The sequence below is a fragment of the Seriola aureovittata genome, chromosome 1 (genome assembly GCF_021018895.1).
Source record: "Seriola aureovittata isolate HTS-2021-v1 ecotype China chromosome 1, ASM2101889v1, whole genome shotgun sequence".
Taxonomy (NCBI): domain Eukaryota; kingdom Metazoa; phylum Chordata; class Actinopteri; order Carangiformes; family Carangidae; genus Seriola; species Seriola aureovittata.
The window spans coordinates 27,676,344-28,253,059 of record NC_079364.1 but is presented as its reverse complement, the minus strand read 5'-3'; the positions used below and the strand labels follow the sequence as shown (position 1 = coordinate 28,253,059).

Below are 576,716 nucleotides of genomic sequence, written 5' to 3'. Positions count from 1 at the left end.
AAATACTCATTTGGTCCTGTAATTTCTTACTTTCTGTGTTCTAACGGCTGATATTGTTTCAAATGATGAAACAGGTTTGTGGTGTTTCCTGTCTCTGGCACAGTTTGCAGTGCACATTACTCTGTTTTTTGTTGGACTGTAAATAACCAAAATATTTCCAAACTACTGAAGTTGAGTGGCCTCTCTTGCCGACAATATCTTAGTCCCGTTTTCTGCGTTCTGTGCCTCTAATTTCGCTTTATTTGCTTACTCCGCTCCAACTTCAAGCCCGTCAACCACTGCGTGCGTCTGTAAATAATATCACATGCTGGCCTGCATTTATACCTCTCACCATGCATCCTAACTTGCGCAATTAAGACCTCTATTTTTGCGACATCATTGGCCTTTCATGATTTTTGGCCACGCTATAAGCATGGAAATTAATTGTATTGAAAAATTTTTTAAGTCTGTATCGAGAAAAATTATTTTGAGATAATTATTGCTATTGTTTTATCGCCGAGCCCTACATTAAATGAAGCTTCACTACACTGCAGTTACTTCCAGAGAAATAACGCAAGCTAAGATACACAAACTTGGTACAGTAGATTACTACACCAGAAGCCAAAAGCAGATTTTTTTTTTTTTTATTAAACTATCTTCATGCCAAGTCTGTGCTCTCTCAGTGATCCATGTAACTGTCAGTCAAACAGATACACAGGTAAAATGTTCAATTCTGTGGTTATTATTCTCAATGCTCCAAAACCAGTTTGGCATTAAACTGTGTGTGTGTGTGTGTGTGTGTGTGTGTGTGTGTGTGTGTGTGTGTGTGTGTGTGTGTGTGTGTCTCTCTCTCTCGCAGGTTTCCTCTGCCATCTTTCCATCAAGTAAACTCAAGCTTGTGTGTCCGTGGTCTCTACTCCCCTGTCGTAGGCATCGGCCTAAGGGCTGGACCTCAAAGTGCTTCTGTGGCTACACATATAGGTCTGTGTATCTGTGCATGGTGGTGACATCACATACTAATCCTTAGTTATATTTCAGACCACAGCAGAAAAATCCACCTTTGCTGGAGCTTCAGAAATGCTTGGGGAAATGTAGTTTGTGTGCACCACTATCAATGAAAACGGTGACTAGTAAACTAGTAACATCGTTACTTGTAGTGATGCTACTGCCCAACACTATTCTACACTTGTTGTTTGTTGATCATTTGAATTTTTTTGAAAGGAGGATGAAACCATTTTTGGATATCTTTGTGGTCCCTTATGTATACAATACATTCCACATTAACTTTCCCTTGGTGTAATATTCAGAGTAGAAAACGCGTATCTTGTCTCGACCAGCTACCATTCAGCTGCTGCAGCTGCCGGCTCTTCCAGGCTCTCCTATTTGATTTTTCCTAAGAGAGCGCCTTATCTCACTGGTTTGATGTATATCTGGACACTTGCCATCTCATTGTATATCAGCCTCATTCAGCAACAATATGGATCACATGCTTTCCGTGGAGAGCCACTGAAGATGTTCAAAGGCCAGGATTGTCGTTAAGAGGCCTAAATAATGGACTCATTTGACTAAAGGCTTTTAAAGCCCATTTATCCTAGAAAATGAGAAATAGACAGAGGATTACACTCACACTTAAAGAATTGCATGTTGAGGCTTTTTTTTTTTTTTTTTTTTTTTTTTTTTTAAATATGCCATCCTCTTTTTTTTTTTTTTTTTTTTGAGTGTAGCAAGGGATTTGAGGGATGTTGTCCTCATTTTCAACCAACGATGCAGCTGCAAACAAAGGATGAAGCTGAAATTATCAATGCAAAGTAACACGAGACAATGGTGCTTGCATATCACTCAAAACACAATTGAGGCACATGTGCACCCACATAAATGCTATGTCCATGTCTGTGCATGCAAACAGAAACACATGCATGCACTCAATGAGATACACACTCCACATACATACTCTCTTACCAAAGCCATTGTTTCTCATTCAGCCCAAGTTGTCCAATCAATAAGACCACGCACAACTCTTTGCAGCACATTATTAGGATTGAAAGACGCTACCATCAGCTTTTGTATGCGTCAACTGATACCTCTCTCACTTCAAAGTCCAAACAAAGAGACTCGATCGTGTCCAGGAGACGGGTTCGCTCCCTCTGGAGCAGAGAAACCAAGGCGGTACACTGCCATCTTGTGAGAGAAAGAAAGGCAGACTAACAAGTAGCAGTAACAGGCAAATAATGAAAGATTTGCCTGCCTAATGACCATTACAAATAGCTGCTGGTGAACAGTTGCAACATTTTTGTCTTTTAGTCTTTATATCACTGTCTCCATCACTGCTGTTTTACTGCTCATTTATTGGCACTGTCACACCACCACACACACATACATACACACACATGCAAAGTTGTATACACAGACACGCTCACAGGTGAGTCAGAAATGTATTATCTGTGCGCTTTTCACCAGAATAGAGGGCTTTAAGCCTGGATGAAAGGAGCACTCTGAACTCTTTTGATGAGCATTAGCATGCTAATAGCCTGCTCCCTTTGTTACCCCTCTCATCTGCGAGAATGTCAAGGCTAATCTGCGTGATTCCTAATGATGGCAATGGGGTGATAAACACTGCGCGCCGTGTGCTCTCTTTAGTCTGTGGAGATGGCAGTGGAGGCGGCAGTGCTTTGGCGGATGTGTGCTTCTCACATTTCTGACTGGACCAGGCACTGAAAACAGAGAGGAGCATTTTTCACTATGGCCTTTTATGGCTTTTTCTTATTCTCCATTTGTTTGTCATTATTTTGTTTTGTCTTTCTGTGTACTGTCCACATTCTGAACCTTTCAAATGCTTTATAGTATCTCTTTTTTATGATTTTCAATATGTCCACATTTTTATCTCTCTCTTCTTTGTTCCTCTGCTCTGGTGAGTATACCATGTCAAGTAATCTTCAAATCAAGGTTTCAGAAGGTGTTATTTGTCACACACCAGACAATATGTGTAGTGAAATGCAGTGTTGCATGCTCTGAAGGCCATGCTAAAACACTAGTGTGAAAAATGAGACTTGTAGTCAAAAAATCATGTACGGATCACAATCACATTTTACAGCTTTCTTCAATAAGCTGATTTCTTAACTGCCATGTAAACGAGAAAACTGGTTTCTGTAACAGGGAGTGCGGTATTAAGGAAACCTGCTTTCTCCAGATAGATTTCTCACGCAGATTTATGTGTCTTGTATACGTAACTGGGTTTCTAATCTTTTCTTTTTTCTTACAAGTACTCATGTTCATGACAAAGATTTCAGAGAAACAGATGGATGAAAGGAGAAATTACAAGGAGCGATGGATTTTTCGCTCTGTGAATAAGGTCTGAATTTTACTGTGCTCTGTCTGCAATTGCAATGCTGCCTGTAATCTCACTGCGCCGTCAGTCTTCACTGACCACACACACACACACACACACACACAATATAGTTAAAGCCCTGGTTCCAAACTAAGGTCTGTCCTGTTGCATGTATGCAGGTTTACAGAAGCCAGGCTACTACAGTGCTTGTTCTCGGATTACCCATGTAACCTGACTTCTGTGAGTAACCTGGTTACTCAAAGTTGGAATAGGCAACTTTTCTGCCATAGTTTTTCCAAGTGGAATTGAAGTTGGCACTGCCATCACAAAGACCAGATCGAATTTCACTGAGTTTAGTAAGTTTCATCACTGCTCCTTTTAGAAAGTCCACTGCCAGAAAACATGAATGAATCATAGATGTTTGTTTCTGGTTGGCTAGCATTAGCGAATGGCTACCACTATCAGCCTGGCTACTGATCAAAGTGAGAAATTACAGAGAAACCTCAATTTGAACTTGAACCTCCAATCTCAGTGCTTCAATAAAAGCAAAGTAAAACAGCCAGTTAGGCATGTTTAAGTACTTACTGATCAGCATTTTGTCAACTGAACTCATCACACATAGTCGGAAAGGAGATAATTAAACAATTTAAACTTGAATCTAACAACCAAATAAGTTAGAAATAAGTAATAACTAAATAACTAAATAAGTTAGTTAGAATTTTCCGTATTTGTAAATTGCAGATTAAGACTTTCAACTGAACTTAGGTGTGAAGGTGTTAGTAGTAATTAGTTATTAATCCCTGCATGAATTACACATTATTATGACATCATTAAATACTGTAACATGTAATATGACTTTCATTTAACAGCATTAAGCAAGGAAGTTTGTGACTTTATACATAAATACAGTCAGCACTCTAGTGTTGGAGTTGTAGGAGTAACTGTCTTCAGCTAATAACTGACTGCTCTGCCTTGTGCTTGCTTTTCGTTAACTGGAGCCAACAAACAATATCATTTTGATTTTGCATACATGTCAACTTTAATTGCCACTTACAGAACATATAGTCCAACCTGACAGAGGCTCCTTTAGAAATCTGATCTAGATCTGTGAGTAAATCAGTTCAATGTGTTCATTTCAAAAATGAATGACTGATATATGAATTGACGTGTGACTACTGTCAGCTGTCTCTGACTTCCTGTATCTCCCTGAGCCTGCCCTTGCCCGTGGTCTGTTGGTATATCAGGCTGCAGAAGCCATCAAGTTAATGCCCTCTATCAACACCTTATTATCAGACGCGGCCATGCTCCCTGCAGCAGATGAGAACTATTCCAGTTGTGCCTAACGCCTGCGAGTGGAGGCAATCTGCATGGCCAGACAGGCTTAACAGGGGACAGGTAGCATTTAACACCCAGCCCACACAAACATTACATCGCTGCTCTATGGCTACAGTATGCTGCCACATTATGAGCCAAAGAGCAGTGATTGGATCAAAAATTAAAACCCCTTCAACCCCAGCAGATGGAGCTGGGGGAAAAATGAGACAATGTGGGACAAACACAAGTAAGTATTGTAATTGTGTGTGTGTGTGTGTGTGTGTGTGTGTGTGTGTGTGTGTGTGTGTGTGTGTGTGTTGATAGGGGCATGAAGTGGAGGGGTGTTGTCCATTGCCCACCAGCCACCACCTTGATTTTAATGCCAACAAAAACACAGCAGGCTCAAGCTTGAGCACACAAAAAGCCAAGGTTAACACAGAGATGGAGGGGGCCGATACGGTCACTCACGCTCGGCTGAAAGGGAACCCTGATGACTTTTCATTTCCAATGTTCATCTTGTTATCTGTAATTGTTGAAGGATGGAGCGCTGCGAGTCGCAGGCTGGGCCTTTATAGTCTGAGTGTATAACCGCCACGCAAATTGATGCTCGCGGTTTGAGGTGGAATGGGATTGGAATGGGATGCGCGTATGTGTGGGAGGTGGGAAGGTGGCGTCTTTTGGCACGCTGGAGGGATGTATGGAGCGGGGGTAGTCATAAGGTGGGAGTGGGACATAATTATGAAAATGGTCATTACGTCATGCTCTCCTTCAGCGTGACGGATAGACATGCTGCTGATGAGGCACAGGGACAGAAATGAAGATAACAGCAAGATGTGACAGTGGTGGGCACGTTTTAGATACATGTGTTCATTGGCGCACACACACACACACACACACACACACACACACACACACACACACATAAACATCCTCCATAAATATCCTCTGAACACTGAGGTTAGGGGGTGTGAACATGAGATAGGTAATGAAAAGAATATTGATTTAAGAATTTACTCAGCTGAAATTCTTGCATCTCCCAGCCTGCACATTAACATCATTATTGCTGATGGGCTGCATGGCCTAATGCTGTTAGCATTAATCTGTGGTGATTTTACCTGCCCAATCATTATTCATTATTAACAGGTTGGATTGAGTCCGTACAAGTGAGCAATTTTGCAAAAATAGCTTTGCTCAGCACGGACTGTGATTCAGCCCTTGTTCTTATTCAGCTGTCTGGGGCCCATGTAAAACCCCTATTTTCTGAAGCAGATGAGCAACACATTGAACTCCAGCTTTAAATAATTTTCTACACAGTAAAGTGTCACATCCTGCAAGACATTGTTTTAAATAAAACTTCCTTAACTTTCTTTGTTGTAGACCCAAGACCCCAGTGAGAAGTTCAAGGGAGCTTTTTCAGGGCAGTTACTTTTGAAGCACCTACAGGGGAGGGAGCATCATCATCACTGAATCATCAGTGCAGTTTATTTAGCTGTGATGATGTCAAGTGGAATTCAACTTAGTCTTGTAGGGATTTCCTCCATTTCCCAGAATGTCTTGTGATAACTTTGTTGTCATATTGGACTGAAAAAAAAGTCCCAATCAGAAACCACCCAGTCAGCATTAAAAAAAAAAAAAAAAAGTAATTAGGGTTATCTCTCTAATAGTCAACCAAACGCTAGTCAATGAGAAGAGTCTTAGTCGACCAATTTTAAACTGGTTGGTTGCAGAGAAAGAAAAACTCCACAGGATGCAATGATACTCAGTCACACAAAGACATTAACATGGCTGGTTGCTGCAGTTATTAAATAGTAATGTAACTGAATGTATCGGGTTCACGTAACTGAGCATATTTTGTAATAAAATGATAAACGGCACTTAAAGACGTAGTACAATGAACGTGTCACACCCCAACACTCTACATCATGCTCCAGTGGCTTTACTCATCTTAGGCTGGAGTGATGGGGGGTTTGAGTTTGGTTTACTAAGGTAGCTACCACAAAGGTTCACCTGTTTTGAATATGTACCAGCCAAAAGCCGCCTTAAGTCCAGGAAAAGTTTCCTGAAAAGTGTCCCATCCCCTCGGAACATCGAGCATAAGCAGTGAAAGAGTCACTCGGTGGGAAGAAAGACTTGACAACCTTCCACCAGAAACAACAATGGAGCTCAAGGCGAGCGAAGCACTGCCCCCCGGAGCAGACACCAACTACGCAATGTGGAAATGCTTAAACAGACTAAGATCTGGTGTTGGATGTGCAAAAGCCACTCTCGCCAAATGGGGACATCTGAATGATGGGGACGCCGTGTGTGACTGTGGCACTGAACCACAGACCATGCAGCACCTTCTGATATGCCCCCTGCTGGAACAGCCCTGCACAGCATCGGACTTAGCAGAGTTTAATGAGAAGGGACAGAAATGTGTTCAGCTGTGGCTGAACCACATCTAGCCAAGCCTTGTAACTGACTGCCTTGTGGACACGATAAGAAGAAGAGACCTGTTTTGAATGAACTGATTAACGTCCTACTAATAATTATATAACCTGTCAATCTTAGCAGTACATTTATTTACTTCAATTATGCCATTTTTAAGAACTGAGCACAGTGAACTATTTGGAATCAAAAGGAATAATAGTTTACTGTCGTTTTTTGAAATATATAAATAATATTAACCCATTCAGTTGAAATGAAACACAATCCCTGATGAACACTAATTCTTCAAAATAAGAATTAATAACTTACAAAATAATATTAAACCAGATAACCTTTACTAAAAATCAGCCAATTAATTAATTACTTGAAAACTAATATCATATAAATATACCTTTATGAAAATTAAAGAATTACCTGTCAAAATATGAAAATAAAATTGGCTTATATACCAAGATATCACAACACCAAACTTAAGTGGCCGCAGATTTCTGCCCAAAACCCTCACCCCTTTTTTCCACTATTTCTCTGCAGCAGACTCAAGTCAAATACTTAACAGTGTACAGTGTGCCCAGACACACTTACTCTGGGAAACACACAAAATAAAACAAAGGTTGCTGGCCTGTGTGACTCTAGGGTGCAGTGCAGCAGACAAAATACTTATCACCAGTAGGACAAAACACAGAAAGTTCAACTCACAGTTTTGGCGGCAGTCCTTAGTAAACAGGTCTCAGTCCGATAAGAGAAGCTACACGTCAGGGTCCTTGTCAGGATGCACATAAACAGTCTTTTCCGGTCAGCAATGGCGTCTTCTGGATTTGCGACTGGCAGACGTTAGCATAGCATAGACACACTATAAGAGTCTTGTCCGATTAGCAGTGGAGTCCTCTGGTCTACGAGCTCGCCGACTTCAGATAAGCACTGACTTACTCGTACAACATGTTCACTCTAATCAGCTGTGACTAAGCGAACGTATGACTGTCCACTGTTACACCTTTTTCTACTGCTCACACAAACTTTCACCATACGTTTTTCCTCTAGCGTTTCTTCAGCATTTCTCCTGCTCCCAGCTCACCTCCTTCTCGTGTTTTTCCCTTGTTTTTTTCTCCTTCTCTTCCCCGCCCCCTGCCACACCTATGACCAATTAAGACAGGTGACAGGGACTGATACCTAAGATAACTAATCAAACAAAATAACTAAAACTAAAGGCACTTTGGTTCTTTTTTCTTCTTTAGTTTAACAAAGTTTGCTGTCAATATTGTTTAGAACTGTTATTTTAACAACTTATTTACATCCTATCTACCTATCATATCTAACTATTTTTTCCTTTATTAAACTAAATTATTTTCAGTTTAATTGCTTTTCAAAATTATTGTTGTCTTATTGTTAACATATTGGGAACTAATCTCATACTTTTTACACCTGGGCTACATGTGTCATAAATAGGAAAATAACTCCTGCCATGGCAACTGTACTGCAACTCGTAGGGAACACACAACCTCAAACACTACAGTAATTAGATACTGGTGTTTCTGGCAGGAATTCCAAAGTGTGGGATCATTTCAAGAGGTTACAGGACGACGACCCGAATTAAGGTGACATGCAAACTTTGCAGGGAAACATTTGCCCATATCATTTGTCAACCTCAAACAAAGCTTGTCATTTGAAACATTTAGATACATTACTAACATCAGCTACTTAGCATGGCCACTCACTCTAACGTTCTCCTTGTTGCTTGTTCGGACACATTCAGAATCATTACCACTTTTGCCGATGTTAATAGGCAACTCGCTTTGTACACAAGCATGCGGGCTAATTTATAAGGTTTTGTATTTCTCTGCAATGTAGCACAGTGTTAACAATGTAACTTTCTTTCATGATGCTCCCCAAAAATACAAATTTAACTACTTAAATTAATATTGTAAATGTGTGAAGTCTAGTCAACTATTGGCTTAAACTATCGACTCAGTCTTTTGTGTTATCAATTAGGCAAACTCAAAAACACAGTTACAATAATTAAAAAATGATAACAGAAGTCACAGAATAAAATAAGTCTTCTAAATAATGTCACAGGTAGATGACATACACAAAGCAAAATAATAGACCTATAACCCTACCTGTATAAATGTATACGTGTATAACACCATGGCTGACACTCAGATTCTGCTGTATTCAAAATCTGCATGCTTGCAGTAGTTATTTTCAGTATGATTTCATTGCTTTTGCTTTGCACACAGGCTGTTTGGTGGGAATGTGTCTAAGTGCTATCAGCAGCGGTGAGGAGGTGAATACCAATGTGTCCTACCTCTGGGCTCAGGTGTGACAGCTGTAGCCATGTGGATGGCAGGAGAAAGGTCATTCTAAAGTGACAAACAAACTGTAAAAGGTCTCAAAGTGTGATGAAAGTGCAGGTTAGAAAGAGACCAACATTACTTTGTGTGTCATTGCACAGTTTGTGTGTCTGTGTCTGTGTATGTGTGTGTGTGTGTGTGTGTGTGTGTGTGTGTGTGTTGTGTGTGTGTGTGTGCATTGGGGTCACAGAAAATTGTCTCATATCAAAAAATGAAAACCACAGAAATAATTCAGTACAGTAATTTAGTACCTAGAGAGTTTGCTTTACTTTGTGGATTAGCACAGTCCAACACACTCAAGTGTAGTTATTAGTCTGTGATACATCACAGAGAAAGTCTGATTTCATCTCTCCCACCCTTTGGAGATTGAGAAAAAACAGCAAAGAGGCCTTTTACTCTTAATTCAGAGGCTTGTAGAGATCTGGGATTTAGTTCAGCAAACATCATCTGTTGTAAGGAGGTTAGTATCTATTATTTATTTATGTGAAAATTACACTACTGTAAGTCAAAGAAAGATAAAGGATGTGTAAGATGCAAAAAAGTCAGGGCAGTAGGGTATTAAGTATCTCCACTGCCTGAAATGAAAAAACAATGTAAAGTAAAAAAAAAAAATGTAATAATGGAATTTTGGTGCAGCCTATATGAGAAAAATGTACAGAAAGAAGTATTTCTAAACGCAATAGATCATAAAAGTGTGTATGGAAATGAATAATCGCTTCAGCTACATCCTTTTCATATATGCCCTTGGTCTGCACTTATTCTGCTTTCTATCAACAGCATAAATATTCCAAGATAGGATTATATAGGGGGAGATTATTTTTGTGTTACTGTAACTGTGTTGGGTTCACTCAACTACATCGGTTTGAGGTTTGATATAAGTCATATCTTGCAAAACTACTTTTAAATTTTCTCTTCTGAATGAATGAAGCCCACTCTGGTGAGCCCCTCACTTTTCCTCTAGCGCCACCATGTGGTTGATAGTTTTGGTCCCCATGTATAATGAAATGTCAAATGTCAAAAACTATTGGATGCAACACATTGCAGTGACATTTGGTACAGACTGATAAATATATATATATTTTACTTTGGTTGATGACAAATGACATTTGTGGTCTGTGCTAATTAGCAAATCTCTAGCATGCTAACACACAAATCTAAGATGGCACATGTTGTAACATATGTCAGCATAGTGTGCATTCTAGCGTGCTAAATGCGTGTAAACATCCTCACAGAGTCGCCAGCATGGCTGCAGACTCTAGTCGCGTTATGGTCCAATATCTGCTTAAGGAACATGGAATTAAATAGCCAACCAATATGAATGTGTTAGATGATGAGGAAAACGACAGTGAGCACAGAGGCGATACATTTTGAAGACTGGAGTTGTTTGACTTGTCAATTTCTTGTATTTCTTTGGCGACAGACTTGTTCCCAGCTGAGGTTCATTGCAGTTATATGAGGGTTTTGAAAGCTGTGACAAGTTGTGCGATGGTGTTCCGTCCACCTTGTTCTCTATCTTGAAATCCGGTCAGCAAGCTGTTTTCCTCCCGGAGACGGAAAGTCTATGAGTGCAGCTCATGTTAGAGGACAACACAGCTCCAGGCCATGTGGAGTTGTACTCTACATTGTAGCAGCAGATGTTGGCCAACAAAGGAGACACTTTAGTTGTCATGGCCTGTCAAAAATGAAACAGCCAGCAGTGATGAATGATGAGAGCTCTGTGCTCATAATGTTATATACTGCAACATGGTTGTGGTTGTTTCAGTTAAAGCCAAATGTGATTTGTTGTCAATCATAAATATATTTCTTTTGGTAGTGACTTTAACTTACATTAATATGAAAAAATCTAGATATGAAGTTACTGAAATTGACGTTTGACATGTCAACATCTGAGATATTACATAAAAATGCACATTCAAAGTTATAGTAGCCGCAGCTCTTTTACATATACAGTATATTCATAAAATCAGTTTCAACACATGATGGCTGAGCTGTTATTAGATGAATGTGTTTATTCAGGACTTGATACTTACTGATAAACTTGTTTTACCCTTGTAATGTGGATATGTAAATTGCTGTATATTAAACCTAATAATAATTTGATCATTGGTGATCATTTGTTTCATGAGAAGAAAAAGCAGACAGAATTCATTTATGGATTAGTCATGCGTATTTGTCTTCCTGACACTGATTTAATACACAAATTGATACAAAGTCAATGTGTGCATGTGTCTGAGATAAATGACAACCAGACAGTGTTGGAATATTATTGGGTTCAGTCGTGTATTGATATGATACTATTTTTTACAATACAGTAAGACATGGCAATTCAGACCTGTAAACAGTGAGTTATTATCTATGTGAAAGAGAATGAAAAATAAATCTTAACATGGTCCAAGATTTGTATTTATCAAATGGGTAAAAGATCATTTTGGATAAAGGTTTTACCTAAGAATAAAAGCTATTCATTATCAAGTACAATATAAAATTGATCTAAAAATTTATGAAGGCTCCAGAGGTCTGTTAAGTAACACCTCAGGTGCTGTAAAACACAGTCTTCTGTTGTTTTTTGGCAGTTTGCAACCATACCACTTTAATACGAACATCTGTACACCCGTTTATTCATGCAATTATCCAATCAGCCAATCATGCAGCAGCAGTGCTATGCATGAAATCCTGGAGATGCATGTCAGGAGCTTCAGTTAATGTTCACATTAAAACATCAGAATAAGGAAAAAGTGTGATTTCTTTTACTGCAGCGTGATTGATGGTGCCAGATGTGCTGGTTTGAGTATTTCTGAAACTGCTGATCTCCTAGGAAATTACTCAGAATGATGTGAAAAACAAATGAACAAAAAGAACCCAGTGAGAGGAGAATGACCACAATGGTTGGAGCTGACAGAAAGACCACAGTAACTCAGATAACCACTCATTACTACTGTGGTGAGCAGAAAAGCTTCTCAGAATGAACAATACATCCATCGTTGAAGTGGATGGGCTACAACAGCAGATGACGTCAGGTTCCACTCAAAGAACAGAAACCTGAGGCTGCAGTGGACATAGGCTCACCAAAACTGGACAGTTGAAGAGTGGAAAAACATAGCCTGGTCTGATGAATCTGGATTTCTGCTGAGGCAGCAGATGGTCAGATTTTGGTGCCAAAAGCATGAATCCGTGGACACAACCTGCTTTGTGTCAACAGTCTAGGCTGGTGGTGGTGGTGTAATGGTATGGGGACTGTTTTCACTTTGGGCCCCTTAATACTAACCAATCATTGTTTGAATGCCACAGCCTGTCTGAGTATTGTTGCTGACCATATGCATCCCTTTATGGCCACAGTTTCCCATCTTCTAATGGCTGCTCTCAGATAAAGAAACATGTCCCAAAGCCAAAACCGCCACGGACTTATTTAATGAATCCAGTAGAACACCTTTGGGATGTGGTAGAACTGCATGAATGTGCAGCTGACAAATCTGTTTTCTGAGATTATGTAATGCAACATGTCAACATGGAGCAGGAGGATTTAGTTTACAACATCTTGTGGAGTCCATGACATGAACATCTGAGGCTGTTTTTGGAGCAAAGGGAGGAACTACCCAGTGTTAGTATGAGTATAGTATTCCTAATAAAGACTCAATGAGAGTAGATCTGAGATGACAGCAGTACAGAGACAGAGGTGAGCACAAACCTTCAGAGACATGTTGAGTGACTGTACAAAATATCATTGATCATGACAAACAATGTTAGAAGAAATGTGTAGCCTACCACTGTATTTGCATATGACTGGAGAAGTAAATATATTTTTTCCATATAACAGGTGTACACAACAAAAATAAAGCTGACATTGATTTGACATTGATTTGTTTGCAACCACCTTCCATTGTCCATCTTTATTGTCTGTACATGTAGGTGCGGTTAAATTTCTCTCCTGCTCCAGTTTGTTTCCATTTCAGCCAATTTCCTATTGTTTCATCCCTATTTGTTTTTCTGCTAGCGATGGATCATCATTATTGTCATATTTTTACATTAACATTCTTTAATACATGTTTTAATTCGTATGTGAAAGGCAACATGTGTATGAAATGTATGCTTTTTTATTTCACACATCTGTCAACTTATGCATAACTCTTAGGAGTGTGTATAACAATAATCAGTGGGCTGACAACACAGGCAGAAATGACCCACCTGTCATTTTTGTAACAAGCCTGCAAACAGCTGCAATCCTGTCCCAGCTCTAGCCAGATTCAGGCTGTTTGAATCGATGCAGCTGCATCGGAGAAGTTAAGCTCACAATATTGATTTAAATCAGTGAATCATTACACCACTAAAAGGTGCCAACTATGATAAAAAGCTACTTGACTGAAGGTTTAACCTGTGGTTTCTCCTCTAAGTGAATACAATTTGAGCTGTCAAACAAAGAGGTTATGAAACACTGTGATAATGATATTGAAAAGTGTTCATAATATCTTCTTCTCTAATGTAAAGTTTTAGTTTAAAGGTCCCATATTTTACACTTTTCCTGTGTTTTATTTTAAGCTTTGATATCCATAAGAAGGTATATCTGTGGTTTTAAGAACCAAAAACTATCTCAGTGTAGTTTTTCATCTCCTCTCTCAGGTTTCTCTCTGGAGCTCCAGAAACAACAGGTCAGTGAGCGAATCAGAAGAGAGGAGGCTCTGAGCCTCTCTTCTGATTGGCTTTTGTGAGTGATCCAATAAAATAATAGCAGATTTCAGATAATCACTCAGAGAAACCAAATTCTGCAAGGTTGGATGGTGGTTCCAGGTTGGCTGGACTTGGGGCATGGATGAAAGGGGTGACTGCTTTGTTTTGACATCACAAGAGTCCTGACGGCTCGTTTTAAGGCTCAGTGTCTGAATAAAGTCTGTGTGCATTTCTCTGTGGACTGAGCACTTTGATAATTCACAGTATTCATACAGAACCTAGACCTGCTTTATAATAATAATATAATAATAATAAAAAAAATCTCATTTTATAAAATATGGCACCTTTAATGTTGTGTAACACTGTTCCACTATTTACTATATTCCTAAAAATTAGAGTTGAGTAAACACCTGACACAGTTGGGGAAAAAAATGAACATTGCACTGTTGGTCTTGCTTGCAGGCTGTTTTTTATTTTATCTGTTAATGAATTTAACTTAACTGCTAACTGGAAAAAGTAACCACATACTGTTCAAAACTCAGACGTCATCCCATAAGCATGATGATGTTTGCTCCAAATGAGAAGATAAGGGTTCTCTTTCATCTCATTTCACATCCAGTTTGATGTGATACGACACCCATTAAATCCCATTTAGTGAAGAAAGACGACTTTATTTTTTACCACCTGCAAACATCAACCCTCCAACTTCAGCCGAGCTTTATTTGTATATTATGGCAATCTTTCCACTTCAAGCAGCCTGTCTGTAGAAGACTATTTTTCTCCATCTAAAAATCATTACACTTGACATTTGTTTACATACGAACCATGCAGCTCTCAATGCTGCGAGAAAAACGATCCTACACATCTAAAATAGTGACTTAAACTTTGTTGCCCTTCAGCATATAACATGTTTTATGAGCCGAGTCTTTTGAAATAAGCCTTCTTCTGAACCGCGCTGCATTTATCTGGCATTAAAACTGAGCAATTTACAAGCACAACAATGTTGTTAACACTTGACATTTGGTGGGTTGCTCTTCTGGATAAAAATGCTATGCTGTCAGAAACATTAAGATGTACACATACAACAAGCCCCTCCAACGGCAATCATGAATTACTTTTGGCAAGGATACAGAAAAGCAAGCAGAGTGGGAATGGCAGGGCTCACTGGTGTATTTTGATGCTTGTGTGTGTGTGTGTGTGTGTGTGTGTGTGTGAGAGAGAGAGAGAGACACACTATAATATCAGACCTCCAAATTAAGAATCCCTTTAAGTCAGTAAGCAGCTGTGCACTTTCTTTTCTGCCCTTCACATGGGGAGATTCTAGTTCAGTTCATGAATAGAAAACAGCTCATTTTTGAGGTGGCTCTTTCTTCTAAATGGGCCTCAAATCCTTGATCAACACTTTACTTTTCTCCCCAGTGAATAAGAAATCTATTTCTCTTCCTCTCTCTCTTTATCTTTCTTTCTGCGTCTTCATCCCCCTCTCCCACACTCTGATCTAACAGCTGAAATGGAGTGTGTGTGTGTGTGTGTTTGTGTGTGTGTGTGTGTGTGTTTGTGTGTGTGTGTGTGTGTGTGTGTGTTTTTACGCATGCGTGTGTTACAACCGCTGTCCTGCTGTGACAGAGTGGTGTGACAGGCCGTGTCACATGGTGGACAAGTGGTGGATGGGAGCTCGCCAACACACGATAGAACCTGTCAATCTCCGAGGTTTCCAACGTTTCTAGCCATCTGCCGCCTGATGTGTGGCCTGCTAACACACACAAACAAGGCAGCGGTCAGAGACACACACACACCAAAACCTGCCTTAACCACTTATCACCCCCACTTGTTTTTCATAGCCTGCAGGCCTCTCTTCATGCAAGACTTGGAGGTTTGAGAGAGTTGTCTCCCCAAACACACACAACTGACACTTTCTCTGGAACATGTCCTTTTCACCCTCTTTCTTTCACTTAAATGATCACTCTAACCCTGCAACAAGCTACAAACAAGCCCTCTGGATAGCAATGTCTACAGGCTGGGAGGCCCACTGTATGAGACTGGGAAACAGAATAAGGCAAAGCAGGAAACATCCAAAATATTCAGTGTTGGTGTTTACTAGTCAGTTGAGTTTGTTTGCGCGCTTGGAGGTTTGCTATGTGAAAACAAATCTGGCCATTTAAATTTTTTTTTTTTTATTCAATTTTATTAGAATAATAACCAGGGTGTTTAACAGTGGAATCAGATCTAACCGTCGATTTAAACCGTATTAAAGTGAAATATGTAACTATTCCACATTAAAATGTCTAAATATGACTATGTTATATATGTTTCTGAGTTGTGTATTTACATTATCCAAAATGTTTCCAGCAATTTTCAATCATGCTAACAGTACATTTCAATTTTTCGCCTGTAAATGGCATCATATCCCCTACGCAGATGCACTGGTGTTGTGGTTCCTGCAGGCAGCTCAAAATGTACTTTATCCAGTTTTGAGCCACATTTTTCAGATACACTTTTTACATCTTGGTCATTTTCAACTATGTATCTTAACTAGATATAGGATTTTAGTCATTGGACGGCAAGCCAGGCAAATTTTAGGCAGCTCAGCTCCCAGCCGCTGGAGACGTCCTGTCCTGCGTCAACCGAAGAGCGCCGGTGAATCAATGATTTTTAACATGAACCTGTTTTATTCTGTGTTTTTACCAGTTTTATTCCCCTGGTCCATTTATTATGGAGATGAGGACACCTCTGTGGATAATTTGGCTCCCGGTAAAAAGCCCCTGCACGACTGACACTGAAGGAATCCAAATTGTTTTGATTGAGAGACCCCTAGCTGCAGAAGTTGCATTCAAATCAGCTTGCAACCAGTAAGTGTCATACACCACGGTTACATGCACAAATTATTAGGTTTTTATATTTTCTCTATTCCAAAAAACACAATATTCCTGATAAACTGTTTACATGGAATATGAAAATTAATATTCCACTGATATTCCTGTTTACATGCACCCATGCATACTCATATACTCATGAAAATTGCTTGTGATATCTATCTGATATCTATTCAAAAACATACCAAAAAGTCTTAAATTAGGTGAGTTTCTTCTTCCATCCAGAAATGTGGGATTAATTTTGTGCAAGAATCTCAACCTCCGCCTGGCAAACTGATGTCTAGCTGGTTTGTGTATAATGCACACACCTGACCTCAAACAGGCGAGAGGCTGTGTCTCGCAAACTGCCATGAAAACCCCAACTGAGATGCATATTCTGAATGTGTCTCAGTTGTTTAGGTTCTAACCTAACCAAAGAAACAGCTTGAAGTTAACACACTGTAAACACTGAGGAGATAGTGTAGGTTTATTTATATGAGCCCAACTGCAGTCGCTTAATGAAAAACACAGTGTAACAGAGTGACAGTGGCCTATGAGCAGTCATTGCACACTGTGCAGCTACTTCAATAATTCACTGCTGCACAGACACAGCAAGTATTCTGGCTCTGTGGCAATGCATGACACAGCAAAACATAAACGTAATGGAAATAAAAATGGCTTCATTTTCCTTTCTCTCGACTTGCAGTATGACGGCCAGACCTGTAAGTTGTCTTCAGTAAGTGATGTTCTGACTCTATGTATGAAATGTCCTTTCCACTGGTCACTGTTTTCTTTCACATCTTTCATGTTTTTACTGCTGCTTGTGTACAGTTTCTTTCCCTAATGTTTTCCATCTGTCTGAAATGTTTGCCACCTCTGAATCCCTCCTGAATCATGTGCAGAAAACTTCAGCTAAGTTTGTTCCCTCTAAGCCACTAGTAGAATTGGCCAACTAAGTCCTTGCCATTATACCTAAATATGAGAAGTTTATTTCCTACATCATATATATTGAAGTACACAGAGTGCATTATAATGTAATTATCCATGAGAGTGAGTGCACCACACATGGCTGCCATGAAATGGTCAATGTTTTAGCAAGTTTAGCACATTTTCTTGAAAATAGGACACACTTAAAACCTTGTGCCTTCAAAGTGAGAGTTTAACTTTTGATAGTTATAAGCACATTCTTCAACTTACAATGGACAAACATCTTTCACAGTAGCACAAAAGCTAACAATGTAATTGCCCAGTCAGGGGGTTTTCGTGCTTAGCTTTATCTGGTTATGGTGGCTAATGCTAGCATAATATTTCTGGTTCAGTTTGCTGATTTTACAGCTTTTCTCCTACTATTTTACCATTGTACTGTAACAGTCACTGACCATTTAGCAAAAGTTACATGGGTCCACTTTAATGTTGTTTGATGTTGCTGAAAGTGAAGTTGAAAGTGAGGCCTGCGTGACCGTTCAGGCTCAGTTTGATAGCTTAAATATTTTGAATTTTAGTTGCAGGCCTGTGACCTGAGAGTGAGTTTGTTCGAATCTCCTGTCATGGTAAGCAATTTTGAATTTGGGGGAAGTGAACAAATGAATGCATTTCCTTCCCTCTACAACTACCACTGAAATGCCTTAAGGCAATGGGGCTGCTGGTAGAAGCGGACTCGGGGGCAGCTCTCAGGTCTAAATATGTGAGTGAGTGTGAAATCGAAGGTTGATGAAATCAAGTGGGTTCCCTCAATCCGCCTTCTCTGCATAAATATAGGTTAAAAACCATGAGCCATCTCTTTTCTCTTTTCCTCTCTTCGCCCTTTCTCTGCTCTTGCACTTTTATGCCTTCCTCCTTTCTGCGCTCAAAGGCAGCAGTACGCCCATTAACATTTAACTATACATGGTTAATGATGCTGTCCTTCTGTAAGTTTAATCCTCTGCTTGTTTCATGGGCGTATCATCCAGCAACTGATCTGCAACGCAACAGACTGTAAGCAGGGAACACACACACACACAAAGCCACACAGTTTTGACAAGAGACTTATTAAACAGGCTTGTAAAATTATCTCTGAACCCTCCCTGTCCTGCTTTCAAACTGCCTCCATCAGGTACAAACTGCTTCCATTCAGTGAATCTTTACAACTGAGGAAATGAGGAGGGCGGTAAGTGAGAGCACACTTTATGTCTACACTTAGTCTTAATTCATTAAGTCTGTGAATTCACTGTGAATGTCGGTCAGTGCACTATAAGTGTCTATGTAATTGGGACAAATAAAGTCTTGAATAGTGAACCGCACACACACACACACACACACACACACACACACACACACACACACACCCGTGGATGCACAAACAGACATGAGTGTGGGCTCCCTGCTGACAGACACACAAGGCCATTTAGTATTCACAGAAGAAAACAGACAACAAGGACAATATGAGGTACAAGACAGACAGAAAGAAAGTGGGAGACAAAGACAAGAGGAGGCGGAAACAGAAACAAAAGCTCTGTAGGGAGCAGACGCATATAAGAGTGAGTTTTCGTGTCCTGGCCTCTCACTCTGACAGTTGACTTTAGAAGAATTTGCACAAGACTGAAAGTCTTTCTTGGCTGTGGGGGAACCTAGTGACACCAGGGAGTCTGCCATTATGCAGTAAGACCTTCACCAATTAAGACACCCTCCAACTTACCAATTTACACACACACACACACACACACACACACACACACACACACACACACACACACACACACACACACACACACACACATAAAGCTATCCTGTCCTTTCTCCCTTCCTCATCCCAGGCCCCACCCCCAACTCCCCACAGGCCTTTTCCAGCTCTCACAGAGGACACGTTCTCCCAAACTGTCATATTGCACCCATTGTCAAGTGGGAAATGCTGCATAAGTGGCTGAAAATTATTTAGCAGTTTCATCTGGTTCAAATTGGGGATAGGTAATTATGAAATGTGAATTGTATTTTTTTTTTTTATGTTTCTCAGACACAGAGTTTCTGTTATGCCTCATTTTCACTCTTCTTGTCAGTGAGAATATTTATCTTTGCAGTGGCAGAGGAAGATCTCTGATCTCTGTAACTGATAATACACCTAAAGCACAGTATTATCAGTGCAATATACCTACATTTACTTCAACTCTGTTAAAGGTGGACATCATTTTATGTACTTAACATTCTGCTAGATAGTTTCACCTATAATAATGTATCACATTATCTTAGTTAATCATATTTTTTGCACCTAAAATCTGAAATCTACAAAGTAACCAGAATTACACTGATTCACTGTGAAATTGTAGGGACTGAATGCCTCTGGCTGGAAGTGGAGAAGAAGTGTACATCTACATAAACTATAAGTAAAGTACTTCAAACTGCAGTTGAGCAAGTAAATGTACTTAGTAACTCTCCATGACAGGCATTAATTAGATTGCTGATTGTCTTGGATACCGTCATTCACCTTATTTATCCTCTGCCTCTCTCACTCCATCATCCAGTGTAAAGTAACTAAATTCATTTATTCATGAGAGACACTTTTACTTAACTTGAGTATTTTCATTTTATGCAACTTTATATTTCTACTCCACTACATTTGTAGATTCAAATTTCAGAAACGTATTAAATTAGTGAGAATACAGATTAAACTATTCAGCAGTACAGAAAACAGTTCAATTCTCTCTTCCTCAACAAACTTCAACATTAAAGTGCTGTTATTTTATTTATAAAGGGCTGATTCAAAACAGAAGCTATCACAAGTTATCATATAGAGCAGGTCTAGACAAGTCTTCATAATATTAAATACGGTATCTGTATTGCTACAGTATATAACAATATAATACTCTGAAAGTTGACAACATATATGAGTACCTCTACTTTTAATATCTAAGTACATTTTATTAGAGATACTAATGGCACTTTTACTTGAGGCTGTAATCTTTAAGTTTTCGGTCCTTTCAGTTCATTGTTTTTGTTGATTTGGTGGCACACATGGTTATTAATATATTGTAAATGAAATATGTATACACATTCTTGATGAATGATCGTGGTCAGTGCTGACCGTGGTAACAGACCGTTTCCTGTTGGATTAGTGGTTCGAGGGAGAAGGCTGGTATCAAGATAAAACCAATACATAATTCACTGTGAATCCCTCATGAATGAAAACTGATTTTCAGGTGTTCAATTGGCGAAACAGGGGGTGGCTCGTATTGTGAAGCACTGACAGGAAAGGCAATGTATTTACCTTGAACGTTCAGCTAAAATGCATCTTGGCCGCAGACAGGGACTATCTTACCTGATGGTAAAGTCAGCCCCGATCAGAATCTGAGACTTTTTGCATTCGACTCTGTTTTTCTATCTATTTATTTCCTGGTGTGAACCTTTGCCTGTTTAAATAAGCAGACGTCTTGTGAAACAACTTTCGAAACTTTCTCCTCACCTCCCATCCTGAGTAAATTAGGGGAGGGAGAAGCTATTTCTGTCTGCGCTCCAGGGTCTTTAATAGCAGCTGATATCTGCAGTCTTGTCAGCCTTTTGTCATACTATTGTTTTCTTTGTCGCTCCCAGTAATCCACATCAAAAAAGAAAGCCCTCCAAGCATCGTGTCATTACTCTGCTTGTCACGCACTGCTTCAGAATCCGTTTCATTCTGCAGTGTCGCTCATTTGTACCATCCGTCGCTTTGCAGAATTGGACACTTCAATCCATTAGGCTGTTTACAAGTATGAAGTTTTTTGTTTGCTTTAGTCAAAGTGGTGCCATAAATTGAATATATTTGCCTCCTTCAAACGGAGGAAGGTGTTAACAAAATTGTCAACAAAATCTTTGTGAGAAGAGACTTCATAAACTTACCAACCAATGCTCCTTATTGACTCTTCAAAGAGGAGGGGGCAGTGTTTGATGGGGCTGGAGACAGTGAGTTTTGGCAGCAAAGGAGATTTGATGGGATAACTATGACTTGGGTCATATTCATTTAGTCATAATAAGGCACTGTAGATATATCATTTGTATGGATAAATGTTCTGTAATGTGAGTGTGTGCATTTATTCATTTGATATTGCTATAGCCTGAATATGTGTGTGTGTGTGTGTGTGTTTGTGTTTCCGCTTGATTCTGAGCGTGCGTGCCTGCTGCCTCGTGTTTTGACAGCGTGTGCTCTTCACAGTCACAGTCAACAGCGTAGTTCAATCAAACAACAGCGTCCAATTCCCCCGCCTGCAGGTTCAGGATGGCTCTTACACCGTTTCTCCCCGTAATATTCGCCTCCTTTTTATTCTCTGTCTCTCCCCTCATCTCCTAATCTCCTCCACCCCGTGTTTCTCTCCAGAGGGCTTGTGACAGCTGTAAAACCTTGTATCAAGGCGCTGACCTACGGTATGCAGCCCCATCATCCCGCTTCTCCTCCACCTCATCCCTCCCACCCTGATTCTCCCCTTCGACACTTTGCTGAAGTGTAACCCCCCCACCTCCCCTCCCTCTCCTCAGCCCCATTGGCCCGCTCTGCCACTGCAACGTAGCTATCTGCAGCTGATGCTGTGGAGCTGATAACAGTCTCTTTTATCTGTCGCTTAGCAGCACAAAGGGACCTGGGCATTGATCAAATGCCAGCAGACTGATGGCTGCTCAACAGGCTGCTTTTTATGCCCGCGACACTGCCTAGGGGACGGAGCGAGGAAGGGAGGAGGAGGATTCAACTCCAGCTGAAAATACAAGGCCTAAACTGACAGCCCGGTTCTACAGTAATAGAGAGAAAATCTTGCTGGTTTTGTGAGCTCTCTGCAGTATAAGCAGAGCATGACATGAGATTGGCTGGCTTAGGCTGATGGTAACAACTGCTGCCAGTAGCTCCAGCGCCGGTAGCAAGGTGGAAGTTGTTGTTTCACCCTGGGAGTATGGCTTTAAGACAAGCTAAAAACACACGCTACACAGATGTTTTGTAACAACCACAGCGCAACATGTAACCCTGTTTTCATCCCTAACGTATTTTTTATATTCCCTTTTTAGCCCTGTGTGTGGTTCTAAATATGCCGATGTCCATCCATAATGATTCATGGTTCCCAGAGGATGAATCCTCCTGACTTCTGACATCCCCTAACTTTGCCTCCTTTTGCTTTTCAGTTAAATGAATTGACAACTTCTTGATGGATTGCCATGAAATTTGCTACAGATATCCACAGTGCCCAGAGGATAAATCCTGGTAACTTCATTTTTTATTTAGCACCACCAACACATCAGAATTGTATTTATTTTCAAAACTTTAGTTTATGACCAAATACCTGCAAAACTAATGACATCACGTCAGTGGCAAGCATAAAACCTGCTAAACCTTAGCATGTTAGCATACCACAACCCTAGCCTGGGTAAGAAAATAAATACTGTCAATTATGAAATTTTGTCGAAAAAAGTCTAAAGTTCATCTTACATTTTTAAAGAGAGGGAAGAAATTAATTGTAATCTTTACATCATAATATTTTTTTTTTCAAATACATAATGTTCCTAAAGTTAAAGGAAAAGTCCAATCAAGATTTTTCTGTCATCAAGTGAAGAAACAAACAAAACCTCTCATGGCACAACAGCTGAGTGCTGCACCATCTGCCCCCAACCAACCTTTGAAAGAAATTGTAATTGCATGACATTTAAAAAAATGTTTTCATTAGTGATTGACCTACAAAACCATTACTAATTATGCTAAGTGCCTACTTTGAGAAATACACACATCACTATGAAAACACATATAGGGTTTATATTCAATAGAAGTTTATTCACCCTTACACCCTGCAATAATTTTCCTTTCTTTCCCTTTGAATACATTTCGAAGTGTGTGATTTGAACTGACTCACAATGAATCAAAACGATAACCAACAAAGGTGCAGTTCCTGACTTGAAAGACACGTTGTTTTGTTCAAGCTGCCAATACTTGATTGTTTGCACTGCATGGGGCCAAACATTTTGTTCAATAACTGATTAATGCATGTATGGACCTAAAAACTCATGAGAAAAACATGAAAATTTCCATTTCGACGTGACATTTATAAAATCTTTCCATCTCCAGTCACCAGAACATCACAAGAGTTCAACAAAAATAATCACTTTTACATTATTAAACCCGACTCTGACATCTTGATACCTCAATGTTATCTTGTCTAGATAATTCTTTTCAGAGCTCTAGCTGTTATTAGAGGGAGTTGCCTGCGCGTTCGTGTGTATTATACACTGTGAACACAATATTCAAATCCTGCTGGAAGTGATGTCATGTTACAATGGCACACAAGTCCCTTTTGGGATTTACATGCAATTGTGAACTTTTATGAAACCACACGCCACTTCTCTGAACAAAGCCGGAGATGTGGGAGATCCCTGCAGCAGCCTCAGCTAAGAATAGAGATACATAATGACATTTTAATTTTGTGCTGCTAACAGACCCGCTGCTTCGCTTCCCCTCATTTTTGTGTGAACTGCCAAACCCTCAACATCGCTACTTTCACAGTTAAACAGAGGGTAACAAACAGGCAAAACTGAGAGTGGCATTACTCCCTCTTGACACCACAGTGACAACTGCCACCTTTGGTTTGTTTTGAGGCTGACACTCAAATATGACTCATGTCAGCATTTGATTATGGTTGAACAATAGTACTTCATTTGCCTGTGTATCTTTCTGTCAATGAGGCGGGCATCAGCCTCGATTATTTTCTAACGTTTTTCTGAAATTTTTGTCTTTAAAAGTTTACTTTACCCAGACCCCTATAGTGATGAAGATAGTTTTGGGCAATACAAGATGGATGAAATGGAATCAAATTAGTTTTTTTTTGCTTTAAGAAGCATAAAGAAAATCCCCTTCACAAGACGTCTCAGCGAATATCTGAAAACCTACTGTAGGTACATAACACCAAAGTTGACGTGTAAGTGTATTTTATTTGATTCAATGTTTAGTAATCTGGGTGACAAGGGTCTTTAAAGTTGCTATAATCAAAATTTTTATGATAATCATGGATAAAATGATGACATGTAATGTGAAAGGGGTCAGATCTTCAAAGACTATCTTTAGCTCAGTCTTTTGGTTTTACAACCTGCAGCTTTATGGTTTTGCTTAACTCACTATTCTCAGAGTGTCACTTTAAGCCACAGCAGACAGCTGCTTCAGCAAAATAAAAAAAGCTACAAAAGACCACTGTACACTACCAACAACACACAGACAAGTTAGTAAGTAGTTAGTGGTAAATGCGGCCTGAGGGTGTTTTTATGTTCCAAATTTATTTTCCTGTTCTTTATGCATGTAAACACAGTGATTGTGTGTTGGACTCTGAGAGTAAACTAAACGCGCCTTATGTAGACAAACATGGCGCACCGGAGCTACTGCTATAACACGCTGCTCATGCAACACTCTCTGTGTGGAACTGGTCTTGGATTCAACATGCACATGGAGATATGACTCAAAATAAGCAACAGTTTGCTAACAAATTCCTCAAATCTATTTATAGCATTATAAGATCATAAAATGTTGATTTTGTGTTCATAGCCTGTTGCGCTGCCTCCAAGTGGCCAAAAAATTAATTAATGCAGGTTAAAGAGTTTATTTGTTGCCAGTAACTCTGGGTTTAGATGAGCTCACTCATTCTGACTATCTCAGTTGAAGTTAGCCTTCTGTGAAGGTAGGCGCATCGCCAACACAGAAGGTCAAAAAGAAAAAAACAGGGTCAAAAAAGTGGGACCTTTCACCACGACACAATGTGACATCATCTTGGAAAACTTTTACTTTGTGATGTGAACACCCCTGAGTATTATAAACAGCTGTACACTCACTCCAACTGCACTTCCTGCATCACGCCCTCACCACCACCTGCATGGCTTTAACACAGAGCCGTTTTCAGTGTGGAGTGCGAGCTCAGTCTACACTGTCCATGCTGTTCATGTGTTGATGTTGTCACCTTCTGCTGCTGTGTTACTGTAGTGCTCTACCCTGATATCACTTGTCAGTCAAACCATGGCCTACGGCCTCTGCATGCCCTCAGACTCTCTACTGATGAAGTATGAGTTGCTGTTGAACGGTTCTCTGTTCAGCTACTGAGGGGAAAAAAACAAATAAAGTGTGTCCTTCATTTTATTTGGAGAGTCCAACCACAGGTTACAGAGTATTTGTAGCATTTTACTTATCTTTGTTGAACATTTCTATGTTCAATTAATGTTAAACGACATTCATACAAATATTCAACCAATTAGTGAACCATGTAATGGTTAGGGTTAGAGTGAGCACAACAGCAACAGTTGAATTGACTCTCATCTAACAAGCTCTTGAAATGTAAACTCTCTGTAGGTGAACTCTCCAAAGAGAAAGATTTTCACATAATAGAGAAACAAATTGTTGAATTCACTAAATTTAAAAGCTTCCATGAACTGGTCACTGGCTGTATAATTGGAAAAAATTACTTACATTTTAGCATCACTGGTTGAAAATATAAGAAAACCTAAAGAATTGTATTGTTTTGATTTTACGCATCACAGATCAGAGCAGCAAGATCTCTTATTTTCTTGAACTATTTGTTCTGGTAGGTCTGGGCAAAGGCTGGTGTCATCATCTCCTCACATCTCCATTTAATATTCTCATCCTCATTAAATGCCATATTTTATTTCCCATTCAAATTCCCCTTGAATTATTCCCTGACTGTGAATATGCTGCACACATACACACAATTAGTCATTGCCTTTATTTCTACCTTTGATGTATTGCTGTGCTTACAGTCACACAACAGCTGTTGTTTTTCTTGTTTTTCCTCTCCATCGCTCATCTGTGATTGTGATGATTATTCACACATGTTATGCAGACATACATGCACTGTCACACACTTTACATGTATACGCACAACAAACCGACATTATTTTTCTCTGACATGAATCAAAATGCCAGTATACGTTTAAGCAGGGGTCAGCAGTTTGAACGAAGCTTAAAAAAAAAAAAAAGAAAGCTCCAATTGATCTAGTATTGTTTAAACACCTCCCCCTCCTCCTCCTTTTCAACATATATCCATCTATCTATTTCCCCTTTTTTTCTTCAAAAGTGACAATGGTACTCATTTGTCATGCCGCTGACACCACTGTAAATCTAAGCCCTCAGAAGATTGGGAAAAACTTGTCTCGGCTGATTTATGAAACCTTCCTAACTATTGATACAAGTGCAAAATCCAATGTGAAGGGTGGCCTGGTGACATTTGTCAGAGCCAAGCAGTGGATACAGTCTGCATGTGGTTTCCCAGGGAAAGAGAAATAGGCCATCTTTGTTGCTTGTGAGCCTCTCCTTTGAAATAGTTAAGTTAATTCACCAAAGGCTATTCTATTCAAGAGGGATATGTGCTCAGAATACAGATCTCTAATGCTGAAGGTTGCCATGTGCTCCATGAAGACAACACAAACGAAGTTAGTCGATATCTAGTCTTAATGTCTTGCTCAACTTTTCAGACTGGGTGTAAGGTAACAGTAGCCTACCAGCAAAATTCAAATGATCCATTTCCTGGATGCCTCCCACTCACTCTTCTCCCTCTGACTTTTCAAAATGAAATGTAAAAATAACATAAGGATATGTGTACCCACTTGCCTCCCTGAGTATTCAGCTATCATTTCTAATTCCAGAATATTGCAGCCACTTCAGCCCGCTGCTGCTCCCCACTCACAAGTGGCTCTTACGAGGCTTTTTCATAGAAATTCAAGGAGGGTTTTCTGGGGTTTTTGGTATCACACAGGTGCAGAGACAAAGAGCAATTATTCCAACCTTTTCACAAAAAGCCACACTGAGACGTGGGTTGTGGAAACAGGCTGTGTAATTTTGTGCCCTCCCAAATAAAGAATGCATATCAAACCGTCACAAGCTCGAGGCCCCCGAGGACACAAGTGTAGGTTCAGTAGATGTCTTATGTCTGGATACAACGCTCTCGAGTGTCCATTTGTGGCAGCACAGTCAATGAAATATACAAAATAACAGTATTATTGGAATGAATGAAATTTTGGTTTTAATATTGATTTCCCATTGCAGATATAAGATGAAAAGCATAAAGGTAAATTTAAGCACATTGTGGAAGTATGAACTTCTCCTGCTTTTCTTTTTCTTTTTGGTTTGATACAGTGTAGGTGTTCTAGATAGATAGATTAAATCCTCCCACCACAAAAACATTGTTTGTCTCTTTTACTGTATGTGCCTGTTCTGTTCATCATAAGCAATAGAATAGATAAATTATACCAATTTCGACTCCAGGTAGGCCTGTTTTACATCAAGTCAATAACTGTTTGATAAATACTTCTAAATTAGTAAATTATATATTGCTGTATAAATAAATCATATTGTAGTATTAATGTAAAACAACACAATTTTCTGAATATGTTGCTCATTGAGGCAAAGAGCAAAAGTTAAGTGAAATTTTACATATTTCTAATATGTTCCAATCTACCTGATTGCAACTGTCTCTGTTGGAGTCGCAACATCTGAATTCTTCCATTAAAATAAATATTGTGAATGATATGTCAAATGTAATCATGTGTAAATAGTATGGGTAATTAAAATGTTAATGTTAATTAAATGTATAAAAATATAATATATGAATGTTTGGTCTGCTCCAAATAGTGTCTGAGCAACTGAGAAATGCTTGCGATAGTGTCGCGAAAGTGTTGCAACCATCCTCAGTCTCCCCTACTGTATACACATACAGTATATACACAAATACCGTAGATACTTATACATACCCACATACGAAAAAAGTCTTGCCTTCAAACAGCCCTTTATGACTCAAACAGCAGTATAATACACTGCGTGGTTTAAGTGCGCTTATGCGTAGGAATATGGAGGTGTGACAGTTGGTTAGGTGGCTGTTTGACAGCACGATAAAGCAGTGAAAGGTTGAAGCGAAACAATGGAGGAAAATAATCTGAGAGGTAGAGGAGGAAGAGTGTGTCTAAGAGGAGGGGAATGAGGAAGAGCAAGACCAAAGAGTACAACGCTATGTGGCGACGATAATAAAGGAGGGAAAAAGTTCATCACCATTTTTATTGCATGCATACACACGAGGGTGGAAGGCCTCCTATGTTGTCACAGCAGCAGGAGCCTCTCACAGTTGACATGGACTGTCAAAACAATGCCATTACACTGTGTGAAATACAGTGTGATGTTGGTGAAGGGAATGTGAAATTTGACATCAATCAACAGTATCAGCCTCCAGCACAACATGAAGCAAGTCTACAGAGAACCCTGTGGCAACTCAGACGGGGTCAAAGATCAACGATTTCATTATGTGCAAGTAAGTGCACGTTTAGATACATTCAGTACTGATTGTTTACAGTACAATTCTATAGTACATGCTTCTGTCAAGCTGCATTACAGCAACACAAAGCACAATACAGCACAGTGGCGTGCCGTCAGGACAAGCAAAGAAAGCAGTGCTTGCAAACTTAGCCAAGAACTAAAAATAGATATAAAATGATACCGAAGTGGAAGCGATCCCGAGAGCAGCATTCTGTACCATAAAGGATCTGATGCCTGTTTGCATCCATCATGTAATTTACTGCCCACTTGTGGTGGCAGCTGGCGTATTGTCTCTTGAAAGCTAGCTTGACTTCCAGCCGTTGCTGTTGTTCAGCTCTGCTTGCTATTGCAACAGTAGTTTATAACCATTTCTACAAATAAAGAATATATTTTTGTGAACGAAAAGCTGGGTTCAATCTGAAGGAGAAGGAAGGAGAGGCCAAAACATAATTGCCCAACAGGTCATTGTTGAAGTCCCTGGCTAGTGTGGTGGCAGTGTAAGACTTTGTGCAACTATAAGCAATCCTGTGATTCACTGCTACACATGAGCAGCAGGACCCTGAGCAGGCAGAGCATCCTCTCAGTGTAGTAATTTGGGATCATGTCCTCTCTCACCGCACTGTCCTGGTGCACAAATGGTTCAACATCAAACAAAGATTCATGGATGTTTGCCTTCCACCATACTCCACTTTCCTCACCTTCCTCATGGCGGTGGAAGCTGTACAACCGCCAACCCTACGCCAGGGAAAACCTCTTACTGGCCATGGAGTTGGCCTGTGGTGACATAAGTGTGGAGTCATGCCAAAGCTGGATCTTGCACAGCAGAGGAGTTTTCCCCCCGTTGCCTGGCTGGGGAGAATACAGCCTGTGATGTAGATGAAGTCCTCTGGCCTGACCCAGTACAAAGGCGTGATGCTGAGGCTGAATGAGTCACTTCTGGAGTTTGATCTTGCAGTTACGTGTTACATTTAAAGACTGCTGGACCCAAACGCAGACAAACACAAAAGGGGGTAGGTGAAAAAAAAAAAGGTTATTTAATGATGAAAAAGTTAGAAAACAGGCAAAACCCCAACAAGGAAGTAATCCAAAACCCAGGTAAATACACAGGGGCAAAAAGCAGAAGCACCATGAGACACAAGAGAAACAACAGGAGCTAGACAGACAAACTGAAGGAAAGACACAGACTTAAATACACAGGGGAGGCAGGGATGATGGGACACAGGTGAAACACATCAGGGCGCATCAGACAATCACAGCGGAGAGAAACTGGACGAGGACAGGAAGTAAAACACTCATGAGACACACAAGGGAAGTAATTTCAAAGTAAAAGAGGAAATCAACAAAAGTCCAAAAATAAAGAGTCAAACCAGATAGTCCTTACAGGGGCAGACCATAACCTCACATTTACAGCGGTAATCTGCTCTTCATTTGTCTTTATCCTTTTTGCCTTTTGCTGTACTGAAGTTTGACTGTATGCTGTTCTGAGTCCAGACATTCAATACTGAATTGCCTGCAGTATTTAAAGTAGGCAATACTGTAATATAAACAATGAACATTTCTGGAGCTACATGCCCTGAAAACTGTTTTCCATGATTTCATGCAGTGTGTAATGAATGCTCAGTAGTGTTTTTATTGTGACTGGCTTTCTGTATGAGCTGAAAACAGTGTTTTATTTCGAGCATAGATGAAACTGTTTTGAGGTGATTGTTTGATTTTGCAGAAAGAGTCAGAGGTTCGGTGAATGTAGTTTGACAACTGGCTTTTGTGTTTGCAGTTTTGAGAAAAAGCATGGAAGGTTTCAAGAAATTAATTTCAATTGTTACAAAAACCACAGAAGATTAGTCCAAGTGAAGATGGAAGGACAGTTCAGCCTTGTAAAAGTGTCAAAAAAAATTACAAATAAATAGCTGTGCTGTTGACTGTTTCCGCATTAAAAAAAACCCAGAAAGACTCTGCTCTCCCTGGACTTGTTGTAGGCAGCAGGAAAAGAAAATGTAAAAAATTACAGTGACACTTGTAGCTCTGCACCATTGTATCAGCTGAATAACTAATCTGCATCTGCCAACTGATTTGAAAAACACTGTATTACAGACACCCCCAAACAGGGCGGGGGGGGGGGGTGCTGGGTTGGGGGATGTCTTGCTTTGCAATCAGTCCCCAGCAGCACATGGAGAGCTACTGTAATTAAGGAGCAGCGTCCCCCATGAATCCTATCCGTGAAGCAGGACTTTAATTCCCCACTAATTGAGGCCAACACAGGGAGGGTGTAGGGAGGGACGAGGTATTTGAGGCTCCTGGCGGGTGGACCGACCACTGAGTTAGATGATTAGCTGAGGTGTAGCAAAGGTAACTAGGAAACTGAACCTCGCCTGCACAGCCAGACACACCTGCCCACCTCTCCCTGCTTCCCTGCTCACACCCCACTGCTCTCCAAAAGAAACCCGACCTGAATGGAGGCAAACTTTCCCATTTTAGCTCCACTTTAAACAGCAGCTGTTTTCTCTGCTGGTGGGAAGTGGGTGGGAGATGGTTGGGGGGGGGCAGCTGGTTTGATTGATTTGCTTCATTTGGATTCGTAACTATTGCAGTTGCGAACGCCGTCGACAGAAGTTGATACAACTCCTGGGAGAAGAAAAGAGAGGTGGGGGTATGCTCAGAGAATCCTCCACCAGGCTGCTACGACTTCTCCGTCTAATAAAGGGAATCATTTGGAAGATGGGATTTATGTATTGTGCTGTTATCAGAGTTGCATGGACGTGTGTTTTTTTTGGGGGGGTGGGGGCGGGGGTTACGCTTGTCATATTTTCAGCGTTTAAGTTCAGTGTAAACAAACCACAGAGAGTGAGGTGAGGTAAGCCATCAAATCCGCTGACTCCAGCTTCAGGTGACAGTTGTTTTGTATCTGTAATGGTGCCGTTTGCCGATTTGGCTGCATGTGATGCCTCCTTCACTTTCATGTGTGTACTTCACCAGAGGCACTGGGTAAAAAAGCACTGAGGAAGTGGCTGTGAGGCACATTGTCACTGAAATCTGTCAGACTCCTCTCTCTCTCTCTCTCTCTCACTCCGTCTCTCCCTCTCTCCCTCTCTCTGTCGGTATATATACACAAATCTCTCCGTTCGAGAGCAGTTCCTGACAGCCACAGACGATTCAGTGGGCCGACATCTACTTGCAATTGTCACTATTGTCTTAGGAAAAGTTGTGATTTATTCCTGTGCAACTTTGCCGTGTGCACACACATGAGCTCATGCATGTCTGCACATGGGCACACACAGCAATAAAAACACAGCCCATTCACACACACAGTGCAGTAAATAGCTTCTGCTCGTGCTGTTAGAGACGTCACAAAGCACATCCATCACTGCTTTTCTTGCTGATTTAAAGATGCGGGCTTTATTGTTCACCAGACAGTACGCAGACAGATGTTTTTGGTGCCTTTTTATACCAATTTTCTGAAGCTTTTCTGTAAATATTGTATGTTTTGTTGATTTGAAAGGCGCACCAGCCCCCATGCAGCGCCGGGTTATTTAAGCAATGTGAGTCTGAGGTAGGATGAAACACAGCAGTAATTTAACTTTGTCTAAACTTGTCTCTGCTTGTGGTATACCATTTTAGCTCGGCATAAAAATTTTATCAAGGGATTCTGATCCATTAAACTGATCTGATCTGCCAAAAATCAACTTAACGCAGCAGTGATGGAGAATTTGTCCTTTCAGAACGATTCAGTACATCCAGAAATTCTTCTCCGTGTAGTTGAAATAGCAGCAGCTAAAGTGAAATCTCCCTCAGAAATAACTGCAGAGACGTTTTTGTTCGGGCGTTAGGGGCCTTTTGCTTTTCAAAATGCAATCTCTTCAATCTCATAAAAGGCCTCAATGAGATGGAAGTTCTTGTTCAAAGCGAGCCTCATGTGGAGGCTCTTCATCTGCCGTGTGTGTGTGTGTGTGTGTGTGTGTGTGTGTCGCTCAGTGTAACCGAACATACAGTGGGAGGTCCAGTAACGGGTGAGCGCTGCTAGCCAGTTGTAGGATGTACAGTCATTATGTACGGCGGACGGCGGCGACTAAAGTGTGTGTCTGAAAATAATGTATCTGCTGTAATGTGACCACTGCTGTGTCCTTGTTTGAAACACTAGCATGGCTTTGATTTATTGAGGTGTGTAACCTTGGCCAATTACCTGCAAACACACTCCCTAGCTGTTTTCCACAATGAAGGAGAACACCTCACCCCCCCCCCACCCTCCCTCCCTCCCCTCAACCTCCCCTCTTACACTTTTGTTGCTTGCGTTGCACAAAAAAAAAGTAATAGTTAATTGGTAATAGTTCTGACCTTGTTTCTTTCTGCCTTATGATGTTTCCCCCTGATTATTTGTAATTCAGCTTTGCCCTCAACATGCTGGAGAACACTTCATTTACTTAGGAAATCACTGGTGGTCTAAAAAATCAAGCCTGGCTTGTTTTTGCCTATTCATCTTTTTATCCACAAGGGGCAAAAAATGAAGGATTGCCTCAGAGATTCAGCTGGCATTGCGGACCAAAGAGTCTGAAAAATTGATAGGTTTTTTGGAATTTACATATCTGTTGTGCAATTGTATTCCCCTGTTGGCCGCATGAGAACGCAAGTTCATCAATAAAATATGACTGTCTGAGCTACAAATATTGAACTGACGCCTGTCAAAATCAAGTTTGCGAATGTGCAGACAGTGGTGGTTGTGATAATGTTTAACTAGGCAGCAGAGGTCAGAGAAGTCAATGCTTTTGTTTGGAGTACAAGGAAATCAAGTGAAGTCTATTTGCATGCATCTAACATCTTAGGTGTGAGAGAGTATGATTTATGCTTTTTTCCTTTCTTTTTTTTCTTTGCTGTTGTTCTTTGTTTATGTTGTTGTTTGTAATTTGCATTTAAAATGTGGAAGAAGACACGGAAACCGTGGAATTATTGGGTAAGCATTGCTCTCTGGTGGTGAGACGAGGAACTGATCAGTGCTACATACATTTCAGCAGCAGCTCCCTCAGTGTGTGTGGCAGCTCAGAGCTTAATGCTCCACTGTCAAACACAGCTGAATATCCTTTCAAAGGCAGCCTGGGTGCACATGTGTATATATGTGTTTACATGTACAGTACACGATATGGCTCTATATGAATACATACAAATGATGTCAAGCCAAGAAATGGATCACATGGGAGGAGGAGGAGGTGCAGATGCAGTGAAATGCATGAGCTCTCTGCTTTACACTAATTCACATTCTTACAGACACTGAACACACACAGCATTAAGAGGAAAAGAAAAGACACACACACGAAAAAAAGCAAAAAAAAAACAACAGGACCCCTTTGCAGCTACTTGGACGCTTTTTCCTCAAGGTCGGTAGGGTTACCAGGCAGGTGGGCACGGCTACAGCTGGTGCCTACAGGGCCCCCGAGGACCCTAATCAATTTGTACATTTCAGAGGGAAAATGATGAGAAACCGGCCGCTCAAAGGAGGATAGATGAGAGAGAGTTGCAGCAAACACGCCGATCAATAATATTCATAGCCTCAAGGAGAAAATACGTTAAGTAAAAGCTTTTACCTGATGGATCTGAGCAGAGATGCTCAGAAAAGCTGCTGTTGTATCTACCTTTACGCTCCAGAGAGAGGGAATGAGCCTGTATGAGGAAAAAAAAAAGAAAGAAAGAAATGGTCCACATTGTGAAGGTTCTGAACAATAAGCATGTGCTGTGGGAGGATGAGAGAAAAAAAAAAAGCTCTGTAACGCTGGTTAGTATATTTCTGCATTTGTGTCCTCAACAAAGACTGAAAAAATGAATAGGTTCGACTATATTCTGTAAAGCAGTGCACAAAAACAACCACAGGGTGTAGAGCTGCTTCTGCTGCAGTATGACAAGCTCAGATGGTACAACGTTAGAGAGCAAAGTGTTCAAGTAATCAATAAAAACAGATTCTTCATCAAGCAGGATCAGAATTTTTTCTTTTTGTGGCTTCACAAAGAGAAATGCTCCTAAAAGAGAGAGGCTCTTCCTTTAAAAACAGAATTAGAAGACTCACATAGAGAACAGCTGTGACTTATTCCCAGATGACACCCAGTGCAGGCAAAACACACAGCAGGTGGGGTTATAAAGTGATTTGGGTCCTTGAAAAGCCAAACATTACGAACTTTACGGAGTTAACAAAAGCATAAACAAGGGTAATGAGATGAGAGGAGTGATGGGGAGGTGATGAAGGTGATGAGAGTTAGAGAAATAAAGGTGGAGGAGGAGGATGACGTGGTGCTCGGAGAAAAGGAGGGGGAGGAGAGGAAGCGCAGAGGTGGAGACGATGTAAAAAAAACCAAAAAAAAAACAGGCAGAGATGGATAGAGGAGGTGGCTAATGAGAGGCAGACTGGGAGTGTGTGATGGGTAAGGATCAGGCCGAGGGTTCAGGAGAGCCAGGGAGGTTTAGTTGGGCGCGAGTGAGATATCCACGAGTCTTTACCCAACTCTTAAATCATCCAGCGTGACAGAGACACAAAGGCTTGGCTTGACGCAGAGCTGTCAGTCGTCTTTTGAGCTGTTAATCACAGAGATCTGCAAGGGGCAGATCTCTTAACGTTAGAGGAGACGCCTGGCAGCAACAAATGAGCCCCACACTGCGACTCCCACACAACTGCACAGCTCTAAAGCCCTGCCAATGCTGTGATCCACCTGCAATCACCCTGCAGCAAATACCAGGTGCTCCCCTGTGCAGGCAGCCACATCATCTGTGTGTGTGTGTGTGGGTGTGTGTGTGTGTGTGCGTGTGTGTGTGTGTGTGTGTGTGTGTGTGTGTTTGCGTGTTTTACTATATTCCTGGGGTCCGGAAGCCAGGAGCCCACTATACATGTGGGGTAACATCTTTGTACAAAGTATAAATATCTGTGTGACGGTTTAGACTTAGTTATTGGGTTAGAATTAGGTTGAGGTTATCGTTATGGTAAAGGTTAGGCATTCAGATGTGACGGTTAAGGTTAGAGTAAGGGGCTAAGGAATGCATTAGCTCAATGATGGGTTGCCACAAAGTAAGTAGGGGACACAGAAGGACAAGAATGTGTGCATGTGAAAGAGAGAGAGAGAGAGAGAGGGGTGAGAGAAAGCCAGGGGAAAAAAGAAAGAAAGGGGCAAGAGTGTGTGTCTGTTATCTGTTTGTATGTGTGTGCATGTGCTCAGTGAACTCTGCCTGATACCGAGGTACTGATGGGAGAGGTGGCGTTGAAATATGACAGCTCTCACTTGTTCTGAAGCCTGCCCTCGGCGTAAGCCCTGCAAGAAATAGAGAGATCACTCTCACTTTCTCTTAGTCTACACACACACACACACACACACACACACACACACTAAGATGGAACTCTGTTAAGATGTGATTAGGCCGACTGTCAGTTGTGAGGGGCCTATCAAGGTTCACTGCGCGCCAAGCGCACACAAACGACCGTCTTAGCCGGGCTGCCTGACAGTTGGCTAGTGGAGGAATGTCGAAGCTGGAAATAACAGCCGGCCCTGACTTACAGCTGGACCGACAACGGTGCTTTGCCAACTGGAAAAAAAAGATGAACCTCGAGAGCATGCTGAAAACAGGGAGGAAATACCGGCATCGATCAGCCTGGCTAGAGAAGGCATTAAGAAAGACAGGCCTATTTTGGAGTTGACAAACCAGGGCATCTACTTTGGCTCAGTGTGCACATTGTGTACCCTCTTTGGAAAAAGAGTGAACTGGTGCACTTATTTTGTTTCAGACAAGGTTTCTTGTCCAAAGAAAAAGGTTGTTACATCGCTCACGAAAGCAGATGTGATGAATCAGGAATTTAAACAGGACAAAAAAATCTACAGCCATGCCAGCAGCTCTGTGAGGCCAAGGTGCACAGCAGAGCTAACGGCCAGATGCTAACATCAGCATGCTAACGTGCTCACAGGGAGTGTATTCTGGTGGTTAGCAGGTATATTTCATGGCAATCCATCTGATCATTATCAAGACATTTCACTCAAAAATGTCAACTTCATGGTTGGTGATCCATCCAACAGTTGACACACACACACACACACTGCATTGCTAATGTTACCATAAAAAGCCGTCGAGCCATGCAAAGTATCACCACAGGTGGCGCTACGTTAAGCCATACATCCCACTTTCATCAGTGAGTGCATCAGCAGCTATAAAAAAAAATAAAATTAATAATGACGATAATAGTAATAATAATAAAATCTAAAATTAACAAAATGATTTTAGAGGAGGGATCATCTTTTCAAAGAATAAGTAAACAAAAATCTGATGCCAAGCGTTTGATGCACTTTTCAGAACTCAAAGCTACAGACACAATTCTGTTGGTCATAAAAATGTGTTGAGATTCATGACCCACGTGGGTACACATCCAAAATTCAAGTGAGGATACCAAATAAAAATATCCCTGATTTTCTGTCTCTTTATTCGAGTCTTGGTCTCTTTATGTCTCTGCTGCAGTAATGCTTAGGGTTGATGTGGCTCCCCATGCTAAAATAATCAAGATATGTTATTATGAACCAATATTGACTGGGGAAATTGAGTCCCATCTGGAACTGAAAGCAGGATGCTGGAGAAATAGAAATTCTCACATCAGCTCAGCAGTCAAATTGCTGTCCCACTGAGAGTTAGACATCATAAGCCGGGTTGTTGGGACATACATATGTAGTGTACAAACACTCTCCCTCTCTCCCTTTAAGACAGACATACACACACACACACACACACACACACACACACAACCAGCGTACTGCATGAAAGCGTGCAAAACATGCATGCACGCACAATTTGCACAAGCATGCGCTCACCCACACAAATTCAAGCACAGTAAATACACACTTTCACACCTAGCCCTGTGCTCCATGGACACATTATACAGTAGGTGTGTATGTTAGCTGAGTCGATATATTTATGTGAGTGTGTGTGTGTGTGTGTGAGTGGGCCCCAGCTTGTGGTGTCTGGCTCACAGCATGCTGGTAAACAGCATGCAGCCGAGATGATGTGGGGACTCCAGGCTTCATGATTCATGCAGACGGGTTGATTAAAGAGCAATCGCAGCCCCCGCAGTGCGAGAAAGGGTGGCATAATCACCGCAAGAAAAACACTGTTTAGTAACATAAGTCTCAGCATGGTTCAAGTTCTGAAAGTTTTGAGGGGGCAAAAAGTTCTAAAATGTCTAAAGTTGGCAAAGAGGCCAATGATAGTGCAGGAAGATTCCCAATGAGTGGCCAGACAGATAGTGGCCACTGAGTATCTAACTGGGCAGAATAATCAGTGTTCATGCGGAGGGTGCAACAGTTTAGCAAACAATAAAACATTAATGCTGCTCTATCAGTATTTCTAAGATAAAAATGGATTAAATGAATGTATATTTTTTTGTGGGATACACCCACAGAGCTCTATCAGCAAAACCCACTTGGTCTCAGCTCTTCAGTGTTTTAGCGTCTTTAAGCTTTTTGTTTTTATGGTTTTAATGGCAACTTTAATATTTTGATAGACACCCTCTGCTCTGATCAGCGTTCTCGGCTACAGCAAGAAAAAAAGCCTCTACAAAAACAACCTCGCCTACACTGTGCTATATGGCAGACTAGTTAACTAGTAGAGCAATAGCAAATTAAAGATCTATTTGTCAGGAGCTGGTGGAGACCAACATAGAGCTAAAAGGAGACAGAGTACAGACAGACAGTCTACAGTGGGTTTATGAGAGCTTAACTTGTCAATACACTGAAATGCTAGTAAAAGTGCTCAAACAGGGGAGAAACTTTAGATAAAAAAGATGTTAAAGATGGTATATCATATTACTTAATAATTGGTTCGCAAATGTTTTTTGTATTTTTACATTACCTGGCACATTTTTTGAATTTATGAAATTAAAAAAAGACAGATCTGGTGTAGTTTTGACGATAATTTGCGAAATAGTAACAGAAGCCTCCAAACAAATGGTATGCAGTGCAGATAGAGTATGTTTCTCTCAAGAGCTGATTTGTATCTGTGCTGTGACTGTACAGATCGTTGGTAATAAAGGTGCAAAATAATAGGTGGCTCCAGTTGCCAGATGATGTGAAAGAATTATTTTGTATATGACAGACAAAAAGTGAATTTCACTTCAGTCCCAGAGACATTTGTCTTGTCATTTCATACAGAACACATTTATACATTTTATTTGTGTAAGCTTTGTGTTACTTATTTCAGGTTCTGTGAAACAAATATAACCCTTTTTACTCTGATGTGACATTTCATTTGGAATCTTTCAGGGAATCACAGCTCAACTCAACCAAACTACACTTCTTTTTATAGCACTTTTCATCCTGTATATATAAAGGTTGAATGAACTGATAGAGCCCAGAAAGCACTGTCTTCATGTGTTTCACAAAAAAATCTATATGTCAAGATTAGAACTGGATTAGGTGTGAATGAGAATTTTGTAGACATATATCTTAAAAACTGTTGTTTCTAAGTTTCAACATAGTCATCTAAATGATTTCAATTATGTTATTTTGACCTGCAAAAGACATCTAGACTGCCATGGTTCAAAGAGAGCTCATGCTTATGGATGCAGACCAAGTAGCAGAATAAATCCGCCCCATACTTGGGCCACATGCTTGTTTTCTTCTGACCCAGTATATACCCGGTTCTGCAGTCCGAATCGGGCCCATATACAGCATGATTGTCAGGGTTAGGGTTAAGATTCCACATCTGGACCAATTCTGACATACATACAGAAATTCTTCCAGCTGTCAGTCAATACGGCAGGATAACAGCTATCTGCCCAGATGTGAAGGTGTATGGGCCAGACTTGGGCCAAAGACCGAGGCATATGTTGGGCCAGCACATATACCCTATCTGGGGAGGATTTGTTTTTTATGATCAGTGTGCAAACGATAGTGCCTGAGTCAAGTGAAGCTTTTGAGCCATTTTTTGTTTTGTGAGTCGGGTATTAGAAAGAATGGAGAGAAGAAAAGAAAGGCAAACAGATCATCAAGTTGTATTACCGATACGATACAGGAGAGATAAAAATGACCACTTAACAGCGTGACTGAATAAAATGTTTTAGGTACACAGAGGCATGTGATCATAGTGTTTACATGAATGGAATGCACAGGAAGAACGTGTCGTTGACTGAGCAGCAGCAAACAAGACAAGCGGAGGAGAAGAAGAAGAAACTCTGACCACAGATTACTAATGCCTCATAAAATCTCATAACGTGGATTCAAGGGTGACTGGTGCAGTCCTATGGTATATCCAAACACAGAAATAACATGTCACAGATCCACTGTACACCTGACAAAATGTAAATCATATATTACGAACCATAATAATTTAAACAAAGGCGTGTGAAACCAGACGCCTTTAAATATACAACATACAGTATAAGCAAGCTGAAAATGCTATTGTCCTTTCCTGTTCTCTTGATGGCTTGTAGTTTCAGAGGTTTCAAAAAGAAAACGCTCCACAAAATGACAACGTATATATTACATCAACGAGTCTTCAGATGCTCTGTCTTTCCACTTTCAATGATGTCAGTGTCTCGATGACACCGCTTTGGCAGATGAGCGTTAGCAGCCACATTTGCCTTCTTTAAGAAAAAAAAAAAAAAGAGTCCACGGTTTCTCGTTTTTACTTCTCTTCAAAATTCATTAGTCAAGTACTCCAGGAAGAAAACACAAATTGTTGAGCACAGTTCTGTGTCTTGTGAGTAATCACCCCCCCGTCTCCTTGTCTCCTTCAGAGGCCTGAAGCCACAGAGTCTGATGTGTCAGAGCTCTACGGCCTCTTGCTGGAGCAGGACTTGCAGCACTGCTGTCCATAGAACTTGTGGTTACAGACGCCGTGCTGGGGGACCAAGTGGCACCAGCTGAAATGATCCACACAGTGTTCATCTGCAGAGAGAGAGAACAGGAACATTCACTTAGAAGTTATTTTTTTGTTTTTGTTTAGTGGACCTTTTATTTATTCATTTTTTGATCGGTCATTTGATTGTTTAGCCAAAACAAGTGTCAGAAAGTAGTGAGAAGTGGTCATCGCAATTTCCCACAACCCACACTGACATCTACATATTGATTGTACATTCTGACAAATGAGTTTAGCCGCCCAGAGAGCTTCATTTTATAGCGAAGACACTGTCTATGATAACAAGGTTATCATCGTTAACTAAAAGTAATGAAATAACAAAAACTAGAAAAAACATTTTTGTTAACTGAAATAAAAATAAAAACGAGGCTTTATAAAAAGAAACTATTACTAACTAAAACTGTATCGTGTGTTTACGAAGCTAACTAAAATAAACTAAAATTTTAGAGAAAATGTTGTTAGTTTTTGTCTTGGTCAATAATCTAATACAAAAGCAGAGTGTTTTGGGTGGATATGAATCTATCCACCAATTTTCTTGTTGTGCCAGATGGAAAATTATCTGGCTCTCAGACCAGTACATGTGCACTTTAAGTGTCCAAAAGATTCACTGTATTATTGATCTCAAGTAACGTCCTGTTAAATTTTTCTGGTTAATGACACAAACACACTGACTAACACACATCTTGTATAGTCGTCTTTTTTTGGTAAATGGTCATCTGTCTTAAGTGAACATATTTTTAAGATGGTGTGATGTTTTGTTGAGTTTTTATTACACAATACTTTTTGTGACCTTTGTGAATCCCCCCCGACAAACCCCCCTCATTACAAAAAAACTAACACTGAAACCAATAAAAACTAAAGTAAAAGTAAGCATTTTCAAAAAATAAAAATTAAACTAAACAAGCAAACCCGCCTTAAAAACTGATTAAAACTAAACTGAAATTGAAAACAAAAAGTCAAAACAAAAATAAAAACTAATGAAAAATCATGATATATGATATAATCATGATCATAAAGATAAATCACACAAATTCATTCATTTTCTGTCATTTACTTGGACATGTCAATGGACAACCAATGGGCTTGAGTTGTCTTTGGAAAAACACCTCCTAAAGAGAGGGAATGCCAACTCCACCAAGCGCTGTACTTTCAAGTAAATTTGACTTCATGAATTTGTCTTTGTCTGTCTGAGGAATTTACCTTTTGGTGTCGGTCCAGCAGCTGTGACGCGGCCAGGGCGTTGTGCTGGAGCCGGGGGAGCGGCGGGGCAGAAGTGTGTGTTGCACGCCCTAGACGTGACAGGCCTCTGATGGGGCAGGCAGCCAGCTGCGGGACGACCTTGCCGCAGACACTGGATGGACCGAGTTTGAACCCCTCCGCCACAGGATACAGAGCACTGAGACAGAGTCGGGAGAGGAACAGCAGAGAGACAAAAACAAAAGGAACGGCAGAATGAGACGAGGAGAAGTGAGAAGGAGCGCAGGGATATAAATAGGAGAAGGAGATCAAACACTGCAGCGCATGGAGAGAAAAGAGTTGTCATAAAAAGAGCAGAGGAGGCAAGGGAACGGATGGAGGAAAAGTCCATACAGAGACCAAGAACAGATGAAGAAAACAAACATCCCATCCAGCATGTACTCGCCCTCCAGCGAGCTGTCAGTATATATCTTCTCTGGTGGAAACATACTGGGATCACAAGCTCTAGATCAAGCAGAATAAGACTCTGCGCTGTATGAGGTTGCCCTTAAGACTTTTTGCATAATAGATGATATAACACATAAACTACACAACCTGCCCCGAAAGGCTCTGTAACAGAATGGAGCTTTTGGATAACATCTGAGGCCCCTTCCACATTGCCAGCCACTGATGGTAAGAACTAGGCGAAGTCTGTGAACTAGCACCACCTACACTCTACAGTCTGCATTTGAGGTTTATAGGGAAACAGAGGAGCTACTCGTGGTCATATGTCCTGTATCGATCAGAGTTCTGGCCCAGACATTGGGCTGCCTTCTTTATTCCAGGGCCTCCCAGAGAAGAAGGCCTGGTAAACAAAAATCAATGAAGTGAGAGATGGAGGGCTGGGAAATAAATGCTGCGAACCTGAGGAGCCCTTTTTCGGAAGATTTGTTGGTTTAGAAGCAGCTGTTAACAAAGTGGGATGACTAGCAGCTAGTAGCTAATTTTGAAGAACTTTGCACAACTATAAAGGTTCCATATAGTATAAAGGTAGATTTCCATGTGTTGTTTGATTATAAAGCAGCTCTAGGTTCTATATTAATACTGTGAAAGTATCAAAGCCTCAGTCCACAGAGAAAAGCACATAGCCTGTATTCAGAAACTGAGCCTTAAAACAGGCCGTCAGGACTTCTGTTACTTTGTGATGTCACAACAAAGCAGTCACAGCTCTAAGTCATGTCCCAAGCTGACAGCTGTCAGTCAGCCTGAAAAAAGAAAACTTTTTGAAAGGCTTAAAAAAAACCATTCGATCTCAAACTCTTTGAATGCTGAATATTGTTCTTCCTACAGCCCCATGCACAGTGCTACAGCATGTAGAGAAATCCAAAGCTTGACCTGTCTGGCAGGCCTAGTTATTAAGCTACGATGGACAGTTGCTGTTAGGGGACCGAGTTTAGCAAAGTTAAATTTGAATTAAATTTTTTTTTTGTCAGAGAAAGAAATCAAATATAAAAAGGTAGATGTAATGTTGATGTATGTGTATATTTTCTACATGAACTAAGAAAGAAAATATACACATACATCACCATTACATCTACCTTTCTTTGTTTTGAAAGACTTTTGCCATCAAGAATAAAATCAGCTTTTATACTTCCTGTCTCTTGTCCAGGTAACTTAAGTGTCATCATGGCTACAATCACAAACTCTCTCAGCATCCATTCATCACAAGGCCAAGGGATCCAATGTTCTATCAAATATCCAAGTAAAAAGAAAGACTCTTTGCAGCTTTTGGCTGTGTAATTTGAACACATCACACATGTCACCATAGTGTGTCACACGTGGGAGAAAAGCTCCAAACTGGAAGACTTTCAGCTGGACAACACATGTCAGTCTGTCATGTAGACAGTTTTTGGATCATAGCGTGAGCAAATGTACCTGCTGCCAGGGAGAGGAGTACCAGCCTAAGACCACAGCGTTGGAGGTTGTTCTGCCAGCGACGACCCGAGGGAGCTCTGGGCACGGACCTCGGTTGCAGCCCTGCTGGAGATCCACCAAAGGTTTGGCCATATTCCTGCACCTCCGTGTGGGGAACTCCACATACCTGAGCGGGAGAGGACAGGTTGTCTGCTCAAAATCATTTTTCCTACAGGGCTTCCAATTTTGAAAACAGATCTGAAATTCTGATTCAGAGGACATAGTACACAGATGACACAGTGGGGTTTTAAGTATCTGTGCAGATATTTTAAAGTGTGAGGGACGTCTTGGTGTGCAGTTGAAGAAACGTACCCTCCCTGCGAGTCTCTCTCCCCGCAGCGAAGCTCTCTCTTTTGGATGCCTGTGCCACAAGACCTGGAGCACTGAAAAAGAGTGCAGGCAGGAGGGACAATTTTGGAAAATGAACTCTGTGAGTGAGTGAGTAAGTGTATATGTGTGTGTGTGTGTGTGTGTGTGTGTGTGTGTGTGTCTGTGTCTGTGTGTGTGTGTTTTAATGTGTGTGCAGGGGGATCCCATAACAGCAGACACCACAAAGTTGTAGAAATAGAGCTAAAATACTAAGAGCTCTACTGAGTATTTTTCAGTCATTATATGTGATGAGCATGCAGTGTATATATACGTGTGTGAGTGTGTCGATGTGTCTGGCTCCGTTTCAAAATCCAAATCCCAGTGTATTCTGGGAGCTAACCTCACTGTGTTTTATCTTTCTAGTCTTTCTTGGCCGCAGTCCTGATCCTTAAACTGACTTTTTTCATTTCATATTCAACAACATGAACTATTTAGGGTGTAACCCTGGCCCCTGCCCCTACGGGTCTCTACTACTGTAGTTTACATGTATGAGAACGAAGAGGAAAACTTAACCGATTCACCATTATTTGGAACAGATGCTAAAATAATACTCTTTGTGAGTAGATGATTAACGGCATGATCAGGGTGCGAGATACAGTTGCATTCATGACCAGCCAGATACAATCCCCCCTTCTGTTTGTGAGTCTGGAATAATGGGCCAGAAAAGTGTTTTCATCATAAATGCAGAACATTATGATGACACAGTGAAGCTGACCTTTGACCTTTTGGATATAAAATGTCATCACGTCATCATTTTATCCTAATAGACATTTGTGTTACATTTTGTCATAATTAGCGTTTGAGCTCTTGAGTTGTGGCCAAAAACATGTTTTGTGAGGTCAAAGTGACCTTTGACCTTTGATCATCAAAATCTAAACAGTAACTCTTTGAGTCCAAGAGAACATTTGTGCAAAATTTGAAAAAATATATTGCCTCCAGCCAAAGCTGTCACTGACATGGAGGCAGAAATGTAACTTTCCAGGTTTAAAAATGATTACAAAATGTTTTTAGGATGTTGATTAACTTTGGAGTAAGTCAGCATATCTTGTCCTTGATGGAGTAAATAATCTGACAGCATCATTTCTTGCCAGACATTTAGTTTCTTTTTGTTCTGTCTACTATATTAAGTATTGTGCTTTGATGGCTGCATACTAACAATTATTTTAATTACTGATGAAGCTGTTCATTCTTTTTCAATGGGTTATTTAGTCATTTAGTCTATAAAATGTCAGCTAATCAGTAATCAGAGAAAGAATAAGAATAAAAAGATTTTCTCAGTTTCTGATAAAATATATTTAACTGCCTATCTACTTTAACAAAAGCAAAAAATGTAAGAGAGGAAAATCCAATTAATTTATTTCAATTAATTAAAAGATTAATCAGTTATTAAAATTGTTGTCAATTGATTTGACTGATTGTGTGTGAACATTAGCTGCTTTAATGTGTGTGAATCTTCCAGTACAGTGTAAAGTACAGTTTCTATTATCTTTATAACACAAGTTATTTAGTGTAATATGTACTGCGCTTTATTGAATTCTTAATTTTCAGTTATTCCTTTTTCCTCGGCTTCCAGGCCAGTTTATATGTCATGTCTTCTACAGTGCACACAGATCACCAAGCAACATGGACACACAAATACAAGGTGCATCACCAAAAGCTATTTCTTTTGACACATTTCAAGAGCTTAAGGGTGGATTTTTCCTCAAAATTGTTAAACTGAAAGCAACACGTTTCACTTCTGATGCTGCTGCTCCTTGAGCTTCCTGTCTCTCTGTTCCTACCTCTCCCCAGGGAGTGGGGATCCACTGCAGCCTCTCGTTTTTGGGGCAACGCCGCAGGACGCAGGTCTCTTGGGCTTTGGGTCTGTGGTGCTGTCTGCACATGCTGTCGGGCACCACCACCGCTTTGGCCCCAGGATCAGTGCTACTGCAAAACACACTCCGCTTCCTCAGTCCACGGCCACAGGTCTTAGAGCACTGTGGGCGGACAAAGAGGAAGTAGAAGGAGTCAGTGTGGCAGAGACACAGATGACTGCATCATCAGTAATCAAAGGTTTAATGACTGTACACATACACTAACTTAGTCTGATACTTTCTTATGATTGTTTTAACCTTCAGCTTTCATCGTGTTTCAGCACTGGGCCATATGAACAGAGAGTAAATCCTTGGCACTGTGAATGCATTTGTAATTCACCACATACTGGACAAGCAAGCAGAAGGTCACTGGTTTGATGACAGCACATTATGGCATAACATTAAATACAGTAAACCAATAACTCGGACATGAATGTGACCCCAGCCCATCATCGTCTCCACCGACAGCAGACGGTGCTGCTGTAAACTCCACATGAACTGCAGAGAGATGGACAACAGAGTCAAACTGCTCCGCTGGGAATGACGACCGCAGCCGTCAGGGCAGTTTAATGCAACAACATCACATTAATTTATTAGACATAGAACACATACACATCTGTGCATATCCATTTACATACACAACCACGCACGCACACACGTCCCAGTTGTCCTTTTGTCACTGAAAGGTCCGATTGATCTTTTTCAGGGAGACTGGCCTTGTCTCTGCATGACCGCAGACTGAACCTGGACCAGTGCTTCAAAACAGTCCAAGAGCACAACAACAGTGTCCTAAAGACTGATGGCTGAATGACAGCCGAATGTCCCGACTGTGCAGGTCACAGCAGCCAATCATTCCAGGAAGTTCGACAAACTATCTGATCTGCTGCCAAGCTGTTAGTGCTGGACACAGCAACATGAGCAAACCAAAGCCCTGGAAAGGTCAGAACTTTCAAGTCGTACTTGGTTAACAGCCACAGCATTAAGTGGCCTAATCAAATGTTACTATCCATGCAGGGAATAGATTCAGTCCTGCCAATGAACATTTTACAAGCACTGATCACCCAAGAGGAGTTCATTGCAAACCAGACAATGATGACTTAGGATCACTTTTGTGTGTCTGTTTTGTGATTCATTTGGTTACTAAATGCAGGTAGAATTCAATCTGAATAACTGATGAAACTGTATAAATTAAATCTCCACAATTTTAAACAAGGACAAGGGAACAGAGAAAATCATTTGTTTTTGATTGCAATCAAAATAGAAGACTAACTGGCAGATGTCACAGGTGTCATTATTAAATTCATGTCGTTTTTTTCCTAGTGCTTTCCACATGTCCAACAGAGGGCAGCAGAGCGTTTGTTTTAGCTTGAGTGAAACATCTGACAGCTTGCATAGGAAACTCACTGCATCCATGGAGAATCAAACTCCAGACTTTTGATAGTGTGTTTATAACTTAATATATGCATACTCATGACTACAATTCAGAGTCTACACATGTACATATTACACTTCCTGTGGATTTACAGTGTTTCCACAAACTCTGCAACCAGATTAGTCTTTGGTATTAGGAAAATCATAACAAGACTAAGAGCCTACAGCCACACTACATACAGTGATCTTTGAGCTAAATGCTAATGTAATGCACAATAACTGATGTTTACCAGATTCACAGTTTCAGTTTATGTTGTTAGCATGCTAACATCTACTGATTGGCACAAAACAAAATACAGCTGAAGATGTTGTGATATTTTTGCAGGTATTTGGTAAGTAATGAACAATTTGAAATGAGGTCTCGGGGGTCATTAAGATTCATTCCTCTAGGAGCCATGACAGTCTGTACTAAATCCTGTGCCAATCCAACAGAACATTTGACCTGCTGTTGGCACTAGATGAAAAGTCAGGTGATCACGAATGTCATTAGGGTTCATCCTCTGGGGACCATGAAAATAAGTAGCAAACCATTGAAGAGTTGTTGAGATATTTCAATCTGGACCAAAGAGATGGACCAAGAGCCATGCTGCTAGTGTGGCTAGCAGGTGTTCTATAAACCCACCTGTGACCAAGATCCGGTGCTCCACTCTGGTGGGCAGGCCTGGGTGTGGCAGGGCTGGACTTGGGCTGGAGAAATGACAGGGCAGAGGGAGTGTGCCACCACCTCTTCCCTCTGGTAGGTAACCTTCCTCAGGCAGCGCAGTGTCCTCGTCTGCTGGCCTCCTCCGCACGAGCGACTGCAAGGCCCCCAGTCGCCTGTTGCCCAGCTGGGGAGAGAGAGAGAGAGAGAGAGAGAGAGAGAGAGAGAGAGAGAGAGATGGAAGGTTTACGTCAGTTATCAGTGAACAATAGCATTAGTACATGTAAGTGATGCAGGGTTTTGCGCATGATATATGGAACTGCTATAGAGTAACTTCTGTCATCAGGATACCAGCCACATGACGGAGCTCCTAATCAGGACAGCCAACCACAGGTCCCAGCTCTAATCTGCTGCACTTATTTTGGGCCCAAACACACGAACAGAAAAAAACAATTTCACCCTAAATTACCAGTGAGTGCTATCACACCAAAGACGTCAGAAGACCGTATATTATTAAGTGGTTAAAAGCTCCAAATAGTGACCTAGTTGGGCTTTTCTTACTTTTCTTTTATTGATTAAAACATGGACTTGCTGCTTCTAAAATACTCACAATATTTTGATCTTTGTCATTGTCCAAATTGGAAGTTAATACAAAAAAAATAAACAGGCCGAGATATAAATCCATATCCATCCATCTCTCTGTTTACCATTCGTATCTGAAACTAAATATGGAAACCATATTGTATATACAACTCTCCATAAGAGCTTTCCCAGGTCTCCAGAGCCAACCGCAATATACAACATACAGTGAGGCCACAGGCAGATGTTGGTCCACAATCCCTCAATTCTCTCTTTTTGTCCTCTCCTCTGTCTTTTTCATTCTTCTTTCTATGTGTCCACTCTTCTTTTATCCTGTCCTCTCTCATTTTATTTCTAATGTCCTTCCTCTTAGTCCAGTCTGCTTTTGCCTCTCCATGTCCTCTCCTAAGTGTCTTTGAAATTTGCTTCACCACTGATGAAAGCCTACTGCTGTTTCAAAAATAGCTTCTGTCTTGGCATCGGCGCTAAAGGGGGAGATTACAGCAAATGAGTGGTCTGACAACCGCAGGCTTAGAAGAGGGACACGGAGAGATGGGCAGATGGCTCAGTCCAGTTCTGAGACGACATGCCACCGCAAAGACCATTCCTCCACGACGCCGACCTGCTCCGGGGGAAGAAAAATGCTTTCATTCTCTTTCAAATGCCGCAGACAAATGAAGCAGCAGGACTAAACTGCAATTTGGAAATGGGAAAGATGTGAACCATTGGGACCTGAAAGCGCTGGTTTTGGATTTTTGGCTTGGGGACTGTTTGCTTTTTTTCCCTCTGTTTTCCCTGGCTTATAAATAACAATATATCATTGGGGAAAAGTGGCTGAAGTGCCACTCTGCTTCGCTGCAAACCACCACTGACCTAGCTGTAATTTGTATCTGAAATGTTTCAATAACTGACATATTTTGAGGTAGCAGAGTGCATTACTGCAGTGGAGGTTCTGAAAAGCTCACCCATGCATTTTTAGTACGTGTATGGCTGCAGACCAGCTACTGCCAATGAATGAACAGGTTTTCTTACCCTGATATTGAGCTTGATTGAAAGCCAATGGTTTTCCTAAGTTCATCATGTTGTGACCAAAATGACTACGTCTGCTTAACAGGTTGCTAAACCCATATTAACCAGGACTCTATGAGACTATGAATTTGTAAAACTCAGATTTTTATACTTGTGTGGTTTGGTGTAGGCTACTTCCCGTCTGTACTCATCTTTCTTGTAAAAACACCCCTTCTGTCTCTCTCCGTGTATTTTTTTCCTTTCTCAGCCCTTCAATCTAATTTTGTCATTCAATGGTCCTTACAGCCTCTGATGTCTGTATTCCTTTCAGTTACTTCTTTACAATGTTGGTATTACATGATCTTGGTACTGTTGTTGCATTCGTTCAAAAGCTGTGTCCCAATCCAGGGGCCGCATCGTTCGGAGGCTGCATGTGAAGACCGACTGCGTCACAGTGGCGTGACTAGGCTGTCCCATTTCCAAGGCTCCTTCAAATGCTGCTGACAAATCTGCAGGTGGGGTTGAGACTTGAGCCATTGCGAATGTTATTAGTGACACCTGTGCTTTTGCTACGGTGACAACTCAACATGTCTGTTGTGAAAAAGGCCTGGTAATTTTACAAAATCTAAATGTGGACCAGTGTTTATCAAATGGATAAAAGGGAAATGTTGGACTTCAGTGAAGGATAAAAACCCTTCACATTTAGTCTTACTACCAAACTAAGAATAAAAAAACTACTACTATTTTGACTTTAAAATATAACAGAGCCTGAGTGGTCTCTTAAGGTTAAGAGTCAAGGCTGAGAACACAATGTCTACGACATGATACCCAGGAATATATCATCCAAAGTAACATATGTAACATGCTTTTGGCTCCAAAAACATATTGGCTAAAATGTTGCATGTTTTTTTTTTTAATCATTTTTTTGACTTTGTGCAAACAACAAGAATAAAGCAAACTTTGTTTTGATTTCCAACCAATTTGTGTGCATTTTCATTGCCTGCTGTTGTCAATGTGGTTCTTAATCCTGTCTCTAACCTCATCCACCAGCAGCACAATTACTTTCCTCCTCCAGTTTGGTTATCTATTTGTTTCCCATTTAGAAAACATCCCATTATTCTATCCCTATTTATATATTAATATATTCCAAAGATGTTAACTGTTGCTTTGTTTACCACATATTTTTTGTCTCTGACTGGCTCTTCCTGCTCTGAGCACACATGTGATTACTCATTTCAGAGCAGCTCTTAAATGTTACTCTTGCACTGTTCTGTAAGTATGTATCTTATTCTCTCTCTCTCTCTTTTTTTACTTGAATGTTGGCTCTGTAGAGCATTCTTCAGTCTAATTCTTACAGGTTTGATAAATCCAGGCTCTCAGCATCTTGTGCGTACATCTTTTGTCTCTTTTTTTTCTGCACATATTCTCTGGCACAGGTACAACGCGCCTCACTTTGATTTGTCTACATATGCTGCTGCTGCGTGATACACACGGAGAAATCCCCAACCTGTGGTAAGTGAGTCTGCAGATGGCCTCTGCCAAGAGAAAGAGCAAAATAACTTCAAACAGCAGAGATGGAACTACAGAGGAAGAGAAGATGGAGAGGTAGTACGAGCTGGGGATGGGGGGCTGGGACAAAGCAAGGCAGGACACAAATGTCTATGAGATATGAGTGCATCTCTTCCTGACTGCAAGCTGGGCTGGAAGATTGAACTAATGTCTTCATGCATCCCCCCTTTTATGTTCAGAAATTGCTACAACACCACAGTCTAGAATACTTGTTTTCCTCGACACCCATACGGGGAGTGAAGGTTTAAAATGGGTCTAAAGCAAAAGGGGGTAGATGGGAGTGAAGGGGCGAGGGTGTGGAGAGGGGGAGTTTTGCATGGCTAGACTGGCTCTGCCCCGTGGGAATCCAGCCGTCTCTGCACAATAAAACATGGATAGGCCTGTCAGCACCCGAGATACACACCGCAGAGATAAGCAGGCACTTTTACATTCCTTTTCCTGTCAGGCACACTTACACTCAAACACAGAGCACACATGCATTCCACCTCATTGTCAATTTTTTTTTCTCTGCTGGGCCCTTGAATGTGTGCCCATACATCATGGAGGTCTTGATGTAGTCATTAAAGCTTTCATGCTGCTCACTCAACTCAACTGTCTTTCTGTGCAGCGCCCATAAATTGGCTCGTACACACAACCAGCTGAGAAATGGTGTCAACTACTGTATAATAAGATCCATGGGTGTCAAACACTGCTTTATTTTCCACGGATGGACAACATGCACTGATGCTATTTATCTGGACTATACCACTTTTCTTCACTCAAACAAAGGGGGGAGGTCAGGACACGCAACACGGCTGTTTAATACCTTTCGCCAAGATAAGAGAAATGGTATGCCTGAGATTAGGGGCAGGAAATGCCCTCTCGGGTGGTGGGAAACTTGGTGAGAAACAGAGGCTGTATGTTGGAGGTGCAACCGATAGTTGTCTGGCTTGTTCAAACCCCTGACACAGGAGAAAGTTCAGTCTGGACTAGTTGCACTGCTGATGATGGACAAAATGATCATCAACATTAACATCAAACACAAGCAGCTTGTATTTCTATTTTTACCTCATGGTTTGGATCCATAATACATTATTTCAGCATCATACATTTGGAAAATGTGTATGCATATGAACTGTAATCGTGCATGCTGCCCTGTGTGTGTGTGCATTTGTGTGTATGTGTGTACACTCTCACTGAACCCAAGACACGGTTCCCTGCCCGTTCTTTGGAGCAGCGCAGTAAATCAAGCTAGCTCCAGTTCCCTCAGCCAAAGGCCTACATAGGAGAGAAGCCATTTATTCAGTGCTGTTGCAACGTGTTACTCCACTGCACTTAAGCGTGGTTTCCTCCTTTGCTTGCTGCACTGGCCCCCGAATGCTCAGATTCCTTTAAAAATGCATGCCATTAAGTACAATGTCTATGCAGCTGAGATAGAACATGGGCAGAAACTTTGGGCTGAGAATATATGAGAAATATATGCTATGCACAGAAAGGAACAACGCCTTTGATGTCTCCCTTGTTCCCTTCAGCTATGTCTTTGTTTTTTTCTTTCTCTCATTCTCAAGTGTTCGCTAAAGTAAAAATTCCACTGCAGACTTGGAAATATCATCCTGTATTTACTTCATGACAAAAACAGTCAACCAGTTGGTAGAACTTTCTGTCTGGGGATAAGACTGAAATAAGATGTTTCTGACAGGGCTGTAGCCAGGGATTTTAGAAATACTGAGGTCAAAACTACAAATTCCAAAACAGAACCCCACCCACCTGAGAAATGTTTGACCAGCCACAAACCGAACTCTGGAAACTTGTCGAGGTATTTAGCTAAGAGTCTACAGCCATGCTAGCAGCTCTGTGAAGCTGTACTTAGCCACTGCAGCGTTTTGAACTAAATACTAACGTTAGCATGCTGACGCGCTAACAGTGAAGTTTGCTGTGTCCACATCATAGTTGTACACGTTAGCATGCTAACATTTGCTAATTAGCAATAAGCACAAAGTGCATCAGCAGCTGATGATTCCCATTTAGAGGCACAAATTTCACATTTTTTTTATTTACTTAAGGAGACTATTTGTAAGTTTTCTCTTCCGCTGAACATGGTTTCTTGTCAGGTGTAGGTGGTGGTGTAACTTGACAAGAGCTTCAGCCATTATCGTCTTTATAATATGAGTAGCGCTTTGTCTTCAGGGCAGATTGGAGGCTACAGTAAGTCGCTATGAGTGACAAAATGGAATAGAAGAAAAGTCGTGATCGAGACAAGAGTTAACATTGGTGTTGCTTTCCACGGCGTACAAATAGCTCCTTTAACTGTTCACTTTTGTTTTCTGTAAATTTTTGCTTTATACATCCGCCTTAAAATCCCAACACTCTGTGATTACACATCCAACATGTGTATAATCACAGAGTGTAAACTTTTCATGTCATTTAACCACTCAGATTCCCAGAAATACAACAGAGGACATGACACTGTGACTTCACTGGTGGCTACAACCCTGTTTTTTGACATCATCTAAATCCAGAACTGTGAGCTTAAAATAAGTGTCCTTGACTGTAGTGAGAAATAATAAAATATTATAATGTTTTAAACCATTAGGTCTGCGTTCATCTACTAGTTAAAACTGGTTAAGGCTTGTTAAGACTTGCCAACCTGAGAGAGTTCAGATTAAACTAAAAGGTCTGCTTGCCATCCACCAGGAGCCTCTTCTCACCAGGCAGTAGAACAAAGATGGACATCACAAACATGAAGGCAAGAAATCAAACGCTGCACGATTCTGTCACGACTGTGTGATTAAAATCCCTTCGACACTCACTCTACAGATGGACATGCAGAGAAAACACTGCAATGCAATAAGTACAGACTGACTCAACAGCACAGTGGACAGAGAGTGCTTTCTTGTGTTTTCTCAAAAAGGAAAATGGAAAGAAAAAAAGAAAAATTAGAGAGTGAACAGAGAAGAGAGGAGCACGGAGAACAGAGTGGTGGCTGGCCACAGTAAATGGACCACAGGCAACCTCCACACTGCTCAACCACAGCGTCTGTGTGTGTGTGTGTGTGTGTGTTCGCGTGTGTGTGTGTGTGTGTGTGTGTGTGTGTGCCTGTAATAAAGACAGCACCAAAGGTTCCTGAAAATTTGGCAACAGAAACACACATGCCACCTGAGCCACACACACACGCAGCAGCACTTACTATGCAGGGCAGGGCTGTGTGTTGCAGAGATGGGAGCCCAGCGTCGGTCTGGTGAGGGGATTACACATGGTGGAGTTGACCTGAACCTTCTGGTCCTGCAAACAGATAGCCTTGGTCGAGATACGACCTGATGGAAAAATGAAAAATAAAAAGAGTTTTGATGTAGTTCCTGCGGGTGATTTCACTACATCAGTTACATTTTTTTAACTGTCGTAGATCAAGATGTCTGGGTTAAGTCAGTATGTCTGTCTGCATGCCTGATGACTGTTGCCGCCTTTGGAGACGAGCTAGAACAAAACACACACACACACACACACGCACACACGCACGCACACACACACAACACACTCACACACACACACACACACACACACACACACACACAAACACACAGACATATCCATTCACTGACAAGTGAGCAGGGGGTTACTGAGAGTCTTTTGGGACCAACAGAATCTGAACTTCTCAAGTGACAAAGGTGCTTTTCATTAGCCTTAACACACTTCCTGGACCACACAGTAGCAGAGGGGAATTGTACAGAATATAAAAACATATAAACACACACACACACACACACACACACACACACAGACACACACACACACACATATATAGAGACATATACAAAAACAGACACAAATATACAAATAAAATCACACCCTTGGGGACATTTGACCATTTGTTAAGCCCCATCCTCCTTAGTTACCGCTGCTGTGCCTGTCAAACTTTCTGTTCTCACACAGCACATATGCAGTTAACAAATACTGTGGCATATCAGCCACTCTAAATTCTTAATAGTTTTCTGAAACAACGGGCTTCAGATGGAGATAAACAAAAGCACTGTCAACCTTCAATTTTACCTTTTAGAGAAGTTCACTGGCAGATTTGATCAGCTGTAACAAGCTAGCTAGTACCTAAGCAATTATGTGCCATGACTTGAAAAGGCTTTCTCTGTCTGACTTTTTAATGTTTCTAACTGACTTGTTTCAAAACAAGAATCTTGTAAAAGGGGATGTTAAATATGCATGATACATGATATCATGCTGAAAGACTGAGGTTAAGAGCCGGTTAATGTTCCATCAGAATTAGACATGCTGTCTAACCACGTCGGCTGTTAAGTGTTTATACCTGGTTCAAATGGCCACACTTGAAGACAGACTGAAACGCACGCCGCCACACAAAATGTTGTTTAAAAATGTGGATAGCAGTGCACATTTTGCACAAGCTAATATTCTAATAAAATATAAAATGTGTTTCGCAATTGTAACTCTATCTGAAGTAACACTGGCTGAGGTTGTTTGAGTGTAGATGTCTCAGAGAGAAAGAGCAGGACAGAGCTGCTAACATTATTAGTGTAGTTAGTAAGTTAGCTAGCTGGACTTGCTAACGAATGCAGCTTATGTTGGAGGAGATAAACGCACTGTTTCTATTCCATTCAAACGCTAGGAAAAAGGACAACCCTCAGAACTCTTTGAAAGCAAAGGATTGCTCTTACTACAGCCTCATGCACACAGTTTCAACATGTGGAGAAACCCAAAGCTTTACAGGCCTGCTGTGCCTAGTTACTTTTGCTAACCTATAAGTGGGGCATAACTGCTCAAAGGAGGGGTTAAGCAAAAGTTCAATTAATGTACACAACACATGAACATACACAGAGCACATGTACTGGCCCACATTCAAACACAAACACACACAGCCTCACCTCCAGCACAGGGAGCGGAGCAGTCCGAGCGCACCACACCCCAGCTGTAGTCAGGTTTCCTCTCAGTGCGAGGCAGAGTGTACTCCCACACCACACCCGGGTTTTTTCCCTGCAGGAGGATCTGTCAGGCAAGAACACAGTCAGTCAGAAAGGTATCACATGTGTGGATGTAGTTTGTCTTTTAACCTTTATTTAGCCACGGAAAGCATCACATTGGTTTTCAGATGTTCACATTACATTGGGAGTCATCCACTGCAACCACTTTTTTCCTGGCTGCTCTATGGAGTTAAACCAGCAATCTTCCTCCCCCAAAAATCTCCAGGCCACTAGTATATACTGTAAAGCACCCGCATAGCCACAGGTGTGCCCAGATGAGTCTCTGCCATATAAATCTAAAGCTGGCACACCCACCATAATCATATTAAAAAACATGAATTAGCTGCGAATAAAAAACATACGAACAGAGAGACTTCCCACCACATGTAATGAAAGGTCAAAGTTCAAATGAGCACTGGGTGGCATTGGCACAGCTAACATTAGGTCAGGAGATTTGATTAAAAAAAATGTAAAGATGTCAAAACAAAGCTCTCAGTACAAGTTTTTTAAGAGGCCAGGCATCGAGAAAGAGGAGGAACAGACAAGGTTAGTCAGAAAAGAGACGTCTCAAGAAAACTCGACGCCAAGGCCGGGGGATGCAGCTCCATCGTCCAGCTTCTCTAACCAAAAATCAACCGCTCCAGCCATGGTCCCAGGACTTTCAGGACCTTCTAACCCCACGTTTACCACTCCAGATGCCCCTTGAACTGTCACCAACTTCCATGTCAGCCTAAATTACTCTCATTGAACAGGTGAGAGTAGATGTTCTTCAACTAAATGCTACGAAAAGTATGCTTGACTGGAATATAGCATCAAACACAACGCTGTATTTTTGTCAGCCATGTCAGTTTGTTTGTTTTTGCCATGTAGCGGCATTGTGCAAAATAGCTTGTAGACTTAGCCCAAAAAAACTGTGTGGTTATTGCTATTAGAAAATCTGATGTGATGTAGCTGCATGTTCAGTGCTGCAGACATTCACGGAGAAAACCATTAAAATCCAGGTCTGACATTGCTTTTATGCTACAGTTGTGCTATAATGTTATCGGGGACATTAGTAATGACATTACAACATTAAATGAATATATTATGTTGCAGCTGTCGATACAATGTATAAAACTGACCGTAAGTAAATTCTCCGAATAATGTTTTCATGATATATTAAAATATGAGTAAAAATGGTTGATTTACAGATCCTGTTTCCTTCCTTCCTTTCTTGCACACATTATATCCCACAGTCAATCTATTGTTTTATTTTATTTATGAAACAATGAAAAATGACTGACACTAAACTAACACTAAACTAAAAGATATTTAAAATTATATTAAACTTAGAAAAACAGCACATTTTCACATTTGAGCAAATATTTGGCATTAAATAAGTGACCATTTCAGCTCTATAACCACATATTCCCTAAATTCTGGATAATAAAAACTCTTCCCCCACATACAGTATAATGTATACCCTCTAGCTGAGCCCATCTATAATTGGCAGCGCTCCATGAATCTATACAGTATGTCTACACCATATAAACAAAAATGAAGATGTGCAATGAAAGAAGAGCAGAAACTAAATGTGTGTTATGGACTAAAGGTAAGACCACTGACAACGTGGCAGCCTAATTCAGCTGTTCAGCTCCCAGTGAGCCGTCAGATCTACTACCCACTAACCAGAAGGCTGAAGAAACATTAAGGAGTGCTTTGTTCCCTCTCTAGTCCAAACTGGCTGACCACACTATTATAAGGTCATTTTATTTGGACAGTACAATGAACAAACGAGGGACAATTTCCATTTTCTTTTGAGAGTTTGCTTCTTTTCACCACATCCTTTATACTGGCTGGAGATTCTGAGTTACCTTTTCTGTTCAGCAGGTTTATTTGGACTAACGGATGAATGACAGCAGACATACCCATTACAGGAGAAGCATCAGGCTATCATTAAAACAACCCCGCGAGGATTCACTGCAATGGTGAAGAATTTTGGTTGAGGTGCATTTACATAGTGTGTCATTTTAAACCATTTCAAAACACTGCGCTGGATTATCTTCAGTATAGCTATGTCTCATTCACAGCCCACCTCACTTTAGTTCAGGTTGGGTGGTTATAAATCCTCAATCCATTTGGCAAATCTTATTAAGTCCAACTGTCAACATCCATTCCAATGTCTGACAAACATACCAGTCTATCAGTATCTGCAATAATGAGCTTTGACAAGTGTATTTTCTTTGGGGTATATCCTGAAGTACAAAGGAATCTACCATCAACCATCCAACTTAGAAAGCCAAGCACCTCCTGGGTTCGGTCCACATTCAATAGTCCTGGGGTGCTTCCACTGACTGGACCAATCCCCTCTTGCTGCTTGTTAACTGTTCCATGTGCGCGGTCGGCCCCGTGCCAGACATGAGGCAAAAAGAGAGATGTTTATCCGGAGAGGAGCGAGGAGCTGTCTAATGTCAGAAACACATCTGCATATGGAGGTACAGCGTGCGCAGACTTATGCACAGCTGGAAGGACAAATCAATGGGACACGGTGTAGACATATGAAGATACTGTGACAAGCACAGGCACGGCTGTTTACATGTCATATTCCGCTAAAGCAGAGGGTTCGAACTGTGAGGTATGACTCCCCAGAGGGAGATATATGAGGTGAAAGGGACAGGTGCATGCCAGTGCTCTAAAAACAACAGGAAGTTAGTTATTGTAGTTTGGCCCGCTCACCAACAATAGTTGAGTGAAGTCATACACCAAATGTGGCTTTCCCATATCAAAATCTCTTAGAAATCATAGAGACAAGATTCTCCTTGTAACTCCATAACTTGCCTGGGAAATGTCATCTTTTTAATTCTTCCTCAGTATGACAGTAGTTCAGTGATAGTGGTAAACAAGAGCTGCTAAAAGCTAATTTGGCATAATTGAAACAAAAATATAATGGAAACAAAAACAGGTTTCAGGGCCCACAGTGTCAGACTTTTAAGATCCCTGCACTAAAAGAAGTTTGTCTGCTTGTGTGCAAGACATGTGTGCTTATGTGTTACCTGTAGGGGTGCCATTCAAAACTCAGCACAAGCTTGAATGTAACTGAATCAGGCTTGCACGCTCAAACTTGCTGTAAACTGATGAGAGAATTTTTATGTAAATCTGAAAGTAAAGGAGTCCAACTGCAGAAACAGGTTTTCCTTTGATTTTGTTCACACTATCAATCACTTGCACGGGCTGATAATGCACTGTCCTTTAATTTATATAGAAAAAGCATGTTCAAGGTCTAAAACATAGTGGAACACATTTTCTTATTCTTAAAGTATTTGTGAAACTGATTTTTAAATATTCTATAATTAAATATTTGCTAACTTCCAGTCTTCTTCTTCAGTGCTTTTGTTGGCATGTTGCTACAATTCTTGCTGCGTTTACCGCCACCAATTGTCCATCAGTTGAACATTATGTTTGTGCATGTGCATGATGCTAACAAAACAGGGACCCACCCATAAAGTTAGTCCATAGTATTACTAGAAGTGAAAATCTCCACAGTGCACCTCAAAACTACAAGTGTATGTCTAAAATGCTTCAACACCAAATGCAGACATTCATAGAGTCAATAAAAGGCTGCATTTCTTCACCTCAGCCATGTTACTAACACGTTCATGGCCATAGGCCATAAGTCAAACCATGGTTAAATGTTTGCAAACATAGTGTTTCAGACAATGTCTCCTTTAAACTTGGGGGTGTCTGGTCTAAAATGATGAAATTGTGGCGTGTACCAAACTGCAACATCCAGCCACACTTTAACACCCATACTTCCTTCGCTGATGCCACCCACCCCAACCAAACCCCAACCCACGGCCATGACACAACTGTCACTGCTAACCACACCAGGACTTTATGCTTATCCAAGCAAACCAATTCTTACCAACATTCCTGCTCCTTTACCAAACAACCTCCCATGATGTGAACTAACAGTTATAAAAACAACACTCAGCACTCCCTTTAATAGAGGACCTACACATCATTGAATCTTTCTAAATGTATGATCTCTCTTTCCTAAGCTATCCGCAATGTTGAATAAACCCAACCAACCACAGTATTAACATTGTCTGCCAGGACTGACACTAACTTCCAAACAATAATTTTAGACATGTCCAACCCTGTCTCCTCTCCACTTCCTCAGTCTGGGACAATTGTAGCCAAAGCTCATCCCCCAGCTGACTACTGAACACCAAAACCAATAAGAACAAAGAAAAACATCCTACCTATCCATACTGCAAACCAAGAGCCCACAGCGTCCTGCAATAACTCACAACATTAACAGTGACTTCATGCTTGCTCCCACTTTGCAGAGAGAGCTCACATTGGCCTTGTGACGCCTTGGTAGTAAAAGCAGACTAACAGCAGCATCGAAATACTGTCTTGATATTAGTCACAACACATAAAACTCTACTGAAACTCTAAAGACGGCAAATAAATGAGCCTTAACTCTGTCAGTAGGAAGTGTTGGAAGACAGTATGTTTACATGCAGTTTAATAATTTGAATAAACTTCACCTCTGGTTGTTACCTGATTTCATAAATGTCCATGCAAACACAAAACCTGGGTTCCATTTTTGCAAGTTAAAACACATTAAAAGTTTATTTTTCCACATGTTCTAACATGGTAGTGAAATAGATGTAAACTATGCTAAATATTCTTTTTTCATTGGCTCTAAGGCTACGTTTACACCACAACATTTTCATTTTGAACTATGTTTTAAACTGTGTTTTAAAATGAAAACCATCTCCGTCCAGTCAGCTGTTTTAGCTCCGTGGCACAAATAATCTTTGTCCATACTATCACACCTGACAACGCATATCACATGACCACCGTCTCCATTTCTGTCCATCCACACTACAACCCTGGAGCTTTCAAACTAAAACGGGGTCAGCGGCTTTTCCAAACATCTCTGGAGTAGTGTGAATGTCAGGAGCAAAAGAACTAAACATAGTAGTGTAGCATTAGTTGGAGAAATGTTCAATGATGGCGAATGTTTGCATCTCCTGAATTACTTTTATTTTGTAGTACGGTTACAAGTATCGACTCTTGTTCTTTAGACTCAAAGAGAAATCCCATTTATTGAAAGAAACAAATATTTCCTGAAGAGAAGTTGAGCATGAGAAGCCTTTCAAGTTTAAGTTGTGCGAGTCTTCCCACACTCCAAGTTCTGACCGCAGAGTGTCTCGGTTTTCACACCCCAGCCACCACAGCACTCATCAAGTCAGATGAGATGATGATGAATTACAATGTAGCAGACACAGATGTCAATCTCACTTGTGGATCCACGATGCTTTGCCCTGAACTGGCGTTACCTCGCTGTACCACAAGAACATCAATGCAGGCGGAATAATCCTCGTTGGTATCCACTGAGACCTCCAGAGGCAGCCATATGTTATATCTGTTCCCTCCTGCTCTTGTTAACTACTCCCATTCCCCATCCTTCCTCCTCCCTAACAGCAGAGCAGCTGTGCAGATGTGAACACCTTGTCACAGTTTACGCTCACACTCCTCAACATTTGTTTTTCTTTGAGTGTTTCAAGCTGAGTAAGGGTCTGGGAGCGATCGGTGCGTACACCCTCCCCCATTGCACTCTCTCAGTTTTTCTGTGACAGAGCCAGTTAAGTAGAATGTGTGAAACAGATGAAGATCAGCAGTGAAAAAAAAAAAACGACTCGCTTTCCTTCATTTGGCTCTTTTCATTTGCAGTCAAAGTCCCAGTGCCCTGACCTTAACTTCTCACATCCAAAGAGTTCAATTGCAGAATTCTTAATCTTTTAATCTCACCCCCCCCCCTCCCCTCTTTCTATCCTTCTCTTTCTATCAACCTCTTTCTCCTTTTTGTAATTACAGGACATACTTATAGAGATTATGGTCGTGTCATCTGCAGATCAGCAGCGTGCTACAGCTGAGTTCTCTGCTGGACAGATGTATGACTGAGACACACAGACAACTGTGAGATTTAGTCCATTCTTTGAAGGATAATTTATCCCTATTATAACTTGGGATTTATGTGTGTAGTCTGGGCCATTGTTTCTATCATCATGATAACACTGTACTCGAGGGGAGAACGACAAAGGTTGTCTACAAGCCAGCAATTAAGATTATCAATAGATCATCCAAACCACTTTGTTTAGTGTTGATAATATTCCCCCCCATTGCACACGAATTCCACAGTAAGCACTGCATGTGTTTTTTCCCCCAGACTTCTTTTTAGCGACACTGCCATGTTCCTCATTCATTACCAAAAGCTCTGTGAGGCAGAACCAAGGCACAGAGAGGCTTTGAGCTAAATACTCACTACTATGCTAACACAAGCAAGTATAATGTTCACCATCTTAAAAGGGGCTTTTTGTAAGTTTCCTATGTAGCAATAGCAAAACTTACAAATAGCTCTTTAATTTAGTGTTTTAGCATTCAAAGATTTGATCCCAAAAAACAAAGTACAGCTGAGGCTGATGGGAATCTCACTAGTATTGCAGATATTTGGTCATAGACAAAAATATTGCGGCTTCGTCTGGGAGCCGAGAATATGCTGAGGTATTTTTTTAGATAAGTGACCTGCTGGTGGCACTGCAGGGAAAGTCTGGGGATCATCATGTTCACCCCCTGGGCACCATGAATGTCTGTCTGAAATTTATTGGTGGACAGACAGACATTCCCATCCATACATGTCATGCCATGTCACCAGCATGGCTAAATAAAACGGAGGTTGTAAATATAACTGTTAACTGCTATTATCGCTATATAATACCAATTTTCAGTGAAAGGAAGATTGGTGCATCGCAGGATGCAGAAATTATTCCAAAAGTGTCTGAGAAAAAAAATGAAATCTATCCATCTTGCACAAGAAAACAAGAATGGTCCGTTCAAATGCCAACTACAACAGCGGATCCACAAAACTGCCCACAAACAGAGGCTTCTTTTCTAAAATAGCTACAAAAAACACTCAGACATTTCCTGATGGTCAAACGAGTGACCAGACAAGCACTTCGGAAATATCACACTGGTATTCCTGCTGGATTTACAGGCCAATCATTCCTGCTTCAACTGCAGTATTTCAGGGGGACTAGGGACTGAGGAGAGACTAGCTTTCACATGACTATCACTTCAAGCATGATGGAGGAGGAAAAAAAAAACAAATGTCTACTCTTCACCTGGTTTTCACTTCTGTTTCCACAGCTAGGGTTCAGAGTTCAGGAGAAAATAAATGCTTTCGCTGACAAAGTTATGTGGGAAGAACATCCCGCACAACCCCCTCCACCCGTTCACTTAAACCTACAGAGTCATGAGGAGAAACTACTCGGCCACTTGTCAAATATTAGTTTTGCTGTGAGGAGGATACGCCTGTCCAGCATCACATTCTGCTGCTGCCTTCAGGACGGGTAAAGACTCGCCCTACCCTCGAAGCTTTGGTTTCTGACACACCACTGATTATAAACGTCGGGCAAAAAAATGTACCATCAGCTCATAAATCACCTCCTGTACTATGCAGTACATCTCACTCTAGGCAACCATCTGATTTTATACTTTTCATCCCTGCCTCTAAAGGGCAGTTGACTTAGGGATTTTATTCACTCTATTAGCTTCAAATCACATGGCTGGAACAAAGCACTTTTGAGGTCAGTGGCCGGGAGGGGTGGGGGGCACATCCATGGCTTTGAATATGTGTACATGGACAAACACGTGATTGTGTTTACACTGGAGCCGGCAGTACCAAGAAACTGTAGCGCTTATAAACAAGGGGCAAGCCTCTGCCATGTGAGACTGATCTGAAAAATGAAAGTGGCCCAAAGGCTGATTTAGACCAATTGTGTCACCTCTCTCTCTCTCTCTCTCTCTCTCTCTCTCTCTCTCTCTCTCTCATATGATTATTCTGTCTGTCATTCCAGTGATGCTTAACGGGTCGGTTAAAGCAAATGAAAAGAAAACACATTTTCTCACTTACCCTTACTGGTATCTGCTCATGCTGATTTATTTGCCCAGGTTTTGAGATAAAGACGGGTGAAAAACTAAAGGAAAACCTTGAATAAATGAGAAATATAACGATTGCAGATGCTTCCACACAGGTGCGCTATTAAGCATTTAACATTCAGTCATGCTCCGTGGCATGTATAAAAATGCTGAGCAGGCACGGCTGATTCTGATTTTGTATCAATCGGCTCGTGTTTCAATAGAAACAGTGACTGCCGACAGCCAACATTTGATGATTGTGATGCTTGTGCAGTATGTAGACAGTAGACCTACTTTCTGCTAAAAAAAACTACTGACATTGTGTTCTGGGTGAGCCAATAATTTAAACTGTTAAACTGTTTTCCCTTATATTCTCTTTCTTTCCCTCCATCGCTCACAAAGAGGAGAGCCCTGCACAGAACTCAGACAAACTGTGGTGCTGGTCACCACAGTGAAACTCCAAAAGCCCTAGTTTCTTTCTAATGCCTTCCACACCACCCACTCATCTGCACATCATGCCTGACGTAACCAATCACCCAACACAATTAATTCCCCATAGAAGCACTGCAGACAGCTACAACCACCCCTGTTCTCCCTGCAACCCAAACTTCTTTTTTCATCTAAGCCTTGTCGTGTTCAGACATTTAAAAAAAAAAGGGGGGGGGAGGGGCCCTGTCACTGTCAATTGCCACAAACGGACGTCACCCAGCAGCGGCGGCTTACTTCAAACACTAGCGTCTCATTAGTAGGTCCAGCGGCATACAGGCTCTCCGGTTTGTTGAAAGAGCGCTGGTAGTCGAACACTGTTCCACCAAAGTGGAACTTTCCCGGCCAGTCCACTGTCCAGTCCCCGGTCAGGTAGTACTTCCTCTTCAGGGAGCGGACGGCCAGGTAGCTGGTGGAGACTTCCACTTCCTGAACACGAATGCTTCGTGCCCCTGCTGGGACCGTTACCATAGAGTAATACTCTGGGGGAAAAAAAGAAGTAAGTGAGTTTCATCACACACTCCTGTTACCCATGCACACACACACAGCATCACCCCTGCTTTACATCAACTTTATCTCTGGTATATGTGTGTTACTGCACATCAGACCATTATGAAGTGCCTACATGGTTTTACTTCTTGTCCTTGTTTGACCACTTAACATCTCCCTGTGTCTTGAAAGAAAAACAAGTGCATGCTACTTGAGACATACAGACACGCTACAAACAAAGACAAAGACAAGATTACCATTGGCCCTGTGTTGAAGGCTGTATTGGCCCTTGAAGAACTTGCAAGTGGAGTTGTTTCCCTTACAGACTCCGCAGGCGTCCAGAGAGACTTTGGAACCCAGGATCTTGTCGCAGCCCACTGCCTACGCTCACACAAAAAACACACATGCCAACAGTGCTGCAATGTACAGGATGTAAATACGAATAAACTGTATGATCAGTTATTATCTAAAAATATATATTATGACAATAAGGAGGTAACTTAAACTACATCTGTGTTTACATCTGATGTTTCACCTTATTACTCCAACAAGGACCTGGATTACAAGGACAATATAAGCGTGGTGGGTAGGTGCAGTGTTACATTTGCAATAAAATGGAGTAACCTGTAAAGTAAAGAAGACTCTCATTCTGTCATTACAATTTTAACACCTGCTTGCACATGTTTCACTGTAGCACACTGCAGTAAATTCACACATAAAACTTACTTTTCCTTACTTATGCAGTTATGCCTCCTACAAGCTCTTAGCTGACATATTGGCAAGAATAACTTAAAGGACAGCGAGCATCGCCATGAACATGACAACTGCACAGGTTCTAAACTAATTCCCAGTTTAACCCTATTAACTACTTCTCTTTTTTTGGAAGTGATACGGAAGGTTTACACAAACAAAATGTCGACCGCTGTAAAAAAAAATACAGTATACAACAACAAGGAATTGGTTCTTGCACTTAAACGTTTGCCCTTGTTTTCCATTTCAAATAAGCTTTAGATTAAAGAGATCTTGTGTCTTTCTTTCTCTTCGCTTTTTGCACTCTTTATTGCATTGTTTATGTTTTTTTGCTCCATCTAAACTCAATGACCCATAAAGACAAGGGGAAACATCCAAGACTCAGCTGGACACAGCTGTATTTTCAGAACTTTATGCAAATTTATTAAGATCCAAAAACTCATCTCTCGTTTACGTAAGAATGTATGGATGTTTTTTTTTGTTTTTTTTTAAAAATCAGACCAGAGAACCGGTTTCCCCATGTTGTCTGAGTCCTTTAAATACCGTTTGGCAAAGTCCAAGCAGACTGCCATTTGCCTTTTACTCAAAGCGGGTTGTCCGTCTAGCTGCTCTACCATAAAGGCCTGATTGATGGGGTGCTGCTGAGGTGGTCGATCCAGCAGGTTCTCCCTTCTCTACAGAGGACTTCTGAAGCTCTGTTAGAGTGACTGGTGGGTTCTTGGTCACCACCATAGGCCCTCCTTGCCTGGTTACTCAATTTGGTCGGACGTCCAAGTCTAGGAAGAGTCCTGGTGGATCCAAACTTCCATCTCACACTCAAAGCTTTAGAAATGGTTTAATGCCCTTGCCCTGATCTGTGCCTCAGCACAAAATTTTATGATTGTCCCTTGGACTTCTAGGCTTGTTGTTTGACCTGACATGCAGTGTGAAATGTGGGCTCTTATATACATACACAGGTGTGTGTCTTTCTAAACTATGTCCATCACTTCCATGCATAATCTAAGCAAAGAGGATCCACCGGACCACAAAGTTGAGTGCCACAGCAAAGAGTCTGAATACTTTTGTAAATGTTGTACTCAGTGTTTTAGATTTTTAATAAATTTGCCAAAATATCTAACATGTTTTCACTTTGTTAATATGTGTTAATTGCTGTAGATTGATGGACATAAATGACTAAATTAAATCTACAGCACATAATTTGTGCAGAATGTAAAGAGGCCTGAATACTTTTGAAAGCTTCTGAAACTTTCCGTATCTCACACTGAGGGAAAACAAAAAAGTCTGGATGCAAATTTTCTTTACGCAATGAGATATGTTTCAGTGCACACACACACACACACACACACACACACACACACACACACACACACACAACATCCTATGTACCTCACAAACTCCATCAATGCAGACATCTCCCCTGTGATCAGAGCAGGAGGTGCCGTCTTTGACCTTGCTGGACATGGCGAAGAAGAAGTCAAAGTCCTCTGCAATGCAGTACAGCTTACAGATGTCTTCATCTGCACAGAGAATAAACAGATGTGTACAGTAGCAACGGGGAAGTTAGAATCAACAGAATTTACGAATTTTAGGAATAAAATCTCACTGATTCAGTAAAGTACGTGCGAAGTTTCACTAGCTACTGCTCTGCAACCTGTTACATTTACAGTATGCACATCTCCTGCTGAGACCGAATTGGAAAAGACAGGAACTGAACTATAAATGTACCCAGGGGTATTCATGTGGGGCAACAGGTTTATTCTGTAGTTCAGATCAGTTATCACAGACAAGTCTCTGCAGCCATCTTTGATTAAAATAAATGACGGTGAAGGTGACTTGGCCCAAGGTCCCAGAAGGCAGTTCAGAATCTGTTCCTCTCTACATCACCTCCCATTCATCAACAGCTTAAACAGGCCTGGGACGACAGCCAAACGCACGGCTCTCCTTCATTTCACTCTCTCTCCCTCTCCCTCGCTCATTGTAACAAAGCTGGCCCGCAGGCTTCCTTTTTAAATCTATCCCCACTGTGTCAGAGGGTGCAGGTGGCTACATGTCTCCCATGTACATTACACAGAATGATAGTTTCCTCCAGCTTTTTGGCCCTAATCACAGCAGCAGTAAATAGTGGTTGGCATTACAGAAACACTTTATAAAAGAGATTTGGACTAGCCGAGTACAGCAGGGTGCAGAATATAAAAGCTCTACAGAATTAAGACAAGAAAAAGCTTGCCCTGAACAATCTGCAATTCTGTGTTTATATAGTCTTGCTGTGTTCTTTGAACAATGAGATTTCTTTTCTTGTGCATTATCTGCCAATAATACAGCAAATCATGGGATGTCTTCATAATCCTCGAGAAATACTATAATTTAAAGGGGCTATTTATACATTTTCTCTGCCACCAAACGTGGTTTCTTGCTGGGAGCGGGTGGTAGGGATTGTCGCTTGACAAGAGCTTCAGACATTGTTGTGTTTAGAAGACAAGAGGTTATTATACGTCCTCTGAGCAGCGCTACGTCTTCAGAGCAGACTGGAGGCTACAGTGAGTCACTATCAGAAAGTAACAAGATGGGCTGAGGCTAGCTGGTTAGCGTGCTAACTTCAGTAGAAGAAAAGACGTGAGCTAGCATTGCCATTGCTGCAGTCAGCTCTTGGTTAGTAAAGGAATTAAGTTTGATGCTGAACTCATTACATTTCTTCTAAACTGATAAGAAAACAGCTGTTAATGCTAATGTTAGCTATGTAGCAATAGCAAATCTTACAAGTAACTACAAATAATCTTTAAATATGCAGCTCGCAAAGTAGGATACAAGAAAAATACACACAACACACACAACATCCTCAAACCAATTCATACATTAAATATAAATGCACCACATGACTGAACAGACTCTGTTCAGTGGGTCTGATCAACTGACCAACTCACCATCCACTTGCGTGTAGGGCTTCCACTTGTAGTACCAGCCCCTGAAGGGCTTGCTGTTGTACTCAGCGCACTGTTGGGCCCTGAAGTCCACGGCGTTGAGAGGGCACGGCCGAGTGTTACACAGCTGGTTGAGCCGACTGGAGCCCGAGCAAAATTTACCATTGTTCTGTGGCCTGAGCGGAAGACAAGACAAGAAGAGTTAAGTTTACAGATCTGAAATATCCTGTTTGTTTGATTACCACAGTTCTGAAATCAATGCAACAATAAGCCAATTGATGATTGATGTTTACTCCACAGAACAGATCAATTCCGCTGATGAGGGAACAACAACCAAAACATGTAATGAAATACGCTTGAGACACAGTTTTGATATCCAGATAATTATACAACAGATTACATCAAATATGCTTATTTGCTTGCCGAGAGTTAGGTATTAACATCACTCATGTCTGTCCATTAAGTATGGAGTTACTGCCAGCAGCTGGTTAACTTAGCTTAGCATTAAGACGAAGTTAAGTTAGCTATTGCTACATAGCTGTCTCCCTCATTTGGTCTGCTTGCTTGTTTTGTCGTGCTATTTTGTTGTCTGTTTACGTTTTCATTCATTGATTGACTGTGTTTTTCTTGATGTTGTACAGCACTTAGGTCAGCTGTTTGCTGTTTTTAAATATGCTCTATATATACATTGGATTTATATTTTGTGATTTTGAAGACTGGAAACAAGAAGGGGCTTGCCTGGCTCTGACCAAAGGAAGGTCTGGCAACCTCACAAGCCACCAGCATGTCACTGTAGTCCTGCACATCACTCCCTGTGAAGTTTTTGTACAGAACTAGCAAACAAACACAAGCTATTATGTGTTAGATACTTTGTTACCTTTGGACAGAGCCAGGTTAGCCGTTTCACCCTGGCCTGCTGGCTGCAGCTTCATATTCAACGGATACACATAAGAATGATTTTTATTCTCTCATCTTACTCTCAGCAAGAAAACAAAATAAGCATATATCCCGAAATGTGAAACTTTTCCTTTCGGCTTCACCATCGGTGTAATCAATAACCCAAATTGCATCGTGTTGGAGGACAGTGGGATTCAAGACATCACCATTGAAGTGAACAAAATGTTTACATCAAAAGTGCTGCTGTCATACATGGAAATTGCGTCTGTTAGTATATGGTTATCCTTGATCAAAGTGTAAATTACAGATTGTGTAGGTGCTGTCAAAGAAAAGCCTGGATGCCATGTCAGGTGTTGCTATACGCCGTGCTACACTTCTTCGACCACAGGAAAAGGTACAGCACATAAACAGATAATACAGCTTTAACATCCCATCAAAATGATGAAAGCCTCTTGACATTTAGTGAACATTAGGATGCCATGATAGATTTCCCAGGCTTTCATAACTCATACCAGGCATTCCAACACAACCACCAACTGAGAAAATTGAGTTTAGCCATTTACCAAAGTGGCCAACACAGACACATAGACACACACAGAGACTGTGGAACCATGCTGATCAAACATGTCTAATAAAAACAATTCACTAAGTTTTACAGTGTAATGAAACGCTTTGGAAAAGGAACTGAAAAAGAGTCTAATAAGAACAGTAAACATAAAGAGGAGAAAGCAACCAGAGGCATATTTCTTCTGAATTTCCTGTAACAGTGTCTGCATGAAATGAATGTTCAGCAACAATCAGAATCAGAGATGCATGTTGCTTCACTGCATTTTTCTTTAACTCCAACTGTTCATCCCCTCCATTCAGACCTGGACTCAATCACAGAGTGACCTAGCTGCCAAGAATGATGGAGCTTCATTGAAGGTGTGTGTGTGTGTGTGTGTGTATGTGTGTAAATCTGCTCTGTGCTGATCTTGCTTCCCTTGGTGAGGGGGGGGGGGGGGGGGGGGGGGGGGTTTGGCCCAGGTTTTCATAGTCCTGATCCTATTAAGACTTAGCGGCAGACAAACGCAACCCATATGGTAATGTGCTTATGTCAGGCCATTGGGGGAACTACACCGTATACTTCGTCAGTCAAGGCCTTCTGATCAGAGGAGGACAGGAGATGGACAGTTTACTTGAGAAGGGAGTTGAATGCAATTCATGGAGCATGGACATCTGGCCCTGAGTTTCACAATACTCCTCATTTCTCTTCTACACCCTTTAGTCTCCTCTCCCTAGATCATCTCATTGCAACTGTAAATCTACTTACAAGAACAAGACAGAAACCAGATATGACAAGTGTTTTGGTTTGTGTTTCAGTCATTCCTCTTCTGTCTCAACACCCAGCCCCGACGCAGCCCTCAAGACCCTTAAGGATGCTTAAATGTCCCGGGAGCTCAGTAAATCTGCCCGGCAGCAGAAGCTGAGACCGAACTCCTGTGGGTCAGAGGTCACCATGTCTAGTCTTGTCTTGTTCTTGAGTCACCTGCTCTCTCCCTGCCCCTCTCGTGATTTCCCACATAGATCCTCATTCTGCTGCCATGCTTCGGGCTTAACCCCCGTGAAACACCTTCACAAGTCAACCGGGAGACTCCACCGAACAGGGGCCTATCTAAGCACCATCACCCCCCCCACTCCCTTTAAATCAAGTGTGTGACAAAATGTGCTCCCTACAAAACCAGGTCAAGATCGCGAGCCTAATCTCCCAGGCTTGTTGGTGAGGATTAGGTTGACTGTGTTTGATCTGGCAGGTGGTCTACGGCGAACGGAGGAGCTGGGAGGGAGATGGAGGGAGAGAGGGAGGAGGAGAAGATTCATTTTCCGTCTTGGAGAAACTCCTTGAAGGGAAAAGTTTAATTGGCAGATCCCAAAGAAACTCCTTTACAAGACTTGAGCAAAAGATACATGCTTGCCTTGTAAAATGGATGAGTTTGTGCCGAATCAAATGAACCATCTTCAAGGCTGCTCCTGCTGGGAGAAGATTTTGTAGTAGAGGAGAGGTAAAGCTGTCATTTCTACTAGCTAAACTTAAAAATCAGGATTTTATAGGGCTAAACCTACATGTAATTTATGCTGTAGACTGCAAGTTTGGCAGGAATCTAATTGTTTAAAATGTGTCAAGCGTCATTGATCTTTCCAGAGATTTAACAGTGACACCCCAGACTGTCCAGACAGTTCAGTTTGGGGGTGAAGATGACATTAGAGACAAGCTGTCAGATTCAGGCTAATCCTCCTTGTTCTGCTCAGATTAAGAGCAGAGGGGCTCTGCCAAAATAATCGCAGAGATTACTGGGGACAAACGCACTCTGAATGTCATGAGTCAGGGACTAAAACGTGACTCAGGGGTACATGGTGCAGCTGGGAAAAAGTGTGTTGATGAAGTGTGTGAATTCTTGTGGTGGAGGTGTGTGTTGGGGTGGTGGGGTTGACAATATGGCAATGGAAGTGAAGAGATGTCATATTAAGACATATCCCAGTCTAATTGTATTGTTTTCACATTGGATCTGACAACTGTTTGGCCCATTGTATGTATTATGATAATGATATCATGACTTGGCGTTAGTGGATTTAATATTTCAACCTCACCATCTTCACATCCTCTGTCTGGCTCGCTGACCCCATAACTCACCGTTTAGCAGCATCAACCCATTCTTCAGCAGCAGCTGCTACAAAGCGCTCTTTAGTGCCACAGGAATGATAAATGAACTTGACAGCTAACTTGGTTTAAAGGGCTCTGTGGCCCTTTTTGGTCTGCCAGTCATGGTGTATAATGTGTATCATATGAGGGCCGGTCTGCCTCTGAAAACGTCTTTGATCCCTCACAGGGATTAGGAGACAAGTCGGCTGTGACGGACAGAGCGGCCACATCAGTATCTGCCTGGCTGTTAAGTACGCGCTGATGAAGCCAGTGGAGTAAAGAGGACAGTGTAGTAGAAGTCTGTGGAAATCTGAATAGACTCATTAATGGTTTAAGAAGAAAATGTCAAACTAGAAAAGGCTGAATTTTCTGGAGAAAATTTAAACGTGGTGGCAGCAGAAATGCGGCACACCCACTTCCTCTGGCAGTCAAAACACAATAACTGGAAGAAGTGGAATTGTCAGAGTAAATGTAAGCAATGATCCAAATTGAAGTATGAATTTAAATGTAAGCCCTGAGAAAAGTTGGAGGCATAATCAGTTGGAGTGAAAGGGCTGGAACAAGGTGAAAGGAGCTGAAATCATCAGAGTGCAGGTGATACACTGACCTTGGAGTGAAACAAATTAGTGCACGTTCAAGTGAATAAACTGAAAGACAAAGGCCATCGAGTGTCAGCTGAAGGGTCAACACTGAAAGCAGTTCAAGTATATTGCGTACAAACAGTAGAAATTGGAAGTTAGAGGAACTGAGGAATTTTGAGAACCTAACACTTGAAAGAGTCTGAGGTATCCGTTGAAGCATATTGAAAGGAGATGAGATGTAGAGTAGATGAAGTGTAATCACTGAAAGCAGAGGAACTCGGGTGGAGAATAAAGAGGTGAAAGCAGTGAAACTATCAGTTTATGTATAGGCACTGAAAGTAGTTGAATTGTATGAGATGAAAGCTGTTGAAATGTCAGCTGAAGCACGATAAGCAGTTGAGATATCAGTTAGTTCATTAGCACTTATTGTTTCGATTCAACTCTAACTTCTTGAGGCTGTCTATTAAATTGCATTATATTGTTCTCTGTGTAAACTCCTATGTATGTGACCCAACCATGGAGGCTGAGGGAACGACGATGTGGCATGGCAGATGATGGTATGAAGTCATATTGTTCATTCTCTTGGCTGAAAGACACGGGGGCAGCAGTAATGAAGAGAGCAACTGTGTCCCTAGTATCATCTCACCTGCACTTAAACACAGGGAGACACATGAGTCTGTGTGTACATATAGGATTGGATGTGACGTGCCACTATGATCTAACCTGCTATGACTAATTCCTAAATGATGGCAATCATTAACAGTGCAAACCAATCAGCAGTTTGAGAGCTGTCCACCAATCAGTGTGGTGCAGCGGCCTTGGATGTTAGCCATTAGCCATGATCCTACTGGAAACTTACCGTGGTATGAGAGTCTAGTTGTACAGTATGTTTGGGTGTGTGTGTGCTCACGCATGAATAGAAGTTCTATGTGGCAATGCTGTTTCCTTTAATTGTTGTAGATCCACATGTCAATTCCTCCTATGTTTTTTTTTTAACTAAACATCAAGAGAAATTAAAATCCACTTGACAGTTGGATAGAAACACAACAAGGAAAAACATCAGAGTTGCTGTCGAGGAATTTCTGTTAAGTTTCTTGTTGGTTGCTCCCTCGAGCGAAAATATAAAAACAGTTAATTGGTTCCACCATCCCCATCATGAGCGTCCCTGTGTTACAGTATGGAGGAAATTGCTTGTATAAACACTCTTCAAGGAGACGATTTTAAACCCTTCACTTGTTCTCGTTCAAACACTGCGTTTAATTGCAACATAACGTCAGTGTTTGTCAAGGTCTCTGTAAGTGTAGCTTTGGTTGATGGATTACACATACTGTACTGCACAGTAAAGGCAGAGAAATGGCATGAATGATCAGGAAATTAATCCTTTCTCTAAATATCCCATTGCGGACATCCCACTTGTCCTGTATGAAATTTAAAGAGCAGTGTTGTGGGGGGTAGCTAACTAACTGCAGACTCAGACTATCAATTATTTGATCAATCCCCGTAGTGACAGACCAAAAGCAATAAATCTATTATATATTGTATGAAAGTAAAATAAAGTCTTAAAAACATCAAATAAATCTCTTATGTGTTGTGGGGAACATCAACAAGGGATTGTACTGTATGTCTGTTATGAAACACAACATTAAAACTGAAAAAAAAAAAAATCTTTCACGTGAGTGTAATGACATGCACAGAGCCCTTTTACTAACAAAGAGATATGCACTGTGGGATCTGGGTCTGCAGAATTATGTAGAATTATGTTTGTGTGAGTGAGCAGCAATAGGGGACGTTTGCCGACCGTCTTGGCAGCTTTCAGAGAAAAGAGCATGCTATTAGGAGGTTTTCCTCGTCTGGAGCACAGGGAGAGATAGTCTGTCTGTCTGGACTGTCAGCCTGACTGATGAGAGCCGTTATCAGGCGCATGTGTGTGTGTGTGTGCATGGACAGTATGTGTGTGCATGTCTTTGCTGACAGCTACCTGGCAGACAGCGCATTCAGGTGTTCAGAAAGGAAGAATTTTTGGGACGCGAGACCTTCAAGAATTACTTTCTGGCCCAAACCGCGGCTCAGATTTTCACTGTATTAGAAGCCACATGACAACATGAATCACTTTGTCATCTGCGTGGCTACTTAAACTATCTATAAACATTAAAAAGGAGGTGATGAATCAGATTAGAGGACTATGCAAGACTGCAAGGGTGTATACCTTGGGCTGGAGCAGGAGCGCTCCCTGTACATGACCCCTCCTCCACAGGTCCTGGAGCAGTCGGACCACTGGGACCAGGCTGACCACTGGCCATGGACCGCCCTGGGACCATGCTCCCCATATTTAACACACTGGCCTCGCCGACACCACTGCAGACAAGAGAAAGAAGTAAATAAAAGAGGAGAAGAGAATAAGACACACAGAAATGGCTTTTTTATCAGAACTCAAGTGTTGGCCCAGGCGTCTTGCCTGAGTTTCCTGGTTTGGACAAATGCCCAGCACCACACCTGGACACTAAGACTCTCTAGCTGCAGCCAAAAGACACACGTACAGATACACTGTGCACCACACCCGAGCCGATCCAAGCCAAACCCTGCGCTCACACACATCATCGCCTCTCTCTCTTTCTAAATATCAGCTTTCGATATATGAAGGGGCTCAGCCGCTGTGTCCAGCTGAGAGAAATGACGATACAAAAATACTTCTGCAGGTACAAACAAGTATGAGCAGCGGGGATGGATACTTATCCGTCCGAGTATTTATTGATATTAGTAATTTTCTTTTAATCGAATGAGTGACCAAATAAATAGACATAAATAAATATATAAATATTTATAAGTACATATATATGTAAAGTACTATTGCAGTTTATTACAAATTATTTCTTATACTGATAGCCATTATTTTTATTTGTTATCAAAACATTAACTCAGTGAATGTAATCTAGAAACACGATGACATCACCATAACAAAGGCAGCTGTGGCAAGAAATGAGTCAGATGTTCAGACAGGCTGTAAACATGCCAACAGTTTGGACAGATTACCTAAACCATCCCTCATTACACACTTTACAGTAGATCAAAGCTGAACCAGGAAGTGGGTCTGTAAATTGCGATGGATGTTTACAATGGACTGATGGGTAATAATTTTGAGGTTTGCCCTAACTAAACTACGCTGACTAATTTGTGGGGATTTGCTGAAAGGACGATTATTGGCTCTCTTACAGTGAGTTAGACCAATAAAACTGTCATGTTTGTGCAGTAAATATGAAGCTGCCACCAGCAACCAGTTATCTTAGCTTAACACAAAAACTGGAAACATAGGGAAAATGCAATGCACTAATTTGTTTGTTTAATATGTACAAAAACCAAAGTATATAAATGTGAAATTGTGGTTTTACGAGGGGTCATTTGCTAGACTATGTATTGACTTGAATTGTGTTGTCACCATGAGGATGCCAGGTAACCAGCAAAGATTCCAGCAAAGTAACTACACTAAGCTAGGCTTAGCTGGCAAGAATGTGAAGTGTATTTTCCCTAAATGTCAAACTAGTCTTTTAAAATCACCTCACTGCTGATGTTCCTTCTGTTCGGACCAAATCTCATCAATGAATTTTTTAAGTATGCGTTTTTATTAGCAATAGGAATGTTGGCCTAAGACCAAGAGTTGTAATCAATCATAATTATAGTCAAAGTATCATTTTTCACCCATCTTTCACTCTTTTCACCCAAATATCAGAATCTGTTTCTTATCCTCTGGATTGTGTTGTCCATGCTTGTTCATACACAAAAGGAGACACTGTTTGGTTGATACTTGTCCATTTATCACTACTTCTCTCTGCCAAGGATGTTAGGTTGTCACCTGTGTCTGTTTGTTTGTGTGTTTGTTTGTCAGCAGTGTAATGGAAAAGATGAAGAACCGATTTGGACTGAATTTGGTGGAGGAATGGAGGATGAGCCAGGGAAGCCATTAAATTTTGGGGCAGATCCAGATCATTTACTATGAATTGGAATTTTGTTTCTCGGAAGTCTGGTGTAAGTTGTTTGAGACTGGCCTTGGCGGAGGACTGCACCTTGTGAGTGCCCTTCTAGTTATCTCATGATTTTGGTTTTATTTTGCACTTTGTAACTCTATAAATAAAGATTATTCTTATTATTGTCATTATTATTAGAAATGTTTGCTTGGTGTCTAATTGCATCAGTAAGTAAAACTGTCAGTCTTCAGAATGAGTAATTGGCTATTGTGATTCACATTTCCTCACCATGTCTGGACCGCAGCTGGTTCCTTCTGCAGCGGGCATGAACTTGGTCTCACATCGGTGTCCTGTGCGATGACACCACAGCGACTTACAGATGTCCTGTCAAAGGAGACACACACAGATATACAGGAAGTTTTCAGTTTTGGCACCTTTGCATCATGTCCCTCCCCTCTTTCCTCTTCCCTGACCTGACAGCACCTGCTTCTTGCCAGGACCACCATCATGCTGGTGGATAAGCCCCCACCGCCGCGATAACTGGGAATAAGCTTCTCCACAAAGCGTCTGTGTCAAATCTAATCACTGTACTTCTTTAATGAAACGGGCTATAATTGTATGTGTCATCTGACCCAACAATACAGAGACAGAGCGAGCGAGTGAGCACAGAGGGAGAGCCAAGGTCGAGAGACAGGCGGCAGAGTCTGGCAACCCGCCCAACTGCAACTGGCAACGGGAGAGAAACTAGAAAGGAGGGAGGGTAAGAGCAGGAGAGACAGCTCTGGTGTGTGTTGAGTCTTTGTCCTCACTTCTATGACACGGAGCAGGTGGCTGACAGCCACACCGCCATACTGAAAATCATTCTACATGAGCCCATCAGCCGAAAAAAAAAAAAAAAACAGGGAGAAAAAGTGTGAAAGGTAGCCCCAAATCCTCAGTCAATCAGTGTGTAGATTAATTTACCACCCACTGACTAGCACACAGGTCTAAGAAATGCAGATGTAGTATTTGGTCTTCTTTTAGGGGAACATAGCAGGGATTTGGAGTCGTGAATAAGTCGTGAATAGCCAAGGCCATGTCATGTGTGCTAATGTGTCATATACACGATTTCCCAGCAATTACAGCCCTGCAAGAGGAAAGCCTGGAGTATTTTAAACAGCATTTACATGTGAATCAACATCACTGAATGCACCGAACATAAAGGCTTATACCAAGACCACAGGGATTCAGGGGGGTACATGGGGGGAGGTTGGGGGGTGATTCCCATTCAAAAGATAGAATGCATTTTAATGGAGGGTCACATGCGGGGGGTTTAAAGTTGTTGTGCAAATATCATGCTAATTAATAAAGTGCCAATTTACTGGCACTGTAAAGCAAACAAGTGCAGCCCCTATATGATCTGAGTGCCACATCTCATTAGTGGAGACTCATCTAGTGCATCTTGGTTTAGGCAGAGACGCATGAATGAACTGATTTACAATTGTTGAGGTCCATGTAAAACCAGGACTATTCAACTTTGGTTCTGTGTAACTGCACAAGACACGGTTAGTTTGAGGATCTATTGTAGGAATGACTTCAATGAGAGAGGAATGAGACAGCTCTTGGCAAGTAAAGGAATGACGGTTGGTGCCGAACTGACAACCTTCCCTCTTGTCTGCTAAGTAAACAGCTATTAATGCTAACCCTGGCTATGTAGCATTAGCAAAACTTACAAATTGAAGTTTTAAATGGTTTCAAAGTAAATAAAATGACAACAAATGAAAATCATGTTTAAAATTCATACGTATCTCACCTTGACAAAATCAAGGCTGCATAGTTTTGCCTTTGAGCCAAACTGCCACTTGCACTGCGTGTCAGCGTCGTACAACTGGCCCGGGAGCTGTTCAGGGTACTTGTACTGACCGATCTGCCTGGGCTCGTCCACCAGACAGGATGCCTGGGCTGTTCTGGTGAACACAGCACACCACCCGTGTCAGTCAGAAAGAAAGCAACAAAAACTGACACGCAAATTTGACACCGTATGTGTGTGTGTCAGGCCTAACCCAAGGAAGCGGCTGAGGTACTGTCGGCTGCAGGTGGACCAGGAGAAGACCCCGTTGTTTCCAGCCAGAGTGGGAGACATAATGTTGCCTTCGGTCTTGCGACAAGGGTTGCCCTCCCCATCGTGGATCATCCCAAAACTGGAGAAAAATGAAGAGAAATAGGTGACATTAGGTTCACACCTCGTCATAGTATCATAGGGAAACAAGTCATTCAAAGATAAGAACTTCAAATGAGAAGCAGCAACAGGTGAATTTCAGCTATTTGATTTTTATTGATCTTGACAGTTTCCCCTGTGATGATAAAAGTGATGTCATCGTTTGCCCACTTTTTTTAAGTTATACTATGTCATACAATGAAAATATATTTGGTTGAACTGAGTCATTACTACAATGTGTCATATGTTTAACAATTACTTCTTTGCTAATTTATCAGTTTTAGGTCTAGACCCATGTTCTATTCAGCTGACCAAATTCATTAGGACACTTCAGCTTATAGATATTCTGACATGTTATCACCTGAGTGTATTAATAAAAAACAATTTGTTCCCAGACAAACAGAAATCTGCAAATATCAAAATAAACTTCTATCTCAATAAAAAACGTATAAACACAAACACGGAGTTGTGCTGCCTCAGGCAGTTTCCATTATTCTCTCATAAAGTGTCATGGAATGGATGAAGTAGTGCTCTAACGTAATGCTTTTATTCCACAGCGTATTTGTTTCTTTAAATCAGACCATGTTCATTTCATTTAATATAGATTCATTACATCCACGTGCAGCACAGAGCCAGTACAAAGACTGGTACAGTGCACTGCTCTAAACATCTGACACTGTTTTAAGTCACTTGCACAATTTCTGTCAGTGTTGTTGTCAACTTAGAGAAAGCAGCTTTACAACTATGACACTCAGAAAGTTTGTGCTCACAAGTGAATTTATGTGACGCCCTCAATGCAGTTTTTGCTAAACATACTTGTGTCCAGACTCGTGAGCGATGGTGAAAGCCAAGCCCAGTCCTGTGTCTTCATTGATGGTACAACTCCTGTACTTACTGCACATGCCACTGATGGGGGCAAAACCTGCACAGACGAAGACAGATAAGGTGTCAGGAGGAGTAGGAGATATTTGGTTATTAACTGTAACATACTGACTGCATACAAAGCCAAAGGTTAACAAAATCCAACCTCACATCTCTAACATAGAATCCTCTTGTTTCTGAGCACATTCTTTCTGCTGAAACCTCGAACAGATTTGGCAGCCAACAAATATCTGTAACAAATGCATTCACGTACTTGCACGTCTGGAGGGGAATTTCACACCAGCTGCAAAGTGCTACCTCACAAGCCTGGCTCACCGATCAGACTTTGATAACTGATCAGTTTATAGGACTACTGCTCATAATGGACCTGACAATATTTAGGGGAAGATAAGTGATCCTAACCTTGGGATTTACTGTGACAAGCTGACAAAATATTCAGTTGTGATCATTGTTTTTTCCTATTTTCTGGTAATGGACCCAAGAATAACAGCATGCACAGTAGGAACATCAATATGTGGTTGCTGAATGTACCTGTGACTTCAAGAAACAATGTCAAGCTTTAACAACGCTGGCAGAGAGTCACTTTTGAGTCACTTTTCATCTTTTATACCCCAGTAATTAATGAGATAACAAGATAAACTGCTGCCCTGACATTACGAGCATTTATTCGTGTGAATTCAATATGATGATATTAGCCAGGATGAGTTGGCTGCATTGTTGTTGATCCAGCTGCATCTTGTTCCTACAAGCTGTAAGATTAATTACCCTTGTCACCCTAAAGCACACTGGTCACTTCTGACATGGTGGACCTTGGTTCTTGCTCAAAATTTGTCACTTTGTTGCAGATTTTTCATCTTGCCTATCGAGACCCAGGTCTTTTTCAAATGCATTTGACAGACAACCATGGCAGGATACTTTTTAATGAGCTCTTTTCCTCCAGAGTGTCAGCTGATCAAGATGATGTTTGCATTTCTGCCCGGGGAATTCCATTGCAGGTCATAACCTCCTCTCTCTCCATGTTTCCTTCCTGCATCTACACCATTACCATGCAAGAAAGGCAAAATGCCAAAAAAAGAATTGCGAAAACATTTGGGTTACTCCCAAGTATGTGTGATTGGGATACTCATCTCTCCTGTTTGCACCTGTCAAATTTTCATCACTACTCACTGTAACGTCTACACCAACAGTATCACCTCAACACCTGTCTACATGCCTAAAAATTACAACATCTAAAGTGCAGTCAAAAAATCTGAAACCACATTCCCAATACAAGGGTTTCTTAGTTGTTGCCAATGCACACAGCTCCCTCAACACAGAGCATTGTCACTGAGCACGGTCTTACCCAGGGTGTCACAGGGCTCGTTCTTCCAGGAACAGATGTCCAGTCCGGTGAGGAGAACAGCATGATCATGACGTTTGCCGCCTTTCCCCACCAAGCCTGACTGCCACTGACAGAAGCTGTTGAGGGACTGGTCAGCATGGTGATTTATGGTCAAGCCCAGCTAGAAGTGAAGCGAGAGAAACAGTGATACAGAGAATGAGTGTCAGTCACCAGTGTTTCAGTGCAAAACAACATATTTTTGCAGAATCATTATGTGAATCTACTCACCGGGTCTTGTTCTAGTAGTAACAAGCTAACCACCACAATGTTGATGTCGGTCCCAATGGTGCCATCTTTGAAAAGACTGGAAACCTGCAACAGAGTAGGAAATAGAATTTGTTAATATCCCATTTGTTCCAAATCCAACATTCATGATTTTCTGATCTGCTTATGCTCTCCTTTTCTCTTGCAGAGAAACACTAAGTAATGTCCACATCCTGGATTGTGAAAATTTCTTGCACCCAAATTTAAGGTGGGTGCAGGTCCAAATCTTGGTGCCTTTAAAACCTTGACCACAGAATCAGGAATCAGCGACCTGCAAGGCAAGGGTCACATGAGCAACGGAAACAGCATCAGCTGGCTACCTTTTGGTGGCCTTTCCAGCTTGTCTATTACTAAAGTTGAAGAAGGTAAACAGTGCAGAAAGAAATAGCATACATGTAAGCATTTTAACATGTCAAAGCGATAATTATCATCTTTCATTTATACAGTAACTTCTAGTTGATCAGACTCTGAAAACCACATTTAAAGCTAGCTACTAGCTAGCTACTTTAGCGAGAAACAAGTATAAACAATTATGGAATAATGTCACACAAGAGAGACAAAGGAAGCAAATTGACTCAGTAATGTCTGTTCGGCAACAATATCTATCTAAAGTTTGCTTATATTAGCCAACGTTAGCCACCACAAGCTACAGGTCATACTAGACCAAGTAACGCCGTAGCAGCAAAAGTGTACATTTCAATGCTAATGAATTTTCCTTTACATTTTTAAAAACAAAATGAATGTGGTGTTTCTTCTTTCACAAGTTACATAAGGATTCAAACACATGACCCTCGCCATGCAGTTTGTCAAGAGTCTCCCACATTAGATGCCAGGAGAAGAATTCAAACAACAGCTGGGTTAAACAGATTTACAGTGCATCTCTTATTCTTTACTGTCAAGTATTTTACATGCCACCTCCTCCTTTCCTTCTCCTCCCTCTTCTCACCATGTTCATGACGGTGAGGACGTAGGTCGTGACGTTGTCCCTGCCGTGTTTTTCCAGCAACTTCCTGTCTGCCACCACCAGGGTCTCCACATTCAGACCACCCACCCTGTTGGAGTTGATGGGCGATCTTTTTGCCCTTCCTGGTCCTTCCACCCCGGGCATCGCAAACTCATCGGGCATGATGAAACGGTCCTCAGCGGGAGGCTTGGGAGCGTCTACGAGGGTGAAAAGGGAAGAACGGAAGGGAGGAGAGACAGAGGGAGTTATGAAGTACAAAGACACAGAGAGAGAGAGAGAGAGAGAACTTGGCAGTGAGGGTCAAATGAATGAACTGTCTTTTTCCTGGCTCGTGCCAGGTGATAAGAGCAGAGCAGGGTGTTGAAAGGACAGGAAATTCACTCCCCATGCTGCTTCCTACCTCTCACCACTAGAAAGATATAACTGCAACCTAGGCAGAGGGTTGAGTAGCTGGTGTATCCCTCTCACAATGGCCTCAAATACATTTGTCATAATTATGCACTCAAATAAAATGGCAACTAAAAGACAGTAAAAGACATGACTGTTCTGTAAAATATTAAACACCATTGTGTTGTGAAGTGGTGATGACACTACAATAATAGCACCACAATATTTTTTTGTTACTTACTTTTTCAAGTCTTTGTTTACCCTGACAGAATAGCATCTGTATAGAACAATCCTTTTTGGTATGGAGATGATAATGTGAGCTTTAATTATAGATGATAATACTGAGACAAAAAAATCAATTACTACAGTCTAAAATTGCATTTTTGGTTTCCTCATCCAAGAAATTTGCATCCAATAATCCTGTATAGTGTATGTCAAATAGAAGCTGAAAGCCAATTACACTGGCATAATGACATAAAGACTAAACCAAATAAACCAAAACAACAAACAGAATGATAAAATGTGAATTATACAGAATTATTTTAGAAGCAAAGATCTTCATGAGCCCAGTTTAGATGTTGTATTTCACCACTTAGTGTTGAAAATTGACATTTTGTCAGTCTGGGGAAGGAAAAGTGAATTTATTCATTTACTTAGTATGATAAAAACAGAAATTGATTTTTTAAACATGGAGACTGCACACAGACTAAGTTGCCTGTTCACATACAAATACACAGTTAGACAGTTACTTGAAGAAAGGCTGGGAGATGAGATAAACTTAAATTTGGTACATGGATATGTACATGTAATATTGTAACTAATGATTTTCTTTTAGTTTTGTATGTGTTACCAGAAGATGTGTTGATGAGCTTTGATGTATGATATATAGCGATGTCTTGTAAAGCATCTATTCTATATTCCCCCATGATTACTATCTTTATATCTCATTTTCCTTTTGATATGTTACATCACAAATTCAAAGTGGCCATGGGATATGGAGAAATACTCAGCACCTCAGGAATATCTGTTGAAAAGCAACAGTGACAAGAAAATAAAATTAATACTTCTATTCAGATTTTAATACACCTATTTTGCGCTTTGGTTTTTTTCTGTTAAATTGAAAAGATGCCATGCATCAAACAATGCATTCACCAATCCATTCACTCTGAAATGCAGTTTTTAAATAAAACAAAGACTATAATAATGTATATATATTTTTAAACTTAATAGTGACAAAATAATGAATTACATTTAGCATGTTAACCTGAATGTATGCATATGCAAGCCAGTGATGCATGTTGATTCATGGTGGTCAGGGGAGAGATGTGTATTTTTCAAATTAGCTAGAATAAATAAAGAGTGTGTTCTCTTGACGTACATGATTAAATAGCTAATGAATGTAAAGGCTCTAAATGCCCGATTTTTCAGATTTACATCACACACCATAGTCAAATCAGTGACATATGACGTGTTGCATGAAGGGTGAATGTAATAAACTGACAATTCATTATAACAGTAACTTCACTTCCTCAACATTAATACACAATTATTAGATAGTGACGGAGGAATAAAAGGTTAATATAAGGAATATAAGGTTCCCTTACATACATTGCTTGCGGTGTCCGCAGAAGTGTTGCCGCTGTAGCTTTCCATGCTGGTAGTCATGGTGATGATGATGCTGATGATGATGATGAAGGTACGGATCGTCAGGTCTGGAAGAACTGGTGCTAGATGGGCTGGTAGATCTTCTGTGGACAACGTGTTCTGCTGAGCGTTTGTAGACAACATGTGGGTGGTGACCACTGGGGACGCTGTAGTTGTGCTGTTTAGCCAGATGTTGGGGTAGCGGGGCAATCAAATACTCCTCCTGAGACACACGGATCAAACCTGACTGGAAAACACACACACAAACACCATGGACAATAAGTGAAAACCACAGATTACTCACAAAACCCCACAAAAATCCCTCCAGATACATTTTTCAATGGTAGTTACTGCAAAATATTTAGTATTTGACAGCATACTCTCCACTTCCTGGCATTGACAGTGCTATACAGTGTAGCTGTACACACACACATTTCACCTCCAAATCTGCCCAGATCAGCCCCACCTAAACTGAGAACCTCCACTCTATCCTAATATTAGGCAGATGTGCACAGTGCATCCAGCTGCTTTAGAGGAAGAGATGTCAAATTTAGCTGGAAGACAGTAAAGCATAAAATTACTATTTTCATGGAGAGCTGACTTTTGTTTTTAATTGATTATAACAAAATTTAAATTGTGTGCACAACTAGTTCGGTCCAGTTTAGGGCTTTTCTTCAAAACATCATTTACTCCAAGCGGAAAATACTGCAGTGCCTGTTATTGACATATTCATATAATGACAACATTGTGTTCCTGGTTTTGTTTCCAAAATAAAATCTGTCCAGTGTACACTGCACTTTTAAAAATGTTAAAATTTAATTCACTACTTGATTCTATTCCCTGACCCTGACTAATCTTATTCACAGGTTTGAAACAGTCAACTTCATCTAATGTGTCATCTTTATTGGAAAACAGCATAAAGATGTGGGCATGCACATATGGCTGCACTATACTCAGCATATTAATAACATCTATTTTGATTTCCCCTTCTGCAGAAGAGGCTATACTGGAGGAGATTCAGCTTATATTTGTAGTTTTTGTTGCAAGACACATCACGAAGCAAATCAACTTGTCTAGCTCACCACTTCAATGTCAGAGTAACTTCAGTGCTTTGGCTTCCTGTTTTCATTAAGTGGCCGTAACTGCTCTTTGAACTGAGTGACTGAGCTACTGAACCTTAAACACGACCACAGGATTCTATCTAAGTCACTCCACAACCCACATCATGTATACAAAATAGCTGTGCAATCACACACACACACACACACACACACACACACACACACACACACACACACACACATAAAAACATACCTCACTGAAAACACACACATACACCCACTGACCCAGTGACCTCTGACCTTTGTGTGTGTGTGTGTGTGTGTGTGTGTGTGTGTGTGTGTGTGTGTGTGTGTTTGTGTGTGTGTGTGTTTGTGTGTGTGTGTGTGTGTGTGTGTGTGAGACAGGACCCTGCTCCTGTTGAACTGACCCCATTCCCCCCAGACTAGCAGGTGGCAAAATAAACAGAGACAGGACAAAGGGGAGGCCATGGCAAAGCTCTTGTTGTCAAAACAGTGCCTGGATACATGGCAGGCTGCCATCATCAGCCCCATCCATCCCTCTAACCATCCATCCATCCCTTCATCCATCCAACTCTTTAACTCTCCGGCTTCCAAGCACATCTTCCATCTGTCCATAAATCATCTCCTGCTTCCATCAATCCTCCATGGTGCAATGGGAAGTTCTCAAGGAAGTTCTTTATTTTGACTACATGAAAGCTCCACGTGGTCCAGTGGTTTGGAGTTTTCATTCTGCGGTGTCAGTGGCTTTAACCCCAGCACATCGTTACCTGCCAAAACAACCTTGAGCAAGCTTCACAGTTACCTGCTCCAGCAGCATCGCTCTGAAAGGCTCAACCTGTGAGCACAAGGTGGAAAGAAAATTTTCCCCCAGGCTATGAATAAAATATATCAAATCAAAGACTTGAATTAAGAGAGAGAGGGAGAGAAGGTCCTTGGCAAAATAGAGTGCAGTTTCCCAAAATAGACTGGAATTCAAAACAGAGCTAGAGGAGGTCAAAGGAGGTGTCACCCATCAGCACACACTGCTGTCGTCTCTCGTTTGCCCATCTTTTCATCTGTCTTTCAGTCTGGCATTTACAACATACGTGGTCTGCGATAACATACACCTCATCAAATATTCCCCTTTTAAAATGAAACAGTGTCCTTTTTCTTGACAGCTCCTTCTGTCAAGCGATATCAGTGTAATCACCTCACAACGCCAGGAGATTATTTCATAAGTTTTCCTCCCTTCAACCAACACCCTTGGAACATCACACTGACTTTATTACGACAACATGAAAATCTGATTTTTAAACATGAGATTATACTGATTCTGTTTGAGATTTTGCAGAACATATCATATGATTTGCCATCAGACAAAGATGTAATTAATGACTATTAATGACCCAACCTGGCAACCACCACAACCCAACAATAAATCTAAAGGCCCAACTGTCTGAAGTTACATCATTAACTTACAATTCATGCTTTATATCTCTCTCTATCTCTCTCGCTCTCTCTCTCTGTCTCTCTCTCTCTCTGCGTCACCACATCTGCCAGCTCTCCACTTTCTTTTCCAGGAGTTAGCAGATGATAATGACAGGAAATTAATTCCATCTGCAGGGATGGTAATAATGGTGGTGTGTGTGTGTGTGTGTGTGTGTGCGTGTGTAGAGATTAAACTTTCTTCTGTCAGTACGTACTGCATGTTTTAATGAATACCACAGACAGAGCAACTAAGAAAACGTACGAGTTACCTGCCTTCCAAAATAAAACATCACCTGCTTTAAGTAGAACAGCGTCAATGGATCAACACCACATTTCAACCCTGTATCGTCCTACATGAAGGGATTATGGCGCAGCTACGAAACCTATACACATATGTAGCCGCCGTAGCTGCACTGTAGAACATGCTGTTGCTGCTGTTGCCTGCTCAGAAATGTAACAACACACGCAGCCAGTGAATGGTCAGCAGGTTTCTGATGCATATAGAAGACAACACAAGAAGTTAAAGTAAATCTAGTATAACCATCTCAATTGCAGACTATCGGCCTGTCGCAATCGTCACACTTTATCACAGTGAATAAAAGAGCATAAATCAAGAGATAAAGAAGAGCTGCAAGTATATGAGAACAATAATTACAACAGGACATGGCCCAATCAGGTACAATAATAATAAATGCTGCAGTGGTGCTACGAACAGATGGTGAACTATGAATCCAAACCTACACTGTAGGTATTTCTGGTGGTACACCCATTGACTCCTTGTGTTAAGTATAAGTCCAGCTTAATTCTTTAAATTTTCTCACATCATTCACTTCCTAGCCATCTGTCAGCACCGTCATGTGACTGGTTGTGTGTTTTGCGTGTCATTTGGATCTCATGTTTCCTTCTGCCATCTTCCCCCAAAAACACATCTTCCAGTGACAGCAGCCTTTTCTAGCAATGCTGTACCTCAACTTTCGTTGTCACAGTTCATTCTCATTTATAAATAAGACCTGGTCTCTGCTTGTACTTCAAGTATTTGTCTGACTAGGGGGCATCATAATCCTTTATTTATGCTGGATGTTATGGTAATGCATAATTTATAGGGTTGCTCCAACTATTTTACACATCAAGGTCAATTTATTCATCATGGGACGTACTACTCAGCCTCTTGAAACAGCTGTATGACTGTTGTAGTTCTGTAGGGAGTTTTCCAAGGAACGAAAAAAAATAACCTTGATGATGTCATCAGGTTTGTCTCATTGTTAACAGAAAGTCTGTGCTGTGAAATGATGTGTGCATTTAACCCAGCAATGTGTGTCTAACCAATCACACGACAGAACTGCATTATGAGGAATTCAGTGATTTTACTAGTAGGGACTTGAATTCAGGATAAATTGGCATCAGCTTCTTTGACCACCTTTGTGGAGGTGCTATACTAATTTGTTGGAGGGCACCTTTAATGCGCATCTAAGTCTATGATCAAATACCTGCTCAGTGGTGATAAATTAATACTTGTTTCTACTTGCCGTTCATCACTAGAGACAGGTACAGTAAAAGATGTGAGATTACTGAATCCACTGCTGATCTCCGGCAGGTGCAGTGAACACATAACTGCAATTAAAGTTTTGCCTTAAACGTTTAGATTTTTTGCATTTTCTTTAAAAACATTGAGTATCTTGCAGATTATAGATATACAACATTATTCCCTGTTTCTAACTCTCCTTTTAACTTCTTTTTTTCTCATCTGGTGAAAACACAATGCTCAGGTGCGTGGCCTATACATTTAATGATGTGTAAAGAAAAAGTAGATGTGTAGAGTTTCACAGGACTCTACGGGCGACAGGGCGTCTGTAGACACCAGAGAGGCCAGTGAGCAATGATACAGCAGACCTCTAGTTATCTCTGCACATTAACACTTGTAAGACTTTGCTAGATTAAAGGGACGAGCTAAACATCACTTTACTTTCCACAAATGTTTACATGCAGACTCGCACCTTTCTCTTGACACACTCAGATCAGACACACACAGATTACAGGCTGAACCAGGTCATATCCAGTCAGCAATGGTACTATTTTCAACATGAGGAAAACTTGGGTTAAAAAAAAAAAAAAAACTACCTCAGGACTTCTTCCTTTCCTTGGATAAAGTCAATACAAGCCACTCCAACAAGCAGCTCTGTCTCTTTGGCAAACATAACGGTTTATGTCAGGGGAGACAGCATCTTTAGCTTGTCTCTGTATAAACTACAGTCTCTTTTAAGGTTTCCCACCATGATATTATAAGGCAAATGAGTAAGTGCTTACATGCTGTTAAAGACTAGGGCCGAGCGGCGAGAAGCCCCAAGCTGGTGATTACTGAGCTCTAAAGAACATCTGCACTCCAGCTCAGCAGAGAATCATGTGAACACAGTGTGTGGTGAGGGGGGAAAAAATCATTCAGGAGCAGAGGAGGCCCCTCAGGCTTCTAACTTATTCAATGGAATCATAATCTGAGTAATTACAGTTTGCTCAAGAGAAATTATGTGTCTTTAAAATGGGGTAAGAAATTGGTAGGGTAGAGATGGTAATTTTTGGATCTTGGATTAGAAGAAGACAAGAGCTGAACAGCCATGACAGGAAACTGGTTGGGTTTTTCCTCCTTTAGCTTCAAATGACTGTGTTTCATAGCCGTTCAAGCCATTTACAGCCGCTCCATTGCTCATAGCATGTCTAGATGACCCTCTTCATGTATGACTGATTAGGATCACAATGTGTCAATAGCCCAGGGTTTTTTCAGCCCTTGTTTGGCCTCACTAATGGTCTTTGAACAACCTACTGACACCCTCTGAGCATGTCTGGGGAAGACAGCAGAAACTGATGGTGTTGGATGAGTCTATTGTCATTTGCAGCCTTTGGGCAGGGTCCTACTCGTTATCCCATGTAGACACAGCAGGAAACAGTAGGGCCACTCCCACACCAGTTCATACAAATGGAAATGCCCTCCTTCAAAGTGATGTTAATTGCTCTCTAACTGGGTTACAGCACAGCTCTAACACTTTTACTGACTTAAAAATACAGTGCTGCTGTGATGCAAATGACATGCGAGTTTAATGTTAAATGGACTTAAAACTTCCTAATTCTACAAAATAGTGCACATAAATGTGCTGGAGATATGTGCGATTAACTTTTTAATTTTCCAGCAAAGGTCAACCAGCCCTCAGTGATAGCACCTGGGGCTGGAAAGGTGGAGGAGACATGGATGGGAAGTTACACCCCTAACACCCAGAGGAGCTGAATCAACTGTATGTTGTAAAGGAAGCAAGATTCACTTTTGGAAAAATGAAAATGAAAAGTGTAGGTCGTCACAGCCAGTGACTATGAATACTCATTTTACTTTGCACAACTTTCCCAAAATCCCGGGTCTCAAAAATTTAATAATAAACAGAACAATAACGAAAAAGAAACTATCAGCTACAAGAAAAAAATGTTTCTACCTGCATCTGACCAAAGCAGAAATCCATGTTCGCTGTTGGTGTGAATGGGTTAACATGTGTTATCCCACCTGGCTCCCACCTGGCTCCCAGTAAATCTCACAGTAAGTCTGACAGTGCTCAGGTATAAACAGCTGATAACTACGAATCTCAGCACCCCTGCATTTGTCACTGGAACTTCCTGTGATGAAGACAGCAGAGAGTTAGTGGAAATTTTAGTATTTTACAACCTGCGTTATATTACAAGGGGCTAACTGGTGTGTTTCAGCTGGACTCAGAGAAACGCCATTGAAAAGTCATGTTGAAAAATACCAGAATTTCCCTTCAAGTTGGTTGCCTTCTTCTTCAAAAGAGGTGAAAAGCCAAATGTAGACAGAGGGGGTCTCATCACCCAGTTTTTCTGTAACCAAAAACCTGACAATCACACCTGCTTCCTCAAACAATTAACCAGGTGTGTCCAGGTGTAAAAACAGGCACGGCTCCAATTCCACCATATATACTTTTATTTCTCCACTTCCACCTGGTTCCTAATTTGGCAACTGTTTGTAGTCACTGCTGAACTGCACTGTTCACCTCGGTGTTGGCACTGACGGAGGCAGTGAAAGATAACCGGGAACAAGATCTCTTTCTGCTTCAGAGCAGCAGTGGATAGATAGACTACTCCTTCCTTATAAATCAAACTCTCACAGTAAGTATTCATCATACACCAGGAGATAATTTAATGTTCTCCAGCCTACTGATGATTTATCATCACCCAGTTTACTTTGATGATGCTCTCACACCTCCAAAGACAGCTGCTCTAAAGGTAGCAAACACAGCAGACAGTAGTAGTAGTAGTAAGACATTTTGCAGCTTTGTTCTGAAACACGGTATACCCAGTTTTACTTTGAACAATCTTCACAATCTGAGCTATACCCTTTTTACTTTCATTGACAGCATCATCGGCCGCATTGCAACAATCATTAGAGATACCATGAGCAGGTAATACATGTGGTGACCTGTTGCAATCACAGCACAACTCGACTCAAGGCAGAACATCCAGGCCCAAACCAAATCCTAATCAAATTTTTACATACATCACCTTGACACACTTTTGTAAAAAAAAAAAAAAAAAATCCAAATTTAAATAAGACCATTTTTACCATTAATCCCAGAGTTTGCTCTCTGAGAAACTGGAATGAAGACCATGTGTCCTTTACTGTGAGGTGACACTTTGGGCTGAAAGGTTGCTTTATGCCAACTGACAAACAAGCCTTAAACATGAAACAGCACTACACTGTATTTAACACATAAACTCTGTCATTAATGTCTGTCCTTATCAGCAAAGACTGAAAAATGACAGCTATAACACTTTAAGGAGTCACCACTCTTTATCACCACTCCCTACTCCTTATCAACCAGGCCTGGACCAAGTTTACTGTGAGCCTGGACTGTTTTACCACAGCAGCAGTCAGTGTAATGCAGTGGGGACAATAGTGGGCCAGATGTGATGTATGGGCTCTGTTTGTAGAAGTTGTAGCATCTACTTGAAGACTTCAACACCAGCCATTAGTCTTATGTGAGAAAGACCTTGCACAGACTAGAAAGGACGTACAAGCACACACACACACACACACACACACACACACACACACACACACAGACAGACTTTCTGTTCTTTTTCTCTTCATTTCACTCACACATACACACACACCATCCCACACCCATGCTGAGAGCCCGACGGCCACTCCCCCCATCCCTACCCCCACCCACTGGCATCTAACAGTGGGCACTACATCACTGTCAGCATCCAGACCACCAGGGAACGGCTTCAGGCCACTCTCCTCTTGTAGCGCCAAGCTCTGAGCTCCTCTGTGACCCAGCCTAGTCGCTGAATTATGGCCAAGCCAGAGAGGCACATTGTAGCGGGGAGACGTTCCAATTTGTTGGCCTTTACAGAAAACGGACAGGTACAAATGGCCCGAGTGCCGTCTGGAAATCGGTCATTCAAGTGTCATTTTAACTCTGCAAAAGCCTAAGGGATTTGAAAGCACACTGACAAACACACACACATCATATGTTGTCTCTGTTCCCAGCCCCGCGGATGAGTAATCTTATACTGTCTCAGCTGCAGGAGGAGTCTAATGGGATTTAAACATCTACATATGTTAAATATTCAAACAGTGCAAGAGAGTGTTTAAATGTATGCCTTTTGGCCAAATAGTTTTATTTCCCAGATGTAGTTCACAGGCAATTTTTTTGATTTTTGAATGTCATTGCAAAATCCCATTTAGCAGTCTTGAAGTAGGACTGACTTTTAAATCATCCATTATTCCTGAAATACATATTCAGCTTTATAAAACAACCAAAGAACTTAAAGTCTTTGCAAAAGAGGATGTCACATTTTCCAAACAAATAACGCCGCTCAGCCTCTCATACAGTATACTGACATCACATTGTGACGTGTTCTACAACCACAAAGCAACTCCAGAGGCTACAGTACATCCAGCATCAGTAAAAAGGTCCGGGAAAAGAGCAAAGGCCCTTTTCACACCACAGGGAGCCCTGTGCCGGGTGGAGACAGACGTAGGTCGTAGGTTGAGCTGCGGTCGTACAACAGTCACCAGTGGGTGCCACAACATGCGGCACCGTGTCAACGACGGCCATCAGACAGCCGGTTTGATCTGAGCTGCCTGAGAAGATGAAGGGAGCTGAAGGAGAGAATAAAGGAGGTGTGTAGTGACACTTTCTTTAGTGTTTTTACTTTCACACGTAGCTGTGCAAACACATTTAAGCTATAAATTGTGACACCTGGGGGTTGCTGGGTTTTTAGGGCCAACCCCCACCACACATCCAGGACGTCCCCTGGGCTTGTTAAGAACCAAACCATAGTAAAAAAAAATAAAAATACATACATACATTTAATTTATCTGCAACACTTAATCTGTTACGCTTTTACTTACAACTAGGCACTGACAAGTCATTGAATGACACTGTGCTTGGTTCAGCAACTTCAGGACTCAAAGTGCAACAGAAGAGGAAAACTGATCCTTTGAATTGCACCTATTGGTTACTCTGAGCCTCAGAGCTCAGTTTCCAGAGAGCCCAACCTGTCTCTGGCCTGGCCTCCAGGGGCTTGGGAAAGGTCACAATAATAAAGGTCATGGTCAGCTCTGCCACAACCTGACACAGCCAGGCTGACGCGGGGAGTATCCCACTCTCAAATGCTTCAGTGACGACTGCCAAGTCATGAGCAATGACTTCAAACAGCCACAATAGACAAAAATGTTGCAGCAAGTGCATTTCTTAAACACTTGTTGCACATGTATACAAATTATAAACATGACAAAAATAATGATAAAATTATACACCATCATAAAATAATTGCAGTAAGCACAACTCCAACACTGACATCATCTATGACTCTTAGATGCGGTTACATAGGTAACTGACAACAAAATAAAAATCACAAATTTATATGCTGACTTCTACAGGGAGAGGTATTTCAGAAAAAACATATAAGCAAGAAAATGTTGTGCTTTACAGATTTCCCACAAGGCTTTGCATCTCAAGCCACTCTCCATGAGTTTAAAGGGAGTAAAATGATGCAGTATAACTTAACAGAGTATATCCTGGGTTGGAACTATTAGCAATTTGATTTATTAGTTGATTGATAGTTAATTAATCCCTAAATGTTTTGATACACGCTTAAACACTTGCTGGTTTCAGATTCTTCCTTCTGACGATCTGCTTCTTCGTCTTCAGCTCTCAGAAACTGTGATGGGTTATTTTGTAGTCCAAAATAGTATTAATTGATAGTAAAAAATAATCACAAGTTGCAACCCAAAATATATCAATTTAAAAAGTAATTTTCCTCAGAATTGTATATTTTCACTATCATATATACTACCACTATATATCTGCATCTTCATTCACCAGCTGCAAAGTAAAGTGTAAAATTTCTGAGCACATTCTGAGGATATAGTGTGACTATTTTTCTCACAGGGACCAGCACAGTGGCAGTGAAGGACTCAGATCTGCCCTCATCACCCCAGAGAAGAATCCTATCCTGGGAAGGGGCTGGGAGGACAGAGGGGAGCAGTAAATCACCTCTCCACTTGGCATTCACACGAGTGCTGAGCAGTTCTGAACTTGCACTATATAGTAAGAACCTGTGACAGTCCAGGTTGAAACCACTCCACCCTTCACCCTTACGCCCGCCCGGCCCCCCACCCATCCCCATACGCCCCAGCAGAGAGGATTGGGGTCAACCAGCAAAGCAACCTCAGATGAGAAACCCTCAAAAGAAGAAAGAAGGGGACCCGCTCCCCTCCCCTTTCCACTCCTCTTACAAATCAGAGAGCATTACATCTGAAGCGACATCCTTTCATCTCTCATGCAAAAGCGAAACAGACAACTTCATTTCACTCAGAAGCGTGAGCGTGATGCATCGTGAGGACTCAGAGAGAGTAATTAAAAGACAGCAAATAACACCATGTTCAATTAATGGGGATTTACAGTAGAAAATCCCTCTCTGCCAGTCATCCATCCTGCCCTGCTCTTAATACCATCTCGCCCTGCTCTTCATTTAAACAGCCGAATCCCACTTCCATCTGTTTGGCCTGGGCCGGGGTGGATGTTTAAAAAAAGGGCTTGGTCTTGGTTTGGCCCAGTAGCTGGTGCTGACACCTCTGCTCTATTACAAGCCGGGTCAAGTCCAAAAACCCTTATTTCAGACACTTTCTTTTCCCTTTCTCCTATTTCCTCGTCTCTGGTGAAAGGAGACAATGAAATGAAGAACGAGAGAGCAATTTTTCTTTCTTGCTCTCACCCCATTTCTTCTCCAAAGCTCTTTGACATAAACTGAGTCCATCTCTCCAACTCTATAAAGAGACCATCCAGCCTCCCTGGGAGCTTCCACCCTAGACAATGAACTCACATTATTCTTGCACAGCACTCTCTCGCTAGCGCTGCGCTCCCAGCCCAGCTCACTTCTCATTCATTATTTCATTCATTCATTCATCCTCTTTGCTTTTCTCTCTCTCGTTTTCCCAGATTTCCTTGTCCTCTTCTCTTTTTTTTACTGACTTCTTCCTCTTCTGGCGTTGTTTTTAATCCCACCTTAATCTCTTTCTTGAGCTTGTCACTACATCAAGGCTTGAATAGATCATTCCTCATTTGTACTTAATCCAAATATTCTGGGCAGAAGGCTGAATGAAAAGCAAGGGTTAACTGCTTTTGTTGTTCTAAGCCTTGCAGCAGTCTAACAAGACACACACACACTCACACACTCACACACACGGACTGATGCAATAAAAGAAAGAGACAGAGAGAGGAGGGAAAGGGCCAGAATTCACTTTTGATGCACTTGCTATTTTGTCTTACTTTATTCATTCACCTTTCATTTTTATCTGCCAGAGATAGAAAGACATGAGTCCATTTAACTGGCTGAGTGAACATCCAACCAGCGATGGCCCACTTGGGAGAGGAAGAGGGAGGAAAAAAAACTAAGCAAAAGCTCAGGGGGAGTAAAAAATAGATCAAAGCGTTCATCGAGGCCAATTCAAATGCAATCATGACCCAATCACATTGTGTCCCTGCAGCACTTTTAAGAGAACGGGTCAGTGGTGTTTTATTGTGGGTGGGAGCTAGCCTAATGAAAGGGACAATGTGAAGATTAGCAGTGCCAGCCAGGGAACTCAAACTTCACCCTGGCTTTAATTGCTGAGAACAAGAGGAGATGTATAAGCAAGGCAAACAGAGGACAAAAGAGCAGGGCAAGCAGGGAAGGAGGAAGTAAGAGGAGGTATGAAGACTGGATGATAAATGGATGGTATTGCTTTTATGGAGTGCAGTGTGTCCGTTTGGTCAAGGCTGTTGTGGGATGTGTGAAGGAATGTGTGTCCTGATTGACAGGGTCCAGGCACCTCATAAACCACAAATGAAGGCAGATAATGTTGTAATTACAGAGTGCAAATCAATCTGAGCCCACAGAAACACAGCATCACTTGTGCGAGCAGGGCTTATGTGAACGTCACAAATTCTGTGATTTGGCTTTGCTCTGAGATAAAGTCAAGTGAGCGCTACGAAGCAAACCAAGCTAACCAAGCTAACCGAGTAGCTGAGCATGAAAACTGAAGGCTATGTGAAATAGCTAGCTAACCTCGCTCTGCACAAACTGATATAATTAAGACGAGTAACATGTTGGTGCTGCTCTTCATAAACACCAGTTTATGCGTCTGCTCAATACATCCAGCTTTGGTTAGTATGGTTAGCTAGTTACACCACGAACCTCCCCCTAAGACAAAATTTTATATTTTTGTTATCATATTACAAGATACAGCATGTAAATCAGTTAGAGGTTCTGGTAAGCTTTTTTGTTGTTGGTGTTATTGTTGTTTGTTTGTTTTTGGTTTGTTAGTTTGTTTGTTTTCTGACTTTGGAAGGCTAGCTGTTTAAGCTAGGTTAGCCGTTTTTCTGACCTCAGCAATCAGTACGATAACATTTCCAATATACACACCTTAGGGGAGAAGTCTAGATATTTTTTGTTACCTGTTATACAGCTGCAGGTACCCTCTTGACCCCACAATTGTCCTCTGAAAGATAAAATGTTTTCTTGAGGCAAATATTTGCAGACTGCACCGGTCATGGTCATAGCCTGCGAAGCAGCCTCAATGCATATTCCACAGAAGAAGAAGAACAGAGTGAAGCAGCGCAGTCCTTGGGAATATTGGTTTCTAGCTTCTAGATATTGTTTTGTTTTTTTTTTTTTGTAGGGATCGTTATGTGAGGTAATCATGCAGTAACCAGGCTAAAGCTAGGCTAAAGTCAGGCTAAAGCCATGGTAACTCCTGCTCTGTGCTGAACACACATACATGAGGTTGAGATTAATCCTCTCTACTCACTCTCTCACAAAAAGCAACAGGCATATTTCCCAAATGTTGAGCTACTACTTCTAATATTCATTCGCACCAGTGGGTGTGGTGACTGGGGAAAAATGGAAATAGCAGTGACCAAAACTTAGCATAGATGTGTAAACAAAGGCATTGACATGGAAAATGTGATGAAGACACATTTCCACAAGGCAACACAACCAGTCCTGCACTTGTAGACAGTTGTTTCACTGGTGCTGGTGAGAACAGCTGGACTTGTGGGGCAGCTACACTGTTCAACATTATGCTTCCAAAACCAATGTGAAACTTTATTTCTTTGTTGCCCACAACAATTAACTGCGATTGCTCTTTCTGATCAGTAAGTTGAGTGTGTTTGTCAGTGAGCAGTTACACTCAATTATGACCTTTCTTCTTGCACTGTCATGTCAGCAGTGTAACATATCTCTCCTCTCCTGCTCTCTTCCTTTTATCCTTTCATTCTCTCTCCACTCCTCCCAATGTTCGAATAAGGGCAGGACAAAGCTTTAGAAACCAGAACTTACACTCATGGGTAATGATGTCATGTCACAGTTCACCCATATTATTACCAAGGTCTGAATTGTGCACACAATGATGCATCAAAACAATTGGGTCATTAGAGGAGAGAAGGATTTTCGGACATGGAGCGTGAGGTAGGGGTGGAGCACAAAATCTGTTGGGTGAAAGGATTTTATTTCTAATATATCCTCTAAACTTTTCAGAAACTGAAAACAAAGCATTCCTGTTAGGGTTTTTGAGGTTTCGTCAACCCAAGGGATGATACATTTTCTCAAACTATGATGAAACCATGTAATCAGTTTAAGTAAATTATAAAACGACTGCTGAGTTTTTCACATAACAAAAACTTGCAATTTCTCAAGAAGTTACAGGCAGACACTTACCAATCCAGAGCACGTTGATATGGCTGCAGAGGATGCTGACAGGTTACGGACAAATCCCTGATACAGGCAGTTGTGGAACCCCGCATCATCCATCACCGTGGCGATGCCATCTGAGTTGAGCGTCTGCACGGTGAACCCTGGGCCAACCACAGAGGACGAATGCAGGTCCAGGTGCATGTCCTGCCCAAAGGCAGAGAGCCGGTAGTGCAGAGAAGAGGACAGGGACCTCCTGCTGCGGTGGCTTCGCTGGGTCACATCATGGGTCAGGTATCCTCCCTCAGAGTTCACCTCCACCGGGGTTACAAACACGTAGTCTGACAAAAGAGAGGGATGGAAAGGAAGTCTCATCAAAAGATGCTAACATCAAATACTCAGATACTCCAGGAGTTATTTTGTGACTGATTTGTTTTGTTTGGCGTACACACCTTCTAACCATCCTCCTACTGGTTCAGTTAGTTATTTATTTTCCAGAAACTATTTGGCCAAGGAGGAGTGAGAACATTTGCATTTAGCTCTTGCTTATGTCAGTAGAGAAAGTGACAGTTACACTATAATAAAAGTATGAAAGTAAAGAAGTAAGTTGCAGCCTCTATACAAAACATAACCATATCTGGTGATTGCTTTACATTCTGGTTTTCTTACTGTGGAGCTAATGTTGGTGGAGACAGGTCCATTGTTTTACCCCTTTTAAAAGAAAGCTATGTCATGTCAATCTTAGATGCAATTAAATTAGCTCAACATGGTCCAGGTCCAGTCCAGTACATCACCAACATCTAAACAGGTTACTTTCAAAACCATCATTCGCAAACAAAACCTGTTACTGAAATGACAAGCTTGTGTTCAAGTGAGAGGTTCAGTGCGCAGCAAGTCATATGGATCACAGATGGATTTTAACAGAGGCCGTGACGCCAACATCATACTTCCATGCATGTCAGATATGGGTCAATACTTCAAAACCAGAGGTTGTAAATATAAAATGTTCTGATTTCATGCAGTAGTCATGGTGTTCCAGTCAGATAAAAATGCTAAAATGACTGTATTGCTTCAATACAGGAGAGCAGTGAGAAACACCAGAGTAAAAGCAGGAACTTTAACATTTGCATTAAGTTTTTTTCCCCTGTCTTTCAGCTTTGTTAATGTGACAAAGGACATGACTTTCTGTAGGTTCAGAAAATAACCTTTCAGTGGAGTACTAGGAGAATCAGGATGCTTTCTTCACAACCTGAGAAAAAAGTCCATCTCCCTTCTTCCCTCAGTAAATCAAAGTATGTAAATCACCTCAGCTTGTTTCCTTGGTTTCTGCAGGACAAAGCCATGAAGAGAGAATCCCTGTGTGTGCACTGCCCTCATTGGTCCTGTCTCAATAGCCACTGCAGCAGTGTCAGCTTATTATAAACCCTTATTATAACCCTAACCCTAACTTAAGGGTCCCAAACATTTTTTACCACGTGAACTGTGGACATGTCACCCCATTTCACACTGAAATTGTAATGTCACTAACTGTTTAATTCAAGACTATGGTCTACCTTGTTTTATTCACATTCTCATGGGATTCTGCCAGCTGGAAGAAACATCCACTGATGCCAAAAGACAAGCACTCACCATGATTTAATCCGTGGCTGTCACTGGAAGAATAGCTGGCCGAAACGCTGTGGGAGGTGTGTGAGCAGTAAATGTGCAGCGTCTGCAAAAAAAAAAAAAAAATCATAAATGGACAGGTAGCAACAGGTTGCAAGCAGTGGAAGAAGTGGAAGCCAAAAAAAGTGATAAATGGAGTTCCCCTGTGGAAACATGAGTTTAATTTAGGATGACAATCATTTGTCTTACTTTTCACCACAAGCAGTGGCTTGCTGTTGACATAAATCTTGCTGAAAAGAGACAAATACTTGCAAATGGTTGCATGTCTTGAGTTTAAGTGTGTGCATTTATACTTAGATGCCACATGCCTTGATAATATTCCAGGACAAGAAGGTGGAGAGTAGCTTGACTGAGGTGCAGCTGCCCAGCGGGATGGGTAAAGTCCATATTAGAAGAAAAAGGCAATCCATGATGATGGCATGCAAAGCTCACACCTCCTCCGTTACCTCCTAAAACAGCGCAAAAGTAGTAATAACCTGCGGTAGCGCATAATGCAGTGTGCACGCATTGTTTAGTGGTTCGGTTCCCCGCGATACTGGTTCAGGTGAAGTCGGCAGGTTGCAGCAGCCGGTGGTGCGCACAGACAGGAAGCGCACTCATGAGTGTGTGAGAGTGTGTGTGTATATATGTGTGTGTCTGTGAGTGTGTGTGAGCAGCAGGTAGCGGTGTCGTGGATCACCGGGAGTAGCGCTGACTGAGCACTGAGCCCGGCTCTGTGAGAGCCGGCCTGCAGGATGGAGCAAAGTCAGCGGGCAGCAGCCAATCAGCGCGCAGCATCATTTACCACGCGGAGATAAAAGAGAAGAAAAAGATTCTCCTTTTAGCAGCAGTGGGACTACTGCTGCCTTCAGGTGCCGCTCGTAAATTTCTACTTTAAAAGTTCAGTGAGTCTTGGGCTGCTATTTAAAAAACGAGTTTTTGCCTTTGCAGTGGCAGGATGATGAAGAGCAGAAAATATACACACCATACGCGACTTTTTCATTTCTTTCATTAAAAAAAAAAAAAAAGGGTGCAATGAGAAAGTCCTGAATATTATACAGAAAATAGCCTACAGACAATAATTATATAATAATAATAATTATTATTATTATTAATTGTTTCACTTTCTTCTGTCACTTCTGCTACTGCGCTATGTGGTATAAACTAACTGTGGTGTAAAGTACCCCAGCACATGAATTATACTTAAAAGTACAATTTTCTTTCTTTTACTTATATTTCCATTTTAAGTTTCTTCATACTTCTTGCTATGGCAAACAGTAGCCTATATTTTTTAAGTGAGGGAAATTGGAAATCTATTTATTCAGGCTAAAAATGTATCTGATCAAACTGAACATCAGTGGTGAAGGAATTATTAAGATTATTTTCTGAAGTAACACTACTCACATTAAAATGTACATAACTACATTTACATGGGAAATTTTCACTCCAGTCTGACAGCTTGGCTAGTTATTAAGGAAGGCGAGAAGAAGATTTTAAATTTAAATCAGCTATTTGTAAGTTTTGCTATTGCTACATAGCCATCTACTGAATTTAGCATCTCACTTTCTGGTCGTGATTCACTGTAGAACTAGTCTAGAAGAACTGTTGCAAGTTCATCATCAAGCTTCATCTCTTTACTCAACAAAAGTAGAGGTGGAAATCAGTGCAACTGTTAACTCTTGTCTCTATCATGTCTTTTTATCTACCTTTTTATTTACTGAAGTTAGCATGTTAGCCAGCTAGCCCGTCTCATTACTTTGCCCCGCCCTGAAGATGTAGGCGTATTATAACCTTTTGTCTTGTGAACGCAATGATGGCCGAAGCTTTTGTCAAGCATCAATTACCACCATACGCTCCCAAAAAGAAACCATGTTCGGTGGCAGAGAAAACTTACAAATAGCCCCACCATGTGTTAAGCTTATAAATAAAATACACTGTTGAAGATGAACTGATTTCCATCCTTTTTGGCTTGTAACCCTTTAAAAAGTCAGTTCAGTCAGTTCAGTCACATTCACCACCTTTATTTGTAGTGGAATATTTTTTACATTTTAATGTGATTACTGTTACTTTGGGAAAATAATCTTAATAATTCCTTCACCACTGATGTTCAGTTTGATCAGATACATTTTTAGCCTGAATAAATAGATTTCCAATTTCCCCCACTTTTCAGTCAGCTAAAAAATATAGGCTACTGTTTGCCCTAGCAAGAAAGGTGTGTTTTTCTGAGTGGCCCAGAAGTCCAGAATATGAGCTCTTGAATCGAATATTGCAATGATTACATTCTTTAACTCAACACAAACACAATGCACAGAATGATTTCAGCGCACACGGTTTTCTCACCTTCAAATTCTGGATGAAGTCACCATATGGTGTTTTATTTGCAATTTAACAAACCCTGAGAAGAAGATATTGAGACACTGCAAAGCCATAAATAAGTACAAATGCCTTTTACTGAATCTTGGCTTGAAACCAACATGTTTGCTCTACAAAACAAGTTGTCATCAGAGTGTCACGCGCACACATTCGGTCAGTCTATGTGCAATGACAACTTTTTATACACAGGATGTTTCATTTCCTACATCTTTGTGTTGTAGAAGTTTTACTCATTGTGGTTGGGCCGCATTAAAACAACTGGCAGCTAAGATGCACAAACAAGAGAGGATGCAGATTTCCTGAATGCTGCTCAAAGCTCAATATTTAACTGTTCTGCTAGGAGATGATCACTTGCAGGAGTCACTGACGTGTGTCAGATCCTTTTAGGCTGTGTTTCATCTGCAGCTGTGGAACTGTCAGTGAAACATTTTATCACAGGGGTACAAATACTGTTATGCACTCATCAAATTGTACCGACATACCAACAAAAACAATACAACAATGCATGTAAATAAACCAAGAACACATGAGCACAAATTCACAGAATATAAAATATTACAGACTTTAGCTTTGTAGAAACAAGCTTTAAGATATTTGCATGTAGGGCTTGTAGCAAATGTGTCTGCATGTGTTTTCTAAAATGTTTACTGTAATATAATATTTTCTATGCATGAATGTAACCCCTCTCCTGGGTCACTCACCTTAAAAAGCTAACATTACTGGCAGCAGCTTTACCCAATTCTTCCCACTGGCAGCAGCGGAAATTACCAGTCAGTTGAACTAGCCAAAATGGCACACCGTGTGTTTAAGAGTCATATAATTAAATCTGTTGTGTTAAAGTGACAAGTTGTGCACACTTCACTGGCTCGTATTGTTAAAGCATGTGTGTAATCCTAATTGTTGTGAACAGGTGGTCCTGCAGTAGCCGTTTCCATCCCGGTGGCTGGCAAAACACCTGGATAGGTTTCTGGAATGCACTGACAGACACACAGCTGAAGTGTACAGCCAGCTCACTACACAGATATTCACACTCCGCCGAGCATAATAAGGCTTCTCACAGCTCATGCCAGCTTTTCTGGCAGAGCACAAAGCACGGCCTGAATAAAACATCACCTTAATAACCCTGCAATATTCTCATGGGGCTTATGAATGTCTGTGCTACTTAATCGCGCATTTAGAGTATACTGACCAAATCACCCGTCATGGCACTTTTTTATCATCTATCTAATAACATGAAGAGATGGAGCTACAGGGACACTGTTGTGACAGATTTGCTAATAGTATCACATATAGGGAAAAGTCTGCATTATCCAGATTGTGATTTTTATAATGCAAGTCCCATTAAGCATAGATTAGAATTAGATGATCACTCAACATAGGGCTCTGTGAGGTGTGAAATGCAGACCTGTGCATCTACCCAATCTACCTGTAATGTTGAACTTGACTGATTCCATTAAACACTTCAGTGTCCTTGCATAATTATCTTACATACTCTAACATAGTGGTTGCCAACCTTTTCCATCTCATGGCCCACTTGAAAATCTCAAAAATGTTGGTTGCCTGCTTATCCGACCCTATAACAATAAAGAGGCCAGATACTATGTTTTCAGAGCACTTTTTTTTTTTTTTATGATGACAATTGAATATTCATGACTGAACTGAAAGCCGAGAAAGCTACATTTTAAATTTTTGGTTGAGAGGTGAGACATCACTTTTCGTTTGACTGTCTGTTTCTTGACTCTCGTTCCTTTTAATTCTTCCTGTTGCTAACCAGCTATCCATTTTGATACTCCAGTTTTTGCCATGTAATCATCTACAGCACAATCAGACTGAGATAGCAAATAAGTATGCAATTCGGTCCAATGGCATTAACATAAAATGTCCTATCATTGGCTTAACACAGTGCTAGGCCTTAATATAAGAATAAAGAAATAACAATGACTGGAAGTTTTAAACATTTTCGATGCTTTCAAGTATAATTTCGTTTTAAAACATTTAAAAAAAACATTATTTATGTTTTTATTTTATTTAGTTTTTATTTAGTTTTGCAAATGATTTCTTGGCCCACTTGCAATACCTTTACGGCTCAGGTTGGGAACCACTAATTATATCCTGTTATATTTTTTGATATCAATGCTAATGTCCTCACTTTCTTCTTACTTTGATATTTTATTTGCATTAATTTCATTCATTGCCTCCTGTATCTGCTTTCCTTACCTCTTGGTAAGCGGTTAATAGTCTTATTTTGTCTTATCTTACAAAACAGATGTACTAAACTCCCACCCAATACTTGATATCCACTCCCTAGCTACATAAAGAGCACACTACTTTCTGCATTGGCACTGACATTTTCCATAAATCACGAGGTGTAGATTTTGTCCAATATGGCCAGAATTCCAAGGAATACTGGGCTCATACGAACACAGCTGGGGACACTGACACCCCCACAAAGCGCAGCCTCCAATCTTCCCAGCACACTGGAAAGCCAGCTGTGCCAGGAAGAAGACTGATCAAACCAGACAACCGACCCAGGAAACCAGTCGCACCCATATCAGCGGGAAGTATCCAGAAATGTATTGAAGGTAGAATCAAATGGAAAAACCAAGATGAGGACCAAAGACAACAACCTTTAAAGCAAACAGGCTGTTAAGGCAGTCAGACATCAGCTGGAGCACATGCCTACAGCACTTAGAGAAGCCAGCTCTGCCAACTCGTAAGCATATGAAATGCCTTAACGAATGAGCCACTGTCTGTTATGAAGGTATTTGCTGAGCATCCAGTCACAGTAAAAGACAAACAGTTGCTGTAAGCATCCCAAACAGGTTGTGCATTCCTCATAACATACCAAAGCACGCAGGAGACGTGATCATAGCATCCTGAACGTTTTGGCAGCAGTGTCCGGGAAGCTGCAAAACAATTCGTCATCACTTATTACCTTCTTATAAATGAGATACGCTGCTTTACTTAACAATGGGTGTGACCTGATTTTGATGCAAATTCCAGGTCCACTAACCATTACTTTTTGTTGCTCAGACCTGCTCCATCAAAGCTCCAAAGTCTCCACATTCACATGTTGCATCTTTTGTATTTATCCTGATCCAGAGGCAAAACTTTGGCATTGTGTTCTTGAAAAGGTAACAACAGTGCACCGTACTCCCAGGTGGATGTTGAACATGCTGTAATTGCCTCAATGAACCTACAACCTGCACCGCATAGGGATGGTGTTTGCATCTGTCCTGAAAAACTAGTGAAAATGGCACTTTCTCTTCAGTTCACAAGCATGTACAATAGAAGAAAAGCATGCTGGGAGGATGGACATGCAACATGTACTTGAGTCTGCTGCTTTGAAGGCATGGTGAGAAAGGACTTATTATCATTTACAATAAGTTTTTTAATACTGTGCTTTCAATAACAATGTCACATTATGGAACAAAAGTCTTCAGGGGAATAGACACCCTTATGATGATATTATTCCTCATTGGCTCATTACAGCGTCTGCTCGTCATTAAGATGTAAGAGGCAATTTTGGTGGCCCTGTACTTGGCCTAAGCATTAGTGTAAGTGTCAGTGATTCGAGGTTGCTGGGAAACTTCCTGTGCTGTACTTTGGAGGGTAATTGCACTGTCATCTGCACAGTTTGATGTACAGTTACTGAAGAAACACAACCACAGTGTTTCCGCAGATCGCAGTGAAGGTCCCTGAGTTGTTGTATAAGCGTGCTCATGTTTGACACTGCGGCCGACTACCTGATTACTCCGCTTCGGACCACCTTTTTGTTTTCAAGTCCAGAGCCACAGCCAAACATACAACATTAAGATTGGAAAGTGGAAAGATCTACGGGCTGAGATGCATTTTTCTACTGTGGGAGATGTGGTTATCGTCCTTTGTTCCTATTTTCTTCTCCTGCCCTGTTGATCAGGTTCTCGCAGCATGTCTCGCTCTCTCTTCCTCTAAAAATGCAGTTTGTGTTTGTCGGTGGCGGCTACAGATGTTTTTAAATATGAGCAGCGTTACACCCCAGCACACCACAGCTCAGTGCACGGTGCCACTGTGTTGACAGACGATGTGCTTATTTATGGCATGCTAAATCAACTGTCTAGTGCCTTTAGCAGTCTTTCCCTCTCTCCCTTTCCTTTTCTCACAATGCCCTCCCCCCCAGTTGGGCTGCTGAGTTACCATGGGCTGTCAGGCCGGTCTGTTGTTTGTTTCCCAAAAGTAATACAACATATCTAGTTGCAGCTGGAAATATAAGCAGTTGGGTTTTCTGGCCAGGGATGGAAATAGATTGTAAGATTTAGAGACGACACTGAGATGGGATGTATCCCTCCGCCTTCTGTCCTGGGAACACCACGTGAGGGGAACCAGAGGAAAGAGACCCTGTGATGAGCTGATGGTGTCTCAGAGCTAGTAGACTGCATTAATACACCTACTCAGACAGAGTAACATAACATATACAAGTCTTGATGCAAGGTGGTTCTCAAAGCTCTTTATCATGATGGTAAATATGCATTCCTCCCAGCTATATCACTATATTACTGTAAAAAAAAAAATGTAATTATATAAAACATATTCAGTAATGTCAGCCTCCGTCTTTTTAAGTACAATTTGATGATACAGTATTTTGATTTTTTTGTTTTTTTTCTGACTGTTGAAATTTGGTGCAGACGTCCTTGGTGCCCAGAGGACGACTCCCAATGACTTTGATGTTCCCCTCATTAGCATTTTGTCACATGCCACCTTCATGTTTTCACTTAGCCTGTGAAAAATCTCAACATCCACCACATGGATTGTAACAAATTCTATACAGATGTTCATGGTCCCCAGATGATTAATCCTAATGACCCTTACTTTTCTTCTGGAGCCAAAATGAGCTTTAAATATCAATATCATCTTTCTTAGTGTCATGTTTGAATGTCAACAAAGTGATGTTCAAAGCAAAGTGATTTTTTCCCCCTTTGACATTCTTCTCTCATCTAGTTTTATGCAGGAGCACAATTTACTTCATGCCAAAAATAAGTCCACCACTGGATCCCAACCTGGTAGAGCACAAGGCACAGGTAGACCCAGAACATGCTGGGGAGACTATGGCTACGTCCACACTAATAAGTTATTGTTTTAAAACAGCATTTTAAAATGAAAACAATCTCCGTCCAGACTAATGTTTTGGCTCTGTATCAAAAATAATCTCTGTCCATACCATAGACTGTAAATAAAGAAGCTCTGAAGCTAAGAGTGAACTGCTCCACCATTGCAATCTTGGCAGTGCCTGACTCCACCTAACTCTAATCACTAATCCAAAAATGGGAGGTGGGGCTCCTGGAGCCAGCCTCAAGTGGCCATTCGAAGAACTGCAGTTTTTAGCTCTTCACTGTTGGCTTCATTTTTCAGCCCCAAAGGTTGCTGCTTAATCTATACTGCCACTTCTGAAAATACATACCACCATGACCATTCACGTACACTGGGCATGCACCTGTAAACAGGAAGCAGATTGTCTACTTTGCAATTGGTTAGTTGCAGAAAATACTATGAACGAGAAACAGCAAAATGCGGAATTTAACTGCACAACAACTGCTAGCAAAGACAACAAGTGACGCCTGTAATTTATTATCCATGTTGCCTTCACCACTGGTAGTCGAGACTGATAAGTCCCAATCAAGGAGCGACTGTGGGTGTCTGCATCAACGTGTCCAAAGGTCTCAGTTTCTGCCCATCCAGACTACAACACAACCCGAGGTTTTCAAACTAAAACAGGTCGAGCAGTGTTGCCGAAAGTCTCAAAAACTCTGGACTAGTGTGGATGCTTGGTGTAAAAGCAGCAAAAGTGATGCGTTTTAAAAATAAAATGTATTAGTGTGGATGTAGCCTATATATATAAATCTCTCCTGGCATGGGAACTCCTCGGGGTCCCCCAGGAGGAGCTGGAAAACGTTGCTGGGGAGAAGGACGTCTGGACTACCTAGCTCAACCTGCTGACTGTCTCAAGTGCTCCAGGGTTTCCCCCAGACTCCACCTTTTGAGTGAGTTCTTGGTTTGGGCCCCACTGGCATCACTCATCACCACTTATATGTTTCTCAAAACATGGTGCCACAAAGTTACCCATGGGAGACCCCTCTACTTCAAGGTTGGGACATAGCGCTGGCTGAGAAAGTGGCTGCATTCTGTTCCTAATCACATGCAAGGCCTATTTATCGAACAGTCAAACACTTCAGTGAAGCTTTAAGAGGAGCAAGCTGTTACCTCAGGAATATGTCAGCCTTTCCCCTGATTTCTCCCCCTTTAACTTTGCCTTTGTTTGTTTGTTTTGCCTGTCATGTGGCACTGCTTTTTCCAGCGTGAGCTCCAGCATGTACAGCTCCAGAGCCAGACGCTGCTCTTCTTCTCTTTCTCCTGTCCCGTCCTCTCTGCCTGTATCTGGTCCTCATTTCGGACTGTATAATTTCCCGGCTGCTTGTATCTGTGGGACTTTTTGGGGCGAATTTCTGTCTCTTCTTTCAGGATTATTTTTGGCTGTGTCAGCGGTTGCCACAGTGGCAAGCATCTGTTTGCCTGTCACTCATGTCTCGTCCTTTGCCTGTGTGATTATTTCTTCCATGCGGACAGATATAGACTAAGTGCGGGTCAACCGCATACAGGACATGTGTGTTTGTATGAACGTGATAACCTTGAAATTACGATACACAATCACATCAAAATAGACCAAAGGACTGTTTTGAAAATGTGTACACAAAAAGGATTAGAAAGAAAGTTTATTTTACTTTTTAAGTTTATCGTTGTAGATAATCAGTGTTGTAAAAGCAACATGTTGGCAGATGGAGACTTATCTACAAATTCATGTTGACTGTGTATTCATGCAGTAACTGGTATGTCTCTGTGATTGTGTGTTTCCAGTATTAGTCAGTGTCATTCCTGGCCTCATCTTTTTCTGAGCAGCTCCTCTGCAGTCAGGCCTGCTGGCGTCTCTCTCCACCCCCCACCAGCATCAAAGACGTGAAATACTATAGTTTAGCTCACAGATGGTCCATCTAGAATTCTGAAGCAGCATCTGCAATATCAGTCAGCTACCGAGTTGGAGTGAACAGTACAGTTTAGATTACATGGCTCAACAGTGACTATCGGACCTTAGATTACATGCTTATGAAAAGCATCTTGGAAGAGGAAGATGACAATTCCTCTTACACCGTGTCTTTCATGAGTAACCTGTGACTCATGCTAAGTGTTGGTTTGGTTATGTCTGGCCATGTCTGTAACTTTCAGAAATCAGTGACCTGACATACGTACATAACCAAATCACGCTGTGATTGGCCAGCAGCGTGGAGGTCAGAGAGGAGCAGAAGACTGCTCTGCTCTTTCTAGCTCTTTTTTTTTTTTCAATTTGTTATAAACAATATCATACCTCCCCTCCCTGTAGGTGCGTTTTCATTAACCTGCTTAATGCGCAGTTTGAGTAGTGAAAACACATGAATTCTGAAAAAACTCTCAAATGTCGCAAAAAAAATGTATACGCTCAAATGATTTGGTTTTTCGACAAAGCAATATTTCACAAAATGGAAATGGAAACACTGCAATGGAAACCCAGCTTGTTACAGCAGGTTTTTCACGCTGGCACTTTGGAACAGGTTTTAACACTTGATTTCTGACACGGTTGGACAACAGGCTGTACAAACCACTTAATTTCTAGTATTACCCCAGCCTCTATCAGTCTTTGTGTTTCAGAATGAGTCAGCGAGGGCACGTTTTCAACAAACGCATGGTTAACTTAATTAACTAGGTTAACAGCTACAGCTGATATTACCACAGCTGATGTTGTCATTTCAGATGGGAAAATTGGTGTTTGCAGGCAAGAAATGTTTCCTACTGTTTACTTCTGTCTGAAATCAAGGAGCCATTGTGTCAGAAATTACTGAGAAAGTGAGTAAAGGTAAATCTTCCAGCATCATCAGTAAACTGCACATGTGCAAGAATGGAAAGGAGTAGCAACAATGTTTAAAGGGGATGGAGCTTAGTCTAGAACCTGCTCATTTCTGTCAACAATGCACAATGTATTCAGTCAGAGTTGTGTTATATCAGTGTGTTCATTCATTCGTCTGTACTCTACTGTGTTGTTAAAAATCTAAGGTTTCAAATAATGCGAATATAATGACATAAAACACGGATTTCCTGAAACCCTGTATTTGAGATTTGAACATCTAAAGAATATTTACAAAAAGGAAATTACAGCTATAATCATCTCACACCTTGCCAATGTATGTGTGTGTGTGTGTGTGTGTGTGTGTGTGTGTGTGTGTGTGTGGGATTCCCCTACTTTCACTTTGAAGTCAAGGGGGATCATTACATGAAAAGGGAGATGTCATCAGTTGTCAGCCTGGTGCCAAGAGTCAGAGGAGAGCCAGAGAGACCATTTCCTATCCCATCAGCACCTGGGATTTCTGTCTTTGATGACGTCAAGTGAGCCTGTACAAGTGTAGGTGCTAACTGCCCGGCATGTGTATTTCATGTGTCTCAGTCTTTGTCGCCAGGCAGAATAAAAGCCTGCTGCTCCCATGGCAGCAGGCCAGACTATTTTCAGAATCACTTCTGTGCTTTAAAGTCACTGTGAAATGTGTGTGAAGTATCTGTCATACACACTCCAACTCAGACACACACAGATCCACACATCCACTTTTCCTTGTCCAGTCTGAATCTGAAATTACTTTTTGTGAAGCAGTAGACTTGAATGAAAATGACTGCAGGTGCAGTATTAATTCATAATACTTTTACATGAATGACTCTCCTGTTAGCAGATATGACTTGATTTATAATTTAAACTACATCCAGTTGCTCTTTCGCATCTTGGAGGTCTTTCCTGGGAGACAAGAGCTTGCACACAGGAAGAGATGCATTTTATGTTTGTGGTTTGTTTGGAATAAACATTAGAGGAACAGAGTAGTATGAGTGAGCCACCAACACTGTGAGAAAAGAAAGTAATGAAGCAGAAAAAAAGAAAAACAAACTCATGCTCCCAGAAACTCAAAGTTCATCCACAGAAAATCCAGGGAATAGTCTGTTTGATTGACAGCTGGTCTCTGAGAGTGTGAAAACACTCCTTAGTTCTCAAGATCATGGGAAAAAAGAAGGATCCCAGGACATTAAAATGTAAAAAGTTTTTTTGTTTTTTTAATGGCTCTATCCAGTATTGATCCAGCAGTTTTCAAAAATCTTCTTGGTGGAGCACATATTTTATTTCTGACATTCCCACCTGGCTGTGTTTGTCTCATAAAACACTTTGTAACACTGTTTTGACAAGTGCTCAATAAGTAAAGGTTGATGTCATAAAAGTAAGAAGAGTAAATCAATAGCAAGGGGTTTGCTGTCCAACTTTACTGTTAACTGTTAACTCAGTTCAGAATGAACAGATTTTATTGGCAGGAGTTATTCTTAATTAAACATGAAAAAACACAGGACAAGGGCCACGATTTGTTCATTTTGTTTGAATGAAACAAGTATGTTCACTTTAGATATTAAAGACATGTTTAAAGCTGCACTGCTCTATGGGTCAAATGGTTGTGTGTAATGTGAACGGAGCTGCTTGTAATCCAAACCCAGAATCGTCATAGGAATCCAGAGTTTCCCTCAGATCTGTGGAGTATTTTAGCATCTTTTAGCCGATTGTTTTGTTTTAAAGGCCTGCAGATGTACTGTTTTGGTTCTCTCTCACCACTTTCAGCTAAATGCTAACATCTGTTTGCAAATATTCTCACAAATACAATACTAGCGTGTAAATGTTTAGGAGGTATAATGTTTCCCATGCTCACCAGTTCAGTGTATTAGCATGCAAAGATTTGCTAATTATAAACTAATAATAACAACTTGTACAGCATTTTTCAGAACACAGTTACTTAGTGCATTAGATAAAATAATACAATTATGAAAAAATGTATGTAGTAAAAAAGTAAAACCAGATAAACAACATGAAAAAAATATAATCATATAATATTGTGCAGATCATTTAAAATAAGTAAAAGCCTGTTTTTGGGCAATGTTAGCTAATTAGCACCAAAATAGTGCTACGATGCTTCATAATTTCTAAGCACAAAATACAGCTGAGGCAGATGATAATGTTTTCCAGGTATTTGGTCATAAACCAAAGCATTGAACAAACAGGCCTCTGGGAACATTGAATATTTGTACCAAATTTCATTGCAATCCCTCCAATAGTTATCGACATATTTCAATAACAACCAAAAATATCAAGCTGCAGGTGGCACTAAAGAAAAAGGCAAAATCATTATGATCCATCATCTTGACACCATTGATGTCTGCTTCCAATTTTGCGCCGATCCATCAAGGACACGTTTCAGTAATTGAAAACTTTGATCTTCTGACGGCACAAGATGAAACATCAGGGAATTAAGTGACTTCTATTTCTAAATATCTGTAGCAAATGTCAACACAACTCATCCAACACTGTATAGAATCAGTGCACAGTGAAACACTTTTAAATGCTATTTTTTGTATTTTCCATTTTTGTCTGAATTCACTGCTTGCTGATTACACAGGCTCATCTCGAACACTATGCTGTAGCTGAATGTCACATTCACTGAGCCTTGAAAGGCAGTGCAGGGAGACAGAGAGTTTATTCAGTCAAAAGGATTTTCATTACTCTCCTGTACTTAAACTTAGTGAATGATCCACATTAACTGCACTACAGCTGAGTTCATTCTGACACCTTTGACTGCAGACTACAAGAATGAACACTGCCAGACTCGAAAGATAGTCAAAATGAACAACTTTTTTTTTTTGTATTGAACTTTTTCTTCTTCTAAGTATTTCTCCACACCACCAGTGTTCTTGTATCACTGAATTTGCTCAGCATGAACTGCTTGAAGTTTACATTCCTCCATCCATGGATGAGATCTACAGCTTGAGTTTGTCCAGTTGCCAAGTATAGGAAGTTTCCAACTGTTGTAACGGGGCCGGGCAGAGAGATGATTGGGCGACGTTTTAATACGCTGTTTAATTCCCATTAGATACGGTCTACTGCTGCCCTGGGGTCTCACTGTATGTGGCAGGCTTCCCACACACACACACACACACACACACACACTACAATGTCCATTACCTCCTTTTAAAGAGCTGATGCTATGTTATTGTGAAAATTCTCCCTGATCTGTATCAAAGATGTTCCTTCTTGCAGAGTTGTTGTGATGAGGCAGTAATCCAATAAACCAGCCTGCAGCAAACACACCACAACAAAGATGAGAGAGTGGTTTCATTTAAAGACTAAGCTCTAATGCCATCACACTACCCTAAAGTTGACTATGCTGACTGAGGAGTTTGTGAATGCGAAATTGTGTGTTGATTGATGCTATTGTCCCACACTGCAACTGAGAGGTTACTCACAGTTGGAAAAAATAAAGGCACACTTTGAACAGTGCTGAAAGGAACATGTTAAAAACATGTTTTTAAAAAGCATTGAATCATGTTCAGTTAATCATCAAAAATGTCTTGTATGATTACATGTTAACAGCCACCTGTTAAGTCAATTCATTTCCTGAGCAATTATTATGAAAATTAGTAGATAATGCTTAATGTATGGTATTAAAATCTAATATGGAATTGGGACACACCATGATATTCTAGTCTTAAGGGGTCAGGATGCTTGTCAGATTGTTGAGCAGTACCTAAAATCCCCTCCCCCTACACCTGTCCTATGTTGTAACTTTCTTCAACCAACAATGCAACAAGTATGGCTACTCTACACATGCAGCAAACGGCCAGGTGTGGAGGTATGAATACTGAGCAAGATTTCAGCTTCTCTCGCAAACTCTTTTTTTTTCTTCCATTCTTCACACAGCTACTCTGTGTGTAATGACACAAATCCATTTCGAAAAGAGACTGTCAAAAAGTTTGTGCCATTATCCCCATTCATGGCCTTGAAACCTGGCCATTCGGAACATGTACAAGCACTCTTGCCTCCAAATGTGGTCGGATGACGTGCAATGTGAAGTCATTTGTTTCAAGGCTACATTCACACTGATACGTTTTAGTTTTAAAGCCCCTGATGTTCACACTACCCCTGAGACCTTTGGAAACGATGACTTAGACACCCACAGTCGCTCTCTGGTTCGGTCTCATCAGCCTCAACTACCAGCGGGGAAATGCAACATGGATAACACATCACAAGTGTGACTGACCTTGCTGTCTTTGCTAGCTGCTCTTGTGCATCTTAATTCTGCATTTTAACACTACAACTACCTTGGTTGTTACTCGTTCATAGTATTTTCTGCAAATCCAAGTGCAGAATAGACAAAATGCTTCCTGTTTACACTGCCGTGTGCATGCCCAGTGTACGCCAATGGATCATGTGATGTGCGTTTTCAGGTGTGATGGCACGGACGTTGAATATTTCTGATATAGAGCTAAAATGGTTCTCTGGACGGAGATCGTATTAGTGTGGATGTATCCTGAGCCCCGAAAAGATTACTGTTTTTCTCATTGTCAAAAATGCTTTAATGTCAATTTAACAGAGTGACACAACAGTGCAGAAGAATGGAAGTGGCATCATTGCAGCCCTGAAGTAATGTTGGCTTCTTTTAAAATGAGACTTTGAAAAGCAGCTTGAGTTTTCATGCTAAACACTTTCAGGCCCACCCACACTGGATTAAAACTGCTGTTGTAGAAATATCATGTTTTTAATCCATTCTCCAGTTACACCCTGATGTTATTAATATATCATGCAGCACATCAACTATAGATCACATTTAAAAGGTTTGTGAGATTCTGCTCAGCCACAAAACCGCTGACTGACTCATTGTTTTCCTTCAGACAGAAAAGCGTCTCAGAAAACGTGTATAAAATAATCTGACGTGGATTGTATTTGATATTTCACGTTTGGCTGTACTTGATCTACAGCACCAACTCAGACACAGTTTACTGTTTTTAGTTGACAGAAAGAGGAAACTTGAAAAAAAGAATCTGCATTTGTAAACAGAGTATTCTCAAAAGTCCTGCAATAAATCCATGCGCTGCTTTTCAGATACCAACTCATGTTTACTTTCGCCTCCACTAGATCACACAGAGGCACAAACACACACACACACACACACAAATACACACACACACACAAACACAGATACTGTATCTGCACAAACAGCAATTTGGCAGAGGCAGAAACTCTGACAAGAAATGACTCAGTGGTGTATTTGGCCAAGTATTGTGTCAGTGATGAAAAGGATGATGGTCAGGCTGAAAGGTATAAACTACGCCAATGAAAGAAAATCCAAGCAGCTGTCAACCCCTCCCCTCATTCGCTCTTCGGTGAAAATAGGAAGCCTTTAATAAACCCTTATTGGACCAAAATATTTACAAAGCTGACTATAGAGGTAATCCTTTGATACCTTAATGCTTCTCAAGAGGAGGGCAAGCCTGAGCTGGAAATAAGAGGTGGAAGAACCAGCAGCTGCAGACTCACTGAGGAGCATTTGTTCCAGAGAGGAAAAGTTGATTTGTTTATCTATCAGACAATCCATGTACGTGTATGTATAAAGAGAAACTTCCAAACTTGCATGTCTGTGTCTACACATATGAAAGAGAAACTGAGCATTTATCTGTGTGCGCACATATCATGTAAGCAGAGCAGCATTACCTCATTTCATTTCCTGCAGGAAATGCAGGTAGAGAATAACAGAGGGCGTTTTGTTTCGTGTCACACGGCGCCCTGGCGTCCTCAGATACCTGCATAATGGCTGTGCATGGACAATAGTTGCAGGCTTCAGGTGACAGGTGATAAAAAGCTAATCTTTGGCAAAATGTCCTCATCAGCACTATTCCATTCAGGACCTCTGGAGTGGACTGCTTTCCTCCTGTTAATGGGTGAGGCACAGACGACAGCTGACAGTGGAAGCCTTCAGGTTACAGCTCAACAAAGTTGGTGTGAGCATCACTTACTCCAGCATCTGCTTATGGGAGGTAAACATTGCACACATAGAAACTGACATCCACCAAAGAGGAAATGAAAAAAAGCTTATTGAGCTGAGTTAGTTCAGTGTGTTATTATTCTATCAGTCGTGAAAACCTTTGCTCCAACACTCACCGTGATGAGGTGTCCTTTGAAAAGCCTAGCTTCATCTAACACTGATATGACCTCTTGTAACATAGATGAACAGCTGAGAGGAGGAGTATAGTATGCAGCAGGAGTGCTTTAAATAATTTCTATAGACTTCAAGCTGCACAAAGTTGCTGTCCTCAGTAAACGCGGAAACAACAAGATTCTAACAGCCACTTTTCAAGCCTACAGGAATTCTAAAAAAACAAATTATCACCAGGGCACTTGAGTGTAGAATGAGAAGCACTAAAATGGTTGCTTCACTAGGCATCAACTGCATCACAGACATTATTTATGACAGATCATAAAGAGTTAGTGAAATAGTAACAAGTCCTGTAGCGAAGCTGCTTAAACAACATGACAACATGTTCACTTCCTGTTGGGCAGGGGCCCAGAAGGTCCCACCAGGCCACCGTCAAGCCATGAGCCAAGTGCAAAATGCTCGAGGGCGAAGCAAGCGATTGGCTGGTGCAGAGAATGTAACACCCACCAGGCTGAAGAGACTCAAGATATTCTTTTCATGAGTTGGGCAAATCCAAGGTTACAATGTCAGCAAATATTGGACTGACATTGGACAGTTGTGTAGAGAGCTCCAAAAGGATGGCCATGTTGCTCTCTTTCTATTAGGTAATTGTATATCAAGTCTCTCTGCTCCTTATGTGTTAAAAAAGGCACCAACTCTCAGGGTTAGAGGCAGTATATAAAACAGGTCACTAATATGTAGAAGTTCTTGTCTAGTAACAACCGCCGCTCCCCGCTCCCAGCAAAAATAAAAGTTTAAAAAACAATATGTTCAGTGGCCCAGAAAACTCCCAAATAGCTGCTTGCTTGAGTCAAAATACTTCTCCCAGTTTCACATTTTTTCCTGAAGAGCCATATGGTCATTAGACTGTTTACTGGATACAATTAAAACAGATTCTACCATTTATTTAAAGGTGTAATGTGGACATTATCACCACTAGTGGTGCTGTACAGCAATGTTTTAATGAAGAGATTCATGTATTCTGTGTTTGTTCGACGATACACGTTACAAAACTTAGGCATAACAAGAATTTTTGCAGGCTGAAGTGGGTCCTACCTCTAAAACCATGGCTACCTGCAAGACATGACTAATTTCCATTGTTTGGTATTGAAGTGTTCAGCTGACTTTGTACTGCACAGGTGTAATGGCTGTGGCCATATCCCAGCAGCTTCCCCAGTGTTTCCTTGTGTTTTCCCCCTCCCTGTGTTCCTAGTGCTCGCCCGTCTGTTTGGATCTGTGTCAGTGTGTTGGCATGGTTTCTCTTCCTCACTCTTCTGGCTCCTGGCTCCCTAATCACTTGCACACCTGCATCCCATTAGCTCATCTACCTGCAGAATATCAACCCAACCAACCAAACTTTTCATCCACCTCGACCTCAGCGGCAGTAGACGTTTCCAGACTGATTAGTTGTTAGTTGTGCATTGTGTATGCTAACCTGTCTCTCTCGTCTCTCAGGATCATCTCCGACCTGCCTGCCAGCTGCCTCCTAGCTTCCAAGCTAACCCCTGCCAGCCGTACTTCTCCATTACCCTTTCTCACCCCAGTTGCCGCCAGATCGCATTCCCTGTCATCAGACCCCAAGACCAGTAAACTCTTCTACAATAAACCTTTTCTCTTACCAACACCACTCTGTCCTGCATTTGGATTTCCTCCTGAGTTCTCAACAACAGGAGTTTGGAGTGGCAGAGCAGCTCAAGGATGTGGTGGTGGAAGAAAGTGAGGCCACAAATGTATAAATATTGATGAGGCTCGTCCCCAGAGAACTAAAGCTAAAGAGAGACTTTGTCCCAGCAGTCTGTACAGGACTTGTCAGTCAAACTTATTTTCTTGAAGCAGACGGACTCATAGCAAGCTATTTAAATATACTTATAAAATATTGTAATTAGTTACAATGTACCGTAAATTGATAAATAAAAACAGGGCCATAGGTAAACACATACTGTTGACAAAGCATGTTTCAAAAAATCCCAGAACAAGCGAATGTTTTATTAGGTGGAAAATGTAAATAACATCAGACATCAAATATGGGCCTACACAAGTATATGGGTATTTACACCAACACAACATTATGTTATCTTATGTAAACCTATTAAAAGACCTCTGAGCAAATTATTTTATATCTGGTTTACTAAAAGGTGCTTCTTGACTGTTACAACCTGCTCCAATACCAAATATGTGGTATAGTACAAGAGGTGGAAAGTTTACTTCCTGTAGTTTTGTTTTTCCAAATTACATGTCAACACACTTTGTTACCTTAGCAAACAATTAGTCCTAATTCTTTGGGACTCTTTGGTCATATCTGTTGTTATTGTCAGTGTGTTAGTTTTTGGTTTCTCAAAATCTTTGTTTCTTCACGTTTCACATCTTTATGAAACTCAACGAAGTTTGTTTCATAAGCTGAAGCTGAAAATTTGCTTAAATGGATAAAGATGAGTTGAAGATTAGCTAACTGACCAACGGCTAACTTTAGGGTGTTAAGCTAACTTGTTTTCTTTTTGTCAGTTGTTTGTTTGTCAGTTTACAGAATGAGTGTTTCCTTTCATCTTTTCAAGAAACACTGATGTTACCCTCTTGACGATAGCAGACAAAAATACTAATCAGTAATCGGATGGATGTGGGAGATTGAGAGTAAGCTAAACCAGATAGCATTTTATTAACCTTTGCCACAGCAGACAGTACTAAAAAGGTGAGGATTATTAAAATGAATGTCATTTAGCTATATCTGTCAAGAAAGACAACAGATCTATAAAAAGATCTAATTATTAAGGTCCAAATTGTAGGTGCACCAATAAAGCTTGAAATTAATTAATTAATTATTTATTTGGATATGACTCATACTGTACACAGTAAAGTGGTTCAAAAAGCTTATATAACATACAACCTAGAATGACTGTTTAAGTGTTTTTAACACTGATTTGTTTTACAGTTTTTCAATGTTTTATTTGAATAATACTTTTAAGTGGTATTTTGTCTACCTGAACATGTAGGGGATTAAACTGAAAAAGTAGAATAATAAGTACACAGAGTCTGAAAATACAATGAAAGAAAGAGTCGGATGAAGATACAGCAGCTAAAACAGAAAGTCTGCCTTGGTGAGTCACTTCTGAGCCCGATGGGATAATGAGGTCCGGCCAGGAGCCTCAGACTTGTGGTTCTCTGTTTTCCACCGTGGTACAAACACAACGTGACAACTGGCAGCACTCAACTCTCTCCATCTGGGATGCCCCGCCTGCCAATGTCCCTCCTGTCTGCCCTCCCACTCCCCAACACATCCACCCCAAGCCCATCTCAGGCAACACATGGCCCACTGTCTATTTGCTTGCCATCAATGCAGGACCATTGGCTTGGTCCTGCATACTGGGATTTCCCATAGTTAGCCCTGGTGTCCCCCTTACCCCCATTCCCCCCCCCTCACTTTAGCCTCCTCCTTCAGGCCAAGTCAGGCCCACTCACTTCCTGGGGGGACGTGACAGAGTGCAGGTCTGTAGCTGTGCTGTCATGGCATGGTAAAATGGGCTAATTGCTGGTCACCATGCAGTGTTTTTTTACACCATACACACTAATTGATATGATTTCTGCAGAGACCTTGGCCCAGAAAAGACCTGATTTGAACTCTGGGGTTTGATAAGTACTGACAAGATATTTCATGATCCATTAAATGATGGGGCTGTGAGCTCTGGTGCTAACTCTTTGCACATAGTTTTTACATAACAAACAAAGACAACATCTGTCACTGGCTCTCCCTACAGTATCTGGAGAACATTCTGAGATCTCTTTGTGTAAATGTGCACTGTAATCTCTTGCAGTGTCTCTAATTAATAGCTGACTTGGTTCAACAATGTGATGTGAAAGTTCTGTGAAGTTAAATGTTTCTAATCATTCTGAATGCTGACAAGTCTTTGGACTGCATGCAGACACGGGGAAACATGTCAACTTCATGTCAACTCCAATCCGAATGCCAACCAATGGGACACTCTCAGTGTATGTTAGCCCTATGATAGATACTATCCAGGGTGTTTTCTACCTCCTGCCCAGTCCATACTCTGATATTCTCCAGCCCCTCACAAAAGGATAAGTGGTTTAGAAAATGAATTGATGGATGAACTGATGGTTTACTACCAATTAACTCAAATTGTTGTTCTCTTTTGAGAAATCTGGGTCACTTTTCAGCTCATTCTGAATGAGAACAATTCAGTATGTTTTTTTTTTCCTTTCTTTTTTTAAATCAGAAAACAAATAGCCTATTTCCATGCACAACAACAAAATGGTGGCACCACAAAGCTCGCTGGCTCAAAAAAGGAAAGTGGGAATCAAAATGGACTGATTGGGGACATAGACTGAAAAATAGAAGCATCTTTTGTGAAAGCTGTTCAGGTTTACAGCAGTGGGAAATAAACAAATTGACTTATGGTTAGTTTGAGTCTCTGTGCACTTCTGTCAGTGCTGCAAATATATTTCAAAATTAATTACATTGCCCCAAAAAGGATCAATACATCCTGAAATTAAGTATAAAAATGTGTTGATTTCTGTTATATGTCTCAATAGAGCATATTGTGCAGGACTTTTTAAAAGTTGTGTGAAGGCAGTGATACAGGGACACTGCAGATGACTCATGTTCCACGTGTCATAGGGCAGTACACAGCTGTATGTTATTGGACTGAAAATTATATTTTCAGAGTTGCAGCCTTCACAAATTCATCAGGAACATCCAACACTTCTTCTCTATTCAATAGCCAGTGATCAGAAGCTGTGTCCCAACCACACCAGAGGTGAATGCATGTTGCACCAGTGTTACTGTATCAAACCAGAGGAGAAGCTGTGTGGGCAGCTCAGCCTTGGTCTGTGCTAGTGGTCAGCAGCCACAACCTCTTTCCTCCCCCAGAGAGCAACAGACAGACACAGAGACGGATGGATGACCCAAAATTACAGCCCAACCAGTGTTTTGAGGGTAAACATCTCTTGTAAAAATACACCAAGTGTCCAGGAGCAGAAAAACCCAGCAGGTTCACCAGGGCGCAACGGGGGGAAGGCATGTCGGCCTGCCGTATTTAGAACCTGTCTTTCCAGGGATAATCTCATCCACTGACTTCTGCACATGGATCTCAATTTGTGGTTTCTCTGACGGACTGAGGGTGGAAGGGCCATGCTTTGATGTATTTATAAGTATGTATTGCTTGTTTGTAAAATGCACCACAAAGTAGAAGGGAAGCAGAGAGCATAAGAGAACTTTGAACCACAGGGAGGTCATTTATTTTATGTTAAATAGTGTCTTGTTGGCAATACGATCATAGCTTGAGAATTGAAACCTAAAGTTCTTTATTGGGAAAAAAAAAACCTTTGTAAAAAAGTTTTTGGGAAGAAGTGGTTCAACTAGAAGATATCGTGGCGTAGCGATCTCTGATCCTGACATGTTTGACAGAACTGTTTTTAATCGCTCAAGCCTCTGTGCTTCACCTGGGACAACTTCAGATTGAAATTCATTAAAAGTTTTCTGACAGCCAAAACCAAAAGTCAGACAAGTTGAGGTGTGAAGTCCAATGACCTCTCTGACCCCTTCTATCTGAACTAAGGCCCTTGTTATACTTTGTCAGTCCTGGCCCCCTCCAAGAGGCCCATTGTCTGGGGGCAGAAGCTGGAAACCCTCCCCTGTCTCTGGCCTCCACGGCTGGACAATGGGCAAAGACAAACCCCTGACACCCCGTCCTCCAAGGGGACAGCACTGGATTATTGCTGGCGATGTTGACTTTTCTATCTCCTCTCTTCTCACTAGTGTGTGTGTGTGTGTGTGTGTGTGTGTGTGTGTGTGTTGGTGTACGTGTGTGTGGGTAAGCCAATTTGCTTTTTCAATGAAAAGAAAAACACAGAAGGAAATACAGCGAGAGAGAAGAGAGGACAAAAGATGGAGGGCCTCAATAATGAAGTGACCTGAAGAGAGGTGAGATCATTTCAAATGGGATTACAGTCTCACACACACACACACACACACACACACACACACACACATCAGCTTCATTGTCTCCGACCGTACTCAACCTACACAATACAGGGCAGGATATTGCTGCACCATGCAGTCTTTTCACTATGTGGTCTCAAGCCTGCTGAGTTAACAAAAGCTAAAGCTCAAGGATTTTTAGGGTTGGCAAGTGCAGAACGTCCTGAAGTCAGTTATCAAGCAAAGTGAACCAATAGCAGAAAATACAGACTATTTTCTTTACATTTCTCATACGAATTGCATATGAGATTGTTGGTATTGTTATGTGCAGACAAATTTCTTGAAAGACAAAAAAGGAATTTACACAGCTTTCTTCATCCTCTGTATGTAGCCCCCCAGGCTGGCATAATGAATCAAGCAACAGATCGAAATAGACAGAGCAGCGCCAGGCAACAAGTGTTCCCCATCTTCACCTCCCTGGTGCATAGAAACCCCCTCCTCCTCCTCCACCCCCCTCTTGCTTTTATTTTTTGGGCAGAGTCGATCCTGCAGGCATTAAATCTGAGGAGATGCTGTGTTGATGTATATGAATGAAACAATATCAAAACATCAAACATGAGACTGCCACATCCTGTTGTTTTTCAGCCCAGGGAAGCTTGTCACGAGATTTCTTTCAAATGACATACTTTCCAACTGTGGGTCATGCATTTTCTAAGCAAACACATTATTAATACAGATGCATAATTTACCGTGTGTAGCATCTTGTGACATTAATGGGCAGATGCAGTGACACTTGAAGCCTCTGTGGTAGGACAGTATGCTGATCAAGCTTGGCAGTGGCAGTGAGACAGACTTCAAAACACCAACCGTACAGTGCTGACTTGTGCAGGATGGAAGTGCTGTTCACAAATTACCAGCCTCAATCGGAGGCTTGTGTGGCAAGAAAACAAAGCGGCAACTGTTAGCCTGCTAACAGAATGGTAAACAATGTAGACGGGTATATTTTCCATTTGGCACTGCATGGCTGAATCCAAATGGAAAGATCACTGTGCTGGCTGGAGGTTGTGAAGACATGAATTAATTTTTTTCCCCCTCAATGTTAGTTGCATATAAAGTTGAGTACACCTTACTTCAGTCCATCCTCTTTGATCATCAGCTGATAGAGATTCAACATACAGCATGTTCCCCTGATACACAACATGCAGCCAGCAAGACCAAGCTGAGTGCAGCCAGAGAAACTCCTACCACCATAATACTGTCAGAACAAGCCTGTGCAAAGTTGCCAAAGATAAAGTCTTTGTTTGGGATGGCAGTGAATTATGAGGGGGCATAATCTCCTGAGGATGTTAATGATGACAGAATTTTAAAAATGGTTCAAAATAAATAGCAGGCTGCATTAGCCAAAAGTACAATATTCAAGAGACAACAAAGGAAGTTAATTCTAAGGTGAGTGTGTTGGACTCCAGTTCCACATGGATGGTTAGGTTTATTTTAATTTTTGCTTAGTGCCAATGGAGTGGCAAGCAGGACTAAATGCACTTGTTTGGGATGGGTCCTGACATCCACTCCTTTGTACATCCATTCAAATCCCAGTGACAGTGAAATAAGCATGAAGTCCCACACTGGAAACCTGCTCAATGCATGAACCATGTGTGAGTTGTGTACTATCTGAAAGGAGGGATTATTTAAACACTGAACTAGTATACCGCCTGCAAAAGGTCTTGGAGATGGACAAGTGTTGACATTTAGGCTCAGTCTCCAACAACCCAGGTTCATATCTAATGCACTAATGTGAACAAATCTAAAAACATGTTTTGACCTTCTACCTCAACTAAGGCCATGTTCAAACTGTGCCCAAACTGTGACTTGTGACCTTCATTCCTTTCCACAAATATGGCAAGCCACAAGGGCCAGCAGGCGTGCATTTAACATGTAGTTGCATTAAAGTGCATTCAAACACATATGCACTTAAGACACGAGAGCAAATGAAATAACTGCTAGTTGTATTTACTTGTCCACATTTTTTTTTTTTTAAGTTATTTTTTTGCCTTCATTATTCTGATAGGACAGTGAGAGATTGACAGGAAAGTGAGAAGGAATGACATCATCAAAGGGCTGTGAGTCATATTTTAACCCATGGCCGCTGCAGCTCTAGCACTGAGCCTACGTGCACGTACACGCTCTACCAGGTGAGCCACGAGGCGCCCGACATGTCTCCAATTTTATTTTTTATTTTTTTTATTATTTTATCCTTATATCTAACTCAGCCACACTAAATGGATGGTATCAAATATGTCGGAAATCATATGATACATAAGTACCTGTCCGTAACTATGGAAGCACATCCACACTACCAGGTAAGAATGTTACAATCATCAGACCCCCATTAAAACATAGTAGACATGGTGACTGTATACATAGGACAATACTCCAAAAGGGATTTCCAGATTTACTGTATGTGTTTATGGCCCCAGTGGCTTTCCATTCAGAAGGACAGAGGCCTCCACTAAAACAATAAAACAAACAAATAACGCAGGGTTGGTATTGCCACACACAACGCAAAGTCAAGGATTTGGTGAACAAATGCATATAAGCGAACACTCCTGGTAGGACATTTTATAACATCAAGATCACCTTACTAATGTGCTCTTTAATAAATGACTTGTCACCCTGATAACTTTCCATAGTTATGGTGCACCCTTCTGGCCTAGGGGTTTAAGATGCTGACCATGCAATCACAGACATTTCCAAATCCAAATCCATGGTCTAGCATTGAGGCTTCTGATAAACCATCAAACCAATGGATCTGTTACTTGAACCACAACTTCTGGGGTTGATTTTCATTATCTAACCCACAACCCAGAGGAGTTTTCAGTCTCAATAAGGCTGCATTCATGGTGACATTACCAATCCTGTTTCATTTCAGCAAGGCCACTCCCCCACACAGGGGTCTGGCACAAAAAAAAAAGAAAAACACAGACTTGTGCAATAAAACAATTGAGTCTGGCAAAAATTTTGCCACAAAATAACAGCATTAAGCAATGCACTGTGTTGGCCAATTAAATGCACTTACCCACAGTGATAGAGTTTCTGAATCTTACTCATCCTATTCATATAAACTGTTGAGAACAAGCAGAGAACCCAGGCCACGTCTGTCAAAAAGAAGCAAAGTTTTGGGCCTGCTCCTTACTAGATGTTGGTTGTTTGCAATCAAAAGAGGAAGACCATAAGATGTAGTATAGACATCTACCTGCTAAAAGTCCGAAACATCTATTGTGGACATTCATGTATTCATTACACAGAATTAAGATATTCTGTCCTGTTTGTGTCTCTGCATGTTTTAGGACAAGAGAAAAGTGTCTTTCTCACCTGTAAATCACTGTAATGCTTTGAGCCAGGACAGCTGTAAAAAGACTTCACAGATGAGTTCTCAATTAAGATTCCACTGCCAATTCATTCAGTTTAACACCAGCACGGAGGCACCAAGACACTCATGAACATTGAAATACTGTGTTGAAAAAAAAATCATGTTGACCATTTTTCATCTAGTCATTACTTCAGTCAGTTTAAAGTATGTGAACATAAAATCTGACCGATTCTAAGATGTAAGGGGAATACAGAGGATGTTCAGTGAGTTATTGTTTAGGAGAAACATTGAGGATTTAAGGGTTTAATACATCGTGGGAGGTTTCATCTCTGCAGTGGTCTGGGCTGAAAGTGATTTAATATCAGTATGAGGCTCATTCATACACACTACAGCCAAGTTAGCTGAAGAAAGCAGAAGTCTTCTCTTAACAATCTTTCATAGGGCTGTTAATGAAGGTCATTTAGCCATTAATGTGACAATGCCACATTATTCCTGTTGCTATAATAGTCCTGTGACCAGAGACAGAGAAAGGAAGTTATACTCTAGGCGTGAGCAGCTTTAAAAAGTTACATATTTTACACTTTTCCGGTGTTTCAGGTGTTGATCCATAAGACGATATATTTGTGGTTTTAAGAACCAAAAACTCTCATCTCAATATAGTTTTACGTCTTCTCTCAAGAAAGGGGCTGCTGGATGTTCTGTTGCTAAATGTGTTGCAACTGCAGCAACAAAAAGAAGGTTGGATGGTTGGTCTGAGTGGTCCGTACTGGGAGCATCAATGAGAGCCGTGACTCTATAGTTGTGACATCACAAAGTCATGGAGTCACCTTTAAAAAAAGATTACTACAATTTTATATTCTTTGTGATCATACGAAGAGTGTAAATCCAATTACAATGTAGCCAGAAGCTCAAACCTCCCAGAAGTTATAGTCTCCCATTGTTTAAAAAAAAATACTACACACAAACACATTATTTTAAATATTGCTTATAGATATATCATATTTTTTGTCCTGACCTAACATGAATAATTCCACAATCGCTGCAGGTGCAACTCTATCAAAAGCAGTTCCTTCTGCTATTGTAAGGAGATATAATGATTGAATTTTTGGCCGCCTGGGGGCAATGCAACATATTGTGATTATAACATTTACATTATCACCTTCTGAAGTTGTACATGGTTTACATTATTGCGAAAGGTATAAGTCACCTTTCGCTATCATGTTCGCCGTGTACAAATTGAGAAAGAAAGTAAGTAGTTTATTTGCTGTAATGGAGGTAAGGGTCAGTGAGTTGGAAGTGCTACTCTGCTTCCCTGCAGTTCCTGAGCAGCCGGGAAACCAGGGCGGCTGGGTAAATGCCCATAACAAGAGGTGTAGCCCTAAGCCCATGGTTGGCACCCATACACAGTCCAGCCATATATCAGGTTTATACTCAGTCTTGTTTGAAAAGTCTCTAAATCAAGCGACAAGTTTACCAACTGCAGGCTGTAACTGCCCCCCCCCAATAGAAATTGTTTGCACCAAATCATTTTGAAAGAGCAACAACCAATGGGGAAACTCCATCTCAGTCACATGGCATTCGGCTGATCAATGGTGGAAATACAGTATAATCAGTCAGTCAGTCAGTCAGTCAGGGACATGCACCATTATTGGGCTGTTGCAATCCAGCCAAAAATACTGATGATAGCACTTCAAGTTATTCTTTACCAGTGGTTATGTGAATAATCTGGATTAGATATAAACTGTATATCTGTTCAGTTCATGTACAGTAAAGTAAGTTTTTCATTTTATGGCACCCAAAGACAGACGGACCTGCACTAGCAGCAGTATGTTTGACATGACGATATTAGTCAAGGCAGCAGTATGAAGCTGTAAACAATAGGAGCCTCTGACTTCTAAAGGATGCGCAGAACTTGACAGTAATAGTCTCTGACTGTGACACACACAGCAGTGGCTTTATAGACTTTTCGTGGTTTCTGATCTATTCTCCTGTCCACAAAGAAGGCTGCATGACCGCAGCAACCAAACACCAGCAACAGTAAATAACGACAACAAAAGCAACAGCCAGGCACATGAGCTCATCCTTTGACAAGCCCCACCCATCCCACCGCGGAGTGGCAGGGAGCTTCAGAGTGGTGACACGGCTCTTCTAGTCATCTGTTACAATAGAGGCCTAACTCGTTTCGTCTGATCTCACCGACCACTTTCAACTGTTGCCAGGGCCACAGGAAGCCAGTCATCATCAGTGTGCAAGTGTGCTTGTGTGGGAGGGGGTGTTGTGTGTGTGTGTGTATGTGTGTGTTGGGGTGGAAGTCCAGCAGGGAAGGGGTCTCTTGTCTCTCGATTTTCCGCCCTGATTGGACTGAATGAGTGGTCATTCTGTTGCTCAGCTGAATCTCTGCATCTCTCTTCTTCTTTGAGTTCACAGTGTGGAAGTAAAATAACACAATCTTACAGCTTGAGACATGACATCATCTAAGGCCTGATGCTTGTTTACATGGCAATGATGCACACGACTGCAAACTATTAGCCTTTGAAAAAGTTTGATATTTTTGTATATTCAAATATATAATGCTGTGTAGTAGTAAAAAAAATAGTGAGCAAACACTATTGTCTGTTTTTCTGCTTGATCAGTTTTAATGGATTTTTGATACCAGCAGGCCTTTTCCAGTCAATATGTTGGCGTGAAAAAGGTGAAAACAGAAGAGACGGACATGGAGAGTTTGACGACTTGGTGCAGGGATTAAAGCTCTACCATGGCTTCTGCTAAATCTACGTCTGTGGGACACTTTAATGTGATGTTGGCAGTTTCATTGGCAGCACAAATGAACAAACTAGAACAGATGTGCAGATGCTGATATACTGATAAGCATCAGTTCAGTTTTTATGTGCATTTTCAATTAGCACATAAAAAAATGTGACTAAGTGCATGGAAACAGACTTAACTAATTCTTTATAACATCCGAGAAGCTTGTGACTTAAACGTCCACTGAAGTTTTCGTGCCATCATAGACACAGACACAGATCCGTGTGATAAAACGAACATCAAAACCGTATCTCTATTGCATTTTCCACATTGTTTTTGCTCATTTGAGGTTTGACTTGGATTGATTTTAATTTCAATATCTCATTGCACACTCATCTTCTGCGATGGTTTAATGGCACCCAACTGTTTATCTGTATGTGCTCATTTCCTAATATCCACCCAACAGGAGTGGATTGAAACACACATTAATTCAAATTGTGTTTTGCTTATTTTATGGAAATCCATTTAAAATTTGCATTTAAATTAAATTTGGATGGAAAGCTGGCTTAATACCCTCTTCAATATACATTTTAAACTAATAAATAGCATTATAGCATTAGCAGTAAGGGAGTATCCAGCGTCACTGTTGTCTGCAAACAACTGAGCTGGATATAAACCCATTATTATCATAATGAAGCTCTTAGTCTGTCCTCCTCCACACACTTGCTTATATATATATTCACTGTATTGATAGTTTTTGTTAGTTTGATCAGAAAGTGCAACAATGTGCAAAAAGAATCAGACGTTCCACTATAGAGTCAGAAACATTACGGGCACAGGGGAAAACTGGAAAACAGAGTTCAATTTTCAAAAATGAACTTAGCTTTTCTTTATATTATATATATCACCTCAGGTGTGTGAAGACATTTATGCTCGACACATGAAGGTTTTTCAGCCACAGAAACATGGAAGGAAGTGAAGAAGCTGAGCTCAGCCTGAGACTCCCTCATAAAGTGGCCTGCGTTTGTGTAATTTATAAGTTCAAGTTTCAAGTTGAACATGTATCTCACAAACGCTCATTAATACATTACATCTAACACAACAAGATATTTTCCTCCAAATCAGCGCTCTTCCTTTCAACTAAGCTGCCGCCTGCGGCAACCCTTATTAAATTACTGTATACATGAAGGCATGCTGGGTCTTGATGGTGAACACTTTGTAGTGTGTGTGTGTGTGTGTGTGTGTGTGTGTGTGTGTTCACAGCAGAGAGTTTACAGATTTTTACAGATTTGTTTTCACTGTAACCAGGGATTGAGTTTAAATATGCCAGACTTCCACCTAATATCTCTTCAAATCCCTGTGAAAATTATGACTCAATCATCGCTCGGGGTAATGACTGTTTACACTCTGTTTTACAGCAGGTTTTTTTTTTTTAATGATCAATCTGTTCGGTGGGAGTGTTAACGCCCAGACTCGTATCCCTCGCTCCGGGTCTTCTACTAATTTTCTTTAGCAAAGAACGGATACAATAATGAGCCTTTGCAAAGTCCCTGGCCTTTGGAAACGTGGAATAGATATTCTATGTAAAAGTTCTGCTGAAGGTGGAGAGTCAGCAGTGAGAGGTTACATGGATTGAGGGTGCTCTGGCAAGCATGACCGCTCACATCCTCCCACACACCGAGCATCAAACCATGCAATTTTCATCATCTAGCTCTCTCTCTCTGTCTCACACACACACACACACACACTGTCCATCATTCACCCCACCACGCAGGTTGTTATGTGCTGCACATTTTTAGCACGTATATACAAGCAAACATTTCCAGTGCACAGACATAACTACAGCATACATTTTTATAGACATCAGAGTAAAAACAGTAGCAGCATTTATTCACTTAGACATAAAGAGACATATGGAATAGGTTGACATTGCTCATTTTTAATTACGTTGTGTTTGAAATTATACGTTAATACGTTTTTTCTCTCATCTGATGGGCGCTGTGTTTTCAGTTTCTTTCTCAGGCAGCATGTATAAAATAAAATATCTTCCATGGTACAATCTTAAGGTTTTCCTGTGTCATGAATGAGAAACATGATCTGAGAAACCATCAAATTTGAGTGTGAAGTTCTGTGGCTGTCCACATCCCCTTTGGATATGAGAAATCCCCTCGTCTGCCCCAAGTGTCTGGATAAACAGGTTTCCCACACACGTGTACACGCACGAGCATACCACAAGCCTACACACAGGCAGTGTTGTGCAAGTTCACAATTCAGGAGAGTTAGCACAAAGTTCAGTTCACACAGATTGAAATGAACTTGTTCACGTTCATTTCTTCTGTTTAGTTTATCATTTTTCAGTAAAACTTCCGCCCTGCACATCCATCCTCAGCCCCCAGTCATTGCCACTTCACAAGCTAATGAATTGCTGTAGACTACTATAGAAGCACAGACAGAGATTACTTATGAAAGCCAAGAAAAACCAGTGTGAGTATATGTTTCATGTGTAAATACTGCGAGTCTGACTCAGGTGGAGAAACTTTGCAGCTGTTGGCTCATGGTCTCAACCTTTCTTAATGATTTCTTGTGATCATCGTTCACTTGCAGACACTTCAAAAGACTGGTCGGATGCTTCATCTTCATGTGTCATTTCAAACTTGTTTACTGATGTGGCTGATGTTTGAACTAGTTTTTTTCCGACCTGGCGGGAACAATTTGCATAAAAATGTGAGATTCCTTATTTTGGTATCTGAACAAGTCCTACAATCGTTCGTACAAACTGGCTTCAGCAGTAACAGTAGCTGTGCTGTTTGAATTGCCAGCACTAGGCACCAGACACATGCCGAGCGCCATGAAGCCTCGGGTGCCACCGTAAAAAAAAAAAAAAAAAAACAGTTCTTCAGTTGACAAACAGCTTATTGGTGCATTATCGTCACTTCCTGCTGCCTGAGCGCCATGTTCACGTTCACAGTAATGTTCAGTACACACGTTCACGGACAACATAGCACACAGGAACCATTAGCTGTTGTTAAACTTGTGAACCGTCAGTCATCTTGGATTACAAATGAGAGATAGTGCCAGAACTTCAGCATAACAAGACACGAGGTGACTGACAAGGAAACACGAAAAACAAGAGTGGAAAGAGGGAAATTAATGTCAGTGTTGCACATCTCTGATGATGTTCCACATCGTTCCAACTATAGTCTAATGCTCTGAGTTGGTCTTCAGCCATATTTATAAGTATAGACTGGAGCTCATTTGAGGATGTGATTAGATTCCTGTCCAGTAGATTATGTGATTCTCATGTTGCTCTCCTCATGTTGGCCAACATTAGCCTTTGAAAATATGTGTCACTATTTTCCAACTCCCCCAGGAAGAGTGCTGGATTGTGTGGGGATGATGACACAGTGCCTACAGGCAATACTGCAGGTCATGTTTGGTACTCTGGCCCAGAAAGGGGAATATTTACACATTTGTATTCACACACAAATTATTCTTCAAATAATCTACACCGTTAGGTCAGTGTTTACAGTCTCAAACACAGTGTGTTACTCCCATCTCTGGCTGAAATTTTAACATCTGTCATCTGCACTTCTGTCAAGGCTCAGCATCACTGTTCATGTGTGCAGCAGTCAGCTGTCTCGGCCTGCAAAAGAAACTCATGTCTGTCTGTTACAACAATTACAACTGCCATTATTACCCTACTACAACATTTCATCAATGTATGTATGATCCTGTAGAAACACACAAACATTAGTCTCCCACTCTGATCATGTTCAGCACTGCTGCAGCTCTTTTTTGTGGGTTGTAATCTCGCAGCGAAACTGCAGTTCACAGTGAAGAGAAAACAATATCCTCATTTAAAAATATCAAGCTTTTTTAAAAAAGGAACAGTTCATTATATCAAATTAGTTCTAATTAGCAGAACTGGAAGGTAAAAAAAAAAAAAGGAGAATTTCACTGGCCCAGTATTGTAATGTTTTTTGCATTAGTTTCATTAAAAAGCTGCACAGTATTGGCAGTGTACAAGCAGCTGTACAACCCAAGTGTAAACATGGCCCTTTAATCAGTTATTCATAGCAATCCCGCTGCCTCAAGGCCACCCTTGTTGGCAAACAGTGCTTTGTAAGCCAACAAAAGTGCACTGCAAAGAACCAGTGTATAATGAAGCCGTTATTAGAGCACACATACAGCAGCTACGCTTTTGATACACACTAAAGAACCAATTAGCAGCAGACAATTCTCAGGGTGCACAGGACCAGGAAATTAAAGTACCTAAAATGTTCAGGCAGCAAGGGATGCAAATGTGGCTTGTTTTCTCAGCCCCTGGTATTCACTGCAGATGGAAGCAAATATTAGTCTTTTCTCATTCATTTCACCAAAGAAAAAAAAAATCAGTCCAGGTCCATCTCAGGCACCTATCTCAACTCAGCACATACTACATCTACATCAGCTGCCAGGGAATACAATAATATGTAATACAAATTACGTAATTAAGTTAACAAAATTATAGCGGAAGTCTACCAAGTAACTATTGAAGTAAGTAGTAAGTATTGAATTTGACCATGTGTTGCAAAATGTTTGACTGTACTGAAAGCTTAAAATATTTTATATAATAATATTTAAATATTCATAATATTTTGACAGTTACAAATTAAACTTAGCCACTGTTTAACTTTGCCTTTTATATTTAAGCACACATATGAAAACTTGCTGTACACAAGCTACATGCATGCAAGCACATATGCACATTACAATGATAGCAAACAGGTTTACCTCTAGAAATTATCAGTATATTTGTGAACATTGTTTTCATGTAGATATAGACAAAAGCAGGTGTATCATTGTCAATTGTGATAAGCAATGTTGATAAAAGATAAGATATTGTGCTAAAAGACTTTACAATATGGAGGTAGACAGTCCTAGTATACCAAGTTCACACTCACAGTTTAATGCATTCCTAAATATTACACTTTTGCTCCTGTGTTTTGATTCTTTAAAGGCTAAAAAAAATGTTAAAGAAAGAAAAAACCCTTCTCTAAAGTTTAGTATCGCTAAAGTGACTTAGGGGGCAATTAAAAACAAAGCAAGGGGTGAATATTTTTATATAGTAAATACATCTTGCTATGCATATCTACATTTTTTTAGTACATACTATAGTGACATTTTGACTAGATGTGAATGATGGTCTAGCTTGGGGGATGTGGCTCCATTCTTTCTTTGCTTACTGCTGAGGAAGCATCATCTGCAGCTGGTAGAGCTAGCAGATTAAGTCAAGGGCTAAGAGATATCATTGCTGCTGTTGGGGCTGCTGGTCTCAGCTGGGGTATCTACAATGTTTTGTTTTTTCTTATAAAACCAAATTCTGATACCCATCCTTATTCTTAAACTGTTTTAACTAAGCAAACAAGTTATATAACTCAATGATGAAAGCTGAACTAACTATTTAGCAAGCAAACTAGCTTGAGTGTTTGTTTTTTTTTTTTAAATCACATCATGTGCAGTGTGCCATGAGGCTGAAATTTAATAAATAAATCTTTTGACAATGCACAACAAACAGCACTTCCCATGGTTCAATATCAGCACTATGTTTCAGTTTATTTGTGCAGTGGGAAAAGAGACTGATCAGATAACACCTCAAATATCTTATAGGGGAAACCGTCAAAGAGGGTGTTTCATGACTGTGTTGTGTAGTTTCTGCTGTTTTCTAACTTGAACTGGGGGGGTAGAAGACCCCTCTTGCCCCCTCATGGCGCTGGGTGTGCTGACCCAGTATCATCTGCATGAGAAAAATAAATACTTCCATATTTATGCATGACAGGCTTTAGTTGGAGCATTTACAAATTAAATAGTAGAGGACCCATGTCTCAGCCCTGGGGTACACTGCTGATTTTCCAAGAGGTCCTTCAGTGAGAAAAATTAATCTTGAACAATCATCCATCCATTCTTCCATTTACTGCCACTCATCTGGAGTTGGATTGTGGTGGCAGTAGTAGGTTAAACAAGGTAGTTGAGATGTCCCTCCCCCCAGCAATGTTTTGCTCCTTCTGGGGGATCCTGGGATTCCAAGGCCAGATGAGAAATATAGTGTCTCCAGAGTACTCTGGGTCGACCCCGGGGTCTCCTGCCAGTTGGATGTGCCTGGAAAACCTCCAATGGAAGTCACACAGGAGGCTTCCTGATCAGATGCCCAAACCATCTCAACAGGCGCAAAGGAGCAGCAGCTCTACTCCAAGCTCCCTCCAGATGTGTGAGCTCCTTATCCTACCTATCTCTAAAGCTGAGCCCTGCCACCTCACTGAGGAAACTCATTTCAGCCACTCATGTTCGTGATCTCATTCTTCCACTCACTACCCAAAGCTAATGACTGTAGGTGAGGGATGGAACATAGATTTGCCCTACGGTTCAGCTCCCCCTTCAGCTCAACGGTCCAGTACAATGCCCACATTACTGCTGATGCTGCACCGATCTGCCTGTTGATCTAACACTCCATTTTGCCATCATCCAAGACACTTCACTTGAAGCAGTAAGTCACTCCCAGCCCAAAGGGAGCAATCCAACTTTTTTCAGCAGAGAACTTTGGCCTTAAGCTGGTGTAAAGTTTTCATGTCCACAAGTACATGAGGGTTTGCTATGGTCTGCATGATGTAAATCAAGTAAAGAGGGTGTACAAGGATGTCCATGTACCCTCCAAATTGTTGCATCCACAGACTTGTTCGGGCTAGTCCGTACAGCCCCTTCTACTACAAGGGCACCAATAGCATGTGTGCCCCTCCAAGTGGACTAGAAAGAAGTATAACAACAACTATGCATCTACTACGTACTGTGCATCTGCTTGGGAGAATGATTGAGGCCTCAGACTTGGATGTGTTTACCGTCATCCCAGCCACTTCACATTCAGCTGCAAACTGTCTCTGTGCATGCTCTAGGTTCCAGTATGATAAAACCAGAAGAACCACATCATCTGCAAAAAGCAGTGGCAATTCTAATGTCCCCAAACTGGACACTGTCCTCCCCACCTTCTGCCTCGTAACACCAGGCGGATCTTGTGTCAGAGAGATCATCTGTTTTTTTCTTTAGTATACAGTATATTCCAAGATATACAAACAATATCAAGAGAAAAATCTAACCGGGATCTGGGGGATAGAGGGCAAAAATTAAGGACATGCCTTTACAAATGGGTTCATAAAAAAAATAATTTATCAGTCATCATTTATTGATGTGATTGTGTTCAGATATGCTCTGCTGGCTTTCAATCAGGTCATGTTTGCACTTGGAGTGTGCCTGTCCTAATGTTAGCTGTCATTTCTGCAATAATATGCTAAAACCATTTGGTATACCAACACTTGAACTTAGTCATTAGCTGATCCTCAAAATCAAAACTGAGAAATATCCTGCTGGGAAGTTTTTATAGAGTACCTGACATTTTTGATTTGTGTTTAAAAAAAAAAAATAGAAGTGATCCTCAAGCTGTCTCAACAATAGGTTCATTATTTGTTGGTTTGATTTTCTTGATTTTGAGATGGGTTCACAGCTTTTGTAGAAAACTGGATCGACAAGAGTTGTTGATTTTGAGAGGAGCTGTTGAGTTGAGAACAGACAGAGGGCAAGCTGAGAAATATAATCTTTCCTGTCAGAAATGTTGCAAAAGCGAGATAAGCAGTGATATTTTGTGTGTTGTACAACAATAAACAGTCTTAGTTTTACAGCACACAAGTACACAAATACACAAGCGAGGGCTTGCGGATGGATGTGATGTTCAGTTTGTATTCACAGGTGAGGTCATTACTGAGTACAACTTTGATTGTTATCTTACATGTTTATACACTGGCATCGAACAGGAATACAGCCATATTTACATGTATAAACGCAGCTTTGTTCACATCACTGATCATATTTCACAGAACATCATGATTTTTTAAATCTATATATTTTCTGTCTTTATCTACTTTTTGTCTATAAATGTAATTTGATGTTATTAAACTTGTCGACATTTGTCTTATTACATGATTGTGTGAGACAGCATGTAATACTCCACACCATGAAACCGTTATGGGCAATTTGCCTTTGTCAATTTGTTGCTGTCTATCCCCATCTTGTGGTCTGTTTCGGTACTGCTATGAGGTAAGGCATGCATACCTACATAAGCAGGGCATATTTATACAATGCTTTAATCATCTCTTACATGTTTGTTGGCCCCCATGGGCAGTGTCAAAGAGGGCAGGTCAGCTTCAGAATAGACATAACATGAGAGATTTCCTAGACCTTAGGCCTCATTTGGATGGCTCTCTCATCCAGGGGGATTTATAGTGAGCACACCAGGAGAAAAAAGATCCGAGCCTTACCAATGCCATGTGACCAATGAATGTGATGGATACCTACATAACCTTACATGCATAAAAAAAATTCATATTCAAAACATAAAAATAATATTTATGGGTGGTATTGTATTGGATGGCATTTTATTGCATTTGACTGATGTATTCTATTTTTGCTCTTTCTAGCCCTCTTTTCTCCCCGCCCCACTGTTACTTTTGTCACCACTTGATTCAGTTCACCCACAGAGATCAATAAATGTTATCATATGTCATCTCAAACAGAGACACATACGACAGATACAATAGCCAGACAGTGAAGCAGAGAGAGAGACGGACAGCCAGTCAAATCCAGACAAATGGATGTACTGACAGGCGGAGATAAAGGTGATGTGAAGAAGAGGGGAAGTGAAGGTAAAAGAGTTATAATCAGTTGTGTTGGTCAAGCATCAACATGACACCAGCAGATGTGATGCTGTTTGAAGCAGCTTGTCACCCTCCTGGTGGGCATTGTGGAAGACAGATAGCTCAGCAGACAGCCCATCCTGCCCCCAGGGCGAGACTGATTTATAGGGCAGAGGGTGAAGGGGGGGGGTTCCTCGTTTCAGAACCACTCCCACTGTGAGCACATTGAAGTGGACTCTGCCTGCAGGGTGCTCCAGACTCTGTTGCAAAAAATACCAGTTTTACAACTCATTTAATCTTGTACAGAAATTTAATTATTAGCTTCTTTGTTGTTTAGTTGCTATGGCTACTTTTAAGATTTAACATAGTGAGTGTGTCCTTATTTAAAGTGATTGACATCATTTTTCTAGCAAGGATTCTCAAAACTAGTCCGCAGTATAAACAAGTGGAATTATTTCCATTTCTTTTTTTTCCCCCTCATTTCTCATTTCTGTGGTTTATAAATAAAAAACATAACGCTGAATAAAAGATTTGCTCTTGCTTTTGCGGTGTACAAATCTTGGACTTTGACCTGATGTTGCCACACTTTTTTTTTTTTTTCGCCTTCTCTTCCTCTAAAGGCATACTGTATTTGTAATGCTGTGTTTTACCTCTGGAAAAAGATGACAGTTCAGCTGCCCTTTTTTCAATGTTTGCCACAGTTAAGCAGCTGTTCTGTGTGCTTTGCAGCAGTTATTTAACGTAGCATAGCCTGCATGCACATAGGAGGTGAAGGTTAAAGAGGAAATAAGAGGAGAACGGGAAAGGTCTCCTCTGTATACAACTCATATATTGCATTATGTCCACTTTAGAACACGGAGCATATGTTAGAGACATGCAGCCAGATTAACATTCATTTGAAGATGTGTTTGAGGCCCCCTGGCAGATGTTTATTCCAGCATTCACTTTCTTTTAGCTCCATTTCTGTCTCTACTAATTCCTATTGCAAATATCTGGTTCTTTAGCTGCTAAATGCTCCACTGCTTTAACCTGCACAAGTTTTATCAAAGTTTCAAACACCTATCTTTACCCAAAATCATGACACTGAAACTGACAGCATGGTCAGACCCAGCAAAGAGAAATGTAAGAAATGATCAGATAATTAAAAAAAAAAAAAAAAACAGAACGTAATACACCTGCAGGATTCTTTTAGATATATTCAATTCTATTGAAATTCATCTATTTAGTGAATGAAAACTCCTGTACAGTAGCACTTTGGTACGGAGGCATAGACTTATGAGCTGATATTTACTGTTGTGAGTTTAACTAGTCTTGCTTTAACGGTGCCAACTATCACTGCCAAAAAACTCCTCCTGGGGCACAGGTCTTTCATAAGACCTGAACTGAGCACATAACTGGCTTGGTGTCTGTTTAGAAGAATATAGAGAAAGTTGGTAAATGAAGTAACCCTCAGCACAAAGCACCGCACAGAACAGGGCAGTAGCTTTTATTGCAGCATGTTACAACTGTAATTCAGCATTGAAGAAAGACGCTATAGAATTAGATTCCTCCTCCATATCTCAGGGCGCCTTGTTCTCCTCTTTATCGTAAAATTTACTGTAGTGTTCCCTTGTGTTAACCACATCCTCCCTGACTCAGAGAGGAGCAGGCCGGGTTTCTTTCCAAGCTTCTGTCTGGCTTGAATTCACTCTTGTTCTACACTCCCTTTTCCTCTCTGTCAATCTCCTGCTGCGAGGGGTTTCCATCTGACAGGGTCAGGGGCTGTGGTACTTCCCCCAGTCTCCTTGCAGATTTCCCATTGCCTTCAGTCTGGACCTACTGCTGCTCCTGAGATACAGACACCGTAGGACGTTGGACATAAATGTCCTTAACATCCTCCTCCTCTTTCTTTTCTCATTTCCTTCTCCTACTCTTTCAAAAGTTCTGTCACCCTGCATCATCCTTCTGTCATACTTGGTGTCTGCCACCTCTTACATTTCCTCCTTCTACAGCTCTTCTTCCATGTCCTCCTTCTCGATCTCTCTCCACCTTCCTTCCTCACCTCCTCCTATCCTCCTCGGTCAATGTGCAGAAAGCATTAACTCGCGTGGGTCAAATTTCCCCAGGAAGGGTAACACTTGTCTGGGAAGTGTCCAGACTGAGAGGTGGTGCTGGTATGTTCATATTAATCTCACCTACAGTTGCCTCCTTGAAGACACAGACAGACAAGGGAGGCAGGGAGTGCGTGAATGGAAGGATCTGTTCACCCTGTCATTAATCTCACACTCACTTCCTTTTACATTCAGCAGCCATTAATGTGAACACACACTTCAAACAAGATTAAATCTGACATATAAAGTTTGTTTAAGGTCGCTTTTGGTCAAACCGTATGTCTAAAAGTGAAACATGGTTCCAAATCCCAAGTCGTAAAGTCCTGAATCGTCAACAATCCAAACTAAATGTTTACTTTTTCATGTACATATCGTCGGATATTGTATTTATTAGTGTATATTGGTATAATTTTTGTTGTATATTTCCATAGATGTTTTATTCTATAGATGTTTATTTTCTGCTGTGGTAAATTAATTTCCCAGTTGTGGGATAAATAAAGTTAATCTAATCTAAAAGTAAGTTCTCTTTCACAACAAACACAAAGCAGAGGTGCACTGTGGTGAAGGCCCACTGATAAAATTGGCGACCAGTTTAAAACTCATGCAAACTCATGCAAACCTCAATGCAAACATTTGTAAATATTGACATGCTTCACATCATTAGCTCAGACAGATTCTCCACAATTCAGCTGTTCAGATCATTGTACAAAAACCATGAGTACAAAAGTATAATTAATTCACATTCATCAGCATCATCATAAACCAGCAAGACAGCAAAGCAGTGGTGACTCTCTACCTTAGAAGTGTTGGTGAAATCCAACCAACTGTCTATTCCTCAATTTTTTTTTTTTTTTTAATATTCCTTAAGTCCGTAAGGGTCCACAGATCGAAAGCATTAAAAGGGTTTTTCATAAATTCTTCATCTCCTCCTCCTCCTTCGACTGTCCCCGTAAAACAGGGACAATCTGGTCACCCCAATATTTCTTCCAGTACTCAAACAAACTGCTGCAAAGATTTGCAAACGTGTTTACATAGTTACCAGCACAGTTTGACTTGTACTTACACATTAAAAGAGCTATTTCTAAGATTTGCTATTGCTACATAGTCAGTGTTAGCAGCAGGTTAAGATCAGTCTTTACTTAGAAAATAGGCTGTAACTTACACGAATGGAAAAGGATGCAACGCTTACACAACCGAACAAAATGAACTGGCACAGAGTGAAAGGAACACTGACTCTAAATACACTGTGGAAGGGGAGACAATGAGACACAGGTGCAACACATTAGGGCAGGGTCAGGTAATCACACAGGAGGACAGGAAGTGAAGGGACCTGGAAGGAGACAAGATGTGAGTATCAAAATAAAACAGGAAACACAAATAGAAACACGAGAGAAGAAGACTAAAAGGGACCTAACTGATGAGACTTGACAGTTAACACACTAAACTAAGATGGTGAACATGGTAAGTATTATACCATGTTAGCATTTAGCTCAAAATTGCACAAAATCCCTAGCATGTGTTGTTTCCACATACTTTACTGCACATTATAACTATATGTTTATGTTTGCTCACCTACATTCAGCTCTGTTGTCCCTGTTTTAGCTGTATGTCTTCCCACATTCCCACGTTTGCAGCTCATTTATCTGTCTCCATCGTACCTCTTATTTCACTGGATAGCTGACTGAGCAGACTTTGTTTTCAGGGAGGTAACTCATGTCATCTTCACTTTACTTACACTTCTCTACATGTGTGTAACCCCTGGTGCATTCAGTATGAGCACAATGAGAATATCCAGCGGGGTCCAAAAGTCTGAGACCACTTTCCCATTCACTTGAATATGTGTAACCACCTTTTACATAGTGTGTGTTCTCAGACTCGTTGCTCATTCTTCTGTCAACAATGTTTATATATCAATCAATGGACTTTTCAGTATTAAGCTGTGCAAGAGGTGAGTGTTCATCATCATTATAATCACAACCATGCTTGTGTTACTGTGCACAAAATATCTATAATAGACAGGTGTTTTTAAATGAGCTGCTTAGAGCGGCAGTCATGGCTTCAAATAACTGTGGAGAGAATCAACGGGAGCTGATTGTGCTTCTTTATGGGAGAAAATAAAATGCATTAGGCTGAGCTGTTATCTGTGTGATGTCGCTGTAGCTCAACCTGCATGTCTGGAATTATTAAGAATTGTGAAAGAGCAATAGATATATTTCCCTTTGATACTTTATTTTGGTCAGCCTTCTCACAGAAAATGGGCGAGAAACTTGAAAGTGGCACTGAGCTTGTTTTCCTTTTAATTAAGCAATGGATTTGTTGCTAAATATGCAGCTAAGCATGTTTGTTATGGAGTCCCAAAACACAAGAGTGCTTGTATTGAATTTGGTGCCTCCACAGAGCAAATTTGCTCACATTCGGTCAAATGTTACACTCTCACAAGGCAACAACATGTGTAAATTCAAGCATAGCCAAACTGTAACTGCCCCACTTACAGTACTTTATGTAAGGTTGGTTACATTTCTATTCTATTGAGGACAAAAAGTTTGATTCCAACACCTGGGAGAAAGCACAGATACCTGGGTAGGGTTAGGTTAAGGTTGGTGTCAGGTTAAGATAAGAGGAAACATATCAACAAGGGAACAGGCTTCAGTTCTGTCACAATCTATTCCTGAGCACTGGGATCACACAGACATCATTATTCTACTCTAGTTTTCATCACATCACACGCCTTGCTATTTATCCTATCATGTTCCCACAACATCTTTTCTCTTAATGCCTTTGTAATGATTAAAATTACAGGGCTCAGTACAATCATCAGCTCCGCACTGTCATAAATGTTTTGAGATAATTTCATGGGCTGATGTTGAAATCAGTATTCTTCACTACGTGTTGCTGCTTTTATTGTCTCATGTTGTACATTAGTTTAACTATGATTAAAGAGAGAAAATGTGGCTTACCAGTCAAGGTCTGTGTGTGTGTGTGTGTGTGTGTGTGTGTGTGTGTGTGTGTGTGTGTGTCTGGGCTCGATGCCATTTTTAATATGAGATGTTGATAGATGTGTGTCACCTTGGCTCTCTTCATGACAGACACTGAGTTATGGGGCCACAGCAGCACCAGTGTGTCAGAACACACCACAATGCACTGCTGTCCCTCCGCACTTCAGAAGACAATCTGCTCTCTGAATTACACACATTAATACAATGTCATCTTTAGCTGCCGTGGTGACTGTCTTTGTATCAACAATCAAGAATCATTTTGTATTACTTCAACAACAGTGTTTCATATTACTAACAACTAATATTAAGGAGGTCAAAGGTCAAAACAAGATGAAAGAGGTCAGTATACTTCATTAGAATTGCTTGTTGGATGATTGCATATCTTCAGAAACCTCCTCCCCCCCAGACTTTTCTGAGGGTCAGAGTTGGTCCACGTCTGCGTCCAGCAATTTTTGTAACTTTCACAGCAACGTTATTCGGCCTCTGGCCACGGTTCTGGAGGAGAGACAGTATATAGGGTCTGAATATCACTCCCAAGTTCAATTGTATCATTCTTTACACAGCTATTTATGTCACTTTCTGTGTTTACAGTGCATTCAGGGTAGACTGTATGAAAATGTGCACCACTATTCCCATATAAAAAATGCCCTCCCGTTCTCTATCACAGCTGGTTTTTCCTGGGCTTCCTGTGTGGTCGTTGGGAACATTTATAAACACTTTAGCTTCCAACATGGTCAGAAAACATGTCGTAAGAACAGGGAAAACCTGGCCCTGGCAGTCCACAACAATGTTAGCAGCTGTGAGACCGTCCTCAGGCACGGTGATGCTTTAGGTTAAATGCAAAAGTCAACATGTGAACATGTCAGCAAGACTAACATGTCAGTGCTAAGGATGTCAAGAAGGTATAATTGTTGCCATCTTCACTGTCTTAGGTGCATCATATAGCACGTTGTAATGAAAATAATATGACTCACGATTTCAGTAGGAATGATTATTTCTGCATTTCTTCTTCACTGAAAAAAATACTAAAGTGATGATGTGATGTTAGTTGGTCTGGAGAATATGATTTGTCGGCAAGGGAGCATCTCTGCAGCACCGCAGTGTTTCATTTATGTTCTATTGTGACACATTTTACCTTCATCAGAAAAAAGGCAGCTCCTGTGATTTGGATATTGCACTTGGCCATTTTGCAATTTCGATAATAATTCGATTAAGTATTCAGCCCTTGCTGAAGCTAATGGGAATGTGATTAGTTTTGCTAAATTATTGGATAAATTGGAATTTTGACCTGATGCTGGCGCTAGATGAAACGTTAACGGGTCACCAGAGATATTACAATCCTGAATGAGACATGACTGTGAGACATTTCACTCAAAACCAAAAATGTCAGCGTCAAGGAGGCGCTAGAGTCGGGGCATCACAGAAGTCATGACGATTCATCTTCTGGGACTGTGAATGCCTGTGGAAAGTTGCATGGCAGTCCAGCCCACAGTTATTGACACCACCGAAGGTATATATTTTTTATGTTGATGATATATATATAGATGAAGGCCTTGGCTGTGTAAATTCCCCAGTGGCTGGCTGCCTGCAGACTAAACACATTGTTATGTTATGTTATCTACAGTCACTCACATCTTAAACCCAGGTAACACCAAGGAGCCGGTGTCCTGCTGTATCATGAGCGCTGCCAGAGAGATATATGGTTGCAGTTGCACTGCTGTGGCTTGTGTGTATATATATGACAACGTGTGTGTCAGAAAAAAAAAAAAAGAAGAAAAAAACATAAGAAGAGGAGAGATGAGCACATATGAGAACTGCTTTCCCACATTTGTGGTTAATTTATCAATAGCAATTATACCTCAGTCCTACCTCTTATTCCACTGGTTAGCTGTCGTCAGCCTGTCTTCTCTAATCTAATCAAACAGTTTTGTGACTCTATTTAGATTTTATTTTCCACAGTCCTGTCATAAAATATTGTAAGGCCACCAAGGTCTGTGATCTTTGTGCTGGTTGCTAATGTCCCTCTTTGTTCCTCTCCATTCAGCCAAACAGCAACCCTCAGATGTTTGTTTGACCTTGTGCCCTTTGGTCAGAGAATAACAAAGCAATGAGAAGCTGAGGTGAAAGATGACGTCTGTTCTGAGGTGCTGTGTGTGGACTGTGAGCAGCACAGAGAAATTATGGTTGTTTTTATCCATAGATCAGTATCTGTCTGAGATAACTCCTGTTTTTCTCTGCACCATGCTCGCCATCTTTTTTTTTATCCATTTACAAACCACATATCTGATATAACGGATTTTAGAGGTGTAATAGCAAATTGTGAGGAGATAAGGAAAAAAAAAACAATACACTATTCTGCACAATGGAGCCTCAGTATTCTGATTATATAGTAACAGATCATGGATTTGAATCAATATCCTTTGTGATTTATCTTCACAAATTATAGTGATTTATTTATTGAAAATGAAATATCTCAGAAGCCTGAGACCAGATCAGTTCCATTTGTTGAACTCTGCTGCATCCTAGTGGACTGATAAAGTATAAATTCTTAAAAAGTCAGGGTGCATGTCTTCACTGGAAAAATATTACATCAAGGAGAGTATCATTTATAAATATTTGCTGCATCTGAATGCTTTTTACAATATAATGAAGTAATCAGGGTTTTAGTGTAAAGAGGGAGGTAATGCTGAGCAATGTGAAATGTCAGATTCTTGCACATTTTCTAAAAATTCTCTCACTCACACCTCATTGAGTCCCATCACAGGCCAAGACATCCAGACTTTGCTGCTTCAGTCTGGCTGTGGATTCAGGGCCTCAAGGGCCAACGGGAAAATATACAAGAAGTCTTTTATTCCCTACGCCATACAGGCATTGAACACAACATGACTGCATCAGGGAACACCTGTTATTTTACAAGTTTTGCTGTCTTGTATTTATATAACCTTTCTGCTGCTCCCTGCTCAGTTGCACTATTGCTGAATGTTTTTGATGGTGTGTTGTGTTATGTGGAGTGTATGTACTTCTTACTGTACTTTGGGAGAAGCCAAAGACAAATTTCCAATGAGGTGGACAATAAAGTCAATCAATCAATCAATCAATCAATCTATGGCTCACGTTCCAAAAACACTGGAAGTTTTTTTCATCGAACATCAGTGAGGGTTATTTACCCAGAGTTCCCTCTTTCAGAGCAACAGCAGACATTATACTGTTTTCACAGTATAAACAGTACTGCCCATGACTAGTAACTGACTTCTATGTGTAAAATTAGTGGAATTTCCCTTTAAGGATCTTTACTGTTTGAGAGGAAATCTCTAAAATGACAAGAAAACATGATACAAAAGTAAAAGAAAACATAGATATAAAAACAACTTAAAGCATTTTTCAGATCCCCTGCTTAATGTTGAGAGAAAGAAAATTTCTTTAGGATTCGTCTCGGTAAAGAAGAGATTTATTCAACAAGACAGGCAAGAGCTCCTTTCACCAGCGTGCAGGTTGATTTGAATATATTGAGTGCGAGGCAGAGCTCATTTATCATCTCCTCTGGCTCTCGCCCACCTCTCTCTGCCAGTCAGTTAGTCAGCGTTGCAGACAGCACACGTGGCCTCGGTGGTGAGATGCATATTGATAAAGGGTTCAGACAACATAAGTGGGTGTAACTGGTAGGATCCAATACAAATGGCAAACACACCCCACAGGGCTGTGGCAGTCATGCTCCATTTCTGCTGCAGTTTTAGGCGACGAACATGATGTGAAGTAATTATATGTCTATATTTAATAGTCACATAACTGTGGAATAAAAGGTGGAGGGGAAGGTGTTCCTGAAGTAGCTGCATAATGGAAACTGCGCTTATTTACATACACATTCACAAATACAGTTTCTGAAGCTGATAGTAAAGTAAAGTGACACATTTCTGTAGTTTCCATGATAACTTTATTCTTTGAACCTACAGTTCTGAGTTTAAAATACTCCTTGTCACACACACACACACACACACAGCGGCAAGGTGGGGAAGATTGATCACAGTGACGATATTCAGAGAGGCACGCTTTAAAATAAGTCAGAGTCAATCTTTCATCATCTCTATCTAAGAATACAGCAGTCTTTTCTGTTGCCCACATTCAACAAAACAGGGTCCTCGCTCCCAAGCAGCAGGCGCTGTCATGCAGAGCCCCTATTGCACAAAACAGACCTCTCGTAAACCTAAAACATTCAGAGAAACCTTCAAGATGGTTATGGCAAAACAGTACCTATTGTCATGCAGCAGACTGTGCATGCAAAGAGGACACAGCGTTTCTATCAGAGAAACTCAACACAGTACAACAAACACCTTCCTCTGACACGTATGTACTTTGAGCAGAATAATAACTCTAAATAATAAAATAAAAATGCAGTGGTTCTCAAACCCTCTAATGCCTGCAGATACTTTGACTGAGGTTTACAAGGCCAAACTGTGTTTTGATGAAGATCCATACAGGTATTTTTAGAAATCATATGAAATAATGCAAGAATCAACCACTGTCTGTTTCAGGTAATAAGCTGCACATGCTTCAGGCCCCTCTGGGAGCCAAGTGCACCAACATCTCTCATAATACAATATGACCTGGTTCTGACTGATTCACTCTCGCACATTAAATTGCTATGTAGGTTATTGCTAGTGAGGTATGAGCAGTTACGTCTGAGCCTGGTTCATAGCGGCATTATTTCTAAATACCTGACAGCCAGAACACAGAACATTTCAAATGGATTTAGAAGCAACACCAACATCTAAAAATGAAAGAAAGAGTTTGACATTTTGGGGAGCATGCTGATTCACTTTCTTACAGAAAATCTGATCAGAAGATTGATACCACTCTCATCTGTATGCTTTTGCAGTTCGTTTAACTTAACATCCCTTTTTATCTTTGCAGAGCCAGACTAGCCGTTTCCCGATTTCAGTTTTTATGCTAACCTAAAACTATTATCTCCTATGTGGTTTCTCCTTCAATTCGTTTTTATTGCGATGGTTTTTAGGAAAAAAAAAGATCATTGGAGAAAGACAAGATAACAGTGATTAACTAGCTAACTGGCAAATGGTTATTAATAACATTATTAAAACCTCAATTTGAACACACAACACAGTCAGGAGACTGAACTCAACAACAAAAAGGTGTGTAGAGGTATAATGAGTTTCTGCAACTGAGATATTACTACAGTATATTAACCCTAGGAACACAGTGCACACATGCTAATCTATGGCATCCAAATAAAGGGTAGGAGAACAGTGTATCAATATTATTGTTATGTCAAAGTTATTCAAAATAATGCTATTAAAATCTTTACTTAAATAAGAAATACTGCTGGGATTCATAAGATGTGTATAAATAAAACAAATTAGACTCTGGTTATACGATGAGTTTTTTCCCCAATGATTAACATTTTGTTTTTAAGCATGACTGGTGGATGAATTTTAATGCCTGGAGCAAACCACAGAAGTACTAATGTACGACAGCTGAAGCCTCTGCTGCTGTTGAGGCAAAAGTGGTGGAGTGGGTAAAGTGCCAAGGGAGGATTGGAGAGGTTAGAGTTTATCTTCTGAATACATTTGATGGATACTCAGTGGTCCTTGCCATTTGATGACTACACTGCAGAGGGCTGGGATTAGGGGTCACAGCATTGTAAATCTAACTAACAGAGCACGGGTCGTCCTTGCAGGGCTTGACATCCCCTTGCAGCAACTGGATCATGACAGCCTTGGTCAGATAGCTGGAGGTGCCTCTCTTTCCCACTGCTGGTGTGTTGTAGAAAGCCTCCATATTATCCTGGGACAAACAAAACAGAGGCACCCATGAGGAAACATCATCTTAGATAAATTGTATGTCTTTAAGAATTTTAAAAAGTGCTGTTTAGTAGTAAATGATTGATGATGAGTCTGCAGGTATGAATCCGCTCTTTGACAATTTGATGCTATACATCCTGGAAGGATTAAATCTCACAAATCTAATAAGGCTCTACTGAATTGGAAAATAGCAGTGCTAGCCTTTTAAACACCATTTAATTAAACTAACCTTTAGCTAAATTATCGGTGTATAGCCGGAACGGAAGCTCGGTTCAGTTTGGTAGCACATCAATTTAGAAAGGTGATGAGATAATTTTGTGGAAGACAGGTCGCGTTCAAAGGAGAAAATGTTATAATATCAGTTAACCTGATAGCTTCGAGGAAAAACCTCCTACCTGTTTCTCTTTGCCTTCAAAGCAGATGCGATCCCTCTGGAAATCATGGAAGGCTTCCTTCACCAGACTGTCCAGATCCACTTTGTCGCCAAACTCCAGCTCTGGGTTTCTCTCCAGCACAATGGACACTACCATCAGCAACTGCTCAAACAGTAGAGACATAGCACAGCTGTCAGAAACTACAAACAAAACAACAACAATATCAGCAATAGAATTTTTAAAGGTCTAAACCAGTTTTTTTTTAATTACAAGGAATCTTAAATTTAACTTTAAACCAAACAGACAACCTGTACAGATCTGCTACTGACTGACTCTGTATGAATGACTCTAGGCAAACTGCAGTGCTTAAACAGACATATGTGACTTTGCTAGAATCCATACAAAAATCCATACACTTCTACAGTATTCTGATTTAAGCTATCTTCCTGTTGATTCTGTTCCTTCTGTGCACTCTGGTGCCATTGGGTCTGTTTACCTCGACTATGATTTGTCTGTACTCAGGCAGGACAATGTTCTTCAGCGTCTCCTCCACCAGCAGAGAGAAGTTCATCTCATACATGGTCATGTCAGACAGTGTGGGTTGCTACGGAGAGACAATAAAAGAAAAGCCATGTCAGCTGCTGGTTGTTGTAATTGATGGTCACTGTGGACATCCTCTGTGACTCAGTGACTTTAACTGTGGGATGATAGTTGGTTTTAGACGGGTGGTTTGAGTGTGTCTGAAACTGTCGATCTCCAAGGAGTCTGTTTTTACTCAGAATGGTGTGAAAAACAAAAAACATCCAGTGAGCAGCAGTTCTGCAGACCGAAACACAGTGCTGATGAGAGAGGTCAGGGGAGAATGACCAGACTGGTTGGAGCTGACAGAAAGAATACAATAACCCAGATAAGCACTCTTTACAACTGTGGTGAACAGGAAAAACATCTCAGAATGAATTACACGTTGAACCTTGAGGTGGATGGACTAGCAGAAGAAAACGTCAGGTTCCTCTCTTGTCAGCCAAGAACAGAAATCTGAGGCTGCAGCGGGCACAGGCTCTTCAAAACGGAGCAGTTGAAGTCTGGAAAAACGTAGGATATGGATTTCTGCCGAGGCAGCAGATGGTCAGGTCAGAATTTGGCATCAATCGCATGAATCTATGGACCTGCCTTGTGTCACCGACCCAGGCTCGTGGCGGTGTAATGGTGTGGGAAGTATTTTGTTGATACGCTTTGCACCCCTTAATGCCAATCAATCATCATTTGAACGTCAGAGCTTGCTACTTTCAGCAGGATAATGCTCCATGTCACAAAGCAAAAGTCGTCTCAAACTGGTTTCATAAACATGACAGTGAGTTCTGTGAACTCCAGTGGCCTCCCTGTCACTTTTGTGATGCAGTAGAACAGCGGATTGGCAGCATCAATGTGCAGCTGACAAATCTGCAGAAATGATGTGATGCAGTCATGTCAACATGGAGCAGGATCTCAAAGGTTTCCAACATTTTCTGGAATCTATGCTGCAAAGAACCGAGGTCTTACCCAGTATTACTGTGGTCCTATTAAAGTGCTCAGTGAGTGTAATCTGAACTGGTTTTCTGGGAAGTAGCTAATTAAATCATAATATGTACATGAACCAAATCTAAACTGTCTTTAACAAATTCTGCTCACATCATCTACCTTTCTTCACCTTAATGTTTCTGAGGATGTAGGATCAGTTAAGTTCTACACTATTCTATTAATAAATATCATTCCATCTAAACCTATGGACAAAAGGATGTAGCAATGAACAACCAGCCAATTGTAGTAAAAGCACACGTGTTACTAATAACATTAACAAAGTGGGATTTATACGTGTCTGGAACTGAGTGTCTGTTAAATAGTGAGTAGTGAATGAGTGATCCAAGACACAGATCCAGTAAGCCATGACAGTGTGACCATCAGCCAACATGCACATTACGAGAACCTTCAAAGTGCAACTCAATGGAATTCAGCCATCATTCATTTTAGTATTTACACCTGGGATTTTTCCAATGATATGTAAAATGTCTCCGGTGAACAAGACTGATATCATCAGAAAGAAAGAACATGAATGACATCACTGAGCATTGAATCCGATCATAAATAATTATGATGATAAAAAAATAATCAAATGAAAAACTTTGCCAATTTAAACCCCCCCACAATCAAAGAACCAACGTATCCTACTCCAAGACAAGCATACATTTTCATGTTCACTGGAGACACATTTAAATTGATGAGGTAAAATCAAAATTCATCAGCGCATCAAGTTCATTCTGCAACTGTGACCAGATTTTTGTGCATTCGTTCCACATTTGCTGGAAAAAGTATTTGGGAATACACTGTCACAAGTACTTGAAACCAACTCATAAATGGGAGCAACACTCAGTCTTAGTCATTAAAAGACACAAAAAAACCTGGAGATCCGTGTCTGCAAGACCCATGTCACTGTCACACAGGTTTATATAGCTGTAACTGTTTGTAGAGTACCACACGGTATCACCTTTAACAAGTGTTGGTCAAAGAATTTATCCTGCTGCAGTGTCAGGGGAGGCAGGTACCTGTGGGAGGTGCGTCCCAGCCACCATGATACCGTTGGGCGTCCTCTCCAGGATCTGCCACACACGATCATAAAATCCAAGAGAGGTCCTGTTCAGAGAGCCATCGATCTGACGCCGGTTCAGCCAAGACCTGAGGCGAAACCAGGGTGAAACTGTTGAACCAGTTCTTAGAAACAGGGGAAATACAATGTTGATAGCCAGCGTGCTAGAGGAAATTGTCTATGAGTCAATGTGTGTTAGATTAGATGAGATAAGATATAACTTTAATAATTCCCATGGGGAAATTGGGTTGCGGCAGCTGCAGATAATAAGATATGGATGTAGACAACACAGCGCCGAAGATAAAACAATTAAAACAAAAAAGATTATACATCAAGTAAAAGCATTAAGATAAAGACATATTGTCTTCAAAGACAGGTTTGTGAGATGAAAGGGATGAGAGAGCACGGATTGGTAGAGTGAATGTGTGTTTGAAGAGTACCTGCCGGTGTGCTGCGGCTGCAGGACGTCCAGCAGGAGCTGCTTGATGTCGCTGGGGGAGAGCTGGTAGATATCCTGGGGGGGCATGTCTCCTGCCCGGATCTTCAGCTCATGTTTCATGGCCTGGACGATCCATCTGGAGATCCACAGTGACACACTCGCTCATTTAACTGTGACTTTAAGGTGGTCACAAGGATTAATATGTTCAAAATGCTTCCATGTGTCCCTTGTTTCCAGCACTGCTTCACAGTGTTAGGATTATTTAGCTGAAAAACGGTACAGATATTTGTCCGACGTGGCTGATGGAACTGAATTTTTTTGTTTAGAAATGAATAGTTCATAGTTTAAATGCAACAATGTACATAACCTCACAATAACACTTCTTCCAGCCTTGTGTTTTGATTTTCCTAACAATGTTCTCAGACCCATGTCTGAAGAGATCCAATCAAATTGTAAAAAGTGTCAGTCTGCAGCTGCAATGCTGTTCATTTAGAGTAAAAAACAACTTCAGGGGTCATTGGTATGGACACTACACTATTTGACAGCTACAAGTTCCTGATGTTTTGATTGTGTGACAGAATAAAATAGACTGAGAGAAAACTGCAGTCTGGGTTGATGCTCATATATGTTGGTTGCTTCATGTTTTGTTGAGTGGTATGAACACTAGGGAATAGAACATCCACCTTGCTTGACTAAACGTGCCACTGCGGCCTGACTGTCCTACCCGATTCTGATCTTGATCATGCCGCTGAACAGCTCTGGGTTGTTGGAGATAATCCATCCGATGTGGATGACCAGCTCCTGCTGAAGGACAGCCTCCCGCTCCCCACCCTGAGGGGAGCACTTGTTGTAGATGATTCCCTGGATCACCCCTGGCGACAGCGGGTTGGAGATCACCTCCTCCTCATGCCCGAAAAGGCCGAGGGTCACCTGGTAGTTACAGGCACACGGACATGCACACACAGGGGAAAAAGAGCACACACCAAACCCAGATACAGTTAGAAAGTCAAAAGCAGCACATTGCACGATTGTTCTGTTTGTGCAGTGCAGGTGCACAGACACGTGTACATGTGCAGACTTGCATGTGCACACTTCCTCCAAGGTACAATCTCTACAAGTATCTTTGTTCCAGAACTCTGAAATTGGCCTCCTCTCCCGGAGTCACATAAAAGTGAGTAGGAAAAAATGACTGATCCCAAGATTACTCTTTTGTATTTTGTTCTTTCTGAAAGCCATCTCATGAAAATTACACCTCAGCAATCTTCCTGATGAGAGGACACACTTTTATCCTTGCCTTCAGCTGATGAAATCCAGCATCAAACTTGAATCAGAATTGACTGAAATGGGGTGGTGCCTCTTATTTCTTCCAACTGAGCTGTTATTGTAAGCAGAGGGAGACAGTCGTCTCAAATTTTAAATCAGCTTTTCCAATCATGTCGAGGGGAGCATTCCCTCCGGTAGGCAATCTATATGCAGATTCACACCTTGAGCTACTTCGGCATAATGAAATGCCTAAAACTGTTCAGAAGGGTAAAAATGAGGCGAGATAACTGACACTCTTGAGAGGAGGCTAATCTCTGAATAACACTTGACAGGAAATGATGCACTGAAACTCATCCAGTGATAAGTTGGATGAGGGAGTGGCATCAGACAAAGTCTCGGGTCACGGTATATCAATCGGCTCATGGAGTGTGTCTAGACACATGGACACGGTGCATATTGGGATTCTAGTGGTCATGCAGGTCATGCTCGCAGCCTCACTATAACTACAGCTCAGGGAAACACACACACACACACACACACACACACACACACACACATACACACACAATGGGGGTGAGCTGTGATGGGGAACATAAGCATGCAGCTCGCCATAGGATGACAGCATGAGGAGCAAATAATCATATATAATTTCATTTTAATAATCAGTGAACATTAAAATCATGGTCTGGACATGCCGTTTTCCTAAATATGACCCATAATTATTTTACAGAAGGGATAGTTACTATCCAGTCCCTGCTGACTCTGTGTCCACTTACCTGCTTGCCATGTACTAAAACACTAGTAATACTGGGGGCAAGGCTGTCCACTAGCTTAGTTAAGAGACTGGCAGCAAGGCGGACAACAGACCTAGTGGGCGAAAAGACACAAGAACAGTCTTGACATTGTCACAGATAACAACCAGCAGCTACGACTTTAACATCTTTTTTGGTTCATTTGTAATAAAAGGCAGAGGAGCCAACTCCACTACTTTACTGCAGCTTCAATAGAGCATGTATTATATGAGGTACATGTGCTGTAAATGTCAACATTGGAATAAAATACTTTCAATTAAAGATCATTGCCATTCCTCAAATATTTGATTAAACAATATTAAAAAATATCTAAAAGGCTCATTAACATGATAAAAGAAGGGCAAAAAAGGGCTGCTAGTTGCGTCTCTTATCTCATTTTAGAAATTCAATTAACAAAGAATCCAAACATCAGAATGAAAATGAAAACAAAATCCATAAATGATTACTTTACAAAACCAAAGCCAATACATCAATTTTTAGATTAAATATGTATTTATTTTTATTATTCTTAATTAACTAATTTGTATCTGAAACCTGAAATAAAAAGATGTTGGCTTTCCACAAAATATTTTAATGTTCACTAATTTCAGAATTCATCATTCACAAGAGTCACTGCCGCCTTCAAACTACCTCCTCTTGTCTGCAGGAATCCTATGAGGAAAAAGCAGCGCACATTAACTATGGTTATCTTCACATAGTAGCTCACAGCCGGGGTTGCTATAGACACACACATGGAGTCACAGAAGCAGTGAAGGAATGAAGTAATTTCACTAACGGGGGTCATGAATATAATGAGCTGAAAAACAACCTCCTCGTATTATATGCTGAGGACTACTCAACAACACAATTTGTGTTTTGTGTGTGTGTGTGTGTGTGTGTGTGTGTGTGTGTGTGTGTGAGAGAGAGAGAGAGAGAAGGTATTCAGTGCTTAAACCTGTGGAAATACAAAGGCACATCTTGAGCACAATGAATAAAAAGACAACAAAGCTTTAATGTTTGGAAGGCATGATGTGGTGTCAATCCACCGATGCTTTGTTGGGAAACCTATTTCAAGCTTCACTTCCTGGCCCATGTTGGGTAAATGAGAAAGTAAATTGAACTGAGTATTGATGCTATTTCCCAGCAAGTTGAAAATTAGCCTCCAGGCTTTTTTTCCCCTCTAATACGGCATAATCAAATTTCTCTATGTAAAAATCCTTTAAATCAATAAAACAACATACAATAAAAGCTGTCATGTCAGTCAACTTGACACAAATTGAAATCATACCAATGGACACAAAACACTGACCACTACACAGGGGACAACCAATGACAGTGAGTCAGGCCGGCAATATACCACAAACAAAATGCAAATTTGGCAACTTTGCGATCAAAGATCAAAAAGAGAAAGATTTTTTGTTTGACTGGAGCGGCCAAACATTTCATTTAACATTATTCATAGATTCACATCTGTTCTTGCTATCAGAAAGCTGAATATTCAAGATGAGGAAATGCAAACAAAACTAGAGTCTAGGTCCCAACTTTTATAACAGCTTTAAGATCGAAAAGATGACAGTGTAGAAACCATAATCTAAATGTGTAAACTTACACTGTGTCAGTGTACTTCTATGCAGTTACACTTGTTCTGATACTACTTTCTACTTTTGTCATGATGGATTCATGAGCAGTGTCTACTCTCAAAGCAACTACCAAGCTCTGCCATCTAAGCACGGATGAGACAGACCTGGAGTGACAGTGAGTGTAAATGCGTTTACAGCATCATATCTAACAACCAAATACTATTTCATTTGAAGTATACAGCCAGCCTCAGAGCGGTGGGTGACGCTGCAGAAGAACGAAACAGCAGAAATGAAGCTCCAGCGTCTGCGATAGTTAATGGAGAGAGAAAGCAAACACTGATGACAAGCTCCTGTACACATCTGAGTCAAGGTGCCTACTAGCTTGGTCAAACTCATGACAGTGTGAGAGGTAGCCATCTTCTTATGCTAAACTTGGTGGTATAACCACAAATAGCATTAGCTTGGTTAAAATTTTAGCAAGATACTAGCCTTCTACTGCATTACACAACCTTTTACCAGGGTGTCTACTGGTCAGTTAAATATCACTGTGAGAAGTTAAATTACATTTTTTAACATCTATTTAAAAGCAAAATGTGGGACTAGCCTGAGATTCATTTAAAAATTAGCGTGTTAGCATATTAGTGTAAATTAGAGTACAGTCAGCATTGACTGATCTGGTATCTTTTTATTCAATAAATGTATTTTACACAGTTATTGATTCAAATTATTTTTATTCTTCGTCCTTCCAGGAAATGTAGGACACACACTTCATATAAGTATCAACTTTAATTTAGCTACTCCTTTACATGAGCTAATAGCAGACCAGAAATAATGACTTTTTGAAATATTTGAGTCACAAATCCAAACATTGAATTTGGAACAAAAAAAATTTCTGACTTTCTTTGTCGACACCCTGGTTATGAGGAAATTCAAAATGGGATCGGCTGAACCTCACACAGCTCTCAAGGTAGATATCTAGCTAGCTAGCCAGCTAACTGGGCGAAAACATGCAGTGTCTTCAGTCTATCTCCACCTGAACATTACCTGTTTCCCATGCACCAGAATTGTGGTGATGTGAGGAGCTATGGAGCTGGCGAACCTCTTGATAATGGTAGCAGATTGGCGCACTGCCAGCCTGCAGTTCCGCCACATTAAATAACAGTTATTTGAAAGAGAGAGGATTATGTGAGGATGACAAATGAGGGAAAGAACAGATATGGAAACAAAACATTTGGTTGAGGGGACCCCAAAAGAAAATATGAAGCAACATTTTAACATCTCATGCATTTTTCTAGGATGAGCTCCAAAGCTCCTTTTAATTCACACTAAGTCAATAACTAATGACTAATAATGAGATCACTGGTCAACATAACAAAATACAAGATGTGTGACTGTCCCTGAACACATCTCAAGAGTTTTTTAGATCTGGACACTTCTGATAATCCTCTTTATATCTGCACACAAACAGATCTTGAATAATCATAATGAAAGCGCAACAAATGAAGTAACTGTATGCACTGTATTTGTGTGTGTGTGTGTGTGTGTGTGTGTGTGTGTGTGTGTGAGAATATCAGACCAAAGCTTCCTGCTGCCTGCTTGTCTGTAGATTCTCTCCAGTTCCTCCATCAGGTTCTCTGGAATCACAAACATGTTTTTGTGTTTACCCATTTAGAAACATCATTGAGACATATACAAACAAATGGCATGATTGTATCCTAAAGACCTGTAACTGAAGGACTGGTGACTGCAACAAAACAAATTAAGTGGAGAGATAGTGAATAGTTAATAGTAGCAAAGCTACTAACGCTTCTGACATGATCACATTTCCTTTGTATTGTAATGAGGAAATCTCCTGGTCAGTTTCAACACACTCAGGTGCTCACTCACTCTGTGTGACTGTGTGCTTACCATCTTTGGCAAGAAAGTCTGGTCCTTCTCTCCGAAGAAGGATTCCTGCAAGCTGAGCCTGACTGGCCAAGCAGTTGGAGTCCTGGACAGTGACACACAGACACACACAAACATGAGCTTAGTCATGCATACAACACATCGTTATGCATAAAAGCAAACAGGTTTTTATAGTGTTGCCTCATTTCAATTTGACAGCTACCTCGATGTGTGTAAAATACGGAAAAGAAAAGAAAGCATTCTTAGTCATGTCAGGGCAAGGTTGGCATCAATTATTTGGTTAAGATAACTTTTAAACGTATTTGATTATTATGGTCGGCTTCTATATGGCCGCTAATGTGCTTAAATAAATTAGATCTACATGACAAAATCAAAACGGTGAAGAGAGTGAGACATAATGTACATAAAAAGCAACGTTCATTCATGAATGATGTAGATGTGGCTTTCAGACTTTTATGCAGACTCTTGAATTTCTCATAGAGAACAAATCACAGCTGCAGTTAATTTGTAGGCTGAGGTTTCAATTCTTTGAACGTAGATGAGCCCTTGAAAGTTTAAAATATTCAGATACAGAGCCAGGGTGAAGAGAGTTTGTTGGTTATTATGCACAGGCAAAACCTGGGCATGAGGAGAAATGTTTGAACAAATTAATAAGTTGCTATAATGGAACAGGAGACAGGTGGACAAGTGAGCCTTGATGAGAGTGTGTTATGTCAATGAATCAACAGGAGGGAACGGTGAGTTTTTCTCTCACACAAATAATGAAGCAAACCTTTCACAGATGGCAGGAGACAGGTGGAGTAGCTGGAAATGGATTTGTTCCTTGGTGTTGATTATTAAGAATCAATTTTGAGTATTATGGAGGTTATTGGATGGTTATGGTTATTTTAGCCACAGTTTACAATGGAGAAATCTTACCATTTGATTAATATAACCAGGCAGTAGTCCAAATAATACTATAGTTCAGCTTTTTATGTTCGCACTCTTTTATGTATTTACTTATAATTTCTTTTTGCTCCTCTAACTAGATCACGTTTTCGAATTAGATGGCAGTTTTTAATCTCAGTATGTATTTGTGGGCCCTTTACTCTCAACTCACGTGGAACTTCTGGATGATCTCTTGGGTGGGCTTGTGCAGCCACTCCTCCTCACTGATCTCTGGCTGCTGCTCCAGGTCTGAGGCGTTGGGCGTGCTTGTCTGTCTCTTCACCTTGGAGTGTTTGGGCATCTCCAGCTCCTCAAAGCTCTTAAACTCTGAGATCCTATGCACACACACACAAAGGCACGTTACACTGAGTGTGCTAGTTGTATGTAGAAAGTTGATGCAATATGCATTTTTTTTTTTTTTTACTGCTTGATATTCCCACTTGCAACATTTCACATTTGAAGCAACAAACAAAATAATGCCGGCATTGTTGCTTTGACATTTTGTTATGTTGTGCTAAACTGATTTATTGATCCGGAAAAAATGTCAAATCAAGTATCCATGTCAGTTGTACTGCAGTTTAGCAATTATGACAGGGACAAAAACACTGACCTCTGACAAATCAAGCCTAAAGACTAGAGAAAATTCTTACTCTGCCTCATTAACACGCAGGAAGTCCAACTGCTCCACCACTGCTCCAGATATCAGGGTCTAAAAGGTTGATGAGAAAAAGAAACATTTAATGATTTATTCTGTCAGTAAGGCTGCAATATACAAGAGATGCCACAGTGTAAAGAAACGTATGAGGAAATCATACTCTAAAGGCACAAAACCAGATGAGGTGAGGAGACAGTGTTGTATTTAAATTAACACACACAGTAGTAAAGTGTGAACTAAGTTCACCGTTTCGAATGATCCAAATGTGCATGGCTGCAGTAGCAAGTGAGTGTCTAACACAGTAATGTGATGATAAAAGTTTGCGTATTTTAAAAGCACAGCTGTGTGGGAATAAAGAGCACAGTTCAATATGACTTGCTCCTGTGGTCTAAATGTGATATTAACCATTCCAACTGAAGTCAACTCCAAAAACAAAACTAAGAGGCGTATAGGAGAGCAGCAATCCTGCTCCCCATAACAATGAGATGATGAAGAGGGGGAGTGTTTCAAAGCTGTAGGTGTTAGTTGTGAAGTGAATAGCAAACAGGCAAATGGAAAGAAGACGTTTAAAGCAAAAAAAAAAAAAAAAAAAATCATATGAGTAAGTCTCTGCTGAACACCACAAACACTCTGGGAGAGAAGCTGAGGCTGGAAAACCTGTCATAAGTTTGACAAAGCAGTTGGTTAAAGTTTTGAGAATAATTCTAGTTCTACCTCGGCTTGGCTTCATTTTCTTTGCCGTCATGAAGATCTATTGTGTTAACCCAATACAGTCTCTATTAAAACTCATAATTATTTGCGGTAAACTGTTTATGTTTAAATTCATGAACACAGCTGAGAGTGAAACTTTGCACTGAGGAAGCATCTTCACATATGAAGTGAACAAGGCAGACAGCATAGTAAAGAACAGAAATGCAATGCTACAATCAAAATGACCATTTTAATATAGATAACATGTTGAATATGAGGGACTTGCATTTGGGTTTTAAGGCTCTTTTTCCTGCTGCTGTTGGAAACAAGGTTGTTGAGAGTGGCGAGACTGAACCAGACATTAAAGTTGCTGCAAAACCAAACAATGAACTAAAAGATGCTAAGGGCTGAGGGCAACTGCAGAGCCAGGTGATAATTTTCTGTGGGTCTATCACTGTGAATGACCCCTTTACATTACAGGTGGTCATGTGATCAATTGTTAAAAATATATATAAAATATAAAATATATTAAAATGTATAAAAATATTGATTATAGAAGCTTTAACCCTCTGATGCACAAACTATGAAAAAATCAGGGATCGATATCTTGGTTTCGATTAACACAAATAATTGTTTTCATTCTTCCTTTTGTACTTCATGAGCAAAAATAGCTTACATCAAGTTTAAATGCGTGGTTTAAAAAGGTCCTATGTAGTGTGATTTTAAAAAAATGAAGACATAATAGTAATAATATAATAACATTTTGTTAACATTTTGTAAATTCATTGTTTTAGCAATGATTTGGACAAAATAAGACATTTAATATGTTTATTTGTCACACATACACATAACTGATAATACTGACATTGACCTGTAGGGTAACTCGTGGTGAACTGCAGTGAAACTGATGAAATAAAATCACGAGTGCAGCACAGATTGCCATATCAGTGCTTACATGCTTCACAAATGACAATTATATGTGTGTGCTCCTGGTGCACTGGGAACAGCAGCTGCTGACATTTCTGTCTTTGACAGCTTTTTTCAGTTCTCTGCATCTCTTCCTCCTCACTTGCCTGACTTAAAGAACTTTGGTGTCATGTTTTCATGGCCCGTCCACTGGCTTGGAGAGCAATCGTCCTGATGAAACTACAATGAATTAACAGCTGAACAGAATTATTACCAGTCACGAATGCAAAATCGAGCAAATGCAGCCCGTGACAATGTGATTTTTTTCCTTTTGTTTTATTGTGGTATTTTATTTTTAAATGTGATTTGAAGTTTCTTCCCTCTTTGCAAGCTTTTAGGAGGCATTGCAATGTGTACTGAGCCCTGTCTGACTGCTTCTCTGCAGGACTCTGGCTTTCATAGCATCTTTCCTAGCACACTTAATATACTTGCTTCATTTATGCCCTCATGGCACAAATATGGTATCACCCAATAATGTCAACTGAAACGTGTCCGATTCATATTTCTCATTAGGTCAAAAGATGCATTGGCGGTTTGGACTTCTAACCTATTCAGTTTCAGTACCATTTAATTCATTGTTCAAATCACTCCAATGTATTTGTTTACAAATCAGAAAAAGCTTCACCCCAATGGTTCCCATCTCTTTCTAAAAACAGTCCAGGCTCCAGCCAGCTCCGCCTTTCCAAGACAAACAAAAACAGACTGCCTTAAAAATTGAATCCGACAGACCAAGGTCGACGTACAGATAAACACTGGTGTTGCTATTGAAATGAGGACGGACTTCAGATTAAGAACTGGGGAAATTTTTGTTTGTTATCAAAGAAAGAGATGAAGCCCTGGAACACAATTTATTGAATCATTTGTAATATTAAGCCAATTTTTATATCAGAGACAGCGGTAATATCCAACAGAAGAGAGCAGGTGGCACATTCTCCTCCAACAGGCACCTTAAGAAAACCCTTCACAATATGCAAACAATCAAAACTGTGCAAACAATAATGGCAACACTGGTTCAGTGGTTCACTTATATAGATCAGAATGATCTAACACCATTGATCCTCTCAGTAAAATGTATCACTGTTCAATAAAAAAGCACAAAGACAGATACTGGTTCTTGATATGAAATATAGCTCAAAGATGATGAAAGCTGAATCCTCTGTCTGATGGACAAATATACAGTAATATTACAATACAAAATATTTGAAAATGTACATTAAGCAGGGATGTCACTGATTCTTCTATTAACACTAAACTGCTGTGTAAAACTGAATCAATTAAAATCCATTATATTGGAGGAAGTAAAAAGTTTATGGATATGCCTCTGCAGTATATGTGCGCTTTAGAGACATTTCTCCTATCTGAGCATTAGTTTTCAGCAGCTGGACGACTACAAAACTGAGCCAACAGTGCTTAACTCACCCTGACCACTGAGGGAAGGTGTGCTTATAATACATAAAATCAGGAAGACTGAAGTCTGTTGTCTCGCAAGACTGGTGTGAGATATTTCATGTTTACTTGCAAAGGGTTGTGTGTGGTTGAAGGCTGCAGGTGTTTTTGTAGATACAAGGAAAATGGGACAAATGGGTCGTGTGTCATTTGATATATTTAGTATTTTTGAATAGTGACAATACGACATCAGAACAAGCCATTGATTTGTTTTTGGAATTTAAATTATGTTATTTTATTGATGAAAATCGAATTCATTTAGATTTTTTCGCTGTTGTTATGGAAAACTCGCACTTGCGTCATTATCCAGCTACTGAATGGAAACACGAACAATCCATTAAGGACATTCCACTAAAATTTGCATCCCTGATATGCAAGGTGATTATCAATGGCTGAATGAAAGACTGCATTAATAAAGTAGCTCATATCATTCATTGGATCCACAAACCTGAAGTCTGTCGACATGAACTTTGACCCCTCCAATGCTGCCTTTCTTGAAAGATGCCAGCATGTCCAAGACTGGGTTGAAGCGGCTCCCCCTGGTGAGACAGAGGATACAATGTATTTTTTGTTCCTTTTCCTGCCATCGTTTCTCTAAACTATTATATTCCACACACTGTGTTACACCTAACAGTATCAGTATGAAATAATCGCAGCTGAAACTTCTGAATAAATCAGCACTCTTCAACCAAACCCTCACTGCTTTATTCAGTCTGCTGTCGCTATCTATACAGGTCATCATCCCGATCAATAGCAAACTAATGACTATTGAGTCGCCTCTGTGAGAACCCACTGACTCATTCCAGATGCTGCAGTGTGGCTGTTTAAGCGTTTGTAGCACATTTAACATATGGCTCCTTGGATAATGGTCAATACCGCCGTAATCAGCCCACCAGCCAAGCTATAGTGATACAAATGAGAAACATTATCGTCCAATCAGCAAGCACATACAGTAGCACCTCCCTGCTATAAAGATAAATAGTACACATAGAAGGGAAGAGAGGTGTGCAGATACGTAGAGAGAGAGAGAGAGAGAGAGAGAGAGAGAGAGAGAGAGAGAGAGAGAGAGAGAGAGAAATATTGGATTCAAAAAATGAACTAAATTGCAGTGTGACTGTAAAGACATTTTGTCGTGAGCTTCAGACAGAACAAAAGAGATAAAAGATGATGTATGGAGAGATAGGAGAGGGAAGAATGCTGTGAGGAAGCTATCATTGGACAGGAAGACAGAAAAAAGGATAAAAAAAAAGCTATTATGGAGTGTATATATTACCTGATGTTATCCTCGCGGATGAGAACCAGGAAGAGAGGACGTCCCTGCATCTTCCAGCACTGCTTGATGAACTGTAGGGCGTTCTGCAGACACACACACAGACACACACACACACACACACACACACACACACACACACACACACAAACATGCAGACACACAAGATTTCTACTGCTTCTGAGCAGAAACTGAATCAGCGCCATTATTACAATGTTCAATTTCCTCACCTGAACAATTTAAAGTTAAAATTTGAATCTGATGTTTTTGATCAAGACTCATTTGTCTTCAAAATATAAATTCAACTAAAATTGACAGTTGTTACACTTTGAATAGAATCAGCAGTTGTGATGAAAGATTGCTGGGAAAGGTTTTAAAATAACTGATTTATGGAAACATTCAAAATCCACCGTTTTACTAATATTTGAATGTGTTCATATTAAATGTTTAATTGTTTAATAATACTTCATTTATACTGTATGTGTGAAGATAGGTGTTCAGGTCCTGTACAGATATGACACTGGCTTATTTATCATAACTTATGAAGTGTACAACTCATAATAATAATACTGTAAAATAGATTTTGCAATATGTTACAATACATACAATATGTTTATAGTGACTTTCTTGCCCAGAAAGCAGTGCTGCAGCATCTCTAAATACAATGTCTCTGCCTTAATCTGACGGATGATGGAGAAGACAGACGGGAAATACGGAGAAAGACAGAGGAGCTGACGTGCAGCATGAACTGAACTGAACTGGGGACGTTGCAGTATGAAGGTGAATCTCTGGGCCCTGAGGATGGCCTGTAGCTGAAGATTAGTCTCAGGAAAGAGAAGCTTTTCATAACTGTTTAGAAAAGTTCAAACAGTCACCAACTGGCTGGAAGCTGATCCACTATTGTATGGTATCAGTGATATATGGTTTGACGTTTTGGGAAATAGACTTTTTTGCTTTCTTGCCTGTAGTTAGACGAGAGGATTAATACCGCTAATAACTGCGGATTTAACAAACAGCGTTAATTAGTGAGTTTTAGAGATCCTGGTCGGCAGATTTCAGCAGCTAAGCTAGCTGTTTCCTCCTGCCTGTAGTCTGTTTATGCTAAGATAAGCCAACTGTCTCCTGGCTCAAGCTTCATTTTTAGTGCACAGATAACATGTATGAGAGCGGAATCAATCTTTTCGTCTTTTCGCATTTTCCCCAAATGTCTAACTATTCCTATTATTTAGGCTGCAAAAAAAAAACTAAACGAGAGGGGACTAAGCTGTAGTTTCATTTTGTTTGTTTGCAAACTCAACTTGATCAGCCAATCAAAGAAAGTGTAGAAGATTGTTGCTTAGGAAAAGTATGCAATCAAACCAAAGCAGCCTTTTCACAAATGTCAGGCTGTGACTAGTTATTTAAGTTCTGCGAGCACATAAAGAGTGGTTCGCTGTGGAGCTGTGGCACTGCTGAATCCCAGAAGTGTGACCCTGACTTACCTTAATGTCATCAATCAGCAGCATAACATCCTGGGACAAGTAAAAGTCACTTAGATCAAACACTATTGGGTAGCACACCACTGTCTTGCCCAGGATGCGATAAATCTGGAGGGAGACACACACACAAGCACACACACACACACACACACACACACACACACACACACACACACAGACAGACACCCACACCATTGCATTAGAAGACGGATGGCTCACAAGTAGCCACGTATACATTATTCTGGGCAGCGTATAAAACAAGCCATCAATCCTAAGATAGAGGGGACACGGGAGCTACACAACCACTCCTCGTAACACACAGTACATACACACAACTGGTTCAAATCTCTCTTTCACACATACAGACTGTCACAGACACACTCAGACACACTCAGACACCCACACACCCCCACAACCATACAGACACACTGATGATGATAATGTCCTCTGGCAGTCTGCCATCTTCCCCATAAATGTTCCATTATAATATTGTCTTAGCAATGCGTTGGAAGCCATGATTCATTTGTTTGGCGATGCCTTTGTTTGAGAAAGCTGCTATCGCTCAACTTTGGTCGTGCTGTGACCTTCATTCGGTAGAAGCTACAAAAAAACATCAGCAAGAGATATTAGCACGCACACATTGACTACACAAACACACACACACACTCCCAAAACCACTTAAGATACACACATACGGACACACAGACAGACCGCCTGACAGCAGCTTAGCATATTAAAATGCTGCTAGTCCTCAGAATCAGCTAAATCTATTCTGCATTCACTGATGCGTATTGTATGTCTGAAGAAGAGAGAAATTCTTCTCCGAGTTGAGTTTCTGAGCGGGAGTTGACTCCTCAGAGCTCTGGGAAAAATTATGCAGATCAATATGTGGGAGATGTGATAGTGCTCATCCATGACCTGTGCAGAAGGGCAGCATGGACTGCACATACAGTATGTGCGTGCATGTAAGTATGCACATGCATGTAGGTGTGTGTGTGTTGGCATGTGTGTGCACAAATTCATATACCTTGCAGGTCCCGATGCAGCCCACTGGCCTCTCTGGACGCCCACTCAAGCCCAGCTTCTTATTGATGGCAAGGAAGCGGTATGCCTACAGGAAGACACACACACACACACACACACACAACACACACACACACACACACACACACACACACACACACATTCACATACAGATACATTGCACAAATTAATGCTAGCTTTTCTGAGTTAAGAGAAAACTAAAATGTTTATCCGTACATTTCCCTGCAATCGCATCAGCATCACCTCGAGATTAAAAATATCATATTTGATTCAAAATGTCACGCGGCTTTTCATAATGAGAGTGTGAGTCCCTCATCCGTCTGTCCCACTGAGATATTTCTGTTGTTCATAAGCTGAAATGACCTCCGTATGGCAGAATCACCTCGTGATATTAGCTCTATGTAATGTTATGAGATGTAGCGATAATGAAAGGTCCCTGCGCTGCCATCAGTGGTACGCTTAGTGGACCCAAGCACACCCATGGGCACTGGAGCTGATAACAGTTTTGTACTGAGATGCAGAGGACCATAAGAAGAGACACTGAGACCTGGCTGAGTCGTCATTATAATAAATAAACGACAGCATGCATTTCGATACTACCACCAGGATTGACATCTTTGCGTATAATACAATTTTAAACACAGCCATTTTAAAAAATTAATGAATTCATACCTATATTTGTATAATGGGCATTCAGTTTCACACGCACGTCAACAAAAGCAGGCTTCTCAGTGTTCATTTTGTCGGCTGAAATGCTGACTGTCCCTAGGAGGTTTAATCAGCTATAATTAGCCAGTAAATGAACATGAATTGCTTGAAAAATGTCTCCAGCTGACTTTATATCCAGCTGACACATTTTAAAAGGAGAGCCTGTGAAACGGTCTTAAATGTGCACATGCTTACTGTAGAAAATCCTGCCTGGAGAAGCAACAAAGACGTTAGATTTATGCTTTATATTTTCAAATATGTTTCATCTGGACAAGGGGGAAAGGCTTCCTGCGGATGAGAACCGATCCATGAGTTTTGCAACTTGAACAAAGTCTCAGGTACCGACAGAGATGCTATTGCTACTCTAAACTGTGTGGCACAAAATAATGCAGTTACTTAATGATATGCTCCTTGGCTTTGGAAGTATTGCTTGGTTACTACTGTAGGTAATAAGCTCTCATGCTAACCTTTGCAGCTTATGTTTGAACAGATAAACACACTGAATAAGTTGTTTCTTACAATTTTGCTCTTTGGTTTTGGGAAGAATAAAACAGGAAACCACCCACCTACGGCTGGGGAATCACTGTCTGGGGCAGGAGATTAGCAAACAGGGAAATCTTAGTATTTCTTGGCAATGGTAATTTTTAGTATATTAGTATATTATTATTATTATTATATTATTATATTATTATTGTATTTTATTTTCAATTTCTCTTTAAAGAGAAACTTAAATTTGACATATAAAAGTGCGTTTAAATGGGGAGATTTATAGTTATACAACATCTTCTGTGACTCTGATATTTGTCAAGTCTGACAAAATAACCCTGATGATGTCATTCGGGTTATCCTGGACAGGATATGGAGTTTGAAAGATGTGGGTGGGAGGTCTAAAGAAGAGGCACTGTTGGCTGCATTATGGGAAGTGTAGGATCCAGTGGAAGTCGACCCATCCAGTAACGTCTTTATAGCTCAGTCTCTGCTGCTTTGATTTTGACTACTCCTTTTATAATGTATTCCTTGCAAGTTAACCAACTCTATGGAAGTGCAATGTATATATATATATAATAAATAAATGACTGGAGCGCCCCTTTAACAAGTTAAAATATCTACCAGCAGAGATGTTTTCTTGCTTTGGATTAAACTACAGTAAATTATCTTGTTTTGGGATAAATTAAAACATAATTGGAAAATGGTGAACTTACTCATTTACTCATTCATAAAACTAAAACTTGAATTCAGATCGATATTTTTTGGGTACAGAAACACAATAAAATGTTCCAATTCTACTTTCACAACCGGGATTGATATAGATCAGAGTCCTTTATTTTGAGCTGTAGGTGGTAGCAGTAGTTGGTTTCTACATGGTCAACACATAATCTCTTTGCACAGTGTAATTCCATCCTCTCCGGCTCTACGGGAGAGGTTCTGTGGTTTAATCAAGTTAGAAGTCCTGTCTCTCCACACACAGCCAGATCCCACAGTCCGAAGGTGAAAACACAGAGTCAAGTCAGGTATAAAAGAAGTTTATGGACTAAAAATCGTTTACATCAGCAGTGTAGGATGTCCAGCACAAAGAGACTAGGAGAGAGCTTGACATTAATGCTCAACTCCAACAGGGTTTGGCTGAAGAAGCTGAGCTCAGGGCTGCTGAGGTCAAGTTTCACACTTAATTGGTAGAATGAAATCCTGCAGTGTCTGTTAGAAAAAGTTTGATCCACACACCACAGGTTCAATTTAGATTTCTAGAGCTGATTCAGCTCAAACCTTAACACAAGCTCCGGTCAACAACACTGTTGTACTTCAAGTCTTTTGCATTATTTGAGGCATTGGTAATGCTGCACAATTACGCATCTATATATTTAAAGAGCAAGACAAATAAATAGGAATCCTTGACCTTCTTCACAGGTTCTGCAGTAATTAGCCAAAGACAAACAGAGGAAAACAGAGGAAAAGGTCTTGGCCTTCTCCCCCAGCCGTCTCTGAAATGCATCTAGAGATGGCAGCATGGAGGATACAGAAGCTCAGTTTCTAGTGCATTACTTTGGTGCTTCAGATAAAAGCTTCTTACTGCTGTGTTGCCCGCTGTCAAAACACACTGATTCAAAGATAAAAAAGAAAAAGAAGATGGACATTGATTTCTCTGCTCTGCTTGCTTCAAGCCCAGTGGTGTGACACACTCGCCACAAGTTATTATTTATGTGTGTTTTGTGCATTACACTTGTGTTTTCTGATGTGTCTGGCTGAGTGTGAGTACTTCTTCCCTCCCAATCTGTCTTATCATGAAACAGCATCAGTACACCCACACACTCAAGTGGCACAGCAGGAGATCTGCCCGTCAAGCTCTCCGTGCCGCATTCTACCATCTCAAACCAACTGCAATACATGGTGTCAGCCAAAAGGTGGTGCTCTGCTACTCCTGTGCCATGTGCCTAGCAGAGCTACTCACTGCTAACTGCCCTGAAAAGCTTGTACTGACCACAACAGGAGAAGGCAAGGGTTGGACCAATTATAAGAAATTACACAAAAAGAGGGAGTACAATCTTTATGTAAAAAAAAAAAAAAAGAAAGAGAAATGTTAATTGAGGATGAAGCAGAATTAAAAATCACAGCCCTAAAAGACAAGGATGAGACCTGGAGGAGAAAAGCGAGGGAGGAACCTCTGCACCCAACACTTCCTGTGTGCAGAATACCAATGAAGAACGACAACACACAGGCAGCCTATCAAAGCATCCTTTCATTCCCTCACATTTCCACAGACCGCAGCACAAACAGCAAGCCTGGCAGGCGGGAGAGATAATAAAAAGCCATATTCAAAAGCTGTATTTTACACTTCTGCAGTGGCCACAAGGTGTGACAAACTCTGCAAAACTTTTAATTCATCATAGAGACATTCCTCAGGTGGATAGGAGCTCAGACAGGAGTATGTTCCTGCGCATTTTATCATTGCTGGGTTGGTGCCCCAAATAGTGTAAATGTAACTGTTGGGTGTAAAAAATGCACATAACAGATTTACTTTGACAGCTGATGCTGTCATCCAGAGGGACTTAAAGTAAGTGGCAGTTCAGCATCTTGCCAAACAGCTCAATATGACACTGTACATACCTTTGAATTTGGGATTAAAATTTCTGCTCCTGGGACTCCCCATCAAATGTGTTTAAGGGTATATTTTTTACACTTTTCCTGTGTTTTATTTGAAGTGTTGTGTTGAAGATATATTTGTGGTTTTAAGCACCAAAACCATCTCTGAATAGTCTTACATCTCCTCTCTCAGGCTTCTCTCTGGAGCTCTAGTAACAACAGGTTACTCTGAGCCTCTCTTCTGATTGGCTCACTGTTTTCTGAGTAATGAATAAAAATATAGCAGTTTTCAGGTAAACACTTAGACAAACCAAGCCCTGTCCAGGTGGGTGGGGCTTGAGGCATGGCTGAGAGTGGTCACTGCTTTGTTGTGACATCACAAAGTTACAGAAGGATTTTTTCCAAAGTCACATTCTTTTTTGTAAAAGATTCCCTTGGATAGCATTTCCTTGTTGAGCTATGGTGGAGGGATAGTAACACAGAGAAGGAATTTTGTACAGTAGCTACCAGCATTTCTATGCAACTTGATGATTTCTGTTACATTTAAAGCTGCAGTTGGCTTGTGCTGTCCCATTCAACATCCCATGTATTTTCATAATATCTCCAACAAAAGTCCTGGGCAAAATGTTTTCATGACCAACAGTTATAACTGACAAAAATATAACGACACAGGGGCAAAAATACTGGAATTTTCCTTTAAAGCCTTTGAGACCTCATTCGGATGACTCCAGGTGTTGCTTGCAACATGTGAAAAAAATGAGTGTCAACAAACAGAATGTCACCTACTATGACACCCACATCGGCTGTCTGATATGAAAAAGGGAAAGAAACAGCTAAAAGGGAGGCTATTTTTGGGCAAGGCAGTGATTTGCAAGGGGACAAGCTTTAGGGTGCGCGGGTGGGAATAACACATTGCGAAATGTAATTGCCACTCTCCCATCGTCAGGCAGCTGTTGTCAACACAATCAAATGGCTGCGAGGGACGAGGCGAGGTGAGCAAACGCAGCCTGCTGCACTGGAAATGATGGTGACTCCAAGATACACAGATTCTGTCGAGGAAGAAAGACTGGCTGGTCTTCAGATTTAATATTCAGCACAGTGCCCGCTCTGACTCACAATTGCATATCCATCTGAGAGGAAGAGCACCACGCGGCAGAAAGAGGCAGAGGGGTAAGGAGGAAGAAGTAACAGGTATGACAGTTCAAAGTCGGAAGATAGACCTGGAGGGGAGAGTTGTCTGGTGTAATGGACGTAATGGGGGCGGGGCAGGATGTAGGCCTAGAGGGTGGAATAGGGTTACAGAAGCGGATGTGGTGGGATGAAGCAGCAGAGGGACAGAAGGTAAAAAGGCCTTGAGGAGAGAAGAGAGCCAAGAGAGATGACATGATAGCAGAAATTGTTTGTTTGTAGAACATGGTAGAAAATAGATACACACATAACAGACATGACAGACAAGGAATAGAGGCTAGGGAGGAGATCGGATGTTTGAGTGACAGATATGACAGGAGAGGAAAATAGTAAACGGCACACATGCAGATGAGGGACAGTATTGAGAGAAGAGACTAGGGTTTGAGTGATGGATGTGATGGGAGTGAAACTGAAGTTGGAAGTGGGGTAGTGGTTGGTGTCATAGATATGGCAGTACCAATGGTGTAATCTGCTACAGATGAAAGAAGCAGAATGGACAGCTAGTGCTGAAACTGTTACTCACTAAGTTACAACAGACTGTTACCAACAGGATACATGTACTGACACAAATCCCAGATGTGATGACCAGTATTTTGTCATCTCAATGGAATATTTACACCCACAGAACGACTGTTGCTATTTTTAATCCAAGATTGGCAGTGCTTTCATCCAGGTAAAGTCATCTTGTTTTCCTCCCTCCCTCATTGTGTATTAACGAGGGTTGGGTTTCAACAGATGGCAACAGAATTTTGGATCCAGTTCCAGGTTAATAAAGTGCTAACTAAGAAATAAATTTATGAAATCCCCTCTTTACACTCAGTGAACACTTCATTATGAACACCACACTAATACTGGGTAAGGCCTCAGTTCTCTGTAGCATTGATTCCACAAGATGTTGGAAACATTCCTTTGAGATTCTGCTCCATGTTGACATGATAAAATGACATCACTTCATCATTCATCTGCTGTTCTACCACATCCCAAACGTCATACACTGGATTTTTGATTTATGACATGATTCTTCTTAGGATCTTATCATGCCATTAGAAGATGGTAAACTATGGTCATAAAGTGATACATATAGTCAACAACAATACTCAGGTTTGGTTTTGATATTGGTATTAAAAGTATCCAAGTGTGCCAAGAAAAACAATCCTCACACCATTACACCACCAGCAGCAGCCATATAACATAAAGCAGGTTGGGTCCATGGATTCATGATGGTGACGCTAATTAAAATTTCTGCTTCTGTGACTCCCCATAAAATGTGCTTAAAAGGTATATTTTACACTTTAGTAGTGAAGATATATTTGTGGTTTTAAGCACAAAGACCCTACTGTCTTTGTGCCTCAGCAGAAATCCAGATTCATCAGACCAGGCTGATGTTTTTTCAACTTCAACTGTGAGTCTGTGCCCAGTGCGGCCTCATATTTCTGTTAGCTGACAGGAGTGGAACCTGACGTGGTCTTCTGCTGTTGTAGTCCACCCACCTCATGGTTGGATGTGTTGTGAGATCTGAGATGTTTTTCTGTTCACCACAGTTGTAAAGAGTGCCTATCTGAGTCATTGTAGCCTTTCTGTCAGCTCTAACCAGTCTGGTCATTCTCCTCTGACCTCTCATCAACAAGGTGTTTCAGTCTGCAGAACTGTCGCTCACTGGATGTTTTTTTGTTTTAGTAGAGTAAAAACTCTAGAGACTGTTGTGTGTGAAAATCCCCGGAGATCAATAGTTTCAGAAACACTCAAACCAGGTATCTGACACCGTCACATTTTTCCCCATTCTGATGTTTGATGTGCAAAATAACTGAGGCTCCAGAACTGCAATAATTGAAATGTTGCCACATGATTGGCTGATTAGATAATGACATGAATGAGCAGGTGTTCCTAATTAAGTGCTCAATGAAGTTTCTTTTTTTTTATGAGTAGAGCATGTTTGTAAACCCAAATGTAGATATGCTGGTTTGGAAATGGGAAAACTTATAAGGGAGAATAAGGTTGGAATAACGACTTATTTAATTTCATTTTGTGCTTTCATCATTTAGGCAGTACCATAATGCCGGTGCCTGTTCAGCTTCTTCAAAAACCACCATGTATTTTCAAAGATCTAAAAAAAAAGAGCTTTTTCTTTGAATTCTTGAGAGCTTTTAAAGTTAAAGAGATTTCATTATATTCTCTTCTGAAGCTCCTCGGATCTGCAACTGATCTGAGAACTGATCTGCTCGTTTTGACCTTCAAATATTCAAATGCAGGATTGAACAGTTGTTAATGTAACGATGGAGGTGAGTCCAAATGAATCTTTCTGAATACCACAACTCAGCATTTGAGATATTTTCCAACAGTTCTTCATCTCTAACGTTCCCCTCTGAGAACAAAGTTAAAACCGCTCAGCTCCATGCATCTCCAATTTGCCAAAGTGAAACAGTGACGGCTCCACCATTATGCTGATCAATCAACATGAACAATCACTGTTTGACGAATCAATCACTTCGACCAATCTGCAGCCTCGTTGTGATTGATGGTACAATCAAGGGGAAAATCTTAAGAGCAGGAAATCTTGGACTGACAAGCAGATGGACTGACTGAGCCAAGTTCTGCTGGGATATTGATAGCTAACTGCTGAAATGTAATCTGGTTGACTGTAAGATTGATTTGTTTAGTTGTGGTGGAGGTGGGGTGCCATCAATAGTCTGTCACAGTTTCCTTCCCTCAAATTTCTATCCAATCATTCACAATGAACAGGAATGACCTGGAATCTCCTTTTACAGTTAAAGATATTGTGTAAGGCCAAGTAGCTGCAGCTAATTGTGCACTGCTAAATTTCTGTAATCAGTGAGGTTTCAATGAGTGTAGCTAAATATTCCAGATACAAAGAGTTTGGAGGGTTTTTTTTTTTTTAAACTTGAAAGTTCTTGAAGTCAAGAACACAAGGGGGAAAAGTGAGTGTTTATCTGCTTTAATGTAAGACATGATCATTAGCACACCTGGCTAGTTACCTACAGTCGTAGCAAAATTTAGCATTACTTCCAAGGCCATTAGTTAGCAAATCATTAGTTAACTACATTATTGCATGGGATTACAGGTTACTTCACAAAAAGCTCCATTCAAAGACAAATACATCTGTGGTTTGATGGAACACCAGTCACAGATGCTTTTAACTGCTATATCTGAGTTTAACATTAGCGTCTCTGTCCTGCTGTGTATTGGATTTGAGTTTACCTAAGGTGACTTTGCCACACTCATTATTCTACTTTTGAAACATACTGTTAGAAATATATAACATTACAGCATAAATTGAACGTTTGTGCTGTTTATCAAAGTCTTTCGTGTATTTGTAGAGCCTGGCATCTGTTGTATTTGTAGCCTCATATCGTTCTATAGTTTAGTATTGTACTGCATCATGTTCAGTAGAAATAGCAGTCTCATGCCACATTTTTCTTATGTTCATTCTCATATTGTACTTCAACACAAGGGAAAACTACCCCTACTCTGCAAAACAAGAATATTGTTGCTCTTTTATTTTCATGCTTTCCACATGGAAAACTAGTAACAACTAAGCCAGGGACAGATGCAACAATGCAGCAGGATTCTCATTTTGGTACAAGCCCGGAGCATTAAAAAGTCAGCTGCAGATGGAGTTATAACTAATTCACAAAGTTAATGTTGCAGCGAATAAAGTAAATAAAAGGCAAAAAATCCCTAACACATTACAAGTACAAGTGACGGACAGTGTTTGTGCAGGATTTTCGCTTCTTGTTCTCAAGTTATGAGTTTGTGATCCCATCTCTCACTATGAATTTTAGGTGTGCAAGAATGTTTTCCCAAAATCAATGGTTGCTGGCTAGAAATGAAAAGTCTGCTTGTGTCTACTAGTTTCTGAAGTCAAGCACCCATTTTTTTTCCAAAATGACCATAACACCATAACATTGTAAACTGTATACGTTCCATTCAAGAACAGAAAATTAAATGTAGCAACAGTAACAATGTGTGCTTGTGTTACCTTCACCAGTTCTTTCTGAGGCCAGATCTGGATTGGCTCCACCTGCTGGGGCGTCTGGGTCTGAATGCCATAGGTGTTCAGAAACACCTGTAATCTACAGATGCACAAACACAAAAACAAGACCAGGTCAAAAAACAGGATTAAGTCAAAACCTAGTATATAATTGGACTATGTATGGTCAATGTGCATAATTGAGGTCGCTAATTTATAAAATGTCGCTAGAGGGTTCTGGCAAGTCAGTAAAAATAGCGAAAATGGCGCTAAGATGGTAGCACTTTTTCTAAATGCCTCCCTGATGACATAATAGTAAAATGTTCACACCAATTCATTTTGTATCAGCAACAACCAGTGGTGTAACTTCATCACTCAGTTAGTCAGTCACGGACATTTGTGTTTCCAAAGATGGCCTTTTGTAGCCTAGCCAAAAAAAACAATATCAAATTGACAATCTTAGGCATTTTACATGTAGCTGTGGCTGAAAATTAACCTTACACCAGTCAAAAATCCCACAAAAAAAATTGAGTTAATTATTTGTTATATCTAGAAAAACGTTTCTCAAATTACTTTTCAATACTAATCATTCCCTTGCAAATATGCTGTGCTGTGAGCCTACACCATCTGCTGACCTTTAAATCTATTCTGATTTACCTTTTGTAAATCTGTAGCTTTATAAATGTCAATAGAACATTAAGGTCTATAGAACATTATTACATCTATTGGTGTTGTGTTCTTGCAAATATAAAACTCAGTGTTGTTGTTTGATTCAAGAATGAATACTGAACGAACTGAACTAAATCACTTTCTGAAACAATTCGTCAAGTCATTTTATTCACAGGAGAAACTGGGTGTGATCAAGTCTAGGTAAGGTACTTCATTGATCCCACAGGGAAATTACTTTGCCACAGCAGCAACACATGTACAGTACAACACAACGCAACATGTCACAAGTATTGTATAGAAACAAGTACAAAATATAAGTGAGTCATTACCGGTGGAGAAAAACATTTGAACGTAAACAAAATTATGAAGAGTATTTAAATATGTGAATTATAGTAATAAATATGAATGACAACTTCATACACACATCAGCAGAATATATGCATGGCAGTGATTATGTGGATGGCAGAATGTGGTATGAAGAGCAGAGCAAAAAATGGCACAAACTGAAAAAAGTGAGTGATTGTCAGCGGCTCCTGAGACTGTCTCAGATCCTTTCACTGCGAAGGAACAGTGCATGTTCAGTGATTCATTCACTGAATGTACTACACAGTGAATATGAGTCCTGAATGACAGTCAGCAGCTCGAATTGCTGGACTGTGGATCAGTTAATAAGACCTACAAGGTTACTAAAAACCAGTGTTCATCTCCAAAAATTCAGCAAGGAAACCTTTAAAATATCAAGAATTATGAACAGAGTTTGGTGTGTGAAAGTCAGGGATCATGAAGAATATAAACCGTTGGCTGTTTTTCAGCTCAGTGAGCAGGAGTATGAAGCTCCGGTCAAGCAATGAGCAATTCTAGTGATTCAGGACACTGAAAACTGCTTCGCACATTGCTAGCTGTAGCTGTAATTGAACCACAGCATATAGTGCAGCATTAGTGTACAGCAGTGAGAAAAGATGCATCAGGATTCCTGATGGGGACTTGCCAGCAGTTGTAAATGAAGCTACAGGTTAACAAGATTCACAAAGTCTTTTGACCCTGTTTAACATACCCCCACACACCCGCACTCTTACACGTGTATCCAAGCATCCATACACACACACTCACACAAACCCACACGCACAATGAGAAGAGTGACAGACGATGGCGGAGGTCAGGCTGAGCACCAGCTTTATGAGCTCACCACAATTACAGCACTGAAGGAGCTCAGAGAGGAGCGGAAAATAACCCTGCGTTAAGGCCTGTAATACATGAAGAGACACACACACATATATATATATATATATATATATATACACACACACACACATTACCTCTGGCTCTCTGCTATCAGGGATACGTGAATCACAACATCATTCTCTATGGGACCCTGTGAAAGAGACAGAGAACAAAAATCAACATGTGAACCACATCCCTGCTACATGTTTCAGATGTTGCATCAGGTGTTATGTTAGACTGGTTTGTGTGTTTCCTCCTCCTCTTGTTTGATTATTATTTTACACGTCCACTACTATGCAGTAGTTATTTTTCTAAATTGTTGCCTTTTTATTTCCTTACTTTGTCTATGCCGTTCATCTAACATTCATGCCAGTAAAGCAAACCAGGAGACTTAATTGGAATTTTAACTGAAATGAACTCATTTCTGTTTGTGTGTGTGGAAGAGAGATAGAGATAATTCAGCTGACTCCCATAGTAAACAACAATAGCCTGTATTATTGCTACATCAACTATAAAACTATTTACCCCTTTAAATGAAAGTAAAACTGAATATGGCAGGTGACTCTAAATTGCTCGTAGGTGTGAATTGTGAGGGTGAATGGTTGTCTCTCAGCCCTGTGATTGACTGTCAGCGCATCCAGGGTGTACCCCGCCTCTAGCCCAATGTCAGCTGGGATTGGCTGCAGCCCCATCCCCTGCGACCCTCAAGGAGCTAATGAATAGATGGATGGAAAACTCTGAATAACCAACAAAGGTTGATGAGAGATGCAGGGGCACTGAGCTGGGAGGGAAGGACATGTGAATTAGAGGGAGGATGAGGGAGATGTAAAAGGGAAGGAGGAGCAGAGATGAACAGAAACACTAATGTTTTCTCCACTTTGGTGCCCACAAAGTGAGATGAATTGAAATGACATTAAATGGCGAAGTAGGATATAGCCAAAAGAGCTAGAGATGCATCATCATTTCTACGTAACACAAAAAACAGAATATTTAAAAATCAGAAAAGAAATTAGCCGAAGAATATTTCATAATAATTCTAAGCCTTTTATTCAGTAGCAATCCCATCACGTTTTGCTGGTTGCAGCCTCTCTAATGTGAGGATTTTCTGCTTTTCTCATTTTCATATGATCCCAACACCTAATACCCTTGTGAAGAGACTATGAATAATGGTCAGACAAAATTTGAATAAACTACTGAGTTACAACAAAATGATATTAACCATGTAATTGGAGAAAAAACTCATGGTGAAAATAATAATTTGGTGTTTCAGCCACTCAGATTTAACACACTGTCCAGTAGCCACACATCATGTTAGTTAGTTGATCCCAACTATTGGCTGGAAGGTCTCATCATTATAACGGTACACCCCAAATATACAGTAGTTCCAGTCTGTTGTTACAGTTAATATCAGCTACTAACAGTTGAGGATGAATTTTGTTATATTCTGTACTTTATTCTGTACTTTAAACACCAAACCCGACAATGAACTGAAGCAAGTGTGGCCGAAGCTTGATGTGGCTTATTCATCTGTGTCATAGAGCTCCATTTGCTGTCCACAACTCAGTGAGCCACACTGCTGCAAAGGGTGACATGTTCCCTCATTACCACTGAACATGGCCACTGTCATTTATCTTGAGTTAGTCCCGTATTTGCTCCTATTGGAGTGAAGGTGTGCTCAAAGCCACAGCGTCCAGCGGTTTTAGGAAACTATTTAGACATGTTGACAAATTAAACTAGAAACAGTATTTGTGACATGTTGTTAAAGGTTTATATCTTCAGTATAGGAATAAAGGGGCTAGAGTATTATTTTTGGTCCTTCATGGATTTTGTTGACAATAAGAAAAATAATATCAGTGTGAAACTTACCAATAAACCAAATCGATGCACAATGAATCCAGCAGGTTTTGCATCGTAACATTATTCATCTCTACTACATTTACTATTTTCCTATATTAGAACACCCTCCCATGTACAGTGCTGCTTACTGAACATAACCACATGATTTGTAGCAATAAAACTATACAATGATAACAAATAAAAACAAGATAAAAACATTTATTCATGTACTACATAATTAATGCTTTCTAGCAATCCATGTTTCTTAAAAATGGGTTAACACCTGACAAAACTGAAGTAATAAAAACATGGGTTTATGTTGCTTCGATAGAAGAAGTAGTGCCCTGTCAAGGTAACACTAGCACTAAAACAACATGGAGACAGTAACAATTGGCCAGCATGGAGCAACAGATCAGTCATGTTGCCTGCAGCCTGAATACAGGGTGAGAGACAACATGAAAGACAGGGAGAGAGGAGAGGAAAAGAAAGGGAGAAGAGAGGGAGCCGTGATTTCTCTGCTGTACTCGCAGACCTTTTGGGCTTGTGGACAATCAGTGTAAACACAGACAAGAGACATCACAGTTGATTGTCTTGTTGTGGAGCACCTGAACCCAGAATACATCACATACACATGAAGCTACAATGTTGAAAGACATCATTTCAGAATTTTGAAACTTTCACCAACAAAAGCTGCGACTGCATCAATGTGTTTTTGGAGGTGAGAGTAAAATGTCCCTTTAATTGTTTGTTTCCCTGATACATGTATATGCCTGTAAACTTGAATTTAAAATTCATATTTATGTCTTTTTATCCATTTATCCACATTAACAAATGTGCGTTTCCTCTGTTCTCTCCTGCTTTTGTCTTATGCTGACGTAAATGTCTCTGTATATGTCCTTCCGTGCCTTGCATCCTCTCGTTCTTTATTTGTAGAAGCAAGCAGAGACGATCATCTCCACTGCTCTGAGTGATGGTCTATTCAGGGCTATTCAGGAAGCAGACAGCAATGTGTGACTCACAGGAGCAGAGGCCTTAAATCGCCTCCTGATATGTGCACATTCAATGGCACACAAACACACACACACATGCGTATACCGATGCATGTATACACACAGAACACGGCAACAGTCTCGCACATGAAGACACAGGAGTGTTGATAGCGGTAAGCACAGATGCTCAGATTCAGCAGATGACAGAACCGAGAGGCAGGGAACAACACACACAAGTAAGCATGCTCATGGATGCACGCACACGCACACGCGCACACACACATACACACACACACACACACACACACAGAAAGCTTTGAGCCATTTTAGCTGGTTGTAGCCAACAACCTCGTTATCATCAATCAGAGAGTAGAGAGTAGAGAGAGAGGGGAAGAGAGAGGAGTTGGCCGAGTAGAAAAAAAAAAAAAGAAACAAAACGGCTGAGCACAAATCTCTCCTGATGAATAGTGGAGCAATGGCTCCTAAAATGCCGCAATGCAACTCTCTCATTAGCGCTGGTCTCTGAGCAGACAAAGGACTCATTTGGCGAGGGAGAAGATATAGAAATGCATAATGGAGACACGGGAGAAATGCACTCCCTCCCACTCTCTCTCGCTCTCTCACTCCGTGAACCTCACCGACAGACAACTGCGCGGACCACAGGGAGGAAAATGAGATGAGTCCTCAAATGTTTCTTTAAACAAGCTTTTCGGAGGAACCCCAAAAACATCAATGTAGCGTGACCGAAACGGTGTCAAGTCTGTGAGGGGGGGGTGGTGGGGTGGAAGAGAAAAGATATGCCGTTTCTCCACGGGGACTGTGCAATAGACTGCTGAAAGTAGTTAACAAATCATACTGGACCCAGGACGTACCCAATGGTGCGGGGGCACTGGTCTGATGTCAGCACAGCTCAGGCCAAATCTAACAGTTTAAAGACTGATGTAGCACTCTCTGTAATTGGATTTCAGCGTAATTAATGAGAAGTGAAAAAGCTGGTAGAACAAATGTCTTGCAATTGAACACAGGTAATTAAAGTTCTGAAAGTTTAAACTAAGCATTATCACATAGCACAAAAGGAAATGGACTGAATAGAGAAATTATGTCAGGATGTGTTTAGTGAGGCTGAAAACACGCATGCTGTTTTGACCTGTCTTGCACTGCTCTTGCAGCGGACATGGATGTGCGTTTAATTTCTCTTGACTGTAAATCCATGCTCTCTCACTCTCACTAAGCTGTCTCCACCTACACGTTAAACCCACACGCTAACCTTCGAATGCTGCAGCTCCAGACTGCTACTGTTGGGGAATTCTACAGTGGAAGAAAACAAGGTGGGCTCAGGGAAGCTGAGTAAGCCACAAAAATGAATTGCATTAGTGCAACATGAAATAACTCCTGGAATGCACTCAACATCACAGACGGATGATATCTAACAGTGTACAGTATGTGTACAAGAGGGAGCTCCGCTGGAGGGCGAACAGTGAGGATTCAGCATATTATTGATCTAACTGAGGAGGTGAGTTTACTGTGACATGGCCAGCCAGAAGTTTTACACACACACACTGTACAAAAGATCATCACTACAGGGACCTTTCACACAGGAACAAAGGGAAAGTGCTCCAAGTTGGAGTTTTTGTATTTTTCTGCATAATAATTCATCTTCATTTACCCTCTGATTCAAAACTCAATTTAAGCTACACCATATCACAAATTTAATGAATAAAACTTAAAACAATATTTTTAAATCAAAGGAATAATTCAGTATTTTAGAAAGTAAGCTTATTTACTTTCTTGCCCAGAGTTAGAGGAGAAGACTGATACTACTCCCATATCTTTCTGTTCAATATAAGGCTACAGCCAGCAGTTAATTGGAGTAGCTTAGCACAAAGACTGAAAACAGGTGGAAATAGTCGTGACTGGCCAAGAGATACTCTGGCACATTAACCTTGTGCTGGTACAACTGCAGGTTGGGGTTTTTGTATCATGTTTGTTCACTTTAAGACACGACGTGTTAATGTGCCTCAGGGAAATCCAGCTCACCAGATCAGAACATTTAGTGCTGAAACACTGTCACAAACTCAAGATGACATGGGCAAGAGCAGAGGCCTCAGAGTTGCCAGTAAGCAGAACTGATGCTCTGCTGGCCCGAGGTGTAGAGGTGAAGTAGAAGAAGATCATATTATCATCCTGCTACCAACCAGTACCACAGCATCACTCCATTTAATCATTTCTATAGCACTGATTTTGACCTCCAATTTTTCCCCCCACTAAATTGATGTGGAAATAAGATTAATTTATTCATGAATTAAAGCAATGCAATGAAGTATTTAATATCAACTTGAGACCCCTTGTAGGAGGAGCGCTTGAAAAGACAGACACAGTTTGGGCTTTCAGTGAAGGATGTGGTTGTAGCAGGAATTAGCAGGTGGTGAGAGTAGCATGGCTGGATAATAATTACACACACTGAAGTCTGGCAAAGAGCTTTAAAAATGGAAATAAAAACAAAATAAAGTCGGCAAGACAAAAGGTTCACTAGTTGCTTCTGGTCTCACATGGAGCATCCTGCAGAGTTTGGTCTGAGTCATGCTTGTATCAAATGACTTTATGTATGAAGGGACTTAATCAACAGTCAGTCACAAAACAAATTGATACACTATGGCACTTAACTGAGAAACAGGAATTAAAGAAGTCTGTGCCAAAGGCATTTAAGGAAATCTTTCTGCAGCCAACAGAGAGGACTGCAGCAGCTGAAGGATTTGTCTATACCTCAAAACAGCAGCTCAGCAGCCCCTCAGTCACAGGCCTGTGCTGGGTAAGACTGCTCTGGGCTAACGCAAGAAATGTGCATTCTTAGATGATAAAGCTGCTGTTATTTTATCTGCCATCATTATATTAAAAAAATAATCAAAATAAACAATATATCTAACATACTTTGGAGAGTCAAGCCTCAGTCTTTAACATTGTTTCACACACATTTCTACCTGATTACCCTTGACTGTCCCCGCCACCACAGTATGCTCAGGTGAGGCCTGTTTGATAGTAGCAGTTAAGGGATGGGAGAGTCATTTTCCATGAAGAGGCTATGTTTCCTGGTTTTAGCTTCTTTTATTGTAAACTGAAGTATATTATAGAGTTGACCACTGTAATCTCATTTTACCATGGAAGAGTAACACTTCCCTGGAAAGGCTCCATCTTATTTCAAACACTAAGATAAAAAATACAACTTCCTCCACTTGCTCTGTAATTAAATTAATATTTTGACATTCTAGGAAATATACTTTTTCACTTTCTTTAAGTATCTCATATCTGTATGGTAATTCTGAAGCTACAGACAGAAGACTGTTAGCTTAGCTTAGCATAAAGACTGTAAGCAGAGGGGAAAAGCTAGCTTGGCTCTTTCCAATGGTTAAAACATCTTCTGGGCTGGGCACAGCAAACAAGATACAGCATTATAATTATAATTATTTAGAATCGCTGGTTGGTGGATTTTATCTAATCTTTGGGTAGAGAGCTGTTTCCCCTTGTTTCCAATGTTTATGCTACGTTAAGCTAACCATCTCCTGGCTGTAGTTTCATTCTTATCGTAGAGATATCAGAGTGGATTTAAAACATTTTATTGTCCACTTAAAAGAGAGATTCAACAGATAATAGTGTAGGAGAGTATTAGTGTTGCTCAGGTTTAGATTAGACCCAAGATTATTAGCTTTAGTGGCTTATCAGATGTGTTGCATTTGTAAGTTTTGAACAGGTAAGCGGTTAAGAGTCCACTTTGTTTAAGATGTTTCACCTTTTGGACATTGTTTTTCTCGCTGCACCTGAACTTCTCCATTACAATAAATGCTACAGTCCTGAAGTCTCCATATCTTGCATTGCTGGCACCCTTCCACTCCACCACCTCAAGGGAGTTGTCTCTCAAATACTAGGTTCCTAAATGTGAAGGGGTCAGTAGATGCTTGAAATAAGAAAGAATTATCAGTCAAACTTAAAACAGACTCTGATTGAAAAGGCAGATGCCATGTGTGTGTGAGTGGGCGGGACTGTGTGCATGTGTGTGTGTCTGTGACAAGAATAAACAGTACTGTTTATCTACAAACTAGTAAACACACAGAATGACTAATAAAACACCCAAATTAATAAATAGAGATGGCTCACATCTGTCTCAAAAACATAACAAATTAGATAAATAACTCTTCCATTCTTCCTCTCTGAACAATAACAGAGAGAGGAGACACACAGAGACAGAAAATAATACATGTGTAATTAAACCTACATCAGTTTCGGGACAGATGTTACCTCTGCTGTTCTAGTCAATCCCGGGAAAAGTGTTTTATATTGTTCAGAACAGGTAATGAGATTCCCTGAACTGACTACAGGCTCATTCACTACTCAGCCATTGATATTATAACAAGATCGAATAAATCAAAAAGATACAGATCAAAATACGGGAACTGCACAATGCGGCCTCTGACCTAGCAAAAAAAAAAAAAAAAAAAAAAAAAAAAAACAAAAAGCCAAGAAATCAATCCACTCAGACAAGAAGGAGGACAAATGCAAATGAAGGAAGAGTTGAGGTGGGACAAATTGAGACATGCTGTTAACAAGTGCTCCAGTAGATCTGCAGCTGCAGGACGGACTGGCACGAGTCTGCAGCGGCCCGGCTGCTGCGTCCTGTCGCTGAGAGATACCAACGCGCTAAATTTGACAAAGTGAAAAGCCATTTGCGGGAGAACTCTGCTGTGAGTCCCTGCAGAACAGAAATGAATTTCAGCTCCGCTTCATTTGACTTTTCCCCCCAAATTAAAAGCAGTGAGTTGTGACACAAGATGAGAAATGTGTCTGGGGTTTTTTTTTTTTTCTTTCATTCCTTCCTTTCTTTTATTTATTTTTTTGCTCTTACTTACTTCTTTTCTTCCTTTCTGCTTTCTAACATTCAATTCTGTTTTCTTTTTCATCTTTCCTTCCTTCTCCCTGTATCCCTTTCTTCTCCTTCCTTCTCTTCCTTTTCCCTTCGCTCTCTCTTTTCCTCTCTTGTCTTTGCTTCCTCATTTCTATTCTTGTCTTTCCCTCTTTTTTATTCCCATCCTAATGTCTGTTTATTTATTTTATTTTTAGTCTTTCTTTCTTTCCTATCTTCTATTTTTCTATCCTTTTGTTTTTTCCCCTCCTTCCATCTTTCCATCCTTCAGTCCTTCCTCTCTCCTTTCACCCTTCCCACTTTTTATTCTAACTGCTTTCTTTGTCCCTTTGTCCTTCCCTCTTTTCTTAGCTGCCTCCTTAATTTTTTCTCTTCTTTCATTCATTGTTATATCATTCTGTCCTTCCTCCCTTCTTTTCCTTCCTTCCCTCACTCTTAATGCTCTTCTATCCTCAGTTTTTTTATCTTTCCATCCGTATTTCCTTTCAGCTATCTGCCCTTCCATCCTTTCTTCATTTGCACCCCTTTCTATCCTTCCCCTCTTTCTCTTCTTTTTTCTCTTCCTTTCTTTGTGCCTTTCCATTCTGCCTTATCTTTCTCCTTTCCTTCCACTTGTCTGTCCTTTTGTCCTTCCTTCTTTTTCTTCTATGTTTGCTTCCTTCTTTCAGCCCTTTTTCTTTCTTTGTTTCTTCCCGTATTTCCTTCCTTCTTTTTCCTTCTCTCCCCTCTTTCTCTCTGCCTCTTTTACACCACCTCTCTGTCTTCTTTCACTCACTCTCCTGGTCCCACTGTCACATCTGTAACTCATCTACAAACAAACAGCGTTTCTCAGATGTTTCCGCCAGAACTCCTCTGCCAGTAATACCATCAAAACTCAAACACAGAGGGCAAATGACTTGAGCCACCAGCCTATTTGTGTACACAGCTGTAAGTCTGAACATCAGCATCATCACATCTGAACTAAAACTTGATTTTGAATGTTTTTTTGTGATTTTTTTTTTTTTTTTTTTTTGTCTACGGTTTCTTTTCTTACTTTTCAGAGAAAATATTTCAACATTCATGAATAAGTGCAACAATTTCTTACGGAAGAAAAGCACATTAAGTGCCCGCTGCGCATGTTTGAAAGTAGAATATACAATAAAAATTATTCATGTGTGAACATGAAAAGGTCTGAAAAGATAAGGAAATGCAGGTGGGAGTGGTGTGTGTTCATGTCTGGAGGCGGAAAAGAGCAGCTGGATATGAAGGTGTGTGAGTGTTTACAGAAGCACACTGTGAATGTCTACTTAGCAGAGATAAAACGCATAAGGTCTCTCACGCACGCACGCACGCACGCAAGCGCACACACAGCCAAATGTCTTCTTTTTTCCCTCCGATGTTTACAAATACACAGTGACTTTTAAAATGATTGATTGACTGATTGATTGGTTGACATTATTTTTATGACTATTTCGTCTTTCAGCTCAGTATTTAATCATTTAAATGGAAGTTAGTGAGTGACAAAAAAAAAAAAAAAACTTCAGTTGAACTGAATGAAACTCTATTTCAAGGTCAGATCCCTCACAGTGCAGCATGAGGGAATCGCCCTCAAGCGAGCATCACATCACAAAGGAATAAAACATTCAAAGACTTTCATGAAGTTAAAAAGCCAGCGCGGGAATTTATCCACCACCTCCCCACCACCAAAAAAAAAAAACTAAAAAACTAAAAAAAAAGAAAAACTATTAGAATGAAATATAATCCCTTCTTTTCATGCCCCTGCACAGACGAATGACTCCGGGCTGTGTATCGTCCTCGGGAAGTTGGTCTCTGTGCAGCGCAGAGATTCATATTTTGATGAGGGGTTTTCAAAGTGTCATGGGCTTAGTGAAAATACGTTGGGACGGGGGGGAAAAAAAACATGAAAGAAATGCTAAGTCATCTTCAAACCGTGATGTGTGAGAGGAAAATGTCTCTTACGTTTTTTTTTTAAGTTAGATCTTTTCAAAAGGTCACCCGTTGGTAATAAAGACAAGACCATGACGAGAATCTGAAGTTTTAAGTTGAGCTCAGTCAGAAGGAATGCGGAGGTGATGAGGCGGGAGTTTGATTTAGGAAAATCTGACAACGTGGAGGTAAAAGAAATAGCGATGGAGAGATGGGCGTAGAGAGAGAGAGAGGGAGACGGCGAGAACAAAGGAGAAGCAAGTGAAGAATTGTACTGGACGCCAATGGCTGGTGTAATTGTAAAGACGTCCTGACTGAGAAAGTGACACATTGTTCCTCCGGTATCAGCTCAGAAATATTATTCTCTTTATGAATGAAAAAAAAAATCTATTGATATTAAAGGTAAGCCACGGTGTGAGCTATAGGAGCCTGGCCTTATCAGAGCGACCATGTTTGATATCACACTTGCTGGGGAGAATGTGGCCTGATTACTACTGTCTGTCTGTGTGTGTCTGTGTGTGTGTGTGTGTGTGTGTGTGTGTGTGTGTGTGTGTGTGTGTACCCACATATAAATATTGAACGGCTAGTGGTGACAGGTCTCATAGACTTGTACAGGTAATGTTTGTGTGAGTGTGATTCTGGATAACGTCCTTTACAAGTCATTTCAAAGCCACAGACACAAGGCGGCAAATGGCAACACTTCCATTGACTCTCTAATCTGCCAGAGTGTGTGTGTGTGTGTGTGTGTGAGCTGTAATGCATACACGCGGCCTGACAATGACCCTGTAACAGAAATATATCCTTTAGTCGCTGTGCCAGGCTACACTCACATACACTCAGATGTTTGCACAGAAAGATGCACAACACACATAATTACAAACTTTTGGAACAGATGGGCATTATGGCCCTAATGTGCTCTCGCGCTCTCTCTCTCTTTCTCACCCTCCAATTCACACACACACACTCACAAACAAACAGATTGCACTGTAATACAAGTTGCCAGAGGAGCAGTTATAAACAAGTGCCGACACTTCCCTTTGAACGAACAGAAGAGAGCCAAGGTGAAATCAGATGTATTTGTAATAGTTAAAAACCTCAGAGAGTACACAGATGTTATCACACAGGGAACGTGTCCGCCGATTGTCAACAGCAAGGCTGAGGTGCCAAGGCCGCAACAGGAGCTGCAATTTGTGCTCGGTGTCACTCTCTGCGCTTCTACAGAATCTCGCTGGGACGGATGAAATAAAAATGTATCACTATACCTTCAGTCAGTCTCCACACAGTCTGTGATAATGGCACAACCTCTGAGGACCTTGATAAAGTAATGAAGCACTGACGACAACAGTGTCTTCCTAGAAGAGGCTTCAAACCCTTTTATAAGTTCACCCATATAAACCCACAGGTAAGGATGGAACGAAACACATTACTGATAGCGATTATCTATTCCTCCACCTTTACATTCCTGACTGCACAGTGGCTTGTGCTGCTCACATCATTATTAGGTATCAGAATAAATTCCTCCATTTGAATTTTAAGTACTGTATCATAATGTTGGACACATGGGAAGGTAGTGATGGTTAAGTTCAAGCTACTGATATATTTCTAATATAGTTCAGGGTCTTACCTACATTTTATGTGTTTTACAAGAAAAGAATCACAAGTGAGACACTCTGCTCTCTCTCACACACACACACACACACACACACACACACACACACACACACACACACACACACACACACACACACAGTGGACACTGGCACATCACCTACAATGGCCAACAGGTCCTCCAACCTGAACGATCACAAGGACGTTTGTTCCTAAACTATCTCCTGAAGTAGCATACTGTATGTTCGTCATCATGGTTACAATAATAAACACACGGTTACGGCTGTGGAACAGCCATGGATAAATTTGACTATTGGCTTTGAAATGGGAAATGAACAGCAATCTCCCTTGTCGACCAAACCATCCACCGCAACCTCCTCCAAGCGTGGACGATGTCGCTTTTTATTCTACACCATCTAACTTTCTCCTGTGTTTCCATTATATTTACTACGACAGCTAGCGCCGAACAATAAAATGTAACCATTGGTCATAATAAGCTGTTAGCACAGACGGGGGTGGACAGACTCAGAGTGGCAGTGGATCATCCACAGCAGCCGCAATGGAGCCATTACGTAATGGAGTAATGGCAACAAGGGAACTGAAGCAGCAAGGAAAGCTTTGAATGACAAATTAACATGACATGAAAAATTAGACACTGCTGGGCAGAGAAAGGTGAAAAAGTAAGTCAGGTATATTAATGCTCTGTACAAAGAGGCATGCACAAGTCAAAAATAATGACAGAAGCTGCAGTATAACTCATTCTGAGTTGCTCAGATACATTCATTCTGCTCTCATGTGCTGACCTTTTCACTCTCACATACATTAAAGTGAAGTGCCAAAGTTTTATTACAATCAAACCTTCAAACTCAAAATGGCAGAAGAAAATAAAATCTTTAATTTACATTTTTACATATAATCCTTTCCTTAAAGACCATCAGACCAGGCTGCAAAAAAAAAAGGCAGCCCCATTTTGGCCCCCATCTCAAATTTTTGTCTGTGGTAACGATCCTTTGGGTTACAGCAGAACTAGTGAGTGCAGGTGTGAGAACTGTGAAAAGTCCCCAATTGCGAAGCCTGGGCTTGTAGACTGTCAGCAGTACCCATCAACAGGCAGCTAATAGAGGCCAAGATGCCTCCTCTCAGCACACCTGGCTCCAAACACAAACCCCATATTCACCTAACACTCTGAGCGGCGCAGCAGGAGGCGTTGATGTACCTTAATGTATGAGGAATGTGACAGCCTTTTGTTGAAGTGAGGGTTTGAATGAATTGAACACAGCAGGTTCAAATATTTGATCTCTGCTCTGAGGTATTTTGTGTTTTTTTTGTGTTTTTTTGCCACACTCCCCGAGGCTGTGTATCCTGGCAGCTTGGTTTGCTTTTATTTCTGTGCAATACTTAAACCATAAACAGGAAGACACTGCACACCAGAGTTGGCCAATAACACTGACAGTGAGACAACAAAACAAGAATCTCAGACACTGCTAATGGTCCCCCTGGCACAGAGTACAGGTGTAACACAGAAGAAGAAGAAGAAGAAGCGGAGGTGTGTCTGAGAAGGACAGCAAAACACACACACAGACACACACACACACAAATTCTGAGAGTATAACTGCCATGTGCATGTGTTAGTATGAAAGCAATCAGAGGATGCGTTTGAGCACAGGTGGTGTGTCAAGTGTTAATGCATGCAAAGTGTGTTTGAGTGATGTCCATTTCCCTGCAGGTTAAGGTCAGTAGCCATCTCTCTCAGGCTTTTACTGTCACAGACCGCTGGGCTCGACATTTCCCGCCTGCCACCAGGCCATTTGGCAAACAGCAGGGTTTAGAACACCCTCAATTTGTGTGTGTCTGTGCATGTTTGTGTGAGTGAGAGAGAGGATACAGACGGAAAATGAGAAAATGTGTGTTTATAGGTGTGAATATGTGTTTTTGAGGCTCGTATGAAGAGGAGGACATGCGTGGTAGTTTGAAAATGTAGTGTTATTTTGTGCGCGTCTGTGTGTATGTGTGTGTGTGTGTGTGTGTGTGTCTCTGTGTGTGAATGTGTGTGTGTGTGTGTGTGTGTGTGTGTGTGTGTGCACGCTTGGGTCAGAAGGATCCTAGCATCCATCTGTTCCATGCTGCTCAAGGTGTCTCTTTGCTCAAAAAGGGACAGCCTGTAGATTATTTAATGATGTCCAACTACTGACCTTTAGTCTGTGTTCTGCTGTTTGTCCCGAGTCAAATCCATATTTCACTTATCTGAACAGGTGTCTGCACCATATGATCTGACCCCACAGCCACTGAAATGGCTTCTGACACATCTCTACAACGAGATAATGACAGTGCTATACTGTCTGTCCATGTACCGACACAGAAAGACTGCCAGTAGATATGACTCTTTAAACGCATTAAGGTCCTACAGTTAGATAACTGGAAAACATTGTAGCAGGAGGCTGCACTCACAGTCACATCACAGATTCAAATAGAAACCTTTGACATGTTGTTCAAGTAATCTATTGTAGCGGCTCTGTGGTTAATTAGCCTTGTCAGTTTATGAAAGCCTCTATACATGACCCCGGAGGCCAGTGAGTCTCTAAAAGACTGTTTTGAGTGCACAGATTGGAATGTCCTGTTGGAGTCACAGGAAAATGGTAAAAGCAAAGGACCCTGACCTTGACAGAATGGCTGAATGTACCACAGACTACACTAACTTCTGGACACTGTAATACCAGCAAGGACTGTACACTGCTTTCCAAACAAGAAACCCTGGATCACCAGTAACATCAAGACCCTCCTCAAGCAGAAAAAGGAAAAGGAGGCCTTCAGGGATGGAGACAGGGAGAAGCTCAGGTGTGTGTAACATGAGCTGAAGAGGAGATTAAAGCAGGTGAAGGAGGACTACAAAAGGAAAGTAGAGAGGAAGCTGCAGCACAACAACACCAGAGAGGTGTGGAACGGGATGAGGAACATCACTGGCTATAAGGACAAGAACAGCAAGGCAACATTAGGTGATTTGGACAAGGCAAATGAGTTCAACCTGTTCTACAGCAGGTTTGACACAGCCTCACCTGTTCTCTCTCCCACTGCTTCAGCTGCAGCTTCTCCTACAGCATCTCCTCCACAACCAGACTCTGCAGCTGCAACTCCCTCCACACTGAGGTCAAGTCTCCTGTCCTTTACTGTGGAGGAGGTAAGGGCGGAGCTCAAGAGGCTACGTCCTCGAAAGGCAACAGGCCTGGATGGTGTGTGCCTGAGGCTGTTAAAGGACTGTGCAGCCCAGCCGGCTGAGCCTCTCCAGAGGATCTTCAACTTAACCCTTCAAACAGGGAGGGTCCCGGTCCTGTGGAAAACATCATGTCTTGTTCTGGCCCCTAAAGTAGGACGACTGGCTGAGATAAATGACTACAGACCAGTAGCCATCACATCACACATCATGAAGACCCTGGAGCGGCTGCTTCTCCACCTTCTGAGGCCACAGGTTGAACATGCACTAGACCCCCTACAGTTCGCCTACAAAGAACATATTGGAGTTTATGATGCCATCCTTTACAAGCTCCACCGGCCAATTCTTACTTGGATGAGCCAGGTGGTCACATGAGGATTATGTTTTTTGTTTTCTCAACTGCATTTAACACCATCCAACCCCCCATCCTTAAAGACAAGCTGGAAGGGAGGGTGGGTGGATCCCTGCTTCACGTTCTGGATTGTGGATTACCTGACAAGACGACCACAGTACATCAGGCTGGGTAACTGTGTCTCAGGGACAGTGATGAGCAGCACTGGGGCTCCACAGGGAACTGTTCTGGCTCCGTTCCTGTTCACACTGTACACGGCCGACTTTAAATACAACTTTAAATACAACTTTAAATACAGTCGTGCCTCATCCAGAAATACTTGGATGACACAGCTATTGTGGCGTGTATCAGGAATGGGCAGGAAGAGGAGTAAAGGGATCTGACAATGACCTTCAGTGAATAGAGCGACAAGAACTGCCTCCTTACCCGAAGGGGGAGAGCCGGCTTTTTTTCCTCAGGAGGCTCAGGTCCTTTGACGTCTGCAGTGAAATTCTGCATGTTTAATCAGTCAGTGGTGGCCAGTGAACTTTTTTATATTGCAGTCTGCTGGGGCAGCAGCATGTCTGACACGAACACAAGGAGACTGGACAAGCTGGTAAAAAAGACTGGGTCAATACTTGGCAGGAGTCTGGACTCACTCAGGACTGTTGTGGAGAGACGCATACAATGTAAGATGGAGGCCATCTTGGACAATACCAACCATCCTCTCCACAACATTCTGGCAGGACAGAGAAGCAACTACAGCTGCAGCAAACGTCTCATCTCACTGCGCTGCAGAACAGAGAGGTTCAGGAGATCCTTTGTTCCCACTGCCATCAGGCTATACAACACCTCAGCCAAAGGATGTGGACTAATCTAATTATTATTGTTTATTTATTATTAACTGTTATTATTATTATCAACAATTAGCTAATGGGCACATGAATTTCCCCTAGGGGATAAATTAAGTATCTATTCTTTAAGTATCTATTCATCTATCTATTTATGTTGTTTGCACGGGGTGTGATAACAATCTCCCCTGGAGTAATCCTCTACTAAGAGCAGGCGAGCAGTACCAGAGAGCCACTTATGGAAACTTAAATTTCATTTTTTAAAATCATTTAGGCTGCATCTCAGCCAAGTTTGATATATAATTTCAATGTGGTCTTCATTATTCATTATTCTGTGCTTCAGAGAAGGTGCTACCAAACTGCACAAGAAATAGATTTTACAATATAAAATTCAATGACCAATATACTAAATAAAAATAAACAAAAATTAAAATGGATACTTAATATATAGATGTTATATTAGATTTTTATGATTAAACAACAGGTTTTATCAAGTTTTTAAAGCCCTAAAAAGTATTTCTCTATAACATTATGTATTCATAGCTAAATATACAAACAAGTGAGAAGAGCAGGAAAAAATATACATAAATACTGACTGACAAAATTACTCTTCACTACATTTAGTGGCCAATACATTATCTACAACATTTTTAATTTGTTTATATTTCACAGAGAGTTTGTGGGAGGGCTCCACTGAGGCTGAAAGCTGAATAGAGCTCCACTGAAGTGTTGATTCTCACTGAGATCAGGAGCACGAGTAACTCTTTCACATTAGAGAGAGTCAATAGATTTTGTGTTGAGATCAAAAATGTCTCTAAACAGAACTATGTATAGGTTTGTCGGCTGTCTTTAGAGGAGAAGAAAGCAGTGTTTCTGACCAGAGATGGAAACACTCGAGTTTGCAACTTGGACTTAAGTCGCACACACAGTCACTTGAGACTCGTCTTGAGACTTGTCCTCAAAAACTAGAGAGTTGACTCGGTCTCAAGATTTGGGACCCGCCAACAATTTGTATTTTATTGCAACCAAGGAGGTTATGTGTTCACTCATGTGTGTTTGTTTGTTTGTCAGCAGGATTACACTAAAAGTACTGAACCGATTTGCCCCCCACCTGGGTGAGGGAGGGGGCATGAGCCAGGGAAGAGCCTGTAAAATTTTGGGGCAGATGTGGATCATTTCCTACCACTTTGAATTTTTTTTTTCTATGAAGTCTGATGTATGGTCTGATGGTTGTTGGGCTGCGAGGGTGAGAGAGGGAGCGAGCGAGAAATCAATAGCGCTATGTTGTGGTGATCGGCCCAGTGGAGCAGGCCGCGTGACCCACTGTGGTTCTCTGTGGCCATCATCTCCCTCACGGCTGCCTCCAAAGCAAACTGCGCTCAGTCCCGCGTGGCAACAGACAGGAGAAGCAGAGTGAGTTCAGGACCACAGCTGGCGGTGAGCTTTACAGAATGATTGTTTGGCAGAAGACAACGGGAAGTTTATTTAGCAGAATAATGTTGTACAAATTCATTTTCTGCTTGTGATCCGCTCAGATCTATAGAATTTAATTACAGAAAGATCCAATGGAGAAAGAAAAACTAATAAAATTAAAATATGTCTGGTGAAGTATTTACTGTTGTACTCTCCAGTTTGAATTATCCTGCTACCAACATATACAGAGGAAAGTGAAAAAACAAAAAACAAATCATCATAGTTAATTTATCCTCTGTTTACTCCATGATTCTTATAAGGTGTAACACAGGGTGTAGCCTGTGTGATGGTGTCTCCAGATGGGTTTTGGTGCGACAGTCCAAGTCACAAGTCTCAGGCTTCTTGTTCCCACCCTAGTGTATGTTATTTGAAATTGGCCTTGGTGGAGCTCTTTTACGTTTTTTTTTTTTTTTTATGTTTTTGGAACATTAACATGAAGGAAATGTCTGACGAGCTGAATGTCTTTCTCTTGCTTATTATCATTCATAACTTTCTAAGGGAGTGATGATAATGCAGTACATGCTTTGAATTGTTTTGTTCTAAGCAGACTGGATGGTGTGCAGATGTCAAGACTTGAGACTTGACATGGGCTTGTAAAAAATGACTCGTGAGCATCTCTGTTTCTGACAAACATTCATATCAAATATACAGAATGATATGAGGTCGTCTCTCTCTTTCTTCCTTCCAGCCCCTGTATATTCCAGCCTCACTCCCTCTCTTCTCTCTCTAACCTTTCTAATCTCCCTCATTCCCCCTTTTTCTTCCTTTTTCCAGCTCGACTCCAAGGATGTATGTTTGTTCCCCAAGCTGTACTATCCAATCGGAGCCCTCTCTTGACCCACGCCTTATCTCTGATTGATGAGTGACGGCTCCCGCAGAGTGGACCTCATTGCAACTTTTCCATTAACCTTGTTTTCAAATTGTGCCCGATGTGTGTGTGTGTGTGTGTGTGTGTGTGTACATATACAGTACATACAAAACAGAAATCAGAAGCCAAAGGTTCCTAGAGAGTTTTACAATGCTACAGTTGAGTGGTATGTTGCTTTGGTTTTAATGCACACAAGTGCTATTCTTGCATGTGCTTCAGTGCTGTTTGTGGGCTGTTGTATTCACAAAAAACAGAACAAGATTAAAAGAGACAGATGAGAAAAAGATGAAGAGAGTGAGAAAGACAGACTAAGAGAATGCGACACTGTGGCCACGCCTGAATAGCTCAGTAGATTAAGGGTGTAAAATTAAAAGCAAGTATGTGACATAAGCAGCATAACGAACTAATTCACTTTTACAGCCATTCATGACTTCTCAGATGCCCCAGTCACCTCGCCTGCTGCGTAGTATTGCATGTTTTTCTCTGGGACGTCATGCCACGCTCCCTAGGGTGCGTTTGATCTGACTCACCCTCACAGCCCTGGGAGCACCTTTTTCTCTCATGCAGAATAACCCTACACAGTTGACAACAGCACTTTGGTAGCTGCTAAATATAAAGAAAGCTGCACTTATCCATAAAGTCAAGCTTAAAAAATAATCCATTTGCAACTATTATTAAGGCGCAGAGAAGCCAGCAGCACTGTAGTAATGCATTTTTGCTGATTTTGCACCATTTGTCATACATATTTAAGTTGTGTAGCTTTATGTTACAGCTTCGTATTCTATTTAACAGGCTTGAAGTTCATTATGGCAGTAAAAGAGTCCTGTACATCAAGCCCCGCTACGCATTAAAGTTGCATAAAAACCCCATTCACCAACTAAATCACAACTTCCCACCCCCCGAATGCTAATTCCCTTCCTGCTGAGATGAACACATGATGCAAATTTAATACACCGTGCCTTACCTATGTGCAATATGGGGATACGCGCAGTATAATCGGAATTGAATTTAGAATGGCCATGCAAAATTGATGCCGTGTTGTGCACATTATGAATACGTACTGCCCAGGCATGTGCAAAAATATGAAGTGTTGCCATGTCAGCTGCAACACATCGGAGTCACTTCTTCTGCAGGGCATTGCAGGGTTATGGAATAAAACTAAAATTATGGGACAATAAAACACTTAATAATTGTGAAAAAAACTATGAATAACACTGTAATCTTACACATTACTAAGTAAATAAAGGTGGTGATTTGTATTCAGGTGAAAAATATTAAGAATGTAGACACAAACATCTTTTTTTCTGCCACTGATACTCGATGCCAAATGGTGTGGTATAACATCCTACTGTCTAAAATAGTGCATAGACTGGATCTGTTGAAATGGGCTGTTCTAGATATTTTGGTGGAAATTACTCAAATGATGCATTAACCACTTAAACAGGTATTTGGAGGCTATACATGGGGCTGCAACTTTGCCAGCTCCTTTGCACCACATTTCTTTTTCAATCCTTTTACTGAATGTCAAATAACCCTGAGGTTACCTTATATAAGCTTATATGTGGAACCAAACGCTACAATATTGCAGGCTATTCACGGGTTTAATATTGTGCAGCATCTCATTCTCCCCAGCTGTGGAATGAATTGATGCAGAGACTTTAAGTGGTAGCATAACATTTGGAAGGAATGGAACTATGAATAATACACACACACAAATGCAAAAGGAACCTTGTATAGAGCTGTGCCCACAAGAACACACACACACACACTGATATAGTGATACGAAAGATAGACACATACACACTTATGACACACACTTTTTTTTTTTGATACACAAAATGGGAGGCAAATTATACACATGCACAGAGGAAGAAAGGGGAGCGTACAAGTCAAGCCTTAACTGCATGTGAAAGCTCAGCACGCCCATGTGCCTTTCCTGCCTGCAGACCAAACACTGGACGTCAATGATGCAGAGGCAACAAGACAGCTGCTACACACACACACACACACACACACACACACACACACACACACACACACACACACACACACACACACACACACACACACACACACACACACACACACACAATCTTGTTTTACTATATATGTGGGAACACATCATTGACATGCATTCCCTAGCCCCTTACCTTAACCTTAACCTCACGGCCGAATGCTTAACCCTAACCGTAACCTTATCATAACCTTATCGTAACCTTAACCCTAAAACAAAATCTTAGCCCTCAGTCAGCCATTTAAACTAGTGGGGTCAAGCGCTTTCGTCCCCACAAAGCTGTCGTAACCCACAAGTATAGTGGACTCCTGGGCTCCTAGGTTTTTGGACCCCACAGATATAATAAAACAAGCCCATACACACGCACGCGCGCACACACACACTCAAAATGTCGTACAAACAGTAAACTAAAAACAGTGCAAACGCCTTCACCTACTTCCTCCTTTTCTTTCCTCTCCTCTCCTCTCTCATTTTTTTCTCTGCCAATTTCAGACATCTTTGCCAACACAGCATTAATGCTACGTGTCCTTTACAGAGGTAAAAATAGAGATAAAGAACAGGAAGAAAAAACACAGGGAGTGTAGGAATAAACAGCCACATCTAATCTCAGCTGGCTGAGGGCAGTATACAGGTGAGCTCTGAAACTGAAAGTCTGTTGATTTGCTGAATTCATGTTTTCTAGGAGAATAAAATACTCTTCAGCTTTCAGGTGGTACTGCTTGGAAACTCAGAGGCAACGGAAGGAATTTTCTCAGATTTACTGGATTCTACATTGACATTGACAAAAACACCTGCATCACCTATGCTCAGAATGATAGAATCATTTTATATCAACAAAACAAATGACTTACATCACACCCCACATTCAGTGTAATTAGCAATGGAAGTATTAGTACAGAGAGAAGTTTATTGTGACATGTTTGCATCATTAGCAAAGCCACGTGCGAGTCAAGTTACTGCTATCTGTCTTTGTCAGGTGCATATCATGTCGGTTTGATCCAGAGATAGGGACTCCAATTGCACTTAAGTTGCGCATATTTGAGACTTGACTTGAGGATCGTCCTCAAAAAATTTGAGACTCGATTCAGATTCAAGGATGTGGGACTCGTAAAGAACCTTTATCTTTCCGCAGTAAATTAAGAAATTTCGGACATTTCTGAATGTAATTTCCTTGGATGGCAAGAGAGGACAGGAGCGAGAGCAATGTAGCTGTGTGAGGTCGTCATCCGCCTCACGTCTGCCTCCCCAGCAAACTATGCTGGGTTCCGTCCCGCGGCTCCGTCCACACGTGTCTGTGTCTTTATCATCGTTAAAATACTGAGGCAGCAATGGACTCTTGCTCACTCGTTTTACATAATTAACATTGTTAAAAAAATGTAAAAAAAATCTGTGGCCACGTGTCAGATTCAAAGGGTTAATGGGCACTCATGAGCACCAAGGTATCTTTTCCCCCTTCTCTGTGTGCCGCCTGTCCATTGGCACCTTAGATAATTGCTTATGTGACTCTAGCAAACCAGTTACGGTTTGAAACATTCACCTTGATGCTCCAGTGGGTGGGCTGGATTCATCATCTCTTCCCCACCTATCCACAGGCCACTGATGAAACTTAGCACATCCACTTGCCCTTCACATTTTGCATTAACTTCAGTAACAAGTTGTCAGCTCTTTAATAACCTCATTAACACATTGTGCAGAGCCAAAATTCAGTTTCAAATGACCATGAAACGATAGTGCCTCATCACTGTGACAGCAAACCACTGGGCCTTCAATTTTTTCAGAAATGAAGTCGAAGTAAAACCATTCAATCAAACATTTATTTATTTGGACCGCATGTGGCTGAAAACATCAAACTAGATGTGATAGGCTTTTACTGATGGGCTGCATGCAGAGCGGTGCCTGCTTCCATCAGAGGCCGGGCTCACAGCAAGCCGTCACGCTGCCTCAAAATCCAGTTTCAACAAAGTGTTATTCAGATAATCTTGACAAAATATGCAGCCTACCTGAGGGGAGTCAGGCTTTGCTCACACTGCATACTAGTTTAGAAGCTAAATTCATAAAAGCAGTGCTGGCAGCACAACCGAGCTGCGTGTATTCAACCTGTTTTCCTACAGAGAAATATCGTAGTACAAGTAAGCTGATGCTGATATGCTGATATTCTATTAACAATGACAAGATTTAAAATGCTCCCTGTTAGATCTCAATTAAAGACCTTAACAATTTGTAAAAAAAAAAAAAAAAAAAAAAAGGCACAGATCATACAAGTTTTGATAAATACTTAATCTGCTTTTTCGGCCCTTGAGCAAACCAGGGGTATTTGTACCCGGGGGGGGTCTCCTCAGTTGCTGAAGGGGTATGTGGAAAGATTGTAAAGTAGCCCAATTATTCTGATCAAATTAAGATTTAATTTAAGGATAGAGTTTTATGAATAAGTTTAGTCACCCCTGGGCAAACTGAATATTTTGTTGGTTTTTTAAGTGTAAAGAAGTAAATACAACCCCTACAACAAGCCCTTCTTTAAATGTTAAAACACTGTTACTTAGGAAATAGAAAAAAAATGAATCAGTAACTGTTTCATTTGCAAAAGCTTGGACACCCTGTTTCTTGTACACCATTCAGAAGCTCATTAATTCATTAGGCCTCAATTGACTCGTTAGGATGTGTTAAGAAGGTCAAGAACTGTCATTAGGAACTGTCAGACGATGACAATTTCAGAGCTTGATAAATTAACTGTGTGTCATGATAAGATCTGGAAGACCAAGAATACTGTCAGATAAAACTGTATATAAATCTGTCAGGGAAAAAGGCAAAGACAAACCCCAATATTACTGCAGAGCTTCAGCTGACGCAGGACTGGTGGTGCACCATGCCACTGTGCAGCTTCGATGCACAAACAGGGTTTACATGTAAGAGTCATCAGAAAGAAATATCACCCGCAACTTCACCACAAAAGTCAACGTCTGAAGTCTGCAAAGCAACATCTGGATAAGCCAGAGTCAATTTGGACAGACATGCTGTGGACAGCTGAAATCAATGGTTTTTGGCCACAATCACCAATGTTGTGTTTGTAGAAAAAAGCAGCAGCATTTGATGAAAAAAACACCTTGAAAACTGTTAAGCATGGGGATGGAAATATTCATCATATCATTTCACGGACAGAGGTAAGAGTGGATAAATATCTAAATATCAGCAAATTCAACATGTTTCTGTGGTCAGTCAAAAAACTGAAAACTGAAAAGAGACTTGCTTCTACAACAGGACAATGATCCAAATCAGGCCTTAAAATCCACCATGAACTACTTCAAGAAACTCAAGCTGAAGCTTTTGGGATGGCCCTCACAATCCCCTGATCTGAACATCACTGAAAATCCATGAGTAGATCTTAAACATGCTGTGTTTGCAAAAGATCCTAAAAAATCTCCAAAGTTGAAGAGATCTGCACAGAACAGTGTGTGAAAATTTCTGAATGAAGAATAGAAAGACTCTTAGCTGGCTACAAAAAGCATGAGCAAGCTGTGATATCGGTCAAAGACGAGGTTACTAATTACTGACTTAGTAGGGTTTCTGAGTTCATGAAATAAAAACTAACAAAGCATTAACATTTCAAGAAAAGCTAATTTTGAATATCAGTTTGCTGCAGGGGTTGTAGTTACTTGCTTTTATTTAAAATCAACAAAATATCTAATTTTTTCCAGGAGGGCTCAGACTGTTGTTGCAACTAAAAGTGTGTGAAAACTAGTTAGCAGAGAAGCTGTTACAGTTACCTTAAAGTAATGGATAAGTGGTTGAAACAGATAGCTAAAAGTAAAGGATATGGAGTTGAAATGATTAGCTAAATATAATGAATAAATGGTTAAAATAGATTGCCAAAAGTAACTGATAAACAATTGAATGTACCGGCTAACTTTAATGGATAAACATTTAGGTATAAGTAACGGTTAAAATACATAAGCTAGCTAAACGTAATGGATAAATGGTTGAAAATGTACGTCTGCCAGTCCAACTGGTAGTAGTGTGAATACAAACAACTAAACCTAAACATTGCCATTTCAATTGTATTAAAAAATAATAAAACATCCAATATTTGCATCTTATTTATCTTTTATATCATTTATATTTAAATAATACTCAGTTTTAAGTCAATTCAAATTAACATATTTGAAATATGACAGGTAGTGTCGATGAAGGGGGTGAATAATGACACTGTACCTCTCAGAGGCAAATGTTCCCCTGTCAGACTTATCAGCTAGTTTTTCTACTAGCTGACATGCCATCTCTGGCTTTTTGTTTGTTTCTCTCTGTCTTAGTTTTTTTTGTTGATCTTTCTCCCTGCAACCAATTTGATTCAGTCTGACATTCATCATAGCTCTGCTGACCTATCCTCTCTTGTGTGCCTTGTTCTAGCACTATCTTATCTGCCCAGCTACAAAAAAACAGATTTCAACATATAGTACAGGAGCAGAATGGGATGTATCAATCCACACTGTACAGCAAAGAGAATGAACCATCCGGCTGCGGTATACATATCTCCACCCTTCATCTGTGTGATGCTGAGAGCTGCCAGCTGTCTCAAATATGGATTAAACCTCAGAAATGATCAGCATTCATTCAGAGAGGCTTTTATTGAAGGAAATGAACTGGATTTAATCCTCATCTGCAAGACTGGCCTTTGGCAAGGTAGAAAAGGATAGCCTCTGCTGTTTAGGTGTTGATAGATGAATTGTAATTAAAACTTTAGCACACATGAATAACACAACAAAGTGAGCAGGACTGATTAGTGAGAAGTTTTTCAAATTAGATATGGGAATCGCCTGAGGTGGAGTTTGCGGGCAGAAAGGGTGGGATTCTGTTGTGTGTTATGGGCATTACTGCATAACTAAAATGCCTATGCACATAGCTGCTGGAGCAATTGTACATCAAGCTGCCGTTTGCCTATCCTCATATGTCACTACACATTAGGGATGCTGTTGCTAAAAGAGTACTATATAGTGACCTCAAGAGCTTTGATGTCAGTTTGGGTTTTCTCCTACAAGTTTCTGATGATTTCTGAGACTGTTGATAGTGAAGACAATAGTGAGGAAGTTGAAGTATGGCTCAGTATTCTTCTCCCTTTTCAGTGACACATACTAGGAGTATTTACACTCAGTAACGAGACAAAGGAAAACAGAAGTTACCTTGATGTAACTCAATTTCAAATACATGTGTTTCCCACTGTCGCTCCATTTCACAAAGTAAATGAAAGAATGTGAACACAGTCACAATGAGGAATAGTGTTAAGGCATGATAAAGCCTGATCACATACAATACATCCATCTGGTGATGCGGGGGTGCTATTAGCGGGTGACATCTAACACTGAACTGTAGAACTGAAAAAATCAAAACCACATGTAAGGTGGGACTCCTGTTAACCCTTGCATCAAGTGTAAATCCAGTTCAACTGAGCAGATATAATAACCGGAGTGATATGCTGTATTTCATAAATATATGGAAACACTGCTGAACATTTCTTAAAAAAAATGAATTACTTTTTACAGTAACATGCTTTTGTTTATACCATGGACACTCAGAAAGCTTGACTCTAGTTAGCTGCCAGATGTCCATTTATTTCTGGTAACAGAACAGTACAATCGGGTAACTCTGATGTAGGGGCTTGTTTGTTGTTCTTCATTTATGTACCAGAATAAACTCTAGTGAAGTTTAGTTAAAGAATACGGATGAAATGTGCCTAGTGAGAACAATCTCACTTTAAACCTGTTTGATTCTCGCGAGAAAGTGGATTTTCTAATGACCTAACTTGAATACAACTTTTGAAATGTCTACAGCACAGCTGGAAGAGAGAGAGAGTTAGGTGACACTTCTCAGCATTGGAAAGGCAGGATGCAGGACTGTTTTCCATTCTTGGAGAACAGGCTACATGTGTTGAGAATGTGAAAGCAATCAGTAAAATTTCTCTTAATGTGTATGATAAAAGCACATTTTAAACAGTCAACTCTTGACTTTTAAAATCCTGACACAATCAGGCCTATTATTATCCTCTACAGATGTAAAAAAAAAAAAACACATAAAAACATAAAAACACCAACAACTTGTCAGTTTGTATCCCTTATTTGCACTTCTAAGTACTAGTCTTTGGATGTACTATATAAATTACAAACACAGAACTTATATTTTGTTTTCCATCATGATCGGGCAATCCACTTACAGCCACTCTCTGCCTCTACAGCAGAGAGTAATTACTGCTACTTGACTTCTAAAATAAAACATTAGCCAGCAGATATTTTTACTGCATGTAAAGTATGTTATTACTTCAGGCCAAAACCACTTAAATGTTCTGTTCTGTAATATTTACAAGGGTGAGTACAAGTTTAAAAGGAGCACTTGAATGTGGTTGTTCACTGAGAATGAATGTCCGCAGTGCATATGAGTATTCAAGATAATAAGTTGTAAAAATAAGTTCAGAGTTCAGATAAGAGCCAAGTGACGACAGTCAATCACAGTCACATTAAAGCTAACCTGATTGGAGTATCGCATGCTGACGTTGCGTTGGTCCCGGTGGGGCACGTAGCGGTGGACGGGATCAATATCTTTAGGGCTGATCAGCTCATCCACTGGAATGTGAACAAACACACACAAAAATAGACATAAGAACCATCAACATACATAAAATGCACACACCCTCACAGAAAGATGGCAAGTGTAACTAGAAATCTGCAGGAAGTTGCAGAAAATATGGTCACATTCTCCTCTTCCTGAGTTACACTGTTGAATAATGACCAGAAGTGGTTTTGCAGAAAATTATGATGTCACAGTGAAATTGAGCTTCGACAGTTTGGATATAAAATATCATCACTTCATCATGTTATGCAATTAGAAATTTGTATCATAATTAGTGTATTAGTGAATTCTCTTATGTTTTGTGAGGTCAAAGTGACCCTCCCCCGAATTCTAATCAGTTCATCCTTGAGTCCAAGTGATTATTCACACAAAATTTGAAGAAATTCTCTCAAGGCATTCCTGAGATATCGTGTTCGTGAGAATGGGTCGGACGGACAACTCGAAAATGCAATAGCTGCAGCTTCGACTGTCACCGATGCGGAGGCATAAAAAGGAAGGACCAAAAAAATCAATGTCCTATCAAATGCGGACATTCACACACACACAATGGATGAGTACAACTGCATCCTTTTTATTCAACTGAGTGACGAATTAAGCAATACTTACAATCATTAAGTAATCATGAATAATGAAAAAAGTATTTTAGATTTAGATTTTTTGACAACTCAAACTATTTCCGATCATAACACATATAACATGGTACAATGAAGCTTATCTAATATCACCTTAAGGTCAAATTAGTTTTGCATAATGATCTTACAGGCTGATATTAAAAAACTAGAATGAACGTGTGGGTTTGGAGCATTATATCACGGCACTCACAAAAACACACACAGAGTCATACCCAGCAGCTTGGCGATGTTGTACAGGGCTTGACCCCACAAGAAGACCTTCCCATCACGTCCAGAGTTGCTAGGGAAACGCTTCTGGCTTCCATGCTTGCTCTGCTCCGCCTCCACAAAATCAGCCGGTACATAGTAGTATTTGGGAATCACAGCATGGCCTGGCATGAGAGACAAGGACTGTGAGCATTCTGTGTGTGTGTGTGTTCATGTAGACAGCATCTTGTCATATGTATGTTTAGGTTCGAAGAATATGCAGCTCCCTCCTGTAGTTACAGGAACATACTTTAATAAGACTGCAGCAGTGACAGTAAGTAGCAACAATTTCATGCAGCAGAACCATGTTTGTGTGTAATTTTTAAATCAATTTTCTACTTGAGAAGAACATTTTCATATTTCAACATATACACGCTTACATGATTCAACCATCATTACAGGCTGCCATAAAGCGGTAGAGGTGCTGAGAGGATGTTTTATAACCTCTTGTGTCGTAAACGCAATGATGGCTGAAGCGCATACAAGAACTTGTAAGTAAAAAGCTGTTAATGCTAACACTGGCTAAGTAGCAATAGCAAAACTTACACATAGCTCCTTTAAAAAAGCACCAATTCTCCTAGGTACACGGTTTTTCAAGGTACTTGGCAGGAAGGTTGTTCCAAGTATGTTTGAGAACTTGCCACAGTTCCTTTGTGGCTTCTGTCTGCCTGTATGTAATCCCAGACTCACTCCATTATGTTGAGATCAGGGCTCTGTGGAGGCCAGACCATGTAATGCAGCACTCCTCACTCTTATTGTCACTGAAGTTAGTTCTTTATGACTCTGGCTGTATGTTAAGAAACGTTAAGTTGACTGCTCCTAGCAACCGCTACCACAGCTTTTGTGTCAACTGGAAGTGACACAGGTGCGACACATACGTCACTTGCTACTGATTGGTTAGGCAAAGATACAAGTAAATAACCTTCTTTCCACAGACTGGTTAATGTGAACAGAATGTCACACTGAAGTGAAATTAAATGTCAACTCTGATTATTAAAGTGCATTCTGGTCACCTTGGAGCACATAATTGTACCTGGAGTATATATCCAACCTGATTCTAAGGGAAATAGCCAACTGACTCAAAGGATGACACAGCTGCACCTGGTTGCCCATTCCCCAGAGTACAGCAGTATGTCTCCCAGAGCAGCACCCTGCATCTGTCTATGTATCATCTAAACAATGGGAGCACACGACTCCTGGGAGGTCAGGCAAACCTGCAGCAGAACAGACAATAGAAGCCACTGACAGCAGCAAATGCATTTTTTTGGGGGGGTTTAGACTTTTCATGGGCATTAATGATTAAGAGAGAGAAAAAAAAAGTACACTTGTCTTATCCTTTAAAACCCAGGCAATTAACTTTAGGAGTTTTGTTAATTCATACATAACCAGTAAAAGGCTCTGTGAAGACATCAGGGGCGACTTCAGTCAGCTCTGTCTCACATCATGAGACATTATTCTTTCTGCACTCCAATTATTTCTGTTCTTTTATGAACAGACCAATAGAAACTCAAAGCTCTTGACATCCCTATCATTTGACTGCCTCCCCTCACAGCAATGGGGGCAGGTGAACAGGCTATCTGCTCATGAGGAAAGGCTGAATTCACTTGAATGTAACACCTCTGTGAGTCTTAGTCACAGCATGTGGTGTATGAATATGGATGACGTGATTTAATAGGAGAGAGTTTTTCATTACCAGAGGGAAAGAACAGAGGCGACTCAGAGGCTTCATAACCAATCATATTGATATGCCAAATGAGATAAAGTTTTATGTATGTGTGTAATTCTTCCGCATTAACCAGTCACTGCTTTTGTGTTTGTGTGCGTTACAGTGTATTTATGTGATTACTCACCCTCATAAGACTGAAAGATGATGGGTTCAAGAAGTTCCTGGTATTCTTTGACCTGAGCTTTATTTCCTCTGAACACACCTGAAACACACACACACACACACACACACACACACACACACACACACACACATTAATGATACAAATTAAACTGAAACTTTGATGAATCCCTTTTCTTCCTATTAACACACTTGGTTTGTCTAATGTTACCGCCCCCATTTCACATAGATATAGTAATTTCATCCATTGTTAATATAAAAATATTGATTATTGCAGCTTTAATGTTAGAGCACTTTTAAGTACTTAGCAAATGAAAGACACTATATCTGATTGAACAGCAATCTGAATTCTGACCCAAACAGGGCTCTGCTATTTTATGCTCAATTGTTTATTACAGGAAAATGTAAATACAATAGTCATGTTGATATGACCTACAGGAAGACAGGTTCCTCAGAGCCTAATATGTGCTGTAGGTTTACAGTATTCTAAATTTTGCACAGTAGCTACACAAGATAGTTGTAGAGCATTTCATTTTAGAGCCTTGTGTTGTAAGTTCTGTTTACTTTGTTTGTGTCTTAGTTTTTGAGCTGTCTGGGTGAGTTTAATAAACACATTGAAATTGGTCGTTAGTCCTAAAAATGTCGGTGGAGTATAATTGTCACGAGGGTGATTAAATTATGCTTGAATTCACATTACTTGGAGACACTACAATCCTTACTTTATTTCTTAGCATTCCCTAGGTTCACACACAAATTTTATACATCACATCTTTTTAAAATGTGTCTCTAAGTCCTCTAAAACCTGGCAAATATCAAAACGTAATGTCCTGTCAAATGCTACAAGTCTGTCTTCTATCTTGCCAATGACCCACTTGAGGCATCATAACAGCAGCTGTGGATAGAACAAGACTCACCGTCAATCATCATGTAGATGAAAAATATGGGAAACTCGCACTCGATTCCATCAAAAAGCTGGAGAGAGAGACAGAGGACAGAGGAGGAATTATTGCTTTTCCATTTCAGAAAGACGAGAAAGGCACACGGACTTTAAAGAAGCGGATGGCTGAACTTTAGTAGCACTGAATATGGAACAGCATGGCACAGGGACAAGATATATAAGACATGACATTGTGAGTGAAAACTGACAGAAAAAAAGAGGGATAATAGCATTTCCCCTTCTCAAGGTCATTTTTTTGGGGGGAAAAACTTTAAAGTTATGCTGTTTGTTTTGAGGCGGAAACTGAAGGACTGAGGTGTCAGAATGTTTATGATACAGTGATAAACACATGAGGCATACTGAGAGGAAAGTCTATCAGTGGACCAGCACAGCTTTGTAGGTCACTGAGCGTGGGTGTACACCGCCACCACTTTAACATAAGATCTGCTGATGTGTGGGACTTGAAAGTAGAACAGATGTAGACACATGTAGAAAAACTTCACCCACATGGAGTCCATGTGGTGGTGAATCAATGGGGCAAATCAATCAATTCTGGTGACTGACAGCAGGTTATGCACCCTTAGTAAGATGCTGGGCCACCAGCTTCAAAGCTCCTTGTCACAGACTCAACAAGTCTACAGAACTCTACGGGAAGGATGAACATCTTTCTTCTACAATGTAGCATATGATTGGACCCCAAACATCCTGGATGGAAATATGTGCTTTTGTCATGTTTCTCCACTAATTTATTCTGGTTTTATTTCTTATTTATTTTTCTGATTTATTTTAATTTTAATTAAACCTGTCCCTCATAATCACAAGCTATGACTGAATGACTGACTGACTGACTGACTGACTGACTGACTGACTGACTGACTGACTGACTGATGAGTGTTTGTGTGACTGACTGTGCGACTGACTCTGGTTGTTTTCAGTCAACTGAACACAGATAAATAAAAAGCCAACATGTGGCAGCTGGAGAGGATTTTGCAGAATAAACAATTGAATTGACGTGAACATCATGACTTGTTGGATTATTTTCTGAATTTTACTCAACCAGAAATCGTATTATAAATCGCACACCATGTGTGTATAATGTCACACACATGCACGCATGCACACACGCACGCACGCGCACATGCACACACACGCACACACACACAAACAAACCTTCTTAAATTGTTTGGTTGTAAGTCACATGTAGAGAGGACAGTCAAGTGAATCCGAGTCTTATTCATTTCAGTAATTCAATCTGATTTTGCTTCTGCTCGCCTTGAAAGGATCAAAACATGCAGCAGCAAGGTTAGCAGCTCTGTGCTTTTCTTAGTCCCCAAGTCCTGGTGATCTTTGTCCTTCCATTTTTTTCACTAATCTCCACACCAATGGAAGATAACAGAGATTACATCCTAGAGTAATAACAAAAGGCTGGTACAGCTACACACACACACACAGATACACACACAAATACACACATGTGAGAGTGTTGTCACTATCACCAGGCAGACGCTACTGTCATAGGCTTGGATGTGCTTCTTTAAATGTCTGCACCATGTGAATATGCAGGTATGCATGGTTTCAAACTGTGTGTTTCAGCAGAGATAAGGAGCAGTAGTAGTTATCAGATGGTGATAGAGGGATGAGAGAGAAGGAGAATGAAAGAAAGGAGAGTGTATACAGAAATACAGAAGCAGGGGGGGAGGCATATTTAGGGGGAAGGGAGAGAGAAGGGGAGAGCTGAGGCAGTCACCCAGTGCGGCCTGTGCTTTTTGGCCCGTTGAGGCTGTAAACAGGCAGGGATCCCTGGTGTTTTGTGCTTGAGCAGCTCGACTGATTGGTAAAACTGTCTATCACACAGGCTGCTGCTCTCTGTCAATGGTAAACAGACAGGGAGCACTGGCGTCCTCCGTGCTGTGAATCCTCTCTTAAACACCAACAACAACTTCACTCGATGTCTTCTGCGGGGGAGACCTGGGTTACCTGTGATTTCTCTCTCTCTCTCTGTCTCTCTCTCTCTCTCTCTCCATACAGAGCTCACACTGTGTCAGACACTCCCCTGGCATTTCGCTACTCTGCATGCTGGCTTATCACTCAAAGGAGGTCAAATATGACTTTTTACATTTTCGTTTGTTGTTATAATTCCTCTAAAATTGGCCCTTGCTTCCCTTCTAACATTACAAAAATCATCAGTTTTGTTTTGATATTCATTACTGAAAAACTGTAATCACGTGGTAATATCTACTGCATTGTGTAATAAATGAACCCCTGGCACAGTTTCCTCTTATGTAAATGGATTCTTTTCTCCTGCAGTATTTGCTGATGTAATAGCAAATATATTACTGTTGGTAGATGGAAGGCAAATGGCAGCAGTAGCAATCATTAGTTTACTTTCTGAAGCTTGATTGGCACCAGTGTCTTCCACAATAAATCTGTCTGCCTGCTGCTAGGACTGAAGGCTGGATGGAGCCTGAAGGAGCGGAGGCACTGAACACTGTTTGCTAATTCTTAGCCTCAGACTCTTTGTATCGAATTAGCTGCAGGATTAAAGAAAGCTAATTTCCCAAGTGATACAGAGTTGGTGCCCCCACAACTGCCCTTTTGTGACACAAGCAAGCACTTCCACCACAATGCACTTTTTTTGTGTGTTTTTGGTTTGTTTTCACCACCAACATTTCAGCTCCACCTTTCTCGTAGAGATAAAAGAAAAGCCAGAAGCAATCTAATTTTGTAAAAGGGATATTGTTTTGAACATTTTTCACAGCCGCATCGCAGCCGTGAGAGCCGTGAGCAGCAATCTGTCAGATCCTGCTAAAGTACATTAAAAAAGCAGGTCAGCCACCAACAATGCCTTCAAATCACAGAGGAACTATATTCTATGTGCACAGCTATTCTAACAACATATATATTTAAAGACATGTCTTTTGTAAATTAATTAGCAGTATTTTCTTTGTAAAGGAGAATCTCCTTGAAGAAAATGTCACCTAGTGCAATTATTTTTAGGATTATTATTATTATATTAAGATTTAAAGATGATCAAAATATAGATATTCTTACTATATATATTTATATATAATAATAATAATATATATATATATATATATATATATATATAAATAATATAATATATATAATAACACAAATATTATAGTGTAAGTTAAACCTGCATTGTTGATCTTTGGCCACATTACAAGCAGTAAACACAAAACATCACAAAGTTAACATGGTGAACATGTTAGCAAAAGGGGTTGCCTTTTTACATATAATGACCAGAATAAATTGTTTGTTTCTTGTTTCTGGCCACTTGGTAAATGTACCAAAGTCTCCAACAAATCCTGATCTGGCTGCTAGGATGCTGGCAAGGAGCCTCAGAGCCTCTGTATTATTTTGCATAGCTAAGTACAAGTGGAAAAAACTAAATCAAGCCTCCAATCAAAACACCGTCTTCTGTTTTATCAATATAAATACGCAAAACCCAAAACCATGGATAAAATGAGAAACTGTCTCTACCAAGCCTTTTCAATAATGTCACATTAAACAATCAAAGCTTTATATGAACAGATGTAAACCTTTCCATATTTTTTATCACAGAGCTTTTCCTGAATTATAATTTAAACGGGAAATAAAACTTAGTTCATATAATAATTGCTAGTGGTAAAAAAGTGAAATGAAATTTCATTGGCCATCAGTTATCAGATACAGGTGCTTCAGAAAGTATTCAGACCCTTTCACTTTTTGCAGACTTCATTGTGCTGTATTTAATTTAAAATGGGTAAAATTGCCACAAATCGACTCACTTTGTTATTACAGGTAATTGAGTGGAGACTGACAGGCACAAATGGCAGTTCTATCCATGTACAATTAAATCTACAACATGATAAAGTGTGCAAAAAGTGAAGGCGTCTGAAAACTTTCTGAAGGCACTTTGAGCCGAGTCCACGGAACCGAGTGCCCTGTCGGTCTCAATCATATTTCTTAGAAAGGAGAAGCGGGTGATTTGGTAGCTGTTTTGATGACTGAACTGCCCAAAATGTAGCCTGATAATGTTGAAAACCACCAAACCTGGAAAAACTGGTCACCTGTTTTGGTGCTGGTCAGGTAGTGTACAGAAAAAAGGAAAAAGCTGTCTGTTGCTGCTGGAAACAAGGTTCACATGACTAACATGAGAGTCAGGTGACCTCAAACGTCGAGGTGTGATGACCCAACATTGAGTTGGGCTGATGAGACTTCCTGTATTAGAGGTGAAACATCCTCTTGACCGAACAGAAGTTCCACTTGCCTCTGACTTGGTGCTTTTAGATCTCTGCTGATCCCTTCATCTGCTTCTCTGAGCTCATTAATTCTAGGAGGTTAGTTCTGCAGCTAATGCAATGATTTGTTTAGCATTAAGAGTCAAGCCTCTGATTCACTCATCGTTTGCTCACTGAGCTCATTCTAAAGTAAATGCGCTGTCATTTCGCCAGGATCACAGGGGATTCAGAAAAGGACAATGAATGCACGGCCGTTTGCATACATATATATATGCAAGCACACACACTGACAGGGACTCACACACACACACATGCACTAATATTCACGGTGAAATACCTGGAGGATTAAAACACTTGAAATGGGAGAGGCTAAGTCATAGGCAGATCTGTTAGCATTATCATAAAAGGATAATACCTTTTCAGGCTTATGCCTGGGCCAGGCTTATTCAGAAAAAAACTTTTCAAATGTCACACTCAAGCACTATCAAGTTGAACTCTTTTTAGGTTTTATGCATTTCCTTTCCTTGGCTTGTGGTTGCCTGAAATAAACTCCAGGTACACTTTTAAACTTTGTGTTGTTCTTTAAATCTAAACTTAACTTGGAATCTCAGTAAAACTGCAAACAATGAGACCATTGTGGAGACAAATCTGTTTTCCAAAATCGCTGCTGTTATGCTGTGCAGTGTTTTACTTGTTTTTAAGTGTCCATGACCTGAAACTGAAGCTTTTGTTACAGTGGACCATAATATTGTAATCACCTGTCTTCAAAGTTGGTTTTGCTCAAACCTCTCTAACAGGTTATTCTCTGTAATGGTAAGAGTGACTGCTTCCTTTAGTGGGATTCCCCAAGAGAACATTTACACATAAAAATTACAAGAGCGACAGAGAAAAAGATCAGCGGAATAAAACACAGATAAACAGAAAGAAATACATCCCTCAGGTGTCCCATCAGCACCTACCTTCATTTCAGCAGGTTTGTAGTAGCGGCGTTCCTTGTCTTCATTAGTGGTGCGGTAGCCGTCACGGAGGAAACGTTTGAAGCCGTATTTGCCCCGCAGCTTGCGAACTATCTTGTCCAGTGTCTGACTGTACAGAGCATCGTCGTCCACCGCAAAGGCAGGATAGCTGATGGTTGGAAGCAAGGCTGCATCTGTGTTCTGCAGAGACAATGTTTTTTACTGACATGAAACACTGTCCCACCATGATTTATCTTTATTTTTTACATCATATGACAAGAAAAGAAATTTAAATGACAATAAATAAACTTAAACATAACAATACTATTCACCAAAGACATGATATTTATCCATATAATTAAGGAATAAATTTAAATCCTAACCAAAGTCACTGATAGTCATGCATCATAAGCCTAAACTGTGTGGAGCTATGCTAATCTAGCAGATAGATCTTTATGTTCTACAGGATCATATACTAGACAAGTATAGATGTCGGCTTGTAGCTTAAGAGTGAAAGCTCTACAGCTGCCTTATTTAAAATCAAGGACTGTGATCAAATTTCAGTTGGAGCAATCGTTAGGAATGAATATTCTGATTAGGCCTGACACACCATTATGACCAGGCATCTAATACTCTCATTTTTGTTTGTTTTACTCTATTAAGCAATGGAAATGAAAGCTATTAAGCCCCAGCTTCACTGCAAACAGCTATTTATGGTTTATTAATAGACAGCAGAGCTTCCAATAATAAAAGAGTTGCTTTCCATAGTCTGTGTGGGCTCTGCTGTTTAGGTGCTGCTTTTTTGACATGGACAGTCATGAGGCAGCTAAAGGACCAGATTTCAGCGTAAATGTTTGATGCCACTGTCATGTGCTGTACTATGATCTTTTTTTTTTTTATTTGCACAGATCTCTAAAGTTAACAGAAGAGCCGACTGCTGCTGCCCATTCTGATCCTTATTCTTCCACTTCTTGTTACAACCCCAATCTACGTGTTAACACCCTCGGCAGCTGCGGCTGGGATGGGATATCAGCTTGCATTCGGTGCAGGTACTGAATTGGTCCAGAAATGAATGTTGTGTTCCAATCTTTTGGCAGAGCTTAAGAGCCACAGATATTGGACTGATAATTTGGTTATCTTCACATCATCCTGCAGTGTGTTGGTCTCTCACTCATTACTGCACTCATTCCTTCCAGCTTTTTAACGTCAATCTCTACGGCTATAATGCCACTCTGGTCATCTAATTGGACCCATTTCCCCACACGCTGATGGCGGCTATTCTGCCTGAAACATTCAGCACACAGAGAGTGAGAGGGAGCGAGATGTGATCATTTAAGTGTTTGCAAGCGGTGGAGTGAAGGGAATGATTTTTGCTCTCTTCATTCCACTACTTTTTCTCACCCCTGCCTTTTTCAGATTTACCTCCCTCTAGCTCTGCAGCCACCTCTCACTTTTCCCACTTCCTCTCAACGCTGAGCCAACAATAGCACAGGTATGGGCAGTGTAATGACTACGCCGTGAGGGAAATGCATTGTTGAAGTACAGATATTCACTCCCATATTGACGTTAAGTGCTGGGTTTGTTTGATGAGTGCAATTAACCTTTTAAGACTTTGGCATATTTGTGGCAGGCTTCTATTTCAGTCTTTGATTGGGAGAGATTATGGACACAGGTGCTCATCAGAGTTAAAAAGAAGGGGGAAAAAAAGGGAAAAAAAAGAAAGGGAGCAGGTTGCAACAACATGTGCAATGGAGGACATTTTTCTACAATCAACCGGAGATCAGCTTATCAGCTCTGAGCTTAAAATTAAGAAATATTTTTATGTAATTTTAAAAACTTTCTTCTACTCTGATATAATAAATGACTGACTGCATTTAATATTGATTTTTTTTTTTTACAAGTAGAAGTAAAATAAAATGGAAAAAGAAAGATTTTCACATTTTAAAACAAGACAAAGCATCTACAGCCATGCTAGTAGCTCTGTGAGGTTGTAAATATAAGCACAGCAACATTTTGACATGTGCACAATAACAATGCTGAATACCTGATGTTTAGCAGGTATAATATTTACCATGTCCATCATCTTAGAGAAATATGACAGCTTGCTAACATTTACAAATTAGCATTAAACACGAAGTACAGCTAATGGGAATATCATTAGTTTAGCAGGTATTAGATCTTTTTCAATCTGATGATGTCTTTAGAGGAATCAACGAAGTTGTTACGATTCATCCTCAGAGGAAAAGACTGTCTGTACATAATATCATGACAATCTATCCAACAGCTGTTGAGATTTCCCTTAAAACCACAAATGTTGGCAGTAGATAAAGAGTCAGAGGATCAACAGAGTCTGTAGGATTCATCCTCTGGGAACTATGAATGCCTGAAAAAAATTTATCTATTTAATAAAACATAAAAATCTCTGTTGGTGATGCTACAGGAAAAGTCAGAAGAGTGGTGACCATAAATGTTATGAAAAATGTTATGGCAATAGATGTCGAGATATTTTAGTCTTGACCAAAGTGATGGACCAATTGACACTGTCATCCCTAAGGCCACTGCAGTAGCACGGCTAAAAAAAGATGTAAGAATGCATTCGTTTTTACTCAGCTTGTGAATTCATCTCCTGTAGATCAACGGCTCTCAAACTTTTTCACATCAAGGACCCCTTCACTGACACAAATTAGACACCGGACCCCCACTTGATAAGATTTTGTCCCAACGTCCCCCATCTGATATGATTTTTGCATTTAGATCTTTATTACAGAAAGTGTTTGAAACCCATGACCAAAATAGTCATACATTCTGCCATTTAGTTACTTATGGGTGGAATTACAGTGATAAATTATTCTCCTTCTTGCAGGGACTCCCAAGAACCACCTCAAAGACCCTGAGGGGTCCCTGGACCCCATTTTAAAAATCACTGCTGTAGATTTTACATTAGTACAGATTTGTTCAACCAATCATTGCCACTAGTGTGGCTAGAAATATTTTTAGAGGGACTGTCATTCATAGGGTAATTTTAGTAAGCGCACAGATAGATGGATGGACTCACATGGGAGCGAGACTCTCGGGGCAGCAGGGAGCAGAGGGTTTGTCTGTTCCTGTTGTGGGCGTCCAGATCCACAAATATCACCGACCACGAACATCCCTGCAGAGCAAAACAGATACAGAGACATCATCCCAGACACAGCTGAACTCTTCACCGTTCACAGGTACAACAACAACATGTGCACACCCACAAAAATGCACAATGCTGCAATACAAGTCCTCCTACATTTATGAGAGAAAACAGACAGTAAAATGGCTTAAAGTCCACTTTAAAGCTCCCACCATCACACCTCCGCACATCAAAACACACTTTCACTGTAAAACCAGGCTGATATTTTTGGGTTGCATATGTTTTTGAAGCACAGAGTGGGAGGGCTTGAACAGGAGGGAGTTAAGAGTCATTCTATCATTTGAAAAGTCCCTATGTGCAAAAACAAAGCGCTGCTGCTACAATGCAGCCTGTCTGTCCAGTGCACTTAAACACCTCTGGGAGAGAAAGAGGGGCAGTTTATGCTTTTACTTAGTAAAGCCAGTGACCAAACCTTTTCTGGTTCTAAAAAGCAGGTCCAGTCCACTTCATCCGTCGGCAGTGCTTACATAAAACCAACTGAGTCACTCCTGCAACCTGCTAAGCAGTTTCTAATGTAAGTCAGATGCATTATGTATGAATATTGCCCGAGTCTATTTTTTCCTCCAAAAACCGGTCCAGCCAGGGCTTTTAGTCAAATCAGCAATCTTTCTGGTGGCAATTTGCATAGTGCAGTGGATTACTGGCCACCAATGTAGGCAGCTGTGTGACATGTCAGTGAAATGACCCTCTCAGGGAAACCTCTCCTGGTGTTAGAGCTGCAGAGTGGTGCTGCCTTGGATCTGTGCTCTTTAGACTGTGGTTTCATTAAGTGGGCTAAAAGTTTATTTTTAATGAAATTAATTTTTATAATTAGCAGTACACGCACATGAACCTCTGACAAATGGTTAAGATGTTCGTTTATGGTAAAAGTGCAATTTAATTTGCTCCCATTGATGTAAAATAATGAGGCATTTTAATGGAATGTGGCATGAAATTGATCACAATCAATTAATAACACAAATAAAAAATGGACATAAAAAAGTATCAAACACATATGCAGTATAATCTGTGGTAAAGTCTTTGTACGTCTAGATCTAGATTAATTCTCTTCTTGTGGTTTTCGTCAATTTTTTCACATGAGAAAACAGAGTTTCTGGTTCACTTCAATCTGGGAACAACCTCTCCCACCACAGTGGTGCTCACAGCTGTAGTTGTGCTTAAATGAGTCTGACTGATTGAGCATGTTTGTAAAACATTTTGTCTTATAGGCATTTATATTCTGTTCAGTGAGGCTTCTGAGACTAAAAAGCATAAAAAAAGATTCAGATTGCTTTTGAAAACTCCACAGGCCGCAGACCAAGAGTCGTGCCTGGAAGGAAGCCACCTGAAAAGAATCAGAAAACTGAAGTGCACTCTGGGGACAAATACTTCAACTTCATAGAAGAGATGCTAAGAAAGATGCAAGACGTCAAAACTCAAAATGTCTCAACCGATTGGTAGAGAAAAGCATGAAAGGATTAAATGTAATTGTCATAGGATTAGAATAATATGACCTGCAGTCTCTGATAACTAAAGCAAACAACTTCCAAAATAAAACAGAAGTCAGAAATATTTTAAAGTATGCATTCTACTTCTCCTTTTTGCCCCATTTACCCAATTTACCCCTTCCACCTACTCTAGGGACTTAGCCTTGGCCCTCTATTATGAAAATGTGACTCTATGAAATGAGTCAATTGCAGGCCACCCTAAACTATGCCAGAAAGCCATCAATGTCACTGCTATTATTCTGGCCTCCTAATAAAGGCTGAAAGAGTGTAAATCGTATAATACTCCTTTCAAAGACCCTATAATGATACATAGTACATCAACTTGACACCAGTTTCTATGTAATGATACGCATGAATGAAATTCAAAGAGTCATGAATTCAAAAGAAAAGTAATCACTATTCTGAAAAAGAAAAACATCTATATATATATATATATATATATATAATATATATATATATATATATATATATAAATAGCTGGATTGAGTTAGGGTTATGTCCGCTCTACTACATCCCTGATCTTGACTGGGTGTGAATTAGGTGACAATCCCCAGATAAAAAGTGGAACCGGTTAGGATTTGATTGTCCAGCCCTGTGTACACAGCTCTCTGAATTTAATGACTGGCTTTAAAGTTGAAGGATCCTCCTCTTGGCCAGATCAATTTTATCCACCCAGTTCAATTTGTCACACCACAAAGCTGCTATCTTTGCATCCGTTGTGTGACTTGGGGGGGATCATGGAAAAATCAAGACTTCACCAAACCGAAGGCTGCGTGTACCATTCATCTAGGACAAAGGCTAACTGTGACACACACCCACAAGAGTCTGCAGCCGGTGTAAAATGTGACTGCAGAGTTCAGAATGTAGTGAGTGTTCCAGTTAAAGGGGTTGGGTGGGTGGGGAGGGGGGTTACATTCGGTGTTGGAAGGATGAGAATCAGCTGGGAAATCAAGATTGATAGAGATCATTTACAAGCAACTGAATGGCTTGTAGCACTTCCATTCCCACAGAGGGACAGGAAACTGGATGAGACATACACACTCACACTTACAGCAGCCTCACACAGCATGGATCATAAAGCAGCCACCTATAGGCTTATACATTTATTCTTTCAACAAGCTGAGCTCGTAGACAAAATCTATCCCAGGCCCAGTTAAATCCCACATTTTGCAGCCGATCAGAGGAGAGACACAAACAGCAACTTTAACATACACTCGTCCTCACAGCCTCATACGATGATCAGAGTAACACTCCAAGTTCGGATGCATTAGATGGCTGGAGGAGCCATCACTGGCTAACACCCAAGTGGAGAAAAGAGGAGGAAAAAGATAATAAGAGAGGAAGCTTGGAAGGCTTCATTTTCCAATCCATTAGCAGGTGTAATGAATGTCCCTGTTTTTTCCTCTCATCCACAGAAGCAAGAAAAAAAGACACGCATCAACTAATGGATAAAAAGCAGACTGGGACATTCGGAGGGAAACCGGGAACAAACATCAACCGTGGCCATCGATCAAAGTCTGCAGAAACACAAACGATTTGCTGAGCCAAACACAAACAAGCTAAATGAATCTGCTGATGGTCAAATGTCCTCGTGGACAAACAGCCTTGCATCGATGACAGCAGCACTAACTTTGCTGATGATGTCTGCTTGTTAAAACAGACATGCAATCCCATAAATTTAGCTACCGAGGGCTCATGCGCCACACACGTGAAACATATCTCGTTGATGTATGGAGCTGTAATGGGCCTCTGCAGATTTGAATAAGAAATTAGACCGTTTACCTATAATATGATCTTGCGTCATGTGACACGATTAAACAAGAGACAAATACAAGTGTGTCATGGGACTCGTATGACTGAGGAAGGGGAAAATGTGAAAGGAGTGGGCGAATCATTCAAATACCTGGTTTCCAAACAGGTTGAATCCGTTGATGGCCTCCAAAGCAGCTTTAGCCAGGCCCACAGAGCTGCAGAGACAAGAAAAATTACATAACACACACTAAGCAGATTTCACTTACATTGATGCACAACGGGGCAGATGTAAAAAGAAAAAAAAAAAAAATCTTGTATCTCATAGGAGTGACAACAAATGTGGTGTCGTGATGGAGGCAGCGATTCAAACCGTAGCTGAGTGTCTTTCAATTGTCAGAAGCCAAAAAACTTAAAAAAGCACTCAGAATCACACATGAATCTTAAATGGCTATCTGTCAGAATTCAATCAAGCTGAAGGCTCCTGAGATTGTGGTCTACTGTAGATAATGGATCTCTTAAAAAAAAAAAAAAAAAACCTATACTGAATTTCACACTGGCTGGCTACTGTGATTGCAATGCAGACTAAATGTGAATCAATTTCGCTGTCATTTTGTTTCCCTTTCTGCCCTGCCAAGATTTCCCTAGAAAAAGAAAGGCAGGGAGGCAAAAAAAATATATAAAAATTGCAGGGAACTCGATGATGACTGGCAGTAAATCCGCTGACATATCAAAATGCGTTCAGTATCATTAGTGAAACCCAAATTGATGCTTAAAGTACAGAGGGTGGCTGACTAATTCAGCCGGGAAAAGAGCTCTGCTGAAACTAGCTCTGTATAAAGAAACACACACACACACACACACACACACACACACACACACGAACACACACACACACATGAAAATGGCCGGTAGCGGTCGGCAAGGCTGTCAGCACCTCACACAGAGATAGAAGGGAGATATGATGCTTGGTATGTGGGGGTGAAACGGAAGTCATAATAAGTGATACTAGAAAACAGGAACAAAACAGCATCGTGATGCAGCAGTTTGAGCTGACAGTTGGAGACAACGATTCACATGATGAAAATGTTGCTGCAGAGTGTTAGTCAATGAGCTCATACCTGTAGGCTGCTAAACAATATACTGGTAAATGTGTTTACATACAATACTGCAGTTCATATACCAGTTGAGGTCCTACTGGGTAAATAGCTGCTTCTTCATATTTCATACACCTGTGTTGGGCCCCTACTGGCGAACCCCACACAACGTCTTGTCCTTGGTGCATTGTGTATGAACTCTGACTCTGGACGTGAATAACATACCTAATTGTCATGTGAAACTGCAGCTCCCTTCGGCTGTACAAACTTCATCGATTGTCACCCACCTGCCGTCTGCTTTGCTCGCTTGATTTGAAAATGAACGTTTTACTTTCCTGTGTGTACACCCTATAACATATGATATGGAAATTTAGCCGCCATGTGTCGTCCTTCCTCGATCGCCGTTTTCCTTGTTTCCTTGATTGCAGCTCTCATTGCGCAAATTTCTGCTGTAGCAGGCAACTGCTGTCAGCAAAATAGCTCTGAAAACCCTAATGTACACAAGTTAGTGTGTGGAGCATTTAGCAAAGGGCCAGATATTTCCCACAGAAGTTAGTAAAATCTGAGCTAAGAAAGAGTGCACTGGCCCTGCATTCATTAAAATAAGACTCCGAATGAATGTGTAAATAAGCAAATGTTTACATACTCAGCATATCAACTAAAAAGGTGAATATATGTCAATTTTGTGTTCATAACTTGCTTCCACTGCTCAAAAGTAGCCCAAAAATTTTTTAAATGTGAGTTTGATATTAACTCTAATACTAATATGCTCTACTGTTTTCACCAACTGCTTACTAATTCTGTGTCAGTGGTTTGGTGCTGGGCAGGTGGTGAACAGTGGGTTTATCAGGTTGAGGAGAGTGGTATAGAATAAAGATGTGGGCTGTAAAATCAAAACAATGAGCTCAAATATGATAAAATGTTTTTTAAAGCTGAGGAGAACTGCAGTTGGGTGACAGCTTTTTGGGTTTGTCACTATGAAAGACTTATTTCACATTACACATAGGCCATGTTCAAACCTGACATGTATCACAAGTAGCCAGTCAGTAGTCAGCTCACACATGGCTTTAAAATGCATCTCCACATGGGTCTCAAGTGACCACTTGTGATTGGATCTCACTTTCCCACTATAGATGCAAATAAACACGTATGCGTTGTTGTTTTTAGCCAATCTGACAGACGGGTCCGTTGACAATGTGCTCGTATATGTGTGTGTGTGTGTGTGTGTGTGTGTGTGTGTGTGTGTCTGTGAGTGTGTGTGTGTTTGTGAGTGAGAGAGCGAGAGAGAGGATGGGAGAGAGGCATGGAGGGGTTGAGCGAATCCACGCGCTGCTCACAGCTCTACAATGAAATAAGGTTTTATCCATTTGAAAGAGGAAATATTTTTGGTTCATTATTAAACTGTGGTGGGACTAATCAGACTGTGGCAGAATATGTCAGTAGAGTAGGTGGTCCTTCAGTGTGGCCCAGGACACGTTTTAGCATTCACACTGCTAAAAGAATGTGGACACGGGACTCAGACCACCTCTGAATGTGGTCTGAGTGATTGGATCTCAAATATGTCCTCAGTGTCTTGGGTGCCTTCACACCTGAACTTAGAGCTGTACCCTAGTGATCGGATCACCCGAGACGGATGTTAATACCAGGTCTGAACAGGGCCATTGTTAACATAAATATTGTTTAGAGCAGCTTCAAGGTATTAAAACTAGATTCTGACAAGGCGTAATTCAAACTTTACTTTTGTCCAAATCTTGCAAATGAATAACTAAGTCATTATTGGGATTCATCAATTAGTAATCAAATTACCAAAACCCATCTGAACCAGTGTAATCTGGATATGATATGCAGTCAACATAGCAGGGATGGTAACATTATAATAATTATAATAACATCACATGTTACATCACATTCACACAAGTACCGTTGTGATATAAAAAAAAAAAAAAAAAACTTCTATAATGAAATATTCATGAACACTTGTGCACGCACAGTCCTGTTTTTAAATTTATAATCAAATAGCACGTATCTCATTACAACTTGAGATATTTCAGTATAGCCTGACGCTCATGAGATTAGATATGCTACTTTAAATAAAACAGCTCCAGTCTAGCCATTTGGCTGAGTGTGGTGATAAACATGAGGCAGAAGCAAATAAAATGAATCATTTGATTTGATATGGACAAATGACTGCTCTGCCAAAATGAACACATCCTTTCCTGTTCATTTCCACTGAGCCTTTTTCTGCCCATTGGCACTCTGGGAGTAGAAATGACTGCTCAATTTGATCATTTACACAGATCTTGTTTACATGGAACCACTCTGAATCTGTCCCTGCCACAGTTCACTATTTGCATACAGCATTTTAATTGGTATTACGCAACTACATGTATAAGCTAGCTCACTAATTGTGGAAATCCGGAGCATGACCACGGGGGGAGGAAATACAAGAAGCAGAAGACACAGTGCTTCTTCACAACACTGAATTTGTTATCTTTTCTTGAGGATATTTTGGCAAGGTGTTGCCAAAAGCCTTGGATTGTTGGAGAAAGGAAAAACATTCTTCCCACAGATAAGCAATGGTAGAATTTGAGGATCTTTATCAAGACTCTGAGGGAGGAGAGCGAGGCCGGGCCGACCTTGGATGATAAATCAGTCGAGAGCACATAAAAACTCACTGCACTCTGAGTTCACTGGCTACGGATAGTACTGATTCTAACATGTGGCCCAAAATCCGTCTTGTTATAGCAGTTAACAGTTCACACTCTTGATCCATTACATTTTAACTCAATACAAGCTATTTCCTCACTGACAGAGATTATAAGAAAAACACTTTATCAGATGAAGTTTGGTTTGAGATATTATTTTTCCTCACTGTTTTTAATTTCACCCTTCCAAGAAGGAGCAAGATGAAAGATAAGAGGCAACATTTACAGTTTTTTAAACTAACACTGATGAGATACAATGTTAGAAAGGTGCAAATATATTAAAGATGTTTCTTTGTAAGTCTTCGAAAACCAACAGCAGGACGTACATAACGAGAAAGAAGAGTTTAATTAATGTAGGAAACAAAACAAGTCAGACCAAAAAAAAAAAAAAACATATCCTGAACAAAGAAATACACAATAAATCAAATATGCTTGTCTATGGTCCCAAGGTCCCATATCTTATACATTTTATTTCTACAAGTTTTATTATCCATAAGAAGATATACTTGTGGTTTTAAGAATCAAAACCGTCTCAATATAGTTTTACATCTCCTCTCTCAGGCTTCTCTCTGGAGCTCTAGTAACAACAGGTTGGTCAGCCAATCAGAAGAGAGGAGGCTCTGAGCCTCACAACTGTGCAAGTCATGAAACTTTCCATGTGTATGGTTTACATCAAATTGAAAGCAGAGTTTGTTTGCCACACAGACCTTTTGCTATGACACTTAACTCGGGTGCCTTCATTTCTCTTGCTCATCTCTGAGATGTTTCTACACCTGACCACCTGTGGTAAATTCAACTGACTAGACATGATTTAGAAAGGCACACACCTGTCTATATAAGGTCTCACAGCTGACAATGCATATCAGCTAAAACCAAGCCATGAGGTGGAAGGACCTGCCTGCAGAGCTCAGATACAGGATTGTGTCGAGGCACAGATCATGGGAAGGATACAAAAACATTTCTGCTGCACTGAAGGTTCCTAAACACAGTGGCCTCTATAATTCTTAAATGGAAGAGGTATAGAATAAGCAGGAGTATTTCTAGAGCTGCCCAGCCAAACTGAGCGACTGAGGGAGAAGGGCCTTTGTAAACGAGGTGACGACCATGAACCTGATTGCTCACAAAAGGACAACCATAACTGCAGCCCTCCACTGATCTGGGCTTTAGAACAGGGTGGCCTCTCCTCACTGAAAGACATATGAAAGCTGCTTGGAGTTTAGCAACAAAAAAAAGCCCCTTAAGGACTCACAGACTGTGAGAAACAAGATCTGATGAAACCAAGATTGAACTTTTTGGCCTCATTTCTAAGCATCATGTCTTTAGGAAACAGTGAAACACGGTGGTGGCAGCATCATACTGTGGGGGTGTTTTTCAGTGCCAGGGACAGGGAGACTGGTCAGGGTTGAGGGAAAGTTGAAGGGAGCAAAGTACAGACATATTTCTAGTAAAAACTTGGTCCAGAGCGCTCAGGACCTCAGACTGGACCTAAGGTTTACCTTCCAACAGGACAATGACCCTAAGCACACAGCCCAGACATTGCAGGAGTGGCTTAGGGCCTGGCCTGGCCAGAGCCCTGACTTGAACCCAATCGAACATCACTGGAGAGACCTGAAATCAGCTGCCAACAGTTCCCATACAACCTGACAGAGCTTGAGAGGATCTGCAGAGAAGAACGCAGAAAATCCCCAAATCCAGGTGTTCAAAGCTTATTGCATCATACCCAAGAAGACTCGAGGCTGCAATCACTGCCAAAGGTGCTTCAACTAAGTACCGAGTAAAGGCTCTGAATACTTATGTCAATGTGATAGTTCAGTTTCTCCTTTTTAATAAATTTGCCAAAACTGAGCATGGATATATGACAGAAAAAAAAAAAAACGATTAAAATGATTTTAGCACAAGGCTGCGACATAGGAAAATGTAAAAAGTGAAAGGATCTGAACACTTTCCGAATGCACTGGAATAATGCTATCACTGCCTCCATCCCTGGGTCCTTCATACCTTCTGTAACCTCCTCTTTATTCATCTCTCTTCTATCCATCTCTCCCTGACGTCCATTTCTAGTTGAACTGACTATTATATTATTACATCACTACACATTCACATTGGCTGTGTAAGGTTAGAGACATTTGGCAATCGTCTCCTTTCTCGTTGCCTTTGCCCTGATTGTTTGTTTCAGTTCAGTTTTGAGAAAAAAGTTTAAACTCCCCTGTTATCACACACTCACACTCTACACTGGCATGAGCAACAGGATCCATGAAAGGCTAACACACACCAGCGAAATTTACAGCATAAGGGTAACTTGTGACAGTGTAATCTATAAAGCTCTGAGTAAATATCCTGCAAATCTTTTTTTTATTTATTTTTTAGAGCGTGTTTCCCAGCGGCACCTATGAGAAAATAAATCTCATTTCAGTCAAACTCTCCGTGTATGTATCTATAGGCATCGGTATAGATTGGTGAGCGGTAAACTACGCTGATAAAGCTGGCAACAGTGATTACAGAGAACATTGGTAAAGTGTTATGGATGTTATAGATACACCATCTCCATCTTTGTGACTAACAGGGGAAATAAGTGTTCCTTCAGGGAGACTGGATATCAACATTTGGCAGTAAATGTCAGACTCATTAGAATATATACATTTATTGTAGCACATTTTGTTGTATGTTGCTGAGCAGCTATCGACTGACCTGGAATGAAGCTCAGTGCTGCCGTTGTTGTATTTGCTGCCGCGCTCCCACATGCCGTAGTCAGGCACCCTGTAGGCTCTCTCCACACAGAACACCAGGTTCTGTATGAAGGAAACCTGCACACAGAAAACACACATCAAACACAAGAAGCCGTGGCCACTGGGAATGGGTGCAATACAAACGAAGTAGATACACACACACGCAGAAACGCAAAGGTACAAAGGTACTCATAGATCCAGGCAACAAACATGTTTCCGCACTGACACACACAATCACAGTCACACAGTACATAATTTAAGCTGCAGCTACAAATACACTCACAGTCTCTCACACACATACTGCACATGCGTGTACAGTAATGGATGACCTTTATTATTGATCTGGGTTCATGCGTGTAACTCTCGCTGTCATTACAAAGGTTAGTAAAGTGGACAAGAAAGCTGATCCCTCATCAGTCCTCAAGGTCAAACCCCTGCATGCACAGACATGGTGTAGTTAAGTAGTAAAGTGTGGCAGTATGTGAAGCTATAGTATCACAGCCATGTCACTTAGACTGAATGGAAGCATATCAAAACTTCCATTTATAGCAGCATTTTCATTTTCAGTATATCACCCCTTTCAATACAGACTCCAAGAACTCATCAGCAGGGTCCTTCATTTAATCATCCAAAAAAAACCAGTGACCTCATAATTTTTAAGTCGTGATTAGCAGAGTTAGGGAGTTTCTCATATCTATCATCTAACTCGCACCGTACTGTGCCGACAAACTCTGCAAGAGACATGTCAAAATCAATAGGCACATCAAGAAAAAACTAAAAGGGAGAGACATAAAATGTGTGATGACTTAAAGGCCTTGAATCATTAAAAAGACTTGAAAGTAGCAGTGCATGTGTGTGTGTTCTTGACTGATGGGAAATTTAATCTAAAATGACAAAGCAGGGGAGAGAGAAAGAGAGAGATGAGAGAGAGGGAAAAAGAGAGATGGAGAGAAGCAGATAGGAACCTGTGTAAGGACTTAAATAGGCCAGTCTGTGAAGGAGGGCAGGGAAAGAGAGAGAAAGGTGTTTGCTTTCTCTCTTATTTGGGGTTTTATGAGTGGAGTGATTAACGAGGGGAACTTTTTAGTATCTTAATGGTATCTTAATGAATGTTACTGCCCACCGGCCAAACGAGCCTCTCCGTCTCCCTGCTGCTAGACGACCGTCCCTGCCACAACTTGCTTTTTTTGGACGAGGTTTGCACACATGAGCACATTTGCAGAAGCATACAACATTTTTTTTGCTTTTACATTTGTGTGCCAGCAGCACTCTGACTGTGAAAAAATGCATACTCCTGTATAACGTGAAAAAAAAAAAAACACAGACTGAGATACACACAAGCTAATGAGATGCTCCATTTCATGCTGCATGAAACTGAAAATGGCATCTGGAAGGAGGTCGATAGTGCATCTTCTCAGAGGACATGCAGCAGCTTTGGAAAGAAAAAAAAAAAATACTGCAATGCAGCTTCCAGCTCAGTCAAGTAAACGCCAATGGACTTCACAAGCAGTGGCAGCGAACAACAAACTAATAAATGCTGCTGTAATAATGTGATTAGTCCAAATGAAAAGCATTTCAAACAGCGTTCAGCTGAGAACACAAATCACAAGTCCTTTTGCTCAGTGAATGTGATGTTTGTTAATAAAGGGATGGGTTGGGGGTGGGGGGTGGGGGTGTGGGGGGGGTGGCAGACCTCTTCCGTTTGAATTACACAACCTAATAAGCACTGTTTAAACATGCAAATTAAAGCTGCTGCACAAACAGGGCTGCCCTCATAAAAAAAGTATCATTGTCAGTGTCTTTGCAATCAGGAGTAAGAAATGGAGAAAAATTAGAGGTTATTTGGAGGGTGGCTCAGTAAGCAAAGTGAGTGCCATGTTGGCCATGTCCTTACTTTTTTCAAATAAGAGCAATCTAGTAAAAAAAAAAAAATTGGATTCCTTTACAGAACAAATTTCACCACTCTGTGGCTGTAAGTAAAGCTGTGAATGAGCGAGACTGTAAAAACTAACAGAATTAATGAGGTTCCAACTGCTCCTGAAGGCCACACAATAAACAGCACAGTGTGTAAACTTAACAGCCACGTCTCCTTGTTGTTTTATTAAGAGCCAAACATAAAGAAGACAACAATTGACAGCAGACAGATACATTAAAACTCCACTCAAAGAAGCTCCTCAGTAATAATCTGAATAAGTTGGCTTGCTGCCAAATAAGACGTTATCGGTTCGATTCCCAGGAGGACATTTAAGCTCCACAATGAAATCGTCTAAACGTGTCCCTGTTGAAAGTCAATGGAGCGTCTTAGCAAAAATATAAATGTGAGCTGGGCCATAAAAGTGAGATACTGTCCCCTGATCCTGCATTTGTGTCGGCTCTCAGATATCTGTGGGGGATTTAGGGCACATCTAACTGGCTTTAGAAACCCCTGGGTCTCACTTTATAGCACAGAGTTGGATCCTCAGAAGGCAGCATCATATAATTTCATATCTGTGTATTTCATTAGGTCTTCAATTTGTCTTAGAACAAAGAAAAAGAGTTTAACAGTGATACATGGTGACAAATTAAAATTTTGACCTGCTGGTGGCACTAAATGAAAAGTCATGGATCACCTAAGTCAGTATGATTCAAAAACTGACTCACGGGGCAGGAAGCAGAGCGGGTCGTCTACTAATCAGAGGTCAGTAGTTTGATACCCAGCTCCTCCAGTCCACGTGTCAAAGTGTCCTTGGGCAAGATACTGAAACCCAAACTGCCACTGACGGCTGTATGTATGTGTGAATGAATGTGTGAATGTGGAAAGAATTGTAAAGTGCTTTGGGAAGACTAGAAAAGCGGTGTGTGTAGTCCATTTACCATTTACAATACACCCCACTTAGACAATATTCCATACGATAGTTGAGATATCTCAGTCTAGTGGTTGACAGACAGACACTGCCATTCCTACAGCCATGCCACTAGCGTGACTGAAATTGAAAGTGACCTCAAAGTACTCAAAAATAATGTCAGGGGTTATTTTACAGGAGTTTATCTCATTCACATATACAGTAAAACATACGTATATAGCAATATTGACAGTGAGGGAAAACCAGCATTCTGAACAGGAAGCAATATTCTACATTAGGAAATGTATTTGTGCTAAGATGGAGGCTGATTGCTGCTTGTCAATTGGTCAGAAAATACCAGACCAATAAACAGGACAGGTTGTAAATCCCTAGTGCACAGAATTGATCACCTTGGCAGTCATTTTAGTGTGTTGTTTACCTCATCAGTGTTGTAAATGATCTGCAGACCAGAGCAGATCATCTCCACCAGGTACAGCAGAAACAGAGAAACAGCATCGATCTGCAGCAGCGACAGAGGGAAGAGGAGGGTGGACGAGATACAATTAAGAAAATGACTATCATTTGCACACTGTGTGATATTTGTCAATACAGCTGTCTTTGATTTCCTACAGGTTTTATATTAGCTGTTAGGTATTTGGCACTGAACTGCTGTCATCAATAATGCATTTTATTTCATGGTAAAGTTGATGGAGAAGAAATAACGGCCAAGAAATAAATGGATAAACAGTAAGTGCTTTGAGGATTTTTTAGTTTTTCACAGGCAAGTTACCTTGTGGTTTGATTTTGATTTTCTTTCTCCCTCCCTTGATGTATTGGCCACCCTTCACTATATATGGAGTCTCAATCCACACATTACACACCACATTGACGTCTATCCAGACCATTGACAGAATAATAGCTTGTTTAGTGTCAAATATAATGCACATCTACCCCTGAGGACAAGTCCATTTTTAACCTGTACATGCATGCCAAGAAGAGGGAAGAAGAAATGAGACGTGCATATTGTGTATATGCATGTATGTGAAAAGTGATTTTAATTTTAATATTTCATCATTCTTCATGTCTCTGCTCTCTGGCCGACCTGCAGGTGGTGGTAGTCGCCGTAGGTGTAAACCTCGTCACCGGTGTCTACATTGAACACGGAGTGCAGACACTTGGAAGGGCTGGGATCCTGTTTAAACTGCTCCACCTAGTACAGAGATACACATAGACGAAGAGGAAAGGATGAAAGAGAGCGGTCAGGTGTAGGTAGTGAGCAGAGAAAGAGAGGAAGAGGCAGAGGACATTTACCGTCAATTCATTCCCTCACCAAAGACACAGCATGCCACAGTAGAACACATTAAAAAAACATTGTCGGAAAAGGTTGTGTATTTAGTTAATGCATGGTAATGAAGCATCATAATCTCTGCTGTAAATCTGTCATGCTTCAATGGCTGTGCAGTGATACTGAGGCACCTCCTCCTCACGCACTCCACTCTACAACTCCTTTCATCACTTTACTTCAACTTCTTCCGGCGCTTAAATCTCATCCCCGACTCAAAATTTTTTTCTGTTTCTATTTGAAGAGAAACTTCAGCTACTTTCACTGTTTCAGCTTCAGCCAAACTTATATATAATATAACTGCAAAGCAAAACGTCAGCATTAGGTCCACTCATAGAGCAAGTGCTTCCCATGAAAGGAAAGATTTGCATATCTGTCAGTAACTTGTCTTGCCCTGTTCAGCATTGTTTTTATTTTTTACATAGTTATGTTAATGATAGTTAAATCAGATTCTGAATTGTGTTTTCATTCTGTGCTTGTTGCAGTTCTACAGTAAATTGTGGCTCTTCATTAAATATTGAAGAAAAGTTAAGCATGGTGTTCACTGGATGACTTTACACGGTTTACTTAACTGTTAACTAACTGTCTGTGTAGCTTTGAATAAAGACTACTCATTAGGAGGACAGTATAGACATTAAGGACCAGTTCATCTCCTTGAAATTCAGGGCTGCATGAGTCCATCCACGCCAGTGACACACACTGCACATTATATGTTGTTTCCCACATGGAATAAACAGCAACAGTCGACAACAGGTCAGTCCTCTGCGCAACAACCCAGGCAGATAAACAACGCAACACAGTCCGCTCCGAAGCAGATAAGGGTCAGATGTGGGGCAAAGAAACACATAAAAACAACAACATGTTAGTAGTTGTTTTGTGTTCAGCGGTTTGATGGTGGCTTTGTGTGCGTTTGCTGCATCAACTCGACTACACACCAAATCACGGCTAGGGCGCCAAACACTGTCGCACAGTTATAAATAATTGGCCCTTTGTCCCATTTTTACCTCGTTTGTTTCTCTTCTCCCCACCTGCTCTCACTGCTCTCTCCATCATCGAGCCCCCCCAACTGCTGTCTCCATTTTTCTCTCTTAACTCCCACCTTCCCCTCTTTCCTCACTTCTACCTCTCCTCTCCCAGTACTTTCTATTATTCACCCTCCTTTTTCTTTGTTGTCCCTCATGCTCCCTGTGTCTTGACTTCCCCCTTTTTCTTCTCCTTCTTTCCTCTGGCACACTTTCTCTACCCACCTTTTTGTCCCTCTCTCTCTCTGTTTCTCTCTCTCTCTCTCTCTTTCGCCTGCTCAGGTCATAGTGGAGACCCTCTGTCCCACTTTTACTGAAACTGCTCCATTTCCTGCCATCCCACAGAGGCTAATATGCACGTGTGAGTGTGTGTGAGTGAGTGACTGAGGGGGAGATAGAGAGGAGGAGAGCTACCTCTGTCAGCAGCTAACAATAGGTGCTGCTGTTTATGTTTCTATAAAACCTACTTTTATGTAGAGGTTCCTCTGATTCTGGCTCCAGCAGAGCCACAGTGTCAAGTGGCTCTACACTCAGGATATTCTGAGAGGCCCCACATCTTGCTTATTGTTTCAAGTGCTGCAATGCGCCAATTTGAGCTTTAAATTAGTAAAACGCCCCCTGCTCCATAAAGTAATAGGTTATTGTACGCCCTCATGCATTAATTTTCCCTCTATAGCCGACACAAAACTCCTGTATTTCATTGAACCAATTACCAGGATATTACTGGACGGAGCCCAGTTTAAAGCAGTAATCAGAAAGCAGGCAACAACCTCAAAAAGGAACATCCTTTTATTCTATAAGAGACATTCGTATTTGTCATTAGGACAAATAAATATATATTCACAACAACAGGCATTTTCTTTCTTTATGCATTGAGCTCTTTATTTTTCTTTGAAGGTGTTGAAAATATTTTTTTCAATCAGCTTTTGAGTAATGAGGCTGTAAAATATTTTCATTATTAGCATATTATTTGGAAATGTCACCTGGATCAGGTAAAATCAACATTGACTTGTCAGTAGGAGATAGGACACACTAAAACTTTGACAAAGTGTTTTAGTAGCTAAAGCTAACAACATGTGGGATGCGAGACTTAAAGTCTTTCTTTTCTCCTAGAAATAACTTTTCTATACAACTAAAGTTTGTAGGAAACATATTATATATTTTATGAATGAATGAAGAGCTCCATTTATTAACAGGACTCCGCTGCTGCTAGTTGGTCAGGTGGCTGGGGTGGATGGCAGGCATGTAAAGTGTCACCAGAGACCGGGGTTTGCATCTAGAATCCTGTCTGTTGTTAGTTTTGGGCAACAACAGCTCTTTGGTTAAGGATAGGAAAAGATTGTGGTTTTGGTTAAATGTATATAAACACTTTGTATCTGAGGTCATTGTGAACTTTTTCTGTATTAAACCAGACCTTTCCCTAACCTGTGCAGTCAGAGCCTAAACATCAGTTTAATAATGTTGCAGTCACACTAGTGGATAATCTACTGCCATATCAGATATTTTGGCAGTAAAAAAAAAACATTACATTCAAGCTGTAAAGATTTTACTCAGTATCAACACGACGTAAATTAACAACGTATCCTCATTATGCTAACAGAAAATGTAATCAGGTTGCATTTAAATTTCCTACAAAACATATTTATTGTTAGTTTAGTTTTATAGAAATTACATTTCTAGGAGACAGTGTTGGTGCCTGAAAAATGATTTTATACTTTTGCATACTGGAGCTTCTCTGTGTATATATATATACAATTTTTTTCTCAAACTAAAAGGCAAACATTTTCACTTATCAAAATTAAATAATTCTGAAGGATATTTCCTTGGTTCCTTATACTCTATATTATAGGTTGACAGTGGGGCCCAGCTGCTATATTTGCTCTGTGATATTTGCCCAGCAGTGGCCCCGTGTCACGTCTCCATTAAAAATGCCATGTTCTCCGTAAGTGTTGGAGACGGGGCCGTAATGAGCGCTGCTCTGTGTAATTAACTGTGTAAACGCAGCTTTGTAATTAAGACACCGAAAAGCTCTCCCCTAAATTAGGTCGTCAAGGTCGAAGCAAGATGAAACAGAATGGCTTTCAAAGGCACACACTCTACACATGCACGTACACAGTGGCACAGCTGGCTGCTGTATTAAAAGATGTTGTTCATGCGGAATAAAAAAAAAACAGTGTGCAACGGACATTTCTGGTTCCGCTTTGGGCACGTATAATGGTGTGTTTTGCCACTTTTCATTTGCAACCTACTCATGCACGTGCATCAGGTTTCCTCTAGACGTGCCGTGACATTTCCCCCTTAGGAGCAAAAAGTCTTTGGCAATTAACAGATTGCTGGTTATTAAGCACTTAGAACTAAAGCAACCGGTTCCCATTGTCATTTGTTATGATATGAAGAAGGGACCAGATGTGTCCAGTGCTCCAGCTCTGAGAGGCTTTGATGAATAGCAGCTCAGGAATGCACCTTTGATCTGTAATACGGTGTGTAATTGCATGGCGCTTTTATGCAAACATGCAGTGTAAAAGCTGAGGAGCTGACTGGAGGCCGGCTATAAACTCACCTTATCAGCCTGTCTCATGTAGCAGTAGAGGATCCCTCTCATGCACTTGATGGCAGAGTGCTCCAGTTCATGCGTTCGCCCCATGTCATCATCGATGCGTCTGGACAGCAGAGAAAAGAGGGCGAACACATCAGGGAAGGACACACAGTGTTGTTTTTTTAAAGATAGCAATTACCAGTTGTGTCTTATTTTTGTAGTTTTGGTCGTTTTTTCTAAAGGTTATTTGTTCTTAACAAAGTAAACAAGGCAATCGGCAGTCGAAGGGTCAGACATGCTGCAGGCAAGACAACAGTTTAACCACAGCTTCTAAACCAAGTGCACACAAAATGTTGGTAACACTGCTATGTGGGTTTTTCTCGGGTTTATAAGCAAATATAAGAAGTACAGCAGGTTAAAGCCGAACCAGAGTTGGTCTGTAAACTGTGACAGCCTATTTATTTAAGATGAACAGTAAATATGGTAATGATTCAACTATTTGCAGTAGATGTAACCGTACAAAATGCAGATGCGTATTGCAGTAGTATAAGGGTGCTCAAACACAGTCTGGTGGTGTTTGTCTGAGCTGGTGTGAAAGCTTTCAACTAAACTGTGATGTGGACCAAACAACTGGCCTTGAGACCACCTGAAAAGGAAGTTCTGACATATTATGTCCTGTTACAGTCTCAGATAATAATTAGTAATTTTCTTCATGGGCTGTTAGTGTCCATTAGAGAAGATAAATAAATGTGGAAGCCGTCAGTCTCATGGGTCGACTATATTCAGCTGACCTGCTCAATAAATGAACAACTTGTCATTTCACATGAATTCATGTTTATTCCTCTTTATTCGTTTGGAAGAAATTGGTGTGAACAGTAAACAGATGAGCACTAAGAAGCCACCTTGATCTGGACAAACTGAAGTCAGCTACAGATGTAAAAGTCAACTGGCAGTGTTTTTACCACAGAGTAGACTGCCTTAAAAAAATCACTGTGCAATTTCTAAACCCTTTAAAAAACCTTTCTGTTAAACTCACATGCCTGGGGCGACATGTGGCGTAGTGGTCTTAGCAGGCGCCCCATGTGTAGAGGCTACAGTCCTCGCTGCAGTTGGCCCTGGTTCGAGTCCTGCATAGGACGGCCTTTGCTGCATGTCATTCCCCCTCTCTCTGCCTCCCCATTTCCTGTCTCTCTCTACTATCCTATCCAATAAAGGCACAAAGGCACAAAAAAATATACTTAAAAAAAAAAAAAACTCACATGCCTATCATCCCAAAGAAGTAATAAAAGTAAAATCACTTGTGGACAAGCATTACTGTGTAGTTTTTAAGACAGTAATCTTGGTAACATACAGTATGACTCAGAAGTCAATCAATTATGATTGCAGTGGCATGGGAAAGTGTTAACCCAGCCCTTCATCATGTACGTTTGAGAACTGACAGCCCCACTAGGAATATGCTGATTGGCATGCGTTCACGAAATGCCGCCTTAAAAAAATACCACCTTGTTTTCAGTCACGTGCTTCCCCCCCGTCCACCGAACGTTAGTACGTTTTCTCTCAAAGCGAAGTTAGTGATAGGGATGACACGAGCACAAATACTGAACCTCAGGCTTCGTCTCCACTCACTCACTCACTCACTCACTCACTCACTCTCACTCACTCACTCACTCACTCACTCACTCACTCACTCACTCACTCACTTTTTGCTAGATTTACACCTGGCATCCACACTGCTGTTGAGTTTTCAAGCCCCTAAAGCGGAGACTTTTGGAAACACTGCTGGCCCCATTTAAGTTTGAAAACTCATTGTAGTCTGGACGGGCAGAAGCGGAGAGTTTTGGAGAAGATGACGCAGACCACCGCCTCGCCTCCTGATTGAGTCTTATCAGTCATGACTAGCAGATAGTGGTGAGCGCATCAAGGATAGCTACCTAAGGTAACACCACCATATTGGAGCACAATGACACTGCAGAATATGAAGTGTGTGGCTCAAAAAGACAGAGACTGATAAGCATCAAAGTAATCATTCATTAATCATAAGAGGTAAAAGTTTGAAATAATCGTAATATTGATTTACGACAGAGGTCATCCTAATAATGACTTTGAGAAAAGCCAGGCCACTCATGTGAAACTTGTTTAAAGTTCAGTGGTACACAGTCCATTAATCACACTGTCTTTTAGCTGCGACCCTCCACATCAGGACTGATTGGAGGCAGAGGGTGTAGCATCTTTTCATCTACCAACGTCCTACCATTCCACAAATGGACCAGGGGTTGCAGTAACATACCCAGCTCTTCTAATTTAATTACAGTTAATCAGAAAATACAACCCCCCCCCTTTAAATTATTAAATTACAACAAATAAATAGAATAAAGAATAAAATGTGACTGGACAAGGTGGTGGTTGAAACTTATCATGTCTATTAAGTAAAGAAGTTTGAGGCGATTTCAACTGCCAGTCTCGTCATTGACTCTCTATCTCTCTCACACACACACACACACACACACACACACACACACACACACACACACACACACAGGCGCGCGCACACACACAGCAGCTGGGCGTGAAGTAAGTAATGGCACTAGCCAAGCCTGTCAGATGAGAATAATCTTAATTAAATCCCAGTGACAATTCTAATAGGAGGCAGCCATGACTGATGACTGGGATCTGCCGCTGGTCACATCACTGCAGTAGACTCTATTTTTACCCCTCTCTTTCCCTGTCTTCCCCCTCCATCTCATTTCTTCTCTCTCTTATCTCTCCATTCGCTTGATCTCTCCTCTGCCCACCTTACCCTCCAACTCCCCCCTCCCATCTTCTCCTTCAGTCTCTCTCTCTCTCTCTCTCTGTCTCTCTCTCTCTCTCTGGATCCTCCTCCCGTTTCCACTCTGGCTCCATCCTTCCAATCTGTCTGTCTCTCTCTCTCTCCACATCTTTCTCTCCATCCATTCCCCTCTCGCTCTCTCTCTCTCTCTCTCTCTGTCCTATTAGAGGCTCATTTTGTGAAAGTGCTCTTTTTCCTAGAAACTAATCACTGAGGAATGCAGGCATCAAGAGCAGGCACAGTTGTTAAAGGAGTTTGGGGCCTTTTTCGTCTGTTCTCGGAGCAATCCTTAAGTGTTCTCCTTGAACCAATAATTGAGATGTGTTTTAAAAGCAAAGCCTTCAAATCAGAGACGCAGATTAAAGATCAGGGTCAGTAAGTATGAAACAGAAGATACTTTAACGATAACAAAAGTTGAAGAAAAAGTCATACAGGGCCAGAACACTGTTTCAAAAAACTGGGCATTCTTGGTCTGTTTGGCACATAATGCTCTATGAACTATGAGTGATCTGCTTGTCAATTTTTGTGTTTCTTTTACATTACTTTTACTGCACAGTAGTTTCTCCCACAACCGGTGGGTCAAACATACAAATCAAACAAAATTTGCTCCATTTGTGCACAGGTTTTTATGTCATTTATGGTTCACTTGCATAGTCACATGCAAAATGATGGAATTTATTGTGAAAGTAATACAAGATTAAATGGTTGATTTATCATTTTAATATCAAAATGTAGAGGTAAAATCATTAGTTGACTATTCATTCAGTCATGAGTTTCTTTTATGAAATTGATTGCGTTGTGTGAATGTGCTCTTGTCATACGTTGAAGAAGCCCACTGTTCTCCTCATCATGTTCATGCTTGAAGAGGTCGAAAGCTGCAGGTGATTTAGGTCTTTATGAAACTTAAGGTTTCTTGTGTCATAGGACATATACTCAAGTAGCAGACATGTGTATGTACATCTCGTGGGTGTTGGCTATTAGTTGTAATCATAAAGTGATATGTATCTTTATGAGTTTGTGTTCATTTCTTCGTCCCTTGTTCTTGTTCTATAAAAGGTTAGCCTGACTCTCTATTGTTGGGACAGTTTTGTGTGAGCCTTGTCCCCTTATTATTATTAATAATAATCTTTTATTAATCTTTGGGTCGATCAGTGTCTGTTCTTTTATTTCTGTTTATGTCCAATGTTTTAGCAGAAGATCACCAACACTATCCTTTCCTGCACATAGCAGCAAGCACTCTGCCGAAAAAAAAAGCTGCACTTACCGAAGTGACTCATTGTGTTCACCATAATAATAATTACCATATAGTTATGTTTTGCCATTCAAAAACCATTTATCTGTTTATCTGTTAGAACATAAGCTGCAGCTGTTTGCATGTCTGGCTAGCTAGCTTTATAGCTTCAGTAGTTATGGTCTTACTTCCGAGGCCAAGGAGCATGTCAGTGACTAATCACATTAGTTTGTGGGGTTACAAGTTATTTTAAAACAGACTCAGTAACAACCAGCACATCCACTGTGCTATATTTCCCTACTACGTGGAAGTTCGATCTGGATGCTATAAGAGTGTCAGCGGCTCTGCCCTGCTCCTTATTGAACTTGGGGAAGTTTACACTCCACCAGGCACAGCCAAATTAATTATAGTGTTGCATTCACCAAACACACTGGTTAGTCTCCATCCTAAATGATTTTTGTCTGGGGCATGAAGCTATGGGCTCTAACTTTTAGCACAATATTATGTATAATATTGTACAGTTCTTAGCACTGTTGTCTCACAGCTGGAAGGTTCTGGGCCCAGCTGTGACCTTTCTGTGTGGAGTTTGCATATTCTTCTCATGGCTGTGTGGGTTTCTTCCCACAGTCCAAACACATGCAGGTTTGGTTAAATGACGACTCTAAATTGGCGTAGGTGTGAATGTGAGCGTGAATGATCAGCCCTGTGATGGACTGGCCACCCGTCCAGGGTGTACCCCAACCCGATGTCCGCTGGGATTGGCTCCACATTTATGTAATAATTAACACAAATGGAGTGCCTCCCTAAGGCCACACACATTACAGGTACTGCATTCAGTTTTGCAAACATAAAACAAATGTTGCACGCTTTATCGTTTATTGTGCATGTGTGTGCATGTGGTGCACTAACCGGTAGGCCATAGCCAGGGCCCAGGCACCAGCAGCACAGTACAGGGAGTCCCGGACCTTGGCCTCCTTGCAGGTGGAACATGTTTTGACTGGGAACAGGCCTGTGTTGGGACTCTGGTAGTTCAGAATCGTTGTTTTGACTGGATGGAAAGAAACAGAGAGAGAGAGAGAGAGAGAGAGAGAGAGAGAGAGAGAGAGAGAGAGAGAGAGAGAGAGAGAGAGAGAGAGAGAGAGAGAGAGAGAGAGAGAGACAGCGGAAGTTGTGACTCAACAGTTCTTGCAAAAATGACAATGGCACCCACATTAGTTGAAACACCAGTGACGAAAGCATCAGTAACACACAGCACTGATCCATTAGCCTTTTACAGAACAACTGAAGTGGCTCTAAAATTACTCTTAGTAGCAAGCTAAGAGTGATGCGCAGTTGTGGCCCCCACTCTCTGGAACTGTCTCCCTTAATTATAAAAAATGCTGACTCAGTATCTCGCAATGTACTTTATCCTGAAATGTGTGATTGCCCTCTATGTAACTTTTATTGTTTTCATATTTTTATCTCCTTTAACTATGTATTTTCTTATTGTTTCCACCTTACAACACCTTGTTACCCAGGTTTCGAAAGGTGCTTTATAAATAAAGTTTACTTACTTAAATATAATCCCAAACAAGTCAAGAAGACGTTTACACCAGTATTCATTACTAGCCTTCTAGGATTCACTGTGCCCATGCACACATCTAATCACCTTAGTATGTCTGTTTTCAGTTGTACACAGAAGCAGCATCACTCTAATCACACCTAAGTCAATCCGAACCATATACATTGTTTGGATGCTGATGTGCCAGATCGACTGTGCACCTTTTTTTTTGTTTTGCTGTGTCAGCTGGGCATCAGAAGCAGTGCAGTGTCAGACAAGAGTCATGCAGCATTTGACTACCAGCGGGTACTCTTTCTGCTTCTGGTCTGTTCGTTCCAGGGTACATTTGTAAAGTGTGGAAATATAATATTTTTTCAGCTCCTCAAGCAGGGTTACAGCTCTCTTAGTCTGCTGGCACTGCCTGACCTGTGACCTCCCACGGGCTGTGCAGCTGCTGCCACTGCCTCATCCTCTCTTCTGCGTTCCACTTATGAATATTCAGGTTCAAATAAATTAAACTGAAGCACATTTGATTGTGTTCAGTTCAATTTAGAAAAAGGCTGGGCACAGGAATTTGGCAGACAATTATTTTTCTTTGATCAAAGTAAGCTCAAATTAATGTAATGAAGTCAATGGGAGCAGAGCTCTTTCAGTTGTTTTGAGTGTGACAACAGATGGATGCCTATTCAAACAGAGTAAAGTGTGAACTGTGATATGGAAAGTGTGGCTGCAATAGACGAATAGTAACAATTCCTAGAGGAATATCACTTGGAGCCACAATGCCATTGTTTAGCTTCAGAAGACTTTGACTGTGCTGCACAATCTGACACAGAGTTGGTCTATGTCCATGTCAGTGGTGTGCAGTAGCTGACTTTGACCTCTGATCTCCCTGTGAGGGACTTTGCCATTCTTAAATATATGTAAGCCACTTAGAAAACATAACATTGAATGACCTGCAGTGTTTCTCTACTTCTGCATTCTGCACCATTGGAACATCAGAGTAGAAATGAAGAAATCGCCCATGGAAGCTTCCTCATGTGGTTCATGTTTGCACCTCAAACATAAACTTTAACCCAACATCTTCTTCCTTAAAAGTTGCCTGAGAAAAAAAAAAACTACATATGCTAATAATAATACTATAACTATTACTCACCTAAAGCTTAAATATTGCAGGTAAATATAACCTGCATGTATATTTTGTACAGAAATTCATGGTCTCCAGTGGAAGAAACTTATTCAGTGGATTTACATGGACTTAAGTAACAGGGTTACTTAGAGAAACTAGGTTAGATGGGTAACTGGAGAACATTAGTGTACTATACATATGCACTGCAGTTACCTGGTTACTGTAAATCCACCTATACATTCAGCATATCAGTCAGTTTAATTCCTCCCTTACACCCAAGCGTCTTTTGGAAGGCTTATTGATTTTAACTGTAGTGAAAGAAGACAACTTTTTTTTGGCATGTGTCGGAGCAGACAGTGCAGTGAGAGGACAGACAGATAGAGAACAGCTTTTCCTCACAGCACAAATATGTTTGAATTTAACAGATAGTCACATGTTGGGGTTAGAGACTTACTTAGACTTTAAAAGGGTTTAATTTGACTCTGGTTGGTATAATTTTAAATGCTAGAACATATCACTCTGTGTGGTGATCTCTCTCATCCACCTCCCTGTCTCTTTGCCATGCACATAAGTACTTGTAAGTAGCCAATTAGAAACACAGTCATTCAGTATACGTGGCCAGGAAAAATCTAACTGGGTAAACATGATTTCTCCGAACAGAAAAAACAGGTTTCTTGTTTACGTGATAGTAACAGAATCAGCTTCCTGGAGAAAGTCAACTGTAACCCGATTACTTAAGTGCATGGAAATGACTCTTCCTCTAGTGCAACCAGTTGCCTTGACATCTTTTGACCTGTAAATCACCATATCAATGCTCACTGGGGTGAGGGTACAACAACAAAAATAAGTCTGAAACACTACAGTGCCAGCAGCAGCCAGTGTGAAGAGAAAGTACCAATGCGTATATATTATTTTGGTGTTACCAGAATGACTGGGAAGGTCTACAGTAGATAATGACAAAGGTCACTTCTGTGGAAATAAGGGAGACATTTTTCAGCTGAGGTTGTGACTACGACAATCTGACTGCACTAAAGAGGCGAGCGAAGATAAACTAAGATGGTTCAAGTTCACAAAAGTTCATGCTCAGCATCAGTTACTGAGGACAGAACAACGGATGAAAGCTCTTAATGCGAACAAATCGAGGCTCTCCAATAATATATGCTGAAATATTACCTACTCAAACAGAAGGCCTCCGGGAAAGTAATTTATCTATTTCGCACCCCCCATCCCCCCACCCCACACACACACACACACACACACACACACACACACACACACACACTCATATCCTCCTCTCCTGCAGAGGTCCCCTCACTGATGACTAATCTGTCTGGAGGGATCATTTCATTTTTCATCAGAACATTATGCCGGAGCAAATGAAGGGGACATCCATTCTGCACTGTTGTTTGTTACAGAGCAAAAGAGAGACGGAGAGAGCGAGAGTGGTAGAAAGAGAGATGGATGGACACAGGGATCAGGGAAGGAGAGATACAGAAGATGTGTGTGTGTGTGTGTGTGTGTGTGTGTGTGTGTGTGTGTGTGTGTGTGTGTGTGTGTGTGTGTGTGCGTGTGACAGAAAAAAGAGCATGTATGTGTGCATGGGTGAATAAAAAGAGTTAAAGTAAAGGGTACTGGGAGAGAAACAGGGGGTGGGAGTGTCAATCTGTTAGTGCGTGTGAGTATGTCTGATTGTGTGTGCATGTTTGTGTGTGTATTGGTCAATTGAAGGCGACAGTTACACTAGCAATGAGATAAAGAGGTCGATGGGGGGAATTGGGCAGAATATTAATAAACCTCTCAGGTAGCCCACCTCCAAGTGTCATGCTAATGAGGTGCGCACTCACATGCATGCACACACGTACACACTACTTTGTATCGCTAGTCTCAGAACATTAAAATGACTCATTCTGTATATAACCCTGGATTTTATAAAGTAACTCTATTTGAAAAGATGAACCGTGAATATAAAGTGGCCCACATGCAAAGACTAATATAGTCACTGATTTTTTTGTCCTTGTACGGACACTTGGTCTCAGCATAGAGTAAATTAAGTGTAAACACGCATGCTTAGAGACAGGGACACACACACACACACACACACACACACACACACACACACACACACACACACACACACACACACACACACACACAATCCCCTCACGATTCATCTGGATTGCTCTCATATGTTAACCAGTAATAGGACAGTGCCATTGGGTATAGGCTAATTTTGACTGTGGCAGAATGTGAAAGGCTAAAAGATGTACTGGTCATCATACACACCAGAAACACACACTGGTTCATCTCAATGTGCTGTCTGTCTTGTTAACAACAAGTGTTGAGGGAGCTGTGGCCAAAGATTCATTATCTGTTCTAGAAAGCCAAATCTGTCATGATAGTATGTAGGAGCTTCTTATTTTCAGATTATAGGTCCATTGAGGGCTGCACTTGTAGTTTCATATTTTCTGGAACATACCTCATGACAAATCAAAATACAGATCTTTAACTGTGCTGTCAATAATGATGAATATTGACTAAATTATTATCATCAGCATCAACAGAGGGAACCATGATAACATACAATCGGCCTTTAAGAGAAAATAAATACGTCCAAAATTCCATCCGCATAATATGTCAGGTCAAAAAGTTAAGTCAACTGTATTGAAAAAAACAGAATAAAAAGAGTTGAGGTGCTCCTATACCACTCTTTTAACTGTGAAGGACTCGATGTTTCATCTTCTGTGACACAGTGCTGTGGAAGTCATCATTAGACGCAGAGTATAAACGATGAGAATGCTGAACGTTGTTCATTTTCAGCCAAGTTTCTCCGGATGCAAATCAACTGTTGTTGGGAGTTTTCTTCCTACCAATCCATCAAGCTAATGTCCCACTAAATCAGCAGCTAATGTCTCAGACTCACACAATCTGCTCTTTTACAATGGGCCATTTCACTGCACTGACAGGGAGGAGAAAATGAGAGAAGATGATGAAAAAAAAAAATACAGCCAGATAGATTGAAAAGAGAAAATAGAAATAGAGAGCAAAGATACAGTCAGAAACAGTGAGATGATATTTGTACACCCCCAAAGCACATGCTAAAGGAAAAATATGGAAATACACCAACTGTGATGTTCATTGTTCATGCCAGTCTTAACATTAACTTGTCCGTCTACTTCTGCTGATGCTGATATAATATTTCCAGCAATAAAACATCTGTGACATGAGTTACTGTGTAATGAAGTATGAATGAACTGGCTACAAAACCCCACTTGTCTCAAAATGCTGACAGAGTAGAAACAGATAACTGAACTTCCATAGTGAAATATATACATTTTAATGGAATGATTCATCACTATAGGAAATATACTTCTTAGGTTTTGGCAATATCCAAAATGTAATATCTTGACACTGTCCAGCCCAGATGTTGCTATATGTGATATATGATGCCATGTTGCTTACTGTACAATGTACAACTGCTGTGGGAGCTTACTGTACAATGTACAGTAAGCAAAGCAGTGAAATGAGGGTTGAACTCAGCGACAGGACAGACTGTACAAACTGCAAAGGAAAAAAATTGATATAATGAAAAATATTGCATATGGCAGGAAATATCATGATATTCAATATTATTGAATATCGGCCCAAGTCCAATACTTATTTGCTTTATTTTCAAGAGTGAGATGAGAAGAGAAGATCAATATCAATCTCATGTCTAGAACAAGCTCAAGGCAGGAGGTGATGTTTAGTTTAGTTTAGCATGAAGACTGGAGGCATGGGTAAACAGCTTTCCTAGTTCAACATGGACGCTGTGTTGTCATAATAATAGATAAAATAATAAGATATATAAAACATACAAACAAATCAAAGTAAAATATAAATTAATTTAATTAGGCATTACATGATAAAAGTTTTTTTTATAAAAATGTGTCTTAAAAAGTGAGACAAAACAAGGTTGTTCCAAATTTTGAGGGTCCTGACAGTAAAGGCCCTGTCTCCTTTGATTTTCACCCGAGACCTTGGAATGGCCAGCAGTGCACCACCAGAGGATCTCAGACTGCGTCCTGGCTCATAGGGGGATAAAAGCTCAGAAATATAGAGAGGGGCCAGCCCAAGCCTGGCCTTAAAAGAAATTTAAATAATATTTAAGTCAATCCTAAAATAAATGGGCAGCTGGTGTAAAGATGCTGAGACCGGGGTGATGTGAACACATTGTTTGGACTGAGTTTGGAGCTGAGCTGCAGCATTTTGGACTAACTGTTGGAGGTGGATTGATTTCTGACTGAGACAGGTATATAGGGAGTTACAGTTGTCAAGGTGGGAGAAAATAAGAACATTAGCGAGTTTCTCCAGATCTGTGGCTGAAATAAAAGACTTAATGTTAGCTATATTTCTCAAATGAGAAAAACATGAATGCACAACTTTCTTTACCTGTTTTTTTTTTTTTTTGTTTATTTATTTGATAGGCATAATACAATTTTACATACTAAAACAAAGCAACAAAGCATGAAACTAATGTGTTGCACAAAGAGTTTATAGCTATTGCTGATTCTTGACTCCTGTCTCTAGTTGGGCTTTTATGTGTATAATGGAATTTTGGCTGAAGACTTAACATAATTTGCTAGTTCACTAGTTTCCATGATTTGAGGTCTTTTTGCTGAGGGACCAAGTACAATGACCTCAGATTTTTGTGTGATTTCATTGGTGGAAGTTGTCTGACATCCAGTATTTTATTTCAGTAATACACTCATGGAGGATTGCTTTGTTGGACTGGTCACCAGGTTGGACTGGAAGATAGAGCTGAGTGTCATTGGCATAACAGTGAAACTGGACATTATATTTGCAGATGATGTCACTGAAAGGGAGCATGTAAGTGGAAAATAAAATGGAACCCAGGATTGAACCCTGGGGGACACCATTATTGTTCATAAAAAAATATTTACACGATGTAACTCAAACCGCATATTGCCATTTTTTATCATGTTTTAATTTGTGTATGGATTAAACAAACAAGATATGACAGAGTTTTATAGGTGCTGGTGGCTTTTTTCAATGTGGACAGAGCCATCTTAGCTAGCTGTTTCTCCCTGCCTTGAGTCTTTATGCTCTGTACTGTACTGTATGCACAGACTGACAATGATATCAAACTTTTCAACTCACTGTCAAAGAGAAAGCATATCAGCTTATTTAAGTATATACGTTATATAAGTGTTGTGTGTTTTTGTTGCACACAGGTCCACAATATACAGGGATGTTTATTTGCAAGGAATCCTTTTTTTGGGCAGTTTAATGCCTTTATTGTCAGAGAGAAGATGACATGCAGCAAAAGGCTCCAGCTGGATTCAAATCGGGCCACTGAGGTAAGGACTGAGCCTAAGTAGTTTGCGCTCTACCAAGTGACTCTACTGGCCTGAACTGGCTGAACACAGCAAAAGATGAGGGAATCTGAGAAGCTGAAAAAGAAAAAAAGAGAAAAAAATAAAGGACAGAAAAAGAATCAAATATTTAAAACAATGTGAAGAAAAGACAACTCAGATAACCATATGTTTTTGCAATAAGCTCTTAATGACTATATAAAAAAAAAAATTGTTTTCTCCAGTCTTTAATCGGTGCGAGCCAGACGGCAGAGCCATAGTGCCTTCTGCCTCTAGTATTATCAGGAAGCAGCGTGAGTCAATGAAGTGTGGCCACATTGCCACATAAACAAGGAACCATAGGAAAGTGTGGGAGTGAAAGAAGAGGGGAGAAAAAAAAGAGAAAGAGGTGATGGAGAGATGAACTATGAGAGATGGAGGTAAACTTTCCCCTGTTATTCTTTCCTTGATAATGGAAAACAAGACCCCTATCACAACAGCAGTGTAAGCTTAATACTCCTGCCTTCGACTGAGCTGGGGGCGGCTGTGCAACAAAACAACAAGGAAAGAGAAAGGAGGAAATATGTAACTGGTTTGATTTGTCATTGTCACCCCAACCTCTCCTCTCTCCACCCCTTTTCCTCCCTGAAACTGAGAGAACGCAGGTATATTGGCAGGCAGGTCTGGGTGCCGGTGATAACAATGTTGGCTTTGTTCCCCGCTCGAATTGGACAAGCACTTCCAGCCGCCACCCAACACAACAATTAACAAGCCCAATGTTCAACGCTGCGTTTTCAACATACTGCAATCTGGCGGCAGCTTTCCTCTGTAAATCTATGAGGGTTTCAATGCAGCTGATGCTGGAGGCAACGCTGTGCTCGCTGATAGCAGCAAATCTGTTCCAACGGACAGCTACACCTGTTGCACACTGAGCTCTTTTTATTGTCTTCTGTTACTTTTCCAAACACATACACATGCAGCCTAATACAGCCACGCGGCATCTAACACACACACACACACACACACACAGACAGACAGACAGACAGACACACACACACACACACACAGACACACACACACACACACGCACAGACAGACACACACACACACACACACACACACACACACACACACACACACACACACACACACACACACACACACACACACACACACACACACACACACACACACACACACACACACACAAAAACATGCTGCCCTGTCTTCATCAGGGCAGACCAATGGGCTGTGTCATATCTGCCAGAAGTGTATTCATGTGGGAAAACGGTTGATCCAGACCAGGAGAGTTGCTTTCACACAGGACAGGATGCATTAACAACCCCTCAATCCACACCTGGCTTAGAGAAGTAACAGCTTACTTCTGGAAAAGCTGTAATTTACATTTAAGTCTTAAGTAAATCCACCGCCTGAGCCGAATCCTGACCCAAAGCTGTTATTTGTCTGTCTTGTTAGTTTTCTTTTCTACTGTGATAGATATGCCCCTATGAAATGTATATCAGTTTGACATTATTTAATTTTTTATTAAGGGTACTGTGACTTTTAAGTACCATAAACAGCAACGCATATGAACATTCTATATTTGGGAAAAACTATATTTACTGAGAAAGAAATGTTATATATTCTGTACTGAAGCAACTCTGCGGCACAGGTTGTGTATATGGTTCCTTCACACTAGGTGCTTCTAGCAAGCACCGTCTCGTTGCCAGCTTCCTCAATTCAACATGTGTGACTAAATTTGGATTCAGTTTACGACTTGTTTGGAGTTATCAGCTCTGCAACTCTTAAATATGCAGCAGTCAGTCGCCACCAACCCAGATGATGTAACTGTTTACACATGATCCAGGATTTGTAGATGAAGCTGGTGTAGGGTTGCAGGGGAGAGAACAAGTGTCTGTTGAACATTTCAAAACACGCATCATCATCACAGCCTGTGAAACAGTAGCATGCTGTGCTGTGGACTACACTGTGTTCTGCAATCACTTAAATGTCATAGGTACAGAGACACTGGCAAGCTCCAAGCAGGCATGACATGTGTTATGTGTCAGGTTTTTCACATCCCTACAACTACACACAGTACATAACTACAGGCAAATGTAGCTTATCAAATATGTAAGATCACAGATCATTTGTCTTAAAAGAAGCAAGAAAACCATTATAAAAACCCTAAAGAACTATAAATGTATGAATTTCCTCCTGGTCTACTGCTCTGTGTCTGTTCGTTACCTCAGAAAAAGCAACTGAGAAAAGAGCAGCTCGTGTCCACAGTGGCAAAACTAGCCCTGATCCTCGGGGACAGCATCCTGAGCTGTATTACCAGAATCTAACAGCCACACACAGCCAGAGGCAACACATGATCCCTACTTCTGCACACTAAACCCAACTCAATCTGATTAGAAGAAGTAGCATGTTTGGCCCATCCCCTCGTTTTGCTCCTTAGCTCCACTCGATATTGATTTTTACTGTGAAATAAAAAGGAGAATGGATCTAGTTTGTCACCATAAAGCAAAAGAAACACAAAAGAAACACTTTATATATATATATATATATATATATATATATATATATATATTTTGGTTTGTGACCCACAATTACTGCAGTTCCATATTTGGCTTTGATTAAAACAGTGTACCTAGGCTTGCGAGCTGCACTTTCACATACTTAAATTCATAGTACTTCCTAAACACAAACACCTGCAACTTTTAAATTATGTTATTGCTTGTTTCACTGTGTCTTTTGGTCCATGTCTTTCATGAACTACTACATCTTCTCCTCTCATCAAGGCTCGTAAAGTGTGTGGCGTAAACACAGACCATTCTCACAGCAGACATTTTGACTCATCAGACACAGGTGTAGCAAATAAGATTAATAATGGCTGCATTCACTTTAGGTGCTGCAGTGCCAGGGCCCTGCTATTATACATGCTGGCTCACTGGCATTGCTTACTGGCGGTAACTAGGTGGAATGAAACCATCATTAATGTTATTAGTTACACATATACTGTTTGGAAAATGACAAATAAAGACCTCGTCAGGGAAAGGTCTATCATTAGACAGACTGATCTCAATTTGTAGTGAGTGTACTGGCATTGCAGCAACAAATCTGACAGCAATTTGCTCACATTTCAGATCTGCTGTTTAACCTTCTTTAACCCTTGGCCCAGTCACACAAGCATTTTTAAACAGCAATATTTCACATCAAATTCTTTTTCTTTTCTTTTTTTTTTTTTTACTGGGCTCTTCACCTCTTTAGTAAAGCTGCTTTCACTTTGTTGATATCCAAAGGGATAATCTTAGTGATACTATATGTATAGCTGTGAGGCAGTGAGGTGTGGTTTCTTTGTGTGTACTGGGAGGTAGCACTCGCTGATTCAGTGCTGCACTCTCAGCTGCTGCTAATTTAGTAATCACTACTAATGTGTATTTATCTCTCCTGTAGTGAAGCTCCAGTTTCCTTTACTGCATCACCATATGTAAATCTGCCACTTGTTGAGTTTGTGTCCTTCCTGAGTTTTTCTTAGCTACCAACTTTAAACTAATGATTTGCAACAACCTTTTGCAAATGTAGGGATGACTTTATTTATTTATTATTATGTTTTGCTTACTTTATAAGCATGTGCAATGTTGACCATATTCCCTTGCCTGTTTTACACCTCAATTCAAATGTGTCGATCTATATTAGCAAATCTTGTCAGTTACTCAACAAGTTTAAATGGCAGTTCTAGCTTGTGGACATAGCTTTATTTGAGTGCTGTGTAAATCTCCATATAGTAATGCTAACATTGTACCTAGTAAACATAATAACAGTTGGTGCAACCAGCTCCTGGGTTCTTAAAGGTCCCATATTGTATAAAGGTAGATTTTCGTCTCATTTTTGATTATAATTCAGGTCTAGGTTGTATATTAATATTGTGAAAGTATCAAAGCCTCAGTCCACAGAGAAATGTACACAGCCTGTATTCAGAAACTGAGCCTTAAAAACAAGCCGTCAGGACTTCTGTAACTTTATGATGTCACAACAAAGCAGTCACTGCCAGGACTTGGTTTCTCTGAGTGTTTACCTGTAATCTGCTATATTTTTATTCGATCACGAAGAACAGTCAGTCGACCTGTTGTTACCAGAGCTCCAGTGCTTCTGTAACATCCAGTAACCCCCTAGCCCAGTTTTACCCGGCCAGCCGAGAACAGTTTGTCTCTAAACAATACTGTATGTCTGCAAGATGCAGTCACGATACCCAAGACTGCAATTTTGGAATATCGACAATGGCAAAACACAGTCGCATACATTAGCTCCATGTTGGCCATGTTGCAGCCGGGATGCATGTTTTCAGAGAGAAAAATGATCAGTTCCTGGAACACGGTGACAAGAGGAGTTTTTCTTTCTAACCTGTATGTAGTTTGCAATCATGCATACTGCATTTGGTAGAACTGTTGATTTGTTGGTTCACAGCAGTGCCTTTAGTTTCGGATGACGTTAATTTTAGGTAACCCCCGCTTCACACTATTGATAGGTTGACAATAGTGAATATGTGTACTTACCGGCACTGTAGTAGCGGTCCAGTTTCTCCCATAGGGGCTCATCCTCACGCTGAAGGTTGGACAGCTTAAGAGGTTCATAGATGGAACCTATAGAAGAAAACATCTGTTAGATGCAAAGGGGCATGCTCTCTAATCAGTAACCAGTGTTACTCCACTCCAAATATTGACTTACAACATTTTGTCCTAAATTGATGTATTGGTTTTATGTCTTAAGGACTAAAATGGAGTAAGGTGAAATCAATAATCCATGGGGTTTCAACTTAAAGTTTCATGGTGATTCTTAAGGTTTTTCTTGGGAGTCTTGTATTTTATATTCCAGTATATTTAAATGAAAATGGGTCTTCAGATAGCAATAGCTTGTGGATATCTTTCTGTAATCAAATCTTACTGATTCTAATGAATATAAGAGAAAATGAGCACCAGAGTAAATAAAAAGAAAAGGCAAAAGAAGAAAAAACTACTAAACACATGCCATCAGTAAATTTGTTTTTTCACTGCAACACACCGCATCTCAAAGTGCTCGACAGACAAAACAACATTCAGGCCACAAGCTAAAAATTCTAATTGTAATATGTGACTTTCCACCAGATATTTCCTCAGAGCTGAGAGAGTTTGAGGGAAACCCCCATCTGTTATACTTTCTCGATTCTTGGACACTTTACACTTTGCTGAGATTTGCATTTTAATAGGTTCGACCTTCGGTCAATACCACAGGTACTGAAAAATTCACATTCTAACTGAAATTAGCATAATTTCAATCAGCTTAAAAGTTGCAGGGGACAAAGCCAATTCATCTCTTTTAAAGATAACACTATAAAAGAGCATAGAGGAAGTCCAATATTCCAATTTTAATTTCTAACATGAGATCAGACAAATGTGCGCTGTTGGTGTTTGGCTGGTTTTAAACAATCCCATGACTAACTTCAGTGATGCAGACATTGAACACTCTTACAGACACAGTAAACTATAGGACTTCATTTATACTGTAAATGTATTTTGTGTAATTTTTTTGAAATAGCTAAACCCACATAAAACACACTGTACCAACAAGATCAATTCACAGTAAGGTAAATATACTGTATAGTATTACACTATTTTGCACATCCAGATTCCAAACAGTCCAAGAGGGCACAAGTGTGTAACATATTTTGTTTTTAAAGTGATAACAAAATAATTGTCATGATTTCAGTCAACTTCACAAAATATTTTTTAAAGACCATGAGACTATTATTTCCGTATGATCTTTACAGGTCCCCCTGGTCTTCTGTGCGTGGCTGACTGCATTGTTTTGCTCAGTTCTGCTGCCACTACTTACCAAGTCTATGAACTTTCCGATGAGGCCGGCCAATCGCAGCCACTGAACCAGCCATTCTCAAAAGGTGAAATTAAGGCCAATCGTCTCTCTCAGCTAAATCACAAATCTACAGCAATTCACAGGAAGGAGTTAGTAGCACAGAGTTAGATTTTAGACATGCATGAATCAATGATGAATTACAACCTGGGGTGATGATGATCATGAACAACATGCAAAAAAATTATACTGCATTGTATTTGCTTCAGAATTAAACTTATTCTAACCATTGAGAGATATAGAATAATGGTGAATTATTATATGATGGTAATGTAATTAAGAAAAGATCTTAACAGAATAACTATGTCTCTAAATAAAGACAGTACCTGACTAGTTATTGCCAATAATGCTCCATAACATCCTACAGAATGCTGTACTGCTGTGTTAATACAGCCGTCAAATGAAAACTGGGATAACAGGTGCAAATTGTTAGGTTAAATTTAATTTAAAATTCAGAATTTTTGCACTAAGATTAGGATATATTTTCCTTCTATTCTCTATGCAAACTGCCTTTTAGCAGATACTGAATTTTCAAGCGACAGCAGTTTTTATGACACTACTTGATTTATGGGGGAACAGTGTTATGAAATCTATATTTAGCACACTAAAATACTCTTACTACAGTTAAAAATTACAGGTGGGATAGCTAGTTACATTTACAATGACACAATTATATAGATTTATACCCAAAAGGTCTGGAAAGACTAATTTATGGTGTTTTTCTCAGTTGTATCATTATGTAGAAGTTATGGTGTTCCTACATGTGGTGATATATAACATTTGCTGTGATGTTTCTATCCCTACATTTTATAACATCCTTTAATTTGTTATAATGAGATCACCAGATACCGGTGCAAGAAAAGCACAGCTTTCACAGGGCCTCTGGATAAAACTTACACCTCATGCAGCGCACACAGTAGGCTACAGTTAACTATGGGTGAGATATAACAGCGAAAGGAGACCTGTTGAGAAGTTCTTAAAAATAGCTCCTGAGCGCTGCACATTTACACCTCTGACCTTTCATGCTTGTACCGTCACTGCAGTGGACAAATTAAATGGACACATTAAGTCACATTTAACCCGGTATTCGGTGGCTTTACAAGCAGACAGTTTCACACAAGCGCTGGCACAAAACACACGGAAGGACACAGTAGGATGTCATGCAAAGTAAAAAGTCAGACCTGATCTTTTTGATCGGGCTTTGAATTCCAGGAGTTTCCAACCGACATCTGCCAGGCTCGCCATGTTTACACAGCCTCAAATTTGCCAGAACGTTAAAGGATTTCCGGGATCATCCTTCAAAATAAAACAAGCAGCATGGCTCCCGATCAACCATTGTTATGAACAACATAAATGTAAAAAATTGAAGTAGCCTTTTGGTAAGTCACTCATTACTGTTTAAGCAAATTTTCACGTCATATAAGATAGTATTATGGTCTTATATTCGATATAATGTGTTTACCTTACCTACTGCCCAGCTTGATAAATGTTGCGCATTTATGCTGAAAGTAAATTTCCGTCTTTTCCGACTTAGCTTAAGCTAACTCTCTTTAGCTTGATACAACTGCCAACTGTCAAACTACCCCGGAGTACGACACTAACGTAAACGAGGAAATGCAAATATCGCATTGTTTATTCTCATGTCATTGCATTAGTCCCAAATATTACCAATGAAATGAAAATAGCAGAACATATATCTGAATTTAAAATTGATATTTAACATAATACGTGATTTTTTTTTTTTTAAAAGCTGCTGTTTCACCCTGTCGTAAAGCAGAGTGCCGTATTGCAGTTGGTGTTGTTGTGAGGAGCTGAACGAGCAGAAGGATGTGGATATCCAAATCAAATATTTTTGCATTTCTGTTACTTTTTGTGATACAAAACAGCACATTTGCTCTTCAGGATGTAACGGCTGACCTTTTCGGTACCGAAAATTCCGGGACGGTGGCAGCGTTTGGAGATTTTAACTCGGATAAACAGACAGACATCTTCATCATCAGAGAACGTATGTTAATGCTTCAGTACTTTCTGTAGTGTTAGCTAATTAGCAAAGTACGTATTGTGTCATAAAATTACGTATGGTGGAATTGTAATGTAGGCATATCCCGATAATAATGGATAGCATTGTGTATATATTGTGTATCATGTATTGTACATCACAACATCAGCTGTATAATTCCATGTATCTGTTAAGTGTGTTTAGCGTATGTTGCGGTGCTACAAGCTCTTTCCTGTATCGTTGTGAAAAAGACTGAGCGGCTGTGGTGAAGATGAACTGAGCTTTAATGAATATAAATGCCTGTGTTGACTTCTTACTGTTCCAGAGTCTGAACTGCTGATATTCTTGGCTGACTCGAAACCACCTTACTTCAAGCCTAAAGTCCAAATCTCTAAACAAGTTTTGCCAAGGTAAATATGTTACAGTCAGTGCGTTTTCCCTTTCAGTTATAATGTGTAAATCCATATACCTATGATATGTGACATGCCATTTCATTATTTCTTTTTGTTCCGTTGTACTGAGGAAGTAACTGACGCCTCAGAGTGGTCATGTTTACTCTGTGGGAGGGAATGTTTTACATAAGAGCAGAGAAAAATCAGGAACGCCATGTGATGACTCTCATTTTAATGGACAATCTTCCCCCAGTTCCAGGGACACTATCATCACCAGTGTGGTTCCTGGAGACTATGATGGAGACTCTCAGATGGATGTCCTTCTTACAGCTGAGATCAACTCCAAGCCAGAAACAATTGTTTTCATCTTTTGGGGGAACAACCAGACATTAGGTACAGCTCCACCTTTTTAAGCAGATATGATTTGATCAGTCCCAGCATCCTCATTGTTGTTGTTATTTTCTTTTTTTCAGTGCCATAAATTATCGTACATATACTGTACTACGTAACAAACTGGGACTATGGTCACCTGTTTCTGTGTAGTGGAAGTAAAGTTGAGTTGATCATTTTCACAGTACACATTTCGACTTGTCACACAGGTGTAATTCATAACATAACTAACTGCTGCATTGTATTTCAGAAACTGCGGGCGTGGAGCCATCTTTATATTTATTAGTCCCACCATTTACTGCAACAACAACTTGGTTGTAGAGTCTGTTGTGGAGAATGTATATGAATCTGATTCATGTGGAAATGATAAAGATAAAACTACTTGTGAAGTATAAGATAGACAAACTTTTTAAAGTGAAGGGAAAAAAAATCAGGTAATGCTGATGAAGTAATCAAATCTGGCAGTCAAATGAAAGAAACTCGTGTGGTTGCACTTTCAGTACAGCAAGCTCACCTTGTGTCTTTTGTGAATTAAACTCTTGCAAAGTAGACAAAGTGTTAATTTAGGCAGGTAGTTCAAAAGCATAAGTCTTTCTCAAATGCCCTCTTATTATCATTGGCCTTTTTCACAGGTAGGAAAAGCACTGGAATAAATACCATCAGTGATGGTGATGGCTGATTTCCATTTAGCTGTTTCAGTTCCGGGGGCTTGGTACTCTTACAATATCATGGCCTACTGGGACACTTGAATAGAATACAGCCTGTCTGACCTGTTATCATTCAGTATAGAGCAATAACCATAATCTAGGAAACAATAAAATTACTTTACAATATACTGGTACTATAATGTGGTGTAAAGTGATATATTTTTTTGGATATTTACTGTTTAGCCTGATTTGAGCAGTCCACAGATTTTCTTTGGTGTGTTTTTGTCAGACCAAGCATTACTGACTTCTATGCATCTTCTGTAGATATGGGTGGTTGGCTCATGCTGAACAAGACCTTTACAGATCAACCCCTTGTTATGGAGTAAGTATCCATCTGAATGGTTTTCACATAAACTCTAGATATTTTTCTTATACTGATGTTTATGGAAAAAATAATGATTCCTTATATTTAGTTTTGCTAGATTTGTATGTTTCCAATCAAACATTTTGAAATATTGTTTGATGTCAAAACACATGTATGATTTGTATATCTAACCTCAGATAAGATTAAGATATACAGTTATCAGTTTATTAGGCACACCAGTGTAATCAAATGAAAACTATATTTGAAACGCCTCAATATGATGCAGTCCAGTACAACAACATTACTGAGTATGGCCTTAAAAACGACTATAGAGTTGGGTCTACATCTGTCAACACAAAACTCAACACAGTAAAGGATTTACTGCAGGGCTATAGCATTAGTTTGTACAATATTTATCTAATAAACTGTTAACTCAAGTTTTAATGATATGTGTTGATTTAATTTCAATTTTAAAAAATTCCCACAGTTTCAATGGGGACATGATCCCAGATATTTTTGGAGTCACCGACGGGAAAACCACTGAAGTCTGCTATCTCACCAACAGGTAATGTAATTCTCAACCTCACTTGCAATTTGCTGTTTATTTCTTTCACTCTCAGCTTTTAAATCCTGCTGTTGCCTCGTGGTTTTTCTTTTCTTTAGAATTCCAGTTTGGCGGAATGCACTGAGTTCACCTGTCAACATGCGCATCCCTCATTCCAATGCTTTCATTGACCTCAACATGGACTTCACCGCTGGTAAGTCAGTGATGTTTTAGCAATGTTCATACATGAGAAAAATATGTAAATTCTTTGGAGGGTTTTCAGAGCAGACAGCATACTCTGCGGAGGAATTGTTATCAAATCTTTGCATTTTCCTGCAACATACAGTATGTATATTTTTACAATTGTAACTACACCTTATTTTAGATTTGACAAAAAACTCATACTTTTTTAAACACCAGATTTCATAGCCTAAGTGGTCATGTAACCTGGTGAACGTGTGGGTTTGTGTGCGAAGATAATTAGATAATTGGAGGCAGGCAAATTGGAGGCTAAATTTGAGGTGATGTGACACGAGGTGATCAAGAGTTTTTTTGTTTTCTTTTATTTTGTTCTCCTGTTTGTTACTCTTGAGTAAAGGGGCCCTTTTACATGAGTCTCTGTGACAAATTACACTCAAAAACTCTAGGAAATGAGTCAGACTTCCTGCTTAATATCTATCAAAGTGTTTTGAAATGTTTTTTTTATTTTTATTTATTTATTTTTTTAAAGTTATTTTTTCGGGCTTTTTGTGCCTTTATTGATAGTGCAATAGAGAGAGACAGGGAATGGGGAGGCAGAGAGAGGGGGAATGACATGCAGTTTTCTATATTAGGACCATGGTGAGCATACAGAAAGACCCTGTTTAAAACACTAACACAAAGCATCTTCCCTACTATTGCCTTGGCACATGAATTTCATTTAATGTTTTTGATATTTTGTGGGTATTTCCTAACACTGAACCTGTGAGTGATCACAGCCACAGAAAATACAAACATGCTTAACTCCGATCAGACCCCACTGTCGGCTGTGTACCTCACATTCTTGAGTGCACATTGAGTCATGTGCCATTGATTCACTACAACTGAGACATTAATCCATACCACATTCTTTTATTTTGTGGCTTATTCCTCCTCTATGGGCTTTCAGTGTTTCCCTACATGGATCAATAAGTATTAATGTGTTAGGAGAGAAACAAGTACAAAACACAATTGAGTCCTGCACTGAGTTACAAGAAGCTGAAATGGAACAAAGAGCAGCCATTGCTGAAATGACATGTCCTTTGGGGTACTAGCATCTTGGGAGGCGGTTTTTGAAAAAGCTTGTAATTCTGCACATTTAATTACATGCTATTCCCTATGGAATAGCATGCCTTTGGCAGATTTGGTATTTTTGATCATACATGTCTGTATCCTCTAAAAAGCTACATACCATGAAGTCTCAAGTGTAATCTGCAATGTCATAACAACGTACAACTTGAAGCTAAAACACTGTTCATGCACTGAACATGCTTTTTTTAAATTTCACTTCATACTGCTTTACAGTAGTTCCACTGGTTCTGAACTTGAAATGTCCACCCTCATAGGTGCAATCACATGTCTTAGTATTAATGCACTCGTTGGACAGCTGGCTGGAGGTACACGTATTGAAATAGGCTGGTCATACCTAATAACACATCACACTTTAAATAACTCCAGGAATGGATCAAACATCGCTGCATCAAAGTAGACTAACCCATAGTAGTTGCACGGCTCTTTTCCACGATAAGAACTTAATGAACTTTAACGTGAAGCTTCTCAGAACCTGAACTTTTAAGAACCTGTAAGGTTTTGGTTCTTTGGTTATTTATTTAAATAAAATATTTGGCTGTTTAACTTTGCTAATTTAGATTATTAAAAACTTGCAAATTAGTAAAAAGAATAAACACAAAAATCTGTGTGAAAAACACAAATTTCAGTCCAAAAACACTGTTAACAATTTATTTATTTGTTTGTTTGTTTTTGTCTATTTTAGTGGGACTGTGGTGTGTAGTTAGCAGTTCATTTGCAGTTTCTTCACGATTTCCTCTGAATTTTCTATTACCTGAAGCATTTTCTGAGCTGTCTGCAACAGCAACAAGAAGACCCTGCTTACTGTGGATTGTAGTGATGAGTGTCCTCTTCTAGCTGAAAGCAAAACTTCTCGGTGCTTTCTGCTTTTTCGTTGAAAAAAATCCACCAAATTTTCTGATTCTGCCTGTTCTTGTAACAGAAATCTGATAGGATGTAGAAGTGATGAAGGTGTAAATGTCACACAAAGGCACAAATTCACAGATATTGCTTCCTGAAGAACATTCCACAAAGGTTCCCCTGAGGAAACTCTAAATAAGAGACCAAATCATATATTTAATGCCAATGCCAAATTTAATGTCAATTTTCAGGTTGACTAAGAGAGAACGGAATTGCCATTTTCTTCACCAGTGAATGGAGAAATCACCCCATTCTTGTTTTACAGCATCTCACTCCTGTCCTGCCCAGTAAGTGTTGCGCTGTCACTTAGACTTATGGGAGGATTTTTTTCCCTTTGGAAACTAATCCTCGTGTTTAAGGTAATCAGAGAGGATTTAGTCATGTCATGCTCACTGCAGGTATCTTTTTGTGCCATGTGGTTTTATTCCCAGGGCTGTCACAGTTTAACCAGAGCAGATTTTAATTCATATTTAATCTGTTTAGGGATTATCACAATGTCAATAAACTTGCACTTTTTGTGGCAGATGTAAAAAAAAAAAAAAAATCCTGGTGACAATATTTTAGTGTTTTGTGGTTTGTTTTAAAAGTGATTGGATTGTGTTGAGGGTCATTGGTTTTTACTGCTTTATCAAGTGTACTACAACTCATCAGAGTGATGGCCTGCACATCAGCTTTCTTCTTTCACTTCCTCAATAGGCTCTGCACAGCCTGCCTCTGCTCTAGGAAATCACCTCTGACTTCTTTTCCCCTGCCCATGTATACACACACACACACACACACACAAACAAACTCACACAAACACATAAAAACAGTGATGAATAAATCATTGTGACTTCTTAAGTGCATTCATGTACATTCAGTTTGCTGTGTGTGAATGTGCTGCAGGAAACAACAGAGTGTGAGGAGGAGAACCGGCTGTACATCTGGTGGATGTCAGACCCTGGCTGCCACTGACTGTGTGGGCATGCAGATGGAGGCAGCAAGAGAGAGAGAGAGAAAGAGGAAAGTAGGCAGTCAGTGAAGAAGAAATAAAGCTGAGCGGGAGAGGATGAATGACTGGATGAATGGAAGAAAAGGATGGATGGAAAGATAAAGGACAGAGGAAGGGTGGGAGGGGTATGAGCAAGGCGTTGGGCGAGTCTTCAGCACAGCTCAGCTCACTGTCTGCTATGACCACCTGCTCCTCTAAGCGGTGCCGGATGGAGCATCACTGTGTGTCTTAAGCAGGGAAAGACAATCTGGGTCCTGCTAGTTAGCCAGTTTAAGATATAGAGTTGGAAGCTTGTGGTGATGGGACTCATCAGCAGTCACTCATGTTTTTAAGGATTTGTGTTTCACCATAGCAAAATTAATAAGGGCATTGGGTTTCCCAAATGCCTTTCAGTATAATACAGTACACCGCAACCTACTGTAGAGCTTCCAAATGACCTTATAGACCTCAGGCAGTGCCTCAGTCTTAACTAAAACTAAACATGATAAGCTTTCAAGGTTATACTAATCACATACATGTTGTATTGTAATGCACAGGGTGTAGCTATAGCAGGTGTGCTTAATAAACTGGCAACCTTGTATAGTCTAAAAACACTTAGAAAGAAAGCCCTGTATATAACAATGTAACTGTTTACAACAAACATCAGCAATGCTGTTTCACAGATACTTTCTTGATTGTGTGTAGTCTTCCAGTGTTTGTTTCGGCTGAAGTTACACTGCATATAAGGCGTCTCTAGTCACGTAATTCTGTCGCTTATAGCAATTAAATATGCCTTAAAGTTGTGTTATATTAATGAGTATGTGAGAGTATGAATGCACATTAATCTTAATTTATCTTTATTGAGACACGCAGAATTAAGTTAGTGTGGAAAATGCAAATTTCATAAACATGGAAAAATTTGAAAGTTTAAAAAGTTATATGAATTACACAGAGCCCTCAAAAGATATATCTGACAGAGGCATGTGGGACTAAATGTGTCTGTGTATTAATACAATTCAAGGTTTTTTTTCACTTTTTTGGCACTTTGGGTAATGGTGGAATAACAAATCCAAGTAGAGCAGTTCTTGATGAAAGGGCCTAACTAGATCCATTCATCAACAGTGAATCACAGGACAACGTAATGTAACTCATGAAAACACAAGGTAGGCACAAAACAAATTGAGAAAACACTAGTCATTAGTATTTGTAATGGAAATACCATAAATGGAGACAGCCCTTAAGTGGGATACCTTACCTTTCATGTTTTTAAGCAGCGTTTTTATGTTGAGAAGCCCTAAGTGTCCCCACTTCCACCTGCCAGTACAGTAATACCAGGAGGTATTTTGTTAGTGTGGTCCAAGGAGGATGAGGGCTGTTTCAGGGCTGTGTCACGACTCCAATCTCAGTCCCCAGTGTCATAGCTGTAAACAGTAGTGTATTGGCTGACCTCACTACATCAGCACTGCCAATGAAAGAAAGTCTGGAATTGTGTTCTGGCTGGTGTCAAGGCCTCATTTACCCCGCTTATTAGACTCTCCAGCCAACCCACCTGGTGGCGACATACAGCATATGGCTCATAATCTCTTTTGTTACTATCATCCTCCTCCAGCCAGTGTCTCGAACAGCAGCGCATTCATAACAGCTTTGTGTTGGTGCTGTTTTGTTTCCCAGCTATTTGGTGTTTGTCCTCTCACACAGAGGGATTTCAGGTCTCTTTAAGGAAGTTCCAACTCATTCTGTGACTTTTGTGCTTCAGGCAAAAATAAATTACACAGTGTCAGGAGTTGTGGAACGGATAAAATATCATTTACATTTAAGAAAAGTTTAGGAGTTTAGGCTTGCAGTCCTTCCCACCGATCCACTGGGATGTTTCTCTGTAAGAGTAAACCATGCCTTAAACCTCTTGGCTGGTTATGGTTAGCACCTAGAAACATGCGTGTTGCCATATATTGCTATCCTTTCTTTGCACCACAAAAGCAAAGACATCATTAAGCATTGAATTGGCTTTGTAGATGTAGTTGCTCTGTTCTGGTTACTTTTCACCACAGTGACAACTAATTAGCAGGACAGCTTTTGCAGGACAGCCAGGAGGTTCAGGTTTATACAATAGTCGACTGATGTGAGCAGGTGCCTCAATAATCCTCAAAGCTTCTGTAATCATCAAAGCCAAATGACCACTGGAGATGCCCTTATTATTTGAACGGTATACGCCGGGAATATTAGTATTAGATATGTCTCTGGTATAGGATAAGTAACCCGCAGGGACCCTATCACTTCATGCCAATTCAGTAAGAGCACCGCTGGGCTGGAAGCTATCAGGAAGCATGATAAGAACTTGTTTGAGGGAAAAGGTAGTAATTGCAAAGTAATTATAGATTCCATTTTGGGCAAAACATTCACAAAGACAGCAAAACTGGCATAAGAATCCATTGCTAGGCAACGGGTATGGTAATGCTCTGTGCAGCATCCAATTAAACTAGCTCTGTGTCGAAGTGGCTTGTTGATTGTCTGACTAATAATGCAGTGATGGTGGGGGGAAGAGAACAGATTTGCCACCAAGGGTGGCCAAGAAGAGGAATTGATTATACAGGGATTAAGTTTACATTTGGATGGCAGAATGAGGCATTTTTAATAGCCATTTTGGTAATCGGGGCATCACAGAGAGAGACATTCACCCAGTGAGGAAGGACATTGCAGGCATTTTAAATAATAGTAATAGCAATTCGCTTCTATAATAATAATGATTGTAATGATGTTTTATTACCTCGCCTGGAGCTCTTATATGTGAGGCTAGTTCAGAGTTAAATTGAATGATGTGCAACCATCAAAATCAGCACTTCAACAAACAGGCTCATAAATATCAGCCCCATTAGACAGACAGCCTGATTCACTGCCTCAAAGCATTCCTGTGCTGATAGAGTAAGAGTCATCTTCATATAACTCTACCACATACTTGTATAGAAGTATTATAAAAGAAACAGATATATCAATGATGGTTTTCACATTGTGATTAACTACACCCAAAATAAATTATGGTTAAGGAGATCTTGATTAACTGTCAGCCTGTCTGATTCTAATAGCCTGACAAACTTAAAAGTTAAGTTTCCCCATCCACACAAATGGGCAAGGATTTGAAAAGCTCAGTTTTCAGTGGAGGAAAAAACTGGCATAGTGTGGATAGAAGGCCAAAACAAAACAGAATTAATTTGGGCTTATTTTCAAGAATCTAAACAACTGTCTTTTCAGTCTACACATTCCAAAACAGAGAAAAACATCTCCCAGTGCTAAAGCCTCGGCACCCACAGCCACATGTAACCTATATCTTCATTAGCAATTGCACAGTTGCATTCACTGCTGCTCATCAGGTTTTAATTTCCCCATTTTATAGCGATTTGGAGTGAGCTCACAGGCGTGTAAGGAGGGCCTGGTGCGATGCGCTAGCCCTTTGAGGTGTGTTGTTTGTAACATCTCTGCCTCCAGGAAAGTTGGCGCAACGTCAAATGGGGAGAGACGCTGTGTTTATTTTGGTAAGCACAAGTGTTTTTGCAGATAAATGAGTAATAGGAATAAATGAAGCAGAGCATTTACTCTCTGATATCCATAGCAGTGTGACTATAGCCTGAGGTTGTACTGTCTCCCCATGTTCTGTCCAAAATAAATTCCCTTGTCTAGAAGAAAATACATGGACATGTACAAAGGGCAGTTGTAAATACTGAGTCACTTCTGTGACTGTGTGTGTCTACTAAAGTATTTTTGAAGAAATAGACATATAATATTTTGCCAGTGTCATCCTGCCCTCCCAATCCCAAACTTGTTCATATATAATAAAATATGTATTTTTACACATGCGGTGTGACTCTATGGATGATGGTCAGTTGGTCTGTGCACCATAAATTTTTGGTGCAGACACAAATGTGTCAACAACTGTTTTTTTTTTTGTTTTTTTTTAACAGACATTCATGTACCCCATAGGATGAACCCTACTGACTTTGACTCAAACCCCATCATGCTATGATTTTTGGATTTTTAAGGGAAATATTTTGGCATTTACAAAATCGATTTGACTTAAAATTTGGTCAAGATGTTCTCTAATACCCAGAGGATGATTGTCGCCACCAGTAGGTTAACATTTTCACTTATCCAGTAAAATGTCTCAACATCTAGCTGATGGATGATGGACTGGCTCCAAATTTGCTATCGATAATCATGATTCCCAGAGGATGACTCGTTTGCAAATGTTGGCATACCAATAAACTAAATTAAGATGGTGAACATGGTACCTGCCAGACATCAGCATGTTGCATTGTGAGCATGTTAGTATGCTGACGTTAGCATTAGCCTTTTTTGGAAATTCTAGCCTCACAGAGCCACTAGCATGGCTGTAGACTCTTAGTCTTGCTATGGCATTGTTTACCTTTACTCATAAAGTATAAAGAGCAGTATAGAGCAACAGAATGTATGCTGAATTAAACAGTGTGAGATGGGTACTTAAGGTTACTGGTTGGATTTCAGCCTTTGATGTTGTGGTTGCACCATTGACCTCCAGAACACCAACACATGCCATTTTTTCTTTGACATTTTTACCAAAGACACAAACACGGTCGTCTTGATAATCGCTGTTAACCCAGTCTGCTGTGTCAGGTTTTTTTTGTGTTTATTCTGGTGCAAAGCCAACTGTGTTGTTATAACAGTCTTAATATGTGATCTACATTTTGTAAATTTAATTACTTTACACAAATAGACACACACAGACATATCAGTATAGTCAGTGCTAATACAATGTACGTTATTCCTGATGTTGGCACACTCCACTGATCCACGTACTGTATTCACACATACTTTGTTCCAGGCAATGGAAATAAGCTTTCCTATGCTTGTTACAGTAGTGAAGAATTTTATATTTACACACACACACACACACACACACATACACACACACGCGCAGCATAAAGAAAGTGCAAAATAGGATGGAAAGTGTGTATATGTGTGGATGAGAGAGGGTTTGGCCATAATCCTCCCCACAGCTACTGCACCTACGTTGTTCCCTGTAATGGTTTTAGGAGATTATTTCTTCTGGGAATAGCATAGCTCCATTCTCTGCTTCTGTGTTTTGCCATGTTTGTGAATGAGCCATTTTGATAGATCAGGGTGGAAGTCACTCACTGTAGAGTAGGCCTACATATTGGCTTAGAGACGGATTTATTCTGCAGAGCCTTTCACTTTGTTGCTGGCCTGGATACTGCATTTTATCTGAGCAGGTGTGTGTGTGTGTGTGTGTGTGTGTGTGTGTGTGTGTGTGTGTGTGTGTGTGTGTGTGTGTGTGTGTGTGTGTGTGTGTGTGTGTGTGTGTGTGTGTGTGTGTGTGTGTGTGTGTGTGTGTGTGTGTGTGTGTGTGTGTGTGTGTGTGTGTCTGGTGGTTATGTGAAAAGGAGGGTGGTGGGTGTGCCCATCAGAACTAGCATCAGGGTGTAAATTACAGTTTATTGATGTTCCTGTAAGTGTTTGTGTGAGTATTGGTTGTGCATATGGGCATATCTGAGCTCCCATCAGTGTGTAAGCAGTATGTAATGGGGCGGGCTTGTGTGCATGGTTGTGGTATTGAGTGTGAATCTTCATATAAACCAATGCGGTTGCCATGACATTGATAGACGGCATTCATTCTTTATTGAAAGTGTTGTGACAAAGTTACCAAGCCAGCCATGTTGTAGCCTCTGGGAAGAAATCTCAGTAAGAGAAAAGAATCTCTTAAGAGAATCTTTCAAGCCTCTCAGCTTCTGTCAGACATTTTAACTGAGAGGGGGAAATTGACTGTCAGATTTCACTGCATTAACAAGTGAAGTGTGTGTGATGGCACAGCTTACCCTGGCTGTTCTCTCTCAGCCGACAAGGTAGCAGTACAAATGTATATTTTTAAAGGTTTTTTTCTGTTCCCTCTTTCGACACTGTAGTAAATCGTCTCTGTGGGCTTTGGGCAAGTTTGGAAAAGCTCGTTTCACAGTCCGCTGGTTCCTTGCTAGAATAGGAACAGGGCCACATATCAATGGAGGTAGCCAGTGAAGATTTGGCTCCAACCCCACACAGTCCCGTCTGTCCCACACCTCTGAAAGGGACACTCTGACATTGTGCATTTTGCCACAAATATTAAGAAACATACGGAAAAGTTGTGCTCTCATGTAAAGGAACATTACAAACATTTAATCAATACGAATTTTCAGCAACACACAGATTATAAATGTATTAATTTAATATTGCCATCAGTGCTGTAACACCTGTCTTAGCGAAATGACTCTTCAGAATGCTATAATAATTAAGATTATATTAGAAACACCACAATCAAACAATTTCAGTATCTTCATCGTCATTGGTTGGCTGTATTTTCTAACTCTTTTAATGGTTTTACTGATAACTTTGAAGCTTTGCATGGACTGATGTCCAGTTATTTTTCCTCTCTGTTTATTCCTTGCGAGCCCTTGTTCTTTTCAGCCTTTGTTCTTCAGGCAGACACCTCCTAGCTATTCCCGCATTGTTGTGAGAGGCTAATGGTGACCAAGCTTTTGCTGTCAGGGCTGCACAGCTTTGGCATGACCTTCCTGAGGATCCCAGCCTTACAAAATTAGTATCATATTTTAAGCATTAACACAAAGTTTTATGTAGAGGTCTGCACAGGGCAGTCTAACCCAAAGATACAAGAGACCTGCAGCAGGTGCTTGCAATATGGGTTCTTTATCCAAGGCTGTTGTGCTGTAATACAAGGTCATGGTGCAGGCTGGATAGCCTCCTGTTCGTGTGCTGTAGCTCACCACACTAACGAAATGTATATTCCATGTATCCTTGTTGCCTCTTATACTTATATTGTTTTTCTTGTTTACTTATGAGTAGGGCTGGGCGATATGGCCAAAACTGTTATCACGATAAAAATTTCCATATCAATCGATATCGATATTTATCACGATAAATGCCACATTGTTATTTCTTTGAGGTTTAAAGGCTGATTTTTGCTCCTTAGTAAAAGTTGAAGAAACCTGACGGTCAATTGAGGTTTTAAACTGTTCTATTTAATCAGAACATGATAAACGCTTGCCAAACAGCAGAACATTTAAAAACTCTGAGGTACAAACATTCAAAATAAAATAAATAAATAAATAAAAAAAGATATATACATGATTAAAATCAAAATCCTTTCAGTCATTTTTACTCAACAAAGAAAATAAAAAATTAAGTTTTGCAGTGTAATACAGCACACATGAAACATGGCTGAGACTAAAAAATAGACAAATAAGATTTGCACTGGGTACTGGCCTGGCTCTCATCAAGGGTTCACTAATACTCGTTTGGTCCTGTAATTTCTTACTTTCTGCTTTCTAACGGCTGATATTGTTTGAAATGATGAAACAGGTTTGTGGTGTTGCCTGTCTTTGATGGTACATGTCTCTGGCACAGTTTGCAATGCACATTAGTTCTGCTTCTGTGTCGCTCATTTCGCTTTATTTGCTTACTCCGCTCCAACTTCAAGCCCGTCAGCCACTGCGTGCGTCTGTAAATAATATCACATGCTGGCCTGCATTTATACCTCTCACTGTGCATCCTAGCTTGCGCCATGCAGACCTCTATTCCTGCGACATCATTGACCATTCTTGATTCAGTTTTGGACGTGCTATAAGCATGGAAATTAATTATATCAAACATTTACTGAACATTTTTAATGTTTCTATAGAGGAAAATAATTTCACGATAATTATTGCTATCGTTTTATCGCCCAGCCCTACTTATGACTTATATCTCTCAGTATTGTCACAGTCGTACTTTCACAGTTTTGTTAAGATTTTTTTCCAACATTGTACTCGGTTGCAATTATTCTCAAGTGTTGCACAAAGCACAAAGCTGAGAACTATGACTTTATTTACACCTGTTATTAAAATGCGTCTCGTAACCAGATTTCATAGGATTTTAACCTGTTCACATTTACACCTGGTATTGTCCAGTGTCCACAATGACATCTGATGGATGCCCGATCGCTATGTCCACCTCAGGTCACACCCTTCTCTCATTTGCCTGTTCTTGGTGTCAATGAGACAGCTCTTAACAGAGCCTATTATACAGACCATTGAATATTGAATTATTTTTTTGTATCAGCTGCTGTGATCACTGGAAATTTTAAAGATTTGGCTAATTATGTGACTGAATGTCCAGCTTGTATCGTTGTGTGTTCACACTACATGTAATTTCTGTTTTCGTAGCATTAAAGCAGCAGCAGATTTCAATAGATTGAACTTAAGGGTCTGCATATTTTCAGAATAACCTTATTGCCTCGCGCCTCTCTGCTCTATGCTTGCTGTGAGGGAGGCAACCCCCCAATGTCTGTTGGAGGCAAAGTATCTGTTTCACTGGTGACGGCTGTGACATTTGCTTCAGAATGCCAAAGGCCCTCCTTCTGTCCAAGTGAAGCATGGATCAGTCCAAGGGTTAGAGTTGTAGCGAGCAAATCGATGCAAACAGACGAACACAGAGGGCTTGACTGATAGGCTGCAGTATGGCTTATAGCAGGGCTATGGACAAATATACACAAGTCACTCACAAACACAGCAAATGCACGTGAACATACATTGTGCTTTCATCCTTCTCATTTTGCCTCATTACTGTGAGCCTCACTCAGACTCCATCACACACACAACAACATAAACACACTCAAAGTGGACATTTGTTCTTCAACCCTTAAAAACAGAGCAATGAGATCAGTCGGCATGGCGGCCTTCCCTGAGCCCATCTCTCCAGCAACCCCGAGGGGATAGAGCCTGCAACTGTATGTCTGCATGTGTGCGTATTTTAGCATTTGTATGTGTGTGTGTATGTGTGTGTCTTTGACAGCCGACGGGGGGTAGGAGTAACAGCTTGTTTGCTGAGTAACAGGCTAACAAATAACCTGCTCAGGGGCATTAGAGACATGAAGAAAAGAGAGGCCGAGAGTAAGCCCTGTCTGTCTCTCACTCTCTCTTTTTTTTTCTATCACTTTATTGCAGTGTTTCTCTACCGCTTTCTTTTTTTTCCCCTCATTTCTCCCGGTTCCTCTGTCCATCCTCTTATGTTTAACTTTTACATTTTTTATTTTTTCAGCAAAATTTCACTTAATGTTACCGTACCAACACACACACACACACACACACACAACCTTAATGGCTTGGAGAGTGGTGATGATGAGTGAGCTGACAGTACACATGCACAAACACACACAGCATAGCTTATCTGACATTAATGCTGCAGCCATGTTGCCGGCTGTCAGATCCACTCTGCACTGCAGCCTGGATAAACCGCTGCTACTGCTGCTCTAAGGTCTTTTACAGGTACAAGGATGGGGGTGTAATGCTGCTGCTGCTGCTGCTGTTACTGGCCTCAGATTGCCTTTCTAGACTAAAGAAAGAATGGACAGGGGCTGGATATTGTAGTGTAAGGGAGGAGTAGGCAGTAGAAGGTTTTAGGAAAAAGAAGGAGAGAGAAGAAGTTTAAATAGGAGGCAAGTTGTCTTTATATTTTTATATATATATTTTTTTTTTTTAATAAATCACTAAGTCTTTCTTTTCTGTTTTTTCATCCTTATTCCAAGAAATGAATGCCATCTTCTGGCATGCACAAAATGAATGGGCAGTGGAGGTGCATTGTTAGTATGTTCGTTTACTGTATATATTATGTCTGATATGTACAAAATTACAAAATCCTCACTCGCTGCTGTGCAGATTACACAGAGAAGCACAGAACTACAAAAACAGTTTCAAAAACGTTTAGAAAGGACTTAGAAGTCTGAGAGATCCTCTCTTAATATATCACCTCACCGCCCTTACCTCTGTATGGCACAGTGCAAGGAAGCAGCTGAGGGGATGGACAACAGAGAAGCCAGGAAGAGAGACGAGTTCAGTTAAGAAAGAGTCATTCAGTCATCCAATTCCATTATATAGTCTCAGCACCATCCACTGCAATGGGATCAACAATCGTGGCTTTCTCCACTAGCAGTTAGGTCCTCTCTCATCTTCACAACTATCTTCACTCTTATGTTGCCATGCAGCCACTGCAGAAAGTAGCATGCACAGTGTCTTCAGAAAGTATTCCCTCCACTGTTTAAACACTTTATTGTGTTTTAGAATTCATTTTGAATTGATAGGATTTCCATCAACCTACATTAAATATTCCACAATGACAAAGTGCTTTAGAAATTTTTTCAAATCAAGAACTGAATCTTTCATTATACAAATGAGTATAATAAGTATGCACGTCCTTAATGCAGCAATTACAGTCTTTACAAACTTTGCACACCTGGATTTGGCGAGTTTATCCCATTCTTCTTGGCAGCTCCTCTCAAGGTCCATCAAATTAGATGGGAAGCATCTGTGAACTGCCGTCTTCAGGCAGATGTTCTACAGGGTTAAAGTCAGAGCTTTGACTGGACCACTCAAAGGTACTTGTACCAAAGCCAATCCAACATTGTCTTGGCTATATGCTGAAAGGTGAACCAGCGCCCCAGTCTCAGGTTGTTTGCACTCTGGCGCAGGTTTTTCTTCAAGTGTTTGGCTTCATTCATCCTTCCTTCAATAATTACCAGTCTCCCTGTCCCTGATGCGGAGAAGCCCCCCCCCCCCCCAGAATGATGCTGCCAGCACCATGTTTCACTTCAGGGACATTATTAGCCAGGTGATGAGCAGTGCCTGGTGTTTGCCAGACATAGTGCTTGGAGGTCTGCCTAAAAAGTTGAATCTTTCAAGTTCATGTATATTGTATCTTGTATGAAGAGTGTGAATACTGTATATGTAGGTATTCAGTATATGGGATGACTCTGACCTGCTTGGTCTTGTGAGTCAGTGCTGTGGCCTAAACAAGGCCTGGCAGCTCCATGAATGCACACTAGCACTTTAAATAAACTGCTAATTGGGAGCTCACAAGCGCAGTCTGGCAGAGTAAAATGACTGCTCATTTTGATGAACATCGATGAGGCTTGCAGTTTCGACACTGCTGAGAGCAATGGTCACATGGAAAGGATGGTGTGTGTGTGGGATAGTATAGCATAGTGTGTACACTGTACACAGGTGTGTGTGTGTGTGTGTGTGTGTGTGTGTGTGTGTGTGTGTGTGTGTGTGTGTGTGTGTGTGTGTGTGTGTGTGTGTGTGTGTGTGTGTGTGTTGTGTGTGTGTGTGTGTGTGTGTGTGTGTGTGTGTGTGTGTGTGTGTGTGTGTGTGTGTGTGTGTGTGTGTGTGTGTGTGTGTGTGTGTGTGTGTAGTGGCAAGCATGAGAGTAACAGGGAACTAGTGGACAGAGTAGTTAGCTAAAACTCAACACCATCTCTCTCCCTTCTCTTTTCTTCCTGCGTCGCCCTCTGCTCTTTTACACAATTTGGGTTTGCAGTTTCATTGTTCTTTAACAATCTGTTTCCTTATGGAAGAACATCACAGGACACTGTGGAGAACAGGAATTTGCAGTTAGTAAATCACCACATCGACGTAAAAATCACACTAGTTGTAAGTTAACAGAAAAAATGAATGTCACATTTTAAAGGTCACATATTTTACACTTTTACTGTTTTTTATATTTAAGTGTTGATGCATAAGTAGATATTTACGGTATGTGGTTTTAAGAACCAAAGACCATCTCATTGTAGTTTTACATCTCCTCTCTCAAGCTTCTCTCTGGAGCTCTACTATTAACAGGTTAGTGAGCCAATCAGAAGCGAGGAGGCTCTGAATCTCTCCTCTGATTGGCTGACTTTTTTCTGAGTGATCAAATAAGAATATAGCAGATTTCAGCTAAACACTCGGAAGTGGGAAGTAGAGTGGGTCCAGGTGGGCTGGGCTTGGGTCATGGCTGAGAGCGGTGACTGCTTTGTTGTGACATCACAAAGTTGCAGCAGTCCTGATTGCTGATTTTAAGGCTCAGTTTCTGAATACAGGCTGTGTGCATTTCTCTGTGGACTGAGGCTTTGATACTTTCACAGTATTAATATAGAACCTAGACCTGCTTTAAAATCAAACTACACATGGACATCTACCTTTATACAATATGGGACCTTTAAGGATGTTGTCATGTTTGGTGACATTTTACTGAAAACTGAAACGATCAATGAGAGACTTAATTAGGCTCTTAAAAGGCAGAACCCATAAATGTTTTGACCATTTAGATTAGAGTTAAATTGAACTGTATATTGAAGAGTGTGAATCATAGGTGTTCTGAGTGTCTGTCACCAGAATACATTTGAAGATGTAGGCCTGGTTTTCTTACTGCAAATTTCTTATATTATGCCCTCATACACCAAAATTAGTGAATATAAGCAGATATTTTAAACGCAGGGAAATCCACTAAAAAGGTGATTGACTCACTTAACACTGCCAGACGTGTTTGCCTTTCTGTTTGGAAGGGACACACACACACACACACACAACTGCAAGGAGCAATGTCATCACATGCAGTTACAGAGCACACACACAGACGCAGATTCAAAGAGTGAGCTGCTAGCTGTCGTGCAGAATGGTAAAATTGATCCGTTGTGCGGGTTAGCGCTCCTGTAAATATCGGAGCTTCTGTGAGAGATGCTTCGATTGGTGATTGTGTGTTTTAAAAAGTTATTTTGGTTCTGCACTCACAGTTGCATCCCCGAGCGCAGCACACTGTCAGCGAAAGGTGTAGCCGTGATGTTTTTGGTTTAACAGCACCATGCTGGGCAGGTGGAAGGTCTGTTTACAGTGTTTGTGCTTTGAAAGATGTCATGGCATGGAAAAGGGTAGAAAATTAGTGTGTTCACCTTGGTGTTGTGTTAACATAACCCCACCTGATTGAAGCCGGCGCCAATAAATATTTTGGTGGTGTGGCTGCCCTTTCGTTGGGTCGCAAATTGTGCCTATAATGCGCTCATCCACTTATACCGTGGTACAGACCTGTGACTGTTCTCAGCTCTCTCTGCTTCTGGGTCACAACACTTCTTGATCCATAGCAATGATGCTACTGTCCTGGGCTACACAGTATGGCAGATAAGGGGGGTACACGTGTGCAGAGAGAAGAAGATAGAGGGAAGGTGATAGGGAGACAAAGCAAGGAGATAGTAAAGGCTCTCGCCTACTCTTGTCTATTCTCCTCAGTGTCAGAGTTCTCCTTCCCTGCTGTGGCTTAGCACCCGCCTAGCATCACCCTATCTGTTTATACAGAGGCTAATAGGAAGCCTGGTCTTTATCCCCACACTGCGGCTCAACATAATGGAATAGAGAGACATAATGCTGCTTGAGTCAAACAGTCAGTGGAGGCCTATAAATTGCTTCCAATCCCCTTAACAAATCTGATGGAGAGGCTATGAATAACTCAAGGAGTGCTCATCTCCCCACGCTCTTCTTCTTCCTCTTCTTCTTCTTCTCTTCTCTTCTCTTCTCTTCTCTTCTCAAAAGCAGTCTAAGCATGAGTATCAACTTGAATTAACTTGCTTTGCCTCACTGTTTTAATTAGGAAGTGCCAGCTTATATTTACAAGACTGATCTATTGCAAGTTCAGCTTGAAGATCCCAAAAAGACATCTTATGCTTGCAGCAAAACCAGGCACTGTGATGGAAAGTATGGACAAAATTAGTTTCCCTATGAATTCTGTTTTTGGATAAGGATAACATAGACTTTATTCAATCTCATGATATGAAGTGACTTGTTGAAATAACTTGACCCTGATGGAGAGCACCCTTCATTTAATTTCCCCTTTATTTCTTGAGGAAGTTGTCTGTCTGTCATTCTCTCCCATCTAAATCATGTCCCAACAGTTGATTGAAACTGGGTTATGAAAATGTTGAGCTCTGATATTTTTGCTTTACATTAGAAGCCCTTAGTACCAGGAGGAGAAAAGAAACTGACTAGATTTCTTCCACTGGGTGTTGGTAGAATGCAATGAGTGTTATGTGTGAAAATCTATTAGCCCGTTTCCACTGCATGGTACCAGGTCAACTCCATTCAACTGCACTCGCCTTTTTTTTTTGGTTTTCCATCAGGCAAAAGTTTTGGATAGTACCACTCACTGTAGCCTGTTACATTTCTGTTACATTTCCCGCAAAATCACACCGTGGTCAACTGAGGAGGTGAGGAGGCAGATGTATCACTGTTTGGTATCCCTTCGGTATACTCCATTGTTCATGTGTGTGTCTTGTTGAAGATGATGTCACAATGGCTTTGTGCATCTTCTCTATAGTAACAACATCGCGTTGAGGGGGTACTAGTGCAGTGGAAAAAGAAGCACCTGGTACCAAAAGCAAGTAGAGTCGAATAGATTTGAGTAGAGTTACTATGCGGTGGAAAAGCGCTAAATATGGGACGCTATATACATAGCTTAGTTTGAACATGAAAATGTTCCTTTCCAACTGAATGTTAGACAGATCAAAGACACTAACGTTTAAACTTAAATTTCTTTTGTTACTACAACAAGAGCACAATGTCTGCTGAAGACAACATCACTTAACATATATAATGACTACTGAAATGGTTGATGAATGATCTATGAATTGTTAACTAGTTGATATTATATGATCACACATCAAATACATCATGCTATCTTTTCAAAGATACAAAATAAAACCGAAAGCAGCTCTGTTTCAGGTCTCTTACGGCCACCTTGTGGGTTTCCCATCAATTTTTTCATCTTCCCAAGTCCATGAGCGTGCACATGGACAAATAGATAACACTTTATTAATCCCAATGGGAAATTACCCTGTGGGGACATCCATGTGTTGGCCGAAATTTGAAACTTTGTTTGTTCAACCAAATCCAATAAACAAAGGGAGCTCTTCTTTGTTGGGTCAGGGGTTCGTCATCCTGTTTTCTATTGCGCATGTGTGGATTTGGATTGCATACACATACCCCCGATTGTAGTACGTACAGAAGTGCGGGTGCTGTTTGCGTGGAAGTCCGCAGCTGTCCACGTCCGTCCAAGAGTATGATCAAGGCTTTGCTTTCAGTCAGTAGTGTCTATTTCTCCCATATTACCTGAATTCAGTGCTGTGACAGAGTTGTAGTGTAGCACACCCACCTTTCCCAGTTAATATCAAGCTCATCTGTGTCCTAATAGAAACAGCATAGAACCGATCAAACATGTGTGCAGCATGCTGATATTTGTCCTAATAGAAACAGCACAGAGACTCACAGTATTTCCCCAGTTGTGCAGCGTGCTGGTCTGTGCTTTGCAGTTCACCTTGTTGTGCTATTTGTGTTAATGTACTTGAACAGTGGCAGTTGTTGCTCTTAACATCCTATTATTAGCAATAGTCACACTTGCAATTATTGTGTTAGTGTGAAAGGACTGGCTGATTGTAGATGATTAGCTGGATCGCAACCCAATGACAAAGAAATTCACATGCAGATGCACACACAGAAATTTCAATAATGTGCTGAAATCAGCCATGCAGTGTGAGGGTGGGTGTTCATGGGTTTATGCAGGCTGCTCATCATGTACTTGTTCATGTGGGTGTGACTGTGTGATTTTTGAAGTGTCATTGTAGGAAAGAGACAGTTTAACAAAACTAAAAAAAAAAAAAAATCTGAAAGTGCAGAGCAGGGGAACATAGAAAAGTAATCAAGTGATTATAGATTGCCTCTCTTGCAATTAAAGGATTAGCATGGTTTTGCTTTGTAGTGATTTGTTTTTTTAACCCTGTTATATGTATTCAGACGCACCTTGAAAACTGGATGGCCTTAGCATCTGGTATCAGTCGCTTTCTTCCTCTCAGTCTCCCTCTGCCATGTGTTTTTCCAATGCCCAGCCTTCTCAGTTAGCATGTCTTTAATTATCCGGCAACATGACATACCACTTAGAGCTCTGAATCCCTGTTGCTGTTATGCAACCCCACCCACCCACACACAAACACATTTATATACCTCAATTATGTATGCATCTTCCCCGGAGTATGACAGCTCTATTAGCTTATGCTTTAAATGTGTGTATGCACTTATAATGCAGAGGGCCAGATCAGTGGTGTCGCTTGATCGTTTTAGGTTTGGATGTCTGTAGAATACTTGTTGTTAATGTAAAGATAATAAAAGAAACTCAGTGTATGACACAGCATCCAAAACAAATGTAATAGCCAGTTCTGTTTTTCCAGGCTCAGAGACATTGTTTTATGTGTTTTTAAATTTGTATCTGAAATTACCGGTAGCAGCATAATAAACATCCCCAAGTGAAAACAGTTTCCTCAAATATAGACACACGTCAAAACACAGTTACAAGACCAGATCAAAACCTAGTATATGGATGGACCATGTATGGTCAGTGTGCAAAAATGAGGACATAGTTCAAAGTGGTTGTGGAACCGCTGTAAACAACTACTTTCAATGGAAAGTTGCTAAACGTTGTTAGATGGCATAATATGCTTTGATATCATTGCGTCATATTTGCATTCTGTCAGTTTCAGCCCTTTTAAATGTTTGCTTCTTTCCTACTGTCTGTCCTGTTCTCATTTACATGTTTTTCGGTTTTTGTTGTCGGACAACGGCCTAAGCATGAAATAGTGACTGAAACACGGCCCACTACCAGTTAACATGTAGTCACATCCATGTCATTTCCAAGCTTCTAAAATCCTGATTGTATAACTGTGATACCGTCTGATAAAATCACCAAACACATGAAATAAAGACAGAGACTGTGCTGTGATTTCAGCTATATAGTAAAATGATCACTCAGAGGGAAAGGAAGAAACAACAGAAATGATTTCTTATTTTGTGCTTCTCACTTGTGGGGCATTAGTAGTGACCTTCTTCTATAGAAAGAAGCCAAAAAGCATTGAAAATACAAGGAATCTAAGCAGTAGGTACATTCTTAATAGTAAATGAGTGAACAAAGAAACTAAGAACAAGAATTTAGTACAGAATCAAGAGCAAATACACAGAACATTTAAAATAGGAACAAAAATAATTATTTTAAAGTGTCAAATGGACATGATGTTGATATGCTTTCCAGGGACACTATGCACTGATCAGAGCACAACCTACACATTCCACTCAGAGACATTGGTAGGAAGGATTCCAAATCACACCTTCAGAATAATCAGTACAATTCTAAATTCAAATCCTATTCACACTGGTGGCCAAAGAAATACAGCTGAGATGGGGCTTCTGTTGCTGCAATTTTGTTATTTTTGTCAAGAGGCTGGTAGCAGCTTTTTGGACTAATGGAAGTGTGGACCTAGCCCTAAAATTATGCAAATTAAATCGTATCAAAGGAATATTTTGGAAAAAACAATCAGGCCTATAAAGCCTATGTTTCAAGCCATGTTGGCAGTTCACAACATTACAGCTGTGTTCCTGCTTGTCTTTTTCTACTGAGCCATGAGGTTATAGGATTAGCTGGCTTTGATGGTTGTGTTGGTCAGCACCAATCATACAGGTCTAACAGGATTACTGGTGGCTCGTTATGATACAGGGACAGCCACAGTGCCTGCTTTAGGTTACTGTGTGACCTCACAATCACCTCTTGAAAAAAGGTCCGGTATTTCCTACCGTCACTTTCATCGCTGTGTAACAGTTTTGTTGCAGGATGGGAAATTGTAGGGAGATTTTGCCTACTGTTTCAGTAGGGGATTGAGTGTGGGGACTGGGTGACCTGGTTTGAACTATGTTGGACCATGTTGTTTTCTTGATACTGAAAAAGTACATGAATCTCCATTAGTGAGACCTTAGCACCCATCCAGATGTGTCCTAAGGTAATATAACTTGGCTTGGCTCAGTCTTGAAAGAATACTCCAGCTGTCAGACTCATAGTTGACACCAAAGATGAAGATAAAAATCGTTGCAACAGAAACTGAGATATTGTCTTTTTTTCCCAAGCATTCTCCTCCCTTTCAAAACCTGGCGTCTTTATTACTCACAATGCAACTCGACCACCGTTGGTTCCGTCAAAGATTCATGTGGAATGCTAGTAGCAGCTTAATTGACCCTCAATCAGAAATGAGGAGTGGGTTACAGAGGTCTGGTTACCTGGTATCTGTTTTCTAACTCCACATCCCCAGAGTTTGTTCACTTTCACACTTAGGCTTCAATGCCAGCTGACCCTGCATCACCTGAGGCAGGTTTTCAGACTTCACGCAGAGCCTTCTGGGGCTCCAATAGGCTTAATACCCTTTTTCAAATAATGCAGTAGCACTCTCCAATACCTGTAAACAGACTTTGATGTGTAAAATTGGTGGAGTACCCCTTTAACTGAGACGATGCCCCCTGTGGTGCTAGCAGGCTGCTCCCCCAATCCCTCGGTGGCAGTTCCCAAAGGCTACGTCCGCAAAACTACGTTTTAGTTTTACACCTCTTTTGCTACATTTGATACAGTCCATACTACTGCTGGGATTTTGAGTCCCTAAAACAGAGACTTTTGTGTTGTAGTCTGGGCGGGCAGAAATTAGAGACCTTTGGAAACGATGACCTAGACACCCACAGTCGCTCCCTGATTGGGTCTTACCAGCCTTGACTACCAGTGGTGAATGCAACATGTTTAACAAATTGCAAGCGTTGACCTTGTTGTCTATGCTTGCAGCTGTTGTGCAGTAAAATTCATTTTTAACCCTACAACTGTCTTTGCTGTTCCTCCTTCGTAGTATTTTGCAACTAACCAACTGCAGAGTGGACAATCCGCCTCCAGTTTTAGCCGGTATGCGCATGCCCAATGTACATGAACGGTCATATAAATGCATTATAAGGTGTGATAGTATGGATGGAGATCATTTCTGATACAAAGCTAAAATGGTCGTCTGGATGGAGATCGTTTTAAATTGAAAACGTAGTAATGTGGATGTAGCCAAAGACTATGCTTTGTAGAGACCTGACAAGGCACTCAGCAGTTTTTAAATCAGTCAGCTGGGTCAGTTTGGATGATTTGTGGTGTAGTGTTTTTAGTAAAAGACACATATTTCTGAACTTGCTAAAAATCTTATTTACATCTTTAACTGGCTTCTCCTCCTGAGCAACGGCAGCTCCGACTCTTGAGTGTCATAGCAGTAAGAGCAAGCCACTCTACCGAACTGACAGAAAAAAAACATTACTTTTTGGAAACAAAAATACAATCTAAAGTGTCAGTAAGTTTTCCAGAAAATTGAATTCAAACATTGAGCAAAAATAGTTGAATATTTTTATATGTTTATGAATGAGGATTTTTCGGATGACTGAAAAAGTGTCCAAGAATAACAAGGATATAAATATGACTGTAGTTGTGTGCTAATTTGAAACTGAAATGAAACCAGGGTAAAGCAGGGCAAAACAAAAACAGTACTTAATTACACAAAGGACTTTCACTTAGTATCCACTCTGTTTCTCTTCTGTTTGATTCCTATTGTTCCTCTTTACAATATCTCTTTTAACTTGATGAGTCCCTAAAAGGCCCTTGGCGACCCAGTAAAAGTCCCAGGAACAGTAAAACTGTGTTAAAGTGAGTGATTGTGGAAGCAGTTAGGTTTATATTGATAGCTAGCAGCGCTTTATGAGACTGTGTAGGATACTTTCTGGCAGGGACCCTGAAGAAGGGGGGGGGGGGGTAGAGGAAGACAATGCACTGAAGGAGGATACAGCCAGAAGAGTCTCATTAAAATTACGTTATTGTTTAGTTTACCAAAGGGAATTGGCTTTTCTGTGTGTACATATTCCCCTTGATGCACTCCTAAAATGCGCTGCTTCTCAAGTCACAGCAGCCAGTAAGGCCATGTGTGGTACAGTGTGCAAGGAGAAAGCAGGTTGAAGTTTAATGTGCTGCTTAAGGGCGCTTTCCACTTTGAAATCATCAGTTTACACCCTCAATGTACAGCCTAACAGTGGTGGGAATCAAGCCAGCAAAGAGAACAGCCAGGCAGTTTCAAGTTTGACCGGCATTTAGTAACAGACTAGAGGAAGAGAAGTTTAGCAGCAGTGAACTTGGGGAAAAAAAAATTGAGGCAAGTGGTGAGATGAGGAGCGATGAGAGGAAGGGCCCCCACAGCGAGAATGTCAAGTGTTTACAAGATGAAGATCTCTCTGTGCATGCCTCTGTCTACCCCATGCTTTCACTGACACACCGCCATCGCACCTAATCAGCCAATCACAGCTGAATTCTGTCTAAGAGGCCTGATTGGCTGATTACCCAAGCTCATCAACACACCACCCGGCGCGACTCCAGACACACACAGTAACACAGACAAGCACATACTAAGCAGTATGCAAATTACTTAGTGTATCCCGTGTGTGTGTGTGTGTGTGTGTGTGTTGTGTGTGTGTGTGTGTGTGTGTGTGTGTGCGTGCGTGCGTGCATATATGCATAATCTGTGCATGCATTTGTTATCTTCTTTGCATTTGTAAAATGTCTGCGTGGGCAACATGTCTGCAAGTCCATAAAGTTTTAAAAAGATGAAGTTGAACTGTTGAGCATCTTAAAAGTAGTTTTACTTTGTAATTGAGTCTTAAATATTATTTCAGATGGGGGTGTGTGTGTGTGTGTGTGTGTGTGTGCGTGCGTGCGTGCGTGCGTGCGTGCGTGCGTGCGTGCGTGCGTGCGTGCTGCATGCGTGTGTGTGTGTACGTCTGTGTGCATATGTGTGTTTGTATGTGTGTGTGGGGGCACAGTAGTATAGGAAAAAGGTGAAAATTACAACCTCCTTTTATACAAATTGCCCAGCAGCTATAATTTAGGTTTATTTGTATAACCACCATCTTTTCCGGTGAGTAAACACAAAGGCACACAGCCTCAAATTACATTTTTACAAATATAATAATTTATACAAAATATTATAATCATCCTAGTAGCCGTTAATTAAACTGCAAATGTATGTACAATGTAATGTACATCTGGTAAAAGTCTGTACCATATGAAATCCATCATAAGTTGTAACACTAAATTAATTGATGGAAAAGTGCTGGGTAGGAGAGTGGGTTTCAGTGACATGCCATAGTGAGAAGTACAAATGTACAAATGAGACTTTGGATAGGATGTGCGAAGCATGAAACGCATGTTCTTTAAAACCTAGATAAAAATAATTGTTAACTCGAGCTTTCTTACATGAGCTTGCACGATGTTCCTGGAGAGTAAAGGTCTTTTCTTAGGGTCTGGGGTTGACTGCAGTTGAACCCTATGATAGCATTTCAGAGCACATCTGTGAGAGTACAAGTGCTTTAAATTGGTGTGCTCAAATAGACACATTTCTCAGTCAATGCAGTGTTTGACACTTGTAATTAAGTGAAATGTTTTTATTATTTATTTATATAATTTTTTTCACTTTAGTGCTGCAGCATTTTAAACTTACTATATTGCATCTGTCATTACACACAACCTTCATTCTTCCTGTTGTTATTGCTCGACCCTTTCTTCCCTCCATTCATTCTCCCATCCATTATCATTTGTATTTACCCATGCAGAGCATGGCAACACGTGCAGTAAAGCAGGCCCCTAAGGCAGATCAATGCCAATATTTATTTCATGTCCAATTAGTGGGGCAGAACCACAGTCCAGTGAATGCAGTGATGAAAGTAAACGTCCTCTCACAGAGGCTCACAAAAACCACATTACAAGTGCAGCCTGCAGCCTAAGCTCCAGCAGCAAGGAATATGAGTACAAGCGCAGGTTATAGGATTCCAATAGAGCGAGCTACAGGCAGTACCAGGGGGTGAAGCCTCCAGAAAGCGGAGTGAAAAAAGTGAATCCTGTTGCTTTCAGTGGGAGATCCCCCACTATCCTTTTACCGTTTCTTCACCTGTTTTTCTTCTACTGCTTTAAGAAGCCAGTTCATCTTTATCTCACCTATTATCTATATCGAAGAATCACTGCTGCCAGAGTCAAAAAGAGAGGTTAGGAGATGTGAAAGTCTGTCCTACTATCACCAACCAAGCTTTAAAATATGTCACGTTTCCACCGTTATGTTTTGTTGTTTTATTATATTATTTAATTTAATTTTATTTATATATTTTTTTAACTTAAGCTAATCTATTTGAGTGTTAACATACTTTTTATAGTGCCAAAGCATTTGTCAAACATTGCAATGAAGAGGGCAAAATAAAGTAAATAACAATAAAGTTTGCTTCTGTATGAATAAGGTAACATTAGCAGTCTGAGCAGTAACTGATTTTTTTTAATTGATCTTGCACAGTGCATATTTTAATTTGCTGCAGTTCCCCCTAATCTACAGCATTTCTTCATCATAGCTCAATAGTCTCCGCTACATGTTTATTATAATTGCAAGACGAACCGATGCATCACCTAATGAATTGCACCCTTTGTTCTCTCTCTCTGTCCTCCCCAACCCAGATTTATTCCTGACAACTAAAGGCCCAGCATTTGAGACCTGGATCAGTAAGGTAAATATCTAAATATCGTTATTTTAAGAGTCCAGTCCAGTTCTGTCAGGGCAACCAGGAGTGAGTCACTTCACACCTCTGTACCTGTGCAGCAGGATGTATAATCACTGTGTGGTAAATAAGTCATAGTTTGTTGACTGTTAGTGCTCATATACTCTCTTTTATAACAACATTTTCCATTCCTCCTATATAAAGTTTATGACATTGGAGAAATATGGCTGCAACAATAATTTTCATATTGACTGATTTGTAGTCTATTAGAACAAATACAACAGAAAAGTTTAGCAGTAGTAACAACACTAGTGATGTTCAAAATAGCTAACTGTATCTGACCACTGTTCAAAATCCCTATAAGGTAATTCCTCATATTTGAGAGGCTGAAAAAATATTCAAACAGGTGTGTCAAACATTTTTTAGGGGTTTGGAGGTATGATTGCCAACTGATGGGTCAAGGTCTCGAAATTGGACCGTGATTCACGAGCATTTGGGTCTTACTTTGCAACTTCCTAGTGAGCAGCAGCACTACAACCGATACTGTACTACTTGTCTATTAATGCCGTTGTGAGTCAAGTGACTTTAGTGGTCTTTAGTCAGTCTCTATTGCTCGTAGCAGAAACGCAAGAGTCCGATGATTACTTTCTGGCAACAATTCTTTATTGTTAAGGTGTATGTTTAGATTTAAAGTCATCTGGGCTCAGCCACTGGTTGCCATTAACAAAAGAACTATGATTTGGCCACCGATCGGATGGACATGTGTACCTTTGTTAAATGCAACCAAAGGTATTCAACCTAGTGTTGAGACAGTGATGACCAACCCACCACCGCTTTATTTTCCTTAATGCAACAAACTGATCTGCAAAGCTTTGGTGATCTTGGGGGTGCAGGGCTGTTGGTACTGCTGCAAGTCTAGTTAATATTCTGGGAGAGCAGAGAGGGGAGACCATGGCTCTGAGTTTTTATCGAAGGGGCCTATTTGAAATTCAGCAGGTTGAGGCACAAACCGAACAGTAGTCTATCTTATCACAGAGAGGGGGTACAGGAGAAAGGGAGGGGATGAGGTAAGGAAGAAGAGAGAAACAGAGGGAGATTGAAGGATTTGTCAGAGACAGAATGTGTATAAGGGAAGAGAGAGACCAAGCAGGAGCAAAACAGAGCAAATAAACTGCCATGGCCAAAGACCAGTAGGATGTGTGACGGGTGGCAGGAATGTTGATCAGGTGGAGGATGAAGGAAGGGAATTTCCAAAGTAAAACAACAAGATTATTTTGAATTCCAAGCTCTTTTTTAACCTTTGTGTTTTTAGTCATGTTTGTTGACAGTCTGTCTGTCAGTTAGAAGTATTTTTCAAAACCTTGTTTGGTGGAAAGCCCATAGTCATATATTTGTAGCCATGCCAGCAGCATGGCTCTAGAGATGGCAATGTTGGTATGTCAGTAGGTTGGTATACTACTGACAACATTGCGTTGGACTGCCATGAAATTTGGAACAGATATTGATGGCACCAAGGTGACAAATCCATCTGACTTTGGTAATCCTCCTTTAGTGCCATCAAGACCCTGACTTTTGTAATTCAGAGTTAAATATCTATTGACTGAATTCCCATTCAATTTGGTACATTTGAGATCCTTTGAGGATAAATTTTATTGACTTTGGGGATCCTCTGGGTTTTCCTCTATCACTCAAACATTTTGGGCATTTTATTGAAATACCTCATGATCTCCAGATGATGATTTATGAAAGTCTTTATTCTGTGACCTTTCATCTCCTGCCATCAAAATTTCTGGTCATCAGTCATGACATTCTTGCACTTAGTCTAGTTTGATCACTTTGAGCATCCATGCTGGCATATGCATTTAGCTTACAGCGCCGCTGTGCTAAAGCTGCTAGCCTAGCTATAGACTGTTTTTGATAAGAGGACAGAGTGTTTTGCTATTTTGTCATAAATTACTGAACTTACTTTAATAAGAAAGAAAGGTAACACGTGTATCCGATGATTCTTTCAGATCTGTCAGATCTGTATCTAGATGCAAACTAAAAATGTCTTAACATTTTCTATTATTAAAAAAAATAATAAAAAAAATTTCCACCTTGGCACTCTTGGGGTGCTTTTTCTTTCAATCTTAAGCCTTTGTTTATCTCCCATTAAGCAATGTAGAAAATGTGGAATTAGCAGGTAAATGACAGAGTGGTACTTTGCTCAGTAAAAATAGTCATTCGACATCAAAGATTTGTTTCGTCTCTATAAGGAAACACAGGTAATCTTCTTAAGCTCATAACAAGCCTGGTTGCAAATATGTAATATTTTTAATAGTGGATCTGCACATTTGTCTCTCTGACTCTGTGTGAAGTGCTCTTTTGTTTTGCTTTGTTTCATTTATTTATTATAATTCATTTATCTCTCAATCTTTTATTAGTTCTTCCCTTCATAGGAAGGGTCAATATCTCAGTCAGTGTGTCTTGTGATTCTTAGCACTGTTCCAACTGCTAATTGCCTGATAAACTTTCATTGTTTGCTGAAGTGGAGCTTTGAGGAGGAGCGAGGGATTTGGGAGGAAGACAAAGTGAACACACCCAGTTAGACACATGATGAGTTTTAGCTTTTGTCAGTAAAAATCTGGTCCTCTGCAGCTTATCTGTAGCATTCCATCTCGTTTCTCTCCTTCAGTCCATGATAAAACGCCCAATGCTTTCCTTTCATCTTGCCACATTCTTGGCACCTTTCTCTCCTTCTTTCTTTAAATTGACAAGCAAGTGCTCACATCCACTTGAATACATTTGGAAATACTCTTCAACCAAAGGCATCTGGCATACCTGGCCATGTAAGGACACAGACATGCTCGCACATATATACACAAACACACAAGACCAAGCCATTACCCAGCATCCTCAGAGCATTAGACCCCTGTTAATCCCACTGCGGTCTTCGGTTCAATGCGGCTGCATCTATCGGTCACAGGCCAGCACACTCCTCTTTCTCCAGCACTCTGTTTTAATTACTTTTCTCTGTTTTCTCTCCCTCTAAGTCTCCTTCTATGCCTCCCCGTTCCTCTGTTTTCCTGCGATTACACAAGAGAGTGCAGTCACAGAAGGGAGGAAAAACAACAGGCCAGAGAGATGAGTGAATAGAGGTGTTTTCATTGGCTAGCTGGTGGAGCCAGGGGATTTTAAAGGTCAATTCTATAAAGGCTGATGTAATAATTTTGTTCATTAGTGAGCAATATTCTTTCAAGTCACTCCCTTACACATACCTCACATACACACATAAACATATAGACATACTGTCGGCTACAGAGGTCAGTTTACATGGGAGGAACAAAAACTATTTCATAGTGTACATTTGAAACACATGAGCATTTTCCTTCCTTGGGCACTCAACCGTAGGACTGGGATATACTTCACACTGGAAAACAGTGAAATGGCCACCTGCAAAATGGCTCATTTCATGCTAATTTGGCTTTGTCATAACTATTACAAATGTTCCCTCCGGGCTTAAAAGCATAATATACTTATAATAAAGTGGTTACATGAGCATAGGTTTTTACCTCATAGAGAGCAACAAAATACCAAGATTCTGCATAAAAGTATACAAAACTCTTGAAGATAATTTATTTATAGTTTCTAATGATTATAATGCATCTTTCATCAGGATAACATCATGTGATCAGTGCCACATACAGCCTCTACATCTGTATGAGGTGTGATACTTTATTGCAGGTTAGTATTTAGTGGAAATAAGTTGAGGCTTCTTCAACAGTAGAAGATATCTTTTGTTGTCACCTTGATCAGCTTTAGTGGGTCACAGCATCCTGTTTTGCTATCTTTTTTATTTGAAAAGCAGTTGATCCTGAGCAGGATAGCCATATGCTAAATATTAATACACTGCATGTCTACAGTCTCACACGCATGGCCACTTTGAGTAGCTCCAACCCTTAATCCCACTCTTCCCAGCACAAAAACAAACAAAAACATTTGCCGACCCAAAATGTCATGCATCGCTGCACAAAACTTGATATAAACACATTTTTCCCATCAGCGTTTTCATTTCTTCTGCACAATATTGGTTCACTGTGTTGTTTTTAGCCATGTTTAAAAACCAGTTGCCCCAGGACAGAGTCATTTTCCTGCACTTTCTTTGTGCTGTAAAATGTCTTACACCTCCACAAATATATGTCTTTCAGCTGCGCTGTTTGGCAAGGTGTGTGTGCATGTTTTTACATGTGTGTGCACGTGTGGTACATGTTTGTATTGGGTGTGATGTGAACAGAGGGCAAGAATAATAACAAGACCTATAATCCTTTCATCTTCACACATCAATCAGCTGTGCTCAAACGCGCGCGCACACACGAGCACCCGTATATACAGCGTTTTAATCTGACATCTTGCAATCAGGCAACCAGCACCAGTCAATCACACTGACTAAGATCTCATCCTCAACACACAGAGTTAAGACCGTATTGCTCTGTGTGTGTGTGTGTGTGTGTGTGTGTGTGTGTGTGTGTGTGTGTGTGTGTGTGTGTGTGTGTGTGTGTGTGTGTGAGTGAATGGAAGCTTTTGATCTAATGCATTAATTCTCTCTGCTTTTGACCTGATCAGCTTCACAGTGTGTCATTTCCTTTTCCATGGTTCCATGTCCATACGCGCATACATTAAAGAAAGCAGGAAGGGGTTACATACAGTATAAGTATGACCCTCTACATTTCATTAACTTTACATTTTTTTTAATTATACAAAATTTTAGGTTTTTATGAGAGGTCACTCAAAAGTATAATAAAAAAATAAAGAATAAATCATGATATTTGACTGAAAACATGGGTTCACACTGGGCTACCATGTACGTATTTGTGTGTGTCTGTGTGTGTGTTACACTAATTCCCTGGAAGGTTTGTTTGCACATTCAATACACAGCAGTTACAGAACCAATAATTCTTTACAAATTAAACAAATGTATCCACTACCAGTGATAGCCTGAATCTTTGGCTGATGAATTTCTTGTAAGTCACCAAAATCATTGCCTTTACATTTGAGCTTCATTGGCATTCAAAGTATCAAACATGCTGCAAATAATTAACCTCTGAAAGCACTTGATTTGGGTGCTTTGAATAATTGAAACAAAATGTAATATTGGACTAAATGTACTGACTAGCCTGCATCTGCAAAACGTCGCACACAGAATACCAACTCACCAGCAGCATTTCAGGAAACATCATATGACTAAGTCTTCAGTTTGAAGGCTGTGAAGCCCAGTGGTTTACTGTTGTTTTGCAGAGGCAGCACTTTTCAAAACGAATAAATGGACATTTAATACTATCAAATGTTATGTACGATTTGTCCACATATCTAGTGCTTAATCATTTTTCTGCCACCAATCTACTGCAGATAATTACTGCAGAAACTGCATTTGGGTTTTTATTGTTTCAGTCACAGTCAGCATATTTTAGATTTCTGTGATTAGCAGAGGCTGAAGTCAAAACAAATGAATCCTCATGACATTCAGAAATAATTTCTTCATTCATTTAAAGTATCTGTAAATGCAGCTCATTGCATGGTTTTTCTGTAACTGTGCAAAAACTTTTGAAAAACATTGATCTTTCCAAACTGAAGCGTTTTTTGCTCTGCACTTCTAAAGACTACTTATTAGACAGAGTGTATGCCAACATTTTCTTTATCAGTGCACTTACTACTCATCTCCTAGTTATTAAAGTGCTTTGCTTATCCCAGAAACATAAAACACTTTTCCTGCAAAAGATATTTTTTCCCCCCAGGATACCCACATTGCTCCAGGTAACAAGAACATTTACCAATATACAGGATGTGATGTCCGTGTTTCAGTAAGGGTATCACTGTACTATGCTCCATTCAACTTCCCCTTAACACTGACCAGTCTCCCTGTCCCTCCAGCTGAAAACCACCCCTACAGCATGATGCTGCCACCACCATGCTTCACTGTGGGCATGATATCGGGCAGGTGCTGGGTGGTGCCTGGTTTCCTCCAGACATGTGCTAGAATTGAGGCCAAACAGTTCAATCTTGGTTTCATCAGATCAGAGAATCTTGTTTCTCACAGGCTGAGAGTCCTTTAGGGGCTTTTTTTTGCAAACTCTCCCTGTCTCTCTCCTTCTCATAAATCACTAATGTTGGCATCAGCAGGCAACAGTTTCCCGCTGCACAGACTCGCATCTGTCCCTACATACACATGCACACACGAACACACACACACACACACACACACACACATATTACACACACCCTCTACCCCCCCCCCCCACTAATATCTTATTTCCTCTTCTTTTCTCCTCCTCCTTGTCCCTTCCCCTCTGTAAAGGGCACCCCACACCGGTGGCATTCAGTGTGTGTTGAAACACTCACAACCATTGTTTTCTATGTAAGCCCACACACCAGCAGCATCAAGAGGCACATAAACCTGTGATGACACGCCATGTCAAGATATGCCACAGCACTTTTTCCCCACTGGAAAAGCAGTGAAAATGCATGGATACAGTACACCAGATGTGTGGTGTGTGGCTACAACCATCAAACCACACAGCTGTATGTGATGCAGCCTCATTGTGTTACCATTAAAGGCAACAGACAACTAAAGATATAGCTATCATAATATAATCAATTCATTAATTAGTTGATCGACAGAAACTTAAGGAACAGAAAATCTGTAACAATTTTGAAATCCTCGTTGAGCCATTTTTTGAGTTAAAAAAATTAGTATTTTTGCTGCTTTTCGTCATCAGACAGTATATCAAATCAAAATCTTCAGGTTTGAACAAAGCAAACAAACACATTTGAAAACATGTACTTGGGATCTGGTTAATTGAAGTGGGCCCTTTTCACTGTTTTTCTGATGTTTTATTGACCAAAAAAAACTAACTGATTACTTAATGAAGAAAATAATCATCAGTTGCAACCCTAAGATCAGTTAGTGCTAACGTGATTAGTTGATTGCGAAATGTAATCAGCTGTGATTTAAATAATCATTCAACTGTCTGAGTAAACGTTTAAACAAAGGGCAAAACAATTGCTGGTTCCAATTTCTCACTTTTGAGAATTTATTATTTTTCTTTTTATGTCAGTTGTACATTTGAGCATTTTGTAGATGTTATAAACCCCACATTCCCTCATGAGCAAGTTAAAAGATATTTTTTAGTTTTAACTTTTAATGAAAAAGTAATTAGTAGATTAATCTACAACGTCATTAACATTTTACTTCAATATACTAAAAACTTCAGTAAATGTTGCAATGACCTGAGTTTAGCTGCATGTAAAAGAATGGAACACACTTTAAATTTTTAATGGGTAACCTGAATAAAATGCTCCCTCTAAGTGGAGAAAAAAAAGTAAAAAAATAAAAGATTCATATCCCTTTAATCTACACATTTTGAGATTTGATCTGAGCAGATAATATGATTCTTTCTCTTTTTGGCGACAGTATATATATACATACAGTATTTGAAGATACTATACAATCACTACATCACTTAGTATAAATCACTTGGCTGATGTAATTTTCCAGACGCTGCTGTGAATATTCAGACTATTCAGAACCTTGCAGCTGTGGTTGTCCAGCATCTGATATAATCACTGCATATATGCAGCTCCTGACAGCGAAGTTTCTGCACATGTATTCATTTCTCATGCATATACTGCACACAGAGACACAAAAGCCATTCTTTGTAACTCAGTTTCTATAGTCCATGATCCTTGATCCTGTAGAGTAAAAGCACAGAGCCTGAATGTTAATTTTTACACCTCTGTTCTCTGTCTTCCTCACATTTGATCCACTGGATCTGTGACATTATACGCCACAGTTACTGAATTGAAGTTTACTTATTCATGACTCTTGAAGAAAACAGCATTCCAGTAGTTATAATATGTATGAGCATATATGAAACTGAATAATCCCTCTCTCCCCCCTTCTTTTCTCTCTCTCTTTGTCTACATAATGGTTACTCTCTCAGAATGGGAACTTCACCAGAGCTGAAGTCATGCCAGTGGTGCCACCAGTCAACGTCATTGGACAGTCCTCCTTTGTTGATTTCGGTGAGAATGACAAACATTTGTTATTTGCTGTCATTTTTTCCCAGTGTCCATTTGGGTGGTTGTGACAGACTAACAGAGAGATCCATGTTAAACCTAGCACTGGCATGTACGCTGGAGATTTGGTTTGTAATCAGAGTCAGAATGCATAAAGTCAAAAACACATCAAGTCGGTGTTGAAGTGCACTCAAGATACTTGGAGTTCTACTGGGCCATATTATACTCTAAAGTGCTATGCCCGATATATCTGTATGTGTGCATGTGTGTGGCAGATTCATCCCTGTCCTTTAAGCTCACTCTGCATTTGAAGCTGTGGAGCTTCAAAAGCTTCCAAATACAACTGTCTGGTCTTTTTGGCTTTAGACTTTTTACTATAGCCCTCTCATCACAACTTTCTTTCCGCACACAAACAGCAGCCATGCTCACCCCCTTACCAGACAGTCTAATCTTACTCATGAACACACAGTTGCAGACACACACTGTGATACACACACTCAATCCCACATGCAGCCAGATTTTTGTGAACATCTTATCCCCTTAAACAATCTTGGCCCATGGTATTCATTGTTCAGCTCAGCTTTACATTTATCCTCAGCAAATCTCTGCTGGCTCTCTAATCTCCAGGCTGCAGCCTGTGCGCCACAAAGTGGCCCCTCGTCGCTCTTGTCAGAGCAAGCACCTTAGCCAGGGGACGGGGAAAGTTGTGGTGGCTACTTATGCTTGTTTTTTCAGGGTAAATTCTAGTGAGATAAACAATCTGATGATATACAACAGTCTGGCTTTAGTAGAGGCTGAAAGAGAGAATTGAATGAGCTATACTCCTCTCTCTCTCAGCTTATGCTTTCAAGATAGACAATGTGCTGTACCTCCAGGTGCTATAATGTAGCTGGTCAGGTGCCAAAAGAAGATTGACTGTACTGAGCCCCCTCCATTGTAAAAGTTAGTCACTCTGAAACTTCATTCAATGAAATGTTAATCTGTGACATGCTAAAACATAGTGTGACAGTAGCACAAGTAGAGAGGAGTCATGGAGTCAGCAAATTGACTCAGTAATGTCACAGTAATGTTTCAGAACTGGCACAGTAATATCCAAATTTAAGTTTGATAACTTTATCCATCTGTAACCAGCATAAGGAAATGGTGATACCAGATCCTGAGGCCTATTTACACCAGAAATTGGCACAAATTCATCGACACAAAATATGTGCTTAAAGAAGTGTCGTGTCTTTTCATTTGTAAGTGGGAAGATTGTTTCAGTGTTTATTTTCAAAGTTACATTAACTTATTAATCTGCAAGACTTTTATTTTTAGTTTAGTAGTTCATTTTGTCTAATGTCTGCTGTGATTTTACATGACACTTCTCAGAGATCACTTATGCACCCAACATCATATCATATTCTTTCTCATTGAGAGAGGAAAGTTAGGTTGTTTTAAAAATCTGCACATTTTAATGTAATTCAAGAGAAGCAACACAGGACTGCTTGATGTCTCAAGGGGAAAGACTGCAGTGTGTCCTCCTTCTGAACAACCAAACCCAGATGGCCAAAGCATCACTTCATATGAACTGGAATAGGATTCTTCCTACCAGAAATAGCAACATAAAACTACTGACCTTCATTTGTATGAAAATTATTGTGACTAATGTATGTATAATTATCATCATGATCATGATAAATAGTTCAGAAAAGAAATCAGAAAATTCAGATATATCATAACAGGTTTAAAGCATTTTCTGGTTTGCTACTCTTGCCTTTTTCTCTTTTCTTTTCTTTTTTTTTTTCATAACATTAAGACCCTTATCACTCAGTTTGAGCTATGTGCTGTCCTTAGATGTGCAATGTTGGATGCATTTTAATTAACTTTTGGTCTGGTTTGGCTCTCATGCACATGAGCACACACACACAGACACACACAAGCTTCGCACTGATAAACACATCCTTATTGGCAAGATTAATCTGTTAATCTCATTGCAGCTAGGGGTGTCCATCAAATATTTAGTGAACAAACTTCCCCTTCCCAAATTGGCAATAATGTATGAGCCAGAGGGGAAATGACCTATATGCTGTGGGTGTATGTGTGGCTGTGTGTGTGTCATGAGGGAATCTGTGTGACAGCGTGTGTGTGTGTATGTAATTTGCTTGCGAACGTGTATGTATTTAATTTATCATCTCTGGGGGCGGTGATCTTTTTTTGTTTAAATCTCAAGCTTATCTCGACAAAAACTTTTTCATTTCTTTAATCCTTTTTCTCTCTCTTTTTTTTTTTTTCTTTCCTCCTTCGGCTCGGAAATGTCATTTCAAGACGTTGCCCTCGTTAGCTGGGGATTGAAGCCTTTGAGGGTCATGCTTCTAATAATCTGCCAAATTCTGGCAGAGAGATGCCTTTGCCGGATGTAATGTTTTTTTGTTCTATTTTGTCTGCTTTGCTCGGTCCCTCCTCAGCTGTCGCTGTCTATCTTTATTACTCGTGATCTATTGTATATTTGCTATCTACAGCTTACTCGTTTTTTATGCTTGCTTTCATTCTCCTCCCTCGATTCTTCATCTGAACAGTTTTAGGTGTTACTCGATCTTTACATTTTATTACATTGTTGCTTGCTGTTTTTTAGACCTTTTTTCTTCTAGGATGTTGAGCATTCATCATAGTCTTCCGAGTCACTATTCACTCTACTTAAAAGATACATAATTTGTCATGATGAGTATTGAACCATATATAGAACAATAATATATAATACTATGTAAAAACGTTATCATATGGGTGTAATAAGCAATAATTGAATCGCTGTATGCAGTTGATTCTAGATTACATCAGACACACTGTATCAAATAATGTCAGACTTTAATTTGAAACACATTCATCACCCTAACTATGTCTCTTAGTCTTTGTCTGTATTTCTAATTCCCATATCGTTAGGCGGAGACGGAGAGAGATGCTCTGTGCCAACAAGATTGGAGTTAGGGTTTGTTATAAAATCAGTAGGGCTGAATGGGAGACTCTGTATGAGTCAGAAAAGACTGGCAAGAGATGCACATAAAATTGAAAAAAAAAAAAAAAAAACCCTGCACTCTTAGGTAGAAACTCTTTGAATATTTTAATGGCTCACGTCCAGAGGATGCATTTCAGCCTGAAGCAAGCAACGTTCTTTCCTGTATAATCTGTTTAAAGTAGAAACACAAACACACACATGCACAAAGCTCAAGTGAACACAGAAATGATACAATGGACACTTTTCCTCAGTGTATTCAAGTCCAAATCTGAATAACCATTATGTATGTTATGTATGCAGCAAGGAGAATAAAAAGGCATATATGAAGTTGATCGTCACAAAAGGTCGTTTCTTAGTTAAAATGGTCTGAGAAACTATAGAGATAGTCCTGCACATGTGTTGTACATACAGTTGTCCAGTTGACAATCAGTTTGTTAAAATACACCTTGTATTTAAGGGGGTTCTGAACTCATTTTATGTGTAAGTATATGAGCAATGAACAAAAACATTCAAAACTATACATAATGTAATCTATGCGAGGCGAACAAAACAAAATGACACATTTAAATAATTTTTTTTTTTTTAATTAGCAGCATTGCTCAACGAATGACATGGTTGGTTGCTTGGATGGTCTAGACTCTAGACTGAAGTAACTTTAAGATAAATTGCCATGAAATTTGAAAGGTTGACAGTTTTGGTTTTTAGTGAAATGTCTTAAGTATTAATGGCTTACTGTTGAGTTTGGTACAGATATTCATGATTCCCAGTTGATGAATCCTAATGAATTTAGAGATTCCCTGACTTTTCATCATTAGGTTGCCCTTTATGGTTTTGAGTGCAACAGCCCAACAGTTACTGGACAGATGGCTGTGAAACCTGGTACAGACATTCATGCCATCCTCAGGATAAAATTGGAATTCTCCGTTGATTATTAGGAGTAGAGCATGCAGACGCTTGCATTTTGCTCTACACATCGTTGTGTCTAAGTTCAGCTTCACAGAGCTGCTAGCATGGGCGTATCATTGATCCCTCTTGTAGCTAACAATAAGTTACCTTTTGTAAGCTGCTAATAAATGTCTTGCATATTTCTGACACAGTCAGTCTGACCGTTCAAGTACATACTTGAAGTGACATTAAAATGTTGTGTAGTCTTCATCTAATGTGATCAATTCAAGTTGAAGTTCTGAGTGGTTTCTTACACAGCCCTGAACAGAAGTTTTACAACACCCCCATTTTTCTAGTTTTATTGAAATTTTAAGCAAATCCAGTGAATAACCTTAAACAGTGCTAATCCTATATAGAGAATTATGAGGCAGCCGCCACCGTATGATTTCTATCAGTATTTTCTAACAATATATCACTCAGTGGATTTCTGTCATTTGTAATTGATCCTACAGTGTTATGCCAATGTGTTGGGGTTTCCTCTTTGGCCAAAACTGCTAAACAGGAAGAAAGGAGCTGCAGTTTTCCTCAAGGAATTCCCTTCCGTCTGTTTTTTTCTGTAAAGCAGAAATGCAGTGCCCTAATATATCGTATCTGTTCAAGCAGGTGAATACTTTCTTTTACAGCCTAGCACATCCAGCTTCTTATAAGGTTTCATAAATTCATATTAGATCCCAATCAGTGTTTACTTTAAGGTGAGTTCACATTTCTCAAAGAGGAGAAGAAACAGTGCAGACAGTGATTATTGTAGGTGATAGTGAAATGTCTGCTCCATTCCCTTTTGGCTAGGCCCTATTCCTCCACATTATCACTGTTTAGTGTGTGTTATCATCAGTACTTCAGTCAAATGTTTCCATTAATTTCTTAGGTTTTACATTGGTTGTGAGATGAGGTTTATCTTTGTTTACTAGGTTTGTTGTCTGTTGGAAGGGTCAGCCCGCCTTGTATAGTTTCAGTTCTTTCTGTGTTTGTCAGGGAAGAACAGAATAATAGAGTGTTTACAATTGTGTGGTGTTCTGTATGCTTATGCCCCCCACACACACACCTGAGTGGGTGGTATGTTCAAGTTAGCTGAGGAGGAAAAGGTAAAATGCCATTCAGTGTTCAATAGGGAGGAGAGTAGGTAGCAGCTTGCTGCGAGGCTGCAGTTTTTGTGGTTGTTATGGCTTGAGCACATACTCCAGCCTGCCGACCTGCTATTTGGCGACACCCCTCTAAAGGTTTCCAGTGCCCAAATACACTGCTGCCCTTTACATGGCGTGGCAGTTAAGTAATATTTTATGTTACTGACGAGATGCTGTAAATTTGGACAGGTGAGGGAAAGGATCAGACGCAGAGTTCAAGACAGGACGAGGAATCAAGGCGAGGGTATTCAGCTGCCTGTATTCTGTAAGTCTGTATTGTATTAACACAAAGCCAAAGTTTATGCGATTTGAACAGATTTAGAAAATTCTAGAGACACTAACAGTTAATTTGTAAATTTTGTAAAAAAAAAAGAAAGAAAGATAAAGATTTTTTTTTTTAATTTTTTCAATTAATCATTTAATATAGTTTTTAAAATGTCATGACTTTGTGAAAAATGCATGAGATGACATCTCCTAAATTGTTTATTATTGTCCTTTTGGGAATTCCTTGGGATTCACTAGAGCTCCTAAAATGCTTGCTTGTAAACACTATGAGCAAGTTGAAGGCACGGTACACATGCATGTGTATGCACATGATCAGGATGTTAGCACATCTGCCTCATTTAGAGCCAAAACCCTGTTTAAATTGTTGCAAAGGTAAACAGACCAAGGTAAGAAATCAATCAATAAATAATAACCATGTCAATTACATAGAAAACAGGCCTTTAATAGAGAGTAAAAAACTTGAAAGTTAAGGCAAACCATTCCTACAGCTGTCCCAACTTTTGTTGATGACTTACAAACCCCCATACTGTAAATAAAGATGGCCGTAGCCTCCATGACATCAAAGATAGGTTCTAAAGAGTGGTTTTGAAACTCAGAGTGGGCTGCTGAGCTGTTGCCATCTTAGCGGTACCTGACTCTACTTAACTCCTGGCTAATTCAAAAGGGGGTTCAGTATCTTACCCAAGCAAACTTCAATACGTGGCCTGGAGGATTCGGGAATCGAACCTCTAACCTTCTGATTAGTGGAGGACATGCTCTACTTCCTCCATAGCTATAGCATACACAGCATAACTAGCTAGCTAGTTAAAGAGCTATAAGAAAGAATACTAGAATTTCACTCACAATACTGTGCTACAGAAAGTAGTGCTGTACATTGCAATCAGAATTGGTGAAAAAGAGGCAAGTAACAAAGCAGGACAGACTGGTTACTCAGGGGTGTGTCCTACAGCAAGATAATGAGCCAAAACATTAGAAGAAAAGAACCAAACAGTGGCTTCACACGACGGAAGACCAGCACAGTCTCCAGACTTAAACCCCATGGAGCTGGTTTGGGATGAACTGGACAGAAGGTGAAATCAAAGAAACTAGCAAGTGCATCCCCTTTTTTGGGAATTTCTTCAACAGTATTGGGATGAACAATAATTAATTTCCATAAAGAAAGAAAGACTAAACGTAGGATTTAAAATTTCATGAGTCCTGATTCCTGAGAACATATGAAGGACACCTTACAGTAAAGAATGCAACCAAATACAAAAAACAACAACAACACAGGCTTTGAATTGTTTTTTAATTATTTATGAATCAAGCTTATCTGACGCAGTCACAACAAATAACAATCATAAAAATTGATAATAATAACTGTAATATTTATCACTGTTTGTTGGGCTGAATTAAATTGTACAGGTGTTGCTGTTTTTGCTGTTTTACTTACTATCTACAATTTAAAATTTTCCTCTTTTCCAACAATCTGTTGACATTATCATTCAGTGTTTGTCTCTCTGTGTGTTGCCATCACATGAGCTCTGACCGGCTTCTCCCTCGGCTAATTAAAGAACACATCTAGGCTTTCCCGAAAAGCCTTGAAGGAATGACCGCAGAGAGGCCGAATGAAGGAGAGGAGAGAAAGAGTGAGGGGGGATAAAACACTTCAAAGATGATGTGAACAGAGATAGAGAAGAGGATAAAAAATATAAATATATGCCGAAGTTAATGATCTGGAGAGGAAGGAGGACAAGATGGCAGGGACGATAATGAAGGAATTAAGGAAAGGAGGAGGAGAGGAGAGGATGAGATGGACCAGAGAGCAGCGCTGCATCCCTGTGTGATCTGTGGGAATTATTTCCATCACACATCTCACTGTCCATTTCGCTCCATCCTTCTGCCTCTACTTTTATCTAGCCGTCTCCCACTACATGTTCTTCGTCGTTTCTCCACCTCCTTCTTCATTTTCCCTGTATCTGTCTTGTTCTCTGTTTCTTTAAGTTCAAATGTATGTATTTTTATTTGAAATATATAATAATATACAGTAAAAACGGCAGCTATCGTAATTTTAACCATACAGTACAATAAAATTGATATTATATTGATTGATGGAAATTAATATTTAACAACACTGGCTGCTGAGTGTCATCCCAGTTTGATTAAGTCCATATTTTTGCAGGCTGGTAGGTAGATTCCAGCAAGTTCTGCAGCTCTGCCTCGTTTTTACCTGAAAAATGTAGTATTTAGCTTCATCAAGGAACATTTAGTAAGCTGCAGCAACTTTAGATTTACAAAAGCAGCTTAGTTTCAAGTTTGCACACCAGTTATAAATCTTGACAGCTATATTTAATAAGGCCTGCCTGTCTGTTTGGCAAACAGGATCATTACAGTAGTCACAGAATTTCACAGTCGACTATAATAAAATCAAAACTGTTTGAGTTTCGCATTTAGATCTTGTAGTGAAGTCTGACCTGGGGTCTTCAGCAGCTGGAAGGTTTCACTCCTGGGAGCAGCCGGGCTTCCTGCCTGAGCATCTCTCAGCATGTGATGTATTTGAAGTATTTATCTAGTATCTTAAGGATTGTTACTAATGGGTCATGTGCCACTTTACTATCATATCACATCTTTGAAGATTTCAAAGAAAATATTGATGTCAATTTGAATGTGATTTTTGACAATAATTAAAGACAATACATGCATTCTCACTGTCTCTGTACATTCACATGGCAAAAAGAGTTTCCGAGCCAAATGTGAGTGAAAAGCTTTGACGACTTTATTTCCCTTGATCAGTATTTTGGCATTTTTTAAGTTGTATCTTTTTTTGTGACCAATTCTGGCAGAACTCAGCTTTGACTCAAGCTCAATTCCTTTGCTTTTTGATTTTGTCCTATAATTTAAGGAAAAAAATATATTTGAAAATCCCTCCTTTAGCAGATATAAATTCACTGATTTCGTTAATGTAATCTTATAGCTGAACCTGGATGGTCTGTGTCACCAGCACTAGGTTCAGTGCTATACTCGTGGCAATTTTTCATCCAAGATATAGACATTTCACTATTCATCTGTCCCTCTGTTTTTGCCACTAATGTCCCAGATACAGGATTGACCTGACCTCAGAACACACATGGCCGACATTATAAATACTGTAAACACCAAAAACAGTTAGAATTCATTTGGATCTATAAGTGTCAAGTCTGTTTTACCGATCTGTTGAAAGTTATCTGCTTGAGTAGCCTCCACAGGCAGCACACATTGGCTGAACTTGAAGCGTGTGCGTTTGTGTGTGCGTTTGTGTGTGTGTTTGTGTGTGTGTGTGTTTGTGTTTGTGTGTGTGTGTGTGTGCGCGCGCGCGTGCGTGCGCGTGCGTGCGTGCATGTGTACATGTGTACGTACGTGCGTGTGTACATGTGTATGTACGTGCGTGTGTGCGTGTATGTTCATGGATGCATGACGGGAATACGCCTGTGTTTGTGTGTGAGCAGTTCTGTTTCCAGTTCTAGACTCTTAATAGATGCACAGCATATGCCAGACAAAACAGGCCCATCTGCCTTATCACTGAGGTAATTGCATTTTTCAAAGTGACAGCGGCCGATGCATAATTCATCATTAGGTAAAGCACAACAAAGTCCCACAACCAAGTGTGTCAGCTAGCTTCAATGCAGGTAGGATGGAGGGAGGCTGCTCTGCGACCAGCAGCTCACCAAGATAGGGAGATTTTTCAGACAGCGAGACGGGAGTGTGTTTGGAAGTGATATTTAAAATCGGCAAGGCTGTCATCATGCTGTGTGTGTGTGTATGTCTATGTGAGAGAGTTGATGTGTGTGTATGTGTGTGTATGTGTGTGTGTGTATGTGTGTGTGTGTGTGCGTGCAGGTAAGCCAGCATGTTAACAGGACAGTGTATTTCTCTCTGCTCTCCCCCCTAGGCGTTTTTTCTTCCACTCATCTTATTATATTGTTACATCCAACCTCTCCTCCTCTCCATCTTTTCCGTGTGCCTCATTCTCTCCTCAACCTCTGCACACCTTTCATTTACTATTTTTTTTTTTTTTACATTCATTTTCCTTTGTTTTCAGCTGTCTTGTCATGTTTTCAGCCAGTGCTTTTTCAGTTTTGGATTCTCCATCAGTTTCTCTCTGTCTCAGACTCCTGCAGAAATGGATTTACCTGTACCTGTTAAAGAAGAGGTAGTGGTGTGCCGCCTGGCTAGTTAAGATCACAGTAAGTTGTGTGAGCAGTATCACACAACAGCATACATCTGCAGTTATGTTAAAGACATCCCTTCAGACCATATTAATGAAGTAAAAATGCAGCAGTGGGAAAAAATAAAACCTCCTAATCAAGCACCATTTTGTGATATCTCTTGCATTTAGAAATATTCCAATCCAAATGCAAATGATCAACTCTCCTGGGTTTACAGTTTCCTGGTGCAGATATTAATTTGCACATTTTAATATGCAATTTGATGCAAATTGCAAAGTACATCTGACACAAAAGTGTCCTTCATTGAAAGTAAAAACCACATCTCCTTTCTTTCTTATTCCAATATCTGCTGCACAGTAATTATGCACAAGTAGTACTCTCAATTATAATGATCCACCCACAGTGCCCACACACTAATTAACTCTTTATTTTTGAATTAATTTAAAATTTTCATAGTGTTGCACACTACATGTGTTGTATATTCAAAAGGAAAAACACAACTTCTCTTTTGTGTTTGTATTAACCTTTACAATATACCAAAGGTTTTCAAACTGTAAGGCATCCTTCCCCCGGGGTTTAGGGGAGATTTAAGGAGGGGTGAGAGTGAGGTAGAGATGAGGTGAAAGGGACAGGTGCATACTGGAAGTTAGTTATTTTAGTTGGCCTGTTGATTAGCCATGCTGGCCAACACAATCAACAGTTGGAGCTACGCTCTGAATGAGACACTTAGCGCTTTATTGCTGCAAATTGCCTCAAATTTCGTACTCCTTCTGAGTCACACTCAGTGAAATCTGAACACACAGACATGATGCACATATTTTTAAATCTAGTGTGACTCTCACTTCCCAAGGATATCACCATATCTGTCAGACACTCTTAATGACTGCAAAATTTGCCTGAGAATTATTTCATTTTTACATTTTTGTCAGTATCAACGTAATCCAGTGATAGTTGTCATATACAAATAGCCCCCATTAAATATTCATACACAGCACTGTTAGCTCCTCTTGTATGTTTACTTAAGCTCTGTCCCAAATCCAATACATACTAATTCCAAGCAGGTTTTGAATATGTAACGTGTTTACACTGGTGAAGTGACAAAATGAAGTATTCTCTAACTATACAGTGTGCATACTAAATACCATTGATTTCTGAGTGCCTGTAACATCATCAGCCTAATTAATGCAGCTGAGCAATCAGATGACACACCTGATCTTTATTAGCTATTAGCTACTTTACTTGTCCCTGAGTAGATCTGGGTGTCTTTCTAACAGGAGCCGCTATTGGCTAATACAGCTTATGTTTATAGTGTCAGTTTGCCAAAATTCAAACAAATAAAGGCTTAATTGGGCCGCAAGTTGTAGCCCACATCTAACTAACTGACTCAATAGCAACACTCACTGAGAACTTTATTAGGAACACCTGTACACATACTTTTTCTTGCAGTTATCCAATCAATTAACCAATCATGTGACAGCAGTGCATTAAATCCTGCAGATTCAGGTCAGAGGCTTCAGTTAATGTTCACGTCAAACAAACTAAAATGTGATCTCAGCATCTTTGACCGTGGCATGGTTGTCGGCTGGCTAGTGTTTCTGAAGCTGTTGATCTCCTGAGATTTTCACAAAAAAACAGTCTGCAGTGTTTTCACTCAGAATGATGTGAAAAACAAAACACATCCAGTGAGGGGCAGTTCTGCAGACAGAAACGACTTGTTGATGAGAGGTCAGAAGAGTATGGCCAGACTTGTTGGAGCTGACAGAAAAGTTACAGCTCCTCAGATAAACACTCTTTAGGCTGCAGTGGGTGCAGGCTCACCAAAGCTCACCACAGGTGAAGACTGGAGAAAATGTAGCCAGGTGAATCTGGATTTCTGCTGAGGCACAAAGATGGTAGAGTCAGAATTTGGCATCGATCGCATAATATGCAGTATTGTCCAAAGGTTTTAGGCACTTTAGATGTTTAGAATCTTATTCATCATGTGATATATCATCAGGGAGGCCTGTGTGTCAGGTGACATGGAATTTAGGTCACCAACGGCCTCCTTCCTCTGCCGCCATGTTCTGAAATTTGTAAATACATTGATGGTGTAATGATAGTCCCTCCCCTTCCGCTACGTAGCCAAGATGGCAACTGTTGAGGGTGAAAAGCGTCCAAAGTTTTACACTCAACTTTTTGGTTGTTTTGAGTGCACCATCCGGGTACTTTAAGTGCACTGCATGTTGCCGTACACTCAAAATATCAAGTGTAAATACGGACGTTCGCGAATTGAAACACAGCATCTGTCTTCCCCAAGGACAAGACCTATGTCATACCACACACATTCCTCCCACTCTATTATCTTTAGCGCACACACAAAGCTCTGCTCTATCAGATCATAGGGTTCATAATGAGACACGGGCTCCTGGCAGCATTCCACCATGTGCGTTTGTGCATATACATATTGTGATTTGCATTGTTATTGGCGCTGTGCTGTCGTCTATGAATGCCAATGTGTCACAATATCAGCACAGTCTTTTTTTCATTCTCTCGTCTGTTGTTGTCTTTAGTTATTTTCTTTTCTATTTTCCCTCCTTCCACTGCCCCGGCCTTCCTCCACGCAGCCTTCTCCGTTTCAACCCTGCATGCAGTTTCCTCCCTCTGCGACGCTCTCAGCCAATCTCCATCACACCATGCATCTTCAGCGGGAGGGAGAGATGAAAAACGGGAAGGAGGGAGGGAGAGAGGGAGACAATAAGGGGGAATAAAGAGGAGGAGAAATGGACGAAACGGTGGTATTAAGACTGAGGAGGGAGAGAGATAGTGACTGACAGAGGAGTGAGCTAGAAGAGGAGGAAGAGAAACAGTGGAGTAGGGTGAGAGAGGAGACAGGTGAAGGAGAGCATAATGGGAATAAAAGAGAGACGGATGAATAGATAGATGAAAAAAGGTATTCATGGAGGAAAGGACAGGTGGGACAGAGTGAGGGAACGCTACTGTGTGTGGAACAGAGCTGACAATAAGCATCAGAGACAGAATGGCAAGTGATAACCTCTGTAGGACTGAATTAGCACTCATTCTGTCTCTCTCTATCTCTGCCTGCTTCTTTGTTCTTCTCCTTGCAGACACCTCACTATCAACACATCCTGTCTCTATCTGCACTGTTCACGGTGCACATGATGCTCATACACAGTGTGTAAGGCTGTTTCCATCACACCCACAGTAATGCAGCTAATTAGAACACATTGCCTACATCTAAACGCTTTGCCTTGAAAAATATAGCTTTTTTTTTTGGTTCCAACCAGTACAGTATGTTACAGTTTGTTACAATCTGTTACGGTATGTTCTGCAGTAGATATTTGCAGCAGCCCTGCAGCCTCCCATTTAGAATGTAGACAGGCTGGCAGAGGGCAAAATAGTGTTCACAAGTATTGCACTCCCATAAAGTCTGGGGACTTGCAACAAAACAAAAAAAAAAGAATGGTCAGAATGAAAGCAGACGAGCTCAGTCTGACTTTTCGTTAGACTCTCCCTTCCATGTAGATGCCTACTTTGCTCAAACTGCACACCTCCACTTTGTAACACAGGATCTCTGTTTAAAACCTGTAGCCAGGAAACCCCATGATTAGCAAACTGATCTTCAGATGAAAAATTGGTGGAGTGCCTATTTTATAGTTTGTCAGTAGAAATAAAATTTATCAATGACAATTTTGATCTTTGCTTTGTCGTCTATTTAATCAGGTACTAAACATTTAATGGGCACAGCTTTTCTTCAGTTCATACCCTGCAAATCTATTACTTGGGGTTTTAAGACATCACTTCAGGCTAACAAAAATAAGATATTCTTACTTGAAGGCCAAGTACAAGATCTGCTGCAAACCAGACATGTCGTTTCATTACTGCAGTAATGTGTCTCCTTTAAATTGTGTCAAACACTTCCCTGAAAATGGACACAATTAAAAATGAATGAATTGTCGTCTGCACTTTTAAGAGATTTCCTCATTCCACATTCCACCATTAACTGTTTCTCTCTGTCTCTCTTTTTCTGTCCGTACTGCAAATACATCTTTAGTCTTTACACTCATTTTCCTCCAGCCTTTTAAAGAAAACTGATGAGAAACAATTGCATTTTGAAAGCAGCATGAAGGAAAATCTGTCTGCTGTATTCTCTTTCCTTACAGCCACATTTAGTTTTGACCTGTGTTTTCATTTTACTTTTTGATTTCCTAATTTTGACATTACATTATGACAAAGTCAGGATATGAAGGGTTGTGTGAGCATATGTTTTGTACAAGGATATTTCTATCTAGGCATCTAAGTATCATTTTAAATGTGTTTCCGTCAGCCATTGACTTCGAGAATATCAGAAAAGAAACATTTGGAAACAAGTCCTGACAGACACTTCAATATTTTTATTTTATTTTTTAAAGATGATATATTTTTAAAATTGAATAGTACATCAATAGTATTAAGTACAAGTACAAGTACAAGGACTTGTTGACTTATCATCCTCTGCAGTGTATCTCATTATCTCCTTCACTTTTACTCCCCCTTTCTGCCTCTCACTTAGTTGCCCCTGACAGCCACATTCAGTTTCTTCTCCTCCCATTCTTTGTACTGTCATTCATCATCAGTGTCATTCAGGTTTCCCCCTCCACATGGCACAGCATCTGCTTGGGAGTGTTGCACTTGCCCAGTTGAAAATGATTCAGATACACATTCAGAGATGTGATGAGAAGCCTAGAAGCAGTTTCACCTCTGTATGTCTGGTGTCAATTTACACTCCAACACCTGAACACAGTGCATGTAGCGTTAACGCCATAATTTAGAATTTACTCCCGTTGAAATGGGGCACCAGTCCTCCTCGCCAAATTTATCAATCTCATATCGGAAGCCATGACTTCTCGATTCAATGGATCTCCAGTCTCTACGTCAAAAGAATACAACAGGACAACAACTGGGTGTAAATAAAAGAGTTTATTAACTAAACTACTATGTACAGAGTAAATGCAAGGTGTAATAATCATAAAGATGAAAATAATAATGAAATGAGCAGTGTGATGAGTTGGCAATGGTGGGAGAGAATATGTTATGGCTATACACTATGACTATACAGCTAATGATACTACATCTACGAGTTAGGTTTGATGATTAAATATTGCTATATTTCGACATCAACCCAGTCATGAGCAGAGTGTTAAGACCGGCCTACTGTGAGTTGCGCTGTAGCGGAAGACCCTCGGCTGGAACCCAGGTGGCTGTGGTTGCCGTGGTAACCCCGGAGACGTGGGATCTAGGTGGATTCTCCTGGAGGCCGTGTCCCGTTATCACGATGACGGATTCTGCCGGTGTCTCAGCGGTTCAGCTCTGGTGGAGTTTGCCAGGAGACTTTCTGTCTCGGACACTCTTGATTTCTGCTCGGCTTCTCTGCAGGCGGTCGTGCAGATGTGTCTCTGCTGGCGTCTCTTGCGGGTTGATGCGAAATAAACTCTAATGCTCTTAACTTTGGTTGGATAACTTTAGAGGAGGCTGGCGTTGACCAGATGACTCTAAAGTTGTCAAAATCTTCAAAAAGGAAAAACTTGATGATGATTGATGATTAAAAGTTACAAAATTACTGAGGCACTTCTGTTGCTTTGGTTCAGTTGGTCTTGACTTGGCTTATAAAATTAAAAGATCGCGCATGTAGACAAAAATCATGTTACTTGTAGCTTGTGGCAAAGAAAACTAAAAGACGCGAAAAGTGCAAAAATGACTAAGAGCCATGAGTTTGTGGCGAGCAGCTTAGAGCTAAGAGTTTCCATGGCTACAGAGCCGGGCTTTGAGCCGGGACTCTGAGCTTTGAGCAAAGTTCTCAGCTTCTAGTTTCTGCATCGTTTTCCTAGCTTCAGCTTTTCGGCCTCTAGCTTTTAGCTTCGTTTCTCGCATTTTCTTCCTTCTTAGCATCTCACCGAGTTTCTAACTTTTCCGCGTTTCTAACATTTCTAACTTCTAACCTTTTCGGCATCTGACTACTGACCATGTGTGAATTGATCACATCTGTTTTATCCCCTGGGGGCAGGTGCATGTTTCAGGGGCGTCAGCCGTCTTATCCTGTGTTTCCACTTGGAAAAGAGGGTAATTTTCCACTGAACTTTGGAATAATTTAATTTTGACTCTTATCTAGAGAGGGACAGATGAAGAGAGGTTGGTGTGTGTGTTCATGCATGGCACAGCCAGGCCAGGATTCACACCTTAGTGTTAATCAGTCCTTTTGTTGTTACTTGTCCTATACAAGAAACAATCAAATATCATTAGACGTAGTCTTATTGTTACAAACTGGAGATTTTGCCTATATTCTTCAGTTTTCTGTTGTCCATTGGTTGATCCTCTGGAGCTGACCCTTTGACCTTTGGTCTGGTTCTGTGTCGTTCGGACATGCTAAAAGCATGGTCTGTTTGTGGGAGAGGGGTCCTTTGATAGTTTGATGGTGGGAAGAGTCGCAAAGTGTCAATTGTGGGTCCGTTACTCTGCATGTCCTTACAATGAACTTCCTTAATGGCTTGTGACTGATGCCAGGCCAGGTATGTACGCTACATGCGTGTGCAGTAAACTAGCCACTGAGTGAGGTTAACAATGACATCACTCAGTTTAGGTGTCCCAGTAAGCCATGACAATGAGCATGCATGCTGCATACGAGGGTGCTGCATCCTTTTATAAACACTGAAACTAAAGTCCTTTAGAACACAAAAATGTCATCAGTCCTGATCATAACAACCAAATATTCATTAATTTAACCCTTTAAATGCCAGTTTGTTTACAATGCCACTGTTTTTTATGAATCATTTTCCATACACTAAATGCTAAGGGTAAGTTTTTTGTTTGGATTATCATGAGAACCACTTGCTCTCACCTCATGAATTTGCAATCACATACACAATGTATGGACACAAGTACACCCTACAAAAATGCACACACACCCAACACAGACACACACACACACCAACACTCCCACATTTTAGTTGCATACATTTATTCCAGTGGCCTACAGTGCTCCATAATACAGAAGCAATGTCCCTAGTGGGCACCAGGAAAATGTATTTGCGCCATCAGCCAAACATGACTTCATCTGGCGGAAAATAGTAAAAACTACAATGTTGGAGCCAAGACTTCTGGATGAAAGCCTATGTGTGATTTTTATTATTAGTTTATGCTGTAATGGCAGTGGGTGTGACTGTAATTTGTATACACAGTGTGTTACAGACATATTAATAAGAGGTGAGGTTAAAATTTTAAATAAAATTCCCCCCCTAAAAAAACAAAATGAAAAGGACAACAATGGTAAATGGTCCTAAAGATGGACAAGGGTTAAACTTTTAATTGCAATACAGAGCTTGTTAGTGTAATTAAATACACCTGTGATCTTCCTGCTTTGACAGGTCAAAGTGTCTGCAGCTGAAAAACGTCTGTAACTCACAACAAAAGCTGCAGATTAAAGGAACATACCATCGTCTTAGTAACCAATAACATCCAGCATTATAAATGAGTTTATGTAATTGATATTATCTGTTATAAACCTGAATTTAGTCATATTTAGTTGTAACACAATTTTCAGTAAATAAAATGTCTCTGTCCTATTCCTTCAAACTGAGAATAAAACATCATCGAGCTGGATGTTAAACAAAGTCGACATTTAAGTAAAAAAAATCAAACAGGTCTGACATGAACCAACACAAGAAAGAAAATTATGCAATGTATATTTTGCGTAAAAATCAGCACTACAACTGATTATGATCTTCATTATTGATCGATTTACAGATTATTTTCTCAATAACTTGAGGATGGTTTGGTCCAAAAAAATATTAGTTAATTGCAAAACATGCTGCTCACAATCCTTTAACAGTCAAAAACCCCAAAACATTCAATTTACTATCACAGAAGTTTAAAAAAACAAAAAATATTCACTTCTGAGAAATGAGACCAGCAAAGTTTTTCCTATTTTGCTTAAGACATTATTAAAATGATTAATTGATTATCAAAATAGTTGCCGATTAATTATCTGGCAGCTGATTGATCGACTAATCATTTCAGATCTAGTAATAATCATGGTTATCAAAGTAAATGTAACCATCGATAGGTCCTTCTGAATTTTGACAAAATCTCTGATTGTTTCCGACGCAATTTGAGCAATTGCACTCACCACACCCACCGTCTTTACTAACACAGGAAGAAGGATTTTATTCATGTTTATATATGCGCTGTCACTGACCTGACGCACCCGATGGTTTATTACTCAGAACCATACGGAAAAGCTTAGATGGAAATTGTTTGGAAAAGGGCACTTTCAAAAAAATTCTTGGCAGTTGATTGGGCAAACCATCTGTCTATCACTGTCTCTCACTGGTTCAATCAACCAATCAGATTCTGCAAATTCTTCACTTTTTTTCACGAGCCAGTAAATCAAACTCTTGCCAACACTAGTTCGTAGAAGAGCGAAAAAAATCCATCGAGAAAAGCCTTCAGTGCCGTATGTACTCTGCTCTTCTTTCAATGAAGAAATACTGTCCAGTTCTGATGGTACAGCAGCATCTACGCCAACCTCTTCAGGAGCCACAATTGTTGTCAACAAACAGTCGCTTCTCGCTGTTGTCACACCTAAGACACGCCCGGAGCTGCAAGTAGTTCCTCCCTCATACGACGCTGATTAGTTCAATCCACTCTGGTTCAGCCACAAGCCAACAGCTTGGAGCCTGTCAGAATGGATTGTCACTTACTTTTTTTCATTATACTGTAGTAGATATGTGCAGCTCAAATCAAAAATTTGAAGTAAAGCATTTTTGAAGCACTATGTTTTCTCTCAGCCATGTTTTCTGGCTTCACACAGTTGAAGGCCTGAAGACATAGGAAAACAACAAGTAGATCACATTCTCGTGGATGTAAATGTGAAAAGGAATTTATGATTCAGTCAACATCACATAATGAGGTATTGTTTTGTCATTTGAAGTGCGTGCGTGTGTGCGTGCGTGCGTGCGTGCGTGCGTGCGTGCGTGCGTGCGTGCGAGCGAGCGAGCGTGTGTGTGTGCGAGCGAGCTGAACCTGAACCTGGTGATCTGAAGTGTTTGTGCTTTGAAGAGCTGTTGTTTTGATTTGGGAGGCTCTGTCCCTGTTTGTACATTAGATGCAGCCTGCATGTATTATGATAATAATAATTAAGAGCGATGAAAATCAGTGGAGAAAATGATACTTCAAGTCAACTGACATTATTAAAAGGCATCAAAGAGACAAGTGCTGGTGGATGTGTGTTTGCTCATAGGAAACAAGCAGGTGTTCCTGTGATCCAACTCACACATGGAAAAAACAGGAACGATTGTCTTTGTGCCAGAAACTGAGCTGTGCTCAAAGTCGACTCTAGAACAAATCTGAAGTATTGTGATGAAGTGAAAATATTAAAATAGCACAGTTTTAGAAAACAAAGGATCACGCTTTCCACTGTTTCAATCCAACAATGTTGCTTTGCAAACTAATTCTCTTTCTGATTCTGGCAGATGGTGACGGCTACCAGGACCAGCTCCTCCCCGTGTGTCTGGACGACAAGTGTCTTCGCAGTGCCATCTACTTGGCCAAGTCAAAAGAGGGCTCAAAAGAGGTACATGATACACACACGACCACACTGACAGATGTGATACAAGTCTTTCTAATGAATTAGCCTTTCCTATTCAGTTACACCAGTTAATTTTTTTGGCTGGACCACAACAGCGGGGGCCAGACGGTAGGTGTGCGCTGTGTGAGAAACTAAATAAGCAGGACATTCTGTCGCTTTTAACTTTCTCTCAGACTGATCATTTAACAAGTAAATATAGTCGAAATCACAGCAGTCTTTGTCATTAATTTATGTGTGGTGATTTTGTCAGACGACGTCATGGTTATAAAATCAGGATTTTATTAGTACAGAGCAGCAAGTCTCAAAAATATACAATAGTACAATATACAGGTACTATTAGGAGCATGTTCATTCTTTGACATTTATTTTACACTGGAAAAAAACAACAGCACAGAGCTGGGGGGGGGATTATTGCAGAGAACAAAGTGTACAAAATAAAAATAGTTGTCATATCAATACAAAATGTCAAAAAAAGTGTCAGTTTTGTCAAAATTAAACCAACAACTGACAGTTTGCTGGTTTTTCTTTTCTTAACAATAAAGTAAATATATCTTTTGGTTGGACAAATAAGGCATTTGATGACATCACCTTGAGCTCTAGGGAAATGTAATGGTCATTTTAACTTTTTTTTTGTTATATACACCAACATTTAATTAATTGATGAAGAAAATGATCTCTAATTTGATCATGAAAACAATTGTTACAGGCCTACTGTACAGTCCACCTCTATACTGAAGTGAACAACATGAAAAAATTGTTGGACTCAATTCAAATCTTGTCAACAAATCCTCATACCCATGCAACAAACAGGTTGCTCTTCAGTGACTCTCACAACTCATACACTGTATAACCGTTTAAAGAACGACTCACTGATCTTCTGCCTCTGTGTTTACCGGCTGGTTAAGTTTTAAGTATTATGAATAAGATTAGCACAGAGTCATGGTTAAGGTTGAGGTTAAAAGTCACCGCCGTCATCGCTAAAAAAAAAAGTTCAGTGGTAGCGGGAGAAGCTACGTGAACTACAGTCTGACGTTACCTCTGCCGTTGCTACTTTGAGAGGATGGTAACTGCTCTCATGACTGAAAGAGGTCTTGTTGTTTTAAGGGTTTTTTGAAACAACTAATGCCTTCTTTTCTTGCCTCCACTCCATTTTCCTTTATGTTCTTTAAGACTTATGAAAGACCACCGCACCAGAGTTCCCATTGCAATACCACAGCTACTGTTTCTGTGCACAGTGGCTGTCTATTTCAGGAAGGCATTAAACACGCGGCTCACTGCGGGGGGCTCTTGCTTTAGAAAGATATCGGCGCTGATCCAGTGGATGTCATTGTGTTTGCAGAGCCGTGCGAGATAGAACTAACAGATACACGCACACGCATGCTGTCCCATCCAATTAATGTATACTGAGAAATTAATATATGTGTGTGGACATGTTCACTCTCAGTTGCTCTTACATGAACACACACACACACACACTCTCCACCCCCACCACCTACGTACCATCTTGCGTGATTCTTTTCAGTTGCATCCTACCAGTTGGCAGGAGACCCCACTCCCTTTTCTTCCTTCCTGCCACCAGAGAACTAGCTTCCACTTTCTTTCAATCCAAAATAGAAATATTACAGGCTTATCTGCATGTCCGCCCCCACATACACATGTACACACAAAAAGACACGCACACTGAGACGCAGAGACGCACACTCCCCATGGACATGCCTTCTTTTGTTTGCCTGTCAGAAACCAAAAAAAAAAAAAAAAGGTGATTGAAGGAAGAAGTGAAAGGAGGAATGTAGAAGGGACGGGGAGGGGAGGCAGAGAGAAGAAGACTTATAGGCACTGACGGATAAAGTGAACACATGTTGTCTTCTGTGTCGCTCTGTGTTTGAGAGACAGTCATCACTGTCAAAGACAGAGACGGGAGGAAAGGGAAGGGTGGGCGGAGAGAGAGGAGGAAACAGAGTCTTTCTAAGCTTCTGCGCTTTCATGGAAACGGTGGTAACAATATACAATCATAATGATAACCTCCGTCTGCAGAAGCCAACACACCATACATCACAGTATTGATCCCATCAGTTCATCATTATTTGTGGTGGAAACACTTTCTTAGCTGTAATTATGATCTTACGTCACATGCGTGTTGGTGTGGGTGTGTGGCTCCATTGCATCGGCTCCGCAGCCATGTTAACCCCAGTCCCTAGTCAGCAGATGTCTCCCCTAGAGATATCTGCCCACTGATAGTGATGGAGAAAATCGAGGGTGGGGTGGAGGAGGGAAGTGTAACAGATAGAGAAAATAGAAGGGGGGGGGGAGAGAAATGGAAAGAAAAGGGAGCTTGATGTCAGAAAGAAGAAGAAAGAAATATTGTGAGGGAGGGAGGAAGAGGAGGTGGAGGGAAGGGAAGGGAAGATTAGAGGGAGGGAGGAAGGAAGAGAGGGCAAAAGAAAAATCTTTCTGTTGTCCCTTCATTTCCACTTTGAGAGGAACATCCCATCAGACGGAATGAGGGCGGAGAAGCAGAAAAGAGGAGTGGAGAGTGAATAGGGCTAGTGATATGTATACAGGCAACGACATGGTGAGATGCCTTTGGGTGTGCATGGAAGTCCCGCTGAGCAGAAACTAGTGTGTGTCTGTAGCTCATCTCCAAACAGCAATTCATTCCGTCCTTCCCGCAGTCTCAGCCACAGCTCTGCCTCTGCCTCTGCAGCAGCTCCGGGGCCTTTAGTTCACCATATTGGAGGAAACCGCAGGTGGCTCCCAACACCTCTCGGCTTCATTCCCCGTTCTTACAGACACACACTGTTCACATTTATTGCACTCTGGACCGCCCTTTTTCTCTGCTCTTACATTCTGTAACACAATTGGATATTACTGCAGACAAAAGTGTGATTATGTGGCTGTGGGTGCTACATCTGTCAAGCAAATTGTAGCAAAGAAAACAAACAAAATATTAGCAGAAAGACCCTCTGAACATCAGAGAGCACTTTCACAAGAAAAGGCTTGGAATTCGTCCAGGCACTTTGCAAGTGAGTGTATATTTAAGGCCACGGCTCATTTCCAGTACAGGAATGTTTATGTGGTGGAGCTGAGCAATATTGCTAAATAACATCTCGGTATTTTAAGCCTTGATGAAATGGCTTTACAAATGGATTTTTCTAATCAGAACAATAATTTAGACCAACCACCCTCTATTAAATGCCTTTAGATTTACACAGACCATTACGAACTTCCTATTACTGAACAGTTTTTTAGACTTCAAATTATTTTCTACACAAAATAGAGCTGAAATATAACCTGTGGGTCCAAATAAAGCTAAGTAGTTGCTTTACACAGCAGAATTCTGCAACATACTGTTATGAACAACACTAATTAGTACAGGGAGCCCATCTACACAGTTGGAGTTGTTTCCCTCATTCCCTCAGTACACCTACTACTGCTGCCGTAGTTAATTTCTTAGGTCAACAGTTTGGTGCATAGTCAAATTGAGAGGATTTGGCAAGGGATGAACAATCAATAAAGTGAACCTTATCCGCTCTCTTTCGCATACGAACAGCAACATCACAGCAACGACATGGGATATTTTGTTTTGTTGGGAAAGTGAAGAGTTGAAGATTTATACTTCATAATTTTACCGTAGATTATGCAGAACTGCTCAAAAGGTTTGGACATGAAAAAGTAAAGTGAGGAAGCTTTCAAAAATAATGTCATGAATAGTATTTTTTTATCATAGAAAAGAGCAGTAAACAGAAGAAAACCTCAGTGACATCAATATTTAGCATAACCACCCTGTAAGTGTACCCCGAGGTTCTCTTATACAGTTTTTCAAGGTACTTGGCAGGTACGTTGTTCGAGCGACTTGGAGAACTTGCCACAGATCCTCTGAGGGTTCAGGCTGTCTCAGTGTCTTCTTGTAATCCCAGTCTGACTCCATGATGTTGAGATCAGGCTCTGTGGGGGCCAGACCATCTGTTGCAGCACTCCTCATTCTTCTTCTTGCTGAACATAGAAACACCAAATAAATAAGAACAACAATCTAATCAGTCTGCCTTTTGTAGTATTTCCTACAAAGAACATACTATAAATATTCTTTGTATTTTCTAGTAGTTCAGTCTGTGTGTGTGTTGTGAAAGAGCCAAAGCGGGACTCGGTGCTGAGAACAGTTCCGATGCAGCTTTCTCCAGCACCAGGGAGTGACTGACCCCACATGGTCACTGTTTGGACACAGGCCACATTCCCTAGTTCTCTGGCAAAAAGACACAGTCAATAACTGATTAGCTTTGAGCATGTTGTTACTGTTCTTTTGTGCTGGCTAATGTTGACTGGTGTCTGAAGACAAAAACCAAGAAGCTGTACACAAACAAATGCCCTTACTGTCACTGATAGGCCTTACACAATACATTGGAAGAATGGCGCACACACTTTTATTGTGCATTATTTTTGTTATTCGTTTAATAAATGTGGTCTGGTGTTTTTTTTATATCCTTCTGTGGAAACAAGCTTACTTCCATAGGAGAACAAGAATAAAAAAGAACAAGTGCAACACTGATAGTATTGAGTTGACCTGGTCTATAAATATTTCTGAATTGAGATTACATTTGTTTTTGTATGCACATTTCTGTGTATATTTGCTCTCTTGTGAAAATGCCTACCATGCACACATGCTTAACACACATACCGCCCCCATGAAGACTGAGCCAGCTGCCCACTGTTGCTGCCCAGACAGTGTAAGGGCAGCCAGTGTGAGCCAGACAGCTTCCTCCCAGTCATCCCAGTCAGCCGGTCAGTCAGTGGTCAAAGAGGTGACACTGACAGCAGGTAGCAGCGTCCCTACCCTGCCCAGCTGACACAAAGACATATGGTCTCACTCCATCTCTGGCTCTGGACTGCTTTTTTATCAGGATAAACTATGACCTTATTTCCACCTGATAATGAAATACAATCTGTATCTTGGTATTTTGGAGAAGGACATGTCAGTGTAATGCGTGTTGGTACACACATAGTTAGTCAATGCAGATGTCATCAGCACAGACAGAGGCTCCATCCCGATGGACAGAAACATTTTGAAGGTTAGAAACGTGGAAACAAGACCAGTACAGGAAGAAAAGTCATCACAGTGACCCGTAATATCATCACTCTGCAGTAACAACACTTAAACCTTTAGACAAACCATGTAGATAGCCAAGGACCACCTCTGCAGCTGCAATGCATACATAGTTAGAAAAGAGTAGAATAGATTATGTTCACTTAAAAGCACAAAATGTATGAGAAATACATTGTAATTACTTTAGTTCTGCTCTGTGAACCGTCCTGTGTTTTCTATATGCAAGCCATAATTAGGTTTAAGAGGTCCATGTAACTGACCATACAAGGGTAATCATACACACTGTTATGTTGCAAGCTTGCTCACACATAAGAGATCTGTGGAAGTGAACCTTAATGCCTTTCTTAACAATAGGTTTGACATGATGAGCAAACAGTAAATAGCTTGACTGGAGAAACAGATGCTTATACACAATGAGATGAGAGGATTGATACCGCTGTGGATGCTAAATATAAAGATAGAGTCGGCAAGGGATTAGTTTAGCTAAGCATGAAGGTGGAAGCCATGTAACGATTCCTTATTCTCACAAAAAGAGTTTAAAAAAGAGTTGAAATGATAAACATCCTTTATCAATTCCCCATATTTCCTATATTCTCCCACTTGGCTACTTTTACAAATCCTTTGTAGAATGTCAAATTAACACCTCAGTGTGATTTTGAAAGTCAGTCCTCATTTGCATTCATCTCCGCTTTCTCTGCAAAGTGTTTCCACTTTTTCTCTCTCTACCTATCTTTGGAAGTCGTATTTCCTGTTACTATTTGTATCACATTTCATTAAGTCCAGTGTGTTATGAAGAAGAAGTCTGGTACCACTGGGCCTTTTTATTAGGATAATACTGACAGAAAACTACTTCATCTTCTTATTCACTCTTATTGAAAATACTGACTGAATTAGTAACAAATTCTGTGCCTGCAAACTTTATTTTAGTGTTGAATATTTCAGACATTGCATCACGTACAACGCTAACATACATCTAGATCAAAGCCACGATCATTCTTTGCCCATGATTATATCAAGACCAGCCAGACTTCCACTTTGCTGTATTGAAGTCATCTTCTCTTCCCACCCACTCCTCCAGTGTTCAAACCCATGCTGTCTTTCAGTGCCAGTTCTAATGTGATGAGCATTACAGTCATTATATCACTGGGATCATAAAAAGCTATTGCTTCATTACACGCCTGATTTTTTTTCCCCCTTTACTTTATTGCCTTGGACAGGCTTGTTGTCTGTTGATGTTACAGCACCTCCCCTCATCACCCCATAAACCCCACCACCGCCTCCCACCTCAACCGCAGGCCGCCCACATTTTAATTTCTTGGCCTAATGAAGCGGGAGCTCTCTCCACCAAGTTGAATCAATGGGAGTCTCTGAGCATACCGTCGCTTTTTTCGCTTTAGTCGTCAGTGAAGCCAGGAGAGTGATTTTATGTTGAGGGGGTTTGTGTTTGTGCCCCTTCTGGTCTGTGTGTGTGTGTTTTTATATGCACGCTTCCATGTTTTGTGCATGCGTGTGCGTGCGTACGTGCATGTGTGTGTGGGTGTGTGTGCATGCGAGCATGTGCCACAATAAGCTGTCTGCACACATGGTCTGTGTTTTCCCGCTGTTCAGTAAAAAGCCATTTGCATGCGGGATCCTTCTCTTCAATGCCATTTAAGGTATCAGATTACCTCACGAGCACAAATCCCATCATTGTCTTCATTTCCATTAACTAGGTCATTTGGATCTCTGCGCTAACACACCTACACACACACACACACACACTCACACTCAATTTGTTTCTCAATATGTTAATATGTTGACATTTGAACAAGCGAACGTCAGGGTGGAATTATATTGACTTAGGAGCACTCTTTTTGACTAGCAGGACACTGGGCCACAGATTAATCCATATAGACATACACTTGATATTGTTCAAACACTCGGCTAAATTTAGTGATTAAATCTCAAAACTTCTGGAGTAAGGAAGGAGTAACTGCTTCATGATTTATTTAAGGAGTTCCTATGTCAAGGTTGGTTATTTATTGCAGCTTCTCAAATAAAAAAACTGATTTGATGAGATTAGAATTTAATATCTAATATATTTAATATCCTCTGTAACGCCCATATGATTTCCCACACAATACCGCTGAGCAATAAAAACAAAACGCAGGGTAAACACTGTCCGATCCAGCTGAGGGAAAATGCTGCATGACTGTTTTTCCCCCTCTGCTCGATTGGAAAAGACTGATCTTTTGACTTCCACCTTTGCCACTGCGCTTTGTGTTATGTGTCTGCTAGTTTACCGTCTTTCATCATGTGCTTTTGTTCTGCCATATGTTCACACAATATAATTATCACATATCATTGTCATTAGGTAATGTAGGAAACAGTATAATGTATCAATTATAGCGAGGCAGACGTGATAATGCATTACTTCAGTTTCAGGCTTAATCTCAGGCTCCTGCTTGATTAAGCTTCTCTCTTCTATATGTCTGAGTGAGTGCATGCATGTGCGCAGGTGTGCATGTACAGTTTTGATATCATCATTCCAGTCTGTGCTTCTTTATTTTACTTTCATCATCCTTTTCCCTGTACCTCTGCTCTGCTCCCATGCTGTGTTTAAGGGAAGAACATTAATTAGAGACTAAAGATGGCATCTCTAATTTTATCAGCAGCTATCTTGCCATCACGGAACCTACAAATGAACCTCTTAAACCCAATGCACGACTGTGTGTTTGCGTGTCTGCGTTCTTTCACAGTGTTGACGAGATGCTGTTGGTATTCTCCATGCTCTCCCTCTCTCTTCCTCTAATCAACGTTAGAAAAAAAGAGCAGCAGACAGTACACTGATTGCCTCAGGGTAAACACCAGCACAGTGGTCTGCTGATAAGGCTGGCGGCCAGCAAAGGCCTCACTCTGTCCTGAGAGAGAATGTCATGGCAGCGCTGAGCACAGACCAAAGGACTCCAGCGTGAAAGATAACTCACCAGTGGATTCATTTGCCTTGCAGACTAAAGAGCAAAAAAGATTGAAGATGTAGCTGGTATCTGAAAACATGACCACCTGCTCTGTGAGAGTAACTGCTGACATGGGAACTAATGTGTAGTTAATACAACACCTTTCCCCGTTCAAAGTAGCACACCTTGAATGTGTGTATTCTTATGTATTGCTTTTTATATTCAATAGATAGTGGATTTTGGATTGAAGCCAAAGGTCATTTGGATTATAACGCAGGGATTGAGCTGTCAGTCATACAAACTACTTCCATGTCTTTGTCATGTTTTGTCCCCGGCATTTTTTCAGCAAGTTGAAAATGGTTCCACCTCTGTCAGTTTGTACAAATGTGAAGGTTTCTGTGTGTCAACGTCTAGCATTGTGTTTACTGGCCACAAATGGGCTGGCAGCAGGGTCTCAGGTCTCCCTCTTGTCACTTCTCTCTGCCAGCCACAGCACAGTGGTCATTTCCAGCACTCCCATCCACTGTGGATAGAAGTAATCACAGCCATGTTTTACACCCATATGGCAGGCAGTCAGCCTTTCAAATCACATTGCAACATCACTCAACAGTCATTTAATGCGAGTTTGGCTGCGCAGCGCTGCATTAAAGCTCCAAGTTCATTCTTATCCTCTGAAAAATATTCAACCTGGGTCTTTATCACTCAACTGGTTTTATGACACCATCTGTATGTAGAGAAGCATAATAACTATCATTGCCCGCTGCTTACACTGAGTCTGTCCATCACACTCCCAGTCCAAACATTACCACCTAAACTTCACTATTTCTGTATAAGGTCATAAATGGAAAGGAAGGTTAGAGTTTGATTAAAACAGATTTTTATATTTTATTGTAATGTAATATCAAAAGATACCGCCTTTCAAAATCAAACAGAAAAGGGTTTTGTGAATGCTAAAGGCTAAATTGGATATAAACAAAAGTGCACCTGACAGACCAGGCAAATGTTTGGGACCCCAGAAGGGAAAAGGGCCCCCCTCCTATTGGCACATTGTGCAATGTTGACATAGTGTGCACAGCTGGTTTTGAGGTAACTTACATCAGTGACAATTTCACACTAATTGGTGATAGGCCTTGGTTGTCTTTCTCAGACATGCTGGTCATATTAAGAGCTATTAGTAGCATTTCTGGTGAGTGTCTCTCTGGTGACTCTCCCCTGCACCTGCTCGCTCTGTTTAACATTCATGAATAGTTCAAACCTCCAGCATCTGGCCATGCGCCTCTCTATGAGACACAAACACACACACACACACACACACACACACACACACACCAGGGATCTACACTGGTAGTTCAGTTTTGAGTCTCAAAATATATTTTTATATAATTGCAAATGCCTGTGACTGACTGAGTGATTGTTGTTGAGTGATCATATTTATACCATAGGTCAGGTCAAGTTTCCCTATTGGTTGTTGCTCTTTCAAAATGAATTGGCGGCAACAGTTTCTATTAAGGGGGCATTTACAACCTGCGCTGTTGCCAACTAGCTAGATTTAGAGACTAACAAGACTAGGAATAAACTCAGCCGAGGGCGACGTCTCCTGTTACAGGCAGTCACCTTGTTGTCCTGTTCTTATGGCTGTTCAGCAGCAACAGGTGGAGGTACTAGGTGCCACCTCCTATCTTGAGAAATAAGGGATTCTACATGTGCAGGACCCAAACTATAATTTGATTCCATTAGACTAATGAAGACTAAGTATTTGGTTCACATAGTGCACCAGCCAGATACTGTACTGAATGGTGATACATACTACTCAGGATTTGCCTCTCATGATGGCGTTAGTGTGAATAAGGGACATTCATAGTCTCTCCCTCCTTGCAACACCTCCCTCTCTTATATTATGTGTAATTCACAGGAGTCCTGGCTAACAATTCAGACAAATGACATTAATGAAAACAGAGAGACCAGTATGTCTGTCACTGGTTGAAACTCCATTAAAATGAATTTAGTGGGAATATATGGGCAGTTACAATAAATCTTTCCTCTGCAAAATGAAAAGTAATAGCTCTTATTTTCCAGCTACAGTCACCAGAGTTTGGAGGAATTGCAGGAAGACAGAGTGCAGGAGACTAAACTAAAATGGAGAGTCAAGGCTTTAACTAGTGCAAGTGTACTTGAGAAATGCTAAGTGAAAGAGTATTCATATTAAGTGAGGTGATAATGGTCTGAGTGAGGTTCTTTAAAGCACTGTCTCTACAGTGCAGTTTGTTTTTGTGTTGTTTACTGAGTGTACCTCTTTAGTTTGACTGTTTCCCACTGTAAACATCAGTTGGTAGTAACTTTAGAACAAGACCCCCTTGAGGGCCCTATTACCTCAACATTTGAATTGTCAAGATGAGGGAAAGAAGCCTTATTTGTGTTTGGTTAACAGAGTGGGAGAGCTTCTTCACTATCTGTATTTGATGTGTAAAGAGAGTAGCATCGTGTAGTTTATTAATAGGCATAGTGTCTATTTATAATGAAGCTGTAATTTGTTGCTGTTATACGTCAAATTTAGACTGCTTTCTTTGATTATCTTTTCTTTAGTTCTCATTAGTTAAGTCATATTTTGGTGATTTATTTCTCTTTCTGTTTGGCTTTCCTTTGTGGCGCTACTTCACACCAAGGAGAGGAGTTGCTAAATTGAGGATTTACAAGTAAATCCAAGCAATTAATGTGATTTGCATTTTACTTCTCAAGTAAATGCTTTTTTAAACGTAATTTTGAAAAGTGTTGTTGCTGGTAAGTTCAAAGACTACAAATAATTGCTTTTGGGTGGACAATTTAGGATTGATTTTGACTCCAGTGTTTCAGTTTCAAAGAGAATGATTAAAGTTACCAACATGAGATCATCAAGGAGCAGCATTAAATGCCCTGAAAGGGGTAAGTTTGTACATTTGGATTACATGAAAACATTTAAATATAGGCAAGCATTTGTTATGAGTTTGAAATGACTCTCTTTTAGTTTGTCATCTTGGTTAAAAAATGCCATTATGTTGGTTTACTGTACATACTGTACTTATGTGTAGGTATATGAGCACCATGCTGCACTGTTAGCAGTTTGATCCGTGTTTGTGTTGCAGTGCAAGTGGCAAGGTAAAAAGTTCTTCTTACCTTATTAACATGTAGGTTTGAGCTTCATTCTGACTGCATTATTGCCTCCTTCCAACACCCTGACCAGTTTTTATTCAACAAAGAGTTAGTAGTAGGTTTCTAACATTGGTGAATAAGTCAACACTTCAAATAGCACTTCAAAACTTAAATTGCTTGAATACAGAAATGATGAATATGGGATTATATGTTGTTATATGTTGTACATTGCATTTAGTATTTGTTTTTATTTCGTAGTGTTTGAATCTAACTACCCAGAAATTACTGTATTACTGTGCCAGTGTAAAAAAAAAAAAAAAGAGACATTGTGACAACAGTATGATCAAGTACAAACACCACATCTCAACAAGTTTATTGGTCCTCAAATTGACTTTGTTATCTGAGAATCTACAAAAAAAAAAGTAACTTCATTTATTACTTGACTTTTTCTTTGTACTAATGAAGTGATGAACCTTATTTTCACCTTGTTCCATTTCAGAACATTGATACTAATTTCTAAAGAAGTACGAACAACACGATTCTGAACATTCAGTAGAAGAAGGTTTAAGACTAGAATGAAACTAAATGATTTTTTGACACTGCATTCAGGTTATTCTCATCCACTGTCTCTTTTATCCTTCACTTTTTTCCTGTCCTCTATTTTCCCTGTTATTGTGTCAAGTGTTGTGCTGGTTAATTCTGATTGATGAGTAATTGTTTTGGGATGTTGTTGCAGTGGGTACCAGTGCTGTCAGATTTCCAGCGGAGGGAAACAGTTTGGAGCTTTGTGCCAGGGACACCCAGCCAACCCCTGGCCCTTCACCTCGGGGACTACAACCTGGACGGCTTCCCTGATGCCCTGGTTGTCCTCCGCAACAGCAGCGGCAGGTAGGGGGAAAAATACACACACTCTCAACTAAGCTCCACAGGAGTCTTCAAATGGGGTCATGTTTGTTGGTGTGGTGTCTTGAAGAAAAAGTACTTGTGTAAGGGCGACATTTGTAGATAATGTTTTTGTTATTATCGTAATCATTTTGGACTATATACACACACAAGTGTTGGTGTTCCTCTAAGACCCTTATTTAAGATAATGTCTTGTAAATAAATGAGATATTGCTGAATCTAAACTAATCCTTATTTGGCAAATGATCCCCTGGAATCCAGTCAAGTAGGTCTCTGAACCCCACTCCAACTAATCATTTCAGCACTATGCCTCACTTGATGAGCCATCGCTGCAGAGGCACACGGTGTCAGCATGTGCAGGTACAGGGCCTGCACATGTAGCACACAGTGACATACAAACAGGATTTGCATTGTTATTACTCTAGTTTCAGGAAACTAATAATCACAGATTTCATGCAAATCCATGTTCTCTCAATTCTCACAAACACTTGCTTCATTTTGTAACCTACATTTGAGTTTGTCATGTAACATTACCCATTTTGATGAGATTATACTAACTATAGTATTCCCGCAGAAACACAAAATTGAATTGATCGGAACCTAATAACTCAAGATGCATACTTAAATGGCTTATGCAAATCTGTTTAGCTTTCAACACTAGGAATTTGATGGCACATGGGGGATGGATTTACTCATTAAATTACTGTGAAATTACTGTACTTGCAATGACACGTTCTCATGCTGGGAAAAAAAAAATGGTCTCCATTACAAACAGTTGCCCCATTGATATGGTATGTTTCTCACTTTTTACAGCTGTAGTTTACAGTTGTCAAGCTCAACTCAAAGCAGTTGACTGACTGGGCAGTAATAAAACAAAGTAGCATAAAGAAATATAACGATTTAAAAGAATACATCCTATTTGGCCTACACATGTTAATGCTGATACACACAAAATAATTTGACTTGTATCGTGTGTTTAAAAATAATCCTTGAAGAACAACTCTCATCCTCGTACTGACAGAATAGCAATAGTTTTCAAAGGTGGATTAATTAAATCTTCTCATTAATAAATCATAAGATATTAGCTGAGGCATAAATTAGACATAAATTAATGTGATTGCTGACAGTTTGACATTAATGACACTGTCCTTAGCTGCAGAATATGTAGATTTAAAATGATTTGCACTGGGCAGTCAGAATCTGTGACATTGTAGTATAATAAAGAAGAGATTACCATCCAGTCTGCTAGAGCACTGACTGGGAGAGAAGACAGCTAAGGTGAGTGTGTTCTTCAGTTTACAGACATGACAACTGATAAGCCAGCCCTTTAAAAATCATTACAGCATGTGCCAGGACATAAGCACCATGGACACTTGGAAATGTGTGTGTGTGTGTGTGTGTGTGTGTGTGTGTGTGTGTGTGTGTGTGTGTGTGTGTGTGTGTGTTTGTGTGTGTGTGTTTTTGTGTGTGTTTTTGTGTGTGTTTTTGTGTGTGTCGGAGGACCTGTGTGGATTATCTGGCCCCAGAGATGAAGATAAGATATCTGAAAGGGTCAGGGCTGTGACTGTCTATGCATACTGATTGATCTGTGCGTGCGTGCGTGCGTGCGTGCACGCGTGCGTGCACGCGTGCGTCTTCTTTAGAGTGTCTGAGTGCTTGTTCTGTCAGAAATAGTAAGTGTTGATGAACAGCTTCAAAAGACTCACACACACACATACATACATTTGAACCATGCTTTCTTCTCCAGGCTCTATAATCACTAGTAAGTCGGTAAGGCTTAACTCTTTGTGGTTACCCTCATCTAGAAATGACTTCTGTCTCACCAGCTCTAATCATACAAGCTATAGCTTCTCTCTTTATTCCCTCCCTTTCCTCCATTTGTTTCTCATTTTAAGCCTGAGCATTGTAATCCTGTACTCGGCCATGGTTATTGCGGAACTCCTTCCGCATAAAAACTGACTCCAGTAGTAACATTTAAAATCACATCATCAGCATATGTAGGAAGGAGGAGGATGGAGGGAGAAGGAATGGAGAGATGAAAGGAGGTCAGGGTGATGGGAAAGAAGGATGGTTTAAAGGTCAGAGAAGTCTCTTTAGATGCTTTCTGTTTTGAATCCCTGAAGCAGTACATCTAGACCTCTTAACTACCACCGATGTGCACCAGAGCAACGCACGTACCCTCCAAATGGTATCAGCGGTTTGACTGGGAACTTCTTTGTTGTGCTCCTACAAGTCAATGTATAAGGTCATGGTCATACTGATGTGCATTGCTTCTTTTTAGTGAACGCACAAGGTTTCAGAGGTCATGTATGAGTGATGAGATGTGCTTGTTTTTGTTTTTGTTAAGACATTTCATGAAATGCCTCTTGTCGACTTTGGATTCAGCAGCGCTCCGCAGTGCGTCCTGCAGTGGGCTTCATTTTGTCTTTGATTTCCTTCTAACCACATGCTCTCTACTTACAAATATTTGTGCAGCCCATAGCTGGTTTACTTTAAGTCCCATTCCCTCTCCATTCCTTTCCTTCTTTCACTCTCTCCTCCATCTCCTCTCCTTCGTCCTTCCAACTGGTTATTTATAGCTCCCTTTCAGATAAAAGTCCTGCTAGACTGTGTCACTCCTCCTCCCAGCAAAACAAATGCCTTTTTAAGTATTCAAAATAGGAAGACGAAAGGAGAGAGGGTGTGAGATGAGAGTAATCGGGTGGAATCAGTGGAACAATGAACAGATGGAGGGAGCAGAAGGAATAAATAGAGAGTTGGGAGGTCATTTAGAGCTGGTATAGGGAGAGGTCTAGAAAGAAAAAGAAAAAAAAAAGACACCAGAATTTGAAAATACAGCCGCCCTCCCGCAGCTCTCACGGGCACATGCATGCGCTTCATACACGCACGCAACCAAACTCAGACACAGCAATGAGCCTTTGGCTACGATTAGCAGAAGGCTAAACTATTAGCAACATTGAACGCAGCTACTCGTTGCCTGCTTTCATGGTAAATCTATCTACACAACCATCCACTACAACACATTTGATATTACAGGAAAATGGAGTTAGCGTTAGAAGTACAAGTTTTCTCCATCTCTAAAACGCTGCACCGATATTGACGCATATCTATCTCAAGGGACATGGACATTGATGAGTGCCCACCCCAGCTTTAAGAACACGTGAAGTCATATTCTAATACAGCTCCATTTTCAAAGGCACAGCTTTGGCAAAACTAGTGATTTGGTTGTATTACCTCAGAAGGAAATATCTGTCTTTTGATTGCCCTACTTGTTTTCCTTCTTACTGTACAAGATCTTACAACTGCTTGAAGGTCATATATGCACTGCTCTGCTTTTTTTGAAGGTGTAACAATATACTACATACAGCGGCTTCAAGAGGTTTTCAGACACCTTGACCTTTTTGCACGTTATGTTATACATCTTATTTTAAATGGATATAATTGCCATTGATGCATCAGGGAAAGGGTATAAAACTGTTTCTAAAGCTTTGAGGGTTCAGGTGCACGATGACCTCAATAATTGTGAAACGGAAGAAGTTTGCAACCCCAGGACTCTTCCTAGATTTGGGCATCCGGCCTTACTGAGCAGCTGGGCAAGAAGGGCCTTGGTCAGGGAGCTTACCAAGAACCCACCAGTCACTCTAACAGAGCTTCAGAAGTCCTCTGTAGAGAAGGGAGAACCTGCTGGGTCGACCACCTCAGCATCACCCCATCAATCAGGCCTTTATCATAGAGCAGCTAGATGGACAGCCTGCTTGGACTTTGCAAAGCGCCATTTAAAGGACTCAGAGCTTGATGCAAAAGATTCTCTGGTGTAATGAGACAAGAATTCAACTTTCTAAGCTTAATAAACTGTCTGCAAACTCCAGACACTGCTCATCACCTGGCTAAAAGAAATCCCTGCAGTGAAGCATGTTTGTGGCAGCATCACGCTGTGGGGAGCTTCTCAGCTGCAGGGAGACTGGTCACAATTGAGTAACTGATAAATGCAGCCAAATACAGAGAGGCTCCAGAGTGCACTCGACCTGAGAGTGGGGCGATGGTTCACCTTTCAGCACGACAGTGACCTGAAGCACACAGCTAAGACAACATGGAGTGTCTCTGACAAGTCTCTGACTGCCCTTGAGTGGCCCAGCCAAAGCCCAGACTTAAGCCCCATAATTTCAGGTGCCAACATAAGTTAGAGATAAAGACAGTGTATCCAGTAGATGATGGAGGGACCCACCTGTCCTAAAGTAAAAGAGTCACATGTTCATGGCTCTTCAGTTGCCTGTCATTCTGCAGTGTTCTCCGTCTTTGAAAGTAGCTTGTGTCAGTTTTGTCGTATAGATTATCAGTTTTCTTTTGAGCGTGTGTCCTAAACTTGCAATTTCAGTTGACTGAAGTTGAAGTTTAAATTGCTGAAAGTGGTGCATAGGTTGTTACCGCCACTCATATTACCCAGTTTAATTGCCATTGTTGTGGTGTAACTGTACTGCAGGCATACTCACTGTAGGATGTTGTCAGTCAGCAACAGGCAGTAGCACTACAGATATACAATGAATCTGAAGTGACTTGAAACTATAAAGCTGTTACACTGTTCTTGAAAAAAAATTTACTTAATAGTCACATTAGGAGGCTATTTACGGCTGTTTGGAAACAGTCCTTAGGAACTGCAGGACAGATGTAGGGCGTGTGTGTGTGTGTGTCTTGTGTCCATGTGTATTTATGTGTTCATATTTGTGTAGTGTGTAATGTCCATCGACAGCTTCTAAAACTACACTCCTAAGGGTCCACATTATATCCAGGTCACAGGACAGACGGCGCCTCCAGACACTCTCTCTGTCTCTCTCTTGCTCGGTTTCTCACACACATGCTCACACAGGCGAACATTGTTAAATCACAACAAAGAATATAAGGCTGTTGCTCCCTGCTGGAACGAGACCCTATAGGTGTTTCCGTGTATGCAGATAAACAAGCATTTGGGATCTTGAGGAGACGGGCGGTGACACAGTGAAAGTGAAAGAGATACAGACTTGGAAAGAGAATGGTAGTGTGAAGCATCAGTGCGAGAAGCCTTCTGCAGGAAGCCTGATGATAAGATGTAGCTCTTTCAGGTGCCCTGCACGTCATATACTATGTATGCACCAGATTTTTAACTCTCTCCAGGCAAAACAGAGACTGCACAGATGTCTGGTTATTCATGTGCTTCTTTGAACATTTGACATCAACAAAGCTTCTGAATTGTCCTTCACTGAAAGGCTGCATTTATGCACCATTTGCAATCACAATTACACCATATAGTTAAATACTTCTTTTTCTTTGTTATTACTCACAGTTAGTTTCTACAAAACATTTATCAACAGTACAATTATGATTATATACAATTATCCCCAACTATTCAATTAACTGGAATTATGCAGCAGTGGCATCAGGCATTACAGTTGCTATTCAAGCCATTTGTATTCAGTAATTGAATAGCCAAGGAAATTTAAACATTTACATCACAATTACCATTATGGTTTGAATTAAATGATCAGTTGAGTTTATTAGTGTTACTGCTGTGCTGTGTTTAGAGAGAAATAGAACATGAATCACCTGTCTGATCTCCTCATCCTCCACGTCACCTCCACTGGATGATGAGTAACAGCTCACAAGGAAAAGATGGTCATTGAAAAAAACAAAAATATAATAATAATAATAATAATAATAATAATAATACTACACCAAGATGGAACTTCAACCCATATTAATGTTAGGGATATGTATAGACCGGTGTTTTAGGTTTAACAATGGATGTGCATGTGTACAGCTGTAATAACAGAATGTGGTTTGGATGAATTCCCCTGCCACAATCAGCAAGTTGCAGCAATACCTAATTAAGGAAGTAATCAACCTGGTACTTATTGTGACAATGCAGTCATATTATACAGAGTTGGTTTCATTTAGATATTTGCTAATATCACCCAGTGCCAGGAACAAGCTTGAGGCAAATGGTATCAATGTAGTCAATGAATATTTTTCAGGAAAATCAAAAAACAGTTTCCCAGTTTTTACCTTCTGTCAGATACATTTTGCACAAACTGCAAGAGACCTTTGTGGACACACAGACACATAGTGGCACAGTACATTCTACCTTAAACTGTAATAGCCACAAATAAATAGATAAATGTTGCTGCAGAGCACAGTGTCAAACCAAGTACATCAACATGTAAAGTGAAGCCAGATGCAATCAAAACCTATTACAACTTCTCTTTCTTTTCTCTGCTTCCCTCCGAAGGTATAATACTTTCTTTTCACTGTAACATCATCAGCATTCATGCTGACAGTAAGAGGCTTTGAGAAGTGTCAAAGCTGCAGATGACATATGACGTACGTTTGTAATAGGGAAGTATTTACCGCCTGCTGCTACAGAGACCTGTAGATACATACAGTATTTTCTAGGAATAACATGACGGGTCACACTGACATTGCTGGTATGTACTGTGTGTGTGTGTGTGTGTGTGTGTGTGTGTGTGTGTGTGTGTGTGTGTGTGTGTGTGTATGGTATAGGGTTGTATGTGTTAGCCATCATCCCTTATAGAATGGGATTATCCTCAGCAGTAATCATGTTTTTTCCCACTTCACTATATCGCATCCATACACTGATTAAAAGGCGCATAGGTCAGCTTTAATGTGTTATCTGCCTCCAGTGACTCGAATATAATTACGTTTGCGCATGTTTCTAATCACACATCAGCATGTGTTTCTCAAGCCATGAAAACAACAGTCAGATCACCTTCCAGGCAGCCTCGCTCTCAGCCAGATCAACACTCCTCCAGATCTGAGGCTTGTGGAAAGCCAAAGCTGTCATCATTCTCAGTGACCTTTAACCTCAACAGATGAACACAGGTCAGATGAGACCAACAAATTACAATGAGCCATAGCTACATCATTGCCCACCAGGCACTTGCACACAAAAACGATGGTTTAACACCCTTCAACTCACACACACTGTTCATTTCTGAGGAAACTGCAGCATATAAACACTCACATGCAGAAAGATGACTCATTGTCAGTGTGAGACAATGAGACTTATTCTTCATAATACATACAAAAAGTATTCCTTAATTTTATATTCAAATAGAATCATTTCCACTTCCTGCAAAAGGTGGATTTGTTGCTATTGCCTCAGGGTTTTGCCTTAGAAGCTGTTTGCCACCAGCATGTAGCAACCAGTTTCCAAGCAATTCTTCAACCTTACATGTCCTGTCACTCTCAACATATGAAACCCTATGAAACTGACAATTTTCAAAGTTCATGAGTCGGTGAGCACCAACATGGCATGGCAATGACAAGCTCCGTCAGAGGCATCACGGTTATGTACCAGCAGCAAGAACTGATTCATTTTGAATGATCCAGAAATTAGTGTGTGTTGTTTCCTTATGTGACTCCTTATCAAGCAGCTAAAATATTGTAATAATAAGACTTCTCTGTCTAAATCAATGCATTTTCCTGGTATATCTAATGCAGCTACCGGTGGCTGCAATAGATATTTGTCATCTACATGTTTCATTTTGGAAAGAATAATTCATTATTTTAATGCTTGTCTTACTTTTTCCAGGACTGCCTTCTTGTCTCTTAAGGGCTGAATAATTAAAAGTAATTAATAATGTATAACATACTCTAGTGGAGTTTTTTTTTTTCCTCAATATTTTGCAGCTTTAATATTGCCAGGGAATATGATTCTTTGGGTTTAGAGGAAGTGGGGTGTCAGTGATATTTTTGTTAGCTCCTTCATTGTATTATCTCTCTGTTTACTATAGACAGTCATGTGGTTACACCTGGATCACTGACCAAACATATCATTCATTAATGCAAATCACAATGTGTTTATATATTCCATTCCAGTGGTTTATCAGGGTGGAAACCAAATATTAAGTTAACAGATTATTAAATCTCCCAACTGGCTTCAGTGTGTTCAAGGTAAAATGTGTCAATAAAGTTAAAGTATACAACATTTTACGAAATATACTGGCTGGTTAAAAAAAAACTGATCCAGGTATCACTAAATTAATTTAACAAGTCTCGCTCATATAGACTTAGATGGAATTGTTTTCACTAGCCACTATTTTTTCCCCATAAAATGAAAGATCCTGGTCAAACAAATACAAACATGTTTCCGTTCAAACCATATTGATTAGTCTTTTCCCAAAAGTGACAGGCAGATATGTTGTGACGGAAGTATCTCGGTACATTTTTGTTAGACTGAGTCTCCTGATGTCTGTGTCTGGCTTTTTGAAGCTTCCTCACCTCTGTTCTAGTTTAACAACACTAGAAACCTGGGCCTGGAAAGAGTTTTGGACCCTTTGCCTGAAATATTTTAAACACCTGCTCAAATACCATTAGAGTACACCAAGCGTGATACAGTCTCTGTTTCTTTATAGATTAAAGTGATGAGTTTGTGTGCTGTGCTCTTTACAGAGATGCAACAGAGATGCACCTTCTATGAGGTATTTTGTACCTGACCACCCACACTGTGTGTGTGCGTGCGTGCGTGCCTGCGTGTGTGTGTGTAGGTGGTGAGGTCCACAGGTATCCTCATGATTTGTTTGCTTGTGTCAGTAGTTAAAGGGCATTCGTATGTGTGCAGGTGTGGGGATTTTTACTTCAGTCAACTCTCCGACTGTGCTGTTGCACTTGTAACTGTGCTACACTCTTCTCTGATAATAAAGTGTGTGAAGTGTTTTAGTTTGGTGTTTGTATTGAAGTGAAGAGTGTGGTATGAGCAGCAGTTAACTGCACTAACTGCCTCCTCCTGCTCTTTTAGCTCTGACCAGCTGATTTCAAAGGAAAAATTCTGATCTCAGACCCTTAAGTCCACCTCTAGGCTTTCAGACACATATGAACGACAGGTTGTGACTGTTGTTGGAGAAGACAACTGCAGTAAGAAAAAAAGTGAGTTTCTGGTTTGAACAAAAGTGATTTCTGAAAAGTCTATGAGGATACTGGTTGAGAGATTGGTATTTCTGTCCCTTGTGGATTTCTCCCTGCACCATCTGTGCAAAATCGTGACTCTAGAAGAAGCTTTTGCTGTTTAACACAACTTTTTTTATGGCAGATGTCTAGATAAATGATCATTTTCTGCTGGCGCATTGTATATCTGCTATGCTGAAAATGATTTCTCTCTCATATAGTCATGAGAATTTCCAAGTAACACAATGGATCCAATAGTGCAATATGCTTCAACAAAAGCTCTTTGTTTGGGGGTTCCTATGATGAATCACCATTATACTTAAAATGTGGCAAAAAAAATCTTGTAACCTAGAATTTGGAAAATCTTTGAGCATAAGTACTGACCATCTGCCTGCTCTCTCATTGTACGGATACAGAGAACAATCAGCTTGTGCACATTCCCTTGGTCTCGCTCATTCTCTCTCCCTCATTTTGTACATCAAAGCCGTAGTGTTTCCCTGAATACCGCCAGAGATGCTCTCTCCATGGAAACACACAACTGCCGTCGTTCAGCATAAAGATAATAGCCCCTTCTTTCCTCACCCATTTACTTTGAAAATTAATTAAATCTTCGTTGTTAAGGTTTTAGGGCTCTCTGAGGGTTTGAGCATGAGACGGACCGTGTATGTTCAGTATAAGCGTGCCAGAGAGAGAGAGAGAGAGAGAGATGGGGAGAAAATACGTTTGTGTTGCCAAGGTTATGTGAAATATTGTAATGTCTGGAAAATGCTGCCGGGAGACGGGGAGGAGAGCTCCCTAAATGCATGAAAACCTCACCTCTGAGGTTCCAGTCAGCTGTAATCTGACTGTAGTGTGCAGAGGAGCAAGTCATCATACAACATTGTAGGCTACTTATTCAATCTTATTCTACAGTCTGAAGATAAATAATGGAATTCAAAATCCCTTAAAAGTCAGAAAAATCCCCAGATAATAGTGTAATGGGTCTTTGTTGCTTTCTTTCTCTCATAATTGCTTTTCTTCCTTGCTCTTTCTTTTTTTTGAGAGTATGGTAAAACAATAGTGACTACGTGAAAATGTTCTAGGTTATTTGAATTTCCTAACACAATTAGATTTGTCAAGGCCAGGGCTTAACTGCACCACTTTTGCTCTTCCAAAATGATTTGTACTGCACTTTTCTTATTCCCCATCATTTAATCCTAGGTGTGGTGATCCTGAAAACAACCACTCAAGAATTAGATTAAAGCAGCCAAATACACAGTGGAGCAACAAGTAAATACTGAGATCTATATGATGTCATTTCACCACCTCTCATAAATAAGCCCCAACAACATCTTTTAAAACTGGACATTTTTATTAAAAACAAAGCATAATTCTGCAAATACACTGCCTATTGCACCACTCAGAGACGGATTTAGATGCCCAGTCACGGAGAAATGTGTCAGTATTGGGAGGACAGCTGCTATGGTTTTTGTTGGTTTTTTGTTTGTCAGCTGGAAGCAAATAAATCTTTTTGTAGGAGGTAGCATGACGCTGCTTTTGTGAGTCAGCCAATCACAGAGGAGATGAGCAGCCTGGTCTTCATTTATAACAGTGAAACAAATGTGATGATCTACATTTCTCTGGAGAAGCAGTGGTAGTTGTAGTTGTTTTGGCTCATTGTAAAGAGTCAGAGTGGAAGCACTTTAGCTGAATTATCGGGCGCTAAGTCTTTGAGGGCTGTAGCACTGATGAAGCGCCACATGCAGCCACCGCAACTAATCATTAGGTAAACAAAGCACACATTTGATTTCCATATCAGCACAAAATGTGATCTCGGCTCGGCAGCGCCTTTATCCCAAAAAACATTTTTTAAATAAGCCGCATAGTGTGAGTGCAGAACTTCATTTTTTTTCCCAACCTTATTAGATTTAGTGAGCAATGTAATGACGTCGATGGAAAACAAAGCTCCTGCAGCATCTTAGAGCCCTCCGCTGTGATGACAATGACAAAAGCAAGGTTTCCTTGAAGCAAACTCCGCTGTGCAGATGTCGTCAGACTACAAAACAATTTTTATATACTATGAATGTCTGACAGTGCAGCCAGAAGCCCAGCCACTCTCTTTTCTCAGGTAGGCTTCAAATTCACAGGAAGACACACACACAAACACACACTCTATTCATCCAGTGCCCTCAGGGAGACAGAGCGTCCTGCTGGCTGTGAGTGTTTGATGTTACAGTGGTCCACCCCAGCTTCATAAGAGCCCCCCATTGCAGGAGAAATGGTCTAAATGTCACACTTCACCCTCCACTGGGCTGCTCGCCATGCCTGTGTGTGTATGCAAGATTGTACATGCAACATGTAGCCATGCATGTAGCAGTATGTGGTGAGGGGGAGCTATTTCTGGAATATGAAATGAGGTCACAGATGGAGACAGCTGAACTTAAGTGATTTCTGTTGTATCTCATACCAATACATGACAGCAGATCACAATGTGCTGTACACTGCTCACTACTGATTACTGGTGATTGTAAGCACCACTGATTGGAACGATAAATGTCCATCAAGATGCACTTTCAGATGACACAAGTGTCTTTGGCAAGGAGCAGCGTGACTCAACAACAGGACAGGAAAATCCTTTGGGAGATGTGGCACTCCCACAAACATGGCACATGCACTCTCTTAAGTGTAGAACTCTTCAGGCTGTAGGTCAGCAAGTGTGTGACAGTAACAGCATAATGTAGTTAACCTCTTCTTGAGGTTGTTACCCAGCAAAATCACAACAAATGTCTCTATCCTCATCTCCTCTTTCTTTCTTACTCCATGCAATAAACATGCATTTTATAGCAGGAGAAAGCTTTATTTAGAAAAGTTCTTCTAAAGTCTCCGTCTTTCTGTCTCATCCTTACTGTTCTGCTTCTCTCTCTCCTCCAAGATTTTTATTTTTCCCCACTCATTGAAATACACAGAGCTGGATAGTAGGACCGGACCAGGTTTAGCTATGATGAGGCTTGGATTTACTCTTATGTTCAGATTTGGCTCGGACTGAAGAATTTGGGCAAAATATGTAAATGCAGTTTTGTAACCGATATTGTGGTTGTGACATAAATCTTGGCTATAAATTTATACATTTCTCTCCAGGCTTCTATTGATCTACAAACAAACATCTGCAAAACATCTCATAAACATATGGTTTCACATGAGAAGAGTTATAGTTGTAATGACATTGAAAAGTGCTGTTACTTTTACTGAACAGTTGTGTGTAAGGAAAGGGCGCTCCAGTCTTGAATCTCTGGATTCAGAGCTTTTAGCATGATAAGCTTAAAACTATGTAAACAACAACTAAACTTATTTCCTTTTATCGGCATAGTCACATATTCAGATCTACAAAACAGGCATAAATATCTTAGGGGGCAGTCCATGGGTTTGTTTGTTTGTTGTCCATGTCAAGAGACTGTGTTGTTTTTGCGTCGACCTACCAGTTGACTTTCTGGCCTGCTTGCTGTGTGCAGTGTGCAAGTGCAGTGGCAACTCAAGCACAAGCATGTGCACATGAGTGCTTGCAGGCAGATTGCACATAGCCACACATAAGAAACCACAGAAATTGTTGTAGACCACGCCATAAGTTATAAGTGACTAATGTCCATATCTTACTCAGAAAATCATTGTATGTAACGATGGCAAACACAAGTATTAGCATTCATTCATGATACAATCATGAATCTTTTTTACTCTAGCACTGGGTTAGCCTTCGCCTTTTATTATTATATGATTGTAAATAAAACTTATGTGACTTTTAGTTATTGGGATCGCCAACCTCTAATAGAAAACAAGTCATAAACAACCGGACACTTGTTCTTAGAATTAAATCAGTCTAATTTATGAGTGGTGGTATGCATCAAAAGAAGGTTCAAACGGATAATGAACCACATTATAATGCCTAATTAGCATCTTTGTGATGGACTACAAATATGGTAGTGGAATTTGGTAGCAGTTAACTTCATAATACTGTAATGTTGACCTCTGTAGTAAATTCAGATTTAATGTGATAAACTGAGAGTTAAAGCCAGGACTACAGCTCATTCTGTCCCCAATCATTGATGTTCTTGGTTATGTAAAGCTCGCTGCTCCTCACCTTGTTGATGCCTTGATGACTTCTATCACATTAAGTTTTTGTGTGTGTGTGTGTGTGTGTGTGTGTGTGTGTGTGTGTGTGTGTGTGTGTGTGTGTGTGTGTGTGTGTGTGTGTGTGTGTGTGTGTGTGTGTGTCTCCATCTATCAGTATGCATCCCATTCAAGCAGCTTCCAAGAGCTTAGAGGGCTGTTGCTAGGCAATGCTATTAAAAATCCATTCCTCTCTGTATGTTAGCTCTGTATGGTTGCTCTGTTTGTCTCCCGTTTTGTGTTGCTAATTCCACGGTGGAAACTGGAGTAGCGCAAGACATTTGCCTTGTTAGTCCTGCACAATGTTTTCTTTCGGAAGTGCCCCTTTCTCGTGGGAGGCCGCTTTGGCTTCAGATGACTTCTAAACAGAAAAAAAATTAAGTGTCTTTCTAGGGAGCTGCTCAGTATTAGCATAATGAAAGAGGGTGTTTGCCATTTGATGATTAGTTTTAAAGAATGTCATTATGCCACATTCTGGTGTGCAGCGCTGCGGTGCTCGTACAGCAAAATCTGCGGAGGTGTGTATTTGTGCTTCATTAAACAGAAAGCTCATCTGCTTCTTTGAAGTCATAATCTTCAGTGTGTTAATATAAATACATCTCTAGTTTGCTATCCTCTGTCATGTGTTGACATACATATGACTGTAGTAATTCCCCTATATCCAGGTTATGTAATGTTTTACATTAACTGCTCTGAGTATCCAGTGTCTGACAGGTATTACTTGGAATAAATCCTCTGCTGTACGTTGCATAGACCCGTTTAACTTTTCATATTTGTTTGAAATAGATTTAACCATATTAGTAGTCAAGTATGAACCATTAGCACTAAACTGCAGTGAAATGCTGCACATGTTTTATCAGTCAGTGGTGGCCAGTGTACTCTTTTATGCTGCAGGCTGCTGGGGCAGCAGCATGTCACACATGAACACAAGGAGACTAGACAGGCTGGTCAAAAACACTAGGTCTGTGCTTGGCAGAGTTGTGCAGAGACGCATGCAATGTAACATGGAGGCCATCTTGGACAATACCAACCATCCTCTCCACAACATTCTGGCAGGACAGAACGTCTCATCTCAGAGGTTCAGGAGATCCTTTGTTTCCACTGCCATCAGGCTATACAACACCTCAGCCAAAGGAAGTGGACTAATTTATTTATTATTGTTTATTTATTATTAACTTAACTTATTATTATTATTATTATTATTATTATTATTATTATCAACAATGAGCTAATGGACACATCTATCTATCTATCTATCTATCTAAACAAAGAACAGCTCAGGTTGATGGAAATGTCATTAGTTTTGCAGGTTTTTGCCATGATTAAAACCATTTCACAATTTAAAATTTTGACATTAGGGTTTCTGAGAGTTGAGGGATTACTAAAATGATTACAGTTCACCATGAATGTCTGTACAAAATTTCATGACAATCCGTCAAATAGATGTTGATATATTTCAGTCTGGACCAAAGTGGTTGACCGATCAACATCCCTGGAGGCTTGCATGGCTAAAAACAAAAAAGCTACGGGCACATGGTGTCATTAATGTGTCAAAGTCTTGTTTTACTGTGTATAAACAGCAGACAGCAGTGATCGAATGTGTATTCTTTGTTTGATTCCTGAAAAGCAGGTCCATCCAGCAAAAAGATGAATTATCCATCATAATCCCACAGAACTGAGACCATGTCTTTTTCTTCTTTCCTTTTTTTTTGTCTTTTTAATTCCCATGTTCAGTTGAGTGTTTACATGCTGTCTGTTACTGAATCAGAAACTCAATCAGTCATTTTGGAAGTTTATTCCAGTGAAAACATTAGCAAAGCCAGTGTTAAGGCCACAGGGGTTGCAGTATTGTGGTGGCAGATGGGGACTTCAAGCCCAGTACCCAAATCCACACTCAGGCTTTTCCACAGATCTATCTCAGACTCCCACCAACCATCTCAACTACTCAGCTATTCAGTGTTGTTAGAGTCATTATTGTTTCCCAGCTGTGTTTACTGGCAAGCTAACAACACTAATCTAAGATTCATATGTACTGCATTACACGTGGAATTGTAACTAGTAACAATATTTTATTCTTTATCAGGAAAGTGATGGAAGTAGAATTGATGTAGTGCTTCTTGCTTGCTTTTTATGATTTTATTTTCTAGTTAAAATCTTGTTTTACATGATTGTAAAACAAACTTCTTTGTAAGTTATTGTTGTGGGTCTTGTGAACAAACACACACACACACAAGGACAGACTCAAAAGAAAGCGTACTTTGTGACCCACCAGAGTCAGTGTGGGACGAAGAAGCAGCCAGGGACAGACAGGGAGAATGAAAGAGTGAGCGACGGCAGGCGGACCGTGAAGAGAAGTAACACTACCAAAGAATGTACTTTGACTTTGATTGTGTGTCACCGTGAGTCATTGCCTGTGTTCATCACCACAGCGGCTGGCAGAATGAGAAACCACAGCACCTCAGGGTCTTGACAACATATCGTTGTCTCCCTGTCACTTTGTTTTTGTATATACCTGCCCACTCCTTCCCTTCATTTACATTTTGTCCACGTCTCTTTCTCTCTCTGTAATGTTAATGTCAGCCTATCAATAGTTTGGTGACTAGTTACACTATCGGTCAAATGTTTTCCAACACCACCATTTTTCCAGTTTTCATTAAAATTGAAGGAGTTCAAATGTGAATCTAGTGAATAACCTTAGATGGCACAAAAGCAAACGGTAAACTGCAGTAAAAAAAAAAAAAAATAGTGTTTATCACCAAAAACTGAACATCAACTGTAAATTATATAGAAAACAGGGATTAAGGGCTTTTCAGGGATTTAGAAATTGCTTAACTTCCAACATTCCTGAAGCAACGGAAGTAAATGAAGTGTTGAAAGTTAATACAAACAATTCCTACAGCTACCCCAGCTTTTGTTGATTACTTACAAACTGTCATGGTCTGCCCCTGAACAGACTATTTATATAGACTTTATGTTTGGATTTTTAATTTGAAATTACTTACCTTGTGTGTCCAATGTCGTTTGGTTTTGCCAATCGCTGTAATTGTCTGTCCCGCTCTAATGTGTTTCACCTGTGTCTTGTGTGTATTTAAGTCTCTGTCTGTCGGTTCATCTGTTGTGTTCCAGCATGAATTACTTATTCAGTTTGACTCCTAGTGCTTCTCTTTGGTTTTTCTCATGGTTCCATGTGTTTCTGTTAGTTTTCCATTTTATGTTCCTGACTTTTTTTGCCTTAGTTTTTGGTTCTTGGGCACTCAGATCGGATTTTTGGAGCTTTGTGAGGACCAAAATGCTGGTGCACCCACATAAACACACTCTCAGACACACCATTTGCTTGCAAACTCCTATACCTAGAATTTATTTAAAACATTGTCTGTAAATAAAGGGACAAGTCACTTTTTCAGTGTAAGAAATTAAAAGCGACACAGCAGCAGGCATCTTCTGCTTTCAACAGATTTTCTCAAAACTGCCTTTCTGCACACGAATGGCAAGTTTACCAACTCACTGGGAATAAACAAAAACCTGAAAATTTTTTCTGCAAAAGATTCCACTACTGCAATCTTTTCAGTGACTGGTGTGGGCCTGCTTTGTGTTGCAAATCTTCTCAAATCGGGCATACAGCTGTGAGACTGCCACTCTTAGCCCATTTTCAGTGTCTACTTTTGATCTATATTTTTTTCTAAATTGAGGTAACTGCAGAAATCTCACACAGGTAGGATGTGTCAAAAGGACGGAATCTGGCCAGCGCTCTGCTGCCTAGCTGTGGGTAGTCCCTTTGTCTTGGTCTTAAACTGCAGCCTCATTGTTGAATCAGAGGTGACATCAATGAGCTGTTCCTCTTCTGCAGTGCTGAAGTCAGCAGCCGGTGTTGCACTGAAAGGGCCTTGGATCCAGTCATATGGTGCAGAATCCTGCTCTGGGAAATACCTCTGAAAATGTTTTTGTAAGGCAGAGATAAGAGTTTTCACACGTGGAATCACTGTGTTCTTGCAGCTTGACATTGATGAATGATTTCAGGCTCTCAATTAAGTCTATATTCCTCTCTTTCACTTGCTGCTCCCACGTCTGCTTTTGTCGTGAATGATGTGGTTTTATCTGCCAGCTGTGGAGAGTGTGTGTTGGTGCCCTGAATCTGCACATTTAGTTCACTGAAGTATACAAGATTCATGACAAAGTTGTTATCGCTAAACTTGTGGGCAAATTCATTACCCTCTTCCTCCAAGAAGATTGTGATCTCACCCCACAATTCAAAAGCCTCAAAACCTTCTCGTGTCATATCCATCGGGAATCACCGTCTGTGCAGATCACCACACAGTCCACAAATTTCAGATCAGCCTCTTTCAAGTAATTGCATCCCAAAATTTCAGACCGCGCTGACTGTCCACACTGCAAGAATGCTGACTGCATATGTGCCAGACAAGTGAGCTAGATGCTGTTTTAACGCCCCAAATGCATGTACTGTTAAATTTTTCATCCTTTTTTTATTTTGTTTTTGGTTTTGTTTTTTTGTTGGAGGATCAAACAGACAGCACAAACAGGACAGGTGCTGCATACCGCACTTCCACCACCAAGCTGAAACTCCCTAACCTAACAAATGCAAATCCATCATCACCTTCAGCAGACAACAGCCCAATACATACCAAGCAGCCCAGTCTGTTATCAGGACAGGCTCATTTACAAACCTGCAACCTGGAGATGAGTGTAGCTACATCTTCCACATTCACAAACACGCTCTCTCAGACTTTCTCCGAACTATAATATATGATACTGATAATAATAATAATATTCCAGCATTCCCTATCTCTACTGAGAATGAAGTAATAATGTACAGTTCTCTACTTTCACAAACTGCTTTGAAAGTAATAGGAAAAATATGTGAGTTAAAGAAAGTGTCTGACCAGGGAGTGGTATATGAAGTATTAATGGGTGTCAAAACCCCCCATGGGTTTGGTCAAATGCCTGTCCATATCCTAAATTACTCAACAACAAAAAAAGCCCCTCACCGGAATGCATCTGAGAATTTGCTTGTTGACCAGTTGAAGGTTCTCCATCTGTTCACTCGCTCCTTGTCCTCCACACTGTATCTCCACATCGGCCTGGCCATCCAAACTCCACAAACATGCAAGTAAACATCCTTTGCTCAGGGCACAGCTGGAGCCACAATCAAAATTGGCTTTAATCAAAATTTCCAGATTGCTACAACTTTTACGAGCTGCCCTGAGGTGACGGCCTGCTCTGCTCATTCAATCCATACCTTACAACATCAGCTTGGTTTTTCATTCATCATTTCATTGATGCCTGTTGTTGGAGTTGTTCGTGGTGGTGTTGTTTTGGGGTAATTGTTATAAAAAATACCGTATTTCTCTGTTTTTCTTTATCATATGCCCAGAGGTTCTTTTTCCTCCATTATTTTTTTAGGCTTTAATAGCTTTAATTAATCAAGTAGTGTAACAAGGTAGTAATTAGCTAAATTAAATAAAAAGTGCAGGGGCACACTAAAGATATTCTGATCAACAGACAGAGGGTTTGGGAAGTGGAGGAGGATAGTGGAGAGTTTTAGAAGAGGGATAGTAGGTAATTTTGTCAAGGAAAGATGAGAGGAGTTTGCTGCTGTGTTTCCATCATCGGAGCTGAAAAGAGAATTATCAAATGCTTCCACACCACGCTCTGTAAAAATAACACTTGAGTCTTGAGTTTTGATTGGCAGGCAAAACAATGAAAATCTACAACAAAGGCTTATCGATGGATGGATGGATGGAGGTGGGGGGGTAGATGAAAGGAAAAGAGAAAGAAAAGGAAAGGATGGACATCAAGAAGGAGGTGGCCAGGTTAGAATAGCCTCTCAGCCTGAGGGAGATGAATGGACAGATGCGAGATGGATAGATGGGGGGAACAGTGAAAGGTGGACAGGTAACGGTGGCCTCTCGAAGCGTTTTAGGTGGGGGGAGAGAAGGGTCATCGGTGTGATCAGCTGCTCAGGCTCCTGCCAGCCAACTGCCCCTCTGGAGGCCAATTAGAGGGGAGGTGGATAGAGCTTGAAACACTGGAGGACTTCCCACAGGCACGCACACACACACACACACACACACACACACACACAGAAATACACACATCAGTGCTGACACCGGGTTCATACAATAATCGAACCCCCCAGGCACACACACACACACATGCACACACACACAGACAGACATTAGTGCAGGCACAGGCTGACAGAGCACTAAAGGCATAGTTTTGGTTTTAGTTCATATTTCATCATTTTCTCTGAGTTTAAGTGATTTTAGTGAGATTATCAATTCTTCTTCATCATCATAATAATAATAATCCGGTATTGGATTATTAGTGCTGCTGCTCCACAGATCACAGATGGCAATGACAGTTGGTTGTTTAGTCTGTCTGTCTGACATTCATGGTGCCCAGAGAATGGATCGTAGTGACTTTGGTGCCATGTCCTCCGGTGCCACCATGTAGTTCACATTTGTGGTTTTGAGTGTGATGTCTCTATAACTGTTGGATGTTTTGACAAAAAGCGGTTTCGCTGTTTATACAGGCGCCTGGCTATTCCTGAAGACAGACTTAAGAAATTGTGAACCTATCCTTAACACCCCTAATAGTTGGCAAATAGTTGCGTTGTGTTATGTTTTGATTGTCCAAATAACATGTTGTTTATGGTAATAATGCTTCGATGTGTGTGTGTGTGTGTGTGTGTGTGTGTGTGTGTGTGTGGGTGTGTGTGTGTGTAGAACTTATCTGTAGGTTTACAGTCATATCTGCTGGAGTCAACAAAAAACCATCAGATGTGAGGAGTTGTCTCCGTATTCTCTAGAGGTGTGTGTGTCTGTGACTGCATGCGTGTGTGTGTGTGTGTGTGTGTGTGTGTGTGGTGTGTGTGTGTGTGTGTGTGTGCGCGTGCGTGTGCGTGTGTGTGAGATCCGCCTCATGACCGTGAGTTCATCTCCACCATCACCAACCCTGCAGTGCTTCTCATGATGTACAAAAATCTCAGAAAGGACACACACACACACCCACACACACATAATGCCTTCTAAAGTTCAGCCTGAAACTTTGAAATGGTTGCATTTCTTTCTGCACATGTGTACAAACACACGTGCGCACACACACAATGTCCCTGAGAAATTGTGACAAATTCCTGGAGATGGAGGCCTGATTATCTCCCGGTGAGCCAATCTGACCATTAGCAGTGTGTGTTGACCGTTAGGTGCTGCAGCGGCCACATTCTATGGGTTGCTGTGCTGTTACGTTTATGCCTAATGAGGAGGGGTGAAGGGTCTAGTGCAGACCCACTATTGATGGATTACAAAGAATGACCTTAAACCATCCTCCAACTAATACAACTAGCTTAAGTGAGTTAAACCAACACAAGCCCCAGCTCATCTCCTTCCATCCTGAAACACCAGCACGTCTACAGAGAAAATTGTGATCTCAACTGATACTGTTTTAATCTGTGTGCCTGAAGCATTATGTGTCCACTTTAGGAATTAATTAAATTCCTGCACTTTCCTGCTGTGTTTTAAATACAGATGTTGTCATTATTGGCAGCTGAATCGAGGCTTCGCCCACTGAATGAGCATTTGTACATTTTAGCTGCCTGTACAATAACCTGATTATTGCAGAGTGCACTTACTCCTCATATTGCAAAAACAGCTGTTGATTCCAGCTAAGTGTCAAGTAAAGTTGATTCTAGCTAAGTGTCAAGTAAAATTTAAGGGAACATTTGAAATGTTGCCACAAAATGCAAAAAAAGAATTTGTTTCCCTCAGTTGGGTGCAGCCAATGAATCAGTTTCTCCCAGGAAACAGAAAAAAACATTCAAGGTTTGATTATTAACTTGCTGTTGCCATTTATTGTGCTGCCTAAATGATAATACTGCAATACCCTGACTAATACCCAGGCTACTGTCACATTACCGGTCCAGTAATGTCACACTTCATGTTCACTATTTGAATTACCATCGCTGTTAATACTGTATTTATAAAAAAAAAAAAAACACCTCCTAGTTATGTGTAAAAGCATGTGTAATATTTTAGAAGTTTTTTTTTTTCTTTGCCCTGTTCATGCCACACTCCTACTGCCATGCATCATGTTATTGATAGAAACCCAGCGCTCATGCACACAGGCTGACGAACTGAAGGTCTTTTGTCCAAACCCTCCCGCACTGACAATATGCACTTAAACAGATGAACTGTGTCTGCTGTTGAATGTTGTTGGTTGTTCTATAAGCCATTAGATACTTCACAAAAAAATTACAGTGATAAAATATAATAACAACAAAGCTAATTAGCGCTCTGTTACTGTTTGTTCACTTAGTCATAATTTTTCCTAAAATCAAGGTGAGAGCGCTGGAGAGGCTTAAAAAGCACATTTCAAGTACCAATCTGACCACTTGGATTGCTTGGTTATGAAAAACAGCATTTATTACCCTGGTATCTGCCTTATACTGTGCTCACTGATGCCATGCTTTATACAGAGCATACTTTGTGTGCGTCTGTGTGTGAGTTTACACTGTATATTGATTTAAGATACTTGTCATTATTGGCATCTCCCAATTTGCTGCTTTCACATGGAATTTTCTTCTGTTTTTGTCTGTGTATAGTTTCTTGGAAGATGAAGTAATAAAATTAGCTCTGTTACAGTGTGGGGTTGGGACATGAAAAAAAAAATCTGGCTCGAAAAAAAAATGTATCTGGCTCTTTGTCTCTATGCTGCTGTGTACCATACCTCAGTTTGAATTCTTCACAATCAAAGTCGACACAGTTTCGAGATGGATGACAGCATCATATTAATGACGGTTATCAATCAATCCACATTTCATCAAACACTTTCTGCACATTTTTATATTTTTCTTTTTGTGCCTAAAGTCCCTCCTTTTCTGTCCCAGTGACAGCTCAGTATTTTGCCAAAAGTATGGCAGATTTTATGTTTTTCCAGCTCTGCCTCACACAGTCTTTCAAGTTTTTAAAGCAGACTAGCTGGCAGATGTCCCATCAGACTCATAGCTTGTGGTGTGCCTTCACCTCCACTCCCAAGGCACTTGCACTGGCATAGTGTGGGGGGAAAAAAGAGTAATTTAAAATCCTGAGACAGGGAGGACTTTCGCGATTATTTTATTTTTAGTCCAGCTCCTGTGTTTTTCTTTCTTTTTTTTTCAGGTCACCACCCCCACAGAGATCTAAGAACAGGTACAGAGAGCTATCTCCAAAGACAGAAAGACACATAGATAAAAAGGGGGATTCAATCTCCTCACAGATTCAAAGGGAGATGGTGACAAAGACTGAGCAAATACAACCGAGGCAGAGACGTAGAGGAAAAAAAGAGTCCAAGTGTGTTTTGGTTTTACATAGTCTCTAGTAAATATTTTGCCACTTGGCTACATCTGCAAAAAGAAGCCAAATACAGGGTGTGGTCACACAAAAATGAACTTAATATTATATGTAGAAAAATGAACATAAGAATCATTTAACTTGTTGGTAGACACAAGTAGATATTTAAGCGTCTCACTACAAATGTGTGCACACAAGATTGTGTGCTCTTGTGCTTTGCTGTGTGTGCAGCAAGGAATACTTTTCTTACATATGTGCAGCAGTGTAAGAGAGCAGTGCCTGTGGATGTTCCACTATCACAGATGCTTCCAGCGGTTCCAGCCCGAAGCAGCTCTCATTCTCTAAAACACTGATGCTCTTATTCTGAAAAGAAAAAAAAAACACCTGAAAACTTGATATGTAGGAGAATTTGAATTAGTGATGATAACGAAGTCTCTGTTAGAACTAGAAGCCAATCCCCAGAGAGTCACTATATACTGTGAACTCACTGATCGCTGTACGGTGAGGAAGACTGGTTCTGTGCTGCTTTTTGCACAAAACCCTGACTGACAAATGTAATCTACATGATTGACAGTTAGACAGTCAACCAACTGCTTATGGACAATCGCGATTGCTTCTAATTTCTAGAGGTAAAGGTCGCAGTCGAGCCTCTAATAATAGTAGTAGTAAAACCACCTCACATCTACTGTATCACTGAGAGGCGACCATTTTGTTGGAGCTTGGTTACATTACATGAGTACATTAGAGGTGAAGTAGGAGTTGTGTTGACACTGAGTATTACCAAGATGATTTTAAAGACAAAGGGCTCTGTCTTACACCCAGTGCAAAATGGCGCCAAGCACAACACAAGTGTCTTTGCTCCTCATTTTGCTGGCGTCCATTTTGTTTGAATAGCAAATTCACTTGCGCCCCTCTGAGTGCCCACTGGTGTGCTGGTCTTAGGGTGTGGTCGGGTGCATTGTTGGAGCACTGCTATCTTGATCAAATGCGCTGTTGACCAGCAAAACCTGGTCTGAAGTCAGTGGTACAGTATTTCATTGTTATTTTAAGGGCGCATTAACAAGAGAGTGTGTGCCTACATAGATGTGTGCACATGCTGAACTGCACACACACACACACACACACACACACACACACACACTGACCAACACAACTCTGACTGCACTGTTTGTTGAGTGTAGGTGCCCCACTGACACTGAAATGGAGCAGAGGAGATCATACAGACAGAATACATCGGTTTCTTAGGCTCCCTTCATGTCGTGGTTGTAAACAAAACTTTAGGCCCTAATTATATTTTTCCCAGGAAATGGGGGAAAACGGGAAAGTCAGAGAAAGAAAAGAGAGAGAGAGAGAGGGCTGCAAGCCATAAACAGCTGTTTCAGCTCTGCACACCTCCCTGCTCTGACACAGATTCATTTCCTCTGCAGAGAAGTGTTCTTGCTTACTACCTGGCAAATCCATAGTTACAATAACAATCTGCCAAGGTGTAAACACACCTGGCTTTTAAAGGGATTGGTGGATGGAACTCTGATTGGTTTATTTCATGTTACCCATCCAAAACACGCCCGTGATTAATGAAGAGACCAAGTACAACCCCTCTAAACCAACCATTTTTTCCACCATTAAACCTGTAAAAGTGGATTTTACACACCCTGAATGCACTTGCTCCATGTGCTTCAGACCATGCACTTAGATCATTAAAATAGAGCCCCGTGTCTCATTTTCTGGTTCAAAGCTGTTTGCTATGAAATATAAGAAATGTCATTTGGTTGTAAAAGTAAAGTAAATTCCACCATTTAAAGTTCAGAGACACTTTACTGTGCCCTGTTTATTATCAGAAATACATATACTTAGACTCATCATTGGGATCTAAAACCAAACCACTACATCAGACTGAACTGAGAAATGTCCTGCTCAACACACTGGCATGTTTATATCAGGTGACATGATTCAGCTGATAAACTGCCAGACTGATCAGCTGATCACATGAACATTTTTCTGCTCTTTACAAGCTAGCATCATGCTCTATTGTGACCAACTAAGATGCTAATAACATGTATTTTCTCTCTCTCTCTCGCTCTCTCTCTCTCTCTCTCTCAGTGGTCAGCAGGCCTTCCTGTTGGAGAACGTGCCCTGTAACAACGCCAGTTGCCACAGTGTAGGAAGGATGTTCCACATTCACTGGGACCAGTCAGATTTGGGAGCCATCCAAAATGCTGTTATGGCAACGTTCTTTGACATCTATGAGGATGTGAGTAATTTTTGCTCAGTTAATGTATGTAGGTGCTTGCTTTGGTCATACATACACCATCCTTTTCTCTTCTTTCTCTTTGTGCCTTTCATATCTGTTTCTCCTCTAAACACCCATCTCCCTCAGTGTCTCCTCTTACTTGTCCAATTAATGCACAGACATCAGCAGTTATACTGGTGTCAGACAGTTAATTATGCAGCTAAAATGACATCTCTTTATTTCTACAATATTATAACTTGATGCCAATTGGAGAATATAAATGTATAAATCTAACAGCACAAACAAGAATATTTGATTTCTCTAATGCAGAAAATTGGATTATGTGTTTTTTCTACACTGACGTAACCAAAAATAATTTAAGGTCATAATTTTTCTACTCATGCTCAGAAGCAATATTCCAGATTTGGACTGAGGACAATGTTGAGTTCAGTTTAGTGCTTGTTTGTAATCAGTAATGCAGTTAAAAGCACACTCATGTCTTTGCCAGCTTGTATTCACAAGAACAGGCACTTATTTATCTTCCGTCTATGCTCTGGTGCTATTGTGTTTTTCATACTCTATATGCATGCTGTTATTATATACTTACAGTCTTTCTTTATGTTTTTCATCTTGGATTTCTATCCAGATATCTATAGTGATAATGGAGGGTTAGGGTTAGAGGTACACACACACAAACACATACATATGTTGTGTTTCATAGGTTCTGCTCACAGATTCTAATGCATATAGTACAGTAGCTCTTTTGCAATCTACTGTATGTGCTTGTCTTATCAGAATTAATTATAACTGCTTTTGTGGCCTGTCTGTTGGATTCTACTCTCTCTCTCTCTCTCTCTTTCTCTTCATCCCTCGCTCTCTCACTCACCCTTGAGACAGAATTTTTAAATGGGAGCGAGAGATGTAGTGAGGACAAGAGAAAAGAGGAAGAATAGAGATGATAAGATAATGCTGGATCAGTCACCCAGTGTGTTACAGGGATAAAAATGTACATCAGAAGACACACACACCATGCTCTCATTGTCCCTTATCTGCATGCCTGTCTTCATTTGCAGGGTATATTAGACATGCTGGTTCTGAGCCAGGCAGCGGGCAAAAATGACTTGATCATCCATGCTTTAAAGAACAATTTTGAAGCTGATGCCTACTTCGTTAAAGTGATGGGTAAGTAACTGATTTGCCCTGTATGCTCTGCTCCTCCCTTCTCTCCACATACATAACCCAGTTTATTGAAGGGGCCACATGTAGGAAGAAAAGGTCTTCTTCTTCTTCCCCAGCTGTCCTCATCGTATTACACACACAACTGGAATTTGAATAATTTATGACTTAGTCTATGTTTTCTACTATAACAGCCCCTGCTACACCAATTAAAATCATCACTGAACATGAGCAGCTCTTTTCCCCAGACCGAGAAAACAGATGGTCATGACCATTATCTGTCATATTAGTGTGATTTTTTTAGTCCGGAGCTACTCAGTTGGGGGTGAAAAGGGGGATCTTCTGTGAGCTTTTTATTCTATTTCAGCTTAAATTAAAATGGCTACTGTCAGCACAAAACTGCTTTTGTAAATGCACCTTCTCCCAAAAGGTCATTTTAAATACTGCCTCAGACTTCTCTCCCAGCTTCTCTGGTAGAAACATGTATATTAATGTTAACAAAGATATTAATGCAGCAAAAATTAGCTATGACTCAAAAATGGTCGTGTTTAACTTGTTGTTCTTTCTCTTTACATGATATCAGATTTCCTTCTTTTTGTGTTAGCTATTTATTATTATTAATAATTATTTATTTATTTATTTTCAAATTATTATTTTTTAGAGCCAATGTCTGGCTGAAAATGTGCGGCTCTTGTTGTGAACTAGTACTGATTCTAAACTGAAATTAAAACCATGATTATTCATTAAGTTATGAACACAATGTAAAACTGTGATTAATAATGATTTACTGTTTTTTTACTAAGCACAAATGTCTAACCATGTCGCCACGATATCCTGGGTTCAAAGCCAGACTGATATATCTGTTGCATGTCTTCCTCCTCCTCCTTTCCCCATCTTATCTCTCACTTTCCATTTTTGATTATCTGATAAAGATGACAGAAACCTATTCCATTCCTTCCTTCCTAACCTTATTCTGTTTATGCAGCTAAGATGATTAAATGTTCACTAATTCTACAGAAACAGCACGTCGTCTGTGCCGTATGTTGTATTTGAGTCACAAATGATGACTGACTAGATGCAACTGTAGCTTCAATATCTGTTCTCAACGCTCAGAAATAGTTTCATATATTTTTGGCACACAGCGTTCTTTTTTTTCTTTTTTTGTTTCTTAGTTAATAGATTTTATTTCTTTTATTTTTATTGTAACTGTTTGAGTAAAAATCACGCCGTGTTCTTTTGAAGTCAAAATGTTGGTACAGCGTTAGTACCTAGTGACATATGAGGAAAGCAAAAATAGTTCCACTCTAGGGTGGGCCTTTGCACAGTTTAATCTGTCACTCTGCTCTGCTCATTAGTAGGAAAAGGATCGTGGTTCATTTCTGTCTCAGCACAGTTGGCGAACGGTTGTTGTTTTGTCTTTTGGGAAGGGAGGGGTAACACTTGCTCCTCTGCTTTCAGAATCACACATACACTAGAAAACACACACATAAATCATCACCATGCCGTTATAAGTACACAGCAGCACAAAATGTCTAATGCACTTACAATATGTATACTTACAATATTGACTGGCAAGTATTACGTATAAATTTGACCTGTTGAATAGACAATGCCTGGGATTGATGCTCTTTATTCATTAAAAATTCAGACATTTTATTGTTGAGAATAAAGACAGTCCAAGTTACATTCAAGCAAATAGTTTTTAGTAGTAGCAAATACTTACAATACCTCTGGTGGACTGAACAGATTCAGTTTCATGGAACAAAAACAAAATCTGACTGTGGTGAAGTCGTACTTGGTGTTTAGCAAAATTAAAAAATTCATTATTAATTAATTCACAATTAAAGGAGCTATACGTAAATTTGGTTTCTTGCCAGGAGAAGGTGGCAGTGATTGTCGCTTGACAAGAGCTTCAACCATCATTGCGTTTACAAGACAAGAGGTGGGGCTGCAGTGATTTGCTAGTGGAAATTTCAATTGAAGAAAAGACGTGATAAAGACAAGAGTTAATCTTGCTTTCAACCTCTGGAGACAGCTGTTGCTGAGTAAAGGAATTAAGTTTGATGCTGTACTAAAAACATTTCTCTAAGACTGGTAAGTTAATAGTGGTTAACGCTAACACAGGCTATGTAGCAAAAGCCAAACTTACAAATAGCTCCTCTAATGTCAAAAAGACAAAGAAGATTGGTGCAGTAAATAGCCTCATCAGTCAGGTAAAGTATATTTAATTGTGTTTGTGTGCATCTTTGTGTGTTACTGTGCACCATAATGGTATAGTGCAATATTTAGGACTAATACACCAGAAGAGTGATTCACAGGGAGGAATTCAAACAGCGAGATACTTTGTGTCTAATGCAGGTGTTTGATGTGATACAGCAGGCAGCTCACCACTCTCTTGGCCACTTGAATGACACACTGCAGCCTTGCATTGAAATAGGAGCTGTGATGGATGATGTTACAGTGCTTTTAATGATGGGACTGGGGTGTTAGATGAGGGTTAGTTGCATCATGGTTTGCGGTGTGCAGGGAGTAGGTCTAAATACACCCATTTCATAGCAGACATTTTGAGTCGTTGAAGCAGGAGGAGGAAAAGCACAGGTGGCTGCGTTCCATTTAGGTGAGCCAGTTCCAGGGCTCTGGTATTGTCCATGCTCAATAATGGAGCCATTGTTAATATTATTTACACCAGTGCTTTTCCTGCTTTGACAAGTCAAAATGTCTGCCATGAAAAGGGCCTCTGGTGTCCCTAATGTCCCAAGTCCTGGCATGCATCTCAGCATTTGTGGGAAATTTGTTTTGAATGCTAGGTTGAGATAAATGCAGGGTCCTGGTGTAGGACCCAGTGGTTTCCAGGTCCCCAGCTAAGATCTGTGTGGAACACATCATGTAATTGTTGTGATCCTATACGGATGTGCATATGTCCATATAGGACTGAAGTATTTAGAGATTTTGCAATTTGCAAAAGTCCCTAATTTTGACTAGGCTATAAAGCATATTGTTACTAATGTCTTTAAAAGCTGTAGGAAGAGAAAGAGTTGTCCTGCTTTTGCTGGTTGTCGTCTCAACTCTTGTGTAGTTAATTCATGCGAATTCCTGAAGTGGACCACACTAAAAATTATTCTGATTATTTTGACAAATACTTACATGATGTGACTGTAGTAATCAAGCGACTTGCCAATTATTTTTATTTTTTATCAAGGAAGTAACACCACTTTGTTTCGCAATGCTGTTTGAAAAGATAAGACTAGGTCAAAACCTAGTATATGGCTGGATCATGTATGCTTAATGTGTAAAATTGAGGACATAATTGAAAATTGTTTTGAAACCACTGCAAACAACTGGCATCATGTCATATTTGCATTCTGCCCACTGTCAGACGGTTTCAGTTCTTTATCTGTTTGCTTCTCTCCTACTCTGTGCTCACATATACAATATTTTAATACAGCTGAATTCCTAATTAAGCTCTTCTCATTTACATGTTTTTTTCTGTTTATGTTTTCCGACAATGGAACAAATTCAGTCACTATTTCATTAGTGATTGAAACACAGTCCATTAAGACTACATGTTAACCTCTGAGCCGGGTCCAAGCTGCTGCTCTGCTGCTGAAATCCTTTTTATAACCACGATGTTGTCTGACCAAATACACATAGGTTAAAGACAAACACTGTGCTGTGCTTTCGATTTACTTGACGGACACTAACAGAGTGATAAGCCTTTTTCTAGATGAATGATCCATCTTATCACTTCAGCTCACACTCAACCCCTAACGAGCTGGTATTTGCTCGTTAGTGTAAATGACTGAAACCTGGCGGTTAGTGACCAGTTTCAGAAAGTTCCAGTTTATATTTAAAACACATCAGATCATTGCTTTAACCTCATCACCTTTTAAGTCTCTGAAGTGGACAACGGTGTAGCTTTTAATAATAAATATTTTGCATGGACTGTAGGAATGAGATAATTTTGTGATTAAGCTCAATTGAAACTCATCTTGTTCAATAGACGACAAGTAGTCCAACAAGAATTGTGAAGGAAGATGTGAATCAAACAGTTTGTAAACACCCAGATTCTTGAGAAGAGGTGTAATCAACCAAAACAAATGAAATTTGCGTGCGTGCGTGCGTGCGTGCGTGCGTGCGTGCGTGCGTGCGTGCGTGCGTGCGTGGCACAGGTGTGCAGGGCTTTAAAGTGTAGACAACATTGGTAGGAAAAATCACAATTCAATATTTTCCTCTAATCAATGTGATCCATATTCCAAACACAGCCCAGCTTGTAGATTGTTTTAGGTGGACTCCAATACACGGGTTGCAACTGAATTTGGTTGGGGTGGGAGTCAGAGGAGCACACTGTAGTCTAGATTCTCTCCAGGCACAGTGGGTTCAATGTCTATGTTTGAGAGAAATTGTTGTAAAATGCCAAAAATATTACATATTATATATCAATAAACACACAATTGTGAAAGGAAGATTCAGTTATCCTGACAGTCGCTTTGTGCGCCGCATGTCTTTCTGTGACCTTGAGTCGTCCCCCTTCCCCCTGCTGTAACATGAATTCGTTTTGTGCCATCTCTCGAAACACCGCTGTTCTTTTTCGTTATCCATGTCTTGTCTCACTGCAGCATGTCAAACAAAATACACACAGGTACACCCACACCAAAACGCCTTGTTTTTTCCTCCCGTCGATGCAAACGCTGTCAGCTCCCCCCACTTCTCCTCTTCATTCGACTTCAGTTATTACATTTTTGGTTGTAAATATTTCATACATGTTCAGTGTAGCACTTTTCTACATCTTGCTGACTACTGACTAGCGAACAAACAGCAAGCAACCAAAATAAAAATGTATCTGTCAAGTGATACACTCTGTTGACATTTCATTTATCTCCCTCGTGAATGTGAGCTCAAATGCAGCTTAATAGCCTCGCACCTCCCGTGACAAACCCCTGAGGGTAAATAGTTTATTTAACATTCTTTTCAGGCATATTTGATGGCATAGCTGATAGCGTTAGACTGTAATAAGTGAGAATGAATGTGCGAATTTCATATTCAGACTTGACACATTATGTTGGCTAGTGATGTGTCTTTGTAGACAGCCTTATCCAGTCCTCTGTTCTCTAATGTGGAATCCCATTTTCTCAAGATGACATCCCTCAGCCCTCCCCTGAGCGTTATCGAACAACTCCCGCTTAAGGATTGACTTTGTGTCGGGCTTGGTGTACGCATGCGCGCGCTCGTGTGTGTGTGTGTGTGTGTGTGTATATGTGTGCAGTTTGTGAGTGAAAGGTAAGATCCCATGATGCACGTGGACTTCCCGGGATAAATCTATCACACACTGGCCTCAGACAGCAGCCTTACCTTTCTGCCTGCCAGAGGCTTGGACTCTTGCTGGGCTCTTCACACTGAGATGACCTGAACCTGTACCAGTCTGACATCTTATCCTCCTGTGAGCCCGACATGCAGCAGTTCGCTCGCTGGCACATTCCATCAAGACCCTTACCTCTGTTGCCATAGGAGCATATATTATTTAGGAGCAAGCTCAAGGTTTTTGAGTGGAGCTGCAGCCAAGTGGAAGACTTGGCAGCTATAATGCCATTCTGTAAAAATAAATATATATCCTTGAAAGCTGAGGGAAAAAAGACATATCAGGCCTGTATGTCATTTTGTTTTGACACTCCTTCAAGAAAAGCTCTTCTCAAAGTGGTTGGTTGAATGTTATTTAGTGTATAGTTGCAGTTCAGTTTCATCCCCTTTCTGTGTTTTCTTGGCAAAAACTATTTCTGCATGGACTGAGGTGTGCTAATCATTGACATTCACTTAATGGTCCCATGTTTTAACACTGTGTCAGTATGGACGGAGATTATTTCTGATACGGAGCTGAAATACTTGTCTGGACAGAGATCGTTTTCATTTTAACACAATATTTTAAAATGAAAACATATTAGTGTGGACGTAGCGCTGTATCTGTATCTGCATCATGTACAGTATATATGTCCATCAAAGTAATGGCCTCCTCAGTAATGGTGTCCAAAAAAAAAAAAAAGTATTGATTAGATTTTTCCCACTGCTTTTCTGGGGGCCCCTTTCTGTCTCAGCCACAAGGTCAGATTTTGCCAGCTCCGTGTCTGAGGTCAGCACACCTCTGTCCGCCCTGACACACCACGGCTCACTCACTCTGCTAGTGTACTGTTAGCTGTTAGCCTGCACGCTGCAGCTTGAACACCAGTGGTGTGAGTGGTAAATGACACCAAGCCTGGTGTCATTTGCATTTGGATTAATAAAGGTAAACGCGGTGGTGATGTTCGTGCGTAATGGCAATACAATCTGGTGTGGCACTTCTCAAATCAGAGACTGCAGATCAACCAACATATGTGTCCTGCTGCCTTCAGATGCTGCAGGAATTTAATGAAATGAAGGAGAAGCCTTTCGTACAGTATCAATGAGGTATGGAAAACAGACACAGTTTACCTGCTTTAACCACATTAAATGTATCATTTTTATTATTTAAAGGCCTCTATTGGGTGTTTTATTAAACTAGTTTTTTTACATTTTATTCCGTTGTTTCTATGCTTTTGCTGAAAAACATTTTTGGGAGCTCTTCTTGATAAAATAAGTGCCAGTAGAGTGATACTCTACTGTGTAGATGCCTACACTTGCCTCTTATAAGCACCGCCTGTGGTGGTGTGAGCAGTAGCCAGCGTCCAGTGGTGCATTGTCAACTGTACAATGAATGTTCACAGCTTGCCGTTTGTGTTTCCTTCCTCCTCATTACCGTCTGTCACTGACAGGCTCATATTAGAGAAGACCCACTGTCTTGCCATTTGGCAACCAGTCAATAGGTTTCCAATGGAAACCAAGACCCCACTGACAACCTGAGCCAGGCCAAGTACAAATTATATGTATTCATTCCGTATCACATTTGGTCTCTGTTGGTTCAATATGTCTGATCCCCATATGGGTTCTTACAGATTCGCTGTCAGCTGTGATCACGTGTAAAGGTAAAATGTGTTTTTTTTTTTTTTATGTGAGACATAGAGTGTGATCTTTGTGTTACTACACACTTTGAATGAGGCAGCTCATTAATCATATGGCCAGTGTTTGTGTTCACTATCCAGCAGGATCTATTCAGGTCGGATTGGATCCGGTCTAATTCAGGTCTGTTCGAACAGGGTTTGAGTTAGAATTGGTTCTCTTGTCTTGGAAACCAGGTTTGGAGAGGTTTTCCACTGGTCCGTTTTGTATTAAGTCCAAAATTTGACAGCCAGTCATTGATTTTGAATCTCAGAGGAACTATTTAAGGATCCACTCTAAGCTGTAAGATACATCGATGCAAAAAGTGGTTGCAGGGTGGCCAGATGGAGCGATGATTGCTGCTGAGGAGAGAAGAGATGGGAGAAATCATAAACTCCAAAATTAGAAAGAAGGATAAAATGATGGGAGATGGGGAGGGGAGGGGGTATCTCTTCATGAGCATCTCGAGTGTGTGTGAGTGTGTGTGCGTGTGTGCTTGCGTGTGTGTGTGTGTTTGTGTGTGTGTGCGTGCGTGCATGCGTGTTGAAAAGAGATGAAGAGAGAGACTGACAGGCAGAACTATATGAGTTGATTAGTTTCCTGCTGACTTATTAGGATGCAGATTAGCTGCATTGAGAAACATCTGGGAGCTTCTCCCAGGCCCACATACTCCCTTCTCCTCTCTCCACTCCTCACCTCTTCTTTCATCTCTTCTCCTCTAATACCAAATCCAGCTTTCTTCTTTTCTCTTTCCCCATCTCTCCTGTCTTGTTCTCCCATCTTTTCTCATTTAGCCTCTTTCATTTCCTCCCCTCTAACCCTCTCAGCCTCGGTTTTTATCTCACTCTCACCTCTTCTCCTGCCCTCACCCTGCCTCTCCTCTTGTTTCTCTTCGACAAACGTCTTGTTTCCTGTCCTCCTGCTTCCTCTCCGCCCCCCTCAGTCTGTCAGTCACGGCTGTCTTGTATTCCCTCTTTTCATTTCATTCAAATGACAACGAGGAGATTTACATGAAGTCTTTCAGTGTGGCTCTGTCGTCCGGAGGAGGATTTGACTGGAGGCTGCATATTCAGATTTGTGTGAATACTTCTTCTCTGCTGCAACACACAAAGAGGGCTGAGTGGGAGTGCCTGCTCCCATGTTTGTCAAAATAGCATCCTGCTCCAGCTTATGTTAACAGTTGAAGTTGTAATGGCTCTGCCTGCAAATGACCACAAGCAAGCCATACAATGCAATATACTGAATATTATAGACATTTTATTCACTATGTACAAGGAGCAGAAATTCATATTTCTTATTTTAGTATAAGAACTTATAATTTCTCCTCTAGAGCATTTGTGATGTGATTTTTTTTTTTTACCCTTTATCATTAAGCTAAAATTGGTCAGTGGTCTTAAGATGGCCTCTTTTCATACCACTATTCTATTCAGTGTAAATAAGGTGGAAACTTTTCCACTTATCTTTCCAGCACCAGCAGGGAGGCTACAGCGATATAGCCCCAGAGAAGCCAGCCTGAATCAATTTTAAGTTTTATCAGGTTAAATTTTATTAGTGTGGACCCCATCCACTGAGAATTGAGGTAGCTGGAAGGCAGACCAATTAGCAAATTATGGGTAGTGGTTTAGAAGATGAAAACAACAGGCAGTGCCTAATTTTGAATAAGACTCGGGCACGATATTTGATTTATGGCTCTGAAGGCTAATCCAATCGCCTGCAAATTAATTCTGCTCTGCGGCCACTGTCAACGCTTCTGACCTAAGCAGAGTTCCACTGTGCTCGGCCAGGCCACAGTAAGCAGAGGGGAAGTTTGTGGGCCGATTTTTAAAGCTAACATTTGCCTTTATGAACCGAGTCAATTATCTTTTACAGCAGTTGGAAATTTTACAATGTTGTCACACCTGCTGGCCTCAGAGGAGGACACGAGAGTACTCAGTATTTTATGTGTATAATAATTTTTTATCATTTAATGATAAAAAATGGGGCGTATTCAGTCTTTTCAGTCTTGGGTAATTCAGATACAGATTATGCTTTGGTTGTTTTTATATAAAATACATTATAATTGATGTTTAATTTTCCTGTGCGAGTTTTTGAAAAGCATGTTTGGATCTTTCGTAACATCCCAGTACAGACACTCGATGTCACACCTTGAATGCCTTCTTTCTTCCACTGCTTTTAGGGCAAAAAAGAGGCTTAGACTTCAGTAGATTGCTGCATCTGATTTCTTGCTGTAATCCTACTGTAATGTTTGGATGGAGCAAACATGTCTTCTCTAGACAGTTAGACTCTGTGAGGATGTTAAACGTTATTCTAATTGATATGGCCAATTAACGTGGTGGTCACATTGCATTTGTAGTGTTCATCTGAAAGTGAAACACAGTGGAATCAACTGCCAGCTGTTCAGGGACAGTGAGCATACAACAACGCTTTAATGATGTTTCCCAAAGTGAACACAGAGCAGGAGAAGCTCCCTCTGGGATCTGAACAGCAGTGTGGTGCCTCGTCTTACTTACACTTCGACCAGACAATAGCCATTAAAGCCATAATGTCTAATAGGGGCAAATAAGGATATGTATTTAGTTTTTAGTCAGGCACTGATGAGGCAGCAAGTTTTATGGGAGACATCTTGTTAAGTGACAGCTCTTTATTGCAGATCCTTTGTAATAAAATCTAAATTTTTTGTGCTACATAGGTCTTTATTTACCAGGCAGAAAAGCAGAAATTCAGCAGACGCTCATAAGAAAAACATACACACCAGTGATACTGTGTAGATTATCCATGTAACACGGATTATTTAGCCCTGAGCAGGTGGTCATTTCTGGAGTTGCTCTTGCTATTTAATAGCAGATGTCAGCTTGCTGTCAGGCACAGTGTGTGTGTCTGTGTGTGTCTGTGTGTGTCTGTGCAGGCATGTGTTGTGCCATTGCACGTCTGTAAGCAGCCCTGCGGTCAGCAAAAGCATCCTGAGGACAATGAGAAGTGATGAGCATCTCAGAGCAAATGCTGATCAGCTGTCATGTTGTTGTGTTTGTGTGTCAGTGTGTTTGCATGTACAGTGTGCGTCTGCTTGGCTGTCATTGACTTGTGCTCATAGCCACTAGCGCTGACACAGCATGTCAACACGGCATGTCTGCTCATTGCATTTTCCTCTGTTTGTGTGTGTGTGTGTGTGTGTGTGTGTGTGTGTGTGTGTGTGTGTGTGTGTGTGTGTGTGTGTGTGTGACGTCAGCTGACCTAACAGCTAAGGACTGTGTTGTGACGTGTGCATGTGGTTACCATGGCTCCCCATAGTTTCTTTTTATAGAGGGCCAATGAGGCTGAAATTACAGGTGAATCTCCAGTTATATAAAAGAGACTATTATATAAACAGAAACAATCATTTTTGAGTGAAAACAAATGCATGCAGAATTGTGTGTTTACAAGTGCAGTTACAGAAATTTATTTCCCATGAAATTACCCCTCTCTGCACTCCGAGGACTATATTACTGTGTTTTTTTCTAGTGGGAGAAAATGTACTCAAAGATCTCAATCTGTTGCAAATGTGCAAAAGTTTCATGGTGCACTTCAGTAAGTGTTTTGTTACAGTGTTTTACAGTATCTGTATATGACACCTTTGATTCTGCAAATTTCAAACTTGAGATTTCAGTATTTGTGCATCAAAAATGTTTGCACAGAAACTTACACAAGCATTAATATTACTTTGGTCTTTAACATGCAGCAGGAGGGGTTCCTACAGTTCCTATGTTGTTTTTAGCAAATAATATGTTCAATACATTGTCTGCAAAGCCAGGTGATGGAAGAACAAATCTAATTCAGGCTTTATTTTTGCTTAATATATATATTTTTTTTGTTTTTTTTTTTTTTACAACATTTCAATCTTTTGCCTCCCATTAGAAAGTCAGATGAAATTATTGCTTTTGCCTGTGAATGAATGGTTAAAATTACACTTAGCAACACATTAATATTTCATGTCGGCACCTCAAACCCAAACAAACAAATCTAATCATCTTCATTTAATACATCATCATCCATCTGAGGAGTCCAGGAAGCACATCCACAGATGAGTTTTAAGAAGTACATTTGAAGGAGACTCAGCCCCAGTTTTCTGCAACTTTTATACAATTCCCCTGACATTTAGGAGCAGTAATAATATAACACACACCACCTATAAGTTCACTCTGTAGTTGTAGACAACTTTGTAATACAGTTATTATATTGTTGTATTGTAATTTTTGTTCTCAACATGTCAAAGGGCTTCATGTTGAGAACCATCGCAAATGGTCTCTAGTTAAATCTGAATTATGACTAACTGACAGCTGCAGCTAAGCTGTCACTGAAACTAAACACAGCCCGACATGCAGTACATATTAATGAGCTAACTGTCTGTGTAAGTTCTCATTCGTCCAGGTCATAAGCAACCAACCTGATATATGCGGTCAAATGCAGTGAGGAGTGCAATGACCTATATATTGGGGAAACAAAACAACCGTTAAACAAACGTATGGCCCAACACAGAAGGGCAAACTCTTCAGGCCCTGTCTCAGCTGTCTACTCCCACCTAAAGGAAAAGGCACACTCCTTTGAAGACAGCAATGTCGAAATCTTGGACAGGGAGGACAGATGGTTTGAAAGGGGAGTCAAGGAAGCCATCTATATAAAAGTGGAGAGGCCATCGCTAAACAGGGGAGGGGGTCTGCGACACCATCTATCCCCCATCTACAATGTCGCCCTTTCATCGGTACCCAGGAGAGTCAACAACATAACCTCAGATGACTCTCAACGATCGTCATCCACCAGGGGCTCACCTGACCCTAACGACTGTCGTTCACACGGGATAACAACAGGGTCACCTGACCCTAACGACGGTCGTCCACATGAGACCACAACAATGGTCAGGTGAAACCAGTACTTTCACAGGTACCTTGGTGGACCCACCCACAAGAGGTTAAATACCTGGGTCCTACTCCACTTTCTTGGTCAGACTAGTGCGGACTAGAGAGACCAATACATAAGAACTGATGAAGCCGCTTGGATAAGAGGCGAAACGTCTTCCACAGACAAATACAAGTCCAGTTGCCTTCGATTTAATCTGAGAAAGAGATTAATGAGCTAAGCAAGTCTGATCATAGAGCCTGACTCCCGCTTGTCATTTAGATAAACATAAACACAGTGAGCTGTGCTTACTTGAAACAGATATTCCTTCCTCATCAGATTCTTGACAAAAACATCCACCGTATTATTCAAATCCAAAGTATTTTTCTTTTTCTTTTCTTTTTTTGAAAATGAGAATGGTCCCTCACAATTTGTGACTGGCCAGTGCATATTTTAAAATGGCTGCATTAGAAAAAAAAAAAAACTAATTGGGATGCGCTCGTTAAGCCTCACAAGGTCAGTTGATCTCTTCTTTGGGGATTTTAGTTTCTCAGCAGGAGAATGTATCCGTATGGTTATGCAGTGTTTCACTCGTATATTTGCATATATATAAGTATACAGCCGTTTCCAAGCAGCTGCTCTTCACTGCTAAAATCCTGATTTTATAACCTCGATTAACATCGATAAAGACAATCACTGTGCTGTGATTTCAGGTACATTTACTTGTAATATGAACATTCAGAGACAACCTGGCAGTACTGGCAACTGTCTTCTATGGAAAGTAGCTAGGGTTTGTCCAAAGAAGCTGCTAGAGTTGTTGCTAAGCATATTTGGGAAAAAAAAGTGACTAAATGGTTAATCTGGTGACGAAGTTGTCAGCACTGCTTGTTAACGCCAAATCCTTTTGAAATAATAATGACCTGCCAGCCAAACAATGGTGTAAAGTTATCACTCAGTCACACAGCACTCGGTTGGCCAATTGTGTAATTTGATAACTCAGTGAGTCAGTCAGTCAGCGACAGACCCGTTTATAGGGTTGGCCCTGCTGCTGCGGTCCAACCAAAAAGGAAAAAAGAAACAGTAGACACTTTTGCACTGTTGATGAAATGCTGCTCGCTGGCTGACTCATTGATGGAAACACAAATACACACACACACACACACACACACACACACACACAGAGACCCACACAGAGTACACAGACCAGTTCGTCCTCCACTTGATTAGGTTAGTCCTGCGAAAGAGCTGCCATCAGTCTTAATATTACACCAGAAAATAGGCTAGCTCAATCTACTAGAGGCTGTATTAGCTGTACAGTCTGGGTGTACATGTGTGCGTGTGTGTGTGTGTGAGTGAGACTCTTGTATTGGCAAGAGACAGAATCTGTCGTCCACAGAATGTGTGAGAGCTATTCCAGGGATCTTGTTTTAGCCATTGACGAGCTGTTACATACTTGTTACATACTTGTTACATGTCAACCAGAGATTGAAGTATGAAGAATAAAGCGGTCTAGAAGAAACACTAGATTTGAGTTTCCTCTCTCTTATAAATTAAAATTAACAGCCTTGCCTTGACACACACACACACACACACACACGCACACGCACGCACACAAATACCCACTCTGACACAAACTCATCTACTTCCTGGAGCGACGCCGTGCCCATTGAGTTGTGAAGGGCTTCTGCATTCATGTCCATCTTTTTCTCTCTCTTTCTTTTTATGCATCAATGAATTCATGTCATGAAATTCTTAATGGAGCATGTGTGTGTCCTGCTCTCACAATTAAATTTATAAATGTTTCCATTGCTTCACATACTGAACATTCAAAAGTATCTAGTGGATTTGTGAAGACATTTTACTAAGCGTGGCTCCGTTTTGGGTTTTAATTTGGAATTTATTAGGTGTTTCATATTTGACAGGAACTAAAAAGGAGACAGAAAGTTTGGCATGACAGAAGGGGACAGAAGGGTGCTCTTACAGTGTTACTTCCATGGGATGCCAAGTGTGATTTAGCTTTATGACATCTACACCGGAAATTTAAATGTCACAAAAATCTGGTGGGGGTTTTTTTGTGTCACCAAGACAGAGATTGTTGTGCAAATCAATTCCTCTCAAATTTGTTCATTTAAATTTGCAGGAAACTCCTTTCCTCTGTTTCCCAATGGAAGAGACAATCCTGACAATCACTTCCTGGCATACGGTTTATTTGTAATCAAGCTGCGTGACATTGTTTGTTCCCGTTGGTCCTTTCAAGCACTGACATCTTCCTCTTTCTCTGTGGTGTTTCATAAATTGAGGATACATTTCACATCAGGGATGTATAGTATTTTAACAAGTTCACAGTTTGTGCTAAAGCCCACAGAGAAGAAGCGACTCGTCTGGGAAGTGCATTTTTACACATCTCTGGTTTCTCAACTGACCTGGTAACCACAGAGACATAAAGAGAGAAAACTGCAGAAGTGAAGATAGTTGCTCTGTAATCTCCGAAAACATTTTCTATGCAGCAAAATGAAATGCAAAGAATAGTAAAGTAAACTTGTAGCAGAGGAGACGGGGGAGTGCAGTGAGATTGGTGGTGGCTCTGAGTCCTGCTGCAGCCTTTGTCCTATGTGCAATGTTCTCTTTCCAGATAATCCCAAATGAGACCGACTCCTAACAAATGGCAGTCTAATCCCTCTGTGTTATTGATTTACAGTGTCAGTGACAGTGGTGCCTGTAGCCTGACCTCAAACAGCATGAAATTCAAACAAGTGATGAATAATCTGATCCCTATGATTTATTGATCATCTGTGTCCTTCATGGAAGACTTTGGTCCAAAGCCTGTGATGTGATGATGCGGTATTTGCTGAGAGTTGATGAGTGGGATAATTACATGCAGGGCTGTTTCTGACCACTTTGGTGTAGCAGGTCAGACTTCCTCTGGGCTCCTAAAGGCTTTTATCTTTTCAGAGGCAAATACCTAATGATTTTTTTTGTGTCATTCAGCTTCATTCAACTTTACTCAGCTTCTTGGTCTCTACAATAGCCAGAAACAAATTTAGGAACTAGCTGCATCTTAAACGATCCAGATTTCTCTCTCACATGTTTCCATAGTAAGTGAATGTACAAAGACATAATTGAAGTTTTTATATTGTCATTAAATGATGAATGGTCTGTCGTCACTGCAGCCCTGTTTTGATATCCTTGACTTGAAAACATTTTGTGGTGCAAACAACCACTGATAGTACCCATGTGATTACTGAATAAACTTTCAAAAGCCATGTTAAATGGCAACAAAACAAGCAGCAACTGATATGCAGTGTGGTCAGTAAGGGTCAAGAAATACATGTTTGTCTTTGATGGGGGCTCCATCTGAATTCCACTTCAGGCATATACTTAATAGGCTTGTGAACTTCAAAGCAGCAATATGCTTTTGCCACACATACGCCATTTCTTTTTAAATCAAAGCTTCAAAAAAAAAATCCTCTTGTTTATACACACAAAGTGATGGCAGAAGAGCTACCACATGGAGTACAAGAAAATGGTGCAATGCAGTCATCAATCCTGGACCACTACTGCATTTTGTATACAGGATTTGGTGCAGTTGGTGTTTAGCAGGTATAATGTTTACCGCGTTCACCATCTTAGTTTAGGGTGTTAGCATGCTAACATTTTCCAATTAGCATTAGATGCAAAGTATAGCTCAGGTTAATGGGAAGGCCCCTCGAACCAAGGGTTGCATCAGGAAGGGCATAAAAACCTATGCCAGATGAACTGTGTGGATGGTGTTCTGCTGTGGTGACCCGTGACGGCAGCAGCCAAAAGGCAACAACAACCTCAGTTGTTGAAATTCAAGTGAATGTCTCGGTAGTTTGGTCAGTAGTTGTCCAGACATCTCAGTCAAAACTACAAACGTCAACCCCATGGTGGCATCAAAAAAAAAAAAAAAAATCAGGTGATTACCAATGTCTTTCATATGTAGACTATCCAATAGCTGTTGAAGTATTTAAGTCTCTCAAGTGGTAGACCAGCCAATGGACAAACTGTGCCATCCTATATCCTAAATTATTTCTTATAAAGGTATACAGGAATGAAAAATTGCATCATTTAAATCTATTTTCCATTTGATTCATGTATTTTTTTGTCATAGCTAATCTAAGCTTGAGTTGCCCGTAGTGAAGTTTGAGAGCTCATAGTGAAACTGGAGTTTTTGACTGATTGCTGTAGATCAGAAGAGCACAACGTGGAGAAAGTTGATGGTTTGTGTGATTTGAATGGCTCCCTTCACATCACAACGTGAGCAAGAGGAAAGAAAGAAAGAGAGTGAAAAACTGTAAAAAAAAAAAAAAAAAAAAAAAAAAACAGAATGGATTGAGTGCTGACACTAGCGTCTTAAAGATGTTGCATTTGCTCTGTAAGAGAACGCTCCAGAAGTGCTTCAGAAAACACTGCATCGCCCTATAGACCCACGGTATTTAAGCTTTCATGAGTAGTTGCGATTTGTGAATGGTGTGATTCACAGTTCTATAAATATCCTTAACTGTGTGGGAAAAAAAGAGTAAAGGAGCCATGGTGATGAGTAAATGGTTAAATGTGGACAGAAACTATTAGGGAGCTATGGAGAATATTAAATTGTGACTAGTAGAGCAGACATCATGTAAGAGAGAAGATTTCACCTGCCATTTTTCCACAAGTGTACTGTACAACAGGTCATTTTAAACAGCCTTTACATAATTGAAAAGTCTGCTCACTTTTGTTTAGATGGATGTTTATAATTAATGTGTGTAGAAAGTTAGAGATGAACAAGTCCTGAGGCTTTACCTTCCGTCCACTGTCTATACAATGTGATGTTGCTTTGAGTAGGTGCACTGAGTTTAGCTGCTGTTTACTACAGCAGTGGGTGCAGACCTTATTAACACAGTATTGGGCTTCAGCGTGACTCCATCAGGCAAATCAAAGCAACCTAGACCCAGAACCCTATTAGTATGCTAATAAAGTCACTTCCCTAATGACTGATTAGCAATTCAGCGGATTTTGTCCTCACTTCGCTTGTACAGACAAATAAGTGAAATACTTAGTGTGCACGTACACGCACACGTGCAGTGTTAATAGTTTGCACATTTATTTTTTATGTTTCTCACAGCTAGCAATTTATTTATAACCCTCCCTCCTTCCCTCCCTTCTTTGATTTTTTTTTTGGCTTGTCAACGTCCACTTAACAAACAGAAAAGATGATTAAATGCTATGAAATACAATGCAAACATTAGGTAACACTCAAGCACAGTTAATATGAATTGGGTTTTTTATGTTCGAGTTGTCAGAAACGGTGGAATTTGAGTCATTGTGTAAACGAAGTTTATTTCTCTGTGTGAGTTTGATTGCTTGAAGTTTGATACATGTTGATACAGTGGCCCTCAGGGCACAGAAACGGCACCACCACGGATTGTTCCACAGCAGCGTGTGTCATTGTGCTGGACATTTAACACATGCTGAGTGTCATGTCTGACTCTGGCATCTTTGTCTTTCTCAGTGCTCAGCGGCCTCTGCTCCAATGACTGTCCTGAAGAAGTGAAGGTAAGAAATCTGTCCTTTGGTTTGTCCACTTTTCTAATGACGGCACAAAATAAGTATTGTGTGGTAAAATAGTTTCTTATCTGTCCTGATGGCTGAACAGTCTGAGCAGGTGTGTGTCTGGGTGCACTTATCCTTACATGCATACATCTTTATCTTCCTCCAGACTCTGTACTCAGCACTTTTTTAGCAGAAAGAGAGATAGTCTAAAATACCACCATTGCCGGCCAAAACGTCGAGGGGTTTGATTTTATGCAGTACACCATCACCTGATTTTCACCTGCTCATTCTCCTCCCCTTGCCCCTCTTTGTTAATGGGGACAAGTAAGAGTCCTTCATTATATAAGTCAGTGGCCCATGCTACCATGCTGTACTTTATCCTCTTCCGAGTGGTTGGCATTTTCCAATACATTTTTCGATAAATGACATTTTCAACTGAAATATCAATATCTGAATCTTTGAATAAGATAATTAAATAAATAAATTCCTGATGTGCCTGATTTCTAACTCCTGTCCTTAGTAAATATAGTTTGAGATTTTGTTGCTCATGGCTTGTTTTTATTCAACTACGCCTTTACTGTATACTCTCTGCTGATAGAGAGGTAATACTAATAATTTTACAGGTATCTGTTCCTAGTTTACACTCTGCTCAGATTTAGGAAGTTTATGAGATTTCCACTGGCATGACAAACCCAGAAAGCACTTATTAGTTTGATATGTAAACCTCTGCAAGGTTGAGTTAGGCCTTTCACAGAGGTCCGAGCTGTGCCTCAAGTTTCTCATGTAGCTGTAGAATTTGTCTCAAGAAGAAAATCTTAATGAAGAAAACAGCAGAAGATGACATTACTCCTTTAGAAGAAATTGTCTAATATCGAATCAGCACATTGAAGACTATTGAAAACCAGATCAGATAAAGTGATGACACCACCTTACCTGCCTTACTCATTTTGCAGGTATAAGGGTATAGAGTTTAAATTAGCTAAGTACCCTATAATAAAATGTCTTCCTCTCCATGACTTTATCTTAGATTCATTACAGAATAATATCCCTTTCAGACAGCTTATGCATGAATGACACAGGTGTACTCAACTTGTGTTCAACCAGCATTGGACCCTTTCATATGAGATAGTTGTCACTGCTCATTGTTAGCATGTGAGACTCCAGTCTACAGAACAGTTCGTACACCTCTCTGATTAAAACTGAGAGGTACAATGAATTACATCCAGCAATTACCAGATGAAAGTTGAGTCTCTCTGCCCCTTGCAGTCTGACAAGTAGGTTAAATGATGTTTTAAAATCAGCATCTTTGAATCAATTTCCATTTCTAGTAGTAACCTGCTAGGAGAAGGGTCATGAAGGAGGCCTGGGTGAGGTACGTTAACCCATTCAGACAGACCCTCTGCATGGGTTTGACTGGCGTCACTGTGTCGGTCTGAATGGGATATAATGTTTTGCAGGAAAAATAAACCATGAGCTCGTATACAGTGAACTTCTGGAGTTAAATATAGCCATAATTTTATTAAGCAGTGACATTTGATCAGAGGTTGGACCCAGTCACTGTTTTGCAGGTCACAAGTCTCAAGTCTTGGCTCTGGTGGCTAAAAGGTCCCAGCACACGCATGTCCGGGGTTTGATTCCAGCCGTGAACCCTTGTTGCATGTCTTATGCTCTCTTTCTCTTTCTCTCTCTTGACTGTTGACTGTCAAGGAAAGGCAAGGAAAGCTGAAAAAAAGAAAAATGCCAACAAAAAAAAAAAAGAGAGAGAATTGATTTATATTATAAACAAAATTAAATACTGTTTCTGGAGCAGCAACAGTAATGGTCACAGCAGCAAATTCAATAATATCTCCCTGGAAAGAAATTCAAAATGGCAGTAAAATAAACGATACACCTGATATCAAAATACTGAGTGAAGTTCAGAAAGAATGAAGAACATCAGTCAGTATCAGTCCGTCCTCTGTCCCCCTCCCTCTGCTGCCGGTGTTATTCACTGCCTGCAGTTACTGCACTACATGACAGCTTTCATTTTAGCTCCTTCGTAACAGTTCACTATTAGCATAACCAGCTTGCTGCAGTTAAAAGAAATGGCAGGAGACTGGTGACAAAATAGTTGAAAGTGTCACTTTTCGACATGCTTGTTGAACAGGTGGTTTGTAAATTGCTAATTGGCCTCTTGCTTTTTATTGCACTCACAGTAACAAGCATAGTTGTTGTTAATTCACATCACCTGGTTCATTGTCTAAACACTGCAGCCACTCTGCTCTGCTGTGTGCTCCATGTGTGTGTGAGTATTCAGCGCCATAGGGAGCAGAGGGGCGGACAAAGAAGCAGTGCGACCATAAATGATAAAATCAATATATGCCTGTAAATGTGTCGAGCCGCCACAAATAAATCAATGTATGGGAAACACTGCTCTTTAATCTTTGGGTTTGGTGAAAGGTATGAAAAGACCCAAGTCCAAGTGAAGTCATGAGTCATTGGTGTTAAAGTGGAAGTCGAGTCGCAAGTCTTTTTTGATTTTGTCAAGTCGAGTCTGAAGTCATCAGATTCATGACTCGAGTCTGACTCCAGTCCAAGTCATGTGACTCGGCTCCGCTCCTCCGGCTCTAAACACCTGTTATTCATCCTGAAGAGCTCACGTCAGATGCTTGTGTGTAGGCGGGTGGAGGAGTCTGACAGAAATAAAACAGCCAATAGCATCACTCTTTATACAACCTTTCAGCAGCGAAAAAGCCTTTTGCAAAACACATTAGCTTTGGCATCAACAAGAGGCTGCTGGTATAAGAGTTGTTTTGGTTTTCTGTCTGTCTACTCTTCCAACCGCTAACTGAAAGGTATAGTAGACGAGTGGAGCTCGTGGCTGTTTCTACTCCTCTCCTTTCCCATCCATCAAGCCCCGTCTATCTTTTCATTTCACTCTCTCGCTCCTTTTCTTCTTAGTCACACCTCTCTTCCGCTGTCTTTCTTAGTCTGTTCCTCTGTGGCTTTCCCATCCCTCTCTTTCTCTCTCTCTCTCTCTCTCTCTCTCTCTCTCTCTCTCTCTGTTTCTTTTTTTTTGACCTCATTTCTATTCCTCTCTCACCCGACTGCTGAGTGTCACAGCATAAAGGGCCAAGCCTCTGTTGCAGTGTGTATGTTTTCGTGCGTAACCGTCTCATGATTAGCTGATTTAAAGCGAAGGATGGCTCAACAGATCTCTTCATTAGTTGACATCCTTTCATAATGAAGAGATAAGACAACCTCTCTGTGTCCGCCCACGCAGACACGCAGCCGTCACACTCATTTATGCTCTGTCAGATTCAAGCCAGCCAAGTCAAACATTTGCTGTGTCACCTAGTGAAAATAAAACTAAACAAAAGTGCTCAAGGTCACTGTGGTGTCAACACGCCTGTCTCTCTGTCTGCCCACTCTTGCTCTTCTTTCTGTGTTTCTCTGTCACCCTGCCCTGTTTTTTTCCTCGCTGTCCTCTTTCGCCCTCGCTGACAGACGGCTGATGTGAAGAGGTATTTGTAAGATGTCAACATTTGTCAGTTTTTTTGATTTGTGCTGGCATGTGTGTGTGTTTTTTTTATTTTTTTTTACAGCCTTTTGGTGTTAACCAGCCAGGTCCCTATGTCATGTACACCACAGCGGATTCCAACGGCTACCTGAAAAACGCCTCAGGTAAATTCTTTCTTTTTTAATCTCTTTCCATTGTAGCTTTCACTTCTTATGCCAAACTACATGATTGAGCATAGTCAGAGAAAAAACGTCCCTGCCCGAGGTTTTAAACATCACTACATCAGGTTTATTAATAACTTAACCTCCTGACAATGACAGCTGTCCTGAGTCTGGCTAAACACTGCAGGGTTTGTTTTGGAGGATTTTAAGAAAGTAGAGAATGAGAAGAAGACGGACGTATTGATTTTATTTTCTGGCTTTCTATTTTCTTTTCTTTTTTATAAATGGGAAAATAGCCTCTATGCCTCAAAGACAAAGACTGAAGCAGAAAGGGCAGCTAAAGAAAAAGAGGAAAACACGAAGGTCCTTCCAAAGAGTGGTGGAACTGAAAATGAATCACTTTCATAATTCTCGCTCCATGATGCTGTTGGAGTGTGTGCTTAGTTCTCACTTATTCTATCTGCATACTAAAGTAGTTTTAGGCATTATTAGATGCTGAATTACTTTGTTTTTCCTTTACTTCTATAAATGCAGGTTTTGCTCACATTTGTATTTTGTAAAATGTTGTAATATAACAAAACATTAAATAAGAAAAGCAATATTTATTTGTTGCTTGACAGGATTCAATTTTAAAAGATAAATGCAGATTTTCTAACATCACTCTAATATGAAGCTTCAAGTTACTGCAGTGTCATGTCTATGGGATTCAGTTCTCTCATAGAAAAACATTTAGTAAAAGCTTGAAAAACACTGGACGTTTTTCTCTGAAGTTTCTTCCACAGAGAAGCAGCACTCAACAGGCTGTCGATTACTCATTCTTTTCTTCTGATTTAAGTCCAAGGTAAATTCTTTCTGAAAGGACCAGTGTCTCTTGCAATTTAAAAAGGCACAAGAGACTGTGTTTGTTTCGCAGCAATGCACCACCTTTAGTTATATTTGTGAGTTCATGGAATGATGATGATGATGGTGATGATGATGATGATGATGATGATGATGATGATGATGATGATGATGATGATGATGATGATGATGATGATGATGATGACGATGACAGCACTAAGGAAGACAGCATGATCAAGAGTGGTGGAAGTGAATTGCTGTTGCTCATTGACGTGGTTTGTTCTTTTATTTTCTATTCCAAGCTTCATTTATTCTCAAAGGGTCGCTCCTTCTGTTGTTGTTGTCAGTCCTGTCAAGTAAACATCTGGCTGTGTTCTGTACTTTTTGGGTATTGGCAAGGCACCACGCTGTAAGTAGTGGGTTTTGGTCCCAATTCACTATCTCACATGAATTGTGACTTGTACTTCAGATTGTTATGTTGTAACCTGCAGGATCACTGGGTCTCCATGGTATGGAAAATTATAAACCCTTGCACCACCTAAGACTGCTTCAGACTAACAAGGAAGGAAAGATCGATAGGTAGAGAGATAGATGCATATACATGGAGACATTGAGGGCAGCAGTGCTGTGCTGTATTAGCTACAGTTAACCTAGTTGATGTTACATTGTGGGAAGGGCAGAGAGCTGGATGAGGACAAGATGCACTGACAGCCTGGGGTCAGGGATATATATAGTCTGTGTGTGCATGTGTATTCCTGTGTGCAGCATAATCCCACTTTGTCAGTCTCCATTGTTTCATTTATCAGTTGGCACAGTCGGAGTATATACATATTTTAAGAACGAGTAGACAGATCACAGTTTAACGTCATTATTATTTCACCACCATAAGACAGCTTTAAGCTCCTGGCTATAAAACAGTGCTAAAACTAATCCTCTAGTGGCTGCAGACTTTTCAGTTAGGTGCTCTGTGTCCAAGTCCAGAGCACTGAGTGGGCAAAGCATCAACACTGGCCACCCTGTATTTAGTTGTCTCAAACCGTGATGAAACACACAGTTTCATTCCCTCTCCACACACTCCACTGGTTTAAAATATGCAGTTGAATGGGCATGGAAAGAAAGAGAAACAGTGGAGAGTGAGGGAGAGCAGGGGAGGGCTGTCCCCACCTGCACCCACACCCACTGCAGAGAAGATGGAGAGTAATACAGAAGCCCACTGAATGTGGAGGTGCTGACTATTCTAAAATCACACAAAAGTGAGATGTGGAAAAAAATCCAGTGACTTTCATCTGCTTTTGAATTTCACTCTCACATAATTTAAAAAGATTACCTGAACCATTGGCAGTTATTCATAGAGGATTTTAATTTACACGTGTTAACATTTCACATAAATGTTTTGCAGTCCTACATAGCCAAAAGAATGTGGACACCCATCTCATGACCGTTGAAACTTAGCCTCTGCTCTTCTAGAAAGGCTTCCCGCAGCATTTGTCCCCATTCAGCCACAAAAGCATTAGTGAAGTCTGCTACTGATGTTTGGTGATAAGACCTGTCATGCAGTCAGTGTTACAGTTCATCCAAAAGGGTTTAGGGTCCATTGGCTTGAGGTCAAGGATCTACAAAGCCCAGTCAGGTTCTTCCATGCCAAACTGGGAAAACCCTTTACATGTCGATATAAGAAACTGCTGCCACAACACTGGGAGCACAGAACTGTATAGATATAATTGTATCATCTGTAACTGAGGGTAGTGTGGCCCAAACTGTTAAAACAGGGCTGTCAACATATCTCTGCCTACATACTTTTGGGTTTATAGTAGAGGTGGCTTTAAAAACTGGATATCATGGAGAGTGGGATTTGTCCAGACTTGGGTAGGTTCTACAGTGAGGTCTGTTTTTTAAGCATGAATCTGAAACTCCTCATTTCCTCACCAACTATTTGACATGTTTCCATGGCATCATTTAACCAGTCCTGTCTTACCTGCCTCTCAGTATGATGAACAGACAATGTTCATACCTTTAACAATTCAGTGTCTGAATCAGCTTTGCACACTGTTAGATAAGGTCGTAAGATGTGGTGTGTCAGTAGTGGCGGGCTGGGCCAAAAATACTTTAGCGAGTCAATGCTGTGGATTGTAAATATTACTTTTTTTGTAATTTTTTTGTCACAAAAATAGGAAAATCCCTCCAAGGCTGTGTAAGAGGTGACATCAAGGAGGATGGGGCATATTAGTGGGTTTGAATACCAGTACCATGTAACTGTGAAGCACCTGGTTTGATTCTCCACAGGGATCTTTTGAGCAGGTCACCCATGTTTTATGGAATTCAAATATTCCACACAAAAGATGATTTTAATAAAAGGCTTTAATACGGGTTTTCTATTTTTGACCATGATGCAATCAGACAAGCTAGTTCATGAAAAGAGCAGATGGTCTTGACTGACCATTCAGCTAATACGTGTCTTTCTGGAAAAAGTCTCCGTTTCCCCAGAGTGCCTTTATGTTCCTGGTTTGGTGACGTTCAGTAAGTAGAATCCCATCTATTTAACATAATAATATCCAGGCATATTATAGTCTGCCCATCATAACTCCGACTTATTTTTCCAGTGTGTGTTTGACTCATGTGCACGGAGAGAGGAGGAGAGCGAGAGAGTAGCCAAAGGCTTTGCCGGCACAACTCCCCAGACCCCTCATTTAGCAGCAGCAAAGTGCTGCCAGGGAGCAGGCTTCGTGTGTGTGCGTGCGTGTGTGTCTGCGTGCCTGCGTGTGTGTGGTGATTTAAAGTGTATTTATTCTGTAGCTTGTAGCTCGGGGAACAGCCAGCGAGGCTGCCAGAGATGAGCAATGATGGGGTGCACACAAACACACAAACACACGCACTCACACACACACACACACACACACACACACACACACACACACACACACACACACACACACACACAATGTCTGGGCCTCTCCACTGGGGCCCAACGATCTTCACTTACCCTTCACCCTCCTGAAAGAAAGAAAGAAAGAAAGAGAGGAAAGGAGAGATTATAATATGCTGAGAGATAGGGACAAGGACTAGGGAGGCACATCATAGAGCGATGAGAGAGAGATAAATGGGGGAAAAAAAGGAAGAAATAGGTCAAAGGAGATCAGGGGGTTGGTGGGATGAATGTAAGAGAAGGAGAAGAGATAGTTTGGACGTAGAGAGGAGCAGAAATAGTAGACGATACATACTCATACCTACTGTATCTGCACATAATGTTGATAATGTCAACGCCTGATCTGACAAGTAAAGGCCAACAGCAGTACTGACAAGATTTTGTAATGTCATAACTCTTACTGTGTGTATATGTGTATGGGAAATACATACAGTGTGTGAACCTGTATGTACAGTATGTGTGCGTTCAAGTATTTGTCTAATCTCACATATTTTTCAGTCTGTGTGCTGCGTGTTGTGCAGCATGTACATATGCACAAGTGCACGTGCGTACCCCGACATCTGTCTCCTCATGACCTTGTGTGTGTGTGTGTGTGTGTGTGTGTGTGTGTACGCGTACCAGACAGTGGTGTATCAGGCCCCTTACTAAGCAGCTTGGATGGATGGGCATGGACTGTGATTCTGACAACACCACGCCTCATTATCAACTAACTCCTGCTGAGACAGAGAGAGAGGGAGAGAGAGACAGGTGGGGTGGTGGAGATGAATAGTTGAAGTTATTCATTAACAGCCTTTTTATTCCTCCCCCCTCCTCCTCTGTAGATACTCTCAGAGACACTGAGATAGGAGAAACACCTCGGGGTCCCAGCTCACACACGGTCATCCAAGACCATTTATCTTTAGACAACTAGGGAACAATGTTCAGAAGTAACTTGTAACTTTCAATGGCAATAGTTAGATTATAATTAACACTCAAAAAGATAGAGAGAGGCCACTGTGGTTTGTTATCACCACCTCAGATATTAGATTTGATTTAAATTATCCAGAAACAATAACCCCCCCCACCATTCACAGACCCTTTTTTTAAGAAGCAGTTGTCAACTACTCAGCTAGAAAAGTTGGCTTCCTTTTGCAGAAAGTAGTCCCACTGCTTTGAATTTATCAGACAAATTGAGATTGCTGTCACCTTTAGTATGGTTGTCTTCTGATTCACAGGAAAACAAATCACCCTGTCTTTAAAAGTAATAGAAGAGAAAAATAACTTCTGGTTTATTGGCCACTATCAGGACAGATGATGAAACAGAGTAATACCATCATTTACAGTGAACTGTAATAACTTAACTTATTAAACCCATAATGATGAGTGAAAAAACATGTTTTTAGAAATTTTTGGAAATTATTTAAATCAAAAAGCTAAAACCTCTCATTTAGAAAAGTATTTAGACCCTTAATTCAGTACTTATTAGAAGCCCCTAGCAGATACAGCTTCGAGTCTTCTTGGTTACAGCATCAAGTGTTAAGGTGCTACACCACTGACATCCTCAGCCGAGGCCATGTGTTGTCAAGTGTTTCGACCCTTTACTCAATGCACTCTCAGGATGGTGATTAGTCACTGTGTGTCGATGGTGGGCTTCCGGCTACTACTCTCTCTCTCTCTTCATACTCACCCAACAGGATGCTCGGTCTGCAGCCGTGGAGATCTTCTGCCCTGCTGTTCTCCGTGTTTGCGCTGTTACTCCTAGAGCAGTAAACACCTGACACACAGACTGAGCTGGAAAGCCTCAACATCCCACCTCGACTGGGAATAGCCATGCTTGTCAGCCTTGTTGTCAGCAGTCGGCCATCAAGGTGTCGTACTTGGCTCTTCTCCTCTCGTTAGCTTCATCACACCTCTCTTCCCAAGACAGGGCCAGTTCTATCATGATGATCTTCTTGGTCTTGGATGACCACAGGATGATGTCAGGTCTCTATTCGATTAGTACAATTTCTGGGAATGTGAATCATTTGTCCAAGTTAGCAGCCGTTCTCCAGCCTGTTGCATGGCTCAGGATGCCCATGTTCTTCCCGTCCAGCTGCTTCCCTGGTTCATGCTGCTCCCTCACAAGTACCATGCACATAGGCTTCTGTTTGGTCTCCTTCTCCTTTTCATCTCCATGATCTCGCATGACTTGGTCATGTCTCCGAGTATATCTCCCTTGGGTGAAGCCTACTTGGCTGGAAGTCAGTACATGCTCCAGTGTACTTCTTTTCCCGTGTAGATTGCAGTTGGGGTTGTCTGCCAGCAACCATGTGTGGAGATTTGCTAGGGAGGGTGTCATAGCTGCAATGGTGGATACCTCCAGATGTCAGTCCATGTCAGGGTGGGGCTTTCAGTCTGCCATCTCGTCCAGACAACCTGCCAGCCCAGGCTTACTGCTTTTGACTGATGCAGCTCCTCTTCCCTTGCTCTGATCTCTCTCTGTAGGAGTGTTCTTCTTCATCAGTCCTTTCTTGGGCTGATGTTGTGAGTTCCAAAGCCCCTGTCGACACTGGCATACGAGCCCGAAAATGTCTCTCTGTCATGGTTTATCCTCTGCTCGTGCTCCTGCCTCCTGCTTGATTCTAGCCTTATGGACTTTTTCATCCTTCGAGTCCTGCAGGGTCTTGATTAGTCTGGTATTGGAAACATTGTATTCCTCAACTACAGATGTTAGCGATGGTTGTAGTTTTGAAGATTTGCTGTACAGCCCTAGACTTAAGAAGCTTGGTGACACCGTAAGCCACCTTCATAGGTGCCTGCTGTTATTATGTTCCATAGCCTCAAATGCCCTTATTGCTATGCCATACAGTGGCCAAATAAGTCATAGTAGCAGTCCATGTTGGTAAATCCACACTCTCAATGTTGCTGGAAGCCCCGATATTCCTCAGACCTTCTCCCACCTTTTGCTGCACATTTTTGATGATATCTTGGTCTCCCACTGAGTCAATAAAGCACCTCCCAAGGCACTTAATTGGGTTGCTCACAACTGATGGTATCACCTTCCATTCCCTGTTAAGTCTTTGCACATCTGAACTTGGGTGGCTTAACCCATTTTCCCAGGCAGATCTTCTGAACCTCCATCAGATTGGATGGGAAGCGTCTGTCAACTGTCATCATGTCTCTCTTATGTCTGGGCTTTTGCTGGGCCACTCAAGGACAGTCAAGAGACTTGTCCCCAAGTTACTCCAACATTGTCTTGGCTGTATACTGAAAGGTGAGTCTCAGATCAAGTGCACTCTGGGGCTGGTTTTCTTCAAGGACCTCTCTGTATTTGGCTGCATTCATCCTTCCCTCAAAGTCTCCCTGTCCCTGCCACTGAGAAGCCCTGCCATAGCTTGATGCTGCCAGCACCATTCTTCACTGCAGGGATGGTATTAGTCAGGTGATGAGCAGTGTCTGGTGTTTGCCAGACACAGTGCTTGGAGCTCTGCCCAAAGACTTCAATCTTTCTTTTCATTTTTTCAATCAGGCCAGAGAATCTTTTTCTTCAAGCTCTCTGAGTCCTTTAAATGCCATTTGGCAAAGTCCAAGCAGACTGTCGTATGCCTTTTGCTCAAAGTTGCTTTTGTCTAGCCGATCTACAATAAAGGCCTGATTGATGGAGTGCTGCTGAGGTGGTCGATCCAGCAGGTTCTCCCTTCTCTGCAGAGGACTTCTGAAGCTCTGTTAGAGTGACCTTCCTGACCAAGGCCCTTCTTGCCTGGTCACACAATTTGGACAGACGTCCAAACTCTAGGAAGAGTCCTGGTGGGTTCAATCTTCTTACATTGCACAATTATTGATGTCACTGTGGTTATAATTTTCACCAGCTGACCTCAGTAAAACCGCCTGCAAGTGTAGTTCATTTTGTGTATTTCTTTACAACTGATGAAACAAATGTATTTGTTTATGTTCTCAATTAACAGTTATTGACCTCAATATCACAACAGTAGCTTTTCTGGGAAGTTGTGGAGGACAGTTGTTCTATAAAAAGCTTTTCAAAGTATTGAAAGCCACCCATAAATTTGTAAGGTGTTGCCGTGAGATAAAACAGTGCTTAGACTTTGTCAGAATTTCCTTAAAGGAGCTTGGACATTTGTCAGAACATACCATTCCTTTTGAGGTTTAAATATACTTGGACTGAAATCCAGCTATTGCCCGTCATTACATTTGCTTCTTTTAACCCAATGTATTTGGCTGATAATGACACCAAGCTGCAAATTGTTAGTTAGCTGTGTCCAAACAGGGCGAGTGGGTCAATGATGCCACAGATTATTGTTCACAGAGAGGGAACAGAGGAGAAAGGAAGAGAGTGAGGACATTTGAGAGAGTAGTGACAGGAAGTGGGAGGACAGAGAGACAGAAAGAGTGAGTGCTCATAGCGAGGAGAATCATAACAGGCTCAGATCAATGTGGAGCTCTCTGCAGACTGTCCAATTAGGCTAATGAGTTCGGGGGATTAGCAATGGCTCATTCGCACACATTCAAACAGCACACACACTCATTGTACATGCATACACAACCTTTTAAAAAACACATGTTCACCTGCAGCAACTCACCCACAAACATGTTTATCATATCTTAACCTTTTAGACATTTAGAAGATCCCAAACAACGTTAGATACAAATTGAAATGGAAAATTGTGTGTGTACTGAGTTGTGCTGACTTGTACATTCACTTTAAGCCATTCATGTTGGTTTTTGCTGCATCATGCTGATGCCTCGAGCAGTGTCGTAAAAGTCAGCCTGTTGCACTTAACGTCATGTTGATCTATGGCCACAGTATACTCCTGTTCTCAGAGACCTCATCAGGTCAACAGTGAGTGTTACCCTATTCTCAAACCATTTTATTGCACAGTATACGGACGATTGGCTTGAAGCACACACAGTATCCACAATATGGGAGTGAGATAGGAGAGTAGGTGGATGAGAGAAATGAAAAGGGTTGGAAGGGGAGAAAATGAGAGGTTGCAGAGGACAGAGCTGAAAGCAGAGAGAAAGGGAGAAGTGAAAATGAGCGTGGAACAAAAGAGAAAGATAGAAGATGGGAGGAGAAGAACACAGAGATCCGAAGAGAAGAGGGGAGAAGAGAAGGAAATATTGAAGTGGTAGACAAAAAATGAGTGGAGATACACAGATACATGGAGAATTACTATTGATCAGGCTTAGCATGCTTTTTCTCTTCCCTGTTTTTCACTCTTTAACCTCCCTCCTCCGTCTCTCCTCCCTCATGTTTTTTCTCCTCCGCATCCCTCCTCCAGCCCTCCTCTCACTTTCATCTGTCTCTTTTCTCTATCATTTCTCACCCTGTAACCTCTCTCCTCTGCACTTAATTTCTATCATACACTGTCCAAAGCTAAAAGCTTAGGTTTTCATTTGTCACCGTTGTCATCTGACTGCCTGTTAATCTGTCTCTAAACTTCCTTATATGAGATGAATGAAAAGCTAGTTTGTGTCTGAATGATGTACATAAAGAAGTTCAAATCTACCTGCTGTACTAAGTTTGTCCCACGATTAAGTTTGAGGGTTTTGAAAGAGGCTGTTCATGTTTAATTATTATTATTATTATTTAGTCCATGCCCATCATGTTTTAGCCAGATCCAGTTTGAAATATCTCAACTATTAGAAAGATTGCCATGACATTTTCTATAGACATTCATGGTGCCCATGGAGGGTAAATCCTCATAATTTTTGTGATCCACTGGCTTTTAATCTAATGCGATCATTAGGTCAAACATTTAATGTGTCCAGTGCTTTGATTTACGAACAAATGGCTGCAAAATGAATGACATTCAGCCTTGTATTTAGTACCAGTTAGCATATGCTAGCAAACTAACTAAACTAAAATGGTAAACATGGCAAACATTATACTAAACATCATCATTGTCATTGTTAACATGTTGCCATGCTAGCATTAGCATTTAGATGTTTCAATGTGCTGATTATCTGTAACAGCAAAAGCAGCTGTTTTCTGTTATAACTGAGAAACTGAGAGGCTTTCCTGAACTCTCTCATGATAAGTTTAAGTAGTTTCACCACAGCATGGGAGTTTGACAATCTTGAGTGTACCTGCAATTGTGGAAGCAAATATTTACAAAATATCTATACCCAATTCTGCCTGAGAAAATATTACTTGCCAGTCTTGCAGCACCTAATTGTCATTCCAAATGTTAATACTTGGTTTTGTTGGTTAGTAATTGTGGCTCAATTTGAATAAGTCATGTCTTCAAAGCTACTGAGAATAGAAATATTTATAAATGCTTTTATTCTAAGAAAATATTCCATGATGAGTTCATGTTCTTATATGAGCAAGTGTGCAGTTCATTATGCTCTAAATATTATATATATAAAGATCATAAGCCTAAAATATTCTCTAACTAACACACTTGGTATGTTTTATTTAGTTATTTTTATTTAGTTATGTCTGGCTTATTTTGTTTGTTTTTCTCCTTTGATTGTCGTATTCTCCTGAAGTTTGCTATTTCAGTTTTTGCTGGTTTTTCATCTCTGAATAAGATATGAAAGCTAAAGTGAGGTACAACTTCACTGAGTGGATGCTTCATGGACTAAGAAGAGGAAATTTGGTGGAGCTTTAAATATGGGAACCTGCTATTTCTATTTAGATTTTAGGTCAAACAAGAGCAATGACAGCTGTCTGTTCTCACACACACACACGCACGCACGCACGCACACATAGTGTCATTTCAGGTGTCAATTGTAGAGAGGGAGTGCAAAACTGGGTGGTGATGGCCAACTATAAAGTCCTCACATTCACACTCTCACATATATATATTCACACACAATTTCCCTCCCAAATCAATATCCAGATCTTGACACTATTGTATGGACAATAAAAGAGGCTCTCCATGCGAAGCAGACTGCGTACATATGTGTATGTGTGTGTTTGTGCGTGCATGTACACTTCTACCTCTCATGGCTCCACCCTCCATCGCTGCAATTTGCTTCTTTTATCGCCATCAGGGGAGCAAATGGTTTCTATAGCGACAGGCACTAGGAATTTCTCTGAAGCCACTTTTTTTTTTGTTCCATTTTGAAGCCCTGGGGAGTGGGGGGGGGGGGAGAGTGTGTGTTTGTGTATGTGCGTGCATGAGTGTGTGCCTGCATTGCGAGCCAACAAAGTTAATGACCATATTTAATTTCTTGATGAATCATTGGGATCATGATATATGCCTATTTCTCATTGTCCTACAAAAAGATTTTCAGATAGTATGTTTTCGCTTTACACAGTTGTGTTTTACATAAATGTTTTGATTTTTTTTATCGTCTCAAAATTGATATTTCACATTTCAAACACACTTGACTTAGTTTCAGGCTGATGTCACGTCACATTGTCACCCTGCCTGTCTGCACAAAGGTGGTAAAACCTCCAGACAGGACGAGGCTTTACATGAGGATGTGTGTCATCAGACCTCAGCAGATGGACACACACAGACACATTAGGATGCTGTAGCTCCCTCAGAGGCATTAATGTCCTCTCTCTGTCTGTCTTTCTCTCTCTAATATTTCTCACTTTTTTTTTTTCCCATTTCGCCTCCTCATGCCCACGAGGAAGTAAAGTTTGTCAGCTTCAATATCAGGGAGAGCCTCAATATCCCCAAATCTTTGATTTTGTCCTCACTAACTGGCGCTCTGCTGTGAGAGAAATGTGAGGTGGGAACTAGCAAAATTGATTTCACCTGGCCCAAAAAACAAAAACACAAACCACTGTAGGTAAAATGTAATGAATATATTCCTCTTTTATATTCCTCTGCGTCTTTTACATGCATATGCAGTGTTCTCAGTTAGTTTCAATCCACTATGGCAGATCAGATAGTCAGTGAGCCAAGGCTTTTTTTGTATTTTTAACAGGCTTCGCTATATAAATACTGTAAATATAAACCAACAGCAGTTATAATTTGAATTAATTCACATGTTGATGAAAGCCACAGTCCAGAGGATCCTTCAACTTTGCATTTTCACACGTTATATGTCACATTACACTGTTATCAAGTCTGAGTTAGCAACAATTTGAATCCACAGAGTCAAAGTATTTAAATGTCTTTTGCAATTTATATAATTGTGTGTGAGTGAAAGACATGAGACAAACTTTATCAAGGCTGGTCTTTGCACAGTCGTGTAGAGCGTGGAATGAATTTGCAAAACCCAATGAGACTGTAGTTTGCTCTGTCACGCTGCTGATGACACAGACTTTCTCTTCACCGACAAGTGGCTTTCCAAAGATGAACAAAATTGAAACCTCTCTGTGCAAAGTATACACAACAGTACAAAGCTCTGTCATTACTGTTGCCTCTCTTTCAGCTCCACAACTGCTGAAACTTTTGTTGCTTCAAAGTTTGTTGTAGTATAGAAAACTAACCTTCAGATAAATGCTCATTAAGTTTGTGAATAGAAGAAAGTTAAATTCTGCAAACATCAGCTCTGAAGCTCACACTGCTTATTTAATTAAGCAGCACAAGGCTTTAGCCACATGTGTAGTCACCACAACCCACATCATTAATTTGGATCATTTGGAGTAGAAGCGAGGGGAGCTTGTCCAGCCTTCCTGCAGACCCTGAAGAGAGCTTGTCTTTGTATTATTATTGTCTTATTGTGACTTATGGCCAAAACCTACAGCAGCTTGAAGTCCATGTTTATATTTTAAAACATCACTCATCACAAATGCTTTTACTTTTGATGCAGTGTTGATCATAGGAGAAAAGTGACTTGTCTATTAGAGCGGTGGCAGTCATCATGATATAGTGATGATCAGGTTCAGTCCTCTGGAGATCAGAGAGTGTGTGTGTGTGTGTGTGTGTGTGTGTGTGTGTGTGTGTGTGTGTGTGTGTGTGTGTGTGTGTGTGTATGTTGAGAACTGAGAAGTACACACACACACATACACATACATACCATGGCCGACTGTTGATGCTGCTTTGAATTTGCTTTGTCTCCTATGAGATGTATTGTGGGCTGTCAGTCATGTGTACAGGGTGGAATTCCCTGCCAAGGCCTCCACTGGCTCTGCTATAAGGAGATAGGATGAAAACACACTAACACAGTGTCCCTCACACACACACACACAAACACACACAAAACAGAGACACTCCGATACACTGCTCTGCATAATACCCTTTTTCCAGCCTCCCCATGTTGTGAAATGGCTTTGCTCCAGCCGTGGCCACATTTCCTAGCAAGTCTACACACACACACACACACACACACACACACACACACACACACACACACACACACACACACACAGCGCTCAGCAGATGCTAAGCCAGGATCCCAGCCTGCAACGTAACCCTGCTTGATCCTCCATCATACACACAGACACACACAAACTCTCAGACCCACTCCACCCTGCTGAGTGGCCGGGTGCAAGTCATCCACCTCTTGCCTTCTGACAGGGAGCAGCAGTCTGTCAAACACATCAAACCAAGGCTGGATTAAAGGTCCAATCCCCTCAAAAATCCTGTTCTGCCTAGCCCAGTGGACGAGGTTCAGAGAACCGGGCGCCAGTGGACTGATTTTAAAATGGCTTCCCCAGCTGGATTCATCTCAAAGTAATGCTGTAACACTGCTGCTCCTGTGGGGCAGTCGGTGCCCTTTTAGTTTGTCTCTCATTTGATTGGTGGATATCAACAAAAAAGAAATGACATTACCATAAAGTTAACTTAAACACAGCTCTGCTTTCTTGCTGCTGTTTGTTGGCCTTTAGGTTTAGTTGGTCAGATCCAGTAGCTGTGATACCTTCACCCCCTCACACTGCATTTCTCTGTGAGCATACAGACAGCAGGACTGCCAAGAAGGCTCGAGTCTAGGTTTCATTTTTGATTTAATTCAAGCCTTACACACAGGTATAATGCTTGTTTCTTTAGCTGTCCTAATTTCAGTCAAAGTCCACGTACTTACTGCATCTTGGTTCTTAGTGTCGTACATGACTTTTTGTTTTGGGCTCACTCTCCATGTTACTGTCCTTTTTTTCACCCCACTGCTTATCCTCAGCTCTCCTCATGAGCATCCCTCTGTGACTTGGATCAGAGTTTGTTACATTGTTTTTCTTGTACTGAGGGGTCTAAGGTCAGTTATTATTTACCTTATGTATTATTTACCATATTTAGTTTTGAGATTTGTGATTCGGGGTGAGTTAGGTTTACGTGTGCTTGTCCTGTGTAAAGAACTTGAAGGGCTACCTGTGATACAGGCTTATATCATTTCTTGAATATATTATATATCAAATATATAAATGAATAAATGTAAATTTAAGTTTTAAATTTTGCCTCTAGGTTCAGTTATGTTGTCAGCTCCCTGTTTGTTTTTGAAATTACTCTCTCCAGCTACTTGTGTCAACTCGACCAACCAATGCCACCATCCTCAGAGCCACGCCACTTACATGGATAAATTCTTTCTGATTTTATATCTTTCCGTCCTCACATCCTCCATCTGTGTCAGTGAACTTACCAGATTATGATTTAAAATCATGTGCATCGTGCGTCATACTGCAGAACACGGCTTTCTACTTTACTGTTCTGGTGCAGGTCTTCTGCCCACACCGCTCACACACATATGCACCTCTCAGTAAATGTCAGATACCCCAGGATTCATCCTGAATGTCTGTCAGAGGCAGGGGCTTTGTACTGCCCTGAACACGTCAATGTCCACGAAACTGTGCCCAGCTCTTCCTGTAAATGCTGGAAAGCCAATATTTCTGTCTTTCTCCCTCTCTCCGTCGCTATCTGCGGTGTGCGATTAAGGCAATTATGCTGCCTCTTCACAACCCCACAACCCAGCACTAAAAAGCTGGGAAAACAGATTACACCGAGCAGAGGCAAGCATGTGAAATTTAGAGAGATAAAGAGAGAGACAACTGATTAAAAGCTTTCTTTGGTAGAAGGTGGCAAAAGTCGATGGGTCTATTCAGCATTCAGACCGACTGCATGTACATAACAGCATTATGGACAGGCTTTTAGTGCGCTAACACCATACAATAGACACTACGGGCTTTACCTGAGTTAACTACTCACTTTCACCCATTAGTTTTTCATTTCTTAGCCATATGTGAGATGGTCCAGATGTAAAATGGCAGCTTTTAGAAAAGAAAGACTGGTCTGACCCAGGTACAGCTGAGGTGACAAAAAATAAAATGGAGAAATCTTTTTTTTACTGAACTGAGATTAGGCAGGGATTAAAGAAAATGGGGGGAGAGAGAGAGAGAGAAGCAAAACTGTTGTTGTGCTCCTCTCGGCCTGCAATACGCAGTCCATCCACATTAGTTCTGATCACTGGCTGCCTCTAGGCTTTCTCTCTCCTCTTCCATCTCTCTCTCCCTCTCCCTCTCCCTTCCTCTCTTTGTTTACCACGTAGAGGTTGATTTATGTCGGCTGCACTTGGCAGAGTTGGGTGGCGTGGGCGAGATATAGCAGCTGAAGGGGAGAGAGAGCGGGGGGAGACGAGCAGGAGGGAGGAGAAGAAGGGGAAAGCGAAATGAGTAAGGCCAAATCGAAGTGATGTATCAGGGGAGACGAGAGAGAGAGATGAGCAAGAGAGGAGGAAACAAGAGAGTAAGGGTTGGATGAGAATAGTAAGCAAGGATGGAGACGTTACAGGATGGACGAGGGAGGTTGGGTGAGGAAACAGGCAGAGGTGTTGGACTGGCCTGAGGTGTCTCACTCTGATTTGTATCTTTTATGATGCTTCTTCATGTCAGGACTCAAGGTCTCATGCTGCAGTCCCTCTGGCTCAGGCGCTCCTGTTGTGTGTTTCATTATGTTTTCGTGTCTCATCACTGACTGTCACGGTCAGGATGGGTTAGCTTAGAGCTGATAGCTTTACATTAGGTAAAACTTTAATGCTCTCTTTGCTAGAGCAGGGTTATTGCAGCTGCACTGTCATAAGATCAGTCAAGAGAACAGGGGTTATGTTTACAATTCAATCAGTTGAACTGAGCAGGAAGCAGTGAATGGAGATGTGCAAAGATTACAGGCTACAAAATATTGTGTATTCATGAGGCATAAAAGTAGAGATATGGGCTTATAAAGATTCATTTTAAAAATGCATGTTCAAATGTGAAAAAGACAAGTGCAAGAGCAAGTGAAAATTAATATTTGTAAACTGCACTTTACATGAAATTTGAGGAAGAATAAAGTACTGATAACTGAAGATCTTTTTGTTTTGTATCCTTTTTTCTACATTGTGGACCAGAAAAAGAAAGAAAAGAGGTATTCAGAAAACTGCAACCAGGAGCAAAAAAAAAGTATTGGCACCACTTAGACAGCACCAGAAGAAAATCTTTACATCACACAAACCAGAGAGTTGAATTTAAAACAACCCTTTGTGTCCAGTTCAAATGTATTAATAAGTCAGTACCAAGACTAAGAGTCTACGGCCGCATGAGCACCTCCATGATGATGTTTAGCAGGTATAATGTTCGCCGTGTTCACCATCTTGTCTTAGCTTGCTCGCATGCTAAAGGTTTGCTTTCCTGAGGGAGACGTGTGTAGATGAACCAAATGTCAGTCCATCCAACAGTTGTCGACATATTTGTCTAAAAACCAAAAAAAGTAAACCTCATGGCGTTGCAAGAGAAAGAGTTCAGGAGATCACCAAACTCAGAACAATCCATCCTCTGGAGACCATGAGCATCTGGACCAGATCCAAGCACAATCCAATACTTAATAGTAACTGAGATATTTCATTCTGAACCAAGGTGATACACCAACAGACTGACACTGTCAATCTGCTGCTATCATGGCAAAAAGTCAAAAGGAAAAACCGCTCTTTAAAAAAAAAAAGAAAAATAGATGAGGCTCATTGGTTATCCTGATATGTTTACACTATGTGTAAAGAAGAATCCATCTTTTTAATGACACTAAAAATTGCATCTGTTCTCTCTCAACCTTCTTGCAGCCGGTCAGCTGAGCCAGTCAGCTCACTTCTCCCTGCAGCTGCCCTACACTGTGCTGGGCCTCGGACGCAGCGCCAACTTCCTGGACCACCTTTTTGTCGGCATCCCCCGGCAGCCTGGAGAGACGGTGAGGAAAAATGAGAGGGCTATATTACCTTGACAGCTCGCAGCACTCCTTTAGAAAATCTGCCGTCTGTTTGGTCTCACAGAATATTTGAAGCAGGTTCTTTTATAGAGTTATGTGCATGATACAGCAGCTGAGAAAAGGGAGAAAGGGCACTCAGCTGAACCAAAGTAAACCCCTTCAACACACTGGACGCAAATTTTATCAAAACTTGCCTCATAAAACGTATCTTAGAGCATTTACAGTGCCACTCATGTGCCAGCTGAAGTCATTTCTGAGCACCCTAACCTGTCCTGAATTTAACAGCACATGGCATGCGTGGCAGAATCACTGTCTATGCAGTAAGTCTGCGAAAAAAAAAAAAGGCAGTTAGAGACAAGCAGAAAACAGCCTCGGGATGAAGATGTTAAGAAAACTTTCTAAGAAAAACATGAAATGAAGGATCAGTTCATGGTAAAAGAAATTTAAGCAGTTTTAAAGTCATAAGCGCAGAGCAAAATTGTTGTTTTTCTCCCACTGCTCAGGCTTTATTTCATAATAGGCTGGATGCTACACATTTCTTCCGAGGATTATGAGGCTCATTTGAAGGGTGTTGTGTGAAGATTCTTCAAATGTTCTTATCAAATTAGAAATGTTGAACAGAAACAGCAGTGTCTCCCTTCAAAAATATTTAACACTCAGTTGAGTTTCTTTTTTTCTTTTTTATTCAAGCACCAGATAATGCAACAAAATGTGTGATAACAGGTATTTATGTTAGTTGTCAAACAATGATGTGTTCAAAATATTTGCAGAAGGACGGAAGAATCCTGTAACCCACCTTTTTTTCTTTTCTTTTTTCTTATTTGTAAAACGAATGATCAAGATCTATTTGCATAACAAAAAACTGTCAAGACCCACACAAAGCTCAACAGTTCTTAACTCTCCAATTTCCTATTGCAAGTCTTTGGTTTGCTGTTTATTTATGGACCCTGTGAATTCTCTTAAAGGCAGGCTCGTAGTGTTTTATTTCTGTTGCCAGAGTTTCACAGCTTCACTAATTTGAATTCTCACAATAAAACTCCTTTTTATAGACGAACCCTGCTGAATGAGGAGAAGTTGTTTCTCAGGTGTTGCAAGCATTATTTGATAGCCGTCACTTATTTTCTGCCCTCAACATTAGAAAACACTAAATAATTAGCAGGATAAACATGATGGCATGCTGACAGTTGCTTTACGGCAGATAAATTCCTCTTCCTGCTTATACTGTATTAAGTGATTGATGACATCACCTGGGGAGTTGATGCAGGTGCAGTGAGCTCCTGACTGGAACAGAAATACCAACATGCCCGTTTTTTTTTTTTTTTTTTTACTTTCTCACTTCAAACACGTCTTTATTTCACAACCCTGTGCGAGTGGAGGATGTATGAATGACTCTGTGGATGCGGCCCACGTGCGCCTTCTGTCATTCTACAAGCTTGCGTTATATGAATATAGTAAATAATTGATTGGTTTTACAGTTTTAATCTATTCATCAGCCACATTTCTACACTACACTACCTCAAATGTCAGCTCTCTTCAGTTCAGCTCTCTCCCTCTCTCAGCATTCATCTCCATCTCTGTTTTCTCTCTCTCTCTCTCTCTCTCTCTCTCTCTCTCTCTCTCTCTCTCTCTCTCTCTCTCTCTCTCTCTCGCTCTCTCTCTCTCTTTCTCTCTCTCTCTCTCTTTCTCTCTCTCGCTCTCGCTCTCTCACACACGTTGCACTTGTCACACTGAATATTAGGCCCGACAGGGCCCTTTTTTCCCCTCCCGTGTGGTACCAAGGTCTTCGTCAAGCAGCTGATTAGAATTGCAGATCGGTCGGTCCGCGGCTCAGAAACTGTAGTGCACCAAGAACACTCATCTCAAACAAGCTGCTTTGTTGTCCCCCTTTCCACACACACTCCCTTTTTTTTTCTATGCAAAGAAATGTGATCTTTTTTTCCCCATTTTTCCTCCTCCTCGCCCATTCCTTCTACAAAGTGAATTAATGAGTGCCTCAAGATGCGGCCCATTATGCGGAGTAGATTTTTTTTTTTATCCACTGGGGCCGGGGAGTGGTGTAACTCCATCAGATCTACCTGTAATGAGGAGGAGAAGCTTTGGAAAGCTCTTTAGGAAAGAGAAGAAGGTTTAGAAATCCTGACCGCTACACCACCCTGCTCAGTAGGCAGGTTTGTCAAATCTCTTGATCTATCTCATTTCTGTTGTCTCTCTCTCTGGCTTTATTTCTGTCCCACTCCCATTCTCTCACTATCCTCCCCACTGTGCCCTTTACAATTTTCTCCTCCAAACTGAGAGTTCCTTCCTGCTGTTTCACAGGAGAGGTTTTGTAAAATCTACTTGGATATCTTCCATCTTCTGTCCAATCATTCCTCTCTTTTATTCACCCCCTCCCCGTCTTTGTCTCTGTTAGTCTCTATCCTACTGTTCACTTATCTTCCACCCAGGGGATTCCCTTTGCTGCTCAAAGTGGTTTACTTCACTAATCAGTCCCCTACTTGTCACTCTCACTCTCTCACTCACCCTCCATCTCTGTATCCATCTCCCTCGCTCACTCATAGTGTGCTACTTTCCCTGGCTTTGAACCAGAGTGTCTCTCTTTCTCTCTGAAGACTTGGGAACACTTTTCTCTTCCAAACAGCCAGATCGGATCTGCTCCCAGGCAGCGGTAGTGGAGGCTGACTCGTCTGCAGCTCTGCTCCCCCGCCGGTTGCCGCACCGACGGCAGCGCTTTCCAAGAGCTAAGCGACAATGGCTGGCGGCAACAATGTGCTCGTTATGTAAAAAGCAACGCCGTTCTCGCACGCTTATTCAAAATAGCTGTAAGATGTGGTTCCTCTCAATTGATGAAGAACAGAGAGCCATAATTAAAGAGCAGTGGAACCTCCACATGCCGCCAAATGCATAAGTGGAAATGTTAATTCCTCCCAGTTACAAGCATGATTAGAGCTCTTAATAAAAAGCATTGATATGATGCCCCCTCCTCTATTTACATCTCTTAACCTCTGTGAACTCTGAACCCCTAATGAGCCTGAGCACAGGCTTGGGTGAGGCTAAAACAAGACACGAGGCAAAATCAGACTCAGGAAAACTGGTGATGATGCTGAGGTTTTCCAGATATCACAGCACAATTGTATGCAGAGGTTGAATACAGTCTGTGTCTGTATCTATCATCATTGGATGCTGAGCCTCAAGGCGGCAAACTGCTAAAATTGAAACTTGAACTTGTGCAGAGTCAAACTGCTGTCAAACACAGCGCTGGGAGCGAATGTTTCTAAACTCACCACAGTTTAAATCCTGACGGTTAACTCTGTCTTAAGAGTCACTGCCTGTCCAGTTTAACACCTGCGAGCCAAGGTCCTCTCAAGGTTTTTAATTTTAAGAGGAATGTGATGTAACAGGACACATGTGAAAACCATGAGCAGTTATGTGAGAGTGTTGACGGGGTGCAGGCGCATGTGTTCAGGGGTGGAGAGTGAGGGTTCACCCCTGAGCAGTGATGTCCCAATCCTGTTGCATGAGTTTGTGTTAGGAAGTCTCCTGTGCTTTTATCTTGGTTTCTGTGTTTATTTTCACCTTAGATGATGTTCCCACAGAATATGTTGTCTTTCACTTCTTATAACCTGTTTCCTTAGATGGGAGTTTTTGTGACGGTTCCTTTTTTTGCTCCAGTCACATGAAATCATACAATCAACTGAATCACATGTCCCTCTGTGTTCTTATTATGGGCAATAATCAAGTTAGTCATTTCTGGATAGTTAGAAAAAATTGTTGTGACAGTAATCACCCTAAGTCACCTCAGAGTTTGTGTGTGTTTTCTTTTCATGTTAATTGCAAACACACACTCAGACTGTGGCTCCAGTTTCCTCCCATGAATTCCTCTTCAAAGCAGACGTCAGCGCTGCCATAATGAGTCAAGTTACAGGATGAGAAAAGACGATGTATATTTTATCAGGACAGAGACTGAGATAATAACTTGCTCCGCAGATGGCTGAACTCTCACACACAACTGCAGATACACTTCATCACACATGCAAATATACACGCTTGTATGCACACAGACATACACACACACACACACACACACACTCCAGGAAAACTTTGTTGCTCCCCAAAGCGACAGTAATTTATTTCAAGTAGCAGGTTGTCTGTGGCGTAAAGGCACTGCTTAAAATAGCCGCTGCACGGCAGCTAAGGGAAACTATTACCCTGCCCCAGAGGACTTAACATACATATTGTGAAAGTGTGTTTGTATGTGTGTGTGTCTCTTATGGAAATCTGTGTTTTTTCCCTTCCTTTCCAGGACATAAGGAAGCAGGAGTGGACCGCCATCATCCCCAACTCTCAGCTCATCGTCATCCCCTTCCCTCACGACAAACCCCGCAGGTACAACACTTATCCTCAGAAATATTACACAGTGTAGATATGATGTCATATGTGCCCATTCTCCTTGTTCACGGCAGTGTAATTTTTTTCTGGGAGGACCCATTGACGCTTGTTGCTATGGATACAACTGAACGCTTTAACCACCTCATCTGATGCCACATATTGAAGTTAATGTTGCCTGAGATCAATACAGTTTCTTTGGTGTGTCTTCACAAAACGATGCCCAGATGTGAGCGTGCAAATTCCCTCACACACACACACACACACACACACACACACACATACACACACGCACACACTCTCTCTCTCTCTCTCACTTCATAGCATGTGTTCTCATGTTATCACGACATGGCTCACATGCATCTCAAACGCCAGGAGGAGCTCCAGATGGCTTTTCAACACAGACAAACACACACATGCACGCTCCTCCATATAGCCACATAACACTCACCCAGCTCGCCAGACTTGCCACATTACAGACACACACCTACATATACACCACGAGTTGAAATGAGATCTTAACTAGGAAAAAAAAACGGGTGCATTGGTATTCTTCCTACATACACTATGAGTTAGCAGATTGTGAGGTGATAAATTTAATATATCAAAGAGGCTGATGCTGGAATTACATAAAAGTTCTTGGAAACCAGAGAGCGAGCAGAGCATCACTCTGTTCAACTGTGACAAGAAAGTAAAAGAGATCCATCCATCTATTCATTTATTTCAACTTAATTAGGACACAATCTCTGCTTATGTGTGCCATTTGGTAATTACATTGTTTTTTCGTCAAATAAAACTATGATGAAACATAAAACAACATATGGCAAGTCGTCATTTTTTCACACTGTCTCTCTCTCTCTCTCTCTCTCTCTCTCTCTCTCTCTTTAGTTGGAGCGCTAAACTGTATCTGACTCCTAGCAACAGCGTGCTGCTGACGGCCATTGCGCTGATCGGAGTGTGCGTCTTCATTCTTGTCATTATTGGCATCCTTCACTGGCAAGAGAAGGTCAGGACAGACAGACACACACACACACACACACACACACACACACACATACACAATGGTTCAGTTAATGCTGCCTCTTCCTGATGATTTACTGCTTTAGAGTTTGAGTTTGTGTGAGTGTATGTGTGTGTGTGTGAGAGAGCAGATTGGTCACAACCAGCAGCAGATGGGTCTTGCTGTCCCTGTCCTGTAGTCCTCTAGCCTCCCGCTGAGACACACATACATACTTTTTTATCTCTCTCTCTTCCTCTCTCTGCCTATCTCTCTCTGCCCGGGCCACAACCTGGAAGGACGTTCAACTGTAATTGCCTGCTTCTGTCCTTTCAGCATGGCAGATCTGCTGTTCATTACAGCAATATATATGTCCTCCAGGGAGTCACTGCATGTTTTCTCGTGTGTTTTGTGCGTCAGCTCCTCCTGATCCTGTTGTTGTTTGAGTTACACACACACACACACACACACACACACACACACACACACACACACACACACACACGGTACAGTCACAGTAAAATGTACACTGACACATACATTATTCAACACTGATTCTCACAAATTAACTTTTTTTTTTTTTTGTTCTTTGGATTGTTTTGTTTTTCATCTACACACACTGTGGTGATGCTGACTGCTGGGCTGAGTGGTGCCGTAAATTGCTGGCATTTTCTCCAAGCCATCTGCTGTGCGAGTATGTGCGCTTAATGGCTGTGTGTGTGTGTGTGTGTGTGTGTATATGTGTGTGTATGCCTGTGTGTGTGTATGCCTGTGTGTGTGTGTATATGTGTGTGTATGCCTGTGTGTGTGTATGCCTGTGTGTGTGTGTATATGTGTGTGTATGCCTGTGTGTGTGTATGCCTGTGTGTGTGTGTGTTAATGGTTACATACACAAAAACAGTCTAATTGCCCTCTTTTTGAGAGACATGGACGAAGTATTAGCTTCATCTGAATCAACACTGCACATGAAAAAACATGGCTGGTGACTGAACCAAGTGTCTAGATACAGTAGATGAGGAGGTGTGTGGGGGTGAAGAATGTGGATTCATTTAAGAGGAAGAAAAAGGAAAATGCAAATTAAAAAAAAAACTGTGTAGGTTGGTAGTATACTTCACTTGAAACAAAATCTGGTATGTTCAGGGTCTGTAGTCACAAGGAAGCATCGATCACTGTTGTGTGTTTAGGCTGAGCTGTAAAAGTTTCAACACATTTCTGCCTCGTTCCCTACTCATGCAAGTTTCGAAAGGGGGAACTGGTTCTGGAAGTATTTTTTGCCACTCTGATTGTCCATTTGAATTATATTAAAGTTCCTCTCCAGACATGTTTTAAGCTATGTAAAAATACTCTGCCCTGAGTAATATTTTGTTTAACATTGTTTCCCACATAAAAAGTGTAATAAATGGGAAGCACATCTACTCTTATTTCCTCATTGAGAAATTCTGGATCAGACCTTGTGCCCCGCCCACCACCTGCTGGCTCCAGGTGTACAGGTGAAAGAGCAGAGAGTATCGAGATGGTTAGAGGAGGAAACATCAGAGAGACTCAGCCACATGTTTGAGCCTCAGTCAGACCCAGATTCAGTTGAGGAGTCTGTTGAAACCAGAAACTTTTGTATATAATAAAACAGCTGGTCAGCGGTATCAGACTGTGGCAGTTTGTTACTGAAATCTGTAACAAAACACTGAGCCATATTTGGTGAAAACATCTAACATTGACTCAAAATCCCAAAAGTAATTTGATTAAAACTGAAAATGTATTTTCAGGTTTCTATAAAACCTAATCTCGAGCTTTCTGCTATGTTTGCAACAGAAATGTAGGTTCAGTGACTGGATCACTCACTGAAACCTCTGTACTTACATTTTTATGTACACAGGTTTGTTCATATGCAATTTCTAACACAGCTGCTCATGTGTTATACTGATAATTCTACCAGCAGAGCTTCATGCCTGTCCAAGCCTTGGAAATGTGCCAACTACCAGTCACCTAACATCATCCATGCTAAAAAACAAAACGGACTTTCATTTCCAGAACCTTGGACACCTGAAATATCTCTTCCAAGTTAGCGATCAGATTCACAAAATGTCTATACGAGCCGAAAGATAATCATTTCAAAACCTGTCTATTTGTGATTGAACTAGTCTGACAATGTTTGGATGGTGTGGGTGAACTGACCTATAATATACTGCAGGACCTCTTTTAAAAAACATAACAAATCTGGAGTATGTGACTGGCCTAACAGCTGAAAGACACACGTCTGGACTGAAAGGCCAGTGTGGTGTAATCTCATGCACCATCCAGGCAATCAAGCCTGAGGATGAATCCTGTAAACCACTAACATCGCTAACATCTTCCCTCATATCTCATCTTCTCCCACCTCATCTTCTGCGGGGGCCATCCAGTAAGGTCAGGGCGAGCCCGCTGATTGACATTTGGCATTTCTGTGTGTTTGCGCGGCCGCCTCTGGTATTTGCTCTTCTAATAACAAAGTCAGGTAGAGGGCAGAGGCGTGGGGGCAAAGACGTGCTGTCCTGCCTAACAAGCTAAAAGGGCTTTTACACAGCTCCCGTGAACTTGTCGGCAATGAAATATTAGCCGCAGTAATAATCAAACAGAAAGTCATATTTAAAATAGATAGAAAGATATGTAATGAAGCAGAATGTAATCAGTCATCTTACCTCAGATCCATCATCCCCATGTAGGCCAGATTTAATTAGTTGACATTAGAGCCCAGTGAGACTGCAACATGCCTCACTGTAGCTTAACACCTGGTTTCAGACACAGACCCACCACTGCGTCATTGAAACCTTTTGATGGACACAAATCGATGCCTCTGCAGCTTAATGATGATTCAGGCCTCAAGATGACAATTTGGTATTATCCCCTGGATTGTCAATTAGACTGAACCGCAGCACAGCCCAGTGGATCGGTTATTCAAAGGAAAGAACATCACATCAATCCATCTGCTCCTTAAAACACAAAGCTCTTAAAAAAAAAAAAAGAAAAGAGAGAAACCACAACATGAATCAATATAAGGCACTGGTATCTTGGAAGACAGATTAAGACCTGATTATAAACCGAAACTGATTGGATAAAAAAAATGCAGTAAATGCGCTGCTGCCCATCGTGTGTGTGCAGCAAATTAGTCAAGATCAAGGAGGGATTGACTGTCCTTTAAAAGGGGACAGTCATCTCTAAGTCTCTCAGATGTACTGAGACTGGGTTCAGTCCTTTTCATACAAAAACATGATCCGCTTTACTGCAACATTTAGACTAAAGTGTTGAGGAAATGAAAAAGAGGATGGTTCCATTCAGATTCTTGCCTGTTTTCTCCCCATCCACAGTTCATCAATAACCTCATATAAGAGATCTAAATGCACTATTGACTGCACTGTCACCAGTCCTGATGATGTGGAATCTTTTTTTTCTTTTTTTTTACGGATGGCGACCTCTAAAAAAGTATAATATGCTTCCCTCCTTTGATCCAGAGCCCCATCAAACCTCATTACAATGTACTGCCATAGATAATGGCTCAGAATGATTTCTGAGTCATTATGATCTCCAGGAATTAAAAGTTATCATTACATTTTTAAAGTTTTAACAAGTTAAGAAGATTTACTCACAAAACATGTAGTCAGTTTATACATTCTGATGTATAGTTATAAATGTAACTACAAATGATACTAAAAAGGAAAAATTAGCTCCACCTGGTCCAGCTACAATATTAAAGGATAGGTTCACACAATCTTCACATATGTAAATCGGTCGGTTTCTGCCTCCTGTCTCCACTGGCTGTGAAAATTTCCCTCCCATCACAGTTCTAACGTAAGAGTAAATGGAAAATCCACCGTCCTCGCTCTGTGAAAATATGCAAAGTTGATCTAAAGCTAAAATGAAAAGTTACAATCTTACAGTCCAGCTATGGAAGCTCAACAGGGACACCTTGTCCAGAGGAAACATTTTGTACTAAAAAGACTGTAACTTTGTTTTACTCAGTAAAGGCGCTGAAAACTTCTTCCACCACTTCTCTTAAACTTCACCAGCAGAAATATCAAGGAGAGATACTGTCTCTACAACACTAATACTAAAACGTGTCTGTAGAAGAGTGCATCTAAAAGGAGTACTGAAGCTGGACCTGACGTTTGTTCAGCTTTGTACACTTTACACTCTTTACACTGCATTTTATATATTTCATTTTATCTTGTACAACTACTGGTGTGTGATTGCCTTTGAGAAGTTTGGGATTTTTGTTAATTGAAAAGAACATGTACAGATGTTTATAACCCTGACTGGGGTACCAAAAAAAGTAGAAGCAACAGTGAGGGGATTGATACAGAAACGATGTAGTTATCTGTTTTCTGTTGCTGAAAACTATAAACTATAAACTTTTTACTCCCACCTTTAAGTGTGTAGGGCGTGTGTAGGGCGTGTGCAGGGTGTGTGTAGGGCGTGTGCAGGGCGTGTGCAAGGCGTGTGTAGGGCGTGTGCAGGGTGTGTGCAGGGTGTGTGTAGGGCGTGTGCAGGGTGTGTGCAGGGTGTGTGCAGGGCGTGTGCAAGGCGTGTGTAAGGCGTGTGCAGGTCGCGTGCAGGGCGTGTGTAAGGCGTTTGCAGGGCTTGTGCAGCAAGTTAAGAGAACTTCAAGGTGAAGTATACTTAAATTGGTACTGTTCATACCTTATCTGTAAATGTTCACGCAGCTGCCTTCTTCTTTTGTTAGATAGAACTGTACATCATCCCACTAATGTGCTGTGGGGATGTACACAGTCTGTACTCGCTGAAATTACAAAATGGCTTCCACAGGACCTCAGTTCAGGAAATATACTTGTCTATGGAGGGCAACATCACCTGTGAGTTGCAAGAAGTAAAGAAAATGTGCTGCTGTTGTCTAAAAGTCCTCCTCACCCCATCAGGAATATTAGGAGCATGTGACGTGGACGGGGGCCCTCGGGGGGGGGGGGGGGGGGGGGGGGGGGGTCTATGCTGAACATCTTGTCAGCTTGTTCTCAGCTTAGCTGGACGCTGCCGCCTCCAGTCATCACACCTGCCTGTTTGTCTGCCTGCACAGATGATGATAATGGCCTGTTGGCTAGAAGTACACATGTATTATCCGTTTATAAGCACTTATCCTTAAAAGGCCTTTTCATAAGTAGAGAAAGCCTGCGTGTGTGTGCGTGCGTGCGTGCGAGCTGGTTTATTGTCATTATTTTACATGTTTCCTGTGTTTTTCTTCTCTCCTGTGGTTTTATGAGACAAAGTATTTGCCAAGATGACAGATAATTGATGCAACTTTTTTTTACCTGTAGTTCTGTGATTAAATATTGAAAGGTTAACTTCCCCACCAGAAGTCACTCGCTACATCTGTTCTTTTGTGGTTGCTCAAAAATGTGATGATTACAAAACATAGTTAACCTGAATTTGTTCTATGCTCAGTTTTGCCTCGTGGCTGTTTCATTTTTTACAAATTAATTGGTGGTGGCTGTTGTTGTCGTTGATGCACAAGCAAAGGGGCCTAAATACATGAATCTACCACTGGCTCCATTTAGTTAAACTATGTGACCATATTTAATATTACAGCAGACCTGGAACTAACACAACTGGTTTTAACACTATAGCTGTGTAAACAACACGCTCAGTTTGGTCGTGATGCTGAAAGAAGCCACTGATCAGCTGAAGAGGATCACTGGTAGCATATTGCAGCTTGTGTGTCCAAACCTTGGCTGTTTTCTCAGCTTGATGTTTGGTAACAATACAGTGTACTCACTGGTCATTATTGTAGCTACCTGTACTCTCTACACTATCTCCTGGTACTTGTGTTGGTTTCCTCTGGGTGCTGCAGTTTCCTCCCACAGTCCAAAGACATGCAGGTTAGGTTCATTGGCTCTAATTTGCCCATAGGTGTGAATGTGAGCGTGAAGGCCTGTTTGTCTCTATAGCCCCTTTTACACTGCCTGTTCGAGGTGGGAATGCTGCACCTTTATTCTGCCTCACCATTCTATATAAAAGGTACAAACACAGAATGGGGAAGCATTATTGCCTCTATGCCAGCAGTGGAGGTAATCACAGAGCCGGAATAGCGCTTGTGTAAAAGTTGGAGCCGGCATGGATGGACAGATACCAACACTGTTGTGTTACACCTCACAACTCTCAACTCCAGCATGCTCTAAAGTCTCATGCAGGGGCAGTAATATGCCGACTGTGTTTGGTTCAGTGTAAACAAGCAAAGGCGGCATGATGAGGGGTCTTCTTAATGGCAGTATAGCAGGATCTCTGTATAAAGGGGGATAATGTGTCAGCCCTGTGAATGACTGGTGACCTGTTAAGAGTGTACCCCACCTCTCATCCATTATTAGCAAGGATGGGCTCCAGCCCCCCCACAACCCTCAAGGATAAGCAGGGTGTAGCACCTTTTAATAACTGTCAGCCTCTGGCCTGCAATTTTCATCATTTGTCCTAGGTGTTTTGTTGCCACTTCTTTATTTTTCACTTGGGGACCAGTACCTTTTCCTTCCAAGAACTAATAACGTTAGCTAACATTATTTACTGAGACATTACTGAAGACGTTACCAAGAGAAAAGATGCCTCTTGTTAAATGTGCAACAGGGCAAACAGCAAAATTAACTTCTGAAGAAGACAGATTTCTGGGCCGCAGACACTGTTTTATAGTTTGCGATTTTCCAAATGTTTGCAGGTTGTTGAACAAGTCTGTAATACAGTTCAATACTTGTCCTTCTTTCACTTACTGTGTCATTTTATTCTTTGATGAAAAATGTAAAATATTTGGTCATTGTAGTTTATTTGTTAGTTTTACTCTCATGTTCCACTTGGAAAAAAATTCAATTTTTTTGTTGACAAAATTAATACTGGTAAACACACACACACACACACACACACATGTAGTAGTACTACAGAATCTACACATTAATGACATGTCCTATATGTTCACCACTGCAGACCAACAGAAAGAATTTTGTTGTGGATTGTGATTCATAGACCAAAAAAGTGTTTATCATGTTTCTCTACCTCTTTATCACCTTCATCTGTGTGTGTTTATTTGTGTTCATGTTTTATCAGAAAGCGGATGACCGAGAGAAGAGGCAGGAAGCCCACCGCTTCCATTTCGATGCCATGTGAAGGAAACTGCTGCATCATGGGAGAAGATCCTCTCCTCCACTCCTCCGCCCGCCCCACCACGCCTCCTTCACACACACATTTTCACACAGACTCATTTCAAGGGCCAATAAATGGATCCTCATTTGCACCAAAACGTTTCTTTTTGATATTTGTCAGTCCTCGAGTCAGATGTGAAATATTTATGTTCCATTTCATTTATTCATTCCAGTGTTAGAAGTACAGGAGCTGCAACAAGACCGTGGAGACAGAGAGAAATCCTAATGGAGATCACTGACAAGTTTAAAGCAGGGATTTCTTTGGACTGGCTGCAGTTAGCAGCTTCATCAAAAGTGGTGTTAGTAGAGTGTTTTGACAAAATGACTTAGATTTCTGTTCAAACTCCCGACAAGTTACTTTAACTGTTTGTTTATTGGATCACTGGAATGGATGCAGCTTTGGCACAAAGTGTTGACATGTGTATTGCTTCTTGAAACCCACGTGTGTGTTACTGTCCATTGTCTTTGTCTAGTTGATTCACCTCTGTTTTTTTTTTTTATCTGACTTGGATATTGTAAAAAGCAAAATACATCATGTTTTATGACCTGGGAAATTAAACTGAAATGACTTCTCTAATATCAATCTCAGCTTTGCAACTGCAGCAGCAACTGGTGCAAAGTGAACAAAAATGGATGCATGATCTTTCTTCTACCAATCTCACTAAAAATGATGAATGGCCTTTTAGGTTTGCTGAGTGCAGATTCATCTTTTTCACACTGTATTGTATCACAATGCATCATGGGAGTGCCAAAAAAGGAGTTTCTAAGTTGCATCCTTTAAATGTCTAATACTACTGCATCGAGGCTCGGAGAAGAGTCTAAAAACAGTTACTCCAGTTTGTTTCAAGATGTAGGTTTAATTTTCATTGTGTCTCTGAAGTTAATTGGGCCAAACGCTCTGGTGTGTTCCGATAGTTGTTTCACAAGAATGAGCTCATGCCTTTCTAAATGGTTTGCACTTTTTTAACTAATGATTAACTGTGGGTGTATGTAATTTATTTTGTTTTGTGGATTTGATTTGCAAATGAATGTTGAAGCTACTAAATGTGTTTACTTACTGAGGCTGAGAATAAAGGTTTCTCCTGTTTAAATCAGCCCCGGGTTGGTTAATTTGTGCCTTATTAGACTTCTTGTCTTGTTAATGTTGCGTTCTCCTTAAAGCTGCTTGTGAAATAAATAGATACACATTAAGTCCCAGACCCACAATTTACCATTTAGAATAGTTCTTCCCCTGAAACTCCTTTCTAAGAACATCCTTTGTTTATTTTGTAGTAGGGAGGCTAGAGGGAGATTTACACTTAAAAATAATAATTTTTATATCCTCTTCGTTATCTAAATTTATAGTGACTGAAGCAGCACAGAAATTAAACTGCCTTTAATTTTCCACAGGACCCCTGGAGCCCCCTTTGAGCAACCCTCTGGGCCCAGCACCCCATCTCAGGAGCCACCCTGCTAAATAATGCATGGATGGAGTCAACCCTCCCTGCATGGCAAATGAGAGTACGATTGTCTCAGGCGCTGCAGTCTTTAAGCAGAGCATAAGCATTGCAGAGCATGTATGTCACTCTAACATGTACAGTATTGACAGTCAATAGCTGTGTGCATGTGTGTGTTTGGAGACGCGCACGCACAGGGGGAGAGAGATAGAAAGCGAGGGAGGGGGACTTAGAGCAAGGAGGGGGTGGTGCACTAGAGCTGTGTTAAGCTATACAGAGAAAACCAGAACAGTACAGGAAATTAGTGGGTTTGGCCTAAAAAAATAAAAGCATGGGGAAAAAAATGGAAAAGGTGAGGTTTAGGAGCACAATAGATCAAAGGCAGATTTCTTCAGGATTTGTATTTGATTAGTCAGAACCAAATATGCTTCTTGCAGATTCGGGATTTTATTAAGCTCTAAAATCAAATTTGGACTGAGACCAATGATCACATCGGTGGATTACATCAGGCATTTACACCCTTATGATGTTGGGGATATACACGGATAGATCTGTTCTGTCAATAGGTCTTTACAATGATAAATGAAAATATAAATAATTAAAATAAACAAGAACAACTGAATGTCTGTTAACTTGAAATTTAGTTTGGTTTCATAGCAGTAGTAGTGATCTGCAGTGGACAGTTGACAATATACAAAACCACGAACAATGTTGGCACAATCCGAGGCCTTGTTTTTTCACAAAACCTGGCCACAGTGTGGTTAACGCTCAATGTGTTGGTTGTTTATTCTGAATAAAGGCAGGAGAAACCAGCTTCCTCCTTTATGCATAATGCTTCCACCTTTTTTATTTACAACCTGCCCATGTTTCCCCACCAATATTAACAAGGCTTATTTCAATAGTAAATCCCCTACGTATAGTAAGACGATGTAAATACAAAAAAATCACCAGTGTCATTCTTCCTTGAAATCCTTTACTTTTTAGTTAATTGTTGAATTTGGAGAAAGTGCAACAAGTTCCCCAGTAAGGTTTTATTTTGAAAGAAATGACCGGAAAAGTAATTTCTTAACTGTGTGTGCTTTGACTGCGCTCATGACAAGCCACTCATTGATGTAAGCAGCGCCCACGGCTTAAATGAGCCTCGTTCAGGAGCATTTCTTAGTTCAGACACGGACGGAGATTAGACAGAGACGGACTCTCCTCCTTCTCCTCCTCTCCTCCTCCGTACTTTTCCTCCATCTCTCTCTGTGTCTCTCTCTATCCATCAGCCATCCAGATGCGTCTTTTGGATACCTACCTCTCCTAGAGCGCGTCTACCCGCCTGGATCAGTCCATCTCCACATGTCATCTGCACTGTGGTCCCACTGGAAGCTGTGTTTACAGTAACGATGCCTGGCTGAAGGGCTCACACCAGTGTTCATCTTCCAGCCCCACGCAGCGGAATCGCCGATTGAAGAGGAGCTTGGTGCCGCTGTCTTCTTGGAGCGTGGCTCTGCGTAATGGATTTACTGCTGGCGGAGAAAGAAAGTTGGATTTTGTGAAGAGCCCCGAGGACCCCTACAATGGACAGAATAGGAGGGCGTTTTTAGAAAGGTGCTTTTGAGTTGGAATCACACCGTGAGAGGAAATGCACAGAGGTGAGTTGAGGCTTGTATGAGCTGCCTGAGCATCCTCGTTGCGCGTCAGGGTCCGGTGCCTCGGGCAGAAACAATCGACAGTTTAATTAAATGTATTTAGCTTTTTGCCTCGTCTCTTTTCAGCACAATGGATGTTAAATTTGCAGCTGTCTTAGATTCAACACACGCCACAAAGCAATGAGTGAGGCGTGAAATTATCAAATGCGCACTATATGGATCAGCTTCAGTACAAAGTCCTCATTATTCTGTATGTTCCTCATAATCTGAGACACACGAGATAATCTACAGGAAAACTGTGCAAACTGACCACTGCCTTCCTTTGGCTCTTCCCTGACATCTCCCTTTCTCACTCGTTTATTTGTCTTTAGCATCAGCTTGCACTCTTGTTACTTTTACGGCAAATCTTCCTGTTTTATTGTCCACATCACCCCATCGCCATTAACCGGTGGTGTTTAATCCACCAGTTCAAGTCCCAGCATCTGCTGATATGCCTCTTATTCTGTAAGATTCTGTCAAACCAGCAGATAGGTTCTTCTGGGCTTGGTTGGGTCTGGTTTGAGCCAACGTGTGCCCAGTCATTGTAAAAAATTATAATTATAATAATAATAAACTAAGATAGCCTCACGTGATATTGGTTTCATTAATACTCTGCTGCTCCGACCAATTAAACGCGATACATTACTTCACTGACGCTCCTGTCTGCTGGACTGTTTGAGCGTAATGTAAAAAGGACCAGAACCAGAGGTTTCCCCGCTGTGAGGAGTGCCTCTGTCCATAGCAACCTATGTGAGGGCAGCCTACTTGAGATTCATGACTGTAATGGACAGATAAGGTCAAACACTATTTGAAATCCATACAGGGGCGATAAAACCGTCAGGGGGCATTAAGTGTTTCCAATATGTGGACGTAAAAACGTCTGGTCTGTCACAAAGACTTTGTCTCCAGAAATGTGGCCACAAAGAGAAGCACGTTTGGAGGTTTCCGGTGCCACAGTTTTTTTTTTTTAAATAACGTGAAACAGTTTTTTGTGAATAAAATAGACTCGTGTTACTTCACGCTACTCACAACCAGGGTCCAACATTAGAATATTTCTCCTCCGTGGAGAGGGAAGCCGTCCAAGTTCACTCATGTCTTGCACCAGCGATAGCCTGCGCGCGTGCTGCCGCTGCTGCTCAAGCGACTCCAGCTTCAGCCACGGTCTCGCGCCATCAGCACCTGAGGCACGCGCCGCAGCAGACAGCTGCAACACCTCTTGATGCGTTCAGTGAAGCGTTGTTGGTGCTGTGGCGGGGGCAGTTTACTGCAGTAGCTGTGTGGTTAAACAGGTAAATAATGTAAATATGCTCGTTGGTCGTTAGCTACCATTTAAATGCAGAGTTAACTGTTAATTGTAATTACTTATAACGATTAGCCGGTTTATAGTCTAATTATGAGTGGCTACAGGTGTAGTCTACCTTCAGGCTGTCACTTCTTGTCATGAACCACGTCACAGACACGAGACGAAAAGTCATTTCTTGCATTATGAAGCTTTATTAGTGGCTTTACTGTGGTAGACCCATTCTTGCCTTGCCTCATTAAGCTTTAACTTGCTAATTATTTAACCTATTGTCTGGTGGCCTATTTGTAGCTGGTATGTCGTTGTAGTTTGTGTCATATAGACGTAATTAAGGCCACACTTGCTTATTTGGACAGGATACAACAAAAGTCCTCATTAACAGGTTTTATGTCATTTCTTCAGTCCTGGGTTGTAGTAGGCTGTGGTGGCCTTTTTTGTTCTCTCTCGTCAGTTTTGAGAGAATAAAGCAGATTACAGCTTTAACTTGGCTTGTGAGCCCAAGTGAGAAGTGATGTAAAATGACATGAGCTACCCGCGGTCATTTTTTATTCTGTCGTTCTTTAAAAGGAACAGAACACATCTTTCAGTGGGATAAGACAATGCCTTAAAACATTGTCGGGAATAATAGGAACTGGCCTACACATCCATGACTCAACCTATCAGTATGTGGAGACCTTACAGATAGTGAGAGTGGTGCTTTTTGTGACATATGCCATTCTTTGTATAGAGTTGTGTTTTCACAGTTACATTATCATTCATCATCCATTTCATACACCATCACCAGTTCTTCCCTTAGTCTTGAAGTGACACTGGCTGCAACTCTTATTTAGCTTGTGATTAATTTATAATGTTACAAAAGATGTTACAAATGCTTACATGAATTATTTAATTTCTGCCTAATAACTTTATTTAAATATTTATGTGCTTGATAAACATTTCTGCCACTGCAGCTCAAGGTAACGTTTTATCTCAAGACATTTACAGGCTGGAAAAAATAATGCTCGTACAGAGTCTGTTTTGTTGATATTTCCAAACAAAAGGCCTTGAAAGGAAGACAAGTTTCACATTTTGAAGTAGTAGCTTTGTAGAGGGCAGCAGTAGTCTACAGTGTAAACTGTCTATACAAGATTTAGTGAGGCTTGTAATGTGAAAAAGCTTCAGTGAGAACCTGTTATTTGCGTTTGGGTGGCCTGTTGTCTCGATGTGCCTGTGGTAGTTCACACTCCCACCTACGATACTTCATTGCAAGATAATGGAGATAGAAGTAATGAAGATCCAGGAGCCTCGGGGGCCGTGTGTATGTGTGCATTTCAAAATGAGTCCATTCAAACATGCATGCTCACTGGAGCATTTGTGTTCACTGCTTATGTTAACCATGCATTCTTCTTCATGAGACCCCCACCCCGCTCTCGCTCTCTCTCTCTCTCTCTCTCTCTCTCTCTCTCTCTCTCTCTCTCTGTCTCTCTCTGTCTGTCTCTCTCCCTCTCTCTCTCTCTCTCTCTCTCTCTCTCTCTCTCTCTCTCTCTCTGTCCTTCTCTCCCCCTCTCCTCCCTCAGCCCTCCATCCTTCCTTCCATTATGCAACGTGCCAGGCTCGCGCTCACTCTCTAATTTGATGTGAACAGGCCAACCTATTATGAACTCAGTGGGGATCAGGTCTACAGCGGCTTATCAGAGCAAGGCAGTGTCAGAAGCTGTAACATGCTCGCCCCTCAGTGCAGATATCATTGTAATACAACGTATTTCACCTATTGTCTGTAACCATGCTCTGCCCAGATGCCTGTCTTCTCATCAGAGCTGTAAGCTTCAGAGCCTGTAATCCTGTTTTTCCTACTAATGCTTTATGTTTCTGGTGCCTAGAGGCTGCAGATTAGTGGGTTAGAGTCTTGTGGCTTGGATGAGAGTTGATGGTTTGAAACTGTCTTTAATGAACTACTACTTACTACTGCTATTACTGTCATTACCGCTACTTTTAGATGTCATGACTACCTCACTACGCTTTAACGCAACGGCTAATAATACTTTTTCTCTTCTGCAAGTATCTGTGGAATCAGTCACGTTTTATTCAAACCTGTCAGTATAAAACTGACACAATTAATTAATTGACTACTATTTTCAATACTTTTTTTTATAAGCAATTAATTGTTAAATCATTTACTGGTTCCAGCTGCTCAACTGACAGCATTTGCTGCAAAGGTTTTACACTATTTGTGAGAAACCAAAAAAAAGTACTTTAAGATCTTTCAGGAAATACAAAGGCATTCGTCACTATTTTATGACATTTTATAAACCAACAATTAATCTAGAAAATAACATGTAGCAGTTAAAATAATCATCGGTTGCAGCCATAGCTCAGCAGGATGATAAGCACTGGACCACAAAGCCAAAATCAAGAAATGGATGAAAACAACTCGAGTAGAAGAATGCTGAAAAGTTACATTAATAAGATTGAACCATATCAAAAATGTCGTACAGTATCCATATTGCTTAAAGTTTAAATTTTAACTGTAGCAACTTCCATGCTCAGTATCTCTTTCAGCCTTGGAGCCCTATCATTTACAAATTGAATATTTCCCCAGCGCTGCCCTTTCATGAATGCTCTGTACTGACGTGTATGATGATATCCTGAACATACAGCAGTATCATGAAGACATACCTACACTGATACATAGCTCAGGATTATCTTCTCTCTCACAGCTCTCCTCCTCTTTTCTCAGCAACATATATTTTTTAAATTTACCAATTCAGTCAGAGATTTACTTAAAAATTGTATTGATCTATATTGTGTTCACGATTCATCAAGGTCGGGCGAAATCAATACTGCAGCTGGTCACACATACTTATTCTGTGGCTGTTTAGTGATTTCCATTTTGTCATTGTTGAACACTAAGATATAAATTCAGTGTTGTGTCACCTGTAACTAATGTGTGATATCTCTGCTTCACAGCGTGGATACTCTTCTTTATAATAGAAGAGGGTTTCGCTCTGGCACAGAGAACTAAAGGTAAGCCAGAGCTCAAATGCTTTTCTCTTCCGTTAATGTTGTTTCACAGGTGCTGAACCAGTCTGAAATAAGGAGGAGTTATCTTGTATCATAGGACAAAATGGTTCCTTTCTAATTTCTTCCTCCCTCTTTATCCCCTGTCTGTTTTTTTCCTTTTCTTGCTCCAAACCTCTTTCCACTCTTCCTGCCTTCCAATCATTCCCTCATTGATCCCCTGACTCAATAACCCATCTTTCTGTCTGTTCTCTGCTTTTCTGCTTCCAGAGTCCCCGAGCGAACATGGCGGCCAGAGCCCCAACCAGAATGACTGTGGCACATGGGTCCGTAACATCAATGGCGGCGTGTTCACATCGCCAAACTACCCCAACACCTACCCACCCAACAAGGAGTGCGTTTACATCCTGGAAGGTAATGAATACTTCATCTTCTGCCTTTGGTAGCTGTTGTTACCAGAACAGCTGACATGGTTTCCTTCACCTCTCAGCATATTGCCTCCTTTAGTGAACGTCATTAGTCTGACTGACATTGTTTTATGTAACCTTGCCCCTATCTGATTTTGTGTTCTTTCGCTGGCGGGCAATCAGCCTGACATTTTCCGAATGAGCCGTCCTGAATTTGTTCCACAGCGCAGTTAAAGCCTTTTGAAGATGATGGGAAGTGGCTCATTGTGGGTAGCCCTGACTTCTGGCCTCATCAGAGTAGTGCTGTGTTCATCGATATTGGCTGGATGGGCCAGACGACTCTGCTTTTGAATGAAACATAAAAGAGATGAACATCTGCTACACATTTGAGCTTTGGCGTTATTTCTCAGAATTGCACTCATCCTTGTCAACACTTTAGTGTTCACCATAAATAATCACATCCATCAGTAATCTGGTGGCCTGCTGCACATGAGACATAATGGAGCGCATCATTAGCAGCTATAGGAGACGAAGAGACGTTTTCATACTAAACTGATGAGTTGTTTGTCCATGAAGTTAAAGTACAGCCTTTAATGCAGATGAGATGTGTGCTTGGTGCTCTTCTTGCCATGGTGGGTAATAGATTTTACACATGGCTCAAGGGCTCCCCCTGTGGACAAAGCAAGCCCACACCTATTGTTGATGAAAAAGCCGTGACTCCATCACAGGGAGGTGCAGCAGTACATCACAGTCGGTCTGGGAAGCGACAGATGGAACCTGTCATTTACTATTATTTGGTCTTGAATGGCTTTAGTCATATTCATATCCGAGCTGCAGTGTTGAGCTCTTTTCTTCTTCCTCTCAGAGAGATGCTCATGTTTGGCATACGTGCTAATCAGATAGCTTTGTAATCATAATTTGTGGTTAGTGAGGCTCATTGATTGTGTCATGTCCCCCAGTTCATCGGCTCAATAGATCGAGCAATTATACTTAATGCTCTTTCTGTATCAAACTGTGTGATATGTGAGTGTGTGTGTGTGAGAGAGAGTGAGATGGAAAGTTGTAGAGAGAAGGAGACTCAACTCACCAGGGAAGGAGGCACACAGATAGCAGGAAGTGCAGGCATACAGGCTGCTCTTTCAAGCAGAAAGGAAACACTCAGGCTTAAATTCAAAAAGCAGAGACACAAATTCTCACAGAGAAAATAGATTATTTTATTTCAGTTACACACTGTACTGTGCACATGCACCACTCTTGACCACGCTCTTTTTTCTGTAATGGCACTTGTTTGACTTCACCATGCCTGAGATGAGTCAGAGCCCTCCTCCGAATCACCTGCATCTTTATTCAGTATGATTCATCTCCCAAGGCAGGCATGACTTGTCCGTCCTCAGTGTGGGAGGCGGGGTGATGTCATTAATGAGCTCTGACCATTCAGTACATAGACATATTCTGGATTTGCATGACTGATGAACTTGTAAACTGCAGTTCATGCTGTGATTGCAGTGTTCTGGACACACTGACACTGAGACAGCAGTGCTGACATTTCAGACTGTGTCTCTGTTTGTGTATGCTTGTATGCATCTGTCCATTGTACATGCATTTGTGTGATGCATGCTTGTATATGTGAATATGCACCTTCATATTTATGATTAAAAGACAAAAATAATGAGTGTTTAGCTTCTTCTTTTCTGTCATTCTGCTTTTGCATAGTTTGCAGGTGCAGAAATTAGTTTATAATGGTGTTTACAACAATCAGAAACCACAAACCAGAGCAAAAACAAAGTCTGGGAGAAGTAATTAGGTTAAGCACCTACTTTAATAATGGTAATTTCTTCTGGGATAACATCTGCGTAGAATCTTGCTTTGGGGTTAAGGGAGAGCAGCTATTTTATTTGGTTTATCTAGATTCTAGATTCAGAAAACACCACAATACGCATATGTGTGAAGAAACAAACAACCTCCTCATCTGGTACTATCACGCCTTAAGCGCACGTTGGTCATTGAATACATTTTAAAATTCATCAGCGATGAAGCCCGTGAAATGACAGAAAACTATTTTCCTTCACATTAATACTTTCTAACTGTCGCTCGATTATTGGTGTTCTTTCTGTAAATGTCCTGTCGTGTCTAAATGAAGCTATAAAGAACACTTACAGTAAAAGTCAGATATTATCTGAATGACAAAAAGCCATCACTTTAACATATTCCATGTCTGAGTAGAGCTTTAGATAACTAAGGACGGCACCCTGCACCTAGATCTGAGCTCATTTCTAAAAAGTTTGCTCTCTACACAGTCAGTTGAGCATCACATGAACTCGTATTTGACTTTACTTTTAATTCATGCTTTAGAATTCCATCCAGATGTTGCTTTGTGCTTCAAAAGCAAGATTTAATTTTGTTCTTTTCATGGATTTTTCCCCTTTGTTCCCCCCCACCCCACCCCAACACCCCCCACCCTTGCTCTGTTGTTCACCAAAGCTCTCCCCAGACAAAGGATTCAGCTGGCTTTTGATAAGAATTACTACATCGAGCCCTCGTTCGAGTGCCGCTTCGATCACATTGAAATCCGTGATGGGCCGTTTGGGTTCTCACCGCTCATCGATCGCTTCTGCGGGGGAAAGAACCCAGGACTGGTCACGTCAACGGGACGCTTCATGTGGATCAAGTTCACCAGTGATGAAGAGCTGGAGGGCCTTGGCTTCCGCATCAAGTACACCTTCATTGCAGGTAGGCACGCCCAAAGTGTATGTCTGCAGTGAATGTAACTCCACTGTACACATCAAAGGTTCTGAGTAAGATGTGAGAAAACAGACAGGAGAATCTGATCTCAGTGTGACAGAGAAGATCCCACTCTTCCCTAAAACGTCATTTTTCTGCATTGTCCATATTGTTTGTGTTCATTACCAGTAAAAAGAGACTGAACATCAGCATGCTGGACATCCACAGGTCACCCACGAAGTCTCCAATTTTACAAACATTACAGGCTTTCTCCCTTCACTTTTCCTGGTCTTCAGCAGAGACACGTTGAACATCAGAGCCTTCTGAGTTTGAACCCAATATGCCTAGAAATCAGAGTCTCCCATCAAACGACAGATATTAGCTTCAAAAAGGCCCTTTTCTGCTTTATTTGGCCTGCCTTAATGGGATCTTATCTTCTGTTCTATGCTTACCTTTTTCTGCTGTGTGGATTGAGAGTCACGCGCCTCCCAAATCTTATCATTTCAGACCCTGATTTCCATCTGCACGTGGGCGGACTGCTAAACCCCATCCCAGGTAAGCTCGGCAGCATTTCGTCGGTTTGTGTTCGATCCCTTTTGAAGAGCTCCTCTGTGCTCAGAAGCTTACTGGAGGCTATCTATCTCTGCCTCTGATGTGAACGCTGAACACACAAATGTACCTTGACAAGCACACAATTGTACATGAAGTGAAAGAATGTACATACACACTCATGCACAAATTTAAATACATGAAAGAACACACACCTCTTTTATCCTGCTCTTCCCTTCCTGTCTTCATGCCTTTGTTCCTCTGTCTTCTTATTGTCCTTTGTCCTAATCTGCTTCAATTCCTCCTTAAATCCTTTACTTCTTTAAATAAAATCCCTCATCTGTCCCTCTGTCTGTCATGCTGCTCTTCTTCCTACACTTTTCCTCTTTATTTCCTGCTCTTTATTCTTTCTCTCTGTTTTCTCTTCTCCTTTTTTTTTGCTTCCTCCTTGTGACCCCTTTCTCACTTTTCCCATGTTTTATCCCTCTCTTTCAATCCCTTTCTCTTTCCTCTTACCTCTCCTCTGTGGCTCTACAGACTGTCAGTTTGAAATCGGAGGATGGGATGGGATCATTCGCTCCAGTCAGGTGGAAGAGGAAGAACGAGTGAAGCCTGGTGATGCTCTGGACTGTATCTGGACCATCAGGGCTCCTCCTCAGTCCAAGGTCAGTATAAAGGGCCATTTAAGGGAATGATGGTATGTGTTGCATCTGTCCTATCCTTCAACCTATGTTTGAGATCTCCATTTTATAATAGCTACAGTCTGGTCTAGGCTTTAATTTTGATGGCTCATATTCAAAGCCATTATAAAATACGCAAAAAATGTATGCCTTTACTTCATTAATGTAGTTATGATATAAAACTTCTAATCATCCTGAGATCTCACTGCATATTAAAGTGGCATAAAGCACTCAAGGACTTTTAGTAATCTCTCTTGTGGATATTTGTTAAAGACACTGATGCTGGCTCCACTGAATAGACTCCAACAACGTTGGAGGAATTTTAAAATTTCACATCTGAACCATCAGTAACGTTGCTCTCAGTGTTTTAGCATCTCATTCCCCTTGAAGACACTGAAACATTTGGTGCGCGTCTTTCTCAGTGCTAAGAATGTTTAATTTGGTAAAAGCACTAATGTTTTCTAATGATTGTAATCATTGTAAATGGCAGACAACAAGCTGGACCACATGACAAGTGATACAAAATCTCTATTCACAGGTTAAGCATGCAGTGTATACCAGAATCTATGAATAGTTATCCAAAAAAGGAAATCTGATGGGAAATTTCTCATAAGACTTTCCGTGTGAGCAGAGTTTAAGTTGGCTGTATATTCTGAATATAAACAAGAGCCGCAGCAGGTCAGAATTTCGAAATAGTTGTGGAGTCAACTCTAAACTCACCCTGTTCCACCTGTCTGTCAGTAGACTTGTTTCAGCACCTCACCTTGACATCTGTATTATTTTTACATTTTAATCTTTTGTCCTCTTACTGTAATAGAAAGTGTGGAGTCAGTGCATGTTTCAATAGTAAATTCTAGTATCAACATGATCAAAACATCTCCTGTCATCTGACCTTGTCTCACTTGGAAATTACTTTTTGTCATCAGCACTTATAAATAAGTATGAATCACTTTTAATGTGCGCAGCAGCAGTTATAACTTTTGACCTGCTCTGCTCCAAAGAAAGTCATTAAGTAAACAGGCAGATGTTTATCTATAAAAGCCTGCAGTAGATTTCCTGATGTGAATATTTTTGTGTGAATGCATCTAGTAGTATTGTCTGCTCCAGTGTTTGAGAACAAGTCGGAATGGTCATGTCTGTATTGTGATTGTAATTTAATGCATAATGGATATGAGCAGTGCAGATACACAGAGATGAGGAAAAGCAATGCAGGCATATAAATTTTATTTATAAAATACAGCTCTGGAGATTCATAAGTTCATTTTCAAGCCAAGATTGAAAGTTGATGTGATGTGTTCTCATAAGTTCTGATATTTATGAGTGTATCTCTAAAACCCCATCGAATTTACAACCATAACCTGGCCAGCCTTGATTCACTACTGCTGTTTCTCCCTCGTGACTAAATGAGTCATCAGCACACTGCTACGCTATTCACTGGCCACACACACACACACACACACACACACACACACACACACACATATCTGTCACATACAGTTCTGTAAGCATTTACCCACGCACATGTGTATACACAGTAATATTTTATACATACACATGAAACATTCACGCATTACTCACACGCACTAACTTCTCTGACACAGACACAGATTTGTCCCCCGCAGTCACTTCACTGGTCCTACATGTGCAATATGAGGCAGCAGTGAAGAGGATCTGGATTTAGCAGCAGCTCTGAGTTGCCCAGTCAGACATTAGCTCAACGAAGCAGAAGAAACAGAGCAGCACATTCAGCAGCTACAGAAGAGCAGCTACTCAACTGCTGTGTGGTCGCAGGAACCTGTGTGCAAAATGTACTGTCTGTGTCATCTAAGTCACTGTTCCCCTGTGGCCAAGACTTGATCACACAATTTAAAGACGTTTATTTTGTAATTACTTCACAAGATAAAACCTAACACTGCTACATGTAAGTATATGTAGGCTAACTAATGAGCAAACGACAAGCTGCTGTGCAGCCGGGTCACTGGTCACAGTGGTGTTCATGTGATTTACAGAGGGAGGAAATGCACTGAGGTCCTCTAATGAACACACCACAGGCTCGTTAATAGGCTTTTCACACACAGCCTTTAGACTTTACAGTAGGAAGAGCACAGGTGTTCATAAAACTAATGATGGATGACTTTGATTTAGCTGTTGAAGTCTGAGGGTCCTCGTTTTGTGCAGGGTAGTGCATTGTCACACTGTTTTTTCTTACTGGGACACACAGAGCCATCATTAATGTTATTAGTAACACCTGTGCTTTTCCTTCTGTGACATGTTAAAATGTCTGCTGTGGAAAACACCACAAGCTCAAACTCAAGTTGCTTCTCTCTGTTTTCCTCAACAAGTATTTTGGTCAGTTACTGGTCATGTCATATAAGAAGAAAAGCACATGTTTAGGTTTATTGACAACTCTCCAATACATCTGCAAAAATAGTACAACATATCAGAATAAAGTCCTGGACTTATTTCCGTCATTTGTTCTCGGTGTTTGCACAGTTCACCACCTCATCAAGATGGCAACAGGCTTTTAGTGTCCAACGTTAAGATACTAATAAATAAGGCTAAAGAAACATGAGTCATATAAACAAACAGTTTATCGTTGTTTTACTATTACTCACATATTCATGAAAGACACTAATTGTTTAACATTGTTCAAGATGTAGCCTAAATATTATTGGATTAAATGATAGTTTATAATAAATTATTAATATCTCCACATTCTATTAAGGAATATTATTTAGCAGCCATTTTTTAGCCTTTGCTTTAAAGTCAGGAGAGTTTGACTCTGCCTTAATTATGAGAGGTAATTTATGGCACTAAAATACAGAGAGAAATGCTGACCTGTTGTACACTTAAATCTATAAAATGTTAGGTTTGCTACACTGGCTCTGGCGTTACAGTTACTGTGTTCACCAACCATAATCTGGTGTAATAACATTTATAGTATTTAGTTAAGCCTGTTCTAGGACCCTGGTGCTGTGTATGCTCACTAACTGGAATGGCTTGTCTTTAATGTTAATGCTTTACACATCTTTACACCTGCTACGACAAGATGTTTGCTGTTTAAATGGTATATCCAGTGACACACTGATGTATTTGGGATATCTCTGCTGTGTAGTGAAGTTGTGTTTGGGTTGCTAAGTTTACCAGTTGTTGAATGGAAACAACACAGCTTACACTGTAAACTTCAGCATCACGAAACTTGTCTGAATTTCCCTCTGGTATTCACTGCTGTGTTAGCTGTGTGACCACAGCTTCTTGGTGGAATATTTGGACATTTCTGACTTTATAACTTGAGATGGACCAACCAAGCAGGGGACTAGTTTTGCAATCTGACGCCAGACTGCTTAATTTTTGAAGGAGATGCTGGATCAGCTCACTGGCCCTCAGTCCCTGCAGCATTTCTCTGAATTGAGATGCAGCTGTGAGGAAAGAGAAGGGCGAGGGGAGACATGGCAAGCAGCACCATGACAGATATTTTCAATTAATTCAGTTGCCAACTATCAGTATATGAATAATGCACGCTCGCATCACAACTTAGATTAGATTTACTTTGTTGATGTTTGATTCGATTCTCTGTCAGTGCATCTTCTATCCATCTTCTAAACTGTTCGTCCTGTTGCTGTCCCAGCTGCAGGGTTCTGCTCTAATCTGATATAGTCTAATCTGTTCTAGTCATTGTATGTGTCTAAACAGTTTTAGTCATATTTGCTATTTTACTATTTAATGCATATTTTTCATCTATTTGCATTCATAAAGCGTACAGTTGATGATTATGTTTAGATAGCTGAGAGGTTAAACTCAGGTGTTCTGGTGTTCATGAGCCTCCACACTGATTTCCACCTCCTGTCTGCAGATCTACCTGCGCTTCATGGAGTACCAGATGGAGCACAGTAATGAATGCAAGAAGAACTTTGTGGCTGTGTATGATGGCAGCAGTGCCATCGAGAACCTCAAGGCCAAGTTCTGCAGCACCGTGGCCAATGACGTGATGTTGGACAACGGTGTGGGAGTCGTGCGGATGTGGGCCGACGAGAAGAGCCGACTCAGCCGCTTCCGCATGCTCTTCACTTCCTTTGTTGACCGTGAGTACCAGTCGTCTTGACAACATTGTGAAGGAGGAAGAAGGAAAAATAGGACCCAGGTCAAAAAGGCACCATATGTCATTGTCATTGTCACTACACTGTAACACCCAAAACATACGAGCCACTACATTATCCACACACAGAAACAGACACGAAAACATTGTGTCTGCATCAGTAGACAGACACCTCAGTGTCATTTCAGCCAGGAAAGCTAATTACACTGTGCTGTGTCTAGAGCACAGATATGCAAAAAACAATTATTTACTCCAGCATTTTTGAATAAAGCATCATATAATTTATTGATGTGCATGTCACAGCATGATACTGTGCTTATTATAGGTCACTTACAACAGGAAAATAGGATTTAATTTCCCTATTTTGGTACAAAGAAAAGCTGAGACGAGTTAATAGATCTACTGGAAGTAATCATACATTAAGCTTCATCATTCTTGAGGGACAAAGAAGGGACGAATGATGTTAAAGGTTGTACATTAGGTAACAGAAATTGCAAAGCGGGAAACTGTTTTTCTGTTAGCGCACCATAATATTTTCATTAAATGCCTGAATAGACTGAGATATTAATTGTCACATTCTCTTGCACACTTGCTAAACCCTGGGGTGAATGCTAATGTTGTCTTCATCAGCAAACCCATAACCATTGCAGTCAGAACTTAATGGCCTTTTAAATTCAGCAAGCGTGTTTTTTTTTTTTACTCTGAAATCCTTAAGACCATTTGGATCCTCATTAATTCTGATCACACAGTTCATCTTAGAGAAGTCTGAAGTCTCTTGAATGACTCCCAAACTTTATTTGGTCAGAGTCAGCCACTGACTCGAAGTTTACTTAGAGGTCAGGGGGAATCATTAATCTTTGTCACTCAGAGAACAAGATGAGCCTTTGCCTTTTGCACTCCATCATCCTCAATGGGCTCTAATCTTCCCACAGAACCCCCTCAGACATGTAAACCAGACACATTAAGGCTTTCCTAAGCCCACACATACACTCAAGACCACACACACACACACACACACACACACACACACACACACACACACACACACACACACTGCATACATTCAGACGTGAGGTGTGTGTGTGAGTGTGTAAGGAGGGATGTGGGAGGAAGAGGGTTGCAGCGTTGTTGACACCCTCTGAGAAACTGCATTTTGAAGGCGGGAGATTCATAATCAGTTTGGAAGTGATCACAGTGTCAGGGGAGCGACCCTGTCTGCAGGCTCACTGGGAGATAGATGGGGAAGACACTCCCAACACATACACACTCCTCTTCCACACACACACACACACACGTATACATGTCCCCTTGTCAAAGTTATTTAACCCTGAGGCAGAGGAAGCATGCAGGGAGAGGGAAGTGGAGGCTCAGAGCCCTCATCACAGTGGACCTCAGAGCAGGGGTGAGGCTGGTGGAGCAGACCACAATCTGTTTCAGTTGTGATAAAGACTCAAAGAGCGTGTCTGCACCTGCTAAAGCCTGTGTGGGCAAAAAAAAGGAAGAAAATTCTTGTCAAAAGGGGTGAGGAAGGGCAGTATGGAGACATGAACAAGCCATAGGAGACAGAGGTTGAATATTAAATGAATATTATACTGAACCGTGTGCATAAAGCCTCATGGTGGGAGCGAGATTTGTCTATGTGAAAGCCATTTATAGGTAACCATGCCATGATGCTCTTTGTTCATGCGGAAAAGGAAAATTATAGAGTATAATGGTTCTTACTCGATCTTCATGGTAGAGAGGAGATTTATGTGCAGCACCTGGAAATTCCTCGACATCCTCCTGGATCCATGCTCTTTATGCTTCTTTATTCATATTGTGGGTCTAAGAATAGAGACTATCCTTTGAGACAAATTTGTGATTTAGGATTTTGAGCTATATAAATAAAACTAATTTGACTCGTCTTATTTCAATAGATAAGAGGTAACAATGGAAAATACATTTCTTTAAACTCACTTTTAACACAGTTACATCTACTGAAACTCTGTGTGAAACTGTGACACTTCAGAATACATCTTTTAAATAATGTACACTGCTCTCTTCCTTTAACCAGGGGCTGGTTTCAGAAAAGATTTTGTTGTTTGTCTTTGATCATTTTTTTATGTTGGACTTTGGTTTGGCATTAAACCTGATAAGATGCTCAAACATGTCTAGTTGTAGAACATCATCTCTTGAACTAATTTGCGATGTATTCAGTGTAAATTAAGATCCTATTGAAACTAATAAACATGGCTGACGGCTTAGTTGATAGTTAAGCTCAAATTTCACATTATATGTGAGATCTGTGTATGAGTCTTGACTCTCCTCTAGTAAATCAAAGCAGAAAAATTAAAAGTAAATTTGCTACATCAGAACCTGATTTCCCAAAGCTTTTACTGTCGCCCCAAATGGTCTATACAAGACCCAGACATCTGCATCTTCCTCCTCCTCCTCTTCCTTCTGACTGGCAGTGCATAGATCTCCTGAGCTGAGCAGCCAGCATCAATTACTAGTCATCTCTGTCTCTGCCACCTAAGCCTTCATACATTAACAGTCACTGTAATATGGGGTGTCTCAGAGCACCTGCCTGACCATCTGCACCCCACAATGGCACAAAGCCATTTCTACCCGTACCCCCCGCCATCCCCTGCCTTCTTTTTTTTATCTTTTCCATATTCCTCCTCTCCTCCTGCTCCTATTTTTCAAACCGACCATGCAACCAACCAACCCACCCCCACCCACCCACCCATTCCTCTCAAACTCTCATGACATTAAGGTTGCAGCTCAGTGAAGCTGCCATCTCCTCCCTTCATCACCCCCTGATGCTGCTTGTAGTGTCTGCAGGAAATGATGATGTATGGCCATGTGTGATCTGTCTCCATTAGACCTCAAGAGTTTCAAGAAATAATAGAACATTTATCTTTTATTACACGCCTCTACAGATTTCTACAGCCAAATTATTGTTCTTTTATTGCTGTTATTGTTTTATTATCATCAAAATAGCTTCTGGTTCTTTTCACGGTGTAGTCATCTTTTACTCTGCACTGTTTCTCTTGGTTTTGATTAATTCCATTTTCTCTGTATATTGTCTTTTGCCTGCAGCCCCCTGTTCAGCCAATACATTCTTCTGCCACAGCAACATGTGCATTAACAACTCCCTGGTGTGCAATGGGGTTCAGAACTGTGTCTACCCATGGGATGAAAACCACTGCAAAGGTGATTGTCTTCTTCCTGACAACTATTACGGTTTATTTTGTTAGTTGTTAGTTTTTAGGGTTGGTATTCTTTATTCCTTTTTGTACTTACTTTTTTCATCTTCCTTTCGCCCTTTCTTTATTTTTCTTATTCTCTCTTCTTCTCTCCTCTCCTCACCCCTTCCCCCTGCAGAGAAGCGATCTAAGGGGCTTTTCCATCAGATCACTAAGACCCATGGCACTGTCATTGGTGTCTCATCAGGCATCGTTCTGGTTCTTCTCATCATCTCCATCCTGGTCCAAATGAAGCAACCAAGGAAAAAGGTAACTCATCATTTGTGACTTACTTTTTGTTCAGCAGGAAAGCAAACTAAGTCAGAAAAGAGGACACACATAACTGAAGCGATTGTGGGATTCCAGACCAAAGGGGGTCACATGTAGATTTGGAGACAGGGAAGAAAGAAGTCCCTTGGGATTTACACCATTACAGGTCATATAAAAAATAATCCAGTATATCAAAGTTTCAAAATAACATCTAAAGAGGTACTGGTACTGATACTAGTATATATGTATGTATATATGTATGTATGTATATATATATATATATATATATATATATATATATACAGCACCAAAATTTAAAAATCTTAAGTATGTACAACATATAAATTGATTTTAAGTGCTTATGTAAAGTGGAAATCGACTTTTACCACTTTCCTCCCATCCATCTTTTTATACTTTTAATTTAGAAGCTCTGAAAAAGTTATAGGCATTTTCTATAACGAGGCAACAATCAGTTGTTTGGTTGAAACAATCCTTAGGTGTATTGATCAGATATGATTGACGGCAACATTTGCAACAAACTGCCATCTGATTTTTATTCAGAAATTGCCAAATTATGAGCCCTGCTTATTTAAAACCAGCACGAACAATACAGACAATAACAGAATACAGAAATCTCTCACAAACAAACCTGTTCTAACTTTGGCAAAAATGAATGTTGACCCTAGTAATCATTTAGCAAGCAGTTGAGAAAACAGGAACCTTAAAGCTGCTCATTTATTGTGTTTTCGGACAGTAGTACATCTTAAGAGGGTTCTTCTGTTTGTTGTCTTGATATCAGCATGACAACTAGCGGCCTCCTAATCACTAAAGTTTAACGGTCTGAATGGATCTTCTTCTTTTCCAGGTTGTAGCTCGCCGGCCTGGTGTTTTTAACAAGGCCGGATTCCAAGAGGTCTTTGATCCGCCTCACTACGAGCTGTTCTCTCTGCGAGACAAGGAGATATCCTCAGACCTAGCTGACCTCTCTGAGGAGCTTGACAGCTTCCACAAGCTGCGGCGCTCTTCCACCATGTCCCGCTGCGTCCATGAGCACCACTGCGGCTCCCAAGCCTCAGTAGCCACTGGTGGCGGCAGCATGAAGCACAGCCGCACCACCCTGAGCTCTATGGAGTTATCCTACCACAACGACTTCTCCAAGCCACCACCCATGAAGACTTTCAACTCCACAGCCAGCTACAAGAAGAGCTGCTATGGCTACAAGCAACACTCACAGACTCACGACTGCGACCAGCAGGTCATCGAGGACCGCGTCACAGAGGAGATCCCGTGTGAGATCTATAGCCGTGGTGGAGGAGCAGCGGGAGGAGGAGCCACAGGTGGAGGGGCAGTAGGCGGAGCATCAGGGATAGCAGGAGGAGGGATTGGAGGGCCAGTGGGGATAACAGGAGGAGTGGCGATGCCTGGAGGAATGAGTATGGCGGGAGTGGCCATGGCAGGGCCTAGTGGCATTGCTGGAGGTATCGGCGGCGGGATGGCAGGAGCCTGCGGAACCCTCAGTATCCGTGGCAACAGCGCTCGTAACAGTACCACCATAGTTGATCCACAACAGCGCTCCATGTCCATGGACTTCTAGGTGGAGGGAGGAAGACAAGCAGAAAGAGAAAGCAGGCGGACCTTGCATTTCACTCATCCAGACAAGAGAGGGAAGAAGAGAAGACAGGAGAGGCACAATAATCCTAAATTGATCACTCCCTTTTCTTCTTCTACCATTGCTCTCCAAGCAGTGTTAATAGTATTGTGGGTAGCACTTAAGGATCTTTTCCACTCATTGTCTCATGTGGAGGTTTGGGCAGAAAGGGAGATGAGAAATAAGGGACCAGAAGAAGAGAGAAGCTGAGGAAAACAGTGGTTCTATTTTTCAGAAAGGATTTCAAATGAAGGAAGCATGGAGATGTCTCTTCTCCAGTCTCCTACTCATTTAAGCTCTCCCTCCATCAGAGACTTACAGGAGAATGTTCTCGCATGCAGATCCAGACTTCTCTCTGTTTGGTTGCCTAAAAGACCAGGAACCCACTCAGTTATAGGGAGAGAGGAAGGTGGAGAGACTGAGTTTTTACATTTATTCACCTGACATGCACAGATATATGATATATAGTGCGTCTTCTAATAATTTATTTGAGTCTTTATTTTTGTCAGTGTACTGTACTGTTAAATCCAGTATATATCCAGCCTCATGATGATGCTTGGCTTTTAACTCTTTAATCTTTTTCAAATGTTGCTCAGATGATTTTATGAAGATGACTTATCAATGACGTGGTGTTGATGATAATGAGGTTGATGATGAAGTTGCTGTTGTTGATGATGATCAGAAATATGATGATGATGATGATGATGATGATGATGATGGTGATGGCAATGATAATAATGTGATCTTACAATAATAAGTATGTATTTTTCATGGTTACCTCACACATACACAGAGGGAACGCTCCATTCAGTCTCTCCTCAGGAAGAGCACATGAAGAGACTGTCTTATTTTGGTAAGGAATAGAGAAGAAAAGACTATTTCTGCTCTGTGAGCTTTATAGCAAATGGGCATTCAGGCAATAAGTGAACGTTTGTGGAGTTCGAAATGTTTTGGTTGTGAAGCCTGGACTGAATCGAAAAATAGCAACCATCCCGCTCCCAAACCCCACCCTTACCAGGAGAAAATGTAATTGTTCAATTTATCCATGAACTGAGTGTTTAAAACAAGCACAACCTGTTTCCCTAAAGAGACAGACATGTAGCTTATATGGGACTCATTTATTATTTTAACCAATGGTTGTATAATTTCATTCTGTTGAATTAAATGAGAGCTTACTCACCTCCCTGTGAGCTTTTCTCTTCATTATATCCAAGACAGATGTTGCATTAAGGTAAGACAAACATTGTGGCATGCAGGGTGACAAGAAACAGTCTATACAAGATGTTTGGCATGATTTATTTTCTAAAAACTTGAAATATAGTTTATGGTTGAATATACAGGATTTCAGGCTGATTAATTCCAATAGCTGCAATATGATCACATCTTCAAATATTATGGGATAGTGCAGATCTTCTTGACTGTCAAATATAAAATAGTGAATCTTTGCAGCATTTTTTAAGTCTGTCGCTGACTCTCATACACACGCAAATTCCACTCACCCTTTCCTTTGCTGTCATGATGCATTTGTCTCGTGTAATGCTTACGGCATCCTTTTAAAATATGTTACATTCAGGTACTCATGGTCACATGCATTATGCCCTGGTCCTCTGTGAAACAGATGGATTTAGTTTGGAAGTCTTAAGGTAGCATAGATGTATGATAAAAATCAATATATTATGCTGGGATAATAGTTGGACTTTGCTGAGAAGCAGATCTTACAAATTAAAGTCTCTGAAATCACTTAGAATAACTGTGGGAATTGTTGGGTCTATGACTAATATTATAAAGAGTACAGTTGAGACCCCCTCTTTTTGTTAAGTGCCTTGAGATAACTTCTGTTGTGATATGGTGCTATATAAAAACTGACATGACTTGACTATTACATTAACAATTAACATGAATAGTTGAATATGGAGGGTTATGCATCACATACTCAAAAATGACTCACAGAACTACAATACGTCATTATTGGTGTCTACAGTTCACATGTTTAGCTTCAAAGTACATAATAAGACACTGGTTTACTCACTATTAAAACATTATCCTTCCTGTGTGTTTTTACTATAATCCCCTATGGGTCGCTCCAACATCATGGGGGAAGATACGAACATCAGTCAGAGGAACGAACTGAATGCAAATCCACCTTCAGGCAGGTACCATTTTTTTATCTGCTGATAAAAACCTACATGAAGAGCTGAACAGCTGTCTGGACATGGTATCTTGACTGTAAATACATCCCCACTGATCAGAATGATACACAAGGCTATTTGTCAAATAACATCCGTCACAACACCTTTTAAAATAGAAAACCATTGACCTTTTATTTCTCGGCCTGCAACCTCGTCCCTATGACCGAATCACAGCTGATATTCAGTACAGCATCACGACCTCGAGTGTGATATTGCTTTTATACAATAGTTCTACGAGCGCCATATTGGTTAAAAAAGCAAAAACAGATTATGATTTGTTTGTTTATTTCATCATTTATTTGGCAACGCCAACACAAATAGTTCCGCAACTGCACTGGTACTGGACGATTGCTAAGCAACACATAAACATCTTCCTGACCTGCACAGTGCACACTAGCTTGCTACTTTGTCTACGCGTTACCTCAGGTGTGCGCTGAAGTTTTTTATTTTTTATTTTTTAATTGAAACAGATACAAACAAACAAGGCACAGCATAGTCATACCAAAATCACAGACTTTTGCCTTGGGTTGAGCAACCTCAGTAATACAAAATATACATTGTGAACCTAATTATAAGGTGTGCGCTGAAGTATCCAGGCTTCTTCACTTCCCTTCATCCTCTTCTGACGACCATACAAAATTTAATTCAAATGTTCAAAATATTTCGTGAAATATTTTCATCCTTGAAAAGTTTGTTACAATCTAAGATGGATAACGATCGTAAATGTATTGATCAACGGTTAATAGAACGCATGTAAAGCGGAGAGATACAATACCCAGGGCTGTTGTATGTCAGCACTCATGGGAATGCCTCTCGTCCAATCAAATTACTTGGTCCGAACTAACTGTTGTATAAATTAATATAATTTTATATTTTAGTTTTATCTAATCAGAACATCAGCCTAAGAAAATAACAATTGCTCTGTAACAACTAATATCATATTTTATATGCAAATGAATATATCTTTGTAATTAAAAAAAACCTCAGTTGAAGTTAGGACTAGTTAAAAGTTGTCTTATTATGAGTTCCTGAATTCATTAACTGAATTCAAAACCGAATTTTTAGTCATGTGGAGACTCAGTAAAACTCAGAGGTAAATTTGTTGTAAATCTACAGGATGTAATGAGAGTTACAGTATAATATATATATTATACTGTAACATTATATATATGATTGTGTTTTCACAGGTTTGAATGAAAAACTAATCTCTGCAATATAAGTCTAGTCAAGATAACATATGAATAAACATCTTACCATATAGATACATGTTATCAGTGTTACATCATATGTGGTGTATGATAGTCAATAAGTCAATTTCAATATAATTTAGATGCAGCTATCAAACAAAAACACACGACATGCATTTCATAATAAAACAAAAAGAGTGGGACACAATTGTACATAACGAAAACATATGAAAATAGGCTACATAAGCACACACAAATCATATCAAAGGCACAGTGCACTAAACTAATCAAAAACCAAGCAGGCAGATGAACGGTATCTGATATAATGATAATGTTGACTGGTTATCTGATGTCATTAGAATTATGTAAAGACGATATAATTGAATCTATTTAATTTACACCATATACTATGCAGTCAATTAAGATACATAAAATTTCATATTTCTTTGATAAACTGTAATTTGAGTGGTTGTAGATCAGATCAGTGGTTATGCAACATACCGGCACCTGGAGGCAGCAGCGGACCCACAGACTGTCTAACTTTCCGGAAACTAAGACACGAGGCGAGCAAAACATTTTCCACCGGCTCTTTCTCTTTGTCCATCCACCACCGTGCTGAAGCAACATCCACAGCAAGACCATGGCGAATGTTGTAGATACAAAACTATATGACATTCTCGGAGTCTCTCCATCCGCAACTGAAAATGAACTGAAGAAGGTAATTCCACACGAAAGGCCGAACAAATTGTGGAATTGTACTATTGTCTGTTTACAGTTCCCAACTGTTAAAATAGCTACGATCAGGAAATGCGTTGCTATGCGCAGCTAGATAACGTTAGCGGTGAATTGGGCTAGCCTGCTAAACCAGTAAGCTAAGTGGCCTGGATGTTCATATGACGCTGCGGCTCGTTAAACGATTATGGGTGTTCATGTGATTTTTCATTGTCTAGCTACGGTCAGCTCGGTATTTTTTATTATCTTAAATATTGCAGTTAACGTGGGTAACGTTAACCGAAAGCGAGATTGAGGTAACTAACGATTGACTTCACGTTAGCTTTCGCTCAGGTGTTTGCCATGGAGCTAGCTAAGCCTGTCGAAGGTTAAGGAAAAGGTAGTTTGTGTGTCCCAAAGGCTGGAAACTCGTAGCAGCTAGCGGACTGGCACACATTTGTTAGGGAAGTGTAACAATTTAATAACATGAAGCCAACTTGAGTTTTAACCTTTGGATTTCAGATATTTGGATTAGCGTCACTGAACGTCAGCTCAGCGGTACACCAATTTAACGTTAAATTAACGTAAACGTTTGACATTATATAGGGTCATATTTTACAAACATCATTGCAGTGGAGCCTAAACGTTTTTCACTTCCAAATTCGTCGAGCCAGTTTATCATATAATGCGAACGATTAGCGGTGAGTTAAATTGTTATCGTCAAATCATCCTTCGCTAGCATCAGCTAGCTGGCTACACACAGGTATCATTATAACCATCTGATTGTGCGCATTTTTAGCCAATATTCTAAGGTTAAACGTTTTTGTTGTCTAGTTTTTAACGAACTATTTCTATTGTCTGACCCTTACTTGACTTCATTTGACTGTTTAGCCAACACTTTGGGGTAAACAGAGTTATTGGATCGTCATGTGTGGCTCGTGTTAGCAAGAGATGCTAATCAACATACGCACGTTAACTTAAACCTTAGCGATTAAATTGTCAGACATTTTGAACTGCCGGTTTTGACAAAGGGGTAATTCCGGGTGTCATGTATATGAGTAACTGTCGTCACCTTTGGAAACGGTTAAACAGTTAACAGGAGACCACTGAAGATAAACTTCACGTTATGTAAAAGCTAAACGCAGTTACAGGTAGTGTTTTGCTTGCGAAACATTAGGTTTCGTCAGGGAGTTACATGTGATTACGCAAACGTTAGATAGGATTCCTTCATGTGAGTTTGAGTCATGCCGGTGTGTAAATGAAGTCGACGATGCATGTCTACAATTAACATTATATTATTTAACAAGGCGTCATGTTTTGTCTACTTCTAGGCATACCGGAAACTGGCGAAAGAATACCACCCTGACAAGAACCCAAATGCTGGTGACAAGGTAAGATGTTAGTGACAATCCCCTCTGGTTAAAACTGAAAAATTTGTCATCATAGCTTTGTTTTTAATAAATACTGGATGGGTTGTGCTGTTTCTTTCTAAATGGAAATGGGAGCAAAAATTAAAATTAAATAAAAAAAAAACAAATGTCAGTTTGAATGGTTTGCTGTCTCACCAAAAATGATTGGAACCAGATTTTTTTTCCTTAAGCCATTTTTAGGTGGTTGTTAAAAGTCCAGTATGGTAAAGGAAAAGACAAGAAAATCTGTTTGCAGAGATCGGTGGTCAGATAGCCATTTACAAAATCAATTTTGGTATTGCTACAGTAAAAAATAGATAAATACAGCCACAGTGTGAAGACCAAAGGCCTACTATTTTTGGTGCATATGAAACCTGTATGCATATTTCTCATTATATTTTCCTTAGTGCTGACAGTGCTCTAAAATTACTTTACATTTTTGTTTTACTTTTCTTTCTAAGCCTTGATATTAGCTTGAGCCATTATTTTGTTTTTGAATGTGCAGCATTTCCTGAGCTCCCCCTACAGTATCATCACAGACCTCCCTCCGTTCTACACAACATTGTCAACAGCTTCTAAAGTAGCATTTCTGGAATATAAGTTGAAACATTAAATGTTAAGGCCCTCTTTTCCGTCTTTTCCCATGGCAGAGTGCCATGTTCTCAACAGGGGACCACATTGTTAGTAATAGGAAATGGCAACTCGAGAATTGAGCCTGGCGGAGGTTATTTGTAATAGGGGAAAACATTTGAATCGTTTGTGTGCGTGCGAGCTTAAGCATGCTTTGCCCAGAATGTCGTTGCTTTCGTTCCCACCACAGCTGGGGTAAAAGACTAATTGAAATCTTACTAGGTCCTGTGTGTTTTTCGCAGAATATGGTTGATAGTTATTGTTCCTATATGAACCTAACATGGAAAATTATTTTTTGTTAGCCACTTCAGTCCTCTTACAGAGGCTTCTGTTGTTCTAGCTTGTAGCAGCACTAGGTCAGTTAAGTTATTGGTTGCTGTTTTGTGTGTGCCTTAATTTTCTCTGCAGTTCTACTGTTCTGACTAAGTGCATCTTGTTAATTTTTGTTTTTATTTATTTTCTCCCAAAACATAGTTCAAAGAAATCAGCTTTGCTTATGAGGTGCTGACCAACCCTGAAAAGAAGGAGCTTTATGATCGCTATGGAGAGCAAGGCTTGCGGGAAGGAGGCGGGGGTGGCCCAGGCATGGACGATATTTTCTCCCACATCTTTGGTGGTGGACTCTTTGGTGGTGGACTCTTCATGGGCCAGGGGAGTCGCTCCAGGAATGGAGGTCGGAGGAGAGGAGAGGACATGGTCCATCCACTCAAGTAAGAGCAAGCTTGCACATAAATGCACAGACTACTTGAGTGTACTCCAAATCCTCTGTCTTGTGTCACTTCACACTATGTAAACAATCCACTTTTTCTACAGGGTGTCACTGGAGGACCTTTACAATGGCAAAACAACTAAACTACAACTTAGCAAGAATGTACTGTGTAGCACTTGTAATGGGTAAGTTGTTTAACCATTATTGTGCTGTAGTCCTCACTTATGTCTATTATTTAGTCTATTGCATTGTTGGTGTTTTGTTAATCCTGTTACGTGTCCTCAGTTTAAACTCTCTGTGGGTGTGTGTATCTATGCAGGCAGGGAGGCAAGACGGGTGCTGTACAAAAATGTACAACATGTAGGGGGCGTGGCATGCGCATCATGATCAGACAGCTCGCCCCAGGGATGGTCCAACAGATGCAGTCTGTGTGTACTGACTGTAATGGTGAAGGTAAGGGGCACGTTGATCCAGAACATGATCAGGCTTCTTCTGTGTATCATTAGGTCTGCCTCACTTTGTGCTCTCTGTCCAACCCCAGGTGAAGTTATCAGTGAGAAAGACCGCTGTAAAAAATGTGAAGGCAAGAAAGTGGTGAAGGAGGTGAAGATTCTGGAGGTACACGTGGATAAAGGCATGAAGCACAGCCAGAAAATTACCTTTGGAGGGGAAGCTGACCAGGCACCTGGCATCGAGCCAGGGGATATAGTCCTTGTCCTGCAGGAAAAAGAGCATGAGGTAGGTGGGCCAGTCTGCAAATGCTGTAGTTATATCCATCTTACCCTGCCCGCTGTATCCCCTGTACACTCTGTGTCATGGGGGAAATGTTTTGTTTTTTTAATTTAGGACACAGTTTTGCTTGTATCATAGCTTTATTTGTCGGTTACTGATTTTTTTCTTGTCATATAAAGGTGACTCTACTCCTAAGCTAACTTCCCTCACCTGACCTTAACCTCGCATTGCTAGATTCTTTAGAGCTTGAATTGCTCTGTGGGCTGCAGTTTCCCTGTGCAGTTCCCTATGCATAAAATGTACCACATATCTGGAACATCCGTTTGTGTTTTTTGGTGCCTGCTACATCAGCCACAGGAATGTGGGTGTAGAAGTGGCGGCATATACATATACTGTACAATGAGCTGTATAGGGGTGGAGTTTATTGTACATCAGTGGAGGGGGTTTATCGTGTCTCCTAGAAAAATGACAAAAAACAAATTTAACTTATAGCAGGAGTCTAATTGCCAAGTCAGTGTTCATATTAATGAGCTGCCTTGTGCAGAACTAATTAAACAGAAAAGAAGCATAAAATGTCCAGATTTAGGTGAGCAAGAAAAACTTTATTTAGTGGCATATCCTACTTTAGCACTACCACTAGGTGTAATGTAGCAGTTTTGGGAGTGCTGTGGTATCCTTTTTGATTGACTGTGAAAATTGACACGTGGAAAACTGTCAAAATACTCATATGTCAGAACAAAAATTAACTCAGTCAGGAAGGGTGGATTTCTCTGGATGTATTGTTCCATATTGGGAAGCAGACAGAGGAGAACCTTTGAGTTTTCACAGTCTGCACACTTACGGTGCCCAGGTAAGCGAGTTTACAGCAGTGCAGCAGTTAGGTGACCTGTCCATTGTGTTTCCCCGTCTTTAGTCTTACGTTTTGGCTGGACTCCACCCTTCCCTGGAAGTAGTAGTAGTTTCTGTATTTGCTATCTTTAACCTCCTAAGACCCGAACTCTTGCATGGCGTGCATTTTTAATTTCTCTTTGCTATTTAGGCTGATTGGGACCTGAGAAAAATGATGTCCACATATGAGGACATTAGTTTTAAATTTCGATTACTGGGTGGCAGTATAATATCCTCATATGTGGTCACCAGGCCCTTGTTGAGAAAAAGTTAGTATTGTGGTCTAGAGAACCCAAAATGTGAGGTCCACATATGTGGACGCCAGGTCCTAGGAGGTTAAAGGAATGATATCAGTGAGTCCAGTGCACTGCTGTATATCATTAGTGATTAGTGTCATTTGTTTGATTGTTTTTTTTTTTTCTTTTCTGCAAAGATATATTACACAAGTCAGTGTGCTGTTCTTTGAGTCATAAAGGCATGCATATCTTATTTCCATATGTTGAATACAATGAATGCATTCTGGTTTTCGACTGTGATATATGTGCGTAACCAGTTTCTTTGTGAGTCAGATTTTCCTTGTGCAGGTTAGAGGTTGAGGGCTATAATTTCTGTCAGGTTTACAGAGTTACATGAGCAGTTTGTGTCAGCAGTCATATCCAGCTGTCTGAACAATGAGGACCAGGTTGTCTTGATATTGTTGTGCAGTCAGAGCTGTGCATTGAAGACATGGGACAGATTGAAAAAAAACTCCAATTCATCACAATTTTTATTTGAATGACCCAATATTGATTCTTAAAATCCCAAGATTGATCTTTGCATTTGCGCCTTTTCTAAGTAAACATGTACGTCTTTGCTGAATGTTACGTGTTTACAGTGGTTACATGTTGTCAGGCAATCAGTAAGGGCGTCATGATGTGCGGCATTTCTGTTTTGTGGAAATATAGTTACTACAACATGCACAAAAGGTTATTTTAAGTTCAAAATTAACATTGATGGTAGTTACATTAGCTACATGAGTCACTGTTATTCTGGCTGTTTTGTAGCCAATATAAAGATCACATCTACATGAAGGACGCACTGAATAAAGACTGCACACTACTCTGCTCTGGTGGTACAGGTTTTTTACTGTTCTTGCCAAACTGTTTTTCACATGTAGGCCTTACAAAATAAACATCATGTTTTTGTCAGTTTGCTTTTGCCAAGGAAAATTAACACAAAGTTTTATAGTTGGGAAATGTGTTTACAGTTTGGCCTGCAATGTGTACTTGACAGTTTATTTTTAACACCACAACAGTATTTCTCACTTGTTGAATGTAGAAGAAGAAATGTAAGATCCCAGGATTCATTCTGAAGAGCGCTTTAGAGAACATTGGTATATATCAGATGTAACTGAAGCATCAAGACTTGAAACAAATGGAATCACATTGAAATTAATCAGTTCTTGACTTTGTGAATCCAAATCAAATCTGAAGATCAGTGCGATATCCTATTGATTTGAGAAAGAATAAGAATTTACAGATGTTCATACTGCAGTCGGACCAGAGGCGCTCTCATACATAAATGATTTGGGATGGTGTTTTAACTTTGCACTCATACAGCACAGCACTTCAGTCAAATGAGTGCCAGCCAGCTAAAGGCTCTAAGTGTACTACTGGACATCAACACATTGGGCTTAACTAAATCTGATTTTGAACATGCACTCAAAGCCAAGCTTTCTTTCACCGGTTCAAACCAGGTCAGCTTGCTAACCAGATCACATCTGTGGTAACAAATACTTAAGAGGTGCCTTCATCAGTAATTGGGCTTTCCTTGGTTCTTGAGTAAGATAATGACCTGAACCACACCTCTGTGTTAATAATAACATGATGTGGAGACAGTAATCTATAAACAATTCGTGAGACAAAGTCCCACAAGTGCCTGATATTTCTGGGTGGTGCTGCTGCTGCTGCAATGATGAGCTGGAACTACTGGTTACACAACAGTTTTTATTGTTATTATGCTTTTACCATCTAGCAGCTGAATCTTAATTGTCACAGGTAGCTGCTCCAGCCGTTCTTAATTGGGTTTCCTCAGCAGGTTGTACAAGTCAGGTTACCTCTGACAATGCAAACTAATTTTTTAGCTGAACTGGAACAGCAGTCTGAGCTGTAGTTATGTCCCTGGCTCTTTGTCTCAGGAGGCTTTTATCATTGATGTCAGAATGTGTCAGTGGATGGTGGAAGCAAAGTAGTTTACTACAGCTGGCAACAGTAATACAGATAGCGTTGACTCTAAAGAATCAGTACTCTAGATGTTGATCTGCCACTCCTATGATAATACATGGGAATAAGGCAGAGAGATCAGCTGTGTATTATCTCATAAACTTAAAACCATAAACACCAGTTAGTTGTTGTGTTAACAGCCAGAGTAATTTTGCATTGCATTCACTAATAAAGGAGAAGTTGAACAAATGTTTTTGCTTGCAAAACAATTGTAAATTCAGACACCAAATCTTTGGAGATTTTTGCACAAATGTAATCTATAATGTTTAATTCTGTAGTTTGCACTTGCAATGCTTCTTTTCCACCAGCAGATGCTGTGTACTCTGATAATGTTTTAGACATTCACAAGGAACCAAGTTGTCCCTAATTGATATCAACTCCAAAGTCCATAAAAGGTTCATCTACCAAGATTTTTAATCATCTTTCCTCTGAATTTTCAGACATACAGGCGAGATGGCAATGACCTGTTCATGAACCATAAGATTGGGCTGGTGGAGGCGCTGTGCGGCTTCCAGTTTATGCTGAAACACTTAGACGGCAGACAGATCGTCGTGAAGTACCCTGCTGGCAAAGTCATTGAACCAGGTAAGGCTCCTGCTGCATTAGTGTGATGAGGAAAAATGCTTATTGACATTCAGGCACATCTTGTAAACACAGATGAAATGATCACATGCTGCATTAAGCGGTCTAAATTTCAAACACTTCAGAAAAACAGCTGCAGTGATAAAAGCCTTATTTTTTAGTCATGTAGCATCTGACAAAATCAACATTAACTCAAGTCAATGATAAGTTTTTTTGTGTATTCAGCTACATTGGCACCACCAAAGGTTTTCTTAACTTTGCTACTGCATATCCACTACTTTCACCGGGGTGGCTTAGGTCATCCTTTTGTAAAATCTCCGTTTTCCATTTTCACACTGAAACACGAAGCCAGTGTTTTTAAGATTTACACACTATGGAGGCTGAGGGGAGACAAAAAGGCTGTTTTCATCTGGGCGGAGAGCTGAAACAAAAAGTAAAACCTGCATTTACAAATGCAACTGTCTTAATGTGGATGTGCTCAGACTAGAGTCTCTGCTCAGAGCTGAACACAGTGAGGAGGCATCTTTTCAGAATGTACTAGCGAGTGGGGTCATCAACATCCTCAGTGAGTTCTAGAAAGTCTTGGGAAAACTTACCAAACACCTTTCTCTTAGATGCTTTGGCTCTTACTGCAGTAGGGTACCTATACACCATACAGCTCATGGGATTTAGTAATAATACAGTATGCAGCATAATTAAATAGGTGTCTATAAAAAGTATGAAATGTCATAAAAATAAATTGTGCAAAAACCTTTTGTTTTTCTTTTCATTTTTCTTTTTCTTTTTGTTTGTTTTTTAAAACACTGCATCTTTTACAGGCTCAGTCAGGGTGGTGCGAGGAGAGGGCATGCCCCAGTACCGAAACCCTTTTGAGAAGGGAGATTTGTATGTCAAGTTTGATGTTCAGTTCCCCGACAACAACTGGATCAGCCCTGAGAAACTTGCGGTATGACACGTTACTCCTTTTATTGATCTAGAATTATTGATCTGTTGTTTGAGAAAATAGGCTGTAGATTAAACAATCCTGAAAGGAATCATTAGTTGGAGCCATACTGTGAATTTTGTGTCTTTTTGGTAAGGACATAATTTACTATGTCGTCTCAACACCGTTTTAAATGTGTGTTTCAAATTCAGTTGGATTTGTAATCATTAAAAAAATATTTTAGGCATCTTATAACATCAATTTATTGGCACCATATCAAAATCTGTAACTGTGTTGGTGTAGATCAACTCAAGCGAGTAAACTCACATGTTCCTCACAATGTTTTTAATGAGAAAGCTTAGGCCAATACAAGGAAGAATGTGCTGCTAAATTTATCCATTAATTCTATTCAGGGATTAGAGCTGTTCTGGCCATTAATGGGTTACTTATTGAGCGCTTATATCCACACAGTACTACTCCTTATTCTCCCTGAAGCTGTTGCACTCCTGGCCCCACAACCATCTGACGCTACTGCGGTTAGAAAACAGGCGGAGACAGTCTGTTAAAGCTGCATTATGATGAATATTTCTCATGTGTAGGAGCTGGAGGACATGCTGCCCTCACGGTCAGAGCCGCCCATCATCACTGGAGACACAGAGGAGGTGGACCTGCAGGATTATGATGTCAGCCAGAGCTCGTCATCAGGTAACCGCAGAGAGGCCTACAACGACAGCTCCGACGAAGAAAGCGGACACCATGGGCCGGGAGTACAGTGTGCCCACCAGTAATCTCATACTCTGTCTCACACACACATATGATCCACGTACTACTTTGGATGAAAATGTATGAGTTGCGGAGTAAACAAGGAGGTGGGTCAGGCTGAAAAGGCTTGGTAGTTCCTCAGACACAGATCAGATTTATTGAATCATGGCACCTGGAGTTGTTGATTATTGTTATTGACTGTGTGCTTGGATTATTTTGATCTTTGTCTGAGGAACTCACACTGGGGCAGCCCAAAACTTATTACACTGCACCTGAAACAGACAAACAGTAACTTCAGGTAGAAGTCAGACTAAGTATTTAAGATTTATCAAAACAAATGGTTGCCCCAGTGAACACTGTGCCCTGTAGGACTATGATCTGGTGTTCAAGGTGAACCCCCCAACCCCCAACCCCCACCCCCCTTCTATTCCTCTGTCACCCCTGTATAAGTCCATTCCCATCTGCTAATGCGAACTCCAGATCAAAGGAAGGAATGTTTCTTGTTTGCTGAGTGTGTGACTTGCATTTTGTTTTCATAGTATTTACAATAATTAATTTAAGAACTAACTAATGTGCATACACAGATAAAGCAGCTGAGTAATGTGACGTGCAGATCCTTGGACTTGTGTATTCATGGACTCATCCACTCAGCGCCATACATAGGATTTGTTTCAGATTTTTACAGCTTTATTTTCTTTGTAGGTTTTTACTTGTGTTATTCCTCTCTTTATATTTTAATTCCAACAGAAAATTGGTTATTGTGTATATCATTGAACTGGTTGTTGGTAAACTTCATCAGCTGCTGTATTCAAAGCTGTGTGATTTTTAAAAAAGAAAAATGACAGGTGAAAATGAGAAAAAACCTATAGCCTGTATCTGTGCTGAGACCATTTGCATGTAAAAAGCTTTGGTTCCTGCACTATCAAACATCAGTCAAATAAAGCAGCAGACTTCTTAAGAAAATGTCTATGAAGTTGTTGAATAAATTGTTGAAATATCATGCACTTTGTGTGGTTCCTTGTTTTTCTTCATTGGCATTAATAATCAAACAAAATGACTGAAATACCCCTGTTTGTATCTAGCCAAGATAGCATTTGAAGTCTTTGTTGCTGACACTTTTTGTCATCACCCAAACACCAGAGGGATGCACAGAATTTCTGTGGCAGTCAGAGCCTGACAACACAACAGTGGAAACAAAAACAGTTCAACAGTTCCTTTCCAGAAACGGTGAGTAGAACTAATCCACAAATACGGTCAGAACTGATTGCCAACTATTCTCAATAACTGTTGATGGCAAATACCACCTGCCCAAACCGCATGATGCCCATTTTAGATCTATCTTCTAATCTAAAAAGTTTCCATCATCAGTCAGACCCCATAAACATGAGCTCACACTCCATTCTCAATGCAGGCTGAGTAAATGGAAAGCTGTCCAGACTAACCACACTGTTGGAGTCAGGGAGAGAGATAATCATTACATGCACATGACAGTTGAAATACACATATGTTGAAAAAAAAAAAAAAAGCATTAAATGTTTTTCTCACTTGCGTGAATGGGTTTCTCATGCAGGTAGTTTGGTCTAATTGTACGGGTAATTTTGTTGACTGTATTTTACCAAATTTTCAGGCAACTGTACATTAAATGAGCTGAGGGTTAGGTTTGCAACATTTAATTTAAACTAGTAATTTTTCACAAAAAATTGCAAAATGGGGAAACTGCAAAATATGAGCCAAGAGAAATCCAAGCAATGGCACCATGACTGTCAAGAAACACAACTCAAGATCAATAAGGAGCCTTCAAGTGCTTGAGACCCTGGGGCCACATATACAATTAGCAGTCCTTCTAAATAGCGCTTAAGGTCCAGAGCAAAGATTTGTTAAGAGCTAAGAACGCTTGTGCTAAGTATTTCGTTGTATGTAAGAGATACTGTCTCCGGTGACTGATTGACATTTGTCAACACACAGGAACATGAAAAGGAATTACATTGCGTTATATTAGATTAACATAATAAATTATTACATTAAATTAAATCAATTTATTCAAATTACATTCTTGAATCAAATTACCGTAATAAAACATTTAATTTAAAAAGTTTTTTTTTTATTTACATTTTTAATAAATACTGTACAAAAATACAAATTCAGAAAAACATAACAAGGCACATTAATTCTTTCAGACCTATAATTTAGCACTAAAATACTTTGTGAATTACTCTCTGATCAACAACATAATAGTCCTAAAGTTAGGACTGAATGGCCCTTATTTTTTAGGAATTTCTCCTTGCTTAATTAAGTCAGTGTGGAACTACTTTTAACCATGTGATGTCTTCGAACAAAGATCCTGGATTAGGGGTAAGATTAAGATTAAATGGACACAATTGTGTCATTTTCCTCGACAGAAGCAGAGGTAATGAAGGAGTTTATGTATTTACTTATATAAAGTGGGTGGCATGAACGTATCACATATTTAATGAAAAATGCCAGGCGATTAAGTCATAAACACCAAGATGCCAAAGCGCATGAGAAACTACCCCCCACCCGCATCCGTAACGCTACATTGTAACTTTGATTACACCTGTAGCCGTGGCCTATCCTGCCCGTATTGTGTGAAATTAGTTTCACGTGAATGCCAAACTTGCAAAGTTCCCACCATATTATGACCAATGTGAGTCTTCAAACACTGTTTAGAAATGTGCCTGAAAAGTCCGTAGCGAAAGAACTAACGTTATTAGCGTGGTCAGGCAACGTAAACGTTATACGAAAGCTAAAGTAAAAGCAAATGAACAGTGACGTCAGTGAAACGAGTATGAGTGGGTCCTTAAGCCAGTTCTTCATAAACGCCTCTTTTCACTCCTGCTACCACCGGCGCCGTGGCTTAGTTGGTTAAAGCGCCTGTCTAGTAAACAGGAGATCCTGGGTTCGAATCCCAGCGGTGCCTTTTTGTTCTGCGTCTTTCCACCGTCCCATCAGTTCGTGATTTAATCTTTCTTTTAAGTAAAATCAAAGGTTAAACAGTACACTGTGTTTTTTCTAGAATCGTGTTCCGTGGTTTTAATGAAACTAAAGACATATAATGAAAATGTACTGTATATGTAGCCTACTGTGTCAATTTGCAGTCCATCCATCTGACCATATGAGGGCGAAAGTGAAACAGTTGACTGAAGCAAGAAGCCGTCAGACTACAATGGAGGGACTGGGTGAAGAAAATTCTGAGGCAGCCGCATCTGCGATGAACTCGTCATTTCATCAACGCCGTTTACGGCGTAATCTATACTTCAGAGTAGTGCCTACAGTTTCTACAACAGCTGTTTGTTCCATTCAGTCCTTGTATGAGGTGGAAAAGGTGACCCATAAACAAAGAATAATGTGGACCACTTTGTCTCGTTAGATGCCGAACACAGAAAAGGACCACAGTTAGAGCGGAAGTCAGACAGTTTCGTCTTCAAAATAAGACCTGCAATACACGTTTTAGTCGTATGGGACTTTGTTTAGTCTGTGAAAACACACCTTAGACCATCATTACAGTATGCACGATTGTTATATAACATAAAGCTGTAAAAGACCAAATCTTTTAATAATTTTGGTATTTAACAATGCTTTGTTGTTATACAATGTTTTTGTTCGCACACTTGTTCTGCATTAATGTATCCTATTTCATTTCCATGTTCAATTTCCTCACCTTTTCTGGCTATCTGTCTAGTTATCTATCTACCTTTAATATTGATCCACTTATGTTTTTGATGCCTTATTCTACTTTTGAAACTGTTGCATTTTAATTTTTTTTTTTAATTCTTCTCCTTTTCTTCACTCTTTTTTCCTGACAAGGGACAAGGGAGAGAGAGAGATGGGGGTGTTTTTTTTAGACGGATCAATGTGTCCGACTGAAATTTGAAACTAATTAAAGTAAAATAAGATCACAATTTAGTGACTTTTTTCTTTTTGACACCAGGCGTTTTTTATGTTGATCACTATCAGGAAATTCAAATTACATTCACTCTGATGGAAGTTTTAATGGATACTTTTGAAAAATCTGTAGATTAGTCATTCTTTAAGTACATATCGTGTTTGTGAAACTGTGTAGGTTAAGTTTATGAAAAAACACCTGAATAAGGGTTTACAACAAGTATTTCCTCGATGCATTATTACTTGTAACCGTTTGGTGTTGCTCAAAATGATTTAGTGTGGCTTTTATTTTGAAGACAATAACCGGAAGTCGTGTGGTTTGCTTTAGCTGCCTTTACTCTTGTGTATTGGCTGTCGCTGCAAAGGACAAAACGCTTTTTTTCACAGTGAGGATTCCTCGGTGTGCGCGGTGTGTGTGTGCTGGAAGTAGATGCGGGAGTTTACCTGGAGGACACACATGTCGAACAAACAGTGGAGACTGTGCCCGAGATAATAGCAGAAGTCCCCGCCGGACCATGGGACTGACGGAGCTGCTGCTCGGACTGCTGTGGTTCCGCTCTGCTGTGCTGTGTGCAGGTGAGCAAAAACAATGCATCCACACTGCTGTGATGTGTAAATGGATGTCTGTACACATCCTTGTCACATATCTGGGCCGCTCATCCTAATGAGAACAATGTAGTGTGCAAGTGATGCGGATCATCCAGGAGAATTCATTGATCAGATTGTATGTTTCTTGGTGGTTGTTTGCCTCCTCATCATCACTGAAGGTGCTGTCGTTTACAAAGCTCCTAACACTGATCATCACAGCAGAGCACTGCTATAATATCTCATGTTCACACCCGACCTAGTGGATGTTGTTTTGCCTGCTGCTTTCTCCTGTGGCACTTTGATAAAGTGATACGGCAGATGAAGACAAAAATGTTTTCATTGTTGTGATCGGATGGAGTGACAAGATGAGCCTATCATTGCACAGGAACCTGCGGGGCTATTGATCTGCGGTGGGAAAATGATCAGGGTTAGTGTGGAAACATGGATGCTCTTTCACAAATGTGATGCTGCTATCAGCATTACATCACTGCTTCTCTGCAGGCAGCAGGCAGTCACCCCCACCCCCTCCTCTCTATTATCATATCCCTCTCTCTATTGGCATGAAAATAAAGGAGAAGGCTGTCAGACCAATAGACAGGTCAAAATGTTACTGTGTGTGTGTGTGTGTGTGTGTGTGTGTGTGTGTGTGTGTGTGTGTGTGATTTCTGAGAAAAACCACCAGCTTTTTCACAAACACACACTATCCCAAATGCATGTCTGTACTTGTTTTACCTTGCACCTTTGCACACAAAGTACTCTGAAGAACAGAGTCTCTCTCTCTCTCCCACACACACACACACACATCATTCTAATCAGCTTCAGACTTTTCTAGCTGCGGTAGTACAAAAAATATTACAGTGAGGCTAGTATCTCTTTATGTCTTTTTTTTCAACACCCTTTCAGAGCTTCAGCGGATTCAGATTTATTTTTTGAAAACAACAAGAATGAAAAATTGCAGGGCTTAGTATTGTAATACAGCAAAATGAAATCTAAAACCAAACGCTTAATCGACATGTTTTTCTCTCAGGTACTCTGCACAATGTCAGTGGTGGAAAGTATTCTCTACTTCAATACACTTTTGAAGTTCTTTATACTTCATTTTTTTGTAGTTTGTGTTATTTTATTCCTCTACTCTACTACATTTCAGAGGGAAATGTACATTTTACTCCATCATCTTTATTGAACAGCTACAGTGAATAGCTATAGTTACTTTTAGTTTAAGATTTTAGATATAAAAAAACCCAAATGAGCTTATAGAATATTATGCATTGTGGTGGAATCTGACCCTTTTGGCAGGTGACACCTTATAACATTTTTATGGACTTGTTAGCATTTGAACAAATTGCATTAGGTTTCTGGTTTGACATACTGGTAACAACTAGAGAACATTCAGTAAAGTAAAACATTAGAGTTGTACTCCGTCTTCCAAACGCAACATGTGTTGTAGCTGCAGTACATTCTGTTCTATTGAGGCTGCTGTGGGTAGAGGAACCGGTACAGTGGATCTCCTCGAATATCTGTTGCTGTTATCTGACTCGAAACATTTTGACAGGAAATTAAGTCACAGTTAAAATGATTTGAATTTGTGCATCGGTTTGGCAGAAATAAAATACAGCAGCGTAAATAAACCAAACTCATCTAAACATAAAGATGAGACTAAAAACCAGTGAATTTAATTTCTTAGTAGATCCTGAAGATTTGTCCGACCTGCCACCATCACATTATTCTTTGACTTTAAGTTTGAAGGTGACGAAACTGCACTAATTGTCATATCGTATAGTTACTTTAATTTATTGATGATCATAAAAGATGTAATTTAGAACATCTGCTGTTGAACTGTGATCAAAAACTCAGCGTCATTGCAGCAAACTGCAGCTCTACTTTACAGACTACTTTGTCCAGTCTAGCTTCATGTGTGTGTGTGTGTGTGTGTGTGTGTGCGCGCGCGCATGCGTGTGTGTGTATGTGTGCGTGCATGTGCGCGTGCGCTGAGCTAGCTGTGTCTAGGTAGTCGATATCCATCACTGAGCTCTAAATGATTCCTCCTCCCGCCCCCTGCTTCCCTCTGCTGACTTCACTGATTCATCAAGAAAGCTTGAAACAAACACACACACTCAGCAGAACTGAGCTGACTCTATGCTGCGTGTTAGCATTGGATAGTCACTGTCAAGCAGTTCAGCTAATGCTCTGTCTCTAAGGTTATGGTTAATTAAGAGGCTTGTTCGACAGCTTCTTCTTGCCTGTGTCTCATTTCTACTGTGGCATTAAGCAGTAATGAGATGATTAAACATTGAACTCATTGCTCTATATTCTTGTTCTCAGCACAAGACAGACAATAAATCCCTTCCATTGGATTCTTTGCCTGCGCTTCACGCAGGCCTGTGTCCTATTTCTGGTGTTCCTCTTGGCCACCTCACACTGTGTTATTCCCTGGAGCCATGGTGCGATGGCAGCAGGTGATGCTGTTGCCTTGGCTGCCAGTTTGACTGCTGCTGCTGCTTGGCCCTGTTTTGGCCCCCATGTGATCAGCACAAAGCTCCTCTGAAAGGCACTGAGGTCATTTGTCTTGCAGAGGGATTGTTTTGAGCATTGATCAGAGACAAAAGATGAGAACTGTATAAAGCAGTATATACGTTTTGAAGAATGAATGTGGTGATGTCCTTTTATGCATTACGGTTCCTGCTACTGGCTAAGGTCAAAAGAAAGTCTGCGGCTGTGCTGGATGTATGTTTTAATAAAAGAAAAAGAGTGAGTGGTGTGTGTGTGTGTGTGTGTGTGTGTGTGTGTGTGTGTGTGTGTGTGTGTGTGTGTGTGTGTGTGTACTGTTCTGGCAGTAGCAGTATGGATCCTGCTGAGCATGCATAACTCTTCGTCCATCATACATAAAGGAACAGATGATATCTCTCTGGTGAAAAGTAGTGTAGTTTCCCTCCTTAGAATTCAAGATGACAAAGATTCCTCATGAATATATAAAACGTAGGAGAAAGTTCATAGATCTACTGATGTGATATGTTCACAAGTGCTGGTGATATTCTCTATTTCTTTTTTTTTTTTGTCAATAAATCCTTTGAAAAGATCAAAACCGACAATGGAGTGATCCTTTTAACAAGTATTTTCTGAGAAGCCAGAGCAAGTGCTGAACGATCCAAAAAAAAAAAAATCATATTGTGATTTTGTTATGAGTTACAACTTTAGTTGGAATGATTGTTTCTGCATTTTTTTTTCACTGATAAAAATCGATGCTCTCTTATGTCTGGAGAATATGATTTGTAGGCCAGGGCATCTCTGTAGCACCGCAATGCTTATGGTATTAATTTATGGTCTGTTGTGACTCATTTTACTTTTATCAAAAAAACTTCAACTCCTGCGACGTGGCCATATTGCGATTTTGATAATATTTCAATTCCTTGTTCACCCCTAGTTAGAGCTTGATATACCTTATTCCTCTGTGTCAGAGCTCCACTGTTGTTCAAATAATATTAATAACACATCAGTGAACTTGACTGATGCACTAGGTGACATATTCCTTCATTGCCATGAACCCACCAAAGCATCATGCTGCTACAAATACTCACTAGCACAAAAAATGTGTGATAATCCGCAGCTGAAAATAGTTCCCAGTACCGCTATTTACTCGTGTTTGAGTAACATTTGGCAAAAACAACAGTACCCGGCTGTTATAGTAAGTTATTGAGATTTTTTTTTAAAGTTAGTTAGTTAGTTTTTTAATATTTACGTTTATTTCTTCAGCAGGAACAAATGAGCTTGGGTGCAACAGACAAGCTGGGAAAGTCAGAAAGTATTGAGAGACGGACTAACTCGTTGTTGGCTTCAGGCTTTTCATGGAATTTGTTGACAATAGCAAAAAATACAGAATATGGACAGTCTTAGCTTTTAATCAACGCATTGAAATTCTGCCTTCTCTCTCATCTTGATTTCTGCTGAATAAGAGCACCTGTACATTTGAATAATGAATGCGTGCATGTGAAGCTAAGGAGAAGTTGCTACCTGATTAACTAACTAGATGTGCAATCGCAGCACAATGACTAGATAAATGAAACTCTGTGGAGTAGATTTATTCATTTGTCTCTTGCCATCTGTTTATTCATCAAGATCTAACACTGTAACATAATAATACCTCCTCCAGGTCAGTCACCTCACCTCATCTCCCTGTCTCTTTGTTACCCAGCAGGCTGCAGTGAGCGGGTGGAGGTCCATACAGAGCGGAGGGGTGTGATCTACAGCCCCTCCTGGCCTTTAAACTACCCCGCTGGAGTCAACTGCAGCTGGCACATCCAGGGAGGTCAGGGGGAGGTCATTACCATCAGGTAGAATCGCTCACACATACACTAACACGCACCTGACGTTTGTTTTTGAGAAAGCACCTGAAACGATCAATGCTCTGCCTTAGTTTCCGAAACTTTGACTTGGCCGAGTCGGGGAATTGTTTGGGAGACTGGCTCCTGCTGACTCCTACGTGGAATGGGGAATCCAGGCTGTGCGGCTCTATGTTGCCTCCACCCGTCATCTCCACCAGGGGGCGCGTTTGGCTCTACTTCCACTCTCATGCCAACAGCTCCGGGCAAGCCCAGGGCTTCCGCCTCTCTTACATCAGAGGTAAGCTGGATGCGGGAGGATGCTGAGGTTATCTAGTTTTATAAGGTAAAATATGTAAATGATCTGAAGGATGAATAATGAAATTGTCAGTAAAGTTGAAGCAAAAAATACCAGAGCTGTGAGTCGTGCACTAATTTATCACACTAGTTAAATCATAATGCCCTTATAACACCCTGTCGTTATAGCAGTATTTATATTCCTCTTATGTTGCATAGAAATATGTTATCTTGTCACTAGACATTGATGGGTCTTGGCTCTACTCTGGGACAATACTTGAGTGAATAACTGCATTGTCTGTATGTTTTCAGGAATTTCCTTGTGGCTTTCGGTATGCCTCAGCAAATCATACAGTCGAGGTCTGGGACACTGGATCAGGCTTTAGAGTAATTCAGACAGTGTATTAAAATGTACAAGTGGAGATTAGCTGCCAGACTGAACTGAAGAGTACTAACTACTACACATTAGGCAGCGTTGATTTTTATTATATAAAATGATTATTTTTGGACTGGTTTCCTCTTTAAGCTGTTGTGAGTGCATGTGCATTTATGATTGTAATGATGTGCTAATTCTTTTTCATCTGATCTAGTGCTAATAAAGTGCACGTGCGTAGGCAAACTGTTTGTGTATATACACATTTTGTGTGTTGTTGCACTCAGCTGCAGTAAATGTCAGTTTTTGATAGTTCTTTCTCTTCTGTGGTTCCAGTCTGATAATTATTTTCCTGTGCAGGTCATCTGGGTCAGAGCAGCTGTCAGTCAGATGAATTCCTGTGTGGGAATGGGAAGTGTCTTCCTCGCTCCTGGAAGTGCAACGGTCAGGATGAATGTGGCGACGCCACCGATGAACGCAGTTGCTCCCCCCCGCCCACTGAGGCCCAGCCTGGCGTCTGCCCTTTCGGCTCCCTGCCGTGCACCGAGGTCCAGTCCACCCGCTGTCTGCCTGCCGCCCTGCGCTGCAACGGAGCCCGGGACTGCCCTGATGGGACGGACGAGCTGGGTTGCCCCGACACCACATGTGGCAAACGTCTGGGGAACTTCTACGGCTCTTTTGCTTCCCCAGATTTTTTCCGGGCCAATCGCAGCGCTGTGACAAAGTTGAGATGCTCCTGGCTGCTAGACACCCAGGACCCGAAACCCATCGTGCTGCAGCTGGACCTGCAGCTTGGGCCCGGAGATTCACTGCATGTTTACGATGGCCTGCTGCAGCAGGCGGAGCATCTCTTACAGGTGTTGTCGTATCATAACAACAGGCGCCTGGCGCTGCTGGAGTCGAGCCGAGGACAGATGAGTGTGTTGTACATGGCCCAGCCTCACAGCCCTGGACATGGCTTCAACGCCACATACCAGGTAGTTCAATCTGGGATTACTGCATCTTGTTTTGAGAAAGCTTGAAACCTTTCATTCATCTCCATCTATTTTTCAAAAGTTATGGTTTAAATCTACCTTCTCCCACTGAAGCTTTTTTTCCCATGTGTCATAAGGATTCAACTCTTTTCTGAATAATTTGGTTGATAGAGAAAGTAACTATTCTGTTCAGAGTAAATCATCCTATTGGTGTCCAGACCGTGACGTATTTCTCCTCCACCCTCCCAGGTCAAAGGTTACTGTTTTCCTGGCGAGCACCCCTGTGGCAGCGATCAGGGCTGCTACTCTGAACGGCAGCGCTGCGACGGCTATTGGCACTGCCCGTCTGGCCGTGACGAGGAGGCCTGCCCGACATGCCCAGATGGGGAGTTTCCCTGCGAGGGCGGTACCGGAGTGTGCTACCCAGCCTCGGAGCGCTGCAACAACCAGAAGAGGTGCCCAGATGGGTCGGACGAGAAGAACTGCTATGACTGCCAACCTGGAAACTTCCACTGTGGGACTAACCTCTGTATCTTTGAGACATGGCGGTGTGACGGGCAGGAGGACTGCCTGGACGGGAGCGACGAGAGGGACTGCCTGGCTGCAGTACCCAGGAAGGTCATTACTGCAGCCCTGATTGGCAGTCTGGTCTGTAGTCTGCTCCTGGTCATTGCCCTCGGCTGTGCCCTCAAACTCCACTCACTCAGGAGCAGAGAGTACAGGTGGGGACACGACAACTCTGTCTTTTTGTATTCAGCATTTATTACTATCATTTCTTACTTGGTTTTATCGTTCCTTTTGATTTATTTAATGTTTTGTCATCAAAGGTCAAGTGAAGCCCAAAGATACACTGTCACTCACTCTATTACTGCATCTTATTGCTGTTGATGGTGCAGATGCTCCAGTGACTAAATGACCCACAGCGTTTTCCACACTAAGATGTTTTCTTTATGACAATCTCCAACTCTCAACACTTCTTTCCTCCTGACTTGTTGTCTGTCTGCTCTTTGTTCTTCTCTGTCTCTCTCCCTCTGTAGAGCCTTTGAGACTCAGATGACACGCATGGAGGCAGAATTTGTTCAGAGAGAGGCTCCGCCCTCCTATGGTCAGCTGATCGCCCAGGGTCTCATCCCTCCAGTGGAGGATTTCCCAGTGTACAGCCCCACCCAGGTAGTGCGTTCACACATAATTACACACTGAGGGATGTGTTTTCCTGAAACTGGATTTGAGTATACAGGTGTGACAATTAGTTTTTGAATGGGCAGAACTCTCTGCATGAAAGCGAACAAGCATATTTCTCAAAATCTCAAACTATACAGTGCTGCAGAAATGAGTCCTAAAACCCGGAAATAAGTAAGCATTTTAGCACTTCCACTTCGTCACGAAGTCTATGGGTTTTTAGTTAGATGACTGAAATAAGGTCTGTGGTTAACACAAGCAAATAGACATTTTCACGTTTTATTATATGACATAAAATACATCAGTAAATACCACAGTCGTGATTCTTTAAGCTTTTATGTCTCCTCGAAAAGGCCGGTTGCTAACAAGCGGCTAAATGAGACTACAGATGTTGTCAGGGACGTTAAACGTCATTACGTCAAACACACACTCTACTGTGTTTATACTCACGCGATTGTAAACTATTACTAACTTTGTAAGAGGAAAGGCTTTTGTTGAAGAGGTACGAGCTAAATCAAACTCTAAGTTGCAAGTTTAGCAGTGGTGACACTGACGTCATGCAACGGTGGTGTAGTTTGTTAGCTTTTTAGTTAGTTAGTTGGTGATTGTATTGCTTCAAAAATCATAAAACCTGTGTTCATATGTGATTATCTTTCTGATCAAAAAAGTGCGCTGTAATGCTACTGCTGCACATAGTATGAGATGTGATTGCATTTGAGTGGCAAAGTGGATCCTTGCAATCTTACACAACAGAAAATAATTTGGTTATCCAGAGGAAATGGTCTTTTGAGTTTAAAGCTTTGAACTTAAAATCAAAACGCACCAACAGCTTTGATGGAGCTAAGGAGTCATCCTGAGGAAGACTGCTGTCCTCCAAATGATTTCACTGAGTCAACTTCAAATCGATCCACCAGGCATAAACTGCAGCTTTGTCTGGAAACAGGAAATCAAGAGGATAAAAATAGATGTGAATTGAATTGCATTTACACTACCGCTCGCAAGAATAGGACGGTAAGTGGCCACTTTATCTGGTAAACTGAGCTCGACAGTTAGATAGAAAACAGAATTATAGCCTCTCTGTGTCTTCCTCTGCCCTCCCTCTCCTGCAGGCCTCCATGTTACAGAACCTGCGGCTGGCGATGCGCAGACAGATCAGACGTCACTCAACGCGGCGCTCCACCTCCTCCTCCTCTCGACGGCGTCTCGGGCATCTGTGGAGTCGCTTGTTCAACAGTGGAGGGAGAGCCAGAGGCCACGTCCCACTGTTGGATCCCCCTGGACACACACAGATCACACTGGGGCTCCACAGCTACCGAACTGTGGGGGAGCAGGGGCCTCAGGCCAGGGCCAGGGATCAGCTTGGGGATGAGCTTGATACAGTGGGTAGCGGCTCCAGCTGCTCAGCCACTATGGATCTGCAGCCCTACACGCCAGAGAGCCCTGCCTCACCCCTCTCCTCGCAGTCAGTGGACAGTCCAGATGATGAGGAGCCATCACCTGTTAGCAGGGAAGGCACCAGGGCTCCACAGTCTGAGCCTCCCACTGCTGGTCAGAGTGACTCTTCAGCCCACAGTGGACTTCCTCCTATCCCCCAGGAAGCCTCTGTGTCTCTATGCCACCCCCGGGCATCTAGGAAACTAGTTCTGGAGCTTGCTGTCAACCTTAAAGGTGTTTCCTTGAGACGTTACTCCCCTCTAGGGCCCCTGTCCCCTGTCTCACCCCCTGTGTTTCCCAGCAGCTCCCAGACAACAACAACCCAATCTCACCCACAGGTTCCAGAGGTGACCTCACCCACTGAGCCCTTGTCTTCTTCTATGAAAGCAGAGGACAGTGACAGCCACTTTACTGTGGAAGTGCCAAGCAGGGACAGAGGAAGCAGGGATGAGAGGAGGAGGGAGGGCAAGAGCAGGCTCTGCAGGTTCAGCAGGACCCGTAGCGACGAGGGAGGAGATTCGAGGAGGGAGACGACGCCATCCTGAAAAATTTAGGAAGATACTCTCCATCGCCTCAACCTGGTGTTGACAATGTCTGCTCTGCTAAAGTGTCCTTGAAATGTGTCCCCACCAGATCCAGAGGTCAGACCCGTACCTTAGCCCGCCACATGGAGGAGGTACAGTATCAAACCCAGTACAATATAATTAAGCCCATTCAACACTTTGAATGCTTAAAAATCTGCGTATGCACAGAATTATGCACATGCAGCCTTTTCCTAAGATTATTAAAACCAGCATTGGTAGTGCTTATGGTGTGTGTTGTAAATCTCTTGACTCATGATGACTCCCAGGATTAAATGCAAACAGATTTCTCTGTTTAACCTGTTCGAACATAAACTTCTCATGAGTCTGTTCCAGAAAAATCACACAAAATTCTGGCCACTAGTTCCAATACAATATTGGCAACGTGTTCGCCAAAGCAGCCTTTGTGTCGTTACCCAGAGCCATTACACACCGCTATATACTGTGAACCGTTAAAGCCTATTGAGTGATCACATATGAATTTATCAGATTAATGATGCTCTGCTCCGTCTTATCCCCACTTTAATGTGTGAGCTGGTGTTATGATTTTTATTGTATGACATTTCTAGACAGTCATGATTGGCTGTCGTAATAAAGGATAAAGCTGGTAATATTTTATATTTTTGTTATTGTTTGAAAAGGCCAAAACCAGTGATGCATTTGTCCATCAGTCAATAACTTTCGACTTCACCTGCCTCTGTATATACTTGCATCTTTTTTAAAAGGCTAAATAATTTTCTAAAACACCAGGGCAGTGAAGTTTTCAAGAACCATAACTGAAACAGGAGTAAATAGTGCATTTGTTGGTGGACTATTTTCAGCTGTGGACTAATACACATTTGGTGCACTAATGAGTATTTGGGACAGCAGGACAGTGAATAATATGCCTCATACAACAGTGTGACTCATTGATGTGTTTTTAATAAAATGGAGTTCTGTGGCAGGTATACACTATTTCAAGCTACACAAACAATACTTGTTAGGAGGATTAATACATTGTTGGTTTTGGTCTTTACACTGGGATCTTTCCGCAAAAATATGAAATATAGAATATCACCAGACTTACCTTCTAAACGCAACTTTGAACCAACCAAAAGTTCGACATTTTGGGAAATATTATTATTTGCTTTCTGGCGGAGAGTTAGAGGAGAAGACCGATACCACCCTTACATTGTATCTATCCATAAATTATATGGCTACACCCAACCATTCAGCTCAGGTTAGCTTAGCACAAAGGCTAGAAACAGGGATAGCTAGTGAGCATTAAAGGTGCAGATAAGATGATTTTGTTGCCTTCAGAAAGAGCCAGGGAAGCTGCGTTTCCAGTTTTCATGCTAAGCTAAGCTAATGGGCTGCTGGCTCCTTATGTATTTACAATATGAGATGACTCTTAGCCAAACAACAAATAAACATAGTTTCCAAAAATGTCAAACTATTCCATTAACACTTGTGCAGTCTCAGTGAATCATGCAGCAGTTCAGTCATGCCAAACCTTTGTCAGTATTTATTCAACACGTATGTTTCGAGTGCTAATCTTCTTCAGTGACACTTTGACCCCTTTTTACAAACATGTTAAGTTTTGGAAGATTTTTTATCATATTTCATCAGTTTTAAAAACATATACGTGGATGGAAACTGAGACTGTGAGTCCTATAGTGAATCCTCTTACTCTGTTCACCTCCTCTTCCTTAAATCAAACCCTACCTGTCCTCTCCATGCAGCCTTTCGTCACTTGAATGAATCCACCTGTGCGCTCTGATTTTTATTCAGTGCAGTGAAGAATCTATGTGCATATCCAAGAAATGTTAGAAAGAGAGTCACTTGAGAAGACTGATTGTTTGTAGAGTCTTCCTCTTCAGTGTTGCCTCTGCAGTACTGCTGACTGCACACTGGCCACAGCAGACATCTGGACTGCTGGTTTATTTCAGTGGAAAATCACATCTGTGCTGTGGAACTTTGACAGGACGTTAAAGCAAAGACCTCTATTCTTCAGTCTTCAGTGGAGATCTATACTAGTTCTTCTTCATATTTCTCTTTCTGCCTTGACAAACATTGAACTTGATTAAACCTGGTCACCTTGAGTGTGTAAGACCTTTTGTAAAGCCCGTCTGTCCAAGGTATGACACTGGTAACCTTTTGCTAAACACTGTTGGACTTAAAGAATGTACCCATTTCATTTTTGTTGAAATCTGTGAATTTCTCCCTCTTTTACTGCAGGATATTGATACTGAACATCAAAGTCAAATAATCAGTGTAGGTAGGGAGAGTATGAGAAATGACCTGCAGTCAAATTCTGGTAGATTTTTAGCTGCGGCGTCAGGTGTCGGTACTAAATACACCGTCATTCCTGCTGTTTTTCCTTTAAATGAGCTGAACGTGCCATTCTACCCTCATGTGCTTCCTTCTTATAGAAGTTTTGCCGTAAACAGCTGCTACATGTTATGTGCCATTACAGATGTCTCCATACCCCTTTCCAAATAATTTCTGCCCAAGAACCTGTTCTGATTCCTTTTCCTGTCTTCGAGATACAGAGAAATACAAATCACTTGTATTTTTCATTCCTAGCTGTACACATTTTTTTGCTCTTTTTTTCCCCATTGTACCTCGTGTTTTAAGTTCGAAGCCAGTCAGTCCATATTTGAGTTTAAGGGAAATAGTTAGCTGCTGTTTGAAAGTATGTCCTTACTTGCTTTGTGATGTACAGATGTGTTTTAAATGCCTTAATGGTTTTTCATTGCCATTGTAATGATCATGGACATTTTCATGAATCACAGCTGTGGTTTACATGTTTGAAGAGATTAGATTTGACTGTGTGTCTGAACGCAGATTTATGATATGACACGTAAAAACTGACTGCTATGGAGTGCACTACTGCATCAGGAATCTTGTCTCTGGGATTATTATGGCAACGGAGTTGCGGAAAAGGAAATGTCTTCCAGTGACCTTAACTGAGTGTATTTACATGTTTCAGTGATAATCTGCAAGATTCTTGTTTATTCTGTATTCTCTATTTTGATGACTGTCTTTAATCATTTGTAGTGTTGACTGCAACCAACATATTATAGAAGATGATTTAGTAGCCAATTTGAATTTTAATCTGTATGAGTGCAAATGTGGTTACGATATGTTTTATGAACAAGTTGACTCACAGGTAAATACACTGGATCAAGGCCATTGGACAGGATAGTTCTACGGAACCAGGTTGTCTGATAGTGAAATCCCTTCTCCTTGCTGTTTGATTTTGAAGCTTCTTCCCCGTCAAAGGCTGAAGTCGTCATATACTGTGTTTGTATAAAGGCATTTCTCTCATTTTGAGATCTATATTTGTATATTTTGTGCTGAAAGAGAAATGCCACCATGACATTGTGGGGTTTACTGATCAAAACCCTGCAAGATACATAACAGCTTTCTGTTTATTAGTCATTCTTTTTCTGTGCCTGCAATTAATAAACTTCAAGCTGGTTATCATTTGAATTTTTTAGTGGACGAAATACATAAAGCTCTATAATTTTTATCAGCAATATTTTGTCACTAATTTAATAATACTTGTAGTGACTAGTCACCTTTGTTATATAAGCTAAATGCAAATATTAGCATGCTAACAGTGACAATGCTAAGATGCTGATGTTTATCAGGTATCATTTTCTCATAGTTGCTACCTTAGTGTAGCATATTGCTAACATTTGCTTACTAGCCCCAAACAGAACTTCCGACCTGATCCAAACTCTTATCCCCCAGCCAAAAAAATGTCATGCTTCTCAAAAGCTGCTAGATTTAATAAGCAATCACACTGTTATTCTTGTACAACTTTACACTCAAGTCGTTTACAAAATACAGAGGCACACCCATCAATTGTATAGTATGTAAATGTATGTAACGAATGTGTACAACGAACAAAGAGTCAGTTCCTTGTTTATGGTTTGATCACATTTAAAGAAAGAATAAAAACAACCAAAGGAGAAAATCAGTTAAGTAATACAGCAGGAGAAGAGTCTTCTTTCACTTTGTACCCCATTTTCTTACTGATGATAACTTGTAAGTGTTTACTCATTATTGGTCACACAGGCTGTAGGGACTGTATTTTGCCACAAGATGGAGCTATATCTTCTAAAAATCTAAACTCTGTACAGAACACAGAGAGGCAACACAAAAGATGAATCTTCCAGCTTTGGTGAGATTTCTGAATTATGTTCCGTAAACAGCTATGTTTTGTGTCATATGAGGTTCAATTTACATTAGTAAATCGAATTAGGATTTACATACTGCTATTTAAGGTGGGAGAAAAAAAAAAGAAGTAGGATCAGATCCTGCTAAAGCCAGCTAAATGCTTTAAATCACAAGCACCACCAATCATTTCTCCCCACAAAGTCACCCATCGTCTTTTTGATTCAAGTATTTTTAATTTAGTAAGACTTTATTGTACCTTTTATTCCACTACATTTGCCTAACAACTGTAGCTGCTGTTATTTTAGGAAGTGAGGGTTTAGTCAACAAAAGCCTTCCAACAGTTGAGGGGTTTGAATCCCTTACAGAGAAGGTTATAAAGTGAAACAGATACAGGAAGTGATGAGTTTAATTAAAAACAGCTTAACACCAGGAAGACAGCAAAGCAGAGTGGATGAGGGTGCACGAAATAGAACAAATGGGGAGACTCTTACCTCAAACCATTATTTCCTCCAAGGCAACATAACATGTGAAAATTTCCGTTTCGTGAACACACAGTAAGTGACAGCAATGCTGTGCTCTTATTTCATGGCAATGCTTTACTACAAGATGAATGCTGTGAATGTGTGATGAATGTATGGCATTGATTAATTGTGAAAGATAAAATTTATTCAAAAATAAATATATTGTTTAAAGTACCGACTCAGTTTAAAAAAATGTCAATTTGTCATTTGTAGGTGCTGAAGTGATACATCTTCAACATCAAACAAGTCCAGTTGCCTTTAATTAGTACTTAAGTGATCCACCGTGCCACCATGCAAATGCTTGTGCCAGCATCATCTGGGGAAAACTCTTGATTCAGGGGTGGTTGGTAGCCTCCTCTAAGACTCCAGGCTCGTGGGTAGGACATTGCTGTTTTTTATTGTCTTCTGGGAGGTCAGTTTAAATGATCTACAGCTCCTAAAACAGTGGCGTGTCAAACAGTGGTGGACTTGAGAACCACTACTATTCAAGCCATGGAACCCTTTCTTGTGTTCTGGGAAGAGGACCTGTAATGATCCAACAACCCTGAGCTTCAAGCAGACTTTCTTCTGGCTCGATTTTTCCCAGGATCAGTGGAACTTTAAATGTAATTATCAACATCTTCTCTGGCAGCGGGAGAACTAGCAGCAGTTCTTGCTGTGAACATGGAAAAACAAGAGTCAGTTCTTGATGCGGTTGTGGAAAAAGCATCTGCAATACATTCTGGTACCACTTGCAACGTGCCAGCAGAATGAACCACAGGATATGGTGATAAGTAGCATTATTAGATATAGCAGCATAGCAGCTGCAGTTCTAGCTGTGGTCCAGGAAAACCCACCTGCAATTCTTTCTCTGACCATGGTCAAAAAAGTTGAAATTCTTGCTTTGGACATGTTTAAATAAGTTGCCACCGCCAAGGATGGAAAAGCTGCTAAACTTTCTCTGGGCTTTGTCTGTTCCTCCTAACAGTCTGCCAGCACTCTGTGGTGTCTCTGGGTCAAGTGAATTGATATTAGCTCAGGCTGTCTCATTCAGGGTGTAAGGATGGCAGAGAGGTACAGACAGGTAGAGAACAAGAGGAGGAGCTTTAAGAATGACTCCTGTGACTCACAGCAGGGCTGCAGACAGAGGTACTATCCTGCTCCCTTTGTCGAGTTTAATTGCTCAGACAGTCCAAGCCTGTGGATTGGAGGCCAGCATTCTGATACAGCAACCTGATATTATTGTAATTTCTGGCCTTGAAGTCTATCTGTGCCGGTGGTGGTACACACTCATCTAGAGTTGATTCATGAAATGCAGGTCTTGTGGGGTTAACACTGAGTGAACTGGGACAATTAAATCCAGTTGTGGCACCACAGCAAAACCCAACATTAAGATTGGCATGTTGGTGAACAGAGTTAAGTAGGAAGTTAAGTAAAGATGACACAATTTCTTCTGTTTTACCAAATATGGTTGCATAAGTTTTACAAGACTAAGACTAAGGTTAAAGAGAAAGTAACCGTATCCTTTCAGTGACCCAGACGAGAGTCAGTGCTGAAATGAAATATAACAGATTTTAAATGTTGGGTATGGTGCGTTCCAGCCGCACACATGAAATGCAATATTGCGTGACAGTGTTCTGCGTGTGACGTCAGGAGTGTTCCATTTATTTGATATGCCATTTCCTTTTAAATCACTCACTGCTTAGATTCAAGGAGACTGCGTTTCCAGCCACGTTGGTGCATGTCTATGGCAAAGTATGACAGTTGCCTACATTGGTTTGGAAATGAATCAAAAATAAGCATTGTGTTTAAAATCCACCATATATATGCTATTATATAGCCTAGACTATGAAGCCTATAATTATGTACAATAGCTGTACAGAAGGCCTAAATTACTGTATGCAGATTATAGGTTACATTAACACCATCATCAGAGCACCATCAGGATTGTGAAATGAATTTCCTGTTTCACTTGTATGTAAAAAAAAAAAAACGTACTTATTTTTTACTAGGTATGTTGAGCTATTTTATTATATTTCATCTATCTATCTATCTATCTATCTTGGCAAAACGTTTTTTCATCATATATTATCAGTTTTAAAAACATATACGTGGATGGAAACTGAGACTGTGAGTCCTATAGTGAATCCTCTTACTCTGTTCACCTCCTCTTCCTTAAATCAAACCCTACCTGTCCTCTCCATGCAGCCTTTCGTCACTTGAATGAATCCACCTGTGCGCTCTGATTTTCATTCAGTGCAGTGAAGAATCTATGTGCATATCCAAGAAATGTTAGAAAGAGAGTCACTTGAGAAGACTGATTGTTTGTAGAGTCCTCCTCTTCAGTGGTGCCTCTGCAGTACTGCTGACTGCACACTGGCCACAGCAGACATCTGGACTGCTGGTTTATTTCAGTGGAAAATCACATCTGTGCTGTGGAACTTTGACAGGACGTTAAAGCAAAGACCTCTATTCTTCAGTCTTCAGTGGAGATCTATACTAGTTCTTCTTCATATTTCTCTTTCTGCCTTGACAAACATTGAACTTGATTAAACCTGGTCACCTTGAGTGTGTAAGACCTTTTAAAAATAAAATTTGTTTAATTTTCGCTCAAATCAGTGAATTATCCCTCTATTATGGCAGGATACTGATACTGAACGTTAACGTCAAATAATCAGTGTAGGTATGTAGAGTATGAGAAATTAGCAAAATGTCATGCTCTGCCCCTGTGATACTTCCTGGACTCTGTGTTATTTCCTGTTTTGTTTTGAAATTACTTTCCTTATGTGTCTATTGTTCCCCAGTGTGTGTCCCACATCTGTGATCACCTGCTCTGCCCTAATGTGCTGCACCTGTGTCTTGTAACATCCTCACCGTTTGTGCATGTGTACCCCTCACTCCTTGGCAGTTTGTCTGCTCAGTTCTCCCATGTTCCCTCCTGTGTCTTTTTCGTGTTTTGACCCGGGTGCCTGTTACTTTGAACTTTTCCACCTTTTGAGCTTGGATTTAGTCTTCCCTGCTGCCTGAGAATGGAGTTGTTGGTATTTTTGATCCTGCCGTATTTTGAGGCTGCAGTTTTGGCCCTTGTTGGCTGCACCATTGAGTAAGCTTGTAGTGTTTCCTTTGTTGAATCGATCTTTCAACTGCATCTGTTGGTTTTGGTGTGTGCACTTCTTCCCTTGTGGTCTGGGCTACACTGTGACACAGATACCAAATTCTGGTTGACTTTTATCTGCAGCATAGCGTGTCAGTACTAAATAAACCTTCCTGATGTGTTTCCTTTTAAATTGCTCTTGCTAATTCCTACAAATATTTGGCAAACTGCCTACAAACTAGAGTCTTGTATTTTCCTTGGAGATTTTGAACCTTTATTATCTTCTTTTTTTCTTAATTCCTTGTTTCTTGTATTACGTAATTCTCCAGCTTTTTTTATTGTGTTTTTTGATTGTTTATGGTTCTCAGGTCTCCTGGAAAAGAGTTTAATCTCAATGAGACTGCTTGATTAAATAAAAATGAATGAACTTTGCCCCTCACCCCAAAAAAGGTTATGCTTCTCAGAATTTGCTATATTTAATAAGCAATTACATTGTTATTCTTGTACAACTTTACACTCTTTTACAAAACACAGAGGTACACCCATCAATTGTACAGTATGTATCACAACATGTCTGTGGAATGATCTTTGTACGAGTCCGTGGCGCATTTTTTTTTTCCTTTACACAGTATTTACAGATCTCAACTGAGCTAACAACGCCTGGACATTGCGGACAGACATGCGTGTTAAAAGTGTGCGTCTGTGGATTTGAAGCAGGGGCAAATTCCCAGCACCTGCTGGCCTAGAAAAGTGTCAACCTTCTGGTTTACACTATGTTAAAAAGGCCAACCCTTCATATGTTCTGGTCTATGCACAACATAAACAGCTCATACCCAAGCACTATAAGAGATTACTCAAATACATGTCAACACCGATATCTCTGGAGCCACAGTAACTTAGCATACTGTGTTATTATGACCCAACTGAAATACTAAGTTGACTCCAAATTATTTTGGTCAAATTGATCTCTTTACTAAATTTATAATATCCCTACCATAAGTCAATATATTGTCAACTGGACAACAGAAAGTGGTCATGCAGGTCAATGGGACTATGATTATTTCAACCACTTTATATCAATAGTATCACAATAAGTCAGTTGATCTATAAAAAGTCACTGGGCATGGAGTTATTGTAGTGTTGATGTGTCTTTGGGGATGTGGGAACGGGCCCATGCACAAGTAAACATCCTCTGCCAACCATCCACCTATCTGTAAATATGGTTTCCGCTAATGTTGCCCAACAACATGTTTATGGTAAGTACTGTATCATAACAGCAGGAGAGATATGGGAAATCTAACAACTGTCTTGGCAGGTCAAACACCTTGTGAGAGTTCACAGTGGCATTCCCAGAGATCCGATCGTTTCCAAAGCGCCAGAGGCTTGTATCTTCCACTCAGAGACCAAAGAGACTGGTGAACATTAAAAACTGGAAAAACAGTCTGTTATCACGTGTTGTAACAATGCAAAGAGAATTGACCATTCTTCAAGCAGAAGTCGCAAACTGTGACCCTCCTGTCTCTCCTGTCCTGTAAATATTGCTGGGAAAGATGAGTGTCATTGTGGACGACACCGCTCTAATGACAACATGAAGGCACCTGCAGTATCTCTCAAGAGTAGTAGTAGTGATTTAACAAGAGAGAACAGGGGGTGTAAAGTAAAAAGAATGGCCAGGTACTGTAGCTAGGCAGAGGTACAGACAGAAAAATACTCATCCACAGTTGACAAACAGTAAACAACATGTGAGCAATTAGTGAAACAGAGCTGGAGATAGCAGCAGTAGTAGAGAAATATTGCTAAGGGCAGAAACTGCTTGCATATTTACCTCATAAAAGTTATTATGCACTCAAAATACCCGCACAAACCAATACTATATACCAACACATACATTTCATAAGGCACATTAGCACAAAGATTTAAGGTAATAAAACTACTATGAAGATCTTGGAGGTGAAGCAGAAAATGGCAGATGGAAGATCCTTGAGTGAGTAGAAGGGAGAAGATGAGATGAAAATCTGTATGAAAGAGAAAACTTGGCAAACTGGTGAGGAGAATGGTTGGACAGTACTACCAAACCAACAAATAAAAACTCATGCCCCAGCTTTAGAGCTTAACATGCTAATGTCCTAAACATAACTGTCCGCTTCTTTTATACTGGGACTTAATTGCGGCCCCATTCGGGCTGCACCTATGCGAGAACACAGGCAAAACCATCTCTTCACCATTCACAACCGGACCAAACAATATGAAAAACTGCAATGCAAAAACTGGATGTACAGTTGTTGCCGTAAAAAGGGAGTTCCTGGTTGACTGCACTGCTCAGTCAATGGCTTTGGAGGCAGTGAGTGGTTCAGTCTCTGAAGGGTCTTCCTGAGGAAACACCACATAACACACTTTCTGGCCCATGTATGTGAGTCTCTCTGCAATACGAAAGACAACAAGAGGTGTTTTAATTTCAGCAACTGCTAACATATTATACTTTTTTATAATATATATTTTTTAAATATCATTTGATTATGTATTCTACAGTGGCACAGACAACTCACCAACTAGCCTGTAGATCCATTTGGGTTTGTCCTTACACCTAACCCCCACAAAGTACACAGGGACTCCGGTCAGCATGATGACCATACCCAGGCCACAAACCACTGGCTCAGAGTACAGACTAAAGCCCAGCAGCACAGCCCAGAAAATCATGTAGGTGATGGGGATCAACATGTTGACCTGCACATGATAAAAACAGACATATTTCAACACAATGTTTCTGCATATACTATAGGCTACTGTATACAAGTATAGGGTTGGGGTAATATAGCCTATAATTTAAACAATTAATGGGACAAAATTATTGACAATTGTTTATATGTTTATTATTTTGACAAATAAAATCTGCACGTATTCTGCCCATCATATCACACACAAATCACTTGAGCTTTAAGACACAAGGGGGCGCCACAATACTATCCATGACCATGAAGACAGTAAATGACAAACTGTCGCTAATTAAGCTCTGTTTCCTGTGACTAATGAACTAATAGTTAACGTTTGGCTTCACAGACCGACCGGACACGCTGCTGCTCAGCTGAGGTGATGAGCTTCAATATCATTATGTTGGGTTTAAATGAGGTCAACGGTGTGGGGAGATTTGAAACGCCGTGAACAGCAGTGAAGCCCCATGTTGTCCTGTTCAGATGTTAGGAGGCCAGCTAATGCTAGCTGCAAACAGACCTGGGCCAAGACAGAGCCTATAGTAGGTGGGACAGAGTGGCGTTAATGCTAATTTTCTCTGACCGAGCATGTTGGAAACACAGCTTGTAGAAATGTAGCTGATTAACATTTATTGGCTACAGCTGCTTCACCTGCTAATGACTCCCCCAGCTGGCTTAATGCGCAAACTAGAAACTAAATGATGCTAATGTTGCCCTCCTCTGTTGTTTGTTTGCCTTGTTACAAAATGCGGCCTAAAGAGTAGTAAATGTTGACATTTAGGGAAATGGTCAGTACGTAATTCATGCAAAGGTGAGCTTATCATTACATTTTGTATCCTGAGTTTAATATACAGCTCTAAGGTTTTCATACAATCCAATGCCATTTTAACTATCACTGCTAGTTGTCAGTAATGCTCAATAAGTAAATGATTGAATTACTGTATGCACATTTGGAAGAAAATTTCACCTTTCGCCCTCGCACCCTTTGGACTTACGTTGAGAATACAAATTAAATGTTATAATTTCCTAATTACAGATTATTAGATGAAAAGGGGATATTGTCACAGCTGAAACCAGGAACACAAGGGAAGGAACCCAAAGGGAGATCCAGAGGCAGGACAATGCCGTGAAGATACTTTAATAAAGAAAAAACAGGCTTAAAGGTAAGTGATTGATGACCCGGCAGATGACCGGAAAGGCAGGCGTTCAAGCAAACAACAAACAAGAGCCTTCTCACAAGGGAACATTCAGGGAACAAAAGCAGACAAACTGAACAAGAGTGAGGGGAACATGGAGACTAAATACACAAGGGAGGCAAGAATAGTTGTGCATGGGTGAAACTAACCAGGACAGGACAGAGGAGGGAATCACGAAGGTGCGAAACACACAGGGGCACGAAGTTAAACAACCATGGACACATAAGGTTAAGTCATTTCAAAATTATACAGGAAAAAAAAAAACAGAGTCCAGACAGGAAGTAGCACAGAGGGCAGATTGTGGCAGATATATGAGTGGAACAGTTTTGGCAAGGAGGCACTGGTTTAGTTAATCTGCAGTAAACTGCAGAGAGCTGTGACTTGATGGTTAAACAACATTATATTATGTCTTCAACAAGGTCATGGAAAAATACCCTGAGTTAAATGTTTCTGTACCTTGATGGGTCTGGCTAGGTTGGGTCTCTTCTTGCGGAGGTATAGGAGGCCAGCGATGGTTACCCCATAGGACAGATAGTTGATAAAGGACACATAGTTGATCAGGTTGTGCATTTCTCCAATACACAGGATGACTATTGTGGCAGTGCACTGTGGGACATGAACACAGGCACAAAGGTCAAGTAGGTAGGTACTTTCCAGTGGAGTATTGCTACTGTCTGTGGCCACCCTTTCTGCTCAGTGTCATTGTGAGGCTTGACAAAGTAGACAAAACAGGGAGAGTAGTACTTACACAGACAAGCAGGGCAGGGATTGGAGTGCAGTTCTTTAGGTGGATCATAGCCAGCAGATAGGGCAGATGACCCTCTCTGGCCCCCGAGAAACACAATCTACAAATAGACAGACACATTCTTAGATGTGTGTATGGTCAGGTTTACTGTATATGCTAGGAGTAACTCCGATCACCCTTAGTTTTATTTTGAGATAAAATGACATTTAAAGGTTTAGCATGTAGTATACGCCAAAGCAAAGTGTGGGCGTGTTCTACCTGGAGGAGGTAAACAGATATCCGTTGATCCCTCCAAAGGTGGACAGTGCTACAGAGATTGGCATCACCCAGGAAAACATCCCCAGCAGCTTTTCCCCGAAAGTCTGGAACAACACAGTGAATAATGAGTCAGATTTTCCAACCATTAATTGTTTCATGATTAATTTCACTAAGAGATGGGAGCTCCATTTTGAACACCCTGTATAGCTATATCAGACTGTGGCTGCACATACAAGGTTTGAGTGTGTGACAGAGAAAATTGTTCAGATATTTTCTGAAACAGGACACAACTCATATTTCCAGTCTGCCAGAGTAAGGTACTCACAGACTTCCCTCATATGACTGCTAACCCATATGACTCTTTTACCTCTTGGACATGAAAAAAACTTTTATCTTATTGACTGATTGGTTAAATTTCTGATTGAGATACTGTCTCATCCTATGATTCTCAGCTTCAAAAGGCTGTCAGATGTTATACATTTCTATACAAATGTGCCTCTTGTTAAGATGTATATAAACTGCTGTATATGAAACATCCATTCATGGAGATTGAGGGCTGCTTACCACTGCCACAGCATTGGAGGCCAGCAGCTCCTCAGGGGTCATGGAGGAGAAGTAGGCAATGTTGGTCATAGTGTAGACCAGGGTCACCAGTGGGATGGAAATGTAGATGGCACGAGGCAGGTTCCTCATTATAAGAAAAATAACAACAATTTAAGTAAGGATACTTCAAATGTTGTTTCAGCTTAAAAATAATTGCTGCAGGATCAGCAGCATTAAAGACATATAAAAATATAATAAAGAAAATAGTTGAGAATTAAAACTACTAATATTATTCTGAACTAAGTAAGTGAGGTGACATTATGTTTCACAGTGTAGATGTGGGTGTAATTAAATAGACCAATGTTGTATCTACTGTATATTAGCTTATGAAAAACTGAATATGAAATACTCTTGTATTGTTGTTACTTGTGTATTCTTGTGTGTGCCGTACTTGCGCGGCTCCACGACCTCCTCTGTGACATAGTTGAGGAAATTCCAGCCGCTGTAGGCAAAGGAAGCCTGGAGGAAGGCCAGAGCTATCTGCCCCACTGACGGGTCCTGACGAAACTCAAAGGCCGCGCTGGGCTTCAGGTAATCATAGTGACCTGGAGGCAGGTGAGAGAAAAGCAGTGAAAAGATCGTTGCCTTGTTTGGCTCATATCTAGTAGTAGAATAAATTATAAAATCCACAGTTTAATGGCTTCACATCATACTGAGAATAACGGCAGAGTATTGAGGTTTAACAGTTTCAAAGAGTGTTACCTCATCTTCATTGCAGATTTAAATGACTTCTGCCAAAAATATTAAATCGTTTTTTCACTATTTGTCATTATCTCATTAGTAGTTCCTTTTTTGATCTCATTGTATACATTGTTCACATTACATGCATTTTATTTGGATCCTTTTTTGTCTGTAGGTTTTACTGCTGAACTTTATCATAGTTCTGCTCTGTTGTAGGGGGATTTTTTTTATTAGCTCTGTATAATGTTTTTCTACTATCTATCAGTATTTGTTAAATTATCAACAATGTTTCTTCCTAGTTACACAACATTTTGAAATCTTTTTTTCTTTATCTTGCTATAGGTAGTTAAATTTTAAACCATTGCTGTAATTTCGAGGAATAGTCTCACCACTGTGTGTGTGTGTGTGTGTGTGTGTGTGTGTGTGTGTGTGTGTGTGTGTGTGTGTGTGTGTGTGTGTGTGTGTGTGTGTGTGTGTGTGTGTGTGTGTGTGTGTGTGTGTGTGTGTGTGTTTGTTTACCTGTACAGATTTGGACCAGTCCTACCACTATGATGAGTGCCAGAGCGAGGAGTTTTCCTATAGTGAAAACATCCTGTATCCTCGTTGCCCAGCGCACACTGGAGCAGTTCACCCAGGTCAGGAATACTGCGCACACACACAAATACAAAAGGGAGAAAATAAATACACTTTTATGAAATAAACCTTAACCTCAAGGGAAAAGCAACAGGGTTATTTTTTTAACATAAAGCCTGAAGGTTCTCCCATCTCCACATTTTGTCATTACTTTATCACCATTCGTCCAGCAATCAAATGTTAAATTTTTAACGGCTGTATTAACTCATCGTTTTCTTTATGCCTGTCACTTCTACCTTGCTCCAATAAGACGTTTGTAAAAAATGCGCTGTACTTGAGAGAGTAAATGTTAACCATTTTGATTTCTAAGGTTTCATAGTGTGACATTTTGTGCAGGACACTAGCTTCAGCTCAATGAGGGCACTGAGAGTATTTTCTGTGTTGAAGGACGAGGACAATTTTAGCATGGTTAAACTTTAGATTGGTTAAACTTGCAGTCTCCAATACACTAGATTGGTTTCAGCAGTAATAATGACCTTATCTAATTATCAGCACTCTTTCTTAGTGCTGTCCTTAAACAAACTGTTTTTTGTGTGCATGCGCTGACGTGTATGCAGCATGTCGCAGTTACTCCTGTTAGTTTTCTTATTTTTCCAACATATTCGCTTTATTCTTTTTGCCATACTTGTTTAAAATTTTACTAGTAATTTATTTAATCTTTGCCCTCTCTAAACATGCTGGTAGAGTGTGTTCTGGTCTGTTTTTTCACTGTGGAATTACTTCTTCAGCTCCTTTTTTTGAATGTTATCATTCAGCAACAGTACAGTTGCGCAGCAACTCCAGGATTGCAGTAATTACACCAGAGACCAGTTGATTGCCTGTTTAATGGAAAGATACATGGATACGCAACAAGTAATTCAAAAGCAAAACTTTAATGTCATTTTTATTAAGGTAATTATTCCCCATTTCAAAAAAATAATAAATTATGCTGCACTTACAGAGCAACGACTGAAGCAGATCTTAAACACAGTCACTGTATACTCATCTTGTTTATGAGATTTCTGATTCTAATAACTCCCACATTCAATCTCCATATACAGGTATCATTGTTGGCAGTATATTAATACATTTGTGTTGTCACTATAAACATACTGTATATGCCTGTGACAGTTCACACGGATAACATGTATTGTGGTGCCTCATGAAAGTGTAAGGTTTGTCTCACAGACTTCACATTCCTCTTTTGTCAGCACACACAAGTAAAAAAGAAAACATCTTTCCTGAGCACTTCCTACCTCCTGTTTCCTACTTGCATTGTGTGTGCGTGTGTGTGTGTGTGTATATATGCGCCTCTACCCAACACACTGGTCCCTAAGCCATTGTCCTTCACACTGACCCTCAGTTTTGCGTGTTTGCAAGTGCCACCATAACAAGGGCTGGCCGAATTCCAAGTGAGCCAAATGGAGCAAATGCAAGTGGCTCTCCAGTTGCCCTCAAACTAAAGTGCCAGCTTACAAATGAGACCTAAACCCAACAGGAATTGTGAGTTGGCTAGCACAGAGAAAGAATGAGAGAAAACTTTTGTGTGGTCTAAGTGTGAGGTGTGCTCTCTTGTACACATAATACCACACGACTCTGAAACAATATACCGTAAATACAAATATGAAGTTATGTTGTATTTTATGAGCCCCTTTCACACATTCCTTGTTACATTTCTCTTAAAGTTCTTGCTAAGTCAAACCTTTTTTTGGACATTTTGTAGTAGAACTCTAAATTAAATACTGTCACATAAAGGGTATAGTATATACAGGGGAAGATATTAAATACATGATGTTCTGCTTGAAGAACCCTTCAATAGATCGGTCAGTTAATTATCATATTTTATGCACAAAGAAAATCATATTAATAAACAATGAAATACTGTGAATGAACCAACTATAGGTTTTAGTGGAGGTTCTTCCCATGTCCCAGTCTGTCAAAATGGGTTTTCATCCAGTGTATTACACTTGTGGTGTCAACATAATCGATCACATGGCTTTCTAAATTTAACATAATTTCTTCCAAGTTATAGACAACCACAATCCCTTAAAAGCCTGATATAAAACTGGACCTGGTGTCTGTGTGTCTTTTAGGCTTTGTTCAGTGTAACAACTAGAGACCATCTTGTGATGGGATCACACCAGCTGCGACACCTGTCAACATGTTGACGTTCCAACCCATGAGTACCCCGTAGTCATTACTACATTATTACTTGAGTACTTAGTACTCATGTTCTTCATCTTCATCTTCCTCTCTGTATCATAGCTCTCTTCATTCACAGCAGCGTCCTGTTGGCTTGCTTTGCCACTCAGTGGTGGGGACGGGGCGTGTCCATATAAGGGATATCAATGTATACCCACTATTTTCTCATCTAATCAGTGATGTACCATATCAACAGGAAATCTGTGAAAGCTGAATGTGCCTTAAAGGGGATGGAATTTACATAATTCTTATAAACCCCTGCTCTGGCCTTTCTCCATTCACTGACCATTGCTCCTGCTTCACAGGCACTCAGAGATTAGGAAGTGGTTTAGAACGAAGTTTGTGTGTGAGCAAGATTGTCCGGACTCTCCACCTTTCATTACCCATTCTCTTGTCTCTCAGTTTTGTGTATCTTGTCTTTTGTCTTGTCTCTCTTTATCTTATCAAATGATTATATTTCTTAGTCTTTCTCCTGACCTTTCGCTCCTCCTTACTGTTACACACAAACACACTCTCTTGCAGGAGTGTGTGTGTGTGTGTGTGTGTGTGTGTGTGAGTGTGAGAGAGCATATATGGGCGGGGGTGTTATCAACCGTGTCATCCATCACTGGGTTCCCCTCCCACCACAGAAATCTAAACAAACTGCTTCCGCTGGCACGGGCACACTCACATACACACACGTGTGAATTTTTGGCAGGAGGTTTCGGTGGCACCGGGCAGAGCTTTCTCTCCCCTACAACACCACTGTGTTTTATAGTCCATTACCCGAGGAGTGTTACATGCATTTCCGTTCCTGTGGAACCCCCCACCATCTCCCCCAGCTTCCCTCTGTGTTAACCCTGACAGGAAGGAGGTGCCAGCAGGCTTTGAATGTGTCAGCGCAGGTAAATCTGTGTCCTGCCATCACGATTTCTATTGAAGGCTGCCTCAGCACTAGAATACTAAACTTATTGCTGCTTTTACTTTTAATGGATTCTGATCCCAACTCAGTGCAGATTTATCAGGGGCCTTCAATCTCAGGAACGCCTCCTTCTGGTCCAGGATCTGATCCCTGGAGTCACTGAACTGGCAGTAACCTCCCAGCCCTGTCTGTCCACCACAAGGTCTCTGACACCAGAATCCCCTCAGACTACAGTAAATGTACAGGATTTAGTCTGGATGAAATAATGCAGAGACATGCTGACAACTAACACAGTACAGTATGATTAAAGAATAGGGGTAAATAAAAGGAAAGCTGCATCCGGTCGCTAATTTTTCTGTATTTGATTCCCAGTCGCACTTCAACTCTCTTATTTAAAGTAGATCTAGCTGAGACTGCACAGACCTGCAGATAGATGTGACAGCACAAAAGTATACATTTCAAATAATGAAGATCAGAGTGGATTTGTAAAAGTAACGAAAATTCATCTTTGAAAAATCTCTATTACCATAGTTTTTTTTTCAATAATCAATATAGCAAATATGAAGAATAAATAAATCACCTAATGAGAATATCATAGAGATACACAATTTATAAACTAACAGTCTTTTGACTTGAGTTATTTGTGTTTTACAGTTTTCCTCTGGGGCGTTAACTAAACCAGAGTGTCCACTTGTTGCAACAGCAGAAAAAGTTCAATTCCAACAGTAATTCCTGCATGACAGGAACAGACATCTCACAGAGCTGTGTGTAGACATGTCTATGAATAACAGGCAGACGCTACAAAAGTGACACTCTTTCATACAAGGTATAGGTAGTATTTTTTATTTTTTTTGTTTTGCCATGACAGAGCAAAGGTGCTAAAGAGATTCAAAGCTCTATGTGCATTATGTGACGACCTCAGGTCATCCTTACCCCCAGAGTCACTTTTTGTTCTTTTTTTTTCTTTTTCAATGAACCACTCTGGTTTTTCCATCTGCAGAGCAATTGTAGCCTTTAGTCTGGTGACTGATCATGATCCCTCAATCAAACTCTAAATGAGTTTGGTGCAGCTCTTGATATAACAAGTCCGGCATGGTCATGGGAATCTGCCAACGTTAAATTTAAATCACTCCTACACACTAAAAATTTATTTGCACATGATCTCTGTATATGTTCTTAGCCTGCATACTGCACATTGCTTCCTTCGTGTCTATGCTGTACCTATAGTTATTTTGTTGTTCTTTTTCAAACACCCATAAAAGGTAGAACAACGGCACAACTTAAGGCACAGAGGAATGATATGACACACTGTGTGCCTGTTATGCGTACTCAGCTTTTTTGAATATCTTTTCGAAGCAAATCAAAACTAAAAGTTTTTGTAAATGGAAACATTTTTTCCAGTAAAAAAGAAAAAGGAAATTTAAAGTACAGTGACCAGAATCCATTAAAAAAGGTTTTCCAATGTAGGGCTCTCTGCAGGTCAAGGGGTTAAAGTGCCAGCCATGAACCACAGCCTCTCCAAGTTCACAGACAGCAGAGGACCTTTGTCGCATGTCCTTATTTTTAAATTGGCATATAATATGCTAACTAAATTTGAAAATTAAAGTGCATTATATCATGTGATCTTTATTCATATCAATTAAAATTAAACTGAAATGGGTAATGAGGTTTGTTTTGTGGAATATGTCAAAGACATCCTTCCAAACCAGTGGGAGAGATATAACATCTGATTGGCTGAAACATACTACTACTCCCTCTCTTTCTACCACTGCTGCACCACCACACTGACGTGGTAAAGACTTGTGCTGACTGAAATCAGCACCCTGCTGCGCCGGAATGAACAACAGAAGCTGATATCTCTGTATGACTAAGTGAGGGTTGAGGTGTGTATCCCTCCTGCTTTGAAAATCATCACATTTCTGGTGATTGTCAGTTATGATGTGAATTTTATGATGCTCGGGTCAGTGAAACTGTCCACAATCTTTCATATTTTCAAGAAATAATACATTTATTTTTATTGCTTATTGTTCACTGTCTGGAACAAGTGATGAATATTTGACAAAGTAAAAATGGGTTTACAGAGTTAATCTCCTGTAATGGGTGTTCTAGAGATATTACTGTGCTTCTCTGTGCTGTCCAGTGCTCCTATTCTTAGATGAACACAACCAGCCCACAACTGGACCTGTCTGGTTTTCGCACTCTCGCACACACACACACACACACACACACAACACACACCCCCCTCGGTCACTTGTGACTCTCACGCAGTACACTCTGCAGGGGAGGAAGGACAGGGGACACATATCTAGGCTGACTCACATTCATAAACCCTTAACTGAGAAAAGTTCAGTTGACATAACAGGGGCTTCAGTAAGACTCAGCAGTGCAGAACAACATTTAATCCAGTTAATCTCCTCGAGTGTTTCAGAAAAACATTGCCCTCAAAGTGCTGAAAAAAGTTTACATTTTATCTTTGACAGCCAAGATACTCAACTTTCCTAAAATGACTTAATACTGATCTCCAGTTTTGCTAATGCCCTGAGGGCAAGTTATGAATGATTTGACAGGTTTTTATCTTCTGTGGGTCAGTTTATGGAGCTTGGTTCATGGTCCTGAATTTGTTCAGAAGCATTTATGATGAACACAACTGCAGAGCGACTCACTGCATACAGCGCTGCGTAAACCTCAGGCTAAAAGAATGTATGACCTGAATGTAAATAGCAGTCCATCCTCTGCACTCAGAAAAGGCTGTTGGTGGGGATTACAATAATTATTCCCACATGGTAGCATAGTGAGCTGACTAAAAGTTTATTATTTACACCACTAGTTTTTGGAGGAGTGACACGTCTCCCTTCCATGAACCTTCTTGTGGTGTTTGAGGGTGATGGAGCGACAGTGAAAATACTTATCAAACTTTTAACATCAAGTTCTCTCATCCATTATTCTTCTCCATCTTTGTCAGAGTGCTGTGGAACCTGACACTTTCACAACCCACTCAAAGGTTCAGACATAAAGACTGGAGCTGACGTAACTGCTGATCACAGATGGACGACTACAAAGTCCCTGTGACTGTAGGTCTGAAGTGTGATGCTGTGGACCAGAGAGGAGGATGGGGGTGGTACCAAACAGCCAATAGGAAAATCAAACAGCCAACCAGAATGTCATCTGGCCAATTGGATCCCCCATCATTGATGTGCAAGGTGTCCTGCCCATTTCCTGTTTCCATGGTGCTCAGTGACAGGAGCGTCACGGTAACCACTGTGAAACAATGCACAATGGCGTAGACACACCCTCTCATTAGCGGCGTCCTCAGAGGCTGGCACCATTATGTAGTCTGACACTGATACTGACACACATACACACAAAAACTCGTACCACACTCAAAAGCACAACACATAAACACACTCACTCACTAAGCAGCACTTGTAACATTCTGTTTCCAAAAATAGTGGAGGTGCGCTCCGTAAATGCTAACCTCAGCCTGACACATGCACGCTCCCTCACAGATAGCCGAGCCTCCCCTGTCTTTCCCTTTCTCCATCCAGTCCAGACAAGACCAAACCGGCTGGCTTGTCAAACAGATATACTGAGTCTGCTTTTGCCACTGGCTATTTAAATACATCATGGCCGACCATCACAGTATCATAATATCTTCAAGCCATGAGATTAAAGTATCTGGATCTGGTTTGAAGAGTCGGATTAACCCTTTGTGGTTTCATGGCCTTTTCCTTGTATATTCATAGAGCCAGGTGGGAACAGGGTGGAATACGGGGTGCTTCAGTTTTTCCAGCTGGATGAAAAGATTTTTAAAGACATTGACTCCTGCCTTCATCTTTGTCTCATTTGTTCCCTGAGCACATGCAATGTTCAATCAGTATTGCTTAAATGAAATGTAAGTTTGCTCTGACCGTTTACCCTAGACCTGAAGATCAGTTGCTTGTAACGCTGCTCTAGGAAAGGATGTTTGCTCTAACGTTACCTCACTGGAAGTCACTCGGGGGCATACAGTCAGGCGACCTGAATGTCGAAAGCAACATCAAGTCTGGAGTGTGATACTGTGAACCAAGATGTCGTGATGACAGAGTGCCAGCAAGCAGCCAAAGAGAAATGTAACCTCCACAGACTACCAACAAATCCATCAGCAATTCCTCCTCTGTTGATGCAAACTTTCTTCAGTCAAGAAAAGTCAACCTGTCAAAACCTGGCCAAGATTTCAGCCATCAACCAACTTCTCAGTTTGGAAACGTTGAGCTTCTGCCAGTTGCTGTCTAACAACACCAGACACCAGACCTGTTATTAAACATTTTACATCAACACAAACATGTCAAAGGTTTTACTGTGCTGTGCTATTATTTTTTGTTTAAAGAAAAAGTTCAACGTTTTAGGAAATATGCTTTCTTACCAAGAGTTCGATTAGACAATCGTTACCACTCTTACAATATCTGCCCTTAAAAGATTAAACAGCCACCAGGACATGGTTAGCTTAGCTTTGCATAAAGACTGGAAACTGATAAACAGCTTGACTGGCTCTGTCCCACGTCTGGGTGGGTGACCTGGCCAAAATACAATAGTTTGGCCGCATTTGACTGAAGCTACTGAGCAGAAAAAGCACTGCTATCGCCAGCTGCAGCTGTTTAACGGTTAACAATGGGCCGGTTATCAGTTAACGAACTTTTAAAATGATATATCTCATATAGCTCATCCATGAAATAAGCTCGTCAGATCACCCATCCCTTAGTCCAGAGGTAACAAAATATGCCTCTAAAGCTCACTCTTTAACACAATACATCTAAAACTGAAGTGAAAAAAGCAAGTTGTGGTTTAACATAGTGCAATGTGTCAAATAATTCTTGGCCAGGAACGGTGACTTCATTGAGTCTTGACAACTCCCTGACAACCCGAAATGTATATGTATATGGATAATATAAATGTAATATACAGCATATCAGCCGAAAGTGCCCAGCCCCTCAACAACATTGATGAGTTTAGACTTCATTAGTCTCACAGATCTTTGATTAAGACATTAATTGAATAATTCCTGACATTGTTTGCTGTGCCTCTCCCCATCACAGACGTAACACAATAGTGAACCTACACCGTAATGCTGCATTCCTGAGGTGAAAGGTCAAACATTTTCAGCTGTCAGGTTGTATAACGTACTCTGTGCATTATAGTGACAGCTCCTCTCCTTTCACAACTTTCAGGACATGTGAATTTGCATAGAATGTAGAGTGAGTACTACTGTGTTGATATGGCACAAAATGACTGACCGCATTTCAGAAATGTCACAGGGAAGGAAGCCCCGCCAAGGTTCTTTCCTACTTGAAATTCAGTCACTCTTTGGCATCTGACTTTAAATTGAATGAAAAGAAGCATCCGGTGTCTCCTGGCCTTTGCCTGGAAAAATCCCGCACTGCACAGGACTTTATGTGTTTTAACTCTCAGTTTGTATAGGATTAACAAAAGAACTCCTGTTGTGATTAGCATTAGCAGCAGTACTTACCCTGGCTGAACAGAAAGAAAAGAGCGCCACCTGTGGAAACTCAAGCTTCATCGATAGATAATCAGAGGGAAAAGGCTTGTGAGGCTGTGATACACTGATTCACAGATGATCTCTAGGAAGCGCAGTTCAGACCCATTATAGAAAAGCACAAACTTCATAGACTATTCATGACTGAAACTAAAACGAAGTTTCACAGGGTTTCTGGTTGTTTGTGACTCACAGATGCAGATGGTGGCGAGGAGTCTGGTGGCAATGTATGGAGGCAGGCAGTCCTGGAAGGCTGGTTGCAGGACGTAATTGGAGAAGGTGAGTGCGATGACAGCCAGTGTGGTTGGGTACATGATGAGGACGGCACTCCACAACAACAGGAAGCTTCAGGAAACAGGGACAAAGAGGAGACACTAAACTTCCTACATGAAAATTAACATTCCTTTGCACATACATTTTTTTATTTTTATTATTGAGATTAACATGGAGAAGTTGCTGCTACGCACTGTTGTGGGTTTACTGTTACTTTGACAGGGAAAAAGCCCTCTCCATTATTTCTCTATTACAGTCTGATGAGCGCTGGCCAGTACAACCATAGTTTGCTTGCTAAAGGGCATCTTTGCATTAGTTACAGGATGGCAGGAGGAGACAGACAGTGGACACTGTCGTAGCAACCAGACTAGAGTATACCTCATCTTATTGAGAATGACACTGCGACTTTTGACCACTCCTGTGACCTTTGGCTTCTTTTTGTAATATAATAATGGATAAATCCATAACCAACACAAAATATTCACATGATCTGCTAGAGTAGGGGTTTGTAGGATTTTTAAGCTGGGAAGGTGAGGTTATTGTTCTTTGGTTCTACCTACTGCTGGACATAGTTAATGCTGAGAAAAAGAGAGCTTGAGTTGCTGTAATGTACTACCACAAAGAAGGGAGAGAAGATGTCATTGAACGGAAAATGTGGTTTGTCTGTTTGTTGATGGACAGTGGTTTCACAGATATGTGTTTCACATCATCTCTTTTGCTGTTGCATTTTTTATATTATTTCCTGTTCTTTTTTTCCTGGCTCCTTCTAGTTCTTTTGATGTGGCACTTTGAATTTGTTTTACACGTGCAAACAAATGAGCTAAACAAAGCCACACAGGGCCAAACTAGTGCCTCCACAGGCATGCACACTGCAGTGCATGTTTGACCTTCCCAGACTTACAGTAACACTCTGATCAGCTGACATGTCACATGACCACATGAAAGTCACAAGACCTTCAGAGCTGATTGGTTCCAGACAGCCAGTCCTATTAAAGCAACCCTCTTGTGTATGGACCCTGGACTGTTGGCAGTCATTCATACCACGTTAGTTCAAGTGCTGAAAGGCCGAAGATCGTTGTGTGAAAAATGGACTGGACAAAAACAGTGCTTACCCCACCAGCCCTCCAAAGATTTCTGTCACGTATGAATAGTCTCCTCCAGACTTTGGGATAGTGACACCCAGTTCAGCATAGCACATGGACCCGAGGGTACATATCCCCCCTCCGCAAACCCAGACGATGAGTGACAGCCCCACTGAGCCTGCATGCTCCAACACTCCTTTAGGAGAGATGAAGATCCCAGAGCCGATGATGTTACCTTCGAAGAAACAAAGATTAAGATTAAGATTAAGGTTATTTACACTTGCCTATAAATAATTAAATACCCTGCAAAACAAGTCTACCTACGTTCACACATCAAGCCATCATACTTGAATTTAAATCATATTCTTCGTAACCCTCCAAACATTTACAAGCAAGTATTTTTCAGGTTTTCCTACTTAAGTAATCAGTTGTTTTATCTGAGGCTTGTCAATCCGCTTAATTACTCAGATGCACTATCTGTGTGCAGGTTTCAGAGACCTACACAAGGTTGAAAACTAAAATTTGGTTGGACAAAGAAAAATCACAATCAGCGAAGAAATCCCAAGAGACCTATTAAAACATCCCAACCATTTTAATTACATCTCTAAGGATTCTCTTCAGCTGACTTTTCTTTCATTTACTGAATCGTACAATCGCCAAAAACTACCTTATAATTACCTTTTTCTCTTTTATGGTGGACTGAACGTGTGTGTGAAACAGTTTTTTCTTTTAACATTTTTTTGTTTTATTATATTTAATATATATATTAAGTCTTTTATGGACAATGACAAATAATAAATGTAACGAAAAGACGAAAAGGCAACATATACACTAGTAAAGAAGTCAAGAGTCAGAGGTCAAAGCAGTCTCATGGTAGATATTGCAACTTTTTTCAGCTGGATTCTGGATGAGACTAAAGTCTACCAGAAAGAAAGTGCATGGTTCAAATGGAAAGAACAACAATAGTGAGACCAAAGCTTAAACACACATAAAGAAAAGGAAATTCTCTCCTCCTCTCACTTTGAATTGGACAACAACCCGTTTTGGCATTTTAGTCTTCATTTGGTAATAAGTGTAGTTGGATGTAGAGATGTTGTGACAGACATAACAGCACACACAGCCTCGTCTCAGTAGCCTGAAGCTCCGTTCTGTCCCCTCTGTTGTGTTATAGTGTAGGAAAATATCTACAGGGCTTCCTGTTGACTTATGTCCATTTCTTTTGTCAGATAATTGCATGAATATAAAATAGTAAATTTGCTCATACTGTACGTTCCACCTTTCCACCATCAAATCTTTGTTTTATGCTCATGACGTCACCTGACAACAATCATAAATACAGGTTCATGATAAAAACTCGTGCTACTTCGTGTGATTGCTTTTACCATTCAAATAGTAGAAACAGTTGAATTTTATTGTTGCTGTTATACAGTAACAAACCATCGTATCCGCGAAAGATGTCAAAAAAGTCAGTGTTTCTGAACAGATAAATTTACCCCGACTACACTGCAGCCCAAGGCAGAATTGTTGAGTCGCCATGAGTCATTGTTTTCCCACTGGGAGAGCAAAAACGCAGAACCACGCAGAAGTGCTACCTCAGACACTGTACTGAAGGATAATACACATGTACATTATGTACTGAATTGTCACTGAGATCTTACCAGGGTCAAAAAATGAACAAATAAAAAAATGGCTTCAGCACAATCCAAAGCAGCACAAACCATTACAGTGTACAATCAAAGTCACCCAGTGGCAATAAAACTAGCCAATTATCTTTGTTTAGCTTTGTTTTGTTTGTATTTTGTTTATTTGATACATATTTGCGGGATATCCTCGGTCACAAAAAGAGCCTTTTTTTATAACAGTACATTAAATGTTTCAAGTCTCCACTTGAAACATTTAATGTTAATGTTTATGAACATGTGTAAGCTTTTCAAAATATGTTATCACAGATCTATGACTGAATAATAATTTAAATAGGAGAAAAGTTTCAGCGAAGAAGTACTGTGAGAAGAATGGACCACTTTTGTTGTAATAAGATTTTGTCAGGGAAAAACATCCAAATGGTAAAAACCCAAAACAAGTTTTACTAATCTAATCAATTAAAAAGTATTTGGAAAGCTACCCAATCTGATAACACCTGACACCTAATTAGCTCCCTGGTGACCAAAACCGATCAGAAAAGCAACCACTGAAGTAAATACAGTTGTAGAAGGAAACTGTCATTACAGCTGCAGCTGCAGTTGTTTTACTTGTATAATCTATATTTAAACCATAGCAAACAACAGAAGAAACAGAAGCAACATTTGTCCCATTTGTGTAATGACACAATGATAATTATATTTTAAATGGAACTGGTTAAGCCAATTGCGCCTTGTGTGGAAACATAGCTCATTGAGGGCCTGTCTCAGCTGTCCCCCAAACAGGGATAAACAGAGGATCCCTAGTGGCTCAGTTGGCTAAGGCACATACTAATAAGCCACCATGTCATGAGTTCAGATCTATCCTGGCACTCATATGTCATCACCACTAGGAGAAGAAAAGAGAAAACAAAAACTGACAGCAGCTGTCCAAGCAACACTTTGTTTTGTACTGTCCGGCGTGTTTTTTCTCCTTTTGGAGAACTTTGGGACAAAGTTTGACTCTGTCCCCAATAACAGCTAAAATAGCTGCAAAAAGCCCAGTGAGGCACACCATCGCAGCCTCCCTGTTAGATCAGCTCTGAATACTCCCTAATGATGCAGTGCAATGGAGGAGGTCTGAACATCGCATTTATCACTGTCAGATTTGATTGTGGAGGCTGTGGTGAGATGCAGAGTGGTTACATAATGCCTATGTTGTGTTTGTTATGTCATAAAGTTTGGCATCACAGCTGAAAGCGTGAATCAGAGTCCTACTGACCCTCTCTGCCTCCCTGCACTGGCTGAGATTAATCACTATTTTATTCAATTCATGGAGAAGGGTTAAGAAATCTCTCCATCACCCTCCTGTATGAAACCGTAACAAACTGTGTGATAAAATGCTAAGACTTTCTCTGCCAAAGGGAAACGATCTGCAGGTGGTTGTTGGAGTGGAGGTGGAGGTGTGAAAATGTGGGAATATACTAATATGCCTCTTCCATATCATTAAGTCTCCTGTCATTTGAGACCCTGCCACGCCCTCCCACCGTGTAATAACCCCCTGCTTTCCCGCTTTTCAGCAACCCGACTCCTCCCCACCAACCTACTCACCTGCTCCCACTTCTCTAATCAGCTCTTAGTATTTGCACTGGCCCATTTCCACTCATTCCCTGCCAGATTTTCTACTTTGTGTCCTATGCTGTAGCAGTTGAGCCTTGCTTGCCTGATTTGCATACCTGCTCCATTTTTCTAGTTAGTCTGCCTGTCCTTGTCGGCTTCAGCTTGCAAAGCCATAACAAAGCTGTTTTGAACTTTTACCTGTGTCTGAGTCCTCCAAAACCTGAACCCGTGACACTTATATGTGTGATATAAGTGCGTTCAGTTTGGTTTAGATTATTGTCATTTGGTACATTTGGTACATTCTAGCTAAATGTAAGGAGTAGTAGTGTATTTAGCAGTTGCATGCAGTGCAGAAGTAGCCATGTGCACTGTCAGCCTCAATAGTGGGGCGAGTGGGGCGTTGGATATGTGAGTAGGCTGATCTGGTGGGTAGTAGCGTGACTCAAGTTGTTTGTGTGTACTAGCTGCACAGGCTTCACTCCATCTGTGCTTCACAGTAAAGACTTGGCAAGTGGTCGTTATTAACCTGAGTGATTTGAGCATTAAATTCACACTAGCAATAATGAAATTGACCAAATACTTAACTGCTGAAGCTCTCCGATATACTGAAAAGGTTCATCAGAGCTGTTGGATTATTTTGAGAGTTTAGCAATGGATTTTGTAAAATGAAAAAATCTGTCAAATGAACATGATACTAAGTTAAAATGGCACGCAAAAGAGTTAATATTAACTGGGACAGTATATGTTTTTTTTATCAAAGCACAATAGACTTGACCTTGGCTATTAAGATAAGCCACTAAAATAACATTACTGTTGAAAGTGCCACACATTTTCCCTTTCCTTTGTTTGAATGTCAGATTGTGCTTCATGTTCCACGTTCCACTGAGATCTCATATAGAAGATGTTTGTCATTTGTCTTGATGACAAAAACTGCCTCTCTTGTTCTGTATTAAATATTAATGTAGGTTTGTGTCTGTTTGTCAGTGAAATCCTTTTCCATTTGTTTTATATATTCATCATCATATATATGGCATAGAAAACATGAGGATCTGTGAGATGCAGGAACCACCAGTTCTATAGTCTATAATGTCCAACATCTGGCTTCAATTTGTCTTCGTTCGTTGTGCCATCTCTTTGATTTGGAGGGTTCGCCTACTTGTGGTTTACAACCTTATCATTTGTTGAAAGCGTGTGCAGAGGCACAGTGGAGACCTGTGGAAATAATTTATGTTTTCAGTGGCACATTCCTAATGTACCATGACATCTAACTCGGACTATGGACGCCCAGTTAAAGTCTGTCTTGTGACTCCCCCCCCCCCCGCCTCCCCCCCCCTCCCATTCTATGGCCACACATAGTCATACAGACTGATAAATGACGGCTGAAAAGTCAAAAACATGAGCTCATGTTCCAAGATCATCTTAAGCTGTAACTTCAGAGGCAAGAGCAATTTGTGAGGAATGTCAGGGACTGGGTGCAAAGCGATCGCTTTATCCATTCTCTCATTCAGCTGGTCTCCCAAATTTATGTATGTTTTGATATATTTTGAGTAACCTGGCAGAACATATGCAAATAGCAATGTTGATTTCTAAACAGCAGAGGTGCAAATGAACATTTAGTGTATAATAAAAAGGAGATGAGTTAAAGTGTCTGTAATAAACTAAACAAACTCTAAGAACATACTGTCTCATACAAAAATAACCTCCTGACTTCATGACAACATTCATGTCATTTCATTAAGTCGATAGCCATGTCCTCCCCCTGCCCCACAAACACAGAGGCTAGATGCTGGATGTATCCAGTCACAGGCCGTTTCTCAGCTGGCAGCTGCAGCGTGGGGAAGCCTCTGCATTAGTGTCAGATTATAACAACACATAAGGCACATCCTGTTTAGTTTATTGCTGTAAATGACGTTGTTTCCGTCACTGAATACTGTTAACATCGGTCAGAACATCCATTCATACATTTACAGGAAACTGAAACAACGCAACTTCCTGCCTTAAAACAGTCTTTACTTTCTGCGGCGGCATTTCTCTCTTATAAATTGCCTGCCGTGGAGCACGAGCACATTTTTGCTGCGGGTGTGTTATAATAGGATGATTGCAAGGAGGGAACAACATTAATGCCTTGCTTTACCCGGTGCACCGCTTGAGAAATTGAACCCCTAACCCCGGCAGTGTTAGAGCGTAACTGTCCCACAGACCCACATGGAGGCTGCGCTTTGTGTCTTTCAAGTTCAACATAAGAAGATCCAGCCACGTAGGCATGTCCATATTCAGATCATCACAGACTGATGCAACAGTTTCCTCACATTACCTTCAAACTCAGCAGTTTGAACTGGACCCACACATCAGAGGTGGAGTATCCGTGCGTAAAACCGACCTTCCGTGCGTTTTTGGCGGTTTTATGTCAGATTTCGATTTATCACTCAGAAACTGTAAGGACGCTGTAGGGGTACCTTACAGCGTCCTTACAGTAGACCAGGACCCGAACTAAAACGGACTCCTGCTGTGGCAGACTCTTGCTGTGTGCTGTGATATTGTAACTTAAACAGCAAAGCAAGAACTGCACATCCGCCACGTTACAGTAGTTATTCCGCCAGCCGGCCGCTCAAACACGTTTCCAGTTAACTTCTCCTTGCAGATGAATTCACCGTATCGACCAGCTCTTCATGAACACACTGTTTAAATCAAAAGCTGTCACACACTCACCGATGATAATGGCACAAGCGCTCAAAAGTCCAATTTCTTTTTTCAGAGTGACTCTGTCGCTGTTGGAGTTTTTATCCTTCTTCTTTTTCTCTTTGTCCTCCATCTCCTCCGCCTTGCAAATGTATTTCCTGCCGCCTCGGTCCGGTCCAGATACTGTACACTGAACCAGGCTCCGCTCTCCGACCTGCCCTTATAATGTAATGATGAACGGAGACATGCGCATGCGCACAACCCACCACCGTAGCCGCCACCTTGACTCAGGTAGGCTGAAGTAAAGTCGTGACAGGATAAAGGAGGCTCACACCTGTGGCTATAGGAAACAAAGAAACACAGAGGAAAATATTTACTTACTCATGTGTGTGTGTGTGTGTGTGTGTGTGTGTGTACATATATATATATATTATTCCTTTACATTTTAACCATGCTCTCCACCAATATAAAATTATACATGTGCGATTTTTCCTCCCCAGAAGAGACGCTGTATCCTCATGTGCGAGATCAGTTTGATGCTGCACACTGTAAATGTGTAGTTATAATGTATTAAACACACATCTGTCAACTTTGTGTCATCCAATCAAGATGCATAGGGAATCTGTCAATTTCAAATAAAAGAAATTAATAGATGTGGGGAATTTAATTTATACAAATACAATAATTAATCAGTATTATCATTATTTTATTTTTTGTGAATTTGGATGATCAAAAAACAGGGTGACCCTCATTAGGAATAGTACAGTTTTAATGTAGACAGGATTCAGGTGAGTCTGTTTTCCTTCTGTGCTACTGTAACTTGAGCCCCTGCTCATCTTTTTGAAGTGGGGGATCAACAGAGTACTGCTCCACACAGATGTCTTCAGTTAATATATTTCAGTATCATAACATGACATTAGTGAACACTGAGTCATGCATTTGATGACTTTGGTTCCTTACGGTCTTATAAAAGGCTAATTTTCTAATTGTCTTTTTGAAAAAGATAAACTTGGAAACACGGATATTGCAGCATACATTATTCATAAGCTGTGAGAGGAATACAGAAACAAACTAGAATAGCACTCAGTAGAGCTTTTACCTCCACCAAGGTCAAACAATCCTGCATTTTCTTCCACCAGATCTGGATGTTTATCTGGTTCTTCAGCAAACTGTAAAGATTCATAGATATGTTTGATTTTATAGATCAAGATCCAGACATCATTTCCTGAGAAATTGATAAAAATGTCACAAAATTCCAGATCTGTATGGAAGTTTTTATTGGACTTTATCATTTGTAACCAACAGAAGATAATTCACAAATGTGTATCCACAAATGTTTCACTATCAATAAACATGTATTTTGTTATTTGAGTTGTGTAAAATCATATCCACCAAAATGCGAATGGCAATGCAAATATAGGCATAACATGCTCTGTAAACATTTACATATCTGTTGATCCCTGTGTACACCTGAGACAGTTTTTTTTTACATTTGTGGATCACTTCCTGTCAGTCTTATTTGACTAATGTGTATGATACTGTAGCTGATCTGTAGAAAAAAATCCAGAAATGTGAAGTGTCCACAGAAGAGAATCCACAAATATGTATAATGATCCACAAATATCTCACTATCCACAAACGCTGTGTGGGTTATACAAGGACAATCGGGGGCTCAACTTCTTCTCCGGGGAGAAAGGGAAGCCAGTTCAGTGCAGGTGTGTGCTTCAGTGAGCTCAATTGTTGCAATCCTCACAGTATCTTGCTTGTTTAACTAAAGCTGTCAGATAAATGTAGTGGAGTAGAAAGTACAGTATTTCCCTTTGAAATGGTGGGTTGGGGGAAATAAAGCGGAAATACTCAAGTAAAGTGCAAGTACCTCAAAACTGTTCTTAAGTACAGTATTTAAGAGTAAAGGTCCTTACTTTCCACTGCTGCCTGCACAGCCTTCAGCACACATGTAATTTAATATTGTTCAATTACCCAACAGCTAAAACTCCTGAATTCCTGAGTGAAAACAAAGGGGATGTCTGTTATAATATCAAAAAGGTGAAAGACTAACTAAACCACCAAAGCCACACATGACTGTTAAAATGAAATAATAAACTCTTTACTGATGTCAAAACAACTAATCCATGACTGTCTCACTGCTCTCATGACTGGGGGGGGGGGCGTTGTTAGGAATGGCGGGGTTTGGCTGGAGGGCTTGCAGGTGAGATGGCGTGGCACGCAAAGACTGGCTGCAGACACACAGCGGAGCTGACGACGAGTGGCGAGACAGCCGGGGTACTTGAACAGCGAGCTTGATGAGGTGATTGACTACAGGTGTGGAGAGGAGCCAGGAGAGTGAAGCCCCGCCCACAAAACACACACACACACACACACACTCACACTCACACGCACGCATACGACAGGCCCGGAGGAGAAGCGGGACGGAACAGAGGAACGCACAGAAACACAAGAGAGAGAAAAACAAAAGCAAGAGTTCCGGCGGAGAAGTGACAGGTTCTCCAGTTGCTTGGTTTTGTCTTCTTCATGTCTTCTACACTGGAAGTGGGAATGCATGGCATTATGTAGCTGCACATCTGCTGCTTGTGATCACCTCATGCAGCTGAGAAAATCAGAGACTTTCTGCCTGCAATGTGACAAACACTTCTGGCGGTTCCTCTGCATGGTCTGGACATAAACTGAAATGTGCTGCATCAAATAATGACGTGTTCAGTAAAAGATCATAGTTATCAGCCCTTTAGTGAACTTAATTACTGCTGTAACTGATGCTATGCAATTTTAAGTACTGTTTGATTTTAAGACATTAAGTCAAACAGACTGAATGATGGGATGAGGAGAGAGGAGACAGACCTGAGGGAAACACTCAAGTTGCAGCAGTGGAGACAGAAGCAAGAAGAAGATAAAGGCGATAAAGAGACGCAGGAAAAACTGTTATGTTTAATTTATTTTCTATCTCTGATTTTTTATGATATAATCTAATCACATTGACAGATCTTTTAATACAAGGACTGACCCCATACAACAACTGTATTAATTACCAGCTGCGATAGAGCGGCTGGTATTGTTTTCACCGTGTGTGTGTGTGTGTGTGTGTGTGCGCGTGTGCGTGTGTGTGTGTGTGTCATCATGAGAAAAAAATACCCCAATTTTCATGGGGATGGCCTTTTTTTCTTCCAAAGGCAAACTATATTCTATTAGTCAGGTTCAAGATGAACATAACAATGACCAGCAGCCTGTTGGGTGTTTTCTACCTTCAGCTCAGAAGATAATCCATCTGATTAAGCTGCTGTTTAATTACCTAAACAATTCAACTACTTTAGCTAAGGTTCTTACCTGTGGCTGGTCTTTTCTACAACCAAACTGTTTGAGGTTTATTTGTGCAAATATGGGCTTCTACCTCTAATGATTGAGCCATAGAGTGGGTGTTGTAAAGTGTGTTGCAATGAAAAAAACAGTCCTGGGTCTGTCACACGTTGCTTCCGTTTTCCCTCGAGAGAGCATGTGTGAGTTTACAGTCCATTTGTTCTTTCTCCTTCCTGCTTTATAGCTGATGCTCTGTCATTAGCTATGCAAATGTTAGCGGATGACAGAGCAGCAGATGATAGAGATGTAAAGATTAAAGAGAGGATGGAAATCAGATAGTAGAGATGATCAATGGTACACACAGTGCAGGTAGAGAAAAAACTGATGTCAGACATAACCCTTTCAGATGATGGATGGTGGAGGACTTCAGATAGATAATATACATTGAATGAAAATGGTACAGAGGAAGAAGTAACAGATTATAGATAATCTGTTAATATGTGATACATCAGATGATAATTGATAGAAAAGGTCAAGATGGTTGAGATAATAGAGATGGTAGGAGATAAAATACAGATGATAGACAGTAATTTATTCTATTATGGAACTAAACAGAGTTTAACCCTTGAGTGCTATCAACGAAACACTGAACAGCCAATTATATTCCCATATTTTACTGTGAATAGAAATGTAAATGTAATGTATTTACAACATTCCACAAGTGTACTTATTGTTCCCTTTGGATAACTGGAGAAATGTTTAATATTCAAAGAACAACTTATTTCCAGGGTTGTGTACCAGTATTTACTGATAATAAGGAGATATTTGCTTTTACTCTTGTTGGTTTTGTATTCAGTTTTGAATAATTCACAGGCTGTGTTCACAAGTCCAAGGTCACAGACACAGTAAAATACAAGATGTGAGGAGGAGATGGAAGATCGATATTGTTAAATAAAATTTTTAGCCTCCTAGCACTGCGGTTCAAAGGATGGCAATGCTGGTTGGCCGATTAGTTGACGATAACTTTTGGTTATAGTATTTAAGTACTGAATGGATTGCTATGACATTTGGATGATCTCATTGGATGAAGCTCCATCAGCAGGTCTTCTCTATTGTGAAGTATATATATTTATATATAATATCAATATCTATCTAATTGATTGGCACAATTCTACAGTGATCCTACAATAGATTCCTTTCTGTATCTTTTCCTCCGTCAGTCTGTTTATGAGTTCACCACTTATAAGCAGACTGAAATATCTCACAGACTGTTTGATGGATTTCCTGACATTTTGTTCAGATATTCATGGGTCCCAGATGTGGGATGTGTCCTAATGACTTTGGGGATTCCCTGACTTTTCCTCTTGTGCCACCATGAGATTGACATTTGTGGTTTTGAGTTAAATGTCCCGACAACTCTTGGATAGATTGCCATAAGATTTGGGACACAAGTTCATGTTCTCCACTGGAAGAATTGTAATAATTTTGGTGATTGCCTAACTTTCCATGAAGTCATTTTTTTATTTATCCAATGCTTTATTTATTATGATATACTTGCAAAACTAATTACTTTCCCATGAGCCCCATCTGATCTTTGTGTTGAGAGGTAATTACCAATGTTGACTATACCATTTAGTTTAGAACACCACTGTGCTTAACTGCAGCCTCCTAGTGTTTGTCATTCATTTCTTTCTAGTTTACCATATATTTAACTGAAGGCTTGCTTTTTTGATTTTACGTCGCAGTGGGTAAAACCTGGCCGAGAATGTAAATGAACAATTATCTTCATGTCTTCATGTTTTACACACACACACACACACACACACACACACACACACACACACACACACACACACACACACACACACACACACACCACCCCATCTACAGTTTAAGGAGTTAAGTCAGTAAGTTGCGGCAGACGAATGCTAACGAATGCACAATTAACTTGGAGGCCGGCCTCCCTCTCTAAAAGGAGGCCCCAACAAAGAGAGGAGATGCTTTGTTGGCGACAGGAAGGCAAGCTGAAACACTGGCTTCAGTGTGATGGCAGGAGGGGACGAGGAAGAGGAGGAGATGAAGTGGGGAACAGCCAAAATACTGTGGTGGCATAAGGGGAGGAGTTTTGCTGTAAACAAATATATCACATCATCCCAGAGCAGCGGCGGGAGGAGAGGAAGAGGAGTTTACGAGGAGGCGAATGGAAGTGGAGGACCAAGAGGACAGGGACAACAGTAGAAAACATAATGAGGAGAATAATGAGAAAAGGAGGAAGAGGAAGATGCAGGTGTTTGGAGGCTGCAGTGGACAATGAATTGTGAGCTGATAAGAAGCGAGCTATATATCGATGTTCTGTAGTTTCTCACCTGAGGAAAACACACACAACCTGTGTCCCAATTCAGAGGCTTGACTACAAAGTCTGCATTTCTTCACTCAATAGTTGATAATGGGCTGACAAGACCTGCACCACTTTAAAGTTTCAACTGCATGCAGCTTAATGTAAGGACACATTTTGTGCATCTTGCACTTCCATCCGTAGTTTATTGTAATCTCAGTTATTAAAGAGCGTTTGTGGGTTCACCACTGGTATATTTTATCTGTGAATCAGTAAAGGAAAACAGCATACACCTCTTCTAGTGTGGCTCTGGCTCACAGCTCGACATTAGGGGAAGGGGATCCTAAAGGAGGAAGTATATGAGGAAATATTGATTCTTACAATTAAGTCTCTCTTCTTTTTGAATCTGATATTGACTGTGTATTTGTTTTAAACAATCAGAGCAATTCAAATTATGTTTGAGGCTGCCTTTTTTCCTACAGTCAATCCTTCACATTTCACACTAAACTGTTTCCAAGACAAATTGAATAAACTCATCACAGAGAATTAACCTTTAACCAGCCACGCACATGTGAGAATAACTGGTGCCTCTGTGCCTCTAGATCTGAAGGCGTGCCAACAAGCCATGCTAGAGAATGAACACGCACAATACATCAGCATGTACTTTTGGATCACGACGCAATTAACTGGCACAACTGGCTGAAATGTGCCATGGGTGAACATATTTAAGCCAATTTTTTTTCTGTTTCTGTTATAGAGAGGATTTGAGAACATGTGAGGCATGCATGTTGTACGCCTTGGAAAGTGTTTATAATTCAGGCAATGTTTGTTGATGCTTGGAAAGTCTATCTGGTGCAGCCATATTTGAGCGTGGTAAGAGTTATGACATCATTGAGAAGAGGTTGTGTTACAGTAAATCAAAAGTATCTAGTTGGGTCTGTCTTTATCAGTAATTAATTTATTGTTGCTGCTCTCTCAAATTTAGGTCTATTAAGATGATGTCAGGAGAAAACCTCAGCAATAGAGTAGTTTGCAATTTTGTACTTATGCTCTTTGTCCCCAAAAGATGAATCCTACTGATTTTGTCGATCCTCTAATGACAACAGCATGAAACATTTTTCACTTATCGTGTGAAATATCTCAATATCTACAGGACTGACTGGCACAAGATTTGATATCCCCAGAGATTGAGTCCTAATTGCTTTCTTTATCCCTTTTTGCCATGCTACATAGCCAACATTCACATTAATAGCTAGAGGATAAAAGATAATAGATGCATCAAACAACGCCAATGTTAACACTCGTCTTTTCTTCTATTAAAGTTAGCATGCTGACCAGCTAGCCGTGGCCCATCTCGTCACTTTCCGATCCCCACCACCCACTTCGGGCAAGAAACCATTTTTGGCAGTAGAGAAAACTCACAAATAGCCCCTTTAATGTTTCATCTAGCACCACCATTGGGTCAAAATTTTAATTTGTCCTGTACTTTCACCTGCAAAACTAATGGCATTCCCTTCAGCCTCAGCTTTACCTGTTGTAATAAGCAAATGTAAGTATCCTAACATGCTGGAGTAAAGTAGCGAAAACTGTAAACATTACACTTGCTCGATCAACAGCATCAGCATTTTAGCATTGAATGTTAGCATGCTGAAATTAGCACCCAGGCTACAAGAATCTCGAGTATATTCATGTATCTCTTGTTGCTGGTGGCAACAGCACAGGCAGGGAGGACCCAAACATAGACACACAGGCGGGCAGGTTCAGTGAAGGAACTTTAATAGCCTGAATGACGGATCAGGCTTACAGTCAGATGGATTGACAGGCAGGTACAGACAACAGGTAAAAGGCAAATAGCATAACAGAATGAGACATAAAGAGACATGCAGCCTTTAAAATCGAATACTTCAGTGTGTAGTGTGTGAATTTCGGCGGGTTGGTGTTGTCCCAAGTTAAACACTGTTGTTGCGCACCCGCACACCGGAAATGACAATCTCAATATGTGAATGCGATTGTCGCCCACCAAAATATTTGCTGCTTTTGCTCACTTAAGTTGAAAATGAATGTTTTACTTTCCTGTGTGTGCCCCCTGTGTCATGTGACATGGTAGTTTGGCCCATGATGTGTCCTCCTTCCTCAGCCACCGTTTTCACATCTTTGACAATACGTTGATGGTCCCTCCCCTTCCGCTATGTAGACAAGATGGTGACCGTCAAGAGTTAGATGTGTCCATTGTTTTGCACCATCTGGGTACTTATAGTTCGCTGCATGTTGTTGAACTTGACAATGTGAATGCACTCAAGTACCAAGTGTGAGTATGGAACTATGCAAATTGAGAAACAGCAACAATGACTGGGGGAAAAGGACTAGGGAAAGTATTAAGGGGCAGATGAGGGAAATGAAGACCAGGTGTGTAAGTGGGCAGAGTATCACAGGTGATTGAAAATGGAAAACAGGTGAGCAGGTTGATATGGAGACAGGAAGGAAGTACAGGGACATCTGGTGGGTGGATGGAGTATTACAGATGACTCCTGGAGGGAACGTGAGAGTCAACAAACATTCAAATTCAGCTGGTCCATGTGGATTACCCACTGTCCACCTGACAATTTTCAGTGTTTATCTTGCACTGCATTATACAGTACATGTAAGCACCTGGCAGCCAAATCCAGCTAAACTGAACCCTCCTACAATTTAACACTCTTCATTTGAGCCAACAAACTCATGGTTTGAGGATACGGAATATAATCAGGAGAAAATAGCAATTATTATATCATAGTTTGGGATATATATATACATAGATGATAAAGGTGCTCCCAAAAGCTGTTCTTCATTTCAGGTTTTGGGTCTCTATTCTGGTCCTGCAATGACTTTGTGACCATTATCCTTACTGGTGGAGACTAAATCCTCCATATTGTCTCTATCTGTGGTTTTAGTTAAATTGGTTTGACTCTTCTTAATTTAACTTTACATCATGTCATATAATTGAAAACTATATTTAGTTGTTCTAACATTTGGTTGTCGTTTGACTTAAGGGAGCTGAATAAACCATCTCCTTCACAGTCTATAATTAAGCTACTGTTTTAATTCATATTAATCTATTTAAAGCTACATACATACGTTATTTCTTGAGACCTTGATGAAACTGTTGAAAAATGCCCTATCTCGCAATGTTTAGAAAAGTGATAAAATATTCCTGGATCTGCCCTTTTAACCAGATTTAGTGCCAAAATTGATTGGGTTCTTCCCTGGCCCATGCCCCATCCCTCCACCAAGTTTGGAGCAAATCAGTTCCATGCTTTTTGCATAATCCTGCTGACAAACAAACAAATAAACAAACAAACAAACAGACATGGGTGAAAACATAACCTCCTTGGCTGAGGTAGCAATGATGGAGGGCGAGACAGGATGGAAGGAAGGGAGAGAGGGTTGAATGAGAGAGGGAGAGTAGAGACAAGCAAAGAACAAAGCAGGAAGAGAGCCGCTGACAGAGGAGAGGTAGGGGAGAAAAGGAGGGACAGATACAGGTGGGGAGTTAAAAAAGGTGAAATGTGGACAAAGGGACCCAAAGAGAAAGGAAGGAGACAAGGCCATGAACCTTACACCACTTTGCAGCCAAGGACAAACTATCACGCTCTCTCATTCTCTCTTTCATCCTGTCCTTGATCTATTCTTACTGTAGAGCTTCTGGAGTGCCTGCTCAAATGGTTTGCCATACTGCCCTCACCACACATCATTTGTTAACAGGGAACTCAGAGTTCTTGCAGTTGGGGAGCAGAGCTGCATAGCAACCCCACAGCACTTCCTGTTGGGCCGGGGGTTGAACGGCGGTGCCTGTTGTTCACCGCCGTGCCCCCTCTGCCTTTAGAAAAGCAGCCGGGAAGCAGTTCACTTACAAACGGCTTTGTGCTTCGTTGTGAGGAGAAGAGAAATGAGCGGAAAGGCAAAGCACCCTCAGTTCACTGCACTCTTCAACAGGCAGGGACTTCTATATGGTTTAACTAATAGGGGTTCCTGTTGATAGATGGTATTGTTATCAGATTTTAGTACCTTTAGAAAAAATTGAAATATTCAGTAATCTCTTGAAGGGGGTTATTTTTTCCAGCGTGAAAAGCCTCTAAAACACAGAACATGTAGCAGTGTTGATGAAGAATATGGACCACCCATTTTCAATAGGAAGATCCTATAAAATGTGCTGTCAATGGAAAATACATCTCAGTTTTTCACCATCCTGCAGCGCTCTGGGGTCATAAGAAAAGCATTTAAAGTACATACATTCATACATACATATTCATCGCATTCATTTTCTGATGAAGAGCAAATAATGTTCCATTGCTAACTAGTTGAGACTCCATGCTCTTTCCACATCCGATGCAGCAATTGAGTGTAGTCACAAATACAACAGAGAACATCTGACCAAACTTTGCTGAGATCTCTCAGAAGTTCAACAGATTAACACCTTTCAGCCCATAGAAGTTAGTGCAGCAACGCTTTCCCCTATACAAGATCTACTGAGTTCACTTTAAAATTAATCTCTACATTATCACCAATATAATCATTTACAACATCAATAATAGCCTCTATTCATTGTTTTTACAGCAGGCATGTCATAGCACGAAAAACATTTAATAAAGGCTGAATTCCATTGAAGTGTTTCTGAGCCCTATAGGCTAATACATGCTGACTCATTGCCAAAGCTTATTAGGACACTTAAAGGTGCCCTTAGGAGTGTTTATGTAAACATAAATAACACATAGGACATCCTGCCTCATAACACATAGCCGATTTTTGATATTATGTAACCTGCACTGTAGCCTGTCAATCAGTGGAATAGCATAAAATGAGTCACTTAGCGTGCATTCACTACACATTTGCACTACTGTACACATACATGATCGTACTAGTATGTGTGCATGTGGAGCATGAGTGGTAAACTACTCAGGGATCTGTTTATCACAATGTTGGTCTACTAATGATCAAAAACATCAAATAGAGGCATCTATTGCCTTCTAAGACAAGTGAAATGTCTGCCATGAGAAAAGGCCTACTGGTGAAGAAAGAATAAACACATGGCAGAAATCGTGACTTGTCAAATACAGGTGCACATAATAATATTAATAATAACTAAATTTAATTTAGGAGTGGCACTTCCAGGGCTCTGGTATTGTTCATGTGGGTTTAATAGCATGGCTCACATAGTCACACGTAAATGGAACTAGGCCATCAGTGTTGTTATCAGTTACACCTGTGTTTTAATCAGTGTTATCAGTTACACCTGTGTTGATTTCATTCATTACTTGAAACTACAAATGTGTGTGAAAGACAAATTGAATTATCATCATATTTTGAACTGTGAAAGGTTGATTGTAAGTATTGTGATCATTTGAAAAAAAAACATACAGAGAGAGTCATCCTATCAGACAAATTAAAAAATTTGTGTGGGTTGCATTTATGTTGAATTATTTGAAGAAAACGTAAAACCAAAGGATGAAAGCTGATCATCCATTGATTTAAAGGGGAAGAGCAAGAAATTATGTTACACATTAAGGCTGAATTATTAATCTCTACCTCCACCTAGTGGTTGATTTAGTTTAGTACAACAACCATCCCACATCTCTTTGATAACTTCAATGATTAATCACTTATCAAAAATGCTGAGAATTAATTTTCTGTCAATTCAATAATCGATAATTGGACTAGTTCAAAGCATAATTAGCAGCTACATAGATTGGCATCATAGACTCATAGCCACAGATTGAGAAGCTCCTGCACTCTGTAAACGTTAATGTTTTTTTTTGTGTAACCAAAGTCCAGACCTCTGTCATGAAGATAGAAGTAGGCAATGATGCAACTGATCACTTAATCGCCATCATGTCAATGTCAACGTTTATTTCTCGAATATGTCATGCAACGAATCTGTGTTGCTGGTCTCTCTTATGACCATGAACAATAAGCGTTAACATGTGGACTAATAAATACCTTCCTGACAAACTGTGACCATTGTGACTAATACAAGCTTGCTTTATTTGGTTGTTCTAAACCAAAAAAAACAAGCAAGTGTAGCCCGAAACTGAAGGAAATTAAACAAATGGTGTCAGCAGCCTGAAGTCAATTAATGGCAAACATCCACGAGTGCAAATGTCTTTGATCTAGTGTAACCTGGTCACCAACATAACCAGTTTGACTGGTTTGTACAGGATTTTGACATCTAACTCAGTACTGTGAGAATGTGTAACACCTGACTAGAGTCAATGGTCAGTTACAACCTGAGCTTCCTTCTCTTGTCCAGTTGTAACCTCCTCTGTGAGAGCCATGAAAACACTGCAACTTTCCCCTGCAGAGGGATTAGCCAGTAATTATTTAAATGTAATATCTTTCAACAAAGATCCCGAGAGTAGATGTCGTAGAAGACAGAACATCTGTATGCAATCTTTTAATTTCTTCTAACATTCATGAGTCAAATGGAAATTAAATCATTCAGCCACACAGATGTTAAATGAGGTTAGAAAAGTTTCCGTTCGAAAAGCCTTTGTCTGGCTTTCAGAAGCAGATATTTCCCAGACAAATACAGCTTTGGCCTAGTTTATAGCCACAGCCACACGCTCATACTCTGGCTTCACCTCTGTTTAGTTGTTATCGATAATCCTCTCCTGACATTTATAAAACACCTCCTCCACAAACAGGAGTTTAACCTGCTTTCTAACTGGCAAAACCAGACACACGCAACCAGACGGCGTCTTTAGTTTCACCTCAGACACAAGCAAAATGAAAGAGCCAAACACACTACTAACTAGAATGGCACTCAGTTGAGTGCATACCTCTGCCAAGGCCAAACAATCCTACCTACATGTCAGTGAGATTCAGGTTGTTATCTGGATGCGCACTAAATTGTAAAAACTTAAAGATCTCAACACCATAAATATGTCTGATTTCTTACATTACGATCCAAACACTATTTCCTAAAAAAAATTTGTCGAAAAATGCCCTATCTCACAATGTTAAAGACACTCTTGGATGGAGGTAATAATGCAACACAACAAATACTGTTGATTTACCTTTAAACAAGTGACTGAGGCTCAGAGTTCAGTTCACCCACAGACCCTCTCACAGGGAAGTCAATCGGAAATCAGCACAATCAGAAAAAAGCCCCGGCAACTGACAACATCTCATCTTGCTGCAGTTGCTAGGCAACCAAATAAAACTGCAGCTTGAAGACCAGGTACTGTACATTTTTATTACTTTTTATAGTGTTTACATCGATCTGTCTCTATCTCTCAGACCATCTGTCTGTCTCTCCACATGTGATGAGATGTGCGAAGGAAAAACACCTGAAGAAAATATAAGTCTTTTTCCTACAATACATACATTATTTTAATTGATTTTTTGCTGCATAACAATACAGACTTTGGAGATTTTTTTCATACAACTCACACATAAGACTCCAAGTATTTTAATATAGACAGATATGATTCAAATGAATGCTCTTCAGCAAGTCAAATGCTGTATGCAGCCTCAGAAAATAAACCTGTTTCCATGTAGGCATTATACTGTAACAGTTGTAATCATTCACGAGATAATAACTGATGATGATGACACACTTATTAGTTACACGTTATTATTAGCAGCAGCAGCAGCAGTATGTCCACTCCAGCTCAAGAGCCTGTTTAATTTGAAGTCAAGGTATGATGTCCCGTTTCTGGTGTCAGTGCAGAAAACTTCTATTTATAGTTTTACAAGGAAGCAGCTGTTTTGTATAATTTTGTAATATTGGCATTATACAAATTTGCTCCAAAGGTCTTAAAAATGTCAAGTGAGTACTGCCTTAAACTCCTGCTGGTACTTAAGTATTTTAGCTGAATTTTTTTTTTATTGACTTCTTGATGATGATATTGTTTTAATCTTCAGCATTGATACATTACTTTGACACAGTTGTCAACATGTGACTTCCTTCAGTCAGACAGGTGTTGGACATTTAAGTGATTATTATTTTTAAAGCTTCAGATAATTATTACTCAGTATGGTTTTATTACAATATGGACTGTATTTTCTATCTCACTTGTGTTTTTCTGTTTGTCAATTGACTTTATTAATTACTGTTTTGATGACAACTGTTAATGTAAATGTAAATACAGCTTTTAACAACAACAGTAGGTCTTTAATCAGCACAACCAAGCTATTTTAGCATACAAGTGATTTACTTCATCAGCCTGCGCCTGTGCACCAGATGGTGCAGCTGCTGATTTGCGTCTGTAAATCAGTCTTAATTATGAGATTTAATCGGTGAACAGTTTTCTAACAGGTAACTCGACAGGTGTTAACGACTTCCGCACTGTTGCGTAGGCTACGTTACCTGAATGACACAGGCGGCGCCGGGGGAGTTTCTGCCTGTGAATGCATCACAAACCTTTTTTTTTTTTCCGTGTGGGCGGAGTTTCTGGTTTCTGCTGGAAAAGTCGGTGGCTGAGTGAAGTGAAGTCATATCGGACACATTGTTGGAGGACAGCGGATACTCACCTGTTGAACAGCAGCGGTCTGGTTTAAATTAACCTCTAATTCACCTGTTTTTTTTACTCTCTCGAGTGTGAGCCTTCAGGATGACGGACACACTTCTACCAAACGGCATGAAAAACAGCCGAGGAGACAGCAATTATTTCAGAAAGGTGAGTTTTTTTGTCGCTTCACTTTACGAAATTATAGGCCATCCGTCTGCTGTATTGACTGTCGTAATGTACAGTGAGATTCTTTTTACAGTTGTGAATATTATTGACTTTCAACTTCTCTTCTGGTTTGTCTACAGCGTCTTAAATGTTATGTTTTCAATAACAATCTCAATTCAGTGCTAATGCAGCGTACAAACGTCCAAGTAACAGACTTCACCCTTGTTGTCTTCGTCTCCTCGCCAGATATAATTATATTGTAGGCTAATATGTATTTGTAGTTTGGTTATTTAACTACAGGCTGAACCTACCTCGCAGTTCCAAGCTACATCAACAGACGAGAGAAAGTACTTCTTGATATTACATACAATAAAACAAAGCAAGAGACAAGTTTATTTAAATAGCTCCATTCAGACACAAGGCAATTCAAAGTGATTGAGAGAGGCATGGAAATACATTCAAAATGAAACATTAAGATTACACTAAATTGAACTGAAAATAAAATAAAAACAAGGCAGTTTGAATAATTAAAATAACAAAGGTACATATTAAACACCATATGAAAAAAACGTGTTATAATTTGCTTTTATTTTTAGAAATAGTATGGTGTCAGTCTTAGATTTAGTATGACAAAGACTCCTGAGTGATGTGTCACCAACAGCAGCAGAAACCACAGCGCTGTCAGCTTCAGGTGTGTGTGTGTGTGTGTGTGTGTGTGTGTGTGTGTGTGTGTGTGTGTGTGTCTGTCTTACTCCAAGAATAGCTGTATCTCCTGCAGTTACTGATAGTGGGAGAGACTGAAAGGCCCCTGACCAAACATCCCATAATTAACCTTTTCAGTTCCCTGCTGGCTGTCAGAGGTGTGAGGGTGATTGACAAATAACAGGATGTGTTAAGGAGGAGGAACTCCTCAAAGGCTTTGTTGATATCCCTGGTAACCTTAGGTCAGATTAACCTACTGTCCTTAGATGATTTTGTCAGACCTGCTTTATTCTTACTTTTAATCTGATTAAAAAAATAGTTCAATATTTCCTCACAACCAGGTGTTTACTTCTTTTCTTATTTCTTCATAACATGATTACCATTGTGTTTAAGGGGACATTGTAAGGCCACTAAAGCCCTGACCTATGACCTTTTTTTTTATTGTCTGCATCTTAGAGTTGCAGACATGTGAGATGTTCTGGATAACAGCATTATGCAAAAGATGGATATGCAAATATAGGTGGCGGGTTATGCAGAATGTCACTCAGATAAGAGGAGTATTCTCCCTGTCTGTAAATTAGCTGGTATGTTGTCATTATACAGTGACAACCATTAAAGTAATTAAGATTAATTTCATCACAACCAGCAGCTAACCACCTTCTCTAACCAGTTTCATGTTTCATGTACCTGCAACTGTAACATTTTCAGGAGCTCTGAGTTTGCCCAGTTTGTGTCTACGAGAAAGGCACTTGGCAGTGGTTGAGAGATTATCTAATGTGTTTTCACTGAGTTCCCCCGTCTGCCATGCTGTGGTCCATGTCTCATTCCTCCACATTTGTAACAGTGTCCTCAACTGGACTGTTTTCATAGACAAGCTTGTTTAGATGGGCATCTGAACGGGGCCTTTGTGTATTTCAATCCCCCCGAATCCCCTTCTGAACGCTGTCTGGATTTGGGCTCTGTGCTGCACTTCCTGTTTCTATAAAAAGGCCAGTTGGATCTAGGGTCTGGGACTGCCCCAGGACATGATGGGAGACTATTGAGTCTAATACCTCAATCACAAACTGTTTCCCTTATTACTGTAAAACTCATTGATTTTTTTCTCACTCTCTCTACATTTCCTTTACCCTCCATATTTCTTGAGTGTTCAGCAGTCTTTAATTTCATTGCAGAAGCAGAACCTTCTCAGTATAAAAATGCCTGCACATTCATTGAAACCACAAAGCAATGAGTTCTGCTTCTCATTGTGTCATGTTAAAGAGATTTGCAATTTGGAAAGTTTTTGGTCAAATGATAACCAAGTGGAGCCAAGACGATCTTTGCTTCCAATTTTTGTGCCCTGCTTTCTCCTGGGTGAAAATGAGTTTAATGATTTACAAGGCTTCACTGGGTTCGACTGATGCTCGGGGGTGCTGTTGTGGTTCAGGGCTTCCTTCCCAGCCGTCCACTGTTTCACCTCCAGCTGGCTGAGCTCCGACTGGAGGAACTGCAGTATGGAAACATGGCAGAACAAAAAGCCGAATCGGCATGTTTTTTTCTCCTTATCCTCCTCGGCCAGTGAGAGCATTGACGTACCATCTGGCCTGAGGCCGTCCTCCAGCTAGACAACAGCCGCAAATTGACAACATGTGTCCCGGTTCACAAACCAGACAAGCTCCCTCGACTTGGAGACACACTTAGATTCCCTCAGCGGGGTTTGTGTTGGAAAAAGGAAAATAAGAGATGCAGCTGTGATCAAATATTGTCTCTTACAGTAGTTCACTGAATATAAAGATGTCTTTCTTTGGATTGAATGAGCAATCTGTCAAAGGGCCCCTGCTGTAATTGGGGAGCATGCATGATTCAGCTTATCATCATAAAGAGGTGTGGATATAGAGATACTGAACACACTCTTGTGTATTTATAGGGCCAACAGGCAGTTGTGAGTCCGTCATGATGTCGTGACTGGGTCGTGGCTGAAGCCTCTAACCCTGGCTGACTGCCAGTCTTAATCACCACTTGTATGAACCAGCTATCCCATGAGCCATTGCTCCATATGTTCTTTATGAAGCGTTATACAATAGCAAGAATATTTGCTGTTCAATGGATATGATAATGGGACTGGACTGTCTTTGTGTTTTGCTCTAATGAAGTGTTTTGCACGCTCTTAGAGAAAGGGTGCACTGTTTGAACACACCAATGTGCATGAGGGGTTCAATTCCCTGAGTGGTTCAGTGGGTTAGGCAAGGCATTAGCAGGGGTAGTAGCCATGTTTAGGGTTTCAGTTCTGAGTTAAATTGAACCAGTTTAATTCTACAAAGATTAAGGTGTAATTTTTTCAAACTTCTAGACAAGCAAAAAGCTGCAGACTGAAAGAACCAACTGTACAGCAGTATCAAATGACAAACATAACAAAGCACAAAAGTCTTAATTAATTCATAAGTATAAATCAAAAAGTGTGATATCAGAACATCAGGTTTGTGGATTAAAGTAGGTCCTAATGATGAGACATTAAATTATTAAATTAGCATTACTACACGGGATCATGGTCATTGCTTTGGAATGCATGTGTTGAAGTTTCATAGTGTCCTACATATCAGAAATGGAAACATACTGTTATGTTTACTTTCAATCATTAGCCACTCCCTTGTTCTTTAACACACACACACACACCTCATTTTTGATGTAATAATTGACGTGATGATGTACTGTAATAAGTCCACGCCCTCTTGTGTTTTGCGCTCTAATGTCCTCACCCTGCCGTCATTCCAAGAATAGCTCCTGGTACGTCCTGCAGTGCCACGCCCACTGCAGCCTCATTACAGCTCTATTGTGTAATTAACGAGGCTCTCGTTTGTATATAGTTAATCATTACACTATCAGGTCAATGAAGTGTTTGTACGGGAACACCCAAGTTATGATAGCAGAGTGGTTATGGAGTAAATTATATTGTCACAAAAAAATGTCTATATGTCTATATGTATATGTAGGTGCACGTGATCTGTAATTATCCGCCATGTGAGGAGCGAACCTGAGCCAAAATTAAAAAATATTTGTTCACTCACCATGGATTTTGCCATTAAATCAATGAAGGCAATCAGTGTGGTATTTATATGTAACACGCCAGTGAGGGATTACATCCTTGCCGCAGCAGGTGAAGTGGGGATCAGCAGAGGGATTGTGTGGACCACCTGTGTGATACCACATGTATGGGAGGACCCAGGTGGCTGTCCACGACCTCTCCACTTTGAGCAGTGGCGTTAGAAACAAATTTGACCGCGGTGCAGGAGAAAAGGGTATTGGAAATTTGGGAGATAATGTAAAATACAAAAAATGAAGATGTGATAGCTGGTGGGAAAAATTAGTGTCCATCTTTGGTGTTTTAGTGCTTGTCTTCTCATCAATGTGTCCAAACTTGGACGCCCTTTTTTTCTTTCAGTTTTTTTTCTTATTTGTTCAGTCATTGAAACTGAAAATGTAGCAATCGGCACTTTCTGATTAACAGACAGAAACATCCTAGCTCTGAAATGTGAAGGTTTTTGTGAATTTGAGTCAGGCTGTTTGTCTGATCTGCTGAGCATGAGTCAGAGACTACATCCTCCCTGTAGCTGATGTGACTCTAACTCTGACCTCAAGGGCAGAAAAAGGTCAATTTGTACTTTGAAATAAATAAAACATATGAGAAATGAACATATAACTACACTGACATATTTTCTCTTTGGTTCTATGTCATGTGTTGACCTAGTGCTGTGCTGTGACCTCTGACTCTTTACCTTGATGTTAGTAAGCAGAAACCGAAGCCCATTCTTCTGCTGACATCGGATTTAGTCCGATAAATAATGAGAATGTAAAAGCATTCCATGCTGGGGACAGTAAACTAACTGGTTTTACTGAGCTGACAGGTCTCAGTGCATCTTGTTGTTGTGTTGCCATCCAGAGTACAGTGCAGACCACACCTCTCCTCTGCTCTGCTGTTAGTCAGCCAGTATGAATGTCTGTGGCCAGTTTATCTGTGCTAGTATGAGCGACAGCCTGTTGACTTAGGAAGGCTGGGACACTTGTGGTTGTGATAGGGACAAGGACACACAGTCCAGCCCTACACAGGCCAGTATGTGTAAACACACTGAGTGAGAGCATGCGTTTCAGCTGCGTACTGTAGGCAAGGTGCAGCTCTTCCCACACCCAGCATAGATTCATGTTTACTGTTATATCAGGGAGCAAAGATAAAGTAAAAATCAAAACAAAAACTCAAGACATGTTCAGTAGATTGTAGTATTACTCATGGAAAAGAATTTCTTGGGACTGACTTGCTATAAATAAATAAATATACAAAGCATGGTTTGAATGACATGATATGTAAAGAATGATGGAGTTTTTCTAGATGCGCCCATTGTTTATTCCACTCAAATTTAAACAAGTTATTATTTTCTACTGACATGATTGTTCCTGTACCTCCTCGTCTCAGGGTTGTAACCCGTTCGCCCAGACTGGACGAAGCAAACTGCAGAACAAGCGAGCCAGTCTGAACCAGCAGATCATCAAAGAGATGAGGATGAGGGCCGGAGCTGAGAACCTGCTGAAGTAAGAACAGAACTGATGACTGATAATACATACATACATACATACTTTTGAGTGTCTGCCTTTGTTTTTTTAGTGCGAAGATTGAATGATCCTAAAACATACAAAGAACAAAGACCTCAAACGAAAACACACACAGGCACAGAAATGCCTTTACAATTGTTACATAAGGGAAAACCAACTGCTCACATCATTGATTCATGTGTCAGTCATATTATCTGTATTATTTGCCAGTTAGGTCACAGTTGTTTATGTGACCTGTAGTAAACTGTAGCTTGTCTCTTTGGCTTCACTCCCAATCATGAAGAGAAGAATTTCATGTACTCAAAGAGCCACTGTCAATATTTCACAGAGCCTTTGTATTTTGCTTACAGGTTGCAAAAATGTGAATCTTCCACTCAGGACCTCTGATAGGATTTGACTGCTTTTTGAAATTTTGCATTTGTTCTCCCCTGGGTTTGTAAAACTACATCTCCAGACAAGACTTTTTCCTCTGAGACTAAAAAAAGTTTCGGTTGTTTTATCATGTGGCTGAAGAGGTAACAGGTGGATTTAGTGTGGAGGAAGTTGTGTCTGCTCTCTGAGATTTTAAAAATAAACAGAGAAATTTCTTCTTCCTGCTGACATACCTGTTCTAGTAGGATTGAATGGCAGAATTTGTGATTGACTTCTACAGTGTAACAGAGAGATATGAGGGACTTTACTGTCCTCTCATAACCTTTGCAACCTTATGCTTTTTGTTTGGTCTGGTTGGGCGCTTCTCCTCACAAAAGGCTATTTATTTGAACGCAGCTTTCTGCATTTTTCTACTCGCTTGTCCAGCATGTTGTTTTTAAACCAGCCATCATATTTTATATATGTACTATATGTTGGTTCATTTTTATACTAGCATTGAACTGACCTGAAACATAACATTTAGTTTCACTGATATATTGTAAACCCAAGTTATAAACACATTTAATGTTGCAGTTGTGTACAGGCATTAAACTCTCTCTCTTTTACTTTGTTGTTTTTCTCTTCTGTAGCCTCCAGAACAAAAGTCTCATCTCTGATTGAAAGAATAGAGACAAGAATTGACTTTCAGAAATATCAGCCTGATCAACCTCAGTTGTTATTGCCTCATTCATCATGTGGCATAAAGGTTAATGCTACATGTCTCCACCAAAGGTCTGTGATGGCCTTTGTTAACTGTAGTTGGTTTGTATTCAAGTGTTTGACGGAAACTTAGATGTAAGACCGTCGTATTTGAGGAGTGAATTTCTGAAGATCGCTCTGTTGTAACTTTCTAAGGATCTAAGAGCACACTCTTCACTGTTTTAACTGCATCACCACCAGAACCTGCCATACTGGAACAAAAACCAGTCGGTCAGCTACTGGCTTCCTGGTGAGACAAAAATAGTGTGAGGGAATTTTTACTTCTTTAGGTTTTTGCTTCATCATTAGGTCATGAGGTCTCTGTGTAGTATGAGGCCATGTTTCTTATTTTTGTTGTGTTCAGGACATTTCTGGGCTGAAACCTTTGGGCAGTGGGTGTGGAGCCCCCAGCCAATAACAGTGCGCAGGGTGTGAGGGTGGGACACTGTAAAATGTAGCCACCAGGTTCCATTGGCGCCTCCGGTACCTGTAGTCTATTGTCATGTGAGTCTATTTGGGCTAAAACGTCCTGTCTGGAGTGGCTGTCAGATTCGGTTTGCCATTACACTGGTTTACTTGTTAACATTTGTACTGCTCATTGCCTTTCTCCTTGATACATCATGCTTCAATAAGCTTAGAGATCGAGGTTCAGTGACTGAGGAGTGTCGACACACAGACCTCCCGGCTGTATCCCTCTGGATGTGTTGCTCAGGATGTACTGTATGTGCCATGCAAACCTCTCTGTTTGAAGGGAGAAAAAAGCGAGAGAAGTCAAGTGAGCTGAAGTGTGTTTGTCTCTGAGGCGGAAGCTTCCTGTGTAAAGAAACAAGAGATTCAAAAGTAGGTACAACTTTCCTCTGACAGTCGCCTCAACTTCTCCCACTGGGATTCCTGGATTATCTCTCTTAACATTTGTGTAAAGATTAGTCTGGTGAGGGAGGATACCACTGTGTGTGTGTGTGTGTGTGTGTGTGTGTGTGTGTGTGTGTGTGTGTGTGTGTGTGTGTGTGTGTGTGTGTGTGTGTGTGTGTGTGTGTGTGTGTGTGTGTGTGTGTGCGCGCGCGCGCGTGCGCCTGCGTGCCTGTTAGGCCTATCTAAGCCTACTGCCTCAGAAGCCTCCACATTCCTTCAGTACTTCACAAAGTCTGCCCAGCCAAGTCCAGGGGCAAATGGTGTGTGTGAGTGAGTGTGTGTTTTTGCCAGCCCAGCTGCAGCCCAGACAACGGCCTGCGTGCATTTCTGAGCTTCAAGCTCACCCCCTCACATTTATTTTTAAGGCCTTAAATCACATGAAGTCTGACTGTAGTTCTACCTGTGCTTTCCCACTTGTGTGTGTCAGTGTCTGTTGGGATGGGCACAGGGGTTGTCATGGCTACTGTACCTTTGACATCCACCTGGTTTGTCATGTTGTACTCATGTCATGATGCTGGATTCTCAAATCAAATCAAAAGAACCTATTAAGAAAGTGTGTGTGTGTGTGTGTGTGTGTGTGTTATCCCCTGCCTTCCTTTTGCCTCTCCTCTCTTGTCCTGCATTCCTCTCTCTATCAGCAACAGGTGGAGTCAGTCTGGTCAGACCAGTTCTCTTCTCTTCTTGTTAGTTTTTCAAACTAGAAAGCTCTGCCAGAGCCACAGAGGACAATATACAATTGTTTGGCACAGACGTTGATTAGTTCTTAACAGATTTATATAATGGAGAGTACTAACCTCAGTCACTGATCAAACTCCAATCACTACCTGATATCTCGTTTAAGGCCTCGAGGAAAAATACAACAAACTGTCAGTCAGCGAAAAACAGAGAGTCAGTGTTTTCGGAGAAGAAGAAAACTTCACTGAAACCACATATCCTGGTTTACAGTCCGATTCTCATGCACCGCAGCATGATATTAAATAGGATATTAATAATAACCTCTGGGCCAGCAAGCTGGCATACATTCAATCCAAACCACAACACCTCTACCTCCTTCACCATGATGGATTCCCCAGACCACACCTCCTCAGAAACCCTTCAGCGGGCCAAAGGGAAGTGATGGTGTGGTGTGAATGTTAAGAAGAGGTTGACCCTGTTCTGTTCCCTGTGTATTTGTTGTTTTTCTTATCAGGAAACAATACATTATTACTAATATTTCCTCCAATGATTCATAAAAAGTTTATATTTATTATTGAACCATTTGATTTTTGAATGGCGTTTCTCACCTGAAACACAGTGGTATTGACTGTTTTTAAGACCTGGTTTATTTGATTTTTTGTTCTGTAACCTTCAGCTGAACTGATTTTTTCTTTTTTTTTTGGCCAGTGCTTCTTTACATCTCACCTTTCGTGGTAAGAATCACATCCTCTGTGATTACAGGGTAATTACAGGGTAGAGAGCGGTGAGGTTACAAAGAGACAGGCTCTGATTGACAACAGTGAATCAGCTCCAGACTGACAGGTTTGGAGCAGGGTTGTGTATGTGTGGGTTATGTAACATTAGTTACTACTGACAGAGAGTGTGTTAGGATTCACTGTAGAACACAGATAAGGATATATTGAAACTGCTGGGGTGTGTGTGCATGTGTGTTACCTTGTATTACCGTGGACACCATGACAATGTGTCATAAATTCTGCTTTACAACGGTTCCAGCCAGTTTTTTCTATGTATGCTAACACAAAGACACAATGACACACACCACTTGGTGGTATCATTAAAGCCTTATCTCTGCTGTGCAGTGAATCCTAATCCTTTTTTCAATTTTTCTCCTTATAGACACACACACACACACACACACACACACACACACACACACACACACACACACACACACACACACACACACACACCAAACAGTATGTATATACTGCCCACAATGAATGTTTTTGTTTTCGGAAATTATGTGAAATTGTTATATAAAAAAAAGGATCACATGGAAATAAATCACTTGTGGAAATCTAAAGAGAGGTTGTTTTTTTGGCAAAATTTTCAATTTGGTTTACTCAACTTCCAGCACACACACTCGGCATGATTTCACTTGAACAGCAGGGAGGTCTGATGTTTAAAGAAACTATTCCTAAGCCACACTACCCAGATTCAAGCACACGCCATGCTAATGTGCCCTTGAACAATACCTACATGCAGCAGGGTTGTGGTTAAATGCGTGACTTGTAATCTCTGCCCTGACATGGGCCCCTCTCTGTGTAGTGGCACATACAGTGTGAGATCATATAAAATTTGTCATGCAATGGTGGATTTTTTTTTTGAAACAGTGATTTTTACCATGGGAAAGAGCTGTTTAGCTACACAGGGATTACAGCTGTGATTCATAGCTCTTGGTTGTGTGCTGGAGAGTAAATCAAGTGCACAGCACGGCACAGTGACGCAGGTCTGTGGTCTAGAATACCAGGGGAGGCACGCTCGTTTTAATAATCAGCTGCAGGAAAGTTTGGCTCTGTCAGAGTGGATAATAACAAGGCTGATATTTCTTTTCTTTTCTTCCACCCTCTCTTTATGTTTTTTTTGTTGTTTCTCTGCATCTCTCCTGTGTGCAGGGCTACATCTAACAACAAGGTTAAAGAGATGGTTCTGTTGGAGTTGAGTTATGTCAATGCCAACCTGCAGCTCCTGATGGGACAGCTGGAAGGACTCAACAGCTCAGTGGAGGTCTATCAGAACACACAGTAAGTGCATATATCACTTTCTCCTTTCACTGCTACTGATTCTACCACTTATACCGCTGCTAATGCAAGATGTTGCTAATTGTAAGTTCATCCATAAAGGTCCCATATTTTACACTTTATATCTAAGGTTTTAAGAGCCAAAAACCATCTCAATGTGGATTTACATCTCCTCTCTCAGGCCTCTCTCTGGAGCTCTAGTAACAACAGGTCAGTGAGCCAATCAGAAGAGAGGAGGCTCTGAGCCACTTTGTTGTGACATCACAAAGTTACAGAAGTCCTGACGGCTGGATTTAAGGCTCAGTTCCTGGATGTGTGCATTTCTCTGTGGACTGAGCACTTTGATACTTTCACACTTTCACAGTATTAATATAGAACCTAGAGCTGCTTTATGATCAAACAACACATGGAAATCTCACTTAATAAGATATGGAACCTTTAAAATCTAAGATAAGATAAAAAAATAAGATCTTGTGAGACTGCAACCTATTTTAGTTAGTTAGTTTGTTTTTTAGCTGCACAGCTAACATTTTACACTGTTGGTTTACAGTTGATTTCACGAATGAAAAAGACCGTGGTTTTGTTGTCAGAAGCAATGTATCTGCAGGCAGTTGAATATAATTACCTATAATTTTTCAGATTAATTAAAGGTGTACCATAAGGCTAACTGCCTGTGATGAGGGTGTTGTAACCTGAGGTGCACACACAGCAGCCAGAGCTTTCTGCTGTAGACACAAAGGATTGTGGCACCAGCACTGTTGCCACTGACCCAAAAAACTGTATAACTCTAATCTTAATCTTGAACTACATCTGACCCTATTTTTGATTTCCTGCACACGTGACAACTGGTCAAAGTCCTGTCAGTATGTAAATAAGAGGAAGAGGAACACACACACAGTGTTAATTGGCAGCCAACAAAAGACTGATGGCTCTGACAGTCTGTGATTAAGTTATCATGTGCTCTGTCAGATGAAAGATGCTTGATGACAGAGGATCAGAGAAAAGAGGTGCATGGAGAAGAAATAGACAGACACACATGGAAGACGAAGTGCAAGAGTTTGTTATTGTTAAACTGGAGCAGCTGGTTTTTCAGACACAATGCACAGAGCAACAAGGAAATGATGAGCTGAATTTGTATAAGATAAACAACTAGTACAAGGCCTCTCTCAGTCAGTCTGATGATCGGGTGTGTGTGTGACAGTAATAGGTTCAGGTGTTTTCTCTCTTTAAAGACAAGTCAGGTGTATAGGGTGTGGTTGACAGTGTAGTATTTATGTCATGGGGGATGCACACAGTCACGTACCAAGTACGACACTAAGGACTTGATGACTATGATACAGAAATACAGATGTTTATAAAAGTGATAACGGATATCCTTTGGGAATTGTTGTCCCTCTGTTTTATCTCATGATAACATGTCACCCAATGAAAAAATAAACAAATAAGCTACAGTACTTATATGCTTTTGGAAAGGAGAGCACTTGGTTTAGATTTAGATTTCAGAGATATTAAATGATAAACAGAAGTTTTCCATTTTGAACATGTAACATGTTCAAAACATGTACATGTAACATGTTCAAAATAAAAGTCTTCGGATAGAGAATTACAATGATTTAAAGGCTCTTTGATTGAATGATGTCTGCCTCCACCTGGCTCCTCTTATTAAGAACACTTCCTCTATCAGCCATCTGCCCGGACACACACACACTAACACACACACACACACACACACACACACACACACACACACACACACACACACACTATACATATGCTAAACACACTAAACCTACTCTACATATTCACTCAGACAATAACAAAATGCATATACACATATATAAACACAAATACATGTGTGATATCTGTACACATTACCATGCATACACAAACGAAGATGCCATGTTACCCATGACAACCCATCACAACAGAGCAATAAAATGATTAGGAGGATAGAGGCATTATGGAGATTTGTGGGGGATGGGGGTGTTGTGTGGTGGTAACTATGGAAATGGTCCTGAGGGTCATTGACAGAAATCTTACATGGTTCACAAAGTATCAAGCTGCTGCTCTCAGGCAGTCATTGGAAAAACATTAGTATGTATTTTGTATTGAGCTGCAAACCAAGTTTTGTGTTAAAGTTTGACATAAATTTGAAAGTGACCTTATAAAATCCAAAATGCCATCTTTTGTTGGCGCTACAAGGAGGCCAGATTAGTTTGTTTGGCTTACAAAGTCTCAGTGCAGCGAATACCAGGAGGATTTAACCTGGTTTTAATAAATCAGGTTGCCTGTCTGGGGTTGCAGGCAGACTGGACTCCCTGTGTAAGAAGATGAATTTCAACCCTCAGGAATCCTGCAAAGCAAATATATTTCCCAGATTGTATTTTGTGTTCCATTCAATGATATGGCTGATATTGTTACCCACAGAAACTGACACAGTGTGTCAGCTGTGAAGGGGTTTGTTGCACTGCGGAAAGGAACAAGAAACAACCTCCTCTTTCTGGACTTAGATAAAACATATCGTCCACTAAGAAAAAGACATTAAGTTTACTAATTATGTGATAGCAGCATCCTCGAACTTAAACAGCTGCTCTTCTGTACAAACCTTAAGCCCAAGTGTCCTGTCACATGGGATCAAGGGACTCAAGTGTGGGAACATTCAGCCTCCCATCAGCCTCGTCGTCAGGCTCTTAGAGGAGCACCTGCTCACTGCTTCATGCAAAGACAATAGCCCTGCTGAGAAACCATCATCAGTTCTACTCCATTGTGTCTGTGTAAAAAAAGAAATTAAACACGTGCAAAGTCCAAAGGTTTCACGTCATTATTTTCACACCACCAGACATACAAAAGGCCATGCATGCAGGTGTACAGGTAACATGTACGTGGGAATATCAGATATGTTGAGAAAGTCTCCTCCTGTCACTTCTGAGCAGGCGTCTCAGTGGGATGACGCTGTACAGCCACAAAGGAGAGCTAGCCTCCTCCTTTCAGCCTGAAACACAACCTCAGTCTTAGTTACGGAAACAAAAAACCTCTCCTCACTTTTCTAGGCTTTTCCCATCAGTCCACCGTCCTCTGAATAGCGTCTTTCTGAGGTTATTTCTCAGACCAGATCCAGCTGGTTTTGCCATGATGCAATGCAAAACACGAAGCACATACAGTATATGTAACTGGTGTGGTGCACATGCTGCACATGAAGTCAGTGACCTCGTTCAACCACCTAATGAAAATATAGCAGCTTGTGTATCTATTTTTGCCAATCTCATCAAACATGTTGAACATAATGTTTAATACATACTGTACATTCCTGAGTGTAATATTCATTCTGTGTCTCGCACAGACCCAGAATGCTACTTGTTCTGTGATTTGTGAGGCAGTAAATTTGTTCAGTTCCCTGTTGTAATGTTCTCGACCTGGACAACAAACTGAACTTTCTTAAACCCCCATTGAAACAGCACAAATGAACTGATGACGAATGAAAAGAGTAAGATAAAGACATCAGTGCCACAGGCAGCTTCATTAACTCTGCTACAGGAGAATAATTTGCACTGTTATCTGAGATTACTTTAGACATCACCTGTGACAGCTGGTTTCTTGTAAGAAAACAAATGTATGTTCACTATAAATGGTCAGATTGTGACTTAACACATTTTATATGTTGTAAACAATTTTATCTGTGCTGCTTTTCATTGTGAACCAGAGTTTCAACTAGACTGCCAGGGTAATAGTCTGTTCCACGTCTCACACACTGGTACACTGTGTGTGTCTGTGTGTGTGTGTGTGTGTGTGTGTGTGTGGGGAGTGAGCTTCTGAGAGGCTTTTAACATTTCAGATTCCCTGCAGAACAGATATCCTCATCCCCCATGCCTCTCTCCCCCTCCCTCTATCAAACCAGAGAAAAGACCAGAGTGATCTCATCTACAAGCACTAATGGATTACACTGCAGCCTCTATCGTGCTCTGTCAGTTGTTACTGATGAATGAGGTTTTCTGTGATTCACAGAGCCAGTATGCCAGAGGAATGCTGCCTTATCATCAAGTGATGAATGAGTGTGAGGAGTTGTTTTCTGAACCCTCTGGTTTTCATGCAGAGAAAAGTTTGTTCTTCATCTTTGATCTCTTTGATGGAAAGAGTCATGATTATAGTAGATTTGGGATTAAATCATCAATGAATTCTTGTTAATTTTGGTTATTTTGGAGCTGAAGTTTGAAGTCTCATTGGAGGTAGTTTTGTGTGGAATAACTTAAATGTCAAGCAAATCCAAAAGCAACCCTCTCATGTTTTTAAAAAGCGCAGTTTATTTAGTAACGCCTCATTATTCTTCCGTCAGCAGGGGTTTTGTTTTTATAGACTCTGTCTGATCAGCAGCACGTATCTATCAGGTTATATTTCCTCAACTCTGATAACAAGCTGAACCTGCTTTCCATCTGTCAACAACAAGGGCCTCCAGGTCATACGACAAGAGAAACTCCAAACCAAAATAAAAGGTTAAGCCTGTGTTTTATGGCACCCTCTGTTTATTGTTTGCTGAGCTAAAATAATAGAAGATAAAAGCCAGTTTTCAGTGCAGAGGAGAGAAAGAATCGTTTGCATTACTGAAGCAAGGCTACAACTCCACAATGATTAATCAACAGAGAGCTGTGTGGCTTTACAACACAGGGAGACGTAGGGGCCCCATTCACCTTTTAAATCCTAACTCCTGCAGTGTGTGCTGTGCTTTGCTCTAACAGCACCATCTGCTTAATCCAGACTTACCCTCTTTGAAACTACACTGAGGATTAAAGGAAAATGTAAACTTTCTGAAGGAACAAAGCTGTTGATCAGGCTGTTAGTTAGCAATGTACACCTTATTATTCACTAATCTGACTGTGCTGTCAACACGGTGTCCCTAACAAGGCTTGGTCTGTCATCAAAGGGAGTTGGTTGATGTCTTGCGCCACGCCTTAGAGATTAATGCGTGTGAGTTTACATTGCGTACATTAATTGTTTGTGAATCAGATAAGAAATGTATTGTCCTTTTGTATGTAAGGTCACACATTTTGTCAGTGTTTACTGTGTTATTGTCCTTATTGTCAAAAAACGAAAAAAAACCTAATGTACATATATATTAATGACGATAAACTGACTGGTCATGATATGTCTGTTCTTCTGTTTTGTGTGCAGTGAAACAGCCAACATCCCCCTCATCCCTCTGGGTCTGAAGGAGACAAAAGAAATTAACTTCTCGACTCCATTCAAGGTAATGCAGTTTCACCACTCTCCTTATTATGAAAATGTGTATAAACATTTGTACAAGAATTTTCCATTTAATGTCATGCAAGTGTTATGTACACAAGGTGTTTGCTATGAGAATTTCAAAATTAAAGTTTCCTTTAAGAAGGATTTGGGTCACATTGTCTGTTCACCATTTATTCAGGAACATGATCTGCCTATAAAAAGATGCCAAAAGTGGGTCAGTGGTTATTGAGACTGGTAAGTTATGATGTAGCGATGCTTCAGTGCAGGGAAGCACTCTCGTAAATGTCCTGATGGCACTTTTATAGCATTTGTTGCATCCTGTGCTGGTGTGTTGGCAGGCACTGTGAGAGGTGATCTGACTTCATGATCTCTGAGCATGTTAATTCTGCTCTATTTATCGACTGTAATCGCACCTCAGTCTTAATGACCGGGTGACGCCTGCCTCTGGCTGGCTCTCACAGAGCCGCAGCTCTCGCCAGCCTACTTGGCACTGCACAGTTGGACTTCTGTGTACAGTTCAGACATGATGTGACAGAGAGGAGGAGTTGTGCAAGAGGCCGTCCTGTAACTGAAAGGTCACAGGTTTAAGCCCCGGAACACTCCCAAACAACTGGCCAGACAATATGATGTAGAGATGATTGAGATGGAGTTGTTTGTTGTTGACAGGACTTCATCTTGGAGCACTACAGTGAAGATGGAAACAGTTTTGAAGATGAGATTGCTGACCTGATGGACCTGCGACAGGTAACGTACACTTACATTCTGATCCGACGTTATATGTTAATCTTTTCTGATGTGATATCTTTGCACTAGTGGTCCTTCATTTGTTTAGGAGCATTTATAAAAGTTTATACCACACAAAGTATGAAACATATTAGTAACCATGCAGATAGTTTTGGTTTCATTTTCTGAAGTACTGAGATAATTGTCTCTGGTATTTCTGCCACCACCCAAATACAGTGAAGATGAATGGAATTTTGTTTTATAGTGTGTTGTTCTGAAAACATCTGAAAAACAGTAAAGCACCTTTCCAGAATTAATGTCCACCTTCCTGTGGATTCTCCACAGGCCTTGCTGCCAACAGATTTTGTGGATGTTGTCTTTTGAATCATTTTTCAAATGTAAATTTTCGATGCTTTGAGCAAAACAAAAAAACCCACCTCTGTTGTATTTGTATCTGAAAACCTTAGAAAATAAAAGTAAATATATCCAGATATCTAGGTAAAAACTTTTTGTGATGATTTGGGTGAACTTATTCTTTAATTGGGCTTCTGTTTAACATCTTATCCACTATTAGTCCATTAGAGAGGACCGTATCACATCTCTTTCCTTTCATGTCGTAGGCTTGTCGAACCCCAAGTCGGAGCGAAGCTGGAGTGGAGCTGTTTGCAAAATACTACAGCCATCTTCCTCTGATGGAGAGCCGATTCTTCGCCCCAAATCGCCAGACTGGCATTTTCTTCACCTGGTACTCACGACTTATAATATTTAATAACAAATTAAAAACTATGATGTAATAATAATAATACGAGCAATTATCAAAATGAACTTCAGCAGGAAATAAGCAAACAACATTATAAACACACCTGATGTGAGCCACTACATTTTTAGTTACATCCATAAATCCATGGATCAATTAGTATATCTCGAGAGAAAAGAGCAAAGACATACATACAGGCAGCCATAACTTATACAATAATAATAATAATAATGTGTGCTTTTCACTATTTTAAATCTAAGAGTAAACAAAGTTGGTCTGAATGAAGTACACACAAATTCTTTTTAGCTCCTTAATGCAGTTTTTTGGGGAAAATTTATGTGTTTTTTTGTTTTTTTTGTTTTGTTTTTGTTCATTCATTTGGAAGAAATTGTGTGACATCCATCAAAACTAAAGAAAGAGTCTAAAAAGCAGCCAAGTGAAGCTCTGACACCCACTGACTTCATGCTAAATGCACTTCATTCATTCAGCAGAGATCGCGAAGAGGGAGAAGATGAGCTTAAAGGTTTAAACCCTCACAACCTTTAGATGTGAAGGAGAGAAGAAAGGGCTAAAGATGGTTTAAAATCAGCGACGATTCGAGTTAGAAATGTGTAAATACAGAACATGTAATATGTATAAATGTTACTGTATCTAAAGTTCTTAATTGTGGCAAACAGGCTTTTATTCTTGCTATATTTACCTGCTTAATTCCTACTGAACATATTTTTCAACTCCAAATATAATATTCTATATTACTGGTTGCATTTTTTACATTATTTATCTTCTTGGCTTTTACTTAGTTTTATTTTCTATAAGGCATTTTGTGATTGTTGTGATGAGTGACAGCTCCCTCCTCCCTCCCGCAGGTATGACTCCTTCACAGGCGTGCCGGTGTGCCAACAGAACCTGTCACTGGAGAAGGCCAGCATCCTCTTCAACATGGCTGCCCTCTACTCTCAGATTGGAACCCGTAGTGACAGACAGACAATAGTCGGCCTGCAGGAGGCTATCTCCTCCTTCCAGAAAGCTGCAGGTAGGAAGAGATAGGGGAAGTGGTAAACTGTGATAACTCCTCTGTCAGCAGCCTAGAAAGGATCGTATAGAGTCATTTCAAACAGTCAAAGACGTCAAACATAAATTTCTTTATTTCCTAAAACCGGACTTATGTGTGATCCCATGCGATATCTGGGTTCAGTGATACAAACAAAAGAGGGAATAGCAGTACTTGAAATTCTGAAGTGCTCCCATTGACAGAAACTGTTGGGCTAGAGAAAAGGAGACACATGTACAGATGATGAACAGTTGCGTTAACACGTCATCTTGATAGCTTTGTTTAAACATTTGACATGTAAATCAGCTCATCACTGTAACCCTAACCCTAACCCAGCAATCTCCAGGTGACGTTCTTTTCTCCTTGCAGACATTTTCTAATGAGCTTAACATTAAAAAGGCTCATGCTGTTCAGTAAAAGTGTACCAGTGCGAACGCTGCCTTATTTTCAAAATATATGCCAGCCTCCGCCCTCTGACTTCTGCTCCATGACGGAGAACGAGTGCAGTCGATGTTTCTCTGGCTCTCTTGTCATGTGGCTGAGCTCCAGAAAGTACCAATCATATGAACTGGTTTCCCAACCCTCCGAGGTTTCAGGAAGCTCAGACAAGTCTTGATAGAATTATGAGTTGGCAGTACGAGGAGTATTGCAGTATAATTACAGTTCTGAACAGGCCAGGGGTTTGGTTCTATTGCTTTGATGGCTATAATTTTGGCTTGAACTAAGTAAAACAATTATGCTGTTAGGAGGGAACATTGTCACTAGTATGACGAGCCAGTAGTAAAGTAAGCAGGGAGGTGAGAGACAGGGATGCTAGCTGTTGCAGGGCTGCTGCAGTGCCCTTTAGCCAGGGACACAGAGGTTTAGAGGATTGGAGCAGCCAGCCAGCTATCACAGAGTCTTAGATGAAGACTTGTGGGGCAGTGCTCTGTTATTAAGTTGTCTACAACTCTGTGCTGCCAGGTTTTTAATCTATAAAATAAGAGGGAGGCACTCTCATTTGGAATGCAGATGGTCTTATTGCTTCCATTAAACATGAAAAACTAATTTGAGAAGCTTTGTGTCTTGGCTAAATTTTAAAGAAACACATGGACATTGATCTCACTGCTTGCAGGGAGCTTTTCTCCCTTACTGAACTCTGTAGTAACAGCAGCAGACCAAGATGATCTGACATACTGAAGCACTTAACTTCTGTGGAGCATTTTTTAAAACCTCTCTATAAGACAGTGTCAATAATCAGGGTTAATGCACCAGAATGCTGAAGAGCCCAATCTGTCATTTGGTGAATAAGCATTTTCCAAATAGACAGAAATAAAAGAAAATCCACAAAATTCATATTGTTCTTCTTCTCTACTAATTGTAGCACTAACTACTACAAGTTACTATTAGAGTAACTTGTTGAATGTTGGGGATCTACTGTACATTTCATAAGTTTGGCTGTACAGGATACATGAATACTCTCCACACATGAGACCAAAATCCAAAGTAGCGATGTTCTGTTTAGAAATGACCATTTCGACGTTGGATGTTAGTGACAGATCCTGCCTGGATTATCTGTTTGGATTACGTGGCCTCTTGTTATGTAGCTGACCCTAACTTCATTGTGGAGATAGGAAAGAGAAAAGAGATTTAATCCCCTGCAGGTCTCAAAATGTAATTCTTAGTATGCAATATACAATAATCAAATTATTTTTGTTCTCACATAGTTAAATAGGATGCAGATTATCCTGGGCTTGTTTTTCATAGGCCTATGTTTTTTATACTGACCAAATGGTTTAAAGTTAAGAAAGTCTACAAAGACAAAATGAAGAAACCTTGTTTTCCTCCCAACTGAAATAAATGATTGTTAAATATGAATATTATTAAGCTGGAATAGTTTGGGTTTGAGCTGCACTGATGACTCATTCTCCCCCAGGTGTCCTGAACCACCTGAAGGAGACCTTCACCCACACTCCCAGCTACGACATGAGCCCAGCCATGCTCAGTATGTTGATTCGGATGATGCTTGCTCAGGCTCAGGAGTGCCTGTTTGAGAAGACTGCATTGCCTGGGATTCCAAACCAGTTCTACTCCCTGATGAAAATGGCCCAGGAGGCTTCAAAGGTACATAGCAACAAAGGCACTCACACAGTCCTCACATTTTATAGGCACAGTGTTCTTTCTTTTGCTGTGGAGTCAGTACTGTGCTTAAAGTGAATGTAAAATGATAATGTCATCACAGTCAGACTCTTCACTGCTATCAGTGATTTTGTCCTGATCAGTGCTTTTAATGTCCTCTCAGTAACTCTCTCTCGCTTTCTTTTCCCGCCAGGTCTCAGAAACCTATGACCAAGTCCACCAGTCCATGATCCAGACGCCAGTCAAAGACAATGTCCCATTGTTCTGGTCCACAATGTCGCAAGTCAAGACCAACCACTACCGCTCAATGGCGCACTACTTTGTAGCCTCAGCCCTGCTCGACCACCAATGTAAGGAAAACAGTTTATAGAGAAGTTGATCATTTTCACACAGATTCTGTGTTTAAAAGATGTAAGATGAAAGAACTAAGCTAACTGAAAAACATATGCTTAAATACAATAGAAACTGAAGTGGACTGTTGTTTTTTTACTTGTACTTGGACAGCTAGCAGTGCTAACTTGCTGATGATAATGTCACCATACAGCGAATATCTGCTGGTAATCCTAGAGTCAAGCTACATTACGTGAGCATGCAAGTTATTTTTTCTGTTTCTAGGAAGCACAACTGTCAGAGCAGTACAATGCATAGTAATTTGCATAGAACGTGCTCTGCACCAGGTACAGCACTGCCCTACATGTTAAATAGAGACAGGTGTGTTCTTCATGCACAAACTTTAACACAAAGTTGTCTAATAATATTCGGTAGTGTAACTGTAGCAGCAAAGTCAACAAGATCTAACATGGTCCCTTTTTTCTTAAAACAACAACACTGTACCACCATAGTAACTTTAACAGCATGGGTTTAGTGACTCCAGTCATCCTCCACCCCTACTCCATCTGAATACTGTAATGTATTTGTTTTATGGCATTAGCCTGGCTGTTGACTGTAAAGGTGCAAAACACTTCTGGCTTCAGCCGCCTGATTTTGAACACCCTGGAAAACCTGATCCCCCTCTTAAAGTGCTGTGTAGGCCGCTGGGTTGGTCATGTCAGATGGCTGGTCTGAACCACAGCCAGCCACAATGCTATTACATAACAGCTATTTAGAGACACACAACCCACGGTAAAGAGAGGCTGTGTTTCCAGGAACTCTGGTCAGAGAAAGACAGCAAAAGAGAGTTTGAGGGAAAAAGAGAGGCAGTTAGAGTCAGTGAAGTGGAAGTACTGCTGGAGGATTACAGTTATGTAGCCTCTTAATGCTGTCTACATGATCAAATGGCAAAGAGAGCAAGTGAGAGAGCCAGCTCCCAAGTGAGAGAGAGAGGATGTTTTGTGAATGAACAAAAACCCTCCAGTGATTGGTGGTAGTTGTGGTTGCTAAGTTTGTATCATATTGCTTTATTTCTTGATGTCTTGTCATTATTTATGATATCTTATAGTTCACAACCAATCCTTTAGTTGAAAAAAGAAACACTACATTAATTTGTTATTTCCTGCCTTATACTGGTCTATAACTCAAAATGTCCTTCTGCTGTGCATCAATATTTTGACTGTTGTTGGGCTCATGTTTTTATTCTTTTTCTTTGTTATTACTCGTTTATAATTGTAATTTACGAGAGGTTAAACTGAAAACCAAATTAAACAAAATACAGCAGATGATATGAAGCTTTACAGTGGATGGCCATAGTTTTACCCAGTGCTAAGAATGGGACGAGACTGAATAGGGGAACAACAGAGCGAAGCAGCTTTGAGTTTGGCAGCTCATTAACAGATTCCTGTGTGAATGAGGAGAACAGAGCAATTACCACAGGACTGTAGAAAGAGGACTCAGCCCAGAAACAGGGCAGAATGAAGGCCGCTGTAGTAAACACATCAACCAAAAACACTGCTAAATAAACACTTTATACCATCTCTGGGAAGCAGACTAGTCAGAGTCTAGAAAGCTCTGGTGCTTTAGATTTACCTGTTAGGTGTGATGAGCCAGGGTATGAAAGAGAGAGAGACAGTTTAGAGGAATACAACCAGAGCCATCAGTATCAGTGTAGATTGTCCCTGGTAATCTATGCTAACAGGTACACTTCAGTTGATACATACAGTTCCTGTATATTGTATATATCATATTTATACATTTTAAAAATGAGATGTGCTCATATATCCGCGGGCACATACTAACTATAATATACTAATTAACAGCAGCTGGTTTATGGATGGGTGAAATAATATATAATATATGAGGAAAATATGAATATCATTCTCTAACGTGATGAATGAAATGTGTGCAGGCAGTAGCAATGACTTTCAGAATTAAAATTTTCTGTTGTGGAAATACCGGATGCCATTTTCATTTTACCAAAAAAGAGCTTGTACTATTAAAACATGTTTTTTTATTTAAAACCAGCGCACTTCAGCGTAATATGTTATAATATCATCCAATGTAATATCTCATAATGGTAATTGTAATGTGTGATCGCGGGCGGGTCTCTAAATCGTGGAAAGTAATTGGTTTGGTTTTATGCATACATGCAGATTTCAATGACATCAGAGCCAATAAACTCATCATTACTGTGTACTGACTCATCGGTAAACGGTGTCCTGTCATACCTTGCAATGTGTGAGTGTAGTGTTAGCCGTTGTTTCAGTGATAACCCCATCCTGCATTGGAGAAGAATGTTTCTCTGTCATTGATTCTTTGTGTTGTCTGTGTGCACAGTGGGTCCCAATGATGATGAGGACAAGCAGGAGAAGACCTTGTCACAGGTCTATGATCGCCTTCCTGAGGGACGCTCTCCTTTGGACATCCTGAAGAAGAAAGATGAACGTGAACGAATTGGTAAGTACCTCATTATTCTCTTGCTCTCTTCCCTTCCCCGCTTTATCCCTCTTCTTATCCTTCTAATGGTGAATTTTGCTCCCTCTCTCCCAGGTAAAGCACACATTCGACGGGCCATCCTGGGTCATGAAGAGGCTCTGAGGATTTATGGTTTGTGCCACCACTTGAACAAGCTGGAGATCCTGGAGGACATTTTAAAAGCCAGTCACCAGCGCTCACTCAAGAAGCGCAGTGAAAATGACGAGGAAGAATTCACCGACTACACAGAGGCACCTGACATCATCTGTGAGTGTTTTTAGGAGAGGGCAGAACCTCAATCAATGAAAATATCCTGTTTTAGTAAATACAAAGAGCTCAGATAGGATTGTTAAGTTTATTTGAGTCTCCATTAAGCGTCACTGAGGTGACAGCTTTTCTCTCCGTGGTTGACATAGAAACTCTTCGGTAACCGTAGAGTCACCACAACAAACACTTCACAAATGACACTAATGTCGAGCAGGACCAACGTATTGATTTGTGAGATTTGTCTCTTTGGAAACGGTTCATAAAAACACTGCTGTGTTGTGCACCACACCTGCTGCAATCAGATCTGATAAGTGACATTTATTTCCAGGTACAGATGATGTAATGTTTACACTGCAAACTCCCTGCCTGCCTCTCTACAGGGCGACAGTTAAATGACATCTTTGTTTTCCTCCCCTTTCTTTCCACAGCTAAAACAGAGCACAAAGCAGAGATGGAGGTTCCTGCGACCACAAAGGTGAAAGTCAGCGACTTTTTCCAGAGGCTGGTATGTGGGTTACTAATCTCCTTCCACTCACATTGCTGTTTTTTTGTCCATGTTGGTTGGTGTATTCAGCAAGTGACATGAAAGGACTCTGGATTTGTGTTTTTGATAATTAAAGCATTCTAGTGTTTTTAACACCCAGAGTGTATTTTTGTTATTTCTGATTACAACCAACCATGGGTGAGTGTCTTGGATGCTTTGGCACTTTGGCACACCGCTCCAAAGCCTCCTGGACTTTCATCCCAAACAACAAATACAAAACTAACACTAACCATAGATACAGGTGCTCTGATCCTGACCTGAACTCTACTTGGGTTTTTGTGGTATTTATTTAGAGGTGAACTTTACAATTACAATTTAGCATTGATGTTGTGGGGTGAAATATCTACTGAAGTCAGTGTTGGTTATTTGAATTTACCTGAAGATTTCAACCTGAGCATGAGATTTGCATACATGTTATTCCCCCCGATATCATCTCATAGATTCCTCACATTTCTAGCCTTCTTTTGGGACTGCTCATGCTAAAATGTATGAAGTCATATTATACTGTTCACATTATCATGGTGGTGGCTGGGTGGGGGCACTGGCATCCTCTGTCACATCTTATGTTCACATCTTCAGAAAGAGAAATTGAATTGTGTTCAAGTACACCATTTCCATCATCCAGCACAGTTACTACAATTACTATGATAAAAAACAGGCTTAAATTTCAAGACCACTTCCTAACAAGCCAATAACTGGTAAAGAGGTCAAGGTGCATGTTCCCAGCATGTTTCCCACACCACAGGTGTAAGGAACCTCTCTGGTTCCTGCTGTAAAATTCCACCTTGATCTTCATTAACAGTCTCAGCAACAAGACTGTAATGTGATGTAAACTGTAATCCACTGAGATCTGCAGAGCAATGAGAGACTGAAAAGATAAATCCAGTACTATCTCTCCATAAAATCTCTACGGTCATAATTAAAGGAGCACGAGCTACAGGCCTCATCGTGGTGTTACATAGGATTGATTGTCAGGATTTACTGCAGGACAGATTTTCTCAGCAGATAAGTGTATTAATGCAAGATAGCAGAGGAGGCCTCAGCAGTCTAAATGGGAAAGTAGGACATGTTTGTGATCAGTTCTGTCTAGTGCAGAAATGACTAGTCAGTATTATTAGAAAATAAATTGTTAACTCAGTTCAAGTCATTTTACAGGTACAAATATCAAACATTTTATATATGCATTTTAAATAACTTTAATTGATAATAACTGTAACTTTAACTTTTAGCGAGATAAAATAAGCAAATTTAAGACATCACTTCTGGTTTAAGCATTTCTTGATGATTCAACCATTTTTGTCATTTTATATTCTATAAATGCAAAACCAATTGCCAGATTAATCCTTAACAACAAATAGTTGTCATTTGTTTTGGTGGTGTTGTTCAGCTATTATTTTATACAATATGGCTACTGTGTATCTACAGCCCAACATAGTAACACATACAGTATGTTGGGACTGTTTTTTATATGGGTTGCTAGGGTATACTACGGCCTGTGTGTCCTTTCAAATGAAAAAGTGACTCGCCTGATGAGAGGGCAAAACAAACAAACAAAACAAACACTCACTAATTACAGAAACTTGTTAAACCAGAGGGTTAGGTGTGAGAGAGTAGTCATTAAAAAATGGTCCATGGTCATGTAACTTGAAGAGTCTGTCCCTGACCACAGTGCTTGTTATGAGGTATATGTACTACTGTAGTAACAGGTCACATATGTGGACGTCAGTCATGTTTAACAAGCCTGTAAGGACACAGGAGGGGATTATTATGCTGGATTTCAGTCTTCCCCCAGGCATACACTAAAATCTTTGAACTCTACAGGATATTACCCTCTTGTAGCCCTATTAACCACTGTGTCCCCTCACTGTCTCCACTCAGGGCCCTCTGTCAGTGTTCTCAGCCAAGCAGCGGTGGACTGCCCCGCGGACAATACAACTCCGCCCAGAAGACAGAGACCTGGGTTTCACACTGAAAGGAGAATCACCGGTCCAGGTGGTTTCATTGGACCCCCTCTGCCCAGCTGCTGTGAGTTAAGCTATATTTCTTGCTGTTGACTGAACGAGGGAAGATTTATCTTGTATAATGCAGCCAGCCTTTGGTTTCAACGAGTGTCAGCATGGTATAAAAATTAGCTTGAACAGACTTGGAATGATCTTGAGATAGATAATCCATCACAGTGAATATAAGAAATAAATTTGTTTTTATCAAACATCTGTGAAATAAGTTGGTGTCAGCTGAATAAACTACATCTGTATAGTACCTTTTAAACTGTCTTTGCCCTTTTTTAGCCTTAGAATGATGTCTGTAGTTTTCATCGTCTCCAGGCTGTTAGAAAAAATTTAACAAACTATGTTATTTTAGAGCACAGAAAATATTCCAGGGTACCTGCTCAGTATTTTTTTTTCAGTCAAACTTTAACAAAAGCCAGATGCACAGGTTGCTCAACTTAAGTTCATTGCATGAACTCCATGCAGCAGGATTAACTATCACTGAGTGGCTTTTTCTACAGTGGCTAAATTAACAGCGTGAAATTTCAGACATGCTTGCATACTGAATATCAAGTAAGTTCAAACGATCCTATCAGATCAGAGAACCTTTAATTAAATAAAGTCATTCTCAGAAACCTAAACAGGATTCAGCCTCAAAGAACTTTTGGAAGCCGCCCCCCCACCCACCCACTCTGGCTACTAATTTAATTAAGAATCCAAGAGTATTTACTCCCTGCAATCCTTTTCAGTCTGACAGCTCATTAAGAGGTGCTGACAAAGAGCAGATTCTTATTAGACCCTGTAGGCTATGCAGAGAAACAGATTAGTAGTATTGCATAAGCTTAACTAGGCCAGACTCTTTATAACTTTTAATACTGCATTCAACAGGATTTATTTTAGACCTGACTGATCTGCCTCTGGTGAACACTGATCAAGAAATAGTTGAGCACATGTAGATAAGACCAATTTCCCACAGATATGAAATGATGTGCTCTGATACACACACACACACTCTACCAAGTGTTTTGCCTGCTGTAAAAAAAAAAAAAAAGCTTTGTTTGGGAGTCAGTGTTTTCTCTGCTGATCCCAGCTACCTCCAGGGTGTTGAAGGAAAGTAGGTAAACCTGACTTGGTTTTCTTTCAAACAAACCTTCCACTGTAAATGTTTACTCTGCCTGCTGCAGAAACCAGCCCTGCTCTCTAACTCCTCTTCTTCCTCATGTCTTTTTTAGGCTGATGGGCTCAAAGAAGGTGACTACATTGTTGCCGTGGGTGACACTGACTGCAAATGGTCGGGTGTGAGCGATGTGATGCGGCTGCTTAAGGACGTGAACGAGGAGGGAATTGACATCCAGGTGGTCAGCATGATGGACAGCAACCCTCCCATGGTATGCCATGCCCCCTTTCCTTCCTATTGGCTGAGAGAAAAAGAAAAGTAATCTGTCTGGTTTGTTTGATTGACTAACGGTGACACTCTGTATCAGATGAGTGAGCAGAGTATCAGATTTGTCCTTGGAGGTAGTGTTTCCTGCCTGTGTAAATAGTCTGTACAGTTTCTCATGAGAAATAGCTCTGGATATGACCTACATGTAGTGTGTAAAACAGAATGCAGCTGTGGGATTAAAATTCTTTAAACCAAATGAATCAATTCTGTGACACTGACAAAATGACCCAACTTAAAGGCTAACGTATTGAGTCTATATATTGATTGAGACTGATTGGCGTCCAAAGCAGAGAGCAACTCTGATTAAACAAATGACACCCACTTTCCACTAAATGTCACTATCAATCTCTCTCTGTCCAGCCTACGAAGAGTGCCACCTTCTGTGGAAACCTGCCGAAGACCTACTCCATGATTTGTCTGGCCTATGATGATGATGACAAGAACCCCAAGTCCCGCAAAGTAACCAAGAAGTCGTCCTTCCTTAGCTGGGGTCTGAAGAACAAGCTGAAGAGTGCTAGCACCCTCAGCCTTCCCACAGCAGACCACGCCAACACCCAGCCCTGGAATAAACCATATCCCACCTTCCCTAGCTCCAGCTCCTACAACAACGACAGTGTCCTGTACTGAACTAGCTGCAGGCACTAGCTGCAGGATTTTTACTGTATGCTAGCATTGTGCAGTATGCATACTTAGCCTGGCTGTATAGAGTACTGTGCTGTACCCATACTGGACATACTATGGTACAGTGTCAGTGCCCTTTGGTGTTTCCACTGGAATACCGAGCAGTAGTGTTCATAGCTTGCTGGTCACCAATGCAGCGTCACTACCAGCTACCTTGGAAAGTGGCTGTGCTAAATACTGTACCTGAGTGCCTATGTTAGTACATCAGCGCCTTCCCAGCACAGTTCAGTATCTGCAGTGAACTGGACTGTACATCAAACGCAATGGAAAATCATTCTGTACCATGCCAGTATGCGTACAGCACAGTACAACTGCACTGTGGGAAAAACATACCAGTTACCATTCCAGTCCATATATATATACACACACACACACACACACACACACACACACACACACACACACACACACACAAATACACACAGCACTGAGACAGGTTTCTAAGTTAAACTGTCATCTCAGTATGTTTTCTCGAAGAAACGCTCCAGACGAATTGAAGGATGAAAACAAAGTTGTACAAACACGCCCAGTGTCAGGTTCTGCTTGACTGCAAGGGGGTGATTTTACTGTGGCTTAAGCAGTCCCTTGTTAGCTCCATTGTGTACTGATGTAGCTGTGCACTGTGCAGTTATGTTCTCTGTATATCCTCAATACATGTTTATTTCATACTGTACACGCGAAGGATTTGGTCATTGCCACGATATTTGTTGGCGAATAGTCGGTGGACACTGATCAGTTTTGGGGTTTGAAATACATATATTTTCTAAATAGATATGTAGATGTAACCTTGTTGCAGTATGTTACACAGTAACTGAGGGAAAACAAATTGTGCTCTGCAGTTATTTTCTTTTTATCTGTGGAGAGTTGATGAATGCAATGTTCTATAAGCTGCTAAAAAACATATATATATATATAACTTGGTTGTGTATTATTGTCACTTTTGTATTTGTGAGACAGCCTTCAACAATTATTGTTTCTGTTGACTGCCATGCCTGGGACACAGTGTAAATGGAAATATTGGTATTTTAGGTTTGCTTAATGTACCAGTTATGCCACAGACCAAAATGCCTCCATGTCCCTGGCATGCCAGTATGTTACCATTTACCATCCTGACTCATCTTACCCACACTCTTTTATCAGTACTGCTGCTGTCTGGCAGTTTGTCCATTTGTAAGAAGAGCACACACTGTGTGTCTCTAGTAATGTGAATCTTGACGTGGTTAAAGGTTATTTTATCTCCAGAAGGGAAGAATGTGGGCACACTGATGACATTCCTGCATTGAACCTAATTAGCTGGTCACCAGACAGTGACCTTGACCAATGCCCACAGTCAGGTTTCTACTATTTGTCTCTACTTGTCTTAATCCTAGTCACATCCCAGATTCTACTGACACTTTGCAGTGTTGGACTATCTCTTTATCTACAAAGTAGATTCTTATACACATTTGATAATCAAATTATTTATATAATGAAAAATAGACACAAAAATATATATTTTTGCCTGTAAGTTGTAGGTGTCAGAACTAGTTTGTGAGTGGTCAAGTTGTGAATTTTTGCACGTTGGATTTCTTGGTTGGTTTCTTGGAGGAATGTATTTTACTAGCCTTGCTAAATCATTTGGTGAACTTATATACTGGTATATTTGTCTATGTAAAGATATTTTAAAGTTTTGTTTTAAACAGTAACACTGAGAAGATGTAACACTCTTTACTGTCTCTGTTTACCTAATGTGGTGTCTTAAGTGCCATTTATACTAAATCATGAAGTGTCACAATAAGTGTATAACAAGAATGTGCAGTAATTGATTCATATTAACAAGTGCCAACTAATTGTGCTAACAGAGGCAGTTATACCTACACAGGTATGATTCTCTAAATGATCTTTGTATGCATTTCACAGTGCATAGTGATTCTAAATGACTTGGTGTACATATACAGTGGTGTCCAAAAGTCTGAGACCACATTCAGACATTTGGACCCCACTGTGTATGCATAGGGTGATAGTACCTGTTCTTCAGAGGTTTCAGGTTGCCTTTTCTTCTTTATCTGTACTCTGTGCTGCATAGCAACTGTGGTGTAAATGCTTTGTTAGTAAGTCTTTGTGTCATATGTGTAAACTCAAATCTCAATAAAACTGGGACAAAAAAAATTTCAAATTTTTTTTTGTTGTAGTATGGTTCTGTGTATCTCAATGGCTGAAACTACCAAGCAGGTTGGGAATAAGTGGAATGATGTGTGACCTCACCCCTCAGTGAGCCAACACACACTAAATCAACATGCATGGGTTTTGAACTGTTTTAAATCCGGCCTGTGCTCACATGGCATCCTAATCCACCATCATAGAAACAGAAGAGAAACACCATGTGATTAGTTTCTACCCATCAGGCCTGTCTTCATCCATACCATTCATAGCATCAGACTTTCTACAATGTCTGGATACATGTCTGTGTGTGGTTCTGTTTGGCTTGTTATGAGTCGAAGGGAATTCTGTTTGAGTGGAAGAGCTGCCTGCGGATTCTTATAGCTTTGGACCTCAGCTGGAAATGAAACCCCCAAAGGTCACATTCTCTGCAGTATTGAGATTTATTTATACAGGACAAGAGAATATTGCAGGAATCAAATCTGTTGACTTATGGTTATAGGATTCATATTTCAACCATTCCTATGGGCAAAGGCAAATATTTGATAATTGACAGATGATTTACAGTCAAATGCGAACTGAAAATACTTGTTTTTTTTTTTAAAATTATATATTATTTTAATATTTTTTCCATTATTACAAACACTCTGCACAGGACTGATGTGTATGGGAACTAGATGTATTTTCTGTTCATGCTTGAAAAACCTTAATTCTGTCGTCAGCTGTGATAAATGTGGAGATGTTTAAGAAAGTTTGAAAGGTAGCACCATCAAGATTTGCAGCTATTTAAAACACACTGCGATGAAAGAAGTTTGCACGGAAGAGAAATATCTGAATGACCAGCAATGTGTTATGTGTGTAGTGTATACTTTTAAACGTATTACGGATATGTTCATTTTTTTTAAACATTGGAGCTGATCATTAAATGGAACAACATCGCCCCCTTTCGGCTAGGCCGCTGGTTGTTAAGGACCTCGTTGCCAGGTGAATTACAACAGTCACTGATTGGCTTCTCTCTTCTCTTTTAGCCAATCAACGCTGCTTTTGTAGCGACGTGTGTTCTTTTGGTGAAGCGTCTAGATACGAGGGACCTGCGAGCAGTCAGCCTGTTGAATAAAGTTAGCTAACGCATTTTGCTTTATCGCTTTTAAGACAAAGGAGGACAAACAATTTGAAACATATGACAACAAGAAGTAAAGTTTTGTAATGCGATTAGACGTAAAGAATACGTGGTAAACGAGTCAAGCTGTTTGCCTAAACTGGCACAATAACTTAGCTAGTGAAGGAAGTATCAAACACCTATTTTCCACGATGTTAAAATTCAGCTTCAGGAGGGAGAAAGACAAGGAGTTTGTAAGTTTTGAGTGTTTTACAAAACAAATTATCATTTTCTGTCTCCAGCTAGCTAAAGTGCCTTTTGTCATGTAGCTCACATTGACCTAGCTGTTATTTGCCATTGAAACCATGCTAACTTCGTCACTTAACATCAACAAAAGTTGAATAATTTCAGAAACATTCAAGCTAACGAGTGGTAACGTCATTTTATTAGCATTAATACCTCTTGTGGTGTGTGATATTAGTTGTGTTAACTCAAGTGGAAACATTGGGAAAACTGAGGGATTTATCGTCCACAACTTCTCTGCTGTTATTTGGAAATGTAGTCAAAGAATGATTGAATACTGGCTCTGTAGTGACCAGTATACAGTGTGTTTCCGGTAGAAAAAGCACACTGTTGTAACAGGCGGTTGCTTGCTTGCTATTACGTTAATCAAATGGTCATGTTGTGATTCTGTTATCATCCTTTCTATTCTTCCCCATCCTCCCATGTAACCTCTGTTTTTTCCTCATTTTGAGTGTTAACAGTTATTTTATGTACTAACTTTAATCCTCCTCAACCATTGTCATATAACCTACAGTGTGTGTGTTTGTGTCATAATGTGTTTTATGCTATCCCTCTCCCTAACCTTCCCTGTGTGTGTGTTGTGTAGAAACATATAGCCCCTGGTTTGATCCCTGCTGCCTCCATTGCTCCAAAGCCTGCTGTGCCTCGCACCCCACCCCCCCGCAGCCCAGACCCCTCACCTGAGAGACCCAGGTACCTAAAACTCTCCATCACCTTTAACCTTCAACATCCTTTCATTTTGTTGCCTTTCATCTGACACTATTTCCTGTTAAACCACTTTTTTGTAATGTTTTGCCCGTATCTTTTTGTAATGTTCAATGGAAATTGAGCTGAATAACCACATGCGGTTAAATTCACATGATCATTAGCAGTAGTGAAAAGTCCTTGCACAGCAGCTGAATGAATTCTGAGGAAACAGCTCCTCTACAATGTAGTGTCTCTCAAGGGTCACGTATTGGGCAACTAATGGGCAGTATTTTGAACAAGTTACCTCAGTAACATCTTGTTGCTAGATGGTAACAGATTGTTGACCCATTTGTTCAAGTTGATACCTCTACCTATCCCAAATGTATACTACATGTGGGCAAGTTGAAATCTGGTTTCTTCATGTAAGAGCTTTCACTGTTATTGTCACTGCAATGCAAAAGACTGTTGCCATTATTGATGTAATCATCACTAATTCTCATCATACATTCTCCTTCCTTTGCCACAAACTTAAATGATAAAGTGGAGTCTATTTTCTTTTCTTTTTTTCTGTATCTGGTTCACAGGGTTATTGTTGTGCTTTAAAATCCAAATGGCACATGGTGAATTTAAAACAATATCATCAAACCCATTTAAAGCGTTTGATAGCTGTTGAACTTAATGTGTCATAACATTAGCAATAACAAATTATGGACTTGGAATTTTGATCTGACAAGTAGTTTGCATTTCTCATGCCTTTCTGTTACACACAGTGTCTGTCTCTCCTCAAATGAACTGTGGCTTTCCATATGCAGATCAGCCTTAGCAGCAGCCATCTTGTCCTCTTCGCTCACTGGACAGACATGGGCCCTCCCTCCTGCCAGGCCAAGGTCTTTCTCTGAGAGTGAACGATCAGAGTCCTTCATATCTGAACCAAACATCAGCACAGCACTTTATAATAGGTAAAACCCCTGGGAAATACACCAGTATTATCTCAAGCTTTGTGATAAATGATTCTCACTATGCAAGGTGGCCTCCAATTTAAACCCTGTATTTATCAAATGTGATAGGGTAGAAAATCGGTCCCAAATAGCTCAGTGGATTGGTCCTGTTTTTAGGAATAGCTGTAAAAGTATAATTTCAGCGCCTTTTAAAGTAGAAATTCTATGACCTTTTAAAAAGGGGCTGTAAAAGCAGAAGAGCTATTTGTAAATTTTCAGATGTGACCTTGAAAAAGAGGGAAGGATTGTCATGCAAGAATATGGTTTTAATAGATTTTAATATTGAATATAGGCCCTGGTTTTCTTCAGTTCTATCTGTTTCCTCATGACCTTGACAACATCTATCTTAATAAACCATCTCATCTTGTAGTGAGCCTTTAATGAGCCTTAAAAATCCGTTTATTAATCTTTAAAAGTAGGTTTCACTGAAGACATTTTGACATGTCATAGTAGAAAAAGCATAGGTGAAAATAAAATAATTAATGACACCTGACATTCATTTAGCTGCTTCAGTTTCAGGGTCCTGATATTGTGCATGCTGATTCAATGTCACACATTCGTGTCTTCTGTGACACTTGAATATGTTAGAGCTATTGTATCACCTGTGCTTTTCCTAGTATGACAAGTCAAAATGTTTGCTGTGTGAAATACTTAATAGTAGAAGTTAGATAGGTTCTTTTACTTTGTCCCTCTATAAAAATAGAATTTAAACAAATTTTCCAACACTGTTCTTTCGAAATATTAAATTCTTACCTTCTTCAGAGACAGATGGTCAGAAAATTTGGCCAGCCGACCACGATTGTCCTCCCCTGACCACTCAGAGGAGGAGCTGGAAGACAAGGAAGAGGAGTTAGAGAATGAAGAGGAAAGGGAGGACCATATCTACCAAACACTGGACAGAGGGGAGACTTGTTCAATCACAGATCCCGTTTACGCGATGCCTGTGAAAGCTAAGGTAGGGTTCTACAGAAAGATATTGTTACGTATGAAAAATTCTTCCCACCATAAATAATGCTGTTAAACAGCTTTTTAACGAACTAGTTAACTTCCAGCTGGAGTTGCTTCATGGCCAACAGCAAAAGATTGCTCTGTCCAGCTGCCAGTAAATCTGTTTTATAACAGATAATTAGACATGTTAGAGCAGGAACAGCACAGGTGTAATTAATAATCTCAATAATGACATGCATTACATTTATCTTAGCCGGTTCCCAGGCTCTGTATGTACACTGAGAGATTGTTATCATGTTATCAGTTACACCTGTGCTTTTAATTTTATGACAAGTCAGAATATCTGCTTTAAGCAAGGTCTGTGTTGAATGTGTGTGTTGAGGGAAGACCATACCTTTTAAAATTGGTTCACTTTTTAATGCTTCTGAAGCTAATTGTGGGCATTGTGATACCTGTCAGACCCACTGGGAGGCACAGCTGTACATAGAATAGAGGTCTTGTACTGTAGAAAAGTGATCTGTTTAGTTTTTGCTAAAACTGTCACAGGATTTGATTCATCTAAGTCATCTTTACCTCTGCCAAGGGAGTTAGGTTTTCACCCGTGTTTGCTTACTCAGCAGGATTACACAAAAAGTGCTGAGCTGATTTGCACTGCACAAGGTGGAGGAATAGGGCATGAGCCAGGGAAGAACCCATTCAATTTTGGTGCAGCTCTGATCATTGAGTATGAATTTAACAATCAATTTATCTTGATTGATATTGTCCTTGGTGGAGGTCTGTGCTCTTTTTAATTAGTGTTGGTGGGGATTTAATTTTGGCTATTGTTGTTTGTTCCACTGTGCTTGTGCAGTTTTTTTATGTGCCTTTGTAATTGTGATTTACTGTAGTCACTGACTACAGTGTATTAGTAGTGGGTACATTTTTCCCCTGTCACACCTCTAAAATGTCTTTCTCTCACTGCCTGAAATGGCTTGCTTTGCCTACTCACTGTCAAGTCTTTTTCCACGGTCTATATAAAGTATGTACTTTCTTCTTGTTAGACAGTAAGACAGTATCTCAGTGATTACATCCCCAAAAGTCTGCTCTCACAGACTCATGGGATATTGTTCTATTCATGCTCTTTTCCTGTATACTGCTACCTTCAGTTGCTAACCTATACTGGTTCCAATGGTCAATTCCCCCTGTCAGTTGTCTTTCCAGGCCGTTGTAGAGTCTAGCTGGCTACTGGTTTATTCACAACATTACTCAGTCAGAGTTAGTTGAAAATATTTTGGCAACACAGAACAAGAGGTTGGTATTCCTTGTTGCAAAATATAAGGCGAGCACAAAGTGTAGCAGTTCATATTTTAAAGTCTAACATAATGATGTACCACCATACAAATTACATCCACACGAAACATCAGGCTATACCTTCATAAATATACACAACCATAAAGAGACAGCCACTTTCATCAGTTGCTGTCTTTATTATTCAGGATTAGGATTTGAGTGGGTGTGAAAAAATACCTGTACTGTGTTTCCATGTGAACATATGACTATGGTATCTTTTCTAGTCATATGGTTGTTATGCCTCTGTCCATCAGACTTATAATTGTGGCATAAAATGAACAGGTTATAGCTGTTTCTTTCCTGCTCTTGGTTTTCTGCTGTGACTGTTCTTTACACTGAAGCCAACACTGTGACTCATTCACATTGTTCACATCTGTCTCTTAAGATTCACAACAATAAACGCACAAGGTCTTATGTCCATTGTCATTTCGACAATGGCCATAAATGCAGTGGTCTCTGAAATTGCCTTGCACAAAAGGGATCCAGGCAGCAGGGCTTGGAAAATCATTTTGAAAGGACTATCTGTCTGTCTGACTGCCTGCCTGTCTGTCTGTATTTTATGTCTGTCTGTCTTCCAGACCAAAATGCCCCCACCAAAGCAGATGTCTGGCAGAAGAGTTCCTTCTTCAGGTACTGACTTCACACTAATTGGAGATGGGTGGACACTGTTATACACAGATATGTAGTCCCAAGTGTGTGAACATAGTAGTGACAAAGCAAAACCAATAAATAGGACAAAAAGTTGAGTATAGTGTGATTTATCATTTATCATCGTTTAAACTTACCATAGAGCACTGTTTATTTAAGAGTTACATATGTGAAAGCCCAAGAAAACAACTTCAGTGATCAATATCTACGTATTGTAGCTTTCCAATGGGCCTCCTTGGAAAACACAAGAAATTACTCAAGAATTTTTTTTTAACACATTTGACTGTTGAATTTTAGAATATTTATTGGTCATACTGTGATTTTGTTTTTATGTGGTAAGTTTGTTTTGAGCGCTGATCCAATGATTGTAGGTGCTCAGCCTCCACACACCCTGTATAGTATCAAACCTTCAAAATCAAAACATGTCACCTTTTCTATATTTATTACCATGTTATTTATATAGGATGTTGTTCCATCACTTGTCACTAACAAACATATTGTGTTTGACTTCTCTAAACTGGAGTCCTCTGAGTTTACATTACATTTACATTAATTAGAGTTAAGGTGATAACATCAACTTCAGCAGATAATATTGTGCTGAGTGTCTGTAAATATAAAACAACAAAGTGCATTCAGAAAGTAATCAGACCCCTTAAGTTCACTTGTTATGTTGCAGCCCCGTGCTATAATAATTTAAATAAAAAGTTTCCCTCATCAATACCCTATAATGACAATGAAAAAACAGAATTTTAGACATTTTTTGCAAATTTTGTAAAAAGGAAAAACTGAAATATCACATTGACAGAAGTATTGAGACCCTTAAGTCAGCACTTGCTGTATTGATGGAGCACCTTCAAAAGAGTGTGCTAGAAATTCAGAAACACAAAGCCTTTCTGAATAAGTGGACATCCCAGCAACAATAAAATCTTGGTAGTGCACCTCCAATAAAGCTATCTGGTGGACATGTACACTTTGCTATTGAGATGATATAAAGAAAGATGTGCAAATTGATTTTAGTGTATTTTTTTGCCCATACAAAAAAATATCACAGAATCTGACAGGCTCAGATACAAAATGTACTGCATGAGCCCTCTGCCTTTTAGTGAAGAATTGCAGCCAACATGTGTTTCATAATAGCCATAATGTAGCTTTACCTCATTAGAGCTTAATGGAAAGCCTCATTATAGTTGTTATTACCAGAGCTGGCCTCAGGCTTTTGGTGGTGATGAATTAAAACATTTAAGTGTTCCTCAAATGTTCCTACCTTAATCACTAAAGTGTGTATGCTACATGCAGGCTGCCTGTAATACATTCAAGCCATGGGGAAAGTCACTTTTATATAACAATATGCAGTTCATGGTAGAATGGGGTTATATAATTAATCCCACAGTACCCAGTACTTCTTCTGCAATTTTATTAATTTAATGATGCCATGATGTTTTTATGTTCTTATCTAACAGATTTCACTGAGGAAACCAGTGTCCAGTCTCCTGAGGCCAGATGTGAGTCCACCAAGAAGAAAGCCTCTGTCAGGATGAGCTCTGGCAGTCAGAGAGATGGTGTACCTTGTAAGTGAAGATCCTAAAGTTGCCTTCTGGTTTCTTGTAATTTTGACTTTTGTTTTTTTCATTTAGCTGAATCCTTAATGAAAAATAATTTGATTTTGTGTAGCTGAACTTTAAAGAGACACTTCATATTTGCCTCTCCGTTTCTCATGCTGTAACCTACCCTACATAGACAGCTTCAGACCTAGATCTTACCAGTGCACTCACTGTGGATAAGATAAGATATTCCTTTATTAGTCCCACTGTGGGTAAATTTGCAGTGTTGCAGCAGCAAAGTGGACAGTACAAAGAAAAGAGAAACTGCAAAATGTTAATATGAAATACTTAAAAAAACATAACAAAAATGGCAGCATAAAAGGTTGGCACAGTTGGTGTGTGTTAATTATAATTCCACATGGTGAGTTGTCTTTGGTGTGTGTGTGGTCTACTGAGTGCAGTGTTTGTTGTACAGTCTGACAGCAGCACAGGTGCAGCAGCCTGTCGCTGAAGGAGTTGCTCAGTGCTGTCAGTGCCCTGCATGGGGTAGGACATGTTCTCCAACATGGATGATAGCTTAGCCATCATTCTCCTGTAGCCCACTATCCCCACTGGGTCAAGGGGCATCCCAGAACAGAGCTGGCCTTCTTTATCAGTTTGTTTCAGTCTTTTCCTGTCAGAAGGAGAGATGCTGCTGCTCCAGTAGACCACACCATAGAAAATGGCTTATGCCTCCACAGAGTCATAGAAGGACCACAGCAGTGCCCCCTTCACTCCAAAAGACTCAAGTCTCCTGAGCAGATAGAGTCTACTCTGTCTTTTTTTGTAAAGTGCATTAGTATAGTGTACTGTGTACTGTCAGTGAATTTATAGTATAACAGTGTACAAATCTGTCTGCAATCTTTGAAGTCTGTAAAAGGGATAAGCCAGCTTTTTATTTACAGTACAACAGTAAAAAAACAAGGCTTGCTTTAGATCAGGAAAAATGATTCAGCCATTACCTATGATTTATTTCCACCTGCCTCATACCACTGTTGACTGGTTGCACTACTACCCACCGCACACTGCTGTTGACTGGTCATGCTGCCCTCTCTCTGCATGTGCCTAAGATGTCATGAAAGACCAGTATTTTGTGATGGTAATTGCAGAGTGTATCTGTATTAGATTACCATCAATGTATATTCAGTTGTATTTACTGTAGTTGCAAACCTGTGTCTACATAGGATGCTGTTTTAAAGTTTAAACCCCAAATGAAAAGGGCTTCAGCAGCATTTAAAGGGAAATGTAATATACCTGAGTTCCCCTGAGCTTACATGCTACAAGATTTCTCATATCCACGAGAAAGGCAGTGGTAGCAATTAAGGAGAATTGCACCATGTACCTGTTAACAGTATATTGGGCATGCTGTTGATTTTCTCATCTTTTTGTTATTCCTATCTTCCCTCCACTCTGTTCTTGCAATGGTGGCGTTTTCTGTCTTACTGTGACAAAGGGCAGCCAATACCATACGACACTATTCCATGATATACCCTTTATTAGCAGGGTTATTACTGTACAATTAATGTATGCTAATACAGTTGTTAGTTTTAGTCACATGATATAGTCCAAGAGATTGTCAAAGTTACAGTCAAATTATTATGCTTTTGTTATGTATAATATTTCAAGAAATGTATCTCTGCTTACTCTACAAATGTCTTTGTTTATGTAACAGCCATGTGGGATACTTGCTTGAAGTATTCCCACAAGTAATCCTCTGACTCTATTATATGTTTTAGGAATATAGTACATTTCCATCTATTATTCTATGTACTGCCATTAAAAGTGTTTACCTGTCATATTTCAGCTGTGCTACCCATCCTAACCACTGACCACCCCAGCCAATCCACCCAAGCCAAAACCCCAAAACACCCCACCCAGCCATCTCCACAGCCCAGGAAGGCGTACAGTGAGGTGCAGAGGAAGGTGGTACAGGCCCTGCCGAAGAAAGCAAGAATGGCAGGTGAACAAACGCTACTGGAGGAGAGACTGCAGCACCTGGAACAGGAAATCAGTCACAGCCAAGCCTCCTCAAACCTGAGGTCATCAGCAGGTAGGGTGGAGGAGCCACTGTACATATACAGAGAGACAGAAAGAGAATCAACAGAGTGAAGGAAGGAGTATCAGAGGAAAGGGGATGAAGGGGAAATGAGAAAGAGAGAGGGAATGATGCAAGGGTAAAGGAAGGAGGTGGAGATTGTGCTGGGAGTAGATACGACTCTGACTCTCGATTCCCACAGCACCTCCTCAGAATGATGAGAAGAAGGGGGAGAGGGAACAATGAAAAGACACATGAAAGTGAAGAAAATCAAAAAGAGTTTAAAGGAGGATGGAAAATTGGCAGTGTAAATGGGCAGCAGGCTGAATTTGGTGGTTAGCGACTCTGACCTCCTGGTGGGCTGGAACGAGCAGTATGGAAAAGTACTGGAGTTCTCCTGCGGTCTCTGCCAGTGACACATTGATTATGTACTCTTTATTATACTCCGAGGGGGAAATTCTGTTTTCCTTTCTCAGGTTGAGGTTCAGTGTCAGCCAGCAGACCATATGGAGTGTCTCACTAACCCACCCTGCCATACAGTAGTTTTCTCAAGATTAGATTTTACCCGTTCTTTCTGTTCTTTCCTCCTAAAAATGTAATAATAAGCATAGCTTGTGTTTCATATTGTAAGGACTTTAAGGTCTTGACTGTGACATTTCTTGTTTGTAAACTATTGTAATATTTTGAGATTTATGAATTGTTCTAGTACTTTCTTTTTAAGTATCATGGTACTCTGAATAAGATCATTATTTAATATCTCAAAAATATTTATAACCTGACGCACTGTGCTTCCAGGCAGTCAGGCAGAACTACAGAATCTGAGGCAACATGCTCAGGAGCTGGTGGATGAAAATGATGCCCTCAAATTGACAGTTCACCGTCTGAATGTGGAACTGAGCCGCTACCAAACCCGCTTCCGACCACTGTCCAAACAGGAGGTATGACAAGATACAAGATGACTCCTCTGCTTCTGAGTAGTACCTCATTTTATGTATGAAGTGAAGTTCTTATGTTTGACTCTCTTCAGTGTTTTTGATACAGAATATAATCATGTTTTGTGGAAATACACTCAATCAAATTTACATAGCGACAATGAATGTGACCTCCTTACACCTGGTTGTAGCTGACATAGAACTGTCATAGGCTTGTACCTGCATCAGGAGAGTTTTGGCAGTGAACTTAAATAGCCAGCCTTAAAAAGCTTATCTGTAGAGCCCCTACTGTCAGGGAATGGCACTGAGAACCTTCCCACTTATCAGTCAGCTCAAGTTGCCAAAATTAAATTAAACCAGATGTGTCTGAGTTCTACTGTATTCACCTCTTCTTCTCTGTTCTCCACCACGATAAATTTTAGTCCATTTTGTCCTGTAATGTAATCCTTTTATCACCTCTCTTCTTACTTTAATTTAGTCAGCTTTCGTACAGAATCTATTACCAGCACATCACTTTATTTTCATAGCTTTAGCATTTCTTTGCAGCCAAACCTTTAAGATAAAATTCTGCCTTCGAACCAGAACCCCGCTGAGCATAAGGTTTTCTTTTTGTGTGTCCTTCCATCTGATTTGTTGGACTAAAAGAGATTCTTATTCCTGTCTGTGGCTCTCTGTCCATTCTGGGCTGTTGTGTGCGTTAATCATGGCTCCGCACGCTGTGCCTTCACACCGGGAGATCTTCTGCTCTCATCATTACCAGTTTCCTCTGTAGTTGCATGGCTCTGCTAGCCCTCATCATGGACAGTTGACGTGTGGCTGGTGAAAGCATAAGATCAAGAAAAATGATTAGTTAGTAGTTTTACAGTAAAATAATGCAGTAATAAGGGAAAGAAGAAGTGTGAATAGGTTCAGTTGGTTAAAATGATCTAATTCCATAGGTCACATAAACATTATCATTTACTTTTGATTCCCCTTTGGTTCTGTTGTTACTATACAACTGTGATATTCTTTACTACAGAAAACGTTGGAATAGATTTCCTGTGAAATGTTTCCATTCCTTGTACAGAAGAAACGGCAAAATACAAAACATTTTTTTCTACAGTTACTTAAATTGTTTTGGGTGTGTGAAGGACATTTAAAGCTGACATACATTATTGACCATGGCTATGATGATGATATGCTGACTGACTTTTTCAGGGTCTCCTCATCCCTGTATAAATGATTACACTAATATAACATGACAGTAATCTAAGGTGGTTAATGGTCAAATTTAGCTAATCAATATTTTTAACATGGCTAGCTAGTTTAATAGCCAAGTAATTTATTTTTAATACAGGTGGATGATAATTTAAAATAATGCCTATTAAGTTAAAAGGCTGGCCAGTCTTTTCCATCTCAACCTCATGAAATAGATTTAATGAGTGAAATCATTCCTGCTCAGTCTGATAGTTTGGAAGTTCAGGGCCAGATTCACTAAAATAATTGCACGAAAGAAAGAAGGTATGCGCCATCACTCAAATGACCAAATCAGAATGACAGGTTGTTCAGTATCTGTCCACAATTACTGGAACCCTGCAGAGTAAATAAGGAAAATAAAGCCCATTTGCATGTGGTATGGCTCAGATTTACCAACCACTGTGACTAGTGAGCTCAAAAGTGATTTCCTGCCTTCAGTGAGACCTATATGGGAATAGATTTATTTGATGTTGTAGCTAATTTGAATAATTTCTGTTTGTCCTTTTTTTGTAGCTTGACACAAAGTATTTATCTCCTCTACTGCTGGCCTACGAAGAGAGGATAAAAGAGAAAGATGCACTTCTGCAAACCACAGAGGTAAAAGTGTTTATGACTCATTGTATGCATTTGTGTGAGTTTCTATTTATTATCCCCTCAGTCAGCTATGATGTCAACTTTCATGATAATGTTAGTGGGCTGTGTTATCGGAGCAGCAAAAAGTTAATCAACATGTGTTGCCTTGGATATATGCAACCCATGGGATCAAAACCAGCAATACACTTTGTGGTGAACATGACAGAGTATTTGTCTAGGTGTTGTTTTTTTTATTTATTTTTTTATAAAATGGCTACCTAAACAGTGTTGAGGCTGTGCATAACTTAAACTATGATTGTAGAGGGAAACAATGGTATTTGTTGTAAGGCTGTTACTGTAAATGGTGGAGGAACTGAAATTTAGTTTTTCTTCATCCTCAAGCACAGACTTTGATAATAATAGGTTATTTCAACTGTCAAAAGAAAATGAAGAAGAGAAGAATTTATTGGATGCCGATTAGAGATCCTTCAAAAGAAACTTGACATTTTTCACACAGCCTTCTTTTGTTCCTATTAGACAAATAAGAATCAAAAAGCATTCAGTGACAGTCTTCAGGGAAAAAGAGTGTCATGCATTGGACTATTCAGTTGCCAGTGAGATTGTACTCAGCAGGTTTATGTGCATGGTGGTAACAGTAACAGTGCCAACAGGAGCACAGGTTGTAGTCACAGTCAGGAATGGTGTCTGGCTACGGGATCCCTAACCCTTGGAGTAGAGTTCTGTTTTTTTTTCCAGTTTAAAAGCTCTTATCTTGCATCCTTGAAATCAGAGGTCTTTGTGTGTCTGTGTCTGCTTGTAACAGGAGGAGGTGAAGAGGTTGCGTGTTCATGTAGAGCAGGTGATCAAAGAAAATAAGAGACTCCATGATGAAACTGCAAAGGTTGGAGGGGTCAGCCAGAAAGACTGGTAAGAAGAAATCTATTCTGTGTGTGTGTGTGTGTGTGTGTGTGTGTGTGTGTGTGTGTGTGTGTGTGTGCGTGTGCGTGTGCGTGTGTGCGTGCGTTTGGTGGTTCAACACTGTCAGCACTTGCTTGACTGTCACCACTCATTCTCCTCGTAGTGGAAATACCTCCTCTTGTCTGTCTTGGGGCCTGTTACTAATGTTTCCAGTATATTGTGTGAAATGATAAAAAAAAAGTTGTAAAACCTTTACATTTTCCTCTGTGCTCCTATATCTTCCCCTTCACTACTATTTCTTTCATGGTCCCTCTAGCTCACTGACACTTACAAACTTACAGTATCTTCTCATAGTAAGTAGCTCTGGTGAGTCAGATAATTGCTTTCACTTTAACATGAAACAGCTGCAGTTTGAGACATTAATCTATTAAATTGTCCATCTAACATTGTTGCTGTTGCTCTCTAGTAGTAGGTGTGTGTATTACTACTTATACATTTGCACACATTTACATTCAGTGTATTCAGAAAGTGCTCTTATAGAGACCAACTTACTGAGTCGACCACTGAATACTGAACAGTTATTTACTATCCAGTATTCATGATTATGACAACACTACCACATTTAATGACAACCATATCACCCCATTTACTGATGATTATAAGAGAAAAAGGAACTCCAGGTTGGAAACTCCTGATCAGATTTCACTTTTGTTACTGTAGAATATATTACCTATTATTGTGCTGTCCTAATATGTAAGACAAAGTGTTAAGAGCTGTTTACAGTACATCAGTTTGCATGCAAACAAAGTAATCATTTAAGTGACTCACCATCTCTAGCTTGATGCTCATTCCATAGATTTTCAGGTCAAATGGTAAATCCTGTGTTTTTCAGGCTCTTTCACTCAGAGATCACTGATTGTTCTCCAGTCCACTAATGCATCCAAAACTAGTTATGAGGATAAAGAACGCATTACATTTAACTTAAAAAGGTGTATGTAATACAATTCTTTTATAAAATCAATATAAGATTATAAAGAAAAAGGTATAACCTATTCAGTACCAGTTAATACAGTGATATGTGTTTTTGTTTGATAATTTATAACTGCTATATTCATGTTATTCCTGAAATGACTTTGTGCTTTGCCTGTGTAAGTATAGACATAATCTCTCTCCCTCTCTCTTTCACTCTACAGTCATGAGCTACAACAACAGGCCATTCTGGTTTTGAAGGAGAACCAGGTTTTGATTGATCAACTTGAGGCTCAGCATGTTAAGGCCAAGGCCAACCATAGTAAACACCACTCTGAAGGTACTGGCTACAGTGAAAAACTTAAATTTAAAAATCAAGTTCTTATAGCTAACTTTAGATGCAGGTTCTTTTCTCTGATCCACTCTGCTTTCATTTAGACTGTTTACACTCAATTTCCCTTCTCCTCTCTGTAGTATCCAAGGTGTCTAAGCAACTGCAGTTGTTAGAGGCAGAAAAGCAGCATTTGCAGGAGGATCTGGAAGAGAGCAGGAGGCAGGTGCAGAAAAATATGAGGGAGGTCCAAGTTCTGCAGGCCCGCTTGAAGGATGCTGTCACCTGGGATGAACACTGCAACATTGCTGGGAAACTCAGAGGGTACTGCATCAATGTCTTATTTTATTGAATATTTCTAAAATATGAATGAATCAGTATCAACAACTGTCCTTCTTCTAAGTGAGGGCACCGTTGTTTTCTCTCTGTGTTGAAGCGAGAATAAGAAGAACTTAACACAAACCCTGAACAGTTTATGTGTATAACAGTTTATAAGTAATACAAATTCTCACTTGCTGTATAGAAGTCCATATTCTCATCCAGAAATGCCAGATGTCAGAGCTCCTCATTGCTAACACTTCACCTCAGCTAAGTTTTAGTTCAGTTTATTAATTCAGTGTAGATTTGATTTGTAGCATATAAAACAGGAACTAGATGAGAAGAGCAAATGAGTAGCCCCTGAGGATTTGTGCTTTTAATTGCAACAGAGAGGCACCGGGATGTGAAAAATACATTAATGTGGTAGAGCAGAATCATAGCTGTAACTGTTTTAGTTATGTTTGATTGAGGAGGGAAAGAAAGCCCGTAGGCTTTACACATATCAATCTAAATAAGTAGTGTAAAGATGTAAGTTAGGATTAGTTAGTATATTGGTACATTATATAGTGACAGGATACATTTATTAATTAAAAGTATTTTATTTATGTCAATTACCTACTGTATGTACACTCATTTCATTTCTACTCAGTGTGAGCGACTGTACTCTACACTTGCTGTCATTTACTTGTAGAGCAGAGGAGAGATAGGTTGACGTTCAGTGCAATAAAAGCTTTCCAAGTGTTATAAATCCCTCTCCAATAGACAGATGTCGACCCCAAATGTCTGAAAGTCAGGCCAAGATATCAGTCACTGGTGACAGTGGTGAGGATGCTAGTTGCTGCAGTTTCATGACCGCTGTCCAAGGACCACATTTCTAGGAGCTTCTAGGACCTTTTTTGTGACAGCGCCAACTACTGAATTGGGTAAAAATAGGGGTAGGGTTAGTGTGTGTAGAACAAATCGTGTTTCTAATATGGATTGGGCAACGACACCACGCAAATACTACTTTCTGACTTAGTAGGTGGCAGCTGCATGAAAAACTAGGGTCCTAGAAATGTGGGTGTATGACTGTGGACCTGTGGAAACTGCTGCCTCCTCTACTACAGGAACATGCTACTCGAGCCTGCTTCCCCACACCCCCCCCACGCACACCTGTTCCCCCAAGGCTGTCAGCCTAGGGGAAACACTGATCAAGTAGCAGATGTTGTGTTATAATGTGCTGTAAAGTCCGCTTTTGGCTCTCAGGCAGCTGGAGCAGCAGGAGAAAAAGAACAAGAGTGAGATGGACCAGCTGCATCTTAGAGTGTCCCGTCTGCAGGAAGAGAATAGGAGTCTGGCTCTGGACAAAGCCAATCTGACTGCTGATATAAAGAGAATGGAGGCTGAGCTTGAGCTTACCAGACAAGCCAACAGGTACTAAACATTCACAGTTCTTTGTCTGCTGTCATCTCACACATGAATCCTGGCACATGCCACACAGATCCTTGATGGATTTGCGTCTTAGACATGCTTTTGGTCAGGTCAAAGTATATTTGGATTTACACCCAAACTGGATTTAGGACACTACAGTCAAAGTAAATTAGGTTACAGTCTAAGTCCAAAAATTATGCAGGAGATGAAGCAGTCACTTTGTGAAGCTGAGCAGGTAGCTGTTACAACAAACAGATGGAGCAGCTTGTTCAAAAGTGGGATATTACATTACCACACACTTCATGTCAAAAGATTGGACTATACAAATGCTCTTCTCCAGACCTGTGGGTTGTGTGTTGTGTGTTGTTTGACCATGACCATGTTTTGAGCAAGGTCTCTAACCCCTAGCTGCTCAGTGGCCAACAGATTAGCATGTGGTTGTGCTGGGCAGGTTCCAGGTGTGAGTGTATACAACTGTATGATCAGAACTTACCTGAAAAAGTCAACTTGGCTCTCAGTGAACTCCCCTGAATAAATAAAGGTTAAGGGTGTACTGCTACTGTTATTATTGCTACTGCTACTTTAGATGAGACTAAAATGTGTGGTCAGTACTGCTCCAGCTATTATTATTTGGCATATTTTAAAATGTGTTTTTTTGTTGAACAAACATTTTAGCACAAAGCTATGCATTATGTAGTTAAAAATAGGTACCGGTAGTTAAATGGACATGTTCTAAGCATTCTAAGATTGGTATGTGGTTCTTAATAATATGGTATAAAGTAATTTTATTATGTTGTTAAATGCAGAAGAATGTAGTTATTTCAATCAATAGTGTGTTTTCACTTTTTTACTTGTTTAGGGCTCTTCTAGGGACTGTGTGGGTACAAACTGTGTTTGTTGGACATCTCCTTCAGTCTGGTAGCTTTGTTCCACCTGTTCACATGTTCATCTTTTTCTTATTAGTGCATGGACGTTTAATGACTATGTATAGTTCCCAAGATAGCTCTGCCCAAAATAGACAGAGGTGCATTCAGCTAGGATAAAAAACTGCCTGTGCAGTGCCTCTAATGGTTACAGTTTTGGCTAATAATTACTGAATCAAGGTGTGACATGGAAAATCTCACCAAACTAAACAGGAAGAAACATGAATACCTCGTTAAATCAAATTGCCCACAACTGAAGTTTTTCTCATGTTTAGATAAATATTCTCACTCCAAAAAATGAAAAGAAAAACATGAAATTCCTAGGGTGATGTTATTTAAACCACTGTACAGGCATAAGCTGAAGTTTACAGTGGCTTTGAGACAGCATCACAAATACTATCGTTCAGATCAGGTTATTTTCCAACAGTGCATCATATATTTTGTGTCAGGGATTATAGCCGTTCTAAAATCTGCTCTGGTCTCTGCAACCTTCCTCTGCTCCCTGTAGGCAAGTTGAGATTAATGTTGTCTTTCTCATTCTGAAGTGTGAAGATTGTTGGGAGGTGTTTGATTAACCAACAGTTTTTTCACCCTGCCTGCATCGAGCTGACAGGGTCTCAAGATATTATCCACTAAGCTCTCTTCTCTTTTCTGTTCCTTTCCTACACTTATATCTGCTATCTTCCTTATCCTTAACCCCTGTTACATTTTTCCTAAATCTCCTCGCTCCTCCGGTTTGTGCTCCTGTGTTTTGCAGTCCTCCTATCCCTCTCCATCCCATTGCATATTTTTTCTCCCTACTCTTTTTCTCCATCTTTTGCTTTAATCCTCGTTTACCTATTCTGTTCTTCTGTCCCGTCTCTCCATCATCCAGGAAGGCTGAGAGGAGGATGAGTGTATTGAAGCGGCAGAAGGAAGAGTGTGTGTTGAAGGAGGAAAAGATTCGGCATTACCTTGGAGCTGTCATTTCTGTGGCAGAGCATGTTTCGCAGGAGAGAGACCAACTACTACACAGGGTACTACTGATGTTACTGATACTGTACAGCAATTTTATATTAATCATATAATATATAGAGAGTTGTTTTTGGAACTATAGAGTTTATTTAACCTTTAGGCTGTCACTAGAAGTGTCAGCCGTATGATTTGACAGCAGTGTACTTGATCATTTGCTAGGTATTTAATTAGTGTGCAGGCAGGTGGGATTATAAAAACAACCACAGCAGAGCTGGCAGGCACCCAGAGCACAATTTGACAGTCAGGAAATACTACAGCAGCACGGACAACCTGGGAAATGCTTGGAAACCATAATGCTGCCCTCTGCATATAGTGAGAAGCAGCAACAGATCCACAGAGACAAAAAAAACAAAAAACTCTTCCAAAACCTTTTGCGCCTGGGGACTTCATTTATCAAACAGGTGCAGTTTCCCCTGCAATCTGAGGCACACTCTTCATGTCAGCAGTAAAATGCAGGGACAACTGTGTAAGTATGATAAGTGTGACTAATTATGCATTCGACTGAATTTACTGAGGTGCCTGCAATAGACTTGTCACAGCGGGAAAAGCACAGGTGTAATTGGAAACAACTGCATTCCATTTAGTTCGGATAGACTCATCGTTCTGGTATTACATGCTGGTTGACTGTCATGGCTTACTGGTACATTGATTGAGCAATAAATGGAAAACCGCTGCAGCTAGCAATAGCCCTGTACTGAGAAGACACTTACAGTTTGGCTGCATTTCCCTCAGGATTTCAGAGAGACATCACAGAGCGTCTGTTGGACCTGCTGCACTGTCCCACCAAGTTCAATTTTCAATTCAATATGCTTTATTGGCCTGAATATGAGGTAGACAATATTTCCAAAGTGTCACAGACAATATAATTATATTAGAAAAAATAACACATATATAAACGTATATGTCAAGATTGTGGATTGTGTATAATTGTGTCTTTGAGACTTCCATCATGCAACGCATTTATCCAGGATAACTGGGTAGAAGAGAGATGTATAGATGTGTGTATATAACATTACATAACAACATATATAACATTTGTTTAATAACTTCTATGGAATGAATATGAAGTAATCAAGCTTAAAGATTTGGACATATTATAATTTTGGGAGTGATAAATGATTTAGGTAAGATTGAACAATGGGAATTGTCCAGAATGACATTTCTTTTCTAGTGGACTAGTGGAAGTGTTGCGAGCGCCAACTCCAGGCCACATACCCTTGAGAAGGCAGTGCTCTCACTCCAGAAAAGTTAATTAACAGCCTCCTAGTTCTGTTAGTTTACTAAATGAGCTTGATTTATGTGCAGGCTGCTGACAGCTGCAAAAACTAAAACGAGGTGACAGGCATCACAAAAGAAATAATTTTTACTTGACAAAGGCTTCAATTTGATCAAAATCAAGCCACAATATACCTCTTATTAAATCAAAAACTAGAGCTTATCTGAAACAAATAGTTGAAAGCAAAGGAAGTACTTCAGTATGTACTTGGCTCAGTCAGCGTCATGTCTGGAAGAAGAATGGAGAAAATTTTTTCTGGTAAATGTTAATGGATGCAGGGACTTTGCCATATCTGTTTAGACGATAAGCAAGAGCTTGTAGAAGGTCAGCTTGACACTATATTAGAGGCAGCAGGTCTAAAGCTAACAAGAACCTATTTTTTCTGGATGAGGACAAGGTGACCACAATGATGTGTGTGTGTGTGTGTGTGTGTGTGTGTGTGTGTGTGTGTGTGTGTGTGTGTGCTGGTATTTAAGCTATTATAGTTGTTTATTTGCTGCATTTTGGCTGGAGCACAGAGCAGCAGAACTGTTTCTATGTCCACATTTAAAGAACACTGGCACATCAGTTAAATTTTAATTGTTGTTGACTTCAGTGACTGAGACCACCAGGATAACAGTATTTTATGTTTAGACAGCTTGCTGATGTTTCTTAAAATTTTGAGTTACACTCTCTTTTCTGCATTTTGTAGTGAATATCAAGTTATTTCCTGGTGAAATCCTGGTAATTATACAATTAGGGACTGAAACTCTTTCAAAAAGACAGTTTATTAGATTAATTCTCTAAATGAAATTATAGTAAATTAACATTTACTGAGGGCACAATGAAACTCCGACCCTCTTTTAACAAATCTGTGCAGATTTGTAACTTTTTAGAGGCAGAGAGAAGTCAGATTAGGAATCAGTGCACCAGCTGTGTTATATGCTGACAGAAATTGTTTGGGTTAATAATTTGATATTTAATTTGTATTGCTAATCGCTTCTGTAATTTCCATGTACCCCTTTTAAAATCATTGATTATATAAAACTGAAAATAGGTAGTTTGTGGCAGTGTTTGTGCCTCTCAAAGGGCGACTGCAAGTTTCAACAGTCTTTCCTTCTTTTCTTTTACCCATCTCTCCCATAATCCTTATTTCCAATTTCCTTCATCCAATTGTGCACTCCACCCCCCTCTGTGTTCCACTCTTAGATCAGTAACCTCCCATCTCCCCTCTCTACCTCACCAGGCTTCAGTTCTTCAGCAGGAAAAGCAGGGATTCATCAGCAGGATACTGAATGGCACTGTGCGATTTGGAAAACTACAGGAAGAAGTCAAAGTAAGTTCCTTTATTCAAATATTACTTTCTGACTAAAATCAACCCCATGGCCCATTTTATCATAAGAATTATGTTTCAGCATTTTTGAAAAGGTAAACCAGTACAGTGGATTTGCTTCATCTTTTAGTGGCCTACATAGAGGATTAGGGAGTTAACCAGATCTGTTGGATCATCATTAGTTCTTTAAAACTACCTTGTTAAAATAGTATATTAAAAGTAAATTCAACCATAACCCATGATGCCAGGTCAGCTTGTGAGGCTACTGCTTTGGCTCAGTTGATGCATAAACCTAAACTTCATTTTGCCCAGGATGACACTCCAATCTACTTCCTATTGATCAGGCCACTCCACTGCACTTGATAAACCATCTGTTATCGGCCCTCACCACAGTTGTGCCACTCAGATTGTCATCTCTCGAGCTGAGCGTATTGGGTCTCTAAGGACTTTAGTTTACAAGAGTCCAGAATCACACCACACACAATCTGTGGGTTAAATGTAAAGAAAACATCACCATAAAGACATAATGATCAGCTATGATATCAATGGCACTGTGTGTACTGGTCTCTGAGACTTTGATCCACTGATCTCAGAGCATCCCTGCGACACTGCTGCTGCTGTTAGTTATGGAGTTCTCTCTAACCTGTGGTAATGCACATGTCCATACAGGCCGTTATTTTTTTTTCATATACTTTATTTCTGCTGCTTATTACTTTCTGTATATTATTAATTTATGGACTATACTATATGCGACATATACAGTATATACAAAACTGAAACCTATATACAGATACTGTACAAGACAGAAATGATTTGAGGCAGTGGGCAGGCACGCACTCCCTTGCTCAGATCATAAACAGAAGGCTCAGTGCCAGGCAGGCAATCAGGTAAACTGGGGAGCAAGTCAAGCAGTGTATATGTACACTTTATGAGTAGCATGACGCAGTTAGCAGTATGATGTGCTGCTGGATAGGCAGTTGTAGCAATATTTGACTCTTTCAAAGATTTCTTACTTCTGGTGTAAGTTGTTTTACATGGAGGTTTTTTATAAAGGGCAGTTGCTGTGTAAGACACAACTATGGCCATAGCTTTTCTTCATCTATTCCGGGCCAAAACTGCATGGATTCTACCCCTTTTATGAAATTAAAATGGAGCCTATTCTAGGGAGTCACCATGGCAACCTTTTCTACATCTACCTACAATGTCATCTTGGTTTGAAACTAACTAGTATGGCTAACAGTTGTGCTGCAAATCCAACTGGTACAGCCTTTGTTTGTTTGTTTGTTTGTTTGTTTGTTTGTTTGTTTGTTTGTTTGTTTGTTTGTTTGTTTGTTATGCCAAACGTGAACACATTATTAGTCTGGCAGTATCAGTGCCTTGCTGTAGGTCCAGTGCTCTTTGTGTCTTCCAGCTGTCAGAAGCTCTTGTCACTCAAGCCACAGCAGGGAAAATATTTCAGTTCTTCTGACAATTTTATTAGTGTCTCTATAGCAACAGCCCAGAGTGAAAGAGTTGTGTGTTTATGTGTGTAATGTGATTTCTATTGGTGGTGATCAGACCATTGAAAGACGAGAGCTATAGATGTGTAGCAGGATATTATTCCCTTCCTCCTTTTGTACTTCACTAGTGTACTCGCTCATACCCCTCCAGAAAAACAAGAGATTAAGTAAGACAACACTTAAAGGTAGAATTATAGTTCTTCAAAGTGTAGCAGATGTTGTATTCGAGCTGTATATGATGTAAAGATTGTTTACAACATAGGTTTGAAACCACTGACTGTGATAGACCTGCCACAACACAATAAATGAATCATGCATCAGCAGGTAGTGATTTACCTTCGGTTAATCTCCCTCAAATATACTATTCAGATGACAATAAAGGTCTACAAGACGGTGGATACATTACTGAGATTTCTCTCAGATGTTCCATTTTAAAGCTCAATGATTATATTCTCTAAAAATTGAATTTCAAATGGTATATATTTTCTGCCTTACCGTTTTACCTGCCTCAGTACAGTACAATCCCTTTTGTATTCCGTTGCAGCTCATGGGGGCTATTGAACTTGATGAGGTGTTTATCCTCACAGCAGTTGGCAGGTGACTCATTCTGAGAGGGGGATGTAGATTAATTATATTGTGGATTTGTTATCTCTAGCTCTCACAGTTCATGTAAATTCCAGCAGTTGCTTTCTAACTCCACTTTTCATGTGATTGTTATAAACCTATAGCGACTGAAATGAATGTTGCTGCATTATCAATAAAAAAGACAGGGGTTGTGTTAGTGAGTGCTATAAAGGGAGGACAGATTGTGAGTACATTATTCATGTGTAATTAAAATTCATGCCCCATCTTTTTAAACACCTGAAAATGTTGAATATTTTATTGAGTGCTTGTATAAATATAGCAAGGTCACACGTTTGCATGACCCACGCTGCTTGACGTCAGCGTGAGATGACTTACAGGCAGCAAGCTGAATTAAGGAGTCTATACTATCATGACACATCCTTGATGAACTACACTTAACTACTGTCAACTGTGCTAATTAGTACATTTTTAAAGAGAGAAACAGTCCCTATAAAAACTGATGACAGTGAGGTCTGTGGATTATTCATTGGTATTTTGTTCAGAGTTGTCTTACATTTGGACCAATATGGTCATTCTTTTTTCAGATGTAGGACTTTTTTTGTGCAACCTGCCACTCAAGCTGAGAAAGATGAAAGGCAGGGTCCTGTAGATGTCGGACAGTACAACCAGCAGGACAAACGCTCCCCTGAAAAGCACTCTGTCCAACAGCTCTGCCAGTCAGGCAGAAAATAAAATCTCTTTCTACTGTCTGACCTGCTGCCATTGTCTGTCATCTCTCATTACTATGTTTCTTTCCTTTGTCTCTTCTTATTTTGTTTCCAGCTGGTTGCACTGTATAAATCAGTCCCAGCAGCACTTTATGGCTTATTACAGTGTGTCTTTGACCATCACAGTGCTTAAAAAAATCATAGGCTGACAGTACTCGCCTTATGATTTTATCGTCCAGTATTGGCCTATCACAGATATATCAGTATTGGTGCATATATTCTCCGATATGCGCTGATATGAATACTTTTATTAAGAACTAATAATGCTGTGTAAATCCTCGGGTCAAGTCAAGTTATATAGGCAGCATTTTATGCATATTTGATCCTTTGTTTTCATTCAAATTATATATATATATATATATATATATATATATATATATATATATAACATATAACATATTTGTTCTTATGTTTTTCTTATGTTAGTTATTTATTTTTATAGTTATTTTATTTAGTTCCCAGTGAAGTTTACCGTTTCAGTGCACTGATGTCATTTTGGACAAAAAAGTTTATTGTTGAACTGTAAAATATCCTGCTTTCATTACATATCTTTTTCACAAGTGTTTCTATATATATCGGCCGATATATCGATATCAGAATTCTTTTACTTCCTAATATCGGTATCAGCATCGGCCCCAAAAATCCAATATTGGTCAGGCTCTAGAGTTCATTAGTTTGAAGTATAACAGCATCTAGTCTCTTTGAGCTTGATGACACAGACTATGCAAGATTAAACAGTGATGACAGTATTGATTGTGCTGACATTCAAAAGGTGGACTTAATCAGGAACCAGCATCCATGAAAATAAATATGCACACAAGCAACATATAGAAAATTATTCTCCATTTATTCCATTGTCTTTAATCAGAAGTGTGGCACTAAGCTGAGAGCTGAGGAGATCATAGACAGAAACACAGGAAAACATAGGAGAGGGTAGAGAGACAGTGATCGAGACAAGTTGCCAAAGGAAAGGAAAAAAAGAAAGTAAAAAACTGCAATGTCAGAGAATAAACTGCACTTCTACAGGAACAGTTTAGCACAAAATTATTATTATTATTTTTTCCAAAATACTACATTTTAATTTTTATGAAAAAATATCATTATCTGAAGTTTATAATTAATAATCAGTCAAGGGCCCTCAATGATCAAAGTTGTACTGAAAAGCTACTAATTTGACTCTTAAGATTAAAATGTGGGTGTTTAGGAGTAAAAGAAAGTTGGTAATTGTCAAATGTAAATAGTTGCTCCAAATACCGCCAAAAGTAAATCACCATGCTCTTGTACTGCAACTTCCACTTACATGAAACAATTTATAGTCTAAAGCTTCTTTTAAATGCTGCTGGAAATGTAAATCATTGCTGTTTACGAATGCAGCAATTCAAGATGTCTTGGAGGACAAACTTCTAACACAGTAGAATATATATTGTGGTCACAGAGCTATAAGGAAAACTACTTTTTGGAACCCACAGGAGAAGCTTAAAGCTACAGGAGACTTCAATGAAAGCTTTGAAATTATATTTAAAAAGTGTAATAATTGTTAAAACAACACCATAGTTTATTGTGACTTTTGTCATGATGATACACATAGGGGCATATTTCTCTTACGTACAAAATAAACTCAAGATGCCACATAGACCCAACATTTAAGTGCCACACAATAACAAATCCACATGGCTGAAGTGTGGCAGTATATGTGTACCATGTCAGTATGGAGGTTAAGAGAGGACTCCGATGGCCATAAACTGTACCTTTGAGTCCAATCAGCTTTTTACAACCTGTACAAAAACAAGACTAGATCAAAACTGTGTATGACTGGACCATGTGGTGGGCTATTTGTCAGCTCGTGTCAGCCGGTTTCAGCCCTCCTCTCTCCTCCTCTCTGTGCTCACATCTACAGTATTTTGTCCCTGTTCAGACCTGGTACTAACATCCTTCTCAGGTGATCTGATAACAGGTGGACAGCTCTAAGTTCAGGTGTGAGTGCACCAAAGACACATTTAGGACGCATTTTAGATCAAATCACTCTAATGCTAATTAGTCCCACCACAGTTTTATAATGAAATGAAAATGTTTTACTATTTCAAATGGCTAAAATCGTATTTCATGATAGAACTGTGCACAGTGCTTTCACTCAACCCCTCCTTGTCCTGCTCTCTTTCCCTCTCACACACAAACACATTGACAACCTGTCTTTCCATAGTCAGACTGGCTAAAAACAACAACGTATACATGTTTATTTGCATATACAGTGGGTAAGTAAGATCTGATCACAAGTGGTCACTTGAGACGTCACCAAAGATGCATGTTAATGCCAGGTCTGAGCAGGGCCTCTGATACAGACGAATTCCTAGTAAAGTTGTTCTCATTTACATGTTTTTGCGTATTTGTTGTCAGACAAAATCACCATACACAAAGTTGGCAAAGACTGTGCTGTGATTTTGACTTGATTTACTTGTAAGTGATCACTCAGAGAGAAAGGTAGACGGTCATTAATGTCAGCTGCTTTGCATTCAGCTGTGCTTACAGAGGGAAAGCCCGACCTCACACACATGGGGTATTACTGGTGACTGTCTTCCACAGAAAATGGCTAAGGTTTGTCCAAAAAGTTGCTAGATTTGTTGCTAGGTACATTTTTGAAAAAGGGGTGTGAAAAGTCAGTAAATGTGGCGACAAAGTTGGTAGGTTGGCTACTTCTTTGCACCAAACCATTTTGAAAGAGCAATTTCTAAAGGGTGACTTAAATGCTCGGCCATCACTCAGTCAGTCAGCAACATTTGTGTTTAGGGCTGGCTAAAAATTACAACCAAGCAGCCTTGTTCAACCCAACAAGAAACTTAAGTTTGTTGCTAAACATCAAAAGAGTATCAAAAAACCTGAGATATGAGTCTGGCTTATGTGTTACATATACCAGATAGACTCAAAAAGACAACCTGACTGACATGCGTGTATTTGAGTCAGATGGAGAGAAAGAGAAGGAGGGGGCAGATTAAATAAGTAATAATAACAACCTCATCACACATACTGAATGCCCAAAACGGGTAACAAAGTATTATGGCCAATTCACAAATTTGGCAATTTGTGTTTTGTATTTTGAAATGTGCATTGCATGCAAATATTCTTTCTCTTCCTGCTAAGATCTGGAATTTTAGTGGTGAATAATCCTGTAATAGTTCTTGCATTGCTCAATAATACGCTACAGTGCTTTTCTTGCAACTTCAGCTAATTCATGACCTGTCAATCACATATCCCTTGAAGAGCAATATTCCATATTCTGTTTTACATAGAGTTTGTCAGCCAGAATATAAAGATGTTGAAACAGACTTGTATCGGCAGGTTTAACAGATTGATATCTTTAAATCCATTGTCAGGGCCAATGCTTCTCCATCATACAATATACAGTTATTGATATTTTCAGGAGCTGATGGCAAGACAGTATCACAGTTGAAATCTATTCAATTCTGAGTTACCTGTAGCTTTAACATTTAGTAGCATGTAGTGCTAATATAAATACTGGCTTATTTCCTCCACTTTGTTCTTACTGACAACTGCTAATTATCCAATCATATGCATAAATGCAGTTGTTAAGTGACTTGTAATGTAGAAGATTCAAATTCTGTGAATTTTTCTTAATAGTTTGCTCATGTGGTCTATGATATAAATACCCTTGCTATTTGGTCTGTGATGTTTCATTTGTAGTGCTTTTTCACCAGAAGGTGCTGTGTATATTCATGGTTTAGAGTTGAATCAAAATGTACAGGCATCCGAAAGTATATCCCACCCTTCACTTAAAAATGATTGCTAAGTTTTTGTTGGTATACAACGCTGATAAATGAGGGCCCAGGACTTTGTCAAAGTTTAAGTCAAAGATTAAAGGTCTGCTCTCAAATCTAAAATGTTAGACTAGGTCATACACACAACACAGAACAAATAAGGTCACAAAAATACATTACAGAAATGTAGGTATAGGCGCTGTTCCTACTAACAGAGCTTGTCGGTGGCTGTGGCCGAACCAGTTTCTGAGTTTCATCCTAAAAGCGTAGACCATCACTGAAAATGGTCTTCCTAGATGTTCTGACTGGCCCATTATTTGCATGGAAGTAACTAACTGGTAGTCAGTCAGTCTCTTGTTGGGGAAACAACATCACTTTCACTTTTGGAACTCATATCTATCTACATAACAAACCAAATTTCCGTTTTTTGCCGCTCATTTTATCCCATCCAAGGACCATCAGTTTAGTCACATCATATCAGCCTCTGGTGGAGCAGTCACACATTCCCTGACACAGACACTGGCAAAATCCATAGACCAGGCAGACTGTCAAACTTGATGGTACCAAGCTAACGCATACAATACCCAGAGTCACTCTCTGGATCACTAACAAGTAGATTCCTAGAGGCAGCGAGCCAAAGTATAAGAAACCCAGCAGCCACACCAGGATGCGTGGGACATGGTTACAGAACTTGGACAGGGCATCCTGATCAGTTGGCCCATTGGAGCCCATTGATACTGAGTCCAGGCTCTGCTCAGTGTAAATGTCAGAGCGGCTCGGGGAGTGCTGTGAGTTCCTCTGCACTTCCATTATGGTGATAACCAGGCAGTTAGAGGAGTCATGAGATGGGCTAGAGGAGGAGAAACTCTTTGGAGTCAGAACCACCTCCTTGTTGTGGTCGGAGCTCCAGGATTTGTCCCGCATTGCCAAGTGGGACATGATGTTAGCATCGTCAGGCAGGGATGACACCTCAAACTCTGTGATCTCAGTTTGGTGTCGGCAAAAGGGGCAGGAGATGCAGCCTGCACCATCAGCAATATCCAGGATCTTGATGAGGCAGCGGGCACAGACCCGGTGCAGGCAGTCCAGGATCTTAGGCTTGCGGTTGTGGGCATTGTAGCGCTGGTAACAGATTTTACACTCTAATTCCTCTGGTGGAGGACAGTCCTTCTCCTCTAACTCAGGCTGAGGGCAGCTCATCTTCAAGTCATGTTCTGGGGAAAGATATAGAGGCAGAGACAGATTGAGAAAAAGAGTTAGAAGGATAATGATGATATAGTGCAGCATTACATGTGACTTTGAATAGTATGTTGCAGATGGCACTGAAACAAGTGGATGTTTCTGACTACAGTATCTGGTGTATCTCTGCCTGGCAGGAAAAGGTCAGGACTCTGCCTCCTTCTCTGACTGCTTCTGCTCTGTGTACCTGCTGCTGATGAATGATTTATGTTTTGGGAATTGGATCAGGGTGTCATCACAGAGCCATTTGTGGCAAAGCAAGAGCCAGTAATGCTATTGATCGTTGGGGAGAGGTGGCAGGCACGGATGCTCCTTCAACAGTTTTTGTTGATTTGGTGTTTAGAATACAATGTTTTTTTTTTTTTTTTAGTTCTTAATTAAATGACCCCCAAATTGAATCTTTCACATTGTTTCTTTTAGTTTTATTTTTGTTGTTCCTTTGATCATATAAAGCCCTGTTTAGTTTTTATGTGATTTGTAAACATGTGAAACTGCAAAGTAATTTCTTTGTTACAAGCCATTCACTTCCGTGTTGTTTATATTGACTTATGTCACTGAGCAATTGAATGTTTTAGTTGGCATTAATCTGTGACAGCTGAATTAATTCAGATCAAAAATTTAATTTAAATACTATCATGCTTCTGTCTATTGATTTTTTTTTTCCCACGATGAGTCAGTGTTGTCAGCCATGCCTTGAAGCCATATCTGAACCAATTAAATGTACTGTATGTCACCAATACTTGTGTTATTGACACCCATGTATCAGTTCTAGTTGATGCCAGTAGCTTCACTGGAATAATGAATAATTGCTGATAGCTACTGAAGTTCTAAAGGTCTGATACAAGAAAACTCTAGTGATCTGTTTGCTCCATGGAGAAACAGCAAGACACTGTCAGTCATCATTAATAAGGTCAAATAGCCGTGAGCATACATCCATAGACACCAAGCATGAATAGGAATGAGGTTTCCGGTACTCTGCCCCAGACCTTTACTGTGGCAGATAACTGTCACCTGCGGGGACCTACTGTAAAAGGTCCTATGTTTTCAAGATCTTCACAATATGATAATAAAATAAAGTATGATGTAGTAATTTTTGCTATTTTTAATACAAGCTATTTCACATTGCATTTCCATTCTTTGATTCATTTTTTACAATTAATAGCTTGTTGTGCTTTTTCTCTTACTTTAATTTTTAGACTTAGCCATGTTTTGAAGCTTTTGAGGATGAAACTTAATTCCATGCATAAGAGATGTTACTAGGTGTTCTTTATTTATTATGGCCATGTGTCTAAACATGCATTTTTTTATTTTTAAATTGCAGACATGATTTCTCAAGTTTAAATGATTTAAATTCATATTATTCAATCATTCTTGTTAAGTGGCACTGTGCTTAGACATGGTGATAACATGTTGATGTGGTAGTAATGTTTGCTGGTAACATCGTAGTAGAGTGGTAATGTCTCGGTGCAGTGGGCAATGATACTGGAATATTGATAATATTTTGGCGAGTTTAATATGTTGGCATGATGCTATTTTCTGGAGTGGCAGTTAAATAATGATATGGTGATACTATGTTAATGAGGTGGTAACCAATTTGCAATATTTTTTAAAATATAGGTGCAGTAGTAACGATAATGTCATGTCATTAGTTGTGTTTTGGACTGATTAAAGATAGAGCATGTGACTTTTTGATTGTAGAAATACTAATTACACTAAGATTACAAACCATATAGACTCACATACTCTTACACTTAGCCTCACCCTGATGAGAAAGCTAACTGGACTTGTGTTTAACATGGAATATGCTTGACAAGAGCCCCTGACAGTGAGTCATTGGGCATTACCCTGGTATAGATATAAAGGGAAAAACACAGTTAGCCATGATATAGAATTACATAATATAAAGGACAACACCGACTATGCACGCATGACCCCAGCTGATTCATCCTCAGTTTATGACCCATAACATACGCCTGTAGTTTGGTATTGTGTTATAATACTTAGCACAGAAGCAATCTCCGTATTATACCACCTCATTAACTTTACGAGACCAGGAAAGCAAAACTGTCACACTGTGGATTTCTTAAAATGTCCCTGACAGTTGTGAAATAAGGGCCGATAGGGACCGGATGCTTTGCAGTAGCACTGTAATTTTCAGAATGCCATTTCATATTCCCAGATCAACTTGAAACGGATTGGATAGGGGACTGGATGAGAAACACTCAACTCCAAATACTGTGATCAAGCATGGCCCAATGGTGTTGTATAAGTGCACTGGTTTCCTGTGTCAAAGATGTGTCCGACAACAATCAGCTTGCTGATGGTAACTGATAAGACTGTGTACTTTGAGGTATCATTTAATTTCACATGAAAGATATACACCAATGTACTGTATATTTAATTTCCTTTCTTTCATTTAAACTTCTCATTAACTAAGTTCCAATATTACTTTCTTTATATGAGAAAAATCTAGTCTCTATACTTAGGGTAGTATCTATCATGGATTATTGAGACAGTGTAGTATGTGTATGTATTAGCCTGCAGCAAAAGATGAAATATGAATCCCAGTTTTACACTGGTAGAGAAATATACAGTAGCTTTTTTTAACTTACTCATTTTGTTGTTGGGGACCAGGCAGTCTTGGTGGCCTTCATTAGCAGTTGTGCCAAGCGCAATTATCAGCACTGAGCTTAATGAGCACATTGAGTCAACAGCACCAGGAACTGTCGCTTACACTCATGATAGTATGTCTAATAACACTTGAAGATGTTGCTCTTAGTACACTTAAAGCTACGGAGGTTCGTGCAGATGTAGCCCTTTGAAACTGCTCCCCTTAGTTCTGGTATAGGGGGAGAAACTGTTTTTGTCCTGCACACAAGGGCTTTGACACTTCTCTGATGGGCTGATTGGTGTGGGAGAAAAATGCATCTTTGTCCTCAGGGACAGTCATCACCTTGAGTCTCTGAGGGTCTGCCATGTGTGTGGCACAGATCAACCAGCATTTTGGCTGGCCGTTAGTGGACCTCCTCACATCCGAGAGAAAAAGCTATGCTTCCTGTAGTTCTCACTGCCACCTAGCAATAGTCCTTATTGGATATCAATCCTTAGAGCCTGCTTTACATGCAACCTTTCACAAAAGCAGTGATGAAGTATCTTCATAGGGTCAGAACGCCATGCCCCAGGTGGATTCTAGACCTTTTTTGAATGTTGTTCTAAGACCATCACGGTTCTGGATCTGGATCACAACTCTCTCAGGTCTCAGGTTGAAATTTCCATACATACTGTATAGTACTGAGGAACCAGCCCATCGTCAGCATGGTTGAGCATGAGGAGCTGAGCAGCTGAGGTCTTTATCTCCAGTCTAGGTGACAACTACTCAGTGCTGTCCACTTTGAAGACATATGATACTTATTTGCAGATGTTTGTGGTGTGTGGATTATATTATCAGCCACTAGAACATGCTGATGTGGACATCCTGTACAAAGAGTATAATCAGTGTTCCTCTTCTTAATATCTGTTACAGTAAGATGGTATGCTTTCATATGCATTTTTATTGTGTATCCTGCAGATGTTACAACATTGATAGGATTGTGTTGCAGTCTTTGTTCAATTCCAGGTTTATGTGGTTAAATTCAAAGTGATTCAGTAAATGTTAAAAGGTTAAAAGGGTTTAATTAAACCTCCAAAAAATCTGAGTGCTTCAGTGACCTATTGTTGCAGTTTCTTCATTCTTGTTACTTCTTACTTTACATTTAGATTTGGTCATTAACAAGTCCCCCCCCCCGACAGGAAGATGCTATATAAAGAAAAGCCAGCCATTCATTCATTCATGACCATGAAATATAGATTGAATAGGTCGATGTTGCGTTGGCAATTGCCCAGCAGGCCTCTCTGTGACTTGCTGACTGTTAAATATTTCAGCCACCAGTCTGTTGCGTTTAAAAAGCCTTCTGAAGCATGTCAGAAAGATGTCAGAAAGAACCAACTCCTACTACATCAATCCCAGCAGAATCACCTAGTCTTCCCCTGAAGTCAAAGACAAATAAATGTTGTAAAGAAAGGGCACAGCACTGGGATTGTGCAAGGGAATATTCAGCTCCTTATTATGCAACCTGAACTTGAATCTAAAAGTTACAATTGTCTCTAAAGCTGTCCAGTTGTAAACAACACAGCTTTACGAAAAAGAATTTTCTCCTCAAGGCCTAAGAATATGTTTCTGATCACCAAAACTATTTTTCAAAACCTTTTTTAAATGTTTTGAAACATCATCAATATTTTTTGTCAGTTTGTTTCTTCTTTTTCACCTCTTTTATTGACTCAATGCTACCTTTAATGGCACATTACTGTTTACAGCTATCGGTATGCATTATCGCTCTGTAGTTGCAAGAAGTGTGCATCCTGTTGGGTGTTTTCAATAGATCCGCATGCAACAAACCTCTATTTTCCCATTTCAAACTTTTAGTTAAACTGTGTACAAACCAACCAAATGACCAAACACCTGTTCCCTGAAGGAGAGGAGTGAGGTACAATGCATAAAGTATGGGATATCATCATATCCTTTTGCGGCCTAACTGAACACACCTGTATTCACGTCTGAAGGCAGATGACCTGTGATGGTGAATGTGAGGCCCTGTCTGCACATACTGTATGTACATCCATTAACACGGTCATCTTTCAGTTCAACAGCCACCCTTTACTGAGCCCAGCTACAGAAATGGGGCAATCAGGTGTTGTGCCTCATTCCTCTCCTTCAGGGAACAGAAGTAATAGTCACAATTCATTCCCTTTCAGTCGATTCACTTGGTACAATACAAAGTATGGGACATGTATTCATACCCCGCAGAGCAGCCGCCAAACTGGGGTTAAACATCCAGCACTCTAGTGCATTATAGACCTAGCAGAAAGGACAGCATGAGCTGCTGAAGGGGTCTTCAAATCCAGTGGTAAAACTGAACAAAAGTGTGCGGCGGCAGCACAGATATTCCTCAGAAATACTTCTTGAAACAATGCCCATGATAATGCCATATCTGTGGTCGAATGCGTCCACACACTGTGAGGCAACAGGAAGTTTCTTCTGTTCTAAGTTGGAGGGATAGCCTCTACAATTCAATGAAAAAAGCCACTGTGTAGACAGAGCTTTGCCCCTGGCTGGGTCGGCAAAACAAACAAACAACAGATCACATAAATGAACAGTCTGTGGTCTATGTAGGTGCAAAGCACACTCACAGGAATGCAAGGGAATGCAACCTCCCCTTCAGATGCAAAAGGGAGGGAACAAAAACTCAAGAAATCAAAAGCTACAGAACTATAGCAGCAAGAAAAAAAATTGTGAACCCTTTTTATTTGCCTGGTTTTCTGCATTAACTGGTTATAAAATGTGATCTGATCTTCATCTAAGTCATGAGTATAGACAAACACAATGATCCTAAGCTAATAATACACAAAAAAAACCTTAGAGTTAATAACTGTTCAGATCTCCTTTGGCACCAATAACCTCAAATGCATTTTCTGTAGCTGCAGCTCAGAACTGTTCAATGTTTAGGAGGATGTCTGGTGTGAACAGCTCTCAGCTCCTGAGGTCATTTCACAGCATCCCTATTGGGTTATGGTCTGGGCCACTCGAACATGTGGATTTTCTATGTTAGAAGTCATTCTGCAGTAGATTTACTTTGCTGTTTAGGGTCATTGTCCCGCTGCACCACCCAGCTTCTACTGAGCTGGATGAAGCCTTGCTCATCACTTTGCAAATCAGATGGATGGTCCAGAGCTGTTCTGCTATGTTGTTATTCAGGGCAACAATTTTTTGCAGAGCTTCTGTGGTTCAACAACTGACCGTGTTTTTCTGATCTTTATCTGCTGCCACATTCTTTGGCATTGGTCTATGAAAACCATCTTTATTAGCTCATATGCCTACTCCTAGCAGCCAAGGAAGCCTGTGGTGATGAGCTGCTGAAGCATATTAGGGTGGGCCTAGTCATACCAGGCAATGCATTTCCTTCTGCGATGCAGTCTTGTGGCCTGATAGAGATGAAAGGCAAGCCATTGCATAATTTTATTTACAGTACCCAGTAGTAGTTGGTAGTTATTAGTATTACATTAACATGTAGAATGCTTCTTGTAGATGTAAATTCTTTTTGCCTGTAATTTTCTCTGTAGGAAGAATGCTTTAGAAACCCATCTGTATGCTGTGTTCATATATGTGTGTACAGCATAAATACATTATTTATAAAAAATCTTACATCTCTCTATATTTACACACAGGCAGATCATTTAGTACACCTACCTAATGCTAATGGAGTCTGATACTGTGGATGGGCTGGTAGAGAGGTACAATGGGATATGGGCTGATGGACTGAAGTCTAAAGGCCTCCACCAAGTTTGGTGCAAATCGGTCCCATACTTTTTGTGTAATCCTGCTGACAAATAAACAAATAGACTTACACAGGTGAAAACACAACCTCCTTGGCAGAACTAATAACGGTGGGCTCATACAGGGCATGGTGGTACAATAAAGGGCAGTTAAAGTTATACTAAGGATTGATAGATGAGCCACAAGACAGTTAATAATCAATCAGTGATAATTAATGGAATGATAGTGTAGAATACAGTGTTGTAAAGTCCACATGAAGAGAGAAGAATATAGGAGAACACCTAGTGTTGCAGTATGTACAGTATGTACTGTATATGCTGACTGACTGAGCACTGGTGTACTGACTAGTTAACTGACTACTTGACTGACTCCCTATTGACAGGCTGACTGACTGATTACTTAGTCTCCAAGGCACATATGTCAAATTTGGTAACATTGATGTGTAAAGTGTAACATTGATTTGAAACAGTTATGTACCTCCACTGTGGACGAGGAATAACACAGGGGAGGAGCTGGATGGAAGCTGACGTTTGACATTTAGGAATTGGAAGATTGGGGAGAGTTAAGGCTGGAAAGAATGAAATTGTGTTCCTGCTTTCCAGAGTAATTTAGAAATGCAGTTACATCTTACTGTAGCTCACATATAGTGGGTTATTACACTGTTTTTTTGGAAAACACTGGAGGGTCACTGGTGGCTACTATACACCCAGAGAATGTGGTTTGAAGTGTTTGAGGAAGATACATAAGTCCAAATTTGCTAAACGTATCATATACAGAGCTTACCTGCTACCTACATTGCACATTGCATGTAATCATCCCACCACACAAGCTAATAGTCGTAAACAAACAAAACAAAAAGCTGTTTGTCCTCATGTTATGTGCCCCTCATTCATGGTCGTACCCACCATCAAGGGCAGCGTGGTCCAGAAAGTCGCAAAATAATGACCTAAAAATAACTGTACTTTGATGCTGCAATGATACGATGCCAAGAGGACCAACTTTCTCATCTGATCACCTGCTTCATTGCTTGTGTCTGGGTGGGTGGTCATTACTACAAACTCTTTACCCAGCATAGTGGTTCTTTGATTATGTCAACAAATCGACAGGCAGTTGAATCTGCCAAAGCTATGATTCTTTTTCAATTCAGTTTGTGTAAAGTGTTAAAATGCCTGTTACAATGAGGTACCCCTATATATTTTTATTTTCATTGCAAGATTATCTGAGCGGAGGCTGGTAACATTTGCATATAAATATAAATTGGCCCTGTGTTTACTTTAGTAACTAACACGGATCAAAATAAAAAGATTGCATTAATCAAAGCTCAGCTTTGGGAAGGGAAGATATACAGGACAAAATGAAAAAAATCTGACAAAGAGAAGTGATGGAGATTAGAAAGGAAGAGTAGTTACAAAGGAAAAAGCGAAATCTAAGATAACTGACAATGAAGGTCTAATTCCCACAGAAATATATGGTCTTTGGTAATTACAGTGGAAGCTATAGGCTCAATTTAACAGCAAAACAAACCTAGCATAATTATAGTTCATAATATAGTATTATTATATAAATACATTGTTGTGTAAAAAACATTTTGCTTTAGGTAAATCTAGAAAAGAAAAAAATACAAAAACACCAGAATCTGAAAATACAGCTGCCCTCCTGCAGCTCATATGCACATGCTTCATGCACACAACACAAACAACACAGTCATAGCTGTAGCCGTGAGCCTTTGGCTACGGAAAGTTATAAAACTATTAGCAGCATTCAATATAGCCACTCATCACCTGCTTTCATACTAACAACCACTACAACAAATTTGATATTACGGGAAAATGAAGTTAAAAGCCTGGTACCTGTCCAGGAGAGCTACAACAAGTTCTCTCCATCTCATAAACACTTCACTGATATTGACACAGCTGTCTCAAGGGACATGCGCACGTGTCTGCATTTGTAGAACATCCAATAGGAACACTCTCTCTCTCTGAATAGACCTGTGGCTGGCCAAAGTCTCCCTTCATGGGCTAGATTTTCTAAAGTCTGAAAATGGCTAATAGAATACTGCCTACCCCAGGTTTAAACTTAAGACTGCTGAAAAAGCATACTTGTCTTACCACCTTCAGATGGTTTTATAATTCAGTTAACTAAACGAAAAGACCTTAAGATAGTATAAAAGCAGTTATTAGATACAATAGATACTAGATTTTGAAGGATACAGCTTCCATGTCACTCACTACATTTTCTGTGGAGCACAGTGAACGAACAGGCAAAACAGGATTTAATTCTAGGAAAATATCAGCTGACTACATACGACAATCTTTGTGCAGACAAAAAGAGTTTGTAGCCTTGTGCATTAGAGTGAAACTACCTTGGGGTTCATTAAGGGTTCATTATCATTGGCATCTACATCCCATTTGAGCATTTGCTTGACCAGTTGCTCTGTGTGTGCCAATCTACCTCTGTTGTGGTATTACTGCATTAGTCGCTGTTCCCTTATTAAATCAGATGCTAATTGAACACATGCAGAATGAGACTGTCCCCTCAAGATTAGAAACAGAATCAGTCATGTCAGCTTGTGCCCCAGAACTTCCCTACGTTCAAATCACCAAGCCCTCTAGGACATGTTGTAATTATGATCAGTGCAAAGGAATGAGTCAGGTGATTATTATAGAGTGAAAAAGTTTGTGTAGGGAGGAGGTCGGGTGGATAGTTGTGTCAAAAAAACATCAGACTTCAACACAAGGAGATCACTGTTGTTCCGTGTTTTTTTCTTGTAAGCTTGACCATGATTGTTCAATAACCTTAACCACATGGGTATCATTGTAACCATGACGATGAAGCTCCACTAAACCTAGCAAAGTGGTAAATATATCCAAAACTTATTTTAACCCAAACCCTAATCTTTAACTAAACTTAACCAAGTTGTTTTTGTGCCTAAACCTAACAACCTTAACCATTGTGTTGTCACATCAAATCAACCACTACACTGACAAATTCTGTCATCATAGCTATGTCAGATCAGAAAATGTGTCATTCTGAAGGGCGGTTAAAACAATGTATTTTGTCATTTAATTTGGTTAACTTAGTTAGAACTGTACAGTATGTACTAATCAACAAGTCACCCTGAATCCCTACCACCTCCATTCATGCTGTTTTGTATCTGATCCTGAGCTCTCACTGGAGATCGAACCAGAGGAGAATTTCCCCATTGCAAAAATCAATAATGTATCACATTAAATTACTCTACAAACCATTAACTGTAACAAGTCATTATTTTTAAAAGCAAAAAGTGCTTTAATCAATCGCATAATGGAAAAGACTTTGATCACCAAGCTAAAAGCAAAGTCTAAGCTGTTATCACACCTACAGAAGTCTGTACAACACTGAGCTCCAGACACTCTGTTGGATCTGGACCTTTACAGCCAGGATTACAAAACATCATTATTCTGCATTGATCGGGGCTAGTTGGATTAGATCAAATGATGTGTTTACCTGCATTCATGCTGTGGCAAAATAGAAGATATGTACTCTCTTCCACAAAATATTATTTACGTTACTTTTAGCTGGTAGGTACTGCTTGGTAAGTTGGTGGTTGAAAAGTTAAGCATTTCTGCTGACAATGTTGTATTCAGCATTTTAACAGCCAGACTTAAAACAGGTGTACCACGACACATACCTCACAAAAAGCCCCTAAGGCACCCCATCCCTAAAGTCTTAGAGGGCTACACATTTGTGTTTATGTGTATGACTTGAGATTTATCAGATCTCATGAAAGGCAAAATGGTATACTTGTCCTCTCAATCCTGTATGTTCTCTGTTGCCCTGTCCCCTCCTCTCAGTGTGGATTTTGTGATGATAGCTTTGACCTTTTTTGTCAGAATATCTGCTTGGTGATGCTTCTCTGAATTATGCCATTGATCCAGAGGATTATGTTCATGCTACTGTTGGCAGATCTTTCATCTTTGTTATGCCTCCAGGGCCGGAGGCATTATGTTTTTGGGTTGTCCATCCAAATGTACATCCGCCCCACTCTAGTGAATGCGATATCTCATTAATGCCTTGAGAGAATTTCTTCAAATGGTGCAAACATTCACTTGAACTCAAGGATGAGATAAGGATAAGATTTTGCTGGTCAAAGTAATGGTGACCTCACAAAACATGGTTTTGGCTTTGTGAATACAATAGCTCAGGAATTCCTGCAGGGAATCCCTTCAAATTTGGCAGAAATGTCTGTTAGGACTCAAAGATGAACTGATTAGATTTTGTTTGGCAAAGGTGAAAGTTCAAGGCCATGGTGACCTAATGTTACTTCACCTCAAAATACATTTAAAAATCTCTCCAAATCTACATTGAGAAGGTGGAGAAGGGAGTTAGGTCACGGAGGAGCCAACGTGCACACCTCCCAAATTTCAATGATGCATCATGCAGACCTGCACCTCAAGCATGCCAATTGGTTGATTTGACTCCTGACAGAAGGCAGATTCGAAACAGAGACGGATAAAAACACTATGTTCTAAAAGTATACTAGTCTACTTAGTTTTCTTCAATACAGTAGGTTTAGAGATAAATAGTACTAAGCCTTGTCTGACAGAATAATGGGTGCCTTGGCATCATCGGGTGGATTGGTACATTTATCTAAACACACTGCTGTATAATCACTTGTGGCATCCCAACTTAATATTCTGCATATTGACCTGTGCTACTTTTTAGCTACTGTCATTTAGACTGATATTCAGGCAATTTTTTCCCATTTTTAGCTGTGACAAAGACAAATCTATGGATCTAAAATGACGCATGCAACAATATTCTGTCAGGACCATATTTGTCAAAGTGTATTTCATCATAAGTAGTAATTACTGTAGGGTTGGGGATGTGGCTCAGTTCCCCGCCATTTAATGTAGGCAGTGAGAAAAGTGAGCAGTAATGGACCAGAACCTGCTGCCACAATGACAGAGGTGCTACAATGTTCAGATAAGCCAGCACTAACAGGATGTGTAACAGTGCCTGAACAAAACTTAAGGTAATTGACAGTAAACGCATAATATTAAAATAAGGTGAATAAAAGGGTTGACATTGGTTATATTCTGTAACTTGATGTATGGAAGCCTTATAATGTGTTAAAGGAGCATTTAAGCATATAATCTAGGTAGTGGGCTCGTCACAGTTTTTGCAGGCATGTTAAATGAAGGTGGACTTATGCCTCTGTGTCGGGTTGTTTCTGCCATAAAAGCCTACAGTGTAGGATTTTGTTTATAGTGCAGCAATGAATTTACTGCAGTAAAACAAAAATACCAAACAATCCATGTAATAATAATCACTTTGTGATACGGAGCAACAAGGGGAAGCCTTCCATTGGAAACTGATATGGTAGCTAGATCACAAAATACAGCTTGCTGTACATCATTATTTACCTGAAATAATCATGTTCTATTCCCACTGCTCACAGTGATCGGCAGTGCTAGATCATAATTTTTTTGAGTATTATTACTAAGATTACTAGCCCTTTCCTCTGTTTGCTTCCAGTGTGACCAATCATATTCCTTCATGTGGAGTCTCCACTGCCCCTCTAGATAAATGTTTATGGAGGCACAAGTTGGTCACTTCCATCATAGCTACAGAACCCATGGACGCTGCCTCTGTGACACTGTTGCAGAAGTGTAAACCCATCTTAAGAAGTCACCTGATAGTTTACCATTCTGTACAGTAGCCCACTGATCCAGCCACTGTTGTCAGTGTAGTTTGTCAGAACAATCCTCATTACATGCTCAAGTCCAGAAGAAATGAGAAAAGGCTTTGAACGGCATGGGAGGGTTGACTGAGCACTGTTGCTTCAGTGAGCAGGCCCTGAGTTTGAGTCTCTGTGGTCATGTGGGTTTACTTTGGGACAACCATTTTCTCCATACCAGGAAAGTGCTCTTTAAGTGCTTTCAGAGTGGTTACTGATGTTGCCCTTATGTTTTCCAGTGAATACATTATGGTGGCCTTGCTGCAATGATACCTAGCAGTGGCAAAGCGAGTGTGGCTGCTGGTCTCATGAAATGTTGATCCATGTCTAATTTCTGCTGTTGACATAGTAGACAGCTGTTCAGTTTAATACCACAGTAACTGCAACCACACTGACCACACCACAGTGTTGTACCCTGCTGCATCCTAATCAAAATGTAGAACCTGTAAATAGAACAACATATGTCACTGCTATCTACAAGCACCATTAGGCTGCAGAGTACCAGGTCCACATGTGAGAAAAAGATTCACCTGATTATTCTACCTTAAGCTCTAAATGATTATATACCAGAGAAATGACAAACAAAGAAATAAGAAGAGACTCAACAGGGTAAATACAGAACCAAACCATCAGGCTTTCATCAACCATCTTTCATCACACTACATGATAGATTACACTGTATTATCTTTTGCCATTTCAAGCCAACCTCTAGCAAACCACCACACCACTGTAGACGCCACACCACAAGAGCTTGACTCTACCTTGTGGGAGGTAGCAAATTAGATCCTCCTTGATCCTTGAGTTTTATGCTGCACACCACTGGCTTAGGGAGAGAAATGTCATAATTTCTAAACTGTACTGAAAAGTTATCTGACCTACAGTAAATGCTGTGTTTCAACCCCAGCATTCTTCACAGTCATGAGTTTTATTAATTCACATATCCACAGGATCCACAGGATTCTGCTGTTGGCGACTGGGAGCTGCCCAGTATATGTCTCATTATGCTCTCCTTCAGCGTATCCACTTGCCTCTTATTAAATGCATTAAGATGGGTGTGGAGTAAGGTATTTTGCACTTGATTTTTGCCTGCCCAATACAACTGCTGGGTTTCCTCTTGCTAATGACAAAAGACAGCCAATTTCTGCAGAAACGTTAATGTGTTTACACACGCAATGATTTATGGCTGATAGAATGGAGTTATTGCTACAGGGAATCAAACATCATCTGGATTTGTGAATGAATGAATTGTATAAACTAGTTTGATTTTGTTAGTGAGGCTGCAAGGTGTTCATCAGAATAATTGCAGGGTGGCAGATAAAAAAGAGGAGGGTGAATATACAGTAGTCTAAACAGAGGCTCAAGCCTTACTCTGCATTCAGACTGATTGTAGCAGCTGTTGGGTGCGGCCCAAATTGTATCTCAGCATAAGGCAGGACATATGGCAGTGCTCAGACATGCTTGGCTTTGAGGAGGAGATAGGACCCAAAGGACCAACTTCAGATGGGTTTTCATATGGACAAACAAGGGAATCAGGTGACTGGTCGTTTCAGAAAATTTATGGCCAGAAACCTGCGAGCTAGTTGAAGCAGACAACTCAAGTGTACTGTTAATCACTGCCACATATATTCAGCGCTCACCCGCAGCATTCACCTGTAGGATCTAGGTTGCCCAAAGGGATAGTTATCGTCAGTGAGTCAGGTGCCAAATACATGTTCTAACTCATATAACGTGAGTTGGCTGACTGAAATGTACTTCCAACAACTCCTACAAAACAGGAGGTCCTATCCTTATCTTAAATAGTACAAAATAGTTTAATGTTATCTTGGAAACAACAGAAACACGGCTGAGACTGACTGACAGCAAATCTCAGTCCCTGCCTGAAAAGCTTGTAGCCATCCATGTAAGGCAGTATTTTTACTGAGAAGTTCTCAGGTGTGAGTTCAAAAAGAGTGAAACAGTGAAACCTCTGGAGAGAAGTGTTAACAAAATAATGAAAAACATCTCTAATACAGCTACAATCCCTCACTGGGAGGTAGTATGGAAAATATTTGTCTGCTGTGAGTTTTTTGTTTTTTTGTTTTGTATTGGGTGGAGAAGGTCAGTCAACATCTGGGCTACAGCTCCAAGGGGAGATGTATTGGTTTGGCATTGCTCAGCTAAGCTTGTTGTGAGGGCTAAATGTCACTTGCTGCAACTGGGCTGATGCTGGCGCCCTGCTGCCTCCCTGGGGGGTTGATGGAGATTCAGGCATTTTGCTTCCCAGATTATAGTTCTCCAAAATATAATACAGTTTCCATTCATTACTGAGCACAACTGCATGCTGGTTAGGGAGAGAAGTGTGAGTGCATTTTGAATGTATGTGGCATGTACCTTCAGTGTTCTACACATCATCTGTCTCATTCATTTTCTTGAGTAACCCACAGAAAATAAACACATGAATAAAAGAAGAAAATATGAATGGTTTAATGGACAGTTTTGTTGTACAGACCAAAATATGGAAAAACTTTTCCAAATGATTGCACCATCGAGTCTCACTGGTTGGCATATTAGTAGTTATTTTAAGACATATTGGTAGCTTTGTAATTACAGCTTAAGATGGTTGGTGACATTGTTTTCAGTTGTGTAGAACTTTCTGAAATGCGGTCACACAAATTTTTCTATTTCAAATTTTTTTACTCATAAAGACAATGCTGATTCTTGAAACTCCCAATCTCTGGTCATGAAAAAGAGCAAGAGTAAATAGCCTGTCGTTGTTGATGATCTCTTAAGTCAAAATCTATTTATATAGTCTGATATCACAGATCCCAAATTTTCCTCAAGGGGCTTCTAAGTCCGTCATACTATAATAGGGTGGTGGCTGATGTAATATGCTGCCACCTAACAACCATCTAGATGTTCCTTTGTAGAGGAGGGTTACCTCTGCAGGATTAAATGGGTAAGCCTATGTTGCCTGTACAGGACTTTAGAAGGCGCAGCCTCATTTAACATGCATTTTACATGTATGTACCAATACTGATGTTCTTAATTTTAACCATATGCTAATTGTGCTAATTTGATTCTTTGTGCTACGTCAGTGTGGTTCTGAGCTCTGTACCAGTTGCATCTGAGTCATTCTTGTCTTTCTCTCCCTCTGTCTCTGAACGCTGCTTGTAATTTGTGGCCTCTTGCATACGCATATTTGTGGAAATAGAGCAGCCTGTCGAGCATTGTGTGCAGTTAGTAAGCCTAATAGCTAAACAGAGGTTGGTTGAGTGAAAAGTACAATCTTTGAAATGTTTACAGGTGTTGGTCTGATGATGGACTGAATACTGTTTATTTATTGCTTTAAACTGCTTAAAGTGCTTGATTGCTTCGAGACAGACGCTCAAAGCTTTAGGTGACAAAAATGTGAAACATATCAGTGTCAGTAAAGCAAGAGATTTTCTCAGAACTGATCTTATAGGTTATACCTATATTTCTCACATGCCCAGTCCATGTCAAGCTCTGGCTGTTCAGGACAAACAGTGTTGCTCTCAGTATTTCAACATCATTCACACATTAATTTCAGCAGTAGGCATTTTCGATTTGCCCACTGCTCAACAAACCTTTCCACATTTCTAGCCATGTGCTAATGATGACTTGCTCATAAGCGTCATGGGACGATTATTCTGTTTATGCTCTATAGCCTGTAATTATATCTGATAGATTAAATGCTGAGAGAGGTTTGATTGTCTTTAGCAGTGAGAGAAATTACATGTAAGCTGCGTAATGAATGTGCTGGTTAATCCTATCAAAGGCATGGAAAGCACATAGATATGAGTAGTGTTGACTGTGATGTAGGAGGTTATCCATCCATTATGAAAATGTGTAATTGATTGTGTGTCATGGTGATGATTTAATGTCTTATGGATGATGGTTTGATTTTGTTCTTTATGGATTATTTAGAAAAGAAAGAGAAATAGGTTCTTCTCATCTTTGCAACAGTTTTTTAGCTGTCTGGCAGAAATGGTAACATAGGGTATGAAAATAGAAAGACTGTGCAACAATCAACCTTAACTGAACCCAAATCACACACCTTGAATGTCACGTAGTGCTGGCAGACACACCCCCTTCAGCTTCTAGAGAAATTGGTCCACTGTGTCCTAGTTACCCTTGCAATTCTTCACATAGGATATAGGTACTAATCCAATAAAACCCTGACATAGTAAGCCGCTTTTGATTTTTCTTTAATTAGTATGGTATGGTATGGTTTAGTATAGTATAGTATAGTATGGTATGGTATGGTATGGTTTAGTATAGTATAGTAATAATATAGTAGAGCTTGAACTCACACAGTAGCAGTACATGCAAACACATAAATGTAGACCTAGTAGTCATTTTTTACATAGTTAATTAATAAATTACTTATTAATGTATCTTTTGATTCTTGTATTCATTTTTACTTCAGTTTCATTGCCCCAGTGCTTTTGCACACAACCTACGGAACTTAAAAATTGATTTAACCCGCTTCCTTATTCATCAAGTCCTTTTTACACAGAGCAGAAATCATGTTGACATTCTCTCTCAGCTCTCAAGTCGGTCCTATGCAATTCATTTCTTTGTTCCCCATCTTTCACTAGGTAGCCTGGAAAGAGTAACCAAGTCTTTCTTAAGCAAGGCCCAAAGAAATCAAAATGGGAAAATGTGTAGAAATTGCAAAACTGTCAGTCACATACACAAGCATATATTGAAAACCACAAACCATAGACGGAATGTGAAACATGAGTCCTGAATGTAATTGGCTGGCTAAGGTAAAAGCATTTGACACCTGTTGGTGCTTTTCTACAAAAGGCTTTATAAAGAGAAGCCACATGTAGATGCTTCCTTTTACTTTCTGTATAACAGTCTGGAGCATGTGGGGGTAAAATATGCTTTGCACAAACCCATCATGTTTGGATAATTACAACTCACCAGTCCTCTGAATTGGTATCATAACTGCTAGATTTAAAAGAAAGGGGCATTGTAGCTTCATTACAGCCTTATAAATAAATCAGTATTATAATCATCACCAGTATTAAGGGATACAACACTTTGCTTAATGGCTCTAGCACATAGTGTTAAATAATCGATTCCAAACAAGCCAGTGATGAAGCCAGTGATAATCTATGGTGGTATGTAGGGTAAAAGAGTCAAAACACCCTTTACCAAGCAGACAGTGATAAACTCCAATGCACATACGCAAATAATTGGCTGACAGAAAGCAAGCACACACAGTGTCTGTCCTTATTCAGACCTTGTTTTTCTCATCTCTAAATCTTCTCCAACTGCAGAGCATAGAGCAGTATCTACCCTCTGTTTCTTTTTGTGCATCTTTGTCCTCCTCTGCCTCTCTTGCTTCCTCACAACGTTTTCTTTCATTGATTATATCTTGACTTTACCAGCCCTCCTTTTGCTTTATTGGCATTAGTGTTATACTGCATTAGCTGGGGTAAACTAGTGCACATATCAGTAAACATGTATTCCACTTGTATGAGTGTGTGAGCTGCTCTAAGAGCAGTAGTTATGAACTGTTAGCAGCTGCTTATCTGCTTATCTGTGAATACAACAAGTTAAATATGAACTATTATTTGGTGTACACACACAGTAAAGTACAAACCCTCCAAACAAATAAACACCAAATGCAGTAGAAGTACAGATGCTCTCACACCAGCCTCCATACAGAAGATCTGCAGGTTAGTGTGTGTGTTGTTCCTCACCTTGTCCAAATGTGTGTGACTCCCCCTCCTCCACTCCAGTTGTCTCTGCTGCGCTGTCCCTCATGTAAATCCACTTCTTTCATAGAAACACTCCACATCTCATTCCTGTGTGCGCATGTGTGTGTGTGTGTGTGTGTGTGTGTGCGTGTGTGCGTGTGTGTGTGTGTGTGTGTGTGTGCGCGCGTGTGCGTGCGTTATGTGCAGGTGTACCGCAGGCAGGCGTCAAACAGACTGGCAGCGTTGGAGGAGGTAGCAGAGGGGAGGACAGCTTCTCACCAGAGGGAGATCCTTCACCTGCAGAGGCTGCTAAGAGAAAGACAGGAGGCTGAGGAGAGACTACTGCAGTCAAAACGGTAGGAGGGGAGAGAGGAGGAGAGAGAGAGGGAGGAGAGAGTGGAGGAGAAATGGTAGGAGGCAGCCAGGCAGAAAAAGGGAGGAGGATATGGAGAGAATGTGTGAATGAGAGGACGAGGACAAAGAATGAGGCAATGATGTGTGTAGCTTAAAAAAAGGAGGGAGGCCAGAGGCAGCGAGAGGCAACAGTAAAGTGTGAGTGGAGACGGAGCAGGTCACATCAACAACTACTGATTAGAAACAGAAAGTGATGTCTAGACTTATAGATTGGTTTCAAGCTTTTTAAAATCATCGTCTTTTTTTCTTGAATTGTTTGCCTCAACATTTCAGCAAGACCACACGTGACCACAAAACACTAAAGCTCCTTTGATTATCATCTGATTTTACCCTATCATAGATGTACATCACATACATTTAGGGTTAAAATAATAAGGAATAGCAGTACAGAAATGCCAGAGATTTTCCTTGAGTTAATTCAGGAACCGTGTTGCAGTTACATAGTTTGTCCAACAGACTCCTGACATGTTAATTTTTCAACTGGAAAATCTTTTGCCCAATGCATTCTCACAGGTCCTTAATGACCAAATTTAAAGCTGCTACAGTTATAATCAATATTTCTATATTATGTATGTAAGAGGGGTTTGCAGGGATGAACCCACAGATGATCATCACCTGACTCTGCAGTTTCCCTCAACTCCAGTGAGTTTTATTGATTTAGTTTTACAGCCTGCAACTTTACTTTTGAATTACTCTCACCACTCTCATCAGTTTGATTTCCAGCTGCAGCTATTTTAAGCAAAAAGCTCTGATAAAGCCACTGTATGCTTCATGCTCAGCCCCAAGTGAAACACCAACAAAGTTAGCTATTAGATGGTGAACATAGAACAACAGTATTTAGCAGTTAATCCACAATCTTTCTCTAACTTTAACCGAGTACTGCCTCAACATGACCATAAAAAAGTTTTATAACACTGTCACTACAAATGAATATTGCACTGCAAGATGATCTATACTGACAAAAAACAAATACATTCTCTTTGAAGATTTTACTGACATGTTCAGTATCAATGCCATTGTTACTTGCCACATACGTAAATTAACAATATATCTTCAATACATTTATAGAAACCGTAATCCAGTCACAAATATGTTTCGTACACAGTGTACATGCTTTTGCGGTTTAGTTGTATAGAAACAACATAATCATCATTGTGTGTTTACAGTTTACAGTATATTACAGTTTATTTAATATAATGGCAATTTGGCTTCACACAACACAGCTCAACCCATATATATATATACGTGTGTGTGTGTATGTATGTGTTTTGCACAGTTTCTATCTTTGTACAGTACATTCCCACTCTCATTGTTGGGTTCAGGGGACAGATGCTGACATCTCTACAAAACTGTGGACTCAGCAGATCACATAAAATTCTCTCTCCACACTGAGTCAGTTAGCCCCCTCATGACCAGCCATTTCTACCAGTCCTCCAGTCCTCACTGTGTATTCTCATTCACAGACGCTGTATTGTTGGGGGATGAACAATCAAATCTGTTTTTCAACAGGATTCGCATAAGTAGTGCCTGAAACATTATGTTTTGGAATTACAGAGAAAGAGCCTCCTGCTATGCCAAACAGTATAACTTAATGGGGAATGATTGGTTTTGTAAATCTGTTAATATCAGACGGAACATTTTATACTGTATATGGTGTATTTTTGTATACAGTGACTTTTTCTTGTATTTTGAGATAGCACTTGAGGCCAGTATGTCAAGATAAAAAGAGAAGAGCAATCTAGTAAATGAAGTCTGCTTGTTAACGATGATAACCCTAGACTATTGCATTAAGCTAATTGAATTGTCCTGGTGAGGGAAGCACTGAATTTAGCAGAATAGTTGCAACTCTGTATGCAAGGACATGGCTGTAGCATGTGACACAGAATGATTTGAAGTGGCAATGCTGGTGTCTTGGTAATGGGAGACATGAAAGAATGAAGTCGTATAGCCAATAATTTGAGTTATGGCTGATTTTCAGGGAGAGATTATTTTGAGATATTTTTACTGCCACAGAATGACACCCTTGAAAAACCCAGACGGGTACTTTGTTGCTCCTGAAACAACCTACCACTTCCCCTTTATTCCCCTGTTAGTATGGCTGTTTTTAGCTCAGTCTCTGGGCCTGCTGCCTGCTGCTATCAAATGAAAGCTAGCTAATCAGATTGTTAGAAGATCCTGTCCTGCTCTGCCCTGAGGGCATCTTAATGACAAATCACACACACACACACACACACACACACATACACACACACACACACACACACACACACGCGCGCGCGCCCGCGCTACTAACCTACTGGCTCTGCCACACCACAATCCACTGCACTGCAAAACATGCATCATTCCCTGGATCATGTCGGTCATTCTGATGCATGTGGTTGAAGCCCTGACTCACCTCCAACCTGGTACAACAAAAGTGTGAAGTCAGTGTAGTATTTGTGAGCTCCTACCCGACCTGTGGTGCTGAGAATCCAGGTTTCCCCTGTTAAACTTGTGGAGGTGAGAAGTCAAACTCCTCACCCTCATATAGACAACATTATACTTTTTTTTCTCTCTGATCTAATGCTTTGTATTCTGCCCATGCACCAGTAGCAGAGATGCTGATAGGTTGTGATTGCCGTCTGCCTGCTGAGTTCTGCGTACCCTCCAGGGAAGCAGTGCTGCCTGAGACTTCCAGGAGCTCAGGAGGGGATTGAGCCTTCAGATCACTTTTTTCCCCACCAAAAGCAGGAAGATCTGTATATATGAGCAAAGAGTGATTTTCACAAATAGCTGAAGTTTCTCATGTGTCTTCATTCTGACAAATGGCTCAGCTTTCATTTGATTTCTTTCAACAGTCAGCTGGCTGAGGACATGATTATATAATTAATTTGCAGATTATTAAGAATTTGTTTAAAATGCATGTGTCACATTCAGGAGGATATGCATGAATTTGAATGGGTGGGATAGAATGAGTATTTGTATGAAGGATGCATGATAATTAGGTGAAAAGGATAGAAAGGATTAAGAACACAGAGAATTGTTTGAGAATAGGTTTACAATAAATTAAGTATATATCTGTAATAGTTTTTTTAAATTTTGTTAGAGATGTAAAATATGAGTTGATTCCATTTATAATTGATGAAAAATATGATTAGTAAGTATAATGTTTGTGAGGGAAAAATCCCCAGTCTTAAATACAGGATGAACTTGTTTTAATTCAGAAATTTTAACAGCTCGGGGAAACACTGATGCAGTCTTAATCTCTCCTGTTTCGACACACTGGAAAATAAGCAGTGTAAACTGCAGACATTATTTTTAATGGCATACACACTTGGAACCTCATGCATAATTAATGCTAAAGCCTATGAATGCAGATAAACACATTTTAGTTTTACTCAATTATCCCTTGGTTTCCCATCAGATTCAGGAGTGGCTCTGAGGCTGCTGTAGCTCCAGCAAAGCAGAGACAATAGGTTGGAAGAAAGGCACAGGTGCAATTTTCCATGTGAGAGTCATGTTATAACTTGTACGTCCTTGTACCTTCAGTAGTTTGAAGAAAACATATAATGAAATGCATTACATGAAATTGACAGTGATGGGTGGTGATTTCTGTATATGGCGACCTTTGTAGAAGTAGCTACTATGTGGTTTGTACTCATTACTCTCCAGTCTCTCTTGAGGCTCAGCTCACAGAGATAATCCATAATCCATTTGTAGAGCTGCACCAGGATGCCATTTCTTAAACCTAATGAAATAATCAATTGTTGATATGTTTGTTGCTCATAGTGTTACAGCTCAGTTCATCAACACAAAGTTTTTGTTTTTCATGATAAAACAGAAGTCACATTTGAACACACTGTATGGAGAATAAATTCTTTTTTGATTGTCTAATGCTAGTGCTAGTGTAGTTCGCTGTGGTTGTCTCACAGACAGACCTGCATTATAAACCCCACGGCTCAGAATAACACTGATTAATGTTAGTGTCTGGGGCTGACAGGGCAACGATGGTGAGGAAGGAGTTCTTCTGTCGTAGACTGATAGACCAAATCCTGAGATGGCTACTTCTTACTGAAGCTATAATTGTAATGGAGATTACTGGGTTGGTGGAGCTGCTGCTGAGCCTTTCTCTATAGGTCAGACTGCAGCTGTGTGGCCTGGTGGTCACCGTAGCTATCCCATCAAATGACTAACACACACACACACCTACACACACCTACCTACTGAGTTTTCAATCTCTTACTGCTGCAAGGTTTATTTTGTTATTCTGTCTGAATATTCTGTCTGTCTTCATCGGAAACAGTGATGAGTGTGGTTGCCATGGGTAACACATTTGTGCATGCAGTTTTTGGTTGATGGTAATTAACAGACGGTGAAGTTTGTGAGGGTCTTTACTCAAGGAAAACAAAGGACAAAATGCTTTACAGTCCATCACCCAAAAAAACATCATTAATTAAAGATGATATCATTTTCTCTAAATGTTTTCAAGATAAGCTTGTTGTCTCAGAGTGGATTAAACTCCATCAACGACCAATGTAAGTAACATTTCCGTATCACTTTCAACACAGCATAAGTTTAAATTGAACGCCATCGGATTAACACAAAGTCTGTAGCAGCGCAAGTTTACAGGCAAAGAGAAACATAGAGAGATTGAATGCAAATTTTGTACCACCTTCTAAGATCACTGTAATATATTTATTATCTCAATAATTATCTTCAATAAACTAGGGAACACTGAAAAAGCCCATTTTAAGGTATTAAGGAGCTCAATCTTCTCATATTAGATCAGTATATAGGAACTATTTTCTCTTCACCGCGTGACCGGGCAAATTAAGTTAAAAAAGCTTCTTACCATGACACTCTGACCAACATTCGCTCTGTTCATCCATGTGAACATTGTGAATGAATAAAATAATAATTGGCCAAAAGTTAATAATAATTTAATAGTGAGTGAATTAATTAAAAAAGAGTTCCAACATCCTGTCATTCAATCCTTATACATGAGATAACTACTTTAATAAGTACAGACTGTAGTGGTTTTCCTCGCTGCCTGCAAAGATATTTGGTCATAAACCAAAAGTACTGGACAAATTAAAATTTTGATCTGATGTTGGAGCTAGATGACAAGTAAAGGGATCATTAAAATGATTAAAATTCATCCTGAGTGGACACCAGCTTTTATGACAGTCCATCCTCACTTCACTCAAACCACTAATAGTAGTACTAGGATACGTTGTCTGGTAACCATAAATGTAAATGTACAAAATGTCTTGGCAAACATCGTGTGACAGATATTTCCCTGAATAAGTGAAAACTTCGACCTGCTGTTGGTTTTGTGTGAAAAGTATTGGTATCTCGGGATGATTAAATCATTAGGATTCATCCTCTGGGAACAATGAATGTCTGCACAAAACTATAACCAACTGACATCCATGCAATGTTCTCTCCACTATAATTAGAGAGACCAGACAGGGCAGCTGGTTTGTTCAGTTGCTGACGTATGAACAGCGTAGGACAGAGGAACTTTAATGCATCAGCCATTACAACAGTAACAACACACACAGGTAATTACGTGCTGTCTCCTTGGAGCTGTTATTCCTTTCTTTTCATCATTATCCCTCCTTCTTCTCCTCTCTGTATGAAATAGCAGGTTGTTAGTCCCCCAACATGCACATACTGGTCACGTTTTTGTTTTACTTGGACTTTGATATAGCAACCAACAAGCATAGATATAATGACAGGTAGCACATGAGCAGCATTAATGGACTGGTGTTTGAATTGATCCTTTACTGTAGAAGCAGAGAGGAACTTAAACAACAGATCTCTGACAGGGACTCAACAAAACTTCTTAAACTCACAAATGTATTTATTCCTGTTATGGCTAACTTATCTAATGGTGTCACATAAGGTGTTCCCTTCTGGAAGGGTTTAACTAAGAACTAAAAAAATCTTACTCTTAGTTAAGTTTAGGTTAAGGTAACTTTTGCTCATGGTTTAAATTGTGGTTAGGCAGAATAACAAACTGGTTTTGCTGAGGCTAAAATAATTATTAATGTGACATTGTTTAATAATGTTGACATGGGTCACATTGGTGGGACCTGAACACAGATTTTTCTTCTCACCACAGACAGACTACATTTGAATTTTGAGACATCAGTGTTTATTTTATAACCAAACTCAAATCTCATCACATCTGTCATTGAGCTGATTAGGCTTCATATCTCTTTTAAAACGTTGTTCTGGAAGGAAACTCCAGAGAACTGTTTCATGGTTTTGAGTTTGAGTGTGCATTTCCAAGTCAGAGCCTTTAACAATCACTCTACTCTGACAGTTATTCCCATATGATCTGAATGCAGTGTAACACCCTGTCTGAGCCCCATGATTGCTGCTTTATATAGAGACACTCCACTTTTTCCTGCATGGTGCCTGGTGAGTTCACTTGATCGAGAAGTGCTCTTGTGCTTTAGCTGAATGACGCTTTCTAACATCAAGGTGAGTGTTGTTTCCATCAGACACTGATTTTTTAAGAAAAAGCTTGGTGTGTCCGTGTGCGTGTGTGTGCGTGTGCGCGTGTGCGTGTGTGTGAGAGAGAGAGAGAGAGCAGGAGATGTGTATGAGCTTTAATCCAATCCACCGTCAGTCAAAATTGGGAAAGGAGATGAATAGTGAATCCCAAAGTACTTTTAGTTTTGTGCATCGATAGATGATAAAAGTTTGAAATGGAGTTGTGTGAGCTACTTGAGTCAGTGTGTCCCCATGATCCCTGCTCACTACTACTACATCCACACTTACTGTACCTTCACTGTATTAGTGCTACCTCAGTCTGTTCTCCGTCTTTGCTTTGCTAACCAGGTGTTCTCAGAAACTACTTTTGTATTTTCATTTTACTTATGTCACCCAAACAACTCGACCAACTGAGCAACTTCCTTGTCCTCTCTTCTCTATTTGCTCTTCCAGAGAAGTAGAAGAGGAGTTGGAGGTGGTGTGGCAGGCAGCAACCAGGGAAAACCAGCAGATGAAGGAGACTCTTTTGGACTCGAGACTCACTGCGGACCTCTACGGTTGGCCCGTTTCTGGCAGTGCCTCTCCTAGCTGGCCTTCTCAGGCTCCAGATGAAACCACCTCATCCACCCAGCATCATCATGGGCCTCCCCTCTTCTCCTCTTATCAAAGCCCTGTGCTTCAGAGAAGGTCCGTATTTAAATCTGACTCAGACCACCCAAACAACTCCTCGGATGAAAAGCATAAACATGGGCTGGATTTCTATTGCTAAAACCTTTTAGAGCCATGACACTGTAGGTGTGCCAGTCCATTCATATCAGGAAAGACAACTGGGCTTTTACAGTAGACCAGTTTCAGTCAATCTAGAGATATACAGTGTGCCAGCTTGAGTTTTTTGAGTATTCACAGATGAATAAATTGTAAAGTTGCACCATATTCTATTACAAACCCACAACAATTTTAACTACAGTGTAGTTATATGTTTCTGTTATCTATCTGGTGGAAACAAATACTGTATGTACATTTAAGTGGATGCAGTGGATATTAAGTTAAGGTCACTCAACTCAAATCAAGAATGAAAACTTCATTTGAACAGAAGGATTGCAATAAAACAAATAAAACATATCAAACGCTGAAAGAATAAAACGGGGGGCACAAAATGACTTAACAACACGGTTCAGTTTTGACCAAATATGCGTCGCCAAATATACCTGACATGAGTCAGAAAGACTTCATGATTTCATGAACAGTCTGATTTCCAAAGATACATTTTTTATGTTTGTCTTTATAAATTAGTCTCAGGGTTTTATAGACCATTTCAAGTGTAATAGATTAACAAGTGAAAGCAAAAAGACTTGTAATATATATAGCCAATGTTGCCATCTGCTGGACACATGTAGTAATGGTATTAACATTGCCACAGTAGCAATATTACATGGTACAGAGTGGCTGACAGAAAAACTACAGGTACACTAAGTGTGTGTGTGTATGTGTGTGTGTGTGTGTGCGTGCATGCGTGCGTACTCGTGTCTTCTAAATCCTGAGGTCAAGTGTAACATAAGTCATGTCATCTGCAAACAGGAAATTAAACTGACTTGTTCAAACTGATCAAAATGACATTAAGTGAGTTCTCAGGAAGAGATTCTATTAATGGTATTTCAAAGGAATTTGATTGTTTTAAAAATAATAATCATAGAACAATAGAGAAAAAGTGTTAGGGTAAAACAACTGTATACAGATATATTTCTACATGCTTGTCTCAAATCTTCTTTTTCTTCTTCTTCTTCTTCTTCTTATTATTATTATTATCATTATCATTTTCATTATTATTATTATTATTATTATTATTATTATTATTATTATTATTACCCTTGTTAACTACCAGTTAACATTTTGAGGCATAGGTGTAATTTACTGTGTAAATAATAAAGGAGACTTTTCGTTGATCATGAGCTTCATTTGTTTTCTCTCTCACTGACTCAAAGCCAGCGGGTTTTTTACTAAGAAATAAAGATACAACACAGGTTTTTCTGTGACTCACCTCCTTGATACGACCACACACCTGCTGGATTAGACTGAAACCACGAGGCAGAGGACTGTCTGTGTACAGATGTACCACAAATCCCTGCTGACGAACACAGAGCAGGGTGACGGCAGTGCAGTGGCTCAGACATGTGTGATAGCTGTTATGGGATCATGGATACTCCTAATACTCGGTGTAAGGGTAGAGTGTGCAGCTTGCCAGCAAATCTACACAACCTACAGTCAGGTGGAAAATATGACCAACAAATCAGTCAGCCAAATTATAGCATTGAGCTCTTGTTGTCAGCAAGAAACATACACACGTGTTCTTTCGTAAACTGCAATAAAACGAGTAACGTCATCCTGACTACTGTGTGTCTGCCCTCCATACACACATGTACAACTTGACCCTGATACTAACCACACTCAGACCAAACTGCTGAAACTGAGGTTTATTTATTTATTAATTACTATTATCAATATTATAATTATCACGTCTGCCTGTTTTTTTTCTTTTCTTCTCTCCTACACTCGCCCCATAAACAACATTCAACATAGTTTTTGCCTTTATTCGGGTAGAGACTGTAAGAAAGTGTCAGGACAGTTGGGGAGAGAGAGGGGATGACATGCAGCAAAGGGCCATGGGTCAGACCCCTGAAACAAAAACTACATCTGCCAGAGCTGAAACATCCAGCACACTGGAGCATGAAAAAATAGATCATCTTTAAAAGATATTTGGACTCCAAGCAGTGTGTGTATCCAACTGTGTACTTTGTTTGTTCTTCAATGGAGAAAGTGTACTGTTTAAAACATCATTAATCCAACATTGTAATAACTTCATGACCTGTGTAAGACACTCGAACATTGTCAGTTTCATTGGCCTGTACAGTATATCTAATAAACCAAAAAAACGAAGAAAGGCAGGATTCCCATCTGATAATTCTCCGCCAGCTGAACTCTTATAATGATGTCAGTCACTATCTGAGATATAGAAAACTCTGATACCAGTACAATAACCCGTAAGAGAAACTGTAGTTGGGCCAACTGAGGCCTAGCACTGTATCCAAATACTGCAAATAAAAAACAAAATGCAAGTTAAAGTTCAGCTGGTTTTACAAGGACATTGAATAACAGTATTTCTTACAGTAAAGTACAGCAAATAACCTTTCTTTCAGTGCCTTTGGTAACGAACTTGGCCCACTGCATCTCAACACCCCATTGTGCAACTGGTCATTAAATTTCCTCACAGAGGAAAACACTTCTGAGACCATTGTCCTGAACACAGGGGTTCCCCATGGTTGTGTTCTGAGCCCTTTGCTGTTCACCTCGATGACTCATGACTGTTGTGCCAAGTACACCTCAAACCACATCATCAGGTTTGTGGATGACACAATGGTGGTAGTTCTCATCAGCACTGATTAGAACTCAGCCTACAGGGGCGAAGTGAACCAACCTGGAGAGTGAATCTCCCCCCTTCTTTCTCTCACCACATTCTACCATAGAGAGCATCCTGTCAGAACTGTCATGCACTTACAAGGACAGACTGAATACATATACTCAGCTCTCAATGCTGATAGTATGTCATGTTTTTAAATATTATTTGCTGCTATTACCTAATGTGCTGCTACACTGTGAAATAAGTCAATGCTTCTATTATCTCCACACTTCAATACTACACTCCAGTATTAATATTTACAGACTGTTATATTGTACAATGAGTTATGTTATGATTATCTGTTGTCATCACATCATTCACTATTTGTTATGTCCTAGTTCGTCTAATTGATGTCAATCAATTGCACTGTGTGCGAGGAGGAACACAGCTCCATTCTGCTGTGCACTGCTGTCTGAATGACAGTGAAGTTCACTTTGACTTTGACTTTTGACTTATACATTTACAAATGCACATCACTGTTGTGGTGCTCTCTGTAAAAGAACTGTGCTGTAGTTACTGCTGGACTTAAATCTCACCACTACTCATTTCTAATTATAAATCAGAGTACGTTTCTCTGGTAAGGATATGAAAATCCGTTGGTACCCATCATCTTTTTACACAGAGCCATGAAGTGAAGAAATTCTCAGCCAAATGCCAAGCCTGTTGTGATATCAAATGAGTATCTTTCTCAGACTGGTCAAAGCTCCCTCAAGGTCACAAAAACATTTACATCTGTTCAGGAGGCGCTTGACAGAAAAGTATCAGCAGGTCAGAAGGACTGCTGCAAAAACATGTGTAGGAGGGGATCAGAGCTCCCCCTTACTTTTTTCCTTAAACATGTATCTATATATACTATTTAATTTTAGAAAAAATGAATTGAGTATAGGAACTCATAGGTGAACTGTTATGCCAACATTTGCTTTTGTCATTTTGCTCATAGAGGAGATTGTGTCTTCCTCTTCTCTCCAAACCGAGTCATGTCCCACCTGCTGTCACCCAGTTACGGTTCTGGATCACCTGACTGCTCTTGTCACCAGCCACCAGCAGAGGGCAGCTTTGCACTGTTACCTACCAGGTAATTGATATATTACCTATATTGCAGCTTTTCCTGACAACTTATTACCTGTCAGAGTTGCCGATAGCTCCACAGACTTAAGGCATCACTGTTTAGCTCAGACTCACCTTAAAGAGTCATAAGTATACAGGAAAACTTCATCTAACCACTCGACCTCTGAGGCTGGAGTTT

At 40.5% G+C, this 576,716-nt stretch overlaps 10 protein-coding genes and 1 non-coding gene across 19 annotated transcripts; 7 read left to right on the top strand and 4 right to left on the bottom strand.

The window, feature by feature from the left end:
* Positions 1 to 40,158: 40,158 nt before the first annotated feature.
* Positions 40,159 to 101,262, bottom strand: adamts18 (ADAM metallopeptidase with thrombospondin type 1 motif, 18). Of its 2 annotated transcripts, XM_056381928.1 has the most exons (24): positions 100,808 to 101,262; positions 100,464 to 100,545; positions 98,862 to 99,175; positions 85,015 to 85,297; positions 83,002 to 83,216; positions 82,020 to 82,103; positions 81,753 to 81,912; positions 80,345 to 80,450; positions 79,374 to 79,511; positions 79,124 to 79,277; positions 77,620 to 77,715; positions 75,579 to 75,727; positions 69,218 to 69,390; positions 67,683 to 67,813; positions 65,804 to 65,927; positions 65,295 to 65,539; positions 56,508 to 56,628; positions 54,806 to 54,932; positions 48,466 to 48,670; positions 46,341 to 46,535; positions 44,503 to 44,573; positions 44,152 to 44,317; positions 42,241 to 42,436; positions 40,159 to 41,069 (listed from the first exon to the last, which is right to left on the bottom strand). In XM_056381928.1, the coding sequence occupies exons 1-24, from the start codon at positions 100,907 to 100,909 to the stop codon at positions 40,954 to 40,956; spliced, it is 3,753 nt and encodes a 1,250-aa protein (XP_056237903.1). In that variant the 5' UTR covers positions 100,910 to 101,262; the 3' UTR covers positions 40,159 to 40,953. The 2 variants fall into 2 exon arrangements, with proteins under 2 accessions (XP_056237903.1, XP_056237942.1); XM_056381967.1 differs by lacking the exons at positions 100,464 to 100,545; positions 100,808 to 101,262 and having other exon boundaries at positions 85,011 to 85,297; positions 98,862 to 99,001.
* A 44,971-nt stretch (positions 101,263 to 146,233) lies between these two features.
* On the bottom strand, positions 146,234 to 252,356 carry phkb (phosphorylase kinase, beta). 3 transcript variants are annotated; one of them, XM_056388142.1, is made up of 32 exons: positions 252,242 to 252,348; positions 251,025 to 251,130; positions 249,710 to 249,796; positions 238,043 to 238,181; positions 233,100 to 233,199; positions 229,278 to 229,385; positions 228,615 to 228,695; positions 225,316 to 225,431; positions 218,980 to 219,043; positions 215,464 to 215,559; positions 212,412 to 212,609; positions 207,186 to 207,243; positions 206,276 to 206,353; positions 204,392 to 204,550; positions 203,446 to 203,540; positions 177,015 to 177,070; positions 175,039 to 175,132; positions 166,051 to 166,134; positions 165,027 to 165,131; positions 163,549 to 163,631; positions 162,724 to 162,814; positions 159,169 to 159,227; positions 158,691 to 158,853; positions 157,595 to 157,676; positions 157,263 to 157,320; positions 156,731 to 156,821; positions 152,777 to 152,982; positions 152,054 to 152,188; positions 151,573 to 151,702; positions 149,490 to 149,597; positions 149,015 to 149,155; positions 146,234 to 148,602 (listed from the first exon to the last, which is right to left on the bottom strand). In XM_056388142.1, the coding sequence occupies exons 2-32, from the start codon at positions 251,077 to 251,079 to the stop codon at positions 148,465 to 148,467; spliced, it is 3,258 nt and encodes a 1,085-aa protein (XP_056244117.1). In that variant the 5' UTR covers positions 251,080 to 251,130; positions 252,242 to 252,348; the 3' UTR covers positions 146,234 to 148,464. The 3 variants fall into 3 exon arrangements, with proteins under 3 accessions (XP_056244117.1, XP_056243942.1, XP_056244029.1); XM_056387967.1 differs by lacking the exon at positions 251,025 to 251,130 and having other exon boundaries at positions 252,242 to 252,356; XM_056388054.1 differs by lacking the exons at positions 156,731 to 156,821; positions 251,025 to 251,130 and adding an exon at positions 154,092 to 154,182 and having other exon boundaries at positions 252,242 to 252,356.
* Positions 252,357 to 252,841: 485 nt separating this feature from the next.
* Positions 252,842 to 397,481, top strand: itfg1 (integrin alpha FG-GAP repeat containing 1). Its single transcript, XM_056402763.1, has 18 exons — positions 252,842 to 253,065; positions 253,385 to 253,469; positions 253,705 to 253,844; positions 254,813 to 254,870; positions 255,340 to 255,417; positions 255,516 to 255,610; positions 280,832 to 280,881; positions 288,849 to 288,930; positions 307,952 to 308,052; positions 319,964 to 320,115; positions 344,646 to 344,796; positions 345,849 to 345,957; positions 363,335 to 363,378; positions 366,960 to 367,038; positions 383,702 to 383,826; positions 388,145 to 388,227; positions 389,116 to 389,233; positions 396,293 to 397,481. Exons 1-18 carry the CDS (start codon positions 252,888 to 252,890, stop codon positions 396,350 to 396,352), a joined length of 1,788 nt encoding a protein of 595 aa, XP_056258738.1. The 5' UTR covers positions 252,842 to 252,887; the 3' UTR covers positions 396,353 to 397,481.
* Positions 397,482 to 398,850: 1,369 nt separating this feature from the next.
* Positions 398,851 to 418,572, top strand: LOC130185906 (neuropilin and tolloid-like protein 2). The gene is made up of 10 exons (XM_056402675.1): positions 398,851 to 399,460; positions 403,743 to 403,799; positions 404,064 to 404,207; positions 406,682 to 406,930; positions 407,429 to 407,476; positions 408,008 to 408,135; positions 412,004 to 412,232; positions 415,328 to 415,441; positions 415,613 to 415,743; positions 416,609 to 418,572. The coding sequence occupies exons 1-10, from the start codon at positions 399,451 to 399,453 to the stop codon at positions 417,335 to 417,337; spliced, it is 1,839 nt and encodes a 612-aa protein (XP_056258650.1). The 5' UTR covers positions 398,851 to 399,450; the 3' UTR covers positions 417,338 to 418,572.
* A 2,754-nt stretch (positions 418,573 to 421,326) lies between these two features.
* dnaja2a (DnaJ heat shock protein family (Hsp40) member A2a) lies at positions 421,327 to 431,377 on the top strand. Its single transcript, XM_056381366.1, has 9 exons — positions 421,327 to 421,485; positions 422,810 to 422,869; positions 423,992 to 424,227; positions 424,331 to 424,411; positions 424,546 to 424,679; positions 424,768 to 424,964; positions 428,548 to 428,692; positions 429,508 to 429,635; positions 430,211 to 431,377. Exons 1-9 carry the CDS (start codon positions 421,408 to 421,410, stop codon positions 430,397 to 430,399), a joined length of 1,248 nt encoding a protein of 415 aa, XP_056237341.1. The 5' UTR covers positions 421,327 to 421,407; the 3' UTR covers positions 430,400 to 431,377.
* Positions 431,378 to 433,237: 1,860 nt separating this feature from the next.
* Positions 433,238 to 433,311, top strand: trnat-agu (transfer RNA threonine (anticodon AGU)). The gene has a single exon. It is a non-coding gene; the product is annotated as a tRNA-Thr (tRNA).
* Positions 433,312 to 434,619: 1,308 nt separating this feature from the next.
* lrp3 (low density lipoprotein receptor-related protein 3) lies at positions 434,620 to 447,998 on the top strand. 2 transcript variants are annotated; one of them, XM_056372487.1, is made up of 7 exons: positions 434,620 to 434,852; positions 439,057 to 439,192; positions 439,276 to 439,481; positions 440,211 to 440,827; positions 441,074 to 441,546; positions 441,862 to 441,994; positions 443,113 to 447,998. In XM_056372487.1, exons 1-7 carry the CDS (start codon positions 434,792 to 434,794, stop codon positions 443,980 to 443,982), a joined length of 2,496 nt encoding a protein of 831 aa, XP_056228462.1. In that variant the 5' UTR covers positions 434,620 to 434,791; the 3' UTR covers positions 443,983 to 447,998. The 2 variants fall into 2 exon arrangements, with proteins under 2 accessions (XP_056228462.1, XP_056228452.1); XM_056372477.1 differs by having other exon boundaries at positions 439,054 to 439,192.
* Positions 447,999 to 452,225: 4,227 nt separating this feature from the next.
* Positions 452,226 to 474,725, bottom strand: slc7a10a (solute carrier family 7 member 10a). The gene is made up of 11 exons (XM_056372497.1): positions 474,516 to 474,725; positions 468,601 to 468,805; positions 467,409 to 467,560; positions 458,490 to 458,615; positions 457,681 to 457,834; positions 457,251 to 457,374; positions 456,687 to 456,790; positions 456,432 to 456,528; positions 456,140 to 456,289; positions 454,326 to 454,503; positions 452,226 to 454,199 (listed from the first exon to the last, which is right to left on the bottom strand). The coding sequence occupies exons 1-11, from the start codon at positions 474,616 to 474,618 to the stop codon at positions 454,099 to 454,101; spliced, it is 1,494 nt and encodes a 497-aa protein (XP_056228472.1). The 5' UTR covers positions 474,619 to 474,725; the 3' UTR covers positions 452,226 to 454,098.
* Positions 474,726 to 488,587: 13,862 nt separating this feature from the next.
* On the top strand, positions 488,588 to 518,640 carry rhpn2 (rhophilin, Rho GTPase binding protein 2). Of its 2 annotated transcripts, none has more exons than XM_056379827.1 (15): positions 488,588 to 488,783; positions 493,927 to 494,042; positions 498,698 to 498,826; positions 503,987 to 504,062; positions 504,728 to 504,805; positions 505,405 to 505,529; positions 506,408 to 506,574; positions 508,508 to 508,695; positions 508,904 to 509,060; positions 511,420 to 511,539; positions 511,633 to 511,824; positions 512,253 to 512,299; positions 514,247 to 514,393; positions 515,589 to 515,744; positions 516,161 to 518,640. In XM_056379827.1, exons 1-15 carry the CDS (start codon positions 488,718 to 488,720, stop codon positions 516,425 to 516,427), a joined length of 2,031 nt encoding a protein of 676 aa, XP_056235802.1. In that variant the 5' UTR covers positions 488,588 to 488,717; the 3' UTR covers positions 516,428 to 518,640. The 2 variants fall into 2 exon arrangements, with proteins under 2 accessions (XP_056235802.1, XP_056235796.1); XM_056379821.1 differs by having other exon boundaries at positions 488,589 to 488,783; positions 512,253 to 512,329.
* A 1,038-nt stretch (positions 518,641 to 519,678) lies between these two features.
* On the top strand, positions 519,679 to 573,960 carry cep89 (centrosomal protein 89). Of its 4 annotated transcripts, XM_056382997.1 has the most exons (18): positions 519,679 to 519,973; positions 520,609 to 520,715; positions 521,522 to 521,668; positions 522,470 to 522,662; positions 524,563 to 524,614; positions 526,093 to 526,200; positions 528,017 to 528,262; positions 529,043 to 529,185; positions 530,929 to 531,012; positions 531,812 to 531,915; positions 533,100 to 533,215; positions 533,350 to 533,530; positions 534,770 to 534,937; positions 536,732 to 536,873; positions 539,373 to 539,462; positions 565,327 to 565,475; positions 570,972 to 571,076; positions 572,470 to 572,598. In XM_056382997.1, the coding sequence occupies exons 1-17, from the start codon at positions 519,932 to 519,934 to the stop codon at positions 571,039 to 571,041; spliced, it is 2,142 nt and encodes a 713-aa protein (XP_056238972.1). In that variant the 5' UTR covers positions 519,679 to 519,931; the 3' UTR covers positions 571,042 to 571,076; positions 572,470 to 572,598. The 4 variants fall into 4 exon arrangements, with proteins under 4 accessions (XP_056238972.1, XP_056238981.1, XP_056238990.1 ...); XM_056382988.1 differs by lacking the exon at positions 570,972 to 571,076 and having other exon boundaries at positions 519,680 to 519,973; positions 572,470 to 573,960; XM_056383006.1 differs by lacking the exons at positions 565,327 to 565,475; positions 570,972 to 571,076 and having other exon boundaries at positions 572,470 to 572,748.
* Positions 542,983 to 565,308, bottom strand: zgc:165481 (uncharacterized protein LOC100073327 homolog). Its single transcript, XM_056383027.1, has 2 exons — positions 565,123 to 565,308; positions 542,983 to 547,294 (listed from the first exon to the last, which is right to left on the bottom strand). Exons 1-2 carry the CDS (start codon positions 565,184 to 565,186, stop codon positions 546,558 to 546,560), a joined length of 801 nt encoding a protein of 266 aa, XP_056239002.1. The 5' UTR covers positions 565,187 to 565,308; the 3' UTR covers positions 542,983 to 546,557.
* Positions 573,961 to 576,716: the final 2,756 nt, after the last annotated feature.

Excerpts from the sequence above, each read along its gene's own strand:
- dnaja2a (XM_056381366.1), top strand. The coding sequence starts at position 421,408 with ATGGCGAATGTTGTAGATACAAAACTATATGACATTCTCGGAGTCTCT. Across the intron at positions 422,870-423,991 it reads ACCCAAATGCTGGTGACAAG|TTCAAAGAAATCAGCTTTGC; the intron begins GTAAGATGTTAG and ends CCCAAAACATAG. Across the intron at positions 424,965-428,547 it reads TGCAGGAAAAAGAGCATGAG|ACATACAGGCGAGATGGCAA; the intron begins GTAGGTGGGCCA and ends CTGAATTTTCAG.
- cep89 (XM_056382988.1), top strand. The coding sequence starts at position 519,932 with ATGTTAAAATTCAGCTTCAGGAGGGAGAAAGACAAGGAGTTT. Across the intron at positions 533,531-534,769 it reads ATTGCTGGGAAACTCAGAGG|GCAGCTGGAGCAGCAGGAGA; the intron begins GTACTGCATCAA and ends TTTGGCTCTCAG. Across the intron at positions 536,874-539,372 it reads GAGACCAACTACTACACAGG|GCTTCAGTTCTTCAGCAGGA; the intron begins GTACTACTGATG and ends CTACCTCACCAG.
- LOC130185906 (XM_056402675.1), top strand. Across the intron at positions 412,233-415,327 it reads CTTCACTTCCTTTGTTGACC|CCCCCTGTTCAGCCAATACA; the intron begins GTGAGTACCAGT and ends TTTTGCCTGCAG. Across the intron at positions 415,744-416,608 it reads TGAAGCAACCAAGGAAAAAG|GTTGTAGCTCGCCGGCCTGG; the intron begins GTAACTCATCAT and ends CTTCTTTTCCAG.
- rhpn2 (XM_056379821.1), top strand. The coding sequence starts at position 488,718 with ATGACGGACACACTTCTACCAAACGGCATGAAAAACAGCCGAGGAGAC. Across the intron at positions 488,784-493,926 it reads ACAGCAATTATTTCAGAAAG|GGTTGTAACCCGTTCGCCCA; the intron begins GTGAGTTTTTTT and ends TCCTCGTCTCAG. Across the intron at positions 509,061-511,419 it reads AGCCCTGCTCGACCACCAAT|TGGGTCCCAATGATGATGAG; the intron begins GTAAGGAAAACA and ends CTGTGTGCACAG.
- slc7a10a (XM_056372497.1), bottom strand. The coding sequence starts at position 474,618 with ATGGAGGACAAAGAGAAAAAGAAGAAGGATAAAAACTCCAACAGCGAC. Across the intron at positions 467,561-468,600 it reads ATCTTTGGAGGGCTGGTGGG|CTTCCTGTTGTTGTGGAGTG; the intron begins GTAAGCACTGTT and ends TGTTTCCTGAAG. Across the intron at positions 454,200-454,325 it reads ATGGATCTACAGGCTAGTTG|AGAGACTCACATACATGGGC; the intron begins GTGAGTTGTCTG and ends TTCGTATTGCAG.
- itfg1 (XM_056402763.1), top strand. The coding sequence starts at position 252,888 with ATGTGGATATCCAAATCAAATATTTTTGCATTTCTGTTACTTTTTGTG. Across the intron at positions 280,882-288,848 it reads TTGAGACCTGGATCAGTAAG|AATGGGAACTTCACCAGAGC; the intron begins GTAAATATCTAA and ends TTACTCTCTCAG. Across the intron at positions 344,797-345,848 it reads TCTTTGACATCTATGAGGAT|GGTATATTAGACATGCTGGT; the intron begins GTGAGTAATTTT and ends CTTCATTTGCAG.
- zgc:165481 (XM_056383027.1), bottom strand. The coding sequence starts at position 565,186 with ATGAGGGACAGCGCAGCAGAGACAACTGGAGTGGAGGAGGGGGAGTCA. Across the intron at positions 547,295-565,122 it reads GTCACACACATTTGGACAAG|AACATGACTTGAAGATGAGC; the intron begins GTGAGGAACAAC and ends ATCTTTCCCCAG.
- adamts18 (XM_056381928.1), bottom strand. The coding sequence starts at position 100,909 with ATGGATTGCCTTTTTCTTCTAATATGGACTTTACCCATCCCGCTGGGC. Across the intron at positions 81,913-82,019 it reads TACTACTAGAACAAGACCCG|CTGGGCTTGACCATAAATCA; the intron begins GTGAGTAGATTC and ends CTTCACTTCTAG. Across the intron at positions 79,512-80,344 it reads GCTCACGAGTCTGGACACAA|TTTTGGGATGATCCACGATG; the intron begins GTATGTTTAGCA and ends ATTTTTCTCCAG.
- phkb (XM_056387967.1), bottom strand. The coding sequence starts at position 252,305 with ATGGCGAGCCTGGCAGATGTCGGTTGGAAACTCCTGGAATTCAAAGCC. Across the intron at positions 215,560-218,979 it reads TCAACCTGTTTGGAAACCAG|GGATGTTCGTGGTCGGTGAT; the intron begins GTATTTGAATGA and ends TTTGCTCTGCAG. Across the intron at positions 177,071-203,445 it reads GCATGCGATACTCCAATCAG|GGTCCCATAGAGAATGATGT; the intron begins GTTAGCTTTAAT and ends TCTCTTTCACAG.
- lrp3 (XM_056372477.1), top strand. The coding sequence starts at position 434,792 with ATGGGACTGACGGAGCTGCTGCTCGGACTGCTGTGGTTCCGCTCTGCT. Across the intron at positions 439,482-440,210 it reads CCGCCTCTCTTACATCAGAG|GTCATCTGGGTCAGAGCAGC; the intron begins GTAAGCTGGATG and ends TTTCCTGTGCAG. Across the intron at positions 441,995-443,112 it reads CAGTGTACAGCCCCACCCAG|GCCTCCATGTTACAGAACCT; the intron begins GTAGTGCGTTCA and ends CCTCTCCTGCAG.